Source organism: Panthera tigris, chromosome C2 (genome assembly GCF_018350195.1).
Source record: "Panthera tigris isolate Pti1 chromosome C2, P.tigris_Pti1_mat1.1, whole genome shotgun sequence".
Taxonomy (NCBI): domain Eukaryota; kingdom Metazoa; phylum Chordata; class Mammalia; order Carnivora; family Felidae; genus Panthera; species Panthera tigris.
Window position 1 is genome coordinate 76015179 of NC_056668.1, and position 576716 is coordinate 76591894.

The 576716-nt window shown below is 36.3% G+C and overlaps 4 protein-coding genes across 16 annotated transcripts; 2 read left to right on the plus strand and 2 right to left on the minus strand.

Annotated features, from left to right (window-relative positions):
* Positions 1-40793: 40793 nt before the first annotated feature.
* CCDC50 (coiled-coil domain containing 50) lies at positions 40794-126478 on the minus strand. Of its 4 annotated transcripts, XM_042957178.1 has the most exons (13): positions 125748-126478; positions 112890-112940; positions 99445-99507; positions 98507-98633; positions 94161-94251; positions 88453-88570; positions 83355-83882; positions 76201-76316; positions 75776-75820; positions 75562-75666; positions 73940-74019; positions 68849-68955; positions 40794-40968 (listed from the first exon to the last, which is right to left on the minus strand). In XM_042957178.1, exons 1-13 carry the CDS (start codon positions 125794-125796, stop codon positions 40883-40885), a joined length of 1566 nt encoding a protein of 521 aa, XP_042813112.1. In that variant the 5' UTR covers positions 125797-126478; the 3' UTR covers positions 40794-40882. The 4 variants fall into 4 exon arrangements, with proteins under 4 accessions (XP_042813112.1, XP_042813108.1, XP_042813109.1 ...); XM_042957174.1 differs by lacking the exon at positions 83355-83882; XM_042957176.1 differs by lacking the exons at positions 40794-40968; positions 83355-83882 and adding an exon at positions 67039-67473.
* Positions 126479-155519: 29041 nt separating this feature from the next.
* UTS2B (urotensin 2B) lies at positions 155520-179322 on the plus strand. The gene is made up of 5 exons (XM_007083639.2): positions 155520-155641; positions 160129-160227; positions 161376-161413; positions 162680-162773; positions 179183-179322. The coding sequence occupies exons 1-5, from the start codon at positions 155539-155541 to the stop codon at positions 179320-179322; spliced, it is 474 nt and encodes a 157-aa protein (XP_007083701.2). The 5' UTR covers positions 155520-155538.
* OSTN (osteocrin) lies at positions 177185-407881 on the minus strand. Of its 10 annotated transcripts, XM_042956507.1 has the most exons (11): positions 407797-407881; positions 401544-401616; positions 375709-375896; positions 274398-274474; positions 271910-272072; positions 252227-252339; positions 206571-206669; positions 203228-203442; positions 181081-181177; positions 179801-179837; positions 177185-177350 (listed from the first exon to the last, which is right to left on the minus strand). In XM_042956507.1, exons 7-9 carry the CDS (start codon positions 206667-206669, stop codon positions 181093-181095), a joined length of 399 nt encoding a protein of 132 aa, XP_042812441.1. In that variant the 5' UTR covers positions 252227-252339; positions 271910-272072; positions 274398-274474; positions 375709-375896; positions 401544-401616; positions 407797-407881; the 3' UTR covers positions 177185-177350; positions 179801-179837; positions 181081-181092. The 10 variants fall into 10 exon arrangements, with proteins under 10 accessions (XP_042812441.1, XP_042812438.1, XP_042812442.1 ...); XM_042956504.1 differs by lacking the exon at positions 179801-179837; XM_042956508.1 differs by lacking the exon at positions 179801-179837 and having other exon boundaries at positions 407793-407870.
* Positions 407882-488892: 81011 nt separating this feature from the next.
* Positions 488893-497508, plus strand: GMNC (geminin coiled-coil domain containing). The gene is made up of 5 exons (XM_015538098.2): positions 488893-488960; positions 490683-490857; positions 493028-493116; positions 494498-494614; positions 496211-497508. Exons 1-5 carry the CDS (start codon positions 488958-488960, stop codon positions 496829-496831), a joined length of 1005 nt encoding a protein of 334 aa, XP_015393584.1. The 5' UTR covers positions 488893-488957; the 3' UTR covers positions 496832-497508.
* The last annotated feature ends 79208 nt before the right edge of the window (positions 497509-576716 follow it).

The window sequence follows — 576716 nt, forward strand, 5'->3', positions numbered from 1 at the left end:
CCTAAAATAGTATTTTTTAATTCTAACCAAGTGTTAGAAGTTATGACTACAACCTAATCTGCTTGGATTAATTGGCTATTTCTTATTTCTTTACCCACATGGACATGTTATCTCTCAGAAACAGATAATGGAATTTTCTTTCTGGACAAGAACATGAATAGTTGAGAATTTAGACCAGTCATCCTCTAAGTCTGTATCTAAAGCCTGCAGTATGGCCACTGAAATAAAGGGAAAGTGGCAAGATGCAATTTTAGTCATCAGAATCTATGCCTTTCTATTTTCCTTTGGAGCAGTGTCACCTTAGCGTCTTCTAAAAAATGCAGTGGTTATTTCCACTGCAAAGTTCATGGCCATTCTGAAACAACTTCATGTTTTCTTAGGTGGGGTTCTTCATTGTTCTGCCCTTCTGCCGTTGTTCATGGTTATAGATTTGGCATTGCTAGAAAGAATTTCTATGACGAATATTCTTTGTAAAAACGTGTCTTTGTAAAAGACATTTCTCTTGCCAGGCAAAACTCTTCCCTACCCAATCAAACTGAATTCCTCAGTATTCACTTTTTGCCCCTTACTTTCCTACTTCTGTTCATGCTGTTCCTCCACTTCAGGATCCTTTCCCTCAATAGTTGCATGGTGAAATCTCCACCCTTCAAAGTCCATTATAAATGCCACATACTGGATGAAGCCTTCTTTGCTGTTCTTGAAGGCTTGAATGTCTCCATTCTCTGGAATTACATAGCCTTTTATTCACATCTTAGTAGGGACTTATGACTTTTCTTCGTGATGCTTACCCACCTTTTTTTGTCTGCCCTTTTATATTCCAGTGGCTTGAGAGAAAGATGTGGTCATTATAGTATTTCTCAAAAAAAATCTGGCACATACTAATTAGTATGTTAAGTGAACGGGTATAGATTATTAAATTTAAATGCTATCAACTGTCTCAGCTTTCACCATGCTGCTAGTAAAACCAAGATCCTATTACATTAATAACTGAATCTTATTAGTTATGAGTCTCTAATATTTACAGGCAATTCAACCTCTGGCAGAGACAGTCCTTTTCACCTCAATATTCCTGAGAATTACCCAAGAAGTCTGCTCATGTTTTGCTTAGGATTGTTTGTAATGTGCTATCTTATTCAGCTGATGAAACCTCATGATGCTTCAATGAAAGTACAATTGTTCTAGCCAAGGATATCTTCTTCACTTTACTAGAATTCCATTGTAATGGAACACATCCCTGAATGTTTTATTCCTGCATCTTTATGCACACTCTTCTCTCTGCTGGTTCTCATGCCTTTCTTCCCTGCATGTCAACATCCTAGCCATCCTTAAAAAGCCACATCAGATGACCCAAAGGATGCCATCCCTTATCTTAGAAGATTTGATTCTACCTTTTTTTTGAACTTTGATTAGCATTTTATATTAACTTTCCCCAGCAATAGAGTTAACCTCATCTCTACTACTATCGCCACCTCTTCTTCTCTAACCCTCTGCCACATCTCTACCTCCTTCAACCCTCCACACACACAATACCTCCTCTCTTTTTTCAACAACAAAAGGCAAGTATGTTTCATCTCTGTAGTTTTCATGTTACCTGATACATTACCAAATACACAGTTGTGGATCCCGAAACAGTGATAGATCTAAAGCACATCAAATGCAGAGAACGTATTCAATGGAATTTCTGCATTTGTCTTCCAATTGTTCTATTATGATTGGGCAAAGTGTCTGGTAGCAGTAGACAGAAGTAGAGTATAGAAGCTAAGAACTCAAGAATCCTAGCCCAGGAACTTACTAGGTATGGCTGTATTTTAGCCTCAACATTCTAAGCTGCAAACATTAAATAATAGGGCTGGCTACATAGTCTGGAAGGCTGGTAGAAGATGCAAATGCAGGACCCTCAGGATGGAGGGAAGGGCTGATTAATCTCTACTTCCTATGGCTTGCCACTCAACCTATGGTGAATGGGTTATCCCAAAAGAATTGAAACTTTCACACTGGAAATACATTTGAGGGGGCCTGCCCAATGCTCTATGGGCAGAGAGAAATGGTGGAACACAGCTGTCTAAGCAGCCTGGTCACCACCCTGGGCCAGAGGCAGCAGTGTGTCTCAGGGAAGAACGAAGTGGCCAAGAACCTGTCCCAGGGAGGTTAGAGAGGGGGGGGAAAGCAGGGCAATGCATGTGCCCAGGCCCCAATCCCATTGCATAGGTTGCACTGTCCTATTAGGCTTAGCAAAAAAATAAATAAATAAATAATAAATTCAAATATCAAATTATTAAGAATTTCAAAGCAGGAACCAACTTCAGAACATGAAACACTAAATGCAGGGCTTTCTGCATGCAGGGCCCCAGGAAGCTGTACTAGTTGTGGGCTCATGAAGCCCCACTAAAAATAGTAATAATAGTAATAAATACCTAGAGTTGATGTAAGAGCTACATTTGCATGTGCTGAATAGTGAAAGGCCATTTAAAACTTCCAGATTTAATTTGCTGTTTATATTGAATCACTGGACATCAAACTAGGGAATATGGAGCTAGCCTTAACTTGAATATTCCTTCCTAAGAAACGGAGGAAAGGAGAGGGAGAGAGGGAGGGAAGAGGAAGGAAAGGAAGAGTAAAAGAAGGGAAGGAGGGAAAAGAAAAGAAAGATAAAGGGGGAAAGGAGAGAGGAAGGAAGAAATCAAGCAAATCCCATATTTCATTTAACTAGGACACAGAAAAAATGGACAAATTCAAAAATATAGTGTAAAGCAGCTGAAATCGGCCTTAGCTCCATGGGACATAGTGGCATAAGGAGCAGTGGTGCATTATGGAGAAAGCAAGTCTCCAGATGGGCTGAAAAGTAGCAGAGAGAGCCAGAATAAAATGCATTTCCTGGTGGTCAGAAGCCTAGGAGAACGATTTGGAGAGGTAAGTATTTTAAGCAAGGGTGAGATGAGATGGATCAGATGGAACCCACATATGGGGTGAAATGCAGTGATAAAGTAGAAAAAATGGCAAGGGGTGAGACAGTTCAGCCTTCATAAATTCAGAAAGATCCACAAAAACACAGCTTCTGACAGCAGGAGGATCAGTCATATCTCTTGGACAAGAACTGTGTCCCCTGGTTGCATTAACCAGCAAGGAAGCTGGGGAGCCCAGGACAAGAAGAAGCCCTCCTCGGCCTCACAGTTTGGTTGAGAGAAGTCAAGGAGGTATATCCTCACAGCAAAATCACAGTAGGACTCTATTTGAAGAAAACAGGCGGTATCCTTTGCAGGAGAGGACAGAGATTTTGAGAGACAAATCCCAGAAGGCTACAGTATCCCTTGTCTCCTCTTCCCCCTTCCCAAACTTTTGCAAAGAGCTATGCCAGGAAATTTCAACTCATTCAGCCATATATCCTAAGAAGAGGACCCAGCACAGCCTCGATGAAAGATACTATGAGAAAAGTGAAAAAGAGAAACAAAACTTCCTGTCAGAAAAAAAAAGAAGATACACAGAAAGTATATTGTCATATAACATAAAAATTATAACTAAAAATCTATCAAATTCAAAATTAAAAAAAATGTTTAATGTTTATTTATTTTTGAGAGAGAGAGAGACAGAGTGTGAGCAGGGGAAGGGCAGAGAGAGAGGAAGACACAGAATCTGAGGCAGGCTCCAGGCTCTAAGCTGTCAGCACAGAACCCTACGTGGGGCTCGAACCCACAAAACCATGAAATCATGACCTGAGCCAAAGTCAGATGCTTAACTGATTGAGCCACCCAGGTGCCCCAAAATTCAAAATTTTTATAACACAATCCTGGCTACAAAGGAAGATCATGAAATGGAAAAACAAGAATTAAGGGAAGAGGCAAGATAGGAGGAAGAAGGGAAATATAAGCTTCCAGACTGGAAGAAGTATAAGAAAGAATGGACATTGTGGAAAATTTCCCAAAGTAGGGAAATTGAGAATAGAAATAAACAAATTAAATAAAGAAATGGAATTAAAATAATGAGGGGCACCTGGGTGGCTCAGTTGGCTAAGGATCTGACTCTTGATTTTGGTTCAGGTTGTGATCTCATAGTTGATGGGATGGAATCCCTGCTTTGGATTCTCTCCCTCCCTTTCTGCCCCTCCCCTACTCACGGGGCAGGGGGGAGGGGTGTGTGCTCTCTCTCTCTCTCAAAATAAATAAATAAATATTGAAAAACAAATAAATCAAATAATGAGTGAAAAATGATAGCTATGAAATGGGATGAAAATGGAATAAAGGAACATAAAATAGAGTGAAAATAACAGATTTAGAAGCCTGGCAAAGCAAATAAAATATAAAAATAATTTAGTCTCTTCAGAAAAAAATTGAAACAATGATACAGAACAAATATTTTAAAATATAACTGAAGGAAATTTTCCTCGCTTAAAAAAAGGCTTAAATTTACATATTAAATCATGTACCAGGGAAAAGTGACTCAGTCGACACTGAGCTATTTCCTAAAGAAATTATTTGACTTAAACATGTGGGCAGTCAGGCAAAAAGCTCAAATCACTAATAAAGAGAAAAAGCCACGTTGGTCTCAGATTACCCTATAGTAACACTCAACCGCAGAAGATGAAGAAACAGCTCTTATTCACAGAAATAAAATGTGATCCAAGGAATTTCAATCCATCAGACCAAACTGAGCTTCAGGTATAAAGGAATCAGACTAACGGCTGATCTCAAAGGTCTTCCTTTGGGAAATAGGAACAAAACAAAACAAAACAAAACAAGGGAAAACTCCAGGCAACCAAGAGCCAAATAGAGAAATGTAAAAGGAATGGCAGTGAAAATGGAAGACGTTTGACTGCAAAACAAAGACTTTTTTTTTATGTTAGGAGTAGGTAGCAGAATATAATTATAAAAGCTGATCATATAGAAAAGATGCAATGATATAACTTGAGAGGGGGAGGTGGGAAGGAAAATAGAATTTGAGCAAAGCTAGGAGGTGGCCTCTCCAGCAGCTGGTGGGACTTGAGGGATAACATCTGAAGTGAGAAGAAAAGCAAGAGAGGAAAAGGCATCTTTTCAATACAAAGGTAAATATTAAGAAGTTAACAGTATTGACTACAATTGGGACAAAGAGAATACAAACTATAAGAAACTTTGTAGAGGCTTAGAGAAGTACAAGTGTATACAGTATATAGTGATAAAGGTAATTATGAGAAAAGTAATCACAACCATCTTAAGAATTACAAATAAAACAGTTGAGAATACTTAAAAATATGTAACAGAAAATATAATATAAAATTATTACAGAACTAAAACCAAATACACCTACAATACCAATGAATGCAAATAAACTTATTCACCTATTCAAATAAAAAGATTTAGGGGCGCCTGGGTGGCTCAGGTCATGATCTCACAGTTCATGAGTTCAACCTGTGCGCTGGGCTCTGCACCGATAGCATGGAGCCTGCTTAGGATTCTTTCTCTCTCTCTCTCTCTGCCCCTGCCGCCCCCCTCGCATGTTCTTTCTCTCTCTCTCTCTCTCAAAATAAGTAAATAAACTTAAAGGAAAAAAAGAAAGATTTCTCATTGTAGCATAAAGTAATATATGAGCACATGCACATACAAAATCAAACCTAAAGAGAGTGATTCAGAAAAGTTTCAAGAAATGAATGGGCAAAGGTATATTAAACATAAGCAGAGCAGAAAAACATGGGTTTACATCAGGCAAAGGTGACTTTAGGCCAAAGAGTAGAAAACTTGTCAAAGAAGAACAGTTTGGGACACTTAAGAGGGAAAATTATTGGGGTGCCTGGGTGGCTCAGTCAGTTAAGCATCTGACTTCGGCTCAGGTCATGATCTCATGGTTTGTGGGTTCGAACCCCACGTCAGGCTCTGTGCTGACAGCTCAGAGCCTGAAGCCTGCTTTGGATTCTGTCTCCCTGTCTCTCTCTGCTCTTCCCCCATTCATGCTCTGTCCCTGTCTCTCTCTCTCTCTCAAAAATAAATAAACATTAAAAAAGTAAAAATTACTATGAATTCAGTTATGAATATCCATATGCCAAATAATATTTTCATAAAGTGAAAATTTCAGAGAAAACAGAACTGGACTAAAACACACTAAAAGTAGGAGGCTTTAATTTACTTCTTTTAATCTAAGACAGATCAATATCAAATACCTAAATAACATAATCAAAAAGGTATCTGATTAATATATATGAAATTATGTTTCTAAAAAATAAAGAATAAACTTTATCTTTAATTGTTCAGATTATATTAAAATAAATAATAAAACATATACAAAATCTCAATAATTCCCCAAAGTGGAAATAATACAAAATATATTTTCTAATTTCAACACAATAATTGTAGACAACAGCAAAAAAGAAGCTTCTTTAAATTATCTATCTGTATATTAAAAAATGTAATGTGTCATTATCAAATAGGGTTTATTCCAGAAATGCAAAGATGCTTAATTATCAATTATCATAATATCATGTTGATAGATCTAAAATACCAGTTGATGATACTCAGTTAAACATTTGAACAAATTCATTTAAAAAACTAAACAAAATATAAACTGGTGGATACTAATATAATAAAATATAATATAATATAATGTCAGGTGTCATAAGGTAAGATAACATAACTATAGTTATGAGGGATGCAGATTTCAGAACAAAACCCAGCATCATGCTTAAGAGTGACACATAAAAGGAATTTACATTAAACGCAAGGCAAAACAAACATCCCTGCTACAGGCATTTTCACTTAACATTATAATAACACAAAAAAGAAAAATAAATTATAAGACTGAAAACTGGAAATGAGAATACATGTTGGTTTGCAAACCAGCCCCATACTCACAGGGCACGGAGAGGCTGAACAAAGAGGCAAGCCACTCCAGATTGGTAGTGACAGGTTTAACAAGCGAGGGAGGAACTTACATACCAGGCTTGTCTTCTGAGCCATGTGACATAAATCTCCACATCCACAGCCAGAATCTTACAAGTTGACATAGAGGCCTTAATGGGGTTCAATCACATGCATGGTTCAGAGGCTCTCAAAAACACTCCCTCTCTCATGGCTGTGGCCTTCTAACAGTTTCCACTGTGAGAATGGGGGTTAGACCATACATTCCAAGGACAGAGGAGTGAGCGAAGCCTCTAGTTCCCCTGGGGCCAGCTTGAGGGTCAGCCAATGGTCATGCCCTCTCAATGACTTCCTCCACCAACATACATGACACTTGCAAATGATATGATTATATTCCTTGACCCAAGTAACTAAAGTCAGAGAATTCAGTAATGTAGCTGGTTACCAAGCTGTAAATCAGAAATCAAAAGAATCCGTAGACACAGAAAACAAGCTAGACGATTAAATGGAGGAAAAACGCATTTATAATAGCAGCAAATAAACAAATAATATATAATTCTTGTGAAAAACTTAAGAACTTTTCACATCTTACACAAGGAAAACTTTAGAAGGCTACTGAAGGTTTCAAAAGAGCTAAACAAATTAAAAGACATTTCTTCTTAAATAGGAAGAACGAATATCAGAAAGATGTCAATTCCCAGGGCGCCTGGGTGGTTTAGTCAGGTAAGAATCCAACTTCAGCTCAGGTCATGATCTCATAGTTTGTGAGTTCGAGCCCTGCATCAGGTTCTGTGCTGACAGCTCAGAGCCTGGAGCCTGCTTCGAATTCTGTCTCTCTGTGTCCCTCCCTGCTCACACTGTCTTTTCTCTCTCTCTTAAAAACAAACATTAAACAAAATTAGAAAAAAAAACATGTCAATTCCCCTAAGTTTATTTATATTGTAATGTGATATTTCAAAAAATAACTAACAGGCTTTTGTTGTGTTTTTGTGATGATGGTATCTTATTTTTATTGTGTGTTTTTGTTTGTGTACTGGACTACAAAGCTAATTTTAAAGTCCATAAACAAACAAGAGACAGAAAGAACTCTTTAAAAAAATGTAAGAAAGCGTGTCTCTGTTGACAGATATTAAAATACCTTATATAGCTTCTATATTTAAAATGGTATGCTTGGTTCCTCATGAAACAGACCAACAGTATAGGATTGAAAGTCAAGAAAGAAAGCCAAATATATTAGGAAGTTTACTATATAATGAAAATAACATTTGAAGACAGTGGAGAAAAGTTGAAATTTGTGGTGAAGGATTCTGGTCCCATTAGCTAGCTGTCTAAAAGAAAAAAGAAAGCTGGATCCATACTTCATATTTCTGTTAAGAAAACACTAAATAGATTAAAGATATAAAGGCAAAAATTGAAGTGTAATGGTGAATGAACACAGAATAAACACAGGAGAATTATTTTATTGCCTAGGAGTGGAAAAGACCTTTCTATGACTCTAATCTAGAAGACATAAAAGTAGCAATAGATTAATACACCTACATAAAATTACAGGCTCTTGCCTGGAGGGGAAAACATAAGCAAAGTCAAAAGGCATGAAAACAGAAAACAAATTTTGCAGCTCATATCCATACAGGGCTAATCTCCCCGATATAAAAGGAGCTCTTAGAATGGGAAAAGGGTGGGGGGAAGAAACAACAACAAAAAATGGTCATGGATACAAACAAATGGTTCACTGAGTAGGTTTATTAATGGTCCTCAAACATTTGGAACAATGCTATATGCTCATTCATTTTTTTTTTTTTTTGCATTTTAACAGTTTTATTGAGATATAATTCACATAACACACAATTCATCCATTTAAAGCATATGATTCAATAGTTTTTAACATATTCATAGATATGACAACCATCACTTCAGTTAATTTTAGAATATTTTCATCATCTCAAAGAGGAACTCCATATGCTTTAGCTATCACCCTCTATTCCCCAATCTGGCAACACCCTCCCTAGCCCTAAGCAACCACTAATCTACTTTTGGACTCTGTAAATTTAGCCACTCTGGACTTTCAAATGAATGGAATCATATAATACATGTTATACTATATACCATAATAAGTCTTTTGTGACTGGCTTCCTTCTCTTAGCATAGTATCTTCAAGGTTCATCCATGTTGTAACATATATTTCATTTTTATGACCAAATAATATTCTTTTGTATGGATATATCACTAGTTGTTTCTTTTGTTCACTGATAGATACTGAGTGTTTCTATGTTTTGCCTATTATGAATAATTGTAGTATGAACATTTGCATTTGTATGTTTTTATTCTCTTGAGTATGTACCTAAAAGTAGAATGCTGGGTCATATGACAACATTATGATTAATCATTTGAGGAACAGCCACTCTGTTTTCCAAAGTGGCTGCACTATTTCACATTCCCACAAGCAGCATGTAAAGGTTCCAATTTTTCCATATCTCTGCCAATATTGTTATTATGTGACTTTTGATACTAACTATCCTAGTAAGTATGAAGTAGTATATCACTGTGGTTTTGATTTTCATTTCCCTGATGACTAATGCATATTTTCATGTACTAATAAGTACATATTTGTATAGCTTCCTTGGAGAAACATCTATTCAGAATACTCGTCCATTTTGTAATTGGGTTATTTGCCGTTTTGTTATTGAGTTTTTAAGAGTCATTAAAGATACAAGTCCCTTATCAGATAGATGATTTCTACATATTTTTTTCCCATTCTATGGGTTGTCTTTTCACTTTATTAATGGCGTCCTTTGAAGCATCTTTTTAAGTAAAAAATAAAAGCTTTTAATTTTGATAAAATCCAAATTATTTTTTTCTTATTGCTTTTGTTTCTGGTGTCCTATCTAAGAATCCTTTGACAAATCCAAAGTCATGAAGATATCCATGTATGTTTTCTTCTAAGAGTTTATACTTTTAGCTCTCATATTTATGCCTTCAATCCACTTCAAGTTAATTTTTGTATATAGTTTAAGGCAGGTGCCCAACTTCATTCTTTTGCATATGAAATCCATTTGTCTCAGTCTTCAGTCTTTCGTTGAAAAGAAACATATTGTACAGCCTTGGCATACTTGTAGATCAACTGACCATAGATGCATTCATTTATTGATTTTCAATTCTATTCCATCTTAACAATGTTAAGCCTTCCAATACATGAACATGGGAATTTTTCCACTTTTTAGATATTTAATTTCTCTCAACAATGTTCTATAGTTTTCAGAGTATGATTCTCTCATTTCTTTTGTTATTCCTTAGTATTTTATTCTTTTTGATGTAACTGTGAATGGAATCATTTTCTTAATTCATTTTGGACTGCTCATTGTAAATATATAGAAATAAAATTGATTTTTATGTATTGATTTTATGTCCTGAAACTTTGCTGAAATCACTTATTAGTTCTAATAGCTCTTTAGTGGATTCTTTAGGATTTCCTATATATAAGATCATGTCATCTGCAAATGGAGATAGCTTTACTTGTTCCATTTCAATCTGGATGCCATTCATTTCTTTCTTTCTTTCTTTCTTTTTCTTTTCTTTTCTTTTTTTTTTTTTTTTTTTTTTTTTTTGCCTAACTGCCCTAGTTAAAACCTCCAATACAATGTTGTATGGAAGTGGTAACAGCAGACATCCTTGCCATGGTTCTTAGGAGAAAAAGAATCAGTCTTTAACTATTAACTATGACTTTAGATGCAGGCTTTTCACAGAGGATTTTTACAAGATTTAGGAAATTCCCTTTTACTCCTAGTTTGTTGGGTGTTTTTTTTTTTTTATCATGAAAGGATTCTGTATTTTTGTCAAATGATTTTCCGTGTTTATTGAGATGATCATACCATTTTTGGTTTTTATTCTACTGATATGATAAATTACATTAATTGACTTTCAGATGTTAAATCAATCTTGCATTCTTGGAATAAATCTAGTTGGTCATGTTGTTTAATTTTGTTGTTGTTGTTACTGTGTTCCAGTTTGCCAGTATATTTTGGAGGATCTTTAATCTGTAGACCAAAAGAGATATCAATCTGTAGTTCTCTTGTGAGATCTTTGTTTGGTTTTGGTATCAGGATAATACTGACCTCATAAAGTGGGCTGGAAAGTAGCCCCCTTTGATTTTTTGAGAAGAGTTTGTGAAAAACGGGTATGAATTCTTCTTTAAAGTTTGGTAGAGTTCAGCAATAAAGCCATTTGGGCTTCAGCCTTTCTTTGTGAGTAGTTTTTTTTTTTTTAATTATTAATTCAATCTCTTTGTTTTTATGGGTCTACACAGATTGTCTATTTCTTCTTGAATCAGTTTCAATAGGCTTGTGTCATTCTAGAGATTTGTTCATTTCATCTAAGTTTATCCAACTTGTTGGCATACAATTACTCATAGTATTATTTTATTATCTGTTTTATTTTTGTAAGGCCTAAAGTAATGCCTTCTCCATTTTCTGATTCTAGTAATTTTAATCTTCTCTCTTGGTAAATCTAGCTAAAGGTTTCTAAATTTTACTGATTTTTTTCAAAGAGTCAGCATTAGCTTCCATTGATTTTCTGTATTGTTTTTCTATTCTCTATTTCATTAATTTCCACTCTAATATTTATTATTATCTTCCTTTTGCTTGCATTAGGTTTAGTTTGCTCTTCTTTTTACAGTGTCTTAGGATTAAGAGTTAGGCTATTAATTTGAGACATCTTTTTTAATGTAAGCATTAACAACTACAAATATCCCTCTAAGCAATGTTTTACCTGTATCCCCTAAGTTTTTGCATGTGTGTCTTTATTTTCATTCATTTCAAATTATTGTCTAAATTCTTTTTAGATTTCTTCTTTGCCCTTATATTAGCAAAGTTTCTCCAGGCAGGGAGGGAGAGAGAGAAAGAGAGAAAGAGAGAGAGAGGGATTTATTTTAAAGGACTGACTCACGTGACTGTGGGGGCTGGCATGTTTGTTTGTTTTTTTTTATTTTTTTTTAACGTTTATTTATTTTTTGAGACAGAGAGAGACAGAGCATGAATGGGGGATGGCAGAGAGAGAGGGAGACACAGAATCTGAAACAGGCTCCAGGCTCTGAGCCATCAGCCCAGAACCCGATGTGGGGCTCGAACTCACGGACCGCGATATCGTGACCTGAGCTGAAGTCAGACGCTTAACCGACTGAGCCACCCAGGCGCCCCATGGGGCTGGCATGTTTAAAATCCATACAACAGGCTATCAGGGCAGAAACTTAGGTAAGATTTGATGTTCCGATATTGAATTTGAATAATCCAGGGCAGCAGGTTGGAAACTTTTCTGTTCTTTGCATGCTACACAGTTTTTTATCAGAAATTGAACATTTTAAATATATATTATAGCAACTCTGAGTACTGGTCCCTCTTTTCTGAGGCTTATTTGATAAGCAACTGACTGGGTTATTTTGCTGAGGTCTATTCCCTATCCCCCTCCCTCTCCCTCACATCACTGAGCCCCTGATGATGCTCCTCAGGGAGGCACAGCTTTGCGTATGCCCACAGTCACCCTGGCAGACAGTGGTATTAGTAGGACTCTCTTCTTCTCTCCCTCACCATACCCAGCTCTTATACTCCATCAATGCCCTGTTGCTCCACCTGTTGCTCTATTGTTTTCAATAATGTCCTGGTGCATAAATTACTTTGCAAACTAATCCAATGAAAATGTGATTCCTTTGAAGGAATAGTTTCTGAGGTTAGTGCTTGTTATTTGTTTTGACCCCAGGAGATTTCCTCCCCTCTGTCTTATTCCTTGTTTCTCTCCTACAAAGTACCCAGCCTCCAGTCTAGGTTGTATCTTCATTAAATTCACATATCTCCTCCCAGTTGCCTTTCACCATACCCTCTACTGTTCTTGAGAGTGCCCTTAGGCTTGCCCATAGAACTTCTCCATGCTCTATTGCAAATGAAGTCAGTTCCATTGGGAATTGACTAGGAACTATCTGTTTTATGACCTGCTTCTCCTACTTGGCATAATCTCTGTGTCCCGGATCTGGAGCTGGAGGTAGGCAGTTTCTCTCTGAAAGAAAACCCCACAATAGGAACTGAGCCCCTGGTGGGTAAGTAAGGGGGCAGCCAGCAGCCTGAAATCTCTTGGCTTGCCTCTTCTGGCACATAACCACTGCCTCACAAGCCAGGACAAGGGCAATCAAGGGCTCTAACATTAGCACAATGCACCCAGGACAGTGCCTCCTTTTGACAAGTGGGGACCAAACATAAAATGAGAATCCCTACTTCTCAACTGTACTTGCCCAGGATTTAGCTTCAGCAATTGGTATCAAGGCAGAATGAGAACTGATGAAGTCCTGCTCCTTCTAGGAAGAAAGTTCTCTTACTGGGAGCAGTGGGGAGAGGGTGCCCTGTGTTCTTGGCTGCAGCAGTCTGAAGTAAATTCTCCACCTCACTAAGCTGGGAGGGTAGAGAGAGGGAGTTCAAATACCACAGAGTCTAGCTGTTCTTATCTATTTTTGTAGATTTTCTTGAATAGATTTGTCATTTGCTGCTTGTCCTTAAGACTACTTCCAAAGCTTTAAATGACTGCTTTTTATAATTTCTAGTTTCACTAGGAAACAGGGCAACAGGATTCCTCACACTAACATGACAGAAGTCATTATGCTAAACATTTACTTTTTAAATTTTGTTTTCTGTTTATTTATTTTTGAGAGAGACAGAGTGTGAGCAGAGGAGGAGACACAATCCGAGGCAGGCTCCAGGCTCTGAGCTGTCAGCACAGAGACCAATGCAGGGCTCGAATTCACAGACTGAAGTGTGAGACCATGACCCAAGCCAAAGTCGGATGCTCAACCAACTGAGCCACCCAGGCACCCCTGCTCAACATTTATTTTTAGTAAGAAAATTCAAATGGAAAACTGTACCAAGATGTCATTTTTGATCTATCAGATTAGCAAAATCTAAATGTGTTTCAACATACTCTGTTAGCAATACTATGAAGAAGCAGGCCCTCCTACCAAATTCCGGTTAAGTATAAATTTGTATGATCCCTAGACAAGGCAGTCCTGAAAAGTACAAACTACAAAAGTTTTACCCTTTGACCTGGAAGTTCTACTTCTGGAATTTATCTTGCATATCATTATTTCTAAGAGCAAAGTACTAGAAATAATGGAATACAAGAGGTTAAATAAAGAATGAAGAAGTGATCTACATAGTGATATGAAAAGCGCCCCACAATATATTCAGTGAAAAACAAAGGTTTACACTAACTTCTATGTGAGAAATTGGGAGGATGAATATATATTTACTTAAATTCCCGTAAACTATGGAAATAAATCAAAGTAATCAATGAAAGTGGAGATCAGTACACAACATGATAGATATGGGCAGGGGTAATAATGAGATTTCACACTATTCCTCTGACACTATTTTGCACTTTGAACCACGCAAATGTATTTTTGTATTAATAAATTACATTTAAAACATAACCAAAATGTAGAATTTCTAGTCAGATAAAGTTACTGGGCACAAAGTGACCTTTGTTATCATCATATTAAAATCCTTGAATTTATAGAAGAAGAAATAAAGGTCAAGTCCCCAAGGAAAAGGGACTTACCACAACAAGAGCCCTCCTTAATACCATCACCCATTTAGCCCATCCCCTGCACACCTCCCTTTCAGCAATCCTTGGTTTATTCTCTATAGTTGAGAGTCTTTTTTGTTTTAAGTTTATTTATTTTTGAGAGAGAGAAACAGAGTGTGAGCGAGGGAGGGGCAGAGAGAGAGGGAGACACAGAATCTGAAGCAGGCTGTGTGGGCTATGAGCTGTCAGCACAGGGCCCCCCATCAGGCTCCAACCCATGAACCAAGAGATCATGACCTGAGCCAAAGTCAGACACCTAACCAACTGAGCCACCCAGGTGCCCCAAGAGTCTTTTTTTATGGTTTGTCTCTGTGATAAGCACTGGGCATTGTATGTAAATGACGAATCACTAAATTCTATACCTGAAACTAATATTACTCTGTATGTTAACTAACTGGAATTTAAATAAAAACTTGAAGGAAAAGGGACGTGCTCTAGGATACATGCCAAGTTCTTGGCAGAACTAACACTGGCAGTCCTAACACTGATGTTAGAACTCAAGTGTTCCAATTCTAAATCAGCTCTCTGACCACTTCTGCACAACCACTTTTGAAATTAGGGAATTCTGCATTTGACTTTTACTATGTATTACGGGAAGGAAGTCTCATACTGAAAACTGAGCCCTTTCTGATCTGTGGTACCCTAGAGCCACCTGGAACGTGTGGCCTACTTGGCAGCAGCCTCCACATCACCCTTAATGAAGGCATGAAGGCTCTAAGTGCTGGGAGCCCTTTATTAAAAAATCACAAAAGCAGGCCTCCAGTGGCCACTTTCTGCAGCACTTTCCTCTTGAAACCACTTTATTGCTTGTATTGTTTCCCAAAAGGCCATCTTAGAAATACTCTCTATGCATCTGTCCACCTTACTGATAGGGTGGACACCCTAACCTTATTCTCATCCTCGGTAACGCTGCAAAACAACCTGTTCCAGAGATAATAGGAATGGTGTCTACGTTATTGATTAATAAATCAGAGATGAAAGCTAGAGAGAACAAGACTCCACTGAGGCAGATTTAAGAACTTTCTACAAATATTTCTTAATACATTGGTCCTGGCTACTTCTAAAAATGTTGAAGTGGGCATAATTTTTCTCTGCATAGTCTCTCCTTAAGAATTTCTCCTTCTGGGCACCTGAGTGGCTCAGTGAGTTGAGCACCTGACTTCGGTTCAGGTCATGGTCTCAAGGTTCGTGAGTTCAAACCCTGTGTTGTGCACTGCACTAACAGTCTGGAGCCTGGAGCCTGCTTTGAATTTTGTGTCTCCCTTTCTCTCTGCCTGTTCCTTGCCTGTGCTCTTTCTCTCTCAAAAATAACATTTAAGTAAACAAATAAATAGATAGATTGATAGATAGATACTATCTTAAAAAAAAAAAAGAATCTCTCCTCCCACCTATTCTCACTCTCTCAAGTTCAAATATTGATGAGTACACCAGCTATAGGATTGAGCATGTGATCCAGACATGACCAAGCAGAATACCCTATCCCCCACCACAGTGCTTCAATTCCTGATAGGCACCTAACAGCCTAAGCCAATGACTGCATGTGGACTTTGCTGGACTATCAAGAAAAGCCCCACCTTTCTCTTGGGGCTGCTAAACTGAAAGAATGTAAGTCTAGAGATTCCCGTAGTCAATTTTACTGTCACACCAAAGAAGTCCAAATGCAAACCAACATAGAGAAACTAGAATCTGAAAGACTCCTAAAAACAGTGTTTAAGTACCTAAATCCAGCTATGCCTGAAAATTAATCCACTGAACTTCACAGTTCTATGAAAAGGGAAAAAAATAAGATTCTGTTTTTGGCGGTAATTTAGGCTACATGTATGTATCTATTTCTTGCATCTCAAAAATGCTAACAAAGAAATTATATTATTTAATTATGGGATATAGAAACATTTTCTTAGTTTTAATGCTCTCCAAAGTACAGGTGTATTATTTATTCTAACATAATCCCCATGAAAATTAAAAGATTATGCTAGGAAGCAGATATTCAACATGATATGTCCCCTACTTTAATCCTAAATTCTCTGGAGCACTTAGATGTTTTTTGATAAAAGAATAATATTCTGGAGAGAAAAAAATAAACATAAGGGATAATGATTCTTATAACCTTTCTTACAAGCTATAAAGCAATGTCATAATGCTAACAAATTCATCCTCCTGCCCCTATAACAAGCTTTTTAAAGTGGACAGTGTGTTAACAATCTCATTTTGAAAATGAATACGACAAAGTTCCAAAAGTCATCATTTATCCAAAATCACAGAGATAAGGAAGGGAACAGGCATTGAACACAAGGATCCCAATTTGTTCTCTTTATGTCTAAAACGCCACGTTGACTTAGATAAGGACCCACAAAATCTGACTGTTAAATTGAAGGATTTAATCTAAACTGCAACTTTTCATTTTCACTTGGGTTCTGGAAATCATAAGGATTTCCTTGTACGTGTGCAAAGCAATAAGTCGTTCTGCTTCAGTTTTCCTCTACCAGCCCTGTTCAGGAAAACCTGTGTTCACATTATACAGAGATATTGATTTTTCTCATCAATTTAAAAGAAATAACTTTTAAAGTATATTTATGACGAGTGTAGGGGAAAACCTCTTTCGCTCATAAGAGGAATGTAAACAATTCTTACAGAGCTGCTTGGGGCTGCTTTAACATAATTTTTAATTTGACTCAAAAACCATTTACAGAGTGGATGTACTTGTAAACACTGGGAACAGGTACTATGTTGTTATGGTAGATAAAGACGAGAAAAACTGGTCAAGAAGAGTAAGACAAAGCTGCTACACTGGGTAACAAAGGGTGCAGCACAGGGGGTAAGGGAATAGGGTGTGTTGGTCAGGATTTAGAACTGCAAACCACAAAATTCCTTCTGTTTAGGAAGAAAAAAAAAAAAGAATGTGCTTTGCACATTAGGTGGCTCAAAAGATATCTGAGGTCAAGACAGAGTCAGAGTTAAATGTGTACAAGCAAGAGCAAGTCCAGGGACTGCTTGTGCAGACCCCACCATCACTACCCATGGAGAGACCTACTGCGGCTATCATGGACACCAGATGTCAGAACCTCAAACACTGCGCCTCCAAAGGCCAGACAGCCTTGGCCACTAGGCTTGCCTCAAAACAACTCCCATGGGGGTAACTGCTTTCTTGCATTGCTGTCTTGTAGGCAGTCTGTGGTTGGGAGAGTCTAGACCACATGCCTATGTCCCTGCTGTGAGGAATGCTCCAAGGACAAATTTCTGTATCCTGAATTGAGAACAGTGACATGCAATTAAGTCGAGGGAAATTCCTCAAACACAGGAAGCATATTAAGGGCCTCTGACATTTTCTAAGCATAGACATGTCTACAAAATAGATTAGAGGAAATACAAAGGAGATTTATAAGCCAGAAATACTATATAATGATTTACAGGAAATATTCTTCTGTTGGAAAAAGTAACAGAGAGACTGACAATGACTTTGAGAAACACAGGACTGGAGGCAGAGATTAGGCAGCAAAGGTGTGCCCCCAGCCCCCTAATTATTTTAATCCCCTTACAAAAGTCTTGTGCATCCCTTTGCGCTCTACTCCTTATATATTTCAGATGAAGTCATTGTGCACCAAAGATTTTAGAAGCTTTCAAGATAGTTTTATAGAGACAATAATACTAAATGTAAATTGTCCCACCTTGGTCTCAAACATCAGACTCATAGATGCCAAATTCTAAGTTGAAACCAGGTATACTGAAATAGCTTGGTAAATGTACAAAACAAAAATTCCAAAATGTAAGATTAACATCTAAAAGTCTAATGATGAAGCATGTGGATCCACATTTTGAAGGGATCCCCAAAGTACTGAATCACGAAAGCCCTGGCTCTAAAGAAAGCTTTCATCCCTGCTTGAAACACATGACAAGCAGAGTTTTACAAAAACAAGTCAGATTCTACCAAAAGAGAGGCTGGTTTAATGATTACAATGTCCTCTGGGGAGGTGCATGATACCAGGCCACAGGACACAAATCCTGAGCCGTGCTAACACTCAGGCCTGTGCCTTCCAAAAGGAATGACTAATTTCCAGGTGCACTATTCACCCAGCCTGCTCCTAGTGCATTTAAACTTCTATATATTTGGGTTTAAAAGAGACAATAGGAAAACAGACCATACTCTTGCTTTCTGGATATCAAACACACATATTTATTTACATGATTACTTTGTTATTTCCTGAAATGTATTCAGTTGAAAAGAATGTCAGGTTTCAGTTTTTAGTAATTTTTTAAAGTTTATTTATTTATTTTTGAGAGTGAGACAGAGAGAGCAAATGGGGGAGGGGCAGAGAGAGGGGGCATAGAATCCCAAGCAGGCTCCATGCTGACAGCACAGAGCCTGACACGGGGCTCAAACACATGAACTGTGAGATCATGACCTGAGCAGAAACCAAGAGTCAGTCGCTTAACCAATTGAGCCGCACAGGTGCCCCAAGAATATCAGGTATTATTATTTAAAATGGAATACTATGTAATGATTATTTTTAAATTATTTAAATATGAATACTTAACACAAATAATATAAAGTAAATATCAATACTTAAATATGATTATTTAAAATGAATACTATATGGGACACCTGGCTGGCTCAGTCAGGAAAGCATGCAACTCTTGGTGTCCAGGTTGTGAGTTCGAGCCCCATGCTGGGTGTAGCAATTACTGAAAAATAAAATCTTTTAAAAATAAGTAAATAAATAAATAAAATGAATACTATGTAATATCTACAGAGAAATGTAGGATACTAAATATCTTTAATGTATCAGTTATATTTTTTAATGTGTAGGAAAAAAATTTAAGGATATGCCAAATTTTAACAGTGATTGTATTTAAGTGTTTGGATTTTTTTTTAATTTTTTAAATTTTCATTTATTTTTTTAGAGAGAGAGAGACAGAAACAGAGCATGAGCAGGGGGGAGGTGCAGAGAAAGGGAGACACAGAATCCAGAGCAGGTACCAGGCTCTGAGCTGTCAGCACAGTGCCCAACTTGGGGCTCAAGCTCACAAACCACGAGATCATGCCCTGAGCCGAAGTTGGACCTTAACCGACTGAGCCACCCTGGCATCCCAAGTATTTGGAATTAATTTTTATTTGATTTTTACTGTTTCTTTATACCGCCCTGGATGTTCTAAATCATCTATGATGCATATATATTACATTACTAATCAGAAAGTAATAGTGAAGGCTTAGCTTAGAGTGTCAAAGTCACAACTGTTTGATACATGATAAAATAACATGATAATTTATTAATGTCTTGAATATCTGTAGTTTCTAGAAACTTATTTTCTAAATAATATTTTAATTAACTTTTAAGGAACCTGGACTTTCTAAACTGGACTGCTTCCTTCTTGAAAAAGACCTAGCGGGGCCCCTGGGTGGCTCAGTTGGTTAAGTGTCCGACTTTAGCACAGGTAATGATCTCATGGTTCGTGGGTTCAAGCCCCGTGTAGAGCTTTGTGCAGACAGCCCAGAGCCTGGAGCCTGTTTCAGATTCTGTGTCTCCCTCTCTCTTTGCCCCTCCCCCACTTGTGCATACGTTTTCTCTCTCTCTCTCAAAAATAAACATTAAAAATAAAATTTAAAAAGAAACGAAAAAGACCTAGCAAGATTAAGAAACACTAGGTAACTCAAAGCGTTAACTCAACACCATGAACACCCACTGCTACTACAAAGGGGCCTCACATGGTTTCCCGCCACACGTAATGTCTCTTTTAGCTGCATATTATCTGCTGCTCTGTGTGGCTGTGTCCCTTGCTCTGCAATGCTAGCAGGGCTTTCTCTTGCCCCTCTTCTCTCCTTGTTGGTAGTGCACTTGAGTTCATATGTGGGCATTTACCAGTGTTCATGGTCTAGCCTTTTAATATGTCAAAACTTCTCTGTAAAGTTTTCTTCTTCTTCATCTGTACAGTTTCTTCATCTGTAAAGTGGGCATAGGGACAAACAACAGTACCCAACAATCCAAATAGTATATCATATCCAACAATACCCAACAAGAAAAGTATCCAACAAGAATCTGGATATGTTGGAAAATTAAATTATCTGGGGCATGGGAACACGGTTTTAAAATTATGAAGCAATATACAAAGATTTTATTCTTTTCAATTCTAAAGTTGTTCCTTTTAATAAGATATGGGTTTGAAAATCAAATAAATACACTAAGCATAATAAAGGATGAAAATAAAACCTAAAAAATGAGGTTTAGTGTTACCAGGGGTCTGAACTGAACTAGAGATATTAAGTTTCATCTAGTCAAAGACATACATGTCTTTCCACAGTCAACATTTCTAAATCTGAGGTGTGTCCTAAACTGGCAGGACCTTATAATGCTGCTACCAGGAGCATTGGGGATGTCTCACTGTCTTCCCAAGTGCAAGCATCGAAAGCACTGTATTCAACCCTTGCAAAACAGGTGTGTGCAGCTCTGAACAAAGTCCTAGAGTAAAGGGTGAAGTACCTTGAAATGCAGTGTCATCAACTCTAATGGTACAGAGGTTGATACTGTGAGAAATGTCACAGATGTGGATGACTGTGAGTCCAAACAGGATCCAGATAAGTCAGACTCCAAATATGGAGAAGCTTCAGGAAAACTTAACCAATCATCCTATCTACATTTTCATTTTTTAGATATGTATACAAAAGGATATACAAGTTTATAAACTGCCACAAAAGACTTTAAAAACTCCCTAAGTAAGTATAAGATAAAATGCAAAGTGGTACGAAGGCATTTATTACTTTTATTGGCAGTATTTTTCTCTGTTGGTTATTAAATGATGTGGGTCTTACAATCAATGGTGTCTGGATACAACTAAATCGGGTGAATACCCCATTGTTATGATTTTGTTTTTGTTTTCATTCTTCTGTTACCTGAATACTTAAGCATGCTCTCTTAGGAATAAGGATGTCCTCTTATAAAATTGTGGCACTATTACTGCATCTCAGAAAATGAACAATACTTCCATAATGCCATCTAAAATCTAGTGCATATTCAAACTTCTCCAATTGTCCAACAATGTCCTATTGATTTTTTAAAAAATTTTTAATGTTTTTATTTATTTTTTAGATAGAAACAAAACGAATTGGAGAGGAGCAGAGAGAGAGAGAGAGGAAGACACAGAATTTGAAGCAGGTTCCAGGCCCTGAGCTGTCAGCACAGAGCCCAACATGGGGCTCGAACTCACGAACCGTGAGATCATGACCTAAGCCAAAGTCGGATGCTCAACCGAGCCACCCATGCACCCCAGTCTTATTGTTCTTTTCAGACCATCATTCAATGAAATGTCATGCCTTGCATTTGACTAAAATTATTGTTATTATTAGCACCGTATACCAACTACTCAGTAAGGACAAATTTATTCTGTTTTAACCCCCATTCTCACCCCGCATCTTTTAAGGCATTGCTGTTCATTTGGTTTCATCCTGTTTTTATCTTATGGAACTCTTTGAAGATATGAAATACTTAGAAGTCTTATCAAAAGACTTGCCTACCTGGAATCTGTATTAATTTCTTTCACTGAGTTTCTTAATCTTTCAGAGGTAAGAATAAATAGAAGGTCAATTCTGAACTTAACTTCTGAATTGCAGCAGAACAAGGCTGCTCTCAGGAACTAAGTGAATTGTTCTCTGGAGCAATGCATGCACACACCAGAACTTCCAGGTACCTTCAGAACCATTGCCTTTTGAAAGTTCAGTGTAATGTTCCGGGAGTGATTTAACTTTGGCTAATTGTGTAAACTCCTTATTTTGACAAAATATTCCAACCTTCTTGTTGCCACATTGAAAACAGCTCCCTTCAAATTTTCTTTAGAGGGGAATTAGTACATTGAACATGATGTTCACATTTTGGAAAAACAATTTCTTAATGAACTAAATTTTTTCTCAACAAAGAACTTGCTTTTTCTATTACTGAATAAAATGATTTAGTGTTCATAATGAAAAAATAAATAAATAAAGAGTTGAGGGAAGTGTAAAGACTAAAGAACAAAACAAATTGAATGTTTAGGATAGTAGGAAATGAGTACATACATTTGTTACTATGCTTTTCATTTATATTGAAGCACAAAAAAAAAAAGAGACGGGGGTGGATAAGACAACCAAGAGCCACATAATCTAATACTCAAATCTAAAGTACAGTGGGAATGATCAAATTTACCATGCTACTTACTATTGGCTGAATAATTTTCTACCAAGTGTGCCAGAATATTTCATTAAAATTATCTGGCAACAGTAGTACTAAAAATATGTTGAACAGACTTCCACAGAAGACACTGGATGGCCAACAGGCACATGCAAAGATGTTCAACATCACTCATTGTAAGAGAAATGCAAATCAAAACCACAGTGAAATATCACCTCACACAAGTTGTATATTTCTTTTTTTTATTAGGTCTATTAATCATTTTGAGAGAGACAGAGACAGCACAAGTTGTGGAGTGGTAGACAGAGAGAGGGAGAGAGAGAGAATCCCAAGCAGGTTCCACACTGCCAGTGCAGAGCCCAATGCGGGGCTCACACCCACAAAGCCTCAAGATCATGACCTGAGCCAAAACAAAGAGTCAAATGCTTAACTGACTAGCCACCCAAGTGCCCCCAGTTGTATATTTCCATTTTAAGTTGTTTGGAATGAATATTTTTGTCTGCTTCTAGCTCTCAGTAGGGTTTCCATAAGACATCTAGACAGTAGAATTATGAGTAGAGTTTTTCTGCATATAAAAATTATTCCTTATTCAGCTGATAATAAACAATAAGCTAACCCAGAAAGGTGGAAGAGGCAGTGATGTCTAAACATTGAGTTAGCATAATGCCTCTATTAGACTATTATACAGATTTACTATGTTAAATAATTTCACAACTCAACTGATATGTTATTAAATAAATGGATAAATTCCATCAAGAAATGTTCCCTTTTCTTCTGCTTCTACTTTGCTCCCAAAATGATAATTAAAAAATTCAAATATGTGATCCTGGAGAGGAAGCTTCTACAATTATACCTCTAAGAGCCATTCTTACTACATAAGCACTAGGACATCTCAGTGGGCAAATAAAGTCAAGGCCATTTCTATTTTTTTGAGGTTCTCAGTTGCAGAATAAAGAAATGTCAAAATATGGCTACAAGGTGTATTTATATTAAAGGCTTACATTTAACAAATTAATCATATTTATGCTCTGGAAAACTCAATCATTATACATGTGATGTCTTGGAGATAGCATTAAAAATATGTTTTTGAGGCCCATCATTATAAGAGACCATGGACTCTCCAGTCACTCTTCAACTGCCAGTGTCTCAAAAATCCTGTCAGACACACATTCACTCCATTAACATAGACTTTTGACTCCCCTATCATCTTCACCTCCTGTATAAACTGTTCTCAACTACTTACTGTATATGATCTTTTTTCAATTTCTATGAAACCACGCACCACAGTAAAATACCAAACATAATAATATCCACGGGAATTAAAAAAATCATTGGAATGTTTGCATCAGTATCTTGTTCCACACAATGTTTGATAGGACAAATAATTTTATATCTTTAGTATACCATTTCTATTTTGTGGAGACCATCACAATTCATGGGAAAATAAACTAGAGTTTGAAAATCCATAGAAATATTGACGTTTCATCATTTTTTTTAATTCACAAAAAGAAATGTCTCTTACTTCTCAAGGTATAGGTCATGATTCAATTTTCTGCTTTTAGCCCATCCTTGTCCATCTATAAACTGTTGATCCCCACTTGCTCTTATCATCTCTATTCAGCCTTGCCAGAAAGTTTATCTTATATCAAGTGTAAATATAATCCTTCAAACTGTGCCTTAAATCTTACTCTCCTTCCTTAGAAACCTCACATCTTCTTTCTGTTCTGCACCCTCAACAGCTCTCTCTGCTATTTTATATACAGAAATAAGTATAAATCTCTCTCTCCTATTATTCAAAAATAAATGTTCTGTCTAATTTTCGGGTTTTATAGCCATGCTCTGATCACCCTGATTTCCTCCATAACCAACTTCTTAATAAGTGGCTGACATTTTCTCCTTCCCATGCTGCCCTCACCCCATGGCTAGATGAGCCTGTCATTGTCTCTCCAGGGAAACTTTTCTCACAGAGGTGATCAGTGACCCCACTATTCCTAATAAAAGGAACACATTTCAGCCTTGGTCTTACTTTATTTCTCTGAGGTATGTAGAAGTCTGGACAAAAGTTTTATTGAAATTTTCTTGTCTATTATTCCATCCACATCTGTAGCCACTTCTCAACCTCCTGCCAGGATTGATTTCTCTCAGCTACCCCTTAAAAGACAGTGTTTCTCAGAGTTCCACCTTTTTTCTTTTCCTCTTACAGTATTTGACCCTCCTGGGTGACCCCATCTACTCTTTTGATTTTAATTTGACATTGTGTTGATGAAGCTCAGATCTCTGAGCTTTATGTCTCTGCAAGGTACCTGGCCCCACCAGATGTCCTTGGTACTTCTCTATATACTTATCCAAGGATCATGTTAGGTCCCACAGGGTCACTCCATAGTTTTGATCATCTGTCCAAACCCTTTCTCTTTTTTAATCAATAGAACCAACCCCTTGCCTAATCCAAAACACAAGAATTATGCTTGATACTTCCCTCTTCCCTATTCACCTTCCAAGGTCACCAAGTCCTGTTAAGTCTCTCCACAAATGGTCTCCCAGTCCTGTCACATGCTATTCCCCTGCACAGTTCCGGATGCTTCAGGACTTTGCCAATTACATTACCTTTCTACCTCTTCTCCCTGCCCCCATTTTATTTACCTTTACTATTTCTACCACAACTTCCAGGATGATCTTTCTAAAATGCAGAGCTGGTCAAGCTATATCCCATCTCCAATATTGCTTAAAACAGCTCATTGGCTTCCTACAGTCTTTAAAATAAAATAACATATCCCCGGCATGGCCTTCCACAGTCTGTCACTGCCAATCTCTATAGCCTTGTCTTTTACCACATTTGCCTTGCAGCCTACATTTTAGTCCTGCTGAAATGTACATACCAAATACCGGTATTTCAATCATATTGAAATAAATGCTCTGAATGAATCCCTGGAAAAAACCATGTTCTTTCAAACATTTGCTCCTTGCACATCCTTCTCTCCTGACTCAGCTTGAGCATCACCCAGGAAGCTTTATTCTCTCCTAAAGGACTGGGGAAATTCTCCTATTGTGTATTCTCATAGCTCACTGAACCAATCTCGGCTGCAAGTTTGTCTTTACCAGATGTGTTTAACAGTGTACTCTCTAGGTGGGTGGATTCAGTGTACCTCAAGGGCATGGATCCTGTCTTCCTCATATCTCCACTGTTTTCCTCAATGACTGGCACATGCTATATATCCATCATTGTTGAATGAATTAATATAAGCACTATTTGCTAATACTCCTTTTTGGGTAGTCATATGATAAATACATATGATCTAACTAACCGTATAAATACTTTACTTCACATAGATGTATAGATAGATGTATAAATAAAAAATAAATCAGGAATTTGTAGACTTGTCTTTCCTACTGTAGACATTAACATCTTTGTCCATAACTTTATGTGTACCCATACACAGACACATATGCAGAAAAGTTTCTTATTCTGCAGAAATACAAAATATTATTTTAGGAAGCACTGACTAACAAAATTACTAAAATGCTTCATGAATGTTAAAGACAATTATTGTCTTTAGGCACATGTAATTGGAACATGCAGTTAAAAAAGTCTTATGTAAGTAAAAGGTATTCCACTGACATATTTGAGATTACAATTCCTTTTTAAACAATATTCTTATAAATATATTACATATATGTCTCTTTAAAACATTATTTTAAAAAACCAAATACATCTTTGAGACTGCAAAGGACATTAGAATTAATATTGAGGCTCAGCGAAAAAAATATCTTGAATAAAATCATACAGCTTGTAAATGGAAAAGTCATAAGAATTTTAAAATTTAATATATTTAAAATTATATCTCATTCCTTTATTGGGAACAATAGGTTTAACTTAATATATTGTAGTCTCTAGGGTCTTTTCTGTAATTTTAAAGCCTCACGTAGACCTGTAAGACAAAAATAAAAAGAATAAGGATTCTATGTGGTACCCACTCATGATGAGACTTTTTTATGTGAGTGTAAGGGGTACCACAGGGGCAGTTTATACTTCATCTGCTTCTACCATTAAACTCCTGTCAAGCAGAATCCAAGGGAATACAACTTATGTGCCATTAAACCATCAGGGTCCCTTAATAAAGTAGAAACCTATAGTGAGATAATGCCAGCCACAGCTTAGCCATTATAAGGAGAACTAACCAACCAGGTCACAAGAAAAAGCACCCAGAAAAACAAAGGCTCCCCTTTCACATCCAACTCCATCACTATCAGGGAGTTTTACTCCCATTAACCTGGTGACACCACATCTGACACACAGAAGCTAGGCCAAGAGATGGTAAGAAGATGACACTGATGTGTCTATAGTAAGACTACTGACCCCTACCATGCCATACTACATTATAGCTTCATTTGCTCATTTCAATTCAATGCATACATTAATTTCAGATCTCGCTTTACATAAAAAATGAGACAGCCTATAAATAGTCATCCAAAAAATATTTTAGATTAAGTTCCCTGACTCAGGTCACTAAGTGTTGTTCTTCTTTATTTCTCAGAAATGTTTCATACTCCAAGAGAAATTTGGTGCTCATAATTAGACACAATTTTACATGCTAAGGATTCATATTATTTATGATAATAAAAACAACGTCTATGACTTAACTAATGCAATATACAATTCATAAAGTTCTCTCCTATATGTTTCAATGATCTCCACAGTCACATAGGGTTTTTTTGTTTTTTTTTTTTTTTTTTTTTTAGAGTTGTATTCGGGTAAGCGATATCACATTAATTTGAAAGCTCACATACAAACTAACTGGTAGATCCTAAAATTGATCCCATGACTTTGGACACCAAGTCCAGTGTTCTAGCCACTACTTAATTGTGCAAAGTTGTTGAAGACACAGTATTAGAAAGACACTAATGTATTTTTTTTTCCTTCAACAAAGTCATTCAGAGTAACTATTCCAATTTAGGGTTTTAATTGTATTTACCTTGTCAAGATATGCTTCCATTCCAAGAAGAGAACCCAAACTTTTGGTTCTTTATATAAGTAGAAACCACTATTAAAGGATAAATAAGTTGAAGAGATGAAGGAAGAAAGAAGGAAAGAGAAAGAGAAAGAGGAAGCCAGGAAGGAAGGAAGGAAGGAAGGAAGGAAGGAAGGAAGGAAGGATAAAAGGGAGGGACGGAAGAAGGGAGGAAGGGAAGACCAGGTATTTCATTTTCAAGAAAAGAAATGGTGCACTAGATACCTAAAACAATCTACTTTTAAAAAGCTTTTTACTCTGCTTGGCAAATTCCAGATAAGATTCTTTGTATGTAAATATGTATGATTTTCTGGGGAAAAGAATGTAAGGCTTTCATCCATTCAGTCCACCATAGAATCATCAGATGAGTACATCCCTTTAAATAAGAAACTATTTGTGTAAAAGACAGAAAATAAAAGGGAAAAATATTCTAGGAGTAGGAAGACACAACTGAATAAAGCAAAAGGAATCTTGGAAGAGTTTACGGAACTCATGGAATCTGCACTGGGTCTTGAAAGATAGGTTGAATTTTGTTTGACAGGAGGGGAGGGAAAAGAGAGGGCATTCCCAGTTAAGAGAAAGGTAGGAGTGAAGACACACATACACGCACACACAAATGCACATGTTTGGGAGAACGCAGATGCTGCTACTTGAGTAGAAGAATTATTGTACGTAAGGGTTCAGGAGAGTCCAAGTGCTAAATGAGAGGGCACCAAGCAGAAAGCAAATCCATTTTCTCCTTCCGAAAGCAGTTTTTGTTATCTTTAGTAAGAAGAGCAACACCAGAATGTGTAAGCTACAAAAGATCATTTGTTTTCCCATCTTTATTTTACAGAGGAGAAACTTAAGTCCTTGTGATACTATATGCTTCCTGCCTCACTGTCATACATGATTTGGCCATTTCTACCACTGAAGAAATTCAATACAATCTCCTAAATGAATAGCTAGAGCATACCTCAAAGCATATCTGCTTTTCATTTAGTGTGGGTTTTAATTATAACTCTTTGAACAGGTTAATGTTTCTCTCAGAGTGTCTTTTATTCATTCATTACTGAAACATTTTCAATGCATGCAGTTCAAGAAAACTGAGTCAGTGAAGTCACTTGTGTCAACAGTAAATTTTTTTTTATCTTTTTTCCTTAGTGTCTTAGTCTAGCACTAGAATCTTTAAGGAAAGAATTGACTATTGTGTAGAAATAACTTTAGAAACTTAAGGTTCATTGATTAGATGAGATCTGAAGTCCTTCTCTAAAAATTCTATTTTATGTTCTCAAATTTTTCTTTAGAGGAAAATAATTTTTTATGTATTTTGGTTCTTTTTAAATTGCCTTAATATGTTTGTAACTGTATCCTAGATTATTAGATGCTACACAGTTTCACCTTCTCTAGGGACTGACTAAATTCTGAAATGTGCACAGAAGGTAAAAATCCCAAGGCACCTGGATGGCTCAGTCAATTAAATCTCTGACTCTGCATTTTGACCTAGGCTATGATCTCAAGTTTCTTGAGATTGAGCCCCAACTCGAGCTCTGTGCTGATAGCAGACAGCCTGTTTGGGATTCTCTCTTTCCTTCTCTCTCTGCCCCTCCCCTGCTTGCGTTCTCTCTTTCTAAATAAATATATAAACATTAAAAAAGTTTTTAAGGGGCGCCTGGGTGGCTCAGTCGGTTGAGCATCTGACTTCAACTCAGGTCATGATCTCGCGATCCGTGAGTTCGAGCCCCGCGTCGGGCTCTGTGCTGACAGCTCGGAGCCTGGAGCTTGCTTTGATTTTTCTGTCTCCCTCTCTCTCTGCCCCTCCCCAGTTCATGCTCTCTCTCACTTTCAAAAATGAATAAATGTTTTTTAAAAAAAAAGTTTTTAAAAAGGTAAAAATTCCAAATCCCTAATCACCCTATATGTGCATATGTGTTATTTATCATATTATGGTAATTTAAAAGTGCCTACCAAAGACACAGAGTGACAGAAATTCATGAATTAAGGAATGAAAAATATATAGAGTTTAAAATGAGTAATTTAGGGGCACCTGGGTGGCTCAGTTGGTTAAGCATCTGACTCTTGATTTTGGCTCAGGTCATGATCTCACAGTTTGTGAGTTCGAGCCCTGAATCAGCTTTAGCACTGACAGTAAGGAGCCTGCTTGGGATTCTCTCCCTTGCTCTCTGCCCTTCCCCCGCTCTCTCTCTCCGTCTCTTAGTAAACTTAAAAATATAAAATAAAATAAAATTAGTAATTGAAAATGCCATTTGATGAAGCTTTTGATATATTTAATTACAGAGCCCTGAAGTGATGGTAGTACATCAATAGGGAGATAGTACACTGAGAAATTACTTCCTTTGTATTAAAATTTATTGCGATCACACTGATTAGTTATCCATCTGCTCATACTCCAAATTGATTCTATATCCTGAGATGCTAGGGCTTAAAATATGCAAACAATACTTCCTAGAACCCCAGTGCCAGCTGGCTGACTGAGAAGTCTGCCAATAGGCAGCACTGAGTGGTACTGGAAGTGGGGGCAGGTGGAGAGAGAACTTCCTGTCTCAACTCCAAACCTGGCCCCATTAGCTGTTGTAGCAGTAACACTTGGTCAAGTCTGCAGTTTCTTTCTGCATTCCGCAAGCCAGCCACACTGGGGCCCTTATCTTTACTGTTTCCTCTTTATCCTAGGCTCTTGCTGTAGCTGGGTTTCTAGGTCACCAGGGCTCCCTTTTTGCTCTCTCAACTCTTCAATGACTGTAATGATATGCCGAATCAAATCTATTCCATTTTTAAATGACTAATGTGGTTTCCATTTCCCACCAGGATTCTGACTGATGCTATAAAGTGATGCCAATGGAATGCCAGTCTGTAAATGCCATCTCCTACAATGACCACAGAATGGATATGATGAGAAGAGTCAAAGCCAATGACAGTGCCTTGCCCTTTGCAGCAAGAAAACAGTACAGACACAAATACGTGCCGAATCCAGTGAGCAAAAAGCTATATTCTCTGAAGCTATCCCAGGGAAAAACAAAATTCCCTACACGTCAGTCACTCAGAATAGAGGAAGTGAAAGGGCAGCAATTTTATAAGAGCTTTCCACTAGAAACTGGGCCAAAAAAAAAAAAAAAAAAAAGGAAGGGGGCATTAAGGAATAATTTTATCTTCACTTGGAGAGTTTCAACATTAGTTTATGCTTTTCAGCTTCAACAATTGCCTTGTTCATTAAAGTTTTATGAGTAATTTAGATATTTTCTGCAAAAAGATACAGAATATACAATGAGTTTCTGAGTTCAGGGGTTTTCTCCATTAGCAGCCAATTTCTGATTCCTCTCAAAAGGCCTCCCAGAAATGTTGGTCTCTTTCAGCTACTCACACTCTCATTTAGCAAAGAATTAAATGAAAACTGAACACAATTATTTTAATGTTACCTTAAGGATAAAGGCAATGCTATTTTAAATGTTAAATATTTTAGTTCTGGAAAACAGCATGGTGCTTAAATGTCTTTTAGAAAGAAGGAAATAAATAGTACTAATGGGACACCCAGTAAGGTATACTTGAGACATAATTTTATGGCTACACTCATTTTAAGCCTTTGATATGTGAATCCTAAAAGAATTGCTCTAAGGATACCAATCAGCACAGTCACATTGAAACCCCACTGAGTGTTGCCAGCGGAAGTAACATATCCTCAAGACCTCTGAAAAGGGGCGGGGGGCACGTGTAGCCCCTCAGGTATTAAGAACCTTCACAGGGTGTCCCTACTCATCTGTGAGTGTTCCAGTATAACTAGTAGTTCATTATATTGATGTTTCTAGAGGAGGATTATCCTAGCAAAATAATTTTGCCCCTGCTCATTCCAGTCTTCTGAAAATACAATAATGCCATTTCAGTTACAGAAGAATGTATGAATCCTTTTCACATTTCATATCTAATCTGATACACACAGAAGCATCACTCTGACTTAACAAATGAAAAACACGAATGCTCATGGAGGTGGGGCCTTAGGCCTGATCACACAGATATTGAGCAAAGAATCAGGACTAAGTGGTCAGAAATATCACAAAGCTGGGAAATGTGGTCCTCAATATTCCCAAACACAGAGAGCACACTCAGGGTTTAAATTCCATTCTTTTCAAAGGAAAAAGAAAATAAGTTGTTTTGTTTCAGATCTGTTCCAGAGATGTCAGAGGATAAATTATTTCAGCCAAGCAAGATTTTGTCCTGTATCTACAGGAAAATAAAACCAAATTATTGAGTTACATGCATTCCTTTGGGGCTACAGTCTTTGTTTTGAAAGTCTAAAAAATGAAAACTTCTAACATGAACTAGAACCATCCTGAGATTACTCGTGTGTGTATAACAATACAAAAGATAAGTGTGATGGCACTCCACAAGCTAGAAAGCTATATAAACTTCTAGCACATAACTACAGTAAATGAGTTTCCAAAAGTTTCCAAAACCTCAGCATAGTCTACAGCAGTAGTTCTCAAAATATGATCCCTGGACGAACAGTGTCAACATCACCTGAGAATCTGTTAGAAAAGCAATTCTTGGGCCCCACTGGATCATAAAATCTATGGGTGGCATCCAGAAAACTGCCTTTTACAAATGCCTCCGGGTAATTCTAATGCATGCTGAAATTCCAGAACCTCAGAGCTAATGGCAGAATTAAATTTAAGGCCAAATTTGACCTTGTAAACAGATTCAGCTGTCCACTGTGTAGACACAGTATTTTCCAACAAATTCCTAAGTGTATTTTCCAACAAAATGAAACTATTGCCTCCTTGCTGTGAAATAATCATAAGTCAGTGCTCTCATGCTGAAAAATCAGCCTTGACAAACCCTAATAAGAGAATAGAACCAAACAACCATTCCACAAGGAAGTTACTACTAAAATAAAATTCCATGGACACCTGCTTCACCTTGAGCAATGCTTGGATCATTAAAATTTTAAAAACCACAGAGGTTGCCACAGACTCCACATGGAGAAGACCATTCTGTAAGAATGCTGAGCATGGTTTATGCATTGAGGCAGAACTCAGTCCTCATCCATATTGCATTACCCCTTGGAAAGGTGTACCAGATTTCAGGCCATAAATAATTTACCTAAATACCCATAGATCTTCCAAGTATTAGGGTTGTCCTCTTAAACGGGCCAAACCCTGTGATAATTTGCCAAAGAAAAACAGCCATGCCCAGCAGCAAAAGCTGTTCTCTAGTGAGAGCCAGTAATGGAATGGGAGACATTCCAGGACTAATCTCATCCCTGGAAATGGGGGATTTTCTTATTCTCTTCCCACTGCATCTGGAGGACCTTGGAACTTCACCATGGGTCTTCCGAATTGCTTCCAGAACAGATCTAATCTAGATAGTGTCTAGCTTTACAAATCTAACTTTTCAGAACCTCATGATACAAGTTCAACTGGTCACCCTGATCCCACAGGGTTGGGATTAAGTTTTTGGTTTTTTTTTTTTTCTTATCACAGTGGGGATAGGGAACACAGATACTTTTTCTAGACTGGGGACCTCCTGGCTTGATGCCTCCCAAGAGAAGGGATCTTCTCCTCTTCTAAGAAGATTCCAGTGAGTTTCCCAATTATAAACACTCTTTCATTGAGAGATTTCTAAACTTAAGACTGCCCTCTCTAACCCTTAAAGGACTTGGGGCTACAGAACCTAGCTGTAGTATTCCCAAAGCCTCCAGAATCTGGATATCTACTTGGTAGCTTCTCAGACCATCTCTGAAAAGCTCCAAAGTTATGGAATTCCAGATAATGTGTAACCCTTAGAGAAACAAGAACTGTTTCTGTAGCTCACAGGAGGTGTACGAACACCCAATGATTACCCTAGACCCTTCTGTGGAAGCCAGGTTAGCCAAGAATCCTAGGAATTCCCTCCATGATTCCACAATATTGTATGTTCCTCTGTAGGCGGATCTTAGCACATAAAGTACTTCCAGGTTCAGTGGAGATGCCCAGGCTGCCCCTTGAGCTATGTCCTGGTAACCCCCAGAAATGTTTTCCTGACCTTCTCATGAAGCAAACTCCCAGTAAGTACATGGCCCTAAAGGCCACTGGGAGTTTTGGAATCCAAGATAAAGAGCTCAAGGACTCTCCTAGATTTTCTAGAGCATGCTGGGGATGTCACTTATCCTCTCAACTTAGAGCAAAAGCCAGCACTCATTAGTGAGTATTCCCATGGAAGTTCTAGATGCAGCCTGTCGAAAACCCACCAGAGCTGACTGTGAAGGTCTCAAAGTGAGCATCAGGAACCACCAGTCAACTCTGATGAGACTGATGTCATCAAGAACTGGGATTAAATCTACCATTAGAGATCATGCTGTGGCTACAGCCGAAGAACCTCAATTCTGAGATCCCTGAAACTTATCCTAAGTTTGGACAGGTGAACTTGACCAGATCCTTGGGGAATGTCAACTTGGTGTTGAAGAGACATGCTATGACTGTTTTTATTCAGAAGTTTTTACTACTAAAAAAAAATCTCAGGCTAATCCAAGTATTTAGGGGTTTTAGTTGCTGGGGAAGTATGACAGTTACTGGGAAATCTCATTCTCCTGGAAGTGGGACACCCATTGAAGAAATAATTCTGCAAGGCACAGAAAACCCATAATAGTACCAATGGCTTCATTAAGTGAGACCCAAATGTCCTCTAATAACTTGGGACTCTGCTGAGCCATCCTGTGGTTAGTTTCACAGATCATTACCTTTGGGTCAGATTTAGCATTAACTGATACTGTTATTTCTTTAACAAAGTTCCTGAAACCAACTACTTTTTAAAATAAAACTCAAAAGTAATACATGTTTGCTATAACAATATAAAGGAAATTACAAGAGCTTATAAAGCAAAATTAAGTTTTTTCCCCTTCCAGTTTTTCCAGAACCATCTGGTATATATATACTCAACTCTCTCCTACTATATATATATATATATATATATATATATATATATAGAGAGAGAGAGAGAGAGAGAGAAGCTATATAAATATATATAGTAGCTATATATATAGTTATATAAATATATATAGCTATATAAATATATATACAGTAGCCATATATATATATATATAGTTAAATCCTTCTTGTGAAACTAACAACTTGAAATATAGCTATAACAGATGCAAGATAAATAATAAGCAGCCAGAGGATTTTGTACTGGGCCACACACCTGACATTATCATCAAGTTGATTTTCCAAGTATTAAGTAAATGATATTGATGAGATGCTGCTGTACCAGAGGTACAAATAGCAAGGTATGTGGAACTGTGGAGAATCCAAGGCTGATGCTTCCAATAGCTCACCTTTGTTCATTGTTACCACATATCTTGAGTATGTAATGACTTGGGGACTTCACAAGGTGTGCCTAATTGTCAAAAGACTCTACTATATTGGTGTTGTGCAAGATTTGTGCTTGTCTTTAATTTAAACTGTCATTAAGTGAAATGAACCTGGTGCTTAGTAAAGCCTATTCTTTCCCTCATGAGTTTACCAAGCCAAACCTAAGATTCATGCCACTGGTCAAGCAAAGTGGACACTGCAGTATTAATTTGCATTTTCCTGATCACCATTAGGTTCCCCATCTGCCTATTTAAACATTGTTCAATGTTTAAATTTTTTACACTTTTTCTATGGGTTGTGTTTTCCTTATTACTTTTTTGGAAGACTTTATATATTAACTTTCATAGCTAATTTATACAAAAACAAGTTTAATTTCTTCTCGCAATTATATTTTACATTTATTACAAATGTATTTGTTTTTATTTTTCATTTAGACTGCAATGTACCATTGTATCCTGTATACCTTTCTTGATTTCTTTCAAAGCAAAGTCAGTTACCCCATTACCATTTAGTATATAATCCATGCTTTGCCTTTTCTCCCTGAACTAAAATGTCTATTCAGATACTAAGAAATTATACATTTACATTCACATTTAATTCTATTCCCACTCTTTATGCTGATCTACTGATATATTTGTTCCCGTTGTTTCTTTTTAAAATAATAATAGCATTATAGTAACTTTTACTATCTGGTATGCAGGTTTTCCTCCATTTTTGTCAAACCCATCTTCAGTCTGTTTTGGATAACACAGGGTTTACAAGAATATAATTTTGAGCACATCATTTTCCCTCTCTGGAACTCACTCAGAAAATCAGATGCGTAGTTCTCCATGTTCTATGGCAGTTCATGGTCTTACATTCTTGTTTCCAGTTCTCTCCTTAGTGTTCCTGGAGATTTCCTGCTCCATAATTGGTGTCCTCTAGAAACCTCAGCTGTGCTTTCAATAGAGTATCTATTATATGGCATCCAGTATTCCAGGTAGCTGTGCGCATGCGTGTGTGAGCATGCATGCGTGAATGCCTGCCAGCGCATGCGGGTGAGTGCGTGCTTGCGTGCGTGCTGTGGGCGGAGGTTTTTGGTCATGCTGGTAAGTGGAACAGAAGGTCCCATACCACTAAGTTTCTAATAAGTACAGAAGTTGAGCCAAATTTTGCTTTTTAGTGTGCTCCCTCGAGCAGCATCAGGGGCATCCCTTGGGAGAGTATTGTAAGCGCAGAACCTAGGTCCTCACCGGAGACCTGCATTTTTTACCAGACCTTTATGTGATTCATTTGCACATAGGAGTTTGAAAAGCACTGAACTAGGTGTTGTCTTATATCCCCGCAACTCGAGCATTACAGAAGTCAATGATTAAGTGGTAATCCTGGTTTTCCTGATTCTTCCTATGTATCTGAGTTAAATCTGGGAGCATTCTCCAAGGTTTAAGACTTTTCTAAAGAAATTAGTAAGAGGGAAGGAGAAAAACAGTGAACAGTTTGTCTTATAATTTTCCTAGTCCATGATAAATATAGATAGCCTGCCTCAGTTGCATGATTATATATCTTCTTCCTGGTCTTCCTGCTTCCAGTCCTTTTTCCTTTCTACTCTTTCTGCAAATTTCTACTCCCCCATTCAGAAATCTTTAGGTGCTTCTTGTCATACTGCTCCGACAGCCTTGCTGGAACCTGTATACCCACACTGTATCTATTTTATATAGCCTTTGCTTCTAAGACTTTATTTGAAGATGGGTTCCCTGTTTAAAAAAGAAAAAGAATGGGGCACCTGGATGGCTCAGTAGGTTAAGCATCTGACTCTGGATTTTGGCTCAGATCATGATCTTATAGTGGAGAGAGGTAGAACCGTAAGGAACCCCACTTGGGGCTCCATGCTGGGTATGGAGCCTGCTTAAGATTCTCTCTCTCCCTCCGCCCCTCCCCCGATTTCAGGAAAGCGCTCTCTCTCTCTCTCTCTCTCTCTCTCTCTCTCTCTCTCTAAAACAACAACAAAGAAAACAAGAGCTCATTCATCTGTGGCATTTTCCTATTTTAGTATTAGAAAATGTAAGTTGGTTTACAGCATAAACATAAATAAGCATAGGAAAAAGGGTTACTGTCTCTAGTAAGGAATTGTGACTTAGAACTGATAGTATTTTTCAGCTATCAAGTTAACAAGATTCAAAATAATGTCCAGAGTTATGCAGGATAAAGGTGTCTCTAAAGTGGAGTGTACAGCATTGTCCCATTCAGAAGGAAGAAATATTTATCAAAATTCTTTTTAAAATGCACAGTAATTATATTTTCAGGAGTTTGTCCTAAGAAAATATTTAATAATGTACACAGAGATTTAGCTACAGGGATAGTCATCAAAGTGTTGTCTCTGATTAGGAGAGAGGGAAAAAAAAAAAAAAACTTGAAATGACATAAATATGAACTAGCTTAAATTGCTTATGGCAAAATCATATAAATGGAACATTTACATGGAGAGATATTCACAAAATTTAATTTTAAAGGATGTGTTAGAAAATAATATGATCACATTTTAGTGAAATAAATATGTGCATTTAGGTGTATATTTGGTTTGAGAAGAATGTAGATAACTTTTCATGTTTTACTCTGGAATTACAAGACATTTTCCCCCTCTTTTGTTTTCTTTCCTGTATTTCTAATTTATATTTTTGTGGCTTTTAACTAGAAGAATTAAAAAGTGTTATCTTTCAAAAAGACAGGGTCTTTCTCCTAAGGTGGATGATGGAAGAGATAGAGGTAAAGCCTAAAGAAAAAGTCACCTTGCCTCTTTCAGTTCTATATTTTCTGTTGTTTTTAGATGAAAACTCCAAGTTAGCAAATTGCCATTTCATGCATAATGACTGCCCTGTTGTGGGCAAGCTCAGTTATTTGGGAACTGATTATTCATTAAACAAATATGTAACTACTCATGTCCCTTATATAAAGACAGAATATAGGGCCTTTGTTTGTTTAGAGTTTCCCTGTGCCTCACTTGTTCTTTCTGGCACTTTATAGACCCTTCGTCAATGGGTTTAAGGCAACTGTATATATAATTTATCCATACCACTCAGTTTGTCCATTTTTATCAGCTACAGTTAAAATTCAAGTGTTAAAGTAGTTGAGAACTATTGGCCACGTTTGAAAAAAGAACAGGTTTTTTTTTTTCCCCTTTTTTCCCCATGTCAACAACTAAGGAAAACCAAAGTATAAGGAAAACCACTTGAATTTGCAAGTATAATAATCTTTGTTTTCTCATTTTAATAAATAATACATTTGAACAAATTAAGAAAAAATAGACCAGCAAAAGGAAAATATATTAAAATTACCTATAATCCCATTGCTAGGGAATAACTATCCTTAACATTTATAAGCTTATTGTTCCAGGCTATTTTTATTCTAAAATATGCATGTATACATAGCTTATATAACTTGAATCACAGTGTGCCTGTTTTTTGATGAGCCTTTATCTCATTCAAAAGTGAGTCACGAAGACCTTTCATGGATTACTATCGTATAGCATAAATATAATGGCAGCAGGATGATCAATGTGCCAAGCTGACAAAATTTATTGTTTTTATTGTTTTTATTTTTTTTTAATGTTTATTTTTATTTTTGAGACAGAGAGAGACAGAGCATGAACAGGGGAGGGTCAGAGAGAGAGAGGGAGACACAGAATCCGAAGCAGGCTCCAGGCTCTGAGCTGTCAGCACAGAGCCCGATGCGGGGTTCGAACTCATGGACCGTGAGATCATGACCTGAGCCGAAGTCAGACGTTTAACCGACTGAGCCACCCAGGCGCCCCTTGTTTTTATTTTTTATTTTGAAAATTTAGACTCACAGAATGGTTGCAGTAATAGTACAAAGAAAGCCTAAAATCCTTTCACCTAAATTCTGTAAATGTTAACTTTTTACTGCGCATGTCTCTCTGTTTGTGTATGTTTCTCTTTTAGCCATTCTCTGTTTATGTGTGTGTATTATACTTTTATTTTTTAAACCATTTAAAAGTAGGCTGCAGACAATACAGTGCCCCCTTTACCTCTAAATTGACTGCAACTTTCTAAAACAAAGGGCGTTTTTACATAAGACAGTACAGTTACTAAAATCAGGAAATTAACATTGATGGGCTATCTCTCCTGATACAGACTGTATACTTTCTCAAATTTTTCTAATTATACCATTAATTTCCTTTATAGGAATATTCTTTTTCTATCCAGGACCCATTCAAGGATCACACATTGCATTGGTGAATTGGGGAAGAGTCAGATCACAGTGGACATTCAAATGTAGGTTTATTCTCCCTCCAGAAATTTTAAAGTCCTTTTCTATTCATTTTTAAGGGCAGTGAGGAGGTCTGGTAAACTGCATTTCAGAAATGCTGTCATAATGGGTTTTAACACCTTTTACTGTTCTTACTGGTGCTATTTTGTAGAATAAGGAACAATATTGACAGGGCTTATGGGAGGTATTTTCATACACTTCTTTAAAAAAATCTCAGACTTCCATTTTTATATTCTAACGTTTTCATAATTTTTTCTTTTTTTTTTTGTAACTGGAGCCATGTAATATGTATAAGGGAAATGTTTGCTTTGTTTCAAGAGTTTTGCTAATTTTTAGGCAGAAAGATAACAGTTGCCTAGAGTTTACCTTATGTTGAACTAAAATCAGTATTTATTGGGGCACCTGGGTGGCTTAGTTGGCTGGACATCCAACTCTTGATTTCAGCTCAAGTCATGATCCCAGGGTTGTGGGATCAAGCCCCGTATAAGGTTCTGTGCTGAGCATGGAGCCTGCTTAAGATTCTTTCTCTTTCTTCCTCTGCCCCACTCACGCTTTCTCTCTGTCTCTCTAAAATAAGTAAATAAATATCAGTATTTCTCTTTAAAAAAAAAAGGGTGTCAGTCAATTAAGAATTTCTTACCTAATTCTTAAAAAAAAAAAAAAAAGACATTGGGGGTTTTAAGCAGGAGGTAAGATTCTCAGATTTTGTTTTGTTTGTTTTAAAAGTCATTTCCCTGGCATTACAGATAATGGTTTTGAAGAAGCTGTTTTAATAAATTCTTAGAATAGTGGAAGATGAGAGGACAAGGCAGAGACTGGTGATGGGGAGGAGAGAAAATAACATAGATCAAAGCCCAGTATGCAAAGTCGCCCCTGCTCCAATACTCCACTGTAGGAATAGAATGGTTTAAATTTGTGACGCCAGACCTCTTACCACTAATATGAAAATTCACGTATAAGAAAGAGGACACGAAACGTTCCCCACCTTCAACTTATGTTTGCAAAGAATGTTTTAATTGAGTCTTATTTCTTAGTGAAAGATGATAGCTCAGTCTCACGTCTTCCGCTTTCATTTCTAAAAGTCTTTTTATACTGCCACAGTCCCCTAGTGCTATACATCAAATTAAGCAGGCCTTAAGTGTCAGCCCCAAAGGCTTTACTTTAATATTTAGTGTAATGTTAGAGATCATTCCTAGTCTTGTACATGATTCAAATAACTGTTTCTTTAGTCACATACAGTGCTAAACTTTTGTCATCTAACAAGATAAATTAAAGAATAAGCAACAGCCTATTGAGTTGAAAAAAAAAAAAAACATACGCACAATGTATTATTTTACAATCCCATGAAGGCTAAAGAGCTTACCCTAACAAAATATATCCATCAATTAAATTTTAAAGTCTTGCCTGAAAATTTACTATGCTACACATTTCAATTTGCACCTGAATCTTCTGGAACTAATTTAAAATGCAGATTCTGATTCCATGGGTTTGGGATAATGTCTAAGATTCTTATCTTTAACATTCTGCCCAGGGTATCCATTCTGCTCATTCTCAGACCACATTCTAAAGAAGAATATAGAAATTATCTATTACTTCTCACTGTATTGTAGGTTTTTACTTGAAAACAGAGGTTGGAACTGCAAGTTAGAAAGAACACACACAGGGTTGGAGTCAAGACAAGGAGTCTAAGACCTGTTTGCCATCAACAAACCAGGTGACCCGGGGTAGATCCTGTGATCGTTGTGGGCCTCAGTTTCCACAATGTGGCCATCTGCAACAGAAAAGAGAGCTGTTTTTCTATGACATAAGGTATGTTTTTAATAAAAATTTAACAAAAATCCAACCTTCAGAATGAACAAGCTTGAGTTGGTTTAATTGCAGTAAACATATTTATTTAAAAATGTTAAATGTTTTCCTTCTGAGAGTGCAATGCCAAATAGCTACCATATGATTATAAAGAAAATGAAAAACAAAATTACCTTCCTGAGAAAGTGACCCTTTCTCTTTATGAAGTCACAGGCCGAATGAGACAGTAAACAGAGAATGTGGCCAAAGAGTCATGATTCAGGAGATTAAAATATCCCTTCTCAGAAATGGATACACTACTTTTCTGCCTCAGGCACAACTTTCAGAAAAATATATTCTTTGAATTTGGAATGAAGCAATTTTTCATTTCATTTCAACATCTGGCTCTGAAATGAAGGGAGGCAAAGAAACATTGCACCATCTCTTGCTTGAAGAATCATTCAGATTCATAGTGGCAGAGTTCCCCAAGAAATAAATGGGATCCAACTGGAACGTCCCAAATCCAATATATATAGACACTGTACAGAAGATTATATCTTAAAATCTGTAAGTGGTAAGCTGAAAAAGATGAATGTTTAAAAATGAGAGAGAGAGAGAGAGAGAGAGGTGACAGGGCATTTAACTCTCCAGAGCCTCATCCGTTCACTCTCAGTCTTTGGGGTCAGCTGTGCTTTTGGAGAAGCCGCGTTTCCAGGGGTCCTTTTGCCAGCTGCCTGAGTCCTGTTGCTTTTGATCACTCTCTCTGACGGATGTGATGTGATTCTTTTTGCCAGCTCGTTCCTCTGAGTCTGCTAACTCGGCACACGCTGCTCTCACCTCACTAGCAGGACTGCCTCTCTCTCAGCAAGAGCTCTTAGTCCTGCCAAAGGCCAACACCCCTTGGAAGGGCAGGCCCCCCGCACCTCCTGACAGCCCAGCTCCCTGGCAGATGAAGCTCTCCCTCTAGTCCCCGTGTCAGATTCAAAGTCCTGACCAGCTTCCATCAGCAGAAGCTGCCTCTTAATTGCTGTAGATCAAAAAGCATTGAACATGTCAATTAAAATAGAGTGGAAGAGGGCAGACAAAGGTAGGGAAGATCTGGCATTTACCAAAATAACCCATTTCCTGGTGGGCTGATGGCTTTCTTTATGCCTCATGGTTCTACTTGATTAATGGGCAGGTCGTTTCTCCAGCAACACCACGAACACAGCAATCGATTTCAGGGTCTGTCTGATTTACCTGACTCTCTGGCTTTTTTCTTTCCTATAATCCATTCCATTCTATAGCAAAAGGGTTTGTCCCTAGAACTACACATATTTCCATTAGAAGAGAACCCCCTCAAGCCACATGCAGATGTGAAGGAAGTAGCCTCATTGCTTTTGACTCACCTCTTATCAGTCCTTTGTACTTTCCTATTATATTCCATCAACATGGCTAAAATATAATTTTCAGAGCTAGAACAGGGCTTCACTACATAGTCTAACAGATGAGTCAAGTGAGGCTCAGAGAGGTGAACTGACTTGCCCAAGGCTACACAGAAACTGTACTTACTAACTCACTTTCTAGTCGATGCCTGCTTCCATTTCACAGCTATGTAGCTACCCTAGCCCTATTTCAAGAACCCGATCTAAGACCTAGAGTAGCAATCGCCAGGAAACGTGCTGGTTAGAAGCCAAGCCTACTATGCCACATTGCCCCTGCCAATTACTGGCTTCCTCCTCTGCAGAGTGGGTAGTTCATAGTCATCATGGAATTGCTGCAAACATTAAGATTGTTAGTGTCGACAAATCTCTCTTGTCCTCACAATAGCAAGTCTAGTTTATGGACTGCTTCTTAAGTGTTCAAAGAAAGTTGATGGGTTCAGGAAACACTACCCCCAAATGTGGCACCTTGGCACATTGAATGTCTTAAGCTGCAGGAGTTTGAGAAAATGGCAGGATTGGGAAGTTCTCTCTGACCTCCCTCTTGCCTTTCTTCCCTGAGACAGGGACCTCTGAAAGGTACTGTCCCTACATCAGGAGGAACGGGGAGTCTCTTATGCATGATGGGAGTTTGGGATCAAGAAATCTTTACCAACAAACCTTGTTAAACTAACCCTTATGTTCCTAGTTACCTCTTCCCCATTTATTATTCCTAACCCAGCCTCCTCTGCTTCATAAGTTCTTCACAGATCTATTCTTTCTTTGTCTAAAAGGTATAAAAGCCCCTGCTCTGGTCATTTCTTAAGGTCTTTATACTTTTGTGGGGGCTCCCAGGTACATGTAAAAATTCAGTAAAATTTGTATGCTTTTCTCCCGCTAAATCTATCATTTCAGACCCAGCAAGGGATCCTAAGAAGGTCAAAGATAACTTTTCCTTCCTTAAAAAGTAAAATATGTATTGTTCATTAGATTTATGTAATGTAGCTATAGAAGTTACAGAACAATGGTCCCTAATTTGGTAGATCAGCAGATTGCCAAGTTTTATTTTCCAAGTAAGCAAATAAAAAAAAAAATCCACTTACTAGCACATCTATCTTGTAAACTAAAGAACACTAAAATTCACAGTAGAAAAGGTATAATTTGAAAAGTAAAAATCCTCCTCAAAAAGGAATAATACTTTTGCTTCTGATGAAAAAAGTGTTGTCATGGGCCAGTGTCAGTACAAACACTGCAGTTTGGTTTGCAAGCCCACTGTCTCCCACTCATCTTCAAGGAGGAAGCACGCTGCCAGAGGCTGTGTGGCCCCTTCCCTCCAGCCTTCCCACGTGAGCCGGGAGATGTAAGGCCTCCGGGGCCTTAACTGTGAACATAATTTCCAAGTTCCTAAATGAAGCAGCTGCCAGTCACCCAAGCCTTAGCCAGTGTTCTTCAAATCTGCACATAGATCCAATTTTCCAGAGTCAGGATCTCCCCAAATCATCAAAGGTAGACCATGGACAAACATACAAAATGAATGTAACCTGGAAAAAGAGCAAGCCCTGCCCTTTGTTGCAAAATTCATCCACATTTCTGGGGAAGTTCATAAGAGTGGTGCACGAGAAAGCAGATGGAAGGCTTAACAGAAGGTCTGTGGGTTCTAATTGCATGAAGTAAACATCCGAACCTTGTATGGCGATGGCCCTACTCAGTTTTGTGGAATTCAGACCATGCCTGGAGGTGAGGTACCAGTAGGGACAGAGACAGATGAAAATAGGCAAAGAGGCAATTAGAAGTGCAAAGGCCCTGGGGCATGTTGTAAAAGGACACTGTCAGACTAGGGGTGTCTTAGAGGAGTGGAACATCAGGGGAGATAGTCACTGTCTTTAAATGTCTGAAGAGCTGTCAGGTAGAAGAGAAAATAGAATTGGCCAGAGGGCATAAGAAAGTCAAATGATTGGAAACAAAGAAAAACAGACTTATGCTACATAAAGGAAAACTTTTTAACTCTTAAAGGTGCCAAAAGAAAAAAAAAAAAAACAGGAAAAAAAAAGAAGAAAGGGAAGAAAAGAGCAGTTCTTTTTTGTTTTGATTTTTTGTTTTTCGTGTTTTTTTTTTTACTTTTTTTTAACGTTAATTTATTTTTGAGACAGAGAGAGAGCATGAACAGGGGAGGGTCAGAGAAAGAGGGAGACACAGAATCTGAAACAGGCTCCAGGCTCTGAGCTGTCAGCACAGAGCCCGATGCAGGGCTCGAACCCACGGACCTCGAGATCATGACCTGAGCTGAAGTCGGATGCTTAACCCACTGAGCCACCCAGGCGCCCTGGTTTTTGTTTTTGTTTTTTTTTTGTTTGTTTTTTTGTTTTTCATGAACAGTGGTGATTTCCGCATACTGAGAAATATTCAAGAGAAACCAGGTAAAGGGTCTTCAGTAAGTGAGAAGGACTTAGGCCAGATATCTGACAAAAGGAAAGGAGATGATACTATAGATTCTGGCTAGGAATTGAAGATCCTGATAACCCTACCAAGTGATCTTGACCATCCCCTGGTTTCTTTCTCTGTTTCTTTGCCCACGATTGAAGCTTGATACATGGTGTGTATTATAAATTCGGAGCATCCTTCTAGTTTGAGTACATTCTGGGTTCTATCAAACACACCTGGTTTTTCTTAGGTTTGATTATGGTAACTGTCATTTATTGAATATTTTCTATGAAAAAGGCACTACAAAATTTTGAAGTAGATTATATCATTATCCCCATTTTATAGATAGGGAAATTAAGTTTCAGAGCTGATATGTACTTTGACCAAGCCACACAGCTAGGAAGAGTCAAAAACCTATTTCTAACCACCATCATCTGCTGCTGTTAAGCCTCACAGTGCATGGCCTGAAAACGTCCAAATTTACTCTCTCAAAAGTATTTGCATTTTGCTCCAGCAGCCTTTGCTTCATCGCCAAGTCCCATGCCTAGAAACTGACACAAATTCCTGGTAACCCAAGGATTACCTTGGAGATCAGCATCATGAGATTGTTGTCCTTCTCAACTCTATTTTTTTGTTTCGTTTTTTGTTTTGTTTGTTTTGCTATTAAAGTAAGCCTCCATGACAGCTCCTACTTTCACATTCTGGGACTCAGTACCTATGTAAATAACACTTTAGACAACCTAGGCTCCCATGTCCTTGACCCCAAACTACAGTCCTCTTTCTCTGTAGCCCACTTCAATCAATTACCCCTTGGGCTTACGTCCTTTACTATATCTAAGGTATCCTCCTTTTTTAAAATTTATTTTTAAGAGACAGAGAAGGGGAAGGGCCAGAGAGAGAGGGAAAGAGAGAGAATCTCAAGCAGGCTACCCACTGTCAGTGTGGAGCCCGTCAGGGGCTCAAACCCAGACTGCGAGATCATGACCTGAGCAGAAATCAAGAGTCACTTGCTTAACCATCTGAGCCACCCAGGTGCCCCTAAGCTATCCTCCTTCTGGCCAAAACAGTTCATCCTTTACACTCCTTCATTTTCTGACCCCGACTCTATGATCCTCATAGGATCTTGGAGCACTCTTCCCTCTTCTCACAGACCCACTTCCCTGCTCCAGGCTCATCCCAAGATCTCAGGCTGCCCCCACCTCAAGCCCTTTCTTTCCTTCCAGTCCTTTGACACTGCTGCACATGTGCACCTACACCTCCAACCAGCCCTGTCTTCTGCTTCCACATGTGGGCCACTGGTGCAGCCGCCACAAACCAAGAGGCCATGAAGACTGACGCCATCATGAGCGTGTAGAACTCAGTCACAGCTGCTGCTCAGTCTACACTGCTCAGTGATTCCTAGTCAGTCCCTCCATACTGTCTCAGGCATTTTTCCAGACCCTCACATTTTCCATAAGCTTCTAAATCCCATTGTCTGGTGTAGACTAGATCTTCCATCTTATTTCACATGCTCAAGCTTCCAACCTTGCTTCCTCATTCTCAGCACAGAGAATCAGTTCCCTTCTACTACACAGAAGGAAGAGATTACAGAAACCCTATCCACTTCACACCTCTAGATCTAGGTTATCTGTCCACACTTTCCTCCTGCCATCATGTCATACGTGGCCATGTATGAATAGGTCATGTAGAATAGGCTATTCTATGATGTGATCTATAAGGCCAACTCCTTCTCTAGGTACGCCTGTTACACAAATAGCACATGTATGACCATGTCTCTGGTTCCTGTCTTCCTCAGGAACTTTATCAGTAGTCAATTTCTCTCCATGTTCTTCAAGCTCTTCTAATTTATCATTCCCATCAGCTTTTAAACATGCTCAAAGATCCCTGAACCCTTTCATATGACTGCAATTACATGGAATTAAATCCTACTTACAGTGAAGGGCTTGGAACAGAATGTGGTGAAAGGGTTTGTAATTGGGTTTCAGTGGGTCTACGGGTGATGCATTAACTGATTTGGATTGTACATATCAATTTTTAAAAGTTTCTATAATTATAATCTAATACCTTTATAGGTAAAGTGTTATTTTGTAAAAGTACGATTTTTCCTAACTGAAACAGTGTGTTGGTTTTTATATCCAGCCAGTCTAGTTGAAAGAGTGCCAAGTCTGTGAGTACAGCAAAGTCTAGGCTGTCTTGCCAGCTCTGAGCGCCCTCTGCTGGCGAAAGTGGGTACAACAGTCAAAGAAACCATTCAGTTTGGTGACCGTTAAAAAACACTTCGTATTTATCACAATGCAGTTTATGTTTTCTTTCATTTCCAATATTGTGTAAGGGCTAGTTAACATGTTACAAGTAGGACTCTTGCTGACTCCATTTGTTCTCTGTATAATAATTCTGTGTTGCCTAAAACAGCAGCCATTAGCCACAGGTGACTCCTGGGCACTTGAAATATATGTCGTTTGAAATGACAGGCCTTGTAAGTGTAAAATACATACCATAGTTCAAGAGTTATTACAGGAAAAATTATTTAAAACATCTAATTAAAAATTATATTGATTACATGTTGAAACGATAATATTTTGGATATAATGGGTTAAAATATCTTACAAAAACTGATTTCACCTCTTCATTTTTCACCTTTTTATATATGGTTACTAGAAATTTTAAAATTATGTATTTGGTTTGCATTGCATTTCTACTTTACAACATGCTATAGATGCTTCATTCCAAAGTTAAAGTACCATGCATAAACATCAAAGTAGGTCCCTAAAAAATGGTTCGTGACTCATGAAATCCTCACACATATATACTGAGGGCATAAAAAGACTTGGAAAATAAAGATGGGAAAACGGGTTGCTGAGTTTTCTATCAATTTTGGAGAGAGCTATTGGTGTGTTAAGTACTGAGGACCGCCAGCCAGCTCTTCTCCCTCAGACAGGGGAGACAGTGGGACGTACTGATGCCCCATTTCAAGCCTATCGAGAGGCGTCAATGGCACCACTGAGAGCTTACCTAGATGCTGGCCACGGGCTGGCAAGGGAAGCAGAGTAAGAAGTCTGTGATTAGGAAAGCAGCCACACTTCCAAACTTGGTCAGAGTTAAAAATGCCTCTTTCCCCAGGTCAGGTGTGGATGAGTGTGTCAGCGCCAGAGTGTGTGATTTAAGCCTCTCCAAGAGGGCCTCAGGGCAGTGAGAGAGTTGGAGGTGGGCTTCTGAATGGGAATTCAATTTGAGTGGAGGGCAGTGATGGGGTGAAGGAATAGGGGAGCACACATGCTGTGTGACCCTCACTCCCCTTCAGAGAGGGCCCGACTCACTGCCTTAGCAAAAACTGCAAAAAGATCTGAGACTTCTTTCACACACGTCTGAACCTGAGCTGTGTGGCACTCATTTGAAGTATTAATTTCTGCAAACATAATCTATAAACAACTGGTAAGTCAAAAACACACCACCTGTTTCCAGGTGGCCTCTCTGATCCTTAATGCTAGAACCTTCCTAACATTAGCTCATTCATTAGATCTTGAGTAAAACACTTGCTGAAATAACTTTCTAGACCCCAAATGGAGCTGCTCCTGCCTGGGGTGCCACATCAGCAAACCAAGAGGTAGAGGACTTTCACGTCCCTGTACATGCTCCACTTGACCAGAAACACAGTATATCCACTCAGCCAATCCCCAAACGCCGAGCCAACTATGCACACACGCTATACTCATTTACTTGTTCTTTCTCACCACAAATAATGTTGACTATGTGGCCCCAGCCAGTCAGGTATTTCCTATTTTTCGTTTCCTCGTTCTTTATTCTTAATCCTATAAAGCTCCCTGCCTTCCTCCCCATTGTGTACTTTTCCAAAAGAAGGCTCTCTGCTTCACGAATTGTTCAGGTTTGTTTGTACTACCTGAACTGTCTTCATTAATCGTTTTTTAAACACTTTGCATAGTAGATGGGGATCCAAGTTGTCAAGGTTAGAGAAGGCTTTAGGAGCCCTCTTTTCTTGCCATCCATTAATTTATTCAATGTAAAAATGTCTACATTCGGGGCGCCTGGGTGGCTCAGTCAGTTGAGGATCCGACTATGGCTCAGGTCATGATCTCACACTCCGTGGGTTCGAGCCCCGCGTCAGGCTCTGTGCTGTCAGCTCAGAGCCTGGAGCCTGCTTCCGATTCTGTGTCTCCCTCTCTCTCTGCCCCTCTCCCACTAGTGCGCTGCCTCTCTCTGTCTCAAAAAAAAAAAAAAAATTTTTTTAATTAAAAAAAAAAGTCTATATTCAACTCCTATTATGTGTCAGGCACTATGCTAGTCAGTAACAATATGATACAGTCTTAGCCAAGGCTGAATTCGGTGGGAAATCACCATTTCCTAGTGCAGCCAACTCCACTTTGAGAAAATTCTCGTATTAGAAAGATTTTGTTTGTGTCTATGCATAGAATTATAGAAGAGCCTAATGTTTGGAGAAGGTGGGTTTCGAGTGGTTGGCGCCCCGTGTGGTGGATAACTTGCTAACACTCCCTGAGGTAGTCCAGCCTAGATAGCTTCGGCTGGTAGAAAAGTTCATTTGTCTACTTTGTCTAAATCATCCTGGTGACATCAAGTGTTGACATTTACAAAGCGCTTCTCTTTTTTCTCTGGCAATGTTTTTTATTACAGTTTGCCTTTCCTGATTTTTATCACTTTTTTTCTTTATTTTTTCTTTATTTTTATTCTTTTGGTCACTATTTCCATGGAACATTTTTCTCATCCTTCTACTTTCAATCTTTCTGTATCATAGGTTTTAAGTATTTCTCTTTAAAAGCGTATCATTGAGGGGGCACCTGGGTTTGTTGATCATCCGACTTAGCTCAGGTCATCTCACGGTTCGTGAGTTCAAGCCCCACATCTGGCTCTGTGTTGACAGCTCAGAGCCTGGAGCCTGCTTCAAGTTCTGTCTCCCTCTCTCTCTGCCCCTCCCCCGCTCACTTTCACTGTGTCTCTCTCAAAAATAAACATTAAAAATTTTTTTTTAAAAAGGGTATCATTGGGATTCATCAATCTGACAGTCTACTGATGACAAAAGGTGTTATTTAATTGGAACATTTAACCTATAAACATTTAATATAACGACTGAAATATCCAGGTTTGAATTTACCATCTATGTACTGGTGTGTACATGCTCTACCTTGTCTGTGCTCCTTTCACATTGATTATATTTTATTATTCTGTTTCCCTCATATTATCTTGGCAGTTTCACATTTTACTACTCTTTTTTGTTCTTATAATGAAGATTACATCAAGCATATTCGACATATCAAGGTCTAATAAAAGTCTTTTTACCTCTTCCAAGATACTGGAGAAACTTAACTTTGCTACTTAATGGGTTCTAGACCAGCAGCATAAAAATCACCTAGGTGATTGTTAAACATGACAAATCTCCAGCACCAAGCCAGACCTTTTGATCAAAATCTACAATTTAACAAGATGATTCATATGTTAAAAGTTTAAGGAATACTGCTGTACAACATTGTTAGTTCCACTTAAATTTTTATAATTTATATACCATTTTGTGCATTTACATCTTAAACCCCTATCATGTTTTGCACAATGCTCATTTATTCATTTATATTTACCAACAAATATATTTTTTTTAATTTTCTAAAAATGTTTATTTTTGAGAGAAAGATAGAGACAGAGTGCAAGTGGGGGAGGGGTAGAGAGAGGGAGACACAGAATCCGAAGCAGGCTCCAGGCTCTGAGATGTCAGCACAGAGCCCAAAGTGGGGCTTGAACCCATGAACAGTGAGATCATGACCTGAGCCAAAGTTGGACACTTAACTGACCAAGCCACCCAAGTACCCCCATACTTTTCATTTATATTCATTCTTTTTTGTATTTCTGACCTTTCATCCAAGATCATTTTTCTTTGGCCTAAAGCACACATACATATTTACTTTAGACTGTGACTATCCATACTTTTAGTTTGAAGGTTTATTTCCCAATCATTTAAAAAACCTTTATTATGGACATTTTCAAACATATGTGAGTAGAGAGAACAGTGTAATAAACCTGATTTACCCATTGCCAATTATTGATATATGGCTAATCTTTCCTTTCTTATATCTTATTCACTTTCTACTCCCTGACATCAGATCATTTCATCAGTGTTTATCTCTGAAGCATAGGGACTCTTTTTGTTTACAACCTGATCCCAGCATCATCAGGTGATGATCAACACCAAATACTCAATATCATCTCATGTCTAGCCAGTCTTCATATCTCCCCATCACCTTATGAATTGTGTTTTCAGTCTATTTGCAACTAGTTAAAATGTCACTTGCGTCTTATATCCCTCCCTCTGTCCAGTTTCCTCACAAGTATATTTCATTTTGAAGAATTTTTTGTTTTATAAAGTTTCTCACAGTCTGCTTTTGAAGATTTCAACCTTATTTGATATTTAAAATGTTCTTTAATGCCCTATGCTTCCTACAGATTAGTAGATAAATCCAGAAACTTGGTAATTTTGTTGTATTGTTTCTTCCATTTAAAGGCATATATCAAATTCTTCCTCCTTTTATGGTACCAAATGTTGGTGATCATTACCTAAATCTGTTAATTCTTTGAGGGTTGCAAAATGATCAAAATCTCATTCTATCATTTTTTTATTTGACTACCAGTTAAAATGTTCTGTAAAGGGAAATGTATTCTCATCCACTATTCATTTATTCACCAATAAGGTATAGATCTTATTAAAATAACAGGCAGGATAAATGCTCAATTATTCCCCTTATTCACCAGTTTTCAAAGACCATGGGTTGGCCCATAGCATCTGCCATAGGTAAGCAGTAAGGGTTACTTTAAGAGGATAAAGATGCTTATAAAGATGTGGATTTAAACATATTTGATGTGTTTCTATTCATTTCCATTACTATTTTTATTGATGCACAGCCTCCTATCTCTGGTTGGTTGGAAGCAGTTGACATAACTCCGGTAGTCTTTGATAGCTTCTTTGCTATCTAGTAATATAAAGACGTTCCAGGTTTATATTGTAAATTTAAACCATACCTAAAAATAACCATATCTCTATGCAAGTCTGTTTTCTTTGGGTAGGAAATATTATTTCAAAGACCACAATTTGAGTATGAAAAATGTTGCTTCTTGCCCATAGTTTCTAGGTCTCTTCAGTCAAAAAAAATGGTGGAAAATACTTCTAAAAATATGTAGGTGTGTATGGAAAAGCGGGGGGAAGATAAATTCATATATAGATAAAATCATTGAAAATAGTTCCCTTCTGTGTGATTATGTACCAACTGGGTATGGTTAGTTAAGTCCATTGCTTCATTTTATTCTGACTTTTAAAGTTTCCATTTACAAAATTTTGTTTCAAAATTATTTAAAATAAGTTATCTAACATCAGATCTACGAAATTAAGTATATACCATTATGTCTAGCTTCTACATCTCCGCAACACATGTATTTCTCCTCCCTCTCTAGAGCTAACTTCAAGAAATGTTGCCACTCCATTTTTGTGGTTGTTATAAAAATGCATACATATTAGCATTTCCCCCACCCCACCCCCTTTTCCAGATAAGTGGTAGAAAACCTTAATACTTTCTCTGCTCTGCTTTTCTCATTTAAAAATATGGGGCACCTGGGTGGCTCAGTTAGTTAAGCATCTGACTTCTGCTCAGCTAATGATCTCACAGTTCATGGGTTCAAGCCCCACCTCGGGCTCTGTGCTGACTGCTTAGAACCTGGAGCCTGCTTCAGATTCTGTGTCTTTCTCTTTCTGTCCCTCCCCTGTTTGTGCTCTGTTTCTGTCTCTCAAAAATAAATAAATGTTGAAAAAAAATATAAAATGAATGATCTTGGAGAAGTATATTCATGATTTAGAAAAATATTCATAGTGTATTCATGATGTAGAAATATGTTCATGAGACTTTGCTGAGTTCTTAAAAGGCAAATAAAAAAATGCACTGTATTTAAAAAATTTTTTTAAATAAATAAAAATATATCCTGGAGGGTGCCTGGGTGGTTCAGTCGGTTAAGTGTCCAACTTCAGTTCAGGTCATGATCTTGCAGTTTGTGGGTTTGAGCCCTGGAGCCTGCTTCAGATTCTGTATCTCCCTCTCTCTCTGTCCCTCTGTTGCTTGTGCTTTATCTCTCTCTCAAAGATAAATAAACATTATATCTGTATTATATATAGATAGATAGATCTATCTATATTATAGATATATATATGGCTGAGATTTCCTTTATTCCTTTTGACAGCTAACTAGTACTGCATAGTTCACTAGTCCCTAGTACTTAGGAAAAGTAAAATGAGATAAACTTGTGAACATTAATCAATAAAATGACTCAGTTTGTTTTTTAAGAAATTTGCCAAGAGTGACATCAGCAAGGTAACCAAGTAGACAGCTCCAACCTCCCATACCCCCACAGAAATCTCACAAACAAGCAGAAACTTTCAGAAGCAACATTGCCAGAACTCTGGAAATTAGTCAAAGGTTTATAGTAACGAAGTGAACATAGATTCAAGAAAATTTAACTTACAAACAGGAGAAAAGTGTTCTACTCTGGCATCCTTGAAGGCAACAGTCTTGAAGACAGCAGCCTGCATTCCCAGATGGGAGACTCTATTCCAAATTATTGGGTATGTCTGTTCTAATCTGACTGGGCTAGCTGAAGGAGTGGTTCAAAGTGCTCATCTCTGTTTTCCCTAACAATTCACTGAGGCCAGAAAGGCAGGGAGTATTATTTGAAAATATTACAAAAGTAGATGGACTGTTTGCAGACACCCGAGGTAAGAGTTTACAGTTGAGACATACAACAGACAGCTTAAGTCTTAGGAGGAAACGCTGGAGAAAGTTTCTTTGTGAAATGGGAGCAGTCACCCTTATTTATGGGGGAATTTAGAAAGCCATACTCATGTCCACAGCAAAATGAATGCTCAGAAAAGACCTCAGAAGACCTGAAGTTTTGAACTCAGAGGGAACTTAGGCTCAGTGAAAATCCAGCTAAGTGTGAAAGGAAAGCTTCAGGACAGAGCCAATCTGTAAACACTTTTAAAAGAGATTTTTCTTTTTTTCTTACCTCTAGAGTTCAAGAAAATCTACATCAAATATAAGATAAACAAAAGCTAAGAAACAGACACTGTAGAGATCACAAATGAAAGGAATACAATCTCTGCAAAAAAAAAAAAACAATTTGGAAAAGTCACTAGACAAATTAACTACTGCAACCTTCACCAATCAAAATGAAGAATAAAAACAAAAACCCTGGGGAAAAGGAAGAACTTGATACCCAGGGCTATCATGTTATAAAATTCAAATGTCCAGTTTTCATAAGACAAAGAAACTATATGCTATCTACAGGAAACTTAATGCAAATATAATGGCATAAATAGGTAAAAGTGAAAGTATGGTGAAAAGTGAGCTGAGTGACTACACTAATACCAGAAAAAAAATACTTTAAGTCAAAACTGTTACAAGAGACAAAAAGGACATTATATAAGAGGGTCAATTTCATCAAGAAAACATTACAGTTATAAACACGTGCACCAAACAGCGCCTCAGAATAAATACAGAAACATTAAGAGAATTGAAAGAGAAACAGTTGTACAATTGTAGTTGGGAAACTTAAATTCACCACTTTTAATGATGAATACAACACCTAGATGGGAGATCAATAAGGAAATAGTACACTTGCACAATGCTGTAAACCAATCAGACCTAACAAACATATAGAGTACTCAATCCAACAACAACCAAATACATGTTCTTCTCAAGTATATATGGAATGTTTTCCAAGAGACTATATGTTAGACCATCACAGTCAAAATAAATTTTAAAAGATTGAAATCATACAAAGTATTTTCTCTGATCACAATGTAATAAAGCTGAAAATCAAGAGAAGTGAAAATGTTTACAAATGTGTGAAAACTAAACACATTTTTAGATAACCAATAATCGATAGGTCAAAAAACAAAAATCAAAAAAGAAATTAGAATATACTTAGAAAAGAAAAAAACACAACATATCAAAACTTATGATATGCAACAAAGGTGATACTCAGAGGGAAATTTCTAACTGTACTTGCACTATTAAAAAGATCTCAAATCAATAACCTAACTTTACATCTTATGGAGCTAGAAAAAAAAGAAGACACTACACTGAAAATTATTAGAAAGAAGAAAATAAAATAATAAAGATTAGAATGATGATAAATGAACCAGAGAATAGAAAGACAATAGAATCAACAAAACCAAAATTGGTTTTTGGAAAAGATCAACAAAATTGACAAAAGACTGGCAAAGAAATAAAGAAAAGAAGCAAATAACTAAAATCAGAAATAAAAGTGTGGGGGGGCGGTGCCTAGGTGGCTCAGTCGGTTGAGCATCCGACTTCAGCCCAGGTCGTGATCTTGAGGTTCACCAGTTCAAGCCCCACATCAGGCTCTGTGCTGACAGCTCAGAACCTGAAGCCTGTTTTGGATTCTGTGTCTCCCTCTCTCTCTGTCCCTCCCTTGCTCACACTCTGTCTCTCTCTCTCAAAAATAAATAAAAACATTAAAATGAGTGTGAACATCACTACCAACCTTATAGAAATAAAAAGGAGCATTATAGAATACCATGAACTACATGAAAAAATTAGGTAGCCTAAATGAAAAGAACAAATTCTTGGAAACACACAAATTACCTAATCAAGAAGAAATTGATCATCTCAACAGACCTATAAGTAAAGACTGAATCAGTAAATAGACTCCCAAAAAAGAAAAGCCCAGGACCAGATGGCATCACTATTAAATTCTACCAAATATTTAAAGAATGAACACTAATTGTTCTCAACTTTTCCAAAAAACAAAAGAGGAGGTAACAATTTCTAACTCCTTATATGAAGCCAGTTTACTCTGATACCAAAGCTAGATAAAGATATCACAAGAAAATAAAATTACAGACCAATATTCCTTATGAATATAGATGTAAAAGTCATCAATCAACAAAATGCTAGAAAAAAGAACCCCCCCCCCAAAAAAAAAGAAAAAAAGAAAAAAGAACCCAGCAGCATGTTATAAGGATTGTACCATAACCAAATGGAACTTATCCCAGGAATGTAAGGATAGTTCAACTTAAGAAAATCAATCAGTGTTATATGTCACATTAATAAAGGAAACACACATAAGCAGATACCCACCTACACCCGCACACAATCATCTCAACTGACAAAGAAAAGGTATCTGACAAAGTCCAATGCCCTTTTATGATAAACACTAAAAACTGTAGGAATATAAAAGAATTTCCATGACAGGATAAAAGGTATTTACAAAAATCCAATAGCAAACATATACTCAATTGTAAAAGACTAAAAGCTTTTCACCTAAGATAAAAATAAAACAAGAATTCCCACTTTCACTGCTGTCATTCAACATTGTGCTATTAGTTCTAGCCAGAGCAATTAGACATGAAAAGAAATAAAAAGAACCTAAGTTGGAACAAAGTAAAACTATCTTTGTTTTCTTATGACATGATCCTATGTATCAAAAATCCCAGAGAATCCACAAGACAACTACTAGAGTTTAAAAATGAAGTCAGAAAAATTGCAGATCAACACATGAAAATCAACTGTGTTTCTATACACCAGCAAAAAAAAAAAAAAAAAAGTGCCCCCCCACCACCACCAAGCCTCTGTCTTAATTGACCTAAATACACCAATTAGAAGATAGATACGACAGAATGAATTTAAAAATATCCAACTACATACTTTCTACAGGAGATTCACTTCAAATGTAATGGAATAGGTAGGTTGAAATTTAAAAAACCTAAAAAAGACATATTGTGTAAACATTTATCAAAGAGGCACAAGTGGCTATATCAACATCAGAGAAAGTATATTTCAAAGCAAAGAAAATTACCAGAGACAGAGAGGGGCATTATATAATGATAAAATGGTCACTCCATGAAGAAGACACAGCAATCCTAAATGTGTATGCATCAAACAAGACCGCAAAACACATGAAGCAACAATATTAATAGAACTGAAATGAAAAACAGACAAATTATAATTATAGTTGGAGACATTACACCCCTCTTTTGACAAATGGTAAAACAACTAGACAGAAAATCAGTCTAGATGTAGAACTTAACACCATTAACCAACAGGATCTAATCAACATTTATTGAAGTCTCCACTCAAAATCAAAATACACATTCTTTTCATGGAACATATACTCAGAAAATATCCAGGGACCTAAAACAAACCTCAACAAATTTAACAGAAATGAAATCACGCACTGTGTGTCCTCTAACCACAAGAGAACCAAACTAGAAGTGAAACAAATATACAAGGAAAATCTCCAAAAACATGGAAAAAAATCAGACATAACATTTCTAAATTATGCACGCATCAAGGAACAAGTCTCCAGGGAGATTTTTTTTAAATACATTGAACAAAACAAAGTGAAAACACAACATATAATAATTTGTGGCAGAGCTAAAACAATGCAATTTAACAAAATAGAATTTATATCACTAAATGTTTTACTTAGGAATATTTTTTTTTTAGGAATGAAATAGAGCTACAAACCCAGCAGTCATCAATGAGACAAGGGAATACAACAAAAATTCTACACACATGAATTTCAGTATCTTGGATAAAATGGCCAATTCCTTAAAAAACACCAACTCAATCGGAAATGCATAATTTGAATAGGCCTGTAACTATTAATGGAACTGAATTTTTAATTTAAAATTGCCTCTCAAAAAGGATACATCCAGGCACACATGGTTTTTTCTACTGGAGAATTTTTTATAAAACTTTTACTAAAAAGAGTAGCAATTCTACACAATCTTATTGAGAAAACAGAAAAGACAAAAACCTGTATTTTTAGGAATGCACTAATATAAAATCCGATCAAAGACAGTGTAGTTACAGATCAATATTCCTCACAATAAATGCAAAACTCCTTTAAAAATATTAGCAATTCATCAATATATGAAAAGGATTATACAAATCAATGTATTTCCATATACTAGCAAGGAATATGTAGAAACAAAAATATCAATAATTGCACAAAAATAAATACTTTGGAGTAAATCTAACAAAACATACACACAGCACATATGGTGAAATGCTGGTTAAAGAAATCAAAGATTTAAATAACTGGAGAGACATACTTGTAGTCTTTTTTTGAAAGACTCAACACAGTAAAGATGTCATTTCTCCCCAGAAGTTTCATGCAATTCCTTTCAAAATCCCAGCAATATTTCTCATAGATATAAACAAGACTATTCTAAAATTTATATGCTAAGGCAAAAGAACTAGAATAGCTAAAAGAATTTGGAAAAATAGGGTGCAAAAAATCAGTCTACCCAATTTCAAGGCTTACTGTGTAGCTACAGTTATCAACACTTGGAATACTAGCAAAGGGAGGGGCACAGATCAATGAACAGAATAGAGAACTCCAAAATAGACATACACAAAATATACTCAACTGATTATTGAAAAAATTGTAAAAGCAACTCAATGGAGGATAGATGGCCTCCAGCAAACGGTGCTGGAGCAGTTGGATATCTACACAAAAATAAGTAATAAACCTTGACCTAAACTTCACCCTTTATGTAAAAACTAACTGAAGGGTCACCTGGGTGGCTCAAGTTGGTTGAGCATCCGAATCTAGCACTGGTCATGATCTGGCTCGTGAGTTCGAGCCCCTCATCAGGCTCGCTGCTGTCAGCCTGTCAACACAGAACCCTCTTTGGATTCTCTGCCCCCCTCTCTCTCTGCCCTTTCCCCACTTGTGCACTGTCTCTCAAAATATAAATAAAACATTTAAAAAACTAACTCAAAAATGAGTAAAGGACTCTAATGTAAAACGTGAAACTATGAAACAGAAATATACATACATATGCACACACACACACACACACACACACACACACACACACACACACCAGAAAATCTTGAGGATGAGACAGAGTTGTAAAGACATGACGCCAAAGCATGATCCATAAAAGGAAAAATTTATATACACCACTTGGTACTCACCTCTCCAGGCCAGAGAAGTTCATTGTCATTTATACATACGCTGTTTAGAGCTACTGTCAGCTATACCTGCAGACACACATACTCACATACAAACACATGCCTCTAGTTCTGTGTGAGAGCCCGAGGCCGGGTGAAGGGTATGAGGGCAGAGGTTGGCAGGTGAGTCGAAGAGGCTTCCCGAGGTCAGGCAGGCAGTGACTGCACTGCTCATGAGGGCCCAGATTAGGTCCGTAATGACACCAGATAATTAAGTGTGGCAGGTGTAATTAACGGTATGTCATGATTAACATGACCAAAACCAAATCTGTGTAGTTAAGTTCAGGAATTGGTAACAAAAGTGTGTTTTGAGAGTATGAAAAGCAAGTTATGACAATGGGATGTACAAAAGCTCACAAGAACATCCAAAGACTATTTGGTAAAGGAGGCTCATGAAGCTTGGGAGTAATAAAAATAGAGATAGACAAATTTTGGTTAGCAGTAGGAGAGTACAACCAAGAACACATGATCAGCAAAAGGACATAAACTTTCAATTGCAAGTTTTGGGGATCTAATATACAGCATGATGACTATGATTAATAATAATATACTGTATATTTGCAATTTGCTGAGCGTTCTCAAGCATTATCTCTCTCTCTCTCTCTCTCTCTCTCTCTCTCTCTCTCACACACACACACACACACACACACACACACACACACACACACATACACACACATACAAAAGCTAACTGTGGGAGATGACAGCTGTGTTAGTTTCATTGTGGTAATCATTTCACAAGTTATACATATCAAAACATCACATTGTTCACAATACAAATTTTGTCAAAAATAAACAAAAAAATTTAAAAAGAACACATGATCAGGATTAAGGCCTTTCAGCTGAGTGTCTAGAAGTCTTTGTGACTTTCCAGGCCCCCAGTCCTATGAGCCTACTCGTTTTCTGGGGCATCTTAAAGGAACCTAGCAGCCACTGACAGCAGGAATTCCAGAATGCTAGACCCAAAGGAGCAATTAGAGATCACCAACTCTCATTGTAATGTGCTTATTAGTGTATGTAAAAGAACAGAGTTACAGAGACTACGTGGTGACCCAAGGTCCTGAAGCAAGTTCAAAGCCAGGACTAGCACACAGGTCTCTTTTTCCTGTTGATTTCTATATTGTACACTATGTTGGAGGTTTTGTTTAAGCACATAACCCAAATATAATGGGGAGCTAATAAGTTTTCAAACCCCTGCCCCTGCCCTGTGACTTGCAGTAATCCAAAGCTTTCTTAAAGGTTTCACCCAATTTCCAAGGTGTAGGAGGTGAACGTTCTCCTGGCTGCTTTTAAAGGGCTTTGTAGTGTGCTGCACCCTACCACACTACATGGCCACAGCTTAACACTCACTCAGCCACAGAACACAAAATCCACCCAATCATACCGGGTACCTCCTACCACAAATTAAAGGGGGCTACTTTAATCACATATTTAATTTTTTTTAATTGGCCTCTAGATATGTCAACTTTTTTCACTGTCAACTTTGATTAATTCTTCAGAAAAGGCAGGCTGATATCAACCAACTTTCTTTAACAACACCTGCACATGACTGGTGTTCCTTATGCATATGGATATATTACAGAGAGCATGTAGATTTCCTGTATTTGCCAAAGAAGAAACTAAGGCCTAGGGAATGCATTTCAGGGAAGCTAGATACCTCTTTACAAATCCTTTAGTAGTCATGAAAAATAGTATCTTATTTTTAAGTTACCTCCTAATTTCTGCAGCATCGGTTTCCATGGCATGTATATTCCATGGCATGGTTTACTCTATCAAACCAAAGAAGAAACAAACCTTATAAAGATAAAATGTTAAGTGGTAGTTGTTACTAAATCTGTTTTCTCAAAATCCATGGAATACCAGGTATAGTGCAGACAGAGCTGTTGCATTCATGAAGTCTTGCAGCATTCAGATTATTATGTGAACACCCACTTACCTGTTTTTCTCCCAGAGACATCAAACTAAGCCACCAACCACCACACACAGAACAAAGCCACTTCTCTAACCAAATTTAGATGTGGGAGTATTTGTGGAGGCCTTCAATGTACTAGGTATCAGTATGAGATTTGGGAGCATTTGTTGACAGTTTTGATGTACTGGATATCATCATCAGTGCTATTCACGGCTATAGTGGATGGAACTGGAATAACGGAAGACCCTATTCTTAAACAAAGATATATTAGGGTTACTTCGTAAAGAAAAAAAAGTAATACTCCTTACCCCAAAACTTCCCAAGTCCTTGATTGCAGTAAAGAAAACATGAGACCATTGACTTAACAAATGGATGATTTTATTAAGAGAGGAGGACAAGATTGGTGTTTGCCTCAAACATCCAGGAAAACAAGCACACAGACATATACATACTTTGGTTTAAAAATTATTCATAATATTAATGTTAAACCTGATATTTAAAGAATCAAATGGGACAGAAGTATTGAAAATAAACCATAAAAACACAAGCTTGCATAGATGAATTAATGTAGATGTACAACTGGCATTTAAGGGAGGCCTGAGCACTGGAGAGTGCTGAATGACATTACCACCTCAACCTCCCAAGACACTTCAAAGTCACCAGCACCATGTGTCTCATTGTCCTCAATGAGGTCATGAGCAGGAGCAACTTGTGCTGTATGAAGGTGAACTGAAATAGACTGTTTCCATCAGCCTAGTCCAGATGGGTATGTACATACCCACCCAGTACTCAACACCAGTCACCTTTAAGGCATCCACAGAGTGTCCCTCACAGTTTCATTTAATCTCTAAATAGGCATGTGGTTTGAGGTGGCCTCTTTGCTTTCTGTCCTCAGACAGACAACTATTTTCCATTAAGGTTCTGCTCATTTCCATGAAGTAGCTATTTCAAAACTGCCTTTCCTTCTGGGCGTGGCTACAAATTGGTAAGCACTTGGGTTAAGATCTCACTCAGTTTTTAAACATATCTACATTCCAGATGCCAAAGGGCTTACCAAAAACTCTGAGACTGTCTGGGCATTGTGCAGACAATGGCACATTGGGCATTTCCCTCGGGAAAGCACTTTTCCAAATTATATGACAAATGACAGCACCACCTGTAATTTCCTGAGCAACTTGATTTATATGAGCATACTCTTGTACTTTATAATTCAGCACCTTTTCAAAATATAATATTGTGCTGGGATGTATTCTTTTTAAGGGAAACCCCATTACAGAGAATTCTCATTGTGGAACACCATTTTTATATGCTATCTTCCCACTCTATCTCCTCATTATTTATAACACTTCATGAAATAAATAGTGGGCTGCCTTTAAGAGGCAGGTGAAAAATATAGTTATTTCTGAAAAAAGGGCATTTGGCTTTCGGTTTATAGCAAGAGCTCAAGTTATAGCCTATGGTGATTTCAAGGGCTAATTCAATCAGAAATTAAAAAAAAAATTCTGACATCAAAAACCCTCTCACTAAATTTAATAGCTAGAAACTATTTTACCAATTATGATCTGAAATTTAGTGCAACAAAAACATACCCTAAGTATGCAATGTGTAATAGTATATTTCTTAACTGTCTTTTTACTGCTCTTAATCCTTGCTTTTTGGTAAAGGACATGTCACTCAAAAACCCTGTCTTTCAATTCTATTCTTTGTATGTGAACCTCAACAATGAACAATGGAGCACTAACTAAGATGCACAATTAATTCCGTCCTTATCTGAAATGTGGAAACCAGCACAGTGCTGGCTCACTAGGCTAAGAAGTTATTCAAAAAGAAAAAATATTTTCTAGCTTGCTGAGAACACACCACAGCATATTAAATGTATTAGGAATGTGTTCCTAGGCAGTATTCACAAATATATAAGGGAAGAAGATGGTTTTTAGGACTAGGTATTTCCACAAATCAACATGATTGCTTACATGATTCTGTTAGTCTATGGCATCAAATACAACTTTATAAAAACACTCTGGTGTCTTCCTTACCATAGTAAAAGTTTTCCTGGTTAATTTTCTCCTAAAAGTAATAAAATAGAAACACTCTTCACATCAACAGTTCTCTCATTTCAACTAAATGTCTCTGTTTTGGTTTTCTCCCTTTTTTTGTCAATGGTATTAAAAACACAAGAGTGTTGGGTTTAATTTTTACAAAACAATAATAAGTGACTTGACTACATAATACAACCTTTGGAAATATCTTCTACGTAGTCACTATAGAAAAGACAGTCAACTCTCAGTTACTCAGGAAGTGATAACCTAAAGAATCTGGCCAAGAAATTCTCACTCTCCTTCCACCAGCCTTTTTGGTCATGCCACTGCTCATTCACAGATTGAGAGGCAACTCAATGAAGTGATAGATCTATCAGTGTATACATCAGCCATAGCTCAGTGGGAGGAAGTCCAAAGTTTCTGACAGCAAGGATGTTTTGGGATCACCTGTGAATTTTATATCTCAGTGGAGAGTTGATAGTCATTCACATATAGGAAATACAGTACACTGACCTCAGTCAGAATCAAACTAATTTAAGGCAATACAGCTCCTCAAGACATTGCTGGCAAAAAGTGCAAGTCTCATCAGAAAAGTGACTCTGTAAGACATGAAATCTGCCAGTTTGCCCCTTCCTTTTTGACTTCTCTGGAATTAAATTTCAGCATTTCTAACCACAATTAAAGGGCAGGAGCAACAACAGCCTGGACTCTTCCCTTTCATAATCCTAAGTGTCATCAGGGACAAAGGAGATTCTCTGAAGAGGAATTTGGATGACACCTTGCCCCATACAGCATTATCAGGACAGTCTCCAGTTTATTCCTTGCTGATCATATTACCTGTTATAAGCTAAGGAGAAAAACAGGATTCTATCAACGGTAAGATAAGCAGCTATGGCTTTAAGAGGCACGGCGCCACCAGATAGGAGGAGAAAATGGGAGGGACCACTTTATCTAGTCGCTTCTCTGACTATGAGCAGTAAGTAAAGGACAAAGTACTTTGAAAATCTGTTTTTTCCTTTTGGCTGAAAAAACAGGTTTTGGTTATTTTATGATTGTTTCTAAAAAGCCGGTGTTCTAAGAATATGGCACAATATATCCAGTGAAATCTAACTGAACCGTGTTCCCTTTCACATTAACATTCCCTACCCAAATACTGTTTTCCTAAGAGGGAAAAAAAGTCTTTCAGTGCAAGCAAGTTCTATTCTGTTCTCAGTCCCTCAGAAAGCTGATCACACAAGGGTCTCATTCCTTTATTTACAGGGAAGATCTTACAGCCAGTCACCATAATTATCTTTCAAGAAAATCATCACTGAATAAATGAATAATCTTGATATTCCCCAAAGTGATTTTTATACAAGGCAACACTCGTTAAAAATCAAGGCCCTAAAACGTTAACCACTGATGTGGTAAACTGAATGCACCATATTATATAGCAGGTGTTCCCAAAGAACAATTTGGCACAAGACAAAAACTGGAGAATATTTGACAGTATTGAAGAAAAATAATTCTCCGTTAAAAGTTAATTATTTTTATACTGAAAAGTCCTGACATGGATGGAAAAGTGTGGACAAGGTTAGCAATGAATTTATGCATCATCCAGTTCAGCTGCAGACCACAGAAGAGAAGAAAAGGGGAAAATGGGTCCGGTTCACAATTTTCTAGAGTTCAGTAGACCACAAGGCCCAAGGTCACACACCTTGGCATATGCTGATCTACATCCAAGTGGCCACTGAAAATCTGAAAAGGTTTTCCTCCTGGGAAACATCTATCCATATCATTCTTTTCTAATTTAGATGTTTCTCTATGATCAAAACCTGTAAGTCTTTTTGGTCGTCCATTAGTCTGTTGCTGCTTGTTGTAAAGTCACTTGAGAAAAAGTAGCTCAAAGTTATGCAAAGTCTCTTTCTAAAAATCTCAATATTCTTTTAAAGCATATGTAGCAACTGTCCAGTCCCCCATAAAGTAATCATGTCTAACAATGGTTTCACACTACAAACTTTTTCAGCTCTGAACATTTAATCTGACCCTTATCTGACCTTGCTTCTAGGCAATGAGTTACAAAAAGCTAGTTGGGGGGCAGAAGGTATACACATTCAGTAGCCTTATGATAAGGCTCCATACTGTGCTCATTCAGCAGTATTAGTGTTAATGGCGCCTCCAGAGAAAGGTATAGAAACAAAGATTTTCCAAGGCCAGAGCATTAGTTTACATCATAACATTAGAGCATAATACACTGTGGGCCTAAAAATTCAATTGTCTGTCTTCCAGCAGTAGAAAGAGGAACAAAAGAAATGTTTCCACATTTTTATAAAAATAACAACGTGAAAAGCAGAGAACACAGTGAGGAATGTTTGGCAGTTCCTTTAAACAGAGTTGTTAGTTAACTTCTATAGTCTTAAAAATAATAATTATCATCTTTGAATGACAGTAAGAGAATTAAACCAATAAAAGGAACGGAATTACTCTGATACTCTTTAAAACTGTTTGCTTTACAAAAAAAAATAAAATTAAAATATTTTAAAATTCTTAATTTTTAAAAACCTAGAAAAAAAAGGAACACATTTTCAATACAGATGTTGAATTGGGTGTCACAGGGATCTATGACCTCTGGCCACTCACTAAGACAGCTAAAACACTAATATCCAGGGGTTAAATGGCCTGACATTTTTTGAATGAATATGTCTCCAGACAGCATTTTACAATAATAAATATGATTGGATAAAGTACATGAGAGGTAAGATAAATGCAGAATTTTTAAAGTAAAACTGGTCATTGTATGAGATAGAAAAATAAACATTTATGAAATAAAAATAATTTGTTTAACTATCAAAGAAAAATACATTGTGTTTTTTTCTTTAAAGTTACCAGAGAAAACTTTTTAAAACATGAAGCAAAATCACAGGGCAGACAAAGAAAAATACAGCATTACTTTAAGCCAACAAGGCCTCAGCTTTGGATACTGAAACCGCCCTCTAGAATTTGGCTAAGGCTCAGTCCTCCATTTTGTCTGCCCTTGCCTATTTCAATGAAGATTCTGCCTCATCAATTTCATCATGGTCATTCAAAGTCCTGTTTTTTTCTCTTTCCCCATTTCTCGAAAATGACTACATCTCTTAGGGTTTGTTTCTTCCTAGATCATCATTTTCCTAAAAGTTGGCTCTTTTACCCAAGTTTCTACAAAAACTTTATGAACTAATAAAGATCTTTCTCAAAACAGAAGGACCCAAATCCACTCTGAGAAACTATCCTAAACAGCTTCCTAAATTCTGCCTGACTTGAAAGACTATCTGGAAAGATAAGGCAAAAAAGGCAGTTCCAAGTGGGAAAAGAATGGATTAACAGCCTTTCCTCTAGTCACCTAGGTATCTCTTTCCTAAGCAAACACCATACTTGAATGCCAAAACGTCAGATTCATACAATGAAAAATAACACAAAGTCAAGCTGAAAGGAAATTATTTATATATGTCACATGATTGCCATTTATGCGAACTAACTAGAATGGGAAAATAAGTATTCCCACAAGGTTAGAAGCTAGACAGAGACTAGATTTCTCAAAGAGGGCTTTAAAGGTCCTGTACAATGGAATCTGATGCCATGTATCACTGACAAATGCGTCGAACCAAATACCTGAATAAAGAACCATTTTATCTACTTCAACTTCATGTCGAATTAATCTGATTATTAACAGATACACAAAATATTTTTTGAGTGGCTGCCAACAAAACCTGCTGTTTTTTAAGCAGGAGGAAAACTTCAATCTGTGTCCAGAGAGAAAGATGGCATCATCGCTCATATGAATGAACATCTTCCCAACTCCAGCCACTGCCCTTGGCTCTCTACGTACAATGTAAAACAAGAGAAGGGATACAAAAGTTTTTCACTTTTCCATGTTCAATGGACTTTGCACAGCCCTGAGTTGAAATTTCATAGAATTAAACTTTTGCCAATAAATAGTAATAAATAGCCCAATACCCCAAGGCCTCAGAAAGCCTTGCTATAGAAAGCAACAGCAGAGAGAGTGTCTGGGAATGCCATCTGAGCCAATTCTCCCAAGAGGGCTTAGAAGGATATGGAAAACCGCTAGAGTCCTGGTGGCCAAAATAACATGTTTCAACTGTTCCAGATTTGTTTGTTTTTTTTAACACTTTATGGTTCTGATTTTTAATATTTCCCTGGAGAATACAAAACCAAAAGATTCTTTCTTCAATATACCATACACTAATGCACGAAAAAAGCTATTTGTTATATTCTTTTATTCTGCATTACACCCAAACATTGTATTTTACTCTGATCATTATCTCCACAAAATTCTAATTGCTAGCTAAATAAAGCCTAGTCTCTAGATACCAGTACTCCATACCTAACAAAAATGGCATTTTACAGAGCTTTTAGATACTATATCCCACGAAGCATTTGCAGCATAGAGGTGGCCAACATTCAGAAGCTAGATTTTCTTATACTGCCCAAGTGACCAGGAATAACCAAAACATTCTGAATGAATTAAGATTATTTATGGTCTGAAAAACACTTGAAGGTAAATCCCAGGAATACAAACAGAGGAAGGAAGAAAAAATTGAGCGTGGAATGCATTCTGTATCATCCAGAAATATTTGCTACAGTGAGTCCGTTTTCAAGGCAGATTCCTAGGTTTTTACTGCTTATAATGGAAACCTTGGAAAGAAGAAAAAGAGAAGAAACACCATTAAGAAAAAACCTTTAAAACTCTGTTTTCTCCCTTCTCGGGCAAAATAATTTATCTTTATCTCTATGCATTTCAAATGATTCATGTTTTCTTTGTTCCTGATTATAAAATATATACAGAATCAATGTGTTATTTTCAATTATGTATCAAATGTATGTCAAAGACAGGAAGGCATCCCCTAAGAAGTAATGCATGTACATAAACTGAGAAAAAAAATCATGAGCTACTTTCAGTTAATCCAGTGATGATAAAAAAGCCAACAACTGATAGAAATTGTAGTGTACAGGGTTGTTTTGATAACGTTCAAACAATTCCATCTTTTTAAAAAAAGTGTTTATTTATTTATCTTGAGAGAGAAAGTACAAGCACGGAGGGGCAGAGAGAGAGGAAGAGGGAGAGAATCCCAAGCAGGCTCCCCGCTGTCAGTGCAAAGCCTGACACTGAGCTTGATCTCACAAACCGTGATATCGTGACCTGACCTGACCTAAAACCAAGAGTCAGATGCTTAAATGACTGAGCCACCCAGGCGCCCCCAATTCCATCTTTTAAATAATGTCTTTTGTGTTACTATCAACTCTGGATGCCAGAGTGGAAAGGGATGGGGTAAGGAGAGCTGTTTACAAAATACAAAACTTTTTAAAAAATTAAAGATTTGGTCCAAAAAAAAATAAATAAAATAAAGATTTGGTCTAACTTAGACCTTATATTCTTTCTTCATTTCCTTTGTCTCCATTTTCTTTTGTGTGACAGAAGTTTTCAGTGGTGTATATGTGTGTACTTTATTTTTTAAATTTTATTTCTCTTTTTTAAGTTTTTATTTTAATTCCAGTTAGTTAACATACAGTGTAATATTAGCTTCAGGTATACAATACAGTGATTCAACATTTCCCTACATCTCCAGGGCTCATCACAAGTACACTCCTTAATCGCCATCATCTATTTAACCCACCCCGTCATCTCCCTTCTGGTAACCATCAGTGCGTTCTCTATAGTTACCAGTCTGTTTTCTTGGCTTGTCTGTCTGTTTCTCGCTCTCTTTTCTTTTGCCCTTGCTCATTTGTTTTGTTTACAGGCACGCTTTAACAACATGATGAAAGCTATAAATTCTCTCTGGAGGAAAATGCACATACATTGACAATCTTGTACTCACTTTAAGGTGTTATGTTTTCTGTTTTACCTTTTTTGTTTTTAACAAATGAAGAATACTATAATGAGCTTCGAAAAAGGAAGGATAATTTATTTTACCACTCCAGTGACATATAAGACACAATTTGATTTTTCCACCATAGCATGAGCATTATAAAAAAAAAAAATCCTAACCTTGACCACATCTATTTTTCGTACCTTTATGAGAGGATTCTGATTTTGAGAAATGACGTGTGGAATTATGCTGGTTTGTAACATGAGTGTAATCCAAATCCTCAGCTTCTGTCATGGTAGGCGGTGGTGGCCTGAAGGGAAGTCAGAATTTAAAGAGACAGTCTAAGTAGTGGTGACTACAGAGCCACCTCCCAATGAACTGCAGGATAAAAACTTTTTTTTTTTTTTTTTTTTTGGTAGAAATGCAAAGCCACAGGGTAGCAGAATTCTCATCTTAGTTCCTGGCCTGTTGCATAACCTTGGGAGTAAATTATTTTAGCTTACTGTAACCTTTGATGCACATAACTCAATAAAAACAAATATTTACTGAACACCTAATATGTGTGGGGCACTGTGCTAAGGGCTAGGGAAGCAAAGATTATTGAGATGTGTGACTGCTGCTGTTAATGAGAAATTTACTTTGTTTTGGCAAGCTTTATGAAGAAAAAGAGGGCGAAAGGAAAGAGCAGAAGGGAAGTAATAAAGAAAGTTAAGGAAAGAAAAAAAAAAAAGGGAGGACAGGTGTCACGTAAGGCGGGAGGAGAGCGAAGTAGGAGTGGGCAGGGAGAGGACAAGGGTCAGCATATGAAATTTAGAGCAAAGTTCCTAATTCCACTAGGGGGCAAAGCAGAGCTTACAGAAGGAAAGGACAGTCACACATTGGCAATTTTTCATGTCAAAAGAAGACAAAATATAAAAAAAAACAAAGGGAAATTTTTCCTACTCTAAAATTTTCTTTTTAATTTTTTTTTTAACGTTTATTTATTTTTGAGACAGAGAGAGACAGAGCATGAACAGGGGAGGGTCAGAGAGGGAGGGAGACACAGAATCTGAAACAGGCTCCAGGCTCTGAGCAGTCAGCACAGAGCTCGACGCGGGGCTCGAACTCCCGGACCGCGAGATCGTGACCTGAGCCGAAGTCGGACGCTTAACCGACTGAGCCACCCAGGCGCCCCTCCTACTCTAAAATTTTTATTATTCTAAAACTAAACATAGTTTAGTTTGACATTGATGAAGATGAAGAACAAAATCTCTCCTTTTTTTGGTTGTTGCTTCTCAAAGGTACACTTAAATGTTGTGTTAAAGCATGGAACCAGATAGGTAACATAATGTGTCAAATATCTAACCATGTTGTACGATGCTTTTTGTAGCTGGAAGGCATAAGTATACTGCAATTCAGAAAGTTATGGTAACCTTGGTACAAAGTCTCTTTCATAGAAGAATATAGACACGTGATTTCAAATTTCTCACTCTGTCCCTAAGCAATAGGTCTCTCCTTGGGTATTCAGTGTCTGCAACAGGTCACCACAGGATACAAACTTGTGTATATACTGAGGACTGTGGTATGGGTTCTACTCAGATGATGTCAATTAACTTTCAGGACAAGCTGCATGGTAACTGTCATACACATATTTTAGAGTTAAATTAGGTGAGATGAAGTAAGTTATCTGTCCAAGCACACACCGTTGTTAAGTGGCAGGGCTGGGACTCAAACTCACCTGGACTTCAAAATTTGTGCTATTTACTATGCTATGGTCTGCTACATAGATGTGTATTTTTATCAGCAGTAGTATCTGCATCCAAGACTATACACACATATGCATATGTGTGTACATGTGTGTGTGGATATATATATATCCATATATATACACACATATGTATATATGTATACATATATATGTATACATATGTATATATATGTATATATGTATACATATGTGTGTATATATGCACATATATGTGTGTATATATACATTTATGTACATATATACACGTATACATATACACAGATGCACATATATGTACACATATACACACATACATATGTATATATATACATATATATATAGTCTGTATATTATACTTTTAAATGGTATTTGGCTTATATTTTAATACTTTCATGCATTTATTATACACATACAATTAATGTAAGCATAATAAATGATATGGTATTTTTCATTTTTCTTATTTTTCACTTTGAACTATGTGTTTAACAAATATTAAATATTAAATAGTGTTTTTCTTTTGTTATCGACTGACATAACATTTACCTTAAAAAGCAGTGTTATAAGTTGGCAGGAAGAGTTGAGACAAACAATCTGAACTAGAATTAAGAAACTCAACTTCAAAAAACAGGTGGTTAAAGAAGTAACTTAGACCCAAGAAAAAGGGATTGGGAATCAGGGAGCAGAGCCTCATCTCTACATTTTTGCAAACTCTTATATCAAATGATCAAAACCCAGAAAAACAAAAGCCAAATGGGACTCCTAAAAATAAACAAACAAACAATATTACTACCTCACGATCAATTCCTCATCAAGGAAAAGGATGTCAACATGTGCAACACTGCACAGAACTCCCACACATCCACTAGGGTAAAACAAGTCAATCTAGAATGCCCTCAGTTCTCTTTGCATGCTGTTCTCCTTAGTTTCTGATTATACAGAGGACAAATCTTGGCTTATGGCATTCAGTGATGCCTATCAAACAGATTCACTGCACTGGAGATAGTTGTTTTAAAGTGAAGGGTATTCACATCCAAAATTAGAAAAATCCTGTTAACCAACATTTTATAGTTTTGTATGTATTGGGAATACCTGTTTCCTGTTGTTCTCATGAAATGACATACATGTTTAAGTTAGCAATACAGGCAAAATACCTTTCAGAATTTACTCAGAAGTCATTGAAGAAGCCCTCCTAGATACCAGACTAGGCTGTTTCCTTCTTTTCTTATGATACCATGCACTTTTCATCCAAAGCATTCAACATAATGGTTATTTGTATAATTGCTTAGATGATAAATTTCATGAGAACAGGAAGCAGTTCTTTCTTGGTAACTGCTGCTTACTCTAAGATAAAGTTTTCTCTTTTCTAAGAGAAAAATGTAAATAAAACACCAGGTAGTAGTATCAGTATAAAATACTGTACTTAAAAGATTTTAGAACTTGGTTGAAACTTTTTCCAGTTACAAAGAGTTGAAGTTAATTCAGATTGCCAGCTGATACTCCCATTTCCTTAGATAGAGTAATGGACAAAGAAACTGATTCTTGACCATGAATGTCATAAGCTGCTCCCAATAACTTGTCTTCCCTCTACTACTATTATCACTGCACTGAAGTAAACTTCTAGACCTAGGAAGCTCCATGTTTTTCAATCCCTGAAACCATCTCTTTCTGTACAAATAGCTAACTAAATCTACTATAATTAAATGTGAAGGAGAAAGAAAAAGGGGAAAAAATGTGAAAGAGGAAACCATAGACTCTAATCAGAAAGCATATATTCCAGTATTAGTTGTATAAGGCAACCATAATACTAGGCTTAATTTCTAACTATGAAAATAGAGATTTCGTAAAATTCTAATTTTTTTTTGTTACCTGTATCTATATCTGTATCTACACAAAAAATCTTTCTGTAACTGATACTTAAAGACAAATGTTTCTCTCCAGTCAGTTCTACCAGTCATAGGTCACTTTCATTCATTTATAATAGCCATTTTTAATACAGGATCATTTGATTATCCATTCTTTCAATATGCCAAATATTTTTAAAAGTACGTATTATATTTCAAAAACTTGTTTTCAACTTTAATACATCTTTTTAAATAGCCATTACAGATTGTTCTATCATATCTGATATGAAAATTATTAGTGTTCTAAAGAGCCCACAAGTTTTGAAGATTGCAGAGTAAGCCTAAAGATTTTAATTCAGCTGACTAAAGAAAGCATAATAAACCACACCTATTAACCTACTGAGAACAGATGAGTTACTCCTTTTTTAACTTGGATATTGCAGGGATGAAAATAAAAGTACATAATTATAAAGTATGCCATAAAGAAACCTCTGGCATGTGCTTAACTAAAAGATACAAGAAGAACCAAGTTTATACAATTGACAGAATATACTAGTGTTGCCCTAAGAGCTTTACAAACCTGATGTAGTTTTCCGAAGGATATTTACTTTCTGAAAGCCCGTGAGTTTAAAAATAGACTATGGCTTTTTAAAGACACTAAATATATTCACTTTAAGAAAACAAGTCTAGCAGCTTAAGTGTGGGCAATGAGTGGCAACAACATTATATGTTTTTCAGTGTGATAAAATTTATGTTTTAGAATTAAAACAGATATTAATAATTAGGATGAAAATTCAAGGTTTTAACAGAGTTTTCAAAGTGTCAGACTCAGTGTTACTTTTGTCTTTTTGTATATAATATTCTCTCTTCCTAGTCCAATTATGTTGTTTTGTTTTGAAAAGCAACAAAAATCAATAAAGGACCAAAGAAAAAAAAAAAAAAAAAAAAAAAAAAAAAGGTTGCTTTCTGCTTCCCCAGAGACTTAAATGTTGTCTACACTTAGGTAGAAAGACAGCAATTGGTCCATTAACTGAAACCCAAGGCTGTTTGAGAGAAGTCAGAAAGTACATACACCACAGCCACAGCTACTTGATCTAGTGGGATCCAGAATAGACTGCCATGACTCAAACTAAGTGTTTGCCAAGGCTTTGAGATTCATGCAGAAATGAATTTAAGCATGTGTAAATATCATGCGCATACCAATGTGACCATAAAACTTAGTAAAACTTTAAAACCTGGGATTTTACTGGGAAAAACATCAATCTCATCCCTTCTTAGCTGAGGGTATCAGTTCAGTGAATCCAAAGACAGGAACTGGTCCTACCAAAAAACACATCATTCTTTATAAACCCTAGTTTCCAGTAAAATGATCATTTTCCTGATTTGGCTTGTTCAACCCAATTTAAGAACAAACTGAAGGTTACTGGAGGGGTTGTGGGGGGGATGGGCTAAATGGGTAAGGGGCACTAAGGAATCTACTCGTGAAATCATTGTTGCACTATATACTAACTAATTTGGATGTAAATTTTAACAAATAAAAAATAAAATTGAAAAGAAAAAAAGAGAATGCAAACAAAATTTGAGAATACTCCCACAAGACTTGATACCGTCTCACAGCTGCCGATTTCTGGATCTCCTCTCCAGAGAATACTCTTCTCAGACAATCCACAACTCCTTACTCACCCCAAAGTCAAGTTCCTCACTCCCCTCTTCAAGTGTCATCTTACCTTGCTGGCCTGTCATTCTTAGAACGGTGAGGGTCATCACTTTCTTTTGACTTTGAGTGTGCCGATTTAGTTGTTTTTGACTATGGACAGAAAAAGAAGGAAAAAAAATGACAGAAAAGAAAAGCCCACATATAGAAAACAAAAGTAAAATTATTAGGTTTAGAAAATATCTAAATCATGCCAAACTCTAGTAATTTCAAGTTACTTACATTCAGTCGAACAACATGAAATATTTTTACATATGGCCACTCAGAGATTTAAAAAAAATTACAGTCACAAAAGTATGCTGGAAGCTGTCAATGCAGCCAGATGAATGGGCGACACACACATGAACATGCTCCCCCACAGGAATACACCTGGACACCCATTATTAACATAGCTGGGTTAACAAAGAATCTGAGTAACTTCTGGGCAATTATTTGTAGCTTAAATTTGTATAAGCAGAAGCATTTGGGAGCCCTTCTTCTAAAATAAAATACATCAGGAAAAATCCTGAATTACTAGGAGGGTGAAAGAAGGAGATACCTATAAATAATTAACATGGAAAAAATACTTTCATTTGTTTTTCGACCGACAACTGAATAACTGAGCAATAGGAAATAGCAGAGCAATACGATTATCATGGTTTCTATGTCTTCTTTTTCCTCCTGATCAATGCTGAGACTCAGACCGAACCAGAGATCCAAGGCAGGAATTTGTTTGAGAGAGAAGAGAAAGAGAGAACAGCGCTAAACATCAACTATGCGTAGATACACACCCTAGCTGAGACCTCCCAGGCCCAGTACAAACTCCCTCTGAAAAGCCTCTACTATAGGAATTCTTGGCCCCAGCAACTCCTCTGTTCTTCTACTATGCTTTTTTCAGCCAATTCAACCCTGTATTTGTTACCTGTCTAGTTTGTCTTCCTCCTACGTTATATATTATTATGAGGAAAATATATCTTTGTCTTTCCCTGCAAGTCCACAGTGGTGCAGTGCACACAGTAACTAATGAGTGCAGTCTGTTAAACTGAACTTGCACCCACCTCGTACAAAAATTAGACTATAGAAGAATAAACTGTGGTCAGTAACCATTTTGTCTAGTGTTCCTGATTAATGAGTGGAAGACAACAGTCCCAGCTCATGCTAGGCAGTTCCTATACTCTGACATGAGATGGCTGCTGGTGGTATGTGTCAGCCTGCCACGGATCTAGTTATGTCAGAGGAAAGAGAAACAGTGGGTACATGATCACGGATGGACAGAGAGAAAGTAGAGAGAGAGAGAAAAGGCCACTGGGGAAACATGAAAGCATGTGAAAATACTACATTCTCCTGTAAGGTAATAATATTTACCTATTTTACTAATATGTAAAACTTAGATTACTCATGACCAGTGGCATGTGCAACTTAATTGGTATTAGAATGAATAGAATGAGTTTTTCAATCTTAGCGGTTACTTTCTCATGATTACTTTGAAGAATTATGATTTTTTGTAATGAAATTACATTTACGAGTCAGATTTGCATATGCAATACAAGTAATTTGTGTATGCCAAATACACTGGTAGAACTTACCCTAAAAGCAGAGTCCCCTTTATAATTAATTAATAAATAAGATAAGATAAAAACAATAAACAGAACTTACCTTCCAATCAGGGTCATGCTTTCTTTTGTCCAAAGATGATTTCTCCCTCTCCTTGGCTTTCTTGTAAGCTTTCTTTTCTTCAGCCATGAGGAGTCTAGCAATTTCCTAAACAAAATCCAGTCAGTACCACTGATTGCAGAGTTATGGGCAGAAAATTACTGGGCTACTTCTGAAGAGTATTAGTTCAAAAACTTATTAACTAATAAGAACTCACCTCATCCTGGGCTACTTGAGCTGCTCTCATGTCTACCTGGGTAGCCTATGGTACAAAAAAATACAAAAAAAAAAAAAAAAGGGTAATTTAATTAGAATCTGTGTTGTCCATTTTTAAAAATCTTACATAGAAACACACGAGTATTTCAAACCAGCTGTAAGTAACATCCTTGAAGTTTAACTGGTATACTTTCACCAGCCACCAGCCAGAGCAGGACTGTTTTATCATGTTCCACAGCAGATAGGGATATGGAATTATGATGGTAATGCTTACTCAGTAAGTAAAACTGGACACTCTATTCCCATTAGCTTGATTTTCCACCCATACTCAACTCATAGAGGATCACAATGCCTATCACATAATTTCAATTTTATTCAAGAAAACTTAGTGATTATCACCTAAACTTTTGCATGAAAATTTCTCACCAAAATTTCTTCTTCTTGCAGTTTTCTGGCAATTTCAGCATCATACCACTCCTGATCCCTGTGAGCCACTCGTGACGGGGTAGAGACCGCCTCTTTCATTCCTCTTGGCTTCATTCCTAGAAAACTCAATATAATAAGGCGACTGCATTTGCTTTCTGAAAAGTTGCAAAGTTTAAGAAGTTATTTTTTGTATCTAATATTGACAATATTGGCACCACTACAGAATTCACAGTAGAGTGCACCAGAAATAATTTTTTCCCAGAGGCACAGAAGTCGTAGTGCAGATTATCCACACATTTAAACAGTTACCCACCCAAAAGTGCCCAGGAAAAATTCCCCTTTCACATACTTTCTTCAACAGCAGGAAATCATACAGTGAACTGTAAGTGAGGCTTTTGCAAAATAGCAAGTGAAAAAAAAAAAAAAAAAGGTTAAGATACTAAAATTAAAAAAAAAAAATCAAGAAGGTTACAGAGTCAGAGTTATAAAGAAGCTGTCAAGACTGGAGGAAGTAAGAGTCTTCCTTCTATTTAACTCAGCCTTGCGTACTTTACTTCAGAAACAGCATCACCTCAGAGTTACATGACAGTCCCTATTAGCCAACCAGTGGCCCTACTGTGGCTTCTGCTCTGACGGTGAACAAACCCACCTGCTCTGGATCTTTCCTGTAGTTTCCATCAGCTCAATGCTGTTGCTAAATTTTAGGGAAGATGTAACATAAGGGAAATACCAGAGAACATAATGACCTTAGATGTCTACTCCTCTGAGAAAAAAGTAACATGGGGTATGGGTGGGGAATTTTTCCCCTACTTTGAAGTTTTATAAGCAGCATATATTCTTTTTATAACTTTTAGTCAAGTGGTAATTGCTGATGTTTATTTCAACACTGCAGATATTCCCCTCTGTGTATCCTTTATAAATTATAATTATTGGGGCACCTGGGTGGCTCAGTCAGTTAAGCATCCGACTTCAGTTCAGGTCATGATCTCACGGCTCGTGAGTTCAAGCCCCGTGTTGGGCTCTGTGCTGACAGCTCAGAGACTGGAGCCTGCTTAGGATTCTGTGTCTCCATCTCTCTCTGCCCCTCCTCTGCTCATGCTCTGTCTCTCTCTCAAAAATAAATAAACATTAAAAATAAATAAATAAATTATAGTTATTCAACAATGTGAATGTATTATATTGAGAAGTAATATTTTTAATGCCACGAGCAAGAGTGATCATCTGGAATAGTGACTTTCAGTAAATGGATTATTGAAGGTAAAAAGAAAATTTACTCCTAATTACCTATTTCTTTGCATCAGTCTCAGCCCTACTTATATATTAAAACCACTTGAGGTGCTTTAAATAAACATACAAATCTTTGACTCAAACCTGAAGGACTAATTTAAATAACCTGAATGAGATCTGGCCTTTGGTAGTTCGGGTTGATTGTTTTAAATCTTAACAGTTGATTCTTACTTGAAAATGGCATTGAAGCTATTAGTTTACTGTATTATGTCCATCAAAATAACCATACATTAAAATAAATTTTTATCAAAATACTTCAATACACTTGATTCACTTGCTTTAAACAAAAAAGAAAAAGAATACAACTAAATTATGGGCACATGAAGAAATTTAAATTATCTGGTGAAGCCTTTGTAGAGCTTTGAACTTAGCTCTGTGGTAAATCCAAAAGCCATGGACTCATCTCTCTTTCCCACAAACATAGACTATTAAACCTGGCTCTCTTAGCTTCAGGCCGTTAGCGTCTGTGTACCTAGAATACCAAATCCACTTCAACTTCCCATCATCTCTAGAACTACTGAATCTTATATTGCTGGGCTGGGCAGGGCTAGCTTTAGTCAGATTTCTGAGTGGTTTGTGACAGTCAGGAAACAGAGGGATACTCATAAGAGTGGATCATATTTAAATGAAATATAAACCTCCCTAAGTTATGATTAGTTTGTTCATAACTAGAAAACAGTATTTCAGGGAAAAGACATGAAATTAGGGAAGCTGACATTGGACAAAGTTGGTGGAAAAGAGGTTGTGATACTATACTCCTACCTACAGAAAAAGGACACTTCAACAAATGCTCAACGCCTTGTTGAGTCTGACAGGGAAAATCACACTTATGCCTTACTCCTTCCATTTTGCCACCAGTGAAAGAAACAACAGAGTGGGATGTGTTCAGATTTGAACACACTAAACCTTCTCCCTTCTTATGCCTCCGCCTGTGCACCAAATTCACTGAGAAAATATTTTAATATATATCAAAGACATTTGGAGGACATTCAAATGAAATAGTCAAATAAACAGACTTATTTGATTTGACAGAGTGATAAGATTGTCACCTCCAGTCAGTTTAAAAGAGAATGACACAGGGGCACCTGGGTGGCTCGGTCAGTTAAGCGTCCGACTTCAGCTCAGGTCATGAGCTCACAGTCCATGAGTTCGAGCCCCACGTCGGGCTCTGTGCTGACAGCTCAGAGCCTGGAGCCTGCTTCAGATTCTGTGTCTCCCTCTCCCTCTGCCCCTCCCCTGCTCATGCTCTGTCTCTGTCTCAAAAATAAACAAAAACATTAAAAAAAATTTTTAAGAGAATAACACATAGATCAATGGAATAAAATAGAGCCCAGGAATAAATCTGTGTATATATGCTCAATTAATCTATGACAAAGAAGCCAAGAATATATAGTGGGGAAAAGATAGTCTCTTCAGAAATGGTATTGGAAAACTAGACAGCTACATGCAAAAGAAAGAAACTAAACCATTTTCATATACTATATATGAAAATTAACTCAAATGGATTATAGACTTGAACATAAGACCTGAAACCATAAAACTCCTAGAAGAAAACATAAGCTCTTAGAAATGTTTTTTTTTTTTTGATGTGACATAAAAGTAAAGGTGACAAAAGCAAAAATAAACAAGTGGGACTACATCAAACTAAAATGCTTCTGCACAGCAAAGGAAACCATTAACAAAATGAAAAAGTAACCTACGGAATGGGAGAAAATATTTGCAAATCTGATATGAGGTGACTACCCAAAATACATAAAGAACTCATACAACACAACAGCAAAATACAATCTGATTTAAAAATGGGCAGAGTGGGGCACCTGGGTGGCTCAGTCGGTTAAGTGTCTGACTTCGGCTCAGGTCATGATCTCACTGTTCGTGAGTTTGAGCCCTGCGTCAGGCTCTGTGCTGACAGTTCAGAGCCTGGAGCCTGCTTCGGATTCTGTGTCTCCCTCTCCCTCTGTCCTTTTCCCGCTCATACTGTCTCTCTCTGCCTCTAAAAAAACAAATAAATGCTAAAAAAAAATTTTTTTTAAGTAAAAAAAAATAAAAATGGGCAGAGTGCCTGGGTGGCTCAGTTAGTTAAACGTCTGACTTTGGTTCAGGTCATGATCTCATGGTTTGTGAGTTCGAGACCCGCATCGGGCTCACTGCTCTCAGCACAGAGCCCACTTTGGATCCTCCTTCCCCTGTCTCTCTGCCCCTCCGCCACTCATTCTCTCATTCTCTCCCTCTCTCTCAAAAATAAATAAACTTTAAAAAAATGGGCAGAGGAACTGAATACACATTTTTCTAAAGAAGACATACAAATGGCTAACAGGTACCTGAAAAGGTGTTCAACATCACTAATCATGAGAAAAATGCAAATCAAAACCACAACAAAATATCACTTCACACCTGTTAGAATGACTATTATCAAAAAGACAAGAAATAATAACTGTTGGTGAGGATGTGGAGAAAAGGTAATGAACCCTCATGCACTGTTAGTGAGAACATAAACTGGAAACAGCCACTATGGAAAACAGTATGGAGGTTCCTCAAAAAATAAAAAAAATAAGACTACCATGTGACCCAGCAATTCCACTTTTGATTATTTATCTGAAAGAAGCAAAAAGCACTAATTCAAGAAGATATCTGCATCCCCATGTTCACTGCAGCATTATTTACAGAAGCTAAGACATGGAAACGACCTAAGTGTCATTCAACATATGAATGGATAGAGAAAACTGTGGTGTATATACAATTAATATTATCCAGCCATAAAAAATAAGGACATCTTGCCATCTGCAACAACATGGACAGACCTTGATGGCATTATGCTAAGTGAAATGAGTCAGAGAAAGACAAATACCATATGATCTCAATTATATAGAGAATCATAAAAAAAAAAAAAAAAAAAAAGTGCTCACAGATACAGAGAACTGACTGGGAGTTGCCAGAGGCAGAGGGTAAGGAGTGAGTAAAATGGGTGAAAGGGATCAAAAGGTACACACTTCCAGTTATAAAATAAATAAGCCTGATGACTACAGTTAGTAATATTGTATTACATATCTGAAAGATGCTAAGAGAGTACATCTTAAAAGTTCTCATCATAAGAAAAAAAAAAACCTTGTGCCTATACATGGTGATGAACGTTAACTAGACTTATTGTGAACATTTTGTAATATACACAAATATGGAATCATTATGTTGTACACCTTCAACTAATATAATGTTATACATTAACTATATCTCAATATAAATGAATGAATGAATAAATGGTTAACTAATAAGTATCTGAAATAATATCTAAGTCCCAAATATCTAGTGGGTAAAGAGTTTATTTGAACTACTGATATATCACTGTAATTCACATGTCTCATAAGCAGAAAATCTCCATCATAAAATACTAGATTTCTGGACTGGCAGGACTGCCCACTAAATAGTAGTATGCTGTGTACCAGAGGTAAAAAGAGCTTATGTGAGTATGTAAGAAGGAACTTCAGATACTACAATGTAAGGCTGTACATTTCATTATAGAAAACAGAGATGCCTTAAATTTTTTTTCAAATGCAGTTAGTTGAAAGAAATTGAAGGAATGGCTGCTCTCATCATGGTAGCCTCAACAATCCAAAAACCAGCTTTCAAAAGATCAGGTGAGCCATACTTAACAGTTTCACATTCAATTCTTAATCTAATCCTTGTCTCCTGTTCATCATTCTCCAGTTTAAGGACACAAGGACCTCCCCCAACAAACACAAATACAGCTTACTTTTAAATTCTCACAGAATAAAACTGTTAAAAGTTTGCTTTTAAACTGTAGAAAAATTAATATGCTGTTATGATTTAATAGCCCATTAGAGAAGTTACCCTCAAAGATGTTACGGTTTTACTGTCCTTTAGAAAGTTAACCAATCTTATATTTAATTTTAACAATTGTATTTTGCATTCCTTTTTCAACTAACTATAAAAAAGCCTGCCCTCAAATTCTCTCATTAGCTCTTTGTCACTCTGCTAGTTTCTTAATTAATAAGTTAATAAAATTTTGGCCTATGCCAACAACTTTAAGAACTATGCTTTTACAAAAACAAGAATATACACCAGTATTTAGTAATTGCATTTTAATGTAACCTTCTATTCGTGGGGTCACAAAATCAAATTCCTGTAGTAGCTAGGAAGATAGAATTTCTAACGTTGAATATCAAGACCAGCAGCTCTGTTGTAGCCATTTGAGTACCTGCCTAGCCACATTTTTTTTTAAGCCATTGTGTTGGGTCCTTGGGCGAGTTTACCCGCAATTCCAGTAATAGAGTTGTGAGTTAGTATTTCATTTCATATTAGTTTTACCCTTCCTAAGCCTTTTTAAGAAAACCTCAAGAATAACTAAAAGCCGTAAAGATTAACCGGTCCTCAGAGCACTCTTAAAAGATCAGAATCACAGAATCAGAAATGCAGAGGCGGGGGCAACTCTCTCCCATATTAGGACTCCAAGTCTTTCTACATCTGGATATAGTATAACTTACTATAGACAGATGATATCAGTTCTCCTCTACTCCTCCAGAGCTCTTTGTTCAAAATATACCTAATTTATGACTGTTTACTTTCACTCCATCTTTTTGGCTTGACTTATTAAAACCTTCTGAGGCTCAGATCCAAGCATATATCCCCAAACATAAAGCCTGAGGCGAGAATATTTCCAGTAGATACTTAATATGGTTGCTGAACTGAATTTTCATTTTCTTTATGACCAAGTCTTTTAATAACTTAAATGACTAACATGATAGGAAAAGATAACACAATAGGAGAAACAAACTAAATCAACCTGAATCTGCAACCTAACCAGTTTCCAGACCCAAAAGTAGAGGTTGGCTGGGCAACAGTTAGGAAGAAAATAAGTAGAGATGCCTCGTTGGTACTCTCCAATAAGCCTTACATCGCTGCAAAACTTCAATAAGAGTACAATAGAACCAGGGAGAGGAGTATGATCTAATTATGACTTACAGTGGTAGAACCACAAGGAAAACATCACCACACAGCAGTTTCCAGATAAGAAGAGAGAGAACCATTACTGGGTCAATGAAGGACTTCAGAGGTAAACTCCAGACATGCCAGGACATTCACCTTATTCCTAAACAAATGCCAAGAACTTACCGGATACCGGCATTTCAGAACACCAACTGTAGCATTAGAGTCGTTGATGGTTAGAGCCTAGAAAGTAACTTAAGGAAATGATCTTCAAACTTTAAGTGCAGAAAAATAACCTCAGGTCTAAAATGAGTCCCAAACTGCCAGGAGAAACTATAGAAATTATAATATGTGTGAGATCCAGAAAACTGCTTCTTTAGGAAGCAGCTCAGCTGATTCTGACAAAAATAGACCAAGGCCCACAATTTGAAATATGCTGTTATTAGAGAATGCCTATCTGATCTCTCACTTTACACATGGCAAAGATGAGACCAAGAGAAGCTAGAAATTCCAGCCTTGATTTTCTAGTTAGGCAAATAATACGAAGACAGCGTCACAAGATCTGACTTACACCCAGAAATTCAGGAGCTATGATTTGGTATCTGATTCTCTGGTATATGGTCTTGACAAATGAAGAACTGTGTCTGGGATGGGCACGTCCACTGCAATCTGGGGCTGGAAGAACTTTGTAAGGAATTGGTGAATTTTCTTGGAAGGTAGTAGTATAAATGTACAAATATGTTTCTTCTTCCTATACACTTGGTATTAAGTAGATACCTTTTATAATATTTGGCTCCAGGATTTATTTCAAAGCCATGAGTACAAACTACAGAGAAAGAATACGTTGCTGAAGATGCTTATTAAATACATTTGCTTGTATGTATATACATGATACCAGGATTTTCAACATGACCGTCCTTTATTACCTGTGTCATGGAGTTGGAGCCATTTCTCACTCTCTGAGAAGGGAGGAGTCCTGGGCCTGTGCTTCCTTTCTCTGTGCTCACCTTGCCCATGGTCCCTCCCATACACAGCTTCCTTGTAATGAAGCCCTGATTTCTGTGAAGACTTGGGTGAAAGTCGGTCTTGGTGTCTGGACTTTTTTTCCCAATTCTGAGTTCGATGGCTACTGTTAGCCTCCCAGTCATCAAATCCAGTACTCAAAAACACCTCACCACTGATCTTGGGAAGTGGAGGTCTCCGAAGTCTCTCATGATCAGACCGCTTCCTTTCACGCTGCTCAGAGTCAATTTGGGGACTGCCCCTCACTTTGCTCGAGCTACAGGATGACAGAAGTTTCCCTGATGAACAGTAATCTTCTAGCTCTTCCAAGTTCTCCATTGGATGTTTGGGTTTCTCTTTCCTTTGCTTCACAGTGTTTCCATCACTTTGGAGTCTACAAGACCTTGAGACTCCAGAACCCAATTCCCTTGCCCTCCTTGACTGTGGCTGGTCTGAGTGGAAGTGGAGGGATGTGAAAAATAGAAATGTAGGTTAACTTAATGAGCATATGAACTCACCACACAGGAAAGACAGGGCCCATATTTTAAAATGGAGAAGACTGGTTTTTCAACAAACTGCAAAGAGGGGATGGGCATTTATTGGATTGGTCCAGGCATAGATGAAGGATTCTGGGTACACGGTCAAAAATTTAAAAGACTAAAATTATGTGAAATAACTTAAATCTGAAAGAAGAGCTTGATTATGATTATGGAGACTTAATACAGTACTTTAATATTTGCCAATAACAAAAGCCATGGCCATTAAATGTTAAATTCTATTTATAAAACCAATTTGGAAGTATTATGGGGGGAAAGTAGGGATTGAGGGAGTCTCATAAAACAGAAAACAACCAAGCTTTGTGATAATTAAGGTTTCTAGGAAGAGGCTTTCAAATATTCTTATTGGAAATGATAATAAATCTCTATCAGAATGTTGCTAGTTTCCATTAGAGTCTGAGAAATGACCCAGTTTTTAGTATTCCCCTACTCTCTCTCCTTAGGTGGCCAAAACAAGTATTCCCAGCCATGCAGTTCAATGTGGAAGAGGATGGGGTAGAGAATTTTAAGTGAGTAAATGACCCTGTTATCTTTGGGTAACTCTGCTCCCAAACTTAACTTAAATTTTACAGAGGAAAATATTAAAAATGGATGCCATAATAGAATACAGGAAAAGGAGTCCCTTCCATCCCTACATTCACTTCAAAAAATATGATATTGTATTCTTTCTATAAAAAGACAATATGTGCTAAATATACAAATCCCTAATGTAACACAGGGATTTCAGTAACAAATTTCAGTAACAGCACATAGAGGTGTGCTTTTGTCCAGTCTCATTCGGGCACAAGCCTATTGTGAAAATGAAGGAAGGGAATTACTATGCACTTTGCAGGGCATATTTAACATTGTCTAAGACCCTTAGTACATTTTGTAATAAAAATAAATCACACGGCACGAGGGTGGCTTAGTTGATTAAAGCATCCAAACTCTTGATTTCTGCTCAGGTCACAATCTCACAGTTTGTGAGTTCGAGCCCTGCACTAAGCTCTGCACTGACAGTGTGGAGACTGCTTGGGATATTCTCTCTCTCTCTCTCTCTCTCTCTCTCTCTCTCTCTCTCTCCCCCCCCCCCCACCTTGAGCTTGCTCTCTCTCTCCCCCACTCTGTGCACTTTCTCTCTCAAAATAAATGAACTGAAAAAAAAAAAAAAAGAAGAAGAAAAGAAACCCTAGTTCCAAGAAAACTACTAAATTATCTAAGATTTGTTCCCTGCTGAAATTACTCACTTGCTGAATTGCATCTGAAACAGCTACCCCAATTTGATGGGATGTAGAGGAAATAAAGGACTATACATTTTCTTAGTTTTTAGGGTTTTTCTTTCATTTTGTTTTTGTTGTCTTAGCTTTTTTATTGTTAATCTAATAAAGGAACTGAGAAAGGGGAAATTTGTGCTAAATGTATCACTGACGCCATAACGCTTCTCAAAACCTTCAAATTGTTTCCTCTTGAACTTTTCAGAAGAAAAGGAGATTTGCTTCAAAGATGATATCCAAATTAAAATCAGTCTTCTAAAATCATCTGAAGAACTTTTGATTACATTTATTTTTTGCATAAAAGCAAAACTGAAACAGAACAATTACTCTCTATGGTAAAAAAGTATCTATAATTTTAGCAAACTATCATTTTAAGTGTGTCTTGACAACTGAGAATCAATTGACTACTGCTATCAATTATTAATATAAATTGACTCGCTACTTAAATGATAACCATATCCAGGGAACAATGGTTCAGTGTTAATACCAATGTTCCCACAAAGGGCTGCATGAATGAAGTCTACCTTCTAGCTCCCAAAAAACAAGGGTTCTGTTTTTGACATGGATATGTGAGGCTATGATTGTTCTTTTGGTGGTGGTTTTAATCCTTTCTGAAAAGTTAACTGATAATCAGTTTTACTTTAGTTGAATGTGTTTCAAGAGTTAGAACAGAGCTGTCACTATATTTTCACAGAGTTGATAGGAAAAAATATCTATTGTCTACTTCACTTGTGTTATCTTCAAACCTGGGAAAGAAAAAAGACTAGGGTGGGGACTGGGACTTGTATTTTTCTTGTGACCAAGTTATTTGGCAAATATAATTAAGTTCCTTACAGCCAACACGTATGCATTTATATATACACATACATATGTATATGTGTATACACACACACTTTATTTGTGTGCTTCCATGTTTGTCTTTCAAGATAAGATGATTTTTGTTTAGAAATGGAAGATACTGTCATACACACATAACACTGATACATGTATGAACAACAGTACTTTGGAGTTTAAGTCCTCACCAAAATTATATTATTTGATCTTCTCAACACCCATGTGAAGCATGTATTTTTAAACTCTCCATCTTACAGATGAGAGAAAGGCTTAATGTGATTACAGTAGATAACTTCTCAACATTACAAATGCTCTAAGGAAGGAATGAAACTTGAACCAAGGTCTTATGACTCCAAAGACCATGACTTAAAAAAGACTAATATGCCTGTAATACAGGTCAGTGGCTTTGAAAGAAAAACATGGATTCACAAATGAATAAGACATGCCATTTTAGTTGATATAAATCTGACAGATGTTTTAGATAATTTCAGATTTGTAGAAAATGTTTAAGTGATCATTTTTAAGATTTATACTGAAGCAAAATAAAAGCTGAAAAGAGGACCACTTCCATAATGATCTATTATAATTATTATATAAGTATGGCAAAAATCAAAGTACACATAAAGATAGAGAAGTACAATTAAAGAATATCCCTATGTGTTGGGAAAAGACAACTGCAAAGAACCTAAGAATTACTTTGAGCATATGAGCCAAATTATGACGGGGTTTCTGTGGAACTCAACTCGGTCTAACTCAAAGGCAAGTGAATGAGGATCACACATGTTCAGCAACATATAAACTCTCAACAACACAACTGAAAAGGAATTCCAATATTCACATACATATGCTCAGGAGGTGAAGACTTCATGATTTTTGTAAATGTTCCTGAAAAACTACTGAATTCTTAACATAGGTAGTCCCCTGCCCTCCAGGATGATAGCACTCTGATCAAAACAACCAGATTTGAGTCCCAATTCAAATTAGTGTAAAGTTTTAACAGAGGGAGGCTAAAATTAATACTTTAGTATACTTAATTACTTGCCATCCTAATGCTTTTCTAGACTTAATAGTTTTATTTTAAATAGTGACTTTTATTTGCAGTGAATATGATTCCAGAGCAGAATTAAAAATAAATAAAAAACACAGGAGCACATTTCTAAGGCTGTAACTGAATATGAAGAATAAACTCTTCACATTCTGGTTTCCAGCACAAAACTATAAGGCAATACTGTTTGTTTGTTTTTTAATTATGTGATACATGATTTCATTAGAAAAACAAGCATAATGAAAATGGTTATCAAGAAAGAGCTGAGCACTTTACTTATGGAAGGAGAGCACATCAAGCAATAGAGAGAGAATCAACCTGCCTATGCCACAGAGCCGAGCTCTACTGGTAACAAATGTAGAACAATGTGACTGGGCAAGATTGTCCTCAACGGTAATAATCCTAACATCTGCATATGCATTCCTTTCATTCCACTCATCAAACACAAACACCTACTTACCTTTTACAATGAAATCACAGAGAAGTAATTGATAATTAGTTCACAAGAGACTTCAGTAACATGGACCTTAATGTCTTTACTTTCTAGAATCTGCTTTAGGTTTTCCTTACTTGTTATCCTAAGTGTGGTCTCCCAGCTGAACTGCAATCAATACGGACGCTAGAATTAGAGGAAATGTCTTTCCTTTGACAGATCTTTAAAAAGGATGGGACAATACTTGCAAATGCTCATTTCCCAACACACTAGTAAGAGAAAGAATCACCAGCACCACAACCGCCACCACAAAGCACCAGCACCACACTGCAAAAGCAGGCACTAGAGAAGAGAAATTCTGAAGGGACTTTTCACCCTCAGGATTTTTTTCTTTATAGTAATCAAACAGCAAGAAAGCAAAATAGCAAGGACAAATAATGATCATGGAATCTTAAATTTTAATTTTGTCATCAACATACATACTCAGCGGCCTATGTTTAAAACACAAGAGCTTTGTTACCCAACTGATGTGCTGTGTACCATCTTCATTATTCATGGCACTTTGCTGCCTCGGACACTGTGCCCAGACTTCCTTGAGAAAGATCAAGCCCAGAGCCTCACCCCATTTTCCACACCCCAATTTATGTGCTTAGAATGTAGTACAGCATTCCAAGTGGCTGCAGCACGAAAGAATGCATGCCAAATCTTACAAAATGCCAGTTGTTTTAACAGCCATGAAAATGGCTCTGGTCATCCAACTAAGGAACAGACGAATTCAGATTCACATAGAACTTGGCCATAAATCCATATGGACCCTGAGGTCACTTTACAGACAAATTTAAAGGAGTGTCCTATGGTTGAGTCTAAGGATAGAGTAAGTCATAATGTAGTCATTGTTACCTCCATTTTCATAGTAGTAATTATCTCCATAAGCACTGGATCCAGAGGACTCTGGAAAGTGTTTCTTTCGCTTTTTCTCTTCCTGTAACTCCTTTTCTTGCAAAAGGCGAGCTATGTCCTGCAAATAAAGAGAGAATGCTAACAAATATTACCAGAGAACAAACAAACCTTTTACAATGCAACAAACTCCATCCAGTGGCCCTAAAGTCAATGGTTTGACACTCCACTGCCAATCTCTTATGGACTCCATCCATAGCTTTCCAGACTTCATGGCATTAAGCTCATGCTATTCAAATACTCAGTGGAGTAGCACATGATCCAGATGAACAAGAAAGACTTTTTGGTTAATTGAAATTTAAACCTAACTCAATCTGGGACATACAAACCTAGTATTTCTAAAGCTGATTAAACAACAGAATTTTTAAAATTCTTATTTGTGGGCCCTTCTTCCAAGACGATGATTCACTAAGCCTGGATGGAAAAGAGTGCAGTAATCTATAAAACATTAAAATTGTATATACAATTTAATTTTGAAACTTTGAAAAAAATTATTTGGCTGATTTAGCTTTGCATTAGAGCACCACTGAAAAAGACAAAATGGTCTCCCTCCTATCTCCCCCTTGCTTCTTTGCCAGGCAAGTTTTTACAGTTACTGAGTGATGAATAACATTCTGACCCTGCCCCCCCAGCCTATGATGGCAAAGGTATATGCAAATAACTAAAATACAATTAAATCATGAATGCCTCAATAAAAGAGTAAAAATGTCAATGTGAGTATAAAAGAGGCAAATCTTATTTCTGCTTACATGAATTAGTACAAGTCTTTGCATTTGGAATTACTGTTTCATAAAACATAATTTGAGAAAACAAACCTAAAAGAACTCATAAACCCTTCTGAAGTCATTTTCAATTATTTTTTAATTAATCATATTAATCAAGTTGGCTTACTTTGGGTTAATGTGTAAAAAAAACAAAAAACAAAAACAAAAACAAAAAAAAACCCTCCATAATTAAAAGACCTTCTGGTAACTACATTCATTTGAATGAAAATTCACCATTATATTTCATCTTTCCCTTTTCTGTCATTCAAGCTCACCCACCTCTTGAAAATTTGAAACAATGAGCATAAGACAGAACACAGTTAAAGATCTCTAGATGCTAGAAAAAAGTAATTTTAATAAAAACATGTATTTACTGATTGCCTTCAAGGAACCAAACATTCTCCTAGAGTCCTCTGTAGAAAAACAGGATATATGATCAATATCTTCAAAGCCTTACCTATTAAGTTTTAGAAGCAAAACCATTAGCACGATTTAAGACCCTGTGAAAGGGGAGTGCTCTAAGAGAGGCATTATCACAAACCAGGTGCAATGGGGCCCAAAGGAGCCTAGCACATCTTCCCCAAGCACATGACAAATTACTAAACTATTGTGTTGAATTCCTTATGCTACTTTTTTGGTTTATACGATTTTATATCAGGGTTACTTCTCCCTGAAAGTTTCCACTTCTATTCCTCAATGGTGGGAAATGAGGAAATTTCAAAATGAGGAAATCTTCAGCACAAAATCAAGGAAATCTAAAAGTGTGACTGTCAAATGACTATCAGAAAGAAAAAAAAAAAGAAGGAAAGACATTCCATTAGATTGCTACACTTCTTTATCAACCAGTAATTAACATCTAATTCAGTAGGGAACTCTCAAGAGGTATCATCTCCAGAGGGGTATAAGACCAGAAAACAATATACCAGTTCTATGGATGCAAAAAACATCAATATAACTAAGATAAGAAGAAAGAAGAATTTTCTCAACCAGGCACCTTCCACTCCCTCCCCCTTTCTGGCCATACATGTATAATCTTATTTTTAAAGTGCCAAAACATAGGAAATTTTTTTAGTAGCTAAAATGTACTGCTATTTGAGCTATGCTCTAAATATTACCAACTTATATAAATACTTTTTTAGAACATGAAATTCTAATCACTTTCACACTAAATTAATTTTTAATGTAAACTGGTTACTAAGTTTATCCCTGAACAGTTCATATTATAAATGGCTTCAAACTATTGGATTAGTGCCACAGACTTTTCATAAAATGGTGATGCTAATGTTTACTTAAGCAAAAAAAAAAAAAAAGGTTTGCCCTAAAATAGTTGGCACATTCACATATATTTGGACCTAGGTTCAGAGACACACATATACCTATAGATATTCACACACATACACATACACACATGCTTAAGAATTTCATTTAAAAATAAGTTAAATCAACTAAACACACATTCCTTAGCCTTATTAAATAACACTGACAAATGTTTATGCTATGACTAAAGAAAATGATCCCAATGGAATTAGTCCATTTTAATTACTTACAAACTCACACAGTCCAGTATTCCCAAAGGCTACAACCCTTTCTTCAACAGAGGCTTAGAGAGAAATGCAACTACTATAGTCACACTATGTAAAACAAGTTTTTTTTAAAAAAGGAAGAAAGGAATGAAGGGAGGGAAGGAGGAGGGAGGACAGAAGAATAAAAGAAAAAAGAGAAAGAGAAAGAGGAAGAGGAAGGGAGGGAAGAGGACTGGGGAGAGGAGGAAGGGGAAAGCTACAATGCTGGTAAGACTATCTCTCTCCTTCTGTAAACTTTTTTTTTTGTTGGTTTAACTTTCCTATATCTGTCTCCCTGAATGGAAATGCTACTTTCCTTACATATGTGCTCTGTTAAAAAGCACAATAAAATTATACCATAACAAAGTCAGAAATGCTAATTAACCCACACAGAGTTGTGTAACTCTACTCTTCATGTACAATGTTGTTCAGGAAAAATACTCTGTCCCAATAGGAAAGAGACCTTGGATTCTACATCTGGTTGTTTGGGGAGTTAGAAACAACCAAAGAAGAACTGACCCCAAAAATCTCTTAAAGAGATCTGGGTGAAAATCCAGAGAGGAATTTTCCACAGCCCTGCTGTCCAATAAGAACATACTAGCTAAGCAGACTCCATAAGAAAATAGAAGAGCACAGAGAGAGAGAAGAGAAGGGAGGAAAAAAAAAAAAAAAAGAATTAGGTCAGTTCACGAGTAACAGGCAATGATGTTTTTTTCAAAAGTTGGCCAGAAAAATTCCCACTATTATCTCATCTCAGTGTCCTCTGTGAGGCACCGTGGACTAAAATAAACAAATATGTATTATCATACATTCTTCAATGACAAACTTTACTAATGCAAATTTTGTGCATTTAATATTAATACCATACCAGTCAGCTGAGAGCCCTATCTTCAGATAAGAAAACACCTCTGCACGGTAGGCATATTCTGATCTAAAGCATCAGCTGAAAAGTCAAGAGTCTGAATGGAGCTTTTAAGGCTAGTCTCACTAAATCTCCACAGCTGCACTTCTCATTCAGTCTCTGACAGCACTGGGGAATGGGACCATTTCTGTAGGTCAAACAACAGAGGAGGGCAAGGTAGCTGGGAGATGTGTAAAAGCAAGAAAACTCTTGGCTCAGATCACACAAGACTGGAATACACTTGAGCCTGTTTATTTTTCCCCCTTTCTAATTTAGCACACATCTCTTTCTGTATAGAAATCAGAGCTGTTATAAGGGGCAGAATGGTGGGGAAACACTAGGCAAGAAAGCAAAAAGAAAAGAAATTAACTTAGTATGTAAGAAGCTAAGTTAATATGCACCAAAGGCATTAAACCTCACAACAGCCCTCTAGTGTATGTGCAATTATCATGACTTCTCCATTTCGGAACCTAAGGTTCTACCTGGGTAAGTAAAATGCTGAAAGCCACAGCTAGACATTAAAGAGCTAATATTCAAACTCAGAGCAGCCTAACTCGAAAATCTCCATGTTTTGTTGTATCACAGGACATCCGTGTCAGAAGCAGTCAGTCAGGGAACCTGAACTGTACAGATATTTCTTGGTCATCTTATTATAGCTGGAGACCAGTCACTGACTTCCTCAAGTCTTAATTTCTTCATCTGAAGAACAGAGTCAATCACTACACTGCTCACTTTATACAGTATTACCACGAGACTATTTATTGTGATTGCTGTTTAGATTCTACACGCCTAAATAAAGTGCTTTGGTTTCTCTTTCTATCCTGTTTTTCTTGAATGGGGGGGGATCACAGGACACCAGTAGCATTTATAAGAAGCCAACTTCATTACTCTGTTATTTTTTAAAATAGAAGCTTTCCTGTTCAGAAAATATAATCACTTCTTTCAGTTCCCAATTTCATCCCCAAAGCTAAGTCTTGACTACACAGAGTAACACATCCTGCAGGAAGAAAGAGTTCCTGTGTTGATAACAGGAAGGATAAAAAGCAAATCCTAATGCTTACTTGCAGTTCTGATTATCACATGATCATGGTTTGTTTCTTAAAGAAAAGCTAAATACACACATAGCAGATGTCTCCCGCTCACCTGGCACTGAACAAGGAGTCTTAGAGGGACAAGGATGGCTCAGTGGGAGCAGCAGTATATGCAGGCTGCTTGACTGATGGTCCTCATCCCATCTATTTAACAGGGTGATTCCGTGTGCTGGTTTACCCAAGGCAGGCCCAGCTTATGTAATTATTAATAGTCCCCCCATGAACCTAGAAGAATATGTGAGTATACATACAATAAATCATATGGCCATCCTCCTATTAAAATTCTAAATCATTTTCTTCAGTCTGTGGCCAAGAACAGCACAGCTGGTTTGAAAGAAGAAAAGAATCAGTACATGCTGAAAAGGAACTGTTTGTAAGAAAGGCTAAAAGTATAAAACAAAGGAAATAGTTAAATGCAAATTCAAGTCTCCTTACCAAAAAACACTACTGCTACTTGTAGTCATTTTCAACTTTAAAAACAATACAATTTAAAAATATATACAGAATTAAACTGATTAGTTCCTTGAGGCAGCACATCACAGGAGAGTCAAGCCATGAACAGCAAAGAGTGAGAGCACTGGTGGCCCCTGGCCTCTCACGATTGACACGCCCTGACTTGTGTTCAGACCACACACAGGTCTGCTCTCCCTCTCTCAAGACTGCACGAATAACCCACAAACAAACACCCTGTATGGTTTGAATAGTGTCCCCCAAAAAGTAATTTCTACTAAGAACCTCAGAATATGACCTTATTCAAAAATAGGGTCTTTACAGATGTAATTAGTTAAGAGAAAATCATACTAGATGAGGGTGGGTCCCCAATCCAATGACTGGTTTCCTTTTAAGAAAACAAGAGGACACAAAGACACGGGAAGAAGGCCATCCGACCACAGAGGCAGAGACTGAAGTGATCCAGTGACACTCTAAGAAATGCCAATGATTGTCAGGAGCCAGCAGAAGATAGGGAGAGGCAAAGAAGCATCTTTCCTAATAGGCAGCAGGACCCACCAAAACCTTGATTTTGGATTCCTGGCCTCCAGAACTGTGAGAGACTCTATTTCTACTGTTTTAACCACATCAAGTCTGTGGTAATTGTTAAGGCAGCCCAAGGAAACTAATTCACCTCTTACGTTGAAATAGCATCATCTTTAAGAAGAGTTCACTTAGGTTATCGAGGGGCAATAAACAGTGGTCCATGGAGGGCAACACTTGGACTGTGCACCACCAAAGAGGAGAGTTCTGCTGCCCATCCGGCAACCCTGCATTGAGTCCATGAATACAGAAGGCAGCCCTTCCTCAAGGCTGGGGTGGAGGGGCATTATCTTAGTTGTACCTCATCTTTCTTCTCCTGAATGCGTCGTCTCTCGGCCTCAATAGCCAGCTTCTCCTGGATTTCCTGAGCAATTTCACAGTCTTGTTGTTCACTAAAAAACAAAGGTGAAAGTAGTATGAATAAATAGTAAATAAATTTTCTTAAAAATACAATTTACTGAATACTATGAACCCGTGCTAATCTTTATCTCACTTAATCCTCACAATAATGATGCAAAGAGGTGGATATTGTCACACGTTACAGATAAAAAAGCTGGGGTCCAGAGTAGTGACAGCATTTCCCTAAGAGCACAGAGAACACAAGTGGCAGAACCAGAATCTGATCCCCAGACACTACAATGGAAAGTCCCAGGCCTTTTCTAAATTTTCTTATCACCTCACCATACTGGGGCCACTCTACAGACAGGCATGCTTTCTCAAGATCTTGCAAAGGAAACGTAAACTATCAGATTAATGTCCACAAATATACAAATCACTAGATGTCACTCTGGTCTCCTAGAAGTGATGGTATGACTTTAAAATGATTTTTATAAGCGTTTAAATTAGATGTATTTTTCAGTTTCACTAATACTTAAAATACCGTGCAGCTTCAGTTCCCAGTAGACACCTCTCTGGCTGGTGCCAGTTTTCTTAAAACTCAGATCCCTGAGAAACAAGAATGCTGCAATACTGCTGCTACCATAGTTTGCCTTGTTTTGGCATTTATGTACTGAACAGGGACTTAAATTTAACACCTGCTATAGTACAGACACCATGCTCAGACACTGAGGATACAAACATGAGTAAATCTTCACTTTGCAGTCAAGGCTCACAATCCTTTTTGGAAGAAGAACCAAGAGGATGATTTTGGTGGGCAAAACAGATCACCTCTAAAACAGCAATGCAAACAAAAAAGAAGAACTGGATCTCTCAGAGATGGGTACAAGTGCATGTCTTCTAGATTCAGGTCAAGAAAAGTCAATAGGCAGCTTCAAACTCCAGAACCTGATACCTCTGGAAAGCCAAACTTTACACACAACTGTTAGCTAGGAAGGATGACCATAAACATGCTTAGGGTTTATGACTTAAGAAGAGGTTGGAATGAAATTACAGTTGTGACTTACAGAGGGAGTTTTCTTGCTAAACAAACATTCTCATTCTCCCTCTAATTCTCTCTCTACCGAGTGAACTTAAAACTCTCAATGAATCTCATTCTTGGTTGCCTATTCCATGTTTAACAAACAGTATTTGGAAACTGGAAAGTGTTGGGGAGGGCAATAATCTGAACTGTGATTAAGAAATTAAAGCCCATACTCTCTCTTCCAACAAAACTGAGAGGCAGAAATTATTCTCATTTGTATACAGAAACGGTCACTTCCAACATGCTTGGAGACAGGCAGGTACAGGTGGACAGAGACGCGGCCGTGTATGCACGTGTTATGCCGATACAAAACAGAAAGGAAGGAAGAGGAAGTGAGAGAGCACAGGTAAGGGATGGCAAGACTCTCCTAGAATCAGCAGGAAAAACACTGGACAAGGTAGCTGCAGACCTGATTTCTGGTCCTGCCACTGAGAGTCAGTGAGCCATGCCCTCTCTTGTCAATTTATCAGCTATAAAAGTATTTGGACTTAGTGACTTCATCTTATAGGTCTAGTATTTTAGAACTCTTAACCACTCAAACCAAAGAATTGAAAAGAAACAAAATCTACTCAAAACAATTTTTATTTATATATCCTCTTTTCATTCACTTACTTCTAATAATTAAGAATCATACACAAAATTATGTTCCTAGTTTTCAAAGACTTCTCTAGTTGGATCTCTCAAACTCAGGTAAAATCTGTACAGGAGTTAGCAAATATTAATTACATGCAAGATAATAATAGATGGGAAAAAGAAGAAGCCCAGCAGAGAAGGCAAATCCAAATGAAATGTTAAAGGTTACAAGTGACACAGATGTCCTCTCTAGTACAGAAAATAAAGTGAGGTTTAAGCTGAGGATAATCACTTCCAATCATATTTCCATGAAGGACAAGATCGAGTTCACTCAGACAATTACACAAAATCCCGAGGAAGCAAAATCACGTGAGAAATGGGTAGTCAACAATGGGCAAGCCTGATAGTGGACGGGGGCCCCAGGATGCAGAGTGAGTAAGAGCTTCCAGTTCATTAATATTCACAGCATTTCATCCAGCCAGTGAGGTGCAACTGTCAAAACTGCTAGCGTGTGACAATCAGAAAAACTTCCTTTCTAACCACTTATTTCAGCTAGGAGTACCTCCAAAAGCCTGAAGTCCCAGGCAGAAATAGAATATCTGGCTCTCCTCTAATTTAAGACCTATAATCCATTACTTTCTGAATCCTCATTTATATTTAGAGTTTTATCTCAATAATCTCTGAATAATCTCATTATACTATCATTACCCTAATTCAGGGTCTTAAACTTTTGCACCAGCCTCAGAACTGCCCTTGATAGCAAAGCACTGTGAATAATGTAAAAGGCAATGATTTAGAACTCTAGAATACTGTAGCTCTGGCTCTTATCTTTTTGTTTTGTTTTTTGGGGGTGTTTTGTTTTGTTTATTTATTTTGAGAGAGACAGAGAGAACAGAGGAGGGAGAGAGAGAGCGGGGGAAAGAGAGAATCCCAAGCAGGCTCCACACTGTCAGTGCAGAGGCTGACGTGGGGCTCGAATTTACAAACCGGTGAGATCATGACCTACCTGAAATGAAATCAAGAGCTGGATGGATGAGCCACCCAGGTGCCCCTCTGGCTCTCATCTTAACTCTGGCTATGACCCCAAACCTCCACACCTCTCAAATCTCTCCTTATTCCATGAGCATTACCCTCCAATCAAGCCTTGTCATCTCTTAATTTGACCACTTCAAAGCTGTCTTCAATCTTGTCCCCTACAATCCTTTATCTACCCATCCCCCAGAGTAGATCCCAAAATGAAAATCTAAAACTCTTTCAATGGCTCTCTGTTGTTTATAATATAACATCTACAAAATCTAAATTCCTAAAAGCATAACTTTTGGTCCAGTTTTTGACTACTTTTCTGTCCTCATGCCCTAACCCATGCCCTTAATCACACACTACACTCCAGCAATACTGAACATCGTGTAGCTACCATGAGATTCCAGGTTATTTAACCTCTTCCCTTCCCTATTACTCCCTCTGGCTAGAATGGTTTCCTCCAGCTAGCACTATGAACTTCTAATTTAACCATCGAGGCTCAGATTAAATACATCACCTATGTTAGAATGGTTTTCCCAGTCTCTCCTTTCTTCATTGTCATTAAATGTATTATTTAATTCTCTGTGGCTTACACCAGTCTCTGTAGATTTCAAAAGCCTCAGAGTTTTATTCTGAGGCTCTTAAAGGCAACAGCTATATTTTATTCCTATCTGTGGTCTCCAGTGCCTTTCATGGTGACAGGTATAGCAAGAGTCAGTAAGAGTGTTTATTTACAAAATAAGGAAGCTGAACAAAAGGATGACTAAAGTTCTCTCTACAAATAATAAACCAGAAAGGCAAACCCTTCCTCAAAGACAGCAAAAATGATAGGCTTTCCTGTTTATTTGAACATGAACTACAGTAAACTGTGGGGGCCCTTTACTTCTCCCTCTACCCTTTCCCCTCAAAACAATACCTTGTGGTTAAATCCACCATTTAGATATAGGGGATTACACAGAGATTTAGATACAGGGGTCACTCTTAAATAAGAAATGCACCCTCTGAGCTTTTAAAACAGTGGAAAAAAGTAAGTCATTGTGCTGGAAGAGACCTTGGATATGATCTTTCCATTTACCGAACTATTACAGGAGGAGACTGAGGAAAGAATGTCTGTCAGATGCTGAAGTTATAAAGAGAACTGAGTGTGTATTTCAGAGCTTTCCAGAAGATCCTGCCTCTCCCTGAAAAGCAAAAGAAGTTCAAGGAAAATAAAGGCAGCAAACATCAACCACGCAAGAGTAAAGGAATCCAATACAACTCATAAAGTTCTTTGATATCCAGTATTTCACTGGATCCCCCAACCAACCTACGAGGCAAAGGGAACAGAGATTATTTTCCACGTGCTATAGGGAAGGAATACAGACTCAGAGAGGTGGATCGAAATGCTCAAAGTCCAACAGTTAAACGTGCTGAGAGTCATACCAGAATCCACTTGTCCCCAAACCTACGAAGTATTCCAACAACAACAAAAATTTCAGACCAAAGAAAACTGTGGGCTAGCCACTATAGGATTTGTAATCTAACAGTGACAGGCATGAATGGAACAGACACACAGTCTTCTTCCCTGCCCTGGTTGCTGGCTCCACAGAGAAAACCAGTTCCAGCATGCCTCCCGCCCGCCCCCAAATCCTCACAGGTCTTTGTAGCGCTTCTGGAGCTGAGCCTGAGCTTTCAGATCTTCCTCCTGAAGCTGCTTAGCCACCTGGAGATCATGCTGGACCAAACGGTTCCGCTGAATATTCGAGGCCAAATGATGTTCAACTGGACGGAGAGATTGAAGAGAGGAATCGCAATGTTTCATCTGGTTAATAATACGCCTCAGGATAACTTAAGAAGGGTTTTTCCATTAAAAAGAGCTTCACATCCATGACTTCATTTTATGCTTTCAATAATGCTATATAACAGGCAGCAAAGGAATTATTCCTCTTCTCTTTCCATTAAGTAAAATGAGAATCAGAAAGGTTAAGTAACTTGCCCCTGGTCACATGGCAAAACAGCGGCAGTGACAGGATTTCCACACCAATACTCTAAAACCAAGGCCAGGGCTCCTTCTGCTCCACAAGATGTCACTCTATTTATAAACATTTTCAATACTTACTTTTTATATTGACACATGAATTAATGATTCCCAAATTACATATTTGCAAATACGTACTTCTGTGTAACACACATAACTTAGGTTTAGTTTCCATAATTACCTACATAAATATTGAGAAAAGGCCACAACCTAGATACTTCCAATGTCTGCAAAGATGTTCAGACCCCTCTTCTAGGGGAAGAACAGATGCGAGATAGTATCTCCCTCCTAACAATACTAAGGCAAGGGAAAGGTTCACGCCCCGCTTTTCCTCCCATATACCCAAAATCTCCTAATCCCTGGCAGCTGTCACACCTTAAAATACCCAGAACTTCATTTTCCACCCAGGTGGCACTTGCCTAGATAAATCCCTCAGGACTGATGGAAAGTAGGCCTGGTGACTCTGTTCTCTCTCCCTGCCTCACCCAAAGAAACCTGCCTCAAGCTACTACTAAAAAAGAAAACAGAAGGAACATAATGAGGGCCATTACTCACTCTCTTGTTCTTGCAGGCTGTGGGCCAGGGTGTGGTCCTCTAAAACAGCAAAATCTCGGCACACTGCAGAGGATGAAGGAGGAAAAGCAGACAAGAAGGTTCAATGGTAGTATTTTAATATGTTAAAAAAAAGAATTTTGTTTACTTCAAAAATCAATTCTACTATTTTAGGATTATCAGCTTTATAACATGCAGTGCAAAATAGTGACTAGTTAATACAAAGTCTTCATTCACAAACATCAACAGTACCTGCCCAGTGCCAAGCACAGGGTATCACAAAGTAATGGTTAGCTCTGGTCTCTGGCCTAAGGATATTAACCACAGAATCAGAACTCATGAGTCCAGAAATTCTTTTTTTTTTATTTATTTATTTATGGGAGAGTGCAAGCGGGGGAGGGGAGGCAGAGGATCCAAAGCAGGCTCTGTGCTGACAGGCTGACGGCATCAAGCCCAATGTGGGGCTCGAACTCACGAACCACAAGATCATGACCTGAGCCAAAGTCAGACATTCAAACAACTGAGCCACCCAGGTGCCCCATAGGTCCAGAAATTCTAATCCACATCTAAAAAGAGAGGGCAAGTATTGTGGCCATAATACAAGAGACAAGAACTTTCTGCATACTGTTAGCTAAGAGAAAGCTGAGTTCTTGCATAGTCAGAGGAATTAAAAGAAATCCAGCCTTTGCCTCAACCATCTAGGGTTGAGGGAATCCTCTCCCAGAGACTTACATCTATCCTGCTGCCCCTAAGGAAAAACACACCTTTATTAGTCCCTCAGGTAGGAACAGATTTCTACTTCAGGATAATCACTTCTTTAATGGGACCACACCCTCAGACAGGAGTTAGAACTACCTCCCCTAGGTCTCCGTAAATGTAGAGCTTCCTAAAAAGAATCTGCATACCAAAAGGATATGGGAAGCTTAGAGGATACAGGAACCTGCCCCTACTGTCACCTCGATTTGGAGATTCAGGCAAGAACATTCACTGGCCTATCTTTTTAGGAGCAAATGGGAAGAGATGGTCTCCAAGGTCCACCCCAAACTGCAATTTAAACTCCTGTTTCTTAAAACAAACATACACAAAACAATACTCATAAAGAACTCTTATCATGAAATGTGCCTTTTGTTTGTATGAAGGACATGTAATTTAGGTGATATGTTCTTACTCTATTTCAAACATGTAACTCACATGAAAAAGGAAAATTCCCTAAAGCCACAAACTACTACAACATGTAGGACTCATGAAACTGTCCTGTAAAGTTAACAGAGTTTATAGATTTCTTTCTGCAGCTTTGAATTTGCCTATGATGACATTTAACTGAAATGGAATAAAGAAACAATCCTTTGCCATTCTTAGCACTTATATATGCTCACATACATATACATTGACATAGCCAGCCCTGTCCCTGAGAAATAACACAATAAAAAAGTAGGTAGATCTTAGAGACATTAAGGTTACTCTGAAATGGTTTTACAATTGGGGAATCATTTCTGCCCAAGAACCATTTAAACAACATATGGTCTGCTTACTTCTTGCAACTGCAAAACTTGTAATTCCAGGAGAAAGTCCTGTTCTTTTACATCTGATATATTCTCAGCAAATTCTAACAACTTTGTGGCCCAGGTCCTAGCTACCCTATGTTTCACAGAATGAAACTGCTTTCAAGATGAGCTAATTAACTCATTCGATTAATAGGTGAGGAAAATGAGGGCCAGACGGAAGAAAAGAGTTATCAAGGCTATATACAGTTTGTTGGTGACAAGGTTAGAAGTCAGTATCTGAGCCAGCAAGAGCTCTTTCCTTTCCTGACACCATGACAGCCCTCCGGGATTCCAGGCAAACCAAGAGGTCACAACAGACTGAAAGGAGATATTCTATACTGACTAACATGCACTCCCTAACATGCCTAGTGAATTCATATTAATTGATCAAATGGCTAAGACATGTATGGATTTAGTTCACAGAAAACAAATATTCAGAATGAATTAGACAAAATGAATGTAATCAAATCTTGTGCAGAAGAATGCTATTTTATTAGGCTGCTTTCTTATTTGAAGCACTTTTATTATACTGCGAAGGCTTATGTCTGTATACTAATGTCCCGTATTAATTTTAGATAAGATTAGATTAATTATTGAGATTAATATTTTTCAAATCATGGATGGCAACCTATTATTAGGTCATAAAATCAATTTATTAAGTCTAGAAATGAATAGGCTAGAAAACAGAGTAAAACACACAGTCGAGGAAACCATGGAATGGAGAAACTTTTTCAGTTTTACTCACACAAAACTCACACATACGTGTACACACACAGACACACACACAGCTGTATATATGTATTAGGTCACACTGTAAAACATACAACATCCTGCAGATTATGGTCAAAAAACCTTAAAAGCCACTTCAATTTATGTTACCAAGGCAGAAAGTTATGCCAAACAATATATTTTATACATGTTTAAGGTCATACTGAATAAAAGATTATAAAATTATTGCAGGTTTCCATGTGGATAACCATGTGAAGAACTGCAACAATTTTATATTTTTGTTTTAGTCAGTGCAACATTAAAACATAATGTTTATGGATGCATACACCTGTAATAAAAATATGTTTTTAATATACAGCACTGACACAAACTGAATTTAGAATTGAATCGTGCTCATCTACAAAGAGAGTCAAAGAGCAGGAGTGCCTTTGCTATATCAGATGTTCTATTGATTTACAAACAAAACAGAGAAGACTAAAGCAAATAAGGCAAATATTAACATCTATTAAATTTGGGTGTCAGGATCATGGGTTTATGTATTTCTTTTTTTTTTTTACATTTTTTTAATGTTTATTTATTTTTGAGACAGAAAGAGACAGAGCATGAGCAGGAGAGGGGCAGAGAGAGGGAGACACAGAATCCGAAGCAGGCTCCAGGCTCTGAGCTGTCAGCACAGAGCCTGATGCAGGGCTCGAAATCAGGAGCTGTGAGATCATGACCTGAGCCAAAGTCAGACGCTCAACTGACTGAGCCACCCAGGCACCCTGGGTTTTCTGTATTTCTTTTGTTTTTTGTAATTTTTTACACACTGCATTTTAAAATTCTACAACACAAACTTTTTCTTTTTAAATCCACATCTTTAATTCCATCAATAGCATATGCTGCTAAACCGTAAACATAAAGACAGTTGCCGTATCATAGCAGGTGCAAGGAGTTTATGAATTACTGGTTACCATAACAATGACTCTTCTCAATGACTTCTTAGTATTTAACCAGCAAGAATGAAGTATCATTGTTATTTGATCCTAAATCTTCTTACAGCGCATATGGGTTAGGGTTTGAGCGAGAAGAGAATCTAGAAGATCTTCAATGACTAAAGGAAGTGCACACACTCATACACAGAATTGTATTGTCAATACACCAAGTTAGCATTTCAGAGTTTACTGAGAACTTCCAAATGCATGATCTCATTTATGCCAAGTATTATGTGTTCACTCCAGTTTCTTCTGCATCCACTCTAGTTCCTTTCTAGATGTGCCTCTGTACACTCTGCATCATGACTCAACACAAGCTGGAAAACAACCACACATCCAGCCACCTTTGTAAATCAGTAACCAGACTGGGAATTACAGAAAACATTTCACAGCCAGGCCAAATTCAGAGCCTGGATCTTTGCTCCTTCCCTAATCTACTCTACTTTGAAGTAAACAGTATAAGCAGTATAGGAGGATAAACAGCATCAATTCATCTCACCACCTTTCCCTGCAGGCACACTTAAGCTGTATCATTGGACCCTGAATGCCTACCCTCCCACTTCTCAGACTTCTTCCCTCCCATGTTCACTTTCACTCACTCAAATTTCAAGCTGATCTTGCCATTAGAGCCATTCCATCATTCCTCTCCATTCCCATCCAAACTTCAATGGTCCTGTAAACCTCCTCCCTCTGACCCCAAACATTTTCCCCAAAATTAAGGCATGGTAGCTAAGTCTGTTTTGAAAACTAATCATGCAACTCTACCTCCTTGCTTTTGAAGAGCATCAACAGAAAGAAACACATTTTATCCTTCAACGCAAATAGACAGCTGTCTCCGTGACCAGTTGCAAACTCTTCAGGGCAGGGACCCTGTGGGACTAATCTCTGTACCTTCCACACAATTCTATATGCACTGGATGTAGCATGTAATGAGACTTCAATAGATATTCATTAATTGAAAAAGAAATGAAGAAACACTGGCCAATAAAGTCAAAAAACAGTGAAAGATCCATAGCCAAAAGACGAAAACAATTTTATAAATAGAATTAAGTTCTGTTGTTACAACAGCATTACAGAGACTTGTAAAACTTTCAGATATCATTTAAATAAAAACTAGAAACCTTCTCCATTCCCACTAAATGAAATAGTTTTAGTGTTTTTTAATCCATATATATACATATTAAGTATACAATGATTTAGTTTACATTAAACCAAGCAAATTTCAGAAACAGGAAGTAGGATATATATTTGAAAAATATATATATGTGTGTGTGTATGTGTACACACACACACACACATATTCTCCCCCCATCCATTTTCCTTGAAGAAAAAGGTGATTTTCATTCATTTGTGGATCCCCCTAAATACACAAATGACATAGTATGTACCTAGTAAACGCATTCATTCAACAAACATTTGCTGAGCTCTCTTGCGATAAATAAGTCATTCCCAAGCCATCACGAAAGTAGAGATGACAGAAAGGTACATAAACATAATATAATTTGATAAATGCTATAAAGAACTACAGCAAACTCTTTGAAGGCATAAATAATGGAGGAAATGTGCTTGCTATGAACTGGAGGTGGTTGTAAGTAATAGCAGTGACTCAGAGATATCAAGAAACCTTAAAGTAGCTAACATACAGAATGAATTTCAAAAGAAGGTTAAAATTTCTATGGGCAGAGGAAGCAGGCATTCTAGGTGGGGAGGCAATTAACTCTCACAAACCAGAAGAGTGAAGAAGTCATTCCCCTTCTGTCCTTCTTGTACTCACACCCCAAACTTTCTGAAAATACAATTCCTATGACTCAGTCTTTACAAGCTTCCACCCACATACAAATGCCTGGATTAATAATACATTCACTAGCAACTATTTCTTTCAACTGTGTCTGTACTGCCTTTTATGTCCTGGTATAATTTGTGAATTATTCTATTTTTGTGTGAATGCTATTAGCAACAGATGGAATACATACTCATTGATTTGAGAACAGGGATGATACTTGTTTTCCTTTGTTCTGTACACATGAAAACAGCCTCTATGAATGAGGATGATGTTCCAGACACATATTCTATGTTGAAAAGTTTGGTAATGACAGGCAGCCACAGTTGACATTGATATAGCACTTTATTGATTACAATGCACTTTCATATACATTCCTCCTAATTACCTGAAGGTAAAGGTTTTACCAATATTCTCATTTTATTTATGAGAAAACTAAGGCTCAGAGAAATAAAGTGACTTGACCAAGATTGCCCAACAAATGAACAAATGAATTGGAAACCAAACCTGGAAGAAGTAATGAGTCTATATTTCACTACGTAAGAAGAGTTGATATTATTAAATAGTAAATAAAATAAAACAAATATGCATTAGGTTGTTTGAAATTGTGGATACAACAGAATTTAGGTAAGGATGGCACATGTGCTCAGAAGGTGGGTTCCAGGGCCCAAAATAGAGCAATGAAATGGGGGATACTGTTTATTTTGTCTCACTGTCTCCCAAGAATAAGTCTCTGGCAATCACAGTCAGCCTGTATTCAATTCTGAAAAACAAGGGCAATAAAAAGTTCTTTTCATTTCACAGTGTTTCCTGGGTGATGTGCAAGAAAAACCCTAAGCCGTGTGTGACAATGGTGGAAAATTCCAAGGAAAATTTCCCTTTGGGATCTAACCAGCTTGCCCCATCTCCCCTACTCTCCATCCAGTATCAATGAGATTTTCTCCATTTGCAAAGAGAGTATTAATAAATTTCAGAATAATGTGTCCAAGAGATGTTAAAGACAATTTGTACAAAGAAATAACGTATGTAAACCCCTATGCCTTTGTTTGTTGCCCCTCAAAAGGAATGTCTCCCTAATTTATTAAAGAAGGGTCTCTTTTCTTTATTTAAAGCTCTAATAAAACTGCCTGAGTAAAAGAGAACAGAATGCAGGAAAAACTATGAACAGCTATCATCCTAATGCCAAGTCCTTGACATTTTCATCCCCAACAAATTTTACGTATATAGGGACCAAGAGGATATCAATATCACCATCACTAATAACAACACCAAAACCAACCCTCACCCCCCACTACTACCACCATCAGCTCAGGAGCTTCTTAGGTATGCTCAGTTATGGACTATGGACACTCTCGTAACCATCTGCCCCAATTATGAGTCCTAAAATAGCATACATAGCTTTGAATCACTGACCACTCTGACAACTGAAACTTCCCATTCAGGCAGGAAATTGAAACGATGGGAATAAGATCTCAGTAATGTCTGAACAATTAATTTACTAGGGAATAAAGGGTAACTGAAACTTTTGCTCCTTCTCTGACTTTTAATGTCCTAGATGTCCATCCTGTTGAAATTAACAAAATCCAAGTATAGTATGACAGAAGAAGGAGAGTGGCACCTAATTTGGGCTGACAAAACACTAGTAAATGGCCTTCCATTTACTAGTTACATAAACAGGCCTTCCATCCTCATTTACTTTGTTCCTAGTCGAAGTATTCAATGGCAGGGCTATTATCCTGATCAAGTCTCCAAATCCCCTGTTCTATCCCATATACTATGGTTATTCCATCTGTCTGGAAGATAGAGGATCCTTCTGATAAGAAACACATAATATCATTAAATCAGATCCACGTTTCTGGAATATTTATCTTTAGTAGAATTATTACCACCCCCCCTTACTAAACTACCTGAAAAATGCACACAGGCTTCTACAATTCCTTTTTGAAAGACAAACACTTTCATCCACACTTTGTACAAGTGATTGAGTCAAGTATCATTAACCAATGTTTCAACTATTTGGGGATTTTTATGGTTACTGGGTTTTGTTTATGTTTTAGTTGGTTGCTGTGGGTATGGGACACAGAGAATGGGAGCATCCTCCAAGTTGAAGGAAGCTTAGTCACCGTTACACACACTGGGGGCAGGGCACAAACCTGTTCTATCTACCTGAGGCACCTCTCCACTATCTAAAAAAATCATAATCAGTCTTCAAACCCTCATTCTAATGTCATTTCTCTACTAATCCAATCTTATAGAATAAAACCAAAACCATCACAATGGACTCTTACACACCCAGCAGATTTACCTATGCTATATTTCCCCCAGTGATTTCACAGCATATAGTAAATATAGTATGGTAGCACTAATCATATTATAATGAATTTACCCATCTGTTTCCCCAGCATACATTCAAGATCCTTGAAAGGCAGGAAAAATATTATGGATCATTTTCTCTCCAACATTTATCCCAGTGCCTGAGATAATGATTTTCAAATAAATGTAGAAATGAGGGCTCCTAAGAAAAATGGTGATTAATACAAATGACATACCATGAAAAGTTGCATTTTTTGCAGGTGTGAGCCATCCTCACCTTCCAGCACACCTGAAAAAGGCTAAGGAGCTGCATGTCTACCTACATTACCTAAAATGACAGTAAAGGGTTTCTGCTTCCATCCCCCAAATTTTGGATATATTATAATATATGTATAGTAATGGATAGAAGCTGAAAGAATCCTAGAATATCTATAAAGGTGGTCCATTCAGGCAGGTGGTCAACTGTTGGTCGCTTGACACCACAATTAAACATTATCACTCAATTTCTAAAGAAAAGATGGCTTGGAGAGTTGGAATAACAATGCCAAGGATCACATAGTCAAAGAAGTGGTACTTCCAAGATGAGACCCAAGGCTATGAAAAATGACAATATAGATGAGGTTATACGTGTTAAGCTAAATAACCCAGCAGGATGCATAAGACGAATGTGGCATTTTGAAGCAGAGAATGCAATGTATGCTAAGGTGCCGATAGGAATTTTCAGAATCTTGGAGTTAGTGTCCTGAGTCATTTGAGAATGAAAGTTTTTTGTTATTGTTATTAAGGGAAAAAGTATGCTAGCAAAAATAAAGTCCATATAAGTCCCCAAATTTGTATATGATCTTCCTGAGAACCAAAGCAAGCAGGGAAATATGAAAAGTTGCTCAGTTTTCATGACCTAAAAAAAGAAATAACACCAGTTCGTCACTGGATAGAAATGTTTTACTAGCAGCAAATATGCAACTAAACTGTTGTCACGCTGGAACTTAAATAGGAAGCACTAAGTTACATAATGGACATCATCAATAGTTCAAGTATGAGTTTTAAACGTGTGCCTACACGCACACACATCTTCAACAAAAGCACAAGACTGAGCACAGTAAGGAGACATTTTAAAAAACAAAACAATTAATATAATTCCAACATTTCACTCTGATGCAATTTATTAAAATAGGTTCCTGAGTTATTTTTTTTCTAATCCCCCAAATTCGAAGTTAAATGAAAAGCCCGGTAACCCAAACCACTAGTTTGGCAAGTAGATATATTATAGCTAACCACAGACACACTAGATTGCAGGCAAATGGGTTCTGAAAATGCTGAGATAATGTAAGTCACCAAATCAGAAGTACTACTTTAATATCACAAACCATCTACATCATTATCAGAGACCACAGAGTAACTGGGTAACTTATTGGAAAAGTGAAAATGGCTGAGTCAGGAATTTCCATTTGACAGAGCAAAAGATTGAGGGTGAGAGGAATAGTGAAAACATGGGTGGGGGGAGGGGGGAGGTGGCAGGGCAGAAACAGGACAGTATTGACTCATCCTGGTAGAACTGTCACATAAAGCTTTCCATAAGGAAGTATCTGACTCAAGTTACCATAAAGGATAAAAACCCCACAAACACAATCTCACAAGTTTTCTGGGTTTGCAGGCATCAACTTTGTGGATTGGTACTCTGAAGCCAAACTTTTCTGTGTTGGCAATAACAAAAAAAGTTGCTCTAGAAAAGTGACAACTCAGACTTTATCTATTTTCAGAAAATGCAGATCTAGATACCAACGCAAATCCCTGAAACTGAGCTTCTTTCTTCTCCAGAAGCATCCCTTAATCTCAAAATGAGCTCAACCTAGAGGTCACTTCATCTGAGTTCCCAACAAACTGGCACTTGGGTTCTTTCTGTCCTTGCAGTCCTACCAAGTGACCACGAGTAAGACCCTTCAAAACCCCATATGATGTACATCTACAACATCCAATATGAGAACAGATGTTAGAAAAGATTGCCTTAAATTAGACCAAATTTGTATGTTCTATTGATTCATCATTATTATTCCATCCACCAGGGTCACAATTTGTTTTTCCCCACAATATAAATGGTAGCCATTACTCACATGTAGCAATTTCTTCAAATTAACTAAAATTAAATTTTGAAAATTCAGTTCCTCAGTCTCACAAGCCACATTTTCAGGGCTAAATAGCCATATGGGGTTGATGCCTACCATTTTGGACAGTGTGGAATATAGAACATTTCCACCATCAGACAAGTTCTATTGGACAGCACTGCTCTAAACAATAATCACAGTGTGATAGATAGGTTACTGACAATTTAGACAACTAGACTACTCAGTAGCATTTAAAGCCATTTCAATCATTTGTGTATGTGTGTATGAGCACACACAGGCACACACACATAGTATTTTAGGCCAACAGATGTAACTTACTTTACCAGTATGGACAAGAAAGGGTTTTGAATATATTATTGGTTTTGTGTTAACCACTGATTTATCTTCAAAATTCCTGTATGGTATTTCACCTGTTTCTTTTTCTTTAGTCCTAAAGCGATGGTAGTTTTGCTAACTTCACCAGAGTGAAAGAATCAAAAGTTGCTCTACAGCAACTGTGCACATATAGTCACAGAAACAAAGGAGCAAAGCTCCACTTAGAAAGGCAAGTGAACTGATTTTAAATACAGTTAAAGCAATTAAATTCTGGGAAATATACCTGCTACTGAATAAACCCACCAGATCGCTAATACTTACTTACCAAACACTTACTGAAGAACTCTGCATTCTGATTAGCCAATGTGTACCTGTGAATCTCAAATGACCTTGAAAATAAAACTGATCAAAAATGGAGACGATTCTCCTAAGTTTACTATCTTTGGTGAATTCCTTAAAGAACAATTGCATTTTACATGGGTGCTCCACTTCAGAACAATTCAGGAATATATGAATTTACACAGCAGCTAAATAAATAATTACTTTTGATATCATAAAAATGATTTAAAAGAAATAACTCCTGCTTTAAAATGATTCAGTTTACTTTTTAAATGGATTTATAAAATTTCATATTTGACCATAAAAAGACTAGCAAAATCACACTTAGAAAACGATGAAACTCTTTACACAGTGTTTTCTCCAATACACTACACAGAACACTGGTACTCAGTGAATACTCACTGCATAAGGATACTGTATGGTGTAACTAAGAGTACTCTCACTTTGATTACAGTCCTGGCTCTAACACTCACTAGATGAATAATCCTGAACAAAGTAATATAACTTACGTTTGCTCACCTGAAATGACAGAGTGATAACGACCACTGTTAAGGACTTGAGTACTGCAGGAAATGTATATATTTAAAAATTACATATTCACAAATTATTTTGATGGAGATAGTCAGACTTTCTATGTAGAAAACAAAAGACCCTTGATAACCACAAACAGTCCTCAAAATACCCAAAATACTTAAATACCCTTAGATAAACAGTAGCAGACAGGATTTTTTTTTTTCAAAGCCAATTTCCAGTAAGAATATCCAGACTGTAAGAATTTATTGCTTTTATTTTGATTGCACGTATCCCTAAAGAAACTCCGACCTTCTCTTGTTGCAATATTTGAATGGCACTTTTCCTGGCACTTAAACAAGCCCTCAGATGGTTTGGCAGCCCTCAAATGGTGTTGGTTTCTCTGTTTGCCTTAGCCTAGAAAGAAAAGCCACCCATCTCCTTAAACCCCTGTAGGATAAACCCAGTCATGCCCATTAAAACCCAAAAGATCACATCCAACCCAGCTTAAGTACAAGTTTACACCAAGGAAAGAAAACCATTTTGGTTTATTGGCTTCATATGACAAGAAGAGTTTCCTTAAGTACTAGCTACTGCACATTCTGTTTACCCTTGAGTCAGATATTTCCACTTTCAACTTCTCTTCTGCAAGTAGATACTTTAGCATTTTTTTCCTATTAGGATTAGTAAACACATTTCAATTTCAAGAAATCAAGAGTAATACTCAAAATTGCCCCCCAAAACTTTATTTCAAGTAGTGGTCATGGGATTAAGTAGACATGGTAAAAAGATTCTCTTAGAATCTTGCTCCCTTAAAGCAAATTGTACTACTCACACTTTCACTCTGGTAACCATCTGCCAGAAGTCTACAACATTTCCAGTAATCTTGGATTATATAAATCTAAAAGTATGAATAAAAAACAAATGGGTAAATCTTGAGATTTTTGGAATTCTACTCTGATATGCTGCCATATGCTCAATAATTGGTCATGTTTACCCACTAGAAATGTGTTTTTCTATAAGATATCTTGAGATCATGGGTACTTTCTTAGAATCTAGGAGAATGCCTCCCCAGAAGTTGAGGAGATTTATCTTCCTAATTATAATATAAGTAAGCTTACATTAAAATCAGATTTCCTAGAAATACAGTCTACACAGAAGAAGGAAGCAATCCACCAGTAAACTAGAAGAAGTTAGCCTGTATTTCAAAGCACACATGGAGAACCCCTATGTTGACAGCAGGGAGTTGTGCAAGGAGTTTAAGAAGTGACTCTGTCAACCACTTTGGCTCTCTATGAAGTTCATCATACAGGTTATTTTTTTTGTTTTATTTTTGTTATTATTTTAATCTTTTTTTAATGTTTATTTGTTTTTGAGAGAGAGAGAGACAGAGACAGAGACAGAGCACGAGTGAGTGAGGGGCAGAGAGAGGGGGGGAGACACAGAATCCGAAGCAGGCTCCAGGCTCTGACCTGTCAGCACAGAGCCCAATATGGGGCTGGAACCCACGAACCATGAGATCATGACCTGAGCTGAGCCTGGCGCTTAACTGACTGAGCCACCCAGACGCCCCTATTTTTTTCTTTTTTTTTTTGAGAAAAATTTCTATTCACTTAAGTGGTATTTAAGTTAGATGTGAACTTTGGATGGTTCTCTATTCCAAAGAAAGCTGGAAACTCAGCTAGTGGTGCAGGACGAAAGAAGCACAAACCAAAGCTTGGAGGCAAATAAGGAGGAAGCTGAGATGTCTTCAATAATTACAAAAATAAACAGGGTATATGAAGTGACAACATTATCCGGCTTTGGATTTGTCCTACTATTTAAAAAGTGTTTCAGAGAGAGAAAAAAAACAAACAAACAAACAGGAGCTATATATATCAGGATTCAAATATTGCTTGCTTAACAGCTACAAGACTTTGGGCAAGTTATTTAATCTCTGAGCTTCAGGTTCCTCCCTGTAAAATGAGAATGGATTTCTTGAGAAATAAATTAGATAAGTGAAGGGTCAAGGAATACATCTGTCACTCAATAAAAGGAAATTCAAGAAGTGGAACCTATTATTATTGGCATCATCAGAATTAATGAATTATTACAATTAGTTATGTTCTACTAAGTATTTCTTCTAGTCAGGTACCCTAACTAAGTCACTGATTAACACAGATCTAGTCACTTGTCTAGTATAGAATCCATAACAGAATATGCAAACACTACTTCCTCTTCTTCTATCAAAGAATTAAAATGTAATCAACAGTTACTACATTTCTTTTTTGTTAACAGTTACTACATTTCTATAGCTCTTTCTAACCTCTTATGTCCAACTGAGGGAGAATATGTTTCCTATACATATTGTGGACCTAAGTTAAAGGAAAATCAGTATGTCTAAAATGTTTAATAAGCTCCATCACTTCAAACTTTTCTTTTCAACTGAATGTCCAGAGTTAGAAAGCAAAGTAGAATTATATGAGAAAGTCATGTAATTACAGTTTAATCAACATCAAGAATGATAGGAGGGTAGACCACTGAATAGAAGTATAGCCAGTCAAAATATAAACACCTTCACACGTAGATTACAGTGAATGCCTAAAACTAGACGGATTTTCCTAATTTCTATTCTTTGAGTTGCTCTAGTGAAAGCTTTCTGCCAAATCCACATGCCATTTTGGTATCTTTCCTATAAGAAATGTGGATATTTCTTGCCCAATTTATAGAAATATGGCTTTACTGTAGCATATAAGGCACACGCAAATTAAAGTACAAAGAGCTCTGTTCTTAATTCCAGATACCTGTCAGAATTTTAGTTCTGGTTTTGTCACCCACTCACCAAATGACCTCTGACAAGTCACTTTCCAAATCAGAACCTCAATGTCCTGACCTGTAAGGAAACAGTACAAATTATCTCTAAGAATGCATCCAACTTAAGACATAGGGTTGCATAAAATATAGTTGATTCAGGGTAACTCATATACATTTGTATCTTGGACACCAACACATCATCTAAAATGTGAAAATCACAGCCTGTAAAAAAGACTACCCTATAGGATGACTGTTGTGTTCTCTCCTGCACCAAATACTGCTTTCTTCAACGTTGCTGATTGTTTATTTCTACCATACAAAATGGCAAACATTTGCTTTTATTCATCTGTATAGTAGCTTCAACCACCAATAAATCTTAAAATAACCTTCCATTCAATCTGGTGCCTTATAAAAAAAAAAGTAGTCTTTTCCTGTTTTAACTAGCAGTTCTCTCAGAGCCTTTAGTATCAGGGTAAAATGAGACCATGTTATCAGTCACTTACTGTCCAATGAATACAAATGTGAACTGTGTCATTTACTAAAAGGCTTAAGTGAGGCCAGATGACCACAGTACAGCCTGGAAAAGTGAGCATGCTCCATATTCTGAAGGCTTGTTAAAGATCACCAAATGTTTCAGGGGCACCTGGGTGGCTCAGTCAGTTAAGCATCCAACTTCGGCTCAGGTCATGAACTCATAGATTGTGAGTTTGAGCCCCACATTGGGCTCAGTGTAACAGCTCAATGCCTGGGGCCTGCTTTGGATCCTGTGTCTCCTTCCCTCTCTGTTGCTCCCCCACTTGCTCTCTCTCTCTCTCTCTCTTTCAAAAATAAATCAAGATTAAAAATTTTTTTAAAAAATCACCAAATGTTTTAAGTTCAACTAGAATGTGTTTCTAAATGCCTTGGATTTCTCTCAGCAATGCTACTGAAACTAGCTTCAGGACCTTCTACATGCAATTCCCCTGCAGAGAACTGAAAGAAAATCAGGGACAGCCTGCACCTGTGAACAGGAAAACAAGTTATCCAAATCCTTTCCATTCTAGAGGATTCACTTGCCTCAGTGGGTTTTTAAGAAGTCAAAATTATTTGGGCGATTTTTTAAACATTTGAAAAAATGGCTGCCTACAAGTATAAATTTATTTTTTGCAGCACTGCCTATTTTTAAAGCAGTGTTAACTCCTATGTACCATATGAAACTGAAAGAGACTAAACAGTGTGCCCTAAGTTAGAAAACAATTCCAAAATAAGTACAATAGAGTATATCCATGCCCAAAGCAGAACACTCTTGAGTTGACTCTTGCTCATGCTTTTCTACCCTCTTTTGATCATAAACCATTTCAAGTTTGCATCCATCTTAGTCTCCAACTCAAAACTTTCAGATTCTTCACAATTATCTCCCCTTATAATCAAGGACTTTAAAAATACATTCTATGTTTGCTCTGTTTAGGTAAAGCTTCATAAGACCCTTGCTCCCTTTATATCAAAATAAATCTAGAGAGAAAATAGTAAACATAAAAATTCTGAACAGAACCCAACACTTCTAGTAACAGTGACAAAATGACACTATATAACATTCCTGGAAAATGTGCACACATTAGCATAGTCTTACATAACTAAAATTAATTCATAAATAGGTAAGATCACTGCCTCCGAAGGAGACTATTGTATGTTCAGGCCTTGACTTAACCTTAACACCAACCTACAAAAATTTGAGAAATGGGGGGAAAAAAATCATACAACAAAAAGTAAAACTGACTTATTCCTAGTCCTCTATTCCTACCTCAGTGAATGAATGCAAATAATCATAGCTCTTACTCTAGTGTCATTAGTCCAGTTAGGTCAGTTTGCCCCCTGGGCACAAGCTGTCAGATAGTCTGACAAGTTTTCTGGAGTATCTCCTATGTGTAAGGATCCCCCCAAAATACTGAGATCAATCAGTCAGCCACCAGTCTTTTCCTGAGAGAAAATGAGTAAATTAACACAGAGAATGAAACATTTTGCTTAAGGAAATAAGTAGCTCAAAGTGGGTTGAAGAAATCACAGAAATGAAGTAGGGTAGACTCAAGAGAGAATGAGTACTTGACCTAGGCCTGGTGGGGGTGGGGGGTGTAAAAACCACACTATATTTGGATAGCGTAGAAGGAACCTCTAGGCAGAGGGATAAGGACTCACAGGAACAACGGTCTGGAAGAAGGTTAAAAGTAAAAGTATTACAGGGCAACTTGAACAATAATATTATCAAGAGCTTGAATGTATACCACTGCATTTCACAGAATGTTTTCATATCCATTTCTTCAGTTAACCGTAATCACAAACCCAGTAAATATTTTCTCCAAAAAACAAGTAAGGCAACTAAAACTTAGAGACACAATGTTATCTCTGAGTCCTTACACCTAATGGGTGGTAAACAGGAGATGTGAAACCAGGTCTTACAAGTCTAGGTTCAAGGTATTTTCCTTTATAAAGAAGACAGTCTGATTAAGATTAAATTAAATTGTATACTACAAGTCTGATTTCAATTGGGATGAATTATTTAATGTATCAGTAAACTAGATCAAATACTACAAAATAATTCTAGGAGGAGCTCAACTACTAAAAAGATGCATAGCAGAAGTATATAGAGTAAAAAATGTCACCTTGCCCACTCCATTTAAAAGAAAGAAGAAAATGATAAGTATGTTACATATTGCCAAGTAAAAAGGAATCAAATGTCTGTATTTCTTACCTCCTCTGAATTGGCACAAATCTTTCCAATATCTGTTCCACATTTTGGGAGGAATATACAGACAGAACCCATAAAGAGGGAACAGAAAGAAAACTAACTAAATAAAAATAAAATTTCAATAAACCCAAATATGAACAGCTAAATGACACCCTCATGATTTCTATTCTATAATCTATAGAGCTGATTTCATGTTTTACTTAGTAATCAATTAGAAAACAGAAAACAAATTAAGAGTAAGACAGTCTACGACAGACAGGTACCCTTTAGGTTTTAAGTGCCAATGAAAACTTCACATACTCAGAAGAGGTCTTGTGACAAAGACCTCACTCAGTAATCACATCCAACTGCTCAGGGCATTTCAGCAATGTCTCCTTTAGTTATGTGATCACTAGTATATATCTATTCCGTAAAATTAACAGAATTGCACTTTTTAATCACAAAGTATCTGGGTTAGGCCTACAAATTATTTGGCTATACTGTCTTTAAGTTTAGTAATTATCCTAGTTTGGGGAGCTCGAGAAACCACTGAAACCATGTTCCGGAACTTCAGGGGTGTCCACAGTAAAAGCATGGTAAACTGGCATCTATCCATAGCTCCCTAACCATTTTCTAAACCTCTAGTTTCTCCCCTCCAACATACACATAGCTAAAATGACCTTGGAAGATAAGCTCTGTGAGGCTTTAATCGGGTAACTATAAAAATTTTAGAAAAGAAGAAATGCTCTGCGGGTACACTAAAGCCCAATCTGAAATAATAACGTGGGACCATGGAAACCTGAGAAAACAATAGAAGCAATCATGTCAAGTTAGAATCCAGCAATCAAAGATAGGAAAATGGAACTTTTGTAGGCAACGCCAGAAAGTGATCTGTAAATACAAACACCGAGAATGAACAGTTCTTTTCAAATAGCTGTTGGCCCAAATGTTAGAGCAAACTCAACAAGTGCAGATGGGGGGAACAAAGACCTTAATCAAGTCTCTTTCTTCTCTTTATCTACTTCAGGTCTCCCATGTAGACAATAAGGACTTTTTGACAGTATTTGCCAATCCTAGCATTCTATATTGTAAAGACGTAAAGAAAACCAACTAACATTTTAAAGCATTTGATGTAAAGGTGCTACTCAAATGCTGGCAAATGTAATAAAGTAAATCATGGACTTCTCTATATAGCCCAGTTTAAAAAAAAAAAAAAAAGTCATTGATGGGGAGGCAGTGAGGAGGGAAAGACAGACACCCTTATAAACCACTCACACTTTTACTATATACAGTTAAAAGTCCTGGAGTAAAGTTAATGGAAAGTGACTCAGCCTCTATGACTCATTAGAAAAATGAAAGCCAAAAAAAGTCCAGTGGAGACTCCCCTAGTATTTGGTAACTGAGAAGCAGTATCGAGACTAGAAATGTTCATCACACATTAAGCCTTCAAAGCTTAGTGGTAAATCAACCTAGGTACTTCTGATACAAGTTTCTAAGAAGACAAAGTAACACTTCCTTCATGCAGATGTCAGTTAACACATTTTGAAAAAAGCCAGTATAAGTAAAAAGCTAAAAATCATAAGCCAACTTTTTTAAAAAGTTCAATCTGTTTACTCATGCCCTCTACTCATGAAAGCTCACAGATCCTTCCTCAGAGCTGGCATATGACATACTCTTATTTTGCATAAGGCTTCTATCTATACAATCAATTTTGAAATACCCAGAAGTATATATGGAGTGTACATTTTTTCTTCCTAAAAGAATAAAGAAAAAATCAGGATATAAGTCTAAGTTTTTAAAAGTCACTACAAATATAAAATACACTATCCTAAGAGTTCCATCAGCCACAGTCCCCAACAGCACCAACATAGTAAAGTTATAATTGATGCTCATGGTGATAACTGAAGTATCAAGAAAAGGTTAAATAAGGAAGTTTTTTAAATTTTCATCAAAAACGGTTCAAAAGAAACCACCATTTTTTCCTATACAGTACCTGATAGTAAAAATTTTAAGCTTTGCTGTTAATATGGTCTCTGCCACGATTACTCATCTCACCTTTAAAGTGTGAAAGCAGCCACAGACAATATGTAAACAATGAATACAGCTTTGTTCCAACAAAACTTTACCTATAGGAACTGAAATATGAACTTCATATCATTTTCATATTTCACCAATCTTTCTTCCTCTTTTTTTTTTTCAATCATTAAAAAATATAAAACCTATTCTCAGCTTACCTATTGTATGAAATCAAGTGGTGGGTAGGCTGGATTGGCCCATGGGCCACAGTGTGCAGATCCCTACCTTAGAGGAACAAATTTCAATTACTAGAGGGGGAAAAGATGATGCTCATTCTTGAACACTGACAGAGAAATGTGCTGCCAATACAAAAATGTGAGAGGTTGGAGCAGGGAGGATTCCTTCACTAGGGTGGCCAGAGAATTCTCAGTATATTACAAATGTCCATTATGTAAGTCCAAGAGTATAATATAATCTGGGTATAAGAACTACAGATTGCTGGAACTGTCTCCAAGAAACTCAGTTGATATCTAGGAGGACCAGGAATGTGTTTATGGTAAAACTCCCAACATGAACATCTTATGTTGCACCAATGTTTAAAAACCATCGACATTTGCAAAATATCTGACATTAAGACACGAAGCTACAATATATAAAGAATTCTCAAAATTCAATTACAAGAAAACGGTCTGATTTTTTCTAAAGGGGCAAAAGCTTAGAACATATACTTCAACAAACATGTAAGAATAGCAAATAAGACTAAAGAGACTTAACATTATTAGCCATTAGAGAAATGCAAACTAAAAACCACATGTGGTATTATACAGTTATTAAAACAGCTAAAAGTTAAAAAAAAAAAAAATACCCTGACAATACGAACTGTGGGGAAAGGTGCAGAGTTACTGGAGCTCACATTCACTGCTGGTGGGAATGCAAAATGGTACAGCCACTTCGAAGAATAGTTTGGCAGTTTCTTATAAAACTAAACATACACTCACCATATGACCCAGCAATCCCATCATAGGTGCTTTCCCAAAGAAATCCTATATGCAAATATTTATGGTGTCTTTATTTATAACCACCAAAAGTGGTTAACAACTCAAATGTTCAACAAGTCAATGGATAAGCATGCGGTGGTACAGCCAAACACTGGAACTCAGCAATAAAAAGAAACAGAATTACTAATACATACAATACGGTATCAGATATATTATGCCAAGTGAAAGAAGCCAAACTCAAAAGACTACTTACTGTATGATCTAAATTATACAATATTTTTGAAAAGGCAAAACTATAGTGGCAGAAAATAAATCAAAGGCTAGTGGGAGACAGGTAAAAGGGTAGAGAAGTTTGGGAGTTATGTAACTGTTCTGATCTTAATTGTTCCAATAATTATAAGACCATATTTGTCAAAACTCAGAACTGTAAATTAAGGATGAATTTTTACTGTATATAAACTATACCTCAATGAATTTGACTAAAAAGAAAAAAAATACTGATATATAAATAACAGATTACACCTAGTTCTGGTTTATAAGAAACTTTTCACTGTTTTTATATCAGTGTATGTTTACCAACTACCATACGTATACATACATACATGAATGTATGTGGGGGTTTTTTGTAAATGAAATGATAGGAAAATAAATGGTTGTTTTTGTGTGTGTGCATTTGTCCTTTTTCTTTTTATTCTTAAGTTTACTTATTTATTTTGAGAGAGAGAGAGTGCAAGCAGGGGAGGGACAGAGAGGGAGAGAGAATTCCAAGCAGGCTCCACACCGTTAGTGCAGAGCCTGATGAGGGGCTCAAACTCACAAACCGTGAGCTCATGACCTGAGCAGAAATCAAGAGTCAGACACTTAACCGACTGAGCCACCCAGGCACCCATCCATCGTGTCTTCTAAACATAATATCTGGGAACCCTTATGCACTGGTTTCTAAATTCAAACATCTGGGAATAAATGGTGTAACTAATCCCCCAAGGTCCTCCTGAATATAAAAACCAATTATCCTTTGTAGGTCTTATGCAAGATCTAGGGTATCCTAATTTTACATTTTGAAGCACAGGACACCTTTAACTCGGTCATCAGTTAAAAATATTAATTCAATTGACCATCCACTAGCTACTTCTGAAACTGCAAATACAGCTGTGACAGGTTTGTTCTTCCCCCCAAAGGTCACAGTGGTTCATTTTAGAAATATGCTCCTGTACTTAGAAAACTAGGATTTCAAACAGAGGTTAATAAGGTTTTGTGGTATCTATAAATGCTTTCTTTATGAACAGAATATCACATAGCTTTTTGTCACAGAGGAAAATTCATTTATCTCAATAAAAACTCCTGAACCCCTGACAAGGACTGTGGAAACAACGTGGCCTGTGGCTTTCTTTGAGTTTATTTCCCTAATAAGTTTAAAGTGTCCAAGCCTCTAAATGTTATAGCCCTGTTGGGCTGATGATAGCAGAGAAGACATGCAATTTTTTGATAGAATATTGAGGCAGGACTGTGACCTCCTACAGTTCCCTCAGTAATTCATTTAACAAATAAAAAATAAAACCAAAAAAAAAGTTTTAACTAAAACAATAAAGCCTATGTTAGCTCATTAACATTCATATCAAACATTATCCCTAAAATAATTTCAAAACATCTCTGAAATTTTTGTCATTGTTTTCATTCTGTTTTAAATATAAGACAGTATTAAGGAACACATTAGAAAATAATCTTATGTATCTACAGAATAAAAGAAAAAGATGACAATGGGGAGGGGAAAACAAAGAGAAAGTCAGGGAGAAAATGGGAGAGGAAGGAGAGGGTGGGAAAGGAGAAAATGTTCAGTTTTAAATGTTTCAAATTCTAGTCCCCAGTGTGCCAATTCCTACCTAACCTCAGCACTTGGGTACAATTCATTTCCCTGTCCTGGCCCTCAGATTTTCATCTGGAAAATGAGAAGGCTGGCTTAGATCAGTGGTTTTTAATGCTTTCTACTCTGAGATCCTTTGATTAAATATCAATTAACTTTACAGTGTCACACATGGAAGAAATTGTCCTTTAAGAACCGATACTTAAAAAAAAAAAAGTTAGTGCTTAAAAACTGCTTATGAAAAAACTCTTTATTTTACAAATGACAGCTATATCCATTTAAAAAAAAATCATTCATTTAAGAAAGGATTGCATTTTTGCATACAGCAACTAACTGGAAGATTCTTTTTTTCCCTTTATGTGAGAGGCATTTTGGGTGCAATATGCATTTAGAGGGTTCTTTACAACAACACCGTAAACTCTACACAACTGCTTGTTCACCACAGTGAAGACCACGTGCATCACTACAGGGCATGTTTTATTGTGAAACTACCTTGCACAATAGGTAGTACATAGTAAACATTTTTTTTAAATATGTGTCAAAGATTCTTTCCAGCTTACAAATTGTGAAATGTTGCTTTGCACGTAAGGAAAAAATTAAAACTATTACTCAAATAAAAATCAAACCCACAAAAGAGCATTTGTTAGAGGTGTTTTCACTGAAATTTTATTCTTAATAATGATTATCTCCAAGGATAGAAGTGCACAGAATTCCTTTTTTCTTTTTTTTTTCTTTTTAGGTTATACATATCTTTTGGGGATGAATTCTATTTTTAAGATGCACCTATGAAAAAATAAACGTTACAAAAATAAAGATTAGGGGTACCTGGGTGGCTCAGCAGAGTAAGTGTTCAACTCCTGATTTCACCTTAGGTCACGGTCTCGTAATGGTAAGTTCAAGCCCCTCATTGGGCTCTGTGCTGACAGCAAAGAGCCTGCTGGGGATTCCCAGTCTCCCCCTCTCTCTGCCCCTAACCCGTGTGTGTGTGTGTGTGTGTGTGTGTGTGTGTGTGTGTGTGCGCGCGCGCTCTCTCTCTCTCTCTCTCTCAAAATAAATAAACTTAAAAAAGAGGAGCACCTGGGTGGCTCAGTCAGTTGAGCATCTGACTTCGGCCCAGGTCATGATCTCATGGTCTGTGGGTTCGAGCCCCGCGTCAGGCTCTGTGCTGACCGCTTGCTCAGAGCCTGGAGCCTGCTTTGGATTGTGTGTGTCCCTCTTTCTCTACCCCTCCCCCACTCATGCTCTGTCTGTCTCTCAAAAATGAATAAATGTTAAAAAAAATTTAAAAAAAATTTAATTCTGGCATTGTAATCTGTGATCCTCGTTGTTAAAAGGCATGATCCCTGCCCTTTCAGTGCTTATACTATGGGAAGGAATATGAAAGAATTATTATGCCAGAGATATGACTCCTGAACCAACAGGGAGTATTTAATAATACATGCACTCATTCGCTCACATATGCAAATATGTGCTGCATATTTGCTGGCTATGCCAAAGACTGGAAGCCAAAAAAGGGAAAAAAAGATAAATACCACACAAACCTCCCAACTCAAGGAGATCCAGCCATTGTCTCATTAAAAAACAGTAACAAAAAAATGTGCTGTAGCATTTTGAAGAAAAGAGAAAATCAGTTTGCCCTGAAGCCATATGCTGTACATCTCACAGACACTGCCTTCACGTTATTGCCTAGTGTGCATGTGATATGCTTTAGATCCCGGAGAAAATTTGGCTAACTTATTGCACCAGACCTAATTTTGTGTTTTTCCCCTTAAAACTCTGGATTTGTGCCATTTCTCTGATTCACCTCATTATGCCACTGGGATGTCCTGGACCTAAAATGAATCAGTGCTTTCCAGACATATTTCTGAAAATGTACCGAATTTTATCTTTCACAAAAGAAGATTTTCTCTCAGAATAGGCAGCTACCTTACTTCAAGGAGTAATTCGCTAGGTGCACTGATTTCAGATGTGCGCGCGCACACAGTTAACCAACTTTGGAGATGGTACAATTTTCCATTTCCATCTGAAGACTGGTACAAACACATAACACATAATACATTTCTTACTGCTGTAAGAGAAGAAAAAAGAAGGTTGGCACTGGGAATTGATGGGAAGTTGGTGTATAGTGCTAAATGGCTAAAAATGGGAAAACTCTAAAGGCTATAAAATTACAAAGGAGTTGGTAAAAGTTTAAAAGGGACTAGAAATGGTTTTGAATATTAGCTCTTAAACCAACACTTTATGTGTCAAAAGTTTGTTAGATAGGAGAAAGGACAAGATTATGATGGTAAATGAGCAACTCCAATTAAGTAGTGGTATGGGAAACTAACTGGAGAGAGCAAAAAGAAAGTGAGGGGTCTGGACTGTTGTTTCAGAAAGAAAATTCAGCAAAGAAGCTAAAATTGACCAAAAATCAAAGTTTGTCAACTGATGAACAACTTTCCTTTTCAGAAAAACAAACTCCCAGCTGTGATATAAACTAAGAGACCTACAGAATACTGTTGGAACCTGACTAAACCTATGTCTAATATCCACAAATTGCATGATGTATTTGAGTTACACATCTGATTTAAAAAACAATGGCTGGGAATTATTTCCAAATATTGTTGGGTAGAAGTTCAAATATTTCAGAAGAAATAAAGGACTATTCCTAAACACTGGCAACAGTATTTCCATTACAAAAAGTGTACATATGTTACAAATATGCTTTTAAACCAGAAATAATGTGTGTTGACATTTAGCTAGACTTAATTCTTTTCCCCTACATATGAACTCAGATGTGTCCCTTTGTCCCTATTTTAAGAGATTCCCAAGGTAAAAACACTGCTGTAGTCTTGTTTGTTTGTTTTTTTTATTTTTTTAAAGGTCTGTCCAATGATGGATATCTTTAGCAAGCATTGGATTTTAACCTAGAAAAGAAAAAATTTTAATATTAAAATATTCCCTGATGTCAGCTGTTACCCATGACCTCTGTTGAGATGTTCAGGACAAAGGTCACAGGGTTCCCGAACCCCTCCAAAAGAAAAGGCAATGGGAAGCAACAGGCACCCACAACATTGGAAATCAAGTCCATGACCCAAATTGTAATTGCATATAAACCTACCAGAATTTAGAATGAGAAACAAAGTGGAAGAGACAGGTTTTTCAAAACAAAGGTTAAAAACCTATGCCAGAGTATTAAACAATTTACCACTAAATTTACTTTTCAAACTGAGTTGGAAGTTTCAGTACTAAGAACAATCTCAACGTGTATGCTTTACCAAAACATGGGCACCAGCTTTATTCTCTTTAAATTAGGGTTCAAAGACATTGTTAAGGAGTTATTAGGCCATAATGAAGAGTTACATTAGAGAGAGATATACTTTATTATATTTGAATACTTCCCAGAGCAAAAAGTACAGAACTATTTAGGACGTTCCTAGCCTAACACATCATTTCCTTTGAGAATCTTGGAACCAGAAAAGTCAGATGCTTACAAAGACAACGATCTTCTCAACAATTTCTAACCACCTTCAAAATCAATCAATATTTAATTCTAACTTAATCAAAGAGCCACACCAAATTTCTTTACCACTTTCCCATGAAATGTAAACTGGATTGCCAAACACCACACTATGCAAAATGAAAGTCAATTCAAATGCGTTAAAATTCCAGGGGGTAGGAATGGAAACATCTTGCATTTTTAGATGGAAAGTGTTTGTTGAACCCCCTGAGAAAGAATGTATTAAAATAAATCATTCATGTCTTGGTTAGAAACCAGAAGACCTAAGAGTCATACAAATGCATATACAGAAAGTGAGTTTCAAGTTTGTCCCAGGTCATCAACATATACAACGGGCTGGGTAAAATCACAGCACAGTAGGATTAACACTTTACATGGAGTTGTGTTTGAACTCCAATGCTCACTCTACTCATCACCCACCCCAAGGAAGCACTATACACTACACAGGGTCACTTTTTCTTTAGAAACATCCAACACACAGACATATATACACATACACACCCACAAAACTCATACTCAAAAGACTAAAGACAACCAGACAATCTCAGAGACTAGGACTTTCAAAGTATAGCTCTGCCTTTCCTATCATTCAGGCACCAGTCGGGACAGTGCAGTGAAAATTACATTTACATGTGAATGCCTAAATCTTTACCAAAGCTTTGCAGGAAACTGAAAGGTTGAAAAATCTCCAGCCTAAACTCTAATACCCTTCAGGAACAATAGGACAGGCTAGGCCTCATTAAAAATTCTTTATAAAACCAGCGACTCTCTCTGTTTGGAACTCTCCGGGAAAGAAAGCAGTCAAGCTTACTTGGTGGGCCTGGACAATCACAAGACCATCAGAGTCAAATCAAGTTGTCAATGAAACATGCAGTTCCAAGAAAACAAAAATTCTTATTTTCAATTCCACATTCCCAAGACACCACAAGTCACAATGCTCAGATGAGATGACATTCACAACAAAGATAACCTTTGCAAGCTCAGATAACACTCTGGGATTTCCATCCTTCCTAGGGCCAAAGAATAGCCAAAGATAACTAAAGGTTAAGGTGATCCAGCACCCAAAATTTCAACAAAAAATGCTAGATCTTGGAGCAGCCGATCAAGAGCAGGGGAGGGAAGTCAAAGGGCTACCTACTGCTAACCAAACCAGTCCAGTACTAATCAGCCATAATTTTTCAGGGCATCAGTATAAAGAGCCTTTAAAAATCAAGGTCACTAGTTGGTCCCCTATTCCTCCTCGTCCCCTGCTTTTTGTAAGAAAATGCTTATAGGACCTTCCCATCCGTCCGCCCGCGCAGGGCAGTGCCAAGACTAAACTTTCAAACCTTGAGGGAGGTGGGAAAGTCAGCCAGCCAGACGCTGGACTAGGAAAAGTGGAGAGACTGAAGGAGGGAAAGACTCAAGTTTCAAAACAAAGGCTCCACAAGGAACTGAATGTCAACCCCTCCCCACTTCCTAGCCTTCACGCCAGCTAGGCTGGGCCTTGATTTTTAAGGACACAAATAAGTCAGATTTACCCAGCTCTTGAGCGTTCACCAATTTTCACAACCACTTGCTGAGGGTGGTGCTATCCTCTTTCCCCCCGTCTCGCAGAGGAGAAAGAGGGCTCAGAACGTAAGGACTTGCCCAAGGTACCACAGTAGAGCCTCAACTCAATTCTGTCCCCTACCAGGACACCAGGGCCAGGGCACCGCGGTGGGAGGAGGGACGAGGGCCGCGGGGACCGAAAGGACGACGTCCCCGCCCGGAGAGAGCGGGGCTGGGAGAGGGGAGGGGCCCCACGCGACTCGCACCCCGGCCCCTACCTTCCTTGACTCCCGGCAGCTTGGACTGGTCGATGCCAACTTCAGCCATGTTGGGCCGGGGTCCCGGCCGCCCCTCGCCGCCCGCTTCCCCGCCGCCGCCGCCGTCCCCGAGCGCGGCCCCGCGCGCAGCAGCAGCGCCCGACGCGGCGCAAAGTCCGGCCGGCAGCGCGCGCCGACCTGGGGGAGGAGCGGCCGCCTCGGAAGGGCTGGCGACAAAGGCGGCGGGAGACCGGTCGCGGCGCCCCAGGCTGGCGGCCCAGCTGCCCCGCCGCAGCCACCTGCTCCCGCGCCCCCGGCCCCGATCAATACCAAATATCCGGAGCCCGGAAATGGACCCGGGCCGTCCAGTACGGAGGGAGAGAGGAGACAGAAAGGCGGGCGGGCCTGGGTGGGGAGGGGTTGGGGGAGGGGGAGCTGCAGGTCTGTAACCGCAACTGCTAGTGGCTGGCGAGCGAAGATAGGCGCCCGCGGCCGCCTCCCTGCTGTCTCCTTTGTGCCTTGTGACGCCCCCGAGGCTGGGGCCCCCGCTGTGCCCCCGCCCCCGGGGCCCTGCCTCCCTCCCCACGGAGGGTCGCGTCTGTCGGTGGGGCCTTTGTGTCCTTCTGAAGGCCTCACCAAAAAGGCCACATGGGTCACCCAGAACGTAATCGGTATTGTCACCGGCATATACAGCATTCTGTGCTCTGGTTCCTGGGCTGAGATTTCCTGTTGCCTGGCTCTGTCTCAGGCATGCTTTGCCTCCGGATTAGACGAAAAATAACATACGGAGACGGAAAACCTCTAATACAACCTACAGAACTAGACAACAGCTGATATCTAGGCCAGTTTAGAGACGAGGGCGTTCACAACCAGCTGGGGGAACTGAGTCATCCATTCATCAAAAACGCATGAATGTCTACCAAATGTGATGTTAGGTACTGGGGGTGATGAAGTGTGTTTCAAACATTATCTCTCTTATGGCATGTCACATATTGTACTATAATTGTGACATTTTTATCTCCCAAAAATAGAAATCTGTATCTCCTGGCAACAGAATTCTCCCTCCCTTTGGGAAACCCTCCTCCGCAGTGGGCTCCTCTCCTGAGCTTGTGCAATCATAGAACCTCTCTACCACCACCACCCTTCCCCCCCCCACCCACCCACACACGTTCTTCTAAGGATGGGTGTGTGACCAATACAGGTCAAGAATACTTGCCTGGGATTATTGCCTGAAGAGGCACAGGTACTTTCCGTTTCCTATGGGGAAGCCTTACCCTCACTAATAAACAATGAAACCAAACTGTAGACTGAGCAAAGATAAAGGAGAGATAAAACGGGCTTGTTCTGATAACTACAATAGCAAACCAGGTCCCTGGAGTAGCTGGGGTTCAGGCAGTTCCTGGATTCTGGGATCTACCTCCAACATCCTCTCAAATTTAAGCTAGTAATTTTACTCTCTTCAGCTTGTAAAAATTGACTTCCTGTCATTCATAACTCAAAGAGTCCCAGTATTACAGGCCATATGGAGGTTTTATTTGGAATTGACATTTAAAAAATAGGCAGATTTAGGCTAGCAAAAATTTAGAAGACTTTTCAGCCCAGAGAGTGGGAAACTATGGCTTACAAGAGAAATCCAGCCCACTGGATTTTAATGACTGCAATTTAGATCCGTAAATGATTATATTTTAAGTGGTTACATAAATACAATGTAATACTTTAAATTTTGCCCCTTAGGTCTCAAAGTCTAAAATATTTACTATTATTGGACCCTTTCCAGGAAACATTTGCTGATCGGGTACTAGGCAGAAAGAACACTTAGTAAGTTAAATGTTTGAATAGGAAGGAGATAATATTAGAAAGTTACTTTTATGGTGATTTTTAAGTTCCCTGCCTTCTACTGACTTTTTTTTTTTAATTCTTGTGGTCATAGAAAATATTTACAGTAGATATTTTTGGTTTCCCTCTCCAAATCCATTGTCTCTACTTCTTTGATATGCTCTGCCCTGGGAGCTGACATTTTTGAATACACTACCAGGACCTCCTTGCCTTGTGCTTCCTGTTGAGTTGGACCAATGGGAGAAGCACTGGCAGAAGATCAAAAGAAGGGAAGAGAAAAATACCAGCATATGAATTACACACCCCTCCCCCTTGTACTAGGCCAAAGTTTTGGCCATACCCTGTCCTTCTGTCTACAATGCCTGTCTCAAAGCCTCTTTTCCATGGCTCCAGCTCTCATGGGTCTCTAATAATACCATTTTCTTCAACTGCCTAGGGTTGTAAAGGCTTCCCATGTTACTAGTCCTCTTAACCATACCCACAACTCTGTCATAGTCCCTTCATTATATTCTTTTCAGTTAAACCATTTTGAGTGGGGCTTCTGTTTTCTGCCTAAACTCCATATAATATGGTAAGATATGCCAAAGTGTCACTGCTTTGTTTTCCTTGAAAACATCCATATTTCTGCCATAGAGAAAAACATACACATATATACAAAGTCATGCTATTGTTTAGGAAATCAGCTGCCTGATTTTTCAACAAAGAAATGGACCAGAAACCCCTTTTAGGTGCTGGACCGGATGACCTTGCAAATCCCCCAAGAGTTAGGCTATCCTTCCCCAGCTCCACCCTTATTCTGTATCTACCCCCAACCTGAGCAGTTAGAGCTCAGGGTTACAGGATCAGCACCTTCCAACACAGGACTGAAATGTCTAAATATCTTTTAACTATTTAAAAGGAAATGAATGTATAGTGAGTTTGTGTAGCTAGTTGATGTATTTTAATGTCCTGAAATGTCAATTTTGCAGTAAAAAGAACCAAAAGATAGGCTTCCCAGAGGAGGTACAAATCCCTAATTTTAAGAATATCTCAAACAAGCAATTCAGGGCTGAATTGCAACTCAAATGCCGAAAGGAGAAATAAGGATTTACTTATAAGATAGTATCAAACCACAAATTGAGTAGATTGTTGTAAATGGAGAGTTATATGATACATTTTCTATGTGAAGAGCATTGACTTGGGAATAACAGAACAGGTGGATTGGACCGGGGAGAGTTTGGTCGTGTCAGAAAACTAAAACATTCAAAAGACAACCTCAAGTGGCACTAGTTGGTGAACTTTACGAGAGCAGGGATTTTTCACCTGTTTTATTCACTACTTTCCCTAATGCCTAGAATAGTGCCTGGAACATAAGAGGCACTCAATAGATATTTGTTAAATAAATAATGAATATAGTTATCCAATTGTATTGTCAATAAGAATCCTAAGTTAAAGGAAGGCTAAAGGAAGGGTGCCTGGGTGGCTCAGTTATATGTCCAACTCTTGATTTTGGCTCAGGTTGTGATCTCACGGTTCCTGGGTTCAAGCCCCATGTCCGGCTCTGGGCTGACAGTGCAGAGCCTATTTGGGATTCTCTCTCTCTCTCTCTCTCTCTCTCTCTCTGCCCCTCCCTCGCTCACACATTCTCTCTCTCAAAATAAATAACAATTTTTTTAAAAGATGGAATTTATCAAAAGATGGACATTATCAAAACAACCCCATACACTTTGACCTAAAATTCCATCTATTATATACTGTTTTCCCTTACCTGTTCACAACAAACCTCTTTGAAATACTTATCTATTCCAATGATCTCCTCTTGCTGCTTCCCATACTTTCTTGAACCCATTCCAACCATACTTTTTAGGCCCGTCACTCCAAAAAAAAAAAAAATTTTTATCACGTTAACAATGACATTCATGTTGCCAAATCCTCAATTCAGTTTTCAGCCCTTCACGATAAACCAGTTGTTCCTGTTTAATAGATATGATTGTACCTTCCTTCTTGAAATGTTTTTGTTCTGTTTTGTTTTGGGGGTTGTTTTTTTGTTTTGTTTTGTTTTTCTTTTCGTTTTTGTTTTTTGCTTATTTCATTATCTCCCACGGGCCTTTTCTTTCTTTTTTTTTTTTTTTGGAATTTTCACTTTATATTTATTTTTTTATTTTTTATTTTTTTTATTTTTTAATATATGAAATTTACTGTCAAATTGGTTTCCATACAACACCCAGTGCTCATCCCAAAAGGTGCCCTCCTCAATACCCATCACCCACCCTGCCCTCCCTCCCACCCTGCCCTCCCTCCCACCCCCCATCAACCCTCAGTTTGTTCTCAGTTTTTAACAGTCTCTAATGCTTTGGCTCTCTCCCACTCTAACCTCTTTTTTTTTTTTTTTTTTTTTTCCTTCCCCTCCCCCATGGGTTTCTGTTATGTTTCTCAGGATCCACATAAGAGTGAAACCATATGGTATCTGTCTTTCTCTGTATGGCTTATTTCACTTAGCATCACACTCTCCAGTTCCATCCATGTTGCTACAAAAGGCCATATTTCATTTTTTCTCATTGCCACGTAGTATTCCATTGTGTATATAAACCACAATTTCTTTATCCATTCATCAGTTGATGGACATTTAGGCTCTTTCCATAATTTGGCTATTGTTGAGAGTGCTGCTATAAACATGGGGTACAAGTGCCCCTATGCATCAGTACTCCTGTATCCCTTGGATAAATTCCTAGCAGTGCTATTGCTGGGTCATAGGGTAGGTCTATTTTTAATTTTCTGAGGAACCTCCACACTGCTTTCCAGAGCGGCTGCACCAATTTGCATTCCCACCAACAGTGCAAGAGGGTTCCTGTTTCTCCACATCCTCTCCAGCATCTATAGTCTCCTGATTTCTTCATTTTGGCCACTCTGACTGGCATCCCACGGGCCTTTTCACTTAACTGATCTCTTTTCCTGGAAAGCCCCCTACCCTTGCCCCACCCCCTGACAAATAACTGCATGATGTGCTCCTCCATTTTTATTCAGGTATCTGCTCAAGTGCCATTTTCTCAGAGAGACTTCCCTGACTTTATCTAAAATAGTCATCTAATCCCTGACATTCCATATGTTGCCCACTCTTTTCTTTTTCTCTCTCCAAGTCAGTAATTTCTGCAGATATTATATGTTTAAATGTTTGTTTATTTTGTCAGTCCAATCTACCAAGAGAATTGGAACTTTGTCTATATAAATCATTACTGTATCCTTCGTACATAGAAGAGTGTTGGCGCACAGTGTCTGCTCATAAAATGTGTATTGAATAAATTTTTGGATAAAGCAATTGGTAAAGAATTATTAATGCAGATCATGACTATGCTGATCAAGCAATATCTTTTAAAAAGTAAAATTTTTAAGAAAAAATGTGTTTTTCAGAAATGAACTTTAAGAAAAAATCTAGACCTTAATACATTGTAGACATAATTAAAAATTTGTTAGAGAAACAACCAGAACTAATCTTGCTTTGCCAAGAGGAAGCTTTAGCTTATACTATCATGTCCTGAAGCCTATTTTTTAAAGGTAATTTATTTATTAAAGATAAATATATTTCTAAGATGGAAAAAAAAAGAAAAAAAAAACAACTATGGACTGTCATTTAGGAGATGTTTCCATGACTTCCATGAGAGTGCAGGCAAGCAACAATGATGACAGTGAGTCTATATGGAACCAGGGCAACAGAATCTCACCCAGAAGACTTGGCAGGGACTAGGGTAGGATGTTGACAGTTTTCACATGCAGGGATATTAAGCATATTGCCCCAAGTACTGATGAATGCATAGCATAAGGAGAAGCATGAGCCAACAGCAAGAAAGCAAAATTCAGTAGTATGGGCTGTGGTAAAAGGTACCTAACCTCTGGGCTTAGTATACTGAAGTACAAACTCATATACATCATCAATTAAGTACAAACTGCATAAACTATAACTCTCTTATAAAGTATATTTCTAGTTTTTTAATGAACACAAGTACAGTTGTGTAAATGCATTTACAAATTGTGAAAATTAATAAAGAGAAACCTCACTAAAATGCAGTGGGAAAGTCAGAAGGGGGAACACAAAAAGGGGAGCCCCATCATTCAAATGTCAATTATAGGAAGAATTGTCAATTACAGACCCCAACAGAAGCATAGTCAACAAGAAAGAATCATCAGTTATAGGCCTGACAGAGAAAGATGTGCATTGCATTTCCCACAAGAAATTAACTACCCTTGGAACTCAGCCAATGAGAAACCATCATAACCCTAAACTCTTTTGCTTTTCTGCAATAGGCTTTCATTTAAAACAACCCCTCCCAATTTCTTGCTTCTCCATAAAACAACGTCCCTCTTTTGTATGTGGGATTTGCCTATGGCTTTACCATAGCTTGCGTGTCCTAAGTTGTAATTCTCTGCATTCCTGAGTAAACCCATTTTGCTGATAAAATAACTGGCTATTTTATTTTTAAGGTTAACAAAGTAATCACTAATATAACTTTTTTTGACTGGGTATTTTTTTTTTAACCAAAGGTTAACAACAACAACAACAAAGATTACGTTTGGAAAAAAGTCTTAATTAAAAGGAGAGCTGCAACCTGGAAAGAACTGGAATCTACCTTAATAGGATGACCCATACTGTCAGTTTTCCTGTAGGAGACCCAAAATTTAGGAAACTTTTTCTACATGTGATTCGTCCTATGATACCTGTAACCAGAAGGGCAGGACCATAAATTCTAATTGCGAGAAGGAAAAAAAAAAAAAAAATGAATCTGTCCAGCTCAAGCTGTCGACAATGTGATGGCCTTAGTAGATTCTTAGGTAAAGAAATCTAGGGAATCCCTGTCCTATACACATTTGTGAAAATCCCTCAATATTTTGCTTGGCTTTATGTGGAGAATGCTTGATGTATGAAAGGCATTCAGTGCTTCAGAGAGCTGTACAAACAGTATAAAAATACGAATGAGAAGAATACATATCAATTACAGTGACTACCCCTGAGGGAAAGAACTAGGGGATGTCAGGAAAATGTGCCATATGTTATATCTGCAAGACTGACCACAACATCCTTTCCTACCACATACACCTTCCTGCAAAATGACATTGTAATCCACCATCAGTGTGGAGTCTAATTCTCCTCCTATTGAATCTGGGCTGGACTTGTCATGACATTGATCAATAAAATGCAACAGAAGTAACATTCTGAGACTTGTAAGCCCTGGCACTAAATAGACTAGGCAACTTCTGCTTTTATTCTCTGAAAGAGGCCAGCAGACTTGTAAGAAATCTGACTGTCTTAATATCTCCATGTTGTGAGAAGCTCACTAGTTACTATGTGAAAGGGAACAGAGACTCTCAGCCAACATCTCAAGTGGAGCTCCCAACTGACAGCCAACACCAAGATGATAGCCAAGCATCTTCTTCAAAACCCAGTTGAGACATTTGAGTTAAAGGCATGTGGACCACGTCCTCACTGATCTTGCCCAGTTTTTAGAATATTAAACAAATGTGGGGCAGCTGGGTGGCTCAGTCAGTTAAGTATCTGACTTCGGCTCAGGTCATGATCTCACAGTTCAGGAGTTTGAGCCCTGCGTCGGGCTCTGTGCTGACAGCTCAGCTCTCTCTGTCTCTGCCCATCCCCCACTCATTCTCTGCCTCTCTCCCTCAAAATAAACATTAAAAAAAAAAAGGATATTAAAAAAAATGAATCTTCTTGGTTAAAGCTAATAAGCTATAGTGTGGTATATTATGTATTCAAAGATAGCCAAAAGAGTGTGCTTCAACTATATCTGTGAAGATTCAATACTTTGAGAAAAGGCCATATATCTGAGACAAATATGGAAAAATTTGACCTTGGATCTGGGTATGGTACATTGGTGACTGTATTCTTATTTGCCCCCTTTTTTTCTTTATATAAGAAATATGTATTTCATAACTCAAAATTTAAAAACCTATTTAGGCTTGCATTTCTGGTTAGGATAGAATGAACAGTTCTAAACACATCTCCTTCCATAAACAACTATACAGCTAAAGAAAACCTATGTGGCAACTTGTCAAATACTGGGCAGTAGGTAGTATGATCCCTAAGGAAAGATAGACACATGAAGTGAGGCTCCCAGTCTCCAGCCAACTCTGTATTTTGGTACAATTTTCTAACATTTATAAAGGAGGTATAATCCAAGCAGAGTCTCTCTGGGGAGGCACGGAATTGAGCACAGGGCTGCTGACATAGTTAAAACGTGTGGGGGAGGGTACTGAAGAGGTCGCTTCACATACGAGTTCCCAAGCGCTTGGCCAAAGCCTGCACATATGCAAGATGAAACTCTATGAGACCTAACAGAGAGCAGCATTCATAGAATAGAGAATGGAATGGCAAGTCAAGAGGTCACTAGATCCTGGAAATGTGTGATTAAAGACCCACTTAGCTTGAGACCTCATTAACACCTCTACTGTTCGGATAAGATACTGAAGAGGCCATAAGTTAAAAGGATAGCCTACTTGGAAAGGCTACTCTTTAGCTTATCTAACAAAGTCTGAAACCAACCCTTGACAGAAGGAAACAGAGTTTCTAGTAAATAACTGTCTGCCAGGGCAAAAGTTAACAATTGATAGAAAAAAAAAAAAGCAATCTAACCAAATTAGATTTAAAATATGTCTTTAGGGGTACCTTGGTGGCTCAGTCGGTTGAGCATCCGACTTTGGCTCAGGTCACGATCTCACGGTTTGTGGGTTCGAGCCCCATGTTGGGCTCTGTGCTGACAGGTCAGAGCCTGGAGACTGCTTCGGATTCTGTGTCTCCTTCTCTCTCTGCCCCTCTCCGGCTCACACTTTGTCTCACTCTGTTTCTCAAAAATAAATAAATGTAAAATGTGTCTTTAAAAGTGTCCAGAAAAAAATTATCTACCAAAAATGACTAGACCTGAGGGGCACCTGGGTGTCTCAGTCAGTTAAACATCTGACTTCGGCTCAGGTCATGATCCCACCGTTGGTGAGTTCGAGCTCCACGTCAGGCTTTGTGCTGACAGCTCATAGCCTGGAGACTGCTTCAGATTCTGTGTCTCCCTCTCTCTCTGTTCCTTCCCCGCTTGCACTCTGTTTCTCAAAAATAAACATTAAAAAAATAAACATTTTTTAAGTTACTAGACCTGAAAAAGAGTAGGAAAATGTTGTGAATAATTAAGAACAAAAGCCATCAGTGGTCACAGACACCAAAATGGCCCAGATATTGGAATAGGCCAGGATACAATGAAGCTCTTAGTATCAATCATTATAAGTGTTTTCAAGGATTTAAAGCAAAATGTATGGTCATAAGGAATGAATAGCTGAAGAATCTCAGGAGATAGTAGAAACTGTACAAAAATCAGTGAAAAAATGTAGAAATTTAGCAGGTAAGACCTGAAAATAAGTCAAAATTCTAAAAGTAAAATATATAATATCTGAAGTGAAAAAGAAAACACTGGATAGGCTTACTAATAGAATGAAGATAGTAGAATAAAGACTCTGAACTTGAGGACTGATCAATAGAAATGATTTAATCTGAAAAAAAACCCAGAAAATAGATTATTTTTAAGTTTATGGATTTATTTTGAGAGCCAGAGAGAGCACGAACTGGGGAGGGGCAGAGAGAGAGAGGGACAAAGAAAATTCCAAGCTAGCTCCATGCTGTCAGTGCAGAGACCCATTCGGGGCTCCATCTCACAGTTCATGAGACCATGACCTGAGCTGATATCAAGAGTCGGATGCTTAATTGAGCTTAATTTTAATGATGCTTAATTGCCCCCAGAAAATAGATTTTTATTTAAAAAAAATGTTTTTAAATATTTATTTTTGAGAGAGAGAGAGAGAGACAGAGACAGAGTACAAGATGGAGAGGGGGCAGAGAGAGAGGGAGACACAGAATCCGAAGCAGGCTCTAGGCTCTGAGCTGTCAGCACAGAGCCCAACAAGGGGCTTGAACTCATGAACCGTGAACTGTGAGATCATGATAAGCCAAAGTCAGACGCTCAACTGACTGAGCCACCCAGGTGCCCCAAAAAATAGATTTTTAGAAGAAGATCCTCAGGTACTTTGGGTATATCATTCTGTTTATAATACATGGACTTAGAGATGCAGCAGAGGGAGAATGAGAAGGAAATACTTGAGAGAATAATCAATCAAATCAGTATTCAATATGTAACAAAATAGTCCTGCAAAAATAAAAATAAAACAAAGTTATTTTCTAATAAATGAACACTCAGAAAATTTGTAACCACCAAACCTAAATTATGAGAAATACGAAAGGAAGTTCAAGAGGCTGAAGGAAAGGATAGCAAATGGAATTTCAGACTTAAAGACAGAAAAGTCTAAATATAAGGATAAGTTTTCAAATGTCTAGCTTTTTATCTTTTCACTTTATTTTCCTAAAAGATAATTTGTTTAAAATAAAAAATAAAATTGTAAGTTAGTGTTTAGAAAGTATGCAGAAGTAAAATTCATGACAACAAAAGTACAAATGGGTAGATAAATGAAATTAAATCGCTGTAAAGTTGACATGTGAAAGACACAGATAAATTAAGAAAGAACATGACCCAATTTATTTATGTGTACAGTGCAGCCCCAAATACAAAACCTGACAGAGATATGAAAAGAACAGTATAGACCAACATCCCTTATGAAAATGGATGCAAAAATCCTACACAAGATATTAGTAAATCAAAATCAGAAATATACAAAAGGAATAACACATGAACACCAATTGAAGTTATTCCTAAGACTGTGAATGCAAAATCAATTTAGCATTCAACAATCAGTCAATGGATTCAACATCTTAATCATCTCAATAGATATCAAAAAGAGTTTTGACAAAATGCAGCATTGATTTATAATAAAAAAAAAAAAAAACGACTCTCAGAAGACCAGAAATTGAAGGAATATTCCTCAATATCATAAAATGTATCACAAAAAACACGCAGATTGGTAAAATATTGTACTGTTTCCTTCCAAGATTGGGAACAATGATAGGATATGAGCTCTCTTTACTTTTATTCAACATCTTACTGTGCAATATTCCACAAGGCAATAAGAAGGAAAATTCCACAAGGCAATAAGAAGCCTAAGTGTACTTAGGCTGGAAAAGAAGTAATTTTATATGTTATATGATTGTCTAAATAGAAAACCCTAAGATATTCAAAGCAACTATTTGAAATTATAAAATTAGCAAAGATACAGAGTATAAGGTCAATACATAAAAATCTATTGCATTTCTATATATTAGCAACAATTGGAGAATACAAATTTTTAAAATCCATTTACTATAGCATCAAGATATATAAAATTCTTAGAAATGAGTTTAACAACTATATGTGAGACTTCCAGTCTGAATAGCAGAAACCATTGCTCATAGAAATGGAGGATGATCTATAGTAGAGAATGGTTCCGTGTTCATGGATTAGAAGAATTAATATATTAAGAGGCCATTTTTCTCAAAATTGATGTACAGATGTCATGAAATTCTATCTGAAATCCCAACTTTTTTTTCATAGAAATTGACAAGCTGTGTTTCTAAATCTCATATAGAAATGAAAATGGTTACACTAGTGAAAACAGTTTTGAAACTGAGCAACATTTGTGGACTCACACTTTCAAACTCTTAGTATAAAACTGCAGTAATCAAGACAGTGTAGTATTGGCATAAGGAAATAATTCAATGGAATAGAGACTACAGGAAGAAACATATATACTGTATATGCATTTAATTGATTTTTCTATAAAAATAGTTCAGTCTTCTCAACAACTGAAGGATCTGGAACTCATACATTAGTTCTGTATGAAATTTTATAAGCATTTTAGAATACTGACAGTTTTTAATGTTAAATACACAGGTAACCTATGACCCTTCACTTTCTATTAAAATGTGACATGCAAAGAAAACACCTTGTATTTGTTTTATCTTATTTCTGCTTCATTTTCCTTTTCTCTTTACTCTTGATGCCCTCACACTTCCTGAAAAAGTGTTGTATAGTAAGTTTTGTCAAAAGTTCTGTTTCCTAATGGCCCCAGGCAAACATAATGGATAGAAAAAGTGGCCTTCAAAAGCCAATCCTCTGGGATACCTCAGTGGCTCAGTCAGTTGAGCATCAGACTTGATTTCAGCCCAGGTCATGATCTCACCGTTCCTGAGATCAGGCCCGGCATCAGGCTCTATGATGACAGCATTGAACCTGCTTGGGATTCTCTCTCTCCCTCTCTCTTTCTAAATAAACAAACAAACAAACAATAAAAGAAAAGCCAATCCTCAAGATGAGATTTTTGGGGTTACATAACTCATGTTCTGGAACCAAAGCAACTTATTCCCTTGCTATTGTTAAGTGGAGTGGCAAAACTTTCTGGCCTACAATGGAATTACAATTATTCAAGCTTTTACCTTTGGTTAAGTGGAATGAAGTGTAGTTATAAGAAAAGGCATTAAGAGGTCAAGTGGCTATTACACTTCATTGGTACAGAGGCATTTCTAATTATAAAGTTGCAAGAGCTGCAAAAAAGAAGTAAATGCAGACTTGATAGGTCTCTTAAGACAAATGTAAGAAATGGGGATCCCTGAGGCCAGAAATTAGGATATTTGGGACTCTGAACCTCCTAAATTCTCTGATCTCTCAGGGCTAGCAGAAACAGTCCTCTGTTTCCAGAGGAAAACAGCATTATCTAAAGACCATGTAATAAACTATGCAAAAAAGTGACTGGGTAATATGACCACTGGTGTCCTCAGAATTCATGCCTTACCATTCCTCATGGTCTCCAGGAATGAAACCCAGAATCAGCCTTTAGTACAACCTGAGTAGGGAAGTAAAAGCATGAGAGTTTGCTGGTGTGGTTTCTTGAAGCCTGCCAATGATAATGCCTAGGTTAAATGAAGTCAAGATGCCAAAATGTCCATGCTTTATTACTGAGGAATTTCTCAGAAAGCTCAGGGAAGTGGAGATGTTGGAATGACAACACTTGAGAATTACCACGTAAAGCCCAAAGAATGCTACCTTTGTTAAGGTAATATTAAATGCACAGTTGAGAAAGGTATTGGCATCTTTGAAAAGCTCAGTGGTAACTTCCTTTGTCAGTAGGAGAGGATGCTATGAAATTAGTCTAATTAAATACACATGAAGAGAATGGGATTCTGGAATGGCCAAATGCAAAGTAAATATGCAGAAATTCTGGAGTGGTGGTAAGAGGAGCTTGACCATCAAAGAAGGATGGTGATGACTAATAGTTTATGGTTTTCCTAGGGTTAACAAAGATAGACAGTTGTTTTGTATACATAATGGAGAGATATAAAGTGGGTGGGGGATGTCTGACATCCAGTGCCACATTGGAGAATTACAGTCCTTCTTTCAGTTTCCATATCTAAGTCTACTCACAGAGCTAGGTCCTATCGAGTGAAAGAGAGTCTGGAACCCTGTAACCATACATGGTAAATGTCCTCCAATCTTCTCCATAGGGACTTGCAGCTATTTGACAAGACAACTTGTCATGGGTGATTTTTTTTAATGTTTATTTATTTATTTTTAGAGAGAGAGAGAGAGAGAGAGAAGCAGAGAGAGGGAGAGAGAGAATTCCAAGCAAGCTCCACACTGTCAGCACAGAGCCCAATGCAGAGCTCGATCTCACAAACCATGAGATCATGACCTGAATGGAAATCAAGAGTCAGATGCTTCCCTGACTGAGCCACCCAGGCACTTTGTCCCGGGTGATTTTTAAAAGACATATATGCAATTTGAACTGACTGGTAGGAAGCCTGAAATGCCATATTAGACCCCTAATGAGAGAGGGATCTTATAGAGGACAGGTGTTAAGTGCAGCTTTTTTTTTTTTTAACTTTACTTAAACATATTTAATTTTAAGTACAGTTCTGATACAAGTCTGTCTCTCAGCTGACCAACTGGGTCTATAGGCTAACCCTATGGTTATTTCCAGAGTCAACAAATGTATACTAAGGATGGATACACTTAACAGGTGACAGAACACTTACATTGATTCTCTGACCTTTGGAATAAGAGCCAACTGGAGGTGCCAACTGGAAGCGTTTGCAACTGCCCTCCCCCTACCTCAAAATGGAAAATAAGAAGCAATAGAACATTCAAAAGTAATTGAAGGGATTGGAGCCACCATCAAAGACTTAAGCTGCAAAGTTAGTTACCAGAATGTTCCTCATCAATTTATCTCTGACCTCTGTAAAACCCACTTGGATCATAGTGGATGATGGAGACTACTGTAACCTTAACCAAATTATAACTCCAAACACTACTTTTTTCTGGATGTCAAGAACTGAGATTTTACTCCACTAGCAAGCTAATAAGTTAGCCTGCCGCAGAAAACATGAGATTCCTGAGTTGGAGACTAATGAAGTTTATTACTCACAGAAATAGCAGTAGGCAGAACATCAGCACTTAACATCAGTTCCTTAGGCCCTAACTCACATAGGGTGGTGCACAGAGGGCCGGGTGGTTTTTTCACACTCAGTGGGGTGTGTTACAAGAGAGGACTCTCAAGCTTTCTGATCTTGAATCTTTTATTAAAAAAAAAAAATTTATAATGTTTTTACTTATTTTTGAAGGACAGCATGAGCAGGGGAGGAGCAGAGAGAGAGGGAGACATAGAATTTGAAGCAGGCTCCAGGCTCTAAGCTTCCAGCACAGAGCCCAGTGCGGGGCTCGAACTCACAAACTCTGAGATCATGACCTGAGCCGAAGTTGGACGCCTAACCGACTGAGCCACCCAGGCATCCTAGTAATCTTGAATCTTTTATAGTGGGAAGTGAGACTATCCTTTATTTACCTTGATGGAAAATATTATTTTTCTTATACTAGGACCTACCATTTGCTCTGAAAGGAGATGCTTTTTCTGTCCTCCTCCTCCAAAGCTATTTGGTATGAAACATACCTTGAAAGGTAGTCTAGAATGAAGAAAATCAGTGCCTCTGCTCACACAATATGCAAAAATGTGGGATGCCCACTGAGAATTGACTCTCAATAGCAGATGCATTATCTTTATTGAAGCACATTAACCAGCCACTGACATTTGGTGTGTTATTAAAAATTAGTGATCCATTTACCAGAGAGGATCAAATACAGCTTGCCTTTTCATGGCTATGTTTACTGTCCTACTTTTTTTTGCAATATCGCCCTCGGCTGTACCTCAATTCTCAGGTATCCTGACCATGGTGATCATTCTCACATTCTGCAGAATTTCCCGGTGGTCAATTCTATAGATGGCATCATTCTGATTGGTTTGATAAGCAAGAGGTGATGAGTGTGCTCAATACTCTGGTAAGACATATATGTCAGAGAATGGAAAGAAAACCCACAAAAATTTAGGGGTAATATTCTTAGGGTCTGGTGATCTGGGGCATACTAAGTCATGCCTAAAAGCAATGAGTATTAACTGGGAATGATTTTGCCTTCAAAAGACATTTGGCAATGTCTGGAGACATTTTTTGGTATTCAAAAATCGGTGAGAGAGGGTTGCATTAAATGGGCCATAAACCAGGGCTGAAGCCAGGGTGACAACAGATGTGGGTAGAGGCAAAGGAAGCAACTAAACATCCTACCAAGCACAGGAAAGCCCCCTCACAATTAGGGAATTCTCTAACCCCAAATCTTAGTAATACCAAGATTGAGAAACTCTGGTTTAAAGTAATAAATCTGATGTTGCCCTTTGCAACTTCTACATAAGAGAAAACAATATTGTACATGTTGGTCCCCCCGAATTTTAGAGCCAACATTTACAGCAACTGGTAATACTACTGAGACCCTTTAATTAAGTAACTTAGAGGCTTCACATTTTTAGTGTAGCCCTGTACAAGAGGGGGTTCCACAGTTAGGTCCGTATTGTATTGCCAGCTGCCCTGCCACTTGGAACACACCCACGTGGCTCAGCTCTGCTTCTATCCCTGGCCTAGCACTTGCTTTCCTTCTAAGCCATAGACATTTTAGCAATAGCTCTTGATATTACCATGGTGATGAGGCCCCAAATCTTTCTGTTCATCCAACCACAACAAAAACAAAAGAAGAACCTACATAATGTACTGATAGGCAAGGATAGACCAGTGCAATGGCTTATTGGTGCAATGAAGTTGAGGAGGTTCTAGCATCCCGACTGGATGCCTTGGGGCAGAGAGGGAAATAATAGAAACTGCGAGTGAGTGCAGGGGTGTTAGCCCTCTATGGGGTAGACCAAAGATGCAAGAGATGAGATGGAGGCAACAGAGAATCTCCTTGCCCTTCCAATTCACTATGGACTGTTTTAAGGTGCAGTGACTCCCCAGTGTCAGTCTAGATTTATCCAGCAGGTCTCAGCAATTAAACACATGTGTTCAGGTGAAACTATAGCAAGCACAGAAACACATTACCCTGTGTTTGGTTTCCTTCTTTCCATGCCTTGCTTTTCTTTTTCATCTTGTGATTCTTTGTGCTGTAGGGGAAGCAAAATGGTACCTCTAACCCTCTCAGGGTTTTTGACTGTGACTGAAATGTAATCAGCATAGACAGATTAATAGGAGAAAAGCAAAAAACGTATTTGACATAAGTTTTGCATGAGAGACTGCCCTCATAAGTAAATGAAGACTCAGAGAAGCAGTTAGATTTGAGTGCTTATCTACACTGAATTGGGCAAAGAGTGGTAAATTGTGAAAATATGACAACACAGATGGGCTTGGGCTTAGGGTAGTTAATTGGGTAGAGAAGTGATTAGAAAGATAAGTGTTAGTTTAACAAGGTTTGTTTTTATAGATTTATCTCAATGATAAGAATGTTTGTTTTCTCCTGATATCCAAAGGATATCTTCCATTCAGGGTTTTATCTCCTGCTTTCAGGTAGGAGGAGGAGTCACAGCATCCCTCTTGCACCTGTTGTTTTTCAAGTGTCTTTTAGCTCTAAATAATCCTTATGTCAAAATGGAATATCATGAAGTGGCATATTCCGCCACCCTTTAGTAACCTCCAGTAAAGCATCAGCATGTAATTTTGTCTCAGGGTTTCTTTTTGAAAACTTGAGCTAAAACACAGTGTATTAGAAATATGGATGGCATGTGGTACCTGGGTGGCTTTGTCTTTTGAGCGTTTGACTTTTGATCTCAGCTCAGGTCATGATCTCACAGTTCATGAGATCAAGCCTGAATCGAGCTCTGTGCTAAGCATGGAGCCTGGTTGTGATTCTCTCTCTCCCTCTCTCTCTGCCCCTCCCCTGCTCATGCTCACTCACTCTCTTTCCAAATAAAGAAATAAACTTAAAAAAAAAAAAAGGCATGGAGGGCATATGGAACTGTAGTCAGTGAGGGGACTGTAGAAGTAGGTTGAGGCCAGTCCATGGAGCACCTTCAAAGTCAAGTGAAGGATTCAAAGGAAGCTCAGGTTCCAAGAATTTAATTCTGTATTCACACAGAGTGGTAGGAACAGAATTCTGCATCAGTAAAGTGACTTAGTGCCTGTCCAGGCATTCATTAGCTAATTAAACTGAGGAGCAGAGATAGCTGATTCTTTCTAGTCACGTAATTCCTAGGAATCTCTCCTTCGTTTAATTATGTGGGGTGCACTCTGCTTCCTGTCAGCAGCCCATCCCTCATGTGCTGAGGAAGAAAGGTCTTCCAGAGGTGAACCAGAGCTTCTTTAGGGAATTAGTTAATAGGAAATCTGCAGCAACCTCAAGCATGAAAATTTCCCCTCCTTACCAGTGGAGACCAGTGCTCAAGCAGCTGAAGAACCCCCAGGCACACCTTCTGTATTATTATCAATATCTCTATGATGCTTTGGGCAATTTCTGAAGCTAATATGGAAACTGGTTGCTGTTGATATTTCTGACTTAAGTTTTTGGGGGGTAAAACAAGAATAGATATAAACTAACAAAATACATGACAAATAGATGGTTTGCAAAATGTAAAATGTGCTAGGGTTCCATCATCATTACGTCTAATTTACAAACAGTGAAATCAGTGAGTAGGTTAATTTTATCTCTGAAGTTAACTTGTACTCTTTATGTTTGGAAAGCATTGTAGTTCTTTTTCTTACAAGGTAAGTGAGGGAAAAGATAAATGCGATAAACATACCTTATGTTTGGCAAATTTCTATATTGAGGTTAAAATGAAGTGTGAAATATTATATTCATATTGTGTCCGTGGTTTTCTTAACTTTATTTCTGCTGAGGTATACCTTGAGACAAGGTTTCAAATGCAAGTAGTTTATTGGGGCAGATTTATCAGAAGATATCTGGTGAGGATACCATACCCAGTGAGGCTGGGAAAGAAAGAAAACCAAAACAGTATGGTATCAAACAAGTTACCACTGTGGGCAACTAGAGAATAATAATGGAAGAGGGGCAGAGAGAGAGGGAGACACAGAATCCAAAGCAGGCTCCAGGTTCTGAACTGCCAGCACAGAGCCAACATGGGGCTCAAACCCATGAGCCGTGAGATCATGACGTGAGCTGAAGTTGGATGTTTAACCAACTGAGCCACCCAGGCACCCCTAGATTTCCTTTTAAAGCCATCAGTCATGTCTTTCTTCTTCAATACATCCTTTTCCAGTGAAGGATCCGGTACCAACCTGCATCTAAACAAGTGTGTGCATCCTAGTCTATGTCTTGCTACAGTGAAAATTAGAACTATAATGGCTTGGGTGTGGGTCTAGGTCATGTACATAATACTCCATAGGCAACTGCTCACTGAAGTACTGAGAGGTATCATCAGCCTGAAGTACTAAAAAGAATGCTGGATGTGGAAAAAGAAAAAGAAATTGGGACTCGCCAATTGTCATGACATTCATGAGTAGTGCATCATAGATTGAATTTAGGTATTATGAATCTTATTGATGGGCCCTTTCCATTATGGAACACAGCTTCTTGAATGACTGTATCCCTCATATCACTTAGCTCACTGACAGTAATAATATTTGGGATAAACAGGTACTTGGTTATTAACTGTGAGGTTTGTTTGTTTGCTTATTTATTTTTAAGGAATGTGTTCCTAGATACTACTATCCAAATCTTGTCTTAAATTCTTCCCTCTTAAATTCCAGGGAATGGATATCTGTTCAAGGGATGTAAGTTGTGCCTGATGGAGGTATCTTATACTAAAACTATCTATGGAGCTGAATCTCAGCAGCCAACAAAATTGATTGTTTCTGTGTCTTCTGATTTCCAAGGACTCTTTTTTCCTCTCAACCCACACCTCTTCGCAAAGCTCCTAGTAGTGGCAATAAATCTGAGTTCATCCTGTTATAGTAGTTAATGGACTTAAGAACAACTGAGCTGAAAAGTCATACCCAGGCAGGAGTTACAAATTACACAAGTCAGGATAAAAGCTTCATAAATATTGACTCCACCTAATGGTTTGTGTCAGAGGAAGAAATCTCATTATGATAATAGCATCTTCTCCCTAAAGCACTGCTCTATGGACTGAAGTTCTGTAAATGTATTAATATCACCAAGAATTTAGTTAATAAAACTGAATTGTTCAATATCTATCTTCATTCATTATTTAATGTATTAATAACATTGAAGGTTTCTCAGAGTGAAATCTTGAAATATATTGTGGTGAGAAATGAAAGGAAATTTGTGGAGGGTAAGGTAGCATTGTGAATCATCTAGGACTGAGCAAAATGGATTATGCAAAGCCAAGGATGTTTGAATTACTTTGTTGTTTTCCACTCAAATGTTCAGGCCATCAGCTAGAATGAGACAAATTCTCCTGCTGGTTTGACTAAGGCTTATGTAAATTCATAAATATGTTTGGCCACCCAAAATGACTTGCTGGAATTCACCTAAAAAAAGAGGAGATGGCTCAATCCAGGAGAGAAAGGTTATTATTGTGGGTAAGCAGGAAGTCACTACTATAAATGAAAGAAAAGGAAGTGATACACTCGAATGCACACAAAAAATAGATTTACTGAGGAAAAAGAGTAGTCATTCTGAGTTAAAGCAGTGACTTTTTCATAATTCATCAATGGATTTTTTGTGAGATCTATTATCATGCTAGATACTATGTTGGGTGTGCAAATATACAAAAATCATCTTGAATTACCTTTTTTTCTTAAAAACATAATGATGGTTATACATGCTATAAATAGAGAACTATAGGTTATGAGAAAGTGTGCAGCAGAATATTGCCACAGAATATTCAGGGAGAAGAGATCACGGATGTAATTAACCTCAACATTTTCCATGAGAGCCTGAAGCCCAGAGCTTGGAAGTACCAATGTTACATTGAGAGGCAGAAGATGTCAACTTTTTTTTTTTTAAACTAGGTGACCAAAGAACATTTTGCCTGGCTAGATGTCAATGTAAATATTTCCTTATGTGCATTATTATAATAATGTTTTCTTAAAATTAATTTTCTTGGTAGAGACTATTTAAATTAGGATAATCAATGGTGGAATTACTATTCCCTTTAATCAGCATTTGCAATGCATTTGCATTTGCAATCGCAAACTGTGTTCCAGGACCCTTGCTAAATATTTCCATCTATTTTTTTCATTTAACCCCTACCACAAGCTAGAAGGTATATGTTACAAGGAGCAATAAAGTAATTATTATCCCGATGCTCAAGCAACTCAGATTTAGAGAGAGACTCTAGACACACAGACCTACTTAGTAACAAACAGAATGCAATAAGTGACATAATGCAAGTTGTATTATGCTTTCAGTATACAGAAGAAGAAGCAATTAATTCTGCCCTAAGAAGATGGAGGAATTCTTAATTGGAAAATATAATCTTGGGCCTCAGACTTTTTCTTTTTTAATGAGTTTCCCAAGTAGAATAATGAAGGATAAGTATCTTCTAGACAATGGGAATTGTGTGAACAAAAGAATGGTCTCTTGAAAGTATTCTCCTATCTCCACTACATAGTGAGGCAAGCTCTAACCAGCTCTCAGAGTACGAGAAAGGAGAAAGCTGAAATCAGGGACAGCGAGGAGCGAACAGGAAACCCAAGATTAGTTCCTAACAAGAGTAAAGTCAGGAATGTGGCCAAACACAGATGTATACCTTTATGAGTTAGATGCTACTAAGGGACAAACCTTCAATCTGCAGTTCAAATCCAAGAGTCACACACAAGGAGAAAAGGCACAGAAGTTACATTTGAAGAGATTCTCCTAGAAAAGTGTTCTTTTCTCCCATCCTCCTCTGGAAGAGCCTTGATTCAGATCTTAAATGAATCTGCAGGATGCCTGACAGTTTCCTTTTCTGACATCTCTTGGCTTCAACACTGTTCTTTCTCATAGATATTGACTTTCTTTCTCAAGCATAGCAAGCATCATTACTTCATTGCATGACCTATACAAACATTGAGGTGTTCACATATGAGTTAACTTGCCTATTAAATCAAAGTCATGTTTGGTTCCCCTTCACCTCACTTGCTCAATGCCACCTACTTCCTCTATTTGGGAGAAAAACAACAACAACAGAAGTATGACAGTCTTTGCCCTCTTTTGCCCTCTTTTCCTCTGAGCACTGAGACTCTGATTTTGGAAATCTCAGCCCTGCCTTGTTTTGGAAACATTTTGTCCTTCCATCTTCCTTGAAATATTCTGTGTCTAGAATAGTCAGGAGCCTTCTTTCCTTTAGTAGGTTGATTTGAAGTAGTCAAACTAATGGGAGGCACCCAAGCACAAACAGAACTACAAACGGACTCTTATTCTACTTACTTATTCATTTGTTTAATCATTAGACATTTTGCTGGGGATTTTTATGTACCCAGACCTTTTGTGGTTGCTGAGGATATGGTTATGAACATGGCAATAAGGACAGACTGCACAAAAACATACATAGTAATTTCTTTAGAGTTGAAACATGGGCTAGTCAGGAAATATACAGTGAAAGGCTATGACAGGCAGAACTACCTAGTGGGGAAAAATCAGAGAGATTTTTCTGAGGAAGTGACAATTTTAACTGAGGCTTAAAATGGAGTGTGTGTGTGTGTGTGTGTGTGTGTATGTAAGTGGGGAGAAGGAAGTGTGCCTCCCTGAAGGTACAAAGTCCTTGTAGCAAAAGTAGCTTGACATTTCTGAAGAACTAAAAGATCATAGTGGCTGAACTATGGTAAGGGAAAGATGAGTCTGGACAAATTGAAGGTGTAAGTAAAGGCAGATAATGCAGGACTTTATAGACTATGTCATGACATTCAATTTTTATCCTAAGTGTAACAAAAAAGGGTTGAAAGGTTTTAAGTATGAATATTACAGACTGGTATTTGCATTTCCAAAGATTAAAAGCTTTGTGGGAAATGGATTAAAGGGGAGCAAGAGTGGTACAAGGAGACTTAGTATTAATGGTATTTTAGTAGTGTAGGAATGAGATGATCGCTTCCTAGTCTAGGGAGGTGCCAACAAAGACAGATATGGAAAGATATGAAAAATACTTAAGTGGTTTAATGACAGAACTTTGCAATTTGCTGAAAAAGACGGGGAGGAAGGGAGAGCAAAGGGGTTCTTGAATGAATAACTGGGTAAACGCCATGCTGCTTAGTTAGTGAACATTAGAAGAGACATGAAACATTGGAGTGAAAATGAGGGGTTTGCTTTTGGACATGGTTGAGAACCTTGTAAAAAATCCAGGTATGGTACTCAAAAGAGAGGTAAGGAGAGAGGTATACATTTTGGAGTCACGGGCATGTAGGTAGTGATTAAAGTTATGCATTTCATAGAAGAGATTGAAGCATGATAAGGAAAGAGAATCTAGAACAAAACCCTGACAAAGTTCATCTTTCAAAAGTCACAGGAGGAGGAAATGTTAAAAGAAACTGAAAAGGAATGACCAGCAAAGTAGGAGAAAACCAGGGAGTTTTTCAATGAGAAGGCTGTGGTCAACCAAGAAGATTCTGAAAAAGATACACAGGGAGAGGACATCCAGAAACGGCTCTTGGGTTTGGCAGCAATGATGTTCTTGGAAAGGGCGATTTCGTGGAGCTGGGAACAGGAGGGTAGAAGCAAGATTGAAACAGACTGAAGTAAATATGTGGGAAAGAACCAGAGGAAGGAAATTATTTCCAGAAGTTTGGCCTTGATGGATTACTAGGGAAGTAGTTGGAAGTTGTGAATAGTCTAGTAAAGTTTATTTGTTGTTAAGATAAGAGAGAGAAAGGTTTATTTAAATGATAGTGGCCAATGGACCACTTTACAACTGATAAACCATCTTTACAACTACCATCTCCATGGTAGCTGAAGGAACAAGGTGAGGTTAGAGACATTTGTCATAGCCCAGGACCCCTGATGGCCAAGGAGTCTACCTTTTAAACTGAGGCCCAAAACCTTTTCTTGACAGTTGCTTCCTCTAGTCTCAATTCTAAGAGTCTGGTTTCCTACTGCTTTCATTTATAGGCTTAGAGAATCTTTTTTCTTACACTGGATTTTTTAATCCAGTTTTTTCTCTTTCTATTTCCGTAGACTGTGTTTTGTATGATTTCTTGCCCAGTGATTTACCTCACTTACATTTTTGAATGATGTTTTGTTTTGCATCATGTGCTACAAGGAAAGAACCATATATTTGACCCTTGATTTTAAGTCCTCAGTCTGACCAGAATCTAGTCCCCTATTTACTTCTACTCAGACACCTTCCATGCTTTTCAACAGTTATCAAAAGTGCTACTTAAAAACATTAAGCTCCCATATTACAGTGTATCTATTCTGGAAATTTCTGCTGCCTTGCCTGTCTATTGGTTTAAAGCCCTTTCTGGATGTTACTTCTTGCTGGTGTTCAATGTTAGGTGTGTATGTTTTATTACTATTACTTTCCCCTGGATTCTGCCAGAGATGTCTCTATATCTCATAGTTCTTCTTAATAAAGAAGCGACAAAATCTCAATGTTTTATTTCTATATTAAAAGATAAATAATCACATTTAACAGCTTGGGGATATTACTGCAAACCTATGGAAATAAAATGGTGTATATGGGGCGCCTGAGGGGTTCAGTCAGTTGGGCGTCTGACTTTGGCTCACGTCATGATCTCATGGCTCATGGGTTTGAGCCCCACGTTGGGCTCTGTGCTGGCAGCTCGGAGCCTGGAACCTGCTTTAGATTCTGTGTCTCCCTCTCTCTCTGCCCCTCTCCTGCTTGTACTCTGTCTATCTCTCTCAAAAATAAATAATAAACATTAAAAAAAATTTAAAAGGTGTATAAAGGAATACTATGAACAATTATATGCCAAAAATTAGATTATCTACATGAAATGGACAAATTCCTAGGAAGACACAAACTACCAAAATAAAATCAAGTAGAATAGACCTATACAAATAAGATTGAATTAGTACTTCAATAACTTCCCACAAATAAAAGGCAAAAACCAAATGATTTCACTGTTAAATTCTACAAAACATTTAAAGGAGAATAAATACCAATCCTTACAAACTCTTCAAAAAATAAAAGAGGAGAGAATCAGTTGATTCTATGATGCCAGTATTATCCTGATACCAAAGCTAGACAATGAAATAACAAGAAAATTACAGAACAATATCCCTTATAAATACAGATGCAAAAGCTTTCAATAAAATACTAGCAAACTGAATCTAGTAACATTTACTAAGGATCATACACAAAATGGGATTTATCCCAGAAATACAAGGTTTATTTAACTTATAAGTCAATCAGTGCAATACATCATGCATAAAGGACAAAATCACATGATCATCTCAATAAATGAGGAAAAAAAATTGACAAAATCCAATACCCTTTTATAATAAAAATATTCAACAAGCTACGAATTGAAGGAATTTCCTTAATCTTGTAAAGGGCATCTGCAAAAAAACATCTAGAAATAATATTGTACTTAAGGTAAAAGTTTGAAATCCATCCTCCCTCAGATCAGGAACAAGGTAAGTAGGTCTACTCTCACCATTTCTACTAAACATTGCTCTGGAGGCTATAGCCAGAACGATTGACACAAAAAAGAAATAAAAGCAACCTAGAGTGGACAGGAGAGAATAAAACTATATTTAAGGATGACATGATCTTCTATATATAAGGAATCTTAAAAAAAACAAAAACAAAAACAAACAAAAGGTTAAAGCTAATAAATGAAGTCAGGAAGGTTTCAAAAAACAAGATCAATGTACAAAAATCAATTGTATTTTCATACCCTGGCAATGAACAATGTGAAAGTTAAATTAAGAAAACAATTCCATTTATTATAGCATCAAGAAGAGAAAACATTTAGGAGTAAATTGAACAAAATTAGTGTAAGACGTGTTCCCTGAAAACTATAAGACAGCTTTGAAAGACATGAAAGACCTCAACAGTCAGAGAGACCATATGGAAGACTTAATATTTTAAAAATGGTGAAATTTCTCAAATTGATCCACCAATTCAATGTAATTCTTATCAAAATCCCAATTGCCCTTTTTATAGAAATTGGCAAGCTAATTCTAAAATTTATGTGAAAATGAAAGAGATCCAGAAAAACGACACAGTTGGAAATCTCACACTTCTTCATTTTGAAACTTACTACAAAGCTACATTAAACAAACTAATATGTGGGGGCACCTGGCTGACTCAGTTGGTTAAAGCATACAACTCTTGATCTCAGGGTTGTAAGTTTGAGCCCCTCGTTGGGTGTAGAGATTATTTAAAAATAAAATCTTACCAAAAAAAAAAGATAGTATCGTGGTGATTTAAGGTTAGAAAAACCGATCAATAGAATAAAATTGAGAGACGATAAATAAAACCACATATCAACAAATGGTGCTGGGACAACTAGGTATCTATATATATAAAAGAATAAAGTTGAACCCCTACCTCATACCATATACAAAATTTAAAGCAAAATGGGGTCAAAGGCCTACATTTTAGAGCTAAAACCATAAAACTCTAAAAGAAAACATGGGCATGAGTCTTCATGACTTTGGATTAGGCCACATTTTCTTAAATATACTAAAAATACACACACACACACACACACACACACAGAAAAAATAAACAAACTGGGCTTTATCCAAATAAAAACTGTGCTTCAAAGGACATTATCAAGAAAGTGAAAAAACAATCCACAGAAAGAGGAAATATATTTGCAAATTATATATTGGATAAGGGACTGACATCCACAACATAAAGAACTCTTAATATATAATCCTAAATAATTTATTATAATAAGAATAATAAATTAATAATGGTAATAAGTTAATAATATTGTAATAAAAAGACAACCCAATTTTAAAAGTTGCCAAGGTATTTGAATAAACATTTCTACTTTATTCTGAAAAAATAAAGACTTTCTGAACTCTTTTAAATGAAAAAAAAAAAATCCATGCACACTCTTGCCAGAATGCCAGAGCTTCTACTTTTGCCTTCTCCTTTTTGTCTGCTGCTTTTTTTCCACTCATTTAACTTCGTGTTAAAAATTCTACTAAGAGGGGCTCCTGGGTGGCATAGTCAGTTAAGCATATGACTTTGGCTCAGGTCATGATCTACAGTTCATGGGTTCCAGATCTGTGTCAGTCTCTGTGCTGACAGCTCGGAGCCTGGAGCCTTCTTCAGATTCTGTGTCTCCCTCACTCTCTGCCCCTCCCTTGCTTGAGCTCTGTCTCTCTCTGTTTCTCAAAAATAAATAAAAGTTAAAAAAAAAAAGAAAACATTAAAAAAATTCTACTAAGAAATCACAGGGTCAGAGGGAAGTCCAAATAAAATTGCTTAAATTTTTTACTTACTGGAAAAAAAGCCCAATTGTTTAATAGTCAGAAAGTAATTATTCAAATGTGTTTGAGTCACCATATGGACCTTGATTATCTGTGCTTTTCCTGTCACTCATTATGAGAAATAGTTAAGATGTAAATGATTCTTAGAGTTATCTATAAATTATAATATAATTCAACAATGTCTTCATTGACAGAATTGAAATGTTATTTAGAAGCTATAACTGAAATACAGACTAATTGATCAAAATAAAATTGCTCTTGAAAATTTGAAGCAAAATGTTGTAAGTGTCCCTTAAAATTGGGATCTCTCTTATTGGAACAACCGATCATTTTACATTTCTGTTTTCCTAATTGAGGACAAGAGACAATGTGGGTTAAGAGTGGGGCTCTGCAGTGGATTTAGGTTTCCTTTTGGCTCCATAACTTTTCCTTTGTTGTAAAAGGTGAAAAATCAAAACAACTTTATAATTTTTGAGGGACTGATGTAGGAATTAAATAAGATACTATATGTGAAACGTTTAGAATAGGGCCTGTCATGGGGTGATTACTCAGTAAGTGGCAACAATAACCTTGTTATGTATTATTATTGTGTATATACTAACAGCTCCAGAAACAAATAATCTAACTTCATTTATTTGTTTAATACAATCACTAGTGAAAATTTGTTTTTATTTGAACAATTAATTAGATTATACACTATATATATATATATATATACACACACACACACACATATATATATATATATATAATCAAAAAAAGAATTTAGTAAAATATTTTGGTCTTTGTGAGCTTTTTCCCCAAAGTAGATGGAAGGGTCATGGACAAGTCACTTATTTTTCATCACTTTGCCAACATCAGCTAAAATATGACAGAAGATTCAGGAGATTGCCTCGGATTTCCCGAAACAAATGTTTGTAGACCAAAATTAATACATAACATTTTGTTTAGAAATGAGTCATCAGTACCCAACCTTATCAGAGAAGGCAGTTAATTTGCCTCTTTTAAGTAGGCAAACCCCATAGGAATTGGGGTTCCTTGACCTGCTGTTTAACATCAAAATTTTTAAAAATCCAAAAATTTTATTTACATTTAAAAACATTTTTTTAAATTAAGGAACCATGAACTGAACATGTCTTTAATATTGACTCATATTTAACTTGCCATTTCATTTGTTATTTATTGTCGGGTCTTCATTTTGGATTATGAAATTTATTATCAATATATTATATAGGAATGATCAGGTTTATTATCAGTATATTGTATATTTTTTTACTCTTTTCTTTTTTTAAAAAAATATTTATTTATTTATTTTTGGAGAGAGAGAGAGAGAGAGAGAGAGAGAGAGAGAGGCAGGGAGAGAAGGAAACAGAGAATCCCAAGCAGGCTCCACACTGTCAGCACAGAGCTTGATGGGCTTGAACCCACGAACCATGAGATCATGACTTGAACTGAAACCAAGAGTCGGATGCTTAACTGACTGAGCCTTGCAGGTGCCTCTTTATTCTTTTCTGTAATAATTTCTTGCAATTATACTATTTTTCATCATAGTTGTATATTTTTTTGTCCATTAAGTAATACTGATTTTACGTTTTCTATACTGATGTACTTTTTTTTTTTAAAATTAGAGCTTAAAAAGCTAATCCAAATAACCTAGTAAATAAATAATGGTAAATGGCATCAAGGTATATTTGAATGACAGGTTTTGAAACACTATGGTATGAAAAACTTTAAGGATCAAGTTTCAAAGACATTGTTCTTGAATTTTTAGGCTAAAGAGAGAATAGAAACTTAAGGAGCTGCAAGTATTGTATTCTGTCACTTAGCTTTATACCTAGATATAAAGTTTAAGAGCATTATCCAATTTTGCCTTTAAATTTCCATATATTTCAGTTGCTGTTTACTCACAAATGAAATATGTTTTCACTTATTTTTCCTTTGAATCACTCCAATATTTGCAAATCAGGACAGAAACATCTATGACCATAACTGCTCTCAAAGTAGTCACAATTTAATAGTGGAGGCAGACACAAAAGACGTAACTGTAATGAAATGAAGAATGGATTTGGAGTGATGATAGATATCTAAAAAGTCTTATGAAAGTCCAAAGGAGGTAAAAACAAAACAAAACAAAACAAACAAAACAAACAAAAAACCAAAATATATGTCTGAAAGCAAAAGAGAGAGACAGACCCAAAAGACTGAATAGAGCTGGTGGCATTTGATCGGATACTTAAGGAATGAACAGGTAAAATGGCAGTGGAATGAAGGAGTCCAGGTAGATAGAAATTTGTCAGCAAACTCTGAAGTGAGGAAGTGCGAAGTGTGTTCAGGGATTGAAAACTTACTGTGACTGGTGCCCAGACATTTGGTGGAAATGAGCCTGTGAAAGAAAAACAAGGCTGAATATCAAACTAAGTAGTTGAGACTTTATTTAGGGAATTTATTAAGGCAATGGGTTAGTGAAAAGATGGGCCATTGCCCTTCTTTCACATCATCTCATGCTGCCATTTGTGCACAGGGAAAGGAGTCAGTTTTAGAGCTAATGCATCTAGAGTTCTCTTGACAGAAGAAGTAAGTGTCAAGGCCAGAGGTCATTAGCACATCTTTGGAGCCATAAAACTGGAATTGTGGATGTACTGAAAGACTTCGACTTAAAAAGAAAACCATTACAATTAAAGCAAGTATTAAAGAGTGTAATTGACGGGACATTTGCCAACTTTGAATTAATTAGATTTAGCTTTAATCTTTAGAAGTGCTGGTTGCAGCAAAATGAAACCATCCTTCTTTAGTGCAGTAAGACATTAATGTTCCCATTATGATTCATTTCCAATTTGAGCTCTTCCCAACTCAAATCTATTTGGTTGGTTAAAAATGAAGTGATGGTTGCAAATAACATGGGCTATCAGGGACATCTGGGGTGGGGGGGTGGGGGGAAAGAAGGGTGGGGGGGCTCTAATTTGGTCAAATGAAAGGCATTGTTCCCATTTGATTGTTATGAAAATTGAAACAACAGGTTCAATTGCCAATTTTCGCTCTATGCTTGTGCCTGTGTCTGAAGTGCGTGGGCATGCATAGGAATGCCTGCTTTTAGTGAAATGGGCAGGTATGAGATATATCGATTGGGTTCTTCCTGTCATTGACTGAGTAGCAAACCTGTCACTTCTCCAAGTAGTGAATCATGTTGACAGAATGCATTACATTTTATAAGTTTTTTTTCTTTGTCCAGATCATCTGTAGTTGAAGCACACTTGCCACCTTTTAAAAGTGATCTCTGCAGCATTCCAGAGCCACTGAAGTATTCATCTTGACCTGGATAGTCAGTTTCTCTGCTAGCACAAAGAAGATTTTTTAACATGAACAAGATCCTTTCAACCACTCTTTGCTTTGGACTCCTAACTTTGTTATCTGTAATGATATTTTTCGAATTGGTGCATGGAGGGCCATATCTTACCCAAGGTATGTACACATGAATCTAAAATCCTACAGATGGGTAAATAATCCTTATCTTTCTGTTTGCATTGCCTTGATTTCTCTGCCATTATCAAAATAATGTGTTAAGGCATTAGTATTATTAATCATCAAACATCTTTTCAGAAGTTGCTGTTTTAAATTACATGTAATCCGTGATGCTGTTCTTCTCAAGTAAATTAATTTTAACCAACATTGTACTAAATTTATTTTGACTACACCTAATTTTTTATCTAATCACGGGGCACCTTTTTTCTCACTTCTGTTCTATGACCAAAGATAGTGAACGTGTAAGTAGTAATACAATCAATTACCTAATATGTGCATATTTTATTTTATTTTTTAATATGTGCATATTTTAAAGTGTATCTGGGGAAAGCAAAATAATATTTTTAACCTATGAGATTATAAGTAAGTTACTAATGAAAGGAGAATGACTTAGATAAAAACACATTAGGATGGAAATTTGTGTTTGCAGAGATTTAGAAATAATAATGCATGGGGAAATCTACATAGTATTTTCAGGAAGAAGATGCTAAATCCACATTATGCATTGACTGTATTTATCAGATTTCTAACATAGAGTACTTATATTAAATGAAATAATTTAATCTATGACATCTAAAATTTGTACCATGAGGAAGTTGGAGAAAATAAATTTTTGCTCTTATAATATTGTAAATTGTATTGATCTTTCTTTAAAATTTTCAATGCATTTTGTACTGGAAATAGCTCTTCATCTGAGAATCAGTAGGGCTAAATTTAATGTTGATTTATTAGGCAAACAACCTCATTGAAACTTTTATATATTTCTTTATGTTTGGAAAATAGTAATTTAAAATAGTGCTCTCTAATTTTCCTTCCAGCTTGAAATTTTGAGATTATCTATAGTCTAACTGAACTCCTTGCTGGGAAGGAAAGAGCCTTTAACTTTGTCTTACATAGGGGAACCAAAACAGGATAGAATACATTTTATTTACATGATACTTGGTTGAGAAGAGGGATCAAGTTTCTCCCTTTGGGATCAAATTCAATTTTACTAGACCATGTTGCTTCCAATGTGGTTTTAAAAGTCAATGAGAGAGCAGTTCTTTTGGCAGTGAAAATAAAATTGTATAAATCCTTGTTATTTATTTATTGGGATTTTCCCATGAAAAATAAGTTGTCTTAGAGACCTAGATATAAGGTTGGGAATCAAAAGAGTCTGGATTTTATCCATAGCTCACATTTAGTCTTTGGCCAATCAAAATCATTGCACATGATAGGCCTCCTTTGTTCTTCCTGTGAAATGATGGTATTTTCAATGTTCTTAACACAATGTAAATGAGGAAAAATGAGACCATTCACTGAGGACTTTGCAAAATTAGGATGTTGGTGGTAAATGTAACTTCTGATTTCATGTGGATGTGGAATACAGAAAAATCAAACTCTAAAGTATTTTGCTAGGTTAAAGTTAAATAACACCTCTGACCCCAGAATACCACACAGTGATATGCATACATCACTGGCAGCATATTGGAAAGGTTTTTCTCTCTGGTACTCCCTTGGATTTATTTTATTGTATATAAACAGAGAAGATTACGTTACTAGTAGGGTTATTTTCTGATCTAAATTGTCTATGATTAGAGTGAGTCTCTCTCCATATACACGTATTTCAAAGCAGCCAAAGGTTTGACTTATGTCCTTGAACATATTGTTCAAATAAGCATTTTGGGGGGTTACCATCCCGCTCTTTCTGTGTTAGACAATGTCCAAGACAAATGACACAATCTGCCAGCTGTCATTTGGTTGGAGCTATAGAAATGCATGGTTCAATAGATAAACCTGACATGGGGCAAACTGCCTGCCACAAAATGATGAAGAGTGAATATCAAGACCAAGAATACTGGAAAATTTATTGTTTTGTATTTTATCATTTTGGGGACTTCCAGATTTCTTTCTGGTAAAATTTCTTGTCTATATGTAGTGAGAAGCTTCAAATTTGAGTGAAAAGTGAGGAGACAATGAAACCTTTAAGATTCAGTATCTTTAAAGGGTGCCTGGGTGGCTCAGTCATTGAAGCACCCAACTTTGGGTCAGGTCTTGATCTCATGGTTCATGAGTTCCAGCCCCGCATTGGGCTCTGTGCTGACAGCTCTGAGCCTGGAGCCATTTTTGGATTCTGTGTCTCCCTCTCTCTTTGCCGTTCCCCTGCTCATGCTCTCTCTCTGTCTCTCAAAAATGAATAAATATTAAAAAAATTAAAAAAAATTCAGTATCTTAAGTAGCAATGAACCAGCATTATCTGTGTATTTGCAAAAGCCTTCACTCTGTCATGTCTGGATAACTTTGTCATCCTTTGTGCTAAGGGTTCACCTACACTCAGGTATTTTTTATTCAAGCATTTCCCTTGTCATACTAACTTTTAGTTCAAAGTCAAAAGCATATTAAAAGTATGTGTAATTGTTTTCTTTTAAAGCTGTATCTGTTTTAAAACTAAAAATGAAAAAAAGAAAAAAGACTTATTTTCAATTATATTTCTAAGACAATATCTTAACTTTAGAAATATAAAAAATATTTTTAAAAAATTTCTTGAAAAAACTTTTTCTTCAGGGATTCCTGTAAACCATGGTTGTCTTTAAAGGTACTGACAAGAATTTCTGAGGAGAGTTATGCAAGTGTAACCACTGGAAACAAAAGTAGTAAAGAGAGGCAAATTGATTCAATTTCTTTTGTGAAAAATGTCCCACTTAAATATGCAGAAGTGGATTAGTAATTAAGTTCCTAAAAGCTTCAGCTCTACACTTTCCTTGTTACCTCCTTCTGGTCTTATACATTCTCTAAGTTTAAGGCAATGAATTGGTTTCTCTTATCACAGTTCTAAAATAAGTAGTCATTGTCATCTGGCTATAATATGTACCCTATTTCTTTTTCTAAGAAAAATATTTTAAAGATTGTAGATTGTAATTTAACATTTTGATGAACAACTGTAATAACAATGACGTTATTGCATGGTCACATCTTAAACTAAACTATCTCTGAGGGTCTTCGTATAACTGATGTTAAGCAAATTTCCATTGATACTGTATTAATGTTTTAATAAATCAGTAGAAAAAAATGTTACAGATAATTTCTATGTTTATGAAGTAAAGGAAATTGAAGAGCTGAGCATCCATAAACTATGTTTGGTCAATGTAGAAATGATGCTGTCACCTCTCCCACGTCATCCATTTGCTTCTTCATCAAGTCTCTCTCATTCGTTTTATTAACCTCTTAATTGTTTGAGTTAATCAATTAACATTTTGTAGACACAAAAAAGACAGATGATTAAACAGAATAATATAGTTAAATTATGGGCCATTTCTGTAGCTAAAACCACAATATTCTCACTTCTAAACTTCAGACTCAATGAATCTAGCTTCTGTTCAAGCTGTCAGCTAGAATGAGGAGCTAGCAAGTGGGAGCATGATCCCACAGAAGTTCTGGATAAAAGCTTGGCTTTTCAGGCCACATCACTAAAGTTCATTTTGTTCGTAAGATACTAGTTGTTACCTCAATTGCATTACTTGTTGATAGATATCTTGTTGAGTCTTCATGTCTTATAGCTTGAGTAAAGGTTATTATCCTGATTTCTACTCCAGAATAAAAATATTTACGAAAATTGGGTGATATTTTGCTTTTAAGGTGTTGAAAGAGTTGAGCATCTGATCAATGAATGGGCTGGGAGGCAAATTGGCAAAGATGGAAAGATGTCAACGTGGAGAAAGGAGACTTCATATCACCTTTTCCATAAGATTTCCTTGAATGGTTTAAAGGCAATCTCCAGAACACAAAATGGCTCATATTTAAATGTGCATAGCACATAGAATCTTAAAATCAAATATTGTTTATTTTTTTCTTTAGAAAATTTTTGGGGCACCTGGGTGGCTCAGTTGGTTAAGGATCCAACTCGTGATCTCGGCTCAGGTCATGATCTCACAGTTTGTGAGTTCAAGCCCCCATCAGGCTCTGCACTGACAGCATGGAGCCTGCTTGGGATTCTCTTTCTGTCTCTCTCTGCCCCTCCCCTGCCCTCTCTTTCTTCCTCTTTCTCTCAAAATAAATAAATAAACTTAAAAAAATAACTTTTATATTTTTCATATTAAACACAAGAGTAGAAAATTTCAACAACACAGATAAAAAATAAGAAATTTACCTGCGATTCTACTACCCAAATTTACCTACTACCCAAATTTAGCAGGTAAATTTTAGGGTGTCACCTTTCAGACATACTGTCTCTCCTCTTCTCTCTCCCTCTCTCATAATCTCTCTTTGCTCCTATACATTCAATGATTTTTGAAACAGCTCCTCTTTTTGGGTTACACACCTTTGTCCACAGCGCTTTTTTTGGTGAGTATATGCATTGATAGTTAGCTATAAAATGTATTTAATTAAAAGTGCTTTCGGTGACACAGATCGAAAATGGAGGCTTCATTACATTGGGATGATTATTACAGGAAATGAGTTGTTTCCAGATAAAGAAGATGCAAACCACGAAGAACTATTGCTGGCTCTACTGAATAAAAATTTTGATTTCCAAAGACCTTCTAGCATTGGTAAGTTAGGAATTTATTCTGTCTTCTGACCTGTTCTTTCTCAAGTTTAATTTGTAGTAAAGTAATAACTACTCCTTTTCATGCTGCACTGACAGCTTAAGTGTATCTTATTATTTCATATTCATGATAAAGCAATGGCATTATTAAAAAATATTAAAATCCTATTTTCTTCAATTAGAGGGTCCTAATGGGATCAGTAACCATCTATTTACAAAATAGTTATCTTTAGTCATATTCTCATCTCTGCAACTCCTCACTCATACAGTTAATATTTTCTTTTACTAAATGCTTCAAATCTGTTCCCAGGTTTTCATTAGAAATTTCACAAATTAACTGCATTTTAATGGCAGTTAAGTTAGCACATTTGCAATGAAATTCTCTCCATGTGGGAAACAATTGGAGTAGAGACCACTGGGAAATTTAGGCACACCGACTGACATTTTTTTCTTTGAAGATCAGCAGAATCTAATTTACAATTATGCATTAGAGTTTTCTCCAAGAAATGACACTGTCAGAAACTTAGCAAGTCTAGCCTAAGAGAAAATGTGAGAATATGTCAATGTGTTACACTCTCCAAAAACATCTGATCCTCTAAAAAAAAAAAATCTAGTCATGGGACAATGTGCTGACTATAACAACATCTTAATGAATACTTTAAAAATACAGGGTTTTAAAATTAGAAATAAGATATTCTCATTGAAGAAAATGTATGAAATTATAAAAAAGAAAAATTCATACTCAAACTGTAAAACCCAGAGAGAGCTAATATCAATATTCTGGGAATTTCTTTCATGAATGAATTGCATAGATGTTTGTGTCCCACTTTTTTTCACTTACTATTGTTTCATAAAATTTCCTCATGTTAGTAGAATAATTTACTTCTAAATAATAGTCCTTCTTAGAACTATGGTCTGTTTTAGAAAGCTTTGTGCTTATTACAAGAAATCAGGTATTTTCTCATGACATAACTGGTTGAAATTCAATATGTCAGGCATTGAGAAAATATTTGGGTCTTATATTAGGGATGGTGGGTGGTCTCAAATCTTATGGAAAAGACCTTTGCCTTCCACATAAGATCCCAAATGTGTGAATCGGGATGAATCTATTATTTGCCACGAAAGTTTTCATGTAACGAATGTGTCTTGCAGATACAGAACTGACTGGCAAATTGGAAGAACTTAACCAGGTGAGAGTGTGAAATACTTACATTTCATTTTTAATAATAATTAGAAGGCATTTATCTTTGGGCACAGTTTGAATTTTACAGTATGATACCTTAAAATTTTTTTATTCCTGCTAGAGAAAAAGTAAAGTAATTCATTAGAAAAAAAGTCAAATTCCACTTGGGAAAAAAAAAAACAAGAAAGAAAAGAAAACCAAAACAAAACTAAAGCTGAAATGATCTTGAGATAAAATCTGGATTCTCGTCCCAGCTCTCCAATTGTTATGAGACCAGAAACAAATTAAAATTCTCTGGATCTAAATCTCCTCACTATAAAATAGGAGGCTATACCTAGATTGGTGATTTTCAGAATGTATTATTATTTTTAAAAGTGGAAATATTTTTTCCCAAATAAATTGGATACGGTCTCATATCCAATTCATTCGGTTGCATACGAAGGTGGAGCTGTTCTGTTTAAAGCACCTGGTTGGGCGCCTGAAGGGTCACCTCTTTGAACCCGCTCTCAGCCTCCTCAGAGGGAGACCCTTAGCAGCCTTTTCCCCAACTCCTTGACATGCTGTAAAGAAAATGTGAAAATCACCAGATTCAATGATTTCAAAACTTTTTCACAAACATGCATGCAAATCCATTATTATGCAAACCATGTGGCTCTTTGGGAGAGAGAATTGTGTCCCATCATTCTAGGCGGGTCAGACATGGACACTTTCAGTAGCCAGGCTGAACTCTACTTTGGTAGAGTTAGATCTTCAGGGTGTAGACAATCAGAAAGCTTGCTAAAAATGAACATGGGTTGAATTCTGGGTAAAAACCCTAAAGCCTCAAAATACTTCTCCCTTCCTGCTGGAAAGGAGAAATATTTCAGGAAATCCAAACATTTACATAACTCTGTGGAGCTCCTTGAAAAGCACTGCTCATTATAGGTGACATGGAATCGAGTCCAGGAACACAGGCTGTGTTTCCAGGCTCCCCATTAATTAACACCCAGAGTGGACTTCCTTAACCATAAACCTGTTTTTTCCTCATGTCCTGTTGAGTCATGTACCTTTCTCAGTCAGTCTCTAAATACTAGTTTCCTTGTACTCTTCCTGTTTCTCTTTGTTTACGTTCTTCATTACTTTTTCTCCTTTTCAATTCCTTGTTTCTCCTTTCTCCCTTTCTTCTGTTTTTCTTACTCTTTTCCCTGTTTTATTCAAATACTTTCTCTTCTTCAACAGAAAATAGCATCATTCTAATTAAAGATGAATAATTTTTATGTTTGATTTTTAACAGCTGGAAAATCTAAAAGAGCAGCTCGCAGAGGCAAAAGATTCGGAGATATCCTATGCTATAGGTGGTCTATCTTCTTCCCATCCCAATAAGCGAGGTAAATTTTCATTTCAAATTTTTAAAATTGACATCTGAAAGATTAGTTTTGCAATTATTACTAAGAAGAAAGAGAGTAACTTGATATTTCTTAATCCTATGGTGGTGCTCAAAATCAAGGCTCATATCTTTATTTTTTATTTTATTTATTTTTAAACAAATTTAATGTTTATTTATTTTTGAGAGAGAGAGAGAGAGAGAGAGAGAGAGAGACAGAGACAGAACAGGAGAGGGGGAAGGGGCCGAGAGAGAGGGAGACACAGACTCTAAAGCAGGCTCCAGGTTCTGAGCTGTCAGGACAGAGTCCTACCCAGAACTTGAACCCATGAACTGTAGATCATGACCTGAGCTGAAGTTGGGTTCTCAACTAACTGAAACACCCAGGCGCCCCTATTTTATTTTATTTTATTTTTTAAGTTTATTTATTTTGAGAGAGGGAAAGCAAGAGTGGGGGAGGGGAAGAGAGAGAGGAGAATGAGAATCCCAAATAGTCAAATTCCACTTGGGAAAAAAAAAAAAAAACAAGAAAGAAAAGAAAACCAAAACTAAAGCTGAAATGATCTTGAGATAAAATCTGGATTCTCAGCACTAGCAGTGCAGAGCCTGATATGGAGCTCAAACTCACAGACGATGAGATCATGACCTAAGCCGAAGTCAGACACTTCTCCTACTGAGCCGCCCAGGCACCTCCGAGGCTCATATTTTTAAAAAAGATTCCAGTGAAAACGTTCCCATATGAATGTATCTGAGTTCTGTGGTGTTTATAGCAGTGTGTCGCAAGGTCATATGTTCTAGGTTTAAGTAAAATAGGCCCTTATTGTTTAAAATTGTGACTTACCTTTGCTGTTTTGCTTAAACACTAGAGATAGGAGAATCACAAAAGGGAACAATCAAGTTTCAAGTTAATCCAGAATTTTAGAACATCTTTATTAAAGTCATTGCTCTAACGTTTGGTTCAAGGCTTGATTCATAACATTTAATTTTAGGAGGATTTGTCTTTTGGATCCCTCTTACTATTTATAATATTTCTTGGGAAATTCTTGTTTCTTGCTGAATTAGTTCTTATATTTGAAAAACTTGTATGTATGTTTTTCCATTCATAGAGTGATGTGAGCCTTCCTAAAACTTGTTTTATTTACACTTGTCTTTCTTCCCAGATTTGTCTTTAACTTGTACAGAAACCTATGTCACAATTGCTACTAAGGGGGAAAAGGAGACACTGGTATTATTTAAACACTTAGCATATTATATTTTATATTTTCATATCTCAAAATATTGTGGTTAATACATAAGCACTAGAGCTACACTGCCTGGGTTCAAGTTAATATTGACATTTTCTACCTGCTTGAACTTGTGCAATTATCTAACTTCCTGTGCCTTATTTTCTTTGCCCCCAAATGCAAATTATAATCCTAAGTATCTTTATGAGATTGTTGGGAGGACTTGATGAGTAATATATGAAAGGAATTTAGAATAATGCCTAGCAAATAGTAAGTACTATGTAAACTTAACTTGTTTTTTATGGTTTTGATCAATGCTATAATTATTATTTTATTCTCTTCATAAACATCAGGTAGCTATTACTATGCCTATTTTATAGATGAGGAAATTACATCTCAGAGGGATTAAATTATATGCTGAAAATAACCCCACTGCTAAGTGACTCAGCCAGTGAACCTGAAGGAGATGGTAGTAGAACCTTCCGGAGTTTTAAGGACTTTGGCTTTTACTAGGTATCATGTGGGACATCACTGGAAAGTTTGAGCTCAAGAGTGATACGAGATAATTTTTAGTACAACCACTCTTGATGCTTTGTGGAGAACACACTGCAAAAGATGGGCAAAGGTAGAAGCAGAGAAAACTTTAATAAAAATAATTTAGTGGTAGCAGCTTGCATTCGGTTTGGCAATAGTGAATTGATAAGGAGGGATCTTATTCTTTGGCTATATTTTCAACAAAGAAGCCAACAAAATTTCTTGTAGGATTACACGTAGGTTGTATTAAAAAATGACGGAAGGTGTCAAGAGTGACTCCAAAGATTTTGTTCCAAGCAACTAGGAAAAAGAGGGCAAATTCTACTTATTGAACCAGAGATAGCTGGAAGAGGAGAAAGTTTGGTAGTGTAGAGGGTTGAAATAGAGATTTGTTGGGCCTTCTCATAATTAGCGTAGCTTAGGCTATGATGTGTTACCAGTTTTAATCTAAATCTCAGAGGACTATCATATAATAAAGTCCAATACATGTAGTATAACCCTCTTTGATTTTCTGACTATATCATTTGAAAGGTTGTTATAGCTTGACTGCCTCTAATATTGCCAAGACATAGGAAAGGAATAGAGGACACACCCCAGGTCTAAACTGCCTCAGTTCAGAACTTGGTTCAGTGAGAAGTGTCACTTCTGAAGTCCACTGGCTAGAATTAGTCATGTGGGCTGCCACCAAAATACTGGCAAGATAGGCTGATAAATTTTAGGAAGTACATATAATACCTGGGGACCACTGCCTCTACTACAGTCAGTCCTTTCATCTCTCCTTAACCACATAGACTATACTTATCCCATTCCCATTAGAGACAATCCCAGATCTCTTTCACTGACTGAACCCAGAACAAAGAACAGGCTTTCCAGGAGATACTAGTCTTCATTAGATACAGTGTGGCTTCTTCCTCTTCATTCACAGACCTGTTGGCTAAAAGGACAATTCCAATAATTGGCAGAGGAACAGGGACAGGATAACCACAATCAGAAATCAATCCATAAAGGAAACAAACAAGAGATACACAGAATGCTACCCTCCAGGAATTCTGAAACCCCACTGGGCAAATATTATAAAGGTCTCCTACCCTGGGGATGGAAAAAGGTGTCTTGATTGGAGCCTTTAGTATCTAGGAGGAGTCATTTGCCTATTGTAACATTTCTGGTGGCTACACTGTCTGAGATTTTTGCTTTTTCATTTTCATCCCTGGATACATCTTATGTGTTCCTTGGGGAATATTCTCTTCACTGGGATGGTACAGTTTTCTTGGGTCTTATCCCACTCTTGCAAAGTTGGAGGTCTGAGGTTTATTTTGTCTTAAAATATCAAAGATATTTTTATTTTAGGATTTATGATGTCCTTTCAAAAATTTAGAAAGCTTCTCATCTGCTTGCTACACGCAAATGCTTTTGAAGAAACAATTTTAATTATTCTGCCTTCTCAGCCCCAATTTAGTAGCAGTTGTCTTGAAAGTATGTGGAACATGGGCACCTGGGTGGCTCAATCAGTTAAGCATCTGACTTTGGCTCAGGTCATGATCTCATGGTTCGTGGGTTCAAGCCTCGTGCAGGCTCTGTGCTGACAGCTCAGAGCCTAGAGGCTGCTTCAGCTTCTGTGTCTCCCTTTCTCTCTGCCTTCGCCCACTCCTGGTCTGTCTTTCTCTCTCTCAAAAATAAATAAACATTAAAATAAAAAAAAAGCAAGTATCTGGAACATGCCTTAAAGACTAAGCACTCACTCTGACTTCTTTATTCAAATTGTTATTTATGGAGCCTCTGTCACTTGGAGTAATTTTAAATCTCATTTTATAGTGTTTTGGATCTAGAGGAAGTTAACCCTTTGAACATTTTGAGAGCTTGTGTTTCTGAACTCTTTATTCCCTTTGTATTTGCTGTCACATTGCATTTGGGGATGAATTAGGCAAACTACACTAGCAAAGTAACCTTACTATCTCAGTGATGTAACTTGCTTTAATATTTATTTTTTATTTACACGAAGCCTTGTGTATGTTGGTCACTTTCCTTTACTCTGTATCCACACTATGTGTCCCTGTAGTGGGACAGGAAAGAAATGGAGGTAAACACATTCTTATCTGCCAAAATTAGACTCATGATCTTAACCTAACTTACTGGGGTCGGGGAAGCACCTTGGAAATGTAAAAAAAGCACAAGGAATATTTGGACAGTCACATCCCTACCACAGATGTTTTGGGCTTATGCTATGCATAGCAATATCATCCCAGTATAGCAGGCCTTCTTATGTACATTTTTGGGTTTCAGTTACTTGTGGTCAACCATAGTCCAGAAGCAAATGATCTTCCTTCTGACATACCATGAGAAAGTCAATAGTACCTTCATGCTACATCACAGGGCCTACATCATTCACCTCATTTCATGTCCTCATATAGGCATTTTATCATCTTACATCATCATCATAAGAAGGGTGATTATAGTATAATAAGACATTGTGAAGAAGCCACATTCACATAACTTGTATTGTAGTATATGGTTATAATTGTTCTAGTTTATTATTTATTGTTGTTAATTTCTTTCTGTGCCTAATTTATAAACTAAACTTTATCATCAGTATGTATGTATAGGAAAAACATGTATTTATAGCATTCAGAACTATCTGCAGTTTCAGGCATCCACTGATGGTCTTGGAACACATCCCACACAGATAAGGGGGGACTTCCTGTAGTGATCTGAGTAGACCATTGAATATATAAATTCGAGGTTTAGGGAAACAGCTCATATTGGAGTTATTCATTTGACAGTTATAAACATATCAATATTGCTTGGCATTGTGATGAAACCATCTAAGGAATGGCTCTAGATATTAAAGAGAAGACAGCCAGGCCTGAAGCCTAAGTGATTCCAAGGTTAGAGATGGGGCAGATGAGAGAATCAGCAAAGGAGGCTGGGTAGGAGCAGCTACCAAGGAAGGAAGTGACAAAGAATGCCCCACTCCTTCCAGGAAGAGGTAGTGAAACTATATTTGAAGTTGGATAACTCCAACTTTCCTTCTGAACAGCAATAGAAAGATTATTAATGGCTTGGCCAAGAATTGTTTGGTGGACTTTTGTTGAAGGAGAAAATGATAAAACAATATTTTTATCATTTGTCAGGAAACACTGACAATATACATCACTTTTGAAAAATTTTGTTTTAAAGGGTAGAAAAATTGGGGTATTAGCTAGAACATTTTGGGGGAGTGTCAAAGAAACTTTTTAGTTGTATTTATGCAAGTAGATATTAAAACATATTTGTATATAGTAGGAACAAAGTAAAACATATGAAATAGATGCCCAGGTTAGGTGACAAAAACAACCCACATTATACTTAAAGTGTGGTTCTATTGCAAAAGTATGAATAACATTACATGAAAGTAAAATGGACCTAGAGACCCAGCTAATGCAATAGTAACTTATGCTTACTGGGAAATATTATAGTTTGCTTTAATAATTTATTTTATAGTTGATAGATACCTGCTAACTTCATTCAGAATTTATGATAAAATATGATAAAATACAACATCTTTCCATTTATAAAAATCCTTAACAGATTGGGTATAGAAGGAACATACTTCAACCCAATAAAGGCCATATATAACAAGCCCACAGGTAATATCATATTCAATGGAGAAAAATTGAAAGAGATTTCCCTGAGGTTGGGAACATCACTTCTATTAAATATAGTGCTAGAATTCCTAGCTATGCAATTAGGAAAGACAAAGAAATAAAAGGCATCCAAATAAGGAAGGAAGATGTAAAACTCACTTTTTGCTGATGATATAATCTTATATATACAGAATCTCAAAGAGTTAGTAAAAAACTGTTGAAATTAGTTGGTGATTTCAGTAGGTGGCAGATTAAAAAATCAGCTTACAGAAATCAGTGGCATTCCTTTATACTAATGATGAAGCATAAGAAGAAAAAACTATCCCATCACAATAGCATAAAAAATAATAAAATACTTAGGAACAATTTTTTTATTGAATTGTATTTGATGTAAAATATTATGTTAGTTTCAGGTATACAGCATAGTGACACAATAGAAAGTGATCACCAGGATAAATCTAGCCACCATCTGTTACCATATAAAGTTTTTCAATATTATTAACTATATTCCCTATGCTGTACATTGAATTCCCATGTCTGATTTATTTTATATCTGGAAGCCTGTACCTTTTAATCCCCTTCCCCTATTTTACACCCTCTCCTCTGGCAACTGCCAGATTATTCTCTGTATCTAAGAGTCTGTTTCTGTTTTGTTTGTTCATTTATTTTTTAGATTCTACATATAAGTGAAAGACTACATATAGTCTTCGTCTTATTTTATTTAGCATAATACCCTCTGGGTCCATCCATGTTGTCACAAATGGCAAAATTTAATTTTTAAATGGATATTCCATTGTGTGTGTGTGTGTGTGTGTGTGTGTGTGTAATCAATCTTCTTCATCCATTCATCTAATGATGGACACTTAGGTTGTTTCTATATCTTGGCTATTGTAGATAATGCTGCAATGAACATAGGGACACATGTATCTTTTCAAATTAAAGTTTTCATTTTCTGCAGCTAAATATCCAGAAGTAGAACTGCTGATTATTTGGTAGTTTTGTATTTAATTTTTGAGGAACCTCTGTACTGTTTTCCATAGTGGCTGCACCATTTTGCCTTCCCACCCAAAATGCATGTGGGTTCCCTTTTCTTCACATCTTTGCCCATTCTTGCTTGCTTGCTTTCTTGCTAGCTTGCTTTATTTATTTATTTATTTATTTAATAGCCATTCTTACAGGTATGGTGTGATAGCTCATTGTGGTTTGATTTGCATTTATCTGATGATTTGTGATATTTAGCATCCTTTCATGTGTCTGTTGGCCACTTGTATGTCTTTGGAGAAATGTTTACTCAGGTCTTTTACTCATTTACTTAGGAATAAATTTAACCAAGGAACTGAAAAATCTGCACAATGAAAACTATAAGTCTTTTCTGAAAGAAATCAAAAAGAAGACGCAAACAGATGGAAGAAATGTGTGTTTGTGGATTGGAACATAAACATTATAAACTTGTGTTTATAAGTATTGTTAAACAGCTGTATTCTGCATAGCTATCTACAGATTCAGTGCAATGTCAAAATACTATTACACAGAAAACACTATTTCAAAGAAACCACACAAATTTATGTTTCACATAAATAAAAGAAATAATATTAAAATTTATATGGTACCACAAAAGACCCCAAATAGCCAAAGATATCTTGAGGATAAAAGAACAACACCTTATTTTAAACTAGATTTCAAAACCATAGTAGTAAAAACAGTATAGTACTGGCACAAAAATAGACATATAGACCAATAAAACAGAAAACCCAGGATTAAATGCAGGCATATAGAGTCAACTAATATTCAACACAGGGCCAAGAACACCTGGCAGGGAAAGGATAGTCTCTTCAACAAATGATGCTGGGAAAACTGGAGGAATACATGCAGAATTGAATACATGAAATTGGACCTTTATGTCACACCACAAACAGAAATTCACTTGAAATGGATGAAAGACACATTAGACCAGATAATATAAAACACCTACAAGAAAATATAGGGTAGTAGCTTATCAATACTGGTCTTGGTAATGACTCTTCGGACATGACACCAAAAGCACAAGCAACAAAAGCAAAAATTAACAAGTGGGACCACATCAAATTTAAAAAATTCTTCACAGCAAAAGAAACAACTAACAAAATGGAATAAAATTTTTGCAAAGCATATGTTGGACAAGAGGTTAATATCAAAAAAAACCATAAAAGATAGCACTTAATAATAACAAAACCCCCAAGAGTATCTGACTTAAAACATGGGCAGAAGAACTAAATATATTTTTTTTTCTCAAAGAGGACATCAAAATAGCCAATGGGCACACAAAAGATGCTCAGCTTCACTAATTATCAGGAAAATGCAAATCAAAACCACAATGAAATATCACCTTACACTTGTTAGAATGGCTATCATTAAGATGACAAGAGACAGCAAGTGCTGGTGAGGATGTGGTGAAAGGGAACTCATACACTGTTGGTAGGAATGTAAATTAGTGCAATCACTATGGCAAACAATATGGAAATTCCTCAAAAAATTAAAAACAGATTTACCGCATGATCCAGCAATTCAACTTCTGGGTATATTACAACAGATGAGTGGATAAAAAAGAAAATGGGGTACATATACACAATGGAATATTATTCAGCCATGAGAAAGGAAGATATCCTGCCATTTATAATGACATGGGTGAACACTGAGCACATTTTGCTAAGCAAATAAGTCAAAGAAAGACAGGTGTTCTATGATATCACTCATATGTAGAATCTAAAGTCAAACCTGTGGAAGAAAGTAGCAAGTAAAACAGTGGCAACTAGGAGATTATAGAGGGAAAGGGATTGGTTCAGGTTGATGGTGTTTAAGTATATAAACTTCTACCGTGTAGAAATAAACCACATAAATCTAATACACAGTGTAATGAGTGAGGACGATAATATTGCACTATAATGATGTAATATGACAAATACTACTTCAATGGCAATCATATTTGCAATATATAAATTTATCAAAGTAACACTTTATACACCTTAAATTTAAAAACTGTACTGTGAAATTTATTAAATAAAAAAAAGAGAAGAAAAAAACTCTCCTTAGCTTTCACTCCAATCTATTCACTTAGTTGCACTCCTAATAACTTGAGCTTTGTGGGTGCATAAACTGAAGTAGGATAGAAGCAGCACATTTGAAGAAACCTGGGGTTGGGAGATGAAAAATAAATATATAGCTGCCTAGCACATAATATCCTCCTAAAAACAGGGATTACAAGAGTGAACCGGACAGAGATCAAGAAACACCAGAATACCGGCTAGAGTTTTTCTTCACCTAGATGGTAAATGATGGATAAACACTAAGGAGTTTGGCTGCTCTACGGGGAATATCTTTTATGACACTTCCTTTAATTCGGGTCCAAAAATTTTCCAACTATGCTCCATTGCATACTTCATCGAGCCACTCATGTGATGTAATTTTTGGATATATGTAGATTTATTTCCTGGAAGACTGAGATATTCAGTGATATCTGAAGGGCCGGAAAGGGCAGTGATGATAACTTTCTGAAGCACACTATAAAAAGAAGATGGGAATGGAAAATAAACTTCTTTCATAGGATTTGAATGTAGTTTCGCTTAAAGGAGGATGTGACTCCTGTAGAAATGAAAAGTAGACTCAGTGCTATCATAACACTGTGTGTGTAGGTGGTAATGAGCTTGAGGATTACAGTTTACACAGTGAGAAGAGAGGGAGGGAAACTTGGAGAGTAGATATACTTAGCATTTATTTCAAAGAGTATCTTAACAGTACTGAGTTTTTTAAAAACATTTTTCATTGTGCTCCCCATTAATCAATAGAGAATCAAAGATCCATCTTCTTGGGGTCATAATTTTAGAAACCACTTAGATGGAAGGAAATTAGAGAAATTTATAATGTGTTCTATGAAGCTACGACAAGCCTGATTGATTGGGAACAGCCTACAGAACATTTAAAAGGACTCATTTGTGCATTTGAAGATTAAAATACTGATAGAATTGGTTTGATTTTTCTGAAGCATAATTTTAATGATCAGAATGTGAAGACTCGATGTGATAATGAAATTACTTAAATAACATTTGATGGTTTTCAAAGTGAGCCTTAAACTCTCTTCCTTCATTTCCCCCCAGCAAATAGAAACATATTTATCATACTTTTTGCTTATGCTACTTCCTCTTTGGGATTTCAGTTACCCCAAATATAAAACAAAGGGGCATATCTAATAGGATGACCTACTGTATTCTCTTTATAGTATTATATACATTATAATGTAGAACAGTGCTGTCCAATAGAACTTTCTGTGATGATGTGAGCGTTCTCTAATGCATTGCCCATTATGGTAGTCACTAGATACAACTTATTACTGAGCACTAGAAATGTGGCTAGTGGGATGAAGAAGCTGAATTTTCTTTTCTTTTCTGTTTTGTTTTTTGTTTTGGTTTTCTAATTTTATTTAAGTCCAAGTTAGTTAACATAGTGTAATAATGGTTTCAGGAGTAGAATTTAGTGATTTATCACTAACATATAACAGCCAGTGCTCATCTCAACAAATGCCCTCCTTAAGGCCCATCACCCATTAATTTTAATTAATTTATAGATGCACATGAGGCTAAGAACTCCATATTGAACATTCCTTTCACAAAACTCTCTCATACTGGCACACATAAACTATTTTATTCAAATGTAATATTTCATCAAATATCCTCCTAATAAAGAATTTGTTTTGCTTTCTTTTTTAGCCTGCTTTTGGAAATACTGTGTCTGAAGGTTTTTCTCTGGATACAAAAAGATAAGAACATTAGAAAAAGATACACATCTACTCACCACTACTTAAAGATTCTAGCTATTTGAGCATAAAGAAAGGATGGCGTTTATTCTGCATACTGTATGCTTAAGGTTTAAGTTGTGAATGATGACAAATCAGTTGCACTTTTGCATGGCATGGGTTATCAAATGGCCTTGTAGTGCTAAAATTTACAGTGCTGTATCTATTGTATGCTTTCCGTAGATTCATTTTCTACATATAATTTTGCCTGGTGATGACTCTGATTTTGAGCTATCAATTAAAATATTTTAAAAAGTGGGGCACCCAGTTGGCTCAGTCGGTTGAGCCTCCGACTTCGGCTCAGGTCATGATCTTACTCACGGTTCGTGAGTTCTAGCTCTGTATGGGGCTCACTGCTGTCAGGACTGTCAGCATGGAGCCTGCTTCAGATCCTCTGTCTCCCTCTCTCTCTATCCCTACCCCGTTCGTGCTATCTCAAAAATAAATAAACACTAAGATAAAAAAATATTTTAAGGGTGCCTGGGTGGCTTAGTCAGTTAAACATCCAACTTCGGTTGAGGTTATGATTTCAGGGTTTCTGAGTTCAAGCCCCACATTGGGCTCTGTGCTGATAACTCAGAGCCTGGAACCTGCTTCAGGTTTTTTGCCTTTCTCTCTCTCTGCCTCTCCCCTCTCACGCTCTGTGTCTCTCAAAATTAAATAAACATTAAAAAATTTTTTAAAAAAGTATTTTAAAATCATCTTGGAAATTAAAGTAAATTTAATTGTATCAACTTATGGAAAAAATATGCATCATTGTCCTTTCTCTTTCTTATGATTGTGCTAACTACTATCTCTTTTCTGTTCATTTGGACAATTGTCACTGAAACTACTACAACCAAATGAATACATTACGGGGAGCAGAAATATATGGTTTATTAGACTCTGGAAGAAAGTACTATTAGATGTATCAGAGATAGAAAACTTTCTTACAAAACAATTTGCCTTTTGGTTTCTTAATTCTCATCTATGCCTCCTCCACAGCATCATGAACTATTTGAGACTCAGAATGTCTGTAAGAGATTAGCTTCGTTGTGCCAAAAGAATAAACAGAACAAAAGAACTCATTGGCTTTCTTTTGATTCTTTTTTTTTCCTTTTCACATCCATATATCAAACTTGCTCTTGCTTACATATGAACAAGCTTATTTATTTAGTCAATTCAAGGCTGGGAATTCAACTTCAATATTGTGTGTCACCTGTTCTAGCCCCAAAACATTGTCAACATAACTTAAAATAACATTAAGGACTAGACTAGATGGCAAGGCCAGCCTGCTCACATTCCCTTACTTCACAATATGGGGGAAATGCAGTTTACCTACATGATATCAATTTTGTGGTGCTTAAAGAGAAAATTATTGCAGAGTATGAACAATATTGCTTAAGTTGAAAAAACCATAAAACAAACCCAAGTTGAGTGACATATCTAAAGTGCCATATATATACTTGTTAGGAACCACTCAAATGTACATAAATATTTGTTGCTCAATCATGCCTGATTATTCCTACATATTTACACCAGTAGTAAACAGAAACATAATATTGTTATGAAGAAAGACAAAAATTCCCGCTTTCATCATCTCATGTTTATTACCTTTGGAACGGTTAAACAATATGCAGGCAGTTTGAATCTTTAGGAGTAAGGTCACACAGAAAGGTTTTTTGCTACTTCTTCCTTTTAGGAGAATCCATTAAGTTATATTTTAATAGTTTGCTTTAAGAAATTTAATCCCTAAAGCTATCTGTAGATTAAAGGTGGAATTTGTTAGACTTTCTGTAGTGTGAGTAAATTTTAAGATGATGCGGCATCATAAAACATCCCTCATAAAAAATTGTTTATGTAATTGATGACAGAACACAGAAATCCATATTCACAGTTTGCTCTATGAAGCTTCACAAATGAATGAGATGACTCATCATATTCTGAACAGAAATCATGTTTTAATTTCCTGCTATGTTAAAAGAATGCCCTATTTCGAACTGGTGTACTGTTGATTTATTTTCTACTTTGTATAAAGTAGTGGTGGAAATAACATGAAATAAAATAGTTGTAAGTGGAGAAAACATTTTTCTCTTTTTGTTCATTAAAGTCTTGTATATATATTATATTATGAGACAAATGCATTATTACACATCAGAATAGAGTATAAATTCATACATTGTGACCTCTGACTTTAATTAAATGGAATGCCATAAGCATAACTTTGCATTAAAAAATATAGGTGATAGGAAATCAATTTGTTTATTTCGACTTTAAACCTTCACCATGAGAAAATTTTAGGCTAAAGTAGGCTTTAATACCTTTTGTCAATGCATGAAGCAGCAGCATCCAAGTGGATTAGAAGCTTACAGATAACCAAATGGGAGAAAAAGGGAAGAAAGAACCTCCAAGGAATAGAACACATTCCTAAAATTGAACAGAAGGTTGAAGAAAGCTGGCAAGAAACATTTTAACTTCTTCTTCAATAATTATTTCAAATAGAAAGTCCTACAGGATATTTTCCATGTACCACTGCTAACTTTCTAATGCAAGCTTCTGAAAACAGAATCGGTTAGCTCTCTCAAAATTCATTTCTCCTTGCTATAGCCCATCTATCACAATTAACAAAATCATTCATTTACTGTATTTTTCTAAAATTTGAAGACTTTCAGCAGTTGAAGAAATTTTCCCTAAACTAAGAATACAAAGCCATCCATGTTCTAAGTGCATATGTTCATTTCTGTGTGTCTTTGATTGTATTCTTTGGATCATATGTTTATTCAATTTTAGTTAAAATTAACAGCTATCCATTTCTCACCTCTTGTAATATGAATACACCTTCTCATAACATTCTTCCTTTATATTCTAAAATAAAACTCTGCCCTATTCATCAAACTTTTCTCCTCCCATATATCATGTCCATCTGACAGTGATTGCTAGGGTTTAAAGAAGTTTTCCAGAGGTTTTACAAACTTCTGCTACTCTCTGGTTCAAGAAATAAGTTGTCTTTGTGTTTTAAAAGCATACCCAATGTACCACTGGCTTATGTACCTAAGTTGTAGTAATATTGTAGTTATTGTTGAGAACTGAGCGTTCCAGAGTATCAAACTTTATACTTCGATAGATCAATTAAAAATAATTTGAATCATTAAAAAAAATCATTCTTAAACACATTATACTTTTCAATGCCTTTTTAAACACAGTATATGAAACCAGTCAAACAGTTTCTTAGGCAAGTCAGTAGCATCAAAAAGATTGTTTATTGTACTGTGTTAAAATTATGTGTACTTAATAAGCCCCAGACTGGTCCAGTGGTTTACTTTTTGATGATTCCTAGTCTTCTTCCATACTTTCCTCTGTTACTCCTGTGTGGTTGTTCTCCTCATAATCAGCCACTGCTACTCTTAATTAACTACCAGTTGTAACTAAACAGTTTTTTAATGTTTATTTATTTTTGAGAAACCGAGAGAGCATGAGTGGGGTAGGGAAGAGAGAGAGGGAGACACAGAATCCACAGCAGGCTCCAGGCTCTGAGCTATCAGCACAGAGCCCAGTGTGGGGCTGGAACTCACAGACCACGAGATCATGACCTGAGCCAAAGTCTGACGCTTAACCGACTGAGCCACCCAGGCACCTCCTACCAGTTGTAATTTAGAGAAAGTGGTTAGGCACCATGAGATGTCCAAACCTGATAAATGATTAATATCCTTCACTTCCTAATTCTGTCAATATGCCCTGACCTGCAGGTATTTTTTTTTTCAGTTCTTTGGAATAATAAAATTGATGGGCTTAATTACTGTTTTTTTGTTTTTTTTGTTTTTTTTCCTTGCTTACACATCTTCTTTTATTTCTGGAACTGAGGCTGTGCTTTATTTGGTTGAACCTGACTGTAATTTGAATACATTAAGAGAAGCCTAATCTCATTATCATTTCCAAAGAGGCTCCCAGGAAAAGGATAAAAGAGAAGAAAAAATATTTAACAGAACATATACAATATTGTCTTTCCATGTTCCTCAATAATGAACAAATAGATCCTACCTAAGTTTTACAGAAACAAATCAGTCTTCAGTTATTATTCTTCAACTGGATAAATGTAAGTGGGAATATAGAAAGTATTTCACTGTATTGTGTTTTTTCATTGTTTCTTAGAAAAGTAAAGTTTGGGGCTAGGTAACCATTCCCGTTAGCTAAAATGTATATTTAAAAAATATCCATACATTGAAGTGGTCTGCATAATTTAATTAAAGCTGTAACAATACTGTGATGTGATGGACTGAAGTTCAAACTGTGGAAAGGATTTACAGAAGATCAGTTCCTTAAAAGTTTAATCATTAAGGAGTGTAAAGAACTTCACTGAAGCATCTTCCATGTTTCTGTGATTTCACCCAGGGAAGTTGTGTCTGCAAAAACAAAAGTTGAAATTGTTAAAGCTACGAAAACTCCATAGATAAGGGGAATACCATCAACTTCGCTTGAGAAGAACTAAAACTACATGATGTTTCATTATACCTTTTATTTCTAGGACATATTTTTATTGCAAAGACAATAACACAAAATTATAATTACAGATCAAAATGCATTAAGAAGAATATCTTCAACGTATAAACTAGGTGCTTATTCTCAAGCCACAGTTCCTTTCTTTGGGTACCTGCTCTATTCTATTTCTTTTCCATTTTCAATCTTGGTTCAAGGATGTTGCCATGACATATATAAGAAAGATAAAGAAAATCTGACTACTACTTCCTGTTTATTGCTATGATAACATATTGATAATTGTTGTATATTTTGCTCAAAGGGGAACAATCATAATACTGGAATTTAAACACGGCATTTCTGCTCTTTGAGAGTTCTGTCAGTATATTTGAATGATAGTGTGTCAAAATTGTTTTAAAATAAAAAAAATTGTCAGTATAATAAAGCAACATGTGCCTTACATTCTTAAAAGTCTTAGTGCATATGGCAGCAAGGGGTAGCATAATCAATAGTCTTATTTCTACCAAATTTGATCAGGAAGGCATCCTGATTTCAATGGCCTAGAACTTGCTAACTGCATTTAGAAAAAACACCTCTCTGAATTTAAGTTGTTTAGAGCAGAAGGCTATAAAAAACTCAAAACTCAAAATTTTGGTCCAATATGTTAATGACTTGAAGAAGACATTGTGCAAATACCAGATTATCTTCCTTTCCAAAATATAGCAGAGAAGAGGTTAGCATTTGTTCTGCAAACTAGGTAACATAAAGCAGCTGTATCTAGACCTAAACTCAAAATAATAAGCAAAACTTCCACAATTAGAACCAGTTTCACTTTTAGTGTGAACACTTACAGTGAAACCCAGAAGGTGAAAACCCACAAATAAACCTGGTCTAAAAGAGCCTACATTAACTCCTACAGAAGCGGAACAAAGATTTTCACAGTCAGACATACTGCTTCTGTTTGTTTTAGAAATGTATAACCAGAGAAATTGCATCCAACAATGACAATTATACCCTGAGGACCTTATAGGTGATGAGGAGAACTTTGGTCTAGAAGTCTAGAGACCTGAGTCCTGGACCTTGCTCTGAGAGCCTGTACAATTTTGAGCAAATCAATTTCCTCTCACAGACCCAATGTCCTCATTTGTTAAAAACAAAACAAAACAAAACAAAAGGATTGGATTAAAATAGACCTTATATTCTTGAATCTCTTAGTACTTAATCCAAAAAAATATTGTACCAATAAGAAATAGTATACCAAAAATTGTTTTGAAAAGTTAAATGGAAATTAGAAATCTATTTTTATGTTTTTTATTATTCATAAACCATAAAACATAAAACTTCACATGAGGAAGTAAAAAAGCATCTGAGAAATCCTGGTGATCGTGGCAGGAAATAATAAATAGAAACCTAATGGTTGAGCAGGTGCACTTGCAATGATTGACAAAAGAGAAAAAGAAAATATATGATGTTAAGTTTTATTCTAAACCTATTCTTCTGTGATATACCATCGTGAAACTTTAATAACAAGGACAGTGATTTTCATGATACTCAACAAAGCCTATTAAATGAAGGACATAATATATTAATTTGGATTTCACCCATAGTGATTCGGGAGACATTATATTAATTCAACTACCTTTTGATAGTTTAGTAGCTCTCTGGAGTTTATATGGTCTAAAACTTCATATGAAATTATATGGAAATGAGTTTCCTGAATGATTTTTTTCTTATCATAACCTGTTTTGGCTTAATTCAGAGATACCAAATGGGATGTCCAAGGTGATAGAGAACAGGTGGAAACTGATCAAAGTTTTAATCTCAGTGTCAAAATGTTATCAATACACCAAGAAACTAGAGGATTGTGATCCTGACTTCAAGGAGTTACTTGGTTTGTAATAGCAATTAGTTAGATCTTTCTCAGATATAAGGTGGTGATTTTTAACAATCTTAAAGAGTGACCATACTTGGTATATCTCTAGATGTAAAGAAAGTCTGATCTATGTTTTGAAGATGCTACTGCTCAAAACGCACTGTTCGTCACAGTATTCATTAAGCATGCCCCCCCCCCAGTATTTGTGGACATTCAGTAACTTCATAACTTCATTGATCAAGAGCTCTGTGGACAAAAAAAGATTCTTTTAACTAAGTCATCCTGAGAATAAGAAAGTTGAAGTAAAATATTGACTTCTCATTGTGGTTTAGGGCATTTGACAAAGAGAAAAAACAGGCATGATTCAAGTTGAGAGGTTCAGGGCTAATGTGATGCTCTTGGGGACTTTGCAGATTTGGTTTAAGCATCATCTTGAGAGAAATAAAAAGCAGAGTTTTTTCTTCTGTAGCTTGAAATTGTCAAAACAGTTCCAGGTTGTCTTACCTGCTTGGGAGAGAGTATGCATTCTCTGTAGCCTTTCCTGGGAAAAAACATATTGCCTAGATTTTATGTTTAACATTTACTGTTTAAAACATATAATATGTATGGCTAAATATACTTAGTAAAATATAAGCTTAGAATTTAAGTTTTCTGGATTTGAATTCTACTTACATCACTTACTAGCTATATGGCACTGTGAATTAATTAATATATCTAAGCTTTTTACTTATTTGTATAATAAAATAATAATAATAATTGTTATTATTATTATTGACTACTACATGTCAGACACTATTCTAAATGTATATTGTATATCAGATTTAGTCCTCTGCACTATGTAATGTGATAGAACTTATTATTATCCTCATTTTACGGAGGGGGATTTCAGAATTTCAACAAGATCCCACAGCTAACAGATAGATGAATTAGGATTTGACTACAAAACTGACCTCTCGAGCTGGCAGTTTTACCCCTTATATTGTACTGTTTCTCAAGGCACTGGAGAGAGTAATAGGACCTACTTTATGGAACATGATGATTAAATGAAGCTATGTGTGGACAGCACTAAGTATAGGGTCTAGTGCAGAGTAAATTTTCAGAACTATAATCTAAGATGTTATCACTTGCATGTACTATGTGTCCAATACATTCTAGACTACTATATGCATCTGATTTAACATTCACAATACCACACTATGTATCACAATACAATCACCGTGTTATTATCTAAGTGTACAAGACATAGAGAAATAAGGTATTTTCATGGAAACAAGATAATGAATGAGTGACAGAACCAGGATTTTGATTAGGTGTTCTGATTCCGTGCCTATACTCTTTCTGCTACATCATTCGCTCTCCTATGTTCCATGTTATCATAATTCTGGGAATGTAGTTATCGGCAACAAAATGGTGTGTGTCACTGAAATGTGTCTTCTTCATAATAGAGGGATTAGCACACAGTTATGTACATGTGAAGGTGATTTATTACATCAATTAGAATTTTAACCATTGTTCACATATTAATACTCAATAGTTATATAAGAATCTGGGAGAATAACTGAATCTTTTTTATGGTGAAATATATCTCGGACATTCTTTTGCTTCTTTAATGTCATTTAAGTTATTTAGCATCAATATATTATTGAGTACAGAAATGTTGAAAAAGTTATTTTATAACCTAGGAAATCAAAAGGGCAATTTATAAATCAACTGAATCAGTTAGCCCATGGCAAAACATTAATCAGAAGCCTGCATATATTGTTACTTTGTCAAATGGTACTCACAGTTGGAATCAATTAGCCTCTGGAATTTGAGAGACGGTTTCCACCAATCCGATCCACAGGGATACCAAATCGCCTTTTTGGATGATCTACTACTTTCCTGTAATAAACCACGTAGAACATTTCTAAGCTGAAGTCCAAGTTATTAATTAATGACTTTTGCTCCTTTATTTCTTGCAGATCTGGGCACTGTCTTTGGGAGTGGGCATACATATAATAGTTACCTTTCATCAGTGCCCACTATATGCCAGACACTATCTCTTATCCTTTCAACATCTGTTAAAGTGGGTATAACTACCTCCATGTCACATCTGAGGAATCAGAAGCTTAGAGAAATTAAATGACTTATCCAAACCAAACAGTGCAGTTGAGAGTTGGGTCTTATTAGCATATCAATTTGCTAGGTGTTTAGCTTGGGTAAGTCCCTTCCTCTCTTCAAATCTTGGAGTATTCATTTGATAATAGAAGAAGATTGAAGTCTTGTCAGTGGTTTTCCCCAATCTCTGCCTCAAAATGGTTCTTCAAGGGAAAAATGGTAGTGGGAGAGGAAAAAGTGCTGATGCCAACATTGAATGTGAAGTGCATCTCTGTTGTCTTCCCTCAGATTTTACCCAGAGACACTTGGTACACAATGGTCTATGTCTGTTACATAGTCTCTGTGCCAAATACTGTTTGAAAAAAAAAAAAAAAGCTTCATTATTACAATAAAGTTTAGGGGCACCTGGGTGGCTCAGTTGCTTAAGTGTCCGACTTCAGCCTAGGGCATGATCTTGCCGTTCCCAAGTTTGAGCCCTGTATCGGGCTCTGTGCTGACAGCTCAGAGCCTGGAGCCTGTTTCAGATTCTGTGTCTCCCTCTCCCTCTCTCTGTCCCTTCCCCACTCACACTCTGTCTCTCCAAAAATACATATTAATATAAATAAATAAATAGATAAAAAATTTAAAATAAAGTTTAAAAATCCTACAAGAGAGCTTCTAGCTTGTATGTTCTATCAATTCTCTCTTTAGAAAGAAGAAACATCTTAATTTGATTTGTTATTGCCATGCTTTAGTTCTATCAAATCAAAATCCTAATGGGGAGGTCTCAGAATGCTCAGTACATGACTTTCACTGGCCATGGAGCTGTGAGAAGTTTTCCTAATGAAGATAGAGACAACTTAACCAATTTTCAACAGCTTAAAGAGTTAAAAAGATTTGTTCAGAACATTTTGAACAGCTTCTATTCTAATTATTTGCATTATATTGTCAGTATATACTACACAATTTAAACACCAAAAATTAATGAAAATTTCAATATCTATTATTTTTTCCTATTATCATTGATCATGTAACTACTATATATAAGGTTATTTTTGTGGCTGTCTTGGGATTGATAAATCAGACACAGCCTTTGCTTTCGAAAACCTATAACTAAGTACTCACAGATGGGTAATGATTTAATAAAAATGAGCAGAAGAAAAATCTCTCATTTTTATTGATGCCAAATTTTTACCTTATCAGCATTCCTCATATCACTATTAAGTAAATAATTTATTTAAAAACTCTGAAAAGTATAGAGAATAATGGAAACACAGGGGATTTTTATTGCTGTGTCTTACATATAAAACATTGTATAAACACTGCTTGATTGTAATTAAAACAATAAATTTGGTGGTAATTAATATTTACCTAATGCTTTGTAGAAGCCAGGTACTATGCTTTGTACAGTGTAGACAAAGATGGTAAAAACGGACATTGAACCTGATATGGCCCTATTCTCAAATGATATTGTAAGAATGAGGCCATGTTATGGGTTTTTTTTGTTTTGTTTTTACCTAATTCAGCCTTCTTTTCTGTTGATTAACATTCATCTTCATTTCCAAGTTGGCCCTTAGTTTTGCTAGTCAATGCAGGTAGCATTGTTTGTATGATCTTTATAAGGCTGTCTGCTAGACAACAGTTTGCTCAGTGGGGAGAAAGCTGAAAAAAACATATTTAGTGCTTATCCTTAACCTAGACATACCTCTGCCTCTATTCTTCAGATTTCTAAAAAACATACCTTCTTAAGGGACTCCTGGGTGGCTCAGTTGGTTTAGTGTTCGACTTCAGATCACGTTATGATCTCACAGTTCGTGAGTTCCAACCCCACGTCAGGATCTGTGCTGGCAGCTCAGAGCCTGGAGCCTGCTTCAGATTCTGTGTCTCCCTCCCTCTGCCTCCTCCCCACTCATTCTCTCTCTCAAAAATAATAAACATTAAAAAATATTTTTAAACATACCTTCTTAAGAGGTGTCTATCATTTGTACTTCTGGATTTCTTGACACTACATTGGCTACGTATTTTTTGACTTGATAATCAATGAGGAAACATGTTATCTGTCAAATTAGCATAAAATTAATGATAAAGCATCATAGGGAAATTATGTATATCAGTTGTACTTTAGGTATTCTGATGTGATTATAAATAATTACTGTTGAAAAAAGAAAATGTCTCTTTTCTATTTTGTTTTATTCATATAAGTAAATTTATAGACTTTTATTTTAAGCAATTATTTTCCATGTGGTAGTAAGAACAAGGCCTCCTCAAAGATGTTCACACCATAACCCACAGAATCTATGTCACCTTACATAGCAACAGAGACTTTGCAGATATGATTAATAAGGACCTTGAGATGAGAGAATTATTCTGGATTTTCTGGGTAGGCCCAATGTGGTCTAGCCTCCTTAAAAGTGGAAGATGATTGAAGAAGAGTGGGTCAGAGGGCTGCAAACTGAGAAGGACTTAACCCACCACTCCTGGCATTGATGATGAAGGAAAGGATCAAGAATCAAGGAATGCTGTGACCTTTAGAAGTTCTCAGAAGAAAATGAGAACCTCAGTCCTACAACCAAAATGAACTGAATTCTGCCAACAACCTGAATAAGCAGGAAATGAATTCTCCACTATCGTCTCCAAGGAGTGTGGACTGCTGACCTCTTGACTTCTGTATCCAGCTGGCAGATTGGGCAAAAGAGAGCACAGAGCAGCTATCAGGGAGAGATTGAGAGGCTACACAGTGGCTAGCAATCAATCATATGGCTACACTTAACTGAAAAGGAGACAGAGAAAAGTGGTATAGAATGACATATGGGGACTGTTGTATAGGACTTCTGACCTATAGAATTATAAGATAATAAATTTGTGTTGTTTTAAGTCCAGAAGTTTAAGGTAAGTCATTACCATAGCAATAAAATAGGAATATGTTTGTCTGATTTAGAGTTATGTCTAAGGGCAATTTGTTTATATATATATAAAACAATTAGACTGATGCAATTTTTACTCTTTGAACCCTTCAGTTCTTTTACTGACTACCCCACCATAACTCCAGGAAAAGGGTAAGAGAGAAGCCATCTCAGGGTCAAGGAGAGTGGTCAGGAGAAGTCCCAGACAAATAAGAAGAGGAAGTGAGAAACCAACCCCTTCCAGGTGTTTAAAGGACTGGTTGAGAAGGGGAAGGAAATGACAGCTGGAAAAAAGAGTAGTGCCACACATGTGAACTGACCTCCCAGAGCACCTGTGGGATGGATGGTGGCAGGAAAAGTAACACTTCTGCTTTTTAATTTTTTAATTTATTTTTAAAAATTTATTTATTTTGAAAGAGAGAGAGAGAGAGTCGTACATGAGCAGGGAGAGGAGTCCATTGTGGGGCTCTATCTTAAGAAGAGTGAGATCATGACCTGAGTGGAAATCAAGGTCTGGAAGCTTAACTGACTGAGCCACCCAGGCGCCCCTGCTTCTGCTTTTTTAAAAGAAAACATGACAATCTATGCATCATTATAAATTAGAACAGAACATTTATTGGTTCATAGTACCAATGCATTTTTTTTCAAAAATAAAGGTCCAATAAATGTAAAGAGGATTTTTTTTCTTTCTTTACCACAGTTGATCTTTTTCTGCTCAAGCAAATAGGAGGCAGCTGTAGAATGGTGGAAAGCAAAATATTTTTTTTCCTTCCTTCTTTCCTCATTCCCTATGCTTTCCTTCCATCCTTTTCTCAAGATTTGATTAGCAACCAGGACATGAAAGACTCAGATTCTATTTGATTCTTCTACTTATTGATGGTGTGAGCATTTGTAAGACTGTTGTCATTCTGAGCTTGTCTTTCCTTTTTGATAAAACTTAGATACTTCTTGCTCTGTCTATCTTCCCAGCCTGGTTATTTACTTAACATACTTATTTGTTAAATAATATTTTATTGATTTATGCACAACCATATGTATTTGTTCTCTGCACTGGGGATAGAGTGGTGAATATGACATGCATTAGCTGTTAAAGCTCACATTTTACTTGAAAAAAGCTAATGAGGTAACACACCTGAAATCATTTTACACATTTTAAGTGATTCTACTATTCTTTCCCATAAGTCCTGCCCACTGGTTTTCAAACAATTTGTAGTTTACCATTTCTACAAATAAAAGCTTTATAAAAGAGATCAATGCCTAGAATGTTAGGTGAAGAACACTCTCAGTAAAGAAGTGCCCCTTCTCCATATATGGTGGCCCCTGAAAGAGCTTCCAGAACCACGTAAGGCTGCTTAGAGCAGAGTTTGAAAACCCCTGGCCAAGAGTATAAGAATGTTTTTGTTCTAGCCATAGATCTGTATTACTTTGATTCATTTTCTAAAATTTGGGATACGTTTCAAATGCTCACATGTACCTTGAAATCAAATAAGAAAAATAAATAAAAGAAATATATATGAAAAACCATGCAGTAGTTACAGTTTTTAGCAATAATACAAATGAAAACAATTATTCCCATAAAGCAGATAAACCAACAACATGATCATAGCTCAGTAAGTTAAGTAATTTCTACACAGTCTCCATCCATTTAGAAGTAAAATGGCAAGCTAGTATTTATCTTAACATTTTTGCTGATAGGAAAAATATGTCCAAGTACTACACTCTATGACACATACACTTACAGGAACAAACAGTGTGTAAAACACAAATAGTAAGATAGTGAAATAAGTGTTCTTAAGACCAAAGGGGAAACTGTACTTTCTGACTACCTAGTCCCTCTTGTGACAAAATAATGGTATGACATGGTTTATCTAATCTACCTTTTTCCATTCTAAAAGATTCTGAAATAGTTTAAGGATACAAAATACCTACCAAACTAATACAAAGAGAATGGATTGGTCATTTTAAATACAACCTAAACTTCACATTGAAATATACTTCCTGTATAAAATAGGATTTTTTAAACATTTACATTCTTTGATAATTCACTTTCCGAAAAATTTTTTACACTCTAAAACAGCAGTTAGAAAACTTGTATTTAAACTTTTTATTGCGAATCACTTCACACATACAAAATAGTCTATAAATTTATCTTTGTTCAGTTTAAAGAAAAATAAAATGAACATTCCTGTTGGCACCAAATTAAGAAACAATATAACCGGCCCTTGAATTCCCCAGTGTTCCTGCTTCCACACTGAATATCTTTCATGGTTCAGTCCCAGAGGTAATCTATAGACTGAATTTTGGTCTAATAATTCTCTTGCTTTTCCTTATAATCTGTATGTATTATTCAAAACTCTCTTGTTTAGTGAGGATGGTTCTAAAATTTTATTTAAAGAAATAACATATGAATTCTTCTTCTTTCAGCAAATATTTTGTGTTTTAATATTTGTCCATGTTGATACATGCAGTTTATTTTCACTATTGTATAATATTTTATTATACTAATTAATATATAAAACAGTTTATTTAGATATTCTATCATAGACAGAAAATTGAGTTATGTTCTTTTTTGTCATTATGTACTAGTCAGCTGAAAATTTTCTTATAGATGACTTTAATGTACACTTAAAGATTTCTCTAAGTATATTTTTAGAAGTAGAATTGTCAGCTGTGCCTGTACTTAATTATATTACATAGTACCAGACTGTTCCAAAGTTGTTATAGCAATTTACATACCTAAGAGCCATGTATGACAGTTCCTATTGTTTCAAATCTAGGCCAACCCTTGCATTGTCAGACTTTCAGTTTTGCCATTCTGATGTATTTGTAATTATATCTCATTGTGGTTTTAATTTGCTTCCTTTGAATAAGTTTCTTGCCTTTTCATTTGTTTATTGGCTATTTGGATTTCTTCTCTTGGAAGTGTCTGTTCAAGTCTGTTGCCTGTTTCCTATTGGTTAGTTTTTCTTTTAAATACTGATTTGTAGGAGGGTTACAACTACTCAGAATATTAGATTTTGTCAGATGCAAATATCCTTTCTCATTTGTGGTTAGTCTTTATTGTGTCTTTTATGAAAATCTTTAATGTTGTTTTTAAATTTATCAAGATTTTTACTTTTTATTAATGACTCCACTCTAATGTTATGAAGGTATTCTCCTATTTCATCCTACAATCTTTTTGTAGTTCTTTCACATTTATGTTTTTAATGTTTTTGAAATTATTTTTTATTTATGGAAGGAAACAAAGGTCATTTTTTTTTTATTCATGACCAATTATTTATAAGTGTTAGATTCAGCTTAAGTTTCATGGAAATTTCTTTTGCAGTTTTACCTAGAATTTTATTGCATCTAAGGTATAAATAAGTTTGGAGAGAATTAAAATTTTTATGATATTGAATCTTACTATCTAAAATCTTTTACTAAGGTTATCTTTCATGCCTTCTCAATAATTTTTTAATTTTCTCTATAAAGACGTTTCATAGTTTATTGGAATTGTTGTTGTGACACCATATAAAAATATGTGCTATAGGTTTTTCAACAGGTGTCCCTTACTTGGTTAAAAAGTTTCCTTCTATTTCTATTATCAGTTTACCAGTGATTTTGATCATGAATAGATGTTTACTTTCATTAAGCGTTTTCATGCATCTATCGGGTGATGTGGCTTTCCCTCTTCAATCTGTTAACTATTGTTTGTTTGTTTGTTTGTTTTGAGAGAGAGAGAGAGAGAGAGAGAGAGAGAGAAAGAGAATGAATCTTAAGCAGGCTCCATGTTCAGTGTGGAACCCAACATGGGGCTTGATCCCATGGCTCCAGGATCATGACCTGAGCTGAAATCAAGAGGCAGTCACTGAACTAACTGAGCCACCAAGGCACCCCTATTAACTGTGTTAATTGTCTTTCCAAAGCAAATCAATCTTACATTGTATTTTTATGATGAACCCAACATGACAATGCTGTATTGTCTTTTTAATACATTACTGGGATTGTTTTGCTGAATTTTTTGGTAGAAATTTGTATCTACAGTCATTAATGAGGTTGTACTATAATTTTTTCTTGTTCTCTCCATATCTGTATTGGTGATCAGATAATGCTATTCTCATGAAATTGGTGATCAGATAAGGCTATTCTCATAGCAACAGGTTTGCACCTTCATTTTTGGTTATCCTATTGTTATTTAATTACATCATGGTAGGAAAGTGTGTTCCATTTGATAACCAAGGCTTTAAAATTTTAAGGCTTATTTTGTGAACTGGAACTTCATTGACTTTAATAGTTGTTTCATGTGAACTTAAACATTTCCCCCCAATTGTTGACAGCATTTACTGATCCTGCTTATGATTTTGTGTCTCAAGAAAAGAAACAAGAATCAGAGTGTGGAGAATGATCCCTAAAAACAACAGTCTGATTTGCTGATATATCTTTTTATTTATTTTTTTATTTTTTATATGTTTATTTGTGAGAGAGTGAGAGAGAGAGAGAGAGGCAGAGACAGAATGTGAGAGGGGAAGGGGCAGAAAGAAAGAGAGACTGGGAGAGAGGGAGAGAGAGGGAGAGGGAGGCAAAGAAGCTGAAGCAGGCTCCAGGATGTGAGTTGTCACCACAGAGCCCAACGCAAAGCTCAAACTCACTAACTGCGAGATCATGACTTGACCTGAAGTTGGATGCTTAACTGACTGAGCCACCCAGGTGCTCCTGATTAACTGGTACATCTTAAAAGCAAAACAAAATGCTAGGCCCTATAAAGAAGTACATGCCACTCCAGCAACTTTGAGTAATATGCAAAAAGGAAGGATATAGTAGTGGCTAACAGGGGATGTTCTTTTAAATAGTTCAGTAATTTAGATTAGTAAAACATAGAATGAAATTACTACATTATAAAGTTCAGATGAATATAGTAGCCAAGCTCCAACATGAACCCCAATAATACTATCATAATGTCATCTCCTTCCATACTGAGAAGGGTTGACTTCTGTAACCAACAGCATATTGTGATTAATGTGTGACATCCAAAGCTACATCATAAAAATATTATAGCTTCTGCCCTGCTTTGTTGGCTCTCACACTAGGGAAGTCATCTGCCATTTCCTAAGGACACTCAGCCCTATAGAAAGGTTTATGTGGCAATGAACTAAAGCCTCCTGCCAACCACCAGTGAGGAACTAAGACTTCCTGCCACCAGCCATCTTGAGTGGGTCCTTTTGGAAATGGATAATCCAGCCGTGGTATAGCCTCCAGATGACTGCAGCCCTGGCCAACTTCTTCACTGTAACCTTTGGAGAGACCTTGAACCAGATGCATTCAGGCAAATTTTTCTATATTTCTGATGCACAGAAACTATGCAAGAACATAAATGTTTATGAAGGTCTTAAGCTGCTATGTTTTGGGCAACTTGTCTGTATAGCAACAGAAATCTTACAGTGAGATTTAAAGTGCTCTGACATTCTACAAGAGATCACATCCAATTTAGGGGTTCCAGGACAATTTACAGAGCATGTGGAAACAGTAAACAAACGGTGGCCCCTGAATTCTGCAATCTTGGCTATCACAATTTAAAATTAAGGTATAGGATTAGTAAATTACTATAGGAGGGGGTACCTGGCTGACTCAGTCAGAAAAGCATGCCACTCTTGATCTCAAGGTCATGAGTCTGAGCCCTACATTGGGGTTAGAAATTACATATGTACATACATAAATAGAAATGATTATAGGGGGACATATATAACTATACAAACTTGGAAGGCCTGATGTGGGAGGACAGACTGAAATGAAGGACTCGGCAAAGCCTTGTAAAGAATGAAAAGGGAAATCATCAACGTCCACAGGGTCATGTTTAAAACAGGCAATTGGTCTTTTAAATTCAGATTCCAGAATATTAGGATGAAGGACCACAACCAGTGAATGATGATGTAGCTTTTAGGGGCTAATACATAACATCCGGAGTCCACATTCAGAAATAATAGAGAAAAAAGATATGATCAATGCATGGATTTCAAAATGTCATTTGTACCAGTGATCAAGCTGAATATAGGATGTGCCTTTATACCTGCTTGTGAAAGGGCTTCTTTATATTTATTTCCTCCTTGGATCCGACACATTTATATAACTAGTCATGGTTATCTAGTTAAAACAGGAAGAAAGGGGATTAACTGAACATTCTCAACTCCTCCTCAAAAATTGGCCTATTAGGTAAATGGCTACTTCTCTTCTGGAAGCTGTGGATCAAGGGGGGGCGGGGGACAAGAAGCCAGTGTTTCCTTAACTAGAGTCCTCTACACGGAAATCTGAGGCTTAAGAAATGGGATATGTTTAGGAGGATGGAAGAAGGTGCTACTTTGCTTAGCAGAAAGTTGATGTATGACTTTTGGAATTCTATTTCAAAGTGGTAACTCAATTTTAAATGGATTCCGTTAAATTTATGATGATGGCGCTGACTACACATAATGTCACCTTCGAAGTATTATCCCAGGGAATGGGTGTATGAAGCGGTGTTCGGAAACACACCATGAGCACTGGAATAAATAAGACTGAAGTCACTGTAAAGTAACACAGGAATGCTTGATTTGGAAACTGCTGTAAAGTACTAGGCCAAGGCAGAGAGGACCTTCATTTGCTTGGCTAACGAACCTCTCTGAGGGTCTAATGAAGCTTTTGGAACTTCAACCCAGCAAATAGGTTTACACAAAAATGTGTTCTAGGATTCTCTTTCTTGAGGGGAGTGGGTGATATACATATCAAAATCTATACATAGAATCAATTATTGGCACTTTGGAGAAAATATTTTAAATATATGAGTTAGACTAGGGAGCAAAGGCCAAAGGGACTGTCTCAATCTGTGGTGTTGAGCTGCAGTGATATAACAGTTATGAGGAAAATGGCCCCAGATCATTTTGATAAGAGCATTTCCTATTGTATAGCCAGGCTTTTCAATTAGGAGGAAGGAAGCATGCAAATAGGGCACCATACTCTGCATCATTTTCCTGTGTTTCTCACTCTGAAATGGAGCCCATCTTGAATTACCTTCTTTGGGCATCACCAAATAAGAGCTGGAAAGAAATAGCAAAAATTATGAGATCTAGGTTGGCCTAGGTCTGTAGTACTGTTTTGCAATTAATTAGGAAGGAAAATGAAGTGTTAGGATTTTTATCTTTAATCTTTGGGACTATCATCAAGAAGGGCAACCGTATCTGACAAAATGAAACCACAGTTGCTATTCTCAACCATAGTCTGATTTTATGTCTGGCTCAGGATAGAAACTCATATATCATTGGCAAAATTTTTCTAAAACTATTTATTTAATGTGTACATTGTAAGTGAACCTTGCTGTTCTGGGCCTTGTAATGTGCCTTTTTCATGCAGAAATTCAATTTCTTCATCAGAAGCTGCTTCTTACCTAGAAATTCATTAGGCTTGGTGTTAAACAATCTAGTGTTCCAGCTGGTAATCTCAGGAAAATCATTTTGTCTCCCTGAAAATATGCAAAGAAAATGGGGATAATAATATCTTCTTAGGGTATTATAGGGGTTGGAAAAAAACCCAACATATACCAGAATGTTAATTTTTTTTTTCTATCTCAGTTTCAGCAGTGGCCTCAAAAAGCTGAGGGAAAAACAGAAGTAGGTGGCAAGTATTTCCTCTTGCATTCCAAAGTGAAATGCTAGACTCATGCAGTATTTGTAAAGGGGTTTCCTACAAACTGATTTTCCCAACTTGAATCCAATAAAAGGACTGAGATAGAACAGGTGAGGAAGGAGAATTTCTGTGGAGTGAGTTATTGGAGAACAGTGTTTTTTTACCTCCTCTTATAGAGGGAAGGCTTCAAGAAAGCAACTTAGCTTGACATAAGCCCGTGGAAGAGGGCAGGCCTGAGAGAACGATGTCAATGAAATCTAAAGAGCAAGAATCTGTGACAGTTTGCTCTAGGCAGCAATGAAGAGATGTTTCTATAAGGACAGCTTCAGTTTCAGTGACCGGAATCAAGGGCATGGGTTTTCTGTGGTGGAGACGCAGAGAAAGTAGTGGGTAGAGTTGGCCAAGGTTAATTATAAGAGGCATCTTCCCTGAGGGGCTTGCTGCCAGAGGTGATCTGTCAGGCGACCTCAGTAGGAGGCTGGTGGTGGTGTTAAATGAAGAGGCTGAAAAAGGACGATGAGGATGAGGGGCAAACTGACCTGCCTGGGGAGAGACATTGCAGGAAGCAAGGGTGTCTATATCAATGTTCCCAGAGGGAGTCAAGTGATGACCTAACAAAAATCAACTTTGAGCATTTACCGAGGCCAGAGAGTAATAAAGCCAGGTCATGATAGTATCAGTCACATCAGATTTTTCTTTATCTCTCTGCATTGCCATCCCTAAGACTGGGGAGGCAGAAGGCAGTCCACTGTAGTAGGGGAAGGGGTGAGGATAAACTGATGACGAGCAACCCCCTTTCCACTGCAGCTTTACAGCATGAATGGGGCCTAAGCTGGGGACAGGAGAAACTTCAATCATATTTATAATTCAGGCTAAGACATAAGAATAGTTATTTAAATGACTGAAATATGGTTGTTTTTCTAATAAAAGTAACCAGGGGGGTTTTTATTATTTCACTGGGACCAGTAGAGTTGTAGCACTGCCTTTGTTTTTATCCAAGTGGTACGAAACAACTCCTACTGAATGGGTGGTGGGTGCATGTGGGTGGGAATTAAAGTGTTTTTTCTGAGTTTGTCCCATGGAGTCCTTCTCTTTGAATTAAGTGGTTATAATAGCAGTGTACTGGAGCAAAGTTTATTGACCTGGATCTGTACAATGTGTATAATTACGCTGGGTATCTTCTGTCTGTTTGCCAGAGTCAATCTCTGCCTTGTCTCGTTTGACATCCAGTCTGGGAGGTTAACCTCTTTGGATCACATAAAAATTCCTTTGCTCTCTGGGTTTGGTTTGGGGTAGGCAATGGTTAGTGTTGTAAAGAGACTGAAAGTGAGATCAGGATAATTTCCCCTGCCTTGCAAGTTCACTTCCCTCTGACTGAAGGTCACTGATTCTTTCAACTCTTCTGTATGGTCTTCAGGCCAGTGTATAAATCCATTATGATTCCCCTATACTCAGTCTTTTGTGAAAAGTCTTGTGAGCAAACCCTTCTTCAATTTTCCTACTTTACATATGCTGCCTGTTTCCTCCAGAAACCCTGACTGACCCAATAACATTATTTGCTTTGCTGACCTCAAAATATTAATGAGAGAATTCAAGCAATAACAGTTGTAAAAATGTTTATAATAAGTAAATGCAGAGTATTAGTATTGTTTTTTTTTTTCCTACAAGGTATTCTCAGCATTGTGTGAAGGAGTGAGGAATTTAGAGAAATTCCAGGCCAATTTTAGTATATCTTCTATTAAAGGGTCAGACAGTAGATGCTATTTTGCCAGGGATATAATCATAGCTGCTTTGTTTTACTTGCATAAATGAGAAAACCATTCATTAACTTCAGGCTTTAAACAAATGAACTGAATTAGGAAAATACTTTGGTCTTCAAAGCATAATTAACTTTGCCCTGAGAATTAAAGTAATTTGCACATCCATCTGAAAATGAAGCTGGTGTCAAGTTGAGGTGGAAAAAAAGTTAAGCATCATACAAAATAGAACCAATAGTTTCTTTGCTTCATTTTAATATGATCTGACATAGACATTGTTCTGTTTGACTTTTCCTGATTGTTTTTGTTTCCCCCCAATCATTCATTTATCCTTCCATTTCCATCTCTTATGAAGTTTTTCATAAGCAGAATTTAAAACTTTTCTTTTATAAATATTTTACAATAATTGAGAATAAAGTAATACATGTCATATGCCTGAAAGTCAGTTTTTAAATATGGAGTCATACACCAATATAATTCAGGGATCCATAGATGTTGGAAAATGTTACATCTTCAGTTTCATTACCCTCTTGTTAAAATATGAATAAGAATGCAGGGAACAAATCACAATACCTAGACCTTTGTCACAAATAGAAATCACAGATACGTTCAGATCATACTTCAGCCATTGTAGAAACTTTGAAATTGCTTTTATGTTCAGCACTACTTGAAATGATTGTTGTTTTTTAGACTTGTCTCTAAAGCAGCTTATTTTATATGTTAACAAATAAGCCTATATGTTGTTATATTACTAATTACTTTTACATTTTTCTGGTTATTCTGTTTCTATGTATGGTAACCTTTGAACTCTTACAAATACTATCCACTTAAAAACAATATTCTGAGAAGGAGTCCATAGGTTTCACCAAACTACCAAAGTGGCCCACCATCCAAAAAAGTTTATGAATCTCTGGATTAAGTGATGAATGAAATCTTGGGGCTACCGTATGAAAATAGATCTCATACCTATGTCCTTCTCTGGGTGAACATGAGAAGGTAGAGAATGCATGCTTGAGAGGAAAGAATCTTGATAGCATACACATGAAAACCACAGGGGTTTATAAGCAACAAGAAAGTGTGTTAAAATAATATGCTAATTCACAATTTTGTGAAAGCTTCAAAAATAAATAAGGAAGCGGTTAAAGCTACTTGGATTAATGGACCAAAGCTATTGTATCAAACACAACAAAAGACCAGCAATTAACCTTATATGTGGCCTCCCAAGCAAAATTACTATAATTTTTATGGATTTTCTTTTTATAAAATAGTTGCAAAACTCTGAACTGTGTCTTTTTATACTACATATGTGAAAATATTCATTTTTCCCTGTCACTTTATTATACATATTTCAATGATAACAATGATTTTTGTAATGGATGATTGAAAAATTTATTTTATTTTACTTTTTAAATGCTTATTTATTTTTGAGAGTGAGAGCACGAGCAGAGGAGGGGCAAAAGAGGGGGAAACAATCATTTCAAGTAGTGCTGTGCTGACAGCAGAGAGCCCCACATGGGGCTTGAACTCATGAACCAAGCGTGAGATCATGACCTGAGCCAAAGTTAGACACTTAACTGACTGAACCACCCAGGCACCCCAGATGATTGAAAATTTTAATCTTTAATCTTCAGTTATCATTACACTTTGAAAAAATCTAAAATTATTTTTCTTTTAAAATTTAAGAAGGTGTAGATAAATATTTTATGCGTGAGCTATTACTTATTTCCCATTATTTTCCACCGTTCTAATATACAAGACAAATTTAATATTTACTTTGAGACTAAGAGCAGGAATTCCTACTAAAAAAATAAATCCTGAAAAAACCTCACAAGATGTGCCTTTTGAATTTCATTTGAAAGACTAAGACATCAACTATTGAAAAAAATTATAAAATGCATAAATAAATTACATCTATAGGAAAATTGTTAATGTGTATAGGTCATTCTAAATAATTTTTGTAAATTTTCTAATGTTTATTTTTGAGAGAGAGAAAGAGAGCATGAGCGGGGGTGGGGTAGAGAGAGAGGGAGACACAGAATCTGAAGCAGGCTCCAGGATCCAAGCTGTCAGTACAGAGCCCGATGTGGAACTTGAACTCGTGAACTAGGAGATCATGACTTGAGTGGAAGTCAGACGGACACTTAACCGACTGAGCCACCCAGGCGCCCCCTAAATAAATTCTACATAAAACACTCCTGACATTGAAGGTCACCTTTGTTGCTATGCCATAGAGTAGAGAAAAGTCTTGTCTCCGATTTTAATTCCAGATATGAAACAAGGTAAAATGTCTAGATTAAGGGAGATTCTCAACTTTTCAAGTTCATGGGGAAACTCTCGTGCAAATGTATTAGTTCTACTTAACCCATTTCCAACATCTGGAAGTAGTTAGAAGTGAAGAGAAAGGTAGAAAAAAAGAAAATAGATAATTATGATTTTTGACCACATAAGATCATCAGTTGCTAAAATCCTTTCTGGCTTTCAGTGGATAAGACCTTCACAATCTAGCTTCAGAGATACCTTATAAGTGTATATGGGTTTTGCATTACATTTTGAACACAGCATCCCTGAGTAGCCCCAAATCTCTTTCCCAATTTCATTTCTTATCCTCTTCCTTATCTCTATCTGATATTGAGCCCACACCATGCTATTGAACCCTCCCAAGAACATGCTCTGAATGTTCAAGCCTGTAAACCATATCGTACATGAATCTCTCTTAACAGAATAATTGTTCTTAATCCAATTAATCTTTCAACAGCAGTACTAGTTATTTCAGTCAAAGTTTGTTATTATTGCTAAATATGAAAAATCTTTTTTTTTAGCATTTCTGGATAATTCTTGAAAAACACCCACCGTCTCCTTAAATAGTGATTGTTTCTGTTCTATTTTGTCCCCCTACACTCCCATTAGGTTAATTTATAGGTTACAATTTCTCATTCTGTTATCTATCTCTTTTGACATTCTGAAGTCATTTCCTTAGTCTTCTCATATGATGAATTTATTTATTCTTTTGCCAGATATAATCTGCTATTTCTTGCACTGTGTAGTCTTTTTTCATTCAATTTATCATGGGATATTTTAGACATTGGCCAAATAGAATAGTATAGTAAGTTCCCAAGTATCTCTCAGTCTAAATCAACAATCAGCAATTAGGCAAATCTCGTTTCATCTGTTCGGTTCTCATTCCTGTACTATTTTGAAGCAAATCCAAAATAAGTACTTTTTTTTATAGTGTAATATTAGTTTCAGGAATAGAATTTAGTGATTCTAAAATAAATACTTTCAATCAAATTTTTAAATGAGAATCTCTCTCACTTTTAATGTTACTGCAGTACCATTTTCATATTGAAAACTTTGCAATAATTACTTAAAATCATCAAGTAGTGCCTGCTCACATTCACAATTGTTTCTCACATAAATTATTTTTTAAACAAATCATTTATTTGAATCAGTACTCCCCCAAATTGAGACTGGTTAATAAATGTTTTATTCTGCTTTAATCTTTAGGATCCTCTTTCACCTCTGTCTCTTTTTTTTTTCTTCAAAACCATGTAATTTATTTACCAGAGAAACTGGATTGTCTTGCAGTTTCCTATAATCTGACTTTTGCTGTTTTCATCCCTGTTGTGTGTCTGAAGTGATTCCTCTGTCTTTCATATTTCCTGAAAATCTACCTACTAGGAGGATCTAGAAGCAAAACTATTCTGTCTCTTCAGTGAATTTTTGCCAATTTAATACGCACAAGAAGAGTATACCAGTAAAGTTTTAATATGCCTTTTTCTTATGATAATGGGTGGCATCTTTTCATGTGATTTGCATCATTTACATCTGTTTTTTCATGAACTATTTTTACCTCATTCTTGAGCATTGTTCTTTTTCCTCTCAATTTTTAAAAGTTCTTTATATATAATAAAGTTGTTAACACTTTGATGTAACTTATAAGCATTTCTCTAATTTATTATTTTTCTTTTTACTTTGCTTTATGATACCTGTAGCCATAGAAACTTAAAAAAATGTAAACATCAAATGTATCTAGTGTTTCCTTATTTTTTTCCTGAGATTTTCTGGATTTTGCATCAGAATTTGGAACGCTTTATCTCTGAACAGAACTCACCAATGTTTGCTTCCAGTACTTATATGGATTCATCTGTTTTCTCACTTAAATTTCTGATTCATTTGGAATTTATCATAATGTATGGTTTGAGAAGGGATCAGTTTTATCTCTTTTTTCCATATCTCCAAGTCATTTATTCAGAATCTATCCTTTCACTCAGTAATATGTGAGGCTGCTTTTTAAATAAAGTTAGTGTCTATTTCTTGAATTTCTGTTCTGTTTTTGTTGTTTTGGTGGTGGTTTTATCTTTGGTCTATCCATGGGCTATTATTATACTACTGTAAAGAAAGGAAAATATTAAAATATTTAGTAGGGCTCTTCTTTCCTCTTTCTTTGGGATTTTTCTGTCTATGCTAGTTTCTAATTTTTTTCTAATTAATTTTGTAATCAATTTCTTTAGATCCAAAAAGAACCCTGATGGTATTTTTTATTGCAGTTAGGTTAAGTTTGCAATTTAACTTAAGAAGAGCTGCCATCTTTTCTGCTCTTGTGTCTTTTTATGCCAGGAACACAGTGCGAGCCTCCATTTGTTCAATCCACTGTTTGCATTTCAGCATTATTCTCAGAGGTTTCCTCATATATGCTCGTATATGAACATTTTTAAAATTTTTATTTAAATTCCAGTTAGTGGAAATATAGGGGATTATTAGTCTCAAGCATACAATATAGTGGTTCAGCACTTCCATACAACACCGGGTTCTTATCAAAACAAGTATACTCCTTCATCCCCATCACCTATTTCACCCATCCCCCCACTGCTTTCCCCCTCCCTGGTAACCACCAATTTGTTCTCTACAGTCAAGAGTCTGTTTCTTGGTTTCTCTCCCTCTCTCTTTTTCCCCCTACATTCATTTGTTTTGTTTCTTAAATTCCACATATGGGTGATATCAAATGGTATTTATCTTTCTCTGACTGATTTATTTTGCTCAGCATAATACTCTCTAGCTCCATCCACATCATTGCGAATGGCAAGATTTCATTCTTTTTTTATGGCTGAGGAAGGAGCTTTCTTTGCTAACTGTATGCCTAGATACATTCCTATTTTAATGCAATTATAAATGAGGTCTATCTTCTATCTGACCTCTGCCGGTAATATAGAAGTACTATTAGCTTTCTGTATTTATGCACTTTGCATTTTAATCAAAAGGGTTTTGTTGTGGTAGTTTTTCCATTATCTTTGTTTTCCAGCTTCTCATTTGTAAATAAAAATAATTTTACTTTTTTCTTTCCAATTCTTATGTCTCTAAATGTTTTCTCTTGTTTAAAGGCATTTCTAAATTATAGTAGAAATGATGGGTGTGGTTTTCCTATTCCTCGCTTTAGTAAAACTTCCCATACATGTCACCATTAGGTAAGATAGAGGCTTTGGGCTGAGGTGTACATAAATACTCACATATACACACACACATATGCACACACCATGTTAAGGAAATATCTGTCAGTTCTCATTTTGTTGTACTTTAAAAAATATAATAAATGCTAGATTTTGTCAAGTGCCTTTTCTGCCATCTAAGGATATAATCATATGCTTTTTCTCCATTGCTCTATTTATATGATGGATTACATTAAAAGAATTCCTAATATTGAGTGACACTTTCCCGGAATAAGCCCAATTGGTTTAGATGTATTATATTTTTAAAGTTTTGGATTCTACTTATTAACTTCATATCTCTGGTTTTTGTACTGATATTTATAAACGACATGAATCTAAAATTTCCTTTTAAGAATGTAATGTTTATTATTTGAGGATCAATATTATATTTGTATCAGGAAATGAACTTAGAAAGTTTACTTTATTATGATCTGAAAAGGTAAGATAACCTTGGGATTATCTGATACCTTAGGATTTGATAAAATTCTCATATGAAAATATCTAGATCTACTTTCTCTTGGCAAGCTCTTTTAAAATTAAAAAAAAACCTCCATGGTAATTGAATTATTTGTCTCTTTTGGGGTCAATGTTTGTAAATCATATTTTTCCAAAATTTTATCCATTTTACAGGTCTTCAGTTTATTTGTATTCAGTTGAGCAAAGTAGTTCTCTTTTTAAAGATTCTCTGTTTTGGTGTTTCCATCTTGTCACTTCTAATTTTGTGAATTTACTTTCTACTTTTTTCTTAATTAGCTTAGATTAACTAGTGGCTTGTATTTTTCTCAAGAAACACAGTTTTACATTTATTTTTTATACACTATGGTTTGCTTACAAACATTGATTTCAGCTTTTGTCGTTATTCTGACCTTCTCCTTTTTTTTCTCATGGCTTTTCTTGACTTACTTTGCTGTTCTTTCTAGATGTTTTTGTGTGTCATTTTGCTTTACTTCTACTTTTAATTTTTATTGGTATAATGATGATTTTTATCTGATATTTGCTTTATGTGCCCCTAATATTACATTTTCATTATTATTATCTTGAACAAAGCGTATAATTTTATTTTGTATTCCTCTTTGGCCCAATAGTTATTTAATGACATGGTTTATACTTTTAGGTAAAAATGACTTCTTGTTTTCTAGTTTTGTTATTAAGTTCTAGTCACACTGTGTTTCAGTCAGTGAATTTTTTTTAATATACTGTTTTTTAGAATTCCTAGAGGGTTTGTTTGTCACCTCAGATACGGTAAATTTTTTGAATACTCCATATGCACTTCAGAAGATGCTATATTTTCTATTGAAGTTCAGAGTTCCAAATAGATCTACAAATTCCATTTTATGGATTATATTGTATATGTCTTCTATAAATTTTAAATATATAATCGGCCTTGGATTTTAAGAAATGAATTAAAGTCTCCTATTCTTAATATGTTTCTTTCTATTTCCTGGCATTCCCTGTGGTTTATCTTTGATAAACATTGGTATACTCTTTTTAAATTTTTATCTATTTCTTTATTTATGTTTTTATTTCTTTTATTTTAGTTTATTTTAATGTAATTTTTCCTGGTATAACTTCTCCATTCTTTTATTGCCAACCTTTCTAAATATCTTTATTTTTAGTTGTGTATCTTAAATACAGAAAAGGGTTGGATTTCCCTTTATCAGCCAATCTGAAAATACTTGCATTTTACTTATTTGTTTATTTTTAATGCTTATTTATTTATTTTGAGAGAGAAAGTGTGTGCATGCTAGCAAGTGGGAGTATGGGAGGGGCATAGAGAGAGGGAGAGAGAGAATCTCAAGCAGGCTCCACACTGCAAGCACAGACTACCAGGTGGGGCTGGATCTCATGAACTGTGAGATCATGACCTGAGCCAAAATCAAGAGTTGGGCACTTAACTGACTGAGCCGCTCAGGCACCCCCAAAACATTCACATTTTAATAGAAAAGTTACATCTATTGACATTTATTGACATAATCAGTATTTTTTGAATCTATCATATTGTAAATGTTGTATTTATATATGCCAATATTTTATATAAAGTTTTTCAATACTCCTTATTTTTTATGCTGTCTTTTTTTTATAAGAAAGTTTTAATTTCTTTCTTATTTTTTAATATGAAAATCTTGGTCCTTGCTCTCTTCAGTTGTTTTCTTTTATTCTTCAGTAAAATATTCATTAAACTTAGTTTGAAATCTTTTTTTTTCCCCTTTTTCTCCATGTTTCCAAGTAACTATTTGTAGTGATCACTTTGATTCTCAATAGCCATGAAATAATCAAAATTCATTCTGAATTGTATATGCTCTCACTACTTTTCCTGAATTGTTAGATATTTGATGAATCTATATTGTCATACTATAATCATAGCACATGGCACTCTTTTCCTTGCAACCCTCATTTCTCTTAAATTATACAGTTATGGTCCCACCAATTCTTATGATGATATCTCTCAAGTCATTCCAGATGTTCAAAGAAACTCACTTAGTATCCTTCTCCAAGAAGTGCTCATGGAAACAATATTCCCTAATTTTTTAAATGTTTATAATAGTTTATTTGTAGCCTTTATATGTGAAAATCTGTTCAAATGGGTATTAAATACTTGTCAATCTCCCTTTATTTCTTGCAAGCTGAGCTGTGTTAGATAGATTATATCTCCCAATATAGTCTCCTCTTATAATACGTCCTAAAGATATTGTTAGGATGAAGCCTCAAAATGGATTATATGTATTTATGGTATTGATGCAATATGTGTTTAGTATATATGGTGTTTATGCTATTATAAATTTATATTTAAATATTTACATATAACATCTATATATTGATTTTTCAATTATTTACTAGACTATGTTGCAAGATCCAGAAATCAAAAAAATAACATTTATTAAGAGGCACAAAATTTTCTCCTCTAAAATTTCACTTATTCCTTGGATTTCCATGGCCTTCTTCATACATTTGTCTCTAAACATATCTCTTCTTGTTTTGCACTGTAATTCATTATAAGTATTTTCATATTTCTTATTAGTATATGATTTCTCTGAGGGAAAAGACTATACTTCCCTCCTCTTTTCCACCAGAACCCAACACAATGCTTAGGACATAAGTTGAATTAATTTATATTTGTTTATTTAATTTTTTTTTTAACGTTTATTTATTTTTGAGACAGAGAGAGACACAGCATGAACGGGGGAGGGGTAGAGAGAGAGGGAGACACAGAGTCGGAAGCAAGCTCCAGGCTCTGAGCCATCAGCCCAGAGCCTGACGCGGGGCTCGAACTCGTGGACCGCGAGATCGTTACCTGAGCCGAAGTCGGACACTTAACCGACTGAGCCACCCAGGCGCCCCATATATTTGTTTATTTAAAATAGGGTCTGGATTTCAAAACCTAGGTGAGGGATTATTTTCTAAGTACAGTAGGATAAATTACAGCCCCCAAGTGGTGATTTTATTTCTTCATGTAGTTCTGAGACTCTCAGAATGTAAGTCCAGCAAATTGCATCCTGTCTGCTGAGTCATGGAGCACAGCAAAGTCATGGAATCATGGACAAATGCGACAAATCCTAAAACTCCAAGTAAGCACGTAAGACAGGAGCAAAGGACATGGAAATGAGTGCATCAAAAAGTGGGGTGCCAGATGATGAAATTCTTTTCAGGGTTTGCTGAGGAGTTTTCTTTAATCTTTTAAGCAATGGGAACATTTCACCAAAACACTTTTGTGTTAAATGATGCCCCTGGTAGCAGAGATCCCCCCTCACCTCCTAAACCTGTAATGTCTTATAATAACTATTTTACATGTGCATGCAATGAAATCTTCCTTATGAAAGTATGACAAAAACATTCATACATACTGTAGCAGTCATTTTACTTCCTCAACAGTTATTTCCCAAATTATGCTTAAACTAACAAGTTAGCTAAAACATTTAATGTTTAGCTAATGTTTAGCTAAAACACTGAATGTAAACATTTAATGTTTACAAATATGTTTACCTCCAAGGTTTTCATCATCTTTTCTTATGTGGAATTCTGTTTCTGGAGTTAGAGCGGCAGGATTAAAAAATAAAAATGTTCCTTCTTCAAGAGTTCACTTACCTCTGTTTACCTTTATGATCGACAGAGCCAGCCGAGAGTCTGTCCAGGGGAGACCCAAAACCAGAGAAGCTCCTTTTCTTCTTTGTTTCAATTACATCATTCTCCAGAGACACAAGTTCATCAAGAAGCAAGAGTTTTGCTGCCAGGTTAGTGGCTGATTTCTCTTCCCTGACTGTGGGCGGTGACTGCACATCTATGACTCCAGAATCAAAAGCCTGTAGGGCAGGAGGGGGTGATTCCACTCATTCAGAAAAAGAAACCTCAAATATGTATAACCATCTGCTTTTGGCTTTTGCTACCTTTAGCTGACATGCTTGCCATGAAACTTGATTTCTTGTGGATTTATGCTCCCGAGAGAAAGACGTTTGGGAACAAAAATGCATAGAGATGAGGTATGTCCAAAAGCAATTAAAACAACAACAACAACACACACCCACACAGGAAATAAATAAAAATTTATAGGTCTGTCTCTAAAATTTAGTATATTAACTGAGCATTCTTTTAGACTCTTTCCGTAACAACTGCGTCCTTATCATTCCCATAGCGCTTTATCTATACTTCTTTCATCATTGTACGCATGACATTTTCCCTGTGTTAGATTGATTACAATATATTTGTATTGCTTATTAACTTGTGAATAACCTGAGGGCAATAACTGTGTCTAAACTAGTTTTTTATTTGCTCTCTTCAATGCTTAGGTCAGTGTTTTGCTCATAGTTTGTACTCAGTAGATTTCTGTATGTTTATGGAATGAAATTTGAAAAAAAAAACAAACCTCACATTGTTTTCTTTTTACCTTTCATTCATACCTTATTGATTCAAGCTATTAAGCATCCGCTATGTACCAGCTTCTGCATCAGACCTGGGGGACACAAAAATGAACAAAATCCAGTCTCTGCTCTCAGGAAGCTTACTGTCGCTTTCCATGTGATTTATTACATTGTTTTTTTTTTTTTTAATAGCTCATTTTATTTTATTTTTTTAGCACTGAACAGTATTCCATTGTCTGGATGCATCTTAGTTTATTTATCCATTCACTTCCTGAAGAATATCTTGTTTGTTTCCAACTTTTGGCAATTATGAATAAAAGTTGCTATAAATATCTGTGTGCAAGTTTTTGTGTGGACGTAAGTTTTTATCTCCTTAGGTAAATACCAAGGAGCACAATTGCTGGATCATATGATAAGAGTATGTTTAGTTTTGTAAGAAGCCACTAAATTATCTTCCAAAGTGGCTGTACCATTTTGCATTCTCACAAGCAATAATACCACATTGTTAATGAGCATCTACAGTGAGTCAGAAATATCCCAATGACTTTATCCTCTCATGTGAAATTTCTTATCTGTTTGTTTCACATATTGGCACTTGACACTTCATTCAAGTCATAGAAGTGTGGGTGTCATTTATGAAGCCTGTCTTTTCCTTTCCTAAGCCCAATCACAGCATTTAAAAAAAATGTTCTTATTAATAGTCTCTAGTCATTGTGGAGTCCAGGGGATATTACTTCTTTTCTAAGAAAGTGAGAATATTCCCTTGTGGGAAGAAATCAGCTCCAGGAACCTCCTCCCTGCCCCCCTGTTAATCACATTCCTCCTTGTGCAAGACTCTTGGTCTTGGCAAGATTCTTTTTCTTCACTTTCTGCCTTTCTTCTTAGATTGTTTCCTCCATTCTCTATGTTCTTCATTTTCCCCAGTAAAATGAAAGAGTAGCATTTTCCAGCCTTTTCATCATTGGCCCCAGCAACTTTCTTGTGAAATACATATAGTCTGACACTCAATCTATTGAGCCTCTTCTTTCTTAAACCAACCAAATCTATACTAAGTCTGGACAGTTCTTCCTGAAAAACCTCTCCCTCCCTCTCTCCCTCCCTCCCTCCTTCCTTTCCTTTCTACCTTCCTTCCCTCCTCCCTCCCAGAGAGAGAGAATCTTAAGCGGCCTCCATGCCCAGTGCAGAGCCCAACAATGGCTCAGTGACGTCATGGCAGTGACAGTGAGGTCATGACGTGAGCCTAAATCAACAGTTGGACGCTTAACGGACTGAGCCACCCAGGCACCCCTCTCTTGCTCTGTCGTATTCTCATCAGTAGTGATTTATATCAGCTCCTCTTCACTGCTTAGTGTATATTGTTAATCATCTTATAACCTGCTTCTCTATCTTCTAACTCTCCCTTTTCTATTCTATCCTGAATACTGCCATGAAGTTAATTATTCCAAACACACTCCCATCTTGTAGAAATAAAATAAGAAATATCTCATACCTCTTGTTATTTGCATTGCAAACTCCACAATGTGTTCTAAACTCCTCTTAAAATCTCAACATCTACCACTTCCCTACAAAAGCTTGACATCATAGACACTGGGGAAGGGAAGGATGCTATTATGAGAAAGAAATTCTAAAGAGCAGGAGACAAAACTTTCAAAGGACAAAGATAGGAAATCTTTTATTATCTCTCAAAGCATCCTCCAAAAAAAATGTTATCATTCTTTCAACTGACGCCCATACAAAACAGAGTTTTCTTCCTTTTTAAAGATATTCATGGGGTGCCTGGATGGCTCAGCCAGTTAAGCAAGCATCTCTGACTTCAGCTCAAGTCATAATCTCATTGTTCGTGAGTTTGAGCCCCATGTCAGGCTCTGTGCTGACAGCTCAAAACCTGGAGCCTGCTTCAGATTCTGTGTCTGCCTGTCTCTCTGCCCTCCCCGGCTCATGCTCTGTCTCTCTATCTCTCTCGAAAATAAACATTAAAAATTTTAAGATGTTCTTAATCCTCAGGAAAAAAAAATCATAGAACTTGTATAAAACTTGTTCTTTGGTAAAATGCATTTCAGGCTCTCATTTGTTATTTAAGAAGTACAGGGACTATTTTCTAATAAGATCAAATAAGCCAACTTAATGTTTCTCTGTGTCGAGATGTCCTCACATTTCTTTTTATTTGTGCTTTAGTCATGGCAACAAGAAAACATTTGTACCGTAATACAAAGTTTGGCCAAAGCTACTCAAATTTTCACACGTAACACCTTCAAATTTCACACAAAAGCACTTCATCTTGATGTAATTGATTTAGTTAAAAATATGACTGAAATGATTATGAATTTTCTTTTATGCTTTTTCTGTTCAAAGAATACTAATACTTATTACTTCCAGGTTATTTATTTATTTTTTTTGACATTCAGTTGGATTTCTCTGAATTTACAGTGAGGTCAAGACAGTAGAAAAAATATCTTTTTCATCAGTTTTGTGTTATTAAGGCATCTATTTGTCAGCAGTATCTGCTTCTAACATTAGTAGAAATGGCTTATAATCATAAAAAATATATGGTCCCTTAAGCTAGTTTCCATTACCTCTGTTGCTACATCCACTGAGCGTACTTTTCCTGAACTCCATAGCATCAACGTCACAGCCAGAATAAAATGTGCATTTGCCAGTCTCCCGTCCAGCATCTGAGGGTCACATACATCATGGTCAATATTTATTAGTTTAGCATATAACAATAGAAAACAAAATCTCCTGTAAAGCTTGTTAGATGCAGGTGATAAACCGAATTATTCAGCTTCTCTGTGCTGGAGTGCATCTCTGCAAAACTTGAATCATACTTAAAAGAAGCTATCAGTCTCCTGGAATGAATTCTATCAAGGCATCATTTCCATGAAAGCCTAGACTGGGATTATATAGCTATAATCATAATTCAGACTAAAGTCTGAGAAATCTAGTTTTTTGTAATCTTACTCTTTGACTATCTAATCCAAGGATTACAACCTTGCATACCTAAGGGGAAATGTGTGAAATTGGTCAGGTTTTAGAAAATAAGATCTAGTGAGGTCTGTGGTGCACCCGAGAGAATGTGCTGTGTCTGAAAGCATTTAAATTCATAATTTCAAAAACACCACATATCTAATAGGCGAATATATTTATGTCCTTGTGCTGTGTAAGGATTTCTTAAGTAATATTCAAAAGGTGCACATCTTATAGGAAAGAAATGCTTGTCATATTTCATTCTATTAAAATTGAAAAACTCTGTATTGTAAGATACAATAAACCAAAAAAAAAAATGACAAAGTACTAAGTGGAGTATATTTTCAACATAATATAAAAATTAAAACTGGCATTTGAAATATTTAAAAACTGATTTTTTTATAATCTTATTTAAAAAAATTAATTCAAGTTAGTTAACATATAGTGTGAAAATGGTTTCAGTAGACTCTAGTGATTCATCACTTACATATAACACCCAGTGCTCATCCCAAGTGCCCTCCTTAATGTCCATCACCCATCTAGCCCATCCCCCCACCCAATACCCCTCCAGCAACCCTCAGTGTGTTCTCTGTATTTAAGATTCTCTTATGGTTTGCTTTCCTCTTTTTTTTCCTTCCCCTATGTTCATCTGTTTTGTTATCTTAAATTCCACATATGAGTGAAATCATATATTTATCTTTCTCTAATTTATTTCACTTAGCAGAATATATTCTAGTCCCATCCACGTTGTTGCAAATGGCAAGATTCTTTTTGATTGCCAAGTAATATTTCAGTGTATACATATACCACATCTTCTTTATCCATTCAAATCTGATAAATAAAATTTTAAAAATAACAATAAACTTAATTAACAATTAAGTAAAAATGGGCCAAAGTTATGAATGGACATTTTGTAGAAAAGGAAATAGCCTAATGGAAAATAAACATCCAAAAGTACACCATCCAAAAATACATGCAACTTCTTTAATGCAAAAAAAATGGGAGAGAAATGGTATACCCTTTGGCATGCAGCAAGTTGGCAAAAATTCAAAGTGAACATTGCACATACTAGAATGGTGCTTGGAAACAGAGAAACATAAGTGATGCTAGTGCGGTTGGAAATGAATCCAATCATTTGGAGAAAATTGAAATACATCTAGAAAAGTTAAAAATGATCATGTACTACCTACAACCCATTTATTTCACTTCTTAGTATATAGTCCAAAGGAACTCTTACATGTTTATATGGAGACCTGTATCTGAAAGTTCATAGCCTCACTGTTTATAGTGGTAGAAAACCAGAATCAACCCAAGGGCTCTACTCAAGAGGAAATGGGTGTATAAGTTGAGGTATATTCATACTGTGAACTTAAAACAAATGACTTAAATACATGTGTGTCTACTGTTAAAACAAATGACTTAAATCTTACGTGTAAATATATGCAAGGATTGCAAAGAAGCCCTTTTGGGGGGATATGGGAAGTTGTAGAACAATATATATGGCATGCTACCATTTACCTAAATTGGGGATGCACAAAGCAATTTTGTGTATTTTGGAATCTATATATATAATTAAAGTATAAACCAATGGAACTTGATTCATAACTATGATTGCCTCTGTGGAGAGAGGGAAGTAAATAGGATTATGGAAGAAACATAGGGACTTAGTTTTAATCTACATATTTTTTTAAAGCAAGTATGTCTAAAAAGTACATTTGTTAATTCTGTATAGTAAGCACAAAGATGTGTCATTCATGCATTTATAATTTTTTATATTAAAAACCCTATACAGGCAATTAAAGCTAATCTGTGGTCTATATCAGGTCTGCTGGCTGCCAATTTGACCGCTGGTAAAGGGAAAGCATTGTCTGATTTAGGTAAGATCACAGGCTGTGGGCTACAATAGAATGGGCATGATTTCACCACTTAGTACATGGCATCAGGAAAGATTCCCCCTACCCCCATCCTATTCATCCCTTAATGAGAACTCTCAGAAAACTCTTATTTCCCTAAAAACATCATTTGGAAAGCTGTTGGGAGCAAAAAAGAAAGGATGGTTAGATGGATCTGAAGAACTGGATTTGAGTCTTCTTGTGGCTTTAGTATTAGTGACCTTGGATGTGCATCATTTAATCTATTTGCACTTTAGTTTTCATATTTGTGAAGCAAGGAGTAATTCTCATTTCGAAAGAGCTTTGAGAGGATTGAACTGATTCGTGTATAATTTCTTTGTCCCATATAGTATTTATAATTTGTAAGAAAGAACACTTAGGTAATACTAAATATTTCTTTAGTAACTACATTCACTTTAGAGTGACTGGAGATTTTTTAGAGTACTTCCTTATAGTACTGTTACTGTGAAACCTCAGTGTGGATTTTAGCAATGAAGATTATCTGCTAGAATAAAGACAAATAAATGTTTTATATAGACAGAGTAGCATGTGTATCAACCATGTCTATTAACATTTAATATGGGCATAAAAGTATTTTAGTGTTGTTGATAACTTTTATCAAATATGATTTTAATTTTCATGTTATGTAGTCTAAACTAGTTCTTCTGGAGGTTACCAATAAATACTTTGGACTCTTATAATGTCAATCTCTAGTTACTTCTCTATATTCCATCCTTTCTGAAAGGGGGCAGTAAATTCTGTGTTCTCTTTCTGACAAATTGATATCTGAGCGGAGTATTTTTATAAGTATCAAAAAACAATAAATCATGTCTATGTCTCTAAATTGAGACAGTAGAAAAATAACAAAGAATGTAACAGTTATCTGGTAAAAATACCAACAAAAAATGCATCCCCTATTCTTTAGAAAATTTGCCACCAAATCATATTTTTTTACTTGTAATTATGCTGTTGTCTCTTTAACCTTCCTCAACATAGAGGAAGACATATCAAAACCTTAACTGTATTCTAAAAATGATCTCACATTTCTGGCATATCTTTATTTTTTAAAAATAGCTCTCTTAATCAAAGATAAACTACAATTGTGATGTTTTACTTTCTCATTTTTTATCATGTTAAAAACAGGTTACAAAGTGGGAAATTGCCCAATTTTATAAGCCTTTCCATGTGGATTTCCTTTAACTATTTTTATGTATGTTTTACTAACCAGGTTTCTCTTCATCTCTGCAATATTATAAATGGCACAGGATGATGGACATTTACAATATTGATGACTATGTCTGAGGCATATATTTTTGTGCTTGGGTGTATATAGGAAAAAAGTCATACTGTACCATCTTACAGATAACCACATCCTGATTATTTGGATAGGGAGATGTAAAAATAAATGCTGAGTTTAAATACACACATTTAATGGTTCAAAGCCATGCTTATAGCCAGTTAACCAAAAGGCCAAGTTCCTAAATATGGCAGTTGGGACACTAATGAAAATAAACACCCTGGCACCTGCCACACAGAAGACATTTGATTAACTAGTTGAAACTTGATTGCCACAAAATTAGAAATAGAGGAAATTATAGGGAGGGAAGAAAAAGAGTAGGTTCAGTTCCATTTCCCTATTTTGTTGATAGTGGATAAATATAGCCTATGATTTAAACATCTAGTTGGCCCCATATACACTCCAAATCACAGAAAGAGCACTCAAGGATGTTCATTGTATGAATACACCAGAGTGGAGATGTTTGCAAATTTTTCAGTAATTTTTTTGAGTAATTTTTGAATGATATTCCTCTGGCTAGGGAGGAGCTTCAAAAGAGTGAGCATGGAATCTGCCTTATAAAATTAGGTGTGTACTTCATTCATTTTTAGCCAATTGGTCTGCTATGTTTGTGCATTTTCACATTTTAACTATTTTTTTTTTGAGAGAGAATTTTTAACATGAATTTTTTTAAGTTTCTTTATTTTGAGAGAGAGAGAGAGTAGAGGAGGAGCAGAGAGAGAGAGAGAGAGAAACCCTAGCAGGCTCCATGCTGTCAGTGCAGAGCCCACAAACTGTGAGATCATGACCTGAGCCGAAATCAAGAGCTGGACACTTAACCGACAGAACCACCCAGATGCCCCAAGAGAACGAGAATCTTAAGTAGACTTCATGCTTAGGGCAGAGCCTGATGCTGGTCAGTCTCACTACCATGAGATCATGACCTGAGCTGAAATCAAGAGTCAGATGCTTCACTGACCGAGCCACCCAGGGGTCCAGCATTCTCACATTTTAAATAATACTGCTGAATAAACAAGCATTTACATCGTGTAACATCTTAATCTATGTTTCAAAGACTTTCCAACACATAAGAATTTCTTATATATCCCAAAGGGATCCTCGAAACAGTATCTGGAGTGGCAGTGGAGAGAGCAAGGTGTGAAGTTCTGTTACATGTAAGTTTGGGAAGCAACACGTATTGTATATTCCCTACAGGAACATTGGGAGTGCATACTGACATAATAAAAACTCTGAAAATGCAGGAGCAAAGAAATTATGTAATTGTATTTAAGCTAGAATTAAATGAGAATTCTGTTAAAATGAAGACAGATGTTCGCATTACTGAGAACTGATGCTATAATGAATAATTTTTATGATAAAAAAATCTCTCAAGTGGGCTGGGGCAAAGAAAGATTGAGAAACATAGATCTAAAAAATGAAAGCAAATGAGAGTGAGGGGAGGTGTTAGGATGAGAGGGTTAAGCTGAAAGAAGAAACTACGTGAGCCAATATCTGATGGAATGCGCTTTGTGGTAAAGCTTTTAAACTGGGCTGGTGTTGAAAACAACAACAAGCAGACTACTCAGGTGATTAAGAACATTTCTCTTCAACCTGACACTTGGTCATTAATGTCTGACTTATGGATAGTAGATGTATTAGAAAGTCTCAAGAGTACTGAGTTTGGGGGTGAGCCTTGATAACTTTGGAAATTTTTATTTACCCTAATTTACTTGATTGGAAATATTAAAAATAGACTTTACCCCACCGCTATCTTCAACAAACATTAAAAATAAAGGGCTTAGAGATAAGGGATAAAGGACTTACAAACTATCTGTTTTACCCTGTCTTCCCACTCTGGCCTAACACAGCATTTAAGTAAGATTTAATAGGGCTTGTTGAAAAGGGTCCCTAGTTCTGACACCATGAAATGGCCACATGTGCCTGCCCACAGCATCACCCACAGTCTTCTTGGAAAATAATGGTGGTCTTCCAGGTAATTGGTGAGTCAGCTTGGCCCTAAGTGAACCTAAACAGAGTAAGATCAAGTGTACTCTATACCCTACTCCACATGTTATAGTCACCCACATCCTTTTTTTCTTTTTTAAGTCAGCTCCATACCCAGCACAGAGCCCAACAACAGGTCTTGAACTCATGACCCTGAGATCAAGACCTGCCCTGACTCATGACCCTGACAAGACCTGCACTGAGATTAAGAGTGCGATGCTTAACCTACTGAGCCCTTTTGATAACAAAGAAAAGCTTCAGGAATAATAGATAACAGAGTGACTATCATTTTTTATTTTAAAAGAGGGCCTAACAGGGACAATGCTTAACACAGTCTGTGTGGTGCACTGTAATGAAGAGACTTGTGAGACTCAGACCCTGCCTTGGCTTGACCAGATAGCTTGCACAAACCCTTTCCGTTCTAGGCCAAGTGAAACGGGCTTGGTCTAAATGGCCTCTAATGTTGCTTCCCGCTTTTTAAAAGTATGCTGGTGAATCTGGCTCTTTTCTGGTACAAGTGCAGACATTGTAGGTAATGATAATAGGTGGTGCATGTTTAGCTAGAAAAACCTTTCTGCTGTCGCTCGTCAGCCAGTCTATGCACTAGATTGCACGTAGCTTTTGACATAAACATACTCCTATTGAATTTAAAGTATTTCTAGCTGAAAAGACAGGGTTTCCAAATCTTTCATTTTAAGATGTCATTTATGGTAAGAGATCCCATTTTATACATGCATTTTGAAAGAAAATTGCTACCAATTAAATTATGACATGCTATCAAGTGTAAGACTCACTCTAATTGCAGAGATGTTAAAAGTGCATCAGAATGGATGAAATATGGTACATCTATGTATTTTCAAGTGTTTACTTGTTTTTTTTTCTTTTTTTCATCATGTTTAAGCCAGTATGCTCAATATTTTAAAAAATATAACTTTCAGTCAATAAATAGGTATTCAACAACATCAGAAAAATATTTCTGTGATGGCGAAGAAACAACCCAGAATTAGATTTGAAGGATAGGAGAAGCATCCTTACTGTGCTATTTCTTGGTCTGGTGACCTTGAATAACATGTCTAAATTGTCACAATTGTCTAATAAAATTCACTGTATGAATTCACAGAATTTTAATTTTAGTTAACTAAAAATTTTTAAATTAATTTACAAATAGCATAAATCATTATGGATTTGGTTTAGGGCTTCCAAATAAGAGCAATAAGTGTATTTAATATTACATTTAATGTTATTTACTAAAAATGTATAAAGATATGTAATTATTTATGAAAAAAACACCATATCATTTTTATTCTTATTTTATGATAGCTAAAAACTTTTCAATGGGAACTCTAAACTGCACATGAAAACATTTCGTGAACTGCAAAATAATGTGAAAAGATTAACTAAACGGTATCAAAGGGATTATAATTTTGCTGAAGCCAAAATCCTTCCAGGGGACATAAAGTTTATACTCAGCAACCAGACAAGGAACTGAAAATTTGGGACCTTTCATAAAGGCAATCAACAACACTTATTTTATTTTATTTTATTTAAGAAAAAAAAATTAATCTTTATTTCTGAGAGACAGAGCACAAGTGGGGGGAGGGGCAGAGAGAGAGGGAAGACACAGAATCCGAAGCAGGCTCCAGGGTCTGAGCTGTCAGCACAGAGCCCAATGCAGCGCTTGAACCCACAAACTGCAAGATCATGACCTGAGCTGAAGTCAGCCGCTTAACTGACTGAGCCACCCAGGCGCCCCTGCACACTTATTTTAAATGATCAAGAGGATATATTTCACTTGGACATCATGCACACAATCTTGATATTTCAGTGAGTGACAATATTTGAACAGTTAAAGAAGTTTGCTAGTGGTTTTCTTTGAAGGGTGAAATAATCATGTGCTTTAGACACTTGCCTGTTGCAAGGCAGAGACTCAGATCAGGTGAGTTGCAAGTCTCTTCCTTATTGGAGCTTCAATTGCACTGCCTCTGATGAATTTGGCCCCACAAACAAGAATGCTGAGTGTGACTGGGCACTCAGAACTTTAGAAGTAGAGAATTGCTTTCAGATCCTCATAAATAAGAGACTTAAAAATCACTGAGGATTTTCACCCCAAAAGCAACTGAATTACAAATCATAGCTTCTGTCAGCTAATACATATATCATCTATATCGTTGTCACAAAAATACATCTAAGAAACATAGTCATGTTGCTTTACTTCAGATTCTCTTTGCGAAAGTTGTAATTTTCGGTAAATTGTGTGATGAGTATTTTGGTCTATGTTTTGAGTATTATCCTGCAAGAAAGGTGCAAATTCAGGCTGCTTTAACATTCCCCCCCCCCTTTTTTTTTGTTTTAATTAAAATATCAGAAACACGTTTTTTCTCATTCCTCATTGCTCTTCAGTCGGCAGAAGTACATTTTCTAAAATCACAGAGCCGGTTAGAAGAAGATCCAGAAAAACAACTTACATTTTCAGACTCTCAGTTTCATGCTCCTTCAAGTATAACCTATTTGTAAAAGTATAAAACATTTTCCCATCTCCCAAGTTGCTTATAAAGTAAAATGCTTACAGGTGAGGTGTTCTTAATGTGTCAGACACCTGAATTTTAAAAGGACTTTTCCTGAATGCTATGAATCAGGAAGAATGATAACTTCCTACTATACATGTGTTAATTGGTTTTATTCTATTTGGCACCATTTTCATTCCTTTTTAGACACTACTACTTTAGAAAATCTCAAACTTTGTTGTTAAATCTCTCTCTTTTTGCTTATTTGGAATTGCCAATCATACTACTAGTCTGTTGCAAAAATTTATGGAAACCTACAAAGATACTTTAAAGGAAGATTGCATTATTTAAAAGCAGGGGTATGTATCTGTAACAAAGTATGTAGAGTCAACATGGTGTGCTGAATGAAATGAATGAAACAGTCTTATGTGGTAGGTAAATAGGAATGCAGAGCAGATATTAACATCCTGGCTTTATTGACAGGAAACTGAAGCTTAGAGAAGGGTAGAAATTTGCCTAAGTTGTACAACCACAGTAAATATGAAGAAGTTTATGCCAGAGTCCCAGTTAGTCCATTAATGTTTCACATCTCAGATTCTCATTCTAATGAAAGCAACGTGAATCAATATTCTCTAATAATTATTCTAGCAGAGTTTAAGATTTTTCCTTATCAAATCTTAATTTGTGCTTGGATCCCTGAATTAATGCAAATTTCTTGATATAAAATGATGTCACCCAGAAATAGAAAAAAACTTTAGGGTATGACTGTAGACAATTCTGCTAAGGGGATTTGTTGTTTAATTCCAATGCTTTATAATGAGAAAAACAAGAATCTTTAAAACTATGGATAGGGAAAAGCTGGCAGAGTTGCACATAAACATGCTGCTTGTTCATCTAATGCATGGGGAATTTTTACCTGGTGTAAAAAGGCTTTCAAAAGATAAAGTTGGATAAATGCAGTTATAGATGACACATATAAGCCTCAGGATATTGTAGGCTATTATCACCACTTTTACCTTTAGCCCATTTTGTACTTACATATATTTAATAAAAATATTAATTTACATTTTAATTACATTAAACTAGCCAATATAATCAATGAAAAAATACGGTCTAAAATGTACATGAAAGGCCCAAAATATACATTTCATAATATGCAACAGGATGCATTTATTAGGTAAACACTACATGTCAAGCACTGGAGATATAAATGTGAGTAAGACACTCTCCCTGTCCTCCAGTCGCTCACAGCGTGGTCAACCTGGAGACCCCCTCAACCACTTGCCCTGCCCAGGGACTTCCTCCTGCAACACTAGACTCTTAATGCTTCCGTTTCTTTCAAGTGCAATGGTTGCAAATAACCATTTTTTAAACATTTGCATTGTACTTTATTATTTTGAAATTAATTTACTTCCTTTCATTATCACATCAGTCACGTTAGATACAGGAAAAATATTATAATTTTGCTTTCTTAAATAGATGTACTGAGACAAGCAGAGTTACTTTAGAATCCTGGTGCCCTAACGCCTGGGACTGTGTGTATACTTTCTAATACAATGAAGTCGACCGTAGAAAGAGGTTGGCCCTTAAGTTACACCAACGTGGTTGTGACTCCTGACTGGGCTGGCTTCTTAGCCTCTCTGTTTCCGTATTTTCATCAGGAAGGTGGGGCAAAGATTTACTTTGTAGGTTTATTATAAGGATTACAAATAATAAAAGTGACTAGTGCAAGTTAATTATGCAAATAATAGCTGTCATTATCCTGTATTGCCTTCTAAATCTGTCAACTTCACAAAATATGCCCTAGTACTTTTTTATGTTATGAAAAATACTTTTTTACCCTTGTTCATTTTAAGGAACAAAGTTACCTGAAATCTAGAATTATGGCAAAGTGGTAGAAGATAAATTATAATAAGGTAATATTGAGTGAGGGAAGGAATTTTACTGAAGAGAGTTAGACGTGGCAAGCACTCTAACATTTGATGTTACAGCATATTATGCATTACCATTAGTTTCAGCAACAATATTTCTATGAAATATTTCCATGAAAATATTAGCATACAACAGAATATCATAATGGGAAGAAAAGAAAGGGAATTAACCCAAATTATACTCAAAAAATAATTATTCAAGTTCTAATTATATTAACAAAAGTGAATTTTAAATTTAATTTTAATATAATTTTATATGATACATCTTTTTGTTTTACAGTTCATAAGATAGCTTTATTGACTTTTAAAATCAGTAGTTATCTTGTTAGGATCATGATTTTTCACAGGGTTTTGGTGATACTGACTGTATAGCATAGTCAGACTATGTCATAAAAGCAGAAGCACTGTGGGCATGATGGGAATGAAGGATCTTGTTACTGGAACTAGACCTTCCACAAGCATGGGAACAACTGAGAAGAAATGGACTGCAAAGGAGGTAGAGGAAGAGGAGAAGCCTCTACCAGCCCTGGCATGGACAGACAAGTCAGAGCTTGCAGGGAAATGCAACCACCAAAATTGTCCCACGGGAACCACAGCTCTGACTTGGTGGGTCAGTGCCCAAGTTGCCAGTGGTGGCCTGGATGACATTTTAAAAGTGCATTTTTCACATGGTTACAGCCTTATGTGTCATTAGGAACACAGAATTTTAGAAAGGGAGGGGATGCTCATTGGAAACTGTTGGATTTAAAGCTCTCAAGAGATGGAGAGAGTGAGGCTCAGAGACAATGAACTTGGCCAAGGGAGAGGAGATGAAGGAGAGATTTAAGATGGACAAAGAAGAGGAGGGATCAGGGTAAGGCATGGCAGAGGAGCTGTTCCTGTGGGAGCAGCCTCATGTGGAGGCCTGATGTCATGGAACATTGGTAAGGGAAAGGCTGGACAATAACCAGTTCAAGCCAACCAAGGCACCAGGCAATTACTGGCAGGTAATGCTAACCACTGCTCCACAGGGTACCCTGAGAACAATGTGGAGAAAGAAGAGAGAGGGCTCAGTTGCAAGAGGCTCTAATCAGAGAGATCTCAGACACAGGGGAGTTGACCTGTATAGAGAGGTATCCAGGGCTAGGAGGGAACTTGGGATCTTTTATAACCTCCCGATCTTTATAACCTCCCAAACTCCAGTTTTACTGAGGAAAGAATGAAGACCCAGGAAGGCTGAGTGAAAGATGCTGAAGTCAGGACTGGGATTAGAAGTCTGGTCTCCTGACCCCAAAGCTCCTATTTCTCTGATGGCACCATAGTAACTAAGCAAAAGGTGTCCTGTAGGTAGCGATCTCAGTAGATGAAATATCAGCAAGAAGGTTAAATGAGGTGATATGTAAAGATTAACCCCAAGTCTTCATTCCTGAATATAGGAAAAACTGGCTGTTGTGGGAGCTTCCCTCGATCATTCTCCCACTCAGTCTCCCTGGCACTTGCAGCCCTTTTGTCTCTTTCCATAATAACAGAATATAATTGAGTCCTACTCTGTGCTTCAGGCTTGTCTGAAGTTACAAACTATACAGTGGCAGAGTTGGGGCAATATTTTGGGGCTGCTTACTTTGAGTTCTTTTTCTTTGGAACAAGTTCAATTAATCTAATATTATTAAGCAAAGGTTCAAATCATTGAAAGTATTTGAACAAGAAGTTAAAATTATAATCTCGAGGCCCCCAAATCTGGTCTATACACAGATCTGCTGCTCTACTGCCCATGATTCATTATATAAGAATTCACTTCAAAACTCTGAGAAAAAAAGGAGAGAAACAAATGTCAACTTGAAATGCCATATTGAGTGACATCACAGTGCAATTCACTTACAACGAGAGTTTCCTTAGAAAAATTCTGTAAGAGGGCTGAAGACCAGTATCAAAATAAAGAGAAGACACAAACTGTACCTGATGCTTTTGGGAAGACATATCAATTTGATAGCTTCTATAGGCATTAAAATCATAAATTATTGTTAAAATTATTTAATTTCTAAAAAGGTAACTTAGAAACAAATAATTATCCCATTCCTTAACCTATAGACTCTAGAAGTGTAATTTGAAGGAGCAATATTCCTCATTAGAACTGAATTTATTGAGTATACACTATTACCACACCCTGAAGCAAAATTTTAAATTTCTTACATGTAATTCAAATATATGTTTCAGATTAACTCTCAATTTGATCACTTAATAGCAAGAACACTTCAAATACAAAAGAATAGATATGATTTAAGTCTATTCTAAACTGGTACTAATATCATACTTGTATGTTTGAATTTTATAAGAAGATAAAGAGGATATTTTAGGTTTGAAGAATATAGAATATTGACTCTGGAACTTGATTAATTCAGGGATATTTCTTAGACTCCAATTTTGATAGAAATAAAGATAAGAGAAAACCTTTTCTTTCTACTTAGGTTTTTAAAAGTCAACCATTTTTATACATTTAAAAATTTTATAATATTGGACATTGTTGATGAAAGCAAAATTAAGACTACTAACACTTACAGAAAATCATTATCTTGAGTTGTCTTTCTCTTTGTTTCAAAGTGGAAAACAAAAGCAAAAATTAATCGATAAATATGAAATGTCTGAACATACAATTAGCTCCACCCTAATTTTGTATTATAAAAATATCTTCTTAGAGTTTCTACTCATTTTAGAGAGATAAATATTACCATAAAACATTCAAGATCAGGATATAATCAAAACATCTTAAAAGTATGTGAAAATAAAAAAAGTAGTTAAAAGAAAAAAAAACCTAAATTTTTCTCATAGCTTTTATATATAACTTACCTTGTGAAAAATCAGGAGATTCTAACTTTAGAATCCTGTCTGTGCAGTTTCTTCCAAACTCAGCCCTGATGGTGAGTTTTCTCTCTGAGTTTTTATAGTCTCAGTTATACACCCCTTACTCCAATCCCTGCCTTTGCTTTCTCTTACATCATTTCTAGGTTTTCCACTGAACATTTTCCCAAGCTTCTCTTCAATCTCTCCTCCCCTCACCCTCTCTCTTACTCTTTTTCTCTGAGTCTTTCTCTTTCTCTCTCCTATTCTCCACATTTATTTTATCTATTGCTTTGATCATGGTATTTAAGCAGCAACAGGAACTTGGGCTCTGGAAAATTTAAGTATATATTTAGTATTGTGTTCAGCCTTAGACCTATCACTTCTTCCTGAGGTTTTAGTCTAGCTCAGATAATTACACATCAAATCTGGGAAATAAAATGCAGTAAGATTTTTTCAAAAGAAAGTCACTAGGGTATTTCAATGTAAGATTTAGGGAGATTATAATCAGAAACTCAAACTGATTTATTGGTATATTTTTTGGACCCTTACATTAAACGATCATCTATGGAAATGGTGAGTAGTTTCAGGCTCAGTCAGGTGCACAGCTCTGTGTCAGTGAAACTGACAGCTACTTCATAATTAACATTGCTATACTGGGAAGGTTGTTACCAACAAAACTATAAATACTTAACTGTGACATGTGGGCTATAAATGCAGACGTTGTAATCATTCTTATCTTTCTCTGTCCTCCAGGATTTTAATTTCTTTTTCACCAAGACATTCCTGCCTCTGTCTGAATGTTTTCTTCCTTTCCATTTCCTACTAATCACACTTACAACATTATACATGCAGATTGTATGTATTGTATGACCGGAGCACAGTGAATTCGTGGGACAGTAAAATGCTTTATTTTTTATGAAGGGTTTCCAGGGATAACATATGTCTCAACAAGCCTGAAATTTGAGTAGTTGGCAGTGATAGTTCACAAGTCAAGATAAAAATACATCCTAATTGTGGACCCTTGTTTAGACATTACGGCCATAAAACGATTATGTTAGCTTGAATCCACATGATGGAAAACTCTCAATATAGATTTAATGGATGCATCCTAATGCTACCAGAAGCCAATATTCTTGATGTACCTTCTACCCTTATTTGAAATGCCTCCCTCAGCATGCTGACAAGTGATATCTGTGGCTGATTTATTCCAGATCTGTCCCTGCTTAAACAGCCCAAAGATTCCACCCTATTTGTGGATTTTGTTGACCTAATTCAAAAGTTTGACTTAACTGTTCTGCAGCAGTAGAAATAGCAAGTTTATTCCAGGAACATAACCATGGTACGTTTAAGCCATTTACACAGGATTCTGCATATTATCTACCCTTATATAAATTACTTATGCATTTATACATGACAGAGAAATTCTGTTACCTTGAAAGACAGAGTAGAAACCAGAGTATATGAAGAAATTGAAAGAGAATATACATCCAGTGATAGAAGGGAGAGATTAAGATGAGAAAGGGAGAAGATATTCATGAAAACTTTTCAGCTAGTATATCATTACTTAATCTGCAGGACAACCTTGCTGAAGAGGTATTATTATTCATATTTAACAGATGAAAAAAACTAAAGCTCAAATATGTGAAATGGATAGCACAAGTGCTCACAGCTTAAAAGTGATGGAATCAGGCGTTGAGACTTGCTCTGTCAGGATTCTGACTGTAAAGAGACGGTACATTGAAACTGAGTAATTTGAGGAGAATTTAATGCGAGCAGAGTGCAAAGGAACCAGAAAGGACATTGCAGTCCTATTATTGGACTAAACCAATAATAGGCAGATAACCCTAATCTTGAAGGGTTAAAGGTAAGTACGGACAGACAGATCTGGGTAGAGAAAGTTGCCTGGCAGAAGAAGTGTGACCTTTCATCAAGGGATACAGCCAGTCAAGAGTCACCTAAAGGGGAGGGAATTTATTAAATAAACACCAAGATTTCAGTCTGCTTCCTCAATATAATCTCCTGTTGTGTTTATCTTTGGTCAAACCCGATTGGAAAAGAGATTGGGGCATAGATAAAAGACCCAGCACACTGTTTAACCTCAAAACTGTGTTAAAAGACATACAAATGAGATGCTTGGTAAAGATTATCATGACAGCAAATGCCATGATTTACTTGCATTAAAATCTGATACTTCCTAACATTTTTTTTTTCAAGTTTATTGGGGTGTTATTTATACACACAAAATCCGACCTTTTAAAATGTACAATTTTAGGAGTTCTGACAAATGTAAATGTTATGTAACCTCCGCTAAAATCAAGATATAGACTTTGTCTATATGTACCCCCTGCACACCAAATTTTCCTCACGCCTCTTTAGAGTCAACCCCCTCCCCAACCCCCAGGTCCTAGTAACCACCGATTTGACTTCTGTCCCTATAATTTTGCCTTTTCCAGAGGCTGTAGGAAATTATACAGTATGTAGTCTTTGGTGTCTGGCTTCTTTCGCTTGGAATAAAACTTCTGTGATTTATCCATGTTGCTAAATGTATCAGCACTTTGTTTCTTTTTAACGAGAGCGTTCTATTGGATGGATGTACCACAATTTTTTTATCTATCCACCAGTCGGTGAAAATTTGGGTAGTTTCCAGTCTGGGATAATTATGAATAAAGCTGTCATAAACATTAACATAGGACTCTTGAGTTGATATTTATGTTTTCAGTTTTCTTGGACAAATACATATATATGAGATTCCTAAATCATGTGGTATGTTTATGTTTAACTTATTAGGAAATAGCTAAACTGACTTCCAAAGTGGTTCTGCCATTTTGCATTCTTACCAGATATGTATGCGAGTTCCAGTTGCTCAGCATCCTTTCTAGCTTTTGACATTCATTGCTGTTTTCAAAAATTTAGCCATTCTAATAAATGTATACTGGTATCTCACTGTAATTTTTTTAAATGTTTATTTATTTTTGAGAGAGACGCAGAGAGAAAGGGAGACAGCAAATCTCAAGCAGACTCCATGCTGTCAGCACAGAGCTCAAGGCAGGGCTTGAACTCATGAATTGTGAGATCATGACCTGAGCTGAAATCAAGAGTCAGATACTTACCCTACTGAGCCACCCTGGCACCCCTGTCATGGTATTTTAATTTGTATTTTCCTGTTGACTAATGATGTAGAAAATCTTTTCTTGTATTTATTTCCCATTCATATATTTTTGGTAAAGTGTCTGTTCATATTTTTTGCTTAATATGTAGTTGTGAGAGTCCTCATAGGTCTGGACACAAGAATTTTATAAGATTTGTGTTTCGCAATTTTTTTCCACTTTGTGACTTCTCTTTTCATTTGCATAACATGTTCTTTCAGAGTATTTTTAATTTGATTAAGTCCAATCAGCCATTTTTTTTTTAATGGATCATTTTTTTTTGTGTGCCCTGAGAAATCATTCTCTCAGTCAAGTTTGAAAAAAAATTTTTCTCTTTTGTTTTCTTTCAGAAGTTTTTCAAAATCCTTTTGGCTATTCTAGATCTTTTACATTGCCATAAAAAAGTTTAGGATCAGCTTGTCAATGTGTACAAAAGAGCTTGCTGGGATTTTATTAGGATTTCATTGAATTTATAAGGTAAATTTGAGGAAATGTGACATCTTAACAGTATGAAATTTTTTGATCTGTAAACATAGTATACTTCCCTTTTATTTAGATATTGATTTTTCTTAACAATTGTTTTTGTTGTAAAAGGCATATAAATCTTGTATATACTTTGTTAAATGTATTTCCATCTAATTTTCTTGTTGAGGTATAACTGACATATAACATCGTATTAGTTTCAAGTATGCAATGTAATGATTCGATATTCATGTACACTATGAAATGATCACCACAGTAATTACCATTGATCTCCATAAAAATCATAATTTTTTTTCTTGTGATGAGAACTTTCAAGTTTTATTCTCTTGGCAACTTATAAATATGCAGTATAGTACTATTAACTATACATTACATAGCCATAACATTTATTTTATGGCTAGAAGACCATACCTTTTGACACTCTTTGCCAATTTACACACCTTCAACCTCTCACTCCCTAGTGACTTATAACCTTGCCCTCCTGACATAAATTCCGCTTGATCATGACATATATCCTTTTCTATATTGCTGGATTTGAAGTGATGTAACTTTTTAAGTATCTTTATTAATGATATAAATATATCATTTTATATGGTATATAGGCCATTTTATAAGGGATATAGGCCTTTTATATGGTATATAGGCCATTTTATAAGGGATATAGGCCTTTTATATCTTTAAAATTTATATTTCAGATTTTGGTAACATGGTTATATTGGTCTCATAAAATGATCGAGAAGAACTACATGCTTGTCTTAGTCTGTTCAGACTGCTATAATTCAAATACCATAGACTAGCTGGCTTCACCAACAAACACGTAGTTCTCATGTTCTGGGAAGTCCAAGATTAAGGAGTCTGCAGATTTGTTGTCTGGTGGGTACCTAATTTCTGGGTCATAAACTATGGTCTTCCTAACGTGTCCTCATATGGCAGGGAGAGTGAGAGATCTTTCTGGAACCTGTTTGATAAGGGCAATATTCCCATTCGCGAAAGCTCCACTGTCATGACCTAATCAACTCCCAAAGACTCCACCTCTGACTAACATCACATTGGGGGGTTAGGATTTCATTCAATACACGAATTTTGCAGGGACACAGATATTCAGTCAGTAACAACCCACATCTATTTTCTAGAAGAGTTTGTGCGGAATTTGTATTATTTACTCCTGGAATGTTTCATCGAAATCCCCAAGTGGGGTCATCTGTGCCATGAGTTGCCTTTGTGGGAAGGTTTTTAGTTACAAATTCAAATTCTTTAATACATCTAGGGCTAATCATTCTAGCTAATTTTCCTGAGTGCACTCTCATAGCTTTCATCTTTCATATAAAATGTCCATGTCATTAAAGTATTAAAGTTATTTAATTCTGGTGCTCTTTTTCTTCAGACTTTTTTTTAAATTAGTCATTCTAGAATTCTATACATTTTATTTATCCATTGAAAGAATCAGCATTTGGTAATTTTATTATTTATTTATTTTCATTGTTTTTAAAATTTTTTTAATGTTTACTTATTTTTGAGAGACAGAGAGACAGAGTGAGAGCGGGGGAGGGACATAGAGAGAGGGAGACACAGAATCTGAAGCAGACTCCAGGCACTGAGCTGTCAGCACAGAGCTCAACACAGGGATTGAGCTAAGCTGAGATCATGACCTGAGCAGAAGTTGGATGCTCAAGGGACTGAGCCACCCAGGTGCGTTGGTCATTTTATTTTAGTGATTGCTACTTCATATTGTTTTCTTCCTTTTTCCTGATTTGTGTTTAATGTGCTCATCTGTTTCAATGTTCTTAATATGGATGTTTAGATTATTGATTATAGATACTTCTTTTTTTTCTAATATAGTTATATAGTGTAATATATTTTCCTTCTAAGCACTGCTTTAGTTATATCCTATACATTTTTATATGTTCTGTTTTCATGTTTTATTTAATTTGGAATATTTTCTAATTTTCTTTCAAAGTTTTGACTACTGGTTAGTTAGAATATGTCATTTAATTTCCAAATATTTGGTGACTTTTCCCATATTGTTTTGGTTATTGATTGCTAGTTTGTTTTGTATTAAGGAAACATACTTTATATTATTTTAATGCCTATAAATTTGTCAAGATTTGTCTGATGGCCAATAATATAGTTGGTGAGGTTTCATGTGTACTTTACAAAGAATGTGGGGGTGCATAGGTGCCTCATTCGTTAAACATCTGACTCTTGATTTCGGCTCAGGTCATGATCTCATGGTTCATGAGATCAAGCCCCACATCAGGCTCTGCACTGACACTGTTCAGCTTGCTTGGGATTTGCTCTCTCTCTCTCTCTCAAAATAAAGAAACATTTTTTTTTAAGTTTAAAAACATATAAAGGATGTGTATTCTATTATTAGTGGGTGGAATATTCTATAAATCTCAGCTAAGTTGGCTGATAATGCTCAAATCTACATTTTTAATGATTTTTGTCTGCTTGTTCTCCCATTTATTGAAGGATTATTGATGTTTCCAAAATTTCTTTATTTCTGTTTTCAGTTCTATCAGCTTTTGCCTTATGTTAGGGCTTTTTATATCTCTTTATCATTAGGTAATTTATCTTTTTATTCCTAGTAAAAATCTTTGTTTTGAAGTTTACTTTGTCTGATATTAAAAAATTCACTATAGCTTTCTTCTGATTGTTGATGGCATGGTGTATCTTTTCCCCCACATTCTTTTATGTTCAGTCAATCTAAGCCATCTGACACTGACAATCTCTAAATTTCAATTGGTTTGTTTTGACCATTGCATTTAATGCAATAATTGATGTATTTAAAACTACAGTCTTAAAAATTGGTTTTTTTTTGGTCTCATCTGTTCTCTGTTCCCCATTTTCTCTCATTCTGCTTTATTTTAGATGATTATTTCTACCTACTTTTTATTTTTTGTGTTGTTGCTACAGGTTTACAATATTCAGCACTATGTTGTCACAGTCTTTCACCAAATATTTTTCTACTTCATACATAATCTAATAATCTTTCAACAGTTCCTTCTACTTTATCCATTTCTTCCTTTATAGTATTACTGTTACACATTTAAAAATTTTACCTGTTATAAACCCAGTTTATTTTCCATTTTTGCTTTACACAGTTATTATTTTTAATGATTTTAAAAATATTTAAAACCTCATATTTACTACATTTACCATAGCTGATGCTGCTCTGTCTGTGTGTGCATTTAGAGTTACAGTTCCATGTAGTAGTATTTTCCTTTTGCTTGAAGAATTTCCTTTAACATTTCTTATAGTGTTTTGTTCAAGAAAATGTTTAATTCATCTTTTTTTTTTAATTTTTAACACTTATTTATTTATTTATTTATTTTTTTTAATGTTTATTTATTTTTGAGACAGGGAGAGACAGCATGAAGGGGGGAGGGTCAGAGAGAGAGGGAGACACAGAATCCGAAACAGGCTCCAGGCTCCGAGCTGTCAGCACAGAGCCTGATGCGGGGCTGGGCTGCAACTCACAGACTGCGAGATCGTGACCTGAGCCGAAGTCAGATGCTTAACCGACTGAGCCACCCAGGCGCCCCAACATTTATTTATTTTTGAGAGACGGAGAGAGACAGAGCACAAGCAGGGCAGAGAGAGAGGGAGACACAGAATCTGAAGCAGGCTCCAGGCTCTGAGCTGTCAGCACAGAGCCTGATGTGGGGCATGAACCCACAAATCGTGAGATCATGACCTGAGCTGAAGTCAGACACCCAACAGAGTGAGCCACCCAGGTGCCCCTAATTCACCTTTATTTTTAAATGTTATTATTGTGTACAATGGAATTCTGAGGTGACAATTTTTCTTTCTGTATTTCAAAGCTCACGTTCTATCTTTTTTGGATTAGATAGGGTCTGATGCAAAGTCTGCTATTACCTGCTTGTCTATGATGTGTTTAATTATATTTTTATTTATATTTATCCTGAAGGTCCCTGAGTTTCTTGGTTGTTTTCTTTTGTTAATTTACGGGGAAATTGGCTATTATCTCTTCAAATATTTCTTTTGTACCCTTCTCGTTTTTTTTTCCTGTTATTCTAATTACATGGTTATTAGATCATTTGACACAATCCCCTATCTCCTAGAAGGTCTGATTTTAACTTTTTTTTAAATGTTCATTTATTTATTTTGAAAGCAAGAAAGCGCGCGCGCAAGAGCGCATGTACATATGCAAGTGGGGGAGGGGCAGAGAGAGGGAGAGAGACAATCCTAAGCAGGCTCTACACTGTCAGCACAGAGCCTAATGTGACGCTCAATCTCACCAACGATGAAATCATGACCTGAGACAAAATCAAGAGTTGGACATTTAACCTACTGAGCCACTAAAGTGCCCCTAAACTCTTTTCCTTCTCTGTATTTCAGTAAGAATATTTTCTATTGATCTAGCTTCAAATTCATTTACTATTTCCCATGCTGAGTTCAGTGTCTGCTATTGTTTGTGTGTGTTAAATTTTAGTATGTCATAGGCCTAGCAAATAAGGATTTCACTTATGTCTTGAGCTTCCAGGAAATATAAATTCTAATATAGCTTACAAATTGGCTTAAAAATATTATTTAAATATCAACTGTTTTCTTTTGTAACCACTTTCATGATGGCCTTCTTTAGGTACTCTACCTGAGGTCAAACCTTTTGTGTGCCCTTTCTCCCCTCAGGGGGGGCTGCAACCATTTGAAATTTCTACCTCTGATTGTCTACTGACCTGTTTCCTGATGCATTCTAAAAAGTTATGGTTTTGCATGATTTTGTAAAAGTGACATTGTCATCCAGCTTCCTATAAGCTAAATGGAAACACAAGTCTTCCTCCTTACGTTTTTATGTCGTATAAGAATATTTTGATAATCCATTTCTATTTATTTTTTGACAAGATTGTTTTTATTATCATCCCAACTTTGTAAGCAAGAAAACATTTATTTGAGAGACACAAATCATGTTCTCTTAGCTAGGTTCTTATCTTCTACTGCATTTTTCATTGATATAAATCATCCCTCGAGTGAAATTCAGAGGTGTGAGAACTGCATTTACAAGCCCCCTCCTATTTTCATTTGTATTCATCCTCAAGTGAACTCCAGAAAGCTACATTTCTGTTTCATCCAATCTTCCAGATCAGAGGACTAAATGCTGCCTCTGGACTCTAGGAAACTCCTCATGTCACTCTGGATTGCACAGATTTTTGATATATTCCATGTCTAGGGCACACTGCACGTATGTACTTGCTATGATGGAGCGTCTTACAACAGACTAGAGCTTTACAGATCCCCCTTTGAGGCAAAGCCCATTGGCTTCTGCCTTTATTTTATGGGGCTAGAGTCTTGTTGGCTGTATTTCAGAAACTGTTTTTACAGCCACACTGTTTGCTGAGCCTGATGGAATACCTTTGCCATTTGATACCTCTGCCCATTACACTCTTTCCCCATTAAGATCACCCGACCAGTTACATTAACTACAGGATTCTGTCTGCTAAATTCCAACAGTTCAAATCATTGACTTTACCAATTTAAGGACATGGAAATGCTGGGACGCCAGAAGCCACACTAGAAGGCTAACTGCATTATATATTCTTAATTCTCTTTCTCTGTCTCTCTCACGCACACGCACACATGGTGTCTGAACATGGAATGATTTAATGACCTGTCAACATATAGCACTTCAAAACTGACAAGTCTTTATATAATTTATGTCACTGCTATAGTAACTGCTCTCCTGTGGATGCAACAATACTCTTAGATAACGGGGCAATTATTATTAACACCATTATACAGATGAAAAAACTTTAAAGAATTATATAGATATATAAACTTAGGTATATAAGTTTAAAGAATTATATTTACCTGTTCCTTTAATATGCAAGGAATTTTGCTGGGTCTGTGGAAGTCTTGACCCTGTTCTCAAGGAGCCTATATTTGAATGGGGAAGACAAAATTGAAGTGCAAGTAATTCCAAGATGGTCTCCATGTTATGCTGTAAAGAATTCAACCCACCTATTTTAGCTTATTTGCACGATTTTTATAAGCGCCTCTTTCCCTAAAGAATCATCTGATACTTGGAAGTTTTCCAACAATATCATGTCAAATGTGTTCTCTCCCATGCTGAGTCAGGAATTACTTGTCTAAAGTCAAAATTATAGGAAATTGCAGGGGTGGGCACTGAATAATAAGAATAACCATTTATTGATTACCTTCTTTGAAGCAGGTATTGTATTATGCTTTTGCAGTCATTATAAAAATAAACATAATTGATTGAAAACTTACCATGTGACAGCATTGTTATTAAATTCTCACTTCTGTGCAGTGAAGGGAGACTGTGATTATCCTCATCTTACAGAAGAAATAAAAACTTAGCCAAAGTCAATAAACTGGCAAATAGTAAAGCCAACATTTTAGTCAAATTTTTCAGATGTTAAAGTTTATGTTTTTTAGCAACTACACTGTACTGTCTCTCCATGTCATCCTAAAAACAATCTTACACAGTAAGTACTATCCACAATTAAATCATGGGGAAACTAGGTTTGGACTATGTTCAAAGTCATACAGGTGTAAATGAGAGAGCTGGGATTTGTGTGCAGGAAAGACTATTCCAAAACCTTTTCTCTAAACCCTACTCAAGACTGTTTTCCACTGTACTACACCAGAGACACTGAGAGGTAAACTTGACAGCTCTGGGTATCCTTGCCTTTCCTGATATGCATCTGTTTAGGCAATCAGCTTCCATCACAGTGGAGAAGTAATATCTCCATGAATTATGCATCCCTTAAACTTGCCTCCATGAACTCACACTGGGAAGGATCCTCAGGCATATCAAAATAAATAAATTTTTTTTAATATGCCATGGGACATAACCTCTCAAATAAGTAGGAAATGCCACTAACAAGCTGATTCAATTCTCTAAGCATCTAGTAAAGCAAAGCTTTACCTTAAGTAAACATACCCAGTACAAACACAATGATAGAGATGTCTAAACATGCTAACAAAACTTTTAAATACAGATATGATATCCAAAGGATGGAGGTAATAGTCCTCTTCTATATTAGTAAGATTGCATCATTCTTCAAGAGAGATACAGACAGACTAGAGTGTCCCAAATGGGGGGCCAGCATAGGGTGGGGTCTGGATAGGAGTTAATCTAAGGACCATCAGAACTAAGGATATATTGGATTTGAAGAAAAGGAAATCTATAAGGAATCCTATCATTATCCTGGGTAATAAATTACAAAAAAAAAAAAAAAAGATAGACTTGAATTCAACAGGAACAAAAGGATTGTTTTCAGTAACATTTTTATTTAATACTTTTTGACGATAAAACTATTCCTCCCAAAGAACAGTTAGCTTCCATATCAAAAGCTACTTGGGAAAAAATGCAAATATCAGGTGTTTTGAAGAAGAAAGGATTATCACATCAAGAGCGGGGTGAGATTAGGAAACTTGTAAGGTCCTTCTAAGCTTTGTGATTCTATTAACAAAAATGAAAATATGTTCAAGTAGATAAAAGAAAGGCTTGTTTAGATTATCTTTTATACATTGATCAAAGTTCATACATACGAAAGTTTTAAAGTATAAAACCATACCCTAGTGTGATTGCCAGATATATTGAGCAAATCAAAGTAAATTTTCATCTGATTATACTCATATCTGTCACATAGTTTATATCCTGTTGCTTAAACAACTCTACTGGCTGAATAAAACATATGTGTAATATGTGATATGATCATTACACTTTCTTGTTTCAGAATTAGTTCTTGTTACACTATTTTTGCTCATGAAACTATAAATATTTTCATTTCCAAGGGGGGTATACAGGTGTAGGTATGAATGTAAGTCCTGGTCAGATTTCACTCATTTCATCGATTATTAGCTCTGTATATTACAAATAGTGATTTACTCAACTACAGGCAGAGCATTCTAGAATTATAAACCTTTTAATTCATTGTTTTCTCAAGCAGAAACAACGCTTAAGCTTATTTTACTCTGAAGTCAAATCAAGGAAGGAAGGAATGGAGTCAAATCAAGGAAGGAAGGAATGACTTACCAGTGATTTGGTAGTTTTTGTTAAACTCTAAATTTCCTTTCAAGTTTCAGGTTACTCCTAACCTGAAATATTGAGGCATATTGAGGGATTTATAACTCAATGACTGGGAGTTAAAAATAAAAAAATATTTTATACACATATCTTGATATGTGTATATGTGATATGTGTATATTGATATCAATATATGGTATAAAATATGTAATAAATATATATTTAGCATTTATTGAGCACACACTATGAACCATGTAACTGCTTTAAGGTGTTTTACATATACCAGTTTATTTAATCATCACAATAAACCTATGAGGTAAATTCTTTTATTATATTCATTTTGAAAATAGGAGAACTGAGGTATACAGAAATTAGTCAACAGATTTATTTTTGTTCAGAGGCCTGATGCTTAGCCATTAGTATTTATTGATAGAATGTACATAGTACATCAATGTGTTCATCATAAAAATTAGTTGGTCAGTAGTAAAGATGTTTTCCTTTCTACTTTTTTTAGCAAGTCAATATTTTGTCTAAATGTTATTATATTTTTATATTTTCATATAATTAATATAATTTCTTTGATAATTTTTTTTATTCAGAGCTTGCTCTTTCTTGCTCTTCTTTCTTTCTCTCAATTGCTTCTCAGCCTTTTGGCTAAGATCAAGTGTTTTCTTTCTTTCTTTCTTTCTTTCTTTCTTTCTTTCTTTCTTTCTCTTAAACACACAAGCACAGTACACTAGCATTTTCAGTGTTTTTATGACTTTGTGTGGTAGAGGTGAGTAGATATTTAGCAGAGGAAAGCGAGTTTCCTTTTTTTCATGCATAATCTTCATGCCCCACAGCCTTCTGCAAAACTGGACTTTTGGCTGGCAGGCCTGATTTAATTTAGAAGTATCCCACAGTTTTTCCCTTTGCAGATTAGAAGTAAGATACTTAAGAGAACAACGACCCCCTGGAACCATTGGTTCCTCCATGAACTGGTGTAATTGGGATCTGGAAGTGATAACTGGATCTCTGCCATCCTAGCTGGTTTGAACAACTGTCACATTTTTGCATTTATGGTTCTTGATCTGTGAAATGAGGAGCTTGTTAAAATGATCCTTAAGTCCTTTTTCCAGTCTTCCAGTCTCTGATTTACTGAGTCAGGCAACTGCTTATTTGAGAATGTGTCTACAGTAACTACATTGTTGTCGGTTTCATTTCCATAAATATTTCCCGAGCATCTTTTGTATATCAGGTCTTGACAAAGTCACAGGGCAGGAAAAAGAGTTTGTAAAAAATAACCTGTGTCCTAAAGTAACTTAAGGTCTTGCAAAGAAGAGGTTAATTTTAGAAATAATGGCATTTCAATGTGATTGCTACTATACAAATGGTATAAAAAAAGTTTTATGGAAGCATAGTTTAAATACGATTTGAGAGATTTACCTTCTGTCATATTATTTTAGTTGCCAGGGTGCCTGAAGAGTGGCTGACAGATCTCACCCTAACATTAAGTATGTGAACACATGTTTTTTGAATAAAGAGGTATCTTAACCATCCACAGGCCAAGATTAGAAGAGGACTTTAAGGTCCACAATTGAAACCATAAATGGACAAAAGTAATTTTTTTTACATCCAAGATTCATATCTTTCAGCCTCCAAGGATGCTGGTATCAACCTACAAATCAAAGTCCAGGCTTCAAATTATCTTACGTAGGATGATCACCATGAAGTATTTTCTCGAACAGGAATCACACACGCTTAGCTTTGTTCCTCTATATTTCTTAGAATATAAAAGAATGCTGTTCCTTCCACTTCACCTTGATTCTCTGTGTCAGCATTTATACTGATCTGCTCATTACCTGAAATAAACTCTAACTCCCTTGTCTGCCAATTTCCTAGAAATCACTGACCTGCCAAACTGAAGCAATGCTTGAAACCTCTCATTAGAATGTATCCTTCAGCCATGAATCTGATTATGAATGTGGGTATGGTAATAGGAAGTTGAATGTGAAGGTGGGGTTTAACTTTGGGTAGAGTTGACGAATGAAAAGTCTGCGAATGTGAGCACAGCTACCTCCCCCGGTCTGCCCCACAACACTCTCCTTTCAGCCGGTCGTCGCTGAGCAGCAGTGGGGTGCTGCCATTTGTGTTAATTTTTCACTCATGCGTGAAGTCTAGCATGAAATAACAACAAAACATGCATTAAATTATTGGAAAAAGATTTCCTTATTGTATAAAAGAGACAGAATGAACTAAAAAATCACTGAAAATGAGAAACATTAAAGTTCAAATAGCACTGTATTAGAATACTTAATTGCTTCATTAAAAATCGTAAGGATAGAGCAGCTACTTCTTCATGTATTAAGTTTTAAAACACTTTTCAAAGATTCTGAGTTCATTAAGCGACAAAACTCCCAATAAAGTGTTTCCCTTAATTGTTTTGTTCACGGCTTCTTTGGCAAAAATGTTATTAAATAATTATGAGTTCTTGAACTTAGTCTCATTGAGGAAAAAAAAGTTTATTATTTATGATGATCTGATCTAAGCACCTTCATGAGCCTCCATCCCTATGAGCAAGGGTGATATTTTAGTGAAGGTAAAGGAAATCGGAATAAAGACTAGCCCATTTACTTCCATATTACCAAGATGCGGGATCTAATACTAACAATAACCACCAACATTTATTTATTCAGTGCTTCCTCAGCGCCAGCCCTCTTGTTTAATCTGCACAGTAATGCTAAGACACAGGTACTATTATTCGCCATAAGTTTAAAAAGAACTAACTTTGATAGGAAGGGCTTACATGACTTATCAGAGGTCTCCCAGACAGGAAGTGGTAGATGGGGGATTTACACCTGATGTGTTCAGAGTCCACATTTCTAAATACATTCTACATGCTTCCGGAATATAAGCAATTTCCATTCACTCTCTTCTTTTTCTTTTTTTTTAAATTTTTATTTAAATTCAAGTTAGTTAACATATAGTGTAATATTGGTTTCAGGAGTAGAATTGAATGCTTCATCACATATATATAATACCCAGCTATTCACCATTTTAATTAGAACTAGTTATCTAGAATTATACACCTATCTTTTCATTCTTGCTTTTCTTTGTTCCCCAGAAACCTGCTAAGGTAAACAGAGTATTTGGGAAAAGTAAGAAAAAGTATATGAAAGAGGTTATGCTAACCACATGTATATTTTAAACAACCTCTTTTTAGAAGCAGGGCTAGGTGACTTTTTTTTTTTAACGTTTATTAATTTTGAGAGACAGAGAGACAGACAGACCATGAGCAGGGGAGGGGCAGAGAGAGAGGGAGACACAGAATCTGAAGCAGACTCCTTTGAGCTGTTAGCCCAGAGCCCAACGTGGGGCTAGAACCCATGAACTGTAAGATCATGACCTAGGCCAAAGTCGGACACTTAACTGACTGAGCCACCCAGGTGCCCCAAGGGCTAGGTGATTAAGGAAGGAAAAATCAGATGTAGGGCTATAGATTCTAGGCCAGCATTGTTACCTTAGTCCAAAGAATTTCAGATCCTAGGGAGAAAGCTCCCTATAGAACTGAGGATTTAGAATGCAAGGCTATTGACTAAACTACTCTGAAGTAAGCTTCTGTTGGAAATGTTTTTCTAGATCTAATGTCTTAAAATTAAAGCTCTATCCACTTATAAACACAAGCAAAGATTGATTCATTTAACTCAGTATTTTTAAAAATTGATTTAAAAATATAGATTCTGGGTGCATAGTATAAAATTTTGTACTTAAATTCAAGAGCATTACAAATGAGTTAAAGACAAAAAGCAGTACAATTCTATTATCACCTCACTGATTTAGACCATCTTTAAAAATTAGCTTTCACTTTCTTGAAAGCCTCATTTTCTCTTTCTTATGAACACACTATTACCAGGGCAGAGAGAAAACTTGATTTTCCAAATGTTTCTCTTCAGGTAGGTTTGACTCTGCTACTAGAAGAGGTTTGTATCTAGGGATCCTGTGGACAGACCAGACAGCCTGCAGCTACTATATGGAAGCTAAAATTAAAACGATGTGGCTTCATTTCTGGTATGTACTGTTCATACCTTCTTGTATAAAGGGATGGCTACTCTTTCCTTTTGTTTCAGGCTCTATCAGATACTCCTGACCTACAAGATACTCCTGTGTTTGGCTTACTGGAGTCATCCTTACTCCATTTTAGGAACATTTCTAGATCACTTCCTTTTTGCCACTCCATGACATTTTATGTTTCGTTTTTCTGGTTTCTCAGACCAATTGGTTTTATTACTGACTCCCAATGGTCACCTCATTACTTAGTTTGACTATTTGATTTTGTAATTGCTGTTGGATTTTAATCTTTAATGCATAGCTTCTGGGGTATGTTCTCTATTTTCAGGTTATTAAAGTAAGAGGTCCCTACTTCTGAGTTCTATTTCAGTGCTATGGAACATGTCCTGACTGGAATTGCCTTTCATTCAAACTCCATCTGACGAGGGATAGAAAATATTATTTCCCTTTACTCAGAATCAGGTATGTGGAGAAAGTAGGGGGGTGGTGATTAGAAAGAGAAATATCCATAGAATTGGTGTGAAAAAAATGTAATTTATTCACTAAACATTACATTAGAATTATATAATTTAGTTATTTAGAATTATGGATTTTCATTTAATTCCATAATTAACTTATTTTCAAAGACACTAGTCTCATTTCCTATTGCATAGATCTTATTAAAAGGGGAACTAAGTATGGTTGTTTTGCATCCTCAATTTGGCTGAATTTCAGGAACAAATGCACAACATGAGCTAAATTTGTATCTTTACAGTTTTCAGTGCTGTCTGGGACATACTTTTTAGATAAATTATAAACCAGTATTTTATCTTACTGTTTAAATTCTGATAATTAATGTGTATTGGTCACACGATAATACCTTAAGTTTGCTTAGAATTTAGATTCCATTTTTGGGGATACATGTCTTTTGGATACACATTACCTAGAATAGAGCTTCTCAGTATTTTCCGAATAGACTAGACCCTCAAGGTGATATTTCTAAAGAGTACATGATAACTTAATATTAAATATCCTTTACTTAGTTTCCAAAGACCACAAAATGCTCTTTATTCTGTAAGTCCTTTCCTATTCTCTCCAGTTGGCTTAGTTTTTCTTTCTGTGCCATTTCATAATGCAAGTACCTTTCCTTTAACTTAAAACTTGACTGCATCTCTAACCCTCACATTGGATTGTAAGGTCCTTGACAGTAGCAACAGCGTGTAATCACCTTTGTCTCCAGTCCAGCGTCTAGGTTGATTCCTAAATGTGTTGGATAGTGGTAAGTTTTCCCTTAACTGAGCTGCCATTTTGTTTTGTCTTTATCAGGATCATATGGCTTCTTTGGAGGTTCCATCTCATGAGCTCTTTTTGGTTATTTGCTAAAATATTCTTAGATTTTTCATTTTTTGTTAAAAATACCGGTTCCTTTTGGAGAGCTGATTGATGGTTTATATCTTAACAACCTTATTAAACTTGATGAAAATCCATACTAACTGAGTAGTCTTATTTCTAGCTTTCTTATTTCTAGTCTTCTTGTTCTAGCTTTCACTTTTTACATTTCAAATAACTCTGACCAGATTACTACACTAGGTATGTTCTTCATTCACACACACACCCCTTTGGGCAAATTTTCTGCAGAAAGGGATACTAATACCTATTCTGTAATGTTGTAGGGATGATTAAAGTTAATAATGTATGTAAAGCAAATGCTTAGTATATATATTCAATAAATGTTGACTATCATCATAGTTTCACATTCAGTTGAATTTTATAAAAGAGCAAAATGTTGGGGTGGTTACTATCATTATTACAATTGTTCAGTTGAGAACTTAAACAAACTGAAGTGGAAGGCTCCAAATCACATATCCAAGAGTAGAGATTGTGTTGAACCTTGAGCAGATTATTCTCTCATTCTCAGATAATTTTCACGTTGGAGAGTAGCAGCATGCTAACATGTAGAGAAATTAGTGGTAGATCTTTTTTACAAGTGTTTGCAAGTTAAAATAGGAATGGGCAGTGATGGAAATGAAGATACTCTGATGGTAGAAGTTCTGTCAATTGAGGAAGTTCTCAGGAGCCCCTTAAAACACAACAGAACAGGTCACTATATTGTGTACATGTGAAAGTCTTCTGTGTCAGCTAAGAGATGGACCATGCAGACTGATACAGCTCTGTGAGCAAAGCCATTGTAATATATATGTGTGTGTATATATATATATATGTGTGTGTGTGTGTATACACACACACACATATATATGTATATACGTATATATGTGTATATATATATAGTTTTTAAACGGTATACATATATATATGTGTGTATATATATATATATATATATATGATTTTTAACTAGTTCCCTGTGACTGAAGCATGATAAAATTTATATGTACCGGGATAGGTATTAGAGGACAGAAGATCCGGAAGGCAGATTGGTTCATTTAACAAATTACAATTTTTCTCAGTTATGCTCCAGAACTGGGCAAAACAATAGAGGCATAAAGAGGCGAGACATGCCATTCCTATGCTTGAGAACCTCATTCTGAGACAGGAGGTTGAAAAATAAGTCAGTGGCCACTGTATCCTGTACAGTGAGAATATACAGGAAGGAAATAACCTCATCGCCTCTGCCTGGGGGTTCAGAGGAAAGTTTCAAAAAGTAGGAGATATTTAAGATTTGAAGGATGTGTGAGAATACTAAATGATGAGGAAACACTACATGCAAAACCATTTGTGGATTAAAGTGCATGTTCTAGGAAAAGTATTAAATTGGGAGCAGAATATATAATGACTGGGGGGGTATAATCTTAATCTTAGAAATGGAAAATTAAAAATATTAATACTAATAACAAGATCATTGCTTCATATTTAAAATGTATTCAGGGGTGCCTGGGTGGCTCAGTTGGTTAAGCATCCGGCTTTGGCTCAGGTCATGATCTCACGGTTTGTGAGTTTGAGCCCCGTGTAGGGCTCTGTGCTGACAGCTCAGAGCCTGGAGCCTGGTTCGGATTCTGCATCTCCCTCTCTCTGCCCCTCCCCCACTCATGCTCTGTCTCTCTCTCAAAAATAAATAAACATTAAAAAAATAAAAAAGAAAATGTATTTAATACAGAAAGTCCAGATTTAACACACATTCGGTGCATGCCTATTAACAGAGCATTTTATCACAGACATGGATTTTTAAACCAACGTATGAACTAGTTAATAATCACAACTTGCTTATTTTCATTGAGCTCTTAAATATACTTGACTCCAAAGTACAGAGATTAGAGAAGTATGAGCTATATATAGTCAGAAAGACTAAAAACCTCAGCAACTAGAACAGACATTTGCTTACTGGCATAGGTACACTGAAGGATGTTCTCTCCTCACATTACCAACATGTCAGGATTTTTAACAGATGTTATTAGGATGCCACAGCAATGCAGAGATGTATGTAAGCTGAGAGCATAATCACTATGAGGACTGAAGGCTGATGATTTGACTGTGTTGAAATTACTCGGGTGTCCCTCTAATTTGTCACATGACTTCATGTTTAACTCTGTTATATGGTTTTTAAATCTGGGTTCTTGATGATTTCTTTTTCTTTTTCTTTTCATGAAGTGGATGATGATTTGTAAACTGACTCTTCATGTTCCTAAACCACTGAGCATTTTAAAAATTAGTTTCCATGAAATAGAAGTGGTTTCAAAGGAAGTCTTGGCTCAACTAGCTTCTGTTTGGGGATTTTGACTGCCAGGATATCCATTCAAAGAAAGATGGTGATTTCTAAATTATTCTATTTTTACTTTGATATCCTCCCTGTAACTCTACAGTTTTCTCCACACTACTCCCCAGGATTTCCCTCGTGTTTGTCTTCAGGATATGTTACCATTAGCAACAGCAATTACTGGCCCTCCTTGTTCCATCAACTACCAAATCTTGGTGTAAAAGTGGAAAAACCTTGTAAACATAATTGTTTACGGAAATATTGTCACATACATTAATAATGGTGATCTTTTCTATTTTTTTTAACATGTTGACATATGAAAAGCAAGTGAGAATCAGCAAACTAATCTTGATTATTTCATGTAAACTGAGCCAAAACAATTAACTATAACAGTATGGAGACAACGTTGGATTTTCACTTGATCTGTTAGCTCACTTCGTTTTCATGCAAACTTGAAGCACAAATGTTAATTGAATGCCTATTTGTACTAAGTATTGTGTTAAGTGTGAAAATGTTTAGAAACTCAGAAAAAAAATTCTGTTTTTGAGAAATTCACCAACTAGAGGGAGAGAGAAACACATAAGATTAGTTTTTATAAGGATATCTGCAGAATTCATGTGATGTAATGTTAAATCTCTATTTTTTTGGGTGAAAAAACAAACTTCATTTTTATGCCTTAGAGACTTACAGATTTCAGGATAAACTGTAACTATAGGATTTAGATATGTTTGGGACATGTCTGGAAGTTCAACAGTAGGGATTTATCTGGAATGCCTTGGCATGAAAGACCAAAGAGCTTTATGGGAAAGAACTCTGTAGCAGTGTGAGTTAAGATGCATAAAAATAATGTATTCTCATAAAAAATGTTCATATATCACTGGAATGAGGGAGTTTTCTTTAGTCCTTCTCTTGTGGGTATGTCCTTGAGTCCTAATGAGAGGAGAAAAAATGTGAGTCTCTAACTTTCTGCTAAAGATATGTGGTATGTGCAAGTCATGGTGGGGGTGCACATGTTAGTCTAAGTGGGCAATACCGTCCAGCAATGGACCAGAAGAAAAGTGGGGGAAGATGAAATGCTTTCACATATATTGGCAACTCTGACAACAACAGAGGCATCATGCTGTCTTCTGCATAGGCACCAGCAATTTTGGCCTGGGCACTGGAGCACTGGCTACTTTGGTAGTGTCTCTGTGGCTTAATGGTGATTTCAGCATATTCAGCAGCCATTTTCTTTCCAGTGGTCTAGAGAAGTAGAGGAGAAAAATGGCAGATAACACAGAGAGGAATAATTTGTGAACAAATGTATGCTACCTTTTTGGAACACAGAGAGATAAGCTGGTAGAGTTTGAAGGCACCTGGAAGTACTCCCAACACTGGATAAAAATAGCATCATTTTGTATTGTTATTTTAACACCAACTAGACCCCACTTTTAATTTCTTCAGGCTATTTTTCTCTAGAGAAAAGTGATCTATAATTAAAACAATATTCCCACGACACTGTGATTGTGACCTGAGCCAAAGTCAAGAATCGTATGCACTCAATGATGGAGCTGCCCAAGCGCCTGTGAGGTTAATATAATGTTATGACAAATGTTAATTGAATCAGTTTTAAAAAGATGCATCTGAGACACATACACTCTGTAAACTCATATTCCAATAGGCACCAGTTACCTACTTCCTACTTCTCAGCTTCACATCCGCCTTTTTTTTGCCCTGCTGGATCTTGGGGATCTTGCCAGGTGGAGAATGTAATCCCTCATCAACAAAGGGCACAGGAGTGAAATACAAGGTGATGGAGTCAGGAGGACTCTTCTCTGTTGGGTCCCCACCACTTCTCCATTATTATTACTCAGTGAGGGAGCTTCAGTGGCATCCTCAGATCATACTTCCCTAGGATAAACCACTTGCAAGGAGCTCAGTCCTGCCACATCCTCTGTCTGCAATATGGTTCTTTCATAACTCCCTTCCAATAGTTGAAAATCGCTCCTATCCATTTTTCCCTGTGTAAATGACTGATGTGATATTTGTCTCCTGATTAGACCCTGGACCTTGACTGATATATACCATTTTCTATTTTACTACTGAAAGTAATGTAAATATACAAATAGCAAATTTAGCAAAGTTCTAAAAAGATCATTGCTACTTTTCTCTTTCATGGCATAATGACAATCTGTTGTTTTCCTTTTTATTTTGGTGTCCAGGAAACTCAGAGTCCACAATATACATGATTGGAAAATAATGGAATCCTCATACTAGAGTTAGCAATTTTTTTTTTATGAAGAGCCAGACAGTAAAGTTTTTCAGCTTTGTAGGTCATATGGTGTCTGTTGCAAATACTCAGCTCTGCTGTTGTCATGCTAAAGCAGCCAAATAATACAAAAATTAAGGGGAGTGATTGTGTTCTAGTAAAACTTCTTTATGAAAACAGGCATCAGGCTGGATTTGACCTTCAGACTGTCCTTTGCCAACTCCTGCTTTAGAAAATAATCTCATCACACTGATCCATAGTAAAAATATCACATACTAAAAATATAACCTGTGAAATCTATTATTATTATTTTAAAGCCATAGTGTTATAGAAAAAAATGTAAAGAGTTGAACGGAGCTTCAAGTTAATCTAAAATGACTTTTCACTTAGAAAGGGTACAGACTTGGTAAACAGAACGTTTAGCTATAGAATCAGATGTTCATTATGAACACTGTCATTTTCTACCTGTGAACCCATGGGTAGTTTAATTTGTCTCTTTAAACTTTACTTTTCTCTAGCAGAGCATGGAGATATTAATACTTTACCTTAAAAGTATGTGATAATGGTTAGTATAACACAAACATTTAATGAATATTTAGTCTTGGAGTCTGTTTTTTTAGGCAGAGGAAGCAAAAACAACAACAAAAAGGAAACTTAGATATGAAGCCTGCTTTTGAAGTACATAATAGTAATTTGGGGGATAAAACTGGTACATGAGGATAGTTGATATAAAGGCCCAACTAAGTCATGTAGTGTATTATGAAGTCTACTATTTTAGCACTTGTTAAATATTACATCCTTTAAATAATTGCTCAGTGTTAGAGGAGATGCTGACCACTGCATCAGAGGAGGGATCTGGGCAAAGAAGAGAGGACAGCTGATGTTATATCAAGTCCAACTACCCTAAATAGACTATTTAAAAAAAAGAAGAGACTGAGATACTTTTATTTGTCAAGGTCAAGTGCTGTCCATTATCAGTTGTCATAGGGGCTTGATAAAAAGTTGACTTCATTTAGAGAGAATAAAGTTATGTTTTCTCATACTCCAATTTCTGATTATATATACATTATATATGTATATATATGTATACATATACATATACATATACAAATATATATTATATACATATATTTGTATCTATATATGCAATATATAAACATATTTGTGTATATATACATATATAAGCATATATATGTATATGCGTATATACATATATAATATACTTTATTATAGGTAATGATGTAAATATGTAATGTATGACACAGATATGGAGAAGAATATAGAGAAAACATCTGCAGAGTTCAATTGCCACAAAGAGAACACTTCTGTAATCATCACTCAGTTCAAGAAATGAAATAATGCCCCACTCATTCTCCTCCTACTCATATTTCTTCCCTGTGAATGAGCTTAATAATATCAATTTCTATTACTATCCTTTAGTTTTGCTTCTATTACCGTTTAGTTTTTGAATTTCATATAAATGGAAAATTACGGTATATATTATCCTTGACTCAGTCCTTTTGATCAATAAGGATTAATGATATTCAAATATGTCATTAGCTTTAGCTTAATGTAGCTTTTCATTTTCATTGCCACATAATATTCAGTATATAAATATGCTGTCAGTTAAATATCCATTCTTCTGCTCTTGGTTTTTTCTAAGTCCTTGGCTATTATGAAACACTGCTATGAACATTTTTATATGTGTCTTTTGGTGCATATATGTATGCCTTTTAAAAATATATGTAATACTAAGAGAAATTCCTCTGTCATAAGATATGTTTCTTTTGCCAGTTGATGGGTTTTTTATTCCCAATAATGATTTTTTTTGTACCAAAGTTTACTTTGTGTGATACTGATAGAACTTAAAACATTTCTTTTGTTTGTATTCTATATCTTTTCCCCAAATTTTTAACTTCAACCTTGTTGCACTCTCATATTTTAGAAATGTTTTCTTGTAGGCTGTGTATTATTTTTTTGTCTTTTATCTTTCCTTTAGTTAGAGCTCTTAGTCTAGTTATAAGAACTATAGCTATTGGTATAGTTGTATTAAAATCTGTCCTCTTTCTATTTGCTTTCTATTTATCCCTCTTCCTTCTTTTGTTATTCCTACCTTCTGCTTCTTTTAGGTATATATAATGTATTTATTTGGTTCCACTTTTTCTTTTGTTGGTGAAATGTATTTTCTTTTTTTTTTATTGTTCTTTTTTTGTGAATGCTTTAGGAATACAATATCTTTGACTTAGTCTAATATTAATTAGTGCTTTTACCTTAAGAAAATCTAAGTTATTTAAAACATTTAAAATTTTTACTACTGCATTTCAGCTATATGAAATTGTATATTTTAATTCTCTTTCTTTTGATATACATCTACATACACATATATCCTAAGACATTGTGATTTGATATAGTAATCATTATAGACATAGTCAATGTTTATTTAGATTTACCTTGATATTGACCATTTTTATTGCTCTTCATTCCTTTCTGCACCTCTAATCTTGCATTTGAGATTCTTTCTTTCTGCTTGAGAAATGCTCCTTGCAATTCCTCTTTTTTGGGAAAAATTCTCTTTATTTTTTATTTGTATGAAGGTAATTTTATTTCAAATGAATTCTTGAAGATGTTTCTCATTTTTTTTTCTGGGTCTAGCATTCTAGCTTTGTATGTAGTATGTTTTAACATTATAAAGATAATATTGCACAGTTTATTTTTTTATTATTTGTATTAAAGATTCAGCTCTCAGTCTAATTATTGCTTCTTTAAAAATGTTTTGTGTGTTCTTAGTTTCTTTTACATACTATTATTGTTTCAAATTTTCAGGGCTATGAGTAAAATGTAGTTTGGTCATAATTGGCTTGGATCTCATAAACCTTCTTAAATTTCATATGTTTTATCAAGGGATAAATTATATCCATTATCTATTCACATATTGCTGCTGCTTCTTTCTCTTCTGAGGCTCCAATTATAAACATATTAGTGTATCTCACTGAATTTTTATGTGTCTTACCCATTTTTTTTTTTGCTTTCTTCATTCATTTACTTCCATGATTCATTAAGATGTTTTATTCTGACCCATCTTCAATGTCACTGATTCTCTCTTCAACTACATCTCAGCTGTTAAATCCTATCATTAAATTAACAACTTCAGTTTTGGAATCTTTCAGTTGCAGAATTTCTACCCTCTAGATTTTTTGTCTTATTTATTTGAATATAGTGAACACAGTTACTTTGAAACTTGGTCTGGCAGCTCCAATATCTAGAGCCCCATTTAATAGGTTTCTATTATATTTTGTTTCTGCTGATTTTAATTCATATATTCTTGTCACCACGTGCTCCTGATTATTTTTGATTAGATATTTTGTAAATTTTTGATATGATTTGAAGTGGGACTGTAGTCTCTGAAAGTCCCAGTTTACATTTAATACACATTTTCTCCAGTATGTATCTCTTTTAAATTTAAACCAAAAATATATAGAGGTTTATCAGAGATCTCCCACCTTAGCTGGTACTCAAGTCTAATTTTTAGCCAGCCACTCCTATAAGGTTGTCAAAAATATGACTCAAATTATCTTCCTCTTAGAAGCATTTAACAGTACTAGTAGATTCCTGCAGGGGCAGTGTCTAAAATGCTAGGCTCACCTTCCAGAGCTTCATTTTCTGTTTTTTTTTTTTTTTCATAGCCACACTGAATAGGCAATTCTTCACTGACTTAGCTCTTCAAAGACTCTCCTATAAATGTATGTATGTATGTATGTATCTATCTCTTTATCTAGTCTCTATTACCTATTTATCCCAGCTTCACTAGCTATCTTTAGTAGAAGAGTTGGTCTAAAGTAACTGAGTTTACTTAATCAGAAATGGGCTCTTAATTGCCAAAATGTCTTTCTTTACTATTTTTCTTTGAAAGGTCAATTTAAAAAGGTCCTATCATGCTACCACACTATTTTGCTGAAAAATTATTTAAAAAAAAGATTCTTAATTTTTTAATTCTAAGAATTACTATGTAATTGTAATATAGCTAAACTGTTAACTCTGAAATAAAGTAAACTCAAATTAATTTTCATTGAAAATTGATATTTGATGTTTACTAAGATATGTTTCCCCTTTTGAGAAGATTTAAATGTCTTTGGATAATGAGGAACACCTATAATTTGAAGCCAACAGTGTATTTTTATTTTTATTTTATTTTACTCTTTTTAAATTTATTTTATTTATTCTGAGAGTAAGCGAGCAAGCATGAGCTGGAGAAGGGCAGAGAGAGAGTTAGAGAGAGAATCCCAAGCAGGCTTTACGCTGTCAGGGCCCAATGTGGAGCTCAATCTCACAAACCGTGAGATAACCTGAGCTAAAATCAAGAGTCAGATACTTAAGTGACTGAACCACCCAGGTGCCCCCAACAGTATGTTTTTAGACATAAATTTAGCAAAGGACTTGTTTAAACATAACCTATTATTTTATTTTATTTATTTATTTTTTTGAGAGAGAGAGGGTACAAGTGAGTGAGGGTGGAGAGAGAGACATAATCCCATGGGCGGGGGCGGGGGGAGAGACACAGAGAGAGAGAGAGAGAGAGAGAGAGAGAGAGAAGCTGGGCTCACCCAAAGCAGGGCTTGTTTAAATATTACTTTAAATAATTGTTTAAATATCACTAAATTCAAAATTACCAAGTATTACTAAATTACTAAACTATTACTATATTAAATATTACTAAAATATCTTCCTAAAACCTACCTGTGTTACAGTGTTAGACAGATAATAATCAAAGATGCCTTTGCCCTAACTCTGTGAAACGTCTAAATATGTTACCTTACACAGCAAAAGGAACCTTGTAAATATGATTAAGAGTATAGACCTTGATGAGATTGATCTGGATTATCTTGAGAGTGCAAATTAAGTACATGAGTCCTTGAAAGTAGAGCATCTTTCCCAGCTGTAGTTAGAGATACAATGTGAGAAGGCATGAACTTTGTTGCTGCCTTTGAAGGCAGAGCGGGCTATGAGCCATGGAATGAAGGTGGCCTCTAGAAATTAGAAAAGACAAGGAAGAGAATTTTCCCCTTTAGACTCTAGAAGGGAATGAAGTTTTGCCAAGCATCTTTACTTTTACCTTAGCGAGACCATGTCTGACTTCTGACCTATAGAACCAAAATATGATAATTTGTGTTGTTTCAAGCCACTAAGTTTGTGGTAGTTTATTATGCTAGCAATAGAAACTAACACAACCTCCAAATGAGTTCAACATTTCGATTTCCTTTCATGCAATTCTTTCTTCCTACTGCTCCAGTGTGGTCTTTTAAAAAATAATAAGATAGATACTAATACTCTGCAATCATATAAAGTATAATGGATACTGTTAGATTAACTTTATTTTATGGGAAATTGAGGCTAGAAAAGTTGAGTTGTCTAAGGTCACAGAGCTAGCAATTTTCAATGCTGAGATTCAAAAGCATGCAGTCTGGCTCCAAAAAGCCATTCTCCTAACTAGTCCATACCACCTTTCTTCATTTTAAATTCTTGGTCAAAATCCTTTAGTGACTTCACACCTCACAGAGAACTGAATTCTACCTGCTTAACCTTTGGTAAATTGTCTGTTATCTACCTATCTTCTGTTTCTCCCCTTGATGCCTTTGTTTCAACAATGGCCTAACCTAACTAATCCTACCTCGGGGCTTTTGCATTCATTATTCCAGATGTCTGGAAAACTCTTTCTTCAGATCTTTGCAAGCTGAATCCTTGTTTTTTAGGTTTCTGGTTCAAATGGACCTTGCTCAATGAGGCTTCTGTGGCACTTGGTCATACTTATTATCCAGTTTTATTTTCTTCTGGAATTTTTCTGTATTAACATTGCCCTTTAAATTTATTTTTTTGGCTTATTTATTTTCTCTCTGCTCACTAGAAAGAAACCTCCACCAAATGTGCGATTGTGTATCTCTTGCTTACTTCTGCATTCTACCAAACTAGAATAATGCAGGCAGCGGGCACATAAATATTTTTTTTGAATGAATAAGTGTTCCCATACACACTCATAAGCATTTCAATGCACTTTCTACAGTACTCGAGGAGAGATGGTGCTCTGGAAATTACACAGATTTTTCACCTGCATTCATATCAATCAATAATTGCAGAAATTTCAAATTATCAGAAAGCTTTTTAAACATATTTAACAGGATTTTGAATATCTACTATTCCTATTTAAGGTGAGTATATTGGAAGGCAGATATATTTTCTTGCTTAAGGAAGGCAATGAATAAATGACTAAATTATCCTACAAAAAAAACAGGGATAAAGTTACCTGAAGGGAAGGGAGATAGAGGGAGATGATGATTTAACAACTGCTGCTAGGCCTCAGGGGAGAAACCTCTCAAAGTTCCATTGAGGTGTGTACAATTTCATTCTTTTCCTTTGCTTCCTTCTCTCCCCAACCCAAATATCCAACAGAAACCTCTTATTTCAAAGTATTTTAAGAGTTATGTTTTGGTTTTGGTGTGTCTGGTTTTAGGTTTTTTTTTTTTCCTTTTTTAAAAATACTTTTTTTTTTTAATGTTTATTGATCTGAGAGAGAGAGAGAGAGAGAGAGAGCATGAGCATGAGCAGGGGAGGGGCAGAGAGAGAGGGTTACACAGAACCCCAAGCAGGCTCCAGGCTCTGAGCTGTCAGCACAGAGCCGGACATGGGGCTGGAACTCAGGAACCGCCAGATCACGACCTGAGTCAAAGTCGGATGCTTAACCTACTGAGCAACCCAGGCGCCCCTTTTTTCCCTTTTTAACTGTTATTGTTCTAACATTTGAGACTGATTGCATAAAAGTCAAATGCTGTCTAAGAGTAAAGCTGTTCATATAAGCTCCATTAAACATTTATTTCTGCACAATTTATCATGTATTAATAACATGTATTAATGTATCATGAATTAATAACAACGACAAAAAAAAACCCACCCAAGATTCTTTAGAGAGTCTATTTCAGTAGCTAAAGAATGTTAAGAGAACATAAATGTAAATCTTCTTAACACAGTTTATTCTCATGTGCTTGGGTTAACCTAATGTCCCAGTTATTGTATCAATCATACACATAATATACAGAAAACTCACTTCTTTTTCAAGGAAAAAATCTAAAGACTTAGAAATTCAAAAGCCATATTACTGAACCTGTGGGAGATGAAGACACCTCAGGAACTAACTATAAAGGTCTAATTATAGCTGTCATTTAGAGGTCTGAAGTAGTGGATGTAAGCATTGGTATAGGGCATCTGCAGTAATTAAACAAACCTATATTATGTAAAAAGAAACTTACAAATAAAAATTTATCTTACGTATACAGTTTAATGTTATATACACATAAAGAGACTTTGCCATTATTTTAACTTTTAATTACCATTATCTGACCTACTATCTGTCTGCCTGGGCCAATCATTTTTCGTGTGTGTGTGTGTGTGTGTATTTATTTATTTTGAGAGAGAGAGAGAGAGAGAGAACGAGCATACACATATGATTGAGGGTTGGGCAGAGAGGGAGAGAGAGAATCCCAAGCAGGTTTTGTACTGTTAGCACAGAGCCCCATGCAGGGCTTGATTTCATGAACTGTGAGATGATGAGCTGAGCTGAATCAAGAGTCAGAACTTAACCGACTGAGCCACCCAGATGCTCCCATTTTTCCTTATTTTTCTTTATTGTATTTAATTTTTTTTAATAGTTATTTATTTTTGATAGAGAGAGACGGATCACAAGCAGGGGAGGAGCAGAGAGAGAAGGAGACACAGAATCCGAAGCAGGCTCCAGGCTCTGAGCTGTCAGCACAGAGCCCGACGCGGGGCTCGAACTCACAAACCACGAGACAATGACCGGAGCCGAAGTTGGATGCCTAACTGACTAAGCCACCCAGGCACCCCATTTTTCTTTATTTTGGTGAAATAAGAACTGAGTCACAGCCAGGTTAATAGTCCATGTTCTACATGACTTACAGGGTTGTGAAAATTAAATAAGATCATAGATATGAAAGTGCTTGACTTTAAAGGACTGTGTGATTGTGAGTTTTTTGTGACATACCAGTCAATACATAGGCAATGACATATAACAGAATACTAGGTAAAAGAGTTCATTGTATACACTGAATGTAAAATAATAGTTAGCATTTATTGAATGCCTATTATGTGTCCAGTACTGTACTAAATGCTTTATAGATGAGTTCATTTGATTTTATCAAAACCTTAACTAGTAGGTAATATCCAAACAGATGAAGTCTGCCTGAGGATGCATTGCTATTATAAATCATCACTATAAATTGGTTTAGTTTTCATGAAGAAAAAGAAGAAAAATTAAAAAGAAAATTCCATCTAATTCTATCAAATTTGAATGGCAATTGTTATTAAATTATACTTCTCAAAGTTTCAGAAATTTTGAAGTATTCCTCTGGATCAACCTGAACAATCATTTTGATGAGCAACATATATTCAATCAACAAATATTTTTTAACTCTTACTAAGTGCCAGATACTGGGCCATGTTGGTTTTAGGATAAGCACAAGTTCTGTTCTCATGAGACTATTTAGCAGGTGATGAGTACACGTTAAAATAATGATAGAAAATTGTAAAGCATTTTTATATTTGGAAAGTTTTATGACTGGGGAGATGAAAGGTGTTAAGGGAGAAGTAGAAGGATCAAACTTCTTGAGAAATGCCTCTCTAGAAAATAAGAGTAAGCTAGATCAGCCATAAAGGCAGAGGTGGGTGATGTGCATTCTCAGCAGCAGAAGCAACATATGGAAAATCGGATAGGTACATTTGAGAAGCTTGGTATAGTCAGGCATTGCCAGAGGGGTGATGAGTGACTTCTAGATGTTAAAGAAGAGACATGCAGAGGAAAGATCACAATTGCCTTATTGGGCTAATAAGAAATTGATGTTTTATTATAAAGACAATAAGTCTATTGAAAGTTTTTAAGCAGAGGAGAGAGAAGGGCCCATAAGTTTTTTATAAAAATTGCACAGCTAGCTGAAAAAATAAATGAGAAGAGAAATATAGTGGATAGAGTGAAACCCTTATAAAGCTGTTATACAGGAGAGACATGTTAGTGGTGGATGACAGTAGTGGCACTGGGAAACAAAGTCATGAATTGACCTGAGAGCTATTTAAGAAATAGAATGATAGGATCAGGTGATGTATTGGTGCAGCCGAGACTGTGCCATTTGAATTCACTTTTTAGGGAGTGCCACTGCTAAAAACACCCCTGCTCCAGACAATTAAGCTCTCTTGTCCAAGGCTGCACCCCTTCCTAGGGTGGCCCTCATCCAATGACTAATAAGTCTGGGGATATAAATGTTCATTCAAACATAACCATAGTATATCAGTTGAGGCTTCCATTGAGACTACATTGCAACTTTTCCCTCTATCCAATCCTGTTTCCATCTCTTCCCTTCCACAGCTGTTGATCCCAAGAGAACTTCCTACTAGACTTGTGAAACACGGATTTCTGCCTCAGAGTTTGCTTCCCAGGGAACCCAATCTGTGGTGATTGGCTAAGGAGTTGGGGTATGTAATGAAGAATAATAATTTCATAGACTACTAGATTTCTGTATTGAAAACTGGGTAATAGATAGGTTATTTAATGAAATAGGGAATCCCAGAAAAAAAAGCATATTTTAAGCAGTAAGAAGTTGTATTTGCCAAGTGAAGCTATTCAGGTATCTCTTGTCTCTTCAGATCTGCATCCCAGGAGAAAAACCATGGAGGTTGAGAATAAGAGGGATAGGTAAGGGAATTAAAGAATTGACTAGAGTGTTTAAAATCATGACCAAGAAGGTAGAAAAATAAACTGATGAGAATATGAAAACACATTATAATCTCTAAACTCTTTTGTGAAGAACCATAATTTGGCACATGTTTTAACATGGATTCTTGTAAAAATGAAAGGAGCTAAGAAACAATATCATGGCATGCTTTTTAAATTTTTTTAATGTTTATTTATTTTTGAGAGAGACAGAGACAGAATGCGAGTAGGTTAGGGGCAGAGAGGGAGACACAGAAGGAGAAGCAGGCTCCAGGCTCTGAGATGTCAGCACAGAGCCTGACACGGGGCTTGAACTCACAAGCTGTGAGATCATGACCTGAGCCGAAGTTGGATGCTTAACCAACTGAGCCACCCAGGCTCCCCTCATGGCATGCTTTTTAACATGAGACCTAAAGATCAATTTGTTGGTGAGAATATTTTCTTTCTTACATTCTCTGACTGTCTTGAGAGCAGTTAAAAATATTTCTTCAGGGGTTGCCTGGGTGGCTCAGTCAGTTGGACATTGGACTTTGTCTTAGGTCATGATCTGGCGGCTTGTGAGTTCGAGCCCCGTGTTGGGCTGTGTGCTAACAGCTCAGAGACTGGAGCCTGCTTTGGATTCTGTGTCTCCTTCTCTCTGTATCCCTTCTGTGCTTGCTCTCTCTCTCTCTCTCTCTCTCTCAAAAATAAATAAAGATTTAAAAAAGTTTAAAAAAATTTCTTCAGAGCTCAAATTTAACCAGCTATGAAGGACCATGAAAGTATTTCAGTTCATTTGACAGGAATCTTCTAACAAAAAGAATGCATCTTAAAATAAATGTCTATGGATGAAAAAAAACATTATAGTACAGTGGAAGTTTGGTCCTGTCTTTTAAGGTCAAGAGCACTTTTGGCTTTTGTGTGATCCTCAATTCAAAACATCTGTCTTTATTAATGATGTGGTAAAGAGGATCATGTAAGATTTGGCACCAAAGGATTGGCTATCCTAAAATCCAACAAAGAAGACACTCTTTAGGTGCTTCTTTGGATCTGCTTTGCAGAGAAATAAATCCATCTTTGCTGCACTGAAAATTGCCCAGTCAAAAAATTGTGGCTGAAGAGAAAACTATCTGTCACTCATGACTTGTTTTTTATTGACCAGAAACTAGATCATAGACCCAATTTTCTAACCCAGGGAAAACAAAGTAAGACCCGTGGCTGAGAACTTTGAGTGAACAAGATGTAGATTTTCCAGTTTATTTGAACAGATATTAGATACACAGAAGACAGAGATTGTAATTATTGGTTGAATAGAAGCTCAGAATCAACCACATGGCATTTATTAATACAAAAAATATGTATCTACTTACCATGGAAAAGAACTGACATGGACTGTATTCTTACAGTTTTGGGAAATAGAGTCTTTGTGCTGGATTATCTTCTGTTTGCCCCTCCAGAGCCTCTGCTTACCTTCTCTACCTGCACTTTGCTTGAGGGGAATGATCTTGGAAGCTACACTAGCTGGCTCCTTGTCTTCTAGCGTTTAATTGTTTTTCACCAATAGAAGGCACTTCCAGGAGATTCTGTGAGAGGGAAGTCAAGTCAGGGTTTCATTTCCCTGGTCAGTATTCCTCAGGGGTTGTTATTTGCCTTAGCTTCTGGCAGGTGACCATCCTCTCTCTACTCAAAATGGCTCCCTTACTTGACTCCTGCAGGAGTCAGGGTGGCAGCAGTGCTCCCCTGTTACTACACCAAGGGTACTGAGCTAGCTTTTATAGTTTCCCTATATCAGTCCCATAGCTTTGCCAAGAATCCATTTTTGAAACTCCCTTCCAGTTAGTCACTTTGAGGTTGCCACTTTTTTTCTATTGAGCCTCTAAACTGAACTCAAGTAAAGGTTAATACATGATTAATTGTTCTTCGAACATTCTCAAAATCTTGGCATCAGAATAGGATTTAATCAACCTTAGATGATATTTTTGAAGTCTACTGAAAACCTGTAGCTAGGCTTCTAAACATGTACATTCATTATAATTGTATTTTTTAGTGCCTACTATGTGTAAGGAACTGGACACAGAGATAAATCAAACACAAACCAGATCTCAAGATGCTGGTCATGGGTAAGAAACACAGAGCCTATTAGAAACGTGGATGACAGGCTTTGGAAATTTAGCACTTGTTCCATATTTCTGATTCCTAATTTTATATTTGATTTTATTTTCAGTGTTTCTTTTTTTTTTAATGTTTATTTTTGAGACAGAGAGAGACAGAGCATGAATGGGGGAGGGTCAGAGAGAGAGGGAGACACAGAATCTGAAGCAGGCTCCAGGCTCTGAGCTGTCAGCACGGAGCCCGACGCGGGGCTCAAACTCACAGACTGTGAGATCATGACCTGAGCCGAAGTCAGACGCTTAACCGACTGAGCCACCCAGGCGCCCCTTCAGTGTTTCTTTTGAATTCCTTTACTTTTGATCTACATTTGGTTTGTTTTATGCACTTTTGTTTCCATAGTCTGGTAATTTAAGGAGCTATGTTATGATTGCAATCATTTCTTTACCTAATAGTGTTTCCCTATTTATAAGCTTTGCACATTATCTATTGTCTCCCTGCTTGAAAGAACGAGAAATTTGTGTACATATGTCTTCTTACCTCCTCTGCTGGCTTCCCTCATTTCAATTTTTTATTGTGTGGTATTTTTACAGTATAAAGATTTATAACTTTACATTCTCCTCAATAACCATAATTTCAAAGTGGTTTAATGTTATTTATATTTAAAATGATTTAGTGTTCATAGAATTCTCTTTTATAGCATAACTTCTGCCATTTAGAGTTATTTTGGGTCATTGTTTATTTTGGTGGGTTTTGATATTAATAACTTTTACATGTTCTTTTTATAGTCTAAAGATATTTATTAGTATTAGATGCTGCAAATATTTCCGTGCTGTCTTTAACCTTTCCGTTAACTTTGTCTATCATAAACACACGTCTACATAAAAACAAATTCTGAATTTTAATGTAATTAACATTATCAACTGCTAATCTTATAATTTATACTATATTTTATTTTATTTCCATTTAGAGAGAGAGAGAGCATGCACACAAGCAGGGAAAAGGGGCAGAGGGAGAAAGAGAGAATCTTAAACAGGCTCCATGCTTAGCAATGGAGCCCAGCTCAGGGCTGGACCCCACAATCTTGGGATCATGACCTGAGCTGAAATCAAGAGTCACTCAATCTACTGAGCTCCCCAGGCACCCCTGATTTATATTTTAAAACTGAAAAAAAAATCCTTTTAATTGGCTTATAATTTTATCTTTTATATTTAATTTTTAAAAACTCTCTTGGAGTTCTTGGAGCCTTTTTTTTTTTTTTTTTTACCAGAGAGTGAAACAGTCTCCATGACCCCACCTTCTCAGGGCACGTTTTCCTTTCTGCTTTGTGTTGATAACTAATCTTTACTGAGCACTTACCCAATGCCAACCAGTGTCTAAGTGCTTGACTCAACTAATCTTTACAACAACCCTATAAGGAGGTACTTTATTTTGTTTAAAATATATTTTTTTTAAAATTCCAGTTTTATTGAGGTATAATGGACATGTAAAATTGTAAGATGTGTAAAATGTACACTGTGGTGATCTGACATGCATATACACTGTGAAAGGATTCCTCCCACCTCTCACCACACACATCCACCACCTTGCATTGTTTCCTTAGGGGCGCTGTGCTAAGTGAAATAAACCAGACAAAGAAAAATAAGTGCTGCACAGTATCACTTATCTGTGGACTCTAAAATTAAAAAAAAAAAAAGTCAAGCTCACAGAAACAGAGAGTAGAAAAGTCACTGTCAGAGGCTTGGGGAAGGGGGGAATTAGGGAGTTCGGTAAAAGGGTGTAAAGTTTCATCTATAAGATGAATAAGGTCTGAGGATCTAATGTACAACATGGTGACTATGGCTGATAACATTATATTATATAATTGAAATTTGCTAAGACAGTAGAACTTAAATGTTCTCATTAAATGAATGAATAAATAAATAAATGCACTGTTTTTATTTCCTATCTTATAAAAGAAGAAACTGAGGCATAGAGCAGGGAATAATTAGGCCGAGAACATGTATCTAAGTACCAGAACCAAATTTTGGGTGCAGGCAGTGCGGTTCCAGTGTCCATGCTTGTAATCCCTCCATTCCACTCATCTTTATTCCTTATGTGCATGAGTATTACGACACTAAGTTCTCTGTTTCTTTTTCTATTTTTTTTCTTTTGGTGTAATTTGTTCCTGAATTAGTGCCACAATAATTTTTATTAATGTTGTCTTGCAATATTCTGGTAGGATGAGTCTTTGTTCTTCACTTTCCAAATTGAATAATCGCATGTGGACTTTATTCTTCAAGGTAAATTTTAAAGTACTTTTCCTTAGTTCCTCAAAACAACAACAAAAAAACTCTTTTGGATTTTGATATAAATTTGTGTTGAATTTATGGATTAATTTGGGGAAGCACTGATATCTTTGTAATGTTAAAAACTCCACCCATGAACATGAAATTAATCTCTGTATTTGCCTCAGGTTTTGTCTTTTATGTCCTTTAATGTAACTGAAAGTTTTTCTTCATAAATTTCTTATGCGAGGTAAATTCTTTGTTAAGTGAATTCCTACCTTTTTTCTCCCAATTGTAAATGGTATCTAATATATACCCCAGTTGGATATTACCAATATAAACAAATGTTCATATTTTGCAAGTTCTTCCTGTATTTAGAATCCCAGGTGAACTCTCTAATTCGAATTTTTTTCGTTATACTTTTCGATGTAGTTAATTCTATCATCTGTGCATAATGACAGCTTTGTCTCTGATCCTTACATCATCTATTGATTTTTTTTCAATCATAGGCCCGGGACTTTTCATTTTATTTCTGATCTTAAATATGTCTAAAGATTTTTCATGAATTGTGAGATTTCCCATAAGTTTTTGATCAAATTAAGAAAGTTTCAGTCTATTCCTAACTTTAACTTTTATAACTAAATATAAATACTTGTTAATGTTTATCAAATGTTTTGTCTGTATCTATCGATCATTTGATTTTTTTCCTTTATGTCACTACTGTAATAGATCATCTGAATTTCTGAGTTAAATCTACTGAACAAAATATATTATTTTCAAGACACTTTTGTGTTTGATTAGCAGACATTTTATTTAGGATTTTTGCAACTATATTCATATTTGAAATATGCGTATGATTTTTGTGCTATCCTTATTACAGTTTGGGGCTTAGGTTCATATGGTCTCATGAGCTTTCCCTCTATTTTATTTTTTTCATAGCAATATGCTAAAGCAAGTTTGTGAAAATTAATCATACAACTGTTTTCATTTGGGGAGTTTCTTGGAGGATAGGGAGGAATAGTTCTTTGATTCCCATTTTAGTTTTTATATTTTTTAAAGCTTATTTATTTTTGAGAGGGGGGGAAAGGAGCAGTGAGAGACGGAGAGAGAAAGCATTCAAAGCAGGCTTCACACTGACAATGTGGAGCCCAATGTGGGGCTCAAACTCACAGACCATGAGATCGTGACCTGAGTCAAAATCAAGAGTCAGATGCTTAACCAACTGAGCCACCTAGGAGTCACACCATTTCAGGTTTTTGAAATGATCGTTGGATATGTCAAGTTTTATATTTTTGTGTCAATGTTTCCATTTTGTAGCTTTCTGTTTTGTCCATGGAGGTTTTTAAATTTTGCAAATTTCCACTGAAACCTATTTATTACATTATTGATGATATTCCTTTACTATCATATAAAATAATAAAATTATGAGGAATATTTTGCTTTAATGTTTTCATTAACTGTCATTTTTATGCTCAAATTTACATTTATATTTGAGATTTACGTTTATTTACAAAATCTTCTATGTTTCGTACAACTTTGTTATATCTGCATTCACTATCCTTTTTCATTCTTTATTTTATCATTTGGTATTTGTAAAGTTTCTCACCCCTTTCTCTAATCTACAGTGTGGATATGGTAGATGGAACCAGAGTTGCTCATTTACTGCATTGCCCACTTGAGTAGCATCTTTCTTAACATACATATTTTTCATTCCATGTATGTATTTTTCTCTTCTTCAGGAATATCAGTTGCATCTAGATTGGATCTCTTTCATTTGCTTTCCATTGCTGTTGTCTTTCAGTATTTTTGTCACTGTCTCTTCCATTTGGTGTCACATGTTTACATCTATCCTCTGCCTCATTGCTTCAGTTCCAATGGGATCTCTCATATGCCTTGCAAATCTTAATGGATTTTCAGTGCTTTTTGTTGGGATTTTTAATGGTCTTCCTGATCTCTTCCGGTTTACCTTTCATGGTCTACTATCTTTCTTTTCCATTTCTTGTATTATTCTTTGAAATTTATTTGCAAATAATTTATATTCTCTTTTATTATAACTTAGAAATTTATTTTAGAAAATTTCATTTCCCAGGGGTGTTCTCTATTTCATGTTGTTCACTTGTTTTATTATTGCTTTATCTTTTGTTGAAAATATAAGTGTAATATAAGTTGTATACTTCCTGCTTAACTTTGATGTCTCAGTGTTAGTAGTAACTTCCAGACTTATTTGCTCAGTGGTGTAGCAAAGGGGTGGAGGTGGGCACAATATACAGTGATAGCTAGTACACAATCTCAAAATATGTTTTCATATAATTTGTGGTGTACTTTACTCTGGGTATGCGTAATCGGAGTCTTCTCTAGGTATACAGGTTATGCTAGCCAATGTCATTATGAAGTGAAGCTTCATAGATCAGAGTTCTCTTATTTATTTTTTTAAAAATTTTAAGGTTTATTTTTGAGAGAAAGAGACAGAGTGCTAAAGAGAGAGGTGCATAGAGAGAGATAAGGAGACACAGAATCTGATGCAGGCTCCAGCCTCCAAGTTCTTAGCACAGAGCCTGATGTGGGGCTCGGGCCCACAGACCATGAAATCATGACCTGTGCTTAAGTCCGCCACTTAACTGACTGAGTCACCCCAGTGCCCCTAGAGTTCTCTTGTTTATTTTAATTTTAATTTTTTTAAAATTTTAAATGTTTATTTATTATTGAGAGAGAGACACACACACACAGACTGCAAGTGGGGGAGGGGCAGAGAGCCAGGGAGACAGAATCTTAGGCTCCAGGCTCTGAGAATTCAGCAAAGAGCCCCACACGGGGCTTGAACTCACAAACCGCGAGATCATGACCCGAGCCACAGTCAGAAGCCCAACCAACTAAGCCACCCAGGTGCCCCTCTCTGGTTTATTTAATGGTTATTTGCATCTTCTCAGTCATGTTAGCTCTGAGTGATATAGCGGAGTTAAGCTGAAGGTGGCACATTTATATTGTGTCTTGTATGGCTTCACCTTCCCTAACTCTCTACTGAGTGGAAATAGTGAGTAGTAACCCCTAGGAAATTTCTTTTCTTCTTCTGAGACCCACTGATAACTGTTTTTTGTTTTGTTTTGTTTTGTTTTAATTATTCTAACGAAAGAATCTTATGTTACTTAAGAGCTTCTCACAAACTTTTAGTGAAATCTGTACATTGCTTAATTCCAAAAATGAGTATCTCTTCTGTTTTTCTCTTCTGGTTCAGTTCAGATACTGAAAATATCTGGCAAGTATTCTTTCTAATATGTGGTTTGGCATAATCATCACTTCTTAGTTTTATTAAAGAGGAGACATATGCATTTCTTTTTGTTATAGTTGCTGAGTTCTTTTTTTGTATATTTCTTATAACATATTCCTAGTATGAAAAAAAGTGCTAATATATTTGCATACGTGATTGAAGGTAAAATAATTATAATAATACTTCTATCTGAACTGAATGGATTCAGAATTTATATTAATTAAATCAGGTCTATGTTCAAATTTACATTTTGAATTATCCCCCCATCCCTTCTTCTGTTCAAAATAGGTGTGTGGAGGTTGATTAATAGTTTTAGGAAGATTTGGTAGCATATATCACTTGAACTTATTCTTATAATTTCATTAACTGTGTTTACGTTTACCAGCTGACAATTATTTAGCATTTATAATATGCTATATACTACATTAATGGTGTATCACATATCAGCTCATTTAATTTTAACAACTACCTTACAAGGTGTATTCTGCAATTAATTCCATTTTATAGGTGAGGAGATTGAAGCATAGAAAGATGAAGCTACTTCCTTAATGTGACACAATTAGTAAGTGGAGCATCTGGGTGGTAATACTTGCTAATCAGAAAGGATTCTTGCATGTTATTGGCATTTATAGTTATAATTTATAAAGCTTGAATTAGTAAAATTGTATTCTCATTTTTGATATTTCAGAGTTAGGATTTTTTTTTTCAACTAACAATAATCAAATATGTAGAACAATAAACTAGAATGGGTCTCAGAAACCATCAGATCCAATTCCTTGATTTTCCAAATCAAGGGCTAGAGAAGGCTAGAGAGCCCTGTCTTGGTTGCTAAGCCATCCATCCTTGTTACTACATCTGTGGCTCTTTGAAATAATCAGAAGTTCAGCTATTTTGTGACCCTTGAGATACATAAGTATTGAGAAATAGAATCTACCTGTTCATCCATCCAACCATCCATCCATCCACCCACCCACCCATCCATCTTTACTCTTCCTTTAAACACTGTAACAAAAACATAGGCTAGAAGTTATATCTAAAAATCAGAAGATAATTTTGACCCGATGAATCAAGCACTGATAGGTGCTTTCTTAAACTAATTTGCTATCTCTGAACAATTTTATACTCCCAAATTGCTTCAGTGTGATTTAAAGTGAATAAGTGTGTCGGCCTAGACCAACAAATAGAATTTTTAAACTAATACAGGATTATAAGATGTATTTTCCCATATATAGCTAAATGACTGCTTACTAAGTGCCAGGCATCGTCAGGCACTAGACCCTCAGCAGTGAACACAGCTGCTCTTAAATCTCTGTCCCCATGGAATTTGCAGATAAAAGATAAATAAACTATGATTTAATATAAGCAGGCAGGGAAAACCAAGAAGGGGATGGAGTGAGGAGGTTGGGGGTGGTTTTTAGATAAGTTAGTTAGGAAAGACCTCTCTAAGGAGGTATATATGGAGACTGGAATAAAATGATGAATTGAAGCACTTAACAATGAGAGAAGAGCTTTTCAGGGAGAGCATGAGCTGGGCATATTTGAGGAGAAGCAGTGATTCAAGTAGGTGGAGGGTGAAGGCAGAAGGAGGGAAATGGGGGAAGATGCTGTCATACGCATGAGCAAGGGCTAGCTTATAGAGGGCCTTGCAGAGCCCACCAAGGAGGAGGACACAGTCTAAATGGGGCTAAAGCCCTAGAGGATTTTAAGCCTGGAAATAGTTTGATTTGATTTGTGTTTTGTGAAAGGTCGGTCTGTTGCTGTTTGGAGAAGAGACTATGAGAACCAGAAAGGAAATCAAAATGTCAGACAGAACAGATTATAAAGTCATAAGTTATAAATTGATGATCAAGTCAAGTTGAACACAATTACTGTTTTAACTAGACACTGCTTATTGCTTTCTAATTCTCTTTAAATCCCATTGGAATATAGTTTGGCATATTCTGCAACTTTCAACTCGATGCAAGAAAAGAGAACTCAACATTTTATGTAAATGGCATTTACCCTGAGCTCCATGTCCTGTGCCACCACACCTAAATAGATTGGTTCCTCTGACCTAAAAAAAGAATAGTCTGATACAGTCTAGCCTAAGGCAATAAAATCATACTATTTAAGTTTAAATCCCAGGTTTGCTACTTACCAGCTATGCCTCTGGCCAGCTCTGAAACATTTTCCAAGTTATTTAAGTTCTCTCAATTTCCTTCTGGATATACTTACTAGTACTCACTTACTAAGGTTGCTCTGATGATTAAATAACCTATGGAAGGATTTTAACAAAGAATTTGATGCAGAAGAAAATGTGCAATAAAGGGTACTGGTTGTTGTGTTGTTATCCACTCTGACCCTGGTGAAGATTTTTTTACAATGTTAGTCTTTTCCTGGCTCTACCTGTTTCCATGACTTTTCTATTTTTTTGTAGAAATTTAGGTCAAGAGTTAATTGTATGGGATAAACTGAAAGAGTAACTTAGAGAAGACAATAATGAAACTACTACTGATAATTCCAACAAAAATTTTCTCCAAGATTAAACTTGAGTATATGTGTTTATTAATTCATTTATTAAAAACAAAACCAAAATATTTATGTCAGTAACAGTAATGTTCCAAGTTCTACATGAGTTACATGGGCAGGAGGAAAGATTCAAAGAACAAAAGAAATTTGTCTTCTGATCTTCATAAATTAATATGTAAATAATATATAATTTTTTTATAATTTGAGAGAGATAGAGAGCATGTGAGCAGGGTAGAGGGGCAGAAGAAAGAGAGACAGAGACAGAGAGAGAAAGAGAGAAAATATTAAGAAGTTTCCACACCCAGCATGGATGTGGACCCTGGGATCATGACCTGAGCAAAGATCAAGAGTTAGAAGGTCAACCAACTGAACTACCCAGGTGCCCCCAAATATTTTAAAATTTAGGTATGATTCTCTCTGTAAAGAGGTAATTTGATATGTCAGATAAAGCTATGTAATTCTGAATATGGATGGCTTCCAATTAGAAAAATTCAAAATTAATAAAATAAAGGAATTTGAAAAACTTTGGATATATTTTTATTTTACTCCTTAATATCCTCTATTGTGGAAAATGGGGCTACAGAATTTACACCTCATTCTAATTTAGCATAGTGACGTGTAAGAAACTCATTGCCTTTTTTGTTTGTGCTGTGGAAAAAATGTAAGGTATCCTCTTTAATTGACCTTCATTTTTAAATTGAAGTGCAGTTGACATACAATATTATGTTAGTTTTAGGTGCACAACATAGTGATTTGATAACTATATACATTACGAAATATCACAATAAAGGTAGTTATGTCCCTATTAACTGTCTTTAAGAGATTACTTTGCGGAGCCCCTTTCTCTGTGGAGTCACTGCTCTGAAGGAATATTTTCTTAAAAAGGCATTTTTTTCTGAAAATTCTCACAGAACCTTGTGTTTCAAGTTTTAAAAAGACTTTTCAGGCTCATTATCTTTTAAAATGTAACCACACAGATGGCGTGAACATAAGTCCAAAAAGTAAAGGCGAAAAAAAGGAAAAGATTAAATCTGTAATAATTGTTTACCATTTCAAATTGGTAATTTATTTTAGTGAATTACAAAAGAGAGCAAATAAAATACCGGATTCTACCCTAACTAGGTAAAAAGTATCATCCTTTGTGGTTTTTATGACAATGTCTTGCTCCCCACTCAAAGTCCTTGCTATAGAAGAAATTGAGTTGACTTTGAGTGAGTTTGAATCCAAATCAAGGTGGATGATTTGTGGTCAAATAATCGAGTGAATCTATAATTCAATTTATTTAATTATAAAATATCAAAAAAAGTCCCCTTTCCCTCATACATCATTCAGCACATTTTAAACCATAAAGCAAAATAGTATAATCTAATAAACTAGGAAACTCAATGAGGAAGCCATTTTCTTCCAAGTTTTTCTATCATTTCTAGTTCCAACTACATAGACAGGGCATGTAAAAGGCACCTATTTATATTTGAATAAGTATCCCTAGAACACTACTTGATTCCTTCCATTATAAGTTATTTTTCTTTTATACTTGAAATCCATCATTGTAAACCTCTCATTTTATTACAATGTTGATGATGAGTTGGTTGTTTTTTCTTAACCAGTGAGAATATTTATGATTAAATATATGTTGGAAATTGTTTACATTTTTCTTTCAAACTTTATTTATTTACCTTACTCTTATTTGAGTGAAAAAAAAAGAATTTGTCTCAATTTATGATTTGATATACCAGAACTAGAGGTTGAAACTCTACATTCTTGGACATCCATACATTTATGTATAGACACTTACATATAGTTAGATTTGGTACTATCTAGGGTGCAGTTGAAAACACACTGGGGGTAGATATTTGCTCTATTCTTAGCTCTGAAGTAAATTTCTGTATAACCGTATTTGCCACTTCCTCTTAAGGCCTCAGTTTTCTCATACGAAAAACAAAGAGTGGGTCAGATGGTATCTGAATCCATTCCTGCTCTTCATTCTTTAGACCTATGAGCTTAGAGTATAAATATACTGTGGAATTGCAAGAAAAAAAAATAAAATAAAATTTGATTTTTTTTGCCCTGAAAATTCAGTGGGCATAATTTTATATTGAATGTACAAGATTCAAAGTTAGCAGGCAATTGCCTGTTTTAGCTATCAAACTTACATGATGAGATTTTCCTGGAATAAAATCTACCTAAATACATTTCCAAAGCACTCTGTGGGATTCTAATCTGATGTCCATAAATTATTATACAGACCTAAGTGTTTAAGAGTCCAAGTTATTTTTACAAGTTGAGCTGGCATTCAAGAATATGCCATGCTCACAAGCCAGTCAACTCAATGGACAACTGCATGCACATGATTGTTATTAACCCCTTTTATTCATCATTCAGGCCACCAAAACACTTGTGCCCTAAATGTGATGCTTGACATTGTAGGCCAATTTGGAGATCTTTTACTAGTAGACATAATGACTGCCCTGGTGAAGACATAAAAGTTAAATGAGCTTCCTCATAAAATCACTTTCCAGGGTTGACGTGTTCTTCCGGCACCTAGAGACCTACCATATAAACTGACAAGCAAGACTAACTAGGCATGAGGGATTGTTCCAAAAAGATTGCCAGCCTGAAACATTCTAGCTAATTGAAGGACAAGAACAGGATAACTTCTCTGCTATTTCTAAAATTACAGCTTTATTGTTTGAAAGCTTATGCAGAAACTGTAATTTGTGGATGGTATAATCATTTCAAAGTCACCTGACTTTGGGGGAACAGGAAAGAGTGAATGCTCTACCAGGTGCTTGTCTGGCTTCTCAAATATGGGACAAATCTATAAAGTAAAACAAACCTAGACAATACGGTGAAACAAACTGGTCCCCTTTCCAACGGGATTTCCAGTTCTTGTTGCTGTAAGTGATTAACAAAAGCAGCATCTTCTGAAGAAAGAAGTTTTGTTGAGAATTTGGGCTTTGTAGAGGTTCTGGACAATTATAAAATCTTCAAAATAATCACTTTGATTGATGATATACATAAGGATAAAGTGATGTGCTTAAGATTAAACACTAAGTTTGATAATCAGAATTGTAACTGTAATTTTATCTTGCCTTGATGAGGCATTCCTGGGCCCTCATACTGGAGTCATTGCTGAAGACCCGAAAGACCTGGGCAATTGAATGTGGTCTTGTTAACTTTTCCAGCCCATTGTCCTGGTGCTTGCAGGTCACTGGCTAATCTCTGAACTGCTCTTTAGATGGGACTCAGGTGTCCAAATTTGGGATCTAGTACTATTCACACATGTCTTCTTCCAAATCTCTTCCAGGTCCACTCTTCTCACTTATGTCCTACTGGACAAAAGAGAGCTTTCAGCCTATTGTCTGTCATCAGGAGAGGCTCTTAATACCTCATAAAAACAATTTGCCTTCCTGCTGAAGTAAGGGAGCCCCAGTCCTCAGAAACACAACATGCCTTTTCTCTGTGTAGAAGAGGAAAATAATTTTTTTCCTAAGATTTGCAAATAGAAAACTTGGATGAGATACAATTATGAGAAGAAATTAGCAAATGATAGCAAAGAGGGAAGGCTTTCCAAGCACAGGGCATGGTATATGTGAAGACTCTAAGACAAGTGTTCAGAGAATGTGAGAACAAAAAGGAATCTACAATGGCTGGGATGGGGAAAGTGAGGGCAAGTTGGAAGGAAGGAAGATTGGAGGAATAGGATACAGGGCCAGCATCATTAGGGGCCCTGTAGAAGAAGGTAAGGATTTATATTTTAGCTTAAATAAAATGGAAAAGTATCGAGGGCTTTATGGATACAGGGTAGTGATATGAGATCACTTATAATTTTAAAAGGTAATTCTAATGTTGTAGAAAATTGATAAAGAGGATGAAAAAGCAGAAGAGGGAACAACCCTTAGGAGGTCATTGTATAAGTCCTAGTGAAAGGGATTACAGTATGTGCAAAAGGCAGAAGTGATTAGACTGAAAAATAGGTGAAGATATATGCAAAAATACACAATATGTTTCTACATGGTTAAAACATCCCATTACAACACCAGAAGTAGGAAACATATAATAAAAGAAATATAATAGTTGAAGAATCATGAAAAGAAGGAAAACAGATGTAATTGAAATAAGAGTTGAGAAAATCGTAACCCCAAACACACAAGAGGTTAGTTTTGAGGCAGTAGGAAGTTGGGTACATTCTGGTAAGTTAGACATTTAATAGTTTTATAGAGTGATCACTTCCAAGTACACTTACTAAAATGGAAGCAATACAAAACAATATCCCTACTTTCTGTAAGCATACTTTAAGTATTTTGTAGAGTAGCAAAATCTGTTGGAAAAGCCTAGTTCTCCACTCATGAAAAATGTATTCATAAAATAATTTATATTTATGTTGTGGAATATCATATTGCATTTAAAATGACTGGACTACATAAAATAGCTAGATATAAAATGCATATTGAGTAAAAAAGCAAGATGCAAACAATATATATTGTGGAGTGATAGTTGTGTAATTTCAAACACAAACTATGTATTGCTTATGAAAGTGGCTTGAGGAGTATACCTCTAACGATATTAGTTGCCTCAGTAAATGAAGGAAGATAACTTAGGAAGCGGTGAGTAGCAGTGACTTTGAGTCTATTTGTAAAATATGACTGCCAGAAAATATGAGAAAATACTTAGTGTTTGGTGGGAATATTCATGTTAGTTTTCATTTTCACTGAACCTTTGTATATTGACATTTAAAAAAATCAGTATCTTAAAACTAAGCTGATTTTCAGAATGCATACAGATTAAGAAAAAAAAAATCAGTGACCAAAAGATTAGCCATCCATACTAAAAGCCAAAGACCCAGGGGCACCCGGGTAGCAGAGTCTGAGCACTTGGCTCTTGAGTTCAGCCCAGGTAGTGATCTCATGGTTCGCCACATCCGGCTCCACATTGACAGTGTGGAGCCTGCTTGGGATTCTCTCTCTCTCTCTCTTTCTCTCTCTCTCTCTCTTCCCCTCCTCCACTCATATGCTCTTTCTCAAAATAAATAAATAAACTTAAAAAAAAAAACAACAACGAAACTTTAAAAGCCAAAGACACAAAAAGCATGAGAGAAAATTAGGAGACATGGAGCATACATTCTGACATTTCAACATCGGCCAAATGGAGTTTTAAAAGGAGAGAAGAGAGATAATGTAGGAGAGAAAATCATTAGTAGTGAGAAAAAGAGAAACACAACAATGTCATTGATGTCACAGATGGCAAGTGCTAAGCCTAATAAAGAAACACAAGAGCAAGAATGGGGAATTGTCATCAAAGCTCAGGGAGTCCCAATGTGTGTGCAAAAACATAATAGTGATAATGGTGATGACAGTAGCAACAGGTTACCTATAGAAGAAGATTGGCACTGGATTTCCTACTTGCAACTATCCTTGCTAAGAGGATGTACAATATTGTCTTTAACAGAGGAAATGCTTCTGAAACTGGAATCAGTCAACTAGCCTCCTAGAGGAAACACAAAACAAAGACATTTTAGATAATCAAGAGTTCAGACCATTTTAAAAGACTTAACTGAAATGATATTTAATGACAAAAAATGAATGCAAGAAAGGGAGGATGTAGGATACAAGACACTAGTGAAGAACACAGTAAAACCACAGTTCATAGAATTGTTGATGAAAAAACGTAAAAATCAGGATATAAATAAAAATCTGTAATTAAATTTCCACATTCTCTACAATGAGAGATAACTGAGATGGAGTGAAGGGGGAAGGAAAGTAAAATTGGGCTAAGGTTTCTTTTGTTTAACAAGTAGATACATTTAATAAGTAAATGTGTAACTTTGGCCAAAAGTAACTTATGGCCATAGGACATAAGTTTAAACTTGATTAAAATGACTGAAAGATTAAAACAGGATATATAAATTTTATTAAAAAAGTTAATGTTTATTTTTAAGAGGGAGACAGAATGTGAGTGGGGAGGGGTAGACAGAGAGGGAGACACAGAATCTGAAGCAGGCTCCAGGCTCCAAGCTGTCGGCACAGAGCCCGACACGGGGCTAGAACTCATGAGCTGTGAGATCATGACCTGAGCTGAAGTCGGATGCTCAACTGACTGAGCCACCCAAGGCGCCCCTGGATATATAAATTTTAAATCAGCACAAGTACAAATGTTGAAAATAAAATTCTAACTTCCACAAAATACAGGAAAGAAAAAACAAAATCTGCAATGCTCTTCCCAAAATTACTATGTAATTAGAGGAAAAAAGATGGAACAAATAGGACCAATAGACAAGGATCAAAATAAATATAAAGAGGCAATTCTCCCCTCTAAAAGATAGACAGTTTCAAATTGGGTAAAATCAAACTAACAAATTATAAAAAAAAAAACAAACTAACAAAATATCCGTTTAACACTACACTGAAGGGAGAGTTAAGCTTTTAAAAAGTTAAAAATGAAGTTGAAATATATCAAATTCTAATAAATTTGTAACAAACTCTAACAAAATAAAGAAACATCAAATGAGACAAAGAAGATATTCTTATTGTATTTTAGGGAAATTTTTCATTTTTTCAGAATATTTTTCTTTTTTAGTTTATTGTCTGTTTTTATCTAGAGATAAAATTATGTATGAAATACTTATCTAGGAGATTTTGAATCTAAGTATATAAATGGGACTTTGTTTACTGTTTGTATGTGTTCATGTAGGTGGTTTTGGGGTCTAGTTTCTTATAACAAATTGAAGAATTTTCCATCTACATTTTATGCTTTTGAAGAGTTTACATGACATAGGAAATAATTGTTGCTCTGGGTCAGAATATGCCTTTGAATATACTTCCTGTTTCTTCTGTAGTATTAGATTTTAAGTTTATAGACTTTCTTGTATAAATATTCATAATACCTATATATACCTTAACATAGATAGGTAAGAAATGTTTGTATATTTTTAAACATCTATTTTTCTAGGTTTTAAGCTGTACTAGAATCAAGTTTAAAGGACAAATGCCTCATTTGTCCATTGGTAATTTCGTATAGAACCAATATTTTAAAGAACAAATTATACCTCTCATTTCTTTAGTGATGTGAAAGGATGATAACTTATGTGTTTTCATTTGTATCTTCACTTGCTATTCCTATGATTTGAAAATTTTGTATAAATAAACTAATATCAAATCTTTATTCAGGGGGCATCTGATCATTGCAACTAAATTTTGCCTTATGGAAGTAAGGTTTTACTTTTTTTTTTTTTTTTTTGCTGCTTTGCTTATAGATTAATGAGTGCAAGTTGTAATTCTATGCTCTAGTCTGCTAAGTATTCTGGACTTGCTATCATGCAATCCCCTCAAAGAAAATAACTTCTTTTCATTTTTATATTCTTATTACCTAGCATTGTACCTGGCATATGTTAGGTGACTGATACAAGTTTTCTATTTAAACTATAAGATGTTGATCCAGGTCTGATTCCATATTTGTTGAATAATACTGAATATAAATGGTGATAATGGTTCCTATTAAAATAAAAAATTCAGAGAATGAAAAAAATCACTGTAGAAGGATGAGAAGCCAATTTACTGAAATAATAATCTCTGCTTCCAAAGGCCCCCTATGTGACATTTCCTCAGTGTTGGTGATATTATTACCTTAAATCTTAATATCCCAACTACAGCCAACATTGGTGTTTACTTAAATCTGCTCATTTATTGAAGGATTACACATTGAAGCTGTTGCCCTTAGGGGAAGTCAGGAGACTAAACAATCGCTTGGGAGCTATTTATGAGTTTGGGTTAGAGAGTGTTTGAGAACTCAGCAACATCCTGAATATAAGACAACATGGCTTCCGGGATGTGAGTAAGAAAGCTGACTCATTGAGGGATATTTGGGTGCTGCTTAGGTGTCTTAATTCCACACCATGTCCCGTAGGCCTTTATATTTTTCAGGACAGGAAACCATTATTTTGTCCTTTTTTTTTCAGAACTCTTTACCAATCACAAACATAAAAGAAATTTGTCACCACTGTAGCAAGGGTACTGAAGAGATGGTAGAGTCTTGGCCTAGGAAACTTCAACTTTTGGCAATGCTATTCACACTTGCAGGTGAAAAGGGGACAACAGTGGTTTTAGACTGGAAAAGCTGGGTTTTTGACCTTGGCTATATGCCAGGTGGTCTACTATGACTTTTTTACTTTACTTTTCTGAATTTTAGTAATTGGTTTATATGATATATGAGATAAACGCGTACACACACACATGCACACATACACACACACACACACACACACACACACACACGGAAATTGTAGGCCACTAGATTATTTTCTATCCTAGGTCACTACTTGATTCTATGTGACTTGACATTACCTATTTTGAAATCTTCATTCATGTTAAGGAAACAATAAAATTCATCTTGCTACTTTATTCTGATTGAATAATTGATAAGGAGGAGTTAAAAAATTCAAGGTATTTGAATAACACAAGAATAAAAATAATGTATGGTGCTATAGTAAAGAACCTACCAAATTAAAGTGCTAGTTTCAGGTATTGGAGCCATTTAAAGACATTGAAAGTAATGCTGTTCCCTCCCATATTTCTGGATCTATGAGGAAAGCAGCAATATACAGAATAGACCGTGGCATCCAGGGACCATTTCTCACATGCTAGCATTTTTAATAGGTAGCTTTTCAAAGGTTCAATATGGGATTATGTTGTTTACAAACTGAATGTTCATAAACTGGTAGGTGTCTTTCTCTAGTTATGATAAATGTTATTTGTGCTATAATTAAAACTATAGGAATTTAGAGGAATTAGAAACCTCTAGTAAATGGTATGACCACCAACTCTTTATATAATCACAACTTTCTGAGACATAGTTTCCATATTTATAAAATAAGGGGTTAGATGATCGCTGGATAATCTGTAAAGAAAGAGTGAGGTATTCCTGGCAAATGTGATTTCATAAATGAACATGAGCTGGCTCATTAGTGATAGGCAGAAATGAAACTGAATTGGCAAAAGAGGAAATGGTCTTGCAGGGATTACAAAAGCAGCAGAATATTAAAATGCATCTGAGTATGGCATTTGTAGAAGGTGAAGAAAGCTCACTGTGGCTAGTCATCAGGCTGTGTGTGTTTGATCAACAGTTACCAGTTTCCTCTGAAATCTACAGTGCAGATGCTTCACTCAAATCCCTTGACGATTTAATTATTTGCAGGTCTTGGCTTAAATCCTAATTCCCAACGAAGAAAACTTTCATTCAGACCTTTGTTGATCCTTGAAACACATCATTTTGGTGCTCTGCAGAGGCGAAGACACTGAACAGTGGTTTTGTTTTGGTTTTGTAACACAGCATTTGGTCACCTCACCAGTCCTCACATCTGCTTCCAGTTTGAGATGAAACCACGTAAACCTCATGCTCCCACTGCAAGCCATGGGTTTGTCACAACATTTTGTCACAAAAATTACATAAGCGTATAAACAGAGGGAAAGCTTTCTGGCTTTGTTTTAAAGTTTTGGTTTATTCCTCTGAATGCAAATGAAATAAATTCAGTAAGGACTGAACATAAACTAAATTATGCTAACCAGAACAGGCAGTGATGTTCCATGCTACCCATTAGAAACACTGATGAGACCAATGTTTCTAATTGGACTGCTAAAAACAAAAACTAGTTTTACTCTCTTTAATGGGCCAATATTGTATCCACAATCCCCCTCTATGTTGTCATTCATTTCGTGGGAGATCAAAATGTGACCAAATAAGTGCTGGCTTATTCACAAAAAGAAACATCATGCACTCTCTTAAACAGACATATATGCATATGCTGTATACATACACAAAACCTTTCCAAATACACACATAAAACTTTCAGTGAATTCTCATTATATACAGGAAAAAAGTCCAAGTCCCTTAGTTTAGCACTCAACGTACTTTATAACTGGCTTTAACTTCTAAGTGTAGCCTTATTTCCTACCCTGTCCCTTCTAGCATCCATGCTCAAGTTAGTCCAAAACAGTATTTCATACCCCACACATCATGTCCTGTACACTTTTAGACTTTAAGCTCACTCTACTTTCTACTTAGCGCATCCTGTTCTATGCTGTCTACCTGGAAATTTACTACTCATCTTTCAGCTAATAGTGTACATCTTTAAAGTTTTCCTTTGTTCCTAATCTTTGTGCATAGCTGAATCATCAGACTTACTTAATCCTTCTCTGGTTTGTGCATACCTCTGGTATCGCATTTATTACAGCTGGTCAGATTTGTTTATTTATATGGCTGTCTACCAGTTGCCAAATTCTTGGGACAATGAATCCAGTTCATATATTTCTTTACCTTGAGAATAGAGCACAACTCAACTTCTAAGTTTTTGCTTCTTTTGTTTCATTTTTGGTTTTGGTTTTTGCTCTGAATTATACCAGCAGACTGCTAATTTTTTTTTTTCTCCTTACTTCAATCGCCACCTACTTTCATTCACTTTGCAAGTTCCTTTCTGAGGACCTGTTTCAAAGCACTGATTATGCCACTTTCCTTCTTAAAAATTTCAGAGCATTTCACATACTCTAAGATTGAGCCTGTGGTCCTTACTTCTTATGTGGGCAATTAATCATTTTACCCTAATTTTTTTTTTACCTCCTCACCAAATGGTCTTGTTTTCCATTCTACTTTGACTACTCACCCACTTTGAGGGAAATAATTAGACTTTATCAAATACCAACAATGACAACATCTTTATATCCACAAGCTCTAGATTTAAGTCTTCCTTGTATTCAGCCTCTGACAGCACTCTAGGAACTACACTTTTTGGATCCTATCATCTTTTCACTGTACTTCCACCCACTCCCCCCCCCGACCCGCCCCTGCAAATCTTTACCTTGCTTAGAATCCGTTCATGCATAATACTGCCCCTCACATCATACTAATCTTCAAAATTAAATTTGATTAAATTAAGCGCTCCTCATACACTGACCCTGCAATCATACTGGAGAAAAACACATACTTTATGTAATGATATCGCTTTTAAACACATACCTGCTAATCTCAAATAGACATTTTCTCCTGACCCACAATTCATTTAGGAAATTTTCTTTTCTACTCCTTTAGAGGATTCTTTCAAATCTTCTCTCTCCTTTAACCTCTATAGCCACCTCCTTTCCAGCCATACTTTCAGCTGATGAAATTGCTTTCTATTTCACTGAGAAGAAAAAAAGCAATTAGAAAAGATTTTCTACAGGCTTCTACTACACCACATCTATCCCTCTATAAATATTAGTAGCAATATACTTTGCTTTCCCTCCTACTAATATGGATAAACCATTGGGACACTAGATACTAACTCTCTTGAGCACTCAAATATATCACTTCTGCAGTTTTCCATTCCTGCCCTGTCTCATCAATTTCTCCTTCTCCACTGGACTATGGCCAGCAGCACAGAACTTGATCAAATTATCTCCCATCTCAAGTAAACCTTTTCTTGGCCCTAGCTCCTCCTCTAGTTACTATCCCATTTCTTTGCTACCTTTTACAACAAAACTTCTCAGAGGATTTAACCTTCACTAATTCTTTTCCATCTCTTCTCTCCTGATCCTACTTTGGTGAGGTTTTAATTATTACCAGTCCACTCAAACTGCTCTTGTCAAGGTTACTAATTACTTCCCCATTGCTAAATCCAATGGCCACTTTGCAGTTCTCAAATTACTTGAAAGTATTTGTCACAGCTGATTACTCTTTCTTTGCCTCATTTAGTTACTGGGGCATTAATTCCTTCTGACTCTATTATGTTCTTCCTCATTAGCACCCTTCTCCTTGGCTGGTTCTTCCTCCTCTCCCTGGACTCTAAATTTTGTACCACTTCAGGGCTCAATCCTTGACCTTCTTCTTTTCTCTGTGTAGGCTTACCCCATGTTTACTTTACTCCAGTAACAAGGCATTAAATATCATGTAAATCCCGATGACTCTCAAATTTTTGTATCTATTCCATTTCCCCTGAAGTCTAGCCCCATAGATTCAGCTGCATATACAATTTTTTTTTTTTTGCTTAGTTACAAATAGGCATCTCAAACTTACTATGTCTACAAATAGCATCTAGACAGCCTAACAAATACTTGTTCTTCCTGGAGTCTTCAACCCCATTCTTTCAGGTGCTAAAAAAAAAATTGGTATCAGTCTGACTTCTCTTTGATCCAGTATTTGATCCATTATCAAATCCTATCAGTTGAAAGTATTTTCAGAATCTGACCCTTCTCATCACTTCCTCCAGGCCAGCATCGCTCTTCTCGATAATGCAATAGCCTGTTTGCTCTACCTGCTTCTGTTCTATTCTTTTTGGCTCTTCTCAACACAATAATCACAGTGTCTCTTGATAATGAAGTCACATCATTCTACCATTTCATTCATTATCTTCCAGTGGCTTCCTAACTGGCTATCACCTATGAGGTGCTAAGTATCTATATCCTGTCCCTCCCACCTCACCTCTCTGACCTCATCTCCTATCGCTTTCCAGCTTATCCTCCAGTATTTCTGTTATCCCACTTTCTATACTTTTTCTTGAACATTCCAAGCATGCTCCCACTCCTGGGCATTTCCACCTACCACTTCCTCTGCTTTGATGACTGACTCTTCCCGAGATGTTTGCATAAGTTACTATCTCATGTCCTTCAGTTCTCTGCTATACTGTCACTTTTTAGAGATGTTTCTCTTGATCACTCTTTGTACAAGTTTAACCTAACCACTTATCCAACTGCCTTTCCTTTTGTCTCTGTTTTATTTTTCTCCAAAGCACTCACCACAACCTTGTAGTCTTTACTTACTTGTTTATTGTCTGTCTCCCCCTACTGGACTGCTCCATAAAAACGAGGACTTTATTATTCATTCACTACAGTTCTCCAGTAGCTAGTTTGGTACCTCCCATGTAGTATTTGCTTAATAAATATTCTCTGAATAAATGAATGAATTTCCCTTCATCGCCTCACATATGTGGGCTGTATCAACAACACATATGTGGACTGTAAATGCTGTTCACTGCATTCCATAAATGGCCTTGTATTTTTCTGTCTTAATCCCATTTTTAAAGCAGCATCCACTTTCTAATTCCACACACTCAGTTTATACCTATATTTCAATTTACATGAGCAGAGATCATTTTAAATATGCAAATATAAGTTTAAATATGCAAAGATCTTACCAACTGGAAGATAGATCAGTCCTTAGAATATCCATAAGGCATTATAAACATACCCAGGGATTTAAAAAAAATGTTTTAAATGCTTTTATTTGTTTTTGAGAGAGAGAAAGAGACAGAGTGCCATCAGGGGAGGGGCAGAGAGAGAGGGAGACACAGAATCTGAAGCAGGCTCCAGGCTCTGAGCTGTCAGCACAGAGCCCAACGCAGGGCTCCAACCCACAAACCATGAGATCATGTCCTGAGGTGAGGTAGGACACTTAACTGACTGAGCCACCCAGGTGCCCCAATACCCAGGGATTTTAGCACTTTCTCTTCTATCACTGTATAAATTCTTACACAGCAAGTCTGTCCTCTTGTCTGTCTTCTCCCCCAGCTCCAGACTCTAACATGTGGAGGTCCTCAATAATGAATGGCTTTTAAAATAAATATAAAAATAAAAGTTTCATTTCACTAACGTATACAGACATATACAGAAGTCCTTACTATGGTTTCAAATCAGGTCTTTAAAAATTGAAATCCAAACTGCTTGTATACATTCCACAAACATAAATGACCTTCCTTAACCCCACAAGTTCACTTTGTAGCATCCTCTGCCTCAGTTGCCATTCTGTTATTCTAGTCTTCTTGTTTTTTTTCTAGAATCTTCCAAGCTGTTTTCCACCTTAGGGTCTTTGCCCTTGTTGCTTTTCTGCTTAGATTTTTACATGGCTTGTTGTTTTGTAAATCGAAAACCCAGGTATCAGGTCTAATATCACTTTTTTGTATATATACCTCCCTTCCTTGCCCACCTAACCTAAAGTCCCTTCCAATTCTCTCTTTATCAAGTCACCCTACATTACTGTCTTTATAGCACCTACCACTATTAAAATTTATTAATCACATGTATTTTATCTCTTCTGTTACCTATTGTATTCCTTCTCCCCATAACCCATATCTCACACATCTAGAACATGAGATGCATGGAGAACATGGACCTTGTTTGCCATATTGAATGATGTGTTCACCATGCCTAAAACTGTGGAACCTTATCGAAACTAAATAAACATGTTTATTTATTTATCTTTTTAATCCACTCCTTTACTTCACTTTTCAAATTACTATATTGGTCTATTTATCCTTTATTAATAGTACCATTCAAGAGTCTATTAATTTAACAGCATTTCTTTGTTGCTTCTCTCTTCATCACAAGACTCCATATAGTCATTTCAAAAAGGAAAGCACACCTTCTGGAGTATGCCTTGGCAGAGATCCTCTAAAGGGAAGAAGTGTCCTGAGGTAAACTGTAATTGATTCATAAAGTCACTTCCAGCTCTTCAAATTTGTGAAAGACCAAACTTAGCTCCTGAAATAAGCACCTTCCTACTCATGAAGCGATTTTGTGCTGATGCAATCATACGGCGTCAGTAGTTTCTAAGGAAGACTAGTACAAAATAATTCCCCACATTTCTAAAAGAGAGCCAGTTCAGGGAGGGAATATACACAGTGATCTTCCAAATCACTAATATTTAAGAACATCAGTGTTTTGTGGCAAATGTGGCTTTCAATGCTTTTGTTTACATAGATTTGTTAAACTGTTTTTCATGAGACCAAGAAAAAAATCTATATAAACATATAGAATTGATACCATGGAAACATTCTTGCTTGAAGGGTTTTATACTTAGCTGTCTTAATGTGTTTCCATTGTGGTTGACATTTGCTGAGGACAAATGGAAACATCTTGTTGTAACGTGAAACTTTCTGGGATCCTCCCAGGCTGCACAACCTCTCTTCTTCCTTTAAACTCTATAGACATCTCTTTCTCTTTTACAATGTACCACTTTCTACCTTGTATTATAGTTACACCTCTTTACTCCTAAAGAATGGAATTCTTCACTAACTTCTATATTTTTTCATCACTTCCACTGCTTTTATAATTTTAGGTGCATGGATGATATTCAATAAATATTTGTGGAATATAGAAACAACATTTGTATATACAGTTTCTTTTTACTCTTTCAGGATCGAAATTTCTAGAGGAACAAACTGTGATAATTTTTTTTTCATTAAGCTTTCTTTTTACTTCCAGAAAGACATACTTATGTGGAATCCTGTAGAGCATAGATTTCCAGATTCCTAGGAAGCTGAAATGTCTGTCTTACTCTCTATTTGCTTTAATAAATCCCATAGGCTATGTAATGTTAATTTGTAAACAAATGGTAGAAAGACAACCAGAAGGTATAAATCCTCTTCCTATCCTGGAGTATGATACAAAGCAAGATGATTATAATGTATTAGATGTAGAAGAGTGGAATTTAGATACCTTATATTACAGTCAGGCAGAATGAATAGGTCTAGGGAATTAGAAATTTTAGGGTTTAGTCAGGAATGGAAGGTTGGTAGTTTTATTTAGCAGGGAAGATGAATAAGGAATAATAGTACAGGACAGTTTGAAAAGGAATATGCAGACTGATGTAAGTGCTGTACTATTTGAATCAAGTTTTGGCCTTTGCTTGGTAGGCAACAGGGAACTCTTGATGGCTTCTGTGCAGGTCAGCGACATGATCAAAGCTATGCTTTAGAAAGAATAATCAGGAAGTATATGCTTGATGAGTTGGCTAGACACAAATGAGAAAGAAAAACCTTTTCAGGAACTTTTTGTGGTATACTAGGTAGGTTTTTTTTTTTTCCTTTTCCTATGGGAAAATACATAAACTGAAAATTTGTTGTTTCTTTTTTTTTTAAATTTTTTTAATGTTTATTTATTTTTGAGACAGAGAGAGACAGAGCATGAATGGGGGAGGGTCAGAGAGAGAGGGAGACACAGAATCTGAAACAGGCTCCAGGCTCTGAGCAGTCAGCACAGAGCCCGACGCGGGGCTCAAACTCACGGACCGCGAGATCATGACCTGAGCCAAAGCCGGATGCTTAACCAACTGAGCCACCCAGGCGCCCTGAAAATTTGTTGTTTCTTGACACCGAAGATAAAAAAGATCATCATATAATGAATGAGTCAGCTATATGTCATTTTTCTCTGTGTATTCATGCATATATATATATATATATTTTTTTTTTTTTTGTCAGAAATATTGCTATTTAGATTTATATACTAAATGTGATGTTGTGTCAGATTTAGATCCTAAGTATAAATATCAGAATGTTTTTGTCTTATTAGAATCTATGACTCAGGGCCCTGGCCACAAAATCAATTCTAAATTTCACCTGATTTTTCTTAGGAACTTCCATTATAAAGGTACTAATGGCGACTGATCTAGAATAAATTTTAATTTAACCTCATGTGTTAAATGTGATGTTAACTCTCAGAATAGCAGATTTTCACATGCTTTTTGAAGAATCTACCATTTCAAGAGAAAGCAGGCAGCAGGAAAGGTTAATTAACAATTCAAGTTAACGCTACCATGTACAGGACAATAATATTCCCTCTGGAAGGATCATCATATTACAGACAGTTGATTTTAGTTATTTTACATCACAAAGAACACACCCAGGTACACAGAAATGTTTCTTAATTAAACTTTTATTGAATCACTAGTGCATTCTGAGCCCTTGTTGGATATAAAGTACAATAGAAATGTTGCCAAGAGACAAGGGGCAAGAGGAATATACCAAGAGACACAGATTTCTGGTTAAGTTAGTAGTTCTTTGTTTCTTTTTCTTTTTCCTTTTCTTTTTTTCTTTTTTTATCTCATCAGTGCACAAATCAACCACTATTAACCTAGTTCTCTGCTTTTTATTATTTTGGTGGGAGAGGCAGGCCATGTGAATTGTCCTTGGCGCTCTGATCCTGACTTTTAAAACTTTTTACTATTATTAATTGTCATAAAACATATATAACACATTAATCATTTAAAGTATATGGTTCTAGTATATGGTTCTAGCCTGGGTGGCTCCATCAGTGGAGCGTCCAGCTTCGGCTCAGGTCACGATCTTGCGGTCTGTGAGTTCGAGCCCCACGTTGGGCTCTGTGCTGACAGCTCAGAGCCTGGAACCTGCTTCGGATTCTGTGTCTCCCTCTCTCTCTCTGCCCCTCCCCCACTCACTCTCTGTCTCTCTCTCAAAAATAAATAAACTTAAAAAAAATTAAAGTATATGGTTCTATGGCATTAAGTACATTCACATTGTTGTGCAACCACCACTACCAACCCCCTCCAGAGTTTTTTTCATCTTCCCTACCTGAAACTCTATCCCATTAAACACTAACTCCCCATTCCCTCTTTCCCTCAGCTCCTGACAACCACCATCTACTTTCTGCCTGTATAAGTTTGACTATTCTAGGTACTTCGCATGAGTGGAGTCAGACAGTATTTGTCTTTTTATGACTGGTTATTTCACTTAGTATGACGTCTTCAAGGTTTATCCCTATTGTAGCATGTATCAGAATTTCCTTCCTTTTGAAGGCTGAATAATATTCCACTGCATGTATATGCCACATTTTGTTTATCTACTTGGGTGGCTTCCATGTTTTAGCTATTGTGAGTAACACTACAATGACTCATTGGTCAGCATCTGTGGAATCTGTGTTTTCAATTATTTTGAGTACACACTCAGAAGTAAATTTGCTGGGTGATAGGGAAATACTATGTTTCATTTTCTGAGGAACTACCATACTGTTTTCCACAGAGGTCGTATATATTTACATTCTCACCAGCAATGTCTGAGGGTTCCAATTTCTCCACATTCTCGTCAACACTTATTCTTTGATTTTGTCTGTTTGTTTGTTTTTATATTAGCCATCCTAATGGGTATGAAGTGGTATCTCATTGTGGTTTTGATTTGCATTTCCCTAATGATTAGTGATGTTGAGTATCTTTTTATGTGCTTATTGGCCATTGGAGAAATGTCTGTTCAAGCCATAAGAAGAAGAAAAAAACGAAAAACAAAACTAGTCTAGTACCTGGAAAAACTCTCATCTATTACCCCAGAAGTTACCTTCTTATTTTCAATCAGCATGTGGAATAGGATCAATAACTGGAATTTTGCTCTGTGAGCACAAAATCAGATCAAATAGAACTCATACACTCATAGGCTATTCTATTCAGACTATGGAGAAACTTGATGATTTACCCTTATCCTATGACATACAATTGACAAATAGCTTCACTTGTTCTCATTCAGTTCATTCTTTCAAATGAGAATATTGCCTTATACTCCTTGGGACACATTATGTAAGCTATGCTGTAATCTGAAGAGAGTTCAATATAACATTTCAATAGGCCATTATTTTTACTATATACGTAAATAATAAGAGTTGCATTCTTTTTATGGGTGTATTACAAAATTATCAGTTTCATCAATAATAATAATAATAATAAAGTACAGGAATGTGCCAGGTGCTCTTTTATTTTGTGCAATGAACTCATTTAACCTTTGTAACTCTATGTCCCCATTTTCATGTGTGAAATTGATTCACAGGGAAATGAATAAATTGACCAACGTTGTGCAGTTTGATATGTAAATTCTACTAAGTCATGCTCTAGAGACCACATTCTTAAATTGTTTTTTCCATACTACCTTTCAAGATGTTAGCTAGGAAATTAGGATGCATATTTTCCAATGTTCCTTTATCTCCCCTCCCTTCTCTTCTCTTCCCTTTCCCCTCCTCCCCTCTCCTCCTCTTCCCTCTCTTCCTTTCCCTTCCCTCCCTCTTCTTTTTTCATTTTCTCTCTTTCTCTCTCTTTCTCTCTTCCCCTCTATCTCCTTTTCTTTCATATCCAGATATGTGCAGTAACTTTCCTTAGATCATGTAGCTAATGATATATTTTCACAATTTCTTTTTTCTTCTTCTTTATATCACATAAACCACTGGAAATTGATTTAGAAAAACTGGTTCATACCCTGGTTCTGTCATTTCTTGGTCTTGTTTTTTAGGTAAGTCGTGGCTCACTGTTTCCTCATATAGACATTAAACAAATTAATTCTGTATCACAGGATTATCATGAAGCAAAATAAACTTCATATAGCGTCATTTTGAAGCCAGTGAATTTTGTGAGGGCAAAACATCCACTGGGTCTAAGAGTATAACTATAATTAAAAGTCCTTTGAAATATTGCTCACTTTGTATTCTTTCAACCCTATCGCATTTCCTAGAAGAAAATTACTACGTTCCCTTCAGGGCAGAAGAGTATTAAAAGACCAACTTTTTTGGCCCTAGTAGTGGCATGTGTTGGCCCTGATGGTACTGGCAATGTGTCCAACGGATCTCATTTGTTTGAGAGCTGCTTTCCTCAGCAAAGGAAGTTCCCAGGCAGGAACAACTATTCTGTCTCCAGTATTGATGTCAGCCGGAGGCCCATTCCCAAATGATACTTCACTGGTTTCATTTACTGGAAAACTGGCTTTCCTTTGGATTATCTTCTGCCTTGATTTTTTTTTTATTAAATTTATTTTCAACTTTTTAAAATTTATTTTTTTAGAGAAACAGACAGAGGGTGAGTGGGAAATGGTCAGAGAGATAGGGAGACACAGAATCCAAAGAAGGCTCCAGGCTCTGAGCTGTCAGCCCAGAGCCTGACGTGGGGCTTGAACTCACAAGCTGTGAGATCATGACCTGAGCTGATACTTAACTGACTGAGCCACCCAGGCACGCCTGCCTAGATTTTTAATAGCTGGCCACATCAGCCCAATATTTTAAATATTTCTCTTAGGCACAACTCTTTTGGGTTTCTTGGTGAACCCTCAACCATACTTGGTCATTTACTATTGGACTGTCAAAAGTCCTAAACAACCTCTAGATTTTTAGGTGAAGTACCTTTTACATTCCAATCTTTGATCATTCCTGTTGGTTTAGCTATTAACCAAAGTCAGTTAGAATCTACTAGTGAAGTTTGAGCTAACAGGGTAAAACAGCATCTGATTTCATTATTAATAAAAAATTTTTAAACTTCCACAGAATTTAGCACATGTAACACTTATTTTTTAAAAATTAATTACAAATATGACTTCCAATTAAAGAAAGTCAGAGTATAAATAAATGACAGGTGTTTTGTAATGGCAAAATATAGTGCCGCTATTAAAAATTATGAAGAGTTCTGGGAAAAAAAAACTATTAATGAGTTGATTAAAAGAGCTAAAATCTGTCAAAATTTGAATAAAATTTGAGTAAGCAAAAACTTGCATTTATGCACAAACCCATGTTAAATATAATAAGAAATTTATTTAAAAATGCAAGGGAAAAATAGAAAAACATCATTAGAAAAATAGTTACTTATCAGCTAATTCATGTCCTCCCTCTACTCCCATCTCTCTCATTTTCTCCTTTCTTCTGCCTATCTCCCTCCCTCCTCTCTCTCTCTGCCTCTGTCTTTTTCAACAGATCAAGTTAAATAGATTTTATCTGGTCCCGGATTTGGGGTAATTGGAATGATGGAAGGGTGAGGAGCTGGAAAATGGCTGGTGGCATCTGCAGAATAACGAGACTGGGTCCAGTGATCAAGACCACAAGTGACACACCTCCCACAGAGGTGATTTGATTCTACAGACAATAATCTACAGCATAGAGGGCAAATACATGCTAGAAAGAGAGACACTTACATTTTTTATCAGACAGTGATTCTAGATTTCTGGAATAACCTTCCTGACTAAAACTACTAAAATGTTGGATAAAATATGTACTTGAAACATCCATCCATCCATATGATTCATTTTAAGGTGGCATGAAAGTAGAGGTAGGAGAAACAACATAAAAATAAACCAACCAAGAACTCTGGGAAATATATGGATGCCCTGTCAGCCCTCACTGAGGGTGTCTGCCAAACATTGGGTGGGAGAGGGTGGGGGGCATTTGAATGAGTATACTTGGTATAGGGGCAGGTGATGGAACAACCATGGTGACCCTTCACATAAAACCAGGATCCCAAAGGGTGAATTCAAGTATGATGCTTTAACATAGATAAGAATAGAAACTTCCCACTCTAAGCCTGGTACTGGATGGAGGGGAGGAAAAACATTATTCTCACCGAGAAATCTTTTTATTTCATTCATAAGTTGTTTTTATTTTTTTTTCAATATATGAAGTTTATTGTCAAATTGGTTTCCATACAACAGCCAGTGCTCATCCCAAAAGGTGCCCTCCTCAATACCCATCACCCACCCTCCCCACCCTCCCACCCCCCATCAACCCTCAGTTTGTTCTCAGTTTTTAACAGTCTCTTATGCTTTTGCTCTCTCCCACTCTAACCTCTTTTTTTTTTCCTTCCCCTCCCCCATGGGTTTCTGTTAAGTTTCTCAGGATCCACATAAGAGTGAAACCATATGGTATCTGTCTTTCTCTGTATGACTTATTTCACTTAGCATAACACTCTCCAGTTCCATCCACGTTGCTACAAAGGGCCATATTTCATTCTTTCTCATTGCCCTGTAGTACTCCATTGTGTATATAAACCACAATTTCTTTATCCATTCATCAGTTGATGGACATTTAGGCTCTTTCATAATTTGGCTATTGTTGAGAGTGCTGCTAGAAACATTGGGGTACAAGTGTCCCTATGCATCAGTACTTCTGTATCCTTTGGGTAAATTCCTAGCAGTGCTATTGTTAGGTCATAGGCTAGGTCTATTTTTAATTTTTTGAGGAACCTCCACACTGTTTCCCAGAGTGGCTGCACCAATTTGCATTCCCACCAACAGTGCCAGAGGGTTCCCGTTTCTCCACATCCTCTCTAGCATCTATAGTCTCCTGATGTGTTCATTTTGGCCACTCTAACTGGTGTGAGGTGATATCTGAGTGTGGTTTTGATTTGTATTTCCCTGATGAGGAGTGACATTGAGCATCTTTTCATGTGCCTGTTGGCCATCCGGATGTCTTCTTTAGAGAAGTGTCTATTCATGTTTTCTGCCCATTTCTTCACTGGGTTATTTGTTTTCCAGGTGTGGAGTTTGGTGAGTTCTTTATAGGTTTTGGATACTAGTCCTTTGTCCGATATGTCATTTGCAAATATCTTTTCCCATTCCATTGGTTGCCTTTTAGTTTTGTTGGTTGTTTCCTTTGCTGTGCAGAAGCTTTTTATCTTTGTAAGGTCCCAGTAGTTCATTTTTGCTTTTAATTTCCTTGCCTTTGGGGATGTGTCAAGTAAGAAATTGCTACAGCTGAGGTCAGAGAGGTCTTTTCCTGCTTTCTCCTCTAGGGTTTTGATGGTTTCCTGTCTCACATTCAGGTCCTTTATCCATTTTGAGTTTATTTTTGTGAATGGTGTGAGAAAATGGTCTAGTTTCAATCTTCTGCATGTTGCTGTCCAGTTCTCCCACACCATTTGTTAAAGAGACTGCCTTTTTTCCATTGGATGTTCTTTCCTGCTTTGTCAAAGATTAGTTGGCCATATGTTTGTGGGTCTAGTTCTGGGGTTTCTATTCTATTCCATTGGTCTATGTGTCTGTTTTTGTGCCAATACCATGCTGTCTTGATGATTACAGCTTTGTAGTAGAGGCTAAAGTCTGGGATTGTGATGCCTCCTGCTTTGGTCTTCTTATTCAAAATTACTTTGGCTATTCAGGGCCTTTTGTGGTTCCATATGAATTTTAGGATTGCTTGTTCTAGTTTTGAGAAGAATGCTGGTGCAATTATGATTGGGATTGCATTGAATGTGTAGATAGATTTGGGTAGTATTGACATTTTGACAATATTTATTCTTCCAATCCATGAGCACGGAATGTTTTTCCATTTCTTTATATCTTCTTCAATTTCCGTCATAAGCTTTCTATAGTTTTCAGCATACAGATCTTTTACATCTTTGGTTAGATTTATTCCTAGGTATTTTATGCTTCTTGGTGCAATTGTGAATGGGATCAGTTTCTTTATTTGTCTTTCTGTTGCTTCATTATTAGTGTATAAGAATGCAACTGATTTCTGTACATTGATTTTGTATCCTGCTACTTTGCAAAATTCATGTATCAGTTCTAGCAGACTTTTGGTGGAGTCTACCAGATTTTCCATGTATAATATCATGTCATCTGCAAAAAGTGAAAGTTTAACTTCATCTTTGCCAATTTTGATGCTCTGATTTCCTTTTGTTGTCTGATTGCTGATGCTAGAACTTCCAACACTATGTTAAACAACAGCGGTGAGAGTGGGCATCCCTGTTGTGTTCCTGATCTCAGGGAAAAAGCTCTGTTTTTCCCCATTGATGAGGATGTTAGCTGTGGGCTTTTCATAAATGGCTTTTATGATCTTTAAATATGTTCCTTCTATCCCGACTTTCTTGAGGGTTTTTATTAATAAACGTTGCTGAATTTTGTCAAATGCCTTTTCTGCATCGATTGACAGGATCATATGGTTCTTATCTTTTCTTTTATTAATGTGATGTATCATGTTGATTGATTTCTGAAATTTAACCAGCCCTGCATCCCAGGAATGAATCCCTTGATCATGGTGAATATTTCTTTTTATATGCTGTTGAATTCGATTTGCTAGTATCTTATTGAGAATTTTTGCATCCCTATTCATCAGGGATATTGGCCTGTAGTTCTCTTTTTTTACTGGGTCTCTGTCTGGTTTAGGAACCAAAGTAATACTGGCTTCATAGAATGAGTCTGGAAGTTTTCCTTCCCTTTCTATTTCTTGGAAGAGCTTGAGAAGGATAGGTATTATATCTGCTTTAAACGTCTGGTAGGACTCCCCTGGGAAGCCATCTGGTCCTGGACTCTTATTTGTTGGGAGATTTTTGATAACTGATTCAATTTCTTCTCTGGTTATGGGTCTGTTCAAGCTTTCTATTTCCTCCTGATTGAGTTTTGGAAGCGTGTGGGTGTTTAGGAATTTGTCCATTTCTTCCAGGTTGTCCAGTTGGCATATAATTTTTCATAGTATTCCCTGATAATTGCTTGTATCTCTGAGGGATTGGTTGTAATAATTCCATTTTCATTCATGATTTTATCTATTTGGGTCATCTCCCTTTTCTTTTTGAGAAGCCTGGCTAGAGGTTTATCAATTTTGTTTATTTTTTCAAAAAACCAACTCTTGGTTTCATTGATCTACTCTACAGTTTTTTTTAGATTCTATATTGTTTATTTCTGCTCTGATCTTTATTATTTCTCTTCTTCTGCTGGGTTTAGGCTGTCTTTGCTGTTCTACTTCTATTTCCTTTAGGTGTGCTGTTAGATTTTGTATTTGGGATTTCTCTTGTTTCTTGAGATAGGCCTGGATTGCAATGTATTTTCCTCTCAGGACTGCCTTCGCCGCATCCCAAAGCGTTTGGATGGTTGTATTTTCATTTTTGTTTGTTTCCATATATTTTGTAATTTCTTCTCTAATTGCCTGGTTGACCCACTCATTCTTGAGTAGGGTGTTCTTTAACCTCCATGCTTTTGGAGGTTTTCCAGACTTTTTCCTGTGGTTGATTTCAAGCTTCATAGCATTGTGGTCTGAAAGTATGCATGGTATGATTTCAATTCCTGTATACTTATGAAGGGCTGTTTTGTGACCCAGTATGTCATCTATCTTGGAGAATGTTCCATGTGCACTCGAGAAGAAAGTATATTCTGTTGCTTTGGGATGCAGAGTTCTAAATATATCTGTCAAGTCCATCTGATCCAATGTATCATTCAGGGCCCTTGTTTCTTTATTGACTGTTGTCTAGATGATCTATCCATTTCTGTAAGTGGAGTGTTAAAGTCCCCTGCAATTACCACATTCTTATCAATAAGGTTGCTTATCCTAGTAATTGTTTTATATATTTGGGGGCCCCTGTATTTAGCACATAGACATTTATAATTGTTAGCTCTTCCTGATGGATAGACCCTGTAATTATTATATAATGCCCTTCTTCACCTCTTGTTACAGCCTTTAATTTAAAGTCTAGTTTGTCTGATATAAGTATGGTTACTCCAGCTTTCTTTTGACTTCCAGTGGCATGATAAATAGTTCTCCATCCCCCCACTCTCAATCTGAAGGTGTCCTCAGATCTAAAATTAGTCTCTTGTAGACAGCAAATAGATAGGTCTTGGTTTTTTATCCATTGTGATACCCTATGTCTTTTGGTTGGCGCATTTAGTCCATTTCCATTCAGTGTTATTATAGAAAGATATGGGTTTAGAGTCATTGTGATGTCCACAGGTTTCATGCTTGTAGCGATGTCTCTGGTACTTTGTCTCACAGGATCCCCCTTAGGATCTCTTGTAGGGCTGGTTTAGTGGTGATGAATTCCTTCAGTTTTTGTTTGTTTGGGAAGACCTTTATCTCTCCTTCTATTCTAAATGACAGACTTGCTGGATAAAGGATTCTCGGCTGCATATTTTTTCTGTTCATCACATTGAAGATATCCTGCCATTCCTTTCTGGCCTGCCAAGTTTCAGTAGAGAGATCAGTCACGAGTCTTATAGGTCTCCCTTTATATGTTAGAGCACATTTATCCATAGCTGCTTTCAGAATTTTCTCTTTATCCTTGTATTTTGCCAGTTTCACTATGATATGTCGTGCAGAAGATCGATTCAAGTTACGTCTGAAGGGAGTTCTCTGTGCCTCTTGGATTTCAATGCCTTTTTCCTTCCCCAGATCAGGGAAGTTCTCAGCTATTATTTCTTCAAGTACCCCTTCAGCACCTTTCCCTCTCTCTTCCTCCTCTGGAACACCAATTATGCGTAGATTATTTCTCTTTAGTGCATCACTTAGTTCTCTAATTTTCCCCTCATACTCCTGGATTTTTTGTATCTCTCTTTTTCTCAGCTTCCTCTTTTTCCATAATTTTATCTTCCAGTTCACCTATTCTCTCCTCTGCCTCTTCAATCCGAGCTGTAGTTGTCTCCATTTTATTTTGCAGCTCATTAATAGCATTTTTTAGCTCCTCCTGACTGTTCCTTAGTCCCTTCATCTCTGTAGAAATAGATTCTCTGCTGTCCTTTATACTGTTTTCAAGCCCAGTGATTAATATTTTACTATTATTCTTAATTCACTTTCTGTTATATTGTTTAAATCATTTTTGATCAGTTCGTTAACTGTCGTTATTTCCTGGATGTTTTTTTGAGGGGAGTTCTTCAGTTTCGTCATTTTGTATAGTCCCTGGAGTGGTGCGGAACTGCAGGGCACTTCCCCTGTGCTGTCTTGAATAACTTGTGTTGGTGGGCAGGGCCGCAGTCAGACCTGATGTCTTCCCCTAGCCCACTGCTGGGGCCACAATCAGACTGGTGTATGCCTTCTCTTTCCCTCTCCTAGGGGTGGGATTCACTGTGGGGTGGTGTGGCCCGTCTAGGCTACTTGCACACTGCCAGGCTTGTGGTGCTGGGGATCTGGCGTATTAGCTGGGGTGGATGGGCAAAGTGTACAGGGGTGGGACGGGCAGGTTTAGCTCACTTTTCCTTTGGAGGTCCGCTTCAGGAGTGGCCCTGTGGTACCGGGAGTGAGTCAGACCCGCTGGACGGATGGATCCACAGAAGCACAGCATTGGGTGTTTGTGTGGTGCAGGCAAATTCCCTGACAGGAACTGGTTCCCTTTGGGATTTTGGCTGGGGGAGATGGCGCTGGCAAGCGCCTTTGTTCCCCGCCAAGCTGCGCTCTGTCGTCCAGGGCTCAACAGCTCTCTCTCCTGTTGTCCTCCAGCCTTCCCGCTCTCCGAGCAGAACTGTTAACTTATAACCTTCCAGATGTTAAGTCCCGCTTGCTGTCGGAACACACTCCGTCCGGCCTCTCCGCTTTTGCAAGCCAGACTCGGGGCCTCTGCTTGGCAGGCGAGCTGCCCCCTGTCCCGGCTCCCTCCCGCCATTCCGTGTAGCGCGCACCGCCTGTCTGCCCTTCCTACCCTCTTCTGTGGGCCTCCTGTCTGCACTTGGCTCCAGAGAATCTGTTCTGCTAGTCTTCTGGTGGTTTTCTGGGTTATTTAGGAATCTAAGTGATCAGCAGGATGTGGTGAGCCCAGCGCCCTCCTACGCCGCCATCTTCCTCCTGGTACCCATTTCCCAACAACAGTCTTCCATCTGATGCAGGCTAGAAGAAGGGAACAACAGCCACTTCCAAAATGCAGCTACATCCATCTCCCTTTCACCTTAGGATCCTAGTAGGAAGCCACTGCAGCTTGAATCACCAAGTCAAGGAAACAGTCAGATGTATCTGCACCTGTCCGAATCAGGGGAGTAGTGGGGCTGTGCACCTCACACTCTTTCAGTTACTCAGGTTGATAAAGACTCCTCCTTGACTCATGCATCCTTGCTCCTCTTTCCACTCAGCTCCCGGACCTCATAAGTTGTTTTTAAATTTGAGTTTCATCTATGCAAAGCAAACGCATTTAAGGGGTTAAGAAATATGAACCTTGCATATGTATATACCCATGTAACCAGCAGAGAGATAAAGACAGCACTCAAAATTACCTCATGCTCCATCGCAGGGAATACACCCCTATCTCTGGGGTGATCATTATTCTGGCCTCTAGCATCATAGATTAGCTTTGCCTATTCGTAAACACTATATAAATGGAGTCATACACTATATTTTATTTGTGCCTAGCCTCTTTCTCTCCGTATTATATTTTTCTCTTTGTGTTATTTTTCTTCCTTTTCTGCCATTTTTTTACTGATGAAGTGTTTCTCTTTATTTCATTTATCTCCTGTATTAGCTTTTTCATTGTACATTTTATTATTATTTATTATTATTTTATTTTTATTTCGATGGTTAATTTAGAAATAATAGAATGGCATCTCTAATTTATCAACTACAAAATTATCTTAAAAAAGAAAGCACAAAGCATAAAATGCTTCAGAGAGTTTGATTATTAGATTTGGCATTAGTAACTTTCGAGTTGATAGTTCAACCAAGTATGGTCAGAGTTAAAATGCCCCTCAAAAGGAAGTTTTTATTCATCAATTCCCCAGCACCTAGCACAGTACCCAGTATAAAAGAAATGATCAGTAATTATTTATAGGCTTTTGAGTTGAAATGAAACAAAGCAGATCAAGGAAGTAGTCTTAGAAGTTTTAGGAAAACAAGCAAATAACAGTTCCCAATAAACCTGGATAGAACAGAATCACAGAAGTTAAAAGGTGATAAAATTGATTACATGTGCAGAGATGAGAATGCATTTATGTCCCCTAACTAGTTTCCTTGCATCTGATATAGTTCCTCTTAAATCTCATTCTAAGGTGGCCAGAACAATCCAACATGCAATTTTTATCATTTCACTCCCTGACCCATTACCCATAAACTTTTATCATTCAGACCCCTGTACCACCATCCAACCTCATCTTTTACTACTTTTTGCCTCACACTTCACATTCCAGCAATATCCAATGCTTGAGATTCCCATACTCATGTCTACGCTTTGTTTTTGTTTTTTGCTTTTTTGTATGATGGTCACTCTTTTCAAGATGCCTTACTTGCTCCCAGTTTTTCACTGTCACTAAGAAATTCCTATTTAGATCATGTATCACCTCTTCTGAATCTTTCTTTCTTTCGATTGCCATACCGGATTAGGTGTTCTGTTAATTGCACGTGGTTCTTTTGGTGTTTTACACAAGAGCACTTCTCAATAAGACTTTCACATGCCAATCTCTGGCTTAGTTCCTAGATCCAAGGGCACCCAGACTAGGACATCTGATAGGAGTCCTCCTAGGAAACAATGTTGAAAATGAGATTTAGAGATCCTGAATGTTAGTTGCAGCCTCAGGCGTAACTATAGAAGTGAGTGCTGTCATCTGTTCCCCTCTCCTTTCTCTGTTTCCCCAGGTAATAATACCAACTGCATCATGAGGAACCTATTTCCAGATGTGATATACTTCCCCAGAGTTATGACCCCTTCTTGGGGAAAATTTAGCCAACAACGGGATGGGGAGTGACAAAAGCCTGGCCTCCTTGCCTCAATTTGGGACAAATCTGAAGTGACATTTTAGTTCCAAGCTCCATGTAGTTCGTCTTGAAACTTATCACAAATCTGATGTCTTGCTCTGCTTCCTTTCTTTTATTGTCATTCCCTAGATTCCTTCCAAATAAACTTGCTGTATGCAAATCTCTTCCTTGGAGTCTGTAGGAATTCTGACTGACTTCAAGACTCAAAAGGTAAGTATCTAAATAATCATGCCAATACTGGCTCCCTCTAGGTTTTTCTCCTGCTTAGCAGTGGTGGGGGATGGCCTTGGCGGGGGGTGGCAGGTGGACTGAGTGGAGACAGTAATGTAAGATCACAAAGAAGATAGCTTCCCTAAACTCGGGAATGAAAATTTTAGTTTCCTGGTACAAGTCTGTCAAACTTTCTTATATGATCCTCTGTGATATTTGAGCTATATAAGCAATGTTAAAGCCAACTGTGATAGATTTCTCAAAATATTTGGAGACTTTGAAGGGCATGGCGCAATCTTTGTTGGCAGGAGGGGCAACGATTGCAGAGTTAAGACCAGATTTTCACAGTTTATAGATACAAAAGAAAAAAGCCAAGGTTATTCGCCTTCATCTCCTGATTCTGTTCTCTGCCTTTGAAACTTTCCTTCATTCATATCCCAGGACATGCTCCCCTGAGAAACTACCAGTCATGCCATCATTCTCAGAAAGCTTGTCCCATTACAGTTTAGTATCACAGGACTTCACCTATATTCCTGGGCATAGGCAGTGAGTCTGTTCCAACTTCCCACTTACTGCAATGAGAACTGGACAAACTGCCAATTCTCTTGATTATTCATATTGCTTTATTGATTAGTTATTTCCACAGAACACTTATCTAGCATTCCTGGCAAGACTCATTTGAGTAAAACCATAAATTGAACAAGAGTGGATTTAAAGTTTGGCTCCATCCCAGATTGCTAGGGGGATAGGCAAAACAATCAGAGATGCTTGTTCGTCTCATTTTCAGTTTTGCGGAGACTGCATGGTATAGTGAAAAGAAAACGATGCGTCAGATGTTCATTCTGGTCTTAAGGTGGTATCTTATGTTCTCTGTATAACCTTGGGCACTTACTCTTTCAGTGCCTTAGTTTCTCCTTTTGTAAAATGGGAGTAATAATGCCTACCATGCCTAATTTACCAAAAATATTAAACTAGGCAAGTGGAACTATTTTCTACATGATAAATTTCTATCTAAAAATAAAATGTGATTATTATAATTTTTTTTCTAGGTGGAAAAAAAAGCGTGACTTTGCTTATTGAGGAGCATTTCCTATTGTGATATGCTTTGTTTCCAATGTTCCAAATGTTTGTTATGACCATTTGTGAGTTTCCAATACTATTACATTGATGTTTAAATGACAACAATAAATGGGTCTGGGTAAGTTCTCGAAATGTCAGTTGCCAAATTTCTAGAAAAGTGAAATATTATATTGTGATGTATGTCCATGATTCTTTGTTTTTAAGTTTATTTATTTTGAGAGAGAGTGTGAGCACACATGAGTGTGTGAATGGGGGAGGGGCAGAGAGAGACTCCCAAGCAGGCTCTGCATCTTGGGTCCCTATGCGAGGCTTGAACTCACAAATCGATGAGATTATGACCTGAATTCAACTCAAGAGTCAGTCGCTTAACTGACTAAGCCACCCAGGTGCCACTATTCATGATTCTTAAGAAACTGCAGCTTTTTTGCTTTGTTTTTATCCAAGAAACAACTTTTAATTAATAGGAAGAAGTTATCTTGTCTAAGGAAGAAGGAGACTCTGAAAATGTTATGTATTCTGAATATTGTGTAGACTTAAAAATTTCAAGCTTTTTTTGGTAGATATTGGTGTATAACTTGGAAATGAGATTAATGCAAAAGAAAGTAAAATTTTCAAATTCTAAATGGTGATCTAGACGTGATGAACTATATTTCTGCCAAGGGAGGTTTGCTGCTTATCAAGTTTCGATGAATCCTCTGACACTATATCGTTTACACCTTGAAAAAATGCATGGGTAAGGGGCACCAACCCTCAAGCAGTGAAAATGTGTACGTAACTCTTGATTCCCCCCTAACTTTACTACTTATATAGACTACTGGTCACCAGAAACCTTATCAACACAATTAGAACATATTTTGTATGTTTATATGTATAATACACAGTATTCTTAGAATAAGAGGAAAAGAAGTGTTATTAAGAAAATCATAAGAAATGGGGCACCTGGGTAGCTCAGTCAGTTAAGTGTCAGACTTCACCCCAGGTCATGTTCTCAGTTTGTGAGTTCAAGCCCTGTGTTGGGCTCTCTGCTCTTAGCAAGGAGCACACTTCAGATCCTCTGTCTCCCTCTCTCTCTGATCCTCCCCCTCTTGTGCTCTCTCTCAAAAGTAAATAAACATTAAAAAAATCATAAGGAAGAGAAAATACATTTACAGTACTGTATTGTATCAAAATAAATCCATGTATAAGTGCACCTATATAATTCAAACTTACGCTATTCAAGCACCAATGGTATATTTCTAGAATTGGTATGTTTCGCTACTTCCTTTGGAAGATGCTGGCATGGTCTAAACAAAAACTTTATGAAAACATTACTTCTTTGTCAATAGGAGAAGATTCTGCAGGTAGTTTTTCTACTGCAACGATAAAAAATATTTCCCCTCCAGAAGTTATTTTCTTCATTTCTCAGTAGAAACTATGGAATCACACAGTTATTCCCTTATTTCCTTGGTGGCTTTATTTGGGACTCAGTAGTGTTTACATTAGAATAATTTAAAGCAATCTGAGAAAGTTTCAAAATAAATATCACTAATGCAATTATGAAAGCATTATAATTATCATATCAGTAACAGCATTTTACACAGTACTTCTTTTCTCAATTCATTCACCTACTGTGGTTGATCTAATTAGTAATTCATCATCACTGTTTCAACTAACACATATACTCTGCTAATTAATGTTTCCAGGAGTATATATGTTGCATATTCAAGACTTTCTCCATCTGGATGTCTCTTGGCAACTTAAACCCAAACTAACCAAACTGAATATATTATATTTTTTTCAAAAGGACATTCTTTGTTTATATTCTTTTTTTATAACTCAGGTCCATGGTTCTTCTATCGACTAATTTTTCCCCAAATTCCAGGAGTTTTTTTAAAACTTGGGATCCCTTGCCACCTACATTCTATCAAACATTGTATTTTTTTATTTCATCACACAAATATTTCTCAAAATGACATCTTTTTTTTACCCGTCCTACCATCTTTTTTCATGTGTTGTAATCTTTTATCTAACTACTCCCTCCTCACCTTAATTAGCCTTAATGTCTGCATTCTCCAGCCTCACCAGAATGACCTTTGTAAAATACAAGGGGTTTAGGTTCTTATATAAAATATCTAGGGATCCCCATTGCCAAAAACAGTAGCCTCCGAAGTGGGCACATACATTCCAGGGAATGAATAAAACTATTTGGTACCAACGAGAAATGTGAATATCTACTTTTATAAATTTTTTTTTGTATTTTTGCCTTTAAAAACTTATATTTTGTGTACATTTGTAACATAAAATCTACTAGTATATCTGCCTATATATTTTATAAGTACATATGAACATATATTGAAGGTATATGTCAAACTTATTTATTAATAAATGTTTATCATCAAAATAATTTGCAGATCACTGACTTACAGGAGAAAAACCAAAACTCATTATTAGGGATTATCAAGCTCTGGTTGATTTGGTTTCTGCCTGACTTTTCCATTTTTATCTTCTCTGCTATCGCCAGTTTCTCTGGCCACTTAGATAATTAAAATGAAGGGTATGAAAGGTTGGCTGGGAAGTAATACTGTGAAAGGAAAAGGGAAGAAGCAAAGCTAGGCATGACACAGATCTGTCAAAGTGTCTGCCAGCCACCGAGAGTGACAGCAGTCCTGTATTGGGCAGAGACAGTGAGGCCTTTCTAGCATGTCTTGGTCTTTCATTGGCTAGCAACCCCAAGGACTGGTCTGTGGGCTCTGTTAAATTTCATGTGGGTCTTTCTGTGAGCTCACTGAAACTCCTTGGACATGACACCCCAAGAGAACCAGGAAGAAGCCGCATTGCCTCTTACGACCCTTGAGGGTCACGTGCTGCTGCTTCTGTCAGTTGCAGACAGTCCCACATCTCAGAGGAGAAGCTTCAAAGTCACATTGTAAGAAGGGTGTATGGCATGGGCGATACTGTTGAAGCCATTTTTGGAAAATACAGTCTACTATAGGTGTGATGATGATGTTAGTAGTGTTTTGAAGCTTATAAAATAACAGTAACAAAATAACACAAGACAGTTGAGTATCATTGTAAGGAAGTAATTAAGTGATGAAATAAAATAAAATTCAATTTAGGAAGCGACCTGAATATAAAATATCTGGGGATGGTGATGAAATAGAAATAATGCTTTCTTTTTTTTAACCACACAAATCTTAGCCTAAAGTTTTACAGCATCCATACCAAATGGCTATAGTGAAGGATACTGTATGACAACAAATAAAATGAAAAATATCAAAGGACTATGATGCTGTTGATAATACCCACATTGCTTTACACACTGCTATGTCCATTCTCATACATTGTCTTACCTGCATGTCACCTTAAATAATGAACAACAACAAAAACAACAACAACAACAAAAAATAAATAAGGGAGAAGGAATTTTATATATTTAGCTAACATATAAGATCAGATTGCTAGTTACTAAAATAACTAGTCTTAGATAAATATAGTTTTATTTTCAATAAAATGCTTCTGAACCTACTGCTGTTGTTTCTAACACTGACCTGAATTTTATACATTTAGGTAACAAACTCAGATTGCTAGTTAGTAAAAGAACTAGTCTTAGATAAATATAGTTTTGTTTTCAAAATAAAATGTTTCTGAACCTACTACTATTGCTTCTAACACTGACCTCCCTCCCACATTACAAAGTATTTTTATTATGATTTTATTTAATCTAAGTCTTGTTACCATTGGTTATAAGCATCTGCCTTTTGTGCTTGATTATGCATTCTTTAGCCTAGAGATGGTTCCTTATCCATCGCTGTGAAATTCCACAGTGCTAAACATAGCAAACTGGCACATATATTTATTAAATTGATTTCCTATGAGCTCAATTTAGAGAACCATTATCAATTGGTTTAGTTCAGAAGTTTCAGAGGTAAAATATGCTTCCTAAAACTTGAGTATTACATTTATGATAATTTATTAAGTGGCATATGTTTATTTCCTCTATAGCATAGTAGCAAGTACACAGACATGGAACCAAAATGCCTGGGTTTGTATAAAGACTGCTGCTTACTAGTTGTGAGATGCTGAGACAGTTTCTACACATTTTTGTGTCAGTTTTATCATTTGTAAAGGGGTGGTGGTGATAAGAATAGAAGTTCTTCATATATTTATGAAGGGTGAATAATTTAATATCTGTAGAGCTATTAGAACATCATGTGGCATATGGCTAACACTATGTATTTCTGTTATGATTATTGATTTCTTTTGGCATCTTTAGAGAAGACATGATGCTTCCTGTGCAGATTTTACTGATATATTTTTCCCAGCAATAATGCTGCTTGTATACTTGTAGTATATTTTCTAAAACTAAGCCTAACTCCCAGGCCTCCTTTTTTCTTTTTTCCTTTTTTTAATTTAAATTTTAGTTAATATACAGTGCAATATTGGTTTCAGGAGAATTCAGTGATTCATCACTTACATACAGCAACCAGTGCTCATCACAAGTGCCCTCCTTTGTACCCATCACCCATCTGGCTGATCTCTCACTCACCTCCTTCCATTGTTAAGAGCTTCTTGTGGTTGTTTCCTGCTGTTCCCCTCCCCCACTTCCCATATATTCTCTGTTTTGTTTCTTAAATTCCACATTTGAGTGAAAGCATATGGTATTGTCTTTCTATGAATGACTTATTTCGCTTAGCATAATATATTCTACCTCCATCCATGCCATTGAAAATGGCAAGATTTCATTCTTCTTAATGGCTGAGTAGTATTCCAGTGTGTGTGTGTGTGCATGTGTGTGTACACACATGCACACACGCACACACACACACACACACACCCCATATCATCTTTATCCATTCATCAGTCAATGGACATTTGGGCTCTCTCCATAGTTGGGCTATTGTTGATAATGATGCTGTAAACATTGGAATGCTCAAAAAACTAAAACTAGAACTACCCTATGATCTGGCAATTACACTATTAAATATTTACCTAAAGGATACAAAAATACAGGCCTCCCTTTTCTTGACCAATATCTACTCTGTGGCTTCACATTGTATGGCCTGGAATATGCATGCAAATCTCGACCAAATGCTGTTGGTTGATGGGGAAAGATTTGTTTTAAGATGCTGGATCTCAACTATTTTGTAGTGAAAGGACATGCTGTTCTCTTCATGGTGGAGAATAGTAATCTGCATGGGACAGATAATTACCTACATTTCCCACCTTTTGCTGTTTTTGATTGCTTTCCCTTTTGTAAGAAGAGAAATTTTGCAAACTACTCTTGCAATGACAAGGCTTGCTTTCCCTTGTTTAATGGAGTGTTAAACACAGTCTGAGTTGGAAGCTTTGGGAAAAGAATTAATTCTCCATATAAACTAAAAAATGGGAGACCCACTCACTTTTTTTGGGAGGGAAATGATTAACTCATTCATTCAATCTTTTAATGAGCATGTTTTTCAGGGTCTGCTCTGGGCCTCTCTTGGGTATAGGAGTTGAGATGAATAGGAATTATGAAAACCTTCTTCCTGAATAATTTATTTTTATGAAGTAGGTTTTTTTTAATGCAAGCATGTACCTTGCCAGATGCATACAAATATACGACTTCTAGGGTCGGTCAGACAAAAAAAAACCTCTGAGATTTCACTGTGGTGTAAAAACGAACTAGGGAGTTATGATGGGGCAAGTATGTGCTCAAGGGTCAATTACCCCATATTTACATGGGGCTGCCCACTTTGCCCACTGTGACCAAACAGAAATTTGTGAGTGTCTTAGGACTAACAAGCAAACCTAAAGATATAGTTGAGTCCAACTTGAAGTACTTTACTTAAAAAAAAATCAGTCCCCTCTGTTTTTCATGCTAAGACCCTCCCCTTCATCCTACCCTCTTCTTCTTTTACACTTTCCTTGCTCATGGACATATACTATGGGATTTGCACAGCTCCTGGGTGGCAGGCCTGTCAGACTCTCACTAGGATCCCAACCTATGTAGAACGAGACATCATCACTGAACCAGGAACATGGCAGAAGAAAATATCGGATTTACCAAGGAGAATAAAATATAGTCAAAAGGAACACCGAACACCAGGGATGGGAATGAGGGTGAGGCTCCCAAGAGGCAACGTCTAAAAACAAGAGTATTAAACTGCTTTCTAAAGACAGTAGGTCCAGGAAAATGCAAGGATTTTGATTTTCTGTGTGAAAGAAAACTTAGGACAGAGCTGGACTATTCAGGACAACAGAGTGGCTGGATACTTGTGTGAGCATCACACAGAGAGTGCTTAGCCAGCTTCTGAAAATAAATGGTAACGGCCATCTCTGATTAGCATTTACTACGTGGCAGGAACTGCTCTAATTAATTATTTTAATCCTCATAAAATATCTATGAGGTTGGAGCTATTACTATAATCCCTGTTTTATAGATGAGGAAACTGAAGCCCATAGAGTTTAAGTAACTTCGCCAACGTCACACAGCTATTAAGAGCAGAGTCATGTTATGAACCTGGGAAGCTGAGCCCAGACTCTGGGCTCCTAACCACTCAGCAACGTGCCTGGAAATGTTGTCAGATATTTGAAGGATATAGCTTGAAAGCACACCCAATTTATTAGCCCTTTCTGAAGACCAACTTCTATTTATGCTTCAAATATGAACTGAGGTCTCTTTTTCTAGAAGACATCCTTGACCATTTTAGGCTATGTTGGGGGTCCTGCTTTCATCCTGGAAATAAGGTTTAGAACTTCTTGATGTCAGAACTGTGATTTACTTTTTGAATTCCCAATGCTTGGCATAGCACTGTGAGCTAAAGAGGAGCTTGTAAAATGGCATTTTGCAGTAGGCAGGATGTCTAAACTTAAGCAATAATTAGAGATCCAAAGAAAATTGAATACAATCTTAACATTCATAAAATAGCTTTGGATATTTAGAAAGCAATAAGCCATCTTTGTAAAATCTATTTAAAAGACTCTTTGAAATTTTCCAAACTTAAATTTGCATAAATTATCTTAAAACAAATGGGACTTTAAGAAGGAAAAAATGTTTTGTTTTTAATTAAATACAAAGTTGAACTTCTTTGAACTATGTCAGTTCAAAGTCACTATCCTTTTCTGCTCTAAAGGTCAATGTCACTATTTTCATAATCCACCTATATAATATTAGTGAAATATTGGGGAACATTCCAAAATATATAATTTTCAAATGAATTTCAAAATCCACTGCCTTTTTTTCTTGTCAGCATCATTTTAATATAATTTTAATATATTTTTAATGTGAATTATGCTCTGAATCAGAAGCACAAAGAGTTATAAGACAGAATACCTGGCATCAGGAAAATCATAATGTGGTTCAGGAAAGTGTATACTTTAAGTAATGAAAACACAATGACTGTGGATGAGAATAATTGGAGTAATGCTGATGGTGTTCAGGTTCAAGCACTTGAAAATAATGATTAGGTCACACACCTATACCAAATGTTCATTTGTATCAGTAAGAGTCCAAGAAAGAAGCCAATAGCACATTCAAAGAGTTGAACTGAAAGGAGCCTAATTAAGGGCACATTTATATTACAGAGGTGTATGCATGGATGAAGGAACTGATAAGGAATGGCAAAATGCCCAGATACTAGCAACAGCAAGGATATCTTAAAATCTCTTGGCCTGAAGGCTCCAGGGGAGAAAATATTGTTGCCAGAATCTGGAAAGACAGCAGTGGAAAAGCAGTTCCATGACAGAAACTGGTAGAGAACTTTGGCATTGCTAAGCCATCACCCAGAGTTCAGAAGGTGTGGGAGATTGGAACATAAATGTATAAAACTGTATGTCCTCCAGTACTCTGTTCCCTTGTGGGTACCTGCTATTTGCTCAATTCAACCAGAAGCCAGAGAGGGCAAGGAAGCCCAGGAGACACAGCCCACAGATATATGGCTAGACAAAGAAATGTAGAAGATAGATATGGAAGAACATATCCTCATATGAGAATGAAGTATATAGTATTATAGTTTGCATAAAAACATGGGGATAGGTCATTCCCATGACTGGGCATGAAGGTTCTCCCAGACCTCCCCAGGTGCAACTGTGATCTTTGTATCCAATGTGAATACATTGAGACTGGACCCAAATGTTGGAACTTATGTGAAGACTCGGTCAAAGGAGTCACCATGTCACTGATACACTGTCCACTTATATTCCCTGATCCCAGAAATTAATTTTATTTCCAGCTGATTTTTAACTCATGTTATGAAGAACTCATTCAAAATTTTTTATAAATTTTTTTTCCCACAGGAAAAAGCTGAAATTAAAGGAACATATAAAGATATCCAAGAAAAAACAAAAGCCATATCTGTTTATAAGAGAACTCTTTGTTTTTTTAATGTTTATTTAGTTTTTAGAGGGGTGGAGGGGCAGAGAGAAGGAGAGAGAGAATCTGAAGCAGGCTCTGAGCTGTGAGCGCAAAGCCCAATGTGGGGCTCAGTCCCATGAACCCCAAGATCATGACCTGAGCTGAAATTCGTCGCTCAACCAACTGAGCCACACAAGCTCACCAAGATACCTCTTTAGTTAAGCTGGGTATTCATAGTTACTTTAACATCACAGAAAGTGAGTAGAGATGGGATTAGAAAAGACTAAAGGCTAGGCATAGTGCAGAAGATCCCACAGAGCGAGTGGGTTTTGAACTGAAGCTTAAAGGAAGTGTGGCGACAGGCCAAATGAAAACTAAATTGGAATACTAAGCAGGAAGCACAAATGAGTAATGGCACAGAGGTAGTTTGAATTATGGCACAACGGGGATTAATTCTAGTACCCAGAACATGGGATTTGAGTTGGTAGAATTTTAGCATCCTCTTTTAAAGTATCTTGACCACTACTGTAGTTTCTGGCATTACTGATTTTATCAGACCAAGTCATTTGCAAATTGCTGCCCTGTGACCATTTTGACCTATGACAATGGCAATTTCACATGGTTCAACTTAATACATAAAGAGTATTTAATTATACCTGGGATGAGCCACTCTGAGCACAAAGCTTAAGTGAAGTTCCTCTAAACCCACTGGTTACATATTTCTCTTTTATTTGTCTCTTTCTGGAGAGTACTTTTATCTTTATAACATTACTTCTTAAAGTCTACAAATCATGTCATTTATGCCAAGAATCCATAGGAAAAGAAGTTCATAATGGCATCTTTGAGAGCAAACAATTTTAAGTTGGTGAAAGTGTGGCATGTGCAGGCTTATTCTTGCCATCTTTTTGGTTGAAACTGCTTGCTACTTTTTATTATGTGAGTTGCTATGGTAATGAACATGAATGAACTGAATAATTCTTTAATATTCACATGGAATTTAATGCTGCATCAACATTAGCAATTAAAAAAAATGAAAGTTGAAAGTTAGTACTATAATAAAAACACAACTTAACTTATACTGATGGGTAAAATTTTTGAAGTTTGATAGTACCCACTGATGAATTGGTTCTGACACAGCAATTCCACTTTCAGAAACTTATCACCTGAGTACGCTTGCAGACATTGATAAGAATTATAAGAATGTTTGCTGTAGCAATGTTGTGGTGGAAACAGCACAAACGTCTTTCACTATTAAATTGATGAATTTAATTATCGCATTGATGATCCATCCATGCAATGTAATATCATGCAGCCTTAAACAGTGAGATCAATTTATATATATTGACATGGAAAAGTATCCCAATACATATTTTAAATTAATAAAACAGGTTTCTATATTTCATATTTTGATTTCCTTTTCTGTATATTTATATTTTTTTCATATATGTGAATAGAGTGGGAGAGAGAGAACACCTCAAATAAAATGGTGACCTCAATGAAGTAGGATGACAGGTCCAATAGGTGGTACTTTTACTTTTCAATTTAGCACTTTTCGAACATTTGTAAAATGTATAATAAATACATCTCTCTTTAATTAAAATAAAAATGTCCAATTACTGCTTTGATCTGTTTGTTATATTATGAATTTCCTTCTTCTACACATTAGCCTCAGAGTCAGGAAAGGCCAATCGATCAAAAAAAGTTTTTTTAATATTATTTATTCTTGAGAGAGAGAGATGGAATGTGAGCAGGGGAGGGTCAGAGAGACAGAGGGAGACACAGAATCTGAACTAGGCTCCAGGCTCCAAGCTGTCAGCACAGAGCCTGACATAGGGCTCAAGACACGGGGTTTGAACTCACTAACCGTGAGATCATGACCTGAGCTGAAGTCAGACACTTAACCCACTGAACTACCCAGACACCCAAGGTCAAGCTATTCAAATGGTTAGACAGACATCTGCATAGTAATATTCTGAAGCTGCGGAGTGACTCCTGAAGACAAGGGTGATTTAGTGCTACTCCCTGACCGTTCAGATTTCCAGCTCTCTGAGTTACTTTTATTACCATCTGATTTTAGCTCTGCCACCATTAGTGATCCTTTATTCTTGTGCCAGTGATTTACCTTTTGGACATAGCTTCCTAGAGGTTATTGTCATAGGAAAAAAATGTGCTTCATCTTCTCTGTAAGGTAAGCTTTAGAAAATTAAATTAATCCTTTTCATATGTTACCAAATCTCACCCCTCATGAGCTCACTGTTACAGCAAGTGAGCTGATATGAACTTGCCTTATAAACTCAGAAAAATACTGTAACTTTGACTGCCATGCTGCAATTGCTCAAAAAATGTTAATTTCATATTATCATTACTATTACTACTACAGAGATGAGAAAACTGAGCTTCTGACAGGGAAAATCTCACTGTGAGTTAGCAACAGAGACATTAAAATTATCACAATATTCTGACTCCCTGTTTCTAAGACTCTAAGGCACGTATATATTTGAAGGAGACCCTGAAGAGTTGTCAATCCATCATTATTCTATTCTGTGTCACATGCTTTGGGATTCAGTAGTGAAGATGCTGCTTTTGGAGAAAAATCCTATATCCTAGAGATCACTTCTTAAATGGAATTTCTTCAAGATGGGATGACACAGGTTAATGTCTTTGCTTGTTCTGAGATTAGAAGAAATGGTTGTTAGTGAATAAAAGTAGCAAAATGGGGTATGTGGATCCTGATGAGGCAACACTGTAAGAAGTAGTCAACTAAAAGCTGCAAAATAGTGTTAATTGCTATTATAAAATGAGATTTGGCAATGATTCCAAATATTTTCCAGCAAGAGGGGCCTTAAAATTTTTTTTAATGTTTATTTTTGACAGAGAGAGAGAGAGAGAGAGAGAGCGAGAGCGCCAGAGAGCATGAGAGTACACAAGCCAGGGAGGGGCAGAGAGGGGGGACAGAGGATTTGAAGTGGGTTCTGCATGGACAGCAACAAGCCCAACGTGGGGCTCAAACCCACAAACCAGGAGACCATGACCTGAGCCAAAGTCAGATTCTCAACCAACTGGGCCACCCAGGTATCCCAAGAGGGGCCTTTTAAATTAAAATATTCAGGAAAAAAAGTTGTACTTTTAGCCCATATTATTTTTTAAAACACAGTTAAACATACTGCTATGTGTTCAGCAATGCTTTAAGTAATTTTTATGTTATTAATTGCATGTGGCATCCAAATACATTTAAACGTAATACATGAAGCATGCAGTATATTAATATATGTTTTGTCAAATACAGAAAACTTTTGACAAAAGCTTTGAACTTTTTGCCTTGGTAAGTTTGAGATCATTGGTACAGTAGAAAACATCTAGGACTTGGAGTTTAAAAATGTGTGTGTATACCTGGATCAGCCAGTTAGTACATTCTCTTGAATAGGGATGTATGCTTGGGAAATTGACTACGTGTCAAAATTTTGCATCATTACAAAGCCAGCAGAGAGAACAGGGTTTTCAAGGAAACTATCAATAACACTGACACCTAATAGGGAAAGATTTGTCATGGTCCGATTTCCTGTGATTCTGATCCATTCTTACTGGTGGTCTCTTTTTTTCTCTTTACCATGGAACAGTGACTTCTGCTATGATAGATGCCCCTCCTACCAAGAATCTGGAGATAAGAAAAATAAAGTAGTTCTCTAGCTTAGACTAATTCATTTACTGGACAAGGGCAGAATGTCTTCCAGGCTTAATCAGCATTATTAAAACTTCTAAAGAAATAATACATTAACTTAAGACCCAGGGTTAACACAGCAAAGTAGTATTTAGAGAAGCAAATTTTATGAGACTGTGACAGCACCATAAGGCAGGCAAGAGGGCAAAAGATATTGAATCAAGCCTGGTTAAGGCCGGTGAGTGTGTGTGTGTACTTATGTGTGTGTGCTCACACGCACTCACGTGCACATCCGTGAGAGTAGGTGCAGCGTTTGGGCACAGGTATTCATCTCCCTTTCTACAGGGAAATTAGATGCCACGAATATATTAAAATTAATTCAGCATCATCTATAAACTAGCCTGGAGTCTAAATATAAGCTAGCTACTTAAAATGCTTTACCACAAATCATATAAGTTAACAAATTATCCTATTGACCAACCTTGTGAATTTAGTCAATAAGAGTTTGATGATCTATTATAAAGTCCAGTATTATAAATAATGCATTTATCAGTCATCTCCGAGAATGCCTTTTAAATATGTATACTCAAGCTGTTGATCAATGTTTTGAATCTCACAGCTTCTAAAAGACAAACTACAAGAGCAATATTTTTCAAAAGTCAAAAATATATATTATGTACTTTTTTAGTGAGGTTAAGGCAATGTTTATAAAATATACATAGAATTTGTTATTGCAGTGCAAATAAATGTGGACTTAAAATCTGTGGATTCAGCTGTGGAAAGAAATGACCAGATGATCTGATGGGTCTTCCCCATTTTATTTTATTTATTTTAAAAAAATTTTAAATGTTTATTTTTGAGAGAGAGAGAGAGAGAGAGAGACAGACAGAGACAGAGAGTGGAGGGGTGGGGGCAGAGAGAGAAGGAGACACAGAATCTGAAGCAGGCTCCAGGCTCAGACCTGTCAGCACAGAGCCCAACACAGGGCTTGAACCCACAGACCGTGAGATCATGACCTGAGCCAGTTAGACGCTCAACTGACTGAGCTACCCAGGCGCCCTATTCCCCATTTTATTTCTAATTAATTTATCATGTTTCTTTCCCCCTCCCCCGCAAACAGGTTTTTTTTAATCCCCTCTAGTACATACCACTGGAATTTATATGAAAAGAATCCTAATATAATTGAGAACAATTCCCTATTGCCCCAACTTCCTAGTGAAGAGGAAAAAGAAACATTTGCTGCATTTGGTTTACAAAATAAATGTATTCTCCAGACCTATCTATGTTGCCTGTGTTTTCATTCAGTGGTTCAGACATGAATTTAACAAGATTGCAAATTTATTGAAATTTATAGGTGTTGATTGTAACACATATTTGGATGGAAAATGAAAATGGATGGATTTCAGCCAAGGCAGTTACTTCATAGTACAGATACAGAGTTCTATTGATACTGAGTGAAACATACTTACTGGGAAGCTTTATAGTGATTGCTAATCTATTTGGTGGAAAAGTTTCAGGCTCTTGAAAAAAAGACCCTGCACATCTCTAAAGGTTAGGAACTAATGATAGAAAATCACTTACTTCTAGTCTTTCTTTTGCCAACTACGAGACTCAGTTTTCCAGAAAGGCGGCTGAAAGTTTGATATGTCTAGATGTATTATGGATAATAATCAAATATGATGCTCTAGACTACAGAACAGGAAGTGCATAAAGGATGACTCCTGTGCTACAAAGCCATCTGGAAATGCTATTATGCAAGAGAGAAATTAAGAAAATGAGCCCTTGAAAGTAAATTTTTGACATTTACCCCTTTTGCTTGACTCATTCTTAACATTTTAATTTAGGTCTACATCATACCTTGCCTAAAACTTTAAAATAACCTTCTATCCACCTTCAACATATCCCCAATCTATCACCCCCTTTGTCATCAGAATTATCTTTCTAAGTTGGAAATCTGTTAAAATTACTTTCCACTTTATTACCGTGGTGTGGCAATCCATTGACTCTTGATGAAGGTTCCATCTTCTTAACATGATCACACCAAACCTTCCAGAATTTGCTCCCACCTATATTACCAATCTATTTCTCCAACTATCTTACAGAATAATTAATTGCATGTCCTTTATTGACATGCAGCAAATGCATACCTCTGGTATATATATGAAAAAATAAAATACAGAAAAAATGAAGGCGATATGAAGAAAATTCCCATATATCTTCCTTTTCTTCCAGTTTCAATGCTATAGATCTTTTCTTTTCTGTTCTTTTCTGTTCTCTTTCCCTTCTCCCCTCTCCCTCTTTTTCTCTCTTTTCACTTTCTATTTTGGTTATACCTACACACACACACACACACACACACACACACACACACACACACAATTTTTTATAACAAAATCTAGAGCAACTATCTGCCCCTTAGGAAAAATATTGGTATCCTTAGAATAGTTTAAAACTGAACAGTCCTGCCTTTTTTATTATTGTCTATAATTTTACTTATACATTTTAAGTATAAGGTTGTAATTAATTTTATTATTCTTCAATCAGTGGCTTATGACTTTAACCACAGGCACTAATGATCATTTTGGTTTACCATCATTTTATGGGTTTCAAAACTTCTCTCTCACTTTGCTATTCTTTTTTCAATTACCTAATAATGACAATCATTCTTAGTGTTTTTTATGTCTAAAGATATCTATCTTAGGGGTCTAATTCTTGACCAATTGTTTTTGTAAAGGTTATACAGATTATGACACCTTTACAAAATAAGGGAGATACCATTTCTTTCCCAATGATTTGTAAATACTTGTACAAATTGTAGCTATATATTACTAAATGCTTAGCAGAAATTGCTTATAAACCAAGTTGTCACTTTTATTGTGGCTGTTTTATGTATTTCTGACTTAATTGTATTGTGGTCACAGAATGTGGTCTGCAGGATGTACACAACTGACATTTTGGGAGACTAGTCTTATGGCCTGATTACATGGCCTATTTTCTTATGTGCTTCAATAGATTTTGTGCTTTCTAATTATAGGGTTCATGGTACTAAATGTGCCCATTAAAAGAAGTTTGTTAATTGTACTGCCCCAAATTTACATATCTTTATTTCTATTTTTTTTCTTTAGTATAACCACTACTGAAGGATTGTGCTAAAACCTCTTACTACAAGCAACTGCTAAATTTCTTAGTAAAAGACACGGTATTGTCTATGTATTTCAGACCTGTCAGTTTTTATTTTGTATAATTTGACGCTTGGTTATTATGTGCATATAGGTTTAAAATTGCTATATGATCTTGGTCAATTGAGTCACTTATCCTTATCTCTAGTAATTATTTTTGTCTGAACATCCATTTTGTCTGATTTTAATATACTTGTTCCAGTTCCACTCCCCTAAATGAACTTTGTTATACAGTATTTGGTTCTATCACCTATGGTCTAGCTGTTTGGTCTTCCACTTGGAAGTCTACAGATGAGCAGATTTAATATACTCTTCTTTGGGGCCATGAACTGTAGAGACATTTCGCAGATGCTTATTGAATTATCTGGGTCACTCGTAAATGCCCAGGATAAGGGCTCAGTTTTAGAGAGGGACTGGATCAAGATGCTGAATGAGGTTCCCTGCCCCAATTGCTGTCTGGATCTATCATTGTATTAGATATGGCAACACATCCACCATCATAGACTGAAAACACATGACAGGAATCACTATTTCTAATGCAGAAGTTTTCACTTCATGTGTTAGCTCTGCCTGATCTCTCCATTTGATCCATGGTAAGGAGGCCAGAGGGCAGGACAAGTGCCCATGCTTGCTACCAGAAGACTGACTACAGCATACCATTGATACTCTCTGAGAGCTGTCGGTAGTTTCTCAGTGCTCTTGCTACATCTTGTTGTTCCAGTTTGATCAGCTGATTCTAGCAGTACTATTATGACCCTTGTAACTAATCATTTTCATGTTTTTAGATTTCTGGTTCTTTTGCAAAGTGATCACTCGTGCCTTGTATTGTAAAAGCTGCTCAAAAATGGACCTATACTCAAGGGGATTGATGTACATTCCATGCTCTCCTCTATCCATTCACAGGCATGTGGTATTAATCAGCATTGAAACAGCATCCTCAAATGTGGACTAAAAAACATTCTGACTATCTTTCTTGACTTCTCATGATCAGTTTGGTCACTAACTATGGATGTTTCTCGGAAAGGAATCATCTCTTGATCGCTTTCTATTTTGAAACTTTTGGACCCTACCCAGTCTATTCTTGGGCTTAATGCTTCTTTCTTTCCTCCAATGGCAACTCAGGCTGGACTATCTGGTACTACCTTCAAGTGGCCACAGAGCCAAAAAGGGGCCTAAGAATTGAAACTTAACTGTGGTTCAACCACTTACATCCTTTGGTTGTATTGACATGGGCCTAAATCATAAGGATAATTACTACTTGGTTGCATAAGCCATTCACTAAATACCCCTAAGTAACATATGAAGGCTCAAGTGAGTGAAATAATGGATCTCTGCTAAGTTTTATAAAAATGTATCTGTCCCCCTTGCACCTCACCTTTCTAAGAGCCTCATGCTCTACTGACCAAGCAAGCCACGCAGTTATGCATTTGGCCTTTTTAGATACCAGGTCTGGGTGCAAGCAGGGGATTGTTTAAGAACAAATGTAACTACAGATCCAGCAATGGGATATACCGATTTTATGGCAAAAGAGGTAAAATAATAACCCAGGCACCGGTGGAAGGAACAATATAAAACCCCGGAAGTACAGCAGAAAGAGACACATTCATGATCTTTTATTTTTACGATCTACTACTGGAGTCTTCCTCATGAAGAAAAATGCCCTGATATGGCTCTTCCAAATTTAAATTCAATGGGAAATTCAGTAGGAAATGTGTTCCTGACTTTAGCTGAAGTGATTGATGATACCTTTGGTGGTCCATTATTCTGCCTGTCACAGTGAGTGAAGGAAGTCAGACACATACAGGATATGCTGTAGGATTTCATTGATATGAAGCTCAAGGACAAGCAAAACTAATCTATAATGCTAGAAGCCAGAATCATAGTTAGCCCAGGGATAGGGACTGTAATAAATGAAAAAGGGAACCGTATTATTTTCTTGGATGATGGACACATTCTGTATCCTCATCTCTGTTGTGGTTAAACGTGAAATTCAAATATCTGCATACTTTGTATTTGTGAACTTTAATACGTGTAAGTTACCCTCAATTAAAAATATGTTTAGGGGTGCCTGGGTAGGTCATTTGGTTAGGCATCTGACTTCGGCTCAGATCATGATCTCACTGTTCATGAGTTAGAGCCCTGCATTGGGCTCTGTGCTAACAGCTCAGAGCCTGGAACCTGTTTCAGATTCTGTGTCTCCCTCTCTCTCTTCCCCTCCCTCCCTCTCTATCTTTCAAAAATACATAAACATTTAAAATTTTTTTTTTAATTTTGAAAGTTTTCTAGAGAAAGGGCACTATTTTTCTCCCCTTCCACCTAGTGCCAGAGGTAAGAAAGTCAAATTCTTATTCTTGCCTTGTCATGTGTTTAATTCACCCTTACTCTCTGTAGAGTTCATTGAGGGTCCAGTTTTATCTGATGAATGTAAATGTGGGAGTTCCTCCAACTTCATCTTCTGCCCTCACCCGTGTAGTCATCAAAGTACTTTCTTCAAAGTTGGCCGAGACACTCAGAGTAAAGACCAGCTGTGCAACCTTACGTTTCCCAGAGTTCCTGTTCTGTTTCTTCTGTTAATCATATCCTTATTTTCATGTCACCTTAAAATAAGTTTTAAGACATGTGTATGAGGGCTCCTGGGTGGCTCATTCAGTTAAGCATCAGACTCTTGATTTCGGCTCAGGTCATGATCTCACAGTTTTGTGGGTTCTAGCCCTGCGTTGCTCTGCGCTGAGATCACGAAGCCTGCTTGGGATTCTCTCTCTCTCTCTCTCTCTCTCTCTCTGCCCCTCCCCCTCCCCCGCTTGCTCTCTCTCTCTCTCTCTCTCTCAAATAAATAAACTTAAAAAAATAAAAAGACATGTGTATGTGCACGTGTGTGAGTGTACATGCATTTCAAACACCTTTTATCAAGCATTATCATGGTTTTAGCCAAACAGGTCACTCTGGCTATCTACTCGACTATAAGAAAAGGAATGACTCTCTCAGCTTTAATTTTCCTCTGTGCTTTAGACCTTTTGTTTGCAGGCTCATTTTGAGTGGGACGTTTTTTCTGTTGTTTGTTATTTTCCTCTTGATCTCTGTACTCACTGTATCCAAGACAGCTATTTTGCAAATGCACTCGTGTAGCCTCACCCCTTAGTCCAGAACCAGCTCTAAAACTTACAACTGGGTGCTATTCTCCTGTGACAAAACTATGGAAAGACTTATTCATTCACTGAATCCCTTCTGGGTTGACCCAGGTACTGTGTGTATGACTTTGTATTCTTTCTCTCACCATCTCAGATCCACAATTCCACTTAAGAAGTAATCACAACAGGTACTCACAGCGTTTTAGCCTTTTCCCACAGGTTGGAGCAGCCCATTTGGTTTCTGATATAATACAATGAACATGGCTCTGTCACCTGCCATACATACTTACCCTGTAAAAGAGAAATTGAATGCCTCAGTCTGTTTCTGGGATGAGTCTAGAAGACATTGGCTGAAGCTAACAGCTGCCTCTACAATTTTTTGTTCTGGTTAACTATGAACATGTTTCTGTCTGAAATTTTATTTTTTAAAAACCTGTTTTATCTGCCATTGCAATATTTAGAGAGAAGAGCACAGCAAGACTATAATCTGACGATGTGCTACCTGAATTGAAATATCTGCCTCTGGGTTTTTATAACTCTTGATCCCTTTCACAAAATTCACAATATACCATCACTTATTCTTCAACACTCAGACTAACTGGAACCTGTTTTGTGAAGTATTGCTCCTCTCATTTTCTGAGGAAGAATGAATAAACCCTCCCTTTAAGTCCTCACTTAAATGTGTCTTGTTTATAGCTGTCACGATACTGTACTGCATTGTTCTCGTGCGTCTTTTCTCCATGAAATTCTGAGCTCCTTGAGAGCAGCTATCATACCTTGTTCAACTCTAAATCATTAATAAATAGTCATGTGCCTGCTAAATTAAGCACTCAATGAATTATTAGATTTAAATAATTAAACACCTCAATTTAATTTCCAGAACTTTATAATCTTAATCTGACTCCACACAAGTCCTACCGCTTCCCCTCACCCCTATTTTTTCATCCACCAGCTAAGCATATTGCCTCATGTTTCCCCAACATGCTGTGACATGTTCATTCTTATCTTTGGGCTTTTCTCTTACTTGGAATGTTGTCTCCCTGCTTTGAAAATTGGCAGTGCATGTGTGGTATATTTAGCAACTCTAGTGGCAACAGTATTTTTAAATCATGAAATACAATGACCAATGTATATATTTTTAAAGGACACATAAATGAGAAGCCTCAGAAAAATTCTGGGGTCATCTAGGGGAAGTGATTCAAACCTAGGTGACATTAAACACAAGTTCAAGCTTCATTCTGACTGCATTGGTCTGAATTGCACTGAACTGTCTGATATATGGCAGTGTTTTAATGGGCAACAGAGAAACATAAAGTCTGATGTGCACCATGCTGTTGTTTTCCAGAGGTTAGAAAGGTAAGGAGCCTATTTGGACTTTGCTGCTGCAAACCCCCACAAATATGCAGACGTGAGAGTCTGCAGTGTATTTTTTAAATACACATTTTAAATACTAAAACCATGTATATGTTTCATCCAAACAAGATATTAAACAAGTAGCACCAGTGCAACTTTGCACGTGGTTAGAGAGAAAATCATTGTAGTGTTTGGATTCGTCCCGCACGGTTTTCAATTCATGTTTTAAGTGAATCAGGATACAACCATAAATGGAATTTTGAAAGGTGAATCTGTTATTAGCATGTGTTTTTCTGAATGACAGAGCTCAGATAAAAGAAGAATGTTCTCCTTTTCCTTTAAATACATCACATAGGAAATTCAAAGTGATTGAGCACATTTATTTCTCATATTAATTTTAGCAGTTAAATTTATGAAAACCACACAAGAAATGAAATCATTTATTTTAAGCTTGGTAAGTAGGACATGTTTTAAAAGACAGGAAAATATGTAAAATGAGATGTGTGAGTTAAATGACTATTAATTACAGATGTTTAATAAATATTTGTTAATTCACTGCTGACTAAACTGGCCAAAAAAATATCTATGCACAAATAAAGCATAGTAGTTTAATTCTACAAATTTTGGATATGTCTGCCTGGATTTAAACTCCAGCTTTACCTGTCAAGACAAATTACTTAAGTACTCTCTGTCTCTGATACTTCTTGGATAAAATCAGTATCTCATAGTACTTTTAAGTAAATATAATGTAGAATGTGATAATTGTATTCTCACATATATTCTCTAACATTGTACGTACATAAAGTAATATAGTTATACATATATACATATACAACGTTGTTAGAAAATAAAATTTATATAAACAGAATATACCTGAGTTTATATATAATTAAACACAAAAATACATATCTAGATATATATGGGTTCATAACCATACATATATATGTATCTGTGTGTGTGAAGTCCTTTGAACAGTGACTACCTGGCTCATGATAAATAAGGTGTTACCAGTTATCATCATTAATATTGATATTATTAATGAATGTCTATGTGTTTAACCAAGGCCACCACCTGTTTGTACTGAATTCACATCCATGGTAGCCTACCCCAGTTCATTGTCTGTTCTTTCTCACATCATCAGTTTTCCCCTCTCTCTCCTGGATTTTCTGATCAGCATTCAAACTGGCTGAGATTTCTCCTACCTTAACAAATCTTTCTTAACACTAAGTGCCACAGCACTGGACAAGGTTTGTTTGCATTCGTTTCCCCCTCTCCTCCTCTCCCCCCCCCTCAATAAGTGATGCTGGGCCAGTTGGGTATCAATTTAGAAGTAATTTTGAACTGTATCTCATACATTAAATTTACTAATTTTAAATGGATTGTAGACATAAATGTGAAAGACAAAATAATACATATCATAGAGGAAAACAGGATAATGGCTTCATTATTGGGGGTAAAGATCTTTCAAATAAACACAATATGATTCTAATCATAAAAGGAAAATTTGAAAAATTGGACTTTGTTAAAATTTAGGACTTCTGCTCATGGAAAGACACTAACAGAGTGAAAAAGAAACTCATGTAGTTGGATAAGATATTTGAAACCTCTGTAACAAAGTTTATATTCAGAATATGTTATAAGCTCTTGCAATTCAATAAGAAAAAGACAAGATAGCCCAATACAAATACTGGGCGAGCACTTCAGAGGAGGATATCCAAATAGCCAGTAAAGGACTCAAGTTAAATAGTAATCAGATAAATGTAAATTAGAATCAAAATGAAATACTACTTCACACTGACCAAAACAGCTAAAAGTAAAAAGATAGATAATACCAGCTGTTAGCAAGGATGTGGAGCAGCTAGAATTCTCAAGAACTGCCAGTGGGAGCAGATGGTGACAATTCCGTTCATAAACTGGTGGTATTGGCTGAAGCTGAACTTTCTATCTACCTGATGTCCAGTGATTTTCAAACATACTATCTGATTGACATATACCTTGTTAATGTCTGTTTCCTCAAACAAAAACATGAGAACAGAGGATTTCATCTGTTATGTTTGCTGCTGAAACCCAAGTACCTAGAACATAACTTGGCCCATTATAAATGTTTAATAAGTGACTTTCAATTCCTTTAGTGACATTTTAGGGAGGTTTCTGAGTGGGAAGCAGTTTATTTGGTACACACTGCATTTTTCTTTTACTATTACTAATTTTTTATATGATTTGTCAGCACAAAGAGGTGAGTCCTATCTAAAAAATATGATAAAGTGATAATAGTATAAAATAAATTACCATAACAATCTCTTATAACTTTGATTTAAATAACCTTTTTAGATTTCAAGTCTTTAACTCTGGGTCATATTTTTATTTTTATGGCACTTCAGTGACGTGAGGTGGACAGTGAAAATTATTATCATTTAATCCAACTGTGACCTAAGTAATTGATTGTGTAAAAATTTAAAACAGAGTAGGTTAAAATTATTTTAAACATGGTACTGGGTAGATTGATTAATGTTGTAGGCTTAAGTAGAAGATGCTAAAACTAAGAAGAAATTTGTATCAGAAATAAGAAAGTCCTAAAGCAATGAAGCCCTAAGATAGACTTTTGTCATGGATAAAAAAAAAACTTCCCTGAGAGTTTTTAAGAAAATAGAAAATAACAAATATTTGTAGAAGTGCAGCAATATAGATGGGTTAAAATTTAAGCTTCCTCCCCACCCCTCCTACCATTTGGGGTTAGGAATGTGAATTTTGGAGTTTCTTTGGTTTAGAATTCTATGATCTTTATCTTTGGAATAGCACATAGTCCCTAATACAAGCTGGATGAGAAATTCATCTAAATAATTTTCATGAACTAGCACAAATCATGACCACTTTTTCAGCTTTTGGAATTACCCAAATGCAAGTGTGTTTGTATTAGCTTAATTATGAATTTTATTTTGACATATAATTGTATGTATTTTAAGATGTAACTGCATTCAGTAATTTGCTAGCTCTAATTTTCATGAAACATTTCCAGCCTTGTGAAGTAGCAGATAATCAGCAGACAAATACTTATTAGAGACATTGTGAGATTATTTATGGCTCTTTAAGCCTTTAGTTGTGGATCTAGAGAATATGAGAAATGGCAATGATTATCTTGTAGTTTTGGTGATTAAAATTGATCATATTTGTATAGAATTGGTGCTCATCCTGGTACATGGTAGCATAGAATAAATGTATATATTTCAATAATAATGTCTGTAAGTAAATATTATTATTGTTGTAAATATTTATAGTCAATATTTTAAATAATTTTCTTAATGACCAGGGAAACAACTTATTGTGGATATAGCCAGTCCTGTTTGTAAAGAAAAATTTATAAAATCCAAAGAAGAAATGAAAATATTGTATTTCAATAGATTTATACTGATTACCCTAAGCACACCAAGAGTACATTAAAAAAAAAAAAAAGTGTGGTACCTGGGTGGCTCAGTTTGTTGGGCATCCAACTTTGGCTCAGGTCATGATCTGTGGTTCACAGGTTTGAGCCCCACATGTCTGCTCTCAGCTCAGAGTCTGGAGCCTGCTTCCAGTTCTGTGTCTCCCTCTCTCTGCCCCTCTCCCGCTCCCACTTGGTCTCTCTCTCTCAAAAATAAATAAAAACGTTAAAAAAAAATTTAAAAAAGTGTTCTGCTTCCCCCAGGAGACATTTTTGGTTCTGACATATAGAGATTTTAATATATTTATCTAAAATTTGTTGCTAAGGGAGAGCACCTGGGTGGCTCAATCGGTTAAGTGGCTGGCTCTTGGTTTCAGCTCAGCTCATGATCTCCACATTCATGGGTTTGAACCCCGCATTGTGTTCTACACTGACAGTGCAAAGCCTGCTTGGAATTCTCTCTCTCCCTCTCTCTCTGTCCTCCTCACCATGATCTCTGTCTCAAAACAAACAAACAAACAAACAAACAAACATACATACATATTGTTGCTAAGGTAATAGACTGAAGTAATTATAAATTAAATTGAGGCTGCACTTGTAAAAATGTCTAAACTACCCAAAACAATAGATTCAGTGCAATCTCTATCAAAATACAAATAACTTTTTTCACAGAATTAGAACATATAATCCTACAATTTGCATGGAACCACAAGAGACTCTGAACAGCTAAAGCAATCTTGAGAAAGAGAAACAAAGCTAGAGGTATCACAGTCCCAGATTTCAAGACATACTACAAAGCTGTAGTAATGAACACAGGGTGGTCCTGGCACAGAAATAGACACAAGCATCAGTGGAGCAGAATAGACAACCTAGAGACAAACCCACACATTTATGGCCAATTAATCTATGACAAAGGAGGCCAGAACATACAATGGAGAAAAAGATGGTCTCTTCAACAGATGGTGCTGGGAAAACTGGACACCTATATGCAAAAGAATGAAACCAGACCACTTCCTCACATAATATGCAAAAATAAACCCAAAAATGGATTAAAGACCTAAATATGAGACCTGAAACCATGAAACTCTTAGAAGAAAAGATAGGCTGTAATTTCTTTGACATCTTCCCTAGAAACATGCGGGTTTTTTTTTTGTTTTTTTTGTTTTTTTTTTTTAGTATTTATTTTTGGGACAGCACAAGTAGGGGAGGGGCAGAGAGAGAGGGACAGAGGATCTGAAGCAAGCTAGGTGCTGATAGACTGACAGCAGCAAGCCTGATGGGGAGCTTAAACTGACAAGCCACAAGATCATGGCCTGAGCTGAAGTTGAACATTCAGCAGATTGAGTCACCCAGGTACCCCGATATATATTTCTAAGTATATCTCCTGAGGGAAACAAAAGCAAAATTAAACTATTGGGACTACAGTAAAATACAAAGCTTTTGCACAGTGCAAGAAACCATTAATAAAATGACAAAACAACCTACTGAATGGGAGAAGATATTTGCAATATATATAATATATATATATATATTATATATATATTATATATATAAAGAATTTATATATATAAAGAATATATATAATATATATATATTAAGAATTTTATATATATATATAATATATATATATATATATATATATATATATATTAAGAATTTATCCAACTCAACATCAAACCCCTCAAATAACCCAATTGAAAATGGGCAGAAGACATGAACAGAAATTTCTCCAAAGAATACAGGCAAATACTATATATATAGTATATATAGTATATATATACTATTAGTATATATAGTATATATACTATTAGTATATATAGTATATATACTAATAGTATATATAGTATATATACTATATATATAGTATATATATAAATATATACTATATATACTATATATTAGTATATATATTAGTACATTAGTATATATATATATATATATATATATATATACATACACACACACACACACACACACACACACACACAATGGAATACTACTCAGCCAAAAAGAATGAAATTTTGCCATTTGCCACAACACAGATGGATCTAAAGTGTATAATGCTAAGTGAAATAAGCCAGTTAGAGAAAGACAATTACCATATGATTTTCACTCATATGTGGAATTTAAGAAAGAAATGAACAATAACAAAAGACAAACAAACAAACCAGATTCTTAAAAATAGAGAACTGGTGGTAGCCAGAGAGGAGGTGGCTGGGTGGATGGATGAAACAGATAAAGGGGATTACAAGTATGCTTAACATGATGAGCACTAATATATAGAATTGTTGAATCATTATATTGTACACCTGAAACTAATATAACACTGTATGCTATTTATGCTTCAATAAAAAAATTGAGGCCACACAATAGAAAAATACTCATTTTCTAGGGGAATAGGTAACATATCTTGTTAAGATCAAATTTTGAAAACAAAAAAGCTCTCAAGGACACTGTGGCTAGAAGCATAAACTTTAGAAGTGTTTTTTGTACCTAATATGTATACCTGTATCGATGGCAAAAATTGACCCCGTAATATTTAATAAACAAAACAACCTAAAAAGTTACTGCATTATGACTTTAATTTGCGCATGAAGTGATTTCACATTACCTATAGGATATTTAACTACTGATACTAAAAAACAAACAAGCAAGCAAGCATAGTAGAGTCATCTGAAAACTGTATTTGATTATCTCCATTAAAAAACAAAGTTTCCTTCACTCTTATCGTTGCTAATTTGCATTAGTTTAACTTGGAGAGAAGATGGTGACAAGGGTTCTGTATCATCTGATCTATAGCAGGCTACCCATTTCCTAGGGATAAAATTATGAGCCTATCAAATAAAACAAATGGACACAGTTCCAGTTCCTTAGTAATTCCTGGGGATAGGCATGGGGAGGGAAATTATTTTCACTGAAATCAAATTTAGTTTTTAAAACTGTATGATTTTGAGAGGAGCCAAAAACAGAAAAAAAAATCTTTAAATGGTTATTGGGGGTTTTATGGAAACTGAATAAATGGATGATTTCAATGGGAAGCCAAATGGAACTATTAAAAAAAAATGATAATACTGGCAGGAAACCCTCTGAGAAAACAAATGATTGTTATTTTAAGCCACGTAGCTTTGAGTTGTTAATTATTCAGCACAGTTAACAGGAACAAGAGTACCTAGTGTGCAAGAAACATAAGTACCTAGTAAACTAGCTCTGAACTAGGTAACATCTAGAAACATAATTAAGTACCTAGAATTGGTCATTGAAGTACTCTTTCAAAGGCAGATTCTTTTGACATGGAAATGAATTGCCATTTTCTGTATATGTTATTTCTATATATACTATTTCTCTAAAATTCTGTTCATAAACAAATGTCTTACATGCTATTTCTTATGACATTTTGCTTATATGGTACTGTCATGTTTATTAATAACATAATGTGTTTTATGGCTTGTTATGTTCTATTTTCTGCACAGGAGTAAGTCATTTAACAACCTAAGGCAGTATTTGAATCTAATGCAATGCATGGCAGTCTGGACACAAAGGGCTCATGTGAAGGAATTTGGATTGGAGGAAAAGATCCTAATTTTCCCATTGATTTGAGGTTGTAGGCAAGCGCTCTGGGCAAGCCTTGTACTCCTCCGAGTCCCTGACTCCTCATTTCCAAACGGAAAGGGAAAGAGCCATTAATGTCTAAAAGTTGCCATCTCATCAAACATTGAGTCTAGACTTAAAATACCAAACCACATATTTTAGACTGAACATATATTGTAATTTATCTCTTAGACTTGTCCCACAACACAAGTAAGGATTATAAATAGTTTTTAGATTTCTAAAAGCTAATTTGTGTGATTTCCCTCCTACTGGAGAGAGGATGATCATGACTGATATCAGGTGATTAATATTAACTCTTTATCTAGAAATTAGTTCTAAAACCTAGAAATGAGTCAGAGTTCTATGAGTAAATCCGCTTTATAGGGCATCAAGATTCTGATTTTATACAAATATTTCAAGGCAACCTAGGCAAATGTTTTTAAAAATTACAGCAGGTATTTTAAAAAGATGCAAAATAAACTGGGCACATGCAGGGAAGAATAATTAGGATGGTGAAGTACTTGGCACCATGATGTTAGGTGAAATAATTGGAATACTTAGCCTAGAAAAGAGATTGGGGGAATGTGTGTAGCACAGAGAATAGATTATTCTGTGACCTTTAGGGGAAGAACAAGATTGCATTAATGGAATTAAAGAAAGAATTATTTGGCTTATTATCTGGAAGAACTTGTGAGGCTGAGTAAAGGAAATCTCATTTAAAATGGAGTTGAGAGGCCAGAAGGGGGAGTTCTCATGCCCTACCACTCTTCATCAGTTGCAGATCCAAACAGGAAGAGACATACCCCGCATTCCCAATGGGAAGAAACCTTCTCTAGTATTCCAGCTGGAGAAAGGAAGAATTTCTCCTTGTCCAGCAACAGCTCAGCCAATAATAGCACAACCCAGTCAATAAAAAACTGACACCTGAACTCCTGCTTTCCCCAATGGACTTTTGTTCAAAGCAGCTCCTCCCAATTCTCCCCTTTTCTCTATAAAGTAATGTTCCCCTCTCTGGATCTCCAGACTTGCCTATGGTTTGCCATAGCTTGCATGCCCCAAATTGCAATTTCTCTGCTATTCCCAAATAAACCCATTTTGCTGGGAAAATAACTGGCTGTTTTACAAGATTGCTGTTTTTAAAATTCCCTCGTAAAGAAGTCAAACAGTAATCACTTGAGAGAAATTCTTCCAAGGAAGTTCGAGAACTAGTTTCATTTTCTAGTTATTCCAAGGTTTTGGGTTATTAGTTTACATGCATTAAGATACTTGATTTAAAAAAGACGTTTTGGTATACAGACTGTTCCTCCTGGACCTGGGGCAGGAGAAGGGTAAGGTTTGAGGCTGCACTTTGGAAGATGGTTAATATTGCAAGTCTCTTCAGGGATGGTAGAATTAATTCCCAGGCAAATAGTCCCATTACAGGTCTGAAGCATTCCCAAGGTTAGCCAACCTTCAAAGACAAATACACATTTCTCTAAATACTTCTGCACCAAAATTACATCAATGTGTTCTTTAATTCTTGTATTTTAAAACCCATGATTTTCTTGTGGTGAGTGCCTCAGAGCCATTGGAGACCTCAAGGATGAGGACTTGCCAAAGCCAATTGTGGCCTGGGCACATATGCCAGCTGGATGGTCATGCTTAACTTTGGGGTTTTATTTTCCTTCTTCTTGCATCTTTGAGTAAAGGGCCCTTTCTTGGCTTTCTTGGGCCACAAATGCTGGACTCTGGACTGAAGACATCTTTAGAACTACGTTGTCATACGGTACCTCTGAAGGAAAGATTTATTTGCCTTTCTAAGGGATTTGACTAAAACAATTTTCCATTTTGGAGCCTCCATTAAAGAATTCAGAGCAACCTTTCTGATTCTTCACAGTTCAAAAAAGAAAAGAAAAGGCTTTTCTTTGCATACTTCATAGCTTGAATGAATGTCTTTATTAATACTATGGACTCCCGCCATGTCCATGTGCTTTCAGATTCCTGGATACACTGAAACCCAAGCTACAATTACACATAAGAAATGGCCAGTATCAAAATTTTATTAAAACTCCGGATTTTCAGACTGGAATTTTAGTCCTGTTGATTTTCCTACATTCCCTGTCAAAAAATGGTGGAAACAAGAGCTGAAGAACTTAGCTTTGTAGAATTTTCCCTACGTGGACTAGAATCATAGGATTTAAGACAGGATGGACAAACTTCTGCAGTTATATCGTACAAATCCCCCAATTTATAATTGAGGAAATATTTACCTTAAGATGTTGAATGATTGAATGTACAAGGCAAGTCTCTATTCCTTGCCTGGGGCTCTACCAACCACACCCTGCTTATTCATAAGACATATTCTCAGCCTCCCTGGAGTTCCTAAGGCTGTGACTAAGTGTCTGGCTACTATAATAAAGGAGTCTCTTACAGAAGAAAGAGCCCAGAAATCAGAGATCAGAGGCTGGTTTTTTTTTTTTTTTTTTTTTGCTAAACTAGACACCAAATAAAGTATTATATATTCAATTTTCAAATAGAACCTTTTCTTGTAAAAACCCCAAATGGAAGAAATACCAAAAAATTACATTGTGGTGTATTCATAGAAAAACTATTGTTTATGCTATCTTTAAATAAATGAAAATATAAGAAAATCTTGTTATATACATTCTAAGGGTAGCATAATAAGTGCAAATATAAGACATGAGGTTCATCTTTATGTGTAGATATTAGGAATCAGTTTTGCATTCAAATGTATTAACTATGATTAGAAGCTTCATTGTTTTTGGTTCTGAATATTCTATGTAATATTTATTACTAACATTTAAGTGTTTAATAATATTTTTGTAGTTTTATTTCAGCTGATAGTGATATAGATCATTCTTTTTTCATGGAAAAAGTTGAAATGTAGATGGGAATTTTCAGTTCTTTACCTTATGACACCAATATATGAGTTTAAGGAAATTTGTATTTATCTTTGGAAGACCAAGCTAATTCAACACACAGTTACCTAGTGCCACTCTAGAATATTCTATCTATATCCAAGGGCTAATTAAGGTTATAGAGAAGAAAAATGCAGTTACATGTATGTAGAATGTGATCATGTGCATATGGACTGAAAAATGCAGGAAGAGCTCAGGGATTTGTGACATCTTGTGCCCAAAGTCTCTAGAGTGGTGGCAGGAGGCAATATGGTGAAGATCAATCTAGAAGAGTGAGTGAAGAGCTTGGATCTTATTCTACCCTGTGCATCCTACTGCCCATCTTCCTCCATTTAAAAAAAATACATTAAAGGAGCGTTAGGAAGGGTAGAACTCTGGAGGTAGACAGTCCAGTTTCAAAACTTGGCTTCTCTACTTCATACATAACTTTGGACAAATACTTTTATTTCCATGCCTCTGGTTAGATATTTGTCAAATGAGGATAAAAATATTATAGGCTTCATTCAGTTATTATGGGGAATAAATAGAATGTATTCATGTTGAGTAAGCGCTTAATGAATCTTGGGTATTATTACATCTAGTAGTACTAAAACATTAATATTTTATTTTCGTGAATTTTAGTCTATTTCTGATATAATTCTTTTTTTTTAATATATGAAATTTATTGTCAAATTGGTTTCCATACAACACCCAGTGCTCATCCCAAAAGGTGCCCTCCTCAATACCCATCACCCACCCTCCCCTCCCTCCCACCCCCCCATCAACCCTCAGTTTGTTCTCAGTTTTTAACAGTCTCTTATGCTTTGGCTCTCTCCCACTCTAACCTCTTTTTTTTTTTTTTTTTCCTTCCCCTCCCCCATGGGTTTCTGTTACGTTTCTCAGGATCCACATAAGAGTGAAACCATATGGTATCTGTCTTTCTCTGTATGGCTTATTTCACTTAGCATCACACTCTCCAGTTCCATCTGATATAATTCTTTAATGTGAAATACTGATAGCAACATGGAGCATGTGTTGGAGCAAAGTAAGAGTAGATGAAGGATGCCATATCAGAGTCCGTTATAGGTAAACAATAACAGTGGCCTCGTTTGATGAGCAGGGAAGGGGAATTGAGATATTTGGAGACTGGGAACTATCTTGGAGATAACACTAACTGGTGGAGCTGGATTGGGAGGAAAGAGAATGGGAGGAGTCAAAGACATCAAGCCAGTTTGGCCTTGAACAGCTGGTAGAAAGTAGTGTCACTGACTAGGCAGCACTGAATGGAGAGCAAATGCTATTGGGGGAGGAGGAAGATAATGAGTTAGTTTTGAATATCTGTTGAGTTTGAGCTGCCTACAAAGCATCTAAATATAGCTGTCACACAGTTGGATAAATGGCCTGGATCTTAAAAAAAAAAAGTGTGGGTTAGTGGTATAGATTTGATATCCATTAAAATGTCAATGTTCATTGAAACCAAAGGAGTGCAATAGGTAACATAGTCCTAGACAGAGGATGTAGAATAGAGGACAAGAAGGCCTAGGACAGATCCATAAGGAAATCGTATAGTTCAATAAAGTAAGATGCACCTTCAAATAAGATAAGCAGTCAGAAGAAAGAAAACTAGAAGTTTGTAAATTTTAGAAGCAAAAGGAACAAAATATTTTGAGGAGGAGGAAGTAATTGACCATATTAAGATGACTGACTGATCTTAATAAGCTAAGGAATGAAAAGTTTCTCCTGGGTGTGGTGAAATAGAAGATATTGAAAATAATGGTGAAAGCAGTTTTGAAGGAACATAAGGGGAGAATCAGACTGCAGAGGGTGGAGTAAATATCTTGCAGTGTTGAGACTAATGATGTCAATTTGTAAAGAAATCAATCAGTCCAGCTGTGATTTTTTTCCTCCAATAGTGCATTGTGCCTTGGGTACAGGCACAGAAAAGTTGAAAAGTCAAAAATCACATTGATTTGGGGAATGTGGTTTGTTGGAAAGGTGGAATGAAAGGGGAACAGACAGGGAGTTTAGGAAGACAGTGGTGGCAGTAATGACTGTGGACTCTGACTGGATAGGAGGAGAGTATAGAGCTGATAGATGGAAGGAAGCAGAGGATTTCAATCAATCAAAGATTCCATTGAGGCTGAAGTTCAACTGTTAGGAGGGTAAATGAGCCAATACGCTATAATCTATAGGAACAGACTGTGGTCAGAATCCAAGATTCTTTATTATTTGTCTGAGAGGTGGAATAGCTTAGGTGCTGACAAGAAGTTTTGTACTTTGGGAAATAGCTATTCATTTTCCTTGTTATCGACAGAGGACCCGAGGTCTTGATGTCCAGTACCCATTTATGCCTCCAAAAGTGACCTCAGAGTATGACTGGTTGAGAGCCAAGGTGTCAAAGGAGACTCCATAGATGGAGAGCAGTGGGGTTACTCCAGGTAGGAAATCTGGATAAATGGGTCTGGAGCTAAAAAGTGAGGTCTGAGTTGGCAGTACAGATTTGAGAGTCATCTGAATTTGGGTGACCAAAAGAAACTTAAGCAAGGTTCAAAATCGAATTTTTTAGATGTTGGAATATTTTGTGGTTTAGACCATAGCCTGTAGTATTTTTTTTTTTTTTACTACAAACAAAATACATATCCTCAATGTTAGAAATCACTGATAAGCCAAAAGAAGAAAATGGAAATAACATATAATCCCACCATAGAAATAAATACTATCAATACTTGACATGTATCTCAGGTCTCTCTCCTGGAGGCATATGCATATCTATTTAAGTTTTAAAGGAACAAGACTATTCTGCACCTGTTGTTTTATAGTATTTTTTTCATAAAGGGGATGTGTCATTAATATTTTTGTCACTAAATATCTACAACATAATTTTTCACTTTCCACAAAGCAATATTTATCTGTCCAAGCCCAGATGCTACAAAACATTCAAAGGACATATTCTAGTTTTTAATCCCAAGTTGAAAAAGAAAAGCTTTCAAAGTACTGACTAGATATGTGATTTGGGATATGTCTCTTCTCTCTAAGCCAGGGTGTTGAAAGGATTGGATTAGTGGATCTGTAAAATCTTTTACAGCTCTATAATTTCTGTTCTGTTCTATTTTGTTCTCTTCTATTTTAAAACACTAACTGGTAACATCCTACTAAATTCAGTACGTGGTAAATGTATTCATCTGATTATACTTAGAAGAAAACTGGGGCAGAGAACGCGAAGTGGCTAACACTGACTTCTCAGGAGAGTGAGAGCCAGGGCTGGGAACGGGACCCTGAATGCGCTCCAGTATGTGGGGTTCACTACTCAGCAGAAGCATGCTGGTCACCCCACCCTGCCACTCTGAAATACTGACTTACCCAGTTTGAACCTCCGAGGTTTCTGAGGTTTCAACATCACTAATGGGTTTCAACATCACTAACCTTTATGGGCAAAAGCCTGCTTTCCAATCCTAATGTGGCTTCCTTCTGGACATCCACCCCCCTCCCCCCTGCCTTCCAGGCCAGAATTCCAGCTCAGCATTCGCAGTAAACCTCTTCACTGGATCCAGGAGTCCTATCTTGCCTTGTTGTCAGATCTCATTTTAATCTTTAGTGACTATTCTGTTGGATCACTTCACTGAAGCCGATTCCAATGTTATATTCATTTGAACATTTCTTTTGCAGACCGTTTTTGTCACAGTGTAATTTGTTTGGGGGCAGATTGGAGTCTGTGATTACAGACTACCATTACATTAGTCAGCGCAGACCTTGGCATGTACAGCTGTTTCTCTTTTGTGGTACATTTTTAAAGTTAACTTTTATTAAATTTTCATGAATATACAATATTCATATATGGTTGACAGTAAAGAAAGGCAAAGGCTTTGTGGAATTCGTGGGAAAAATATGAACTCAAATTAGGAAACCTAATGTCGATTTCCCTGATTATCAGTTTATATTAATATCAAGAATGAAAAGATATTAGAAGTCTACAATGAATGAATCTAATTGGGAAGTTTTTTACACACAGGTTCCATTCTTGATGCTAAACAATCCTTATTTCATGAAGTACATCAAGGTAACATTGTCACAGTCTTCCTGGATTATGGAGGGAATAGAAATACATTTGAAAAAGTAGGATATCTTTAGGATCTGTTCTTTTATTTGTACATAGGTAATATATGCTTACATACAAGCTGGGTGTTTTATAGAGTTGTCAAAATTTTTTAAAGTCTTGCTTAAAAGTTGGGTGATCAGACACACCCTCAATAAGCAATTTCCCTTTCAAGGTTTGATGATGGCCATTGAAGGAGCCTGTTAGGAATGGTAAACATTTTACCTTTTAACAGGAAGACAGAAATGTAGTAAGCTCTTATTTTTCTGGGGAAATTTTTTATTAAATATTTTTCTTAAATAATACAGAAAATTCTTCAAAAGCTCTTCTCAACTGACCCCGAATCTAATGTTCAGATCTAAACTTCTTGAACATCTTTATTTGGAGCCCCTTAGTTATTTCACATTCAATATATCTGAACGAAAATTTCATTTCCTCTCCTCAAAAAAACTGTTATTTCACAGTTTCCAATCATGGTCAATGGCATCCTCCTTATTTTATAGAAGTGCAAAATTTTGTTCTATTTTGACTTCTCTTAACAATCACATCTAATAAAAATCTGGTGATGCCTCTCCCCTCCCCATTCCAGAATTTTGCATAGGTTGATAACACATACATAAGACTCTTACGATCTTTGACATACCACAATTTTAAATGAGTTATTGAGCCACACAAATTTCTTCTTAGAAAGAGAGACCAAGACAGCAGACAGAGTGCTCTCCTCAAATTTTATAGCTTATTCTTAAAGGGATATCACTGGGCCAGTATCTGGTAATTTTCAATTACTGATGCTTTTTATAACATTTACAAACATGAAGTGTTTTGTTCACTATTCATTTTTTTCGGGAGTTTCGATCTACTTATTACTATACTGAGGTATTTGCCATACTTTTTTTTTTGCATTATAAAAGCTCTTTTGTTAAAACTTATTAGAACTTTTTCTTAATGTTTGTTTTTGAGAGAGAGAGAGAGAGAGAGCGCACATGCAGGCATGTGAGCACCAGTGGAGGAGGGGCAGAGAACCAGGGGGACACAGGATCATAAAGCAGGCTCTGTGCTGACAGCAGGGAGCCCAGTGCGTGGATAGAACACACCCACTGTGAGATCATGACCTGAGCATTCAGTCAGACGCTTAACCAAATGAGCCATCCAAGCACCCCTAAAACTTACTAAAACTATTTTAAAGCTCACACTCTGGTGAAAAGCATATAGGGAAATTAAAGTATACCAAAATAACTTTTAAAAGAATATTACACTGAAGTGTAAAAGTTTTCATATAATCTGTGTTTTAAAATACACAGTAGAAAGAATGTGTGAAATACTCAAAAACAGTGCTTCAGTAAAGCCAGTCAGGACTGATGATATAGATAGGTATTGCTTTAAGCATTAAAAATTATGCTAACAATGGATATTTAAATGACATGGGAAAATGTCAATATAAAATTTAATAAAAAAACATAAAACAATATGTACAAAACAAACCTGCTTTAATTAAGAGACTTGAATGTACCTCTAGGAAAAAGACCTGAGACATGTATGTCAAACAGCTTTACTAACAATAAAGCTAAAATTTCGATCTCTATCAGTTTGTATCTATGCTCAAATGTAATATCCTTTTCAAGTAAATTTCTGACTCATTTTGGTACCAGAGTTATGCTGGCTCATAAACAGAGATGGGGAATGCATCCTATTTCTCTGCTTTCCAAAAAAAAAATTGTGTACTCTTGGAATTTTTAATAAATGTTCTGTAGAAGTCACCAAGGAAGCTACCTGGACCTGAAACTCCCAGTATGAGAAATTTTATGGTTAAAATTTTATTTAACATATACAGAGTTATTCAGATTTCCTTATATTAGTTTTGGTAATTTGTTATGTAAAATAAAACATGCCTTGAACAGGAGAAGGAGAGGAAAGAGAAACAAATTAAAAACACCAGTACTCCTGTGATCACTGATAGGGAGATGTAATAAGGCTGGAAATGTGTATTTGCTATCAAATTAGTTATAAAGCATGTGACATATATTTTTTGTTTATTGGAAAAAAAAAAGACATGAAAAATGCCTGATCTGAAGTGAGTTAAATTACTCTCAGTGCCTTAAGCATTCAATAATTTCTGCATTTCTGATTTCTGGTACAGAATTAAACAGCTCCAGGTCTTAAAAATCACAATGGAATTTAGTCTGTTGTAAATAGAGGATTCTTCTTACTTGCAGTGGAGCACAATGAATGTACAAGTCATTGCAATAAAACTGTCAAGAAAGATAATTTCCAGGGTCCACTCTTACTAAATTAAGTTGTATTTTAAAAATAGATATGCTCCTCACAAATGTGAAGTTTTATTTTTAAATACTGACACAAAAGACAAGTATGTCTCTTTTCAAAGACTTCCTCATGTCTTAGAGTTTACATAAATCTTACTAAGGATTAAGGTGGAGTGGAGAGAAAGTGAGATTTAAGAATTTGGATAAAAATGGGGCACCTGGGTGGCTCAGTCAGTTAAATGTCTGACTTTGGCTCAGGTCATGATCTTGTGTACATGAGTTCAAGCCCCGCATCGGTTTCTGTGCTGACAGCTCCTGCTTTGGATTCTGTGTCTCCCTCTCTCTCTGCCTCTCCCCTGTTTGTGCGCGCTCTCTCTTTCTCAAAAATAAACAATAAAAACATTAAAAATAAATTAAAAAAAAGAATTTAGATAAAATTGAAGAGAACATACCAGATTATATGTTAGTCCTGAGATTCAGATATAAGCGAATGCAAAGGAAATTCACATATAAAAATTTTTCGTTAAAAAAATTCTCAACTGCTCTGCAATACTCTAAGTGTTACAGATATTTTCACAAACACAACAGAAAATATGATAAATCAACCAAATGGAAAATGCAGGTCTGGATCAATACAGAAAACTAATGGAAGTCATAAAGTTTAGAAATATCATTTACAGCAACATGATTGTCACAGTTTATGTGTACAATATATATCTTGGGTCCTAGAAAACTATCTTTGTAGTCTCCTCCAGCCTCAAGGTTCCCAACTCAAAAGTCAGAGTTCTTCTCATTTGAATAGAAATTTGTCAATTTTGTGTTTATCAAGAGGAATCAAATCTAAAGCAACTATGAAAAAACAGTTTGCATGTTCTCATTCAACAAACATGTAGTGATCTCCACTATATGTAAATTACCAAGTCAGGGATGGGTGAGTGATCAGTTGGACAACTTTTACACCAGTTTTATGAATTGCCCCCACCTCTTGGCTCTATCACTGTGAGAATCATGTGTGTGCGGATATACCTTCACGCTGCATTCTTTCAGAAGCACCGTATTCTCTTGGTTTCTGCTCTAGGGCTTATGTCTCAATGTAGCATGCTGTAGGAGCTGGCACAGCTTTTCTGGAATAGCTAGAAAGGGCACATCCTGCTTAACTTGTGGGGAGTAGGAGTCAAGGGATAAGAATCCCTCTCTTGAGTGTCTTGGTCTGACAGCTCTGAGACATAGGTTTTGTGTTCTTCAGAAACTCTGCAGGGAAATTTAGTTCTGTTTGTCCATAGCAGAACAACTCAATGCACCTTTGGGTTCATCTTTTTTTCTTTCCTACTTTACCTTCATAATTCCACTACTCCTGTTCCTTGGGATCACTCCCTACATGTAAAACTTTATCTCAAGCTCCACTTTTTGGGAGAACCAAAGATAAAATTTTATTTAAGGATGTGTAAGGTATTCTTCCTATCACAAGAAACTCATGTTACATAGATTTTTAGTCTAGCTCAAGTACAAGAAATGCTGTTAGAGTTATATTATGCAAAATGATTTTGCACTAATTGTGTCACAAAACTTTTCCTTAAAGCAAGTAAGTGGCAGAGCTGGAATTCAAAGTCAGATTTGTTTACATCACCATTTATGTCCCAATAAAACAAAAAGACATGCTCAAATAAGGCAATGGAGGAGAGTTTAATAAATGAGATTCTTCCCAAAATGGAGGTAGGGTTAAGTAAATTCAGAGAGGGATGGTGCACCTATGCTGGGGTCAGGAACAGCAGGGAGCCATTACCATTCCTAAACCAAAGATGTGAGGGGAAGGAGTAATCAACAGAATCTGGAGATAATAGCTGTAGAGAGAGAGTGACCTTTCAAGATCTATGGCTTTGAAGACAGAAAAAATGCTAAACCACTGCAACCTAGTGGGGAGTGATGTGGGAGAAAGTACCATACCATTCACCACACACTAGAAGGACAAGCCCTCTGGGTAAATAAAAGTCTGTCCTATCCATAATCCAGAACTCCACTGGGTTAGAAGGTTGTTAGTGGAAATAAATTCTAATAATGCTCCACTTACCAACCTATAGTTGGGATGGGCTACAAAGGACAAGGGAGCAGCTGAACAAAGTCAGAAGAGGACTTTGCTACCTCTTTGTCACCTCACCTGGGTGACACTGATGAAATGGAAAAGAATGTAGGACAAGTGATGGGCCAAGGAATAGTTTAACAGAGATTAGAGCCTGGGGTCCCAGAAAACAATGGAAAGAAGAATACCCACCAGAGTAGAATGAAAGCCCAGTTGATTCTAAGAATGCAAAGAACTCCTCTAATCTCCAATGTGTGGGTAAAGATACCATCTATATTAAGATTGCTCAGGCAGATTTTTGAATACAGAATAATGATTGTTGCAGGTCTCATTTTTTTTTCCTTTTGGAATCATACCTTGTGTAGTGGTTATTCTGTCCCAGATTTAACATTATGCAAAGTTTGTGGAGGGGAAGAGATAACTGGTTTATTACTTAGTAGGTTGCTGGCATAGGAGCTATGTTTGGATCTGAAGAAGAGGATATCAAGTGACCTGAAGATCTTGGACTTTGAGCAGTGATGGGATGTGTCCTTGGGATAGTTCTCATGGGTATGTCATCATGGAGAAGAAAATGGAAATTTGGTAGCTGTAAGTATGGACTCTGGCACAACTAACCCAATGCTAACCAATCTGTGTTCTCTTTTTGCTTGGTCCACAGGTAGACTGCATGTCCCAACCCTACAGCAGTGAGTTGTGGCCAAGCAATATGTCTCATCAGTGAAAATGAGTGGATGTGATGACTGTCATCCCAGGGGAGTTCAGAACTTTTTACATGCTTTCTTTTGGCTAAAACCTGGATACAAAGATCCTGTGAGGTCTCTGAAGCCTACCTTCTACATAATCAAAGGGGTTTGAGTATTGAAAATCAATTTTCAGAGTATAAGTTAGATGTAAGAGAGGGAGAAGTGGCCTTCTATTCTGGGAATTATTGACTGAGACATTTTTTTGTGGTGTTATGGCAGTCAGCATTCTATGATTAATACAAAGATAAAATATTTCAATCGGATGTTACATAAAATAATTAAAACAGTAAGTTCAAAAATAGTAAGACAGAAAACAACTACAGAAATATAAGAGATTTTTTGAGATAAAGTGAAATGTTTATGACAAGAAGAGAAGCTCACTAAAAATATCAGGAATAAAAGTAGAGCTCTAGATTAAACATAGATAAAATAAGAGAACATAATTAACAACTATATGTGCCTAAAAATGGATATAAAAAGGGATAATTTTCTAGAGAAATATAAATTATAAGATACAGACTCAAATAAGAAGAAAAAAATACATCTTACCATTAAACATACACGTGCATACACACTCTCTTACACAATTCACCAGTTTTTAGAGTTGAAATATGCCGAAGATTGAAGGAATAGGATTACAAACTTTTCCAGAGAACACATTATGAGATATTGGGCCATGCTTTTATGACACTAGTATAACTTTAATGCCCAAACAAGATTTGGATAGAATAAGGAAAAAATAACAAGTTAACCTCATTTATTAATATATATTCAAAAAAAGAACACATATATAAAGCAGTATATATTTTAAAATATTATGATAAAATTATGCTTATCTAGCAATGTACACTGTATTCAATTTGGAAAAAAAATCAGTTCAATAAATATCCCAAAAGCAAAAACCATATAATCATCCCCCTATATTTCCAAATGTTTTGTTAAAATGTAGTATTCATTAATAATGAAAACCACTGTTATCTTAGTACAGACCTTAGCCTGAAAACAGAACACTACAAAATACTTTCTGTAATTATCTAAGATACAATGTTTTTACACTAGGAGTAAGACAAAAATGCATGCTGTAACATTTCTATTCAATATTGTAGTGGGGCAGTAAAGAAAACTTAATTAAGATATGTGGATTGAAAAAGAAAAAAATTCATTAGCAGATATTAAACATTATTTACATAGAAATCCATCCCCCTGCCCGAAAACTGCATGTCAATTGTTAAAATGATTAATGGAGTGAGGGTAGTTGGATATCTGATGAAAATTCTGTTCCTGGGCATATACCCAAAGGAATTCCCAGAAGAATGCAGGGATGCAACATTAGGGAATTATTGAATCGATATTTGCGTTGGGTGATAGAGTTTTAGAGATAAACATGAGTTGTTTCCCCTTAAGAGTAGATAAATAATAGTGTAGTATAACATGTGGGGTGTTAGGAAGCAGCTGGAAGCAACAAATAAATAAACATAATAAAATTTGAGGGATGCAGCTAATTTGATGCTTAAAGAAGATTTTACAATTTTTACAACTTATATTAACAATACATAAAAATTAAAATTAATACTCTATGCTTTTCCTTTCAAAAGCTAGAGGGCTAAATAGAAGAGGAAGAAAGTCATAAAGAGTGGAAATGAGAGAAATTGGAAATATATTAACAAAAGAGAACATTAACAAAATCACATGTTAATTATTTGAAAAGATCAAAAAATGGATAGAACCATATATATCTATATAGATTAAGACAAAAGAGGAAAAACACTGCTGTTTTAGAAGTGAAGGAGGGGGGGCGCCTGGGTGGCTTGGTCGGTTAAGCGTCAGTCTTCGGCTCAGGTCATGATCTCACGGTTCGTGAGTTCGAGTCCCACGTTGGGCTCTGTGCTGACAGCTTAGAGCCTGGAGCCTGTTTCGGATTCTGTGTCTCCCTCTCTCTCTGCTCCTCCCCTGTTCATGCTCTGTCTCTCTCTGTCTCAAAAATGAATAAACGTTAAAAAAAAAATTAAAAAAAAAAAAAGAAGTGAAGGAGGGAACATCATTACTGATTCTACAAACATTAAAATATAATAAGGCAGGAAGGGAAGGAGAAAAAAGTAGTTTCAAACAGAGAGGGAGGCAAACCATAAGACTCTTAAAAGAATTTTTTTTTTAATGTTTATTTATTTTTGAGACAGAGAGAGAGACAGAATGCTAGTGGGTTAGGGGCAGAGATAGAAGGAGACACAGAATCCAAAGCAGGCTCCAGGCTCAGAGCCGTCAGCACAGAGCTGGATACAGAGCTGGAACCCATGAACCACGAGATCATGACCTGAGCGGAAGTCGGGCGCTCAACCGACCAAGCCACACAGACGCCCCAACCGTAGACTCTTAAATGCAGAGAACAAACTCTGTTTGTTTGAGGGTTGATGGGAGGGAAGGGGGGAAATGGGTGATGGGCATTGAGGAGGGCACTTGTTAGGATAAGCACTGGGTGTTGTATGTAAGTGATGAATCACGGGAATCTACCCCCAAAACAAAGAGCACACTGTATATACACTGTATGTTAGCTAATGTGACAATAAATTATATATTATTATATATCATTATATATTATATATAGAAAAATATAAACATAAATATAATAATATTATATAAAATAATATTTTATATATATGTATATATATTTGTGTGTACACACACACACACACACACACAAAAGGACCAAGGGAAGAAGAGTGAACAAAAGTAGTACAATCAATAGAATTAGAAACAATGGACCCAGGCATGGAGCAAGGACTAAACCAACACAGAAAGAGTGAAATGAAAGAAGCAATAGATGAATGGGGAAAAACTAGCGGAAGAGGCAAATGAGTGGATATAAAAACCAATAAGCAAATGAATGAATGGATAAAGGGTCCCACGTGTCCTGGCTGCCCAGGACAGGGAGTGATTTGTAGAGCAGAAAATCCCAGACATTTCTAGGTAGGTGTCCACTCAGACATCTGGTGCCAAGGGCTTGGCAATTAACACGTTCCTCTCTGAGAAGGCTCCTAAAGTGACTTCAAGATAGACGTAATAAGAATATGACTGCACAAATATCACTAATGCCATTGAATATGCTGCTCGCTCCCTCAGATTAACTGTGGGTTCTGTGGGAACAGCAAAATAGAATTGACTACATTGCCTTTCCAATTATGTTCCAGATAATTACCTATTATGTAACAACCCCCCAGCATGATTTTAATAATCACTATTTAAATAACACATTTTCATGGTCTCCATACAAATTAATATATATATATATATGTATATATATAATGTATATATGTGTATATTTGTGTATATATATGTGTGTGTATATGTATATATATGTGTGTGTATATATAATAAGGCAATATTTTGGACAACTATCAATAAATCAACTATCAATAAATTTGACAATTTAGATAGTAAATTCTTGAAACACAACAAACTATTAAAACAGATCCACAAAGGAATTGAAAATATTGCTAACTTTATATCTATTACATAATGCTAATTCATTACTATAAACCTACCCACCATGAAAACTCTAGGTACAGATAGCTTCACTGATAAATTCTCTCAAATGCTTAGGAAAGAGGTAATACCATTGTTATACAAAATCTCTCAGAAAACAGAAGGGTAGTGTTTTTCAATTTATTTTTGAAGACAGAATGACCCTGACATCAAGACAAGCATATTAAAAGAAAGGTTTATTATAGACCAATATCATTCATGGGTATAGCCTTAAATATCTTCAAAATTTTAGCAGATATAATCCAGCAATAATTTCAATTAATTATCAAGAGAAAATAGTGATGGATTTAGGTGCATCCCAGGATGCTAGTTGGTTTATGATGTGAAAATCAATTGGTATACTTGCTATCATCAACAGAAAAGAGGCTAAAAATCATATGATTATTTAAATAAATGAAGACAATTTGTCAAATTCAACACCAGTTCAGGATAATATCTCTCAAACAAACGAGGAAGAGAAACAAACTTTCCCAGCCCAATAAAGGACATCTGTGAAAAATATCCAAGTAGCACTTCAATGGTGGAAGTCAGAGCACTTTCCTCATAATTGGAACAATACAGTGCTTGCTTTTACCACTTACTTCTATGCAGTATTTCAGTGGAAGTTCTGGACAATGCAATAATAACAGACAACGATTGAAAGGAAATTCACAGACAAGATGATTGTTTCTGTACAATATCCTACTGAATCTGTAAAGGACTAGTAGAAAATATGCTGATTGACATCAGAAGGCTTGCTTTTTGGGGTGTTACTATGGAATGGTTGCTAGGATGCCACATAAACAAATGTTCTGCAGGGATGGAAATATTCCATTTCTTGACAGGTATGTAGGTTATTTGGTGTATGCATTTTTCAGAACTCATTGAACTCTAGAATTAAGATCAGTGTATTTATCATAAAGGAAAAAAATTGCAGTTTTACAGAGAGAAACTTGGCAGACACCAACTTAACCAAACGATAAATGTTAATATCACCAGTAAGAAAATATATTGAGATGATACAGTGAAAAGAACATAATATCACTTCTGTGCATTATTTTTCAATGTGCAACTTCAATCTAATGACGAGAAAACATCAAACTTAAGTTGAGAAACATTTTGCAAAATAACTGACCAGCACTCATCAAAATACCAACAATGTAAAAGACATGGAGAGATGGGAGAAGGGAGGAAGTGTCATAAATTGGAGAAGAAGGAGACACAACAACTAAGCACAATATGAGATCCTAAGTGGGATCTTGAAAAAGAAAAAAAAGGGGCAATAGAGAGAAAAACTGGTGAAATTGAAAAAGTCCTGTAGTTGATAACATCATAACAAAGTTAATTTCCTGGGTTTGACCATTGTACTCTGCTTATCAAAGCTGTTATCATGGGAAACTGCTTGAAACATATACACAAACTTTCTACTATTCAACTTTTCTGCAAGTCTAAAATTACTTCAAAACAAAAAGCTTAAAAAATCAGTATGTATTTAAAAATGACAACAGTTTAGACTGTGGGAAATGGATACAAGGAAAATTCACAGATGAAAAACAAATCCAAGAATAAAGGAGAAATAGATGTATGAAAACAGCATTATTTCAATTTTTTTAACGTTTGTTTATTTTTGAGAGAGAGAGACAGAGCACGAGTGGGGGAGGGGTAGAGAGAGGGGAAAACATAGAATCTGAAGCAGGGTCCAGGCTCTGAGCTGTCAGCACAGAACCCGACACAAGGCTGAAAATCAAGAACCGTGAGATGGTGACCTGAGCCGAAGTTGGAGGCTTAACCGCCTGAGCCACCCAGGCTCCCCATAACAGCGTTATTTCAGATCAGTGGGGAAGTGATGAACAATTTAATAAATGATTCGCCCATGTGTCTTTTAAATGCAAACCAACCAACCCAGAGCCCACAGCCAACCAACTTCTGCACTGGTTTCTCATATTCTGGGCCACTATTCATCTGTAATAATCAGACCAGGGTCAGGTACCAGACAACTAGTGACAGCCCTATGCCCCAGAGCCACTGAAGTTACTCAGATTAGCCAATCCAAACCTGTTTAACCTGTCCTTGCCTGCTCCTTCCCATGGAAACCACAATAAAGGCTCTTGCCTAGTCCTCTTGTCTACCTCCTGACTGATACTGGTGCTTCGTCCTGTGGCCTTCCCCCATGGTATCCTGTGCCCTTCATCTTGGCATCTGCAAATGATTATCTTTTCACTGGAAGCTCTCTCTTACTATAAATAACACATATTAAAACAACATGATATTGCTACACATGCATGCGTTCTCTGGTTTAATTCTTACTTTAAGAATGAGGAAAGTAATGAAATCCTCTCCATATTTCATAGATAGAAAAATGGAAACTTAATGAAGATGAAATAACTTCCCAGAATTACAGAGCAGATAAATGGCCACAATCCAAGAACCAAATTCAGACCTATACAAAATTAAATTTCACATTCATTATTTACGGGATATGAGTAGGATTTGCCCAAAATTGTATCAGTGCTCTTTTAGTTTAGGAATTAACTCTCAGTGATATTTATGTAATGTCATAAGACTTTAAAGATATTCCTCCAGAATGTCAACGTTGCCACTCATTTAATGCTTAGCTTGTGGAATTTATTGTTACTTTTTCCTTCCCATCTTTTCAATCCTTTCAAGAGTATTTTTCCTTTCAATCCCAATCCTTTCAAGAGTATTTTTATGGAAAGTTGGGAAAGAAGTAGGTGGGGGGAGTGGGTCATAGTTTCTGTGAATCAGGGTTTTATTTTTAAAATTTGTTTATTATGCCTGTATTAGAATATACATGCACATCTAAATTAATTTCCAAGATTTTTATTTTCCTAGCAGAACCCAGGGAAAGGGATTATATGTAGTCATTTAATCCATATCTTGAGGTCACTAGCTGGAAAGATTTAGATTATTTGTGGCCCCAAATCAGAGGTCTGTATTGAGTCAAAATTCTGATGTGTAGTCTATTATGACCTGAATTTACTACACAAATCACAGCATCACTAAGAAGGTGTAACCAGATATTACAGATCTCCAAATATGATGCAAGATAAAATGAAAGGCACCACTTAGAAGATATTCTTTCAAAAACAAAGAAACAAAATAATCCCAAATTTTACCATATTTTTAGGGCCAAAATTAGTATATAAAAACATACTAGGGATAGAGAAACAAATCAACCAACATTATAAAACGAACAGCAAAGCAAATTTAGAATGTAGGAAAATATTATTATTTTTTTTAATTTTTTTTAACGTTTATTTATTTTTGAGACAGAGAGAGACAGAGCATGAACGGGGGAGGGGCAGAGAGAGAGGGAGACACAGAATCTGAAACAGGCTCCAGGCTCTGAGCTGTCAGCACAGAGCCCGACACGGGGCTCGAACTCACGGACCGTGAGATCATGACCTGAGCCGAAGTCGGCCGCTTAACTGACTGAGCCACCCAGGCGCCCCTGTAGGAAAATATTAAATAACAACTGATCTGGTGTCTTTAACAGATCAACAGTATGTAACAATAGATAAAAAGGTACAAAGAGAGGTAAACAACATAAAAACCAACTGGAAAGTGTGGAACCTACTTGAAAAAATCTATTGGAAAAATATATATTTTGAACAATTGGGGAAATTTGGTTATATAGGAAAATATCCAGATTATTTTTAGAGAGGAATATATACTGATGCACACAGAGGTAAAACAAAAAATCTGAGTTTTGTTTTAAAATAAGACAAAAACAAAAAAGGTAGTGTAGATGAAGTAAAAAAGAATCACAACATGTAATAGCATAAAGTCCCAAATAGGTTTTTAATGTTTCCCTTACAAAGATTAGCACAGAAGATTTAACCTATTATTTACAGCTGGTGAGTTAGAATCCACTTACTTTGCCATAACATGAAAGGAGAGTATAGTTGCATAATTATGTCCATCTCAAAGTTTTGTTACCCTTAAATTTGATGTGTAATTCCCAAGGCTAGATTTTTTTTTCAGTCCTAGTTAGGGAAAATATAAACTGTAGAGAGAAAAATAATAATCTGATCAATTCCATACATTTTTGTTTTTGTAAACAATATTTAGCTTTGGCAAGGACTGGGAACATGTAATAGACCATGTCTCTGCAGTATGATAGGGCAATTTTATACTGTGTGTGAATAAAATGACATTCAAACATCCAAATGTCAGTAAGATGACACTCAAATATTAAAATTGTGTGAAAAAATTTGGGGTGCCTGGGTGGCTCAGTAGGTTAAGTGTCTGACTCTTGATTTCAGCTCAGATCATGGTCTTGCAGTTCCTGAAATTGAGCCTTGTCTCTCTCAAAATAAATAAATAAACTTAAAAAAATAAAATTGTGTGAAAAAATAGATTGACTAAAAGTGAAATAGTTCTTCCTACCTCAAACTCATTTGTTTTTCAGAGCATCTCCTGAACTTTAGGAAATATCATATCTCTAAATTCTCTATGTCTTTTTGTTTTATAATTCTTTTTAAATTTACTTATTTATTTTGAGAGACAGAGAGAGTAAATGGGAAGGGGCAGAAAGAGAGTGAGAGAGAGAATACAGACAGGCTCTGCACTGTCAGTGTGGAGCCCTATGCCGGGCTCAAACTCACAATCTGAGATCATGACCTGAGCTGAAACCAAGAGTCAGACGCTTAAACAACTGAGTCACCAGGCACCCCTATAATTCTTTAATTCCAGTGTCCTAAGAGGATTTCTGAAGATTTATTTTTTTTACAAATAATTGGGTAATTTGGAGAGGAATTGTATTTTGGAGAATATGGTGAGGAATTGTATAGATAGATGCATAGAAAACAATCCTTAGATCTGTCCCCTTTTAACATTTGTAACTAAGGAACTTCAAGCCCTCCTGTCCCAACCTCATTTTGGAGAGAACCAAGAAGTGAAGAGATAAATACTCAGGCCACATGAGTAGTTAACTGGTGGAATTTATGTGTCTGTTTAGCAAAGTTCTCTTGGAATGTAGAGGATATGTGAAATACGAACATAGGTGTACTAGATAAACAATGGAATGTAATAGAATAAGTCTCTCTAGGAAGAAAGGATACCTGAAAAAATAGGCAAGATTGCTTACATGTTCTTAGAAGAATAGTTTTTACCTGCACACCAGGTTTATATAGGGAAGCAGGAAACAATTTTGAAAAATGTGACATGGCATATGAGGCAGACCTCAAATTTTTTCTTAACATGTATAATCCCCAATACAGAAATGCTTGAAATGGAGGTGGTGCTCATAGAAATATGCAAACAAAGTTGGACTTAGTGAGAAACTTCATGCTTCAATGGAGAGGGGGAAGTTGACATAGCTAAGCTTTTTGACGTAATCACAATAGGAAAAAAAACCACAGCTTATACCTAAATTTAAGACGAATTTTTCCCTATCTATTCATCAAGTATTATTGTGCTAAATATCTTCTTAAGATGTAAATATTGATGACATTTTATATTTTTCCTGTACAATAAATTACGACATTCTATAAAAAAGTTTATTTCTCCAAGGGGCTTTAAAAATTGATTTTAACTACCATGGAAATTGAATTTACAGTCTGTGGCTACCCAGAACACTCAAGATTTTCTCTTCTGTGGGAGGCTGCACCTGACTGCCCTAGAGAATTCATTAAAATGTCCATCCATGCATGCGTGTATTCATTCAACTGAATACAGGTATGGTTAGGTGTTAGAAATTTGGAAATAATGCATATTTCAGTGTTCTAACATAAATTTCCCGAGTAATCAATCTCCTATAATAAGGTTGCTGTTCATCTAGTTCCTTCTCAGTACTACTGGGAATACAGAAGTACACACTATAAGCATAATAGGACTTTTTGTTTAATTGCCTGGCATCCTTTTTTTTTCTTTTCTGATAACAATAGTCTGGTTTTACTTTGGTGAAGGAAAGGAAGTGTTCCCCCATACAGTTGAGTCTGATGAGAATATCCAAGTGTCTCATTCTTACCCAGTCAGGATATAGGCACACAACCTAGGTTACACTCAATACTTCCTCTGGAATTTGTCTCTTGAACAGAGTGCTCAAGTGTCTGAAAAGTTTGGAATTGAATTACTGGGCTGTATTTTCTACAAAAATTGTTCATCAGTTCCTACTACCTGAACCACTGGAGCTGCCTTGGTTTTGTGCTTTGAGTCTAATTCTTAAGTGTGCTCATTAGTCTATCTGTATAGAAATTCCCCTTCTGCTGCAGATGACCAGAGTCATGACCTCACAGTGAAAAAATTTTAATGAGTATAGTGTGGTGATAACTTTTCCGCCGAATTACCTTAATGGCAATTTAATATACATCGAAAAGTGTCATTTAATAAATAACAACTGTATTTTTAAAATTGCCCATCAATGACTAATTTTTGTCTTTCTCTTCTTCAACCACAGAACTTAAATATCAAAATATTTTCCTCTCTCCAAGAATCTCACTTGTGAACATTTCCTCCACTCTTCCTTCAACTCATAAAATACTGCTGTTTTCTACTGTATGTGCTCAGTTTTATGCTGGACCCCCAAGAACTGGCCTAAAATCTACCTGATAGAGATTTAGGGAAAGAGAAAAAAAATGTAGTTCATGCTTTCTTGCTGCCTGATTTCTTGGGTGTTTTGTTTTGCTTTTGGTTTGAGGTCAGGCTTTTCTCCCCCCAAATAACTTTGAAAGAATATGTAAAGTCCTGAAATATCACCTATCCAGACAGAGTGCTCAGGAGAGGGTAGTGTTGTTTTTCCCAATATGGCTAAACAACACTAAATAGGATGTTCATGACTTTCATCCAAAACAGGTCCTTAAAAAAACTACTTAGAACCTGCAAGATTCATTTGCTTTACCTATAAATTGGGGCAAATAAGAGTTTCAATTTACTTAAGGAATGGTGACATTTTATATATACATAGGCACCAGTCTAAGTGGTTCAAAGACCAAACCACATTAGGCATAGTCTTCCAGCTCACAACATATACTTTCCTAATGATTGAAGTGATGAAGTTGTAATAGGAATTTTAACGTGAAAAAAAGTAAATGAAGTCAAAGATAGGAAAGTGACTATTCTTTTAGGAACCAAGCATAAGAGCAAGGTGGGTTTTGTGCTAATAATCAAGAAGTCTTTTGCTGGACACTCTCTTCTTCCAGGAATGAAAATAAAATAATTTTTAAGAGCTTAAGTAACAGAAATGCAATTCATTAAATGAAAATAGCATCATTATAATAAACTGGAAAATATAAAGAATACAAAGGAGAGAGAAAATGGAGCCAAGCAAGGGAAATAGAATGACAATAATTATTTTATGATATCCTCCAGGAAGGCCAGGAATGTCACATTTCACGCACCTCTCTGTAAACCTTACTCTCTCTCCATACAAGAGCAAAGTTGGATGAGGGGGAAAGAAAAAAATAAATGACTCCAAAATCTGTGAAGCTCCTGATGTGTATTCCATTACAAATGTCCTGAATTTTCAGCTGCTTGTCGACATGGACCTCAGTGCCTTTTCACAAAAAGAGAGACCAAAGACTAAACTCATTTGCATTGAATCCTGGATTTTCCATTGACCACTGAGAACTACCACTAAGGAAAATAATCCCAACACTCAAGGAAGTTCATTATTGTTCTTTTAGTATGCACTTCATGAGACACGATCTCAGTTTACTTAAGCTCTTTCTTCTGAACCTTCATTCCAATGGGACAGTTAATTTACTCTACAAACCTGAGTAAACTGTTTAAAAACACCTGCAACCTCAAGTGTCATATCTAAAGCTAAAGTAATTTTAAGTGGCAAACCAGAAGTTCTTTCAAATCCATGTATCACAAGGGTATAACACATTTGGGCTTAATGATTTGGAGACGTTTTTGCTATACATTTATATGAGTATCTGAATAACAAGTGCTTAATTATCACCACTTCTGGTCAACGGCTGATAAAATAATTGTAGAAGAGTACAAATGAGCAATACTTACACATTTCATATCTACATCATGATGGGCAAGTGATTTAACCTCTCAGGGTTTTAATGGAATTATTTAAAAAATGAAGACAATTTATGTGGTTGAAACTTTAATGAAAGAGTACCAAACTAAACTCCTTCCTTACATATATGTCATATAGATTCAAATTTTTTTTAATGTTTATGTAGTTTTGAGAGAGACAGACAGACAGACAGTGTGCGAATGGGGGAGGGGCAGAACAGAATCTGAAGCAGGATCCAGGCTCTGAGGTGTCAACACAGAGCCCAATGCAGAGCTCGAACTCACGAACTGCGAGGTCATGACCTGAGCTGAAGTCAGATGCTTACCTCACTGAGCCACCCAGGCACCCCTATATAAATTTAGATACTGCTATTGGATTTATATACTTCTATTCCAGTAATTTAGAAGAGAAACTAGAGAAAAGAAAAACATAAAAATAAATTGCCTATGTACACAGTATACAGTATATAAATTATTTGGGGTGGGAGCTGGAGTTTATGTCAAAAAGTTAAAAATGTTGATCAGAAATTGTTTTGCTCACTCCCTGTCTTTTGAGAGGATTAATGACAGACATTAACTTGTTCCAGGCCAAATAGTTGTTATCAGAGACCAGAGAATCAAATTCAGAATCCAGTAGTCTTCCCACTTGGGAATCAAATCAAGTCCTTTAACTTCAAATTGACCTTCCATTTAACTAGATAAGATGGGGTTTTTGGTGTGCAACATCTCTGGCAGGGGCTACTGTGTGTCCTCCATCATTCACAGGACTCCTGGACCTGCTGCTTAAATACCAACTCCTAATTTTATCTTTGATACCTGTGAAAATAATTCTGCCTAAAACTCATTTAGGAAGTATCCTTACTCATACATCACTTTTATCCTTATTATATTAAATACCCCTCAAATTGCATTATAAGGAAAGCAAGGAAGATTATCTTTCCTGTTTCACTGAGGTTAAGCAATCTTCCCTGTGTTTCATGCCTCTAATTCCATGTGTTTTCCAAAACCTCAAGTTGCTGCAGGGACACCAAGATGAATGAACCTGCTACCACCAAACTGGCACATAGCCTATCTACCTCTATCAACTGGCACAGATTACAGAAAAGTTGGCAGCCTGAAATATACAGCCTCTTCTCTGAATAATATAAACTGTATTACATAATAAATTACACACTCACTTAAAATCTCATTAAAGTGTTTTGAAATAATTTTACTATTTCCAAAGAACATCAGTTATAGCAGAGGAGGGGAAAGGAGAGAGATGATAAGAATAATAGAGTCTGGCTCTTGGGTTCTGTGTCAGACAATTCATCACAGAAGAATCAGATCTATCCCTTCTGCCTTTGGGGCCTCCTTATCCATCAACTGAAGCTAATCAGACTTGACCAATAACTTCATTCACAAAGCACATTCGTGAAGAATGGCATGCCTCAACAAAGAGTCAGAGGGGACACATGCTGCTTTATACCTAAGTAGGTATCTTATCTGTGTAAACCATATTCTAGATAATTCATAGCTCAGAAAACTCTAATTTTGTTTTTGAAATACATTCAGACTCATAATACATTTTATTTTTTTAATCCTAAAGTATATTTCTAACAAATCAGTTAAAAATTGAAAATATAGGTCATTCTGTAAAAGAATTCCACTTTTCTATTGATTTCTACTATTCTGGAAATGTTGTATCTGCATTTATTATAGGACTAAAATGGTCAGGAGGTTTCTCTTTCACATATTTTAATTTTCATGACTAATTTTCTTGTTAGAGATAGGTTTATCTCTACAAAAACATTGTAATAAAGTGAAAAGGAAATTTGGTTAAAGAAAATACTATGATTACACATGAGCTGGCAGATCTCCTTATTTACCTATTTATGTATTTATTTTATTTTGAGAGAGAGAGAGAGAGAGAGAGAGGCAGAGACAAGAGAAGAGAAGAGAAGAGAAGAGAAGAGAAGAGAAGAGAAGAGAAGAGAAGAGAAGAGAAGAGAAGAGAATGCCAAACAGGATCCTCACGGTCTGCATGGAGACTGATATGGGGCTTGAGCTCACAAACTGTGAGATCATGACCTGAACTTAAATCAAGAGTCAATGCTTAACTGACAGCCACCAGGTGACCCTCTTGATTTTTTTTTTTAAATTAAGTTTAAGTAATCTCTGTACCCAACATGGGGCTCATAACTACAACCCCGAGATTAAGAGGGACACTCTACCCACTGAACCAACCAGGCAACCCTAAAAGGATTTTTTTTCTTAATGTAAGCTCTATACCCAACATGGGGCTTAAATTCATGACCCTGAGATCAAGAGTTGAATGCTCTACCTACTGAGCCAGCCAGCTGCCCCTCTTTGATTTTTAATGTGAGATTTATTATGGATCAGGTTTTTCTAAAGCAGTACCCTCCCAAACAGTTTATTGGCAGAAGTTGTAAAAAACAAAAAACAAAAAACAGAAACAAAAAACTATATTACCTCAAAGGTACTGGTTTTTTATGGATCTAAAACTTGTTGCGGTTCGGTCATCCTATTTTTATTTCTTTTTTTTAAATTTTTTTAGTATTTTTGAGAGAGAGAGAGAGAGTGTGCAAGGGAGTGCAGGAGAGGGGCAGAGAGAGAGGGAGACACAAAATTGGAAGCAGGCTCCAGGCTTTGAGCTGTCAGTCAGTACAGAGCCCTATGCAGGGCTTGAATTCACAAGCTGTGAGATCATGACCTAAGCTGAAGTCAGACACTCAACCAACTGAGCCACCCAGGCTCCTTGGCCCTATTTTTATTTCAGTATTCATTGATCTTTATTGTATTAATTTGGAAACATCATATTAGAGTTTTTCAATAGACTCCTGGCACTTGGTGAGCACCCAACAAATTCTCAGGAGGATAAATGAATCAGTAAATCAATACATGAATAAAATCTTTTCATTCTTTTTTCTTTAAAGAAGTCACTTCTTACTGAGGAAAATTATATTTGTTCTGTGTTTCTTATGTGTGCTTTCCCAAATAAATAAATGCAAGTTATTTCATAGGTCCAGATATTTGGATTTATTTTCATGTATGACTCCAAGAATATTTTAGTTTTTCTCTTTTCTATTTCCCAAATTAGTAAAACTTAAAATATACTGCTTAAAGTCAATCAGATACATTTTAGAAGCATCAAAGAACATACAGAACAAAGGTGGAAAATACATGTAGAATTAGTTCATCTCCAGGATCCATGGCAACATGGAAATACATAGTTGAAAACAGTGCCATATTTAACAATATCCTCGGATATGAATCAAATGAAGTTTTAAGATGACACTTTTTAAAAAGAACTTGGTTTATTTCAAATCTCCCTTCAAAATCTCTGAAAACAGATGTTTCCCCTCAGCATTGCCTTTTTTTATACTTTAACTCCTTATGACCCAGTGCAGGAGATACATTATACCACCAATAAGTTCAAGTAGACTTCAAGATCAAGTAGGAAGATCAGAGACCAATACAAAGTGCAGAACGGGGAGTGACAGAGCATCTCATGTCAGCCTATGATGCTGATTAAAGCATGTACTTGTCAACAAACATTCTGGCTTTTCTTGCATCTACAAAATGAGACAGGCGTACATTGTTCTCCCAAATCCATGTTCTCTCTACTCAGAGAAATTGTCCTGGCCAACCAAAGACCTAGGCTCAAAGTCAAAGCCAAGTTGTGGAACTTGGACAAATTCTTTTTCAACACAGAGTTACATAGCCCTAAACGGTAAAATGCTGTGATTAGATTAAATCTTTTTCAGGTCTTAGGTTCTATGAGTCAATGAATTAGAAACTAAATATTTTGAAGATCTACTGAAAAATATACATAAATGAGCCATAGTTTAAAACTTAAAGAAATTGTTCTCTGGGCTCTCAATATCTCAGTCTTACAAATAGTGTGTATCTATGCAAAAAGATTTGACATTTGTCTTCCATGATTATTTCATATATATCTCCATTCCCAAGTGGAAAGTTGTTGTTTTTTTTTTAACAAGAAGTAGAATCTAATACTTTCAATAACTGTTCCAACAAAACTGGGTTTATGCACTCTTAATCAGGCCAAGTAGCTCGTAAAAACTCTTTAAGGATAATAAATAGCTGAAATATTTTTTAAAATATATATATTTTTAACATTTATTTATTTTTGAGACAGAGAGAGACAGAGCATGAATGTGGGAGGGTCAGAGAGAGAGGGAGACAGAATCCGAAACAGGCTCCAGGCTCTGAGCTGTCAGCACAGAGCCCGACACGGGGCTTGAACCCACGACCATGAGATCATGACCTGAGCTGAAGTCGGATGCTTAACCGACTGAGCCACCCAGGCATCCCAATAGCTGAAATATTTTTTATGCAGCAGAATTTTCTGAGTTCTCTTATGGGCAGAATGATTTCTCCAGGCTAGAGGCTTACTGAAGTACTCAAGGAAGCCATGCTTTTGTAGTTCAGGAACTAGAAGTCTACACCAATATGCTTATGTACATGGCCAGACTTAAACAGTTAGGTAATGAGTTTGGGTCATGATCTTTTATAGATGAAACTTGATTAAAAGGCTCCATCAGCAGTTGTTCTTTTGTTATAAATCTTATTTACTACTAGTTGAGTTTGCTTGCTAGCATTTTTAGAAATGGATGTATTTTACTTTATAAATCCTACTTTTCATGCAGGACATTTGTAGTGTGCCTAAATTTCTCTTTTGAAAACCATTAAATTGTGGGAGTTTTATAAATGATAATAGACATACATTTACTTATGTAAGCACCTTTGGATATCTTGTTTTAAATTAGAAGAATTGAATCAAAGTCTACCAGCTCTCCTCTGTAACACATATTTAATTTATTGACATTCAAGAACAATATGTAACATCCAATGTATTCAGTATAATGAACACTTTATGGTTCTCAAGAGGCTCAAGAGGCTCACCAGTATGGGAAATGAAAAATTTACAAGAGTGAAATATACAGAATGTCATGAAAATCCAAGGGAGGGATGGATATATTCTGCTATTGTTTATAAGTCACTATACTATGGAGTCTTAAATAGAACAATGTCTTCCATACTTATTGTTACATTTCATGTCTATGATAATTTTAGGATCAGCTAGCTGGTCCAAATCTGAATAGAGTGTTTATCATTTGAATGGCAAAATCTTATTTTGACCACTAAATTTTCTAACAGTCAAACTTTTCCTACAGAAAGATAGAAATCTTAGCCTTACACTTGGACATACTAAAAAAGAAATGCCTGGTACAGAGACAAGGGCCCTGAGGTAGGTGTCCAGAAACTCCGATTCTGTTCCACATCTGACAATCGTAAATCTTAGGTAAGTTGGGGGTCAGTAGCAGTTTACATTATATAAGAGGAATCCTGCCAAAATTATCTTAGGATACTTTAAGCTCTACAACTATGAAATATCTTAGATAAGTCTTTCTCTTCATGTCAAAAGGACTGTATCCTAAGTACAATGAATGATATTTATATAATTGATATTTTTTCTGCATGCCAAGCAAATACAACAGTATGGGCTCAGTATTGTACGAGTTTTACACAGAGACAATATCTTTTACAATGACTTTTACAGTGGGTAAGAAAATGTCACAAAAATTAAACCATGCTGACATCATTATCCAATGTGAACTGGGGTCAGGTTTCTCCAAGAGGAATTAGAAGGAGTTTCTTCCCACAGAAACCCACCTGAATCACCATCTTGTTTAGAAGAAAAGCATCTCCTGAGGGGAAAAAAAAAAGACTGAGCTCCAACAGTTTGAATACTCAGGCTGGTCCCTCTCTGTAATCTCTCTACCACCACTGAATGCCGAGGATATTCACACATGACCCATGTGCTAAGGTAGCCCTGAAGAAGGATACATTCAAGGTGGAAAAACAGAATCAGAACTCTCTAAGAAAGAAAAAGTACTAGTGAGCACTAAACAGAAGGATCAAGGAAGTATGGGTTCTGTGTTCAGGAGAATGCTGATAGGGAAATAATTTCTGTCTCAGACTCCTTTGCAGTTTATGTGTTTCCTAAATAATTGTATTTGACTCCTGAATCATGTTTGTGTAGTAATTTGAAAGACCTACACCATGGAGAGTTCTAACATATTAGTTTCTAAACACTAGCCTGAGCTTTGCTGGAAGACATTCAGGCAGAGAAAAGCATAAAATGTTTACTGGTCACAAGAGCAACACTGGTTTCAGCAAACTAGTATTTGCACTGAGAAAGCAAGGAGAAATCACTGTCAGGGGCACTGCATAACCTGAACTGCTGGAATAGTGTGGGGACAATTGAAGTGTTTGAAACTTAGCTGTTGAACTCATGGTCAGAGGAGAAGAGTTCCTAATTCAGGAGCCCTTGCACCAACAGTGAGAGATGACCAACACGGACATAAGCACCCTTGAATTTCATGGAATACCCACCAATGAGAAATCTGAGGAACACTGGATTTCCTGCTTGAAAAGTATATAGAGGCTCAGAGTCATAGCAAAATGGACATTGATATAAGTGAGGTTGCATTAGTACTAGTGAAGCATGTCCACTCAGATCATATTATAATAGTTCTTCTTTGACATTTCCCACATATCCTATCTTAGATAACTAAAAAGATTGTAGGTAGAGATGGCAGTGGACCAAGAAACAAACAAAGATACAAAATTGGTAGGCAGAAAGAAAGGAGACATATTTAGATTAAAGGCTTAAATGAGCAAAGGCATGGAACTGGAAAGCAGAAAAGACATTTGAGAATGCCTGGAAGCCTCTTTGATTATCAAAACTCATGTAGGTGAGGGAGAGGTGGGAGAGTGTGCTACTGGTATTTAATGGATAAGGGCCAGAATGATTCTAAACATCTTACAATGCATGGGACAATCCTCCACAATAAATAATCATCTGGCCCAAAATATCAATAGTACGGGAGTTGGAAAATCTTGCTCTAATGCATCCCCTTCCACTGGTATAATATAATATGCTAATAGACCAGTGGGGGCAGTAGTGGAGAAGACTGTATTACACAAAGGGAATAACATGTCCAAAGATAGTATGGTGAGAGGAATTTGAGAAAGAAAAAATGCCATTGTTGCTAAGGTTGAGAGCAAGATGGTGGGATCCAAGATGATGTCTGAAGAGTAGGCAGCAGGGAGGAGTATGTAGACCATGTTAAAATTTATGACTTCTATTCTAATAATTCCTAGTAGTTTCTAAGTGTTCTTGGCACATAGTAGGTATTCAATAAATTATTCCATTCTTTATTAATCTATGCTTTCCAATTTAATTCCATTAGCGATGGAACTCCTTCTGAGCTTCTGGAATGCATGCAGCAGAATTGATAATCCAAGCAAAGTGAATTTCTGAGAATGCTATTTGGTGATGTTTTATCACAAGCCTTTAGGAAAACCTCTGCCTTTGGGGCACTTCAGCGTGGCTCACCAGCAGACTCACTATAGCCACTGTATGCAAATGTTCAAAAGGAATAATTTTCCTATCGATTCATGTTCTTGACTTTAGAACATTAAACTGGAATGAATAATTTTATTCCTTACCATCCTTCTCTCAATTTTATATCTGGCAAATTCAATGTGAATACTCTCTGAATATGTTTGAAAAATGAGCATAACATTCTACCACTGATTCACTTCTGGAAGAAATGCATTGATGTTTAATGTGTATTTCAGATTCTTCTCTATTCTAGTAACTGGACAGATACCTACCATGAGTGCTTGGAAATCTGTACCACATAAAATGGCTGAAAAAATTTAACAATGATATAATAGAGGACTGTCCACACAAAGAGAAAGTATGTGACTGGCATTTTATCACATTCTTTCCCTTCCATCTTGACCACTTTTCTTCAGTTCAGCTTTGGTATTTGCTGGGAGAATCCTGCAATTCACATTGAGTCTCCTGTTCTCTTCCATAGCTAACTCTGATAGAGCAATGCAATATTCTTTTTTCCAGAGTAGCAAAAAGTAGCATTGATGTTTTGCTCTTAACTCTCACAGCTTTTTTTCTCAGGATTCTAAATGTATTTTGCATGCAAGAAAGAAAGACTAAACTGTTAGAGTTGGCTGCTCTTACTATTTTAAGAACAATGGAAAACTCGAATGTTCCTTGTCCTTCTAATTTCCCAGCTGTTTACCTACTGTCTTTCTATGTTGCTAGTTATGAAGTCATCATAATAGTAAACATCAACTTACCAAAAATTATCTTTCCTATATACTTTAATATGATCAATTAATATCTGTTACTTTTAACCTAGTGTGTGTCTTGGTAAGTCTAAAGATAGTGTATCTGGAGCTATCTAAATGAATTGGTGATGCTTATATTTGGCTGCATTACTCTAGGGTGAAGCCTAGAAGGTTTTATGCTCCTGATGGATTTCTTATGTCCAGAAAGTCAGAGGAACCAACAGACCAGAAGACTTCTAGGTTCCTTGCCAGTTCTAAGATGTTACGATCCTAAACTCCTAGCCTATGATAGGGTTCATGTTAAGATGTAAAATTATTCTTTTACTGTGATATACCAGGTTATGAGTTTCCTTTCAAAGCGATTTCAAGATTTTCTGGGTATTACAGTGTTTTGAAAGAGGCACTTCACAGTACTAATAAAGTTTTAAAATACTAACTGGAAAATTGTTCTGAATTTCATAGTCACTGAATCTTGTTAATGCTATGCTTGTTCATTTTAGTGAATATATTCAAGGTTCATGTTCTTTATATTCATGGAATTGCATATTAGGAATGAGGATGGGGATTAACTTAAAAAATAGGCAAAAATAATTTTCACCATTTAGGGTGTTTTAGGTTTCTGAGAATATTCTGATACCTTAATCTAGCCACTGTAAATCAGTCCCTGCCTGAATTTAGTTTGTCCCTTTACAATGGTTATTTTATCTCCACTAAAAAACCTGTACAATTACACATTTGAAAAAAGTTTTCTTTAAAAAAAAATTTTAACGTTTATTTATTTTTGAGAGAGACAGAGCACAAGCAGAGGAGAGACAGAATCTGAAGCAGGCTCCAGGCTCCAAGCTGTCAGCACAGATCCCCATGCGGGGCTCAAACTCATGAACTGTGAGATCATGACCTGAACCAAAGTCAGATGCTTAACTGACTGAGCCACCCAGGTGTCCCCCCAAAATTTTTATTTTTATTTTTTAATGTTTATTTATTTTTGAGAGAGAGACAGAGCATGAGTGGAGGAGGAGCAGAGAGGGAGACAGAATCAAAAGCAGGCTCCAGGCTCTGAGCTGTCAGCACAGAGCCCGACACGGGGCTTGAACCCATGAACCGTGAGATCCTGACCTGACCTGAAGTCCGACGCTTAACCGACTGAGCCACCCAGGTGCCCCTAAAAACGTTCTTAAAGCAAAATTCCAGTTCTGTCTGGAAACCACCCCTAATCTCCTCTGGGATGTGAGTTTTCACTTAACCCTTTGGCAAGCCATAGTCTGTACTTCTCTCGACATGACTCCCACACCACCTTACTTTACTGATACTAGTAATGCATGATTTGCATTCCTTCTACAGGATCAGTTCTTTAAATGCTGAGATTATAGGGGTTTTGTTTTTGTTTTAATCTCTGGGTGCAGTTAAATTAAAGCAGGAGCCAGGTTTTCATCTGAGTATCTGACTTCTGTAAATGATTTCTTGTGAGGCTCTCAGAAGTTCATTTAACATATCAGTCAAGACTCTACTTTGTAAGCAACAGAAATTAAATAGGACTAATTTAAGCTGAAAAAGGAAATGACAAAAGGTTATTTCATCACCCCAGGATAATGGAAGACATGGTGACAGCCTAAGACGCCAAAACAAGCCTGAAACTAGTGTCCTAGAACGATTTTCATGAATATGCTCTGAGAGACCACAGATTCTAACATTACAACCATCAATACTGGACCCTGCATTTACTGCCACCAGAATACCTCCCTTGAAGAGTGGATTCCTTATCTTTTTAAAATAATTTGTTTTGAAGTCTGGACTTGCATCAGAATACAAGTTTGGGTACCCATGCTTTAATTTCTTTAATAGAGAAGCCAAGGAAATCAGTATTTAGGTGTGTTTTTTTTTTGTTTTTTGGTTTTTTTTTTTTTTTTTTTTTTGGCTTCTGTGGCAGAACATCTCTGTGTTATAAGAGGGAGGAAATGAGATAAGAAAGGAGATATTCTGAATGGCAACAAATAATCAATATCCACTTCAGACATCCTTTTTGATTGTCCAAAGTCAGCACACATCCTTTTCCAAAACAATAAAAACACTTCATCTACCTTAAGGCATCTAATCCTCATACAACAAGCACTGTTCATATGCTCCATCACCTAAATGTCATTTTCAGTTAGGATTCTTTTGGCTATGAACAACAAAGGACCATACTCAATTGGCAAAAACCATAGGAATTTATAAACTTATAGAACACTCAGTCTGGAGATAAAGCTGTTTGTTAATTCAGTAACACAGTGATTTGAGAGAGAGAGAAGAGGACAGATTTATAGCTCTTCTCAACTCTTATTGGAAAAAAAATATTTTGTAGAACATTCAAACAGATTTTCTCTTATAAATCATTGACAAGGACTATGTTTTCTGTATATATCTAAGTAAATTAATGGCAAAGGAAACGGGTTGCAAAGATTGGTATAGACCTACAATCACCCCCTTGGGGCAGTAAAGGGTTCATCTTTCCCAGCATGTTGCTGTTTGGTAAGTGAAAAGGAGAAAAAAGTTCTGGAAGATAGCATTTACTCTTTGTAGGCTGTATCTGCACATTTGACTTTTTAAAAAAAATTTATTAATTTATAAAACAAAGACAGACTTAAATTATCTCTAAGGCTTCTTAAATGCTATTGTTTATTTTTTTAAGTGTTATTTAATTTGAGAGAGACAGAGAGAGAAAAGCAAGCAGAGGTAGGGGCAGAAAGAAAAGAGAATTTCAAGCAGGTACTATGTTGTCAGTGCAGAGCCTGACACAGGGCTTGACCTCATGGACCACGAGATCATGGCCTGAGCCAAAATCAAGAATTGGATGCTTAACAAACAGCCATCCAGGGATCCAAATGGTAATTTTAATAGAGTAATTTAGGAAAAATACACAGATACTTATTTTAACATTCATTGAAAACTATAACTCTAATTCAAGGCAGAATAAATTAATTTAATAGAGATAGAAACTGCAATGGAATCATACTGAAGAGATATATTAATTTCTTACATGTAGTGATTAATAAATGTGGGCCAAAAGTGAACATTTATAGACAGAATATATTTCCATTAAAAGTAAATTATGGGGATACCTGGGTGGCTCAGTCGGTTAAGCGTCTGACTCTTGATTTCAGCTCAAGTCATGACTCACAGTTGGGGAGTTCAAGTCCTGCATCAGGCTCTGCGTTGACAGTGCCAAGCCTGCTTGAGATTCTCTCTCCCCCTCTGGCTGCCCCTGCCTCCCCCCCAAATAAATTAAAAAGAAAAAAAAACTTTATTTTTTTAAGGTAGGAACCTCTTATAGGATACTAAAAATTACTGACCTGGGGTGCCTGGCTGGCTCACTCAGTTAAGCACCAACTTCGGCTAAGGCCATGATCTCGCGTTTGTGAGTTAAAGGTTTGTGAGGTTTGTGAGTTCAAGCCCCTTGTCGGGCTCTGTGGTAACAGTTTGGGCCTGCTTAGGATTCTGTGCCTCACTCTTTCTCTCTGCCCCTCCCCTGCTCGCTCGCTCACACACACACACACACACACACACACACACAACTTTCTGTCTCTCTAATAAACATTAAAAAAAAATAAAAATAAAAATTACAGACCTGAATGAGATTGAGAAGATGTTTTTACACCTTCCATATTTTGAACTTATAGAATAGCAGGAAAGAATGATTTTTTTTTGATCATATGTCTTTTCCTTAAAGTTTACATTTATACAGTCAAGAAAAGCTAACCCATGTTACAAACTAGTTAAAATTAATTTACCTTTAGAGAGCTATATCATTTTTTCATTTGAGTATCAAATGTTTCTAAGAGTTTGGTTTAATTTCAAAGAAATAACTTCACTCTTAAAAAGTTTTTTAGAAGACTTTAGAATTCAAAAATTACTTTCCCACTGACTACATCATGTAAGTTCTGTAAGCTAACTCCCTCTTTGCCGTTGCCCTCCACCCCCAGTTATGGAAAGTGAACACTACAAATGAAGCCTAAGGTCAAATAACACTGTGCCTCTTAAGTTGTATTTTTCCAAAGGAAACTACGTTAAATTCCAAGGGCTTGTATTTAATTAAAAATTAAAAAAAATTTTTTTTAAAAGCTGCAATTGTATGGGATTTTGTCTTTCCTAATACAGTGTCCAAAAAATCAATTATCAGCATTTCACTTTAAAAATAAGGTAACCTAATAGAATTGTCCTTGAAGGGAATGTTAAACCAGTTAAAATCATGTTTAATGAAATATAACCTCTAAAACTAACTGAGGTGATTACTAGGGTGGTTCTGTACTAGGAGAAGACTCTTGGTCTGATTGGTAAAAGAATGAGGTTCATGCCATATTCCTGCCACCTACCATGCGACTCTCAGGGAAGTAATTTTCTCTCCATTTTCTCTGTAGCATTAGACAAGATTATCTTTAAGGTCTCTTCTGGCCCTCACATGCTGTCATCTTACTATAACTTGAATAAAAATGATCAAATAGTAATAGAATATTAAAACAAGAAGAGTCCCAAGATAATTTATTCCAATCATCTCTTTTATAGATAAGGATACCTTAGTCTGGAGAGAGGAAGTGGCTGACCCATAGTCACCTGCAAAATTAACATGCTTTATTCATCTTTTTACAGCTGGTAGAGTAGCTATTTCATAGGGTTAGTGGTTCTTCTTGCTAGACTAGACACCAAAGAGAGCAAAAAATTCTCTAAAAGTTATTAGCCTAGTAGTTGGCATTCGCTCCCAGGAATATAGCCATAGTTTCTACTTCAAAGCAACTAACCAACTGTATGGCTTTATTTACCTGACTTCAACTTTCTCACTTATAAGAGAAGAGATTGGAATAGATAAGGCATACCTATTAAAAGAATTTTTATGATAACTACATTTATTCATCTATTTAATAATTATGTGAGTACCTGATACACACCTGCGTTCTTGTGTCTCTGTTCTAGGTATTGTGTTTGTAAAAGGAAACAAAATACACAAGCTTCTAGTCTACAAGGAAGATACAATCTCCTCTGAAAGGAGAATGATTTAAAGAAAAACAAATGGAATAAATTCAGAGCCCTAGGCTAGATAGTATGGGAGGCATCAAAATGCACAAGTCAAAGATCTATGCCCTTCTGAAGATTTAAAATCTAGAGAAGCTCAAAGCAGGTTTTTCATGTTTTGTGTAGAACATTCTACTGTAGGCATCCAATGTATGCCTGCAAATAGTAAGCACCAAATAAAAAAATAAATGAATAAATGGAAGAGGCAATATTAAACTGTTTATGATCATAATTGCTCTTTATTTATGACACCTTTTATAAAATAAGTTTTTATATTTGTGATATAAAAGCATTAATAAGTCTTTAAAAAGTGTTGCTCTATTCTTGAGAAATTGGTCTGGGAAAGTAGAAATAAGAGATAGTTTTTCATGTTCTTAGTTTAGATTCATATCTAGCTCTACATTTTATTCATCCCTTTCAACAGAAATATTAGTGTTTCAGGAAAGGTTATTTGTTTTGAATTTGTTGCATGACATTCTGTTTTGTCTTGGTAGAGGGGTGAGTGCCTTCTGATTATTAAAAATATTAACTCAAATACCATGATATTAACAGCTTAAGGTGTGTGTCACTCACATTTACAAGGCAAAACATAGTTTCCTTTGTGAAAGACAAAAGTGCTATGGAGAAAACCTTCTCTACCCTGGGACTATAGAAGTTTTGTGTATGTGAAAAGTTTAAATTAAAGAATTTATAAAATTAAAAAAAAATAAGCACATAGCCATAATTGTTCTTTGGATTCTGTGTCAATTACAAGACACAAAAACAGAGATCAAGTAACTCATAAATAGGGGAAATCTCAGATTTGCCACTGATTTTTCCTTTTTAATATTTAATACTTTGAAACATGTAAACTAAGATGTGTGTATTTTTTCCTAGAGTACTATGCCTCTTGGTGTTTTATTAAAATGCAAATTTCCCTTAAACTATGATTTTAAAGGAACTTAAGTTTCAGTTAGAATTTTTCAAAGTACACACTTCTCATCAAATGTTAGAATATTTCAAAGCATGTTACAACTGAGATCAAGCTTATTTCATTTCTAATAAGACATGATGATCATCTTCATTTTAAAGAATTTATTAAAATTGCAGAGGCCTTGCCCCAAATCTCCCAAGATCATAGTTATGCTTCCATGTTTTCAATTCAATCCACTGTTATACAAAAGCATTGTGGGAGACAATGTAAGGGATATAGAATGTGCTCTCTGCCTTTCATTAGCTCATAGTATATTAATTTTTAGCTATATCTTCTAAACTGTCTCCTCTTTTTCTACTTCAACAGTTAAATTCAGGGTATCTCTCCACTCTTTAAACTGGTTAGAACAGGACTGACTGTTACTCAACCCCAGGTAATCAAGAGCAGAAAGATCCACAATAGTTGGACTTTGTGTCTTGTGTTGTGTTGTTTCCTGCTTGCAGCAAAACATAAAATCACAACACAACAGAGCCCTAACATTTAATACAGAGAGGGATTGCATACCCTTACAAACTTAAAAATAAAATTAACTAGTGTGAAGCAAGCTATATGAATTTAAAAGTCAAAAAAGTCCATAAATAAGACATTAAAACTTTTTAATATTTTTAAAAGCTCATAAAATATTAATGCAAACTTCCACTTGAGCTATAATAGAGTAATATGGAACAGATTCACCATTATAGTTAAACAACAGACAGTTGAGCACAATATGTGAAGCAGTACAGGACTCAGTGATCCCTGAGAGAAGGGAAACAAGGTAAGCCATAAAATTTCACCAGCTTCATGCCTGGAGTATGTGCCTAGGCTAAACTCAGGAAAAACTAAACAGATATGAATCCTAATGTCCTAATGAATTAAGGACAGAATTTAATCTTTGAGTAAAAGAAATGTCAAAATGGTTAGACTTGGGGCAGAGCACCAGAGACTTCACAAATGGAAGGCTCAGGAGATTTTATGAGAGGTCTTTTTGAGTCTTCAGCTGAGTATTCCCTACATACATGTGAGAGGAAACAACTAGAAGTTAGGAGAAAACCAAGAAAAAAAGAAAAGCAGAACAATAACAAGATCCCATAATGGGCTGGGAATATTTCAATAATTCATCCTCCCAACAAGCCTGACAGGAAAGACTTTACAAATGAAAATGGATAGTATCCTCAGAAGAGTGTCACCTTCATAATATGACTAAATTACTCTCAGACAAAAACCTTCTCTGGATCTTCCCCAAGAAATCTTAAAAGTAAACATTAAAATGTTCCAACTTATTTTAGTAATTTAACTAAGCATCCGAAAAATTCAATAGTCTTTAAAGGAATGGAGGAAATAACAACCAACAACAAAATTTAAAATGTCAGACACTTAACTGAAAATTACCTGGCATATGCATAATAGGAAATTACTAAAATAATGATAAAAAATAAATCAATAGAAACAAATTCATAAATAGGCTTAATGAAACTCAAAAAGATGTTAAGAAAATTATAAATATACTCCAAATGTTGAAGCAAATAGAAAAATAACCATGGTTAGAAGGAAAAGCAAAGCTATCTCTAAAAACACAAAAGGAAACTACTAGAGAAGAAAAAATACCTGACATGGCAGTTACATTAGAGGGAACAACACTTCCAACACTGTAAACAAATTGCTGTACACACATAACCACATGCACAGGCGCATGTGCGCACACACACACACACATGAAACTGTCAAAGATAAAACACATTCAGAAAGAAAATACCAAAAAAAAAAAAGTGAAGAGAACACCATGATTTATATGACAATATCATGTATTCCCCACTTATGTCAATGGATAGATTATCCAGACAGAAAATTGGTAAAGAAAACTTTGGTTGTGAACAACATGTTAGTCCAGATCGACTTAACAGATATTTAGAGAACATTCCATCCAAATGCAACAGAATATATTTTTTCCTCAAGTGCACATGGAACGTTTTCTAGGATAGTTCATATGTTAGGCCACAAACCTTAATAAATTTAAGAATACTGAAATAATAGCAAGGATATTTTCTGACGATGGTGGTATGAAGCTAGAATTACATGGAAAAAACTGGAAAATTCACAAATATGTGAAGATTAAAAAAACATGCTATTGAACAACTAAAGGGTCAAAGAAGAAATGAAAAGAGAAATAAAATACACCTTGACACAAATGAAGATGGAAATGTAACATACCACTAACATACCAAAATTTATGGGATGCAGCCAAAGCAGTTCTAAGAGGAAAGTTCATGGTAATAAATGCCTATCTTGAGAAACAAGACAGTCTCAAATAACCTAACTTTACACCTTAAGGAACTAGAAAAAGAACAAAGGCTAGAGTTAGAAGGAGGAAAGAAATAACAGAGTAGAAATAAGTGAAACAAATTAAAAATACAATAGAAAACATCAGTGAAACTAAGAGTTGTTCTTTGAAAGATAAACAAAATTTACAAGCCTTAGCTAGACTCACCAAGAAAGAACCAAAATCAGAAATTTAAGAGGTTATGCTACAATTTATTCCACAGAAATACAAAGGATCATAAGTGACTACTATGAAAAATTAGGTCAGCAAATTGGACAAAATTGAAGAAATGGTAAATTTGTAGAAACATACGACCTATCAAGACTGACACATAATGAAACAGAAAATCTAAACAGGCTGAATACTAGAAAGGAGACTGTTAGGGAGGTTTTTGATTACTGACCAAAGTCCAGGAACAAATGGCTTCACTGTTGAATTCTACCAAACATTAAAAGAAAAATTAATACAAATCTTTCTCACACTCTTCCAAAACATAGAAGAGGGGGGAACTCTTCCAAACTAGTTTTACAAGGCCAAGATTATCTTGATATAAAAACCAGACAAGGATGCCACAGAAAAGAAAATTACAGGCCGATGTTCTTGACAAGCCTAATTGCAAAAATCTTCAATAAAATTTTAGCAAACGATTTCAACATACATTAAAAGGATCATAAAGCATGACCAAGTAGGATTTATTCCAGGGTTGCAAGAATGGTTCAACATCCACAAATTAGTCAATATGATTCACCATATTAACAAAATGAAGAATAACAATATGATAATCTCAAATAAATACAGAAAAAGGATTTGATAAAATTAAACATCTGTTTATGATAAAAACTCTCAACACAGTGGCTATAGAGGAAATGTGGTTCAATACAATAAAGGCAAAATATGACAAACCCACAGCTAAGATCATACTCTGATGAGAAGCTAAGAGCTTTCCCTGTAAGATCAGGAACAGAACAAGGATGCCCTTATTGCCACTTTTATTCAACATAGTGTTGGAATTCCTATCCAGAGCAATTAAGAAAAATAAAAGTCCTCCTAATTGGAAAGGAAATAAAACTGTCACTATTTACAGATGACATGATATTATATACATAGAAAACACTAAAGACTCCAACAAAACTGTTAAATGAATTCCATAAAGTTGCAAGATACAAAATCAATACAAAAAGAGATTTTGCATTTCTATACACAAATAATGTACTCTCAGAATGAGAATTTGAAAAAAGAATCCCATTTACAATGGATTCAAAAAGAATAAAATATCTAGGAATAAATTTAGTCAAGGAGGCAAAAGACCTATACTCTGAAAACTATAAGGCATTAAAGAAAGAAAATGAAGAAGATAAAAATAAATGGAATGATATTCTGTGATCATGGATTAGAAGAACACTATTAAAATGTCCATACTACCTAAAGTGATATATAGATTTAATGCTATACCTATCAAAATTCCAAAATAACTTTTCACAGAAATAAAACAAACAATCCTAAAACATGAATGGAACTATAGAACACCCAGAGTAGCCAAAACAATCTTGAGAAGAAACAAAGCTGGAAGTATCATGCTTCCTAATTTCAAACGATATTGCAAAGCTATAGCAATTAAAACATATAATATCAGCATAAAAAGATATATAGATCTATGGAGCAAAATAGAGAGCCCAGAAATAAACCCATGCATATATGGTCAATTAATTTATGACAAAAGAGCCAAGAATTTACAACAGGGAAAGGGGAGTCTTCTCAAATATTATTAGAAAAATTGGACAGCTGCATGCAAAAGAATGAAACTAAACCACTATCCTATCTTACACCATACACAAAAATCAACTCAAAACAGATTAAGGAATTGAATGTAATACCTGAAACTGTAAAACTCCTGGGGAGTGGGGAACACAGGCAGTAAGCTCCTTGACATAGGTCTTGGCAATGATTTTTTTTTTTTGTATCTAACACCAAAAGCAAAACAACAAAATTAAAAATAAGCAAATGGGACTACCTCAAACTAAAAAGTTTCCGTACATCAAAGGAAACCAACAAAATGAAAAGGCAACCCACTGAATAAGAGAAAATACTTGCAAATCCTATACCTGTTAAAGGGCTAATATCCAAAATATAGAGAGAACTAATACAACTCAATAACTACAAAAAATTAGTTAAAATATGGGTAGAATCTATGCACATTTTTCCAAAGAAGACATACAGATGTCAAATTGGTACATAAAGATGCTGTACATCATTAATTGTTAGGCAAATGCAAGTCCAAATCACAGTGAAATATCACCTCATACCTGTTAGAATGGCTATTATCAAAAAAGAATAAATGTCAAGTGTGCAAGGATGTGGAGAGAACAGAACCCTTGTGCACTAGTGTTGGGCATGTAAATTGGTGTAACCACTATGGAAATCAGTATGAAGTTTACTCAAAAAATTAAAAATATAATGCCATATGGTTTAGCAAATTCACTTATTAATATTTATATGACAAAAACTAAAATACTAACTCAAAAAGATACATGTGCCTTCATGTTCATTGCAGCATTATTTATGATAGCCAAGATATTGAAACAACCTAAGCATCATCAATGGATGAATAAAGAAATTGCAGTATATATACACAATGGGATATCATTTAGCCATAAAAAAGAATGAAATCTTGCCAGTTACAACAACATGAACGGACCTTGAGGCCATTATGCTAAGTGAAGTCAGTCAGGCAAGAAACACAAAATACTGTATGATACAAGTGGACTCTAAAAATAAGTACAATTTTTAAAAAGCTCATAGATACAGAGAACAGATTGGTGGTTGCTGAAGGTAGAAAGTGGGGAGGGGAAGTGAGAGGATTGGGTAAAACGGTTTTGTTCTCAGTTTAGATACACTGAGCATAAAATAATAATAATGTATTTAATCTCCTTTGTTGGTACCTGATGCAAAGAAAGCATCCAATAAAGGCTAGCTATTTTATCAATAAAAATTTTAAAAATAAATGAAATATGGCTAGACACTCAGAGGTATAAGAATGGGAAAGAAAAAGTATTTAAAGAAATAGTAACCCCAAATCTCCCAAATTTGATGAAAACTATAAACTTAGAGATAAGTGCAGTTCAATTAATCCCGAGTAAAGCCAAACACAAAGAAACTCATTTCAAAGCATATGATGATTTTATTTGAACCAGTGATACAGAGAAAATCTTAAATGCAACCAGATAAAGTGTATTACATACAGAAAAACAAATATATGAATGATAGATAACTTTCATAAGAACTATGAAAGCCAGAGATAATGTAGATACATCTTTGGAGTACTAAAGGAAAAACAAAACAGTAAAATATTTTTCAGAACTGGTGGCTTTTTTTCAAGACAGTGAGGCAATTCATTGTCATTATGCCTAAACAGGGAAAATAAAGTTTTTCAGACAGAAGTAAAATGACATGCACGACATACAATAAAAGGCATCAGAAATGGTAAATACATAAATATAAAAGATATCTTAGGAATGCCTGGGTGGCTCAGTTAAGCATTCAACTTCAGTTCAGATCATGATCTCACAGTTGGTGGGTTCAAGCCCCGCATCTGGCTCTGTGCTGACAGCTTGTCACCTGGATCCTGCTTTAGATTCTGTGTGTCCCTCTCTCTCTGTGCCTCCCCCGCTCACACTCTGTCTCCCTTTCCCTCTCTGTCAAAAATAAACATAAAAAAAAGGAAAAATAGAAAGCAAAGAGCAGAATGGTTGAAAGAGAAATCAAAATCCTATTTGAAGTTTTCAAACTTTTCTCTCCCTAATCAATAGAACAAAGGAGAAAATCAATAATACTGTAGAAAACTTGAATGACCTGACCTGAATGTCGTTTATAGATCACTCTATCCAAAATTCAATAGAATATCAAGAATTTCATGTGCACATGGACCATTCACTGAATCAGACTTATTTCTGGTTGTAAAACAAATTGTAGTAAATTAAAGGAGCTTAAGTCATACAAAATATGTTCTCTGACCACGGTGAAGCTAAAGTAGAAATCTATATCAGAAAGCTATCTGGAATATTTCCCCAATATTTGGAGATTAAACAATTCTATATAATCCATGAATTAAAGAAATTATCACAGGCATTACTAGAACATACATTAAATAAAAATGAGCACAAAAATTTAGAACACGGAAATGAAGTAGAGGGAAATTTATAACATCAAAATCCTTATATTAGTAAAAGAAAAACAAGGTCAAAAATCAATAGTGTAAGCTCTTCAGGATATTTGTCATAGAGTAATGGAAATATATAATCATCACAGGCGCTACTGGTGAATATGTTGAATAAAAATGAGAACCAAAATTTAGAGCATGAAAATGAAGGAGAGGGAAATTTATAGCATTAAAATACTTATATTAGGGGGAAAAAGGTTAAAAATCATGGTGTAAGCTTCAGGATATTTGTCATAGAATAATGGAAATAGATGATCAAAGACTGTACTGAAATTCTCATTACAGCCTTATTTCATAATAGTTCTAAATATGGAAACAATCCATGTCTTATCAATTCACAAATGAACAAATTGTGGGGAATACATTTAATAGAATAATGTTCGGCAATAGAAATGGGCTACTGATACATGCAAAAACCCCTACTTTTAAGAGCATTATGCTTAATGAAAGAACCCAAATGCAAATAACATGTACTATATGATTCCATTTATATGAAATTCTAGAACATTCAAAACTATCATGACTGAAAACAGGGAATTGCCATAAGCCAGATGGGAGGACAGGGTATGGCTGAAAACAACTATTAAGGAACTTTATGAGTGAGAGACCCGGTATAATAATTTGGGTAGTGATTGGTTACAGGACTGTGAATATTTATCAAAATTCACTGTATTCTACCCTTAAAATTGCTGAATTTTATTGTAAGTTAGACCCCAGTAAAGCTAATTTTAAATTAAAAAAATCAATTCCAGAAAAAATAGATATCTGTGAATCTGAGATTCCACCCAAGGGAGCAAGAACCATTTAAAAATAAATATGCAAGAGAACCTTCTCTTTCAGGAAGAGTTTTCCATAATTCTGAGTAGTGGAAAATACACAGTATTTCTTTTTTCAGTAGGAGTTGCCATTGGTGGCCCTGCTGCTTCTAGAGCAAATGGGATGTGTTTGACTTGCTTAGTATGCTCTAGGAGTTTGAATAGAAAGTCTGTATCTGGAGGTACAGGTGGGGATGCCTCCTGCTGGTATCTTTTTAGTTTACTTTCATGATCTAAATATCCTACCCAATTTTATTAGTTTAATTGAATTTCCTTAGAAGTATATATAATATTCTTCATGCGTGGTATACTGTGCTATATACTGTACCCAAAGGGTTTATTTAAGCTAAATTAAAAACTGAAAATAAAGATATACACACCTTTATGAGTCAACATTATCCAGCTGGATTTCTTCATTTAAATACTATAAGGGTATTATGTAGATTTTAAATATAAATGAGAAACAGAAGGAGGAATTAGACAAGTTGGAAATATTAGAAAAGTCCTACTGAAAGAGAAGGCAGTGTTTCATTATGGAAAGAGCATATTCTTTGAAATAAAGGTCTAAGCATGGAGAAGAAAAATGTGGAGGTGTGATCAGGGAGAGTGAAAGGAAAGGTGGCTGGAATGTAAGGTACTGAGAGGGAAATTGGGGGAAATGGCACTGAAACAAACAGTGGTTTCACTGACAAAACTCTTAAATGCCAGGCTGAATAGTTTTACCCTAATTCAAAGGCAATGGTTTTTTGTTTTTTGTTTTGTTTTGTTTTGTTTTTTGTTTTTTGTTTTGGAGAGGTGTAACACGATCAAAGTTTGCAAGAGAAAGTTTATTTTGGGGGCTTCTGGTTGCTCAGGTTCAGTGTCCAACTCAGGTCATGATCTCCTGGTTGGTGGGATTGAGCCCCACATCAGGCTCAGCACTGACAGTGTGGAGCCTCCTTGGGATTCCCTCTCTTCCTCTCTCTCTGCCCCTTCCCTGCTCGCACATGTGCACTCTCTCTCTCTCAGAATAAATAAATTAATTAAAAAAATTATTCTGGCACTGTAGAAAGGAGACTGGAGAGAAAAGAGGATGGAAAACCACTTGTAAGGGCGCCGCTTTCATCCAACACAACATACTGGGGTTTACATGCCTTCCCCCACATCCCATCTACACACACCATGTTCTCTTAGGATACTTGCAGATGCTCACAGAAGTCAAGGAAGGCACTTGAGTTAGGAAAAAAAAAACATAATGGAACTCTATATTTATATAAAAGCTAACCTTCATAGTAGAAAAGACTTCTACCTTAACATCCTCCTACCCTAGAGCTGTCCTGCCATGTTATAGCCCTATTTCAGCCTAAATAACATTTAGGCATTTCATAGTATACTATTTTTATGGAACTGTCTGAAACCATTTTTCAGCCTACTGAAGTTCCTTTTTCCTGTCCCTCCTTAGTTTATGAAGGACTTTATAACCTTTGAAAATCAATTTATGGTCTTGTCAGGAAATTGTCCCTTAAAAAAATGGATGCAGTTGTCCAATTGGACACACCAAAAAACAAGACAGAAAATTATCTGAAGAAATCACAAATATAGAGCATATTAGTTTGACTGTGTCTCCCACATCTGACTATATTTGAATTTAGAAGCTTTCCTTTGGAAGGCAAAATTTTCTTCTCAGCTATTTTCATGTTCCCACTCAGTAAACATTCACAAATTCCCCCATTAATATTTAATGAGAACCCAGGGTGAAATACCCAACATTTAGATGGCATGGTCAAAGGGTTCCTCTCTTGTATAGACAAAACATTTGAGATTACATTGTGGGGAAATCTAGCAAAGAAAAATTTATCTTTTCTCTTAGATGGTCACAAATCAAGTGTAATAATCTTATAGGTGAATACTGTCATGTAATTAACTTTATAAAAGGTTTCAGAGAGGCTCATAAAAGTGTTCATCCAAAGTCACACAATCAGTAAATTATAGATCCAGAATAAGAACCCATAGTCTTATTCCAGAGCTCACATGATGACTTGCCATTGCATTGAACAAGCTCTAACCTCCGTCCTAAATCTTAGTGCTCTGTGCACTGAACTATAGTTACGTGTGTCTAGGTTTTTCTTTCTAAGATGCTGAGAGATAATGGCATTTAAAGAACTTACTTAGAGGGACACCTGGGTGGCTCAGTTAAGCATCTGTCTGACAACTGATTTCATCTCAAGTCATGATCTTATGGTTCATGGGATTGAGCCCAGCATTGGGCTCTGCACTGTCAGATTCTTTTCTCTCCCCCTCTCTCTGCCCCTCCCCTGCTAGTTCTCTCTTGGTATCTCAAAATAAACAAACAAAAAAAAAGAGTTTACTTAGAAATATGCCTGATGCTAAATGTGGGTTTAATAAATGATAGCTTATATTAATATAATAATTTAAATAGAGGGGAAAAGGCAAATTTTCTGTCTGATGTTAGTTATCTAGAAGAGCCTGAATAAAGACTTCAAATGTGAGAGGGCTTTTGATAGGTGCTCTAATTCAGCAACTGTAGCATTCAGTGGATGTACTAGAAGGGCTCAGAAGACAGGAGACTTGAATATAAATTCTAGCTCTACCCTGGGATTGGTTCTTTTATTAATTATTTATAAGAGCCAAATATTGTTATAGCTAGAAGGGGTGCTAGAAAAAAATCTAATTCAATATATTTTAATTTTATTTACAGGTAGACCCATTGAGACCATAGGTAATATTCAAGGAGGCTGTAACCCCCCCCCCCAGGCTTTCAGGGAAACTTTGGAATGCATTAGTATATGTTATTGTTGCACCCCTCCCCCTGCCCACCCCCCCACTCAGGCAAAACATCCTCATTGTTTTATGGTACTATGAGAATTAGGAGCCATTTATCTGGAACAACTTCTAAAAAGCTTAGCCTTGTATAGAAAGTATTTTTACACAGCTAGTCAATGACAAAGCCAGAACTAAAATCTAACCTGCATTCTTTTTCTTATACCAATAAAAACAATTGAAAAAAATATGCTTTTGTATTTATTTTAATGTTTGATCTAGTGTGCTTAACCAACGAAAAGGTGAAATGAACGTGAAATGTAAGGAATTAGAGGTTGCATTTGTTTCATTTATTATGTTCCAGTGCCAAGAACATACCCAACACAGAGTAGGGTCTCAATAAATGTTTTTTTGAATGAATAAATGACATTAACTCGTCTGTCTCACTGAATTGTTAGATTTCTGAGAACAAAATGCATACTTCAACCACATGGTGGAGCCATTTCATAGTTTATTTGAAAAACAGTTTAGAAGAAACCAAATAATCCAACATACTACCTTTTCTTTGATAAAGTGATTTGAATGCAGAGTATGAAATTTAGATAATTTATCTGGTGAATCTACTCACTTAGAAATCCTTAACAAGTAAAATGGTTAGAATTACTGATAGGAGAATGAAATGTTGCATAGGAGTAGTTTTTACTTCTACTGGTTTAGTTCAGAGAATGTTTTAATCCAAATGACATTTACTTGGTAACTGGTAGGCACTACCTATGGCTCTCTAGTAAGATCCCTTGGGACAGATAAAAGCATTCACAAAATAGCTGAATCAAGATGGAGATCCCACCTGATGTCTAAAGGTATGGACACATGGGCCACAGAGGTCTCAGGAGAAACAGTAAGAACTGGAGCTTTTCTAAATTTCTACATTTTATCTGACATTAAGGTGAATCAAAGAACTTGGGTCTAAGAGACATGGAAAAATAAAACTTTGTAAGTGGGCTTAGATGCTAGAGCTAAAGAGGAAGGGCAGTGATGAAGTGTACTTGTATCAGTTCTAAGGGGCAGGTGATCCTCATTTATTTTAGTTTTTATATTCAATAATGGGGATAGGGGAATAAGTGAGAATTCCAACATCCATACTCAACACCATTTCAGAGTTGACTTTGTGGTTTTCTTTCTAATGTTTTCAGGCTGTTTCTGCACATTCACCCTACCTCTAATACACATATGCCCTTTCTCTTACGCGCACATGCATTCACACACACATTACATTACCTTTTCCAACTGTGGTCACCAGCCTCATCCTCTGGATAGTGCCCTAGGTTTCAGGATGATATGTCACTATTAAAATACCACTTCCCACATATATCTCTATGTAAGTGACTTTTATCCATTTTTTTTCTCTCATTTAAGCTCATCATTTTGAATCATCTCAAGACAAATATATCTTGAATTCCAAACCACCTGGGGTAGATATCGGGACTACATTCCCCCTATAAATTATCCATGAAAGGCTAGTGAAAAGAAACAAAGTCCCTGGACAGGGACTAGAGCAGGCTGCCGTCGACTCCGTTATGACATTTTCTTTGGTTCTTTTCAATAGCCCGTTCTAAGCTCCTTGTCATATAACCTTAACTTCTCTTTTTATTTCTCTACCAAACCCTCAATGTCTTAATGTAACCTTCTTTTTCATTCAAAGCACTAAGATAAACATTCCAAAATATTGGTGCACCAATGTAGTAAATAATGCCTCAAATTTTAAAAATTGTTCCTTTAGCCAACCATATGAAAATGGCATTTTCTCAATGACTCACAGTATTATGTTGGAACATCCATTCCATAAGTGAAATCCCCTTAACTTTCTCAGGGGTCTACAAATTCCATTTAGAGGAGAAATGAAGGATTATGAGAGAGAGAGAGAGAGAGAGAGAGAGAGTGAGTTTGTGTGTGGGGGGTGCCCGTGCACGCAATTTGACATTGTTGAAATAAATTCCCCTCTTCTTTAAAAGTTTTACAAAAGGATAGAGTCATTTATAGCTTAAATCTATATTTTTTAATATATAGTACATGGGAGCATACAGACAAAAGTATGCTTTGAAAAACACTTGCACTAAAAGCAGTGAAGGCAGGACCTGACATTCCCTGCAAAACTCTTAGGAAGTGCCAGAGGTATGGCTGTCAAGGAGAAATAAAAAGGGAAAAGAAAAAGAAAAAGGAAGAAATGGAGTTTTTGTTTTTAAGCAATTATGAGGAGGCTGGTAGCTTTATGACAGATCAAAATCTAAACTATAGGCCAACTATCTTACCAGAGAGAACCATGGAAAGAGACAGCTAAAATGAGCCCTCGTGTGGTCAGAAAAATCCCTGAAGACTACTGTCAAAAACTACCTGCTTGGAATTGTGTCAGAGTGTAATTCCACTTATGCCCCAGGGATTATTGAAAACCATAGAGCCATCAGCCAGCAATTGAAGGAGTCTAAAATTGAGGGGAATATTAAAGTAAGCAGACAATTTAACAGAGAGATCAGAGAAGGTTAGCCAAAGAGAGCTCTGTTAAAATCACCATCACCCCAGAGTGATTCTGCTCTTGCCCTAGCTGCACACTTTGAGGAGTAAGATCAGCAAGTTCACACTGAGAGGGTGAAAGCCTTCCCTAAAATAGTCTAATCAATTCACTAAACAGATTAATGAGCTAATCACAACAAAACAAGACCCAGAAAGGGGTAAGGAGAATAAGCATCCACAATTACTATATTACCTAAAATATCGGCTTTTAATTTTTTTTTTATTTTAGAGAGAGGGTGTGTGCTAGCAGGGGAGAGGGGCAGAGGGAGAGAGTAAGAGAGAGAATCTTAAGCAGATTCCATACTGTGACCTGGGGCCAATCCCACAACCTTGGGATCATGACCTGAGCCAAAATCAAAAGTCTGGGGTGCAACTGACAGAGCCACCCAGGTTCCCTAAAATATCAAACTTTAAATATATGACACATGCAAAACAGGAAAGTATGACTGTATGACTCATATACCTGGAAAAAAAAAAGAGGCAGGAGCCCAGGATAGGACTAGGAGATATAGAATTTAAAGGAAAAAGACTTAACAGGCACTATAACCACATTCAAAGAACTAAGAAAAGCTTAAAGGAAGCTAACATGACAATATCTCATCAGAAGGTGAATACCCTTAAAGAGTTAGAAATTATAAACAAGAAGCAAATGGAAATTACTGAAGTTGTCAAAGTAATTTCACATATAATTTAATAACCAAAAGGAAATAGTCCTTAAAGTAGGTTTCAGTAGATTATGTCTGAATTGAAAGAATCACTGAACTAACTATAAAATAGCATGAGAGAGAATACCCAATCTGAAAAACAATGGGAATAAAGAGTGAAGAAAAATAAACAGAGCTTAAAAAACTAGAAGACAGTTGGCTGAAAGTTCCCCAATTTGATAACAGGAAAAAATAGTCTAACACATGATGCTGGGATAACTAGATAGCCAAATTGAAAAGAATTTAGATTTCCGCCTCATACCATATAATAAAGTTAACTGAAATGGACCTTACACCTAATGTAAGTGTTAATACTATAAAAAACTAAGAAGAAGAAAAAAAGCTATGTTTTATGAAATTGTACTTCAAAAGAAACCGTCAAGAGAGTGGGGAAAAAAAAAACACTGAATGGGAGAAACACATTTTCATAAATTTATAAAGGACTTTAATCCAGAATATGTAAAAGAAAACTTTTATAACTCAGTAATAGAGAGCCCAATTAAAACTGGGTAATGGATTTGAACTGATATTTCTCCAAAGAACATATACAAGTGGTGAGTAAGCAAGTTTAAAGATACACAACATCATTAGCCTCAGAAAAATACACATCAAAAACACAGTGAGAAACCACTCTCTCTATTCACTAAGATGCCTATTATCAGAGAAGAGTAAGTGTTGGTGAGGATGTGGAGAAACTGGAACCATCAAGAACTGCTGGTAAAATGAAAAATGGTGCAAACATTTGAGAAAGCATTCTTCCAGTTTCTCGAAAGATTAAATAAGGATTTACCATATTACCCAGTAATTTCACCCCTGTCTGTATACCTAAGACCATTAAAAACATATATCCAATAGAAACCAGTGCACAAATATTCATAGCTGCATTACTTATAATAGCCAAAAAGTAGAAACAATCAAACTGCTCAACTGATAAATGGTTAAGATGTGATATATCCATATAATAGAATACTTAGCACTACATATAAATGAAGTATACTAAATGCTATGACCTAGATGAATCTTGAATATATTATGTAAAATGAATCCATTCACAGAAGACCACATGTTGTTTGATTCCATTTATATGAGATATCCAGAATAGGCAACTCCGTAAGACATAGAGTAAAAGAGTGGTTGTCTAAGGCTGGAGGGGTTGGGGGGAACATAATGAAGGCTGCCAGTAAGATGGGGTTTCCTTTTGAGGTGATGAAGTGTTCTAAAATATATTGAGGTTATGTTCGCACCATCTTATGAATACACTAACACCATTAAATTTTACATTTTAAATCTGAGTTGTGTAGTGATTCATGGTTCAAAAACGCTGTTAATTTTTTAATAACATGTCCTCGTGGATTTGAGGAAAATGAGAATAAAAAACTTCTAAAAGCTTTTGACAGAGGCAAAAGAGGTTGCCTATAAAGGAATAGGATTTAAAACTTATTTAAAAAACTTAGTCACACAGGAAGGAATCAAGATTTCAAAATTCTGGAGAAAAGTTTAGTTTTCTGTTTGATTTCCACACCAAAAATGTTCTCATTCAAGTGTAAGTAATATATTAGTTTTTTTTTTAATTGCTGCATAACAAATTATCACAAACTTAGTTTAAAATAATCTACACTCAGCAACTTCCCTGTGTCAGGAGCCCAGTCTGGCTTAACTGGGTTCTCTGCTCAGGGTCTCACACAGTAGTAATCTAGATATTGGCCAGGTTATACTCCTTTCTGGAGCTTCAGGTCCTCTATGAATTTACATGGTTGTTGGAAGAATTCCTCTTTCTCAAAGTTATAGGACAAAGGTCCCCTCTTTCTTTCTACTTTCAGCTGGGGGCTAATTTTGGCACTTCTAGCACCCCTCAGTTCCTTGCCATGTGGCTCTCACAGACCCTCTTACAACATGGCAGCCTGCTTCATCAAAGGATATTCTTCTCCAGCCATCTAAAGTGTCATCTTGTAGTCATGGGAGTGACTATTCCATCACCATTGCTAGAAGTCAGTCACAGTTTCCCACCCACATTCAAGAGGAGACTATACAAGAATTTAATTCATTTGAAGGTCATCTTAGAATCCTTTCTGCCATACAAGGTTTAAGTCTCAGAAAGTTTATCCTCATGCCTTTTCAGAGCAAGTGATCTCAGATATGCGCTTACAAAACATGGCAAAAAAAAAAAAGAACAAAAACAAAACAACAACAACAAAACTGGGACTTGTGATATAAAAGGGGGGCATATACCACAAGGGCCATTTTGAGATATGGCTGATTATTAACATTTTAAGGAGTTTTCAGGCCAGTTGTTAAATGTAGTCAATATTAAAAATTAAATAAGTGTACAATTAAATAAGTTATATTTAAAAATGGAGGGGTTCCTGGGTGGCTCAGTCAGTTAAGTGTCTGACTTTGTCTCAGGTCGTGATCTCATGGTTGGTGAATTCAAGCCCCACATCAGGCCCTGTGCTGACAGCTCAGAGCCTGGAGCCTGCTTCAGATCATGTGTCTCCCTCTCTCTCTCTGCCTCTCCCTCCATTCGTACTCGGTCTCTCTCAAAAATAAACATTAAAATCTAATAAATATAAAAAAATAAAAACAGTGACAATACTCATTCTTATCACTTCCTAGTTATTTTACTACATTTTCTTACTACTATGCCCAAGATTACTTACACCTATTATATCTTTATGATAGGCATACTGGACAATAACGAATTACTGCACATCTCTTTCCAACTCTGCCTTCAGTGACTTCAGGTTGGCAGTTTGAAATTAGCCATATAGGGAGTATTCACACCACAGAACTTGGCAAAGGTTACAAATAAGGCCCAATCCCTTATTGAAGAGCTGGTTGTTAAATATTCAGTACCTCATTGATTGCAGAAAGAAATTTTAGATTTCAAGGCACTATGCCTTATAGAAAAGCAGCAACAGCATAGCTGTTTACAGCTATGAACTTTGAATACAAAGATGATAGTACAAGGTTTTGAGAGTTTGGGAATGGGAAAAACTATTCAGAGGGTAGAACAAGGGATTCAAATATGGATATGGTATAAGAATCCAACTCCATAGCCCAACTAGAACTTTGCATTCTAAGGTTATTTTGGAATAGGAATATCTTAATACCTTTGGTAAAGATGATTACTCATTGTAGTTCCTAGCTCTCAAGGATATTAACCCCTAGATGGGCTCTATAGTAAATTCTTTCCTCTGGTTGATCCTGTGGAGTAACAGGGAGAGTGAAGGTGGCTGGCCTAGATGGGAGCATAAATTTATGAGATCATTAGTCCAGAGAACATCATATTCCCCTAAGCTTCACCTTTACTGAAGTATAAGATTGTTGTGGGCAGAGGATCAGTCCTGCCTGAAAATTTCTTCAGGTCAACCACAGGCCTTGTACAGAATAGATGCTAAGTATTGTATGCAGATGTCATATTGAATTGAATTGAACTGAACTGAGCTACCTGGCATAGAATTAAGGCCTATGTTCAGTACTTTAATGAATATGATTAATGATTTAAGGATCAGAGATAATGTACTTGGAATGAAAGCTTATGAACAAAAGTAATATGATGGTCTTATATTTATGAGCATACTGTCTAAACATTTTATGTATGAAGAATTCCAGCGACACGTATCTATACTAAAATACAATTTTATTTTATGGAAAACAATTAGGAAGCTCCAACTAAAAATTAAGAACACAACTCACCCCAAATATAAAGTGCTTTTTCTTTATATGCATTTTGAGTATTTTATCTTTTGACATAGAATGCTACACTGAGTTCTACTTTTGAGGACACTGTTTCTTTTTTAATCAGAGAACATTAAAATTTACAGTAATTTTCTCATAGAGAGAGAATATGGAGGGAACCAAACTATTTGAAGTGTTTCATTCTTTGGCTTATTTCTCTATGAATACTTGAATCCAATAGCTTATAAGTAGATATCCCTGTGAATCTGATATTTCAACTTTCACTCTACAGGATGAAGTTTCTAATGTGTCCTGGGTAAATGGCTTTCTTGGTCAAGACTTCAATTCTCAACACTTTTTGTAATCTCCACTAATTGTAATTCAGTGCTAAGTTTTGAGCTTTACAAAACACAAGATCCCTAAACTTGATATTGAATTTCATTTCATTTAGCATTTAATGACTGCTAACAAGTACACTTAACAATAGTTCTTCAACAAATTCATCACCTGTAATCCATAATGCCTTCCTGCTTTCATTATCTGTCAGCCCCATTTTATCTTCATTTTCCCTCATAACCAGCATAGAAGCCATGTTTCACTTACTACAACAATTACTTTGAAAATACCCAATATTTCATTCTCCTTTCTGCCTCCATCATTCTTACAAAAATAATTCGACCATCCATACTTTCTATCAATATACCAGAGCAGCTAGAAAGAATCATGCAACTAGGTAGAACAGTATATTAGTTTCCTAGAACTACTATAACAAATCAACACAAATTTGTTGGACTAAAACAACAAAAAATTACTCCCTCACAGTTCTGGAGGCCAGAAGTCTGAAATCATTACCACTGGACTGAACTCAAGATGTTGTCAGGGCATTACCTACCCTGTGGCAAGATCATCTAATTTCGGCCTCTGTGGTCACATTTTCTCCTCCTCTTTTGTGTATAATGTTCCTCTGCTTCACTCTTATGCCATCATCTACCTGAACATTCTGAGGTAATTTCCTCAATTCAACATCCTTAATCACATCTTGCATAAACTTTACCATGTAAATTAACATTCACTGTTTCCAGGATTTAGGATCTGATACCTTCGGGGGACCATTTATTAACCTACCACAAATAGTTGCTCTTTAAATTCATGATCTCAAAATTCAAGTAGGTTCTCCACATTGCCTAGCAATCTTACTATATATCAGCTGACTCTCCAAGAGGACTGTACATCTGCTCTCTCTCAAATCTTTGATATTGTGTCTTTCAAACTCCTCAGCTAAAGAAGAGTCTACATGTTTTATTTTCCTATCTCTCCAACCTCATTCCATGCCATTGCTCAATTGCTTGCTATGCACCAGCCACAGTTCATTCAACACATACAGCTCTTTCTTAATTCACAGCATTTTACACACACCATACCTTCTCAGATATGTTGCATTGCACTGCTTTTCTTCCTCTTAGCTCTCCCCCAAACTAAAACCAAGACTCTCCTTGCTTAATCCTGCGAGGTCACAAAACATCACTTTATATTCAACTTTTCAGGCAACACTATCTTGTTTCCAATTTCTACCCTCTCCACACTCTTCCCACTCTACATACTTTATTTAATGTAACTGAAGACCACGTTTATTTATCTACAATTGTATACCTAGTATATAGTCCAATGTCTGGAGCTTAAAAGGCACTCAATGACTTTCTAAATGAATTCTAAATGATAAATGGAATAACTAAATGTTAAAACCTCACAATTTCATGTTGAAGTATCTGCATGGCTGAGACTGTGAACTTTGGGGTCAGAAAAACTTGTATTTGAATCCTGGCTTCCTCTTGTCTTAACTGGAAGAATGTGAGCAAAGTAAACAATATCTTGGTATTCTACCTATCACTGATTAAAAGCAGTGTCAAGTTACAACTCTACCTCTGACCAGGTCTGTAATTATGGACCTTGTCAGACCTCAGTTCTTCATCTTTAAAATCATGGGCTTGGATTAAGTGAAGTCTGACATTCAAATCATGTCTAATATTCTATAATTCCCTTTTTGTGGAAGATTCTAAATGGGAAAATTCAATAGGACAAAAAATTTATTAAAATTTCTGACAAAACTTAGGGGCACCTGTGTGGCTCAATCGGTTAAGCATCCAGCTTTGGCTCAGGTCATGATCTCATGGTTTGTGAGTTTGAGCCCCACATCAGGCTCTGTGCTGACAGCTCAGAGCCTGGAGCCTGCTTCAGATTCTATATCTCCCTCTCTCTGTCCCTCCCCTGCTCACACTCTCTCTCTCCAAAGTAAAGAAACATAAAAAATTTTTTAAAAAATAAATAACATAAAATTTATGACAAAATTTATATAGCTATGCTGAATATTTATGACTTTTTAAACTTTTGAATGTTTATTATGTACAACATAGGCACATGAAAATATTGGTCATCACAATATCTATCTTTTCAGATTTTACTATGCTTGATTCAGGGGGTTGACAAGCCACACTGTTTGCCAATCATCTTTCATCCTACACATTTGACAGATTGGAAAGCCGTGACAAAGAACTAATTTCAGTTCAGCTTGGGTTATTCTTTGAAACTTTCACAGAACTAGATGGATGTGCTCTATGTGAAACAGATGATAGTTTTGGACAACACATCTGTGAGATGGATAGGTAAGAAACAGTATGAGTTCACTCAGAATTTTTATTTTTTATATTGTCAGAATATGGAGAAAAAAATTAACCTCTTTGGTACGAGACAATGTCATATCTGGAAACTACTAGCTACTCATTAGAAAAATATTTTAAACATTGTTTCAGGTCAGGCAAGAACTGAAGGCAAGCACATATAGATAATAGACCTTGATATCAGAACCAAGAAGGATATTTAAGACATGCATGCACTGAATAATGAAGAGGGGAAAAAAATGAACTTGGAATCAAGATTATCTGGATTCTAGTTCTGGCACTGTCCTGAGCTTGCTTTATAACAATATATCATATAACGGTATATATGTCAGTGTTTTCTCCTGCACTAAGATGTATTGAGTCAAATAATTCTTGTCAACTGTCAACAATATGAGTATCAGTTAAGATGACCTAATGCAAGTAACAGAAGACTTAACTTCAAGTTTACACAATAGGAATACTTACGATTTCATACAATATGAAATCTAGTGATCAGACATTTGATGGCTGCTTGATTTAATGATCAACAATGTCATGAAGGGTCCAGGTTCTTTTCACCTGTGAAGACTCATCCCCTCTTAAAGGATGACTGCAGCAATTTCAGAAATAACACTCACACACAATGTTCAAGAACCAAAGGGACTCTCTGATGCCTTTAAAAATAAGAGAATTGAGAACATTTTTAAAATTGAATTTCATACACACACACACACACACACACACACACACATATATACACACAAGCATACAGAAACAGAGGAGGGATGTATATATGTACACATAGGAAGATGGTATATTTTAAACCTTAGAATACTTTGGTCAAACTGAGTATAATAAAATTGATTGGTTATTCCTAATTTTGCTGGACAAAGTAGAGAAAGAAAAGGATAAGCCTGGGATTCCAAGTGTCAACTCAAGTACCTCATGAATGACCTGAAGTTTTCTGGGTCTGTCCTAAAAGAAACCCTTATCTCCTATAGCTGCAGAGCTGAAATTGTTGAAAACCAAACCCAGAGCCTCATCCTAAGAGTGGCTGAATTATAATGTAAGTTGAATTCCCAACCTCAGAGTGCTGCTGTTAAAATAAGAGCATACGGGTGCCTGGGTGGATCAGTCAGTTAAGCAGCTGACTTGAGCTCAGGTCATGATCTCACGGTTCATGGGTTTGATCCCGCCATCGGGCTCTATGCTAACAGCTCAGAGCTTGGAGCCTGCTTCTGATTATGTCTCTGTCTCTCTCAAAAATAGTAACTATAATTTTTTTTTTAAATAAGAGCATTGATTGGGATAGAATAAGATTCTCAAAATGGGAATGGAAACATACGGGAAGTTCCTGATGAATCTGGAGACACTGAATGCTTAAGTTCTGATGAGTCTCTTTTGCCAGTGAAAACTACCATGGTATCCCTATCTAAGAAGATTACCCCTGCTTTGCCTGAGAAAAACATAACAGTCTCCCATGAAATAACTGCAATGCTGCTAATTCTCTTCAGGTACTCCTCACCTCTGCCCGAGGCTCTTAGTTTCTAGACCCATAACTAGACTCATGTCCCGGCAGGCCCTGAAAATTGAGGTACAAAGTGTGGCCTATGAAGAGGTGTATTATACTACAAAACAACGCCATGCTTTTTCCAATTTATACAGGCAGAAATCCAGAGAATATGTGTGGCAATGGATATTGAGGGTAAGGGATAATGGTAGAAGGAACATAAAATTTACTCAGGCTGAATTTATTGGTATCAGCCATTTAAGCAGAGAATCTGAATGTAATGTTGTGGCTTAGAGGATTAAAAAGGACTCTGGTTGGCTGAAACATAGGCCAAAAGGTGGCCTACACCACATTAAGTAGAAATGCCAGGGCCACCTGGGTGGCTCAGTTGGTTAAGCGACCAACTTCAGCTCAGGTCATGATCTTGCAGTTTGTGAGTTCTAGCCCTTCATCGGGCTCTGTTCTGACAGCTCAGAGTCTGGAGATACTTCAGATTCTATGTCTTCCCCTCTCTCTACACCTCCCCTGCTCACGCTCTGTGTCTCTCTATCTCTCAATAATAAACATTAAAAAAAAAAAAAAAAGAAATGCCAGACGGTCTTGGTAAAAGGATAGAAGTGCTTAGGGAAGTTGGAATGTTAAGGTATATTTATCCTGTAAGACCTTCTCACTCACTCTTGGAGGGTCCAGAGTTCATAGCTTGACTGTGAGAAATTTGTGAGCACAGCCCCAACATCCTTGAACAGCTTTATAGTCACTCTTCTCTACAGATGAGAAATTATAGTGGGAGCTGCTACCACTGAATCAGGAAATCTAAATGCAAAAGGGACAATTGGATTTCGGAATAGCAGAGGGCAAGTGAAAGCACTTAATCAAAGGCAAGGTAGGTGTAGTTGTCCTAGAGAGAACAGAGCCAAAGTAGCAATCAGAATAGTCTAACTAGAAGAGAACACATAATGTTGGCTAGCTGAGCACAGTGTTCCTAAGTATCAAATAGATGCATGTCTTTTAAATTTTTACTTGGATGGGGGGACACCTGGCTGACTCAGTCTGCATAGCATGTGATTCTTGATCTCAGAGTCATGAGATCAAACCCCATGTTGAGCATGGAACCGACTTAAATATGAAAAATAATTTAAAAAATAAATTCTTATTTGATTTGTATAAGCAGAAGAGTTCTGGGTCAAGTGAACAAAAGTCTAACTTAAATAATAAAAACAGAGTCATGACCAATGAATTCCCAGATTTGAGTCAGTGTATAAACCCAGAAACTCATGAGTCAAGGGGAGGGTGGGTCCTCTTGAGGAAGAACCCTGTCACACTGTCAAAAATTTGTATTAATCCTTCTTTTAGCCTTCCCCAAAGGTACCTACAGCCAAAGTGACTGTACCTTAGGGAACATAAAATAATCAGATTATTTAACACTGGCTCTAAACTGATACTAATTCAAGGAAACCCAAATTTCACTGTGTTCTACCACTCAGAATAGGGCTTATGGAAATCAGATAATTAATGGAATTTTAGTTCAGATTTGTCACAGAGTGGGTCCCCAAACTGATTTTATAATCATTTTCCTAATCCTGGAATTCATAAGTGGAATATACATACTCAGCAACTGGTACAACCCACGCATTGGTTCCTTGACTCATGGAGTGAGGGGTATGATAGTAAGAAAGACCAAGTGGAAGCCACTAGAACTGCCTCTATCCAAGAAAATAATAAACCAAAAGCAATACTGCATTCTTGGAGGGATTGTAAAACTCAGTGCTATCATCAAGGACTTGAACAGGATTCCTATCACATTTCTATTCAACTTGCCTATTTGGCTTGTGCAGAAAACAGGCGGACCTTGGAGAATGACCAAGGACTATCACAAGCTTAACCAGGTGGTGACTCCAATTGCTGCTGAACCAGAAGTGGCTTCATTGCTTGATCAAATTAATACATAGTCTGGTAACTGGTATGCAGCTATTAATATGGAAAACGCTTTTTTTGTCAGTATACCACCAGAAGCTATTTGATTTCAGTTAGCAATGCCAGAAATACACCTTCACGGTCCTACCCCAGGGGTGTACCAACTCTCTAGCCCTAGGTCATAATTTAGTTCACAGGGATTTTGGTTGCCCTTTCCCTTCTACTGATCTAGAACACTGATGACAGACTGATTGGACCTACTGAGCAAAAAGTAGCAACTCCTCTAGATTGTTGGTAAGATACTTGTAGGTCATAGGATGGGATACAAATCTGACAAAATTTCAAGGGCCTCTACTTCAGTGATATTTCTGGGGGTTTAGTTGCATGGGATATGTGGAGATAACCCTTCTAGGATAAATAATAAATTATTGCATTTGGCCCCTCTTACAACCAAAAAAGAGGCACAGTGCCTAGTGGAACTCTTTGGGTTTTGGAGACAACATTCCCCATCAGAGTATGCTGCTCCAGTCCATTTACCTAGTGACCTAAAAAGCTGTTTGTTTTGAATAGGACCCCAACAAGAGAAGGCTCTGCAACAGATTTAGGCTGCTGTGCCACCACCTGTGTCATAGGATCCAGTACCTCTAGTGTTTGAGGTGTCACTGTCAGGTAGGGATGCTGTTCGAATCTTAGGCTGGCTCCTAGAGGTCAATCACAGTGCAGACACTTAGGATCTTGGTTGATCACTGGATAATCAAGTAACTGGCTTGATACAGTGGTGGAATGGTCCTTTTTGAAGACACAGTTACTGGTCTTGGTGGAAATACTGTGAAGGTCTGAAGCAAGGTTCTTCAGAAGGATGCATATGTGCTAAATCAGCATCCAATGTATGGTGCTATTTCTCCCATAGCCAGGATTCATGGAGTTAGGAATCAAGGGGTGGAAATGCGAGGGACATTATTCTATGGGAGTCTATACCACTGTTTACCTCCTAGTGACCCACCAAAATTTTGCTTCTTTTCTCCATTACCTCATGTGCTGCTACTCTAGAGATCTTAGTTCCAAAGGGAAGAATGCTTCTACCAGGAGACACAACAATTATTTCGTTGAACTGGAAATTAGGATGAACACATGGCTATTTTGGGTGACTGGTCCTGAATAATAGGAGAAAACTGAACTGCTACTCTACAGTGGAGTTAAAGAGTATGTCTGGAACACAGGCTATCTCTTAGGACATCTGTTAGCAGTACCATATCATGATGAAAATGAAAATGGTCAATGGAAAACTACAACAACCCAATTCAGGCAACATTATCAATGGCCCAGATCCTTAGGGAACAAAGGTTTGGATCACCCTCTAGGTAAAGAACCATGACCAGCTGAGGTGCTTGCTGAAGGCAAAGAGAATATGAACAGAAGGTAGTTCTAAATACTAGCAATAGCCATGTGACCAGTTATAGAGTTAATATCTGTAATTTGAATATTTATTTTTTATTCCATTATGAATATGTTTCTATTTGTATGGGAAATATATTTTCTTTCCTTTCTTCTTCCCTCATATAACAGAACATATATTGACTTTATATCATACTATTTAAGTTACTGGATATCAACGAGAAGAGTGAACATCACCCAAGGACTTCCCATCATCTTCTGGGGAAAGGGTATTTTTGGTTGTACACAGGATAGCTGTATCATGTTAGGTGGAAATATGATCTTGTTATTGTCTTTGTCTGGAGATTATGTAGGATTTAAAGAGATGTGTGTGGGGGGTAAATTGACAAGGGATAACCTATGGTGGTTAATTTCCTATCAGCTAGACTGTAGTACCCAGTTGTTTGGTCAAACATCAGTCTGGATATTTTAGATGTAGCTAATGTTTAAATCAGTAGAATATGGCTGAAGAAGATTATCTTTATTAAGGTGAGTGGGCCTTATCCAATCAGTTGAAGGCCTTAAAAGATTGAGGTCTCCCAAGAAAGAAAGAATACTGTCTTTAGAATCAAAAACCTTATCACCTCTCCCCTGGGTCTCCAGCCTCCAGATCCTCCTACCTGCAGATTTCAAACTTGCCACAATTGTGTGAGTTAATTCTTTAAACAGCTCTCTCCATATATATATTCCATTAGTTCTGTTTCTCTAGAGAACCCTAATACATCTGATAGGTTCAATAGGTTTTCATAAAAATTTCTGTGAGATCAGCTCCCAGCAAGCATCAAGTCTACCCTCCCCACACCTAATTATGGTCATCTCCACAACCCTGTATGAGACCACTATCCTAACTTCTCATAGCAAATATCAATTTGTGGTTTTTATATATTACATAAATGTAGGGCTATAGTTCATCTGGCTTATTTCATTTATCACAATGTTAAGAAGATTCATCAATATTGTATGTGGTTACAGTTCATTCTCATTTAGTATAATATTTCATTGTTTGAATATAGCGACTTAAAATTCATTTTACTGCTAATGGATATTTAGGTAGTTTTAAAATTTTATTTAATACTAATGATTTTGCTACAAAAATTTTAGTACATGTCTTTTGGCAAACAAATGACTTCATTTCTTTGGTGAATAAATGCATATATACTTAGTAAAATTGCTAGATAAGGTGCATACATGTCCAGTTTTAGTAGCTGTAGCGAAAACATGTTTTGTTAATTTATATTCTCGTTAACTATACATAAGATAGAATGTTCTACATTATTTTCAACACTTATTTTCTCTTTTTTTAAAACTTTAACCGTCTGGTAAGTATGTGTTAGCATTCCTTCATAGTTTTATTATGCATTTCCCTGATGACTAGTAAAGCTAAACACTTTACATATATAATATACAACATAATATAAATATGGAAAAATATTTTATACAAATACGTGTAGATTTTATAAGTTTTTATAGATCTTATAGATACAAAAGCTTTTATATATACAAGTTTTATACATACAAATCTTTTGTTCATTATTTTATATGGGGACATACATTATTTCTCTTTTTATAACTATCATGTAGTAAGGTGTGTATTCAAACTTTTGTCCTTTTTTTCAATTGGGTTGTTTTTTCTATGTAGTCAGAAGGACTTTTTTGTTTATTAAAATTGCTGTTTGTTTAAAGATAAAATTTTAAATATGTCCTCCATTTGTGTGAACTATTTTTTCCCCATCTTGTAATGGTATCTTGTGATCATTAAGAAATAAAAATTCTTAATTTTAATATAGTCCAATTTATTAATTTTCCATTCTGATTAGCAATACTTTCCATCCTTTAAGGCTGGAAAACAAACAAAACAAAAAACTTTACCTAAAAAATCCCAGCAAATTACCTCTTATATTTAACTGGCCAAAACTGCATCCTAGGTCTATTCCAAAATTATTAAATGAGAGGAAGAACAGAATTGACCTGAAGTAATCAAACTCAACATTCTGGGGCTAGAGAGGGGTCCAGCTTCTGTGTGGCTTTTTATTTGGCCTTTGGGCACAAGAACACTGCATAGAAGCACTCAATAAATATTTCATAAGTTTTTCAACAAGGAAAAATATAGAGAAAATGACTACTGGATAGTCAACTAAAATTAACCATGGAAAACTACATGTAATATGTGCATTCCTTGTTTGCCATCTCTAATCAGTGTTCTTTATGCTTTTTTTATGAATGAATTAGATCACCAGTCAGTCTAGAAACCTAGAGACCCATGTACGTCAAATCCATATATATGAAAATACATTTTTTTAGCAAATTGTACTATGTACTTTCCCTTTTCACATTCTTTCTCTTCTTTTTCTCCTTCCATGCATATTGACGTTATCATTACCTCATTTTAGGCTTTTTAGAATAGTCTTCTCTTCCTACACAGAACCCCTTCCATGAATCCTTCAATACACAGAAATCCATCCCCTAATTTTCTTCCTAATGCATCATTTTCTTTAGAATATACTTCCCTGCTTCCAATCTTCCAATGATTCCCAAATGGCAAAGGTAGTGTGATGATTCATTTTACATGTCAACTTGATTGGACCACAAGATGCTCAGATATTTGGTGAAATATCATTTTAAGTGTTTCTATGAATATTTTTGGATGATATTGATATTCAAAATCAGTAGACTGAGTAAAGCAGATTGCCTTCCTTCATCTAATCAATTGAAGTTCTGAATAGAACATCAAAGCTGACCCCAACCCTTCCCCCAACCAATAAGAGAGTTCTTCTGTTTTAACTGCCTTCAAAGTAGGACGTTGATTTTTTCCTGCCTTAAGACTGAAACTGAAAACGTAGGCACCTCTCAGGTTTTGAACTATGAGCCTTTGGACAAAAGCCACACTATAGGCCTTTCTGGTTCTGAGGCTTTGGACTCAGATTGAACCTACCACATCAGCTCTTCTGGATCTCTAGCTTGCCAACTCATCTTCCAGGTTTTGGGATTGTCAGCCCCCACAATTGTAGAAGCCAATACCATAGAGTAAATTTCTTTCTCTCAATCCTATCCATTCTGTTCCTATGGAGAATTCTAATACAAAGTCCAAAATCCTTATCAGAAAATCAGAACTATCACTACCCTCTAAATTTATTTCCAATCAACCATTTCCAACATTCTTTCTCACTACCCTCTCACCAAACATTTTTCACTCTGGTCAAAATATTTCACCATTATACACCCTGTGAGTTCTCCCTCATTGCTGCTATCTTTGTTACAATGAAATACACTAGCTCACCTTTATTTGCTAAAATAAAGCTCACCTTCTCATTGAAACCTCCCTGTTTCTGTGTGTGTGTCTTCATTAATCACTGTATTTGTTTTAAGTTGTCTTAGATGTATTTTACTTTTGTTGCTCTTTCCCAACCAATTAAAGGCAAACATTTAGTGAGTAATTATGTGTCAGCTACTACACAAAGAGTTTTGCATGCATTATCTAATATAACTACATTATAAGTTAGGCACTATTATTATTGCTATTTTATAAATGAGGAATCGGAGGCTCAGGCATGTTGGGTAATCTTTCCCCAAAGCCAACAGTGGAATCAGGACTCAGCTACAGTTCTGCCTGACTCTAAAGTTCTTTCTCAAAACCACCATACTGACATTTGGGTTTTTAACCCTGGTTACTACAGTTTCTTGTATACAGCAAAACTTGATAATTTCTTGATCTTCATAATAGTAAATGATATTCCAGTTTAAACTGGAATCTAGTGAGCATTCCATGATAGATTCTCCTAGCTTTGCTGCAAAATAACCATGAAGACATAGAAACAGATGCTCACAGTCCCCCAAAGCTTGGATATAAAACCATCATCTTGCTATTGATTCTCCTAGCTATAAGAATTGTGAAGATGAATTGTGAATCATGATTTGTATCCTGAAGAAATGCTATTATGTTATCAATGAAGGTGAGGTTGCTCATAGGTTTTTCATTTTAACTTAGCATTGGCCTTAAACCTCCCAATACAGCCTTCCTTATCTGTTAAAAGCTAGGGGAATAATAACATACTCTAAATAAGAGCTAATACATAGCTCTTACTCTGTGCCAGACACTGTTCTAAGTGCATTAAACACAATAATGCACTTAATTCTCACACCAACCTTTTGACATGAGCACTCATCATATCCCCATATCACAGATGTGGAAACTGAAGCATAGAAACACATCAAATGGCATTCTTAAGTACAGATAGTAATTGGCATAGATGGATTTGAATTCAGAGTCCTAAAGATTATTTATCACAATGCTAATCTTCACTATATATATTCATAAGATAGGTGAGTTCCTCCTATGCTGTCTGGCCTTACATTGCAAACTCTGCTCCCTCGCATCCAGTACAAATGCTGTGATCCTTGGAGCCCCTTGGCTGATTCAGGGAGCCAGCTGCAATGGTTGCCCTCTGAAGGGTATAGGCAGCCAACTTGGACTGCATCCTGCAAGCCTCTGTGCTGGAACTCTAAGAGTATGGGCCAAGACATATGGCTGCCTCCACTCAGCTTTCAAAGGACAGGGCTGCCAATAGCCTTGCAACCCAAGCTGGGGAGCACCCTGGGAACAGGACTGTCAGAGAGTCCGGAAGGTCCTTCCCAGTGAACATCCAGCCAAAGATGATTGTTCTTTAGCCTTAAGGTCTAGAGAGGGAATTTGTCCTGTTATGTTTTGGACTTACTTGATACTTTTTTTTCTCCCTTGTGAGGTGGGAAGGTCTATCCTGTACCTGTCTTACCACTGAGTTTTGGAAGCAGGTGACTTGTTTGGTTTCACAGATTCACAAATGGAAGGGAATTTGCCCCAGGACAGATTGTACCTTGAGTCCCTCTTATATCTGATTTAGATGATTTTTAGGTAAGACTTTGGACTTGAACTTTAAAGTTAATGCTGTAAGTTAAGATTTTGGGGGCTATTCAGATGGAATGAATGCATTTTGCATCTGAAAAGAACATGAATTTTAGGGAATCAGAGGTGGAATGCTATCTACTGAATGTTTGTGTCACTCCACCCCCACCCCAAACCACATGTTTGAACCTAATCTGCAAAGTAATAGTATTTGGAAGTGAGGTCTTTCGAGGTGATTAAGTCATTAGAGTGGAATCATAAATGAGAGTAGAATCTTATAAATGAGATCTGTGCCCACTTAGAAGAAACCACATAGAGCTTCTCTGCCCCTTAAACCATGTGAAGACACAGGTGGGAAGATAACCATCTATGAACCAAGAAGCAGACTCTCACCAGACACCAAATCTGCCAATACCTTGCTTGATCTTGGACTTCCCAGTCTTCAGCATTGTGAGAAATAAGTTTCAGTTGTTATAAGCCACACAGTCTATAGTATTTTGTTATTGCAACCCCAATGGACTAAGACGTATGGCTCAAAGATGACTTTTCATACGAGATACTCTTAAGTTTATATCTACAATTTAGACCTTTGGCTAAGCACCCGAAAATATCCAACTGCCTACTTGATATCTTTACTTGAATATCTATTAAGAATCTCAAATTTAACATATTAAAAATAACCTGCTGATTGTGCTCTAAAACCCACTCTCTGGCAGTCTTCCCCATTTTAAAGATTCTTCCATTTGCATTCAGGCAAAAAACCTTGCAATTAACCTTGATGTGCTTCCTTTTCTCACACAGTAGTTCCAATGCATTGCAAGATAATTTTTGGCATAGCCATCAACTATTCTGTGGACCCATGTAAATTTGCTAACTTTTGACCATTTTTGAGCTATAATAGTATCAATTTCAAATGGCTCAACTTAATATATACCCAGAACCAAACCACCATCTCTACCACTACGGTCCTTGTTCAAGTCACCATTATTTCCCATCTGAGTATTACAGTAGCCACTTGATAGACTTCCAACTTTCCTGCAAGCTATTTTCTAGGCAGCAGCCCTAGTGATCTGTGAAAGGTACAAATCAAATGTCTCAGCATTATTCAGAATACTCCAATGGCTCCCCATCTCAGTCAGATTAAATGTCACAATCCTTAAAATGCCCTACAATGTCCTTCATGATCTTACCGTCTGCTATTTTTCTATACATGAGCAAATCACATCCCTCACATCCCTGCCCTGCCTCTAACCCTCTTCCACCCATGCTAACCCCCTCCTGTTCCTCAAACACAGGAACAATGCTTCTTTTTGGCATGCACATGCTGTTCTATCTCTCTGCAATTCTCTTGTGCAGATATCTACATGACTCTTTCCCTCCCTTTCATGGGACTTCTGCTCAAATGTCACCTTAGCAGAAGGGCCTTTCCTGGCTACTGTAAGATGGCATGATCCTAGTGCTCTCTTCATAATTCGCCTCCATAATATTTGTCACTAATATATTATGCGTTTATAAGTTTATTGGTTTATTGTCTATATTTATACATTTTCTTAGAGAGGAACTTTGTTGTGTTCATGGCTCTATCTCCGATCTAGCTCATTTTAAGTAAAAATAATATGTATTAAAGAAAGGGAGGGGGGAGAAAGATTAAACCAGCAGCATTATTTTAAATAAAGGATATAAGTGAGTGAGTATAGTTCCCTGATGCCTCTCTTGCTCAGTCATTACATGTTCTTCCTATTCCAGAAAATGGTGTGAGAATCAATACAGATACTTTATGTGAAAGTATATCATAAACTGTACTGTTCTAGATAAATTCATGTGGTGGCTGGTAACACTTCAAATTTCAACTAGAGTATTAATAAAAAATATCATATAAAGAAATAAAAAACAGATTGTTCCCATGTGTTTATCATCTATGATCTATGCCTGAAATAATCCAGAGTATGATATCATTTAGCCATTTACAACCTCAATTTGAAGTAGCAATAATATATAAACTTAAGAAAGGGAACTATAAAAACAATTATAACACAAAAGTATTTACATAGCTGTACTTCCTGGGCTTAAGGCTTTGTGTCAAACAAGTGATTTCCTAAGAATAAGTGACCAGTACATATTTGTTGAAATGGTGAATTTTGTTGTTGTTGTTCCTATCAATAACCAAGAGAAATCCAGGATTCATAGTGGTTTACGTTTTATATTTTTTTCATTAAAATATATTTATAACACGAAGCGAATACTAAATTAGGTGTTTGGGTGTTTTCTTTCTTTCTAAAGTTTCTCAGGAAACCGTGAGGGTATTTGGAAAAGATCCATTGCTTTGGGAAGTCAGACATTGCATAACTATGGTTTAAATGCCTTTGTGAACACTTTTTACTTTTGGAGGGTGGTGTATAGAAGCACCTTAAAATCTAGTGGACTTGGTTAGGACCTTCCTGTTAGCTCTAGAAGAACCATTTAATACTTCTATTGTGTTTTTAGAGCTCCGTTCATTTCTTTTTTCTTTTTTTTTTTTCTTTAATTCTTTTCCATTTTGTTTTTACATGGAATTCTTTGGCATAATGAATGCCAAGAATGAAAACCATGGATTTACCCTTGAGGCTAAACTTTCCCCTGAACCCAACCCCTCCCCTCCCCCTTCTTTTTTTTTTTTTTTTTAACATTACCAGTTGCATTCACCCTTATTTGAATAGAAATTTCTTACCCCCTACACAGCCATTGGCAATGACTGCCTCTGCCTACCTCAGCTTTTGAGATTTGTGTTCATTTCAAATTAGTTCCTTTAAAAAAATAATAAAAATTGAGTTCTGATGCTGGAAAAGCTGGAGGCATTTGAGATACTGATTTAAATATTGCCTATCTGATGGTATTTCTAGATGGTATTAGTCTAGAGAAACTTCTTTGCACTGGGTGAGAGCACCAAGGTAGTTGATAAAAGAGAGAGGGGCACTGTACTCTCCCAAAGATCAAGTGAAGAATCTGGCTTTACTTGTCTCTCAGAGCTGGAGCCACAGGCAAGAGCATCAATATGCTGCCTGCAAAACTCTCTCAAATAGCCTTACTCCTGCCCAGTTTTTCTAAGCCTACTTTCTTAAGTATTAATTAACAAATGAACCAATCCAAAACCACTTAAATGTTGGCTATTTACACACTCATTCCCGTTTTGTGAAGAAAAGGGATAGGTTAAATTACTTATAAAAAAAAATGTAGTGGTGCCAACATACTTATTTAATTTATATTTAACAAGAAAAAGAAAAGAAAAACTAATTGTCTCTATATTCCCCCTCCCGACAACACACTCCATGCTTCATATTTTCTCTTGACTTTGTATAGAATTATTAAAAGGGAAAGAATTTTCATGGAAAAGCTATTGCTATAATGTGCTGATTGTTACATTAATTTTTCCCCCAGCTCTATTGCTTGGCAGGAATTTTGGACTTTACTCAGGAACTGCTTAGTGAGCTTGTTGGTGGATGGGATTAGCTTAATCTCCTCTCACAAGCCTCTAAGCACTGGGAAAGGCTGGGGTGGAGGAGTGCAGTGGTAAAATGGGAGGGCAGGGAAAGAAAGGTTGCTGATGACCAATGCCAAAGTTAATTTCATCTCAGAACTAAATTTGAAAAGTGAGAAGGGAGGAAGGGGAGGGGATGTGGGCATAGAGATGGTGAATAAGAGTGTTAACCTGGGGTAATACTGGTGAGTTCTTCTTGATTTCACTGTGGAGTGCCTCCAAGTTCTGGGGACAGGCACAAATGAGAGGTAAAGAGTAAGGTCAGGGAAGAGTAGAAGGGTGAAATGTGAAATACAAAAAAGGGAAAAAAGAGAGAAATTTCTGGATATGAAGAGAATAGGGGGCCAACCTGAGATTTGACTCACATTACTGTACCTTATCCACCATGAAGATGGCGTCGGTGGGGACCACAGTAAGATTTTAACATAGAATTCCTAACTTCTTTTTGATCAAGAGTAAATCAGTTAGACTGATGAGTTTTGGAACACAAAGTTTAGGACACAAAGGAACTCTACTGTGCAAAAGAAATATGAGGTACTATCATTAGCATTGCTGCATCTGGAGGAGACAGATTTGGTTTATATACTTACAACACAGTAAATTCACTAATTTAAAATTTTAATGTATACCACTTCCTATTCCAAACAAAAGAGGGAATTTTACCAGTTAAGGAGGTATGTTTTCTTTTATAGACAATGGGGCTTGGCAATATTTTAAAATATTCTACAATATTCAATTTTGAACCTGAATAACAGCAGATATATTAAGAAAACTTTTTTATTAGACCAAGAATAAAACTAAGGCAATTAGATGTTCCCCTACAATTATATAAAATTAAGGAGGGTAAAAAATGGAGAATTAAAAAAAATTCTTTTATGTTTATTATTTTTGAGAGAGGGGGAGAGACAGACAGACAGACAAAGAGCCAGCAAGGGAGGGGCAGAGAGAGAGGGAGACACAGAATTGGAAGCAGGCTCCAGGCTCTGAGCTGTCAGCACAGAGCCCAATGTGGGGCTCAAATTCACAGACTTGAGATCATGACCTGAGCTTAACCGACTGAGCCACCCAGGTGTCCCTGAAAATGGAGATGTTGTTTATGGAAATTTGTCTATTTTTCCTATTAATTATAAGTCATAAACTTAACTTGAGGTGTACAATTACTGAAGGTTTAGATAGAAATTTGTAAACAGTGGTATTTTGCAGAATTTTCCCGCATATTTCTGGTTTCTTAATAAATCAGCCAATTAGAACATTTTAATTCATAGTTTAAAAAACCTAGTTAATACCCATAAAAGGGATGAACAATATTGAATATGCTTTTATACACACTGTTCAAAAAGCTAAGTGTTTTTGTTTTGACAATTTACTGCTTGATGAGAGATAATGCAACAAATTTACCAAATCTGTGTTTGTTCTTCACGTATATTTTGTCTTTTTAACTGTATTAATTTTTCCCAAGAAAATCACTCGAATTGTTCACCATCTTACATGTGGATTAGTTCTCTAATTCATTACTTTCTCTTCTTACCTTCTTTATTTGATTGTTCTTTACTCAGTCTATTTAACTTGAATGCATAGTTTTCCCCAAATCTAATTATTTAAACTTCTCATTTCTCCTTCAACATTACTGCTTTGTTTCTATAGGTTTCATTAGTCTTATCATTCAGTTCTAAGCACTCTTTAATCTTGATGTATTAATTGATCCATCAGTTAACGTATTTTTTTTTTAAGTTCCAAATATACTTTTTTGGCTGATGAATTTGTCTTTACTGTTTTACATTTCTAACTACATTTATAGAATGTGATCTCTATGATATATTTTTAAAATTTTTTTTAACATTTATTTATTTTTGAGACAGAGAGAGACAGAGCATGAACGGGGGAGGGGAAGAGAGAGAGGGAGACACAGAATCGGAAGCAGGCTCCAGGCTCTGGGCCATCAGCCCAGAGCCTGACAGGGGGTCTCGAACTCACGGACCGCAAGATAGCGACCTGAGCCGAAGTCGGACGCTCAACCGACTGAGCCACCCACGCGCCCCCTGTATGATATTTTTATAATAAGTTTTATATGGTCCATTGGATCAATTTTTATGAATGTTCTATATTTGCCTTAAATTAAATGTACATTCACCAGTTGCTCAGTATAAGACAATGTCAATGAATAGAACAGGTTTATGAATTGCTTTTCTAATCTTTATTATTTTTTTTATCTGCATAACCTATCACTTTTTGTGAGATAGGTGAAAAAATCTTCACTGTTATTCTCCCCTTGCTCACTCAGCCAAACTGGATCCCTTCCATTTCTTAAACACTCCAAACATGTCCAAAAGTTCAGGTCTTTGTTTTTGAAGTAGCTTTGGGTAGTTTGTCCCCAGATTCTGTATAGTTTCTTCCCTCACTTGCTTCAGCCTTCCTTGATATGTTTAATAAGAACCATTATAGTAAAAGGAATCAAGTAGAAGTTTCTGAAACTGGCTCCCCCACCCTTGGTCTCTAGCCAAAATAATAAAACAGAAGTAATATATACTGAAATTATTGAGGAGATTAGTTCTACAAAGACTTAAAGGTGTTGGAGTCCTTATTACTCCCTACTCAATTTACCTATTTGCCCCTATAAAAACCAGACGGATTGTGGCAGATCATGGTAAATTTCTATAAACAACAAAGTCTCAAATGTGGCTGCTCTGATAGATATGGTGTCTTCACTGAAATGGATCTACAAAAATATCAGCCATTTGGTCTGTGATTGGTGGTCTGGGGAATGCATTATTCTCAATCCCCATTAGCAAAGAATTTCAAAAATAGTTTATGTGGGAATAAAGGCATATATATTGTCTTGCCTAATGGCTATGTTACTTCCTGTTCTTTGCCTCACCATAGTCTGCAGAGATTTTGGTTATGTTGGCTTTCTACAGGATATCATGCTGTACAACATTAACGGTATCTCAGTCAGATTTTGCATAAAATATTCTAGAAGCCTTCGTAGGTCACATATGGGTGGAGATAATCTCCATGAAGATTCAAAGGTCAGCCATATCGGTAAGTATGTAGGGGTCCAGTGACCTGAGGTCCACGAGGACAAATTTATTTGGATTTTAAAAGAAGCATATATTACATTTGGGAATATTATTGTAACTAATTTTTGAGTGTCTTGGAAGGCTTATTTTTTTTGAGTAGGGTGAAGAACAATGTTCCCCAGATTGTAAACTGCCCTTTCTATTGGGTCATATGACCCAGCGTATCCTATCATACTACATATGGATCATTTGTGGAGGCTCTAGAGAGTCCTAATAGGGGATTACAGTACAGGCTGTGTTTCTGAAGCAGGTCACGACTTTTGTAGCAGAGGACTATTTCTCATTGAAGACCAGCTTTAGGCATGTTGCCAGGCCCTACAGAAACTGAGCAACTGATTCTATAAGAAGTAGACCACTTTTGATGAGCCACACTATCACATCCATCATGATATAAGGTCAGGTGAGGTTATAACAATGCACTTTTGAATACAAGTAGTGCACTTGAAATTAGGCCTGAGTATATCCAGATGGGTCCAGACTCCCATGTTATTTCCCTCTGTTGCCTGATGTTATTCCATCAACTTACCCTTATGGCTTCATTGGAGACTCCCTATATCTGCAAAGGAAAATATGTATGCCTGGTTCACTGAATGATTGCCTTTGTTATGTTGGCCCTGAATGAAAATGAACGAAAATCTTCTCAGACAAAACTAAGAGTTGTGCACTTAGTTATTCGCTTTTAAGGACTCTGCTGGTTCAGAAGTCCTCTTTACTAGGGAAAGGGATGGAGGCGGTGATTTTACCAGAGAGTATATCAAGGTTCCAGTGATCTTAAAAACCTATTATTCATTGGATATTTGTAGTTTCTTATGCCTATAGAACAACAGGTAATAAGATGTCAAGGATGGTTGACACAGATTACACAGAGAGCTAGGATTATTGCTACACAGTAGGAAGAAAGGAATGAGCCTAGAGATTCATTGGGGCATCTCCTGGTGCTTCATTGACAATTATAACTGTCTGCATGTTTGTCTTCTTTGTAAGTCATGAATAGGTTTGGGCTATACCAGGTAATTTTTTATATATACCAAGATGGTATACATATAATATATGTAACATATTATATAGATTTCTCCTTTCCATGGAGAAATATCTGTTAATGTGCCTAATAACATTGATGAATTTTCAAAAACTAAGTCAACCTTAAAGTGAAACATAAATCTCTCTTGGTTAAGCTCTTACCTTCCTATATATACCTATATACGTATATATTTATGGATTTAATTTTTTAAGCTTTTAAAAGATTTTTTAATTCTTGTATTGAAGTGTAATGTACAAATTTGAGTGTTACAACTGGATGACTTTTCAGAGTTGTATACTCCCATGTAACCAACACTTAGTCTAAGATTTATAACATTACCTGAACCTAGAAACCTCCCCTATATCCCTCCTAGTTAATACCACCCCCAAATAGAAGCACTATTCTGGCTTCTACCCCTGTAGATTTACCAGTGCTGCAGCTTTATCCACATGAATCATACAGTATATATTTCCTCTGTCTAGTTTCATTTCCCCAATATTATATCTGTCTTTATATACAACAATTCTTTATTTTACGTTTATGTATAATATTCTATTGTATAAATAGGTCACAATTTGTTCAGGTTTACAGATCATGAATGAAGCTGTCATCCATACTTTCATATGTACCTTCTGTTGCATAGATGCACTCATTTCTATTGCGTCTATACATAGAAGAATGACGAAGTCTTAGGGCATTATATATTCAGATTTAGTAAATACTACTAAAATATTCAAGATGGATGTAGCCATTGAAGTTCACAGAAGAAAGGTATGAGAATTCTATTTGGTCTACCTCCATCTTAACACTTGATTTTTTTTTTTTTTAATCTTAGACATTGTAAATGGGAAGGTAGTGATAGCTTAATGTGGCTTTAATTTGCACTTTCCAGATAACTGAAGATTTGAAGACATTTTTATATACTTATGGAAGATTTGTATACCCTGTTTTCTAAAGTGACTATTTGGGGAGCACCTGGATGGCTCGGTTGGCTGGGTGTCTGACTTCGGCTCAGGTTATGATCTCATGGTTTATGGGTTCAAGCCCTGCATCAGGCTCTGTGCTGACAGCTCGGAACCTGGAGCCTGTTTCATATTATGTGTCTCCCTGCCTCTCTCTCTCTGTTCCTCCCCTGCTCACACACGCTCTCTCTCTCTCTCTCTCAAAAATAAATAAAAGATTAAAATAATAAAGTGACTATTTAGTTGTTTTTCCCATTCCTTAAATGAGTTTTATATATTTTTGTTATTTGTCAGAATGTGTTTCAGTATGAGTAGGACATGTACATTACAAAGATTTTTCCCAGTCTTTGGACTGATTTTCCTCACCTTTAATATCTTCTGATGAAGAACAATTTTCAGTTCTAACAAAACCTAATTCGTTAATAGTTTATGGTTAGTGTTTAAAAAAACTGTTTAAGTTCACTTTGACTATTCCAAAGACATGAGTTTCTCTTCTGTGTTATCTTACAGGAGTTTTTTCTTGTTTTATGGTTTACTTTTAGATATACAATTCTTCTGGAGTTGAATTTGGGGAGAGTCAAAGTGATATGCAATACTAATGTATTTTAAAAATATGGATATTCAGTGAAACCAGTACCATGTATGGAAAAACCATATCTTCCCCCACTGTTTTGCAGTGTCATCCACACACATATATACAAAGTCTTTTTTAACAAACGTTTGTTTTATCTCAAGTTTAGTATAAGTTTTGTTCCTTATCAATATTTTTTGGTAATTTTTGCTTTGCATTTCCATACATATTTTGGGGTCACTTTTCAATTTCTAGAACAAACAAGAAACTTTTTCTGGCATTTGTATTGGGATTATATTAAATCTATAGATTAATTTGATACAAAGGATATCTTTGTGATATTGAATCTTTTTAATTAAAATTTTTAAAAAAAAATTTTTGAGAGTGAGAAAGCACAAGCATGCTAGTAGGGGAGCCAGGGGGAGGGGGGAGAGAGGGAGAGAGGGAGAGAGGGAGAGAGGGAGAGAGGGAGAGAGGGAGAGAGGGAGAGAGGGAGAGAGGGAGAGAGGGAGAGAGGGAGAGAGGGAGAGAGGGAGAGAGGGAGAGAGGGAGAGAGGGAGAGAGGGAGAGAGGGAGAGAGGGAGAGAGGGAGAGAGAGAATCTTAAGCAGGCTCCACACTGTGCAGAGCCTGACACGAGGTGGGGCTTGATCCCACAATCCTGGGATCATGACCTGAACAGAAATCAAGAGTTGGAGGCTCACCTGCCTGAGCCACCCAGACACCCCCAAACTGAATCTTTCAGTCAATGGATATAGCATACCTCTCTTGTCATTTAGATTCCTAATTTCTCTCAAAAATGAATCCTAACACAGAATCTTAGATATTATATTAAACATATTTTGTTGGTCACTGCAGCCACTTTTGCATTTTAGTTCTGCCTTCTAATAATTCCATTTAAGTTATCACTAAAAATATGGAATGGGGCAGAAGAAACCTAGATCACTAGGCAAACTGTTAGGAAGGTTTCCTCCAGCTTAATGTGAAGATTCAGTAGCTACTTCCCGGAAAAGTTCACTCAGTTAATTATTGATTCAATTCTAAGAATTTTCATGCAGCCCTCATTTCTCTAGCTTGTCTCAAGTATAGCATGAAATGTTCATTAAATTTTGGATAGGGGCACCTGGATGGTTCAGTTGGTTAAGCATCCATCCCATGATTTGTGAGTTCAAGCCCTGTGTTGGGCTCTCTGCTGTCAGCACAGAGCCTGCTTCAGATCCTCTGTCCCCCTCTCTCTGCACCTTCCCTCCCACTCTCACATGCTCCATCTCTCTCTCAAAACTAAAAAAAACACTAAAAAAATTTGGATATATTATGACTATATCATTCCTTTTCCAGGGCTGGGTTACCATCTTTAAATCATTGGCACTTGAACATTCAGGAATAAGCAGCAGCAATGCCAGGCTTTCTGGAAAAATTCTCTCAGCAGCCTTGTACAGATTCATTCCTTGTAGCCAGATTCATTCCTTGGCCTCCACTCTCTTCTCATTAACTTTAATCCCAAGTCTTGCATTTGTCTCTAGGAATACATATATTCTTTCAGTTTGACATATTTTTATTCATTTTTGAATAATCAATCATTCATTTGATATTGTTAAAGTTTCCAGACAGAACACCTGTTTGGTCAACATCCCAAATGATGATTCACCTGGATTCATAATTAGACCCAACATTCTTTCTATGCTTCCATTCTGTCTTTGGTAATTTGTAAAAATCTCATATCCACAAAGTTAATAATTCCATGAAAAAAAGACCCCTGAAATTTAGCTGGTACAACCAATTCATCCCATATTGTTCTTCATTTTTACCATTTCCTACTTCTGGGAAATCTCATGCCATCCTGTTACTAATTCCCCTTCTGTAATCTTGCCAAAGATAGATTTCAAGTTCACATTGATAGTTTTTGGTATCTATATATTGCATCTATTTATAATCATAAAGTACTGTGTTCTGTAACCTGCTCTTTTTCACTTCAAATATATATCCTAAACATCATTCTTGGGTTATACAACTGATGACCACCAATCTTTCTTTCCTGATTATTTCTTCTAAGATAATCCTACTGATGGTTTAGAATTGAGATGATGTGATGAACCATAGAACAGAGACAGCAACTACTTACTAAAGGGATTCAATCGATTTGGAGACATCCAGAAGAGTTAAAGACAACTTACAAAAGAGAAGGTAGGACGGAGGTTGCCGCGGGTTGGAGGGTGGGGATTAGGGAGATGTTGGTCATAGAATACGAACTTCCACTTACAAAACAAAGAAGTTCTCAGGATCTAATGTACAATATAGAAATTGTGGTTAATAACAGTGTATTATATACACGAAAGTTGCTAAGAGTAAACCTTAGATGTTCTCCCCACAAAAAAGGAAATGGTAATTATGCGACATGTAGGTGTTAGCTAACCCTATCGTGGTAATTATTTTGCAATATACACATATATCAAATCAATACCTTAAACTTACACGATGCTATATGTTAATTAAAGCTCAATAAAGCTGGGGGAAAACCTGTTCAATTGATCCCTGAAGTTCATAGAGTAATTCTTGTACACAAACCCCTTTAACTCTACCAGTTCTGATTCCCTGCCCCAGAGCCAAAGCATCGGCTGAAAAATAATTTTAATATTGCATATATATCTACCAAGTGCACAAGTATGTGGTTATAACTTATTCTTTGGGGCAATTTAGGATTTAGAACCAGTTCTTGAAGAAATCCTAAAGTGTCCTAGTTACCATGACAAAGGGCAGAGAGCAGGTCCTCTCCTTCACAAGGGCCAACATTTTCTTTCCCAATTCCATTAACCACTGAAATTTTAAATGATAGACTTGTCACTTATATGATCTGTCCATGATAGATAAAACTTTTGAAAATTTAATCTCACAAAAGTCTAATAACACATATTCTATTGTTTCTAGCACATTCTAACTTTCAATGTACTGCCTGAGTTCTTCCTCCATAAGGGTTTTTGTAACTATGACAGCCCATATCAGCTTCTTTCTTTGAAAATTTGTGTGACTTAAGATCTTTTAAGTTTATACATTAATTATGAAGTTATAAAGGTACTTTGGAGATCTTTAGCTTGTCAATCCTATTTTATAGAAGGGAGTCTGAGACACAAATAGACGATAAATGGGAATGTCATGTAATTTCATATTGTATATGTTGTTTAAATATATATAACACATATTACATATATGCTTATGTTACATATATACACATATGCACATGTATATAAACCTATGTATATAATACATTCTCTGAATTGGTCATCATCCCGAGTGTTTTATTTTCTCCCTTGGTCCCAAAATACAATATTATGAATATATCAGATATAGTGAATTGATTTGGAGAGGACCTTCACAAAATTCTAGAGAGACCTCCAAATTATAAATAGATGATATCTGCCCATCATTCTTGGAAAACAGAACATTATTAAATTTAAATATCCTCCTTCAAACACTTAATTTTCTTTTTTAATCAGGCTAGAAACTAAGAAATGCCAATAGAACAAGCTGAGGTTTAACAGTATTGATCCTGTTCAGAGTTGTGTAGAGTAGTGTACAGCATCCAAGAAAAAGAAAAGACCCATTCTAGGTCCGAGCATAACAAAACGTCTAGGTGATTGTCAATGTGCAGTTAAATCCCCCTCTGAATGGAGACTTGAAGAATTCGTCCCACTGTGCCTTTAAAAAGCCTCTTGTGTGTTAGTGTGGACTCCGCTGCCAGGCCTAGCTGGGACATTCCTCATCTCTCACCGCTGAGATTCTCTAGATGTCTGTCCGCCAGTCACGGAACTTGCTGAATAGGTCAGCGTTACTTCATGCTCACAGAAAAGGTGGCAAAACAAGCCTGTTGTCTGGTCCCTCTGCTTATTATTTGTTTTAGGCAAATATGAGTCCTCAGGTTTGAGACAGAGCACTGGTGGTAACTAGAGCACAGAAGAATAGCTTAAAGGAGGTGAAGGGAGGGGTTGGCAGGCAGTTCTCACTTGGGGAAGCCTGAAGAGGTGGGGGTTTGGGGTGAACAGGGGCAGAAACGTGAGTTAAAAGAAAAGCCCAAGTGTGCGTCTGGAATCCTTAAATAGAGGCAGAATACTGACTAGTTGGGCAAATTAAGTCCTTTCAGGGAGGTCCAGATAAATGATTGGTTTGCATTCAAGCAGAAAATAACATTATTTCTGGCTTCATGTCGTGTAGGGTAGAGAAAAGAGGACAGCGCCTCCTCTGTTAAGTTGAAAATGTGAAAGAGATAAGATGTACAGAAAGTAAAGAAGCACTGCTTTTTCTTTTCCCTAGAAGAGGTGGACTCTGTTGAGGAAGAAATTTTGTTTACTTTATTTTTAATTTTTTAATGTTTATTTTTGAGAGAGACAGAGAGAGAGTGGAGGAGGGGCAGAGAGAGAGGGAGACACAGAACCCAAAGCAGGTTGCAGGCTCCAAGCTGTCAGCACAGAGCCCAATGTGAGGCTCGCGCCCATGAACCCAGAGATCATGACCTGAGCCAAAGTCCGAGGCTTAACCAACTCAGCTACCCAGGTGTCCCATGGAAGACATTTTAAAAATACCAAATTAATGAAAAGTGAAAAGTAATCTATATTCTGTCTGCAATCTATATTCGCTCTGTAATCTATCTGCCCTAAATGGTGTTGGAAGGCTTAGTGAAGAGCAAGGAGGTTGTCAAACAATGGGTCAGCCTTTGGGGTGTCCTGTGGTCTCAGCTGCACATGGGTAGCTGGTACAGGCTGCTGGTGCTTAGTATCCATCAGTGTCAGTGGTTTGATATTTTAGTTGAACTAGAACCTCCTTTGGTAATCTGAATCAGAACAATCTGAATGAAAATCCCCTTCAACAATCTGAATCTTTGAAGTCAGAACAAAATGTTGAAAGGGGATATTTATGTGTCCATGAAGAAACTCATTTCTTATTAAGTTGTAACAGGGGATGACAGAAATGGGAAGAGATTCCCTCTGACTCCTGATGAAAAACTCAAGAAAGCCATTGTACATAGTATATATAAACTTAGTATGCCAAAATGTCAATGCTGTTTTAAGATATAATACATATATGTATGATGGGTTTAGAGTCTGAATTGAAAAGTCAGTCTCTTTAATTTTGAATAGACTACGGTTTATGTTCTTAAAAGCTTCTAGGAGAAATGTTTTTTTGCCTTATATTCTTACAGCCTAGGAGATAAAGCATTCTATGAAATCAAGAGTGACTTAACCACAGATGTACATATTAAAGTTAAACATTTATTTGTGTAATGTTAAAAAAAGAAACAATGTACAGCATGGTGACTATGGTTAATACTGTATTGCATTTTTGAGAGTTGCTGAAAGAGTAAGTTTTAAAGACTCTTATCACAATTTTTTATGTATGGTAATAGAGGTTAACTAGATTTATTGTGAGCATTTCACAATGTACACACATAGCAAATCCATATTTGTACACCTGAAACTAATGTTATAGTCAATTATACCACAGTAAAGAGGTTTTGGTATGAAAGATGCACTGAAATACACAAACACATATATTCAGTTAATAGATATAGATACAGAATGTACACATCTCTATTTAAATAAAGAAACACATCAGTACATTGTGGATCTGGATTTGAATCTCGGTTTTGTTGTATATAGTTATGTGAATTTGGGCTAATTAGTGTCTCTAAGTTACAATCTTTTATGTAAAATAACTATTCCTAGCTCAGAGTTGTTTAATGTTTAAATGCTATCACATACATAAAAGGTTTAGCACTGCATTATATGCTTGGTAAATGCTCCACTGGTCTTTGATACTTTTTAGGTTTGTTTTTTTTTTTTTTTTTTTTTTTTTTTTTTTGTCCCCACGTAGCTTGGTTCACAGTTTTTTTGGTTGTCTCTCTTAATTAAAAACTCCTATCTTAATAATAAAAGGAGTCAATGAAAAGGATAAAAGATCTTTACCAGTACAGACATTCCAGGGAAAAGACGAAAAGAACTTGTTCAAACACATTCTGAACGTCGTATCAATATTAGTGCGTGGGAATAAATAAGTGAACATAAGGATGGAAGTGTCTACATAAGTCTGTTTTAATGGTTCCAGAAGACTAGAACTGGGTTAAGTGTTCACAAGTACACATGCCTTTTCATTTTTACCTCCTTTTATTTATTTGGGCACGATTTTGGACCAGGCTAATGTTTTAGTTGTCAGAGCATACTCTACCCATCATATACACACGATCTGGATATTGCCATGGTAATGGGGAAGGCTGGCCTGGATTCCTTAGAGTGTGAATGCTTCAAAACAAACAAACTTGCACCATGGACCCACGCAGCCTATTTTAATCAGCATTAATGACTCTGACAACCAGAGGCTCCTTTATCTGCCCCATTTGAAACAATTCACTAATGATAATTAAAAATGCCTGATGTTTGCCAACAATTCCAGAGCGACCTTCTTTAACTTAAAAAACCAAGAGTAGGGAGAAATCTAAGAATAGTATCCATATAAGAAATATTTGTCTGGTGAGTTCAAAGAAGTTTGGAAAGACTGGTACAGAAGGATAACATGGTTTATGAGTTTGAGGAGGGAGATTGTATTACCTCAACTACAAAGCCCAAACTGTTGCTGGGATAGAAAAGGTATTTATAAATAAAACTGGGAGTGGGCATGGAATTTTCATAGAAATCAGCATATACAACCATTAGATAAAATAACTGATGTGGAACTATTATGTAATTTAAAGCTGTATCAGGGATTCCTAACATAATTCACAGGAAATGAACTGGCTCCAAGAAGCCTATCTGCCTCTGAAATTTTAGACAATATTTTCATTTTGGCCCATCTGTGATATTTTTTTCTGGAAAGAAGATCCATAGCTCAAATTTTTGTTTTTGTTTTTGTTTTTTAAGTTCATTTATTTTTGGGAGAGAGAGCATAAGCTGGGAAGGGACAGAGCCCAGACCCCACTGGTGACTCGATCCCAGGAACCGTGAGATCATAGCCTGAGCCAAAATCAGGAGTCAGACACTCAACAGACTGAGCCACCCAGGGTCCCCAGAGCTCAAAAGTTTCTCACTTAATTAAACAGTTATTATGTTCATTATTTTTCAGTCTTTGCATTTTCTTAGGTAATTGAATTTTAAAGTTATTATATTGGAAGGTAAAATTAAAACACATTCCAAGAGTGATTAATAACTCTATTCTTGGGAATTTATCCTAAATAAAATCCAATTTAGCCTAACAATCCAATATAAAAATAAGTCAACAAACAAGTATATATCAATCAGAAAGTTTTTAGTGGCCTCAAAAAATAGCTTTAAGAATATTTGTCATCTCACCATTACAAGAAATATAAAGCCAAGAGTTGCATAGTTCATTAATTCAGTAATCAATTAACTGACACCTTCCTCCCTCTTTCTGCTTTGCCTTCTCCATCTATTCACTTACCAGTCAAGGGTGGTCTCCCCAGGTATCAGATGACTGCAGTAGCTCCAGGAATCACATGCAGGTAAAACAATGCCTAGCAGTAGAAGAGAGATGATACTCTTCATGTGTCTGTCTTTATTTAAAGCCAGAAAACTTCCCAGAATTCCCTCACATACCCTTTCCCTCTCATTGGTCAAAATTATATTATATGCCTTTGCCTAAACCAATCTTTGGCAGAGATAATGAAATTCATTCTCTACAGGTGGGGAGAGTTTCAGCCTACCTGAAGGACAAGATTGCTCAAAGAAGGGTGAAAATAATTAGAGATATATTAGGTAGAAAGAAGATGAAGTATTGGCCATTGCACAGACAAGTATCAGTACTGGCCACAATGAACAACCAAAGGAATTTCTTTTATTGAAAACTTTGTGGGTTTTTTTCTGGTTAAATATTCCACACACATGGACAATAATTGATAGTAACATAGCCAACATCTGTGACCCAATCACTCAGTTTAAATACTACTAACATTTGCTCAGATTTTCATTGAAGGATGAAACCTATGAATATATTTATGATCCCATCCCCTCTGTACCCAGCATTGATTAGATTTCCTTCTCTTCTTCCCCAGCTATGACTATTAACCTGAATTCCTTATTTTTTGTCATGCTTAATTTCATATTCATGCTACATATTTACGTACTTTAAGGAAACTCTAAAATTCATTTGTGATTTTCATCCTTTAGTAAAGAAAATAGAAAAATATCAAGTTTGTGGGGGAAAAATACAAATAATAATATTTTATTCCCAAGAGTTTCTGACTATAAAAAGTCCCTTGTGGACCTAAATTTGCTTCATCAAGCTCTGTTAGGCAAACAAGTCAGTAAAAATTAGGACTACATTTTACAAGAAATTATTTTTCACAAGCAAAAGTCCGATGAATAATAATCCTCCACTTGTGATCTTAAAAATTTAAAGAAACACTTCAGTGAATTTTGTGTCATGCATGCTAACAGTAGCAGGAACAAGAAATAAATGAAGTCAAATTTCATTATATAGAACACTGCCATCAGGATGATGCTTTGAAATCGAACTGAATTCTTATGCTCTCCATTTTAAATGTGCAACTGAAAATGGGGACCCAGTAGCACATAGTCCAGGAAAAAGCCTTAATATTGCATCCAATAACAGCTATTTTTATTCCATAGGGAAATTTCCCGACTATAAGTCTGCCTGAGTGGGCAGGGAATTGGTGCTCCTATTTGTTGTACTGTCTGTACCATCGAATAAATAAATAAATAAATAAATAAATAAATAAATAAATAAATAAATAAATAAATAAGAAAGACACTATTCATTCTTTAAGACTTTGGACCCAGTTCAACTGGCTAATATACATAAGTTAGGGAGTTTGGGGCTAAGCATAATGCCCCCTGCCCATAATTATACCATAAAATTACCCATAATTTTGTACCCATAAAATTGTACCCATAAAAGTACCAAGTAGATCATGTCTTATTCATGTATTATGTCCAAGCTATGTAAGTAGTCAACAAACAATCCAAGATGAAAGAAAAACAACAGTTCACATTTTAAGGAAGTCACTCTTGTTGGGCATAAACATTGTAATGAGATGTGATAAATGCTCTCTTAAGTGAATATTACAGGGTAATCACATATTATCAGTCAGAAGTTTGGGTCCACTGTGGGGATCTGAGAATGTGTCATGGAGAAACATTTAAGATTGTTCTTGAAGAGTAAGTAAGAGCTCACCAGGTAAAGTAGAGAGGAAAAGAATGTCAGACATCTGAGAATGTGTCATGGGGAAACATTTAAGATTGTTCTTGAAGAGTAAGAGCTCACCAGGTAAAGTAGAGAGGAAAAGAATGTCAGACAAGCAAAATATAATGTGTTTCAAACATGAAATGCAATTCTATTTGGCCCCTGGCCTTTTGAATGTCATCACTTATAGTGCTCTTTTACTAGAGCCACTTACTTGGCTCTTAATGGACTGCAAATCTGTTCCCATTTTGAGCAAATGTTCTCAGTTTAGCTCCTGAGTTTCTGAGTTTTAGCTCATGAGTAAGTCATACTTTTTGTTTCTTCATTCCATCTTCTGACCTCCTTTTGCCTTCCTATTTGTTTCAGAGGTAATTCTCTTCTCAAACCCAATACTTTTGTTAATCTTTCGTAATAGACCTTGGAAGCTCACTGGGACCAGAACATGAATCCATAGTATCTGGAAACTCATTTTCCCATCTTTAAATGTATGGTAAATTTAATCCCTAACTCTTCATCAAGGTTGAAGGAAAATTATTGCACCTCTAAGAATGAGGAATGGCAAAATAATTAAATATCCATAGTAAATCATTTGAATGTGCACATCACATCTTGCCCCAATCTCCTTCTCTTTCTCTCTCTCTCCCTCTCTCTCAGTGTTTTCTTAACCATTTAAAAAAATTATTTGCTCCTTAAGGAATCTTTTTAGATTTTTTTTCAAGTTATCCTTCCATGAAATTTTAACACCATAGATATGTTGTATATCTATTCATTTACTGTATGTATATCTGAGTTTACATATTAAAAAGTAAAATATTTTTTGTCCCTTAAGAATCAATTTTTACCCATTGGGGGCGATATTGCTCTGTTGAGAATTCATGAATGATAAATTCGTCTATCATCTATCCATCCATTTATACATCTTTCCACTTTTTTCCAAAAGAAAAAAAAAACACTAAACTTTTGTGAACTTTAGTCATCAAGTTTATAAAAAGTGAAACTTACTCTGACTACTTCATGGAGCTGTTATTATAAGACGTTAGGACTGGGGCACCTGAGTGGCTCAGTCAGTTAAGCATCAGACTCTTGGTTTCAGCGAGGGTCATAATCTCACGGTTTGTGGGTTTGAGCCCCACATTGAGCTCTGTGCTGACAATGCAGTGCCTGATTGGGATTCTCTCTCTTTCCCTGTCTCTCTGCTCCTCCTTCATGTTCTCGCCCTCTTTCTCTCTCTCTCTCTCTCTCTCTCTCTCTCAAAATAAACAAATAAACTTTAAAACACATATTAAAAAAAGATATTAGGACTTACATGAGAGTCCTAAAATCAGTTATTATACAAATTGAACTTTGAAGAGAACTGTGGGCAAAATACACACAAGTTTTGGTCACCATCTTGAAAGTTTTATATTTCTACCATTTTCTCCATGATCTCTGAATAATCTGTTTCATTTCCCTACCAGTTCTTTATGCGGCGGGGTGGGAGGTGGGGGTGGTGGCTGTATGTATGTATGTGGGTGTAGGAATGAGTGAATTTTGCTCATATTTTGTACTTATATTTCAACTATGGACTTATTTCTAGTCACCTGGATGGATTATATAAGAAACCATTGCTAGTTTGTACAATCCTAATTCAAAAACTGAAAAGCAAAATCTCTTTGGGTAGAAGCTCTAGAACTGGTGAAAAAAGAACTCCTCCTCAATCCTGTATCAGTGAGGGAATTTCTGAATTTCTGAGGGGTGTTCTTATACTAAATGATCTTTAGGTAACTTCTGATTTGATTATTTCTGAAACATTAAAAAACAAGCAACCAACCTCTCACCAAACACATGCTAAGTAATCAGGTGCCACTAGATAATGTCATTTTGCTGATTAAGTGGTAAAAAGAACAACTTCATGAAAAGGTAAGATAGATTTTATTTCTTAAACTCTGAGCAATTAAATGTGTAAAATCTGGCTTCTACTGTAATGCAGTTTCTGCATTCAATTTTAAAAAAAATGTTCTGGTATGGAAAGAATTCAAAAAAGATTCTCATTCAGAATAAATTTATTTCCATACATTTCTTTTAAGATGGACTGGTTTTGAGGCTTTTGTTTATTTGTCAATGATCATGGGTTATGTTTAGTGGATCAATCACACACTTTGGAGCCAGGCATCTAGGCTTGAATTCCATATTAGCATAAAATGGTTGCATGTTTGGGGCAAATGATTCTACCCTTTGAACTTTAGTTTCCTCATTTGAAACAATGGAGATAAGATTATATATTCATAATATTTGGGGGAGATTAAATGAGAGAATGAGCCTAGCACAAAGAAGACATTAAAAAATGTGAATCTGTTTAATTTCCCTAGCCATATTTCCCTCCAAGTGCAGAGACCGCATCTGACATAGATTTGTGAATAGACACTTGTGAACCACCTTCTCCATTCTAAACACGAAATCTTTGGGGGTATTAGGTGATTGATAAATAGGAGAAATGGAGAGACCATCATTTTCATTCATTATCAAGTATTTCCAAAACATATATATTATAGATCAGCCCTCAAGTTGGGCCCTGTGAAGATTTTAAGAATTAATAAAACAAAGCGTTCACTAAAAAGTGGGTGAGACAGACATAAAAAGCAATCAACATTAAAAGGCAAGGCTTGATGATCTATTGTTACAAGGGTTCCAACAAATGCCAAGAGAGCACATTAAAGGGTATGTAGAATTGTATCTGCAGGAAATAATCCCTATTACCAAGAGAATAAGCAAGGAATCCAAAAACGGTGTCCTATTTAGGGATAGAACTATGGCATAGAGGCTACCTTCTCTGGCATCCAGACCCGCAGGTAGTTGGCATTTTGAAGTATGTCCATTCTATATTTCATGTACTGGTATTACACGCCACTGCTGCTTTCACTTTCATCCTACTTGTATGGGCATCCAGGAACTATAAAATCAACTTTTGCCAAATGTCCAGTGGAGCAGATTAGCTAAGGCTGTTAACAAGGAGCAACTGACAGCCACATTCCTCAAAAATGGCTTGCACTTGGGTTTGGGGAACACGAGCTGCCAAAAGGGAAATTTGTGGGTGCTAAATTTAGAAGTGAATAGAAAACTTGTGGGCTACAAAATCCCATTTGGCTCCTAAGTCAGACACAACTTCAGAGCTGTGTGGGGCTTTTTCTCTCCTTTCCCCCCTCCCTCCCTTTTTTATTTTATTCCCATGGCAGTTTTAGAAGAAGGAGCAAGAATTCCTTTCAAGCAAGAATGTTTATTGCCTGCATGATGCAGGCTTCCATTTAGCTAGAAAAAACATGTTTTTCAATTAACTTTCCCTTGATAAACAATGATTTATTTTAAAGGAACGGCTGTTTTGCAAATTGCAATAAAATAGATTTTATGTAGGAGAAAACCTTACTTTTTTTTTTAAAGGGATAATTAGTTGCCAAAGTTTCTAGAAGCAGAGACTAATATTTTTGGCTCTCGCTTCTTCTCATGCCACAATATTTTTAGTAGTGTACCTGAAATGCAAAAGCCTGAATAATCCCACTTGAAGTGTCCGAGTGAAAATGGCATTCATCCAATGTAATCCATTTGATTTCCATTGGTTTGCCTTTTGGTGAACAGATTCTCTTTGCTGATAGCAATTGGCTTTAAAACTGACACCACATCTTGGCTTGATTAAAAATGAATGCCTCATTGTTTCCCATCAAATCTTCACATTTAATTCTCTCCCTCGCTCTTTCTCTTTCTCTCATTCTGTCTCTCTCCTTCTTAACTGTGTTTAATGTCTAGATGCCTGAGGATTATCAGAATACTTGTCCCTTCGTTGATGTACCAAGCCAAGTAATACAAATGCAAATTTCTTGAATCCTCCTCAGTTACCGCCATATACACATGTCTAGGCATATTCATATATATGAAGTATATAAAAAGGAAAAAAAAACCACAAAGTGTTAACCTGAATGTAAGTCATTGCATAAAAACTTACAGTAGCTCTGTCCATAAAGCCAAATGGAAAGTGTGCTGATTTTATAGTAAGTGAGAACCTTCATGACAACAATAACAGTAATAGCAATTAACTAAATACCATACCTTTTTTGCCCCCAAACATTTCTCTCTCCCCTGCCACCAGCAGAAGCTGTGAGAGTGATAAGTCTTACCTAACAACTTAAGCTTTTATAATGGCATTTTAAAATCTTTAGCTTGGTGTTTTCATAATTAAAACAGAAATCACCAGGTATATTTGGCCCAGGAAAAGACTTATTTATTAATTCTGGCATAAGTGTGCAATTTGAAAATGGGAAGAGCGGAGAATTGCACAATGCTAGTAATCTTTTAAATAATTGTATGAAATGCCAACTTTATTGTGATGCAAATAGTCTTACAGACTTGGGAGGCTTTAAGGAAAATGTTTCCACAAAATATGTTGAGATGCTATTTTTATGCATCTTTGAGAAATGAAGAAAGAACACATGTATGTTTATAAGAGATCAAATGGGTTACCTACTGGACATGAGGCAAACCAAAACTGTGGTGTAACAGTTCACACATCCAAAAGGAGCAGACTTGATGTGGTCATGCTTGCTCCGGAATGCTCTCCAAGTCTTGGGGTATCTAAGCAACCTCAAAACCTTAAAGTATTCCATGGTTCTAGGAATGCCAAAGGCGACCATAGACTGTCCTGGTGACACCCATGGAGTGTGTTCCTTAATGAACAAATACAACTGGAGAAAAAAAGAATAGGTCCCAGAGAAAACCAATTCCATTGGGTGCATAGTAGGCTTCCTTAAAAAATGAGGATGGTTTATAAAGTGGAAGTCAGAAGAAGTTGTGAGTTTGGATTCTTTCCAAATGTTAAATGTCTGAAGTCAGATCAAGACATCTATGAGACTCCCCCAGTGAAACGTTGAACCTTCTTGAAAATTTTCATTCTGAATATGGGAAAGCCAAATACAGTGCAATTAAATTGTTAAGCTCTCTTACGTGATTTAGCCATCCCAACCATTCAGAAATTCTTGGTATATGATACCTAAACAGCAGCATGTGATGGTTCTGTGGAGGAAAGTTGCCTTTGTACAGGGAGAAGCAGTCTATGGTGGTGATTACAATCACGAGTTTCAGATAGTTAAGATAACAGATGTGATTAGTAGAACCCACAATGATGAGAAACAATTGTCAGCTAGATGGTTCAGGAAGTATGTCAGAACTATCAAATTCCAACTGAATCTTTGCCAATATGTAACAGAAGAATGTGACCCTTAATGGGGAAAAAGACTGATACTTGGGTTGAATTAAAAATAGCAAACAATTACTTAGTATTTTGTTTGAAAATATGATGTCATTTCATAATCCTGCATTGATAATAAAAAGTCTATAACTTGAAAAAACACAATGTTGCCTGGCTTGCACAGCTTAGTGGCAACAGATCCAGGATGCCAAAACTACCTTTACTGAATCTATAGAATAATTGGCAAGATATTCCGGTTTTCCATTTCAATTTTCTTTTAAAAATAATTGCATTATAGGGGCGCCTGGATGGCGCAGTCGGTTAAGCGTCCGACTTCAGCCAGGTCACGATCTCGCGGTCCGTGAGTTTGAGCCCCGCGTCAGGCTCTGGGCTGATGGCTCAGAGCCTGGAGCCTGCTTCCGATTCTGTGTCTCCCTCTCTCTCTGCCCCTCCCCCGTTCATGCTCTGTCTCTCTCTGTCCCAAAAATAAATAAAAAACGTTGAAAAAAAAAATTAAAAAAAAAAATAATGATTGCATTATAAATGTTAAAAATTATAGAGAGCCTTGAATAAACCAACTGAATTGTATCAGTTTCAATATTTATTGTATTATTTATTATATTTAATATTTTAGGTTTTGATTTTTAAAGAAAAAAACCATTTCAGATAGTTCTGAAATCTGTTGGTACCTTCACTGACTCATTCCATTTATCTGTCTCTCTTTCTAGAAGGAACCAGCGTCGGAATGCTTGGGTGGTTCTATTGGTTAAGCATTTGACTCTTGGTTTCAGCTCAGGTCATGATCTCATCATTCATGAGTTCAAGCCCCATGTCAGGTTCTGTTTTCATGGTGCAGAGCCTACTTGGGATTCTCTCTCTCTCTGTCTCTCTCTCAAAATAAATAAACTTTAAAAAGATTTTAAAAAAAGAAGGAACCAGTGTCCTGAAGTTGAATTCTGTCATGCCCGTTGGTGTTTTTATATACCATATCATGTTATATACATAATTAAATTATATATGTATATCTATACATTACACATACGTATAATATATATATGTGTGTATATACAGCTTTGATTGTTTTAATTTTACTACAGGGTCTTATCCTGCACCCAGATTTAAAATAAAAAGTTCAAGGTGCCTGGATGGCTCACTCAGCAGAGTTTATGACCCTTGATCTGGGTGTTGTGAGTTTGAGCCCCACATTGGGTGTGCAGGTTACTTAAAAATAAAATCTTAAATGAGCCTCCTGGGTGGCTCAGTCAGTTAAGCATCCAACTTCAGCTCAGGTCATGATCTCACTGCTTGTGAATTTCAGCCCCACATTGGGCTCTGTGATGACAGCTTAGAGACTGAAGCCTGCTTTAGATTCTGTGTCTCCCTCTCTCTCTGCCCCTCCCCCACTCACACTCTGTCTCTCTCTCTCTCTCTCTCTCTCTCTCCCTCAAAAATAAAATAAACATTAAAAATATTTTGGCCCTTGCTGGGGATGGGGGTGGGAAGTGCCACATCATGAGTACACTCAAGCAACCTATGAATAAGTCTATGTAGTAGGAAACTGAGGCCTTTTGATAATAGGCAGCAAACAACTGACACCCCCTGCTAACGACTAGCAAAGATCTAAGGCCTTCTTCTAAGGGTGAGTCAATGTGGCAATGAACCTTCTAGACCACTCAAGCTTCTAACACCTGTAGCCCTGGTTTATACCTTGCTTTAAAGCTCATAAGAAACCCTGAGCCAGAACCACCCACCTAGGCTACTCTCAAACTCCAGACCAAGGGAGTAATGCTCACTGCTTTAAAAAATTAAGTTTTCTGGCAATTTGATATAAATCAATACAGCTGTGAAGGATCCTCATCAGAGATTTGTCAGTTTGTATCCTTTCTCAACTTTATATTAGATTACTTTTTCTAATTGATTTGCTGAAGTTTTTTCATCTACTTTAGATATTTATGCAAATAACTTATCCTAGTCTGAATTTCTTTCTAAGTTTTTTATGGATTAATTTGTAATATAGAAAGTATGGATTTTGATGCATTGAAATATATCAATAATTTTCCTTATTATTAATGGTTTTTAAGTCTAGTGTAAGAAAACTTTCCTGGAACAATTAATGATAAGTAGCTTTTGATTTCTTTTTAAATGCTTACATTTTTGTTTTTAACGTGTAGCTACTTAATCTATTTCAAAATCATGTGTGTGTGTGTGTGTGTGTGTGTGTGTGTGGTATGAGTTATATACCTATTTTTTATTGCTAATTGTTCCTCAAATGATATATTCTTTTCCCCTTAACCTAAAATGACACTTCTGTAATATGACATATAAATGTATATTTATATTTTATGTTTCTTTTTGTTCTATTTTCTGCCACTATTTGTTTTCTATATTTGTACCAATAGCTCACACTATTTTAAATATTTTACATTTGCAATAAATATTGACGTTTAAGTACATAAAACTTCCTCGCATCATTTTTGTTATTTGAAATTTTCTTGACTCATGTTGACCTTTTCCTCTCCATATAAACTACGTCAATATTCCTGCTTGTGACTTACTGAATTTATAAATTAACTTTAAAAGAATTAACATATTTTTATGGAAGGAAGTTTTCTCATCCATGAACATCATATACTCTATTGAGGTGTTATTTTGTTTCAATTAGATTGTATCGATAAGTGTTTTGAACATCTTTTGGTAAGATTTATTCCTAAGAAGTTTATAATATGATTAATCTTTGAAGTGTTTTTTTTTTATTTTATTATGCCATTTTTATTACATTTTCCAATGGATTATTGATTTGGGTAAGTTGATACAGTTTTGAACAAGTTTGCTGAACTCTAATATTTATAACCTTATCCTCACCACTGTGGGTTCTGGTGGTTTTTTATAGCCACTTATATCCAGTTCAAATTAGGTTACATTTGTTTCTAACTATGCATTGTCATGTCCTCCAGTAAAATTTGAAGGAAGGTGTGGAGCATAATGGGTGACCTTGTCTTTGAAGTAAATATTTTAAAGTTTTACTACTGCATGTTATGTTGTGCCTTCTTTTCTTTGATAGATTCTTTTGTCATATTAAAGAAAATCCCTTCTATTTTAAATTGTAATCTTATTTTTCTTTTTTAAATTAAATTAATTAATTTTTTTTTATTTTGAGAGAGAGAGAGAAAGAGAGAGAGAGAGAGAGAGAGAGAGAGAGAACAAGTGGACAAGGGGCAGAGAGAGAAAGAGACAGAGAATTCCAAGCAGGCTCTGCACTGTCAGCACAGAGCCGGATGCAGAGCTCGATGTGGGGCTCGAACTCATGAACCACAAGATCATGACCTGAGCTGAAACCAAGAGTGGGATGTTTAACCGACTGAGCCACTCAGGTGCCCCTGTAATATGATTTTTCAATATTAAATTTGTACTGTATAGTAGTGAATATTATTTCTATACATCTATTAGGGATTCATAAGCTTGCTTACATGTTTTTTAAAAAGTTCTGTTATTTTCTAAAATCTCTCTTATCTCTGCTTTGTGAGTGAATTATTTGGTATTATACCCTGTTTCTTCAATCTGTTCAACTACTGTATCCATTCTAGAGTTCATTCTATCAACCAGTCTTTAAATGAAATAAGTATGATTTAAATTTTTTCATCTTTTTTCCATTTGTGGTTATTTTTGTTTCATAGTATCTTATTCAATTTTTGATAGGATTATTTCACTTATTTATCCAAAGCTCCTAACCATATCATTTTATAGTTATTTTAACATTGTTGTAGTATTTTCGTATCATTTATAGTAAACGTATCTCTAATTACTGATTTTTATAAATAGCTTTAGTGTTCTGAGTGGGTTTTGGGATATTGAACCTCAGGCTCATCTTGAATGGGAGGTCTCTCAGTTTCCCTCCCCCAACATTTTGCCTAGCTAATAGTGTTGCTGTTTTTATACTACCTTATGTGGCCTCGAATCTAGGCCACATGAAGTAGTATTTTTAAATGAAGTTTTATTTTTAAATAAAAAAATAATCTTTTTTACTTAAAAAATTTTTAAGTTTATTTACTTATTTTTGAGAGACAGAGACAGAGACAGCGTGAATGGGGGTGAGGAGCAGAGAGAGAGGGAGAGAGAGAGAATCCAAGCAGGCTCTACACTGTCAACACAGAGTCCAACACGAGGCTCAAACTCGAGAAACTATAAGACCATGACCTGAACTGAAACCAAGAGTCAGACGCTTAACTGACTGAGCCACCCAGGCATGTTAGAACACCATTTTCTATGTAGGGTCCCAAATCCTCTCCTGAGATGATATCGGACGATCTCTCCGACCTGGCTCCAGTCCACTACCTGAGCCTGTATCTGCTGTGTCCTATGTCCTAAACCACAGATCCCCACATGAGCCTCAGGGAGCTCCAACAGATACGTTTTTCAGCTTCTTTTACTGAATTGGAGAGTTCTACACAATTCCTAGCTTTAAACTCTACTCGAGGTCTCAGTGCTACACCTCAGATGTATAACTTTTATTTCTCAAGAACAGAACTTCTGGTTGACTCTGAATTTTGACCTAAAGCCAGAGAAAACTTTAGCTGTATTGATTTGTGTCATAGAATGTTTATTTCTTTTAATATGACTATATATTTTTAAAATTTTATTTTACATTTTATATATCCTTGCTATGTATTTAAAGTTTAAAGAGTGAGAGAAGGCTACAAACCAAAAATTAAAAATGCTGAGAAGTCTATATGATTCTTGAAGGTACAACAATTATATCAGTCTTTATTGGGTCAAATGAGAAAGAAAGAAACTAAAAATTAAATGTACCATTTGTTAAATACTAGTTACATGTTACTTTGTTTAAACTTAAAACAATTCACCTAAGTAAGTCTTATCACATTTTGTATATAGATGACTGAATACCATGTGACCCAGTAATTCTACTACTGGGTATTTACCCAAAGAAAGTGAAAACACTAATTAAAAAAGATATATTCACCCCTATATTCATGGGGTGGCCAAGATATGGAAGACATGATAGATGAATGGATAAAGATGGTGATATATATATATATACATATATATATATATATTCACCATCAGTATGTGTATATATATATATATATATATATACACACACATATACAAACATATATACATACACACACACATATACACAAATACAAACACACACATATATACACACACATATATACATATATATATAACAATATTTTTTCATAAAAAAAAGAATGTAATCTTGCCATTTGCCACATATAAATGGACCTAGAAGGTATTATTCTGAGTAAAATAAATTAGACAGAAAAGATAAATACCATATAATATCTATTATACAGAATCAAAAAAAAAAAAAGCTGAAACAGGCCCATGAATACAGAGAATATACTGACGTTTGTCAGAGGGAGGGGGTGGGGAACGGCAAAATGGAGGAAGAGGAGTGGAAGGTACAGGCTTCCAGTTGTGGAATGAATAAATCATGGGGATAAAAGATACAACATAAGGACTATAAGCAATTATGTTGCAAAAGGTGGTAGGATAACAGGTGGTAGTTACACTACATAGCATGAGGGATAGACAAGTCATATTACTATGTTGTACACCTGAAAGTAATGTAACATTGTGTGCCACCTACTCATCAAATAAATAGATAGATAGATAGTAGATAGATAGATAGATAGATTTCAGATTTGAATTCAGACCAAATGTAGGGAAACCAAGTGTTTCCCTACTACCCCATGAGTCAATTAGAGGATTTTTGTTGGTTTGCTTGCTTGCGACAATACCTGTAATAATAAAGAAGATCCAATCCATAAATGTATTTTTCTATTAGACATAGATAAAGAAGTAAGCAAAAAGTCATAAGGGAGTATAGAAAAAAGAAATAAAAGAAAACAAGTAGCAAAAAAAGCCTAACATTTATAAAGCTTTGTAAGTTACAGCGAGCACTTGCATGGCTTCCCCGCTGGGTGATGTTTGCCAATCCTGTGTGGACTGATACCCCATTTCACACATGAGGCAACTGAGACTCAGAGCAGTAAAGTAACTTGACCAGATCAAGCAAGTGGTAAGTGGGAGAGCTGTATTGAGGACTGAGATCTCTTAACTCCAGACATTGTCCTCTTTCTACTACATGTAGTAGAACATGTGTGAACATCATGTTTTTTTCTCTGATATAACTTGACTGGCTTTCCACTCTCTTCCCTTTTGTTGGGAAATTTCAGTGATTTATCGCGCAACTCATTAAAATTTCAATTTTACACATCTATATTTTATGCATCTGCAATGTAACCACAGTACCAACAAGAAATATATTTATAATATACAATAATTTAGGAGTGAGCTGCTGGACAGGTGTGAGATGCAGAGGCAAAGAACATTCTTTATGAGGCTGCCTTGTGGAGATTATTCTTGATAAAATGGTTAGATTACAAAAGTTGTTGTGTTTCTAAGTACACAGCTTCCACTTTTAAATGTTTTCCCCCCTTGAAATCTTCCATACTTTCTCTATGAATCAAATAGTATCCTTAGTATCCTTACTCCCATTGTCAGACCTTCTACCATACTCTTAAAGCTTCTAGTGTTTAGAATCTACCTGTACACAGGGATTCTAAGAATAAAGAAGCACCATGTTAATAACGAGGGGAATCCCATTTTAGAGTGACTACCTTAGTGGAGGAGAGTCTTTTAGTCACTGAAGGTGTTTAAGCAAAAGAGGGAAAGAATCAGTTCTTCTGCTAACCCCTTGAAAAGTTTTTGAAAAAGATCAAGCTCTAGAAAGGGCCAGTGGAAAAGCACGTTGCCCCCACCTGGTGGAGATCTAGGATGGTTACCAGGCAGATTCTGTGTCATGCATGTAACCTTCCCAGACTGTTTTCTCAGTGTTGGAGAATCGTATGACTATACCCTGAGCTTCTCAAGTGTGTCTGAGTCCTGCTACCTACCACAGACAGATTTCTCTTCATTCCATGGCACTGAGGTTCTAGACAGAACAGTAAATTATGTTCTGCTTCTTCAAAGGGTCATGATGACCCATATATAAAGTTCTGCATTCCTGGAGGGGGCTACCTAGATTGGATGCTGCTTTATGTCTCTGGACTTATTTTATCTTCTTAGAATCAAGACTCTACCAGATGAAGTCTAAGGGGAGCACAGCACTGACTTTGGGTTTCTGAAGGTGTCCCTACTCTGTTTAATTAAAACTGCCTTAAGGCCTTCTAATCCAATTTTTTTCTTCGATTCACAATATATTACTAAAATCTGCTGACTGTTTATATTTCAGTAAAGAACTTTTCTTGCCTTAGGGAAATGACTTAAGCACCAAGGCATTGGGACAACAAGTAGAGCTTTTTCCTATTTGAACTGGAAAATAATTGTTTCATCCAAGATATGGGCCTCGCAATATAATGAAAGATAAAAATTTACTTCAAGAAAATTAAATGTATTGTTCTTAAACTCTGTAAATTTTGTTTAATGTTTTATTTATTCTTGGGAAAGAGAGAGAGAGAGACAGAGCATGAGCGAGGGAAGGGCAGAGAGAGAGAGCGGGACACAGAATCCGAAGCAGGCTCCAGGCTCTGAGCTGTCAGCACAGAGCCCGACGCTGGGCTCGAACCCACAAGCGGTGAGATCATGACCTGAGCCGAAGTCGGATGCTCAACCGACTCAGCCATCCAGGGTCATAAGTTATTTAAAAAAGAATATCACCATCAGCAAAGGATGGTAAAGCTGGGTAACAGTTAAATAGACGTGAAAATTATATGTGTGTATGTATGAGGGTTTTTAAAAACTGGACTGAGGGGCATCTGGGAGGCTTAGTTGGTTGTGTCTGACTTCAGCTGAGGTCATGATCTCACAGTTTGTGAGTTTGAGCCCCATGTCAGGCTCTGTGCTGACAGTTTAGAGCCTGGAGCCTGCTTCAGATTCTGTGTCTCCCTCTCTCTCTCTCTGCCCCTCCCCCACTCGTGCTTTTTCTCTCTCTCTCTCAAAAATAAATAAAACATAGAAAAATTTTAAAAATAAAAATAAAAACTGGACTGAAACTGGACATAATCTTGGTAACCTATTATGACTATTTTCTCAGATTCATATGCTTTTTTTAAGTTATGGAGAAAGAATATGAAATATTATTATAGTAAAAAGTATAACACATAGTACAAAAAGTATGCAATATGACATAGTAGATAAAAGCATGGGTTAAAGATGAATAAAGGCTGGATCTGTCACTCACTAGTAATGACCTTGGATAAGTTACTTAACATTCATGTGCTCCTGTTTCCTCATGGGTAAAAATGCAGATAATCATATCTTCCTGGGGGCACTTGGGTGGCTCAGGCCATTCAGCTTCCAACTTCAGCTCAGGTCATGATCTCGGGGTTTGTGAGTTCCAGTCCTGCATTGGTTCCATACTGATAGTGTGGAGCCTGCTTGGGATTCTCTCTCCCCCTCTCTCTCTGTCCCTCCCATTCCTGCTCTCTCTCTCTCTCTCTCTCTCAAAATAAATAAGTTAAAAAATATATATTCATAGGAATGTTATAAACATAAAATGAATAAATAATATTAAACTATTAGGACTGTGTCTGCATATAGAAAACATTTGATAAGTGGTAACTCTTGTATACTATGCCTATACATGTGCATCTGTATGGATGTAGTTTAGAAGAGAAGCTGAGTGGGGCACTGGGGTGGCCCAGTGGGTTAAACTTCCATCTTCAGCTCAGGTCTCGCTGATCTCCCAGATCTCGCTGATCTTGCTGCTTGTGGGTTCGAGTCCTGCATTGGGCTCTGTGCTGAAAGCTCAGAGCCTGGAGCCTACTTCAGATTCTGGGTCTCTCTCTCTCTCTCTCTCTCTCTCTGCAACACCCCCTGCCACTCACGCTCTGTCTCTTTCTCTCTCTCTCAAAAGTAAATCAACATAAATAAATAAATAAATAAATAAATAAATAAATAAATAGAAGAGAAGCTGAGTGAGAGGAATCTCTTACAAATTGTTCTGTTCCCTAGGGCTCTGAGGCATGGGTGTTAGGGAAGGAGTGTGAGCTTTCTCTCCACATATCTTGATTTGCTAATTAGCCACTCTTCATGGTTTTCTTTTTCCCTCATCTATACTCTGGATTAAATAACCATAAAGGGGAAATTATACTCCTGGCTTTAGCTTCAAAAAATGGAATAACGCTGTTAGCTGGATCTGGAATACAGGTACACACTCATGAACATAAGTGTATATGCACATGCACACACACACACACACACACACACAGGTTGATATATCCCAATATAATATAATCCCTATGGTCTAAACTGTTTTGATTTTTTTTAATCTTTATTTTTGAGGAAGAGAGGGAGACAGAGCATGAGCAGAGGAGGGGGAGAGAAAGAGGGAGATACAGAATCTGAAGCAGTCTCCAGGCTCTGAGCTGTTTGTCAGCACAGATCCTGACACAGGACTTGAACTCACGAACTGTGAGATCATGACTCCAGGTGAAGTCAGACGCGTAGCCGACTGAGCCACCCAGGCGCCCCTGGTCTACACTAGTTTAAAAGGTCATTATGGCATCACTGAGTAATGAAAAACAAGAGAGCCATTTTACTACTGTGTAAGAATATAAAGCTGTCTCTTAAAATCAAAATGAGAGTAATAATTCTATTTCCCTTAAATTCACAGACTCAAACTTGCATGTAAGCCAACCACATGGACTGTCAGCACAATGACATAATGGATAAGTCTGCTGTGAACTGATAGCCAATAGAGCACTTACAAAGCTTTGCATAACACACCTGATATTTCAGGCAGATGAACAAATGGCTATGCTAATATAACAGTAGCCTCCAATTCCATTCCTATACTGTAAAACAGTTAGAATTGGAATTGAACTGCCTAGGCTCCTTGATCTCAATGCCTAAAAAAAATATCCCCAGCAATTTATCACTTACCATTGCTTCTTCAGCCTATACAGATGGTCTGTATCAGAATTATTCTTTCGATCTGGATGTTGCATAGTTCAAAAAAGCCATTACTCACTCTGTTCCATATACAAAAATCCTTAGATACATTCTATTTATATCTGGTTCTAGGAAAAACACATCTCTTAATATTAATGTCTTATCTTTGCTATCTAACAAGAAAAATATTTAAATGTTTTTCTTTATTTTCTTCTGCTCTCAGTAATTAAAGATTAGTCATATAAAAGCCATTTCAGGGGCTTAATAATTTAATTTAAAAAGTCCTTACATTTCTTTTTACATATAATCATTCTGTTTCACAATTTATTATAATTTTTTATTCTTTTTAATTGGATAAGGTTTTTTTTAATATTGGTGGTACATAAATTCTAAGGAGAGTCTAAGATTTTAACATTTTACTTTAATTTGTGGTACTTGAAAATCCTGCTAAAAAGAGAAATCTCTCATTGGAAATGAATAGTAAGATAGTAATTAAAAATTCATAATTACCATTGGATTTAATTAAATATGTTGAAGATAAATTCTATGCCACCCCAAAATATCTTCAAGACCTGTGGCATTTTTACTATTTGTTAAGTGGGTATATGATACCTGACTTTAAACCCTTGATTTTCCATGATCGTATTGAAGAAGTTCAAACAATTATGAGTGCCAGTTGGATATGAATTTAGTAATAATTCAACTTAGGGAAATATGGCTTTTTGTTTGCTGACACATTTTACTTAATTTGCATAAAAGTTTGGCACTGAAAGGGTATTAGTACTCACTGCTTCCTCTTGCCAATTATAAACTCCTCAAACTTTGCACACTATTAAACTAAAACATCACTCTTCTAGGTTATGAATCATATTGTTAGTTGTCTACTACTGCATAACAAATTGCCCCCAAACTTAATGGATTAAAACAACAAACACTTACTATATCATAGTTTCTATGAGGTAGGAATTTGGAACTGCTTTTTGGTTAGAGGTGTCTCATGAGGTACACACTCATGAACATGAGTGTATATGCACATGCACACACACACACACACAGGTTGATATATGCCAATATGTGTTTAAATATAATCCCTATGGTCTAAACTATTTTAATTTTTTCTAATCTTTATTTTTGAGGAAGAGAGGGAGACAGAGCATGAGCAGAGGAGGGGGAGAGAAAGAGGAGATACAGAATCTGAAGCAGTCTCCAGGCTCTGAGCTGTTTGTCAGCACAGATCCTGACACAGGACTTGAACTCACAAACTGTGAGATCATGACTCCAGCTGAAGTCAGATGCGTAGCTGATGGATGTCAGCCACTATTGCAATTATCTGAAGGTTTGACTAGGGCTACAGATTCCATTTCAATGCTCATTCATGTGGCTGTGAAAAGTAGGTCTCATTTTCTTGCTGATTGTTGGCCAGAGGCCCCAATTCACCACAAAGACTGCCGCATAGGGCAGTTTGAGTGCTCACAATATGATAGCTGACTTCCCCGGAGTGAGCCATCCAAGAGAGAAGCTGACTTCACGACGTCTTTAATGATCTAACTTACACACCAGCAATTCTACCACATGCTAGTAGTAAGAAATGAGTCCTTAAATCCAGCTGACACTCGAGAAGAGAGGATTTACCCTTTGAAAGGAGCAATATCTAGTAATTTGTAGATGCAACTGTGTAATGCAAATTTGTGAACTGCAATCTGCCCTCTGGTTACAAATTATTTATGCTTATCTCACATGAAAGATAAATATATGCCTCCTCAAGATCCTCCCTACCCCCACAAGAGTCCTATCCTTTTGCAGCATTAGTTCAAAGTCTAAATCCTGTCAAAGTGGAGAAGATACTCCTTGGGTACAGCTCCTGGAAGAGTTTTTTTGAAACTGAAAAACGGGACTTAATGGACAAAATTGGCCTGTTGCCCAGTGTATCGTGATATAGACATTCGTGCTCAAAAAGGAGGACGTCTGTCTCTGTAACAGGAAAAGAAGGGCAAGTCGAAATCTCTAGAAACTTACTGGGGTGCCTGGGAGGCTCAGTCAGTTGAGCACCTGACTTCCGCACAGGTCATGATCTCACGGTTCCTGGGTTATAGCCCCACATCTGACTTTGGGCTGACAACGCAGAGCCTGCTTTGAATTCTCTGTCTCCCATCCCCAGCTCACACACTCTTTATCTCGCTCTCAAAAATAAACATTAAAAAAAATTTAGGGGCGCCTGGGTGGCTCAGTCAGTTAAGCGGCAGACTTTGGCTCAGGTCTGTGAGTTCCAGCCCTGCGTTGGGCTCTGTGCTGACAGCTCGGAGCCTGGAGCCTGTTTCAGATTCTGTGTCTCCCTCTCTCTGACCCTCCCCCGTTCATGCTCTGTCTCTCTCTGTCTCAAAAATAAAATAAACGTAAAAAAAAAAATTAAAAAAAAAAGAATTTAAATCTCTAGAAACTTATCAATGAAAAAGGCACGGTGTTCATTCTTCATAACAACCTTACCCTTGTTACTGTGCATTTCCTGGTAATCTCCCACAACTGACTCCTCACCTCCAATATCTTCTTTATCCTTAGCTTGGAGATGTTATTTAAGGTGGTGTCTTGGGCCATTTCTGGGAGTTACTCAGTTTTCCTGCGTAACTCCCATGTATAATGTTATTAAATTTTGTTTGTTTTTTTCCTATTAATCTGCCTAATTTTATTACTGAAGGGTTTCAGCCAAGAACCTAGAAGGGTAGGGGGAACTTAGTTTTCCTTCTCCACAAAATTCTGGTTTGTTATACCACAACCCTTGTTTTCTTTCTACTACACCAATTCTGACATGGCCCAGATTACCACTTCTTAGCATAAATATTCTCACTTGAGCACTGATGCTTTACAAAGAATCCTTTCTTTGCCTGGCCACTATCCTTTGCAAGTTGATTTAAAGACAGTTAAATAAGAAAGAGTGGTATTACAATAATGCACCAAATCTACTCCCAATTTGCATTTTTTCATCTCTTAGGAGCCTCATTTGTCCATTTACTACTTTTTGGCCACACAGTGTTCCAGGCTTGATAAAGTTTGTTAAGTATTGAATGAACTAATTCATTAATCTAGCTACTTTCCCGCCCTACCAGCCTATAAGTCTATCATCATACTGAGAAGGATTAAAAACAAAACAAAACCTCAGAATAAGAAAAAAAAGTAGACACTACAAGAATGCCTGAACAGTAAAGGGACTCCATAAAAAATGTTTCCTGTGAATTTACATCTTTAAGAGGATTACCTCTGGAGGGGTATTGGTGCCTTTTTTCCAGAGTAAGCAGTTGTGGGGCAGTTTGGGCTCACCTTTTAGCCTCTGTTTCATTAAGAGCTCAGCTCCCTGGGTGGAGAACTTGCTGGGCTGGTTGGCACCTGAATGAGAAAAGCTTTATTATACTGTGGAAAGGGAGGAGCCATGTACAACCTTGACCATGCAGCTTTGTATACTGAGAATCCTCAAAATCTTTCTAGTGGTTGCTGTTCTTTAAAATCGATTTTATTAAGATAAAATTTGCATAGAACAAAATAGAACAATTTTAAGGGTACAGTTTGATGAGTTTTGGCAAATATATACATCTTTGGTGTAAATGCCATCACAAGCATGATATATAATACTTGCAACATCCTAAATGGTTTCTTCATGCTGCTTTGCTGTCAATCCACACTCACTCCAAACCCAAAGCAACCATTGATCTACCTTGGATCACAATAGATTGGTTTTGTCTCTTCTAGAATTACATATGTATAGAATCATCCAGTATATACTCTGTGCCTGGCTATTTTTCTCAGCATAATGTTTTATGATTTATGCATGTGGTTCTATCTAGTAGTAGTTCATTGTTCATTTATTTTCCTGGTAAGTACTATTCCCTTACACACACACACACACACACACACACACACACACGTACAACTTACATAGCTGTTCACTTGCTTCTAACATTGAGTAATTTCCAATTTTGATATTATGACTAAAGCTGCCATGTACAATTATATACAGGTCTTTGAGGAAACTTCTTAAAATGTTTTCTTGGGTAAAAACCTATGAATGGAATTTCTAGGTCATAAGGTATGTGTATTTCTCACTTAAGTAATTACCAAACTATTCTCTGAAGTGGTTATATAATTTAACATTTCCAATGCAAATATATGAGAATACACTTGCATATATTGGGATAGTCGTATGTTTTTCTCCCTTTATTCTGTCAATATTTAAATAGCATTGATTTATTTTTGAATATTAAACCACCCTTGCATTTTTGGGTTGAGCCTCACTTATCCTTTTTATTTATTCCAGGATATTAGTTTGTAGTTCTCTTTTCACATAATGTTTTTGTCTTGTTTTGGGATTAGAAGATGGCTTGGGAAATTTCTGTTCCTCCACCATTTTCTGAAAGAATTTGTGAAGGATGTGTATTATATCTACCTTAAAAGATTAATAGAATTCACCAAAGATGCCATTTGGACTTGAAATGTTTTTTATTATGAACCCAACTTCTTTAATTGAACTGTGTTATATAGGTTTTCTTTTTATGTTATGTATATTTATAACTTTTTATATTATACATATATTCAAATAATGTGTCTATTTCATTTAAGTTGTTGTCTTAGTCAATTCAGGTGACTATGACAAATTACCCTAGTGTGGATGGTTTATAAACAACATAAATTTATTTCTCACTGTTCTAGAGGCTGGAAGTCTGAGAACAGAGTGCCAGCATGGTTGGGTTCCAAGGATAGCCCTCTTCAGGGTTGCAGACTGCAGTCTTATCTCACATGATGAAAAAAGAGGGCAAGAACTCAGAACTCTCTGGGATCCTTCTTATAAAGACAATAATTCCATTCATAAAGGCTCTACCTTCATGACCTAATTACTACCTAACAGCCCACTTCCAGATATCATCACATTGAGGAATGAGGATTTCAGCATTAGAATTTGGTGTGACACAAATATTCAGCTCATTGCAGTTGTCAAATCTATTTACATAAAGGTGCTTATAATATTCTCTTGCTATCCTTCTCATGTCTGAGGATCTATGATGATATATATCTGTCATTCTTAGTATTGGTAACTTGAGCTTCTCTAATTCCCTTATCAGCCTCCCTAAAAACATGTCAATTTCTTATCTATTTAAAAACAAAAACCAGATTTTGATTGATTTTTTTCAGGTTCTATGTGAATAATTTCTACTCTTGTCTTTACTTGTTTTTTTGTTCTCTTAGGTACTTTGAGCTTAGTTAGGTCTTCATTCAACTGCTCAATTTAGAAGCTTAGAGCATTAGTTTTCTACCTTTCTTTCTTTCTTTCTTTCTTTCTTTCTTTCTTGGTTGTTTTCATTTTCATTCAGTTCCAAATGTTGTATTTTCAATTTCTAAAGCTAGGGAATTTTTTTTCAAATATTTTCTTTTGTTGATTCTAACCTAAGTGAATTTTGATTGGAGAATATACCCTTTTAAATTTATTGAGTTTTTTTTCTGTTATTTGCTTATTTCTTTGTTTTGTCTATCTTCATGAAAGTTTAATGTGGACTTGTGAATTCTGCTATTGTTCCTAGATAATTGTGTGGAGAAATATAGATAAAAACTGATGAACTTCATAACAAAGTTAAGGAACTTGTGTGTTGGTTAGCAACCCATCCAGAAGAGGCCTAAAGGAATTTTAACTTAAATTTTACAATGAAATCAAACATATTTTTCTTTAACTTATTTTTAGCAGCTAAAATCTTGGTACAAGATTCTTTTTATATAATTATACAAGAGTGCTTGCCTGAATCAAGAAAAGAGGATAGCTAAATATTGATGCACCTTTCACCTCTATTTATCTCTTGGGATGCCAATCTCACTCCAGATAGAATTACAGACATTTTTCTTGTTCCTAAAATCAGTGCCATATTGAGTGATAGAAGGGCATCTTCAATCCAAACAATGCCTTGCCCTACTTCATCAGTACTCAGTACAATCTGGAGATTGCAAGAAAGCAACAGCCAGGCTACCTATTATTCATTTTTCATAGTCCCTCTTTAGAAAAGAGCCCTGTGAAATCATAATGCTTCATATAAGTGATTATTCATATGTAAATTCCAGGGAGATGGGTAACATCATCAAGATGACAACATAGGTCTTTCCTGACTTCAATCCCTCTCACAAGAAGATCAGCTACCAACTACTCATAAATAAGACACCATTGTGAAGATCCCAGAACCTGGAGATGAGGCCATAGGGACCAAGGGGGACCATATTGGAAGGATAAGAAAAGTGGCTATATTCTGACCATATCACCTTTTCTCCAGGCCAGTACAGCACAGCACCAAGAAACCCCTTCAAAAACTATAGTTTCTCCAGTGGGAAAAGAGAACTCAAGGTGACATCCAGCTCCCCCAGACTTGTGGAATGTTTCCCAGAAATACTTTTCAGGTCTTGCCCCAGGTAGATCACTGGGGGGAATATGTGGGGTTTGACCACTGGGGATCAGATAGAGATAGAGAAGGAAGATGGGCTTGTAGCAAACAGGGCTCAGATCTTGCCCCAATGCATTCCTGCTTACAGTGGCAGTTCCCAAACAGAACCCAGCCAGTGACTCTGCCCATCTGCAGAGCCAAACTGAGGGCCCTAACTTACCAGGCAGCTGGATTACAGTACTGTATGCTCTGGGTGTTCAGCCATGGAGCCTGTACTAAGGCTCATCTGGGCAGGGAAGCAAATTTGCAGCCCCATTCAACTGTGCAGTATGGTCTTTAGTCCCTCCCAACCAGGAAGCCTGGCATGAGAATGCAGGCAGCTATAGAACACATCGTAATTGCCCATTTGGGCAAGAAGCCAAACCAATAGCTTTACCCAACTTTTAAGTATAACCCCTAGCCTTGTGTAACCAAACAGCCTGAATACTGATCCTGGGTAGCCTCAGATCCTGGCCTGTGGTCTTGTATGATGGCTGAACAAAGCCTGTTTTCTCTTCTAGTCAAGGAGCCCAGCCAGTGACTCCATCCAATCATGAAGCATAATCTGTCTCCATCCACTGAGAAATCCTGGGTAGTGGCCCTTTGGAAATTCAGAGAACAGTCTCTAGCTCCTTTAAGCTGCAGGATAGAGCTGAAGGTCCCTCTATACTACACAGCCTAGCCAATGACCTTGCCCAACAATGGAACACAGCCAGAGACCTACTCAATCATGAAGCCCATACTGGAGCCTCACTCAACTTCTGAATACAGAGCCCAGCCAGCAGCACTATCTAGTTATGGAGCACAGTCTGAGGTCTCACCTGACCAGGAGCAATTGTGGAGCTCAGCTCATGAGCCCTGACCAATAGTAGATTCCAACTGGTGTTCCACCCTATGATGGGACACACCCTATGATCTAGATGTGGCTAGAGGTGAATGAAGGATGCAGCTAGTAACTCCACCTGACCATAGGGCACAGCCAGAAGCCCTACTTGAATGTGGAGCCCAGTCAGCAACACCCCTACTGACTTCAGAGCACAGACAGTAAACTCACCTACTAGAAGCCCCAGTAGCAAGCCCCATCTACCATGGACAATACCAACCCAGTACCCCAGACTGAGCTAACTAGTGAAAGTCTTTAATTATAGTGTTTTCTTGAATCACAAAAGCCTTGTATTGTTTGATTTTTGGGATCTGTCTTCCCTCCTTACATCCATAGCTTCCTATATATATGTTTGAAGCTCAAGTTAAGGATTTATTTACTTAAGAGCTCTTTTATCAAACAAAGATAGGTGTCTTTATTCAGCCAAATAAAAACATTTAACTTTTTATTAGTTTGTTCACATGCCGCTATTGGATATTTCTGAGTACTTATGAAGAACAAACACTCAAATCCTCTATTTTTGCTATCTGGCTTTTTCCTCTGGCACACAAGAATGAGGTCCAGCTTTGGGCTACTACAAATTCCTTGGTACTAATTTCATGAAAGTCCATGCACAAAAGAGACACAAAAGATGCAGGTGAGACAGTTTATGAAGCTAACAATAGTGTGCTCCAGGGCAAGCTGTTCGCCAGAGTGAGAAGGCAATGACCACTATAAGGGAAAGTTACCGGAAAGTGATGAAAGGTTCCAAATAGAAACTGATTTTAGCTTCTCATTTAAGTCAGAAAATGTAGTATTTTTTTACCTAAAGAATTAGTTAATAACCCAAAGTAAAAATGCCTTGAGAGCCAATAGATAACTAGCCAAGTTTAAGCAGTAGGTCACTATTAATTTTCAAACAGAAAACAAAACTGAATTCTTTTTTTTTTTTAATTTTATTTTAAAGAAAGAGTGTGAGCACAGCATGAAGCCAGGCTTGGGGCTCAACACAGGGCTCAATCCCACAACCCTGGGATCATGACCTGGTCTGAAATCAAGAGTCAGATGCGCAACCAACTGAGCCACCCAGGCGCCCCCAAAAACTGAATTCTTAATAAGCTCACTCTACTTTTCTCAGAATTAACACATGGCTGTTCTGTTCCAGCTTTGGGGTAATTATAAGCTCATATTAGTCAGGATCTCCAGAGAAACAGAGCCAGTAGGAGATTATACACAAATTTATAATTTTAAATATATATGTGTGTTTCTCTCTCTCTCTCTGATTTTTTTAATGTTTTTATTTATTTTTGAGAGAGAGACAGAGTGTGAGCAGGGAAGGGGCAGAGGAGAAAGAGACACAGAATCTGAACCAGGCTCCAGGCTCTGAGCTGTCAGCATAGAGCCTGATGCGGGGCTTGAACCTATGAACCACAAAATCATGACCTGAGCTGCTGGACACTTAACCAACTGAGCCACCCATGTGCCTATATATATATATATATATATATATAGCAAAGTTCAACTGAGTAAATTTGAAGATCTTATTGATTTTATTAACCGACTCATAAATTAGGAAGCATCCCATCCAGCAAGTAGAGGGGAGTTCCAAGGAGCTGTACAAAACGGGAGGTTTTTATAGGAAGGAAGATGGGGCGTGAAGTTATGAGCAAAAGAAAACAAAGATTGTTTTAGGCAAGATCACCTTCCCTTATAAGAAGTGAGGTCTTTTCATGCAGATTACCTCATTTTCCTTTGTGAAATAGAGAGGGCCTATGTGACAGATGACCTCACTGATGCTGATCAGAAAATTCCTGACTGACTGGTTAAGACTACATTTTTGCAAGAGGTTGAAACTGCAGTTAGGTTAGGTATTAGGTCCAGATTTGGTTACGGCTTAAGTGATGCCATTTTGGGCCTTTATATATGTAAAGGCGAGCAGAGGCCCTTCAAAAATAATCAAAATAAGCTCTCGCTATATAGTGAGAGAAAGAGAGGTTATAGATTATTTCTGAATATCAAGATTGCTTAAAATAATATATAGTAAATGTTCAATTCCAAATTTTAAACAATGACTTCTTGCAATTTAGTGAAAATATTGAACTCAATCAGTTTTAGCTCAGATTACTATTCATAATATTTGCCATGGTCGATCTTCAATAAGTATTTTCAGTTCATTTATTGTCTCATTAATTTATTCACTTGTTCTAATTTCTAATGTACCAGGCAAGTGTAATAACTCCTCATATTATAACAGGAAGATGACCCTAAAGTGTCCTTTATTCTTGGTTGCTCCTATTTAATCATTCAACAATTAAAGATTTATATCGTATTTAATAATGTGAGGTTCTGATAGGCAGTAGTATTCAAAGTCAGTTAAGATGTGCTTCCCATCATTATTAAATATTTAAAAATAAAGAGTAGGGAGAATACCAAATACATTTTCATTAGACTGAATACATGATCGATTTTGAGTACATACCAGCTTTTTTAAAGTACCTTGCCAAGAATGCAGTTAGACACGCACACACCTATACACAGCATGCATAGAATTTATCAAACATCACATAACACATAATATAGGTAAAACCATATATATTCTATAACAAATAAAATGATGCTTTGATATTATAATATTGTTTTTACCTATGGAAATCAGTACCAAATTAACATTAATGTTACTTCCACAAAGCCTTAATAAACAGCATATTAAAATTAAAAAATGCAAAAAAATAATTAAAAACACAGTATTATATATCATATTTTCATATAAAAAGCATTCAAGCTAACAGATTATTTTAGTAAGGAAACGGAATATTTATTCATTTTTTAAAAATTTCATTCAAGGAATTCTTTTTTTTTTAATGCTCATTTATTTTTGAGAGAGAAATAGGGAAGCAGTGGAGAGAGAGGGAGACAGAATCCCAAGCAGGTTCTGTGCTGCCAGTGAGAGTCTGATGTGGGTCTTGAACCCACGAACAGTGAGATTACTACCTGAGCCAAAATCAAGTCAGACGCTTAACTGACTAAGCCACCAAGGCATCTCCTCATTCAAGAAATTCTTTTTTCTTCTTTTAAAGTGTTTATTTATTTTTGAAAGACAGAGTATTAGGGAGGGGCAGAGAGGGAGACACAGAATCCAATGCAGGCTCTAGGCTCCGAGCTGTCAACACTGAACTGGATGCGGTTCAGCCCCGACGCGGGGCTCGAACCCACAAACCGCCAAGATCATGACCTGAGCTGAAGTTAGACACCCAACCCACTGAACTACCCAGGCACCCCCCTCATTCAAAGAATTCTTAAGTGCAAACGAAATTAGAGATTTAATAAAGGATCGACAGCTATTAGAAATCACTTTGTTATCTATATCACTTCCAAATTATCACCTTCACAAAATAATAAGTATTTTGTTTCTAATATATTAGTTTCCAACATATGTTATCAAAAGATTGAGAAAGTTATACTCCTACCTGAGAAAAACATTTTTATGAAATAATACATTTTTAATCAGTTATTAATTTGAGAGCAAATTATTCGTTTTCCATTATTCTATCTGTAAAACCAATAAAAAGTGGAGCGTCCAAGTGGCTCAGTCGGTTAAGTGTCCGACTTCAGCTCAGGTCATGATCTCGAGGTCCGTGAGTTTGAGCCCTGTGTCGGGCTCTGTGCTGACAGCTGGGAGCCTGGAGCCTGTTTCAGATTCTGTGTCTCCCTCTCTCTCTGACCTTCCCCCATTCATGCTCTGTCTCTCTCTGTCTCAAAAATGAATAAACGTAAAAAAAAAAAAAAAAAAAAAAAAAAATTAAAAAAAATTTAAAACCAATAAAAGACTAATTTTGGAGGACAGGGATGGAGATCATCTGAAGACTAATGAGATGCAAATCACCTGGATTTATTTATTAACATTCTGAGCATTATTGATCTCTTGCTAGTGACAATACTGAATATGCTTTGAGGTTTAGAATAAAGATTCCTTGACAACCTTTGCTCTTGAGTTCCCAAAAGCCAATAGTTAACAATGAATGGTATTTTATGCTTACATGATGATGTTTTCTAATTACGCTTTGTTTATTTTCACCACCTCAGATATTTCAGGGGGAATTAAGATACAGAAAAGGAACCAAGTTACAATGAACCCAGACCAGAAGACTTATAGACTGTGATCTTACAACTTCATTACATTGTTTGTTAGAACATATATTTACTACATTTAAAAATAAGCATAGGTGTGTGAATACACTTGCCAAAATAGATCAAAATAATTTATATTTCTTTTAACTCTAGAAACATTTTGAGACCCTTTTTAACAATGAAGGCATTCAGTAATTATCGTAAATAATATAAATATGAATTAGGTGTTTAATCATTTGACTTTCTAATTAAGGCAAATGGCAGGCATAACACGGAAAGCAATAATCTGTTCCCTTCACACAAATAGCTGCCGAAAGGCAGATGGAGGTGCCAGTTGTATGGGGTGCAGGTGATTACTGCCCAGCCTGCACACCACCAGGTTGTTTTTCTCGCCACCAGAAAACCGTCCATTAACTTTCCTAAGAGCCAAAAGCAAAAGGAGAGGAATTTATGAAGTCGCTAGCCCATATGGCTGGTAGTGAGTTAATCTGTGTCTGAGCAGCAGGTAGCATGAGCCAGTCTGTCTGTTGGGGCTGTTAGTAACCCAGGGGCAGATCAGAGAACAGCAGGGAAGGGGATCAACTCAGGCTGCAAATACAGTCAGGAATGTGGCAGGAAATTATTTCTGAAAACACACTCTGCAGCATAAGGGCAACCATCAGATGCTACATGACAATCTATCTGCACTTTTTACACGTTGATAATTATATAGAACTGTATATGTAGGAGCAAACTTAACACATAGATATATAATTATCATGTGATTTTCTTTTTTATAGTTTCTTGCACGAAAATAAATATTTCAAGTGCTCCTTAAAAATGAGATATGTAGGCACTGAGATTTTAAAATTTTGAAAAACAAGAGAAATTGCTCTAGATAGGCTATAATTAGAAAAGGAAGTGGATATGTTCAAAAGGCAAGTGCTCTGATACATAACCAGGAGGAAACTGGGGTTAAATAATATCCTGTGGATGAAATAGCAAAATAGGGAAGGAAAAAAAAGGAAATACTTTAAGAATTGTTTGAAAACACTAAAGGAAGGCTGAGACGTGGGGACAATTACATACTAAAACTTAAATAAGAAACCATGAAAATGGTAGCATGATTGAATAATAGTAATTAGTTCCTTCTTTCCTTCCTTCCTTCCATCTGTGTATCGATCTATTGTCCATCTATGTATCTACCTATCTACCTATCATCTATTATCTATGTATGGTAATATGAAGACTAATGGTAAGTTTTGGTATATTCTTGTATTCACAGGGTTAAAATTAAGGGATTTACAAAGATGAACTAAAGCAAGGAATATGCTTCCATGTAGTCTTTTGTTTCTTAGTCATGAAAATAAAGCCACTAATTTGCTCAAAGTTACATTAAAGAGCCAGAACATTGTTGTCATTCTTTAAACCTTGAAGAGAAAGATCAGATGCATAAATTATTCACAGAGGAAAAAAGAAAGCTGAATTAGAATGGTTATCCCCCACCCCCCCAAAAAGACCATATCTCTCAATCAGATTATTTTAAAATTATTTACAATTTGTTTTTAATTTTTTAATGTTTATTTTTGAGAAAGAGGGAGAGAGAGTGAGAGTGAAAGACAGGCAGAGAGAGGGAGACACAGAATCTGAAGCAGTCTCTAGGCTCTGAGCTGTCAGCACAGAGCCTGACGCTGGGCTTGAACTCATGAACCACGAGATCATAACCTGAGCCAAAATCAGATGCTTAACCGACTGAGACACCCAGGCACACCAGTAATTTCAAATTATCTTTACAGTATCCTTGTTTTAACGAGTGATTATAGGAATTAGAGTCAGGTTTGGAATGTGGACCTTAAGACATAGAAAAGGAATATTTTATTTCTTTTTTCTCCTTCTATTGGGTAAAGAATTCATTGAGCACCTGACCTGTATAGTGAAATGTTTCCAAACAAATACTAAGGGAGATACAGAGATAACCAAGATAGTACTAGCCATTGTATAGTTTATAGATAAAAAGGAAACATATTTTTTCTGTGATGTTCACAACTAATACTGAATGTGATTACCAAGAAGAAATATTTCCAGAACAGTAAAACTGCTATTTACTTTTAATAATTAACCTTTCTGATGACATAAACTTTTGCTCAAGCTCAGAACATATTCAATGGGTAGAAAGGTTTAGTTATGCAAGATGATTAAATTCTAGAGATCTGCTGTACAACATTGTGCCTGTAGTTAACAATATTATACACTGAAATATTTAAGTGGATAGTTTTCACGTTAAGTGGTTTTACCCAAAATTAAAGACAAAAATTCTCCAAACAAGGAAAAGAATTGATTAGGAAGGGGAAGTCTGTGCCCCATGGTCCAAATGCAGCACTGTCTTCCTCTTTCTGAGATCCGTGGCCATTAGGTTCAATGCACCTCATCTCATCTTCTGTTACATCATAGTGAAAATATGTTTTAGGTAAAATTAAAATATTTACTATTTTTATGGCTCTATGATCTGATCCTAGTAATAAAGCATGGCTGTTTCCACAGTGAGGCATGTTCTACTTTGCTTTATAGAAACCTGGAAAGTGAAATAGTGTTACTCCTAGCACATTATAGTTGCTCTGAGATATTTGTTGACTGAATCACTGAATGAATGAATGAATGAAAAAGCCAATAAATGATACCTCATAACTGTCCTCTGACACTTATGTAACTGGGGATACTCTTGAGCATGGACCTCAGAGACCAAATCAAATTTTCTTCTCTCATTTTAAATTTGAACAAACTTCAAAAAAAAATTTTTTTTAGGTGGTCAAGAAAGGCATTGTGAGCAAACTAGCATCTGAGCTGAGCCTTGGAGTTTTGGATAACAAGAATGGAGGGATATAGACATCCCAGGTCAATGCATACCAAGTATCAAAGCATAAAGAAGACAAATACCAGGATGTGCCCAGAGGGGCAATGCAGAATGGTATGATACTTAATTTTGCCTCTAAATCCTTTCTAAAATTATAGCATAGAGCATCCCTGAAATATAAATATCAAATTTGCGATAATTATGAAAGGATTTTTGAGAGAGAGCAATAAACCCTGGAAGTGATGATTTGGAAGAAGCTTGATTCCTGATGATGAAGGAAAAGGACACCAAGAATAACAACAGCAATCAGAAAGATGTACCCACCACCAACAGGCTTTATGGTAATAATTATATATGTATGTTTTTAGTAATATTTAGTGGTGTCTATGTAAGTTTCATAGAAAATTTTAGAGTGTAAGGTGAAGGAGTTTATATTTTATTAAATGGGAGCATTTGTGTGTAAATATTTTGTTTGTAAATATTTGTAAATTTTATTTTATTTTATTTTTATTTTATTTTATTATAGGGAAGAGAGAGAGCACATGAGTGGAGGAAAGGGAAGAGGGAGAGAGAGAGAGAGAGAGAGAGAGAGAGAGTCTTAAGCATGCTCCACACTCAGTGTTGAGCCTGACAAGGAGGATCCCACAACTCTCAGATCATGACCTGTGCCTAAATCAAGAGTCAGATGCTCAACTGACTAAGCCACCCAGACTCCCCTATATTATTTTCTATGTAAATATATATATAAATATATATATATATATATGCATATATATGTATGTATGTACAGGTTACACAGCAATTTCACATTTGCTACATTTTATTTTTACAATAATAGTTTTCCTTAAATCATGACAATTTTCTAATAAACTCCATTTTATTTTAAAAGTAGAACTGTGTTTTACAAAAACAATTAAATCTGAAGATTTTCATCCATGCAATCTCTTTGAAATACATCAATGTTCATTGATTTTTTTATGTTTATTTACTTTGGAGAGAGAGAGAGACAGAGCATGAGCAGGGAAGGGGCTGAGAGAGAGGGAGACACAGAATCCGAAGTAGGCTCAAGGCTCTGAGCTGTCAGCACAGAGCCTGACACAGGGCTTGTACTCACAAATCGCGAGATCATGACCTGAGCTGAAGTCGGACGCTTAGCCAACTGAGGCACCCAGGCACCCCAATATTCATTGATTTTTAAAGTTACCATCAAAATAATATATAGACATGAATAAAAGCAACAGTGTTCACCCCATTCCCACTCCTAAGTTCTAAAGGTAATGACTTGTAGTTTAATTTTGTTGTTTGTTATATTATCTCTGTATCTCTAAATTATATGCATGTACTCTTTGGTTTATGAAAATACACTTATCACTTATTGTTTTCCTGCTATGACCGAAAAATATTTAGCACATTTAGACTACCTTCTCATCTCTTCTTTCCATGCGTTTCCAATATGGCTATGTCATTATTTTTAAGTGTTCCTTGTTGCTACATTTTTATCATTCTCACCTATCACCTACATGGAAAAAAAGACTATAACTTAATATAAAAAATACATATGTAACCACTACCCAACTTAACAAATTAAGTATTGCCAACACATTGAGGTCTTTCCTTCTCTCCCCCCCCACACCAAAGTTCCCCCCATAAATTTGGTATTTGTTATTTGCATACAATTCTATGCATTTTGTTCCTGCCCACCATCTCTTATTCAAAACCTGTGTGGTCATATGTATTTTGGAATTCAGATGTCTTCAGATTTAATAAAAGTATTACTTTATAGATATTATATATGACACCCTTTGCAGGGTCTAGAGCAGATCCTATACTTAAAATCTTTTCCTGTATTTCTATAACAAAAAGTGTAGATATCCACAACAAATGTGATAAACAAAACCTATAAATAGCTTCATATTATTTTAATCATATTTTATCACTAAATGCGTTAAGATCGGGTAAGCTTTTGCATCCAATTGATTTCAGAGAAAAGAAAACAAACTCCTGATTTTCAGAGCCCTTAAGATTTGAGGCTTATAGATTAGAAATTGTAGAACTGTATTAAAGCCTGTATGTCTTCCTTACTGTCCACGCAGGAGTCATTCCACTCCCCACTTTGTGAAACAAGGCTACTGCTAGTGCTCTTCCCACCCTTGTACCTCTAACTCCTGTCCTCTGTGGTCTGATAACACTGGTCTTCTGTATAGTCTTAAGTGGGCTTTCTTTTCTACATCTATAGGTTGATGCAAAACATGGGGTATCAATATAACACATTGATTGTATGAATATGAGTCATGCAGAACCAGTGATGACATCCATGTCAGTTTTAATTCTATTTTGTTTGTTTCACAATATAAGCCTAACGTCACCCAAACTTTTCATCCAAATATGTTCCCCATCAGCTCCCTCTGAATCCTGAAACTCTCTTAGTTTCTGCATTAAAAATGATCCCCTTTGAGGGCACCTTGGTGGATCAGCTGGTTAAGCGACTGACTCTTGATTTTGGCTCAGATCATGAGATAGAGCCCCACCATGAGCCCTCCATGGAGCCCCACCTGGAGCTACAAGTCTGTCAAGATTCTCTCTCCTCTCTGTCTGCCCCTCCCCTGCATAGGTGAGCACACACACAGCCTCTCAAAAATAAACAAATAAGTGAGGTGGTCTCCTTAAAAAAAAGTTACCCCTTCTTGTTGTCATTGCCTCCTATGTGTGAGTCAAATTCATCTGTGAAATTTAGCCTTTTGTTTCCAGTTTCTTGCAACATCCATAACTACTTTTCCATCTGCATTTTATCTTTCAGAAATTTGTTGAAATATATCATTTGCTAATCACCTCTGACTTTTCTATTTATGTTGGGGGTGTACATATATATGTATATTTATATGTGCATATACATATGTAACAGTGTGTAGTGTGGTCTTAGGAAGGAGAACAAATAAATTTATATTGCTAACTTACTGTTTCTTCTTGTGAATTTTATAAACAAAATTTTCCAAACAACAGTGACTACAAAAGATTATATTACCCAAAACAAGATGCTGTGGAAGAGAACTCAAAACAATAGTTTTTATTTTAAAGTGCTGAGAAGTTCAATACAGAAAGCAATAAAAGTGCAATAAAAATGAAGATGTACTTTGAAAATATGGGTAAAAGAAAACAATTTCCTATTGTGTCATAAAGAAATAAAAAATTGAGACTGATTCTAGACTCCATGGTTATGTCATTTTGACACAATAGGAAGACAACACAAATGACTAAGAAAAATAAAATTATAAAACAGAGGGATTCAGTAAAAACTGATCCTTGCTACACATTTCCATTGGTGATTTGATGTGAATCCAGAATTTCTGAGTTCTCTACTGTATGACCAAGTTCATTTAGATGGAGAAATTATAGGAGTCTATTCAGAAAATATTAGAGAAGTACAAGAGCTGCTGTTGGCGTCCCACTCGTGTTCCCCCTTCTCTACCACTGCAATATACCTGCTCCACTTCTAGAACGTGCACGCTTTTGTCAGTTTGCTAAAGCTCTATGTTCACCCATGTGGTAGGCCAGAAGTGCCACAAGTGTTGGGAATTGGTATGTAAATTCCTCAGCTCCTGCTATAGACCATATATTTGTGTCCTTCCAAAATTCATGTTGAAGGCCTAACTGCCAACGTAATATATCTGGAGACAGAATCTGTGAAGAGGTGATAGAGACTCAATGAGGTCATAAATGTGGGGATCTAATCAGATGGAAGTGGTGTTGTAATGAAAAGAGAAAGACTTCAGAGATCTGTCTCAGCTTGCGTTCAGAGGAAAGACCATGGTGGGGACACTGAGGCCACCTGCAAAGAGAGCTCTCACCAGGTACTGGAACTTGCCTGAACCTTGATATTGGACTCTTTAGCCTCCAGGACTGTGACAAGTAAATTTCTGATGTTTAAGCCACTGGCCCTGGTATTTTGTTATATCTGTCTGAAGCAGTCCCTTGGGTGGGATAACCCCAAGGTGCGCATTCCTTAGGAGCTACTCTTGTTATCCCCACTGGGACTGACCTTCTGTTGAGTACAAAGGGCCTGAAGATTTATGCTTTGTTGGTTGAGGTCTCTTCTGACCTATCAATGTTTTCTTCAATTCCTGTTTTCACTGTATTCTTTATCGGACTCTCTGCTTTTGAAGTAACCCAAACTGGGACAAGAAGCATACTCTCAGTCCAGGTCTTTTGAATTTGCTAGTATTTGTTGTGCATGAGGGGAACTGGGGACTGGGCATGGACAGAAGAGGCAGGGAGAAAACGTTGGTTACAGCTTGTTTTATATATAACACTTTATTTCCAAAGGATTCATTAAGTACATAGCATTTTTTTCACATAACAAATTACTCCTCAAAATGCAATTCCTAAGGCATAAATGATCTTCCTCCTCCCCCTCTTCTTTTTCCCTCTCTTCCCCTCTTTTACTCCTCCCCATCCTCCTCCTCCTTCTTCAGTGCTTCAGAAAGAGAAATTCAACAAGAAGTTCAACATAAATAGTTATTTGACAGGAAGAAGAATTAAAAATAACCATATTTAATTAGAAAAGATACTGTGCAATTAAACACTATGCCTGAGCATGCAGTCTAGTAGTAGATAAGGCATGCGCATGAACACCAGGTAAGTATACACAACAATGGAGAGGAACAAGAGAATGTACCACAGTGTTCTGAGGAGGAACAAGTCCTATCTAGTTAGGGAAAGGAAAATTTTTCAAGGTGTTACTACTTAAGTCAAATATGGGTATTTGAAAACGAAAATGAGTATGGAAAGGAAGTGCCATTAAAGGAAAATACTGAGGGAAAGTTTCCATTTGTTATATGATACTCACAGAGAAAGGCAGTGTTGGTAAATGAAATATAATTTTATTAATGCCAGAAGTACTAAGATGCTGGGGATTTTAAAAATATCGATCTTTGATTGAATTTATGCCAATGAACTGCCTGGATAAATTCTGGAAGAAAATAAGTCACTGAGTGGAACCACTAATACCTCAGTGTAGCAACCAATTTATCCCTTTATTGATAAGAAATGGCACAGGTATATGAAGTAGCCAATACATCATTATTGCCTCTCTAACCAAAATCCAGTCCTTATTTCTTATTCTTTTAACATCTCCATATCTCTATATCTTCTTAGTCTTTCTGAGAAAAGTATCTTTTTTACTTAATTATTCTTTTTTGCCTTCTCAACTATGTTTTCTTTCCTATTGTATACTTCAGAATCAGTGTTGCATTATTTGTGTTTGAGGGTTAAATGGAAACTTTACTCTGTGGGATTCCAAGTGCTTTTTTTCTTTATTTTCCATTAAAATCATCCGAGTTTTTTTCATATGTATATAATTACATTGGTTACAGGGTTTTATTTGATAAAATACCACTATTCAAAAGCAGTAAATAGAAGGCAGGCTGTTTTGCTAGTTATTGACAGCAAGAGCCTGTTGTCTGTGTTCAAGACTGAGTAATAATCTATTGTTACAGAGTTTATTAATTCCACTAAAACCTTTAATATAAGCTCATATTAATTGTATCTTTAAGCTTCATTCCTCAGCTTAGCAATGTTGAAATTTCCTAATTGGAATCCGGACTGACTGTAATTATAACTTACTTAGCTGGAATTTACAAAGTATGCTGCTTCTTATAACTCTTAAAGTAGAATCCTAAGTCAAAACTTTTGAAAGGGAGGCATGAAAGGGCCTGACCTATACTAAAATGTTGTCATTTTATACACAGTATGCTCTCTAAAAGTACGGTCATTTACACCCTTATGATACTGTTTGTGTGGATAAATATTCCTTTCAATTTTTTTAAGAAAAAAAGTCTTAAGAGTTCAGTAAATAAAAGTTGAGAAAATCCTTAAAAATGTTGAAAATATGAAATCCTTTCAAGGAGAGCCCTTTACCTTAAATTACACTTCCTCACAACCATCTTATGTATTGAATCTTTTCAGATGGTGGAGACTCAGACTCAAATCTCTGGACTCAAGCTGAGACTTACGTTTTCCCATCAGCCTGTCAAGGAGTTGAAGTCAATAGCACAAACTGTATCTAGAAAATATAATTGACACTGAGATAATGGCCTCAGACACATCATGATACTAAAAATTCAGTGTCATAGATTTGACCCCTATGAAAGTGTCTGCTGGCTTCTCCCAAATTCTATAATCTAAAATGTAGGCTAGTTAAGAGAGTGATATTTTTGTGGCAAAGAGCCATGACAATAATCCAAAGTGCAAGCATTTCTGATAGTAGATTAGAAATATTGTCATCATCAAAGGAAGACAGTACATTTAATTACTCTGATTATTCTAAATGGTATTTATGTAATGTCCCAGTGTGTAAAATGATAAATACATGTAGAAGATAGCATAGATAAGCTTTGAACTATATGTTCAGAGACAAACAGCAAATTTAAATAGGACTGGAATATTATTTGATATGTTCCACTTTCTATGGTTCTTTCTCTTATTTAGAATTTTGGAGTAGGAGAGAGGAGCAAATGCTGGATGCTGGATTAAAATTCAAAAAAATGTACTGACAATTCAAGCTTGAGATACTTACTCTGTTATTGTTGTAATAGTTAATAGTGACTCTTACTTACTGAGTATCACTATAGACCAAACATTGAACCAATGTATTTATCATTTTTTGAGCAAGTAAAGAAACCAAGACCCTGAGAGACTAGGTAACTGCTCTATGTGTGTACTTTACTAGACAAAGGTGTATCTGAGTTTGAAGGCAGCCTTCTTGAACTATAAATACATTTGAATAGGATTTTGGAGAGAGATTATAAAATTGCTACACCATAGACTAGAAGACTCAAGTAAAATGATGTGTGTGAATAAGTTTTGTAAATAAGAAAGCATGAAACAACACTACTACTATCCTGCATAAAGAAGCCTAAGCATGCAGTCTAGTAGTAGATAAGGCATGTGCATGAACACCAGGTAAGTATACACAACAATGGAGAGGAACAAGAGAATGTACCACAGTGTTCTGAGGAGGAACAAGTCCTATCTAGTTAGGGAAAGGAAAATTTTTCAAGGTGTTACTACTTAAGTCAAATATGGGTATTTGAAAATGAAAATGAGTATGGAAAAGCAGTGCCATTAAAGGAAAATACTGAGGGAAAGTTTCCATTTAACATATTTAGTGCTATATTCAGTATTGTGAGAGACATAAAGGCATTTCAGATACAGCCCCTGATCTCAGGATCAAGACTTGCTTTTTGAAAAAGTGTCTTATATGCATGGAATAATTGAATGATAGTGATATATGCCCATTGGGTGCCTTGATGGCAGTCTCTAACTAAGTTTCTGGAAAGAAATTTATTTCCTATTGGAATTGGAGGGTAAAGTGTGATGAGTCCTCCAGCAGAATCAGGATGTATCATTCTACAAATCATTCAAAGTTCAAAGGTTAGACACTTTCTTTTCCTTCAGCTGGTCCTTAATTTTAACTATGTGAATAATTTCATGTTATGGTCGTATCAGAAATGTAAATAGAATAGTTAAGATCTACAAAGACATACTCATACTTGCTAAGTCAAAACCATTAAAAAAAATATGAGCCAAGAGGATATCTGAAAGAAAATTTTCTTAGTGAGAATGGAGAGAAGCAAAAGTTGTCTCCATTTTTATCTTCCAGAATGTTTCCTTCCCTTGGAGTCCTCAAACTTTGACTCTTGATTCTTGTCTGTACTATATCAAAATGTGGGCCTCTCACTATATATCCCCATACTTTTATTTAATTTTATTTCATAGTACTTTGTAAATATTTCATTAATCATTTACTTTGTGTGAGACACTATGTTAGTTACATTGTAAAATTTATCTCATTGAATCCTCACAAAACACTATAAGATACTGTGTACTTTTATATATTACTATGATTTCCATTTTCATCTGAGGAAAATTTACATTTAAAGAAATTAAGCAACTTGGTGTAAATTACACAGGAAGTAAGTTCTCTTGCTAGGATTCAAACCGAGATATCCTCTTGCCTGCTATTTCACACTCATTCACTCATGATTACATATGCTTAACACCTATCTCTCAGACTGTCAATCGCCCAATGTAGCATGCTTATTTTATTTACAGTTGTATTTCCAACATGTAGCCTGGCATTTTGTACATAGCAGACAAATAGAAAATATAAATCCATGTTGCATCAAGATAAAAAACATAGAGTAATGGCATAATTCTTAGAGATAACCTTAAGAGAAAATGAACTTAATAAAGGTCATAAAAATGAACAGGACATTTTGAAAGATTTCCACTTCTGGCCAAGATGGACCAAAAGGGACCAGATAGATCTCATGAGTGAGACAACTCAAACACTAGATAAATATATATTTTAAAAATTGTTTCTAAAGATGTTTGTATATCAGGTAATGAATGATAGCAATCCCTAATATGAGAAACAAAAGAGGTTAAGCCATGCAATCATTTTAGCTTAATGTCTGAATGTTTCCAGGCAACAAAGCAGGAACGGGGAACCCAGGTGGAGCCAGGTAGTCTCCTTGCATTGAGTAAAGAGATCTTAGAGTCCAGAGAGGTCAAGGTGGCTAGGGTTCACAGGACAGAGTCTAAGAGAAAAGAGAATCACACGGAGTAAAAATTCTGGAAATCAGTAAAGGGTCTCCCTTGAGGACTCAGCTGTGAACTGAGTAACTGATTAAACTGCATTTATTTGTGGAAGCCGCCCAAGGCTATAGTAAGAACTGCCTGAAAGAGATAGGGGAAACAATCTCTAAAATTCAAACAGGGTAGAGAATAGTTTCTGTCCCTATTTCCGTCAGTCAGAGTAGAAAACCCTATAATCCATAGGTCATTGAAGAGCGTATTCAGTGGGGCTTTCCTCATTAGCTGTGAAAAATGAGCCCTATGCTAAACGTGTTCTAGTCATGTTTGTCAAATCTTAAAAGCAAGAACCAAAAAGAACAAACCATTTGCAAGTAACTTAACTACATTCTCAAAAAAGTTCAAGGACATTTATGGAAATAAAACTTTTTAAATGCAGTCCTCAACAAGGACAAAATTCATAAACTCTGGTACCCAACCAAACATTCCCAGCCATTAAAAGAAGTAGGAAACACAGGTAATAATAAGGAGAAAAATTAAATGAAACAGGCCCAGAAATGACACAGATGATAGAATTAGTGGACAAAGGCATAAAAACAGTTATTACATTTGCATTCTATATGTGCAATTATCTAGAGAAAAAATGAGTATGCTAAACAGAAATATGAAAGATATAAAAAGACATAAATTGAACTTGTAAGAATAGAAACTACAGTGTCTGAGAAAAAATACACCGAATTACATAAATGACAAATAGATACTATAGGTGAATATATTCACGAATTTTAAGACATAGTGATTAAAAGTATTCAAAATGAAACAAAGAGAAAAATATTTAAAAAGATAAACAGAGAACTGATAGCCTGTGGGACAACTTCAAATGATTTAATACACATGAAACTGGAGTCCTAAAGGGAGAGGCACAAAAAACTTTGAAAGAGTAATGGCATATAATGTTCCAAATATAATGAAAACTATAATGCACAGATTCAAGATGTTCAATGAACCCAAATCACATGAAACATGAAAAAAACAAACAAAACAAGAACAAACACAAACCAAGACAAAACAAAAACAAACAATAACAACAACAACAAAACTACACTAATGCACATCATAATCAACTTACTTAAAACCAGTGATAAAGCCATTTTAAAATGTTTCAAATGAAGGGAAACCACATTACATGTGTAGGACGAAAGATGAGAACAACAGCAAACATAATGTTGGAAACAATTGAAGCCAAAAGGCAGTGGGGCAACATCTTTAAAGAGCTGAAAGAAAAAATACCGCAAATCTCAAATTCTCTACCCAGCAAAAATATTTTTTAAAGATGAAGGTGAAGGAAAGACTTATTTTAGACATAAAAAGCTAAAAGAATATGTCACCAAAGACCTGCACAACAAAAACATCAAGGAAGTGCTTCAGGTCAAAAGGAAACTATCTCAGATGGGAATCTGGAACTATATACAGAATGACAATCCCCAAAATGGCAAATACTTGGCTAAAATACAATGCTTTAAATTAAAATATCTTTGAAAAATAATTGAAAAACAGCACAGAAGCTTCAACAGAAAAAAAAGGAAGTATACTATTGGAAAGTTCTTATACTATGTAAGAAGTTATATGCTGTCACATGGAAGACATACAAATCATACAATGAGTATGATGACCCCAATTGCCAAAATCAGGAATAACTGAAGGGCATCATTACTGGCCGAAATAAATTTTAAAAAATCATAAGAAAATACCATAAAAATTTTTAACAAATTGGACAGTTTTGACAAGATGTACAAATTCCTACAAAGGCAAAAATTAACACTGACTCAAGAAGAAAGAGAAAGTCTGAATATATCTATAACCAATAAAGAAAATTAAGTAAACATCTTCCCACAAAGAAAAGCTGAGGCTTCTAGGTGAAATTAAATATTAAATGAAATAATAAATGAAATATTTAAAATTAATTTAATATTAAATGAAAATGAAAGTAATTAAATGAACTATTAAATATTAAATGAAATATAGTAACAAGCTTTGACAAATTATTTCAGAAAGCAGAGAAAGCACAATTTCCAACACATTCTATGAGGCCAATATTATATCAATATCAAAACCAGACAATAACATCATGAGAAAATAAAAGTACAGGTAAACAACATTTGTGCACACAGATGCATAAATGATTAACAAAATCCTAGCAAAACTAATATAACCATATAAAAATATATAAGAAACAATCCCATTTACAATTGCATCAAAAATAATTTTAAAAACCTAGAAGTAAATTTAAACAAGGAGGTGAAAGACGTGTACTCTGAAAAACTAGAAGACATTGATGAAAGAAGTTGGAGATCACACAAACAAATGGAAAGATATATATGTTCATGGAATGGAAGCATTAATATTGTTAAAATGTCTATACTACCCAAAGCAATTCTATAGGTTCAATAGAACCCTTATCAAAATATTTGAAGATAAGAAAAGGGCAGTTAATGGAGAGAGAGATCAAAAGCTGGAGAGTGTGTAGAAAGGTTCTCCACTCATTGAAGGAAGACTTGGTAGTAGGCAGATGATCCAATTACCTATTGCTGCATAACAAACTACCCCCAAACAAAATTATTTTATCATACTTATAGATTCTGTGCATAAGGAATTAGGGCTAGGCTCAGAAAACATGGTTTGTTTTTGTGTTCCACCGTATTTAAAGCCTCAGCTGCGAAGATTTGAAAAGCTGGGAGCTGGAATCACCAGGAAGCTTCTTCACTCACATGTCACATGCTTGGGCAGAGATGACCCCAATGGCTTCCTCCCTGCATATAGTCTCAGAGCCTCTCCACGTGGCTGGCCTCTCTACATGAACTCTCCAGGATGGTGATCTCAGTGTAGTAGAATTTCTAACACTGCAGCTCAGGTCTCCATGAAGGAATGTTTCAACAAACAAGATGGAAGATTCATGGTTTTCTTTCATCTGCCTCTATTTAGCACCACTTCCACCTGTTTGTCAAAGCATTCACAAGCCTATCAAGATTTAAGGGGAAGGAACCTAGATCCCTACCTAAAACCCCAACAATAGATTAATTTTAGAGAGAAGAAAATGAGGGATTTATGGAAGTGATGGATAATTAAATCTCCCTAATTTTCTCAGCAAAACACATGACACATTTAACTGCTAAAACATGTATGGGGTCAGGAGGTCAATGAGGATGAGAGAAAGAAGAACTAGTGATTTGATATGAGGGGGAAAAGTTCTGGAAAAGCCACTATGGTTGAGAAATCAATCAGCAAAGAGTACAGATTTTGAGATTCTTCTAAGACTGAGAAAAATAGTGAAGTGAGAAAGAAATTTAAAATTCAATTTAGTAATCAAACCCATGGAGAAAATACCATTAGCAAAGTAAAAATGTAAATAGATTGGGGGAAATACATAATAATGGACTACTATATTTTAATGTTGAAAGATCTCACAAGTTAATAAGACCAGTAGCCCAAGGTGGAAAAACATACTGTCCTAATAATGAACTAAGATCAGGTGTAAGCTTACAGGATTATGTGAAAACTGGGCATTCATATGTGATTATTAGGTTCAATTAGAAAATAAGAATTCGAAAAGAGGCTTTTTTTCAGGTTTAAGGAATTTTTTTGTGGAGTGGTTTTTAAATGACTGAGGACTATGAGGCACAAGACAAATTTGACCTGTTTTCATGATGTCTGCTGAAGGCATAAGGGACATATTTGAGTTTCAAACAAGCCTTGAGTGGCATGTGCTTCGTTAGAGAAGATTTTGTGTGGGAAAGTTGGAGAATATTTATATCTCGAACAGAATAAGAGAAAAAGTTCATAAACTTTATACGAAAATATGTTTTGAATAATTTTGATTTATTACACTCACAATACACATGAACATGCACACTGGTAATTGCTGCATTTTGTAAGTCCATAAACTCAGGTTTCCCTTTGAATAGCAGAATACAGAGAAACCATCCGTTCCCAAATGCTGCGCTCTCTTCATCCCAACAGGTGGGCTTGGGGCTTTTCTATACGTGTAGTTATTGCTGGACAAATCTTTCTCCCTTTCTCTAAGCCATTCGCCCCTCCCTTGAGCTCCAGTTCTTTATGATGAGAGGACTCATTAAGCTTTCTTCCCTGCAGGGAGCTGACACCCAATTAATGAGCTGACACTGTTCTGTGTCCGCTCTCACTAGTGCAATAAGGCTCTGTTTACAAACACAGGCTGTTGTGCCTGTTAGGGAGGGCAGGTTAAAATCCCCCTGCTGGGCCTGTTTGTTCAAAATCATAAGGCTTCTTTAAACAATGTCTTTGTGCCTTAAACATCAGACATTCTGCTTTCAGCAGGATGCAAGCCACCCTAATGGCAACATCCTGTTTGGCGGGAAAGGGACCAATGGCCCAAGCTTTTGGATTATAAATAATATAAATGGTAATATTTTATTGCAAAGTTATTCTCAATGCTATATAACGGTGGACAATTCTGTACTTTTAAGATAAAATATCAGGTTTGCAGACTTTTTTTCCCAACCAAACGTGTAGTTAAATATAAATTCCATCTGTGTTTTCCTCCCTCCACTAAAAATTCCATCTGCCTTTCTCCATTTGGCAAACTACTATCTAACCTCAGGCCCCACATAAAATATCTTGGTGAAATCTTTCTTGAATTCCTCTGGAAGGGGTGACTCTCCACAGAGGTTCTGCAAGAACTTTTAACTGGTTCTATAGTGGGATTCATTACATTAGCTTCCTTTTAATACCACTTCACTAAGGAAATGGCCAAGATATGGCATCGTGCATGACACATAATATGCACTTGCTTAGGCTTTTAGTACTGTGAATATGGGTTTCCTACAGTTGTGCTCTATACCTCCTGGTACCACCCTTATACCTAAGCAACTCATTGGTTACTAAAAGCATGTCTCTTTCTGTTCTGTTTGTATTCCTTGTCTTTCCCACCTGGCTAGTTAGTGATCTAGATCAGCCATAACAGGGCTTATGTAAAATTAGTAAGCAGGTACAGTGCCAGCCATGAGCCTTCTCCTTCCAAATAAGTTTGGTATAAAGAATAGAACAAACTTCAGTAAATTCTGGGCTATGAATGAAAATTGGAAATGACCTTCAGCTATGCATGTCATGATGGTCATGTCTCAGTCTCTGAGGACAGTGTAACTGGAATTAAGAGAGAGAGAGAGAGAATGCAGAAGTGAGAGACCAAAAGTGCTCGATAGAGATAAAGCACATGCTATACTGAACTTAGTAAAGATTTTTAGTCTTTTTCATCAGAACAATGTGAAAATATTAGATGGTTTTAAACAAGGATGGATAATAAGATAAAATTTAGTTTCCTAAAATATTATTTTGGCAGTATTGTGGAGTTTGGATTGGAGGAAGTTCTAAAAGGATATGGGAAGATCCAGCCTGGAATCTACCAGAAGATGAAGATTAAGGTAGTCCGGTATTTTGGACAAGTTTGGTGGTATTGGTGAGTGGGATGGTTGTGACAGAGGTGAAAAAGGTGCGATAGACTTGAGACGTATTTAGGAGATAAAATTACAAGGAGTTGGTGGTTCATGTATATGAGAAATAAGGCGGGAAAGAGAGAGTGTCAAGATTTCTAGCTTTCATACTTTGCTGGATTGTGGTGTCACTAACTGAGTGAGAACACCCTGGAAAAGTTCATATTTGGGGGGTGTGAGTAGAACGCCAGAGCAGGGATAGGGAGCTGCTGAGAGGATTCCCGAGTTCACTTTTGTATATGGGGGATTTGAAGTGTTTGGAAGATACCTAATAGGATTTGAGGAGTGGAAGATTTTTGCAGCTAGAACTAAGAAAAAAGTCTACACAGAGATATTTATTTATAGCCCCCTGCATATAGTTGGTAGCTAAAGACATGGACATTGATGAGAAAACTTAGGGAAAGGGTATAAAGCAAAGATAAGAAGGTTTAGGGTTAAGTTTTGAAAAATCTCAATATATAATGTTCAGGTACAGGGAGAAAAAAGGATTGGTAAGGGGGATGAGTGGCTGAGGTGAAGAAAAATAGCTCCAGCAGTGTTAAGTCAAGAAAGAAAGGATGAAGGAATTTCAATGAGAAAAAAAGAGTTACCAAATGCTGCTGAGAAGTCAATTAAGATGAGGATTGAAAATCACCCATTGAATTTAGCAACATGAAACTTACCTGTTTCATTAGCAGGAGCTACTTCAGTAGAGTAACGGAAGTAAAAGGCAGATTAGAGTGAGTTTAAGAGTTAGTGCAAGATGAGGACATGGAAACATTGATCATAAGCAACTTGTTTTGTTTTGCTTTTAAATTGTGGTAAAATATACATAAACATAAAACTAATCAACTGAATTATTTTTAAGTGGCATTAACTACATTTACATTTTCATACAACCATCACCACCAGCTATCTTTAGAACATTTTCATCCTCCCAAACTGAAACTCAGTATCCATTGAACTCTGACTCTCCATTCCCCTTCTTACCAGATGGTTTTCTACCCTGAGCAATTTAAAACAAATGAAAACAATGAGAGAATATAGATAAGAGGTAGAAAAGGAGAAGAAGTTGAGAGTGCGCTATCACTTTTTTTAATGAAAGAGACAAACATATTTAAAGTTCATGAGAAGAATCCATCTGAGACAATCACTAGCAAGCTTCCCAAAGAAGAAATAATGAAATCTGATCTATTAATAAGTAAAAGCCTTAGACAGAAAAAAGGACCCTTTCTTTACAGAAGCAAGGAAAACAAAAATAGGGTATAACTGGGAAAGTCCTCTGTGATGATTCATATTATTTTTATGAATTTCAAGGAGGAGATCGTTAACCAACTTTGCAGGGGCTGGGGGTTGATGGAGGTTTGAAGAAAGTAGAGACGGTTTGATAAGGTTGCTATAGAGACAGTATCAAGATGATATAATCAGAATAGGGAAGTTGTTGAGTTGACAACAGATATTCTATCACAGAGATCCTCTTCCATCTTAGATATATGATCCAACAGAGTTGTAGGCAAGTTCTTTTATACAACATGTATTAAATGAGCTGCATGACATTAGACATCGCACTGCTCACAAGGGATCACAAAGTGAACAAGATAGAGACCATTCCCTTAAGGATCCCACAACGTCAGATAAAAATAACTGTTACCTACTTTGTGCTGCCTCTGAATACTATGCCCTGGGTCCCTAAGATATTTCTCTGGAGATAGAGATAAATAACATAGGCAGAAAAACAATTTGTCATAGTGTTCCCACTGGCTAAAAATTAAAAGCCTAAAGAGGATTTGGAGGTTGAAATGATATTACTGCAATAAAAGTAAAAACAAAGCAATCTGCTTTATTTTCCAAATTCTGATGTTGACCAAGTCCAAACCGAGATTCCAGTGTATTCAACAGTCTGCCAGTGAATGCTGACTCAGTGCCCAAGTTCCCCCTTAGTGTAGTCTCCTGCTTCAACAAATCCTGATTGTAAAGAAGGCATAGGAACCATGAAAGAACTCAAAGCTATAAAATTATAAATAACAAAATGAATTTTAAAATTTGAATAAAAAATTTCTTATTCAACATAATAGCCTTGAATTCAAACTACATCATAATGCATATTGAGTTCATACTATAAACTAGGAATTAATCTAAATGCCTTTCATGAATGCACTTAATTCTCAGGACAAACTTTTGATTTAGATACTCTTCTTATTCTCATTTCACAAATGAGAGAACTGACATAGAGAAAATCTAAGAAATATGTCCCGGGATTCATAGTTAATGAATGGTAGAGGCAGATTATGACCTGAGAAATCTACTCTAGAGTTTGGATGCTTTATACTGTCTCTCAGCCACTACTCCATGCTAGATAAATACTGAAAAATCTGAGAGCCAACAAAACTTTCCTCAAACTGAGAACAGATATATACTTCCCTAAAGGAACTGATCAAACCCTGATAGACTCATCCAATGGTCTTTTGATCAATGCAACAAGATGCCTCTCTAGACCTTGTTTCACTCAAGAAATCTTAGGCTTGATGACACATGAGAAAGAGAATTTTTATTATCTTAGACGTCATCTCTTTATTGAGGAAGTGTGTTGGAAATAAGTGGAAGAAAGAAGAAATCAGGAAGTTCTAGATCTTAACTTAAAAAAACCCGTAGCCATATGGGTTATAAGTTGCCAACTCCTAAGTCTTACTTGGCTATGAAATATGGCCACACCTCATCTTCAGTCTTACTTGAATATCTTAGTTGAATATTTTGCTAACTTGAAAAGTACTCTGTGGACAAGACCATTAGGAAATTCGGGTCTGGGCACTAATTTGATATAAGGATCTGAGTCATTTGAATCTCTAGTGCAATCCCAATCAAAACTGTACCAGCAGTCTTCTCAAAGCTAAAACAAGCAATCCTAAAATTTGTATGGAACCACAAAAGACCCTGAATAGCCAAAGTAATATTGAAGAAGAAGACCAAAGTGGGAGGCATAACAATCCCAGACTTTAGCCTCTACTACAAAGCTGTAATCATCAAGACAGCATGGTATTGGCACAAAAACAGACACATAGACCAATGAAATAGAATAGAGACTCCAGAATTGGACCCACAAAAGTATGGCCAACTAATCTTTGACAAAGCAGGAAAGAATATCCAATGGGAAAAAGACAGTCTCTTTAACAAATGGTGCTGGGATAGAGTGGGAGAGAGAGCCAAAGCATAAGAGACTCTTAAAAACTGAGAACAAACTGAGGGTTGATGGGGGGTGGGAGGGAGGAGAGGGGAGGTGATGGTCATTGAAGAGGGGATCTTTTGGGATGAGCACTGGGTGTTGTATGGAAACTAATTTGACAATAAATTTCATATAAAAAAACAAATGGTGCTGGGATAACTGGACATCAATGTGCAGAAGAATGAAACTAGACCACTTTCTTACACCATTTACAAAAATGAACTCAAAATGGATAAAGGACCTGAATGTGAGACAGGAAACCATCAAAACCCTAGAGGAGAAAGCAGGAAAAAACATTTATGACCTCAGCTGCAGCAATTTCTTACTTGACACATCCCCAAAGGCAAGGGAATTAAAAGCAAAAATGAACTACTGGGACCACATGAAAAAAAAAAAAGCTTCTGCACTGCAAAGGAAACAATCAACAAAATGAAAAGGCAACCAATGAAATGGGAAAAGATATTTGCAAATGACATATCAGACAAAGGGCTAGTATCCAAAATCTATAAAGAACTCACCAAACTCTACACCTGAAAAACATAATCCAGTGAAGAAATGGGCAGAAAACATGAATAGACACTTCTCTAAAGAAGACATCCAGATGACCAACAGGCACGTGAAAAGATGCTCAATGTCTCTCCTCATCAGGGAAATACAAATCAAAACCACACTTAGGTACCACCTCATGCCAGTCAGAGTGGCTAAAATGAACAAATCAGGAGACTATAGATGCTGGCGAGGATGTGGAGAAACGGGAACCCTCTTGCACTGTTGGTGGGAATGCAAATTGGTGCAGCCACTCTGGAAAACAGTGTGGAGGTTCCTCAAAAAATTAAAAATAGATCTACCCTATGACCCAGCAATAGCACTGCTAGGAATTTACTCAAGGGATACAGGAGTGCTGATGTATAGGGGCACTTGTACCCCAATGTTTATAGTAGCACTTTCAACAATAGCCAAATTATGGAAAGAGCCTAACTGTCCATCAACTGATGAATGGATAAAGAAGTTGTGGTTTATATACACAATGGAATACTACTTGGCAATAAGAAAGAATGAAATATGGCCTTTTGTAGCAACGTGGATGGAACTGGAGAGTGTTATGCTAAGTGAAATAAGTCATACAGAGAAAGACAGATAACATATGTTTTCACTCTTATGTGGATCCAGAGAAACTTGACAGAAGACCATGGGGGAGGGGAAGGGGGAAAAAGTTAGAGAGGGAAGGAGGCAAACCATAAGAGACTCTTAAAAACAGAATAAACTGAGGGTTGATGGGGGGTGGGAGGAAGGAGAGGGTGGGTGATGGGTATTGAGGAGGGCACCTGTTGGGATGAGCACTGGGTGTTGTATGGAAACCAATTTGACAATAAATTTTGTATTTAAAAAAAAAAAGAATCTCTAATGTTCTTTCTACTACTGAATTTCTATAATTTTTTAAGTATATTCTTCAGTTTTCAAAATTTAGACAACTTATTGTTAGATTTGTGCTTTTTAATTTGATTCTGGAAGAATCCATTATGGTCATATTGTGTAGCTTGTCTTTGGATAATGGAAAAAGTGATATCCAAGTATTTATTTTGTTCTGTTCCTTCTGAAAAAAAATTTATTCAGCAAGACTTCAGACATAGTGTTAGTGAAATACAAAGATATGTTAATCATTATCCTCGCATATTGCAAAATTATAAATGCATGGCACTCTATATATTTTATCATGTCATCTTTGCAAGAATGCTTTAAGATTGTTAACATTGTCATTTTATGCAGAAAGAGACTGAGACTGAAGAGCTAAACAACTTGACTAAGGTCCTGTAGCTATTTAAAGACAGAGTCAGAATTTGAATCCAGTTTTATCTACATTTAAGGGTCATGTTCTTAATAATTATATTTTTTACCCTCACTGAGTGATTGAAGCTGCTTAAGGATACATACAGAGGCACTTAAAGTTGTCATCAAGCACTACTTTACATACACAGTATATATAATTTTCTATGAAATGAGAAGTGACACTCACATAATATTAATAAATGAAATACGGTCCTGTATGCTAGGGCCCCACAAATGGTACTGAAAGTATATTAATTTATTTGCAGGAGAAAGCACTTTGAATTAAATAGATCACAGAAATATGCATAGTGATAAAAAGCATGGGTACCAGAGTCAGACCCAAGGTCTAACCGAAGTAACTTCAAAATTTGTGTGACCTTGAAGAAATTACTTGTCTTTCCATTTATTCATAAGTACATTACATATTATACTAAATGTAGTATTTAAAATGTAATAAATGATCAATAAATATTGGTTAGAAAAAGATTCTTAAAGGATAGGAAATTGTCGATAGTCAATGAAGAAGAAGGAAGAACAGGAGAGAATACAGAAGAGGCTACGTTCAAGGCTATGAGTAACTGGAGCGAGTAGAGAAGTTGAGAAATCCTGATAGAATTAGACATTCCAGGATCATCTTGGAGACAATCTGGCCACATAATGGAAAAAAAACAAAAAAAAAAACAAAAAAAAAAACCACTGAATTCCTCGCTGGGCCATTTTGACAGTTTTCTACCTCAAGCGACTAGCCATTCTTCTGAAAGTTAGTTTGTTGTTCTGTAAAATAAGTTTTATTATTCAGAAGCATTTAGGAGAGGATATAGCATAGGGAAAAAAAGCCATGTATTATTAAGACATATTATTAAGACATCCATCCTACACTGAACAGCTAATGATAACCCTGTTTATATCTACCTCTTGCACATGTCCAATCCGTTACTATATTGAGAGACCTCTCTCTAACATTTAACCATTGGTGCTATTGTCTTGCCACCCAATTAGTGATAAAGAGCTCTTTCCTGCGAGTCAGGTCTACAAAGCATGCTACCAAGATTTGCAATCCAATGAAGGCAGTCAAGTCCTTTTGACTCTAGAATTGACCAGATTCACATGTGTATATCATATTAAAGAATTTTTTGAAATTCTGCAGGAAAGAAGTCTTCTGAACTCTGTTTATTCTGACTTCCTCAGACTTATTAGAGGTATGAACCATTTTCATCATTAAGCACTTACTAATATTTAATGGAATCATTGGACTTGCTGTCCTACCCTTGTTAAAACCATGGGACAGGGCTGCAGTCATCCTTAATTTGACTGAGACAGCAAGATCTCCTTCCAAACAGTTGTTCACAGAGGACTTGGTACTACTTCACCTGGGCCTTTTCACGTGGCTGCCTGAGTGCACCCAAGACATAGCTGTTGACTCCCTCCACAATGAGTGATCCCAGAGAGATGGCAAGGCCATGATGGTTTTCATGAGGAAGTCATAAGGTGACCCACATTATAGTGTTTCTGGCATAATATATTTGTTCCAAGGGAGTCAGTAAGTCTAGTCCTTACTCAAGGAAAGAAGCATTAGATTCCATCTCTCAAACAGAGGAGTGTCAGAGAAGTTGTGAACATATTTCTAAACTACCACAATGCCCTTTTGAATATGAATGAAGGAACTCAGAACCCTGACTGTGGGTTCTCAGTCACCTCTTTGTTTCTCACCACCTCTTCAAGTTTTCACTATCAAAATCCCAGTCTCCCTCAAAAAGAAGTTCAAAACCATCACTAGACTAGATAATTCTTAATGCCGAAAATGTTGCAGTTTCAAGTGAATATGATGTTCCTTGTTTGCTTTAACATAGATAATGATTTTTGTGAATTCTGTTTGGTCTTCATTTTAATAAAAGTTTCTACCAACCATGAATTCTTGAGATTCTGAGACAATTGATAAATGTAGGAAGTCTGATTTAAGAATGGCTCCTTATGCTAAGCATTAAAAGAATAAAACATTCCCTAAGCAAGATTAGGTTCTCTTATTTGTAGATAAAATTGCGGTAGTAACAACTTGATTTTTTTTCACAAATATATTGTATATTTCTATTCTATTATTCTAAATTTTTAATATACAAATAGAGCCTTTCTTATAAGAAACATGTGACGGACATTCTGGGTTTTGGTTTCAATTGTATGAACTTGAGTATCACATCACTTTTATCAACCTGGTTCTCCTCTGTAAACATAAATAAAGTATGTCATTGAATTCAGTGGTCTAAATGCTTTCTGGTACAAACAGTCTCTGGTCCTAAAATTCTGACTTCTAGTTTATTTTTATTTTTTTTTAAGTTTATTTATTTATTTTGAGAGAGAGTGCAAGCAAGGGAGGGGTAGAGAGGGAGAATCCTAAGCATGTTCCATGCTGGCAGAGTCCTGAAACCTAGATCATGACCTGAGCTGATATCAAGAGTGGGAAGCTTAACCGACTGAACCACCCAGGACAGTACCCCCCACTTCTAGCTTAAAGTAAATCCTGGTAAAATCTTAAAGCTATAAGTTGGTATTTCTAAGCTGACAAATAGAAGATATATGGGGTTTTTTAATGTTTATTTTTTATTTTTGAGAGAGAGAGTGTGTGTAAGCACAAGCAGGGGAGGGGCAGAGAGAGGGGAACAGAAGATCAGGAGTGGGCTCCACATGCTGACAGCAGAAAGCAGGGCTCAAACTCATCAACCGTGACATCATGATCTGAACTGAAGTCAGATGCTTAACCAACTGAGCCACCCAGGTGTCCCAGGAAGGGGTGTGTGTGTGTATGTGTGTGTGTGTGTGGAGAGAGAGAGAGAGAGAGAGAGAGAGCTGAGGAAGGGCAGAGAGAGAGGGAGAAAGGGAAAAAGAGAGAATCCCAAGCAGGCTTCACACTGTCAGTGCAGAGCCCAACTCAGAGCTCGAACGCATTAACCGTGAGATCATGACCTGAGCAGAAATAAGGTGTTGGATGCCCACCCAACTGAGTCACCCAGGTGCTTCAGAACATGTGTTTTAAATGAAGAAAAATGCATGAGATAATATTCAGGAAAGGGTTTTTTAATTTGTCTATTACAAGTAAAATATATAATCCAAACGTTACACATGATTCTATGGAAAACACACAGGTATTCTTAACATTGATAGAAAGCTTTCTCTTTACACAAGTTTCAAATAGATATTTTCTCCTTTAAAATAAACTATCTTAATGATTTATATCGCTTAATACAAAAGATCAAATAATAAAGCAAACTACCAGGATGTAGGTGAATAATAGACATTTATATATAAATAAGAAAAAGTGAACTGATTTATGCACCCAGGGCCTAAAATAATACACTGCAGGCACTCTTAGCTCACAATTTCATAACAAAATAAACAAACAAAAATCGATTTAGTGGTAGTTCAATACTAAAGAATTAGGACTCTTTTTGTTTATTGATCTGCTCAATAAACTTTCCATCAGCTGAAATGAAGGGCCTAGAAAATAGGACTCTTTTCATGAGCAAATATGTAACACCTGCTGTATGCAGGACACCATGATCAAGTGGTACCAGTCAGTTAATCAGACCTATCAGATAATCTGATGAAAATATCCTGTTTTGGCCCCATTGAAGGTGTTTTTTCAAAAATTAGAAGCTCTAAGGAGGCATAGCACTGATATGTGGGCTCCCAGAGTCACCTCTTAGTGCATGGGGCTTGAAGCAACCTTCTGTTCACCCAAGAGACCCTATTCAACTCTTTTACCCTGTGCAATTTCTTTACCCTATGACCTAAATAAGTTCTGCTTTTAGACTTGATAGATTCTCACCTTTTTTGGATTCCCTGTTTCTGTGAAATACACCCCGGTGTCAGGCCACCTAAAGACAGCTGGAACTACATGAGAATAATGCATGTGACTGTCTGTCTCATTTTTAGCGAACATATATTTGCACATAAATTGTGCCAGGCCTGGTGCTAAAAGCTTTTTGTACGTTAACTCCATTCATCCTTACACCAAGCCCCTGAGGTAGGTCAGGTAGGTCAGGTACTACTTACAGATGAGAAAACCATAACCTAAAGAAGTTAACAAGTTTCTCAAGGCCACATTGTTGCTAAGTATTAGAGGCTTGACCCAAACCATCTGACTAGGGATTCCAGTCTCCACACTGTCCCACTTCTTATCTTCCTTATTCCAAGTTTCCTCTGGGTGTATTTTCAGCAAAATGTAGAATTTTGTGTGTTTAAAATGAATTATAGCTAATTTAAAAAAGAAAGTCTGTATAAACCATTCTCAGGAAAATAAACAACAACCATACTCACACACACACATACACACACATTCACACACACGCGACACTGTTCATGTGTATTCTGTGTAATGGCAGAACATAGATATGAGTCCACTTCGTCATATATGTAACTCTTCTCCCATCTATGAGTTCACTGTAACATTGTTAGTGACAATCTAGTAAGGGAGGCTACATAATCATTTTTATATAATTATCTATGCTATTTTATATATTACCTTTTTATTTGTTTTTAAGTTTATGTATTTTGAGAGAGTGAAAGAGAGAGCAAGCATGAGTGGGGGAGGGACAGAGAGAGAGGGGGAAAGAGAGAGAACCCTAAGCAGGCTCTGCACTGTTAGTGCTCGAAATCACAAACAGGGAGATCATAACCTGAGCCGAAATCAAGAGTCAGACACTTCACCAACTGAGCCACCTAGGGGCTGCTCTATGCTATTTTAAAGGATCTGTAAAATATCTGAACTGTCTATACTACCCTGAACACTTGACATAAGAAAATCAGTAAGTAAAAGACAAAGATTTAGTGAATCTTTTAAGAGTAGAGTTTCTATTTTTTTTTAATTTTTATTTTTTAATATATGAAATTTACTGTCAAATTGGTTTCCATACAACACCCAGTGCTCATCCCAAAATGTGCCCTCCTCAATACCCATCACCCACCCTGCCCTCCCTCCCACCCCCCATCAACCCTCAGTTTGTTCTCAGTTTTTAACAGTCTCTTATGCTTTGGCTCTCTCCCACTCTAACCTCTTTTTTTTTTTTTTTTTTCCTTCCCCTCCCCCATGGGTTTCTGTTACGTTTCTCAGGATCCACATAAGAGTGAAACCATATGGTATCTGTCTTTCTCTGTATGGCTTATTTCACTTAGAAAATTTAGAGTTTTAGATTAAGCTGATAAAAACTTAGACAACAGGTCTAAGAATCGATGAACAAAACCTGTGATATCCCCATTGATTGTGGCTACTTTTGAGTGGAAGCCTTTATGGTACAGAGACTATAGTACCCTAAATATTTGGGTATAAGTGATGGATACCAAGTACAATATACAAATTTGTGGATAATGGGGAAAATATCTGTTAGGTTACAGCTATGCAGTTGAATACTAGAGGTGTGTGATTTTCCAAGTTACCTGTCAGACATAGAATTTAAAGAATATTTCAAGCTATCCATTATTAATTTCTCAAGAAGCCTTCCTTTCATAAAATAGAAAATCCACTTAATTCTTCATCAGACCCAGTCATAATTCAGTCTAATATGTCTTCCCGTTATCCTTTATACACCTGGCTTTTTCCCTAGGTATTCAAGTGTAAATAGTGTACTTGCACGGCTCTTACTGAAAGGCTCTCCCGCAGCCCTTTTCTCAAGGCTTCTCTTAAGGCAATCACGCCATAAGAGAATAACTTCAATAAAAGATGACATCTGTGCCTCAGATCATTGTGAACCATTTCAGGTAGGCCATGTGTTGTACCTTGACCTAACATCTCATTTCTGTTCCCACTATTGTGGCCAATTAAATGCGGGCCTTGTAAGGAGCCAGTTGACTGGTCGTGTGCCGACTATCACCACAAGAGCTTAAGGGCCACAAATCTCTGTTATTACCAAGCTGTTGCTGCCAGAAGCATGCTGATTCCTGACAAAAAGAATAGATTAGGATCAATCAAATCGCCCCCAGGCTTGTCAGTGGGACTTTGAACCACACCTTCTACCTCAAACTTTCCCCTTACCTCCTTCCAAACACCTACGCAGCAGCAAGCTAACAAGGTGTCTGCCAAACCATATGTTCATAATTAGTTAACTTGTCTGTCGCTAGAGGCACCACTGATTCAGCAACAGCCCTCAAGGGTGTTGGGGATCCAATAAGACACCACCAACCAGCAACGGCCCCTCCCCTCAGCGGTAGGAGAAGAAGCATACTTAATTCCAGCTGTGGCATTGTTAAGTGAATTAACTTTATCCTCAATTTAAAAAGCCAGCATGAAATCAAAGGAGACTCCAGAAAAGAAAAATAGAGAAAATGGAAAAAAAAAAAAAATGCCTGTAAAGGTTAACTCAACAAGTCTGATGAATGAAACTCAACTGGTTGGCCCCAGTTAGCCAATCACTGCAAAGCAGGTTTCTGGCACCGTTGTTACTTCTGGCATAATTCTTCCTTTTATTTCCCAGCTCTGTGGTTAAGGTCTCTTGTTACACACAGAGGGGATTGATGATATAATTGTTTATGAGCCAGTGGAACACATTTTTAGGTAGTAGTGAGGTTACCGGGCAATGAGAAATTAATGTTAGAAACAGCAGTGTACGATGCTGGCTAAGAAACCTCATCTCAAGGTAAGAAGTGCTACGTCTAAAATTATATTTGCAGTCTACTCTTTGAGGCTATAAATGTCTGCGTGTGTGATTTTCTTTATGAAAAACAGTTGGCAAACAACATTTTTCAAAAAGTTCTAGGGAGATGTGAATTATGAAATATTTTCATTCTGAATTAAGAAAAAATATCTAATACTTGGGAAAAATGTACATTTTCATTAAATTTATTTAAATGAGAATCACTGATGAATTTCTCTACTTTCAACAAAATTATTTATGCAGATACTTCATATAAGTTTGCTTGAAGGGTTAAAAATTAAATACTAAAGGCATAATATGATCCTGAATTTTAATAGCCAAAATCTGGCAATCTCATTTTTTGTTTTGAAGCTTTCAAGAATATGGGGAATAAATCCCTAAACTTGAAAAAAACTTAGGGATACTTTTTTATAACTTAAATATCACAAACTTTATTTTAAATTTATATAAACTAATGCAGTTATCTAAATTGGAATAAAATATTAGCTAAGTAAAAAGACGTATTCTTAATGTATACACTTAAAATAAAAATTTCTATAAAAACCGAGTGACAAAATGCAACTGGGTAAAAAAACAAACAAACAATATTTGTGTTTTTACAAACAATATTCACGTGACCAAAATTGTGGATACAAATATACAAGAAGATAGAAAATTTAAATTTTAAAAATAAGATAAAATAATTTCTGTCACAGTTAATTATAAATGAAAAACCAATTTATTATTAAGCAATGCTAATCTTAGAATATTGTGATTTTGATGCTGTACTTGATGTTATTAGAAAATCATTTTGTAAAGTAATCTAAGAATTTTAGACAATGTAAAGAACAGGGACAGAACAAACCCAAGATGTAGATACCTACCAAAGATCAGTCACTGTTTTTGCTATCAGCTTGAGATCTAATTTCATTGTCAATCACATAATCTCTGCATTATATTAAATAACCACTGAGGTTGGCAAGGGACTCAGGGGTCTTGAGTAACAGACATTGTCATGATAATATGTGGCTTTAAAGTAAATTAAGAAACAACTGATGTGGTTTGGGACCAGGGAATTAGAAAGCATGAGCCAAAGGGAAAATGCAGAAACCACAGATTGGTACAAGTTACAGGCAATTTTCTTAATAAACCCCTTTAAGATAATGTCAGACAAGACATGTCCAGCTCTTTCCCTATACTCTATGGAACAAACAAATTAATAATCACAGCCAAATGTTTCCTTTCAAAGACTAGTCAGCATCCTAAAAAAACAAAAACAAAAATAAAAAAACACCTTTTTTTTACAACTTATTTGTCATTAAGCAAGATAACACTTAAAAAAAAAGTAAGAAGAAAATAATCTGCTAAAAAATGCCCATAGATTAATAAACTCCTTTTTCAGTTTAGTTTCTCCAAAATTTCAATTTTGATGTACTCTAAATAAAACATGATGCAACTAAAAATATTATTTACAATTCCATAGTAGGCTGTCTTTATTTTAGCTTTCAATGTGGTTGACTTATAATGATTTAATTTATAATGATTATTGTACCATGGGACATGAAGATATTCAGGCTAGAAATGGGAAATAATGAGATTTTAAGAATTGATATTGAGGAATCTTAAAATCTCACAGCCCTGTTGCATTAAGAAATAATGAACCATGGAAGAACAGAAAATGGTGATTTAATGATGAGTGGGGTGTTTTAACAAAAAACTGGCAGTGGTGAGCAGTGCAGATTGGAAAAAAACAAGAGGCTTGTTGAAGATGCTGTGCTCTATATTCATGACAGGCCTTTGGGCAAGGACAGTGGAAATGGGTTTAGATGGAAAGAGACTGATATGAGATATATTATTAAAGACTAAATCAGATGGCTGCAACTAACGAAAGGAAAAATTCAAGATAATAATGTGAAATTGGCAAACGTGGGTAACAAAAACATGACAGTAGAAAAAAGTAAGGTGAAGACAAGGATAGTGGAAGTCAGTTTTTTGATGGAGGAAATACTGAGTTTAATTTTAGTCAAATTAAACTTGGGGAGTGATATGCACAATGGGAATACGTATCTGACATTCTGGGTTCTGATAAGTGGAAGGGGACCATTTCAGTCTGAGAGTTACTAATATGGTGAGGATTGCTAGACACCTGCAAATAGTGTGACCTTCAAGGGAGTATGGAGTCAGTGGTACACAGAGAGGCAAGATTTTACAATGTATTATTTAGTAATTTATAACCATGCTTATTAGGTGAATGGGTCAATAATTCTCCTTTCTTATGCTGTTCTTATTCAGGTTTGGATATGAAGGTTATACTAGCTTGATAAAATGAATTGGGGTATGTTTTCTCTTTTTCTCTTCTCTGCAACTATTTGCAATAAATTAAGAACATCAGTTCTTTGAAAGTTGGATTAAAAATCCATGTATAGGGACACCTTGGTGGCTCAGTGTTCGACTTTGGCTCAGGTCATGATCCCGTGGTCCTTGTGTTCAAGACCCAAGGTTGGCTCTGTGCTGACAGCTCAGGGCCTGGAGCCTGCTTCAGATTCTGTGTGTGTGTCTCTCTCTCTCTGCCTCTCCCCCGCTCATGCTCTGTTTCTCTCTTTCAAAAATAAATAAACATTAAAAAAATTTAAAAGCCCACATATAAAACCATCTGAGTCCAGTGTATATGTTAGAAGAGGATTTTCAACTATGCATTTAGTTTCTTTAAAATTTATTACAGTATTTAGAGGTTTTTATCTCTCTTGAGTCATTTTAATTCATATTTCTACAAGAGTGATCATTCCTTCCAAGTTTCCAAACATATGTGCATTAATAAATTCATAGTATGTTATAATTTTTTAAGACTCAATTATATCTAAAGTTATAGCTCCCTTATTTCTAATATTTAAATTTCTCTCTTCATAATCAGGGACCTATTATGTCTATTGGATTAGTTTCTTTCAAAAAATTACTATTGAATTTGTTGATTAACTTGATATTTTTTTCAGTTCTTTCTTGTCATTAATCCTTTCTTTATAATTTTTCTTCTACTTTTTAAAATTCTACTTTATCTTACCTTTTTTAGATTAAAAAGTTACTTAGTACTTGATTTTTCTTGTTTCCTAGCATTTTCATTTAAGCTTGTGAATCACCTTCTAAATCATTTCACACAAATATTTATGCAAAATTATTTTATTTTATGTAGTTCTTTTTTTTAATGTTTATTTATATTTGAGAGAGAGAGAGACAGGGAGTGAGCAGGGAGGGGGCAGAGAGAGAGGGAGACAGAATCCGAAGCAGGCTCCAGGCTCTGAGTAGTCAGCACAGAGTCCGACGTGGGGCTCGAACTCACAGACCACAAGATCATGACCTGAGTTGAAGTCAGATGCTTAACCAAGTAAGCCACCCAGGTGCCCCTTATTTTATGTAGTTCTAAACATTTTATGATACTTGTGATTTTTTCTTTAGCTTATTTATTATTTAGACATGTAGACATGGGCTTTACTTGTTTCAGGTGTATTGGCTTCAGTTTACATTCTGATCTCTAATTTTATTGAAGGGCCATTCAATTACTAGAGATTACTCACTAATATCTGAGTTCAGCAAGGCTAAAGAGTGATATTTATCATCTGAATTGTCCAAGACAAAAAAAATGACAGAAGCTTGGACCATGGTGGTGGGGTGAGAATAGAAATAATTGGAGTATTAGGAAAGTCATTTAGTATTGAAACTTTTTTTTAATTTATTTTTTTAAATTTACATCCAAGTTAGCATATAGTGCAACAATGATTTCAGGAGTAGATTCCTTGACTGACTGTAGAAAGTGAGGGTGAAGGAAAAGTTAAGTATGACTTCCTTGATAGATTCTGGCTTGAGCGACAGAATGGACGGTGTTACCATTTACTGAGATGGAGAAGGTTGAGAATGATAGCAAAGGTTGCATTCAGTTTTGGACAAATTGTGCCAGTGTTTCCAGTAAGATATCAAGTAGGAGATAGCAAGAATGTAATAAATATGTAGACCTTGAGATCAAAATAATAGTTCAGGCTAAATATATAAATTTTAAGTCATCAAGATATAGAAAATCATTGAAACTTTGGCAGTGGATCAGTTTGCTGAAAAAAGTTTGTATAAGAAGAAAAGGGACAAGACTGAAAGCTTGAGAAATTCCAGTGGTCTACTAGAAGAGGAGTTGGCAATGGAGACTCTGAAGTCACAGATAGATTGAAGAGGAGAACTTGTGATATCATGGTAGGCAAGAGAAGGAAGTATTTTTAGGAAAAGGAAATCATGAGCAAAGAGATGTCATTAACACTAAAATTAAGATGACTAAATGAAAACTATATTGATACTTAATATACATTATAGAAAATTGAATTGTAAACCTATGACTTTCAAACTGAATACCCATTAGCATTGTGACTAATAATACTAATAAGGATTTTAATAGTTCAGAAAGTCCTATGAATTATACATATTTTATTAACAGGATTAAGTGGCTCTGTCAGATCATTAACTCAAGTAGAAATTCTAATGTGGTAAGTGCATACCATGCTTCAACAAGAGTGAAAATCACTTTCTACAAAGCGACTTTGAAAAATTTGTAGTTACTGCAGCACAAAATGATTTTAAACAAATGCCTCCTTTAATAAAGGTAGTAAATCTCTCAATTTTGTTTTGTGATTTTGAGTTTGCCAAGAACTTTTCATATTATTTCATTTAATTGTCAATGTTGTTGAAGGGAAAAAAAAGAATCTCTCTTTTCTTCTCTTCGTATATCTGCCTTAACCGTATAGAAGGACACTTCTGTCAACAATTCTAACTTTTTTCTTCGGCCCTTTTCTGGTTTCTGCCCATAAAAAAGGGGTTGGTCATTGACTGCACTAAACATGGGTCAGTTCATGTTTTGCTGGTAGGCAAAGTTCCTTTTCTGTAATAAGTAGGCAAGTGCCTTGATTTTTCTTTTACTTCTTGAACTCAGGTGCCAAAATCTTTATGTTTCCTACTGCCATTTGAAAAACATACCTAGTCACATGCTGTTGGGGTCTAACTTCACAGTTCAGTGACTCCTTTCACTCTTTTTCTTCTGTGCTACAAGGTGAAGTAGAGCAGCTGTAAACAATCATATGATTTGTTGAGTAAATTGAATTTGTTCCACAAATAGCCATTCTAGATTTAAAGAAATCTCACTTAGACATCCAAGCCTAAGTACATTCTTCCATCATATTTTACCAGAAGAACCCTGTATTGGGGATTATCAAGTGAACACCCAAATTAACACACACACACACACACACACACACACACACACACACAGTCTTTTTCTCATTGGAGGATTATTTTGGTATGTGCATATACTCCCTTGGCAAGTAAGTTCAGGAGAAGAAATAAATTGCTATTCATGTATTACAAATTTAAAACTGAGGTCCCAAGATCTTGCAATTTAACTAAGGTCAAACAGTTAATAAAACCAGAACTAAGATTTAAATCCACATCTTTTCAGTTAGCTTTTAGTCTTATTATACCTAATTTATATTTTTTTGCACAGACATTATGTAATTAGTTGAATTTGATTAATCAAAATATACATAGCATTGTTTGCATTCTTCTGTAAGATGTTTGTCATGTGTATTCATCAATAACTCAAATATATCATTTATTTTACTAACAACCAGTAATATATGGACTTTGTGGGTTTCATGTAAAAAAGTGCTCCAAGCTAGATGAACAACCTTTTGAAAATGGGAGCCAGAGTAAGAGAGAGGGGAGAGCAAACATTAAATGTTGATATAATTTCCATACCTGAATAGGAAATGAAATATTATATAATAACTCACTGTTTTGTCATCTTTACACAAGCATTAGCAAAACGTGGGGCTCTGGCTGAAGTTCCCACATCAAAACTTTTACAGAGCAGAAAAAACAGAGAAAGAGAACAAATGCAGAGTCACACTTAATAAATGCAGCAAAACTATAACTATCTCAACCTTGAAATATTATAGTCAGAAATGGCAGCTGATAGTCTCATGTGAATGATAATGAGTTCACAGTAAAAATCCATGCACCTTCTGCAGAGTAAAAACATTCTGGGAGATTAAAAAAATGGGATATCTGATTCTAGAGAATATAAAGCTAATAAAACAGAAAAAAATCACAAATATTTAAAACCTGGATATAAATATTCTTAGAATTATAAAGGAGGAGGTTGGAAAATAAGAAGCAAGAATCAGAGATATTGGTTATCAAAAATATAATAGCTAAGGTAAAAAATGAAAGAATTAGGTAAGAGAATTATACAACCTAATAGAGATATGATGTTAGAGACCTGTCAATAGTTTCATAGTAAGAATACAACAAATAAATGAAAATAATGTAAAGAAAGCAATAAATTAAAAGAATAACTGAGAATTCCTCATATTGAAGCCATAAAATCTTAGACTGAAATGCTTGGTAGAGTTTCAAGCCTTAAAGAGAAGAAAATCTCAACACCTTAAAGATACACTGATATATAAGAATATCAAAGATAAAATCTAACAGAATCTAAGAGAATAAGGAATTACTCTAAAAAAGCAGCAAATAACCAGATTACTGTTAGCTCTTCTTGATCTACAGATATGTTGGACTATTTCTTATTAAAAAATAATACAAATGCAATTAAGTTCTCATCTTAACCTATATTATCCATAGAAGGATGGATAGATCTTTTCTTGTTGTTTACAAACTCCCCTAATCTGCTTTCTTTGGAAGTTAAAATTGAGCTCATAATATTTTAGTTTCAAATGAGTCTTTATCAAATAGACTTTATTTTTTTTATAGCATGTTCTTCAAAAAGTACACAGGGACAGGACATCATAACCTTCCTTTTACAATATCATCAAAAAAAAGTATCTTAGTTGTGAATAATGGTTTTCAGAATCCTACTCTTATGATTGTACTTCTCTTCCATTGACTTCTAAAAGTGCTTCCTCATATGTTCATAAATTTAAAGATGAAGGATAGACAATTCTAGACCTGGTTAGTATTTAAAGAAAATTAAATAGTCTCATGCTAGCAAGTCATATTAATACAAAATGTTATATTTGCTGCAACAGTTTTTTTACATTTACATTAAAACAAAAAGTGGAATCACATTTCTCAATCAGCACGTGGACTGTCATTGAAAGACACAGAGCCCTTGCTTAAATCTGGTTGTATTACAAAAGTCTTCAGTAAGCCCCCTCTAGTGTCTGAAGGATGCAACAGCTTATTGTCAGAGGATTTGAGAGACCCAAAGACGTGAGAACTGTAGATCGTCACCTCTAACTTGGCTCCAAGGGACCATGGAGATCATTCTGTTTACAGATCATACTGTTTACAGATCATACTCATTCTGTTTACAAATAGGAAAACTAAATGTCCAGGGAGAAGGTGCCTTGTCCAAGGTCACGCTGAAAGTCAACAGTATTTATGAAGTAGTAGAACTCATGTCTCATGGCTCCCAGTTCACAGAAAATCTATTCTAGCCCGAGGACTTGAATTCAGGCCCAGCAGGCCCACAGTAGAATAAAAGTAAGGAATTTTGAGGATGTGAGTTGTTTTGTTTTGTTTTGTTTTTAATGGAAAGGGAACAGAAATAAGGGAAGGGTCATTGGGGTAAAGGAGAAAAAGAGAAAGTTAGCAAAAAGGGTGAGGGAACTGTAGTTACTTTATTTAAAGAATTCAGGGATAAGAGGGGGAAGGATGACAGGTTAAGATTTAACACACGTCAGAGTTTATTGATAGGTGATTGGAAATATTCTTAAAAGTGAGCATATGCAAAAATATGGATTTTATTTGTGGTTCTGAAAATAAGATCACTAATGAAATTTAACTACCAATTTCCCACTTACTAAAAGTTGTCACCTGGGGACACCTGAGTGGCTCAGTCAGTTAAGTGCCTTACTCTTGGTTTGGGCTTAGTTCATGATCTCATGGTTTGTGAGTTCAAGCCCTGCATCTGGCACCCTGCTGATAGTACAGAGTCTGCTTGGGATTCTCTCTTTCCCTCTCTCTCTGCTCCTCCACGGCTTTCTCTCTCTCTCTCTCTCTCTCTCTCTCTCTCTCTCTCTCTCTCTCCCTCTCTCCCTCTCTCCCTCTCTCCCTCTCTCCCTCTCTCAAAATAAAAATAAACATTTTTTAAAAAAGTTGTCACCTAGTTGTCTCTTTTTCTTGTCACCTCTCTTAAAAGAGTTTATTGATAATGCAGAACATGAAAATGTCACAAGAAGGCAAGAAACCTTGATTTTCCACCCACTCCAATTCATGATAATGGGCTGTCAGTGATGGTGCAAGCTAAACTAAAAACAGTCCTCTATCCTTGAAACAATGTGCAACTTTTGGTCTCCCCATCCTTCCCTCAAAATGTATAATGGGCAAGGCTTCTTTGGAAAATACTTCCAGAATTACTGCTAAAAATGTCAGTTTGAAACAGCCTAGATACTTTATCTTTGAGTGCGTGACTTTAGTATGCATACTATTGCTAGGGTTAGTCTGTGAAAAATATTCAACTGTTTCTTTTTAATGAGCATTAATGTGATAGTATTCTGTAAGGGTAGAGATGTGCACCAGGGAGCTCATTGTCTCCTGGGGGAAAACACAAAAGTACAGAAGAGAAGATTGGGGACATATCGTGTCTAGTACCTTTTAATTCCCAGCCTTTCCTATGTCTTAGAAATTATGGAATGTGATGCTGGAGCATTCTGGACAAATGTTCCCAAAGTAATATTGCCTGGCAATAAGGATACCTAACACATGAGTTCCTCTTCACCTATTATACCAGTGTAGAAGGTGAGTGAACAAAGAAGATACAGTTTGAATAGGGACCTAACAGCTAAAAATGCTTTACAGAAGAAGCCGCCACATGGAATAGACAGTATGGGCATTGAATTAAGAAAGTACCAGGTATGCCTGGGGGATAGCATGTAAGTGGATGAGAATTCCTCAGTCTCTATGATCTATTCCATGGGATGTAATTACAAAACTCCTGAAGTCTGACTTGTTTACTCATTAATTGAGCTTGTCTGTGCCAGGCAAGAATGGTAGACTTGGAGATAAATGAACTCTATTGAATCTATTTACACCACTCTTAACATGTGGGTCAAACTGCTGGGAAGTCCCTTTTAAAAATAAAAGGACTTCATAGGAATTTCATTCTCTCCCTCATCTTCAATTTTCATCATCATTATCATAAATAAATTTGAATGTCAAGTAAGTCAAATATTGAGAACCAAACTTGTGCCATGCACTGGTCTGAGTACTTTTACATGCATTGTTTCATTTTACATTTATAACAACTCACATCAGTGGACAGTCCCATTGGCCCACCAGTATAAGACAGTCAGAGCATCACAGCATTCCCAGCAAAGCTGGACCATCATATCTTTCAGCAAGTTGCTATATTTAAGATAGTATATATTATAGGATTCCTATATTTTTAAAGTGTGAAACATTTAAGTGAATCTCATAGATAGAGCTATATCTATGAAAAATTTATAAATCTAATGGAAATACCATTAAAACTAAAATGGTATAAACATTTTCCAACCAGTGAATGACTACCCTGCTTCAAGAGAGGATACCTACTTGCACAGGACAAGGAAAGTATGATGGTGGAAGATGAGTTACACGGGAGATCTAAGGTCAAATTGTAATTTGACCCCTAAGGCAAATAATATTTCCTTCAAGATTCCATTTTCCCACTTTTTAAAACACATCAGCTCTTCTCTAAATCACATTATAAAAGCTCTAATTACATCAAATATAGTTTATTGTTTTCACCCCCTGCCACAACTTCCCTTTCTTCCCCACATTTACCATCCTACCCAGGAGCACTCATTTAGTTATGAGAGGGACCCAAGTGCAGAAAATTACTCTACAAACGAGTACTCTGACGGGATGGCTAAAGTAAGTCCTATAGCTGTATTCAGGAAGAAGAGATCAAAATACACTTAAGTTGCTTTGGGACATCTTTCATACCTTCACTTTATCCCATTACCTGACAATAATCCACATCTTTCCAGTATTTTGCTCACTTATTCTTACCATGCTTGATCACCTTCTATAAGGCATCTAGTTTCTTGACTGTTCTCCCCAGTTCTTTCAGTCGTCTTGAGAAATTTTTCCTTTATGGTCTAACATTTCTACTACTCCTTTACCCAAATCTCCAAATCTGTCACTGTATTGAAGTTCCTATAAAACTTTTCAACAAACCCTGAAATACAGATCAATCCAAACATCCTTTTTATCTGTCTCTATCCCTATGTTGCTGATCACATAATTTAGTTACTACACATCCATCATCTTTCTCTTTATCTGAACCCTTAGAGCTGAGTATTAGTTCTGTTTCTCTCACTTCTGTGGGAATTTTTAACCTTCATAGCTTTCCACAAGCCTGTATCTCTGTCTCTCAATGAATTTATTGTCTTCTTTGTAGAGAACATAGAGATTATCAAGTAGATACTTTCTCAATCTTCTGTCAAAGATTGTGTCACATCAATCTTCCACACCTTTTTTTTTAAATCACTAATTAGTACCTTTTCTTATTGAAGTTCTAAACCCTATCCTTTTTCTAGATCTTGAATCCTATATGTTTCCTGTATCAAAAGATATTTATCTTATTAAAATTTTGTGTTTGGACACACTATGTTCATGTTTATAACAATGTTATTAAGATAATAATTTTTCTAAAAATAATAAATAGGTTCAATATTATCCCAACCAAAACCCAGCAGTCTTTGTTAGAAATTGACAAGCTGACATTGAAACGCAAATGGCCAAGAATAGCCCAGATATCTTTTGAGAAGAACAAAAGATAAGATTTCAAGACTTAGTATAGAATTATAGTGATTAAGACAGTGCATTACTAGAGCAAAAAACAAACAAAAACCAAGATGAATTGAACAGAGTAGGAAATACAAGTTAAACTCAAATCTATGATCACTTGATTTATGATTTATGAAAATGGTAACACAGAAGTGCAGTGGAGAAAAAGAACAACTGTGTTAATAAATATGCTGAATCAAGTGGATATCATTTTGGAGAAAGATGAATCTTGACTGAATCTTGACCTCTACCTAACACAATAAAACATTATATCAGATAGACTTCAGACATAAATGTGCAAGGTAAGACAAAAAAAAAAACTTTCAGAAAAAAAGATGAGGGTGGCCAAATGTTTGGGGTTAGCCAAAGGTTTAAAAAATAGGACACAAAAAAATTAGCATAAAGGAAATAATGATCAATTAAACAATTTTAAAATTCAGAATTTCAGGACATCAAAAGATATCAATTGGAGTGCAAAGGTAACACACAGAGTAGGTGAAGACTTTGTTTTGTTTATAATGAAGCAAATACTCAACTAATCTTTGATGGGATTAATGTATGATAGATGGATTTTTGGGTTCTCATTAAATATTTGATTACTTTGGAAACTGTGCACTAAGTGCCTACTAAATTCCAGGAATGGTGTGCTGGAAACTTTACATACATTATCTCATTTATTCTTCATCACAACCGTGCAAACTATGTGGTGATATATTTATGAAGAAAATATGACTCGGAAGGATTTAGTTATTTGCTTGCAATCTCACTTGTAGTAGGAGATGAAGCTATGGTTTAAGCCACAGTCTGAATTCAAAGTCCAAATTCTCTATAATGTGTCTTGGTTGACTTAATTTGATCTAGATGTGTGCATATTTTGTATGACCTATTCCACAGATATAGTATATCTTAAATTTTGAATAGAAAGTGATTTGGGTATCATTTTTATGCCATAAACCTGAGTGGATTCTTGAATTTGAATAATCTCATAGCTAAGTGGGTTTGAGACAATGCTGAATTGAAAGCAGAAGAGGAAAGGAAAACTTCAGTGAAAGAAAAGAAAAGGGGATCCAGAAGAACCTTGATGTAAAAAGACATAGGGAAAAACAGGAAGACGTTATATAGCTTAGAAACAGAAAAGTAGTATTTTTGTATAGTGGAAAGACTGTACTAGACTAGAAATATGGAGACATATAAAAAGAAAGAGCTGTGCTAAGGTCTCAAGTGTGAACCTGGCAAAGTCCTTTAATCTCTGTGCTACTTCCTTTGTTTACTAAATGAGACAAATGGACCAAAGGTTTCTAAATGTTCTATGCATCTTTCGTATTAAATGAATTTCTGCTTGTCTACCAAATGCTACATGGAGGGCAAAGGTCATCCAGAGCCATTGCAAAATGGCCCAAATTTGTCTACAAATGATGCTTTTCTCTCCCATTTACTTTTCAAAATGATTGATTAGTCATATTTAAGTCAATGCTTTAAAGAATTGAATTTATTTAAATCACAATGCTTTTTTTTTTGTCACCATGACCTTCTACCAGGCATATGTTTTATATTAAATTGTAGTGAGTTCAGTACCAGGAGGACAATGGTGCTGATTTAGTACCCCCATGTGACTATGTTGGCCATTTTAATATATATGTCTTTCATATGTACACCTTATGTATAAGTTTATTTTATGTAAATAAATACCATTGTGCACGTCTCTGGGCCACATACATACACACACACATGCATACATAAAACAGTGTGAATCAGCCAAAATCCCATAGAGGGCAGTATGGTTTTAGCTGACACAGTATTAATCCTATTTAATTGTAAAGAATGTAATAATTCTTTCTTTAAAGAAATAAAAGGGTGAGAGGCGGAGGACTTCTAATTATCAAGTTACATATATTGATTGTAAAATCTTTGGAATATATCAAAATAAATATAATTTTTAAAAAACCAGTAATTGATGTTTTATATACATATAGGATTTCAGTAATCCTAACAGGTGAACAAAGAAAGGTATTTATGCTTCATGGGTTAAAAAAATGGTTAACTTTACAGAGCAAGTAGATTTAAAAAATGTAAAAATAAAGACTAATTCTTCTGATTTCTTGGATCTTGGAAGATCGTTTATCAATATGAAAATCAAATAAACATCCCACAAAACATTGCAAAAATAGCAAATCACATACATAAATGCATAAAAAATGAAACAGACAAAATGTGTTAACAATTATTATTTAAATTTGAAATGCACTACAGTCTCCCATAAAAATACTTGTTTTTAAACTGGATTTTAAAAAAATCCAGCTTTATGCTATTTATAAGAATCAGCATGAAAAGTAATGAAAATCTTAAAGCAAGTGCAGCTGAGACAGAGAGAAGGAATAACAATGTCAGAAAATGGACTTTAGGCACCACTTGGGTGGCTCAGTCTGTTAAGCGTCCAACTCTTGGTTTTGGCCCAGGTCATGATCTCACAGTTCATGAGTTTGAGCCCCACATCAGTCTCTGCACTGACATTGTGGAGCCTTCTTGGGATTCTCTCTCTCTGCCCCTCTCATGTCTCTCTCTCTCAAAATAATTAAATAAACTGAAAAAAAAAAAAAGGAAGTAGACTTTATGGTGAAAACCCTAACGAAGATATAAAGTGGACTGACATGTATTATTGACAAAAGACACATTTTGCGAGGAAGATCTGCAGTCATTGACCTTTGTAGGACACACAGTACAATAGCTAAATATATGAAGAAGTATATATTAGAATATGAGCAACTTGAAAATACAGTAAAAACCTTCGATATGTTTCTTTTGAAATTTGGGTAAATCTAAGTTCTTTTGGAACATTCACCCATTTAACCATCATCAAAATAACCTTGCAAAGTGGACACAATCATAAACTCTATTTGCATTTGAGAAAAAAGACAAAAGATAAATCAAACTTTTATTTTTGTGAAGTCCAATAAAAAATGATAAATCCTTCATAAGCCTGATTAAGGACAAAAGAAAGGGAGTAAAATATGCAAAGTGAGAGATAAGACTTAACTGCAGAGGATGTTAAAAGAATAATAAAATGTTATGATAGGTAATTCTATGGCAACATAATTGAGAACCTAAAGAAATGAATGACCCTCTGGCAAAGTGTGTAATTACCACAATTGAATAAAAAAAATAAGTGGACATTTTTAAATGATTATTATTTTTTTTTATTTTTTTTTAATGTTTATTCATCTTTGAGAGACAGAGAGAGACAGAGCATGAGTGGGGAAGGGGTAGAGAGTGGGGGAGACGAAGAATCTGAAGCAGGCTCCAGGCTCTGAGCTGTCAGGACAGAGCCTGATGCGGGGCTTGAACTCATGAACTGCGAGATCATGACCTGAGCCAAAGTTGGACGCTCAACCAACTGAGCCATCCAGGCGCCTCTTTAAATGATTATTAATAACTGAAAAAAATGGAAGGAGTGGATAGGTTTACAAGCGATTTCTATCAAACATTTAAATCACAGGTATTTCATATATATATTAAAGAAACACAGAAAACATCACAAAATCTATAGAGATACTGAAAATTAATTTGATAAAATTAAATGGTTATTCTAATAATAATAACAAATAAAATCAGAATGAAAAGAAACTACTAGATTTAACACTTGACTATGCAAGTAAAATAGTACATATCATTATAAATAGCAAAGATTTATATCATTTTATGTAAGGTCATAGGCTGGATAGGGAGGCCTGCTTTTGACATGACTGGAGGTATACTGAAAGCAATAGGGTAAGGAAACAAATTAGTATTAATATCGAAAAAGAGAGAGTTACACTTCTCTCTTACATGATTGTATTCATCCCAGGAGATTGTAGAAAAATGTATCAAGATTAATACGAGAGTTTGTAAACACTCTGGATACAAGACATACGTTAAAAAAAAAAGTGGTTTTCTCTTTAGCTCTGAAGCATGAGAAAAAAAAAAACATGCGTAGTTATAATGGCACAAATGCACACACAATTGAAAATACTTCACAATTGCGTAGTTATAATGGCACAAATGCACACACAATTGAAAATACTTCACAATTAGTAGAGTATAGAATATATGTATTAGAAATATATATGTATATAAAAACATATATGACATATAGTCCATATATATACAAGTTGTGAAGTACATAAATTATTCTGAACAAATGAAAGAAGGTGTATACCGCTAATTGAAATGTAAAGTGTTATAGCCAATTGAAAAGAAGCCATCTAGCAACATCTATTAAGATTATAAACCCTTTGACCCAGCCAATACTCCCCTTGCAATCTATCCCTAAGAAATAAATCACTACTACATAAGGACATGCATATGGAAAAAGTTTGTTATGTAATTTTTATGGGAAAAATATGGAAGTAATCTGAATATCCATTGAGAGAAATTATTGAATATATCAAGTAAAATTATATAGCCAGTATAATATTTTAGCTATTATTTTATAGCCAATAAAATAAATTAAAAATTTTTCTAGGTTATTCTATTTCTACAAGGTGTTAGTGAGTGAGAAAAGAAATATTATGTGGAAAAGTCTATAAAATATCTTTCTTTTCTTTTGTTAAATGATGTTAACATGTAAATTATGTTAAAAATAGCCATATATAATATGTGCGCATGTATTATGTATAGATGTCTGTATACATTTAATTATGTGGGCATGGGTTAATTACTTAAGTGGAGAGGGTGTTGGTGGGGGACACTGTCTAGGACAGGGAGAGACAAGTGATCACTATAGCTGCATAACAAATAACCTTAAAACATAGTGGCTTAAAGCATTGATTCTCAACTGGAGGTGATTTTGCTCCCCCATCTGACACTTTTTTATTGTCATGACTTACAAGGGGGTTGCTACAGGCAAGAGGCCAGGGATGCTGATGAACATCCTACAATGCACAGAACAGCCCTCCACAACAAAGAATTGTTCTGTCCAAAATATCAGTAGGACAAGCTGAGAAATCCTCGCTTAAAGAAATGACAATATTTATTTTGCTCAGGAATCTGCAATTTGGATGGAGCAGAGCTCAGGTGAATGGCCCACTTCTGCTCTACCTAGGGTCAGGCTAGAAGACTTGACTGGGATCATGTGAAGGCTCTCTCACTCTGTGGTTTGGTTTTGATACTGACCATAGGTTGGGACCTGAGACTGTCAATTGGAATGCCTGTCTCCTGTATCCTGGTCTTTCTCATAGCAGTGTGGTTGAGTTCCAAGGTTGAGTATTGAGAGGAAGAGAGAGAGGAAGAGAGAGATGGAGAAAGAAGTCATATCATCTTGTGATATTTATTTTGTTGAGGCAATCCCAAAGTCCCATGAAATTTCAACATGGAGGGAAACATACTTCTTGAAGGGAGAGGCAAGTTTCTAAAAGCACATGTGGGAATGGAAATATTGCTGTGTCCATGTTTGGAAAATATAATCTGTCACACAAGCAGCAAAGAAAGATAGCTATTTTTAAAATTACTTCTGTAAAATTCTCTATAAATGTGTGTGTGGACATTTTAGAATTCCTGGTAAGGTTAACGATTTTACACGTCAGTAACCATTTGTTATATTCTTCCATTAATATTCATATCTTCTGCATATTTTTTCCATTGTAATTTTAGAGTTTCCTTGTTTATTTTCACATATACTTTTATTGTGAATTTTCTTCCATCTCTTCCAGAAAATATTTAAACTTCTTAAAGGGATAGAAAAATATAAGAAGTTAGAATAGGAAAAAATAGGAGAGACAGAAGAGATTAAAGACACGCACACGCATCAAACGAGACCAGAATGAGGATAAAATTTAGTGCCATAAAAACTTTTACCTTCCTATAGGCTCTATACTTACACAGCCAATGGAAGGAGAAAAACCTGGACCAAATTCTCAATGTACGTATTTATTTTGATATAAAGAACAGAATTGTCCAGGGGGTGGTTAGGGGACCATGAGAAAAGAATACAATATTTAATGAAACACAATAATTTCAATGAAATTACAAGCTTCACAAGTGCTCTTAATATACAATAAGAAACCAAACCTTTGCAATATCGCATGTCTTTCTCTTTGTTCATAATATTATTTATGGAATACTACTCAGCCATAAAAAGGAGGAAATCTTGCCATGAATGGACCTTGAGGGCACTATGCTAAGTGAAATAAGTCAGAAAGAGAAAGTCAAATACTGTATGATTTCACTTATGTGAGAAATCTCAAAAGAAACAAAAAAACCCAAACTCATAGGTACAGAGAACAGAACGGTGGTTGCCAGAGGTGGGGGTTGAAGGGTTTGAGGGACATGGACAAATGTTTAAAGATGGTCAAAAGGTACAAACTTATGCTTAAGATAAGTTTATGTTTACTTATGTTATAAGATAAGTAAGTCATGGAGATATAATGTTTATCATGGTGACTATAGTTAATAATACTGTATTGTATGTTCAAAAGTTGATAAGAGAGTAGATCTAAAAAAGGGAAAAAAATGTATTTATGCTTAGAAAGTCCTCCTTCAGCCAGAGTTCAGATAAATATGAAGAATACTGGAGCACCTGGGTGGCTCAGTCAGTTAAGCATCTGACTTTGGCTCTCAGGTCATGATCTCATGGCTCATGAGTTTAAGCCCTCCTATCAGGCTCTGCAGTGACAGTGAGCTTGCTTGGGATTCTCTCTCTCTCTCTCTCTCTCTCTCTCACTCTCTCTCTCTGTCTCTCTCTCCCTCTCTCTCAGCCCCTCCCCCACTTGTGCTTTCTCTCTCTCTCTCTCAAAATAAATAAATAAACTTAAAAATTAGAATATAGTGCTTTTTGTATTACACATATCTTAGCCTGAATAATGAAGCTTAAATGAGTGGCACAATATGGCTAATATAACTGCAATTTAATTTTAAGATGTTATGTAAGTTTTTCTCATGTTATTTAGAATATTCATTAGAATAAATTTTTGACAGTTCAAAATTATTAAAAAATAAAAACACAATAGCCCAATACTTTGTATTTAAAATATGATTACCCAGGGGCTCATGGGTGGCTCAGTCAGTTAAGCCTCTGACTTCGGCTCAGGTCATGATCTCATGGGTTTTGATTGAGCCCTGTATTGGGCTCTGTGCTGACAGCTCAGAGCCCGGAGCCTACTTCAGGTTCTGTGTCTTTCTCTCTCTCTCTGCCCCTTCCCTGCTTGCACTCTGTCTTCCTATCTTTCTAAAAATAAATAAATATTAAAAAAAATAAAAAAATAAAATGTGATTGCCTAATAAGCACTGCAGAATTATTACAATCTCTGATCATTCATAAAATAATAACATTGATTAATAGCAAGATTGGGTGGGCGTTTGGAGATCCAGGTTCTGGTTCTAGCTTTGCATTTCACCATAGGTATACTACTTTGGGCAACTGGTAAAACTCTTGGGTGTGTCTTAGGTGATGGGAGATCAGACAAGGAGATGTCTAAAGCTCCTTTCTTTCTTAAAAATTATGAAATCTACATATCTCAAACCTTGGGAATAACACAGGAAAAATGAAAAAGGATATTTCTGTTTTGTTTTTAAATGAGAGCTAGTTCTGCACAAGAGTATGGGGGCCTGTGTTGTCTAAGGTATAACCGGTTGGAGGAGGCACCTCAATTTTGCAGACTCTCAAATTTGCAGTCAAATGCTCTTCCCCTGTGTAGACTCTCAAATTTGGAAGGCCATTCTTTCATCCAGTATTTGGAGATTTGGAAACAGTTCTGACACTGCACTCCTCTCGTTAAAACCCCTCAATAATTTCCCACTGCTGTTAGGATAGAGCACGACGCCTACGTGACCCAGTCTCAACCTCCCTCTCCAGTCCCCTTCCCCAGCATTTCTGTTTCTGGTATGTGTTTCAGGACTTTGCAGGTGTTGTTTAGGCTTCCTGGTTGCATATTTGCCTCTCCTCCACCTGTTCAACTCCTACTCTTCCCTCAAGTTTTTACTAAAATATCATTTCTTCAGGAAAATGTACCTAGACACCTCAGTCTACTGCCAGCTTTTCTCCCTCAGGACAAATGGGTTAGGAACACAGTCCAACACTCCCATGGCACTTTATAATTCCTCCTTTATCATACTTATCACAGTTTCAGTTTATGTAAATATGTGTGCAATATTTCCTCCTAGGGTATAAACATCATTAAGACAGAGACTATGTTCCGTTTAGTACTTTCTCCCCAGTACTTCTACCATATAACATAAAATGGAAGAGGAGCTCACTTTCTTGAGTGAACCCTTTCTTGCATTCACTAAATAAGCTCCCTGCTTTCTGACCTTTGAAGGAATAATCCCTCCAGGGATGGAGAACCTACCACTGCCTAAAACAAAACAAAACAAATGAACAAACAAAAACCTGTTTCATTTTAGAAAACTCTATTAGAAGGAGTTTTAAGTGTTGAACATAAGGCTGTATCCCTATAAATTCTCCTTCGTGTTTCTGTTTTGACCCCTGTGTTTGCATATAAAAAGTGCTTCTTGAGAGTCACCAAATATGTAGGACTTTCTCTGTTCCTTACATACGTTTTCAGCTGGAAGGTAGTCGTCTTTCCAATGCAAAAGAAATAGCCTGAGCTGATGCCTCCAGGGAAATGGCTAATTAAAGAAGAACAAAAGATGAGACAAAACATTGTTCAGCAAAGAGCAAAAGCAAAACACTTGGCTTATAGTTGATTAGCCTCGATAAAACAAAAGATTCAGTGAACCAACGTTCACATTCTCCTTCTCTTCTGATTGGCTACATTTTGGCCATTTTCTCCTTAAATTCTTTTTATTTATTTATCTTGCAAGGTTTGTCATCTACTTTAATTGTCCATTTAAAAAAATTTTCTGGAAATCTTAGTCTTCTTACAATTCAAAGTTTCCACAGGCATCAATGTAGGAGGATGCTCAATTTGGTGACCATAAACTGTCACTCACTTGAACCCTAATAAGTTATGAGTTAGTGTAACATGATGCATGAATGTTCTGCACTAGACATTCTCTCTCTTTCTCTCTCTCTCTCTCTCTCTCTTTTTCCCCCTAAGGGCTTAAGCCCTTAAGGCCTGGGTTGAAATCAGTATATCCATCCTCCCACTAAGTTTTCTCCTCACACTTACCAGGGCTAGTTCTAAGGACCTAAGTGACCCTGAGAATGGAGAAAAAAGATGCTCTAGGAATGAGGATTAACAGTGATCCTGCTTTACTGCCAACATTTGCACTCCCTGCTGCCCCTTCCTGTCTTCCAAATCACCCCTCATCCTCATGAAATTCCTACTAAATCTCAGCAAAACTGTCCCTATATAAGAAAGGGCAAGGGATTCTTTGTCCCTTTAAAGATATGTGTGGAAAATCAATTCCAAAGATAGACTTCTAATCTCAAAATCGTGTTGGATTTTGAATTCTTATTATTGGAAATAATTTGAAGGAGCACATCCTCTTGCTATCACCGGCCTGTGAATGAAATGGGAAACATCAGAGATTACTGGTAATCCAGCCTCCTTGTGAGTTTTGCTAGTGAACGAGAGCTCACTGCTTACAGAGTATCAAGTTCTGTCTTTAGAGAGTACTCAGTGTTCAAAATGCCTTTCTTTTTCAAACTAGTAACTGCCAATTTGTTGATTCTACCTATTGGCACTAGTGTTATTTAATCTCTTTACTACTTTTGTTTTCCTTTGAAGATTATGATCAGACCTATTTAAATTTTCTCCTCTAGGGGTGCCTGGGTGGCTCAGTCGGTTAGGCGTCCGACTTCGGCTCAGGTCATGATCTCGAGGTCCGTGAGTTCGAGCCCCGTGTCGGGCTCTGTGCTGACAGCTCAGAGCCTGGAGCCCGTTTCAGATTCTGTGTCTCCCTCTCTCCCTGCCCCTCCCTTGTTCATGCTCTGTCTCTCTCTGTCTCAAAAATAAATAAACGTTAAAAAATTTTTTTTTAATTTTCTCCTCTGTATGTTAAAAAAAAAAGGACCCGATTCTTCTTGTATTTTATTGTATTTTAATCTTGGTGTCAAAGCCCCACTACATCTTTGTAGTTTCTGGTGCTTTGGAACAATGCAGTATTTAAATGAAGTGACCATTTTGGGGGTGCCTGGGTGGTTCAGCCGGTTAAGCCTCAGACTTTGGCTCAGGTCAGGATCTCCTGGTTGTGAGTTCATGATCTCGAGGTTTGTGAGTTCAAGCCCTGCATTAGGCTCTGTGCTGACAGCACAGAGCCTGGAACCTGCTTTGGATTCTGTGTCTCCCTCTCTCTCTGCACCTCCCCCCTCTCATGCTCTGTCTCTTTCAGTCTCAAAAATAAATACTAAAAATAAATAAATAAATAAAGCGGCTATTTTGTGGTAATTTTTCTCCTTTCTGTAGAACTGTACAATTTTTAAAACGGTTTTGAGTTTGTAGGGAGGAAATAAAGTATTTTTCTACAACCACTTCACCTCTCACTGCAAATATGGGTAAAGGTAGAAACATGGAATATTTGTTTTAATTAATATACGTGCAGACATTATCTATCACTATTCTTCAGGTTGCTTTAGTTTTAAATGTGATATTATTCCACAAAAATACATCACTAATGATCATCTGTATGATTTCACATACATTTGGATAACTTTTTTCTGATTATGAAAGCAAAACATATTTCTTGTAAAATTATAGAAATATGTAGGAAGGTAAAAATAGAATCATCATTACACTTTCCTTAACAAAACAAGTATCATTAACATGTTAGTATATTCTCATTTTTTCATTCATATAAATGCACTGTATGCATTTTAATATAGTTCATATAATATTGTTTGCCCATGTCTAACTTTTTCCAAAAACATTTCCTATAGGTACACACCCCATGCTATGGACATACTATAATCTTTGTTTTAATGTTTTTATTCATTTTTGAGAGAGAGAGAGACAGAGCATGAGTGGGGTAGGGGCAGAGAGGGGGAGACACAGAATCTGAAGCAGGCTCTAGGCTCTGTGCTGTCAGCACAGAGCCTAACTCAGGGCTCGAACTCACGAACCATGAGATCATGACCTGAGCCCAAGTCAGACACTTAACTGATTGAGCCCTCAAATGCCCTGAACATACTATAATTTAATGAAAGAGTTTCTTGTTATTGGACATTTAGAAAGTTTTTACAAATGTTATACTGATATGATGAACAAAGTTGTACATGATTTTTGTTCAAATTTATTACTTTTATAAATTTTTTGTGCTTGCTGATAAAGAAATAAGGACATTTTAAAGTTCTCAAAATATATTTGCATATGGCTGAATTTCATATATATTTTTCTCCTAACTACTTATATTTTATTATAAAGGATACAATTATTTCTTCATATATTTCTTCACATACAAGAATACTCCTTTCTATCCCTTCTATGTTAAGAAACAAATAAGCAACAGACAGAAAAGATAGGTACATGGAAATAAAAGTTACCTTTATGACTTAAAAAAAAAAAAAGAAGTTTGAGGGGTGGCTCACTTGGTTAAGCATCTGACTTCAGCTTAGGTCATGATGTCACAGTTCATGAGTTCGAGCCCCATGTCGGGCTCTGTGCTGACAGCTCAGAGCCTGGAGCCCGCTTTGGATTCTCTGTCTCCGTCTCTCTCTGCCCTCTCCTGTTCATGCTCTGTTTCTCTCTGTCTCTCAAAAATAAATAAATGTTAAAAAATTAAAAAAAAAAGAAGTTTGCTTGTCAAACATGACTTACATTTATAGTTCTTTTTTTTACATTTTTTTTAACGTTTATTTATTTTTGAGACAGAGCATGAACGGGGGAGGGTCAGAGAGAGAGGGAGACACAGAATCTGAAACAGGCTCCAGGCTCTGAGCCATCAGCACAGAGCCTGACGCGAGGCTTGAACTCACGAACCGCGGGATCATGACCTGAGCCGAAGTCGGATGCTTAACCGACTGAGCCACCCAGGCGCCCCTACATTTGTAGTTCTAATAGCTTTCCTAATAAGCGTTTCTGAATAATATAGATTTAATTGCCCTATCAGGTGACAATGGCCAGCCACACACAGGTGACACTGTCTAACTAGAACAGAGCCTTCCCTGAAAGGTTTCTTCAAGGGAATCAGAGAAAGTATGTGTCATACAGATGCTGACATTAATGTGGGAAACACATTTCTTTTTCTTTTTCCAAATTCATCTATCAAATACATCTGTTTTCATGGGAATTGCTGCCTCTTTATAGAAAAGTGAGGAGTGGAGAAGGAGCCTTTGTTCCCCAATATCTTTACACTCCCATCTGTAAGGATTTCAAAACAGTGGGCTTCATGGATTCTTCCAGATACATGCATGTGTATATATGCAAATATAAAAACATGTACATTTATACACTTCTAGATAGATAGAGAGACTAAAGAATATGGACAGAATAATTGCTGGTAAAAATTTTTAAAAGATGTAAGTTCTACAACATGCAACTTGAGTTTTTACCAATTGTATTCTGGGACAATAAACCATTTTTTAAAGAGTCTAGTCAATTTTCCTGCTTATCTTACTACCCTTTCACCTGTAAATGAAGCTATTAGAATTCATTTGTATGTTTAAGATTGGCTATGATTTGGCCATGCAGTGCTAATGCTGCTGTTCCAGAGGTGACAGCCAATAAGGCTTCTGGTTGGCTGATGCAAAAACAGATGATCTGCACTGTGTTCACCGTTGCCTTCTAAGGATTTGGGAGCTTTACTTATTGCTAGCGTGGTAGTTTACTCATATTCTAATGCTTCTGCTTATTCATTCTAATGGCATTAAGCATTATTAATTTCATAACAATTACAATTCTTAGTATTTTCTTAGATTTTTTCTTTATTTAAAAAATTGTTTAATATTTATTTATTTTTGAGAGAGAGAGACAGAGACAGAGACAGAGCGAGAGCAGGGGAGGGCAGAGAGAAGGAGACACAGAATCCAAAGCAGGCTCCAGGCTCTAAGCTATCAGCACAGAGCCTGACACGAGGCTGGAACCAAGGAACTGTGAGATCATGATCTGAACCAAAGTCAGGGGTTAACCTACTGAGCCACCCAGGTGCCCCAGATTGGTTTTGGATGTATAAATGCTTCCACTGACTAGAGGTTGGCATTTTGCTTTCATTTTGTGAAAAAGAAATGTGCAAAACCGAGTTTGGCTAGAAACACCAAATTTCAGTATCACTAACTTCAAGTTTCTTGATTTGATTACAAATAAGGTGATTCTGCTACAAAATTGGGCTAGTAAGAAATTAGTTAACATTTTATAGATTATAGATTTTAAAAATATGGAAATATAAAATTACTGTAGCTTAACATTTTATATTAAACATATTTGTTTGTTTTATTTTCATGAAGGGATGTCACATTATTTCAGATTCTCTGATAATTCCAGGGCTAGAAGGAATCCAGTTCCAATTGTCCTGTTTTCCTGTTACACTCTGAACTAAGGTTTTTGAAGAAACCAGCCAGGGACATCCTTATTTCTATTATCTTCAGGATAAAACAGGACGCCATGGTCAGTGCCAATTCACCTTTCTGGGTTTTAATGCCTCAATCAGCAATCCATCCACTAACCATTAGATCATAAATCCTTAAGAGGGATTTCAGGATCAATAAAGGCACTGAAGCCTAGTTTATGAAAATACTAGTGCTCCTGAAGCAGAAGTTCCTTTCATTTTAAATCATAGCCAGATTAACATATCTCTGATATATAGTAATTATAACAAGTCAATATTTTCACTTTTTCTAATGTGACTGGAGTAATGAGGAGTGGGGTTGTATCTGATTTTTTTGTTTGTTTGTTTGGGATTCCACATCTCTAACCTTTGTGGTAATGCAAAACTAATTTCACTGTTTTGCATGTATTCTTATAGTAGTATTGAGATTATTTTATTCCAGTTTGGCCAGATTGGTTATCACAGAGCAGACCTTCCTTACCAGTGCACCAAGGCACGATGAGTTAAAGCCCTGAGAAATACTGATGCACCTGTCCTCAGGGTGGCCTGATAGGGTCTCAGAGAAATTGAAAACCTCAAGTCTGACAACTGTCAGGATAAGCCTCAACTGTTTATTCCAGCATGTCCACAAGTATTATTTCTAAGTGTCATTTTATGAGAAAGGCCAGAAGACAATGTTACAGAGTGCAGAAAAGTCTTGCCTTCCTTTGTACAATGAATATAGATCTGCAAACATTAGCTAGTTATCCCTCAGATATGAAGTAGACACTTAATATTTGATAGTATATTTGAGATATACCCTTAGGCTTGAGAATCTTCAAATCTGTGAATATTATCATAGTGTATGATGTGCCTTAACATAATACAATCAAATACAACTGAAAAATTAAGCAACTACTTAATGAGTCATAAATGGAGGGTTAAAGCTGGTTATAGAGCTATTGAAATAAATTCAGACTGGAACATCCAATAAAGTGGTATCATAAATCTTCATCTCCTTGTCCTCCCTTAGTTCTATATGGCACAGATCTAGTCAGGCCCCAATTCAACATTTTCCTCTATAATTTGTCCAGGTCCTTTCTCTTTTCTGGCTGATTACCTGATATAATTTTTCAAACTTATATTTTTGTTCATTCGTGTTACCAGAATCAACAGTTGACTTTCTTTTGTATAAATACCTTTGGGGTACCTGGGTGGCTCAGTCAGTTAAGCTTCTGACTTCAGCTCAGGTCATGATCTCACCATTTATGAGTTTGAGCTCTCCACCAGGCTCTCTGCTGTCAGAGTGGGGCCTGCTTTGGATTTTCTATCTCTGTCTCTCCCTGCCCCTCCCCTGCTCACTCCCTCTCTCTCTCAAAACGAAATAAATAAAAATTTAAATATATCTGGTTCATGTAGACACAGTTTTTACCATGGCATAAGTTACTGCATACGTGTGTTTACTAGGAACTCTGCTGACATGTGGGTGGCAGGTAGTAGGCAAGACTGTGCATATCAGCATGACTGATTTCCATATAGTATTCTGGAAGGGTGAAACTCAAATCTATGCCTCCACAAATAAAACGTGTCATAGTTCTCCAGACATGCTAAAACAAAATATGCAAGTGTTAAGTTTCCCAAGGTAAATCATCTGCCCAACTGACTTTTCTCTAAGGGTTATGCTTTTCTTTCCCTCCATGTGAAAGCAGAAATACAATCTTTCTTTTTTATTGCCTAGAGATTCAGCTGTTGACGCTATAGGAAGAGGCTATGAGGCTATGTTTGTAAAGAGAATTTTTAAACTGTTCTTTTATTATACATGCTACTGAGTTCACTAACGAGGTAATCAAATAAAGTGTCCTCCAGGGGAGAAATGAAAGAACATTCCATATGCCAATCTGTTTATTTCCTTGGCCCACTACTGGTCACACACTACCCTTTGCTGTCTGCAGACATGGTTTGTGTGCAGGTCAAATTACCTTCTATTTTATTATTTCTTTGCCCTGGCAGGAGGTAGTACCCCAATTCAGCAACTGGGCTGTTATTAGCTACCACCTTTTTAACACCATCTCTTCAGCCACAATACACAAGACAGGTTTTAACCGATCTTATTGTTTATAGTAGAAAAAGCAATCACCAGAGAAGTTGCACCTCTTTCTTGCAAAATGTGAATAAAAAATGGTCAAAGGATTTCAGATTATTGCTTACTTTACTCATTTTTAAACATTTTTTAATGTTTATTTATTTATTTTTGAGAGAGAGCACGCACACACGTAGGGAAAGGGCAGAAAAAGAGAGAAAGAATCCCAAACAGGCTCCGTGCTGTCAATGCAGAGGCCAACATGGGGCTCAATCTCATGAACCGTGAGATCCTGACCTGAGCCGAAATCCAGAGTCAGACGCTTAACCAACTGAGCCACCTGGGTGCCTCTTGACTCATTTTTCAAAAACAAAAACAACAGCAAAACCAAAAATCTTCAAACAAACGAAAAAATAAGGCTTATCCCCAAGCAGTAGATCTTAAATAAAAGGATATGCTTAAATCAGACCTTAAGGGTTTGGAAAATTTTCCATCATTTATGATGTCAGGTAAGCTGTATCTTGAGACTTCTGTTCACTTGTCCATAGCTCTTCATGGCTTAACTTTAGGGATCCTCTGCCACCAAATACACTCCCATTCCCACTAAGCTAAAGTAGCTAATGATTTATGAAACATCTGTGTGCTAAAGTCCATCAAAGACTTAAAAAATATATCTAGCCCTCAAAAAATCTGCTTAATAAATGTAGCTTTTATTTTCAGTTCTTTTTTACCAGGCAAGGCACAGCAGTGTATACGTTCAAAGGGTCCTCTACATATAACAATAATAGCTGCTATTCATGACATAGGCAGTGAATTTGGAATTTTCAAGCACTATTGGCCAGCTTTTTAATAAGCTTCTCAGGTAGGTATTTCTTTCTTAATTTATCAGAGGAGCTGAGAATTTGGAGACCATGATAATACAGCCCTAGTTGTTTCTGTCTCAGAGAGTTGAACAAGAACTGGGATGTAGGTATATTTGGATCCAAAGCCTATGCCCTTTTGTTTCAACCAGGTTTTGTTTCATTTGCCCATTTTAGGTCATTTTTAGAGTCAGGAAATTGGATCTTCCAGAGGTTCACATATCCAATTTAGGAGTTTCTAAAAACAAAACAACTCCATCCTCCTTTTTCTTCCTTTGGTGCTCATCACAAAAACGGATTAGGATTTTCTTTGCCCTGAACAAGATCATCAATTCTCATAACCTAAATGGGTTTTGATCTGTTTCTCCCATCATCTCAGGGGAGGGTATATTGCCAGGGTATCCCTGCCTCTTATGTCGTGACAGCAATCTCACTGCAATGAGTCATGTCCTGTAACCCAGGCAGTATCTTCAGGCAGTGATCCCAAACCTGGTATCATTCACTTAAAAATGTTTGTGAACAAACTGTATGGAACAGGAGAAAGGGTTATCTACCAAGTCTGATGCCTTCCTCCTCTTCCTCTTCCATACCTTCCTTAATGTCGAACACAGAACACGTAAGGAGCATTTGCTGTGCGTTAGCCATTGCTAAGTGCTGTGGATGATGGGCACAATCCAACCCAGAATAAATAAAGGTCAGAACTGGTTTAGAGAAAGGACGATGCAGGCCAGAATCCAAAGTTTTCTCGATCCCTACACCATGCCCACATTTGTTCACTAGGGCTTCGATAACAAGAACTACAGATGAGATGGCTTATGCAGAAAATTTATTTTCTCACATTTCTGGAGGCTGGAAGTCCAAGGCCAAGGTATCAGCAGGATGAACGATTTCTCCTGAGATCTCTCTCCTTGATTTGCAAATGGCTACCTTCTGGCCTTGTCTTCACATGGCCTTTACTCTGTGCATACCACCTCTGGTGTCTCTTCCTCTTCTTATAACCACCAGTCTTATTAAATGAGGGCACCACCCTTATGACCTCTTAACCTTGATTCTCTCTTTAGAGGCCCTGTCTCTGAATACATCACATTCAGAGTTGGAGATTCAACATAAATCCTGAGGTAACATAATTCAATCCACAAAAATGGCCATTGCATAAATAGCTATCATGTGCAGTGGAAAGAAGTCCAAGAGAGTAAAAAAACCATACTTGTGATAGGAGCGTGGATGCTGGAACCAGAGTTTGCCACTTCCCAATCGTGTAAACATTGGTCAAGTTTCTTAACTTCAGTACTTCATTTGTCATCCTCCAAAGCAGGGACAAGAAGAGCACCCACAGCCTGGGTGCCTGGGTGGCTCTGTCAGTTAAGCCTGGGGCTTTGGCTCAGGTTACAACCTCAAGGTTGGTGAGTTTAAGCCCTGCATCAGGCGCTGCACTGACTGTGTGGAGCCTGCTTGGGATGACCTCCCTCTCCCTCTGCTCCCCCCCTACTTATGCTCTCTCCTCTCCTCTCAAAATAAATAAATAAACTTAAAAAAAATAAAGAGTAACCACCCCCTAGGTTATTGCCATTTGACATAAGAGTTGGCTATTAGTGGTAGATAATTTTTTTTAATGTTTATTTATTTTTGAGAGAGACTAAGCGGGGGAGGGGTTGAGAGAGAGGGAGACAGAAGCTCTGATGCAGGGCTGGAACCCACAAACCTGGGAATCATGACCTGAGCCAAAGTCCCATTATTAACTGACAGAGCCGTCCAGGTGCCCCAAGTAGATGAATGGTTTTAAAGATGATATTACTCCTTTTTCTCCTCTGGATGTAACATCACAGAAATCATGAGGATAAAATTCAAGAGAAAAGATGGGGGAAATAAAATACCTTAACTGAGAAGTATTTTTTTTTTTTTTGTAATCGTAACAATTTATTCTATATAATAGTAATTGTGAAGCTAGGGCTAGCTAACACAGAGACAGACACTTTAGGTTCTTGAATTTGTATTTTATATTTAATTTTTTTTAATGTTTATTTATTTTTAAGAGAGAGAGAGAGACAGCGTGTGTGAGCAGGGGAGGGGCAGAGAGAGACATAGAATCTGAAGCAGGCTCCAGGCTCTGAGCTTTGAGCACAGAGCCCAAGGCAGGGCTCTGGGGCTCCAACTCATGAACCCTGAGATCATGACCTGAAAGTCGGATGCTCAATCAAGCCACCCAGGCGCCTCTTAAATTTGTATTTTAATTCTTTTTATTTTAAAAAAAATATTAATGTTTCCTTTGTTTTGAGGAGAGAGAGCATGAGCCGGGGAGGAGGAGGAGGGGGGAGAGAGAGAGAGAGAGAGAGAGAGAGAGAGAGAGAGACAGGCAGACAGAATTCTAAGCAGGCTCCAGGCCCTGAGCGGTAAGCACAGAGCCCCACACAGGGCTTGGGGTTCAAACTCCCCTGAACTCACGCACTGCAAGATCATGACCTGAGCTGAAGTCAGAAGCTTAACCGGCTGAGCCCCCCAGCACCACCACCCCCCCCCCCCCCGTATTTTAATTCTCTATTGAGCACCCATGACAGGTTAGAGATTGTTCCAGGCACTTTTTGGAAACAGCAGTGAACACAATGGACGGGAACAGCTATTCTCCCCAAACTTAAATTCTAGAATGGATATAGATCATCTTCCCGTTTCACACGCCCCTCAGGGGTTGGGGAAAATGAGATATATCAAAAAGAGGGGGAAAAGCCAGTCCGTTCACCAGGTCCTACATTAGGTTGGCATTGATCACGTGGCCAAGAACTACACAGGGGCAGTGTTAAGTCTGGGTGCTGCGTCGGCTCCCCAAGGGCTGCTCCATCCCAGAGACGCCGCGTTGGGCTTTTCCCTAGTTCCGGCGCCAGAGCCGACGAGTCCGCCCCGCCCGGCAGGGGGAGCCGGGTTCGCCCCGTCGGGCCCGGCAGGCAGCGCGGTCCCGCCACCGCCGACTCTCGGCCGACCGCGGACGGCGAGCGGGCCTCCGGCAGGCACCGCGCGGGTTTCGGGTTTCGAAGCCGCGCAGCGCACACGGGCGCTCGGCGGCAGGTGGCGGCAGGTCTCGGGTCCCCGAGCGGCGGTCGCCTTGAGTGCCAGAGACTTTGGCTTGACGTCTCCTCACCTACGTCACCAGTTTGACAGCCTCGCACCAAATCAGAGGGCGGCGCTCGCCGGGAGTCCCTGGCGTCACCGGGAGCTCCCGCAGATTAGAACTCGCCTCTCCTAGCTCCTCCCCTCAGTCCCATTTAAAGCTCCTACAGGCTTTACCGAAAAATTGAGGGCTCAGTTTCTGCAGCGCCTTCTTCCACTGCAAGATGGTAAGTGAGGACCTGGGGTTTAGGTAATACGCTGGGGAAACCTGGGGGCTCTGAGAGCTAGTAGGCTTTGCATTTAGAATTTCTTCCACCTTGGATGCAAGATTTCTCTGCTACCTGCCCATTAAAAGGGGTGTTCTCTGCTGCCCCATCTGCTTCTCCCCTATCTTCTTCCCTCTCTGCTCCCTCAGTCTCTCATTCCCCATCTCTCTCATCCTTTTACCTTCTTGTGTTATTTCTACTCTCTGTACTTTCTCCCAACTTTCTTCTCCCCCCCCCCGCCCCCGCACCTGCACTCACTTTTCATTCTACCTCTTCCTGTAGATTATGCACATATTTGCAGACATTTGGATTTGAGCTAGTCCAAGGGTATTTGAGGTTTGTTTTCTTCTCAGGTGTCAATTGCATAATAGTTCAACTCTGATTCCAATAATAACCTCAGGGAAAGAGCCTACAAACATGCTTTTAGAATAAAAGAAAATAGTGCTTGATAAACTTTTGGCTGAATTTCTTTGGTCTGCGCTGCCCAAGCTGGATTTGCCCAAAAGATTGGACTTTTTCAAAACTTAACTTACTGAGGATATTAACAAATTGTGACTTAATTAGCTTAATTCTCTCTCTCTCTCCTTTTCCTTCTTCTTATTTGTTTTCTCGCTGTTTATGTTATGCCCAAAAAGTCCTCAAGTCAACAAAAGACTTGTAGTGGTCAAAAAGAGTTTGTCCAAAGCTGGACTCTGCTGAAATGAATGGCTTTTACCTGATTAAACATTGACAAATAATTAAGAATGAGCTGTTGTACAAATTAACCCAGGAAGGCTGCATACCTGCCCCTGCTTGGACATTTGGAAAGACTGTGTGTTTGAAGTTTGAGGAGTCGGGGGCAGGAGGGTGTTCGCTGGCTCAGAACACAGTGGAGAATACATGCCAGGCAGTTAGTAGTGGCAAGATAACTTTGGAAGGGCACTGAGACCTAGTGCTGGAGAGATCTAGAGCCTGCTGCCTCTGCTGACTAACGTATTTCAGCTTTAATGATATGTTTACTTGGAGTGACTATAGGTACCGGTGCTTGGAGTTAGGAGCAAAATGTATGTAGTTATCTCTGGAATGTATCTATATGTCTATACATCCATCTCAAATGGTTTAGACCACTATAGGATCCAGCAGCATTTAAAGCCAGGGAAAGGAGGAAGGAAGGGATGGAGCAGGTGTGTAATTCAGAAACTGAGAAGCAAAGATAAGGAGGTTTCCTTATATGTCATGTTCAGTCCTTTTCAGCCTTAGCATTCTGGGCTCTTTGTCTTTTAACGTTATTAGAAATATAATTAAGGTATTGCTAGAAAGAGCCAAATAGTCCATATATCTTTCAATCATTAAGTAGAATTCCTTTTACTTAGATCCTGGATAGCCTGTTAGATGACTGAGTCATGGCAACAGCAAATACTCTTGGATATTTACAAATTTGGTCCATCCAATACTAGCCTGTTCTTTGCTGAGAGAGCCTAAGGAAACTACTGGGTAAACCCAAGGAGCTGATTCCCTGTTAGTAATTATATTTTGACCACTTGAATTAATCTGGGATCTATGCTTAACACCTGTACTGTTTTTGATTCATTGCATGTAATTTGTGCCTCTTTCTCCCACCCTTATCCCCCTCCAAATCCCAATCATTCCATCTCCTGGGACCCTCCCCACCCCCACCCTGATCCCTCATACTGAATTTCACAGAACACTGTTCTGCCTTGCCAAGACCAGTACTTTGTAGGAGGCCAGAGCTATAATTGCCCGTATTCCACTACAACGTCAGAATCTAGTGTTGACGTTTCCACGGAGACTTGGGTCTCTTTCTGGGCTGCTGGTCTCCTGGACAACAGAGAGCCCCAACAAGCACCACAGGCACAGGGTAAGTTCTGCTCTTCTGCTTTCCCGGTAGGTCTGAAGCCCTTTTCCAGCACCCATAGTTGCAAAGCATCATGGGCTAGAACTCTGTAGAAGAAGAAATGGTATGGGAAGTTGAGGAAAGCACAAAGACTCCTGCATTTCACACCCTAAATAACCTGATTTTCTGTACTGTCATATATTGAAAATGAGATTCTTCCCCTTGCCCACTGGACAAGATATATTTCTCCCCACACTTTATAGTTTTTGGAGATTTCCAACCCACTGAGGGAATTTGGTTTTGGGTCAAAGATTTACAAACAATATTAGTGAGACGCTTTTGTAGTCAAGATACCAGTTGGAGCATTTCTTTTGGAATTCAGGAAAGTTTCCCTGGGTATAAGAGAGAGATGAGAAAAAATACTAATATACCCTTTTATTTCATAGGGAAGTCCTATGAACATTGTCTTTTTTTTTGTATCCATAGCATGTTTATTTTTAAAAAGTTTATTTAGAAAGGAAAGCCAAATCAGAACAACAGTTATCTTTCAAAATGATTTATCTCAGTACTCTTTCCTCTTTCTCTAAAATGAATAGCTATTCTTTTTCTTTCTTTTTTTTTTTACAAAGCTCTTGACCAAATTTATTTATTTTTTGGTTTGTTTTTCTTTTTAACTGGATCATGGTTTTGTTTCTTGTTTGTTTTTTTTTCAAATTTTTACTTAAATTCTATTTAATTAAATTCTACTTAAATTCTAATTAATTACACATATAGTGTAATATTGTTTTCAAGAGTAGAATTTAGTGATTCATCACTTACATATAACACCCAGTGCTCCCAGCAAGTGCCCTCCTATTCAGGAGGCCCATCACCCATTTAGCCCATCCCCCACCCACCTCCCTCCATCAACCTTCAGTTTGTTCTCTATTTGTTCTCTTAGAGTTGAATAATATCTTGTAAGTGGGGGGAAAAATGATTCCTTTTTGCTCAAAGAAGACTTCAATTTTGGAGGGAAAGATAACATTGATGGAAAATCATGTATTAATTTTCACTGGGGGCTGAGTAAATAGTTCTCATAAATATTAAAGGAATTTCTATATTAGCAATCTGGTTTCTAGAAAAACTTGTAGACACTTCACCATTAAATATATGTACTCCTGCTTCTGTCATATTATTTTTTTTTGAATTTCAGAAAAAAACAAACAAAAACCCCCAAAATAATGAAACACACTTATATTTCAGGAAGGGAGTTGTTCAGTGTTGTCTTTCTACCACAAGCAACAGAGAAGACAGAATGCCCAAGAATATAAAACCAAACTGTATACAACTTTATTCCTGTCTCCTTACTCATCATTTTACTTTAGTTGAAAATATTTCAGGAATATTTCAGTTTCCGTAGAGATGAGCAAGAGTTAAAACTGTACTAGATGAGGAAAATAAAACAAAAGTAAACCTATAGCATGCATAAGCATAGTTTTTACTGATAGGTATAGTTTGCTATCAAATATGAAAAAAAACTTCTTTACAAAAGCATAAGAAACATACGAATGATGACATTTGAAATACATGAATTCAGGGTACAGTTTTGAGATTTGCATCAAGGTCTTCAGAGAAGCAAGATCCAAATTATTTTCAAGTAGAAAGTGATACCACATATAATTCTGAATATGTACTCTCCATCAGCTTTAATGGATAAGCAAACAGGCCAAGATTTTCATAGTTGGGGAAAAATGACACCATCAAAAGTAGGAGTTGATTTTAGAGGCAAACACTATGTTATCAAACGCTAAACCTTAGAAAATAAGATCAAAACTTGGAAAACATAGTGGAGTTGCAATGTTATGCCTAGCAGGGGAAGGATCAATAAATATTTGAGTGAATTCATAATGCAGATGGGATGGTTTTTATAAGCTTAGCCAGCAGGAGTTTATATATTAGGAAGAAATGTAACCTCTTAGCTCTTCAAAATTCATCCCTTTAGCCATTTTGGCAGATAGTCTATAAATATTTGTCTTTCATAGCATGTTTATCCCTTCTGGAAGCTTTAAATGTTTTGTTTCCTATAAGGAGGCAATAGCTATTTTTAGAAAGGTAATTGGATCCATTAAACTGTCTGAAATCCCTCCATGAGCTCTGCATTACACAAAAACCCCAAGTGTGTTTTCTCAGTTATCCATTTGGTATTTTCACATAGAATCATCCAGTGACTCCAATTTCCCTGTTCCTAACTCATGTTCATGGGAAGAGGCTCAGCTTTCCTCTCAGCTCTACAGAAACAAGCAGGTATGTATAACCAGGCAGACATGTTCCATGCAAATGCAGTCCATTCTTTTTTTTTTTTTTTACTTTTATTTTATTCTTAAACTTATTTGAGTATAGTTGACTCTCAATGTTACATTAGTTTCAGGTGTACAACGTAGTGATTTGACTTCTCTATACATTATGCTGTGTTCACCACAAGGGTGGCTACCATCTGTCACCATACAGATATACTGCTGTCACACGACTACAATATCATTAACTGTATTCCCCATGTTGTGCCGTTTATCCCCATGACTAATGCATGCCATAACTAGAAACCTTTATCTGCCTCTACTCTTCACCCATGTTGCCCTTCCCCCATCCCCTTCTCTCTGACAGAGAATACAGTTTATGCTCTGTATTTATAGGATTCTGCCTTCTATTTGCTTATTCATTTTGCTTTTTAGATTCCACATATGAGTGAATTAATATGGTATTTGTCTTTCTCAGTCTGACTCATTTCACTTAGCATGTAGTTTGTTCTTAACATCACCCCTTAATGTTACTTTGCTTCTTTTCCCTTGTTAAATTCATATGTTGACTTGCAATTTAGAACCACAGTGAGTAAATGTCCACAGAGGTGGACAGGAAGATAGGTGATCAATGTCACAGGGAAGAAAACAAAAACAACAAATTCAACAAGAACAATCAAAACCCTCTAGGGGGCCCTATAGTCAGGACCTGACTGCACACATTTTAGTCCTATGACCTCTTGAATCCTCTTTTTCCATACCTATGGAATTGAAATATTTATATTGCCTTCCTCAGATGGCTGCTTGAAAGACCAAATGGTATATTGAGTGTGATAGTATTTTTAAAGCACACACATAGCTCATCACTTGGAGAGGGATGATGATTACAAAGTTTTTGCAAAGATTGCTTCATTGATCACATTTTATTTGTTGTTGTTCCTGAGAGAATAATTTGATCTAGTGGATATACAAACAGACCAATCTGAGGATGAAGGAAGCCAGCCCCCCTTGTTTTTCTTCTTTTCTTAATGTGCAAGGAAGGAGTCCAGCGAAACCTTTCTAAATCCTTTTTTCTATATTTAAACAGTTGCACGCAGCTCATTTTCCTACATACCTTCCCGATTCCCTTGTGGTTGCAATCTTAAAAGTCATATAATCTCTTTAAACACTTTGCAATGAATAAGAAGTTCAGAGCACAAAACTGAACAATCAGGTGGTAGGTGGGTGTAGATTGAATTTAGGCGTTAGAGGACAAGGGCTCCCGGAGGTTGAGTTTGTAAAACAAATAGAATAATGATCAAGTTTAAGCAGGTTAAGGATCAGTGGCATTATTATAAGGTTACAAAGTCAATATAGTAGAGCAGCCTTCACCATTGTATGCTTTTTTGCAGCTCCAAGATACTCTGGTGCAGAAGGAAGAAGAACTTGCTAGGTTACACGAAGAGAATAATCACCTTAGACAATACCTGAATTCTGCTTTGGTTAAATGTCTTGAAGAAAAGGCCAAGGTATGTAACTATCCCTTTTATAAAAACACAGCAGTGATTTGAGAATGGAGGTAATTTGGGTAAAACTGCTTAATTAATTGTAGAAGGTGTACTGAACAGCATGGCTTCAAAGGCATTTCTGGGTTAGATGGAGTTTTCTGAAAGGAAATATAGCACTTTCACAAGAATTTTTATGTATCATTTCTTAGAAGTATCTAGAGTACAGATGTTAGCCATGTATTACAGCAAAAGTTGCTTAAGAATCAAGCCAGTCAAAGGAATTGCTAAGACAACAGAGGTTAATCAAAAGACAGAGAGCTAAATGGATGGAACACTGCAGTGGGAATCAGATCCGAAAGACACTCAGTTCTTCTTATCATCAGATTGACTTTCGGTAAATCGTTCTCTCACTTAGCCTCAGTTATGTTCATCTGGATATACATGGCCTAAAAGATCGTTGAAAATCTCCTCAGCTCTAAACTGTTATGAATATGGGTGGAGCCCAGCTTTCTTGAGTGGCAGTTATAGATCACCAATTATGTTATCTTTTAATGAATCGTTTTTCTTATACTCTTAAATGAGTTAGACTATTTCTAACTCAAGGACTTATAGCCTGTCCACAGTCTCTTCCTGTTCTTCTTCCTTTCTCTGGGTTTTATATTTCTGTTATCTTTTTGTCATTTTGTTACAATTATTGCTTCTGTCATCAATCTTTTCCTTGCTTCTAGACAAGCTACGTTATTTGATATTATTTAATTTAAATTGATTATGCTTCTTGCCATTTTTACTGAACATAAAAGTTCAGAGAAGAAAAGATACCATATCTGACTCCTTTACAATCCAGTTAGCTTTGTTAAAAAAGGGAGCACATCTCACAGTTATTAGCTTGGGCTCCTTAGTCCAGCCACCATTTTGTAAAACAAAGGACATTTATTAAATTAGTAAATGATATAGATTAGGCAGGTTTTTTTCTCTCTGTTTCCCAATTGTCCAAGATGTAGAATAATACATATCACACGAAAGTGTTATGAAAGTTAATGGAACAAGAAGAAGCAGTGTTAGTTACTGTTTTCAATCAGTTGCTCTGTCTAGAATCACATGGCTTTGATTTAATCTAGGCCGCATGATCCTTAGCAAGTCACTAATATGCCTGTGCCTCAGTTTCCTCGCTAAGGAAGATTTTAACAGTACCCATATAAAATGACATTATGCATGTAGCCAGTGTTCAATACATGATAGTTGCTATTATTGTCATTATTATAATAATTACTTTCCTGAATTGAAAATTTAAAGACATTATTTTTTCTTTCAACTTTTAAATGATTAGTAAAAAACATGAATTGTAGTTTCCAGGTAGTAACTTGTCATTATAGATTTTAAGTTGGAAACAGAAGTTAATTCAATCACTTTTGTGTGTGTGTGTGTGTGTGTGTGAGAGAGAGAGAGAGAGAGAGAGAGAGAGACAAAGACAGAGACAGAGAGAATAGAATATTAATCATGTTTTCTAAGGAGTTAAAGTGACTAGTTAATATTTGAAGGAGTTTTAATTAGACAACAGTAAAGAAAATGATCTTGGTTGACTCTCTGACTGTATATTTTCAAATGCTACTTTCCTAGAAATTACTGTCATCAGATGAGTTTTCCAAAGCATGTGGAAAATTCAGAAAGGGAAAGAGGAAACCCAAAGAGCAAAGATATTTTCCTCCTGAGATCCCCCATCACAAAAATGCCAAGAGAAACCTCTCCGGTGAATTTGCTAACTGTGAAGAACAACCTGGGCCCCCTGTGGATCCCTGGGTTCTTCAAACACTTGGATTAAAAGACCTCAATACCATTGATGACACTTTATCAGCTAACTACAGTGCCCTCTCCTCTCATCCCAGAAGAATTGCCAGCACATTTCCCCAGTTTCCGGATGATGCAGCCAATTATGAAAATATCCCCAGGGAGGGTCTGCCAATTGACTATGGAGGTGACCAAACAACCCCCTCACATAGCACTGCCAGGCACGGGGAAGATTTTCACTTACTTTCTCAACTTTCAAATGAGCCAGGAGGGCTGCAAACTCCTCCTTACTATACTACTGATGTGTCTCCCAATAAGACAGAGATGGCCTTTTCCACATCCCTGAGCCCTCACTGTAATGTGAAAACTCATTCCTTCCACCAGGGACAAGCCTTTGTTTGTCGAGATGAGGAGGGAGGCTGGAAGTTCACTTGGGTCCCTAAGCAGTCTTAGTGACCCCTGCTCTAACACAAAAGACTGCCATCAACTCTGTTTACGAAGACCTCTCTTGCACTTGAACCTGACTATTTGGAATACGGAAGCTATTGCCCAGACTGTCTCCTGCCACTTTAAATGTCAATCTCAGTTATCCACTTAAATCTGCAAAGAACAGCTTCCAAGAATCCATGATGAAACATGCCTACTCTTTTTTCACCTAAATTTGACTTGTTTACATAGCAACACCTGCTGTTGACTTCCTCCCTTTGCCCCGTACTTGAAAAGGTATTTTCCAATTGCCTGAATACTTCTATGAGGCCTGCAAATGCTCTTTCAATTATAACAAGTCTAACAGCTTTTCTCCCTTCATCAAGCAGTTTAAATGTTCATAGCCTCCACCCTCTCACTTTCGTCCCTCTCCTGCTCCTCTTTATTTCTGAAAACTGCCTCTAGAGTGAATGCTATCATTGCTCCAAGTGCCTGTTACTGAGTGTTCAGTTAGCTGGGGTAGGGTAGAAAGAAGTGTCTTCGCCCATCATCATTCCCGAAGACATAATGTAGATGTGAGCAGTGTTATATGTAGTACAGTTCAGTAAGTTGAGTGTCCTGTGCTAGAGTTGATAAAGAGGCTCTTCAAAGAGCTATAACTCTACTGAATAGGAAATACCACTGATAAATTAAAAGATTTAAGAGAATTAAAATTACTTCAAAATGTGCCACGGTACATCAGCTTCTAGAGGCACCTGGCATTGTCTCTTTAACCAACCATCCTAATTGCCTAGATGCTGTCAAACTTCTATTCCTGGAAGTATTTTCATTCATCATTTTTTTACTCATTGGTCCATTCAAAATGATTGTAGAATCATGTACCAGGCACTGTGCTATGCGTGGTGATAAAATGTGAGCAAGTTAGACCTTGTGGCCACCCTCATAAGACTTACAGCCACTTTTCTGCTGTGACCTTGAGAAACTTACTTCCCAAGTGTGATGATTCAGTTTTCCTGGCTGCATAATACAGAAGCTGGATGAGATAATCACTAACATTCTCTAAATCGAGGCTGGGTCCATCAGTTTTACACCAACATGGCCATCCTAACTCACTACTCTGTTCAATTTTGATAGATGCTATACATATATTGGGTGAGCCTTACATACAATTTTTTAAAATGTGAATCATTTGTAGTTCATACAAGAAACCATTGCTCTGATCACAGTATTCCTTTTCTGGTATGAGCCCACTTTGCAGGTTAATTCAGTCTCTGTGAGAGTAACTTGCTCTAACAAATAGAAACATTATTTTTTTTAAATAAGTGTGCATAAATTTAATGTAAATTTTGATGTCAAAGATTTCTCTTTCTAAATAAAAAAAATAAATTCGTAGTGCTAATGCTAGTTCTCCTCAAGCTCTCTATCCTTCCCAGAATAATTTACAATCAGAGATGCGCACCTATGTTTTTTGGAGAAAACTACAGTTAGTGATAAAATTCACCACCTTGAACCTCTTTCCTGTTTTTCTGTTTTCACCTCTCAGTGCGTGAGAACATGAGTGTGCCCTTTGGAATTCTTTGTAACTGAGACACGACTTTTGTTGTTGTTTGGTTCTTGGTGTGTTTTTGCGGTTGTGAGCAAGTAATCTATTTTATTAAGTTTTGTTACCACATTGTATTCTTTATAATCCATGAAGGAGAATCTAAGATACTAACTGATGTTATTCTCCAGAGTATTTTCATGACTTAGGAAGAGATAGAACACATTCTATTTTCTAAACACAAAACAAAATAAAACAAAAACAAAGAAGTGCCTTACACTGCAGTATCGGTGCCCCTGGTGGGTAAAACTTATCTTTTTAAAATAACAAATTTAATAATTAAAATTAAAGAATTAAAATTGATTATAGTTTGATACACTAGGAATCAAGAAAGCAACATAACTACTTTAAAAGTCTAAGTGATCAAGCTGTAAAACAAAATTGATCAGTCAACAAGTATTCATTTTGCACTTTTGTGTGCCGTATCATGGTCATGAACCATGAGTAAACACCCAGGCTTAGAAGGATACGTTTGAACAGTAAAACAGAGCCTCATAAAATGTAATAGTTTAAAATGAAACTTGGTCCTTGCCTGGCTTAAAGATATTACAGCACTCTTGTGATAAATTATGGTAACTTTCTCTGGCTTATTCCATGGATGAAAGAGTTACCACATCTTGTGACCATACCTACAGACATTTGATATTTAATTGCATTATGTATAAAAAAATATTTTGTTGATGTTTGAGAAACTGGAAATTTCTCTCACCTGAGTATATGTTCTAACTTCTAAAGTTTTACCATAGTACTTCAGTAAACCACAGTTAAAATTTTATTAATGTAAAGTGAGAAATAAAAATTAAATACTTTTGTGATTGTGATAAACATCTTTATATTGTGTAGAACATTTTCTAGTAATGGGTTTTCTTCTCCTAGGTTTTAACCATAATCCTATTTATTGATTTGTACCTCTTTTATATGATGTATATGGCCAGACCAATCTTCAGCATTTAGGGTTTAACCGTTCTTTTCCTTATCCAGGATACATTAATGAGGCTTTCAGGTGTTAAATGGCCTTGAGTCAAGTGCTTTGTAGGCACAGCAACATAACCTCCCATAAATACTAGCTAGCATCCAGCATCAATTTTAAAATTTTGATGACATTTCCTATGTTCTCTGATCATCTGAAAATAAATCCTACCTAAATCTCACTAATATCTGGAAAATAAGGGCATTTGGAAAGCTTCAGTTATGCAGGTGACATATAATGAATGAGATTAATTTAAAAGACTGCAGTGATGATAAACTATAATCTTGAAAAAATGGAAAAAAACTGTGAATCAATATAAAAAAGTTGCTGTATTTTCTCTATTTCAAAAAAACAAATATTTTTCAATGTGACAGATGAATTCAATAACCAGCCTACATCACAGGTTCAAAGGAAAAAGTATAGAATTTAGACATCTGGTGATGATTTTTTGAAGTTTACGTCTTGTCTATAAAGTCAGAATACACAATTTTACATTTGTTTCAGTTAATCAAAAGATTCGTGTGCGCAAATATTAGATGCATCATTTTTTCTTTATTTTTCACAAAACCAAATAAAATTGGTTTACAACCTACACATGCACAGTGTAAGTATATTTCTTAACATATTTGTTGTATTTTTATCTATATTTTTTTGTTACGTGAACATCATCAGACATCCAGTTATAATTCTTATGTTGGATAGTCTATAAATGTAAAATATAATTTAACAATTAATATTTTAAATGACTTTGATTTGTTTGTGATTGAAAATATTTCTAATTATATGTGAGTCAATTTTGTAATGAATTCATGTCTAATAAATAAATAAATGGCAAAAGCTTAATCCTACTTTTCTCCCTTATTTTAAAAATGTGCTTCAATGAATTGAGCAATAGACTAAGAAAAAGTTTTCAGGTCTCATTTCTGCAATAAATATTATGGTATAGAAAGGATATGTATATTAATTTTCAAAAAGTGTTAAGATTAATAATTAAGGTACTTATTCAATACATAATAGCCTGTGTCCAGCTCTATAGAAGATAAAGGATTGAAATATGTGCTCCAAGTAACTTGCCTATAAATGAGAGAAACATAAATATGCTTATTCAAACAAGTGAATAATTAGCTCTCATAATTGAAAAGTTTGTGTTTCAGCTATAGCTGGATCTAGGTGCCCAAGGAATATTGTCAGGAATGTGGTTTGGAATCCAAAAGAGGACCGATGACTAGGAATGGATTCTATAAGGGTATTGAGACAGTACCTTGCCACACAAAAGCATGACCAAAACCAGGATGGGATAGGCAATGTAAATTTAAAAAGCAGCAAGCTATATCCCATAATTTGTTCTCTAGTTTTGTGACATTCTCCTTGTCCTTCACATTGTAATTCCCCAAAATAAATAAAGCTTCAGCTCGATGTTCTAGTTACAGAGTCTACATTTGAAAACCTTGGCCAGATTTTCCCTAAGTGAACTAGATAGGGCCTATATCCCTAAGGGGAAGATTAATATCAAGAGAAAACGGTTTGAGACTTGCATAGCAGGGCAAGAACCCATTGCTACAGGGAGATTCTCCTATTACCAGTCATGGATAACCTGGATTTTATTTAGTTTACTTACAGGGATATTTGATTTATTTTTCATTGGAGAAAACTATACCTAAAACTCACTTTTGTTTTTAATGTATTTTTTTTTTACTGGATCATATTGTAGTTTTATTTTTATTTTTTTGAGGAACCCCCATACTGCTTTCCATAGTGGTTGTACCAGTTTACGTTCCACCAACAGTACAAAGGTTTCTTCTTCTCTGTATCCTCACCAGCATTTGTTATCTCTAGTCTTCTTGATAAACAGGTATGATGTGATCTCATTGTGGTTTTGATTTGCATTTCCTTTATGATGATTAATTATGTTGAACACCTTTTTATGTACCTGTTGTCCATTTGTAGGTCTTTGAATAAATGTTTATTTCAGTCTTTTGCCAATTTAAAATTTTTAATATTTATTTATTTATTTTTTAATATATGAAATTTATTGTCAAATTGGTTTCCATACAGAAAATTAAAAATAGACCTACCCTATGACCCAGCAATAGCACTGCTAGGAATTTATCCAAGGGATACAGGAGTACTGATGCATAGGGGCACTTGTACCCCAATGTTTATAGCAGCACTCTCAACAATAGCCAAATTATGGAAAGAGCCTAAATGTCCATCAACTGATGAATGGATAAAGAAATTGTGGTTTATATACACAATGGAATACTACGTGGCAATGAGAAAGAATGAAATATGGCCTTTTGTAGCAACGTGGATGGAACTGGAGAGTGTGATGCTAAGTGAAATAAGCCATACAGAGAAAGACAGATACCATATGGTTTCACTCTTATGTGGATCCTGTTTTTAATGTATTAATTTAAATTCAAGTTGGTTAACATACAGTGTAGTCTTAGCTTCAGAAGTAGAACCCAGTGATTCATTACTTACATGTAACATCCAGTGCTCATCGTAACAAGTGCCCTCCTTAATGCCCATCACCCATTTAGCCCATCTCCCACCCACCTCCCTCCAGAAACCCTCAGTTTCTTTTCTGTAAGAGTCTCTTATGGTTTCCCTCCCTCTCTGTTTTTATCTCATTTTTCCTTCCCTTCCCCTATGTTCATCTGTTGTGTTTCTTAAATTCCACATAAGAGTGAAATAATGACATTTTTCTTTCTTTGACTGACTTATTTCACTTAGCATAATACTCTAGTTCCATCCACATTGTTACAAATGGCAAGATTTCATTCTTTTTGATTGCCAAGTAATATTCCATTGTATATATATATATATATGTGTGTATATATATATATATATATACATTGTGTATATATATATATATATACACACATATATATATACACACACACACACAATGGAATATATATGTGTGTATATATATATGTATATACACATACAACATCTTCTTTATGTATTCATTGGTCGATAGACATTTGAGTTCTTTCTATTCCTTGGCTATTGTTGATAGTGTTCCTATAAACACTGGGGTGCATATGCCCCTTAAAATCATCAATTTTGTATCCTTTGGATAAATACCTAGTAGTATAACTTCTGGTTGTAGGGTAGCTCTATTTTTAGTTTTTTGAGGAACCTCCACACTGTTTTCTAGAGTGGCTGCATCAGTTTACATTCCTACCAACAGTGCAAAAGTGTTCCCCTTTCTCTGCATCCTTGCCAACATCTGTCATTTTCTGACTTGTTAATGTTAGCCATTCTGACAGGTGTAAGGTGGTATCTAATCGTGGTTTTGATTTGTATTTCCCTGATGATGAGTGATGTTGAACATCTTTTCATGTGCCTGTTAGCCATCTGGATGTCTTCTTTGGAAAAGTAACTATTCATGTCTTCTACCCATTTCTTCACTGTATTACTTGTTTTTTGGATGTTGAGTTTGATAAGTTCTTTATAGATTTTGGATACTAACCCTTTATCTGATATGTCGTTTGCAGATATCTTCTCCCATTCCATCAGTTACCTTTTAGTTTTGTTGATTGTTTCCTTTGCTGTGCAGAAGTTTTTCTTTTTGTTTTTTTTGTTTTTTGTTTTTTGTTTTTTTTTTTTTTTTTTTTATGTGTGTAAGGTTCCAATAGTTCATTTTTGTTTTTATTTCCCTTGCCTCTGGACACATGTCTAGTAAGAAGTTGCTGTGGCTGAGGAAGTTGCTGCCTATTTTCTCTAATAGGATTTTTATGGTTTCCTGTCTCACATTTAGGTCTTTCATCCATTTTGAAATTGTTTTTGTGTATGGTTCATTCTTATGTGTGTCACCGTCTAGTTTTTCCAGCACCATTTGCAGAAAAGACTGTCTTTTTTTCTGTTGGATTCTCTTTCCTGCGTTGTTGAAGATTAGTTGGCCATACATTTGTGGGTCCATTTCTGGGTTCTCTATGCTGTTCCATCGATCTGTGTATCTGTTTTTGTGCCAGTACCATTCTGCCTTGATGATTACAGCTTTGTAATATAGCTTGAAGTCTGGAATTGTGATGCCTCCAGCTTTGTTTTCTTTTTCAGGATTGCTTTGGCGATTTTGGGTCTTTTCCGGTTCCATACAAATTTTAGTTTGTTCTAGCTCAGTGAAGAATGCTGGTGTTATTTTAATAGGGATTGCCTCGAATGTGTAGATTGCTTTGGGTAGTATCAACATTTTAACAATATTTATTATTCCAATCCATGAGCATGGAATATTTTTTTCCATTTCTTTGTGTCTTCTTCAATTTCTTTCATAAGCTTTCTATAGTTTTTAGCATACAGAACTTTCCCCTCCTTGGTTAGGTTTATTTCTAGGTATCTTAAGGTTTTTGGTGCAATTGTAAATGGGATCACTTCTTTGATTTCTCTTTGTGTTGCTTCATTATTGGTGTATAGAAATGCAACCAATTTCTGTACATTGGTTTTATATCCTGAGACTTTGCTGAATTCATATATCAGTTCTAGCAATTTTTTGTGGAGTCTTTTGGGTTTTCTATGTCAAGTATCATGTCATCTGTGAAGAGTGAAAGTTTGACTTCTTTGCCAATCTGTATGCATTTTATTTCCTTTTGTTGTCTGATTGCTGAGGCTAAGACTTCCAGTACTATGTTGAACAACAGTGGTGAAAGTGGACACCCCTGACATGTTCCTGACCTTAGGGGGAAACCACTCAGTTTTTCCTAAGGATGATACTAGATGTGGGCTTTTCATATATGACTTTAATGATGTTGAGGTAGGTTCCTTCTACCTCTGCTTTCTTAAGGGTTTTTACCAAGAAAGGATGCTGAATTTTGCCATATTCTTTTTCTGCAACTATTGAAAGGATCACATGGTTCTTATCCTTTCTCTTATTAATGTGGTGTTTCATAAACCTCACTCACTTTAAATGAGCCTTGAATGTCATCAGGACAGGTTATTGGAAACATCTTATCAGAAAGAGGTAGGTATCTTGATTCCCATTTTACAAATGAGACAACTGAGTCTAAGTTTTTGGATAGATCATATTACAATAAGTAGATGAGTAGATGAGATCTACTCATACAATGAGTAGATGCCAAAATAAACCCTGGCACTGACTTTACTCTTTCTACTATATCACACAATGAAGATGTTTGGGACCAGTCAATGGGCTTGCAGTACAAAGTATTGTATATCTCAGAGCTAGAGGCCTGGAAGCATGGAGAGGCTGTGACATCTTTGCTTACATTCATTACCTGGGTCCAGGTCTCTTAATCCTATTACTGCTAAAAGAGATTGTTCACAAAAGACCTAATTCATCCACTATCATTTCAAAAGAGAGAAGGGAATAAATTGAAAAAGGACTGCAGAAATTTAGATAAAAAGAGTAGGATGGAGGGGCTCATGAGTGGCTCAGTCTATTGAGTTCCAACTCTTGATTTTGGCTCAGGTCATGACCTCGGGTTAGTGAGATAGAGTCCCATGTTGGGCTTAAGGTTCTCTCTCCATGTGACCCTCTACCCACCCCCCCCACTTGTGCTATCTCTCTCTCTCTCTCAAAAAAAAAAAAAAAGAGCAGGATAAAAAAGGTAGCCTACTCATGGCAAAAAGTATGAATATGCTTCTTAAATGAAAAAAAGTTGGATAAATGAAAAGAAATAAATATCTGTTCCAATTGTTCCTGCTAATATAAAGGCTTAATGTAACACTTCATAAACAATGCTCATGCAGTTGCTCTCTTCTTTTGTATGGGAAATAGATTTTATACTTGTTTGAGTAATGGCCTTTCTCCCTTTACTGGTAATCCTTTTAAGTATAATTCTCAGGGACAGAAAAATAATTGAAAAAGCATATTTACAATGCTGATCCTACTCCTTCTAACACACAGGGATCATTCAAGCCGCTCACTTTGGAAATTAGGGGTTAAATAATACATTTCCGGGGACACAGCAGGTGTTTTTTTTTCTCATCTCTCTTACAGTCTTCTAATCTGAAATAATAAGGCATAAAAACGGTGTTTCAAGGTGATTTCTTAATACTCAGTGGCTGTTCCCTCTGGAATAAGACCCAGGATTTCATATGAATAACCAAGAGCTTTCTAAAGGTAATGTTTCCTCAGAGTCCCCCAATTGCTCTGAAACTGAGAGCAGGAGAAGCCCTCTAATAAGTATGCAGTGAACAGTCAGAAGCGCTTGTTATAGTCAGGCAAAAGACCAAAAAACACCCCTCTTTCATTTGGTCTCCTGAGATTTGCCACCTTACAGTAGCCACAGAGCCATTCTTCTTCCATCCCTGGCCCACAGGGGATTTGTCATGGTAGAACTTGGAAGTGGCATCTGCGTGGTGCAGCCCATGGCTGCATCCATTGTTAAGCTGTGTATGCACCCAGGAATCTCAGCCTTCTTCAGCAAGGGAGCACCATATTGCCCGAGCCTTGCCCTTTCTTTCTCTTGCTTTTAAGGATCATAAATAGTTCACTTAGCCTATCCTATTGTCCTCACTCTACATTTCTACAATAGTTTTAATTAATATACTACCTTCTTTTGAAACGATAGAAGATGGATAGGGCTTCTTGTGAACCATCCTATTAGCAACAATGGAGGAGAAAGGGCTGGAGACCTCTGACAAAGGCAAATCGTATCCTTTCAATGACCCTGGAATGAGCTTTTAGGAAATTGTTTAATATCTATGATAATTCTTAGAATTTATTCATGTCAGTAGATCAGAATACAAAGATTCACACTCCCCTTCTTACAGTGCAATGATATATAGACAAAGAACTCCAGTCAACAAAATGGATTCCTTCACTCACAGCTGTGTGACCTCAGAAATCAACTTAATCTTCCTTGTCCTCAGTGTATGCTTGATTTTTGAACAACATGGGTTTGAACTGCGCAAGTCCACTTATACACAGATTTTTAAAAATGTTTTCTTAAATTATTATTTTGTTTTTGAGAGAGACGGAATGCAAGTAGGGGAAGGACAGAGAGAGAGGAAGACATGGAATCTGAAGCAGGCTCCAGGCTCTGAGCTGTCAAAACAGAGCCCGGCAGGGCTCGAGCTCATGAACTGCAAGATCATGACCTGAGCTGAAGTTGGATGCTTAACTGAGTGAGCCACCCAGACACTCCACACAGATTTTTTTTTTTATGAATATAGTACAGTACTATAAGTGTGGTTTTTCTTTCTTATGATTTTCTTAATAACATTTTCTTTTCTTTAGCTATTTCATTGTAGTAATACAGTATATAATGCATATACAAACTATCTGTTAATCAATTGTTTGTGTTACTGGTAAAGCTTCAGGTCAATACTAAGCAATTAGTGAAGGTTTGAGGATTCAAAGTTATACATGGATTTTCAACTGTGCAGGGGTTAGTTCCCCTAGGCTCCATGTCGTTCAAAGGTCAAACTGTACATCACCATGGAGATAATGTTTGCCCCAACTCATAAGTTTTTGGGATAATCTTGTAATATTAAAGGATCATATGTAAGTTAAGATTCATTCATTTATCACAACCTTCACATAGAATAAAAGTCCATTTTCATTTAATTTTTGAGCGAAAAACTTCATACTTCATAAAATGTAACACTTTAAAAATCAGTTATACATATTTCTAAGGATTCAATTCAGTAAGTACCATTTTCTCACTATGTTCAAAGTACAATTTTATGGTCTAGAGACCATGACCCAGTCTTAAAAGAATTTACAAGCTGGTAAGTGGAGGGAAACTAGGAAGGAGTCATTGAACACTTGTGATCAGAGACATACATTGGGTATAATGTTAGAATTGCATCAGTAGAGGTAAGAGGGAAAAAAGAAGAAGAAAATCTCAACAGGCAAATCATGAAGAATAGTCAGGAAATGATGAGTAGCCCAGGTGACTACAAGGTAGATTTTTATAAAATAAAATATCTCTTTTGGAATCAAACAAAAATTTCTGAACAGTGAAACACACTGCATCTTCTAAGAATATTCTATTAATAATAAAAGTAAGATAACACCTACAAAATCCAAAAGAGTAAAGACAATAACTTAGGTATATTATTTGCATCCTCAAAATCAATTCAGTCATCACACTGAATGCTTATATACATTGGTATTGATATTGGTATAGTAACCAGTACGTGTCAGCTTTTCTAGGTTTCTTTTAAAATGCTCTCAATTCTTTTGTTGTTGTTGTCGTTTATTTATTTTGAGAGAGAGAGAGAGAAAGAGAAAGAGTGGGTAGGAGGAAGAGAGAAAGGGAGGGAGACAATCCCAAGCAGGCTCCATGCTCAGGGCAGAGCCTAATGCAAGGCTCCGTACGGGGCTTGATCCCAAGACCATGAGATCATGACCTGACCCTCACAGACAAAGGTATGGGGATATAGGTAGTAAAAATTACCACTTGTCCCTGATTCATATCCACCAGTTTGTTTTCAAAATCCTGTTTTTCATTTGCTTGTCTGTCTATTTGTTTAACATGCTACTTTAATATTTCCTTGAAGATCTTAAGTGCACTGCACATATAACACGAGGACTAGGGAGAATATATAGTAGTAGTCATTATATTTTTGGAACGTTCACTGATAAGAATGCCTACCACAAGCACTTTCCCATTTGGATAAGGGTAAGGGAATTTCCTCCTTGGAGCTAATGAAGGTATGCAAGAGAATCGTGTAAAACTTAAAAGACACAGTGAGTTGGGGCGCCTGGTTGGCTCAGTTGGTTAAGCGTCCGACTTCGGCTCAGGTCATGATCTCACAGTTTGTGGGTTCGAGCCCTGCAATGGGCTCTGTGCTGACAGCTCAGAGCCTGGAGCCTGCTTCTGATTCTGTGTCTCTCTGTCTCTTTGCCCCTCCCCTGCTCACGCTCTGTCTCTCTCTGTCTCTCAAAAATAAGTAAATGTGAAAAAAAAAAAAAGACACAGTGAGAAAAAGAATGTGAAAAAGATACAACTGGCTGCAGCAGGATGATTGTGCAGACAGGGAAATGAAAGGGGAGGCAGCAGAGCAACGTGGACTCCCAATGTTGCTCATGGGAAAGGGATTTCTGTGGTTGATCAACATGGCAGAAGCTGCTGTGTTTGGGATGTCCATCTCCAAGGCAATGGATATAAGAAGCAAGACTCTAGGGTTGATACCTGGTGGTATGTATGAGCTGAGGTTAAGGGAAGAGGGTATTGTTAGAAGGGATTAAGGGAAAGCTGTGTAGAAGTTCTTCTCCCCTAGGAAGTCCACACAAATATATCCCACAAGGAGCATGATCATGCAATTTGCTGTCCAAGCTGTGACTTCTTTAGACTGTCATTTTAGAGTGATGAATACTAACCTGAAAGGAATATTGGGACAATAGATATAACCTTAATCTATTGCAGTCAAAACAGACATATATCCATAATGTATAGAAAAATCAACGTTTGCATGTCTGCCATATAGAGGACAACAACAGCCAGTCATATTATCCAGGAAAGCAGCAACTATGAATAATAATAGGCTAAGCCTCATCTGGTTATGCACATATGTACCCAAATTAAAAGAGGGAAGGAGGAACAGCTCTCCCTATTCTAAGAGGCCTTGAAGTTTAACCTCCATTAAGAGGAGGAATCAGGGGGGCCTGGGTGGCTGAGTCGATTAAGCGCCCAACTTAGGCTCAGGTCATGATCTCAGGGTTCCTGGGTTTGGGCCCACATCGGGCTCTGTGTTGTCAGCTCAGGGCCTGGAGCCTGCTTTGGATTCTATGCCTCCCTCTCTCTGCCCCTCCCCCATTCATTCTGTATCTCTGTCTCTCAAAAATAAATAAATGTCAAAAAAATTTTTTAATAAAAAAAAAGGAGGAATCAGTTACAAGATTAAAGTTGAAAGTTCACCTGGACTTATTTTCATGAACAAAAATGACCTAAAACTGAAGAGATCCACCCCCCAAATGGAAAAGTTAATTCAGCACAAGGCTTCAGCAAAAGGGAAAAATAAAGCTAGTTTACCTTAATACTTCAATGAGTTCGTGTTTCCCAATAAACCATTTGCAAGTAGTAGTTGTGGGGAGTGAAAGCTAAGTTGAACAGAGAAATACTATAGGATTTTTTGAAATGAACTGGGGCTCACTTATAACAGGTAATCAAAATGTATAGTAAAATGAATTTAAGCTAAAATACATCTTTCTTTGGCAGTGATTAGGTGCTTCTAAGCAAGTTATAAATTACCAAATGAACATATAAAGACCAAAGAAGAAAAAAAATAAATTGCCTCGAATTACTTCACCTCACACATTTGTATATACATTTATACATTTGGATTAAAAACATGCATTGAAAAATATGTAATAAAGTGTTATGTATATATATACACTAAATGACATGTATATTATATATATGCAATGTTATAAACTTTTTTATGAAATGCTAACATTTTTTCTGGTTATTAAATTTTTTGTACAACACAATTTTCAGTATTTAGTATGGCTATTGTGTGACTATATACTAAAACATATTTAATTAATTACTCTAATTACTTAGTCTTAGACATGAAGATTGTTTTCAATTTTCTTTATTATATATGATGTAACAATGTACACTCTTGTAGATACATATTTTCCCTGTTTATTTCTTAAAATTGTAGTTACCTTCTGAAAAAAATATTTACACTTTTAAGGTTTTTTAAATGTTTGTTTATTTACTTTTGAGAGGGAGAGATGGAGAGTGAGCAAGTGAGGGGCAGAGTGAGAGGGAGACAGAATCCCAAGCAAGCTCTGCACCACCAGTGTAGAGACTGACGTGGGGCTTCAACTCATGAACTATGAGATCATGCTCTGAGCCAAAATTATGACTCCAGTGTTTAACCCACTGAACCATCCAGGAGCCCCTGCTTTTAAGGATTTGAATATAAATAGCAAAAAATCTGTAGGCTTTATATTGGAATCCAAGTGATTAAAAAAAGCCCCCATTTATGCCTAGTTTTGAAGGACCAGTGAGAAATTCTTTGGAATCCTGCCCATGAAGAAGTTGTTGTCTTATGAGGCAACGTCTTGTGTCTAATATTAAACATTTGTGTATCTGCATTTGCTATGGGTCTCATATATTGAAAGGACACTCAAAAAAATTCTGATGGACATGAAAATTTCAGGTATTATTTGGAAGTTTAATTTAATAAAATAACTTCAATCAATAGAACTAACATCTAATTATTATTATTATTTTCATTTTTATTTATTTATTTATTTATTTGCTGAAAATTGTGATTGAGACCTTTAAACCTCAGGGCACCTGGGTGGCAGAGTCAGCTAAGCGTTTGAGTTCGGCTCAGGTCATGATCTCGAGGTTCGTGGGTCTTGGTTCCTGAGTTCGAGCCCCTCGTTGGGCTCCGTGCTGACAACTCAGAGCCTGAAGCCTGCTTCACATTCTGCATCTCCGTCTGTCTCTATCCCTCCCCCACTCACGCTCTGTCTCTCTCTCTCTCTCAAAAAATTAAATAAACATTAAAAAAAATACCCTTAAACCCTCTAGATGATTCTGTCAATTGAGAAGTTTCAAAATTTTGAGTTCTGAAGGGTTAATTATGAAAATAAGCGACATTGTTTTGATTCTAGATGCTACCCATGCCCTTCTTTCTGGCCCAATTTTTGTATCCTCACTCCAGATTCTCCTTGTTCACTCCTCCCCAAACTACCATTTTACACTTACATTTCCATTTGGAGAATTTAGGCTTTCCTTTTACTGCAGCATCCTATAACCTCATCTGTGGCTCATTCTTACACACTTGTTTTAGGAACGGAGAGATTTACTCTCCTTCTGACAATAATCAAAGTAGTCTCAGGCTTAAACAAGAGTTGTTAATTTTGAAAAAAGTTTACATTATTTTCTGTTTATAGATACAATCCATGCTCACTTTCTTCAAGGACCATATTTGATGAAATAATTTACTATCAAACAAAGAAAAGAATCTCGTATATATTGTAGATAACAGAGTAAATTAATTCATCAACCCCTCTTTCTCTTCTTTTCCCTCCAAAATATTAGAAAGTGTAAAGAGTAGTGATTTTTGTTATTTTAAGTGTATTCAATGTCACCTTATATATGTGAATATTTTAGGTTCCCTTTGTGTTTTCTCTATTTGCTGAAAACATTAGAAAATTATGGCCCATCTAAAAATCTAGGCAAAGTCAATTTGTTTTTTCTCCAAGGCTTTACTATCATCACTTGCAGATTGTTATTTTTTTTAGCTTGAAAAATACACAGTGTCAAAATTGTTTCTATGCAAAATATTGATAAATATTTTTTCTGGTACTAGTAATTAAGCATCCTCAAATTATAGTTTTTATGGAAGTTCCCCTAGTAATATTGCATTTTTATATAAGCACATGCATTTACAAACTTTACATTATGCTTTTTATACAAGGGAAATGAGTCATGAAATATATACTAAATGATAAAAGCATAAATATAATTGTAACTTCATTACATGAAACAATTTAATAAAAATGTATACATACAAAGCAAGAAACAGAAATGAGATCAACAATAAAAAGTGTTTTGGGTGGGGAGCAGTGGAGGAAAGGAGAACTTCGATGACATTTTTTTTTCTAATTTATATTTCTGTTACTATCCAAACCAAAACAATTTGCAGAAAAGCTAAAAAGAGATAATAACCAAAAATAATGAATAGATATCATAGTGGCAAACATGTGATGAATTTCCATCCTTGCAAAGAAATGAATCAAGTATGTCCCATGGAAAATTTAAAAAAAAAGAAAAAGTTATGCGATGGAGTTAGACATTCACACAACAAATTATTTTAGATTTTTAATTAAATCATTCTATCAGCTATCAAATCATGTATTCTTAGTTCATTGTAATTTTTAATAAAACAATACCACTCTAAAGCTAATATCATTAATTTACTAAATTTCATTTACAATTATTATTTATTAATTTTTAAATAGTACTTATATTAATTTATTAAAGTAAAAACAGCCAGTGCCTTTACACACAACAATCAAAGCCTCGTGTGTGTGTGTGTGTGTGTGTGTGTGTGTATAAATGCACTGAGAAACAATTTTTTGAAGGAAAAGGAATCAAGTCTACATTGTTGTGTGGGAGGGGCCCTGGGACTCAATTTCCTTCCAGAATCTCAAAGGGACAGTAAGGCAGAAACCTTCATCATTTATGTCATTGCTATTCATCTTGATCTTTTAATACGGTTTTTCTAAGAGAGGAGATTATAACAAATATCTGGCCACCTGCTTTCCCTCTCCTTTCCCCTGCTCTTTTGTCTTCCAACTTGTCTATTATCAAGTCCTAAAAATGCTTCCAAGGAAATAATTTTTCTCTCTGGAGTTTGGCTGTCAATCTTATTATCTTTCTGCAATATTATTCTCAAAGTCAAAGCTAAATTTCAACACTTTTTATTACTATCATGACCATTCTGACCCTCTACCAAGCCAGAGACAGATGGTTCAGTGTGTCTAGAGACATCATGTGCATAAAATATGAAATAAAACAGCACATTACTCTCCATAAAATATTAATTTTTCTTAAATGTAAAAGAACTAAGAAAGTGCTCAGTGCATCTTTACTGTACCATAGATTTTTGTAATCCAACCAATAGGCTTTGGGATCTATTATAACAAACATTGAGAAATATTGACATATTGGATGACTTTTTTGAACACTGAGTCTTCAATTCTACAAAGGCCAGTTCAAGCAATCTTCATATCATGTCTAGAGTTGATTAAAGCTTAAGACTATCAGTTGATAAGTTCCAAAAAAGGCAGATTTCTTCACAATTTAGTATGGATCATCACTTTCTTCTTAACAGTTGTGTGGCACACAACTTAAATTTTTTAGGACTTTGGCTCGTTTGTAATATTGGCAATAAAATAGCTCCTAACTCAGCTTTTGTGGCAAATATTAAATGAATTAAATTGAAATATTTAAAATCGCTTCTAACACATAGTAAACAGAGATGTTAATTATTATCATTATAAGTCTCATGACCATCTATAAAGTAAAGCACCAGAAAAGACTATGAAAGCTTGGAAGTACAAATTATGAGAACTGGAAGAGATTTTCAAAACCCTCTAAACAACTATATATAGCTCCTATTTTAAGTACAAACAGAAAGTTGGTAGTTTGGAAAGGGACAAAGGCTGTGTGAGTAGGAAGGCTGGTCAATCAAATTGCTTTGGCTCATTCTAAGGGTAAGCGCTTGGGTTGGTCTTTTTACTTTGTTGTCATTTCTGCTACCAATATATATTAGATCCATAAGGGATGTTACTTACTTAAATCTATAATCATTAACAAGGCTCTTGCTTCACCTTAGCATTATGAGAGCAAGTTAATGATTTATTTTTATCAAAACTTTGTATTATTTTTTATTTATTTATTTTATTATTATTATTATTTTTTTTTACTTTTTAAACATTTATTTATTTTTGAGGGATAGATCATGAGCAGGGAAGGGCAGAGAGAGAAGGAGACACAGAATCCAAAGCAGACTCCAGGCTCTGAGCTGTCAGTACAGAGCTTGACATGGGGCTAGAACTCACAAACCTTTGAGATCATGACCTGAGCCGAAGTCAGACGCTTAACCCACTGAGACAACCAGGCACCTATAAATTTGTATTATTTCTTAAATCACACATTCTTACCAGAGAAATAACAGAAAACAAAGATAAAAAGAACAAGCACAACTCTGAAATCACAATGCACATTTCTGTATACTTCTCATCTTTTCTTCTATACACAGATGTGTATATTTTCAAAAAAAAAAAAAAACCCCAAACTATTGTGTTTCTTTTCTTTTTTATTATGTAATATTTTATCCTGAAAGAATAAGTAGAAATCTTTGTGCCTATATAGGGAAGTTCATATATAAAGGAGTTTGGGATTAGATGGTTCTCATGTTTTCTTCATCCAGAGGTTTCTATGATTAATATTTTACAAAGATGTTTATTAAGGTAAAATTACCTGAAGACTTTAGTGAATGCATATAGAATGATTATAGTTGGCTATTGCATACCTTTGACAATAACTTTTGAATATGTATTTATTGGTATGGAGAAGCAATAATTGTCTTGTTGTAGCCAAGATGTAGAAATATACAACAATGTTCTTAATCCTATTTCTCTGACCAAGGTGCTGAAATTGGTCCCTGAAATTGCATCCCACTGTCAACAAGCATAAGAAAGTGGTAATTGTTCTCCATTTGATTTCTAATCACATCCAAATGAAGTATTTGGCAAGGTACTAATTAATTCTCAGCATCAACCTCCCCCAACCCCTGCAAAGAAAAGCAGGCTACTATAACCAAAGTTATAGCTGAAGATTAAGATCAAAGCCATGTTATAGCCCGTTTCAAAATCTTGATGTTTGGAAAACAAGAAATTTATCTGACACATTTAAGAGACCATAACACAAGAGAAGTTACAAATAGATATTTCCAATACATACATTAGAATTACTCTAATCTTAATGTCATTACTAAATTAGGCAGTGAATTTATGAAAAAATATATTGTGTTATATTTTCTCACTCTTATCACTGAATTTAGTATCAAATTTAGGCAAGAAGTAAGGTCCACTTCTGTGCCAAAGTCTTTGCTCTCTCAGGACTCTCCCTTCTTTCAGTTTCTATTGAAACCTTTTCTATTTCTAAAGTCTTCTCTCATTATTTACATGTATTACCATCTACGTGTCATTAAGTACATTCAACATATAAATCTTAAGGGAGACGACTCGGTTTCATGGCTGGCCATTCAGCTGTTATGTTGTCAACATCCATCTGCACCTTATTCATTCAGTAAAAATTACTTAGCAGCACACACCAGACTGTGTATTGAGGGAAAAAAAAGACAAATGCAAAAATGTTTAATACACACATTTTAAAATAGTACAATTTCATAACAAAAAAATAATGACTTGGAAGCTAAATATAAAAAAAGATTACTTCTACCTTGGGAGAGGTAGTTATTGGAAAGATATGAATAAGGAGTGAGGAAGTGGCATTTCACTTGAGCCCTGAAGACTGTTAAAGTTTTGACTAATGGAGATTGGAAGAGCACGTGAGAGGAAAAGAAAGAGTGAGAATAATATCATGCAGAAAGAAAATCAGGGTGCATGAATAAAGTGATGGTAAACAAAACTGGAAAATTAGGTGGTAATAAAGTTTAGAAAGGCTTCGATTCAACTAGAAAATTTTTACTGGGTTTAAGACTTATCCTTTAGAAAACAGGGATTCATGCAGGCTTTTAAGAAAGAGAATTATTCACTCATAATTATATTTTAGGAAGATAAAGACAGCAATAAACATAGCCGTCAATGAAAAGGAATTGGAAAAATAGGCATTTATGTGCATACCCGTGTATTGGTAGCAATAATAGACAGGACAGTCAGAAAGGGTGGCATGCATTCTTAACAACTCCTCTACTATACTGCAATTCCCATAAAGAAAATACTTGAATGTTAACTCATTGTGATCATAACTTTCAAATGAACTGGAAAATATTTATCTATCATAAAAGTTATTCAAAAGTTTTTCATTGAACAAATACAATGTTAATTGGGTGTTTAATATAAGATACTAAATTGGCTCAATTTAGGAAATAAATTTGTCCTTAAGAAGCTTATATTCTAGTTTGGGATGCAATGTACAAATATATAACTTATATATCACTATATAGTAGCATAGATTAAAGGAACATATTGAGAGGATTTAGCAATATGATGTAGAGAAAATAACACTGCAGCGAGAGTCTAGAAGTCTGAGTTTAAATTCCGGTTGTCACATATAGTCTTTGTGACCTTCTGTTGTAAGTCAGATTCTTCAGGAAACAGATTCTGATACAGAGGTTTGCATTCAGGAAATTTTCATAAGCATGTTCTCAGGAGCAATACATCTAAGGAAAATATGTATAAGTTTTGGAAAAGAGATAAAAATGAATGGTATTGTGGTCAAGAAACCCTCAGCCAAATAACCCTTTAGAATTGAAGCAAGAAGCTGAATTTTTGTAACCTGACCTTAAAAATAAGATTAGCCTTGGGTGGGATGGCTTCCTTCAACTGAAGTCAATTTCTGGAGGACTGAGGAAAGGATGACTTGATCTCGAAAGAGATTTTGGGTGGTGCATCACCTACAACATTTCTAACAACTGCTCAGATCCACTTGTCTCAATAGTAAATTAATCTCATCTGGGAACATGTCCTGCAGTATTCTAGCTGATATTTTCCTGGAGAAATTTAGAAGAATTTAAAAACTACAATGGCCATATAGAAGCTTATCTTGGGACTGCAACTGATACTCATCATATCTGCTATTTATTATCCATTCTATATGTACCTAAACTTCTACTAGCACCTCTTCTCATCTAGGTGAATCACCTTATACTGATCCAGAGTGTCATCTCAGTGTGGTATGAGGTCCTGATGACCATTATCTTCTCACCATGGTCAACTATGGCTGATACACTTGTCCATATACCATCGAATTGGGCAAGAGAGTACCAAGAGTTGCTACAGTGAGTCAGAGAGATGTCAAGCATTTTCTTCTTCTCGGTACTGTGTAACAGTAGCCTGCTCTTCTCCTGATGACCTGGATAAACTACCCATGCCAGTGTTGTGTTTCTTTTCCTTATCTCTTAGTCTTTTTGCATAAGGAGCCCAAATGACTGGGCATTAATAATAGCTTAAAGTCTTATAGTACTAGTACTGTACTATTGTTGGAAGTGTTCCTCCCCTAAGAAGAGGATATCTAGGAAAGAGAGACTTAGGCATAAATTCTCCAAGTGAGTCAATGGGAGTAAGGGTAAGTGGGCCAGTCTTACCTCCTTTCCTTTGATCTGGCACACATATATTCTATCTACCCTAACCCTAACCCTAACTCCAACCATATCTTGGAGGACAGCATAGCATCCTTGTGGGTTATCACTTCCAAGTTGGTGCCTCATCTGCATCTACTCTATCAAGCTGGCAGATTCTGGGTGGGATGGTATGTGATGAGTCATATGCCCACTTCCATACCTCCTTTGGTAGTCTCCTTTTTCTGAGGTGATACTGTGCAGTATTCTGAGTGGTGGGTCAAAACTTTATAGGCCCTGAGATAGTGGTGCTGGCCAAAGCCCTGAGAACTAGAAGGCAGGCCTATAACTTCCATGTGTATCTACCTCAGGCCAAATAAATTGGTTACTTTTTGTGATGAAAGTGGTTCAGTGTAGTCATCTCAAAACCAAAAACCAATTGGTCTCTTTGAGGGATAAAGTAGGAGCTCCATATTGGTCTCTGTTGATGGCAGGTTTACATTAAGCAACAAGTAGAACTAAATCAGATGTGAGTAGCTGAAGACTACTTTGGTGGGTCTATGTATGCATAGCCTCCATCTCTACCAGCAATGCTGCTGTATTTGGAAGCCCATTGTGTTGCACTGCAAGCCAAGGAGACCTCTCCCATGGTAAATAGTCTTGGGAGGGTGATAACTTGTAGTAAAAAGATCTTTACAGTTCACGTCCATGACAATAGGGAATTTTTGGTGTATTATCTTTTCTAAGACTAGGGATGGGGACAGGGTCAGAGGTTTCCATTTTACCTTCCCTACTTCAATATCTCTGATCCTACAAGCCAATAAACCAATATGGGGTTCTTCTGAGAACCAAATATGTCCATTCCAATTATTCATTCAAGAACCAGAGAAATAATTTCTGAGATACTATGAGCCCAAAAGACTTAATATCAACTAAACCTGGGCCAGAACTCCATTTATTATCAGGTCCACAGATGCACCCACCTTAGCAGCAGGACCATGATAATAATTCAGGCTTTCAAGTGTTAACATCAGCTTGGACTCTATATTCCACAGTTCTCAAAATGTCAGGGCATTCACATTTTAGCTGTGTATGGTTATCTGATTAAACAACCACAAGTCCTTTGGGAGATTGGGGGAAGTTATAATTGTATACACATGCCATAATGTTCAAAATCATTCCTCATGGGGACTCAGCCTCTCCATTAATCAATGGATTAATTAATGGGGTTTGAGAACTGGTTTAGATCTGGAAACTGGGCAAGGGATATGAATATTTTATTAGAGTGATTGCTTGTACCCTTGTTGGCTAACTATATTTCCCATAAAAACACTGTGTCATTTGAATTGTCTACATAATTCTTAGGCTGCACACTGGCATGGGCACTCATTACCATAATGACTTCAAACTTGCTGTCATCTGACCTCGCTAAATATGAGTATCTTATCCCCATTGCTTTCACTGAGCCAAAATCTTAGTATCTCTTACCATCTATCCTGGATGTGAGAGGATGGCCATCACTGAGGTTTTTTTTTTTAATGTACTACATCCACTCTCAGTGCATTGCTAATCACTTTGGTAAACAGAGTCATGGGGCTCTTTTTAATATAATCAGCTATTATGTTTTCTGGTCTCAGTAAATCCACTATAGCATGCCCACCTCTCTGATCATCACTATCTGCCTTAGTATTTCTGGCATTTCTACTTCACTTCAGTGCAGGTTGTCATTTATTTCCCAGTTCCAACAGCCATTTTAACAGTGTATTGTATCACGATTCATGTTTCTTCCTAAAGTGTAAATCTTGTATCACTTATCTTTATCAACTTTCTGCTCTTCTTGACCCAACACATTTAGGATCCATTTCACTATATATACCCAAGATATCTTTATGCATATCTTAAGAGAAGAGTCAAGATATTGAAGACACAGGAAGAGGGTTTATAAATGATAATTACCTGTTGAGACTTAATGTATACCTACTGGCACTCTAGGTGAACTTGATTCCATTTACATATATATTATGCTTACAGAATGTGAGGACAAGAAGCATAAAACTTGGCACCATTTTTCAATAGATCACCACTTGCAATATGCACACATTCACACACACATACACACACACACACATGCATATATACACCCACACACACACACATACACACACGCACACACACATGCATACACATTCTCCATCATGGTAAAACAAGGAATAACAGCAGGTTTAACCTAAGTCAAAGGATGAGAGGGAGAGGAGCTCCAATCCTTTAATGTTTAAGTGCCCCCAGTTATGCATGATTGAAAAGAATGAATTCAACTTGCCAAATAGGTCAGCAGACAGTACTATGAAAGATCAGAACAGTCTGGTCATGGATCACCTTTTCCAGCACTGGTCCATTACCTTCCATTTTAGTCAGTGAACATTACCCATTATATCAAGCCTGAGTCATATAAGATGAAGTAGTCCATGATGCCAGAAATAAGGTGGGTGGAGGAAGGCAGAGATATTGTTAATTCAAGATTGGAACTCTTCCAAACCTAACTTACCAAGGCCAAATTAGAGCACCATGAAATCATATAGTCACAAGAGAAAAACAATAATTGCAAAGAGGACATATATTGCCAATTTCAAAATAGCTTTTAAATATGAAATTAGCAAAACTGATCGTGGTTAAGTGTTAAAAAACAAATACCAAAACAACTACTACTAATTGATCATCTCTTCTGAGAAACTAAGCTTATTTTTTAATGATTATCAGAGTTTTGCAGGTTCATTTTACTGCTGACACCATGGCCAAAATACTGGATCTTAAATGAAATCTAAGTATTCAAGTATGTCCTTGGCTTTCATAATTTGGCCTTTTATCGATCATATTTAATCATTTAGGGTATTGTCTTCTCCCTACGTCTTTCCTTGTCTCTACATTTTAAGGAAACAAATGTTAACCTCTTCAGTATAAATCTCCATCCAAAATTTTTTTTGGCATGGTTTGGTTGGAAGAATTAGTCCTTAAAGAGGTTTGATAAGAATACTTGAAGATAGAAGAACACTGATTTCATTAAATGAATAAAAGGAAAGGGCGCTTCTTAAACCTGTTTAATTAATTTCATTTTAAGTGGCTCCATTAGGAATAAAACGTTTTTATGAAAGATAGGAGAAGGCTGGCATAACTAAGTTTACCTTCATCAGCATGACCACGTAAGAAGTCAAAATTTCCATCTCTATAGAACAAATACGGCTTAATATTGGCAATGTCATCTAATTTAATCTACCTAAATAGGCACTTGTAATGTATTTTAATGAAAAATATCTGAATATGCTTAGGTAAACAAAGTATATAGGCAAACAGCTAGAAGTGGCTACTTAACATTTGGTACCATATCATTGAAATTAATTTTATTTTATGTGAATTCTTGCCTTAATTGTAAAATACTGCTACTTAATTTCAAAACTGACAGCTAATTCAGTTCATTTGTAAGCATTAAATATACTTGAGAATTGAGTCCAAATGTAAGGCTAATAATCATTACAAAATGCCAATCTAGCCCACAATTTGATTTTTACTTGAAAATTCTGTCTCAGATTTTATTGAACCAAAAGGATTTCCTGTACATACAAAAGTGAATGTCTTCACTTGGAAACTTTCAACAGACTTTTTAGTATTCCAAATATGTTAGATGGGGAAGGTGTAGTCATTTATAGTCCTGAGTACTAAAGCAAAGCCTCGAACTCAGATAGCCCTCCTATTTTTGTGAATCACTGCTGACATTTTTGGAACAATATTTTAGAGGAATATAAATGCTTGCTGCTTATCTTGAAGCTACTCCATTGAAAAAACTGTCATTTACAGGTGTATTTAACTAGCCAGGTCACTGCACACCCATGTACAGTGACCTACTTTTATTCCAATGGTATACAGCAGTGGAATAAGAAGACACTTCTGAAACCAATAGCTAAGTGACTTAAGTGACTAAAATCCAGTGTCTGAAATTACTAATGTCCTGTGCTGCAGCAAATTATAAAAGTAATTGTGCCAGAACTATTGCCTTGCAAAAGATTGTTTTCTAGATCCAAGTGCCAATATATGACAAAGAAATATATGCCGGGGATATCTCCAGATTTAGATAGCAAAGTAGCTTCCCATATTTCCCTCATATGTAGGACAGTGATGGAAACATTTTACAGGTATTCAGAAAGGGTTTGTTGAAAGAACCAAAGAACAAATAATTAATTAGTGGACTCTTTCATGATCAAGTAGTACCTCATGTGTATGCAACACCTTACCATTTATCAAACATTCTCAAATATATACAATATGATTGGCTCTTCAGAGGATGTAGGATATACTGAAATGCACATAAAATTTGGCAGGAGAGCATTAAGGTTTGAGTTCTGTCTTGGTGTGTTTTTCTGCTAAGATAGCTTTGAATAAATAAACATGCTGAGTTTTAATTTGTACATCTGCTAATAGGATTGAAAAAACCTCTACCACAAGTGTTGCAGCAAGAATCCAAAGGTTGCATAGAAAAAAAATTATAAAACGAATTCAAGTGTTAGAAGGTCTAATTAGAGATGAACAAACTTAACCTCTGTAAGTTAAGTTACTTGACCCAAGTCCACAGCTACAAATCCAGTTTCCCAGATGTGGGTTACAATACCTATTTTTGTCATTTTTACGAACCTCTGATCACATATAGTGTGCTTACACAGGTAGGTCCATTATCCCCTGGAGAGGACAGTATTTTATTACAAACATCATATTTTAACATTTCATTCAAGGCCTCAATTCTCCCTCTTTTAATACTCACTATAGGCTTTTGTAAATGGTTTGTGTTCATCAAAGGAACAAGAAACCAGATGCTAAGACTTTTCTTCACTGACTGGAGAGTGCAGCATTAGTACAGGCAAATGAATGGTCAGACTTTGGAATTAGTTCCCCCAGAAAACTTCCTTTCCAAACCTTATCATCAATCGACAGATCATTCCTTTTCCCTCTGTTTTTCTTATTCTAGCATACTTCTGTTCCTACTTTTAATTTACATTCCTAGCTTTGTGCAAGACTTTCTAACTGGTTTTCACATTCAGATATTTGTTTTTGTGGAATTCTATGCTAACAGCAGTGAGGAATACCAGGAAGGATTAGATTTTGGAATAAAACTGTGGCCTCTGGAGATTTGAGAATAGGTAGCAGTCATTTTTTGGTAATTTAATAAACAGCAAGAAGTGCCTCTCATCCTTGAGAAGATGAAGTGCTCAACACCATTAAACTACTTCATCTTCTTAGTTAAGTTTGTTTGAAAACAAAAGGGTGTTATCATTGATGAACTTATTAATAATTCCACATGGCAGTTTCAGTTTTTAGATCTTCTTATATTTTTTCTACTGATTGCAACCAGATGCAGCCTTTCCCTTAGAGAAACCTTTTCTTGTGCCTTTCAAATTAAACTAGATTCTCCTGATTTTCTCCCCCACAGAACCATGAATACTTTCTTTATGGCAATTTTGAGAGTTTGTAATGATTCATTTATGTAATGTCTATTTTCCTTTTAGAGTGTGAGTCTCTGAGGGCAGGCAAGTTCCTAATGTTATTCATCTTCTTTTGGCTCAGGGCCTAGGACAGTAAGTGGGATACAGTGTTGTTCAACAAGTGTGCCCAATGACTGTGTGAACCATCCAGAATGTTTGTCTCAATGATTTTCCCTTCCATTAACATTCCTTACATCAATCTGCAAAGAAGGGCTTTAAGGAAGATCTGGTATTTTAAAGAATATGAAATGAAAATGAAAACTCCACCTTGTGCTCATCAGAGTTAGATATAAAACAGGGAAATTAGTTTAATGCATACCAATTTCTCACAAAAGCCATGAGGGAAAACTTAAAGCCTTTGAAGCTAAACAAATTCCACCTTTCCTTGCATATTTTTATACCATGTAGAAATCGTTCCCATATGATTCATCCCAAGTCCAAGCTATAACTAAGCCTACTCATACATATGACATGCCGCTTTCTCTTTTGGTGTTGCTGGTAGAAACTTCAAAGATCTTAGAGATTGGTCCCATTGGGAGGACATGTGTGATTTTTCTTGCGAGGATAAAGTCTGATGGGGACAGCTGAGAATGACATTGCAGAATATGGCACTAGAATCAGGATGATCAGGGGTTTCAGGATAGAAGTCACCCTGGGTTTCAATGTAGGGAAGATAAAAATGGAAGTCTGGTGGCCTAGGGGATTAATCTCTCTTCTAAGTGATTCTGCATTCTTTCTTTTTTGTTTTACTTTCTTTTTTTACTTTTCTTCTGAGCCGCTGTGGATCTCTTTGGAATGTGCTGTTCATTTCAGCATGGATGCACTGAGCAGTTTGTGGCCCGCTGGGCTGTTTTACTTCACTGCCGGGTCATGCTTGCCAGCTTTTGTTGAGAAATAACAGGAGGTCATACATGGTGTCAAGAAAATGTTGGCATAGTTAGAGAAACAGGTATTGTATTAGTTGCAATGAATTCAGACCTACTGATGGTAGGATTAATGAAATCCGTGTCTGGCACTCTCTGTTGCTTGATGGAGCTTACAATGAGCATAGCCTGGACACCAGAGTCGAGTCTCAGCAAGCTCTGGCCTGTGGCTTGCTCCTCAAGCCAGATTGGCCCAAGGTATTTGGAAAGTAAGTGCAGGCCTCCTGACACATCTACCTAGACAAGCAGGAGCAGACAGAGGTGAAGAAAAGGAAGATGGAAGGAAGGAAGGAAGGAAGGAAAGAAGGAAGGAAGGAAGGAAGGAGAGAGGAGAAAAAAGGAGAAAATCAGACAGAATTACATGAAATATATACCTTTGTCAATTCCAAAATGAATTAAAATAAACTATATTAAAACGTATTAAGAGTAGCAACAGTTTATGAACTGCTTTATTCCAGATAAGTCACTAGTCCAAAAGCTTTACGTTAATGAATGTATTAATGAATGCATCTCACAACCACACAATGATGTAGATACTACTTATATCTCCTTTTACAGATGAGAAAGTGGGGCACAGAGAGACCAAGTAAATTTTCCAAGAGTTCACATCTAGGAAAGGGTTGATCCAGGAGTTGAACTCAGAAAATCTGACTGCAGAACCTGTGTTCTTTAAATTTTTTTAATGTTTGTTTATTTTTGAGAGACAGAACAAGAGCAGGGGAGGGGCAGAGAGAGAGGGAGACAAAGACTCTGAAGCAGGCTCCAGGCTCTGAGCTGTCAGCACAGAGCCCAACATGGGGCTTGAATTTATGAACCATGAGATTATTACCTGAGCTGAAGTCAGAAGCTTAACCGACTGAGACACCCAGGCGCCCCCAGAATCTGTGTTCTTATATACCAGGCACAACCACTTCTCCCTATAGGCTGTCACCCAGACTCTGTTGGTAACCCTCAAACACAGCCTGGTGGACAGGGTGAGAGAATATGTGGAAAACAACCTTCGAAATATGGAATATTACAACTGTAGTAGACCTCAAAAACAGGTGCTTTTAGAGGAGTACTGGAGGAGAGGAATTTACATGTCTCATGCTTTCATATGAGCAATTGATTGTTTTTCTAACTTTTATGTGTCATGCCAGGAAGGCACAACTTCAAGCCATCCTTCTGCTCAATACAAACTATCTGCCCTTTACTCATTCTTTTTCCTTGTAGAATCTGCACATTAAACTGCCTTTAGATATCATCTGCTAAAATTTCTGAATTAAACTGCCTTTAGATATCATCTGCTAAAATTTCTGACCTCATCTGCAGGTCAAAGAGAGGAAAGACCCAGTTATACAGAAAGGCAGTGGAGATTAGAGAGTACAAGTCTCCTAAAATTTTAGGTGAGTGTTCTGTATATTTCACACACACGGAGACTTAAGATATAGCAGTTTATATTCAAATCATGAAGAAAGGGAGAGAACAACATGGAAAAAAGCTCCAAGAGAGGTGGACAGAGATTCTTTCCCTTTCATTGGGCCATAAAAGTAGCTATAAAACTCTTTCTGTCACCTTATTTCATGTTTACTTTACCAGCACGCAGTAGCCATGCCTAACTTATCTTCCTCCCTCTTTTAGTGTTTCCAGAACATCAGGAGCATTCATGTAACATCAATATGTGCAAACATCTAGTCCTGTTACACTTAAGTTTACATGTGTAAGTTCTCGGTATGGCTACAGTGCTCTCTCGCCCCCTTATCTGAGGTTTCTTTTTCTATGGTGTCAGTTACCCATCATCAACCATGGTCAGGAAGCAGATGATCCATCCTTTGTCTGATGTATCCTCAGAAAGTCAACAGTTAGCCTAATGCTACATCACAAAGTCAATGCCATTCACTTCACTTCATCTCACCATGTAGGCACTGAATCATCTCACATCATCACATGAAGGGTGAGTATAGAACCGTAAGATATTTTGAGAGAGAATGAGATCACATTCTCTTAACTTTTATCACAGTATAATGTTACGATTGTTCTATTTTATTATTAGTTGTTAATCTCTTACTGTGGTAGTTTAAATGAAACTTAACCCAGGTGTGTACAAATTGGAAAACGCTAGTATATTTAGAGTCCAGTAGCATCTACAGTTTCAGGCATGCACTGGGGGGTCTTGAAATGTATCCCTCGCAGATAAGGGAAGACTCCTGTACTTCTCTTGTCTCTCTTCCATGACTCTCAGATTGAAACTTGAATGCCTCCTAGCTGTCTTACTAACCTCCAAAGTTGGCCCTGAAGATCATTTAAGGGAGAAAATAAAGACAAACCCTTGAACACACTCGTATTAATATGCTAGTCCTTACCCTCTGACTGGGGCCAGAGGAATTCAGACACAGAATTGAATGCAACTAATTAAAGGTTCCATTTATTTTTCCCAAACTTACCTGCTAAACATTATGGTGAAAACATGGAAAAAAATCATTCAATTTCTGAGTTGCACCTTGGACAATGTCGTTTTTGTAGAAAAAAAATTAACATCAAATGATTGTATTCTTCACTACAGAAAACTGCTGTTAAAGTATGAATACAGAATAAATGAAAAATGTGATATTGAAACATCCTTATAAAGTTAGATTAAGTAATATATACAAAGCTCTGTATTAGTTTTGTACACATTATGTATAAAATGTAAAATTACTTGCAGATTTTGGGGACTAGGAGACTTAGCTCAAAAGTTTAAAAAGTGATGATCATATCTCTTTTCCAGATAATCTAGCTCATTGTTCTCAAGATAATGCCATCATGCAGTAGCTTTAAAATTTGCTGAATTATGAGAGACCATCTTCTGTATATAAAAGGAAGCTTGGGATATTACTATAAAATAATTCATAGTATATTTGAATAAATATTTGCATGAAAATTAAATGTACAAAAACTAAAAATTACTATAAGTCACTTTTGCTAAAGTCTTTCCTGAATAATACAGCACTTATTCAGTACTTTGTACTTCTTCTTTTTCATATATTTATATGTACCCTTTCTAATTTTTTTCATGTATTTCTACAGATTGAGGCTTTCCCTTGGTATAGTTTCGCTTCATTCCGAAGGATTTCTTTTAGTTTTTTGTGTGAGTTTTTGATGCAGAATATTCTCTAAGCTTTGTGTGAAATGTGTTTATGCCTTTCATACTTGAAAAACATTTTTGATGAAAAATATTTTGCTTTTTTTCTTTCATCTTTTTAAAGACTGTCTATTATCTTCTGACTTCTATTGTTTCTGAGAGAATTTCTCATTCTCATGTTCCATTATGTGAATGTCTTCTTTTTCTCTAGTTGCTTTTAAATGTTATTTTTGTATTTGGTTTTAGGTTCTTTGCTTTTGGAATGCTGAAGGTTAGCTGTTTGTTATAATGTACTCAGTGTCCTTGGAGTTTCTGGAGCTTCCTGGATCTGAATATTGCTTGTTTGATTACATTTAAAACTGTTACCCATTACTTCTTCAAATATTGCTCTATCCCAAGTTCTCTATCCTCTCCTTATAGCATTCCATTTATATATGCTTACTAATTTATAGTTTCTCAGAGGTTATTGAGACTTTGTCCATTTTCTTCTATATTTTATTTCTCTATGTACTTCAGATTGGATGATTTCTATTGATTCATCTTCAAGTTCACTGAGATTTCTTCCATTGTGTCCAGTCTGCTTTTAATCATATTCAATGATTTAAAAAAATTATAGATACTGTATTCATCATTTCCAGGTTTCCCATTTGTTTCTTCTTTACTATTTTCAAGTGTTTCCTGAAATGTCCAATTTTTCACTCATCTATCTTTTCCTATAGATTCTTTAATATACTTATCATGGCTATTTCAAAGTTCTTGTGTGATAATTCCAACATGTGCATTATCTGTTGTTCTCTTTTAATATACTGATACTCTCTTGTTGTGGGTCATATTCTCTTGTTTATTCACAAGTTTTGTATTTCTTGCTGATATTGTGTGCAAAGGAAAAGACAAACATAGAATATATATACATATACCAAAAGGTAATGCATTTTCCTCTTTTAGGTAGACTAAGGGACAGATCAGTTTATTATTTCAAGCAGAAGTTGAACTGTGTATGGAGGTGTTGTGACTTTAATCCCTCTACCAGGATTTGGGATTAGAGCTCCAGAAATTTAGAAAGTTCTCTCTTTTCAGTCCAGCACTCACCTACTTAGGTCACAGAAAGGCCAAGATTTCTATGTTATTAGAAGTTTCATTAGTTGCAACTTTAGTTTGATTCATTTCAACTCTGTGCTTCAATTTTTTGAAAGTTTGCTTTTTTCTGTTGTGTACAATCTGGTTTAGGTCATATTCAATTAATTATTTGAAAGTTTTCTGAGGACTGTGAATAAATACTGCAAGATTGTAAGACCTCAAAAATGAAAGACCTTAAGATTATGAAACTATAATAAGGCAAGAGCTTCAGGTTAAAATACCTTGATGAACCTTTGGAAACTGCAAGAGAGCAGCACTGTGAAAGCACAAGATGTGAAAATCCTTCACTCTCACTGAAAGAGTATGAAATTTCCAGATAAACAAAAGAAACAAAAATTTTTCTTTAAATTCATTGAAAAGCTATGGACTCAGATATTTTTAAAATGTAAAAATAAACTCAAGAAAGATGATCTCAAGAGACAGAGGGTGCTTTTATACCTGGAGTCAGGCTGGAGGCAGCACTTTGGCCAAAGAAGCTAACCTGCCAGAGAAAGACAGTCTTCTAGATGAAGGGAGAAGAGACAAACTTTTGATTAACTTGCCCTCTGGTATGCCAGAATTTATTTTGTAAGAGCCCCCAGAGCAAAGATAACCCTCAAGTTATGTCTTACATAGTTATTACATAGTTATGCATAGTTATACTATAACTATTAGAGACTATTAGTCTCTTAGAGACTATTACATAGAGACTATTACATAGTCTCTTACATAGTTATAGTTATCTCCTAAGTTATTCTCTTACATAGGAAATTTGCCAAGTAAGCAGAGGCTAGAGGTGGCACTGGAAAGCAGAAAGCGTATTGCAATCTTTCAATTATGGAGTTGGAAAATCCTGCGATCTGGAAGACTTGCAATCTCAGAACCCTGTGGTTCCTTTAGTCTCCTGTCTCCATTTCCTGGTCTCACAGACTTGGGTCTTGAGGTCTTACAGTCTTAAGGTTTAGAAATATTAAGGTCTAAAATTCTCAAAGTCTTACAATTTTGCGATCTTGCAGTTTTGTAGTGTTTTACCATAGACTTTAGTGAGAGAAGAGTCCCAAACTCACCTCAAGCAGTTTTATTTCATTGCATAAAGAATGAAACCCTCAAAATTTCTGATATGATAAGTTATTGAGTTATGCCTTGTGACCTAGCATCTGACTTTTCAAAAAGTATATCTATCATACACATACACACAAATACAATATGTCTGCTTAAGTTTAAAATTTAATATAGCTCTTCGGGATAGAAGGAACATACTTAAAGATCATAAAGGCCATTTATGAAAAGCCCACAGCTAACATCATCCTCAACGGGGAAAAACTGAGAGCTTTTTCCCTGAGATCAGGAACACGACAGGGATGCCCACTGTCACCGCTGCTGTTTAATATAGTGCTGGAAGTTCTAGCATCAGCAATCAGACAACAAAAGGAAATCAAAGGCATCAAAATTGGCAAAGATGAAGTCAAGCTTTCGCTTTTTGCAGATGACATGATATTATACATGGAAAATCCGATAGACTCCACCAAAAGTCTGCTAGAACTGATACATGAATTCAGCAAAGTTGCAGGATACAAAATCAATGTGCAGAAATCAGTTGCATTCTTATACACTAACAATGAAGCAACAGAAAGACAAATGAAGAAACTGATCCCATTCACAATTGCACCAAGAAGCATAAAATACCTAGGAATAAATCTAACCAAAGATGTAAAAGATCTGTATGCTGAAAACTATAGAAAGCTTATGCAGGTAATTGAAGAAGATATAAAGAAATGGAAAGACATTCCCTGCTCATGGATTGGAAGAATAAATATTGTCAAAATGTCAATACTACCCAAAGCTATCTACACATTCAATGCAATCCCAATCAAAATTGCACCAGCATTCTTCTCGAAACTAGAACAAGCAATCCTAAAATTCATATGGAACCACAAAAGGCCCCGAATAGCCAAAGTCATTTTGAAGAAGAAGACCAAAGCAGGAGGCATCACAATCCCAGACTTTAGCCTCTACTACAAAGCTGTCATCATCAAGACAGCATGGTATTGGCATAAAAACAGACACATAGACCAATGGAATAGAATAGAAACCCCAGAACTAGACCCACAAACGTATGGCCAACTCATCTTTGACAAAGCAGGAAAGAACATCCAATGGAAAAAAGACAGTCTCTTTAACAAATGGTGCTGGGAGAACTGGACAGCAACATGCAGAAGGTTGAAACTAGACCACTTTCTCACACCATTCACAAAAATAAACTCAAAATGGATAAAGGACCTGAATGTGAGACAGGAAACCATCAAAACCTTAGAGGAGAAAGCAGGAAAAGACCTCTCTGACCTCAGCCGTAGCAATCTCTTACTCGGCACATCCCCAAAGGCAAGGGAATTAAAAGCAAAACTGAATTACTGGGACCTTATGAAGATAAAAAGCTTCTGCACAGCAAAGGAAACAACCAACAAAACTAAAAGGCAGCCAACGGAATGGGAAAAGATATTTGCAAATGACACATCGGACAAAGGGCTAGTATCCAAAATCTATAAAGAGCTCATCAAACTCCACACCAGAAAAACAAATAACCCAGTGAAGAAATGGGCAGAAAACATGAATAGACACTTCTCTAAAGAAGACATCCGGATGGCCAACAGGCACATGAAAAGATGTTCAACGTCGCTCCTTATCAGGGAAATACAAATCAAAACCACACTCAGATACCACCTCACGCCAGTCAGAGTGGCCAAAATGAAGAAATCAGGAGACTATAGATGCTGGAGAGGATGTGGAGAAACAGGAACCCTCTTGCACTGTTGGTGGGAATGCAAATTGGTGCAGCCGCTCTGGAAAGCAGTGTGGAGGTTCCTCAGAAAATTAAAAATAGACCTACCCTATGACCCAGCAATAGCACTGCTAGGAATTTATCCAAGGGATACAGGAGTACTGATGCATAGGGGCACCTGTACCCCAATGTTTATAGCGGCACTCTCAACAATAGCCAAATTATGGAAAGAGCCTAAATGTCCATCAACTGATGAATGGATAAAGAAATTGTGGTTTATATACACAATGGAATACTACGTGGCAATGAGAAAAAATGAAATATGGCCTTTTGTAGCAACATGGATGGAACTGGAGAGTGTGATGCTAAGTGAAATAAGCCATACAGAGAAAGACAGATACCATATGGTTTCACTCTTATGTGGATCCTGAGAAACATAACAGAAACCCATGGGGGAGGGGAAGGAAAAAAAAAAAAAAAAAAAAAAAAAAAAAAAGAGGTTAGAGTGGGAGAGAGCCAAAGCATTAGAGACTGTTAAAAACTGAGAACAAACTGAGGGTTGATGGGGGGTGGGAGGGAGGGCAGGGTGGGAGGGAGGGCAGGGTGGGTGATGGGTATTGAGGAGGGCACCTTTTGGGATGAGCACTGGGTGTTGTATGGAAACCAATTTGACAGTAAATTTCATATATTAAAAAATAAAAAAAAATTAAAAAAAAAATAATAAAATTTAATATAGCTCTTAATTCAATGTTCATAACTGTACCTCTATATCCTAATCCACATATTCTCTAGTGTAGATCATTGTACACATTCTCCATTGTGATACAATCCACTCCCATGTTTTTAATCATCAAACACATATCTTTAACTCAAATACCGTTCTTAAACATCATACTTATTTACTTGATCTCTCTATTTGAATGTCACACATGCTTCTAATATTAAATTTTCAAAACTTAATTCTTCATCTACTCTCTTCTTACTCCACCTCCAACTGGCCCTTTTCTCTCTCTCTCTCATCACAGAGAATGGCATCATCCAGAGTCCCAGGCCTGAATCTCGGATATACACATGATTGATTTTTCCTCCCTTATCCTTATATCCATATAATTATAGAAAACTACTCTTTAAACATATTTTGAAGCCATTTACTTCTCATTAATCCTTTTATCATTAATAAGTCTCAATGGACCGTTGAGGGACTCTTGACAGAGGCTAATTGTTTGATGTGCCTCCAGGCAGGCATTCTTTATTTACCTGTTCAATAATTATTTGGAAAGGGGGAGAGTAGAGAAATACGACTACTGGAGCTAGGGTTCTGTCTTTCTTTTATTTTCCTGAACTATCATCTCTGACCTCAAACCTGCATCCAGGTCAGCAAAAGAAAGTCTTAGCAGATAACAAGACTTACCATCCTAAAATGGCATGGTACTTTTTAATCTGTGGTCACTTGAGTCTGCTGCTTGAGGATTTCTGTCATCGTCCTAAGCTGTTTATTAAAGTATTCTTCTCCAAAATGTACGGCATTCTTCTAGGAAGGAGATTTGATAATTATAAATGTCTATATTTTCTTACATTTCCAGCTGTATTTTGTTACCCTGGTGACATTTTATATTTGCCCTTGTAGGTTGGCACCCCCCCCCCAATAAAGCTTTCTTCCTGACCTAGCTATTTTTCCGGGTCTGCCAATGGCGGCAGCTACAGCATTTCACATGGAGTGTTGCAACAGCTCCCAAACTGGTGTCTCTTCCAATATGGCACCATGCTCCTTCCTACCACACCTACACCAAACACAATTTAGCTTCCATACTTCAGCCAGAATGACTGAAAAATACAAATCCAATCACATCACTCGCATGCATGAATTTTTTAATGATTTTTCTTTTCTCTTAGACAAAATGTCAAGGCTTACCAGCACCTAAATTTCCGACCTTATCTTTTGACATTCCCCATTGCAAATACTATTTTCCTGGCAAAATGAACATTTTTTTAAGTTACTCCTACACTCTGTGCTGTATTTTCTGACCCTTGGTCATTTTCAAATGTGGTCCTCTTTGCCTGGAATATTCTTGATAGATAGCAATTCTTTGCTCATCACTCAGATACACAATTAGACTTCATGTTTTTTGGGATGTTTCTCCTGACTCCTAATACCATCTCCATAGCACCTGATCCTCCCACTGTTGTATACCTACCACACCTTATTTTAATTGCTTAATGGCCTTATTTCCTGTTCTAGATCATAAGCTCTGTGACCAAGAGCCTAACAGGTACTAAATAAATATATTTTGAAAAGGATGGTTGAACATGTGTATAGAAAATTCTATCCCTAGGCCATGGTATGATTCACTGATCAATTATTTCAAAACATTAAATAGGCATTTATTAAGCAAAGCCAAGGGCTAAGAATGTTGAGACAAAACAAATAGAGTCCTTTGAGCTATCACTCCTGTCAGAGGTAATTTCAAGAAAAATATGAGGTAGATCTGGTCCTTAAATAATAGAAATACAGGTTTTCTAAACATGAGGAACAGAATGGAGGAATGGGGAAGAATGAGAGAAGAAAGTTATATTGAGAAATAACTGGACAATTATTTAGCATTTCAAGAGCTAGGTTGATGTCAACAGTGTGTAAACATTCTCCTGTATTTGTGAACATCTCATCCATAGAATATCTATTTGACTTGACTCACCAGCACTATTCTAATAGATAAAAGTTGAATAAGAGTTGTTTCAAATGCCTTATTTAAATGTTAACTTAAATTTTTGTACCCCTTTTTCTGTATCACACAGGTGTTGTGTTTTTTTTTTCCCCTGCATCACCTATTCAACGTTTTGCCCTCAGACAATATTTATCTCAATCACCTTTTCCCCCCTTCAGCTCCCAAGCAGGACGTTTGCTAATGCACATCGCCATCTGCTGGCGACAATTTGGAACAAACAGCAGTCTTGTACAAAATTAAGACTTGTTTCCTGTGGAAAGGCTTGTTCAGCCTTTGCTATGGTTAGATTTTTGCTGATATAATGATGTTAGGAAACAAGCAAAAACCACTGTGGAAAACAAATCCCATTTATTATAGATGTACGTACTTGTGCGACTTGGATTATAGAGAAATGTGGATCTTTGCTTTTATGTGTGCTATTAGAAATACATAATGGATTACAATATATGGATTTACAGTATATCGTCAATAAATAGTGGGTGTTGACAGCACTCTGACATCAAGAATAACATAAAGTGTCTCTGCATTTGAGAGTGAAGAGAAAAAGCATTCATCTGGAGTCAAAAAATCTGGGTTTTAATTGTGTGGACTTGAGCAAATATCTTCTTTTTGTGATTCTCTGGTGCTTATTAGTTAAATCTCTCCCACCTGCCTTTGGATGTTAATCTGGGAATAAAATAAGGTAACTGAGGTGAGAATGTTAGTGAAAGGCTAAACACATAAAGTGACATGTTTTAGTAGTCGTGGTTGGCTATTGAAATTGAATTACATCTTTCAGAACCGAATTCAGTCTGAGCTTTCATACCATTTCAAGCGGGGACCACAGCTATGATGTCTTATGGGGTAGAGAAAAATGGAGTATAAAAATTATTCATAAGTTTCCTTGTAGTTTTGACAAAAACAGATGATCCATCCCTCCAAGGATAGTATTCTCATTCCCTTGACTGCTACGTTCAACGAGGATGGGTGGTAACTCAGAGAAGGAGCCTATATCCTCCCTGGAAAGAGGGCGGCTTCACCACAGAGTGATCAAAAACTCTATGTAAGGGTCCACACACAGTGTAGCTTTATCCTTGGCTCCTACCCTATGTGCACACACATAGGACCCACAGGACAGATGGGGGTAGGTCATCATCTCATCCCCTAGGCCACAACTGCACACTTTGCTTTTAAAAATTACCTATTGGGGAGCCTGGATGGCTGCCTCAGTTAAGCCTCTTACTTAGCTCAGGTCACGATCTCATAGTTCGTGGGTTCGAGCCCCACATTGGGGTCTGTGCTGACAGCTCAGAACCTGGAGTCTGCTTTGGACTCTGTGTCTCCTTCCCTCTCTGTCCCTTCCCCACACTGTCTGTCTCTCTTTCTCAAAAATAAGAAAACACTAAAAAAATTTAAAAAATATAAAAGTTACCTATTAATGAACTTTTTGTCCTTTTTGAAAATAAAGGTTTTGGGGGAGAGTTGTGCTTAGGACTCCAGAGAACAGTGAGTCTAGGTATTTCTGTTTACAGATGAGAAAACTGATAACCACAATAGAAACAAAAAAAGATTTCCTCCCGACATCACAAAGATATTGGAAAGGTACCCAGATATACTGAAGGTATTTTCTTTGTTTTGGTTTTACAGTACCAGGTGTTGTCCTGGTTTTGTAGATCTTTTTGATCACTACTCCAAAACTGATTCCCACTGTTGAATGTTAGCATCATAAAAAGATAATATCTGATGGTCAAATACCTATTCTTTGGCTTACAAAGATAGAGGACAAACATGGATCTGAAGTTCTGTCAGTAGTAAAATATCCAGTGAGTGCTTGAATACCCATGGAAGAGAGGCAGCAGAGAAGGGTAAGCGGAGCTTAAAACAGGGTCCAGAGACAGGCAAATGTTAGCCACCCACACAAGTGTTTGGTGTCATGGAAGTCAAGGAAAACATAGTCGAGTTAATGACCATGTCAGCAGGCAGTGGCCGGGGAACTGGGCCCAGGAATGCAATGGAACTCTCTCAGTTGTTAGGCAGCAAAACCAGAGTCATGATGTCAGAAGTCAAAACTACCAACCATCCTCAAAGAAAGACTGGAGATCTTGGCTACTTCTCAGAGGTAGGATACTCTCTTAATTTCTTCAAACTACCCCAGACAGTCTTTAGGACCCCTGACTTTGATTCTGAACAAAGAGCAATGCTTATAGTCTCTGACTCCAGACAGTGATGGCAATAGTGGTCGAGGACTCTGACATTACACTTGAACTGTTTGGCAGCAGAGTTGGAGTTTTATTGGAATTTAATCCTACTCAAGATCTAGAGAGAAGCTGAGTTCCTTATGGACCAGGTGCAGAGAAGACTGTAGGGCTGACCAGCAACTTTCCTCACTCAGAACTCAACTCTTGATCCCAACTGGAGGAAACAGAATGTGGTACTTGGAGAATGATCTTGTGTGTCACTGGGCTGCATCTTTTTTTGATTTCTCAATGCCCATAGTCATATTGGTTTCTGGACCTAAAAGCTGGAGTAGCCAAGCAGCAGACCAAGAGATAAGCTGGCAACTTCTATGTGCATTCAGGTTTGAGCATCCTGAAAGCCACAGATGCAAATTCTGGAAGAGAAACCTCATTCTTTCAGGTGTTCTTAAATCTTATTCGACTTCGAAAATGTATTCAACTGAGGCATCTGGATTTTACTCAAAGGAAACAAAGAAGGCACATCTATTGCTAGACACAGAAGTCCCTGCTACAAAGCATGAACTTGAGCAGAATCAAACACAAAGAGTCCTAGTTCTTCGTGCCCTAGACAAAACAAAGACAATTACTTTTAAAGGTCTGTATAAGTGATGTTTGGTCGGCAGAGTTAGTTATTAACATGGGCAGCACGCTCAGGGCCCCACAAAGCACAGTGGATTCCAACTGCTATTTAAATTATAACCTTGGGCCCTGTGTCAGACAGCAAGCCGAGGAGGATAGGGGCATCATAATAAATAGAAGGAGGCTTGAAATACAGCACAAAATTCCTCTGGTTCACCTATTCATTTTGGAGTCTTAATGTTTAATATTTAATGGGTATGGATATAATTGATCATTTTAAGTCTTTGTCTCTTTGCACAGATTTTAAAAGCGACCAACTTAGTTGCCTGCCTGTTGACCCTGTGGGGTAAATGTTCCTGGTCAGTGACTTGGGAGCAGCCTGACTTACTCTCAATAGAAACCTTCCTCTTCAGATTGTTAAGTGGCTTCTTAGGAAAACATTAAAGCTTGGTCTCAATCCAGAATCACTCACTGTTACTAGGATAGCATTGGACTTGAAGTCAGGCAAGCATCTCCAAAAAATTCTAGGAGGAAAAGGGTACCTTTTTAGAGTGACCTCTTGGCACTGTTAATTTTGGATTCTATTATATTCAGTGGACATTTACAAGAACCTATGCTAAAGATGGGCTATGAGAATGAAATGACAAAACTGATGGAAGAAGTGCCTAGCAGAGCACTAAAAACAGTGGCATAAATAATAAAATACATAGCTTTAAGGTAACAGATATTTAACTAGTAATCTTAGAAGGTTCAGAGAGCATCACAGGTAATAAAATTACCATCAATCTCATGTCACACAGGTAATCCCTGTTAACAGTCTAAGTCATTTTTCCTAGGGTAATTACTATTATCATGTTAGATACATACATTATGTTTTCCAACTGCTTCTTGGACACCATGATAACCATCCTGGAGAGATGTGGCAAAAAGACTACCCAATCAAAGCTGGGAAATTAACGTTTTAGTCTGGTTCTTCTGAGAACTGGCTTCTGAACTTGAAGGATTTTCTGATGACCCCAGGCTTCATTTTCACCTCTATAAATGTGCATAGAGCTAGACAATCACTAATGGCTCTCTCCACCAAAAATGAACATTAGAAACAAAGTCCTAATGATTGTCCTCTTTTCTCTGTTTCAACATTTTCACCCTAGTATGCACAGACATAGAAAGATTAAATCGGCTAATGTTGGAACTATGACTCCAAAAACCTAGAAGGAAAATTAATCTCATATATTTGCATTTTTTATTAATGATCATATGTATATAGTTGTAAATGCACACACATCCGTTCATGCACACACACACACACACACACACACACACACACGTATGCTTGGTAGTACTAGTCACCAATAGGTCAAAAAGATACTCAAATATAAGACCTGACACAGTTTCAGTAATTAGGGAAGGTAAATCTAGTTGGTGTCTTAACTTGCCAGTGAAAAATTGATGAGTTGTGCCTGCTAAAGCTCCAGGCTAAGGTCTAAGCACCCTTGAGGAGACAAGAAAAAAGAATAAGTGATTTACAGATAAGAGCAGTAGCCTTGGCACCAGGAGCCTTTGTTTTCTTAGCTTGTAGTCCCTGGGAGAGGAGTGTGCCTCAGCAGGTACAAAGTGTTCCCCAAACAATGTTAGACACACGCCAAATTGAAGCCCAGCCAGGTTCCAGCTACCACGCTGAATTCCTGCTTGCCGCTCAGGGGCATATACAAAAGGCAGGCCCAGGTTACCATAGCCTCTCAGGTAAGGACCAAAGCTGGTATTTGTCATCATTAAGGGAATGGGCCATTCTTCTTCTTCCTGTCTTCTAATCAATGGCAGTGCAACTTGCCTGGAAAAAAATAGGGGAACAAAGAAAAACTCAAAATTCTGGACCTAGGTAAGAATGAACTCCCTTCTCTCAACTGCTTCTACATCAGGAATCGTTGCCAGATTCTACTGCTTATTCTTTATGCCATCTTGAGTTATATATTTTTCTAAATAGCTATATAAATATTAATATAGTAGTTGTTCTCAGAATGCTAAAGTAATGCTTATGCTTGTAGATAATTCAGAAAATCTGAAGAGTCCAAGAAAGAAATTAAGAAGGCTTCATAATTCATAACCCAGCTATGAACACAATGATGATTTTGGTGTATTTTATTCTGATCATCTTTATGTGTGTTATGTATGTATAAAGAGCTTATACACACAAGTGAGTAGGTGTGGAAAATCACTATATCATTTCCATAATTGGTAACACACTACACATTATATTTTTAATTTTTTCAATTAACAATATATCATGGACCTGTTTGTAGTCACTAAGAAATTGTAAAATTACAAAAGTAATATCTTTCAGGGTAGTTATAAGTATTAAATTAATACTTTATTAAGTATTAATAATTAAGTTTCTACAATGGTACTGATATAATGCTAATTTCATTAGAATCTAATCAACTTGAGACTGTTTTTCTCTGTGAAATACTCAGAACTGGGGCACCTGGGTTGCTCAGTTAAGCACCCAACTCTCGATTTTGGCTAAGGTCATGATCTCATGGGGTTGTGAGATTGAGCCCCATGTCACTGATTGAGCCTCAGCATGGAACCTGCTTGGTTTTCTCTCTTTCCCTCTCTCTCTGCCCCTCCCTGGCTCATGACCTGGCTCAGGTCATGATCTCATGGTTCATGAGTTCTAGCCCAGCATCAGAGCTTATTACTGTCAGCACAAAGCCCACATCAGGTCCTTTGTCCCTTGTCTCCTTCTCTCTCTGCCCCTCCCCCACTCGCGATCCCTCTAAAACATAAACACTTTTTTTTAATATAAAGAAATTAAAACAAGGTACAGCACTACATAGATGCGTGAGCCTCTAAGTCACATGGAAGATGTTCTAACATGCTCAACTCTGAGCAGGATAAGCTGCCGTTACCTGGCAGCAAAAAGTTCTGGGAAAGTTTAAAATGGGAAATGCATGGATGGGATGGGAAAACATGGATATTACTTTCCAGCCTGTCATTCTGTAATTCAATAACTATTATCTATATTTGCTAAGCACTGTAATTAGATTTTTTTTTACAAATGCGATGCTGTTTAATTAATTTCATTTAATTCCTACAGCAGTAATGCATTTTAAAGATGAGGTAAGATGAGAAAGTTGGTATCCACTTATTTAAACTTTAAAACAACTTCCCCAAGACTACCCAGCTAAAAAGTGGCAGTTCTGAGTTTTCAAAATTCATAATTATACCATATGACAGCTGGAATAATTCCACAAATTTGAAACCAGTTGTTGCATTTATCCTATCTTCCTTTTTATACACACACACACACACACACACACACACACACTACTCTTTCAGATATACACAAAACATCAAAACAACAAAGGCACAAAGGCATATTTTCTCCTCATCTTGATTATTTCCTTGACTTTGTAAGTGATCTTGCCTGAAGTAGCTCCTTCTTTTAATACATCCAAAGCATAGGTCTGATCCTAACTATTCCCTGCTTAAGCAAACAAAGAAATAAACTCATTGGATCTTTTCTGCTTTTACAAAAAAATCCAGATTCCATTGGTTAGAATTCAACTCTGTGGCTCTTCAATCTGGTTCAACCTAGTGTTGCCTTGTCAGTCATGGGCAGCCCTTGGTCCCCACTTGTGTTACCACTCTCTCCATAATATGTCCAAACAGCTACTCAGCATCCACCAACCATAGTATTTACCCCACATCTTGCTCATGCCATTCTCTTAAGGCTGTTGCCCCTGTTGTAAACTTCACCCTTATATCACATGCTATTTCCCTGGCTGTCTCATTTCCATATCCCATTCAGAAATAATTATTTCCTCTTCTCTGCTCTCACATCACTTTAATTTATATTCCTATCATAACATGAGTTCTATTCTGCCTTGGAAGCTCTACAAGGTCAAAGAGTACTTACATGTGAGACACTGTATCAGACACCAAAAATTTAAAGAAAATCAAGGTTGGATCTCCGTTCTCCAGGAGGTAGCAGTCTGGTGTGAGCAAGACTCCACATCTTTTATCTCCCCCACCACGAAGACAACTCATTCTATCTGCCCACCTGGTTTTACTTCTGTGATAGTCTGCAGTTGCACCATAGCGTGTCTCAATGTGTTTTTATTCTTATTTAACGTTCTTAGGTCTTGAGGGGGAGGGTCCTGGCTAGGTCAAAAGACTTGTCATCCTGCAATTCTGAAATTTCTCAGGTGCTATCTCTTCAAGGATTTTTTCCATATACTCTGTATTCTCACTTTTCGGCAACTCTGTTAAACATCAGTTGTATCATTCTGTCATCCATGTATCTTAGAAATATTTTCTATTTCTTTGAGATCTGCAAATGGAGTGATTTCCTCAAGATCTAATTTCCAGTTCACTAAGTCTGTGTTTGCAACAGCATATAATCAGGCTTGGTATTCTATTCAGTCTTAATAATATTTTTGTGTCAAAGGAGGCAATTAGTCCTATAAATTATCCTATAAATTTAAATAAATAAATTTATTCCTCTATTTTTTGCCTCCTCTGAAATGATTAAATGTTAAAGAATATTTTTCTTCTATTTTTTACTGTAAATTACATATTGTACACTTCTTGTTTTGATGTTTTTCCTAGAGGGTACAGCATACATTCTTAGTAACTCCTGATATTAATAGATGATTCTAATCTCTTTCCACCTATAATAAGAATCTTAAAAGCCCTTTATTTCAATTTCTCCAAGCTGCATTGTATACTATAATTTTAATCATTTATTTAAATCTTATCAAACATTTTTATTTACTATTTTTTTATTTACTATTTTAAGTAGTCACTATTATATTTGCTGTTCTATTTATTTACTATTTTAAGTAGTCACTATTATATTTGCTGTTCTAAATAGCTACATGCTATGATGTTTACAGTAAATATTGTGTTTACTGATTTAAACACTTTTTAGAATTATTTTAGATTGGATTCAATTGTAACTCTTCATCCTGAATAATTTGGAAGCCATGTTTTTATATCCCCCCCCACCCCCCCCCCGTTGAGGGCACTACAACCTGACCACCAGTTCCTTGGACCTGTATTTAGATGTGAACGCTTCCTGGGTCACTACTACGTAAGTTCAATTTTTTCCAAAATGACTTTGAGAGGTTTTTGTGTTGTTAACTCTTAATTCTGAAGATTTTGTATTTTATTATCGAGCCAAAGATTGTATCAAAAAGATACAAGATAGTATCAAGAATGTCTAACTATGAGCCGAAAGAAAGGAACAGCCACAGCAGCATATTTAACATGTGGCTCTTACTTTTATTTGTAATTGTTTGTAAAATTTCTTTTGGGGGCACCTAGGTGGCTCTGTTGGTTGTGTCTGGCTTTTGACTTCAGCTCAGGCCATGATCTGAAGGTTTTTGAGTTCAAGCCCCACAATGGACTCCATGTTGATTGTGTGGAGCCTGCTTGGGATTCTCTCTCTCTCCCTCTTTCTCTTCCCCTCCTCCACTTGTGCTCTCTTTCTCTCTTAAAACAAATAAATAAGCTTAAGAAAAGATTTCTTTTGAATGGTTTTATTCAAGCAAACAAAAAAAGAAAAAAGTGAAAAAACACATAATATGTACATTCTTGTAGGGAAACAAATGTAAAAGTGCCCCACTACTGGCTATTGTCATCCTGCATGCATGGAAACCAAATAGAAGTGAATTCAAGATGTATGATATTTGCCATCTAAACTAATAAGTGAAGTGTACTTATCACTTTAGAATGCTACTGTATTTCTTAAGGGGAAAAAAGATATCTTATAAAGTAGTCAAGACTGAAATAAGTGAACATAAAGACATCAAAGAAATCCCAGAGATACACATACAACAATGTTATAGACAAACAGTGAAAAAGGAAACAGAAGTTCCTTTTCCTCAGTAATTACCCCACGCAGATATAAATAAGTTTATTTGATTACTGACTGTGATAGCCTTGGATTAAGTCTCTGGGTGCTTGAGTTACATGGAATAATGTAGAAAAACACATTGTCTCATCATGGATTGGGTAGGCCCAAGATTCCCAAATTGAAGTAGTTGAAAAAAGAGATGAAAACAAAAAAATGAGTAAAATATTGTCCAGACACCCTATTTATCTGGGGAAAAAGTCCACATTAAATTAAATCTTGGCAGTTCTTTTTTTGTTTGTTTGTTTGTTTGTTGTTTTTTTTTTTGCTCTCACATATTTATAGGGCTGATTTATGAAAGAGCAACCCAGGATATTCCATAATGTCAGCAAGCTGATGGCTAATGGATCATATATTTTATTTTGTTTTTTTTCTTTTAAGTTGGATTATTTGATCATATTTAAAAAACATGGCAGATTATAGTAAAATGAAGATTTAGACTTGTCTTTAAAAATGAGAAAATCTGGCAACACTAGACCAGCAATCCTCTGTGGCAACCGTTCCCTAGAATAGGGTTAATTCAAACCCTTTAAGAAAGGACGTGTGCTCTCCAGTGGACCCAGTTACACCACATGTCACTGGGTAAGCATTTGAGGCTATAGCTCCTAATGTAACCACATGCAGCAAAATCAGGACCAATGTCTCAATGGGTTTGATACACTCTTCAGTGCAGGAAATTCCTTTATTAGAGGGAACTACTTGTAGAAGACAGTAATTTCACAACATCACACAGCCACAAAAAAGTATGTTCCTCACCCTTTCTCCAACCTGGCATCTGCTGGTCTATGAACCCATTCAGTAACTTTCGATCCTCTCACCAGGGCTTGAGGGAATTTGCACACAATGTGCCATAAAACACCAGGTTCCTACCTCAGGCTCATCTACTAGTCCTCCTATTAATAATGCTGATATCTCCACATTCCTCTCACTCTGGGCTGACAGGTTTTACATTCTCTGACACCTTTCTGTATATTTTTTAATTCTTCGTATCTACCTACAAGAAAAGTAGTGGGGAGGTAATAATCCTGGCATTCAACCTTCTCCATCTACCTCTCGCCATTTTCTTCATACCCCATTAGGGTAGAAATGGCAGACTGTCTCTCTTTATTTTGATATAAAATTTCCATTTCTGTAGACCTTTCTTCTTCCCAGGACACCAAATCTCAGGGCTCAGCATTAATATTAAAACATGTATTCTATTTACTGTTGAGATCTTCAATTATGGCTGAGTTTGGAAATAGGATTATATGGGACAAAGCCATTGCTTTAGGAGGTCCTCAAAATTTGTCTCAGTTATAGTGCTTGTATATTGTATATAGTGCTTGTAAATTATTCCAAAGACACAAAATTAATTGAAACTTCATGCAGATATCTAGGTCAATAATATAAAAAATGAATAGGGAAGATGGGTCGTGTATGGGTTATATAGTTCACTAGAATCTAAGTTCATTTTCAAAATCTCTTGAAGATTTTCAGAATTACTTATATTTCAATATCCAAGAGTGTTTTCAATTCATGTTGAAGTTAAATATCTTAGAAATATTAAAAAATAATTATTTATTAAAAATGACATTAACTGGGGTGCCTGGCTGGTTCAGTTGGTTAAATGTCTGACTTGGTTTTGGCTCAGGTCATGATCTCATGGTTTATGAGATTAAGCCCCATGTCGGACTCTGCACCTTTCTGCATGGAACCTGCTTGGGATTCTCAATCTCTCCTTCTCCCTCTGCCCCTCCCCCACTTGCATGCATACACACTCTTTCTCCCTCTCTCAAAATAAATAAACATGTTTCTTTAAATGACATTAACTACTGGGTACATTCTTTATTTACCACTTTTCCTTTGATCTATTCAGCTGTGGGCTGCAAGCATACCATGAGTCCTATGTATACTATTTATCCCAAATTCTTTGGAATGATATTTATCTAGCAAAATAATAAATGTCCCATAAAATGTTTGGCATCAAGCTTAATACATAAAATCCAGCCACTGACCTAAATTCACTCCTGGTGTCATCTAATGTCCAAACAATAATTTAAACATCCAAGTATATTATAAAATTTGATGTGGTCATAACATTTGAGTTATCAATTATTAAATTTAGGCACAGAATTCTGACAACTGTAAGTAGTTTCTAAATTTATTAGTTACCTCAAAGCTAGCACAGCCAACTCCAGTTGCTGATGAAAAGTCCATAAGACGATTCCATCAGTATCTTCTATATCAGTCAGTCTCACTCTTCAGTGAGATAGGTGGATAGTGAGTATAGCATTGTCCATACAACGTTCTAGCAAGTGCTCCCAAAATCAAAATCCCAACAAATAGACTATTTTTTTTTTACCACAACTATTAGGTAAAATCAACAGGATTTTACATGATGATAATAAGATACAATCACAGGATACAGGACCTTTACATAAAAGTGAAGATTTATTTTAGTTAGCACTGAATCTAGATTTTTTTTCCCAACAAAAGAAACATAACATTTTGTAGATTTTTCCTATGCTGTACTAAAACAGCTAACTTACAAATAGCCTACTAGCAGACTTAGAGGCAAATAAGTTCTTATAGCATTTAGTGGAGTAATATTTTGAGATATTAAAATTTAGATGTTTCCTGTTTATTTGCATTCAAAAGTTGTTAATAGCCCCAATTTCAGTTGTCTTCCTCTATAGTAAAGTCTAGAAAATAGAAATAGTCCATTTCCTTTGCTCCCTTGAAGTTAGACATGATCATGTAACCTTCTTTTGGACAATAAGATGCAAGAAGTTTCTGGACTAGTTTCCAAGACAGATTTTTTTTTTTTACTTTTGTTATATGTTTTGAATTTGTTCAAAATTGTTAGGGTGTCTTTGTCAGTTTACCTTTCATTTTTTTTTTCCTTCCTTGATAGCAGATCTGATTCTAGGAGTGTAGCAACCATATTGTGATCATGACACGAGAGCAACACAGTACTGATGTCAGATCAGGACAGCTTAGATCCCTGATGACGACTGAACAGGTGTTTCAGTAATGAACTCCTTATTCTGAACTTCTTGAGTCTTGAGAAAAGCATGTCTTCTGTTAAAGCCATTGCTAGTTATTGTTGTTGTCATTTTCTGACCGATCCACTATTCAAGTGTCAGTAACATCTGCTTTCCTCTTCACAGTGAGACATGTCAGAGGTTCTCAAACGTTTTAAGTTCAAAGGACGTATTGATATACTGGTGATTTCTTCCTAATGCCATAGACAAAGCAATATCCAGCAATTACACATATTAAGTAGTTAGAGCCAAACAATTTAACAGTTGTAATTCATGCAGTGTTTGTGTTTCCTTCAAATATGTAAAATGCTACTTTACACCCCTGTGACTGGGCGGCAGTGTCCTAGATTTGGGAACCATGTTCTGCTTTGCTTTGCTAGAACAGAAATGTGAACTTGAACCTTTTAATCCCCATTGTCTGGAGTGGGGATCAAGTGCAGTAGGACACAAACATTTTAGGATGAGAAACTGACCTATATCCTGAATATAGAGTTACTTATATAAGTTTTTAGAAATTATAAAATTCATAATATTGTACATACAAATTACTGAATATATTACATGTAAACACACCAAAGGTAGTAGGACTGATTGTTGAAGAAGATGACAGGATCCAAAATGTCAATGCATACCAATCTGCAATGCTTGAAGTAAAGGATACAATCACTAAACAGCATGAAAGTAATGCTATGCATCACAGCCAAAGACCACAACAGCAAGAGGTCCTGAAAGTCCAAGAAAGAGTTTTGGTTGTGTATAAGGGCTGTGTGGATGTTTCCTCTCTTGAATCAGGAACCACCAATGTATGCACAAACACACGTTTGAACTATGGAATCCGTAATTGAGTCTTGACTGAGATATTTTTTTTTCATTAAGAAAAAATTTTTTAATTAAATCTTAGTTAACATGCAGTGCAACATTGGTTTCCAGAGTGGAATTCAGTGATCATCACTTACATACAGCACCCAGGGCTCATCACAACAAGTGACCTTTTTAAGACCCACCACCCATCTAGCCCATTTCCCACCTGTGTCTCTCGATCAACTCTCATATTGTTCACCATCATGATGAGTCTTTTGTGGTTTGTTTCCCTCTCTTCTCTTCCCCACCCCGTTCCCATGTGTTCATCTGTTTTGTTTCTTAAATTCCACATATGAGTGCAATCATATGGTATTTTTCTTTCTCTGAATGACTTATTTCACTTAGCATAATACATTCTAGCTCCATCCATGCCATTGCAAATGGCAAGATTTCATTCTTTTTGATGACTGGGTAATATTCTATATTCTTTTGACCACACAGGTATATTCTTGGTATGTAATCAGACCCAGTGGCAACACTCTAGGGGTCTCACCAAGAATGGATAAAAATTATCAATCTACTATTATTGGTTAAACACTGCTGATAAACTGATACAAACCATCCTCACACTCCTTGAACAAATGATTTCAAAGTGATAATATTAATAAATATATCCCATGCCTTGACCAAGGATCAGTGCTATGCAAGTACCACAGTAATACAGCTCAGGCCAGTTCTGGGTCTTCTGGAACTGACACTTACAGCATAATAAATAACATCTTATTAAATCAAAAACAAACTAAAACCAAAGAAAAAATTATGAACTGTAAATCACTGTACAAACATAATGAATTATATAAGGTAATGTTTACTTTGCACTGTTTCATGGTAATAGAGGGCAATGACACCATATAATATTCACAAGGTTCAGTTAATACAGTATCATGCAAAGTAAGGACTGCCTATAGTATGATTATAAAATTATAAAACTGGGGGTACCTAGGTAGCTCAGTCGGTTGAGAATCTGACTCTTGATTTCAGCTCAGATCATGATCCCATGGTCCATGAGTTTGAGCCCCACATTGGGCCCTACACTGACATGCAGAGCCTGCTTGGGTTTTGGTCTCCCTCTCTGCACCTCCCATACTTGCTCTCTATCTCTCTCTCAAGATAAATAAAAATTAAAAAAAAAACTTAACAAAATAAAATAAAATTATAAAACTTACATCTATAAGCTATGGAATAAAAATTCATTAATTCTGGTTATATATTATAGTAGTGTGAAAAGGCTAGTTAAAATAACCAAGTTCGGTTCTAGCTTGATCTTTGACTTACTAATGAATTGATTCTGTTTGTAGAGCCGGGAACATACACATTAAGTTGATCAATTACTCTTAAATATTAATTTCATCCTCTATAAAATAAGGATAACAATATTGTCATGATTGAGAAAGAAAATGCATGTAAAGCACTGGGCATATGGAAGCAGTCAATAAATGTTAACTACAGGTATGGCTTCACAAGCACACAAACTATGCAGTCACCTAGAGTCCCAAGCTAAGAATTGCCTAATATTTAGTGTATTATTCTGGTATCACGATCTTGAAAATCTTAATGATCGATGAACTCTGAACTTGGGTCTTCTAAATGATGTCCTATGGAGCAATGGACTGTATACAACATGCATGCTTTTTTTTCCATTGACACAGAGTGTTGGTGATGCCCCATGAGCACAGAATTCTGGTGAGCCCAAGATTCATGGGAGTTCAGCAAGACTCAAAGGTCAAAGTATGCACAAGATAAATGTGCTATGTCTACAACTGAATAAGAGTGACATTGACAACTCCTAGAAACCATGCTTTCTAATCAAACGAAGACTTAATTTGAATGAAGAAAGAAGGAAACTTTGTTTTAAGACACATCAATTCTACCATATCCTTTCTTACTTATGTGACTGCCCTGCACCTGCCAATCACTTGCCCTAAAAAGAATGACATAAAAATAAAGGGAAAGATAAGCAACCCATAGTTTCTTCCAGTTTCAATCCTTCCCTACTCATCAGTAGGCTGGAAGTAGAATGTGTTGACAGGATGTGCAAGAATCGATAAGTAATATAATAAATATTTGAGCTAATTTTGTGCAGCATTTCACTGTGCTAGAAAGAATGAAATACTTATGCATGCACAAACTACAAACTACAAATTGTGTGATTTCAGTGAATTCCACATACAATTTAAATGCTCTTATATTTGCATTAAAATTGGCATTGTGCAATATAAAAATGTACAATCAAATGCACACTAAAGATATAAAATTTTATTTTTATTTAGAATGACAATATCAAATTAAAAAAACACAATGAGAGGTCAAAGAAAAACTGTGGAAGAAAGGAAGATGCTAGTATTTTTAATGACACTTTCCCCTTGCTTTTTGAAAACACACTTTCATTTTGCACTCAGCACTATAAGTAATGTAGCAGGCCCTGGGTAACTAATATTATTACAGTAAGTATTCTTGATAAAATAGGTAACTCATGCTGTGGATGAACAAGTACTTGGATTATTACAAATACACAGATTAAAAACACATCCTTGATTCAATCCACATATCTTTTATTTATTTCTTGAGGGAGATTGAAAAATGGAATGCAGAAAGACATAATGAATATTGACCCAACTAAAGGTCTGAAAGGGAAAAAAAAACTGCATTAGTAAATGTCAATAGTTTATTTTGTAACCAAACCTGAAAGGTGGGTACTGGCTTGCATGTACATTCTGGGAAATGGAAACATTGGTGATTTCAGGTTTCCTTGGTGATAGGTCTTTCTTTTCAGCTACATTGTCTTTGTAAAGGCAGAGTTGAAAGGTTTGGATGCTATTTCCTCATTCTGTTGGCTTCAAGTTTTTCACGGTGCTAATAATTTGGAGGTCAGATGTGAAAAGATAGTAAGGCAGCATTTCAGAGAGTTTGAGAAAAACTTCTCTGAAAACATGGTTGGAGATATTTAATATATGTCCTGTATACATTTAAGAATTGAAGTACTCTGTTTCTACTTGAAGTCCATTTTTTTTCAGGAAAAAAGAATATTCTGAATATGATTTTTATCTTTATAAAACTCAAATTAATAATCTAATGTGGGTAAGTTTTTTTTCCCTTACATGGCAAAACTCAGGCCTAATCAGTAATTATTGTATTTTCTTCAAGATAGGTGTTAGAATCATTAAACATTTTCCTAACATAAAACTTGTTTTAACAAGTCACTAAAGCTTAATCTCGATGTCACTTTTTAAATATATATGTATGTGTATACATGTGTGTATGTGTGTGTGTATATGTACAAATAAATGTATATGTATGTATGTTTACATGCAGATGTAGCTGCGAATTTTGGCCAAAAAAAAAAAAAAATAGAAAACACAGACATAGTCTGGGGAGAATCTTAATGACAGCATTTTGGCCTTGGAATGACCATCTAAGACTTTGACACAAAAGGGTGTGTTCACCTCTTGCACTGTTGGTGGGAATGCAAATTGGTGTAGCCGCTCTGGAAAGCAGTGTGGAGGTTCCTCAGAAAATTAAAAATAGACCTACCCTATGACCCAGCAATAGCACGGCTAGGAATTTACCCAAGGGATGCAGGAGTACTGATGCATAGGGGCACTTGTACCCCAATGTTTATAGCAGCACTCTCAACAATAGCCAAATTATGGAAAGAGCCTAAATGTCCATCAACTGATGAATGGATAAAGAAATTGTGGTTTATATACACAATGGAATACTACGTGGCAATGAGAAAGAATGAAATATGGCCTTTTGTAGCAACGTGGATGGAACTGGAGAGTGTGATGCTAAGTGAAATAAGCCATACAGAGAAAGACAGATACCATATGGTTTCACTCTTATGTGGATCCTGAGAAACTTAACAGAAACCCATGGGGGAGGGGAAGGAAAAAAAAAAAAAAGAGGTTAGAGTGGGAGAGAGCCAAAGCATAAGAGACTGTTAAAAACTGAGAACAAACTGAGGGTTGATGGGGAGTGGGAGGGAGGGAAGGGTGGGTGATGGGTATTGAGGAGGGCACCTTTTGGGATGAGCACTGGGTGTTGTATGGAAACCAATTTGACAATAAATTTCATATATTAAAAAAATAAATAAATAAAAATAAAAACTTCTTATTTGAAAAAAAAAAAAAGGTGGGTTCAGAGAAGGAGGTAGCCTAACTGAAAAATATCTTACTGAAAAAATATCTTACTGAAAAATAAGTGAAGCTCTGAGGGAAGGAGGCAAATCATAAGAGACTCTTAAAAACTGAGAATAAACTGAGGGTTGATGGGGGGTGGGAGGGAGGGGAAAGTGGGTGATGGGCATTGAAGAGGGCACCTGTTGGGATGAGCACTGGGTGTTGTATGGGAACCAATCTGACAATATATTTCATATTAAAAAAATGAATGAAGCTTTTAAAAGGTGCTCATATGAATAGATAGGATCTACAGGCTTCTGAGAACTAGCTGAAATAATTAATCAATCAAAAACAAAAGTAACTCAACTTCCAAGAAATGTAGTTAAATAAATACCTAAAAGATAATTGAATATGAATTCCACTCCGAATTCATTCTTTAATATCATGAAGTTCTTTTAGAGACAGCAGTGACTTCTCTTTCAACAATGAAGATAACAAAGGTAGAATCTTCTAAAAGATGAGGAAAAATTAATATTATTACACTTTCCTAGTTTTATAAAGATATTTTCAGACAAAAACTACTTAAAGTCAATTGTGTCTTCTTTTTGCGTTGTCTAAGGCAAATAGTATGCTTTTCCAATTTATGTCATTTGAGGAAAAACATCTAATGGCATAAAATAAGAGTAGGTTGACATCACATGTTTTCTTTTCCTTCCTTCCTCTCTTCCTTTCTTTCATCCTTTCTCCCTCCCTTTCTTCCTGTCTTTTTTCTTTCCTCTCTAATTTGAAAACAGAGGTGCAGATATCTCTTTGGATAGTGCTTATCATTTTGTTACGGTATATACCCAGAAGTGGGATTGCTAGATCACATGGTAGTCCTATTTTTAAATATTTCTGGCAGACAATTTTTTTTTCCTGAAATTCCAAGAGCTGCCACCACTTCCTGCCACCAATTGTTCCACCTTTTGCTATTACACAAAGTAGGGTGCCAGCTGTTAACTATCAATAGAACGCTGTACAGGGTACCACCAGAGGCGCTGACATTGTAATATCAATCTCATCCAAATGCTGGGACATTTTCATCATCAGCCAATACTAATGGCATAGAAGCCACTTTTCATTCCATTCAGAAAATGGGGAGAATCCCTCCCACCCTCCCCTGCTTTGTTAATACTCTAAATCAAATAAAGAGACCAAAAGAGAGAGAGACAGACAGGTAGACAAAGAGAGACACGAAGGGAAAGCCATGGAAAATGAAGATAGAGATTGGAGTGATGCATCTACAAGGCAAGGAACACCAAGGATTTTTGACACTACAGGAAATTAGGCAAGAGACGTGGAACAGATTTTCCCACAGAGCTCCCAGAAGGAAACAACCCTGCCAATACCTTCATTTTGGACTTCTGAACTCCAGAACTACAAAAGAATAAATTTCTGTTAAGTCATGAAGTTTGTGGTAATTTGTTTTGGCAGCCATAAAAAAATAATACATATGGCATGTTACACTTGATAATCTTTTTCTTTTTTTTTTTTTAATTTTTTTTTTTTAACGTTTATTTATTTTTGAGACAGAGAGAGACAGAGCATGAACGGGGGAGGGTCAGAGAGAGAGGGAGACACAGAATCAGAAACAGGCTCCAGGCTCTGAGCCATCAGCCCAGAGCCTGACACGGGGCTCGAACTCACGGACCGCGAGATCGTGACCTGAGCCGAAGTCCGATGCTTAACCGACTGAGCCACCCAGGCGCCCCTTGATAATCTTTTTCAAGACAATTATTTTCATTGATTCACAAGAGCCACTTAAGACACAGATCGTTGTCCTGATTTTATAGGTAAGAAAGCAGAAAAAGTGTTGTGTTGACATTCCTAAGATAGGATAGTGAGATATTTGGAGAGCTAATCCACTGGTGTTTTCTAGCTATCCATGACCATTCATTCACTCAGAAAATATTGCCAACCCCATTCTTTGTTCCAGATATTGTGCTTTTTGCTGAGAAGAGATAAGGATAATAAAGACAGACTCCTTGCCATCAATTTGCTTGCAGTCTATGTAACGACATATAGAATATAATGTAAACTTTGTAGAGCCATAAAGTCATGAAGAAGATACTTTCCTGTCAGTATGGAGCAGCAGTAGGGGTGGGGGTGCCAGTGGGTAACAATTTGAGCTATGGCCTCAGGATACCAGGATTAAATCAAAGAAATAGAAGAAAGACTTAAACTAATTTCGGTTTAAAATAATTATTATTTATAAAATGCTTTAAAGTTTTTAAAATATTTTTACATGATGATCTTTTATAATAAGTCATTGTCAGTATAATTAAGTGACTTACTCAAAGATAAGGAAGCTGAGATTTGGTAAACTGGTAAGGATATGAATCGAACTTGTGTCCGTTTCCTTATAATAGTATATCATACCAAACTGGTAGGAAATTCCATACAGTAAATAATTTACATTTCCTTTATTTTCTTTTCCATATTAATATCTTAGAACATTACATCTCATACCCTTCTATGTTAGCACTAATCATAATTATACTTAAATGATTATGTACTTTACTTATTTATGTAGTAGAATCCAATTCACAAGCACGTTAAATTTAGTCATCGTTTTTCTTTAGTTTTTCTTTACATAGTATAGTTCCTCAGTCTTCCTTATTCTTTCATTGGCTTGACATATTTTTAAGAATGAGAGCCATGCATTTTGTAGATTGTCTTCAATTTGGGTTAATCTGATATTTACTCATGATTAGATTTATGTGCATTTGGCAGAAATACCATAAATGTAATTTTGTATACATCTCAGTGCATCATATCAGGTGATATCTAGCAATCAGTACAGCTTGTTTCACCTAGATCATAGTTCCCACTTCCACTAAAATGAACCAGGATTCCTTGGAGAAATGCCTAATTTCAGAACCAAGGCTGGAAATATTCAGAATAATTCTTGAACAATTTGTTATGCCAGAAGGTAAGGAAGTTCTTAAATAATCATGATTACAAGCCAAAAGAACACAAACTCCAGTTTTAACAAGCTTTCACTGGACAAATCTGATAATTTGAGGACTATGTTAAGGAATAATAATAATGAGTTATAAAATATTGGTTAAAATAAGAATCCAGTAGTCTTGTCTGGCTGGCTCAGTCAGTGGAGTGTGTGACTCTTGATCTCAGGGTTACAAATTAGAGTATGCTTTGGGGGTAGAAATTACTTAAATTAAGAAAAAAAAAAGGAAAGAAAGAAAGAATCCACGAGTTCTTTATAAATAAACAAATAAATCAGAATTGTTCTTTTTAAATAGTATATGCAGAATATTTTTTAATAAAATTTATAAGGTCTAATAATCTTTCAGGTTTATTTGCTACTTATACATAGCAGCCACCACAGTGACTAACACACAATAAGTACTCACAACAAAAGTATTCACTATATCAATAACTGAATGAATAAATGAATGGACAGATAAGCAACAGATTCTTGTTGTGATTTTATTTTATTTTTGAAAAATAGCATAACCTTGACCAAAATATCTTCTATTTTTAGGTCAAAGTTACCCATGTGCAAAATAATAGCTGATGATAATCCTGACACTTGAAATCAAGATTCTGGATCAAGTATTCCTTCTAGATTTTTGAGTCTGTATAAATCAGTATGGGTTTTTCCTGAAGGTATTTTATGGTATGCCAAACTATTCCCTGGGAATCTGTATTATTACAGTAAGATATTCATGACACAAATTAATGTTGAACAGTACTTTGTGCAATGTTTATTAGGTGTAATAGAGGTATACCTATTTCATTGTTACATTTTTTTGTTACATTGAAAACCTGCCTGGTATTTACATATTTTACACTATTTGCTAAGTTCTGAATTCATCTAAGTATGACCAACAAGAAGATTCATATCTCATTACTTTCTTTATACAAAGAGCTGGACTATAATTAAAGTCACTTATAATTAAAGATTTAGGATTACAGGAAATAGTACAAGGGGGGGACACTGAATGGCTTATAAAATATATTCATATGAGAAACAGTTTTGCTGATCACTTTTTAATGATACTATCTTCTACATTTGAAGCCATTAAAAAAACTCAACATATTTTGTAAAAATTCTATTTTCATTCATATCTTACCCAACATTAGAGAGTGGGAGGGTGAATCACTCTATGGGTCATAAAAAAGGTGAAACTTGGAAGTTAAATTTCCAAAGACACAAAGAAAATCAAGGTTGAAGAGATGATAAAAATTATCAATGAGGAATCTTTGGGTAGCAAAGGACAAAAACCAAATTTAATGTAGCTTCAACCAAAATAAAAGTTTATTCCAAGAGTAGTGAAGTATCTCAGAATCCATGGAATAGAATGTAGCTGGTATCTGGGCCTTAAAAACAGTTAAACCGAAGAAACTGAATATTATAAATATTTTCACCTTAAGAATTCTCTCTGTCTGTCTCTCTTTCTCTCTCTTCTCCTTGTCTATGGTATTTAAAATAGAAACATGATTACTTAATACAATTCCTGAGCTTTAAATCTTACAATCATCAGGTATCTACCCCTACGCAGGATGTGGCTTGGAGAACATAGAAATGGTATACAAAATGGCTTCACTTTTTAGAACCATTTTCATGGAGGAAAAGAGAGGGAACTGTCCAAAAATGTTGCACTCAGTATAGTAACAATTATGGACAGCACATAGTTCCAGGTGCTTTATGTAGCAGTAATTATCCACAGTTGTCAGATGAGGAAATAAAAGCTCTAAAAAAGGACATACACTGTTCATGGCATTTGGTGGGTGGTGGAACCATCATTTGAACTCATTATTTATTTGATTCTAACAAATGTTTATGTCTTTGCTCAAGTTAAATAAAAACCAGCCATGTTTTTATTAATAGCCAAATTAAGAAAGGATTAATAAATATTTAGAGACAGAGATATAAGAGATTATAAGGAGCATGGAAATTGAATTGTTTTCTGTTTAAATTCTTATATTGGACTTCAAGTTCTGACCATAATAAAGTAACAGGGACTAGATTTAATTGTCACATTGTAAAAAAAATTAGAAAACTGAGTAAAATATATAAGACACAATTAGACAACAGCACAGAACTGTGATCTTTGAGAGAAAGCAAACAAATAAAAGTGAGCACTATGTCATAAAAATTTCCAGATCATACAGCAAGGAGAGTGTATTAGAATTTTTTAGAGAAACATAACCAATTGTGTGTGTGTGTGTGTGTGTGTGTATAAAGAGTTTTATTTTAAGCAATTGCTTTATGCATTATGGAAGCTGGCAAGGCCCAAATATTCAGGACGTGTTAGCAGGCCTTGAGACCCAAGATAGGGCCAAACAGAGCCAATGTTGCAATTCAAATCCTCAGTTTAAGAATTCCCTCTTGATGAGGGCAGACCAGTCTTTTGTTTAATCAATTCCTTCAACTGATTAGATAAGGTCCATCCACAATATAGAAGACAATTTGCTTTATTCAGAGTCCAGCAATTTAAAAGTTAATCTCAAGACAAAACTATAAACTTCTAGAAGATAAAATAGCAACTGTCCATGACTTTGGTTTGGCAATACCTTTTTATATACAATGCCAAAGGCACAATTCATGAAACAAGGAATTGATAAGCTTGACTTCATTAAAATGAAAATTTTCTGCCCTGTTAAAGACATCCCTAAGAGAATGACAAGAAAAGACTTGGACTGTGAGGGAATATATGCAAAAGACATATATGACAAAGTACCATTGTCCAAAACATACAAAGAACTCTTAAAACTCAACAGTAAGAAAACAACCTGATTAAAAATGAGCCAAAGACCTTAACAAACACCTCATGAAAGATAAGCAGAGGAAAAATAAGCATGTGAAAAGATGCTTCATATCATATGTCAACAGGAAAATGCAAATTAAAATAATGAGATATTTCTACATACCTATTAGAATGGCCAAAATCCAGAACACTGATACCACCAAATGCTGGTAAGAATATGCAGCAATGGGAACTTTCATTCCCATGGTGGGAATGGAATATAGCACAGCCACTTTGGAAGACAGTTTAGTTGCTTCCCACAAAGCTAAACATTCTCTTACCCTACAATCCAGCAGCTATATTCTTTGTATATCCCTAAAAGAATTAAAAACTATGTCCACACAAGAACCTGTATACAGGTATTTATAGCAGCTTTATACATAATTTCTCAAGCTGGAAACAACCAAGATGTCCTTCAGTAGATGAACAGATAAATAAACTGTAGTACATCCAGACAATGGAATATTTTTCAACACTATAAAAAATGTGTATTAAGTCATGAAAGGACATGGAGGAACCATAAATGCATATTGTTAAGTGGAAAAAGCCAATCTGAAAATGCTACATATTGAATGATTCCAATTATATGATATTCTGGCAAAACTGTGTATACAGTAAAAAGATTATTTATTGGGAGAGAGCCAAGATGGCAGAACAGCATGGAAGTTTTTTGTGCATCTCGTGTCCATGAAATACTGCCAGACCAACACTAACCTATCCTGCACACCTAGAAAACTGATCTGAGGATTAACACAACAATCTGCACAACCTGAACCACAGAATTCAACAGGTACGCGGAGCAGAGAGGTGAACTGGGGGAATGAAAAGCCGCAGAGGGCAGGGAGCCACTTTTGCATGTGGAGAGAGGACGGAGATGGGGTGGTGGCGGGGGGAGAATATGGGAAAAGCACTGCCCCCCCAAAAGCAGCTGGAGAGAAAGTGGAAGCAGCCTCAGGGACTGAACTAAAAAGGGAGAAAGGAGAAAGGAGAGGGTTTAAATTCCATTAAGACCATAAATAAGGGGAGCGCAAAGGCTGCAACTCTGCAGCTCCATACCTGGCGGTGCTCTGGTGGGAAGGGCGAATCCCCAGGAGCAGAGTGGGGTCCAGGGTTCTTCAGGCCACACAAGGAGAGGCGGTTCCCCTGCTGGGAGGATGTCTGGTAGAGGCTGTGTGGGTCCCACAAAGGCAAGGCCCCAGTGGACCCGGGGGGAACAGCCACATTCGCTGGTGCTGGAACAAGGTCATTAAGGGTGAAGCCTGGTGCCAGACGTGTGTTGTGATTTTCCATAATCGCTGAAATGCTGCTGCTACACTCTCTCGTGAACTTTTTCTGGGGCAGGCTGGTACCCGGCCATAGTCTCTGGGCATCGGCAGCAGCACAAACCCACAAACGTTCCTGGGTGTGGCTGGCACCTGGCATTTGCTCGGTGACACCCTCCGCAGAGGGGCAGAACGGGTCAAAGCCACAGTCCCTCAGAAGTGAGGGGTTGGGAAAAACAGCCGCATCTGACACAAAACTCAGGAGGGAAGAGCTCCCTGGGGCTCAGTCATGGACTGTGTAAAAGCGGGGAGTGGACAGAAGCCAGAGACAAAGGATGGGTGTGCGACTGCTGATGGGGTAGAACAGAGTTTAATAAATAGACACCGGGTAGCTGGGTGATGCCATTCTCTCTGCTTCTGCGCATGCTCATACGCACCGACAAGCACCACCATAATTCACCCCAGTAAGCTAAGCAACACCATGTAGTGGAGAATGCAGCCATTACACTAAGCCCTACCCAACTGGGCCAACCTGGCTCTTCAGGAACACAAGTCTCTCTGCCTGCTTAGTTTATGGACTATAAAGAGCTTCATAGTTTGACTTCTAGGGGAAAATCAAGTAACTTTAGTTTGTTAGCCAGTCCATCTATACAATGTTTTCTTTTTTTCTTTTCTCTCTCATTTTTCTTGAATACAGAAAGAAAAAATTCATTTTTATTTTCAATTTTTATTAAAAATATTTTTCTTTACTTTTTTCCTACTATATTTTTTATTTTGTGTAAATTTTTTCTAATTCTATTTTACTTTCATCATTTCATATTAGTCTACTTCAGTGTATTCATTTTTTCAAATTTTCAAAAGATTTCCTTTTTTTCTTCTTTCTTTCCCCTTTTTTCTCTAATCTATCAAGCCCCTTTCAATACCCAGACCAAAACACACCTAGGATCTGGCATCATTTATTCGATTTTGTGTGTTTGTGTGTGTTTGTTTCTAATTTTTAAATTTTAATATTTTTTTAATTTTTTTTTAATTTTTTTTACCTCATTAATTCTTTTCTCCCTTCAAAATGATGAAATGAAGGAATTCACCCCAAAAGAAAGAGAAGGAAGAAATAACAGCCAGGGACTTAACCAACACAGATACAAGCAAGATGTCTGAATCAGAATTTAGAATCATAATAATAAGAATACTAGCTGGAGTCGAAAATAGATTAGAATCCCTTTCTATGAAGATAAAAGAAGTAAAAGCTAGTCAGGATGAAATAAAAATGTTGTAATTGAGCTGTAATTACGGATGGGTACCATGGCAGCAAGGATAGATGAGGCAGAACAGAGAATAAGCAATATAGAGGACAAACATATGGAGAATAATGAAGCAGAAAAAAACAGGGAGATTAAGGCAAAAGAGCACGATTTAAGAATTCGAGAAATCAATGATTCATTAAAAAGGAACAACATCAGAATCATAGGGGTTCCAGAAGAGGAAGAGAGAGAAACAGGGGTAGAAGGGTTAAGTGAGCAAATAATAGCAGAAAACTTTCCCAACCTGGGGAAAGACACAGACATCAAAATCCAGAAAGCACAGAGTACTCCCATTAGATTCAACAAAAACCGGCCATCAACAAGGCATATCATAGTCAAATTCACAAAATACTTAGGCAAGGAGAGAATCATGAAAGCAGCAAGGGAAAAAAAGTCCCTAACCTACAAAGGGAAGGCAGATCAGGTTTGCAGCAGACCACAGAAACTTGGCAGGCCATAAAGGAGTGGCAGGATATATTCAACCTGCTGAATCAGAAAAATATGCAGCCAAGAATTCTTTATCCAGCAAGGCTGTCATTCAAAATAGAAGGAGATAAAAAAAGTTTCTTAGACAAACAAAAATTAAAGGAGTTTGTGACCACTAAACCAGCCCTGCAAGAAATTTTAAGGGAGGGACTCTCTGAAGGGAGAAAAGATGAAAACAACAACAACAACAACAAATAAATAAAGACCAAAAGAAACAAAGACCAGAAAGGACCACAGAACACCACCAGAACCTCCAACTATACAAGCAACATAATGGCAATAAATTCATATCTTTCAATACTCACTCTAAACGTCAATGGGAAGTCTTAGCCTCTGCAACCAGACAATACAAAGAAACAAAAGACATCTAAATCAGCCAGGATGAGGTCAAACTTTCACTCTTTGCAGATGACATGATACTCTATATGGGAAAACCCAAAAGATTCCACCAAAAAACTGCTACAACTGATTCATGAATTCAGCAAAGTTGCAGGATATAAAATCAATGCACAGAAATTGGTTGCATTCCTATACGTCAACAATGAAGCAACAGAAAGAGAAATCAAGGAATCAATACCATTTACAATTGCACCAAAACCCATAAAATACCTAGGAATAAATCTAACCAAAGAGGTGAAAAAATCTATACTGAAAACTATAGAAAGCTTATGAAAGAAATTAAAGACACACACACACACACACACACACACACACACACACACACAAAAGAAAAAGAAAAGGAAAAAGATTCCATGCTCCCAGATAGGAAGAACAAATATTGTTAAAATGTCGATAATACCAAAAGCAATGTACATATTCAATGCAATCCCTATCAAAATAACACCAGCATTCTTCACAGAGCTAGAACAAATAATCCTAAAATTTGTATGGAACCAGCAAAGACCCCGAATAGCCAAAGCAATCTTGAAAAAGAAAACCAAAGCAGGAGGCATCAGAATCCCAGACTTCAAGCTGTATTACAAAGCTGTAATTGGGGCACCTGGGTGGCTCAGTCGGTTAGGCGTCCGACTTCAGCTCAGGTCACGATCTCGCGGTCCGTGAGTTCGAGCCCCGCGTCAGGCTCTGGGCTGATGGCTCAGAGCCTGGAGCCTGCTTCCGATTCTGTGTCTCCCTCTCTCTCTGCCCCTTGCCCATTTATGCTCTGTCTCTCTCTGTCCCAAAAATAAATAAACATTAAAAAAAAATTAAAAAAAAAAGCTGTAATCATCAATACAGTATGGTACTGGCACAAAAACAGTTACTCAGATCAATGGAACAGAATAGAGAACTCAGAAATGGACCCACAAATGTATGGCCAACCAATCTTTGACAAAGCAGGAAAGACTATCCAATGGAATAAAGACATTCTCTTCAGCAAGTGGTGCTGGGAAAACTGGACAGCGATATGCAGAAGAATGAACATGGACCACTTTCTTACACCATACACAAAAATAAACTCAAAATGGATGAAAGACCTAAATGTAAGACAGGAAACCATCAAAATCCTCAAGGGGAAAGTAGGCAGAAACCTCTTTGACCCTGACCACAGCAACCTCTTACTCGACACGTCTCTGGAGGCAAGAGAAACAAAAGCAAAAATGAACCATTGGGACCTCATCAAAATAAAAGCTTCTGCACAGCAAAGGAAACAATCAGCAAAACTAAAAGGCAACCAGCAGAATGAGAGAAGATATTTGCAAACAACATATCAGATAAAGGGTTAGTATCCAAAATCTATAAAGAACTTATCAAACTCAACACCCAAAAAACCCTAAATAATCCAGTGAAGAAATGGGCAAAACACATGAATAGACACTTCTCCAAAGATGACATCCAGATGGCCAACTGACACATGAAAAAATGCTCAACATCACTCATCATCAGGGAAATGCAAATCAAAACCACAATGAGATAGCACCTCACACCTGTCAGACTGGCTAACATTAACAAACCAGGCAAAAACAGATGTTGGCAAGGATGCAGAAAAAGAGGATCTTTCGCATTGCTGGTGCGAATGGAAGCTGGTTCAGCCACTCTGGAAAACAGTATAGAGGTTCCTCAAAAAATTAAATAGAACTACCCTATGACCCAGCAATTGTACTACTAGGCATTTATCCAAGGGATACAGGTGTGCTGTTTCAAAGGGACACATGCACCCCAATGTTTATAGCAGCACTATCAATAATAGCCAAAGTATGGAAAGAGCCCAAATGCCCATTAATGGATGAATGGATAAAGAAGATGTGGTATATGCATACAATGGATTATTAGTTGGCAATCAAAAAGAATGAAATCTTGCCATTTGCAACTACGTGGATGAAACTAGAGGGTATTATGCTAAGTGAAATTAGTCAGTCAGAGAAAGATAAATATCATATGACTTCACTCATGAGGACTTTAAGACACAGAACAGATGAACATAAGGGAAGAGAAGAAAAATAATATAAAAAAAGGGAGGGGGAAAAACATAAGAGACTCTTGAATATAGAAAACAAACAAAGGGTTACTGGAGGGGTTCTGGGGGAGGGATGGGCTAAATGGGTAAGGAGCATTAAGGAATCCACTCCTGAAATCATTGTTGCACTATATGCTAACTAATTTGGATGTAAATTTAAAAAAAATTAAATTAAAGAAAACGATTATTTATTGCCAGGGGTTAAGGGAAGGGAGAGACAAGTTAGCAGAATACAAAACCATAATATTTTTACTATATCCATAGTTTTGCCTTTTTCAGAATATCATATAGTTGAAATCATATAGTATGTAGCTTTTTCGGATTGGCTTTTTTCAATAACCAATATGTGTTTAAGATTCCTCCATGTCTTTCTATGGCTTGTAATTGTGGATACATGCCATTATACATTTGTTCAGACCCACAGAATGTGCACCACCAAGAATGAGCCCTAATGAAAACTATAAACTTTGAATAATTGTGATGTGTCATTGAGGGCTCATCAGTTGTAACAAATGTACCACTCTGATAAGGGATGTTGATAATGAAGATAGCCAGCAGGAAGTATGTAGAAAAGTATGTAGAAGTATGTCGAATGGGAAAAGATATTTGAAAATGACATATTGGACAAAGGGCTAGTATCCAAAATCTATAAAGAACTCACTAAACTCCACACCCAAAAAACAAATAATCCAATGAAGAAATGGGCAGAAAACATGAATAGACACTTCTCTAAAGAAGACATCCAGATGGCCAACAGGCACATGAAAAGATGCTCAATGTCACTCCTCATCACAGAAATACAAATCAAAACCACACTCAGATATCACCTCATGCCAGTCAGAGTGGCTAAAATGAACAAATCAGGAGACTAAAGATGCTGGCGAGGATGTAGAGAAACGGGAACCCTCTTGCACTATTGGTGGGAATGCAAACTGCTGCAGCCACCCTGGAAAACAGTGTGAAGGTTCCCCCCCTCCCAAATTAAAAATAGATCTACCCTATGACCCAGCAATAGCACTGCTAGGAATTACCCAAGGGATACAGGAGCACTGATGCATAGGGGCACTTGTACCCCAATGTTTATAGCAGCACTCTCAACAATAGCCAAATTATGGAAAGAGCCTAAATGTCCATCAACTGATGAATGGATAAAGAAATTGTGGTTTGTATACACAATGGAGTACTATGTGGCAATGAGAAAGAATGAAATATGGCCTTTTGTAGCAACGTGGATGGAACTGGAGAGTGTTATGCTAAGTGAGATAAGTCATACAGAGATAGACAGATACCATATATTTTCACTCTTATGTGGATCCTGAGAAACTTAACAGAAGACCATGGGGGAGGGGAAGGAACAACAACAAAAAAAAAGGTTAGAGAGGGAGGAAGCCAAAACATAAGAGACTGTTAAAAACTGAGAACAAACTGAGGGTTGATGGGGGGTGGGAAGGAGGGGAGGGTGGGTGATGCGTATTGAGGAGGGCACCTTTTGGGATGAGCACTGGGTGTTGTATGGAAACCAATTTGACAATAAATTTCATATTAAAAAAAAGAAAATTTCTGTAACTTCTATTCTTATGAACCTATGAATTTTTACATATGAAAAATAATATTTTTTAAAAGTTAATCTTATCCAAAAACACCCTTACAGAAACATACAAAATACTGTTTGATCACATATCTGGGTACTAACCCAGTCAACTTGACACATAAAATTAGCCATCACAAAAAGAAATACCAAGAAAAGTACAGCAGTATCACTGACTTGAGAAGACACAGATTAGAATTCAGAATCTGAATTAACTGGAATTTGCAGGGCAGAATTATAAAAAAGAGGGATCTACTCAGAAAAGTTCTGGAAACCTAATTGGGTTCTCTTTGATTCTTACTAAGATGTACATGTCTTGGGTGAATCTCCACAATATTGAGAAATGGAGGATGGGGAAGCTATGAGCAAATGGTTCCAAGAGTTCTCAAAGGGCAAAAATTATTCAAATTTCCATCATCCAGAGTGAAGCATCTTTGTTGATCACTTGGGACATTCAGTAGCAAGCCAGAAAGGTAGGTCCTTCTGAATTATTAGTGCAATATAGCTGAAGTTTTCCTATAATAAAGATTACTCTATAACTGCCATGACAAAATTTAAGACCAAACTTATCAAATTTAGTCTCAAGATCCTATCAGAACCAATCCAATCCTTTTTAAGAAAAAAACAAAATCCAGACTTCTTTCTGTTTTTTAAAGATTTTTCCTATTCTGGTGGTTGCCAGGAGTTAGGGGAAGGGGAAGTGGGGTTTAATGGGCAGGTGGTTTTATTTTAGTGTGATTAAAATGATTTCAGAACTACATAGAGGTGGTAGTTGCAGAGCACTGGGAATGTACTAAGGGCCACTAATTGTATACTTTAAAATGGATAATTTTACTTTACATGAATCTAGCATCAAAAAAAAAAAAAAAAAGTGAAGAAGAAGAAGAGGAAAAAGGAGGAGGATGAGGAAGCTAGAGTAGCTACATTATTATCAGATAAAGTGGACTTTAGACCAGGAAAGATCACAATGGACAAAGAAGGTCATTTCATAGTGATAAATAGATTCATTTATCAAGAAGATATAATAACAACTCTTATAGGAATTAACAATAAGATATTCTGTTTCACTCTGGAAAATAAACCCAAGATCAATGGATGTTAGTTACAGGAAGGCAGCTTAATGTGAAGAACATTAACAGTAAATAGGTTCAACCAATGATTTAAAGAATATGGCTATAAGAAGTAATATGGCCTCAGGCCTGAGTTCCAATCCCAGTTCTGCTAATTAGTAGCATTGTGATCTTGTACAATTTACTTAACTACTCTAATCATCAGTTTCTTACCTGTAAAACAATAGTAATAAAATCTGCTTCCCATTGATGTCAGAATTACATGAAATTGTATCTGTAAAGCAGCACAGGACCTATAGTAGACGTTCATATATACAATACATATGATATATATACCATATACGATGGGGGTTTGGAGAGATGGTGGGGTTTCAGAGCTGACGGCCAAGAGAGAATTTTGAAGATGTTTTTGGTGCAAAAAGGTGATTTTATTAAAGCACAGGGACAGAACCCACAGGCAGAAAGAGCTGCACTGGGGTTATGAAGAGTAACTGCCTAAATACTGTGGAATTGGGGGAGATAAAGGCAAGAGGAAGTTTCTTAAAGGGATTTCCAAGTGCTAAAGACTCACAGATTACTGGAGGACTGGCTATTGTCAAGCTAAAGTGTTTTTTTGTTTTTTGTTTTTTTACCCTCTAGTAAAGCATTATTAAAATAGTAGGGAGTTCCTGGAGATTAGGCTATTGATAAGATTACCTTCTTGTAATTTATTAAGATATTTGTAAACTGATAAAGACTCTATCAGTTTAACCATTTGTTTTCTGTCCTTTCCTTTGTTCTCAGGCATCCAGGAGTGCCTGCCATGTGTCACAAGTATCCCACCTGGGGAGGAGGATGTTGTTAGCTTGTCCTTTGTCCTCAATTTGCCTTATGCTCCTTCATCAATATATACAAATATAATTACAAACAAGTACTGGAAGGTACTGATATAGGTGAAAAAGTACAATACATTTTACTATGGAAATAAAAATTTTAATGGGGAGAGAATACAAAAAAGGGTAGTTTTATAACAAAAGCAATGTTGGAGCTGAATTTTGCAGACTGTCAGGAGTTTCCTTCCTTTGCAATAATAGTGCATAATATGTAATATTATGTAATAGTGCATAATATATTAAATAGTGTATTTAATATTAAATGGAACCAACAAGATTTGAGACCCAATAAAAATTCAAAACCAAAAACCAAAAAGGCTTAGTTTATTTTCTCAGTGGGATATTTGCTATTTGAATAGTGTTAAAAGATGTAAGAAACTACTCTTTAACTCTGAATAATTTTATTGAAGGAGTAAAAAAGAATAGGATTAGTTAAAATATAGACAGAATAAAATACAATTTCTGGTTTTTTTCCTGTGTAGTTGCTCTTCAGTTTTGGGATAACAAATTTTTGGTTTTTGGTTTTTATTTAGAATTTTTAAAAAAATGTTTATTTACTTTTGAGAGAGAAAGAGGACACAAGTAGGGAAGGGGCAGAGAGAGGGAGACACAGAATCTGAAGCAGTCTTCAGGCACTGAGCTGTCAGAGCAGAGCCCAATGCAGGCCTCAAACTCACTGTGAGATCATGACCTAAGCTGAAGTCAGACGCTTAACCATCTGAGGCACCCAGGAGTTCCTGGGATAATAGTTTTAAGGTAATTTTGACTCTTTCTGTATTTAAGAATATCCCTATATAAAGGGACCATCTTTATATTATATGGAAATCTAGAGTGAATTTCTTCAATTTTAAGCCAGGTCTTTGGTCTCCAAAGTTCATGCTCTTTCTTATAATACATAAAACAGAGCTCCCTACTAATAATGAACGTCTTCATGAAATGGCAGGAAGGTATGTTATACAGTTCCAAAGAGAGTATTAACTATACATTCCCTGATAATGAGGCCAGGAGACAGATTGCAGTCAAACACTATAACAGAGAATATTTCATTGAGAAGATGATATTTGAGCAAATACCTGAAGGAAAAGAGAAAACTATAACTTTGTATATCTTGGAGAATGTTTCAAGAAGGGATATTAGCGAGAGCAGAGGGCCCTAGTCAGGAGAATGCCTGGAACACTTAAATGGCAACCTACTGTAGGAAACAGGCAAATGATAATTCCTGAGAACATTTTATAATGATCACTCTGGCTGCTATGTTGAAAATGGACTATATTTTGCCAAACACAGATGTGGAAAAAAGAGTTAATTCCTATCATAACAATCTAGGCAAGAGGAAATGTTCACTAGGATCAGCTTGATATGGATCAGCTTGATATGGAAAGCATGTGGAAAGAAGTGGCCAGCTGCAAATACATGTTGAATGTACAGGCAATGGGGAATGAATCTAGGATATGAAACAAAGAGAAGAATCAGCAATGTCTCCAATGTTTTTTGCCTGACCAAATAGAGAGATGGAGTTGCTATCAATTGAGATGGATAAAGCTGAAGGTAGAACACATTTGGGGCATAGGATTAGTAGTTTACTTGAACATATCAAGCATGAGATACTATTACCCAAGTGGAGACATTAAGGACAGTTGGATATACAAAGTCTGAGCTTGGGAAACACATTTGGTGATCATCAGCATAAAGATGGTATTCGAATCCATGAGACAAGATGAGATTATCAAGGAAGTGAAGATAAAAAAGATGATCAAAGACTGAGCCTTGGGTTTCTTCCACATTAGTCAATCTGGGAAACAGTAAGCATCGGCTGATGGGACTGAGAAAGAATGACCTATGAGCTACGAGGAAAACCAAGATATTGAGATATGAATATTATCAGGGAATGTATAGTTAATATTCTCTTTGTGAACCGTAATATGCCTTCCTGCCATTTCATGAAGATTTTCACTATTAGTAAGGAGCAATGGTTTATGTTTTATAAGAAAGAGCATGAACTATGGAGGCCAAAGACCTGGCTTAAAATAGAAGAAATTCGCCTCTAACCAACTCTATGAGCCTGGACAAGTTTAACCTTCCATTTTTCATCTGAAAAATATAAATAATAAACAGGTAAAATGTGTGCAAATAATAAATTTTATTTTTAGCATTTGATATAAAATAACCTATCCTTCAATTCCCCTGCCTACAATGAATAATTCTAATGGTTTATCATATTTCACTGTGTTTGCAGTAGTAGGAAATATCATATGGTTAATATGCTCTACAATTTCTCAGTACATGTTTAACTTCTAAAGGAACTGTGCTTTCTCTTTTTTATTTATCAGAAGAAAGTATTTTGGTTCTTTAACCCAAAGACTCGCATTTTTAGTTCTTACCTGTTCTGGCATAGTATAGTTTGCATAACTAGTAACAGGCCTTTCTCTTTTGGAAATCAACTTATTGTTGTGAAACATTCACAGACCTAGATTTCTAAATCCCTCAAAGTTTAATATTATGTTAACCTCCTGTAAATCATTGATTTTTAATAGCCTTAGAAGAGAACTTCCCCAGAAATTAAAACAAAGAACTAGTGGAATGAAATCTGAAATCTTCCTTTTATATCAACATCCCATGTTGTGGTGTGGTCCTGTTTAACATTCAATTAGTGGAATTCTAGATCCTAAAAAAAGTAATAGTCAAGCTAACTCCTTCCCTTCTCCCCTCTCTCAGCCTCCAGGGGCTATATCAAACAACAAACAAACAAACAAACAAACCAAGGTATCTTTCCTTCAAATCTCATATGTTGGAGCTATACCCATCTTTTAATGTCAGACAATGATACCAGTCTATATAAAAAATTTCTCAACTCAATCAATTAGAAATATCTAATTTTCACCACTTTATAATTATTCTTGTAAGCTGATTTTCTTGGACAAATCTATTAGCTACTCAAGAATAGAGACTAAGGTTTATGCATACATTTGCCTTTTATCATTTAAACTTAGAAGTTACTCAAAACTTCTAAGGCTGGCTGTACTCAAAACTTCTGGGCTGACTCAACAAGAGCAGAATTTTCAGGTAGCATGGAATATTCGCCAAGATAGACCACATTCCGGGCCATAAAACAAGCCTCGACAAATTTAAAATACTTGTAAGTTTTAGAGTATGTTCTCTGGACATAATGGAATCACCCTAGAAATCAATAACAGAAAGACAACTGAAGAATCTCTACACCGAGAAATGCCTAATAATCCATGGGTCAGGGAATAAGTCTCAAAAGAAATAAAATATAGAGAATGGAATGAAAATGAAAATATAAAATACCAAATATATGAGATGCCACTAAGGCCTTAAATCGACAGTCTGTTTTTACCTCAAAAAAAATATATATATCCAAAACAAATGATAAATAATGAAAATAATAAAGATGCAAACAGAAATCAATACAATTAAAAATAGAAAACCAATAAAACAAGAAGCTGCTTCCTTGGGAAAGGTGACAGGCAGATACAATAAAATTGATAAAGCTGTACTTAGGCTGCCAAAGGAAAAAAAAATGCTAGCAAAGACATAAATTACCAATATCAAGAATGAGACAAGAGACATCACTATAAATCTTGTAGCATTAAGAAGATAATAAGAAAATACTACAAATAATTCTGCATTCATAAATTCAATTTAGAAGAAATGGACACATTTATCAAAAACCACAAACTACTAATGTCCAATAAAGATGAAACAGTCAACCTAAATAGTCCTATTATCTTTAAAAGAGTTGAATTTGTAATTTAAGCACTCTCCAAAACAAAAACAAAGAAACAGAACCAGATGTTTTACTGGAAATTTTTACTAAAAAATTAAAAAATCGACACCAATTTTATACAATCTCTTTCAGAATATAAAAGAGAACATTTTTTATAATTTTTTTTAACGTTTATTTATTTTTGAGACAGAGAGAGACAGAGCATGAACAGGGGAGGGGCAGAGAGAGAGGGAGACACAGAATCTCAAACAGGCTCCAGGCTCTGAGTGGTCAGCACAGAGCCCGACGTGGGCTCAAACTCATGGACAGTGAGATCATGACCTGAGCCCAAGTCGGACGCTTAACCGACCAAGCCACCCAGGCGCCCCAACATTTTTTAACACATTGTACCAAACTAGTGTTAACAAGATACTAAAAATAGACAAGGAGAATACAAAACAAAAAGAAAGAATGGGGCGCTTCAGTGGCTCGGTTGGTTGAGCATCCATCCACTCTTGATTTCGGCCAAGGTCAAGATCCCAGGGTCATGGGATGGAGCCACCCTCAGCTGTGGAGCTTAAGATTCTCTCTCTCTCCCTCTGCCATTCTCCCCTGCTCACACAGGGGAACAGTCTCCCTCTGTCTCTAAAACAAAAAATAAGAAAGAGAAAGAAAGGAAGGAAGCAAAACAAAAACAAACTACAGACTAATACATCTCATGAGGTTAGACACAAAAACTGTCAACAAAATATTAGAAAATTGAATTCAGCAATGTACAAAAAGAATCATCCATCATTACCAAGTGGAATCAACTCCAGGTATGAAATACCAGTGAAGCATTTGAAAAATCAATCAATTTTATACACTATATCAACACAATAAAAAAGAAATATCCTATGACTATATTAATTGGCACAGAAAAAAAATATTTTACAAAATTCAACATTAAACCATAATAAAAACTATAAGCACATTTGTAATAAAGTGGAATTGCCTTAACCCGATAGAGTATCTACTGAACTTTTGCTATCATCAATACAGAGGGTGAAAGACTGAATATGCTACCTTTAAGATTGGGATGCCTGCTCTCACTATTCTTATTAAATTGGAAGTTCTAGTCAGTGCAATAGGGTGAAAAAAAGAAACAAGGCAAACAGATTGGAAAGGAAGAAATAAAATTGTCCCCATTCCCATGTGATATGACTGCATTGAAACTCTGAAAGACTACAAAAAAAAAAAAATGCTAAAACTATTAAATGAGATCAACAAGGTTGTAGGATTCAAGAGCAACATATAAATATCAATCACATTTTAATATACAAAAGCAAACATGTGGAAATCAGAATTTAAAACACAATACCACTTATAATTGCTCCAAAGAAAATTAAAGTCTTGGGTATAAATCTGATAAAACATACAAAGGACTGTATCCTAAAAATTACAAAATGTTGATGAAAGAAATAAAAGGAAAACTTCATGGATTCATGATTCATTGATTCGCAAATATAGATTGTAACACTCACCATTATAAAGACATCAGTTCTCTCTAAATTATTTACAGCTTTAATGCAATCCTATAAAAAAATACGTGTTGAAGACATACTTGATGATTAGGCACTTTATATACTGTACGTGTACACAGAGATAGGCAATTTATGTGTATTTACAGACATAAACTTTCATGATTTAATTCTATTAATGTCTTTAAAATTTCCTCCGTTGGTATGTTCTAAAAATTATTTAATTAACTTTTTGCTAGGTTGAAAGTGTTAACAAAACATCATTTGGCATTAAGCAGCCTATAGATTTTGACTTATTTCCAATGTACTGCATTTAAAAAAAATGTTATTTGACAATATTTTCAATGCATAGATTCTGAGATTCAGTTTTTTATCTAATAATAGTATAATTAACAGAAATGGGAGAGAGGTGGTGAGCCCTGAGTGTCTTTGGTTTTATTCCCAGCTTCTGATAATAAATCTTGAGGTCATCCTCATGTGCTTTTTTTCCACAGATGGTAAAACCATTTATTTTTAAATGTTTGGAATCACATCTTTCTCTACTGATCTTCAAAATTCACAGTGATTAGGGAATGGAGATCTTTGAAATAAAGTCCAAAAATCTGTCAGTTGCATTAAATAAAATCTAAATCTGACTTTTTAAGGACTACACCTTTCCACTCAAATAATGATTTACTTTTTTTTTTCCTCTCTGTATCTGTATTTGGTGGAATTGAAAATATTATCAGCTTCTTGGCTTGAATGAAGGAATGGCTGACACTTAATTCAATTTATTTTTATAAATGGTCTCAAAGTAAAATAATCAGACATTGAAGCCACATAGAAAAGTTATTATCATATTAAACTTATGTACATTCCTCATCTTCTTTAAAGGTCTGTGAGGTTGTTGCCTTGCCTGTGAGACCTCTCTGTTTCCAGACTAATGTTCCTTTTATGTCTCAGTATTGGAATACTCTCACATTCAAACCAGTTCAAGCAACAAAAAATTAATTTATTGTTTCATATAACTGAAAAGTTCAGGGACCAATTTAAGGTCTAGGAAAACTGAACCAAAAATACCATCAGAATTCTAGTTCTGCCCCTCAATTCTGCTTTCCTATGTGCTGGCTTCATCCTCGAAGAAATTCTTACCACAAAGCAGCCCCCCGAAAACTTCATATTTATACTCTACAGGACTGTAAGGCTAATGGAAAGAATGTTCTTCCTTCTAATAAATCCAGTTAAATTTCATGGATTGAATGATAAACCTGGTGTGAGTCAAGTGTTAATCCTTAGTCCATTTACTATAGATGGGATATGTGGTGCTTGATTAGATGTCCACTGAAATTTACAAGGGGTGTGTGGCATTGGATTTTTTGCTTAATGGTAATCGAGAATTTATTACTAGAAAATAGGAAATAGGTTCTGGACTGGCATAAATGAGATATCCATTGCAGCCCTGGAAACAATACAGACCCAACATAAATGCCTTAGATGAAATAATCAAAGCAATTAAAGAATAAAAGTACAAAATGAATTAAAGAATGCTGTGGAGTTTATACTCAGAAAAGCATTACTGCAGTTCCAGTTCTGCCACTTTCAAACCATGAGGACATGAGTAAATGACATGAATTCTGTAACTTTTTTTTTTTTTTTTGAGACAGAGAGAGACAGAGCATGAACGGGGGAGGGTCAGAGAGAGCAGGAGACACAGAATCAGAAGCAGGCTCCAGGCTCTGAGCCATCAGCCCAGAGCTCGACGCGGGGCTCGAACCCACGGACCGCGAGATCGTGACCTGAGCCGAAGTCAGACGCTTAACCGACTGAGCCACCCAGGCGCCCCGAATTCTGTAACTTTTTAAAAGGAATAAACAAAATGTGTATAATCCACTAATGGGATATTTAAGTATAGAGAAAAATACAAAAGCATTTAAAAAATAAAATTAATAAAACTGTTCAGCAGTTGTGTTGGAACGTAACCAAGATAATAAATTTTTTTTTCTAACGTTCATTTATTGTTAAGAGACAGAGAGAGACAGAGCATGAGCATGGGAGGGACAGACAGAGGAGGAGACACAGAATCCAAAGCAGGGTCCAGGCTCTGAGCTGTCAGCACAGAGCCCGAGGTGGGGCTCGAACTCACAAACCACGAGATCATGACTTGAGTTGAAGTTGGATGCTTAACCGACTGAGCCACCCAGGCACCCTGGAATGTAACCAAGATAATAAAATTAACCATAGTTTTATGTTTTAACAAATAGTTCAAGAATTAATTTAAAAAGACACATACCATCTAAAATAAAATAGTATCAAAATTATAAAGCATTGAAAAATAATGCCCATAAAAAAGAATAATGGCCTCTAAAATATGTGTAAGACTTTCATACAAAAGAAATATAAAAAATTCAAGTCAGGTTTATTAAGTTATAATTTGTATACAATAAGATCACCTTTTTCTGAATACAGTTCTGTAATTTTTAACAAACGCACACAGTCATTTGTTAGTGCGACTACTAACACAATTAAGATAGAGAACGTTTGCATCACCCCCGAAAATTCCCATATACTCCTTCATAGTCAATATACTTTCCCTGCATCTAGCCCCTGGCTATCACCATTTTTGTTCATTTGCTTTTAATGTCCTTATAGTTTTGGATTTTCCAGAACATCGTATTAATGGAATAATACAATTAGTGGGTTTTTAAATCTGGCCTCTTTCACTTAGCATCGTGTATGCAATTGCATTCATCCCTGATGTTGCATGCATCAGTAATCTCTTCCATCTTATTGTTGAATAAAATCTCATTCCACAGTGTTCCACAGCTGGTTTTTCTATGTTACAGTCGATTGACATTTGAGCTGTTTCCAGTTTGGGGCAATTATTAATAACATTGCAATAAACTTTTCCACACAGCATTTTGTTGTTTTGTAAACATAGGTTTCAATTCTCTTGGGTAAATCTCCAGGGGTGAGATTCCTAGGTCAAATGACAAGTGTTTAACTTTATAATAAATTACCAAACCGATTTTGAAAATGTCTGTGCCATTTTGCATTCCCACTGTTAATGTCTAAAACATTCCAATTCCTTCACACTCTTGCCAGCATTTGTTATTCTCAATTGTTTCTAGTTTTTGAAAGTTTTATTTTTAAAAAGTTTTATACTTTAAGTTTGATATTAATGTTTATCACCTATTTCAAATTAATCAATCTTTGTGTGGTGGAAAGTGGAATTGAGAAAGGTTTTGCATAAGAATATCTAAGAGTTTTAGCCCTATTTGCTTAAATGACTATTCTTTCCCAACTGAACTGCGTTAGCATTCTTGACGAAATTTAGTTAACTATATATTTGTAAGTCTATCTATGGACTCTTTCTTATCATTCTATGGGTCTATTCCACACTGGAATAGATTAAATAAATAGATAGTAATGATACAAAAATATGTACACAATTATACATAATTATATAAATATTTACTTTATTTTTTCATTTAATATTTATATAGCTTATAATGTTTATATAATTATACATAATTATTATATACATACCAAAAATAATAAAAATCCCTCTTAAGCATACATGGAGTATTTATAATTGTATTTTGTAACTACAAAGAAATTCTTGTAAAAACTTTCAAACACTTCACAGCAGACAAGACACATTCGGTGATCAAAAATAAGAAAAATTGAAACTTAAAGGGCTAAAAATTTGAATCAGGAACCTAGAAAAAAAAAACATACATTAAGCCTAAAGATCATAGATGAGAAACATAATAAAGATAAAAGCATAAATTAATAAAATAAAATTGTATAATATATCTTACATGAAGTATTACAGAGAATCAAAAAAAAAAAAAGGAAAGTGTGCAGCTAATTTACTGGTAAAACTAAGATATCATATTCTATAAAGATGCATATTTAGTTAATAACAGTACAACATTGGCTGGAAGGATTTCATATGTATCAAATTTATCATGGTGGTTACTCTAGGAGAGACAGGGAAAGAGGTAAACCATACTGAGCTGGAGAACAAAAGAGATTTTTAATTTTATCTATAAGATCGTTTCTTTAATTAAAAAATATATGTGAGTTTGTGTGTGCATGAAACATTGATATTTACAATATCCTTCTAAGCATTTTCTGTGGTTTTAAATATTTTGAACCAAAATATTGCTTTAAGATCAAAATTAGCTAGTCATTGCAAAACTTGTCATAAATGGCAAAGCACTAAATACTAGTAAGACATACAACCCTTCTTTGAACAACGTTTTAGGCAAATCATGTACCCATTTCTTATGAAGTACTGATTGATAAATAAATGCACTTTCAAAACTCTTCAATCTTTTCACTACTTATCATGTAATTGATAATTGTGAAGTGAATAACCAGTGACCAACTTACAAGTGCCCAGAAAGTATGACAATAACAAAGTAAGGGACCAGACGGAGGTGGGAGTGGCGATGTGGAGGTGTGCACGCCTTGCCAACGTTCCACTCCACGTCAGCTCACTGTCGACGCTCAGTAAATGTTAAACAACAACAATAATAATGGGTACCATCTGCATGCCAAATTTAGAGTGGTAGAAACATACAGGATTGACAGCCCTAAAGGCCAGACTTCCCTCCCTGATTATTCCCAACATGTACAGCATTTGTCTTAGCTCAGTTAATAGCATAAATAGTCTCTCACTCAGGAAAAAAGCCACTGTTTTCTTTCACTCTACCCTCTCCATCATCGCTCATGCACCCTTCCAGAAACTTACCTGTCTCCAGTCTCTGCCCCTTATAACACATGCTGAACCTTGCTGTTGGTTGTTTACATGAAAAAATAAAAAAAGATAAAAATTCAAATCTAGTTGTATTAATTATGTGCTTAGAAAACCTCCAATCATGTTTCACTGTCTAAGAGAATAAAATATTAATATTTCAGCTTCTATGCAAGGCTTCTTAATGTATTGCCTCAACTCATATTTCCAATGTAATAGCATGCTATGTCACTTGAAAACCTTCTCCTGCATCCTGTGCATAACACATACGAGGCTAATTGACGTTTCCCAAATAAAACATCCCATGCCTTTTTAAGTCTTCACACTCTTTCCTCATTGTGAAGTGATTTCCTTATCTCTCTGCCTGTCGGATTCCTACCCATTCTTCAAAGCTCAACTTGTCTTTTCCTTTGTGAGGGCATCACTGATCCTCCCAGGAGAATCTAATTTCTCTTTCATTTCCTTTTTAACACATCATTGGTGTCTTTCACACTGTATTATATCTGTGTTACCTTAATAATTATAGCTAAAATTCATTTATTTAAAAAAAATTTAAAGTTTATTTATTTATTTTGAGAGAGAGAGAGAGAGCGCCTGGGAGGGACAGAGAGGAAGGAAGAAAGAGAGAATCCCAAGCAGGCTCTTTACTATCAGCATGGGGCCTGATGTGGAGCTTGAACTCACAAACCGTGAGATCATGACCTGAGCTGAAACCAAGAGTCAAATGCTTAACCTGCTGAGCTGCCCAGGTACCCTTACAGCTAAAATTTATTAAACACTGTGCATCAGACATTTTTCTAAGTTCATTTTGTGATTACATTAAAATTATTATACTATTATATATTAACTCATATAATCTTCACAACAACCCAAGAAGAGTATTATTACCTATTCTATACGTGAGAGAAATAAAATACAGAGAAATCAACTAATTTGACCAGAGCTAGTAAGTGATATAGCTGGGATTCAAACTCTGGTAAGCTGCTTGTCTTGCTACTAGATTGAGTTACTTTAGAGCAAGTGACTGCCTTATTTTCAATTTGCCAACCTTTTTTTTTTTCATTTTATTTATTTATTTTGAGAGAGAGGGTACATGTACACATGCACACATGGGTGAGGGGCAGAGAGGGAGAGAATCCCAAGCAACTGTCAGCGTGCAGCCCAATGTGGGGTTTGGTCTCCTGAACCCTGAGATGAGATCATGACCTGAGCTGAAATCAAGAGTCAGAAGCTTAACCAACTGAGCTACCCAGGCGCCCCATCAATTCACCAGTTATCGCAATTAACTAACTTAATTGCAATAAACATTTTGCAATATATACCTGTATCAAATCATCACATCTATATACCTTAAACTTACATAATGTTATATGTCAATTATATCTCAATAATTTCTATCTTGATACCATTCCCCAACCTACATAAACATCTAATTCATCATAACAGAGCTTTATATAGCTAGTAAATAAACTATGGAAAGTAATAAGAAAAAAAGTTTCAATTGGTATCATTTGAAGACAATGATATTATTATTATTATTTTTTTTTTTATTATTACAGTAGTCCTCCCTTATCCATGGGGGATATGTTATAAGACTTCCAATGATGCCCTGAAACTGTAGATATTTTCAAACCCTGTATGTACTGTGTTTTTTCCTATACATACATACTATGATCCAGTTTAATTTGTAAATTAGGCACAGTAAGAGATCAACAACAATAGTTAATGATAAAGTAGAACAATTATAACAATATACTATAATAAAAGTTATGTGAATGTGGTCTTTCTCTCTTTCTGAAAATATCTTCTTTTACTGTACTTATGCTTCTCCTTGTGATGATGTGAGATGATAAAATGCCCTCATGATGACATG

Bases quoted from the DNA above. Each gene is read 5' to 3' on its own strand.
- CCDC50 (XM_042957178.1), bottom strand. From the start codon at position 125,796: ATGGCTGAAGTTGGCATCGACCAGTCCAAGCTGCCGGGAGTCAAGGAA. The intron at 68,956-73,939 runs GTAAGATGACAC...ACTTCCCTTCAG, and splicing joins AAGAATGACAGGCCAGCAAG to GCCACCACCGCCTACCATGA. The intron at 40,969-68,848 runs GTACGAAAAATA...TTTCTGTTGCAG, and splicing joins ATCAGAATCCTCTCATAAAG to ATGGCCACATTGTGGAAACT.
- UTS2B (XM_007083639.2), top strand. From the start codon at position 155,539: ATGAACAAGATCCTTTCAACCACTCTTTGCTTTGGACTCCTAACTTTG. The intron at 155,642-160,128 runs GTATGTACACAT...TGATTATTACAG, and splicing joins AGGGCCATATCTTACCCAAG to GAAATGAGTTGTTTCCAGAT. The intron at 162,774-179,182 runs GTAAATTTTCAT...GGCTTAATTCAG, and splicing joins TTCCCATCCCAATAAGCGAG to AGATACCAAATGGGATGTCC.
- OSTN (XM_042956506.1), bottom strand. From the start codon at position 206,669: ATGCTGGACGGGAGACTGGCAAATGCACATTTTATTCTGGCTGTGACG. The intron at 203,443-206,570 runs GTAATGGAAACT...CCTGCCCTACAG, and splicing joins CAGTGGATGTAGCAACAGAG to GCTTTTGATTCTGGAGTCAT. The intron at 181,178-203,227 runs GTAAGTGAACTC...GGTTTATTACAG, and splicing joins GATCATAAAGGTAAACAGAG to GAAAGTAGTAGATCATCCAA.
- GMNC (XM_015538098.2), top strand. The intron at 490,858-493,027 runs GTAAGTTCTGCT...ATTTTCACATAG, and splicing joins ACAAGCACCACAGGCACAGG to AATCATCCAGTGACTCCAAT. The intron at 494,615-496,210 runs GTATGTAACTAT...CTACTTTCCTAG, and splicing joins GTCTTGAAGAAAAGGCCAAG to AAATTACTGTCATCAGATGA.